This window comes from Mustela putorius, unplaced genomic scaffold (assembly GCF_011764305.1).
Source record: "Mustela putorius furo isolate JIRA1106 unplaced genomic scaffold, ASM1176430v1.1 tig00000695_pilon_pilon_pilon, whole genome shotgun sequence".
Lineage (NCBI taxonomy): Eukaryota > Metazoa > Chordata > Mammalia > Carnivora > Mustelidae > Mustela > Mustela putorius.
In genome coordinates, this window is record NW_025421447.1 from 10,054,765 (window position 1) to 10,631,480 (window position 576,716).

General features: G+C 44.8%; 3 protein-coding genes and 1 long non-coding RNA gene across 8 annotated transcripts; 2 read left to right on the plus strand and 2 right to left on the minus strand.

The window, feature by feature from the left end:
* The first annotated feature begins 4,669 nt into the window (after positions 1-4,669).
* On the plus strand, positions 4,670-318,140 carry DNAH9 (dynein axonemal heavy chain 9). Of its 3 annotated transcripts, none has more exons than XM_045083402.1 (69): positions 4,670-5,128; positions 13,263-13,459; positions 15,286-15,444; positions 16,525-16,655; positions 20,116-20,327; positions 21,809-22,042; positions 28,384-28,551; positions 30,156-30,272; positions 36,322-36,472; positions 39,089-39,203; positions 43,181-43,249; positions 44,847-44,973; positions 48,837-49,092; positions 50,547-50,788; positions 55,872-56,007; positions 59,416-59,612; positions 59,714-60,138; positions 77,941-78,163; positions 78,779-78,945; positions 86,031-86,901; positions 89,557-89,687; positions 90,025-90,151; positions 92,581-92,733; positions 93,876-94,001; positions 96,512-96,751; positions 97,027-97,187; positions 111,557-111,713; positions 118,249-118,353; positions 127,182-127,339; positions 130,347-130,485; positions 132,383-132,670; positions 138,981-139,191; positions 143,558-143,685; positions 145,350-145,458; positions 146,564-146,711; positions 150,147-150,321; positions 154,829-155,002; positions 155,503-155,710; positions 167,713-167,878; positions 169,511-169,613; positions 170,141-170,380; positions 179,741-179,902; positions 183,457-183,653; positions 192,507-192,669; positions 194,654-194,777; positions 205,271-205,413; positions 205,785-205,946; positions 206,152-206,385; positions 215,145-215,405; positions 222,495-222,920; positions 229,008-229,127; positions 231,689-231,877; positions 233,288-233,523; positions 237,737-237,859; positions 238,825-239,029; positions 240,001-240,165; positions 245,340-245,480; positions 248,532-248,702; positions 250,879-251,001; positions 258,051-258,244; positions 260,927-261,075; positions 273,128-273,255; positions 275,856-276,083; positions 280,332-280,523; positions 281,532-281,723; positions 283,610-283,780; positions 289,019-289,201; positions 290,228-290,358; positions 310,757-310,882. In XM_045083402.1, the coding sequence occupies exons 1-68, from the start codon at positions 4,709-4,711 to the stop codon at positions 290,318-290,320; spliced, it is 12,939 nt and encodes a 4,312-aa protein (XP_044939337.1). In that variant the 5' UTR covers positions 4,670-4,708; the 3' UTR covers positions 290,321-290,358; positions 310,757-310,882. The 3 variants fall into 3 exon arrangements, with proteins under 3 accessions (XP_044939337.1, XP_044939336.1, XP_004760207.1); XM_045083401.1 differs by lacking the exon at positions 290,228-290,358 and adding an exon at positions 317,671-318,140 and having other exon boundaries at positions 4,673-5,128; positions 310,757-311,146; XM_004760150.2 differs by lacking the exons at positions 4,670-5,128; positions 13,263-13,459; positions 15,286-15,444; ... (13 more) ...; positions 59,714-60,138; positions 290,228-290,358 and adding exons at positions 82,102-82,180; positions 317,671-318,140 and having other exon boundaries at positions 78,026-78,163; positions 310,757-311,146.
* LOC123392939 lies at positions 286,686-300,137 on the minus strand. Its single transcript, XR_006607673.1, has 2 exons — positions 297,683-300,137; positions 286,686-290,569 (listed from the first exon to the last, which is right to left on the minus strand). It is a non-coding gene; the product is annotated as an uncharacterized LOC123392939 (long non-coding RNA).
* A 1,916-nt stretch (positions 318,141-320,056) lies between the features above and the next one.
* On the minus strand, positions 320,057-347,416 carry ZNF18 (zinc finger protein 18). 2 transcript variants are annotated; one of them, XM_004760145.3, is made up of 7 exons: positions 347,076-347,416; positions 334,946-335,449; positions 333,544-333,733; positions 333,018-333,109; positions 327,166-327,250; positions 325,972-326,079; positions 320,057-321,340 (listed from the first exon to the last, which is right to left on the minus strand). In XM_004760145.3, exons 2-7 carry the CDS (start codon positions 335,330-335,332, stop codon positions 320,562-320,564), a joined length of 1,641 nt encoding a protein of 546 aa, XP_004760202.1. In that variant the 5' UTR covers positions 335,333-335,449; positions 347,076-347,416; the 3' UTR covers positions 320,057-320,561. The 2 variants fall into 2 exon arrangements, with proteins under 2 accessions (XP_004760202.1, XP_012915739.1); XM_013060285.2 differs by lacking the exon at positions 347,076-347,416 and adding an exon at positions 335,945-336,045.
* Positions 347,417-370,338: 22,922 nt separating this feature from the next.
* On the plus strand, positions 370,339-500,751 carry MAP2K4 (mitogen-activated protein kinase kinase 4). Of its 2 annotated transcripts, XM_045083403.1 has the most exons (12): positions 370,339-370,528; positions 381,405-381,437; positions 403,843-403,945; positions 436,564-436,738; positions 450,594-450,713; positions 463,107-463,226; positions 465,467-465,518; positions 469,282-469,409; positions 484,195-484,272; positions 487,767-487,915; positions 496,852-496,897; positions 498,108-500,751. In XM_045083403.1, exons 1-12 carry the CDS (start codon positions 370,411-370,413, stop codon positions 498,219-498,221), a joined length of 1,236 nt encoding a protein of 411 aa, XP_044939338.1. In that variant the 5' UTR covers positions 370,339-370,410; the 3' UTR covers positions 498,222-500,751. The 2 variants fall into 2 exon arrangements, with proteins under 2 accessions (XP_044939338.1, XP_044939339.1); XM_045083404.1 differs by lacking the exon at positions 381,405-381,437 and having other exon boundaries at positions 370,341-370,528.
* Positions 500,752-576,716: the final 75,965 nt, after the last annotated feature.

Below are 576,716 nucleotides of genomic sequence, written 5' to 3' on the forward strand. Positions count from 1 at the left end.
TCTGCTTCTATGCACCCCAGGATTTCTGTAGTCACTGTCACATCGTGGCTCCTTCTTCGGACTCTCCTGAAAGGGTCAGTAATTCTACAGCATATCCAGGTTGTCCTCTATCTTGCTTCCCCAGCCCTCCTCCCACCTTCTCCCTCTTCTTTAGGAAATGTGCTTATGAATCTCCAAGTTAGCATATACATTGGAGCCTCTCAGTTTCCAGACCCAGGACCCTGGGTCCTCAAAGCTGAGTTCCTGCAATTAAAAGAAATGAGCAAGGAGCACCTAGGTGGCTCAGTGGGTTAAGTCTCTGCCTTCAGCTCAGGTCATGATCTCAGGGTCCTGGGATCGAGCCCCACATCAAACTCTCTGCTCAGCGGGGAGCCTGCTTCCCCCTCTCTCTCTGCCTGTCTCTCTGCCTACTTGAGATCTCTTCCTCTCTGCGTCAAATAAATGAAAAATAAAATCTTAAAAAAACACCACACACAAATGAGCGATACAACAGAAATCTTTTCTCCCTCTTAAGTGCTTAGCTCTTACAGTAAAAGAAAAGAAATGGCACAGCTTTCACGACTATTGTCTCTGCTCTGTGTTTGAAAACTATTCAGAAATTCAATAGACGGTTCAAGGCTATATCACACTCCACAGAGGCATTAAATGTCACTAACTTACTGAGTGGAGAGCCACAGGACAACATCTGAACGTATAGGCAAAAAAAAAAAAAAACCTCAATTAGTATTGCAAAATATATCCCTTACTTGTAATTTTGAGTTCACACTATCAGTTTACATAACCAGAGGACCAGACCAGAAAGTGCAAGCAGAAAATAGGTAATAATCAAAGATTCCATGGAAGGATCTTTCCCACTGTGAAGAAACCCATCATTAGGAGAACCAAATGAGCTGTCATAATTTAGGCAAAAACCAATTCAGTGGGACATTAGCTATATCCTAAAACTTTTTTTTTTTTAATCACAAAAATAAAAAAGGGAGAAAAAAAAAAAACACCTTCAGCAATCACGTTGTTTCAAAATGTTACCTACAAATAACAAACATCAGCCTGGCTTCAGACTTCTCTTCAACACTAAGTGTCAGAAAGGGATTTCCAGGGTGGCCTGGGTAGCTCAGTTGGTTAAGCGTCTGCTTTTGGCTCAGGCCATGATCCAAGTATCTTGAGATCGAGCCCCACATCAGGTTCCCTGCTCACTGGGACACCTTCTTCTTCATCTCCCTCTCTCACTGCTTGTGTTCCCTCTCTTGCTGTTTCTCTCTTAGTCAAATAAATAAAATATTAAAAAAAAAAAAAGATTTGAGGAAAGCCAGATATTGTCCTAAAATGATAGACCTCCTTAATCCAAGTCTGGAGATGTAGATTTGGCAGCTATTAGCATAAAGGGAGCAATTGTTATTTGGGATGAAGAAGTTTATACAAGGAGAGACTTTAAGATTTTCTTTATTTATTTTTGTGAGACAGAAAACCTGAGGCGGGGGGAGGGTGGTGCAGAGGGAGAAGCAGACTCCCCGCTGAGCAAGTAGCCTGATGAGAGACTCAATCCCAGGATCCTGGGATCATGACCTGAACTGAAGGCAGACTCTTAACTGACTGAGCTACCCAGGCACCCCAGGGAGAGATTTTAAAGTGAAAAGACCCCAGAAGGTCTGAGATAGATGCCTAAGCAACATCAATATTGAAGGGATAGGTAAAAACAGAGTAGTCACGGAGAATCACGGTGTGTGGCCATGAAGTGGTTACCCATCTCTGAAATTAGAGTCTAGTACAGTCCCACACAGTGAATCTGCTGTAGCAATAAATAATAATGAGACCATTATTAAAAAGTGTTGAATAGGAATTGTGCAAAATAAAAAATCTGATATAAGAAAACTTATGCTCATAGAAGCAAGTTTAAGTTTCTAATTTAAAAAGATGGAAACTGAGGCACTGAGGTGGTGTAGCTGGTTAAGCCCCCAAGTCTTGGTTTCAGCTCAGATCCTGATCTTGGGGTCACGAGATAGAGCCCCAGGTCAGCCCCATGCTCAGTGCAGAGTCTGCTTAACACCCTCTCTCCTCTGCCCATACCCCTACCCCTTAAATAAATAAATAAATCTTTTTTAAAAAGAGGAAATCATTTTATCTGAATAATTACACAAATTCAGTATCTTCCTTAACAGTTTTGGTAGTAGCCCACCTCTCAGATGGCACCAGTGATTCTTGTCTCCTTTTATTCACATCCTGGTATGCTTCCCTTTCACACTGAATAGGGTGAGTGAATGTGTGTATTGGGAATATTGCAGAAATGACTGTAGGGCTTTCAAGGCTAGGCTATGAGAGATTGAGGCTTTTGTCTTGCTCTCACTCTCTCTCTCTTAGATCATTTGGTCTAGGGGAAGCCTGCCATAACGTTATGGAGACATCAAGTACCTAATGAGACCTCCATGTGCTCAGAAGCCATGGGAGCAAGCCATATTGAAGCAGCTCCTCCAGACCTTATCAAGCTTTTGGGTGATATGGCCCCTCATGACATCCTGTCTGAAACCTCATGAGAGATCCCGAGCCAGAACCACCCCGATTAGCTGTACCCAAATTCTTCAGCCACCATAAACTCTTACCTAATGAATGTTCTTAAGCTGCTAATTTGTCATGTCATCTGTTACCCAGCAATAGATAGCTAACACATTTGTTATTTTATTTTCCCTTACTATAATTACGCAATATAAACTTGATGGCAGCTGCTTTCAATAAATTCCACTTAACTGCACCCCCCACCTCCTTCTAAGTGAAGGCAAAGGTGGGTTTTTAGAGGAAGAAAGCAAAAGCTGGGTTTCCCACTGTTCAGGAGCCTTCTGTCTCGGACAGTCATCTTCAAGTCATCTCCACGGGCTCCTGGCTTTCTATTTTTATGTATATTGGGCCAAAAGGACAATAAGGATGAAGGGCAAAATAGGTCATGGTTGGGGTGATAGAAACTTTATGTGGAGGGTTTACAGGAAGTTAATGGCCCCAAAGTTTCTCTGGATTCACACATTTGGAGACCTTCAGCATTTAGACAATACCAAGGCTTCCTCTCTGCAAAACAAAAATTCTGCAGAATTTTATGATATGTGTAAGAAGCCTCCAATACTTCTATCTGTCCCTGATGCTTTTTTTTTTTTCAATGTCAATCATCAAATTCATCTTAAAATCATTTGAGTGTGGGGCGCCCGCGTGGCTCAGTCAGATGAGTGTCTGACTCCTGGTTTTGGCTCAGGTCAGGATCTCAGAGTCATGGGATCCAGCTTAGCTCAGGGTGAGGCTCTGTGCTCGGTGGGGAGTCTGCTCAAGATTCTCTCCCTCTCGCCCTCTGCCCCTTTCCCCACTCATGCATGCTCTCTCTCTCTCTCAATAAATAAATTAAATCTTTAAAATAAAATCATTTTCATGCCTCTGCTTTGTCCCTCTACTCATAGCTGGTCTGCCTTCTATTTAACCTAGCAGTGATAAAACACTCTTTACAAACACAAAGATTCTTTTTCTATTGGGAATGTTTTCCGTCATAGGACCTCCCGTGCCCTGGTTATCATGAAATCAATCGTTTTACTTTTTAGCTACCAAGTTTTCCTGAGGAGGTCTTGTTAGCTGAGTTGCCTTTGGTAAGTGCTTATTCTGTTAATGTTCCTTTGAAGCCTGTTACATACTTTTTTTTTTTTTTTTTTTTTTTTTTTTTTTACCAGGAATTTCTGCCGTTTCTGGTTGGTGACTAAAATCGGGGCGGTAGGGAGAGGGCAAGCTCATTTCAGAGCCGCTTCATGCCACCAGGCTGTCCCTGTCCTTGTCTCATTCTCCCCTCACATGCAATGCAAAGGGCCAAGCTATTTATATCCCCCTAATGAAGAGGAATTCAGCAGGTGACAAATGATAATATCTGAGGTAAGGAGAGGTGCGTCACCTTATCCTTTTTTGAAGACAAGATCTAGGTATATCGCAGACTCTGTATATTTAAAAGCACTTGTATGCACGTAAGAAGAACCGACCGGGGTCAGACTGATGGAAATCAAAGTAATCTCAGAGTTTGAGTCCCCATCTGTCAGATTGAGCACACACCGAAGGCACGAACAAAACAAGACACTAAAAAAACCTTTTTAAAAAAATAATGGATACTGAAATTCTAAAACTGAGCTAAAATTAAATCCTAGTTTAATATTAAATAGTAAATTAAATAAAAATTCAGTACTTCAGCTGCACCAGCATATTTCAAAATGCTCAGTAAGCATATAAACACCATTCTAAAGTATTTATCACGGAAAAGAAATTTTAAAACTTCACTGAAATCGCTTACGTCTGTTTTATAATTGACATAGTTTTCGAGTTTGAATTACACATTTGGGGAGTTGGAGAATCATCATATTTTCAGTGTCTGGAGACCTCTCAAGAATTTAATCTGATCTTAGCCAAGCTTTTATACACTTGCCCTCCCCTCCACGCACCGCGTCAATAAACCATTGCCCTGCACGGTCACCCGTGAGCACCTGCAAGCACAGAGACCTGCCGCTAAATAGGAACGGCGGCCGGTTTCCTAGCAACAGCGACGCGACCCCGCCCCTTGCCCAGGGCGTCTCTCTCTTACCTTGCGGAGCTGGGAGGGGCGGGGCCGGGAGTCTCGTGTCCAATAGGAGGGGAGCGGAGGCGGGAGATCGGGCCGCGTCCGCGTCGCCAGGGAAACGGCTGCGGCCCGCGGCAGCGCGCGATGCCGGGCGCTGAAGAGCCCGCCGCGCGGGCTGCTGAGAGCGCGGACCCGGAGCCCGGCGCCGCCGACCCGCGCCTGGGACTCCTGGGGGCCTACGTGGCCCTGAGCCTGAGGCCGGCCGCCGGCGCCTGGGAGCGCTGCGCGGGCACGGCCGAGGCGGAGCGGCTGCTGCACGCCTTCCTGGGCCGTGATGCTGAGGGGGCCCCGAGGCCGCTGCTGGTGGTGCGGCCCGGGCCCGGGGGCCTGGCGGTGCGACCGGGCCTGGACGCGGGGCCCCAGGCGGGCTCGCCTCGCGCCAAGGGGCTTTTCTTCCTGCGCACCGGGCCCGAGCCGCCGGGGCCCCGCAGCCTCCGCGGCGCCGTGCTGTGCGGGGACGTGCCCGCCGCCCCTCTGGAGCACCTGGCTGCGCTGTTCTCCGAGGTGAGGGTGGGCGGGTGGCCCGGAGGCCCTGCGCCGGTGGCCGCTGGGGAGGGGGAGGGGAGGCCGGGGCGGAGGGGGCGGGGCCGGGGGCGGGGCCGGGGCGGGGCTAGAGGGGATGGGAAAGAAGCCCACCTGAGAAGTGGGAGCGAGCTGGGACAAGCTGAAGAGGGTCCGGCTCACCGTGAGAAGCTCGAGGGGCTCTGACTTGCGTCGGTCCTGGTCTGGGGCCAAGCCAAAGTCAGGGGGAGGTTGGCGTCTTAAGAGTGCCTGGTGGGTCCTGACCGTATTTTAAGGCGGTGTATCTCTCAATCCCTCCGTAAACTGGCGCTGGGGGAGACAGGTAGTGGTGACCTAGGGGGCATCTCGAAGGGGCCAGCGAGGCTATCCACAGTGCTTACCTATGGAGGAGAGTTGAGGGGAGAGGTGGTTTGATTGTGATTTCATCTCATTCATAAATCTCACAACGGTGTGCCCAATTATCAGCCCTGTGCCGAGATAAGAAGTTGGGGCGTCCGGTTGGCAATGCCCAACAGGTGTTTGGAGGGGGCCTGGAGCTCAGAGCTCAGGGAGGAAGATCCCGGGAGATGTGGATTCTAGGGAACTTCTGTGACAGCGCAGCCCAAGCTGAGAGAGGGCAGGAGGTCTCAGAGAGGGTGCCCCAGGCGAGGTTCTTGGGACATTTCGACCTTTCTGGAATGGGAGTAAACGTCCCTGTAAGTTGAGGGTGAGTGTTTCGGGAAGCGTGATGCACTGGGTCCTGCGGCTCAGAAAACAAGTATTAATGCAGTATTGGTTATATGATGTTTTGTGTGACAGAGGCTATCCGGAATACCGAAGATATAGAAGACAAGATCCCACCCAGGCAATTAATCCTATATTTAAAATATTTAAAACTCCTATGACTGGGGAGGAGGAAGAACTCTACTTAAAGTAGGCCACAGTGGGGAGCCAGGTCCTGGAGGTTCCCTGCTGGGCGGGATGTTAGTCCCTTAGTTGCTTTTTCAGAAAGCTCTGGGGTGGGGGAATTCCAGGGAAGAGTCACCCTGGGTGGGGGGAGGGGAGCCCAGAGAAGGAGGGTTCTTGGAAGACAGGGATGTATTTCAATCTTTTAACTACCCCAGTGGCTTTGCGGGCCTGCATTGTGTGAGCCCTGTCACCACAGAGATCCAGGCTCGTCTCAAATCCCCTCATGAATGAAGATGATAGAAGGAAGTGCCATTGTGTTCAGAGGAGAGAGACAGGAGTGTAGAAGAAGAATTAGGGGACATACACTTCAAGGTAACTTTCAGTGTCCTGGGAGACTGAACACAGTTTCAGTTGTGGAAATACACTTAGTTTGTGTGGGGGATGGCGGCCCATCACTGAGTTGTGTCACCGCCCAAGGACATGTACCCAGCAAGCAAAAGTAATTTGAAAATAGTTCAGCCCCTCAAGTGTTCCAGAATGTTCACTGGTGCGTTAAAAGAGACTGGCAACAAACTGAATGCTTATCCGTAGGGGACTGGCTGAATGAATTAAGGTCCATCTATAATTAAAAGAATGATTGCCATGGAATGGTCCTTAAGATAGTTTTGTATTCATTGTGGCCAAAAAAAAACCCCACAGGAGAAAAAATTCACTCTCCCAACCATTTCCAAGTGTCCGGTTGCCAACCACACACACTGCTGTGCAGGGAGTCCCCAGGAACCCCCATCATCCTGCATGACTTGGTCTATACCCACCGAACAACTCCCTGATTCCACCATTCCTCGGCCCCTGCGCCCGCCATTCTGCTTCCTGTTCCTATGAACTTGACCGCTCTGGGGACCTCATGTAAATGGAATCATGTAGTAGGTGTCCTTTTGTCACTGGCATATTTCCTTTCACTTGATGTCTTCAAGGTTCATCCGGGGTTGTACCATGTGACAGAATTATTTTCCTCCTTAAGGCTGAGTACTATTCCATTGTATGTGTATACACCACAGTCTGTATATCCATTCATGCACGGGTGGTTGTATCGGCTGCGTTCACCTCTTGGCCTTTGTGAATAATGCTGCAATTTTTTTGAGACTTTTTTTTAAGATTTTATTTATTTGACACAGAGAGAGAGATCACAAGTAGGCAGAGAGGCAGGCAGAGAGAGAAGGGGAAGCAGGCTCCCTGCTGAGCAGAGAGCCTAATATGGAGCTCGATCCCAGGACCCTGAGATCATGAGTTCAGCCAAAGGCAGAGGCTTAACCCACTGAGCCACCCAGGCACCCCAATAATGCTGCAATTTAAATAAGTTTTTTCTTTCCTTAAGATATAGAATTATTGTATAGTCTGCCACCATTTCTGCTAAAAAGAGAAGAGAAGGGGGAGGGAACAAGTCCGGGAGGAAGGAGCAAGGAAGGAGCAAGCACTCATTAACAGAGTAATCCACAGGTCTGAGAAATAGAACACTTATTCTTTTTAAGATTTATGTATTTATTTTAGAGACAGAGAATCTCAAGCTGTCTTCCTACTGATCAGGGAGCCCGAGGCGGGGCTCGATCCCAGGACCCTGGAATCATGACTTGAGCCAAAACTGAGAATGAGATGCTTAACCGACTAATCCCCCCAGGCGCCCCCCAAATTATTTTTAGAACACCTTGAGGGCTTAGCATTTCTCAAAGCCTCTAACAGCATCTTCCCTCTACTTCTTCTACGCACCCTAAAGCTGATTGTGCTGCACCAGTCCCCTGCTCCCCTCTGGTCCCCTCAGCCCCCCTTTCCCCTCCCAGTGTTCCTGGAGAGTGCTCCCGCTCTGCTCTCTCTGTGGATCAGCTTGGCTCCCCACATCCTCCCAGGCCCTACTCAGCAGCACTCAAGCCAGAGGAGCCCACAAGACTGAGAATAGTCCTCCTGCGCTAGGGGGGAGTGTGATGTCAGTAAGGGGAAGAAGCTATAAATTTCATCATTTTGTGACACTAGTGTAGGGTTTAAAAAAATGCATCCAAGAAATGTTTCTCGGAACTGACAAAACTTAGTAATTAGTTCCCTGCTGCTTGTCTTCCTCCTCCCAATCACATCATTCCTGCTGCCAGGTAATTTTCTTAGAGCTCTGAGACTTGGATGCCATTTCAAAGTTTTTAGGGTTTTTTTGTTTTTGGTTTTTTTTTTTTTTTTTGAAGAGGGAGCATGGGGATGTGGAAACTGATGGGCCTGGGTTCAAATCCTGGTTCTATGAAATGCATCAGTGTCATGTGACCCCAGAGGGCCAGGGTCTGACTCTCTTGCAGGACTGTCATGAAATTTACAGAGAATGTATTAGGGCACTGGCAATAGTGTGCTGGCTTGTAGGCATGACCTAAGGGACACAACGTTATTGTCACTTATCCTACTTAGAGATGTCCTCATTTCTCTGAGCCATCCTCATCTTGCCCTAGCCTGTCCCTGTTCTCCCTGGAGGAAAGCTGTATTCCCCCACAGCCCTTCCATCTCTGAACCTGGAGCTGGAACAGGTGTCCTTCACAGCTCGATTCATGTTGAAAAACCTCACTTTGGATCTTGTGTCACCAGACAATGCCACCCTCTCCCCCACCATTGCTGTGTCATGGCCCGATGGTGCTGCCCCTGGCTCACTGTTACTCCTTCCACCATCACTCCTGCCTTAACACATGGCTACTTCATTAGACAAATGAATGATCCTTCCAATAAGCTGGCCTCTGGGATCCTTGAGCCTTCCTTCTTCAGTGATCTTGTCCCCCTCCCATCCCGTCCCCAGCCATTCCTGTGGCCATTCCCAGACCTTGCACTACCAAACCACCCCCTCGTGATACAATTTCACATACCTTTCTTTCTCTGACCACAGCCCGTGTCTTTTAGCCCACTTCCCCTAGCGTCCCACTACCCCGAGCCTCTGGTCCATCCATCCCGCTGCCTTCCCACTGTCTGACTCCACACCATAATTCCAATGAGATCCAACGCAATGCTCTGTCTGTTCCATGCCTGCACCCATGAAGCCCGTGGGGCTGAGAAAAAAACAGCCAGTACTGCTTTAAATTCATGACCCTGAACATGTGATAGGCCTTTTATCCTTCCCAGCTGACACCTCGAGCTTCCTTTTTTCTTGCTTTTCTAGACCACTATTAGACACTTTCTTTTTTCTGCCCTCAAATGTCCAAAATGCCTATCAACCTCACTCAATGATGCTTTTGCTTCTTCCTTGGGTTTTAAAAATGAAAATAATAGAATAAAACATCCACAGATGCCTACATCCATCCCATCTGCCCATATCCATGTTCATTCAGCTCCACTATCCCTCCCATGGCAACAGGTGGACCATCTGCCGTCATCTGGGGACAACCTCAATCCTCAGAACTGCCACTTCCTCTCTGAATCCCACCTGTTCTCATCTCCTTAAAGAGATCACGCCAACATCCTTTCCTCCCTCCTACATTCTTATTTTTTTTCCTTCCCCACTAGCTATTTGCCATCAAACAAAATCCTCATTCCTCCCGTCACCTATCATCCTACTTGTGTGGTCCCCTCTACAGCGAAACATCTAGAAGATGGGTCCGTTCTTGCCATGCCCCTTTCTTTTCCTGTTTCATCTGACCGTCACCCCCACATGGCATGGAAGAGAAAGTCAAGGATTTGTCAATGTCACCAGTGACCTTCACTTGGCTAAATGGCAAGCAGCCGTCTTCCTACTTGACCTGTGTGCAGCATTTGGCACAGCTCGTGATGACCCACTCCTCCAGGAAACCCCTTTCTTCTCTTGGTTTCCAGGATGCCAGTCTTCTGGGTTTTCACTGGTCAGTCACAATGGCCCCTTCTTTCCATTAATGGTACTCCCTCTTCCTCCTGGCTTCCTAACATTGGAGAGCCCTAGGGGTCACTCCTTGAACACCCTGTCTTCTCTAAAGAACCTCAGTTCCTTGGGAACACTGGTTCACCTGCAGAGTTTCACAGACCACCTGTATAAGACTCATTTGTTATCTCCAGCCTTTGCTTCTCTGAGTTCCCAACTACCTACTCAATGTCCCCATTTAGAAGTCTAACAGATGTATCAGATTCTAATGTGTCCAAAAACACCTCAAGAATGGACTCTACCTTGGTCTCCCCCACATCAATTAATGGCAGTTCTGTTCTTCCTTCCTGCTCCCCAAGTCCCAAACTTTGAACTCATCCTGATGCCTTTTTTTGGTCTCATAACCCCACAACGAATCCATTAAGAAATCATATGGCTGAGCCTACAAAATGTATATGGAACCAAACCCTCTCTTACTATCTCCTCCATTCTCCCAGGTGCCAAGCCATTGTCTTCTATATTATAGCAATTACTTTCTAACCCATCCCCCTTATTCACTTTTGCCCCCTACAGTCTATTCTTACCAAAGCAGCTGGAGTGATTCTACTAAAAAAAAAGATGGCGGACAATTTTACTCCCTTTGCTCATAACCCTTAAATGATTTCCATTCCTCTGAGATTAAAAATTAAAATCCCATAGGCAGGGCTGCATGGGATCCATCCCCTTTTACTGACCTCTAATCTTCTCATTCTCAATTCCAGCTTCATGGAATGGACCTCCACGGTGCTCCTTATCACACTAGACATGCTGCCACCTCAGGGCCTTTGCACAGGCTGTTCCTTCTCTCTGCAATATATTTCCCCCAAGGATCTGTGCAGAACTCTCCCTGTCCTCCCACCTTTGTTTAAATGTTCCTTGTCAGTGAGGCCTGCACTAATCCCTCCATTTATCATTATAATCTCTCCTGCCCACAGTCCTCTGTTCATCTGCTTCACTAATTAATTTAATTTTGCAGAATGTTTTGTTTATTAACTGTCTCTCTCCTGAAATACAAACTTCATGAGGTCAAGAATCCTTGTCTAATTTCTTCACTGATACACCCTCCTAGCACGTACACCAGGACTAGCACATAGTAGATGCTCAATAAATATTCATTGAACAAATAAATGAATAGCTTTTCATTTCATAGAAAGTTCATGTTCATTATTTTTCTATCACCCAAAGCCCTCAAAAATCCAACCCCAAGCCCACTTACCACTTTTCTTTCCTACACACCAGACCCTACAGAGGACGCTGGGTATAAAAAACCAGATAAGGGGCACCTATGGGGTACAGTTGGTTGGGCATCTGACTCTTGGTTTTGGATCAGGTCATGATCTCAGGGTCATGAGATGAAGCCCAGGGTCTGTTGGAGATTCTCTTTCCTTCTCCTTTTGCCCCTCCTGCTTGTGTCCTCTCTCTAAAATAAATAAATATTTTAAAAGACCAGATAAGGTATAGCCCCTGCCTTTGAGATCCTAGGAATATTCCTTTCCTCTCCTGTTAGGCCTCTTGCCCTGGGTCTAAGAGTGTCCTTTCTTGTCATGAATGAGCAGAACTCGATTTGTAACATTTCCTCTGTTGGCACTCTCTGTCCACCTGTCCTTGTAAGTTCTCAGTTCAGAGACTATTTCCAGATGCACTGGGCAAAGGTCAACCTCATAGAGTTCTCCTGCTGGGTTCAGGTGCTCTGTTTCATAGCTGGGTTCAGGTGCTCTGTTTCATAGCCATGTTCACTTTTTGGTCCTATATAGAACCCAACAAACCAAACAAGTGTTTATTTCCATTACTTACTCAATTACATTTCCTGATCATCTTTTTTTTTTTTTTTTTCCAGTATTTCTTTCATTCCACTATTCCTTTCCCTTAGCTGTGAGATTTGACAGGCAGAGGTTCCTAGTAAGTTATATTAACTACAACTTTTTAAGTTTCAAGTGATCAAAACCTCCATTGAAAGTAACTCAGAGGCACCTGGGTGGCTGTCAGTTACGCATCTGCCTTTGGCTCAGGTCATGATCCCAGGGTCCTGGGATTGAGCTCTGTATTGCATGGGGCTCCCTGCTCTGCAGAGAGTCTGCTTCTCCCTCGGCCCCTCCCCCTGCTCATGTTTGCACTCTCTCTCTGTCAAATAAATACATAAAATCTTTACACAAGGGGTGCCTGGGTGGCTCAGTGGGTTAAGCCTCTGCCTTCAGCTCAGGTCATGATCTCAGGGTCCTGGGATCAAGGCCCATGTCAGGCTCTCTGCTGAGCAGAGAGCCTGCTTCCCTCTTTCTCTCTGCCTGCCTCTCTGCCTACTTGTGATCTCTGTCAAATAAATAAAATAAAATAAAATCTTTTTAAAAATATCTTTACACAAAGATAAAGTAGCTCAGCAAATTCGAGAGCAGCCTGATTCAGGAGCTCAAATGAGGTCACGGGATTTGGTCTTTCTCCATCTGGGAACTGTCTCCTCCTGTATTGACCCTATTCTGAGCCTCCATAGGGTAACAGGATGGCCACAGTTTTCCAAACTAATAGAAAAGAGAACGTTCCCTTCATCAAAAAGTTCTGATGAGAGACTTTGACCCCCTCTCACAGGCTCAGATTTGTTCATGTCCCACTGCTGGGTCCAGAAATGAGTACCAACAACAAAAAATAAGAGGAACTATGCCAGATGGCCAAAAGCCCAATTGATGTTCACTCTATAGGTAGATTCAAGATCCTTACCTTTGTTTACTTCTTTAAGGTGCCCGTCTTGCCTCCTGCAGACAGACGGACATCCTTACCTTCATTTGTCCTCTGCTTTGCCTCCAGCTCCCATGGCAGTTTCAATCACCTCTTACTCACCCCATTAATGAGGGAGGGGCCCTTGCCCAAGAGTTCTGGACTGATGAGACTGACAGCAGATTATTCGTTACCCATAGTCACCCTTCAGAGGAGGCTGCCGTGTTCCAAGGTTGCCCTTGGGAACACAATGAAAAAGGGAAGCCATGGGAGGCAAGCTGGGAGGCATCCTGAGGCTAGGATGCACACTGGCTCCTGTGGGAGGATGCGATCGACTTGTTGAAAGAAGCCCGGGACTCAGAAATAGCAGCCACGTCTGTCCCCTTAATGAGGAGGCATGTTTGGCTAAGGGACCTCATCCCCAGGAGATGGGCGGCCAGGGAAATTGGCAGGTAGGTATCCGCGACCCTCCAGTCTTCCCAGATATCCAGGCAGCCTAGAACCTTGGTTCTTAGTAGGCAGCCCTATAGGATAGGAACCTGCAAAACAGTTTCTGAACCTTTCTCAGATAGTCCTTCTTTAAAGTGTCCAAAGAAGAAGGCCTGCCCTTGCTGCCCCCCTGCACCTCTGTTCCAGGTGGTTATCCCCATCCTGGCCAACGAGAAGAATCACCTTGACTGGCCCCATGTGGTCCGTCTGGATGTCCAGCGGCACGCCCACAGCCTCCAGTGCGACCTCCTGGTTCTCCTCGAGCATGTGAAGGGGAAAACCTTGCTGCCTCTCCCAGTGGGCACAGAAAAACTCGAGTTGGTGGCTTCTCAGAGTGAGACCGTGTAAGTAACACCAGCCCGGCCATCTGGGGCTCTGCGACACAGGAGCCGCTGGTTTATCGGAATGTGTCCTGGACAACTTTGCTGTTCCCGACTCTGCGCATCTCCTCGTGCCACACACAAGCCCCTTTGCCATGATCCCCGGACTGTGTGTGTTCTGCTGATCACCACCCTTACCCCATTCCCTGCCCCTAAAGTGTCTGAAGCCTAACAGAATTATTTCAGGGCTGAGAACAGCCACACTGATTTCAGGATCCTGCGTATGGGGACAGTGGCTCATCATTGGCAAGGACCCAGGGCGGGGGGTGGGGGGAGACAGCGCCCCTCCTCCCAGTACCTACTCAGCACATAATGTCACGGAACCAACTGGCTCTTAATACATCTCACACCCTGCTCCCCCAGCTGCTTGAGGCTTCTGTCCTGTCTTGGGGATTTTTTCTCTTTTTTTCAAACAGAAACAAGTCATGGAGACTTGAAGTCAGCTCTGAGATAGTTTTGTTTTTGACCCATGGGGATCCCCCTCCCTTTTTTTCTTTTAAGACAGCCTGTGTATCTAAATGATACATATTTTTTTATCTTCTATCCATCACTTCTGTCTGGGGCAACAGGCCACCTTGCTGCGTGCACACGATCTGCCATACTTCCAGGAGTTTGCAAACTCACTACCATCTCCACTAGATATTCAGGGCCCATGATTTGATCTGGAGAAAAAGTAACGCACGGGATGCCAATGTACTTTGTAATGAGTTTTTGCCTTTGGAAGTAATTGGCGACATATATAATTTGAAGCAATTTCCCAGTTAACTAGAAAACCTAATGTGGTTTAATAAAAATATTCAATTTTCGAAATAAATAAATTCAAATTACCCTTTTCCTGTCCCTTTTATATTTTAACATAATAACATTCAGCGCATGGGTATATAATCATCGCAGGGTTGGTCTCGCTTTGTTCAAATTTGATAATTTCCCAGAAGGCTGGATTGTATTTCAGGGCGGTACGTATCTTCTCCTTTCAATACCTTCCATAATCACTTGGGCCGTATCACCGCTCGGCAAATATGAATTTAATTAAATTAAGCGAAGGTGGGTGTCAGGTAGGAGAATGCGGCTGATGGATTCTCTCTCTGTGTCACTTGTGTCCCATGGAGGCTTTGTGGCAAGACCACCAAAGTGGTTCCAGATCCTTCATCCCCTCCAACATACCTTGAGTTTTCTTTACTTACTTATTTTGGGAAAGCTGTACGACAGGGAATGCTGGTTCTTCAGCATTCTGGAAAAGCCAGGACATCGTGAAATTGCCCATGGTGTCCAGATGGCCAGTGCTCTGCCTTGTGGAGGATGGAGCCTCCCTCCTCTTGCTGCAGAAGGCAGATCTAAGACCAAATGAGGGAATAGGCGGAGGACAGATGTGGTTCAGTGCTGAGCCAGATTTTCTCCCAGGATGGGCTGATCTACTAAGGATCGCACCACTAGGTCAAGTAGGGAGCTCCCTGACATGGGTGGTACTCCAGCGAGGACTGGATGGCCATCCGGGTATCTTCTGTCCAGTGTGTTCTGCACTGACGGAAAGGCCCAGCAGGATTAGTCTTCAGGATACTGGTGAACCCCCTGACCTTGAAATAATCGTGTGCACGTGCTCATGTCAGCATTTTTGCAGAGAGAGGAGCTGTATTTTTCTTATGGACCCCATATCAGAATCTGTCATCCAACGAAAGCTCAGATGCCTGGCTGAGGTAGACTTTCCCACCTATTTTTTACAAGACTTGGAATTCTGTTGCCAGGGGGATATGCCAAGTTACATCCCGAGAGACTCGTTTTGTCTTTCACAGCTGGGATTGTACCGATAAGTCCATCATCTATGCCCTTGAGTCGGCCGTGATCCAATGGAGCCGCCAGGTCCAGCTGGTGCTCAAAAGAAAGTCTTTCCAGCCCCTCCTGCAAGGGGAGAGGCCCACCCCCAAGGCGGAGTTGGAGTTCTGGAAGAACAGGTAGGCCCATGCTCCAATCCCGGGGCGTAGATGTCTTCCAGAGGACAGTGGCCTGGTGGGGCGGAGAATGCGGGGGGTGGTGGTGGTCAGGCAGCCCCAGAGTCTGGTCCTACCCCCAGCTGTTTCTCATCATCCCTGGGCTGGGCAGGCAGCTCAGGGTTTCCTACCCACTGGAGGATACACCCTTTCCTAGAATTTTAATAGCCCCCCCTCCTTTCTGGAGCTCATTCTGCCTTCTGCCATTTCTTCAAAGGTTCTTTCGACCAAATGTAAAATTAATGAAGTCTCTCTTGTATTTTTCTTCTGCTCTACTACTCCCTTCTCCTTGGACAGTCAAAGCTCCATGCACACACATTTTTGTAAGGATCTGGAGAAAGAGAGAGGGGTTTGGACAGTTGGCTGCCTGCAGAATGGCCTCTCCTGGGTCCCAGCCAATCATCAGGAGGGCTGCAGAGCCCATTCTCCATGGTGTCCCAGCCCCACGGGATTCCAGAAAGACCCAACTGTTGCTGCTTCTCCTTCCCACCCTTCCTTGCTTCTCTTTGTCACTGTGCTGCTTAATCCTTTACTCCAAAGGACACAGAAAGCTGTTTGAGGCCCATGATCCTATCCTGGCATTGAACGGAGAGCATGTCTGTGTCACATGAGTGCGCATGACTGTGGGGCTCCAGCCCCATTTGTGCCTCCGTGCTGAGATGTCCTGTCCTCTTGTCCCATCTCTGACCATTCCTCTGACCTGCTGAGGAGCCCTTCTCCAGCAGCTGTGCTCTGACAACACCTCCGTCGCCCACCCCAAACCTGACTGCCAGAGCTAATGACCTCCAGCTGCCAGGCTTCTGAGCCACCAGATGGTCACAGCAGTGCACCCTGCTGCTACCTCCTAGGGCTGCCCCTCTGAACCCAGGTCCCCAACTCTGGCTTTTGCTCTCATTGTTCTAGGAACAGATGCCCTGCTCCACAGGGCTGGAGCCAGCCTCTCTGGGAGCAGCTGGAGGCAGGGCTCCTCTCTGTCTCCCCGAGGGTGGGTCATCATGGCGTGGCCCAGGTACCCTGGACTCACCCTTCTCCCCCGTGTTGCAGGTCTGAGGATCTGGAATACATTTATGATCAACTGAGAGCCGTAAAGGGAAGGGGCATGGCGAGGCTCCTGGACAATCTTCAGAGCAGCTACTTCCCGGCTTTCCAAGCCATGTTCAGAGATGTCCAAGCAGGTAAGAACCCACCGGAATTTTCCCACATAACATCAGAAGCCAGTTCCTATTTCACGCCAAGTTATCTTCCTCTCACTGATGTCCGCAACTTCCCGTTCTTAAAACCCTCCAACCTGACCCACTCAAGCTTGGCAGCAAGAACATGAAATCTGGGAGTAGGAAAGCAGGGCTCAGTTTGCATTGCAAGTGCTTTCTGACCTCGGCGAAGTCACCTAACCTCTCTGGGCTTTAGCATGTAACCACGGTTGTGGCATACAGTCTTCTGGCGGGGGCTTCCCTGGGCCACTGTGAGATGATATAGTGGAAGTCGTCTTGTGCATGTTGGAGTCTTACCTCTGGGATGCAGCTCCCTCTGCCCCTAGCTCCTTGAGAAGGCTCTCCGGTGTTTGTAGCTCCCTTCTGCTTTTTCTGTTCCTGCTCTTGGATGGGCCTACGATTTACTAGCCGCCGGAGCAGCAGATAAGATCGGCCCTTGTCAAAATTGCCAAGCCAGCAAAGTCTATAATTAGGTGGAGGTAAAGGTTTTTAGGGCTCCTTCTCCCCTCGTCCGGGCACTTTGCTTCTTTCCTTTCTCCTATCAAACTTCCTCTAGCTCCTCAGCCTTGGAGGTCAGAATGGGCTTTTGAAGATGTTCGCAATGTCATGAGATTTAAGCTTAATCCAGACAGTGATTTTTCCAACATTTTTTTCCTCTATCATTTCTCTTTCTATGGAAGTCCAAAATATAAACCTAATCAAGCACATTTGGTCCTTTACAGAGGGGCGTGTCCGGCATCCAGATCCATTGTTGGCCCTGCCCCACCATCTCCTCTTCATGGCATAGGGTTTGGAAACCCCTCAGCTGAAGGAATAAAGGTGCCAGTGGTGGTGTTCTTAACATACACTGAATAACAGAGGAGAAGCTGGCATAAGAGGCTAGTCTTGGAGGTCCTCTTGGGCCCTAAAATCTTACCACAGACATTGGACAGTCAGCACATAAAGCTGGCTCGGAATGAGATCCCTCTTGGGGACCCCATTTATTGCTTCACTGAGAGATTTTGTGTCTCGGGGGAAAATTGGTAGTTGTCCCCAATTTATACTTCAGTTTAAATGGGAGGGGGGTCCCCCAAAAGCAGGTGTGCATCACTCCTGGTGTGAGATGATCGTGGGAGACACCCCAAAGGGATTTTGATGATAGCAGTTAGGCAAAGGCATGGTCAGAAATTCTGATGGGGTCTTCTGAAAATAAAAAGATTTTGGAGGGACGCCCCGCCGGCTCAGTTGGTGATGCGTGCGACTCTTGATCTCAGGGTTGTAAGCTCGAGCCCCACATTGGGTGTAGAGATGACTTTAAAATAACAACTCAAAATTGGTCTTAAAAAGATTTTAGAGCTCTTTTGAGCTTTTGAGCTTCCCGTTTCTAATTTAATTTGAATTTGAGCAATTGAGCTTCCCATTTCTAATTTAATTTCAGAGCATCTGTCTTCCTTGAACCTAGAAGGACCTACTGTGTGTGTTACTCATATTGGTCATGATCAGGGCAGCTCTTTGGCTCAGTGATGGACAGAGGGGCGGGAGAGGAAAATATTCCTGGATTGGTGGGCACGGACTGGAAAACGGTGAGAAGGGAAGGAGGTTAAAAGGGTCGAGGCAATAGAGTAGGGACAAGATTGCCAGAGTGGAACTGGACATGAAGACGCTTGCGCCCCGGGAAGCAACAGGTTCCTGCAGGAGAGGTCTCATCTCAGGCCACCAGGCATAAAGGCTTTTGTCCCTGAAGAGCCTGTTGTCAACGACTGACCAGCCAAGCACTGGGCATCCCCGTGCAACTGGCTGTTTGTATTTACAGTTTTCAAGAGGCGTGAGCTTAACGTTGTACGTTTCTTTCTTCACCTGCCTTGTAGCCAAGTTGTGATGGCGCCCGGGACTGGGTGAGCCAACCCTCAAATACCGTGCCCTTAAAAATCCAGGAAAAGCCTACTTATAGGATTAAAGGATTGAGGGTTTGTTTTTTTTTAAAGATATCCTAAAGAGAAGACTTCTCTGGCCCTGTGTCCTTGGCCGCCTCTCTCACGGTGCGTATGAAAGCTAGAGTAGTGCCTGTTAGCACAGCTGATGGAGGCACGTACCCCCACTCCCACACAGTGGTCCTGATGTTCTCCCCACTCCCCGCTCAGTTCACAATACTGGATTTTTGAAAACTTGATTCGCGTATGACTTCCCACTTGGGATATAAGGTATAAATGTACACATTGACAACTCATGGTGGAGTTGAGCCCCATGGACATCACGCCAGGGTTCAACCCTGCAACTTGGGGTGATCTTGCTTTGGCTCAGCTAGGCAGGGCTGGCCGATTCTTGGAGGAAAAACCCTAGGCAAGGTATGTAGGTTTTGATTCTTCCCTTGTTTCTTTGTTTTTAAGATCCATTGATTTATTAGGGAGAGAGAGCATGGGTGGGGGAGCAGGAGAGGGAGAATGTCAAGCAGACTCCACACTGAGCATGAGGCCTGACGTGGGGCTCGATCTCACGGCCCTGAGATCATGACTTGAGCCAAAATGGATGCTTAACCAACTGAGCCACCCAGGCACCCCTGATTTCTTCCCTTGTAAAGTGGGAGTAAAAAAAGCTACCACACAGGGTTTGCAATGAGATGGTTTATGTCTAGTGAGTAGAACAATGCCTAGCATACTGAAATGAAAGAGTGTCTATTTTGAGCTTCCTTTAAGATGAAGAGCTTCACCACCACAATATAACCTGAGACCATCTGGTCTCATGTGATACTGTCTGATTTTCTGTCCAGGAAAGAGCCAGGCTTTATAAATGCCCCCCCTTCCAGATCAGTTTTGTTCAAGGGGCTTTTGCATTTCCTCTCAGTCAATCTGCAGAATTAGTCTGCGACACTTACTGGGTTTCCTCCTTTCCCCCTCAGTCCCCACAAGGCCACTAATGAAAGGCACCTCCCTTTCCTTGGCTGTGTTCAAAGGAAATGGTGGGAGACTCCTCTGGCTTTGAAAACCTTGCCGTAGTCAGTCTGTGCTCTCTCTCTCTATTCCCTGTGACTGCTCCTTGGTACCAGCTCACTGAGACAGCTTATTAGCAAATTACCTTTTATGCAGTACCTGCTCTGGTCCAGAGGTTGTGCTGATGGTGTATGGGTTCTTTTTGTGCCCTGTTCAGACCTTCGCATTTGAAGGCAGAGCCTTCTGACTCTAAAACTTGTCCCTTGTCATCTACGTTGGATGGCCTCTGATCTAGCAGCAGCAGAATACCTTCTAACACTGGTCACTGGAATGGGGCTAGCAGAGCCAGGCAGAAGCCCAGATACAGGACTTTTGTCAGAGAGTCTCACCAGACCATTATTTCAGCTGCCCAGAAATTCTAGCCACTGTTCTGCAGATCTTCAGTCCCAGGCACCTGGGCTCCCCTGGGTGGGTATGAGCCCCAAGCAGGGAAGGTGACCATCTTCAATCCCTTCCAGCTCTGGCAGAGGCACGGGACATCCAAGTGCATCTGAAGCCACTCTCCCGCCACCTGGAGCTCCTGGAGAGCCTGGAGTTTCCCGAGGTGAAGCCACGGCTGCAGCCCCTGCTCCACGTGGTCTGTCTGATCTGGGTCACCTGCAAGTCCTACCGCTCCCCGGGGCGGCTCACAGTGCTACTGCAGGAGATCTGCAACCTCCTTATCCAGCAGGTCAGCCCCACGAAGGGGGGACACTGAGTCCCAGGGAAGAGTAAAGGGGGCACTTTGTTCAGGGCAGGGAAATAATTATGGTCCAAAGGATTATTTTACAGTCACCGCCGATAAGTCACAGAGGTATCCTCGGTAGTGCAGGTATACATGGGCGGACCAGTCTTCCTGCGCCCACTGCCCACGACTTGGGGTCAGGCAAAGAGTGGGCATGGTGAGTTTCACCCTCAGTGCTCTGTGCCCACAGTCAGTGGCAAAACCCAGCAGTTAAGAATCCTGCCTCCAGAGCCAGGCGTCCTTGTGACGAATTTTGCCTCACCATCGATTGCTGTGTGTGCCTGGGCAAGTAACTTACCTGCTCTGTGCGTCTCATGTTCCCCACTGTGCAATGGCCAAAAGAAGAGGACCTGTCTGCATCCAGTGCACCCATGCCCTCCATGTGGTATGAACTCAGCTACAAAGACCTCATGCTCCACACTCCTCCTCCTTCTTAGGGACTCCGCTGCAACACCAACCAGTACAGCACAAACTTCAGGCTGTTCTGCCTATAAACAGAACTTGGGACCATAATGAGGCTTGAGTGATCTGCCTCCCAAATTGGCTTCTTTTACCTCTAAGGAGCTGTGAGAACACGGTGAACATATGTAAAGAGTGATTGGTAACAACTAACATCTGCAGAGCCCATTGCAGCCTGCCAGGTGTTGTGACATTCAAGACCTTGGCCATTCTTAGATGAATCCCATGAGATGGGCAGGGAGAGCCTTAATTTATTATCAACATTTAACGACATGAGCTCAGGCTCTAGGAGGTTAACTAAGTCACCAAAGATCACCCAATCCAGGACTGGAAGCTGTTGTTTGACTGCTAGACCAGCATTCTTCCATTGCTGCCTGTTCATCATCCAGGACTCTTGTGATTGGAAGGATATGAAAACCCAACCCAAACCAGCATCAACAAAAAGATCATTTATCGGTTCATGTACCTCAAAAGCCTGAGGCCAGGCTGGCTTCAGTCCCCGCCAATAGGAAGGCTCAGATGATGTCACCAGGACATGGTCATTTCTGCCCTGCCTGGTGGTGGTGAAGGCGACTGTCCTGATTCAGCTTCCTAGCTTTCTAGGTTCAAGGCTCTTGGAAACACGTTCTCAAAGAATTCTTGCTTTTGAATTACTTGACTATATTAGTCACAAGAGAACAACCGGGGAAGAACACGTCCCCCAGCCCCAGCTGGCCCCACCGAAGTTCATGGTGGTTCCTCTGCTCAGGCACCTGCCCATCCCTGACCCAGTCCCAGACAGTGTGGCTTGAGTCCAGGTCCCAGTCCACCTGCTGAACTGAGGACAGGGCTAGAAGGTCTCCTAGAGGTTGCTTCTGGAAAGTACCGCTGGACCAATTATTCCACTCAGAGTTGGGGGGAATGGGCAAAAATTGTAGGGTGCCCTGCACCCTTGTATGCTCAGCATCCCCGATCTGTTTGCGTTCCAGGCCTCTAATTACCTCCGCCCGGAGGGCCTCCTGAGAAGTGAGGCGGAGGAAAGTCAGAGGAAGCTGCACATGGCCGTGGACACACTGAGCTGCTTCAAGCAGGGCTTTCAGGACAGAAGGGAGCATCTCCGCACTTACTTCAAGGAGAACCAGGAGGTCCGGGAGTGGGATTTCCAGTCTTCTTTGGTCTTTGAGCGATTGGACGGCTTCCTGGGGCGGCTGCTCATGGTGCAGGTGGGTGTTCTTGTTCACGGTCAGGCTCCTGGCTGGACTCAGCAGGAAGCAAGAGCAGGAGGAGGCGGGCAGACAGTGGAGGAGATCCAAGGAAGGACAGTCACAGAATCAGGGAACGTCAGTTTGGGGGGGGGAGGTATTACACGTCACGATAAACGTGAATTGGGTGTGTTAACCGGGAAGAGGAAAGAGAGCCCCCTAATTCAGAGGGGCTCTGAGAAAGTGGGGAGCTCTAGAGGAAACACGTGTTGAAACTGGAGAAGGATTTCTCCAGGGAGAGATAAGGAAGGACCTAGAGATGGGGAGAGTGTCTAAGGGAGAAAGCCAGAAGCTAGATCTTACATGAAGCACACCTTAAATGCTTCACTGGATGGTGGAGAGAACAAATAATGGACATCTCCTTTATCCTAAGTGCCTCCTGCTGCTCTGTCTCCCTCTTGGGATCAACCCCTTCCCGTCTGTTCGGGAGGAACACTTGGGCTCCAACCTGCCCAGCATGGCGACCTGGGTGGGATACCAGCCAGTGCCGCCCCAACCCACCCTCCCCCCCCCACCCCCCCCCACCCCAGTTTTCCAGCCCTGCAGCCGCCCTAGCTCCCCCTCCAAAGGAAGGAGAGCATGCCCTGCCTCTAGCCCTGGGCACACATGCTAATGATGGGACTTTGCATATAGATGGTGTGGTAACAATAGGGCATCTTGTGTGCTGGGCGTCTTCAGGAAACAGGAGCTCCCTGGAGTCGTTACCCTCATAGGAGTGCTCCAGGCTGGTCTTTCTTTCTGAATCAAGGGCACGGAGGCTTGAAAAACAGTTGCCCCCACTTTAATTAGAGGATGGCTTCAATGTTGTCCCACGGTGTCTTCCTGCTTCGTCCCCCCATCGCCCCCGGCCCCTTGCGTCTGCTGTCCTTCGCTCTGGCTTGCCTCTCTGCGCTGAGGTCAGATGCCACCCCCCCTTTCCTCTTCCTTCCCTTCCACCTGCCCCCCTTCCCTTCTGTTAGCTCTTTCTGTTTTGTTTTCCTTACCTTTCTGTTCACCCTGTCTTTCTGTGATCTTCCTTCCCGTGTGGCTGCCGCCTCCCCCTGTGTTAGCCTTTCCTCCCCTCTTCCAAGTTTCCTCTCCCTAACGTTCACTCTGACTCATCCCCTTGCCCTCTGGCTCCCCCATCGCTTCTCTGCTCGGCTCAGCACAGAGGACACAGGGCTGTGGATCTTCTGGGAGCGTGTTTCACGGGGCCCTGTAGTTAACATTCTGTGTATCTCTGTGATCAATGCCTGTTTGAAATGGGATTAGTCTGCTTCTCTTCAGCGAGATTAACATGAACCTCGCCTTCTTCATCTTGCCCTTCTAATACGTGGCCACCGAGATGTGGATGGCAAGAATTAACAAATACAAAAAACCACGCTAAGAAGAAGACAGCCGTACCTTTACTCTTCCACATGCCCATGGCCCGGGTTATGTTGTAAAAAGCCTGGTTTTTCATCTTCCTCATTCCCTTGGATTTCTTCCCCTCTGATTTGTATTGCTTTTCTCCCTGCTCTTTGGCACAAGAAAGTTTTATTGTGCAGATGGCCTCTTCCCTCTGGGCACCTGCTGAAACAAAAGTTGGGGGCTGGGCGAGGAGGGGGTTGGGGGGGCTGTAAATTGCTGTGCAGAGTGGGCAGGTCTGAGCTAGCAGAGGGATTGTGTTCTCAGGTTACCAACGTCCTCCCCCTCTCCCCCTCCTCCTCCTCCCAACCGGGATACAACTGATCTCTGATGGAGCCAGTCCTGGGGGAGGGAAAGGAAGCACAAGAAAATCAAGAACCAACGTGTTTGAGGAGCCTACCTCCTGCTCTGGTGGGCAACCCACACCCAGCCCGGGCTGGGTACCAGTGCCCTTACTAAGTATGACTGGTAGGGTCACGTGCCCGTGGTCACACAGGGCAGGGAGGTTTGGCTGGCATTTATTACCTCTCCAGCAAAGTTGTAAATGTCCCAGGGAGCTCCGAAGGGCCTGGTCCCTCTTGCCCTGCTTCCCTCCCTGCGTTGAGAGGGTTTGGAACTGATTTTGTGCCTTTCATTTGCCCTCATACTCTCGATTCTGCCTCTTTGTACCCAATGGCTACTGCCTGATCCCTAACTCTTTTTTAAAAATAAATCATTTGGGTCAAATTATAAACCACCCCCCTTCCATGAAAGGGTCTTCTTTCTTTGACTTTATGACTTCCTAAGGAAATACCAAAAATATATAAAATCTTCGCAATTGCAACAGTCAAAATTCAAAGGGGAAAAGAGGGGCTTGGCTGCCTCTTGACTTCCCTCCGTCACCCTGCCTTCCTATTTGGGGCTCTAGTGCACGCACATGCACATGCACACACACCCCACACGGGCTCGGCTCCTTTTTTGTGCCCTCCTTGCAGGGAGGTGGCAGACCCTCCCTCTCCTTCCCCCTCCTCCCCTCTCCCCTTCTGTTTGTTTCTGCCTGTAGCCTCTTCCCTACCCACAGTGTCCAAAGCGGCTTGGAGAGAACCCTCCTTTCTTTCATGATCAAATTGCTGTAAAGCTGTGATTCACTTGGAGACAAAACGATTTCCTGCTGAGGCTTTCTGCGAGGTGATTAGCAGGGGGAGAGGTAATCAGCTGACCTAATGTGCACCGCGTTCCTCGGCTCCTTCCACCATCTGCAGCCGCTCTGCTGCCTCCTTCTCCCCAGCCTAATTGGGGCGGCTTCCCTTTCAGCCGGCCCGAGCATGTGGCCACGTAGGAGACCATTAGCTACATAAGGTTGGCCTCTGTTGAAAGGTAAAGAAAACAGTCTTTCACCCAACGACCTTTCAAGATTTTCATCCATGAATGCCTGCTTTGTGCTCTCCCTTAATGAATTCTGGAGACATTTCTTTTAAGATGGGTGGCGTGACCTCTCCTTCGAGACCAGGATTGTGTTTGTGGGGTTTGGTCATCATTCCCGCTTTCAAGTCCACGCCTCACAGGCCATGGTACAAGTGGAGCCCTGCCCCCCATCGCCGCTGTTAAAGGTTGCTCAGTCGTTGCAGAGGAACCAAGCAGCTGGTCTGCTGCCTGGGACCCCATGCTCTTTGGGGGATCCGGCCGGGAGCTGTCTATCAGCTCTTGGACCTCTTTTACCCACCACCCTGAGCTAGTGACATCAGCGTGATGGTAACGCATGACAATGGCCACCGCATATGGACGTCACACCAAGGCACTCACCGTGTCACGCAGAAGCTCCACTGGCGTGTCAGGGGGTAGCGAACCACGTGGTGTGTGCACGGGGAGGTAAGGTTCATTTAGGGATGTTGGGTGTCTTGCTTGAAGCTGCGTAGCTGGGAAATGGCAGACCAGGGTTGGGGGGGGACCCAGGGCCTTTGAGCCCTTAGTCCTAGGATATTTTTAAGCATCAGTTAAGCCTCATATTGGCTTGAATTAACCTTTTATTTGTTTTACGAGGACGTGTAAATAAACAACAGAAAGAACTGGCATTCAGATATGTTAAGAATCAAAGTCATAATCCCCATCCCACAATGTCTGTTCCACAGTTGGGAGACAACTTTCCGCCTGATTCAGGAACCTTCTCTACGACGTCTCTGATGTCAGACTTCTTCGAAAAGCCATGCGGTGATGGAGAGCTCACCATCTCTCTTACCGCTCCGTTCTATATATAGTCCAGCATTTCTCCGCACGAGACTGTTTTGTTTTATTAAGTGGAACCATGTGAAATTGCCATTTTGGGGTAGGTCAGCAGGGTCAAGTGCAGGATGTGTTACAAGTGCAACCTGCCAGTGGAGGCCAAATCTGCTTTTTTGTCCTCTTCCCTCATTTGCCTTATTTCAGCCCTCTGAGGAGGACCACCCTGGGGTCTGCCTTGCCCTTGACCGAGGCCCTTCAGACACTTAATGGCCGTCTCACCATGTTACTGAATGTGCTTCTCTTCTCTAATTTTTCTTATTTGCTCCAATTGCTCTGGAGTCCCTGGTTTTTAGGTTCTCTGCCGACCTGTCACCGTCTCCCGGAGCTGTTGTAGCTGAGTGTGAGTTTACAGATCATACAGTTTTCTATTCAACAAATGTTTCTTCGGCGTCTAGGACTCCCAGGGGCAGAAGATACTGTGGTATTTCTGGGACCCGAGACCATGCTTCAAGTAGGCTTGAGACTAAAATAGTGCCACAAAATACCATCTAGTTTTCTGATGTCATCAAACCTGTCGGGATGCATCTGCCTTTTAACGTGGTTAGAGAGTATTTTCCTAAAAATTGAAATAGAAATTCCACGGAATTAGGAAAGATAAGTACCCAGGTGATATTCCATAGCACAAACACCTTTCTGCTATCACGCTGATTACAACTAAGCACTTCTTGAATGATTTGATTTACTACTTAAGTCAATTTCATTTAAATCAAATTCATTTCTGTTTTCCTCCCTGTATGTAAAGTTGAACCATGTTTTTATTTTTATTTTTTATTTTTGTTAAAGAGTTTATTTATTTATTTGACAGAGAGAGACACAGCGAGAGAGGGAACACAAGCAGGGGGAGTGGGAGAGGGAGAAGCAGGCTCCCCGCTGAGCAGGGAGGGTGAAGCGGGGGCTTGATCCCAGAACCCTGGGATCATGACCTGAGCCAAAGGCAGAAGCTTAACAACTGAGTCACCCAGGCATCCCTGAACCATGTTTTTACATAAAGTCTGCCCCATTTCCCACCATCACAGGCAAGAAAGAGCCCCTGGTCCAGGCATAGGTCTTCCTTCTCCATGGCTGCTTCTCTCTGCTTCTCTCCTCCCCGACTCAAGCCGCTTGTTGATGAACATGCCTGAGCATAGCCAAGGACAAGGGTTGTTCAATGGGCTGCTCCAGCCTTCAGGGTGCCCTCCTGGTAACGCAGGGCAAACCAGCCCCATCTTAGCACTTCCCGCTGCCCCTGTCTCTGTTGCAGGTTTTGTTGTCCCAACGAGAGAAAGGAGTCTGGGCAGGCTTTCACTGGGCTGACTGGTGAACCCGCAGCGGCGGCCATTGGCCACCTGGAGTCTCTGGCAGCAGAGAGTTCCCGGAGTGGAACCAGGACCCTCTGGGTTTTCTCCCCTGTGACACAGTGTTTCGTGTACTTGCCCTTCGATCTCCTTCAGGATAGAAGACCCCAAAACCACCCAAAGGCTATCATTGTCTCTCTTGTCAAAGAGAGACATGTGCCTACACTCAGGCGCCTACACTGGAAGTTGTAAGGGGAGAGTCTTGGTTTGTAGCTTCTGTGATTTCAGACCAGAATTCATGAGAGATAAATGCAGTCTGTCATGTTAGCGTGTTCTGGAGGCTCCTGTCAGACGAAGCAGCTTCTGGGGCCTTAGGAGGGGTTCCTGCCTGAGGCTCTGAGCTGTCCACCTGTCCCTTAATTCTGAGCACGGCCGGGACATGGCCATATCAACTACCACAAGGACAGTAATACATACCGTGTATTAAGTGCATATCAGGCACTGGCCTAAATCCTAAGCCAGCACTGACTTATTTCATTCCCATTATTGCTACCCTGTTACAGATGAAGAAACCCGACACAGAGAGGTCACATGATTGCCCCCCATCCGCCCCCCCCCCACCCAGCTGGCCACATGGGGTGCCGTGGCTGCAGACACTTGGAAGAACACCCTGCACTTGACTTTTCCTGGCAGGAGTGGATGCTGGGAGTGGTGGTGTCTCCGCCTTAGCTTGTCCTCCAGACTGTTTGGAGGATCCGTGTTCTGTCAATATCCCCTAAGATTCCTGTCCTTCTAGAACTGGACAACATGCTCCCATTGAAATGGATTTTTTTTTTTAAATCAGAAGGAAAGCTACCAATCATGCAAATAATGTTGTTAAGTTTTATTATTTATTCAAGAACACAGAAAGAGTCTGAAGCATAAATTTGATTTTTTTCTTTCTTTTTTTTTTTTTTTTTTTTTGGTTTGTGCGAATTTTATTTATGTGTACTTTCTCTTTGCCTCGTTGGTGAGTTTCACCAAGAGTTGTTTGTACAAACCCAATCTAATACTAAGGTCCCAATACTAATCACCTTCATATTTTCCTAAGCAACCACCACCCCGGTGATTTCTAGCCCTTCCCAGCACTACTGTGAGTATTACCTGCTGCTGCTACTATTGTTAGTATTTTATTTTATTTTATTTTTAACCATTTTATTTATTTATTTGAGAGAGAAGCACAGTGCAAGCAGGGGGAGGGGTAAAGGGAGAGGGAGAAGCAGACTCCTCGATGAGCAGGGAGCCCGATGTGGGGCTGGATGTCAGGACCCCAAGATCATGACCTGAGCCACCCAGGCGCCTCTGTTGTTCCCATTTTAACTATTTTGTGCATTTTCCCTGCAGGATCTCCTGAAGACAACCCTGGATTTCCACCAACTGGGAAAGCTTGAATTTAGTGGCATAAGAGGGAATGCCCTGAGTCGCCAGGTCCAGCAAATGTACGACGGATTTCAAGAGATGTACGGGGTCTTCTCAGAGTCCTCCTATGACTGCTTGGACCCCCAGAGCACGGTGAGGCTTGGAAAGGCTAACTTGCAAGCTTTCTTCTCTTTCTCAGATGCCTCCAGGAGGGAAGGTCTGCGTGTTCACACGCATTTTCCCTGTGTATTTCCTTTGGCCCTGGTTCCGGAGGGAGTCCTCTAGAGGAAGAGAAGGCCAGCATTGCAGTAGGCAGGATCAAGGACACAGGAGCCCACCTGTCACCTGCAGCCCGGGGACATCTGAGACTTGTGGGTCCAAGCCTGCAGCAGGGAGAAAAGCAGCAGAAGGGTCAGTACAGAAATAGGGAATGGAATGCTGGGAAGGGAGTGGTGAGTTACGGGGAAAGGAATTGCAAGAGTACAGGAGGGGAAGAGGAGAAAGAAATTTAGCAGAAATCTGCTGTGAGCACCTTACAACAGTGGGGGATTAGTTGGCCAAACCCAGAAAATATCCCTTTCTAAAATTCCACGAATCTGAAGTATGGGGGGGGAAAAAGTGGGGGGGACAGGTACAAAATAGGATATATACCGTGTGTTTCCTACCAAATGAGAAAATAAACGCACCACATCTTACATGCACAGGGAAACACACTACAGTGTTAGTGTGGTTGGGTTTCTGAGGGAGAAAACTGCTATGCTTTTCTATTTCTCTTTGTCTTTTTGTAAGAATACGCATCAGTGTTGTGAAAGCCATAATCACAGGTAATGATTGCGCAGATCAGAGCTTTGAGTTAACCAAGTTTCTTGGGAAATTGGTACCTTCTAGGAAGAGAACACACTTGGGGCTGCCCAATAAAATACAATAATTGAGACGTGCTTACCCTCAAAATATATGTATATATTCACTGTTGATCTGAATTTAAATTGAACTGGGTGTCTTGTAACTTTATTTGCTAAATTTAGCAACGGGAGGAACAATGGCTAGCTGCCGTCCCTATCCAATTAAAGTGTACCTAGAAGAAATCGTGGGTATTCATTTAATTAGCTTGCTTTTCTTCTCATGGCCAGATTAGTTTGTTTACACTAAAAAAAAAAAAAAATAGGATTTTGAGTTGAGGACGGGAGGAGCGTAGGTGGTAATGATAGGCTAACCTTGTTGCTGGGGCTATGCTGCCAGGGTGGTGGACTTTGGGGCGGCATGAGCTGGCCTTGGGGCTTCAGGAGGTAGGAGAGGAGCCCGGAGAGACAGTGACACAGTGCCAACCTCCCATCCCACTCACTTTACCCTTTTGCCTAGGGTCTAGGAAAACAAAACTGCAATAACAGGGTAATTGTCTGCTTGGGCAAAAAGTATGCAATGCCAAGGTGAAGTTTAGAAAGTTACAACAAGGGCGCCTGGGTGGCTCAGTGGGTTAAAGCCTCTGCCTTTGGCTCAGGTCATGATCCTAGGGCCTTGGGATCGAGCCCCACATCAGGCTCTCTGCTCAGCGGGGAGCCTGCTTCCCTCTCTCTCTCTGCCTGCTTCTCTGCCTACTTGTGATCTCTGCCTGTCAAATAAATAAATAAAATCTTAAAAAAAAAGAAAAGAAAGTCACAACAAATCCTTGGAATAGCCAACTCAAGGACAGAGGTTGTAGTAAAGAGCGAAGTGGGAGTGGACTGGAGGAGATCATGTTTGTCTTCTGTCCTCTTCAGGAATTTGAAAACGACGTGTGTGAATTTAACCAGAGAGTAGAAGATCTTGACCGAAGACTGGGAACTATCTTCAGTCAAGCCTTTGATGATGCCCCTGGTTTGGAGCACGCTTTTAAGGTTTGTGCAGTAGGACGTGGTGGTGGGGTAAGTAGGGGGTGCTGTTGTGCTCCAGTCTCTGCTCCAGTCTCTAGTCTCCGACCCTAGCAGAGGAGGGAAAGGATCCTCTTCCCACTGTTTTGTTCCTTGCAGAGAACAATTGTTCCTGTCAATCCAGTAGTACTGTGGGTAAACTAGTGAGGGCAAAGGACTGGACAGAACTGGGCTTCTCAGGTTGATTATGAATGCTTTTGTAGAAACACAGCAACATAAAAATACATTTCAAAAGAGTTATTCCGGAGGTGCCTGGCTGGCTTAGTCAGAAGAGTTTACATCTCTTTTTTTTTTCTTTTTTCCCCACTTTAATATTATTTAATTTCAAGTTAGTTTACATAGTGTATTATTTGTTTTAGGGGTAGGTTTTAGGGGTAGGTTTTAGTGATTCATGAGTTGCATATGACACCCAGCGCTCATTACGTCAAGTGCCTTCCTTCATGCCCGTCACCCAGTTGCCCCATCCTCTCACCCCCTCCCCTCCAGCAGCCTTCAGTTTGTTTCCTATAGTTAAGAGTCTCCTATGGTTTGTCTCTCTGTTTTCATCTTACTTTAGTCTTCCTTCCCTTCACCTATGTTCACTTGTTTTGTTTCTTAAATCCTGCATATGAGTGAAATGATATTGTATTTGTCTTTCTCTGACTTACTTTGCTTAGCATAATACCCACTAGTTCTGTCCATGTCATTGCAAGTGGTAAGATTTCGTTTTTTTGACGGCTGAGTAATATTCCATTGTGTGTGTGTGTGTGTGTGTGTGCACGCGCATGTGTGCACACGTGTACGCACATATCTTCTTATCCCTTCATTTGTCCATGGACATCAGGGCTCTTTCCATAGTTTGGCTATTGTGGACATTGCTGCTATAAACATTCGGATGCACGTGCTCCTTCAGGTCACTACATTTGTATCTTTGGGGTAAATACACAATTGCTGGGTCATAGGGTAGCTCTGTTATCAACTTTTTGAGAAACCTCCACACTGTTCTCCAGAGTGGCTGCGCCAGCTTGCCTTCCCACCTTCCCAACCTATGTAAGAGGGTTCCCCGTTCTCCACATCCTCGCCAACATCTGTCATTTCCTGACTTGTTAATTTTGGCCATTCTGACTGGTGTGAAGTGGTATCTCGTTGTGGTTTTGATTTCTATTTCCCTGATGCCAAGTGATGTGGAGCACTTTTTCATGCGTCTGTTGGCCATCTGGATGTCTTCTTTGGAGAAATGTCTGTTCATGTCTTCTGCCCATTTCTTGACTGGATTTTTTTTTTTTGCTTTTTGGGTGTTGTGTTTGATGAGTTCTTTACAGATTTTGGATACCAGTCCTTCATCTGATAAGACATTTGCAAATATCTTCTCCTGTTCTATAGGTTGCTTTTTAGTTTTGTTGATTGTTGTCTTTGCTGTGCAGATGCTTTTTATCCTGATGAAGTCCCAATAGTTCATTTTTGCTTTTGTTTCCCTTGCCTTTGGAGACATGTCTAGTCAGAAGTTGCTGCAGCTGAGGTTAGGGAGGTTGCTAGGTTCTCCTCTAGGATTTTAATGAATTTCTGTCTCACATTTCGGTCTTTCATCCATCTTGCATTTATTTTCGTGTGTGGGGTAAGACAGTGGTCCAATTTCATTCCTCTGCATGTGGCTACCCAATCTTCCCAACACCATTTGTTCAAGAGAGACTTTTTTCCATCAAATATTCTTTCTTGCTTTGCTGAAAATTAGTTGACCATACAATTGAGGGTCCATTTCTGGATTCTCCACTCTGTCCCTTGGATCTGTTTTTGTGCCAATACGATACTGTCTTGATGAATATAGCTTTGTAATAGAGCTTGAAGCCTGGAATTGTGATGCCACCAGCTTTGGTTTTCTTTTTCAACATTCCTTTGGCTCTTTGGGGTCTTTTCTGGTTTCATGGAAATTTTAGAATTGTTTGCTCCAGCTCTGTGAAAAATGCTGGTGTTATTTTGATAGGGATTGCTTTGAGTACGTAGATTGGTTCAGGTAGTACAGACATTTTAACAATGTTTGTTCTTCCAATCCATTGTTTGTTGCTCCAATGAGCATGGAATGTTTTTCCATCTCTTTGTGTCTTCCTCAATTTCTTTCATAAGTGTTCTGTAGTTTTCAGAGCACAGATCTTTTACTTCTTTGGTTTGGTTTATTTCTAGTGTTCTTATGCTTTTGGGTGCAGTTGTAAAGGGGATCGATTCCTTGATTTCTCTCTCTGATGCTTCGTTGTTGGTGTATAGAAATGCAGCAGACTTCCGTGCATTGATTTTATATCCTGCAACTTTGCTGAATTCTTCTATCAATTCTAGCAATTTTTTTGGTGGAGTCTTTCAGGTTTTCTACATATTGTCTCCAAAGAATGAAAATTCAACTAGTTCCTGCCTATCAGGATTTTATTTTTTATTTTATATTTTTAAATTTCTTTTTGTTGTCTGGCTGATTGCTGGGGTTAGGGCCTCTAGTACTATGTCGAACAGCAGTGGTGAGAGTGGACATCTCTGTCATGTTCCTGATCTCAGGGGGAAAGCCCTCAGTTTTTCCCCATTGAGAAGGGTATTTGCTGTGGATCTTTTTAATATGACCTTTATGAGGTTGAGGTATGTTCCCTCCACCCCTACACTGTTGAGTTTTGATCAAGAAAGGAGGCTCTATTTTGTCAAATGCTTTTTCTGCATCAATTGAGAGGATCATATGGTTCTTGTCCTTTCTTTTATTAATGTGGTATATCATGCTGATTGACTTTTGGATGTTGAACCACCCTTGCAGCCCAGGAATAAATCCCACTTGGTCGTGGTGAATAATCCTTTTAGTGTACTGTTGGATCTGATTGACTAATATCTTGTTGAGAATTTTGGCATCCCTGTTCATTAGGGATATTGGTCTCTGTAATTCTCCTTTTCAGTGAGGTATTTGTCTGGTTTTAGAGTCAAGGTAATGCTGACCTCATAGAATGAGTTTGGAAGTTTTCCTTCCATTTAATTTTTTGGAACAGTTTCAGAAGAATAAGTATTAAATCTTTTTTAAATGTTTGGTAGAATTCCCCTAGAAAGTCATCTGGTTCTGGACTCCTGTTTGTTGGGAGATTTTTGATGACTGATTCAATTTATTTGCTGGTTATGGGTCTGTTTAGATTTTTCTATTTCATCCTGTTTCAGTTTTGGTAGTTTATATGTTTCTAGGAATTTATCCATTTCTTCCAGATTGCCTAATTTGTTGGCATATAATTGCTCATAATATTCTCTTCTAATTGTTTATATTTTTGCAGTGTTAGTGTGATCTCTCCTCTTTCATTCAGTGTTTTATTTACTTGGGTCCTTTCTCTTTTCTTTTTCATAAGTCTGGCTAGGAGTTTTTCAATTTTGTTAATTCTTTCAAAGAACCCATTCTTAGTTCTGTTGATCTGCTCTACTATTCTTTTGATTTCTGTATCATTGATTTCTGCTCTAATCTTCCATTATTTCCCTTCTCCTGCTGGGCTTAAGCTTTACTTGCTGTTGTTTTTCCAGCTCTTTTAGGTGTAAAGTTAGGTTGTATTTTTGAGACTTTCTTGCTTCTTGGGGAAGGCCTGTATTGCAGAACACTTCCTTCTTAGGACAACCTTTGCTGGATCTCAGATATTTTGGACTGTCATGTTTTCATTTTCATTTGCTCCCATGTATTTTTTAAATTCTTCTTTAATTTCCTGGTTGACCCATTCATTCTTTAGTAGGATGCTCTTTAACCTCCATGTTTTTGTGGTCCTTCCAAATTTTTCCTTGGAGTTCACTTCAAGTCTCATAGTGTTGTGGTGTGAAAATATTCATGGTATAATCTCAATCTTTTTGTATCATTGAGTCTTTATTTGTGACCCAGTGTGTGATCTATTCTGGAGAATGTTCCGTGTGCACTCAAAAAGAATGTGTGGTCTGCTGCTTTAGGATGAAATGCTCTGAATTTATTTGCGAAGTCTATATGGTCCAATGTGTCATTCAAAGCCCTTGTTTCCATGTTGATCTTCTATATAGATGATCTGTCCTTTGCTGTGAGGAGGGTGTTAAATGCCCTATTGTTATTGTATTATCATCTATGAGTTTCTTTAAGTTTGTTACTCATTGACTTTATATTTGGCTTCTCCTAAGTTAGGGACATAGATATTTACAATCTTTAGATATTCTTATTGGATGGAACCCTTTATTATGACATCATGTCCTTCTTCATCTCTTATTACAGTCTTTGGCTTAAATCTAGTTTGTCTGATATAAGTGGGGTTCCTCCGGCTTTCTTTTGATGTCCATCAGCATGATAAGTGATTCTCCACCCCCTTACTTTCGATCTAGAGGGGTCTTTGAGTCTAAAAGGAGCCTCTTGTAAGCAACATATCAATGGGTCTTAATTTTTTTATCCATTCTGATACCCTGTGTCTTTTGATTAGAGAATTTAGGCCACATAAACTCAGAGTAATTATTGAGAGATGTGAATTTAGTGCCATTTTATTACCTATAAAGTTGTTATTCCTGTAGATTGTCTCTGTTCCTTTCTAGTTTTTGTTACTTTTGGTTTCTCTTTCCCACAGAAGAGCATGCGACTCTTGATCTTGTGGTCATGGGTTTGAGCCCCATGTTGGGTGTAGAGATTACTTAAATAAATTTTTTAAGGGTTTCTTCTGGAACACTGTCTTTGGGCCTTAGCAGTAGGGTGGCCATTAAAAGTGGAGAAGTCTACTGTGATTGCCACCTGAATCCTTGACTCTTGCACCATGCTATTTAACCAGTGCTGCCCAGTTGATTCAAGCTGGACCAAACCCTGCGAGTAACTGGTTATAGGAGTCAGCTACTAGCAACTAGAATGAGAAGACTGTACCCTTGCCCTCCATTGCAGGGCAGGAGCAAGATGGAAGAATAGGGAGGTGGCTTCGGATGAGGAGTACACAAATGGTGGCATACTGAGAGTTCTGAGACATATCGGGTGACTTGACACTTTTGTAGTGCATGATCGACCTTCTATAAACTACAAAGGAACTCACTCTGTAAAGGCTTAAGGATTAGAACCTGGACTGGTCAGTGGCAGTTACCAGGAGACAGCTTTTGGCTCAGTGGAAGAGAGAGATTTCTGAAAGCTATTAAAAGGTGGAATGAACTTCCTTGAGAAATGGATAAGTTTCTAGTCACTGGAAATGTCCTCAGGTAGCTTTAATGACTGGTGGGACAATCATAGAAGAGGCTCAAACCTCAGAAGGGTGAGTCTGCGCTATCCTAGGATACCAGGTTACCCAGCATGCCAGGCTTCGTTAGCCACAACCTTTTATAAATAGTGTGGCTTCCTACCTCATATGGGAACACTAGTAGGATTCCTTTCCAAGCATTTGAACTCATTCCAGAAATTACTTCCAGAATTCATTCTCTCTGAAACATTTTTCTTGTTCCAAACTTCAGATTTTAGCCTTCCACATTCTCCCCAATACCCAGCCTGCTTAGCTTCTTCATCTCCTCTCCATCTTCACCCTCTACCTCTATTTTTCTTATTCTTCTTCTTTTTTTTAATGGAGAACTTCACCTTTCTGACATCTTTAGTTTTCTCTTTGTTTGGTCCTTTACTCAGAGTCTCTCGACACATCCGAGTTCAGCATCTAAATTAGCGGACAGGACTCCTTCCCCATTAGAAACAAAGGAGAGGGGGGCCTCAGTGGCTCAGTCAGTTAAGCGTCTGATTTCAGTTCAGGTCATGATCTCAGGGTCCTGGGGTCGAGCCCCATGTGGGGCTCCCTGCTTCTCCCTCTCTCTCTGCCCCTCCCCACCTTGAACACACTCTCTTTCTCTCTCTGTCAAATAAATAAATAAAATATTTTTTAAAAAAAGCAAAGAGAGGGGGGCACACTATCACTCTCAACCCATTCATAATTATAGATACAGTCACAATAACAATTTTTGATCCTCTTCTGTTGGCGGCTATATGAAGGAAAAGCCAAGACACAGGATGTATGTAGCCTTAGAAAGGTTGACTCTGTGACTATTTCTTTTTCTCTCTCTGCCTCTTCTGCAGCTGCTGGACATTGCAGGGAAACTCCTGGAAAGACCACTTATAGCACAGGATGCTTCTGAAAAATACTTGCTGCTCATCCAAATGTTCATCAAAGACCTGGATACAGTGAGAGCCATCTACAGTCAGCGCATCCAGGAGGAGGCAGAACATGGTAGGTCTGTTGACTGAAGATTTGGATGGGGACACTTGTGTTACCAGGAAGGGTGCAACTCACTCCACTTCTATCTGTGAAATGGCCACGAGGGAATCCCTGATATTCTCCAAGAAAACAAAAAACCTTCTTGCTTGAAATTTCAGACCATCTCAGGTCATTGTAGTATTCAAGGAACTGTGCATTTCCTTGTGTCCGGGGCTGAGACTGGTGGCCAACCCAGAGCAGTGAGGTCTTGCCTGCCTCTGATGGAGAGCTTAGCATGATGTAGGAGTTGACCCTCGGTTAGTACTGCCAATGCTGCTTCATCTCCGACATACTTCAGTTCCACAGTAGATTTTTATACGCCCGAGGAAGGTTTCTGATCCCTTCCAAGGCCATAGCCGCCATGCAGGAGCCCAACAGAGGATGACACCATGCCGAATTGTTATTTCTCCATTTTTATGGAAGTTCTTAGAGGCCCTGTCTTATGTGATTGAAAGTCAAACCAAGTCCAATTCAGCTCTACAAACATTTATCGAGTCCTTGCTAGGTGAAGGACACATTTGTGAGCACTTATAGGAGAGGCAGGCCAGGATGAGGGATAAAGGAATTAATCCTGGAAGGTGGCTCTTCAGGGAACACATCAGGTATGAGTGATATTAACAAGAACACGGAGCAGAACAGAAGTAGGGCTCAACTTGCCCCATGAAGAACCATAATGACATAAGATGGCTTGTGGCTGGGAGATCCAAGGGAGCACGTGTGGCCTAGGTGACCTTGAGCTGAGCCCTGTGAGGCTGGGGAGTGGACGGCCAGGGAGAAGTGGTAAAGGCCTCTGAAGCAGAGGACGAAGGAGAGGATGTGGAAGGTGATCAGTCAGAGCTGCCCATGGCCAAACAAGGTGTGTGGAGGGAGATTAGGTGAACCATGGAATTTGGGGCCAGATTTAGGAATCTGGAACTCATTATTCAGGCACCAGGAAAATTTCCAAGGTTTTTAAGCAAGAGAGGAGCAGCATCACTCTGTGGATAAGCAGGTTTTCTAGCGAGGTCATTAAGAAACGCTTCCAGGTAGGAGATCATTCCCAGAAGATCTATGGGGCCATGGTCATGCCTTCTTCCGGTCCGATGCAGAATCTGAAAGTTCACATGCCTTCTGAGGCCTTGTTAGTTTTCTACTGCTGCCCAGTGAATTATTGTGATGTCTGTGGCTTAAATAAAATAATACCCATCTTTTGACTCATAGTTCTGTAGGTCAGAGCCCAGCTTGATGTGCCTTATTCTCCACCCAGAGGGCCCCAGGGCTGAAATCAAAGAGTCAGGCGGCCAAGTTCTCATCAGGAGGCTTTGTGGGGGGAAATCCATTTTCCAGTTCCTTTTGTTGGGAGAATCCAGTTCCTTGTGACTGTCGATCTGAGGTCTGCCACTCCTCATTGGCTGCCAGGCATGGGCGGGAGGTGGGGAGTCACTTAGTGACTGAAAGTCCCCTTCCTTACCATATGGCCAGGCTGTATGGCGGCCTCCATCCTCAAGCCAGTAGTGGCACGCTGAGTCCTTCTTATGCTTCCAATCCCTGACTTCTCCTGCCAGCAACCAGAGAAAACGCTCTTTTAGAGGACTCACCTGATTAAGTCAGGCCCACCTGCAATCATTTCCCTTTTGCTCTCTAACATATCATCACAGGAGTGCTTTCTCATTGTAGCCAGTTTCCCGCCACAGTAACAAGAAGATGATTATGCAAGTGTGAGGGTCATTGGTGTCATTGTAGAATTTTACCTGCCATGGAGATCAGGCAGAAAGTGACTATAATAGATCTGGGTTGGGTCTACATCAAGGAGCAATGGGGTCTGTGGCAAAATAAAGAAAGAGACCACTATTCAGCTCAGGTTGCTAGTTAGAAGCAGTGGCTGGTTCTCACCAAATGTTCTAACTGAGATTTAAAAAAAAAAAAATCTAATCTTGTTCAATCATGACAACTAATTATGAGCAAAGAAGCCCACAGCATGGACTAAAGTCAGACTATCCAGACTGCACTAACTCTGGTCAAGCAGCTCACAGTCCACGTGGCCTGTCTCCTAACCTTGGTGAATTCTCAGAGAAACTGTGGAAATGAAGCAGGGAAGATATCAATCCCATTTTATAGGTGAAAAAAAAAAAAAGAAAGAAAACCTGAGGTCCCAAGAGATCACGTTCCCTGTTGAAGGCCGGGGTTTCCAGCCCTGAATGTACAATTGAATTCCTCTCCAGAGCTTTAGAAAATATAGACCACCCGGCCCCACCCGGATTTCTTAAGTCAGAAAGGTGAAGGCCGGTCCGAGGCTCAGTAGGTCTAAAGAGCCCCACAGGTGCAGCTGATACGCACGAAGCCAGGTAGAAAATCACTGGTGTGGAGCCAGAAAGCCAGCGAGCAGCTCAGCTGGGCTGGGCACCCCGTCCTCTCACTGCATTTAATGTTCTCCCCAAAGCCACCCCTTTGTACTACTGAGCCTACATGGCCATCTCTCGGGACTCCCAGTGACTCTCAGTGTGAGTGCAGGGTGACATTAGCACGTGAAGGCAGGGTACCAGGGGGCAGGTGTTCCCAGGCAGGGCTGGGGCCACGGCCTCACTAATTCCACCTGTGCTGTGTCCCCAGGGTTCTCTTCAGTACACAAGAACATGCCCACTGTGGCCGGGGGTCTCCGCTGGGCACGGGAGCTGAGACAGCGAATCCAGGAGCCCTATGCCATCTTCAGACGCATCACCCATCTGTAAGTAACTGGTTCCTGGAAGGCGAGCTCGGTTTCGGGTTCAGCTCCTGCTCTGGAATTTTGAGTGTTGTGAGGAATGCAACTTAGTCAGCTCAGGCATGAAAATCACCTTCATTTCTTTGCATCCTCAAGCAACAGACCAGCATCTCAGTCCATCTGGGCTGTAACACAGAATACCACAGGTGTTTCACATGCTTCACACGGCTCTGGAGCTGGGGGTGTCCAAGGTCACGGTCTTCTGTGTCCTCCTCTCCCTTCCGAGGGCTCCTCACCTCGTGGCCTCACCACCCCCAGAAGGCCCCATCTCCTAATGCCATCCCCTTGAGGGGTAGGATTGCAGCATGAATTTTGGGGTGAGGGGGTGCAAACATTTGGGAGTGAGATTGATACATTTGGACTGACAGGGGGCCCCCGGTGTCAGCGGAGGCTCAAAGGATGGCTGGCTGCCTCTTCCTGCTCCGCGAGATCAGTCTGTAGAGGTAAAGGAGTCCGGGTTTTTCCAGCTCTGTAGGATTCTACAGACACGTCTCTGCCACTAAGGTGGCTGGAAAAGAACGAAACCCAGAGTTTCCTAAAGCGTGGTGTAAGGACTTTGTCTATTAGCGTACCCAGGGCTCTGGTCCAGTGCAGATTCCCAGGCCTCTCCTCCCTCGCTGGATTCTGAATCTGGAAGTGGGGTGGGGCCCTTGAATCCCCGTCCTGAGCAGGCTCCCCACTGAGATTCCACAGCTAACCGGGTTTGGTGGGACCCATTGGCCTGCCGCTCAGCCGAGCCTGGAAGCCGAGCTAGATACAGAGGCCCCTCGGCTGCTAGAAGCGAGAGACGGAACTGTTTGTGGGATCATGTTCAGGATGCTTCCAGGAAGGGCAGTCTCTCTCTGACCCCTCTTTACAGAGAACCGCGCCGAGGGCACTGGAGGGGCAAACAAAACCAAAACAGACTGTCCTCACAGGGGTTCTGGCCCTAGGTAGGGCTTTAGAGACGGTCTGGCGCAGGGGGTGAGGCTGAATGCTTTCAGAGGCCCCGAAGATGATGCCAGGCAGCCAAGATGGGCTCCAATGGGGGTCACCGCTGCCCCATCCAGTGCTGCCCAGCGGAAAAGCAGGACTCAGTATGCGCCAAATGCTGACACCGGGGGAAGCTGAAAATCTGGATGGGGATGTAAAGCGGCCAACTTGAGAATGAGCCAGTGCCCCCTTTCCCGAACTCGGCACAGATCAGATAACAGGCCTTCAGGTCAGGTGGGCTCAGCAGGCAATCCATTTGCAACATTTGCTGCAGCCTGAGCTTGCTGAGCTCTTTGTTTTGCAAAGGAAGAAACTAAGGGGAGACAGAACGGAGGCCACAGGCCTACCGCCCCAGAGAAAGTCCAGAAAGGACTGGAACAGTGTGGGGCTCAAGAGCCCCAGCCCAGAGGTCCTCCCAGGGAGTCCCCAGCCAGGGGAAGCTTGACCCCATGCCACTGAGCCCTCATCTTCTCAGACCCGCCCATTGATATGGGCTGGCCCAAGGGAGGGCATGACCTTGGGCGAGGGGGCTCTGTTGGGCCGCAGCTGTGTCCCAGGAGGCAGGTGGCTAGGCTTTATCAGCAGCAAACATCCATGGCCACAGGGGATGGGAGGGTGGTTTACACTGCCTGAGCCAGGGGGATCTGAATGGCACCCCAGCCAGTCCCCCACAGTTCCCCTGAAAAGTCCCATTTGTTTAAAAATGAATTCACATCCGTACTGTTCCCTATCATATACACCTGACCCTTGAACAACACGGGTCTGAGCTGCGTGGGTTCACTTACACCTAGATTTCTTTTCCTTTCCTTTCCTCCCCCCTCTGCCCCCCGCCCCTCAAAGTTTCCTTGTTTCCATTTGGTCCAGGGCTTGGGCAAGGGCTCCAGGGCGGTTACAAGCTACCTAGTGGCTTCAGGGAGACACAGACTCAGGCAAGGGGGATGCCAGAGGGACCCCTCAGGGGCCACTAGGCTCTGGAGGCTCCTCATCGTGCTTGAGAATGAGCCTTTCAAAGGGGAAGAGCAACCTGTCCAGCCCAGCCTGGGGGCCGCCCAGCCTGTGGAGATACGACAGGGGCGCGCCGGTGTCTTGAGAAGTTTCACCTGCCCATCTAGGACGCGGTCCTCTGGGAATCACAGACGTAGGGCCTCCGCTGGCAGAACCCAGGGCCAGCGGACCCGGAAGGACCTGGTTCAGGGTCTTGTCCCCCTCTCAGCAGCGTCCATGGCATCCTAGGTCTCACTGCTCCCGTAATGGGACGGCTTCCCCATGTTTGGGGAGAGGCCCAGCCGCTACTCTGGTGTTGCAACTTCAAGAGACAAAGGACACCCTTGCCCTTTCATGGCCAGAAGAATCGGCCCAGCCCTCCAGGACCACATCACTGAAGTAGAAGTCTGGAGGGAGGGAGGTGTAGGCTGGGAGGGAGGTGTGACTGGGTGCAGGCTGACCGTGGCCTCCCCTCCTCGATGCAATAAATCTGATGAACCTGGGAGCTCATGATTGGTCAGCAGGAAGGAGTTGAGCTCAGAAGACGGTGTTGGTTGGTCCCAGAGGCGGGGGATGGCTGAGAAGATGGTTTCAAACTTGCAGCTGGGAAAGAGGTCAGAGAGGGCTGGGAGGCTGGAAGGAGGGGTGACGCCTGGTCTGTCCCCTGCACACACCGCCCGAGCAGGAGATAGATCCAGGGGCCGCTGGCCCAGACGGAGTTTTTACAGTGCTGTAAATGTATTTTCTCCTCCTTATGATTTTCTTAACATTTTCCTCTGCCTAGTTTCCTTTATTGTCAGCATACAGTACATAAGGCATGTCATGTGGGAAATATGCCTTCATTGGCTGTTTATGTTCTCGGGAAGGCTTCTGGCCAACAGTAGCTCTTAGTAGTTTGGTTTTTAGGAAGTCACAAGTTCTGTGCCAGATCTTTGATTGCATGGGGGTCGGCATCCCCGTCGTTCAAGGGTCAGCTGTATATACAAATGGGTTCCTAAAATGTTTTCCAGTTCTCACCAGGAAGGGAAGTAGAACCTAGGGAGAATTTGCCCTTGCCCGGTGACTTACCAAACTTCCAGGCATTGCAGTGGGGGACCATTGTCCCCTCAGGCCTCCTCCTCCTCCAGAAACAAAAGTGAGATGGGGTGAGGAGGCTTGCAGAAATCCCACAGTGAGGGGAGGAGGGCTGGGGGGGAGCCAGCCCACTTAGTCTGAAGCCCTTTCCACGTCTTTCTACTATCTGCTCATTCACCAGGGAAGGGAACTAAGCAACTGTGAGAAAGAAAAAAAAAAGCCCTTCAGGAAATCCAGAGCTTTCTGTGCAGGCGTGAGGGCTTACACAGAAAGCTCGGGAGATCTAGTGAAGAAACTTTGTGTTGGTTTAAAGCCCAAATGGGTTTTTATAAAAATTTTCGCAAGAAGCTGCCTCATTTTGCCGGCAGAACCCACAGGGTTCCTGGGAAGGTTCTGAAAAGTGCTGATGCTTCACACATTACCCAGAAGCTGGTCTCTATTTCCTGTTGCAAAGGAGCATCAAACCCAGCTAACAGTGTATACACACATACACACACATTGTTTTAATGTTATCTAGTTTGTTACAGTGTTGCAATGCACAATATTATAGACAGTTTTTCTTCCTTAAATACAGAAAACTATGTAGAGCATTTTCCTGTCGTGTCTCAGTTTCCCTCTTATTCAGATTTCGGATGGACTTCACTTACCCACGTGTGACTGGCTGGGCTAGGGCTGGCTGCGTTCCCTCCCTGTCACCTGGGGGGCCCACCCTCATCTCTGGAAGTGCAGGTGCCCTCTAGTGGCCGGTGGGCGCTGCTGGCTTGGAGGCTGGAGGCTGGCTCCCTGAGGGATGTTTGGAGACCGGCCCTCGAAGCGGTTCAGTCTGTTCTTTGTAGGCTGTAGTTTGTTACTTGGATCATTATTTTGACTTCTGAATTGATGCCATTTCTTCTTCTCTTTTGTGGGGGCAGTTGCATGGACTCTGCCGAAGGAAAGCGAATGACCCAGAAATACGAAGATATGCTCTCACTGCTGGAAAAGTAAGCGGCTTCTGGGATCGCATTGTTCTGCAAATGGCATAGCCCCCCCCCCCCGCATGCCTTTGTGGTTCCCGGTTTGTGCTGCAGATTAACCCCCCCTTCCCCCCGCCACCGTGGCTGCCAAATGCCTGTCTGTGTCTCAGGGTAGAACCCGATGGCGGTGAGTACAACGCCCTGCTGGGCCACCAACACAGGGCCTCTGGGGAATGCAGCTCCATGGCCCTAATGGACACTCTCCGGGGTAGTGTTGCTGGGAGCGTGAACTTGGCAGAGCTAGAGGAAGTAGGGAGCTCCTCGCTGCACCTTGAGACCAGTGTCGCAGAAAATCACAGCAGCTGCTCACTGAGCGGAAAGCAACAGTTTGTGCTGCAGAAAGAGAAGATGAGTTTTAGAAATACTTCCTGGTTCCTTTCCGAGAAAACACAAGAATGACCATGTGCCCGCACTCCTAGTTATTCCTGCGTTAAAGTGGCAGTGAATCTTCTGTGGGCACGGTTCCGGCTGCCCACACTGCCATGCGGTTAGCAAATCCCAAATCGAGGATGTTGGCTCATCCCCTGACTGGGGGGCCTTTCAGGGCCTCCCCACACCCACCCCACTGTCTCGAGGCACCCCCTGTGGCCTTTGCCTCCCTCTCCAGCCTTGTCCCTGCCCCTTCTGGCCTGAGGGGTTCCCGGATCCCAGGCCACCCTTTCTCACCTCTGCTGGGAGCAATCATTTCACTGCCATACCTCTTCTCCTCTGAGAGTCAGTCAAGCCTTAACGCGGCCCTTCTTCCATGAAGCTTCCCGGCATTCTCCGCATCACACACTCAGCCCGCCGTTGGATACCTCCTATCCTGTCCATCTCTCCAGGACTGTGCTTCCATATTTCCTGCTTAGCTGTGTTCCATGGCATTAGCAGCACTGGCCGTGTGGTGTTTCTTCATGGTGTTGACCCTCCAGCCCAGCACGGGGGAGGGGCTCAGTCAGCGTGTAACGACCCACCCACGGGCACCTTGATTTTCTCGAAGATCAGTGTGAGAGCAATCTTAGCCAGTGACTTCTTCCAGCATTTAATGAGACAAATCACAACTCCCTTTACACCCTGCAAAGACTGAAGGGAGCCTTTCTTTCTGCTCTTTGATTTAAGCTGGGCCACCTTTTGAAATGAGGTGATACCTGCAGGAGCTACCAGGCTGAGCCACTGACTCTGAATTAAGAACGGATTGAGGGAAGGACACCTGGGTGGCTCAGTGTAGCGTGGACCTTCAGCACCAGTCAAGATCTCAGGGTCCTGGGATTGAGTCCCCCATTCAGCTTCCCACTCAGCAGGGAATCTGCCTCTCCCTCTGCCCCTCCCCCCCAACTTGTGCACGCATGCGTGCATACACTCACCAGCCCCCCCATAAACAAAAATCTTTAAAAAATAAAAAAAAAAAAGAACAGATTCCAGTGTTTTACCAATAGTATCTTCAGTTCATGATACACATGTGCACACATTCACATGTAGGTATCTGGGCTATATACACGTTAAGATATCTCTGTCTTCACTAGGACTTTGCCAGGTGCTGCTGGGAGGGTGCGTAAGAGGTGGCTGTTCTCTCTGGTTCTGGCAGGTATGAGACGAGACTTTATGAGGACTGGTGTCAGACCGTGTCAGAGAAGTCACAGTACAATCTTTCCCGACCACTCCTGAAACGTGACCCGGAGACAAAACAGATTGCTGTCAACTTTAACCCACAGGTAAGTCAGGCAGCAGGAATTGCCTTTCGGGTTCCTGAAATTGGGTTCCGGCTGATTTCCAAAGCAAAAAGGCTTTTGATAATAATATGCAGAAGCTGTTGAGAATTTCCACCCTGGATCTCTTACTGGGGGGGAATGCTGTGGTGCCATGTTTTCTCAGGTTGTCCGATGGCTGCCTTTTTTTCCCCATGATTGGCCAGTAGATTTGTGTTGATTTTGCACAACAGAAGATATCGCAAAATAACTTTTTAAACTTTCCTGTGTGTGATAACAGTTTTACAATGAACTTGCCTTTCCACACAAAGTTAGAATGGCAGTTACACTCAAGATGAACTCACCCAGAATTTTAAATATCTTAGTCTAGATAGACGCTATCTAGAATTCTAGAGGCATATTTAAACAGGTAATAGATATTGCTCCCCATCTTTGGGCAGATGGGGTAACGGCATTACCAGGTAGTACCAGACAGAGCAGACAGCACCTACCTTGAATGCATGTTCCACATGAAGGCCATGGACTAGACGCCGGAGGGCCAACCCAGTGTAAGACCCCATTCCCACCCTCAAGGAACCCAGCTAGTTGGAAGCTAGAACCTCAACATGCAAAGATATATCTTTATTAGATCATTTTGTCCCCCCGGGAGATACTTTGGGTTGTCAAACATGGAGCAGATACCAATGGCATGGGATGAGTAGATTCTAAGAATGCTGCTCAACTCCCTAACAATGCCCAGGACAGCACCCCACAACCAAGTCAGTAGTGCTGAGGTTGAGAGATCCTGCTCCAGGCGATCAGAAGGGCAGAAGACCTTCATGTGGCATCTTTCATGAAAGCCAAAAGCTAGACCATATCAAGAAGTATATCAGAAAAAAATTTTTTCAAAAGTATAGGTTGCATTGAGCTAAAAGCAATTGCCTATTTCTGTCTCAGTGGCATGTTCTCCAGGAATGCACAGAGAAAGCCAGAAATGGAGTTCATAGGATATGAGTGTCTTTTGAGAAAATTACAGTTTAAGTAGAATATCAATTCCGACTGGAATATAAGTCAGCAAAGGGAGTTGGAGGGTCTGTTTCTTCACTTTGGAATGACACAAGCCTGACATTTAAATCATTGAACTCCTGGGCACAATTTTATCAGCAGGCACTCTGAGCGGAGTTGAATGTTAAATGCCCAAAGTGAGGAGTTTCTGGATTACCAACTAGGCCACGGTCTAGATGTTGTAACTGTAAGAATGAAGCCCTCAGGACGAGACAACATTGAGAATGGACCATGCCTCCTCCGTAGACTCCAGAGCAAGGACTCTCTCTGCCCCAATGCACGGCACGTAGTAGGTGCTTTATAGGTGTTCATAGGTGAGAGGAGGAAAGGGCGGGGGAGGAAAGGAGGGAGGAAAGGGGAGAGGGAATGAATACCTGACTTATAAAGTGAGTCAGGGGGAGACAACAAATGCACAAGTCAAAGAAGAGCCGTGAACATCCCTTAGCTCCAGCTTCGAGCAATGGGACAATGGCTATGTTAGTAAGAGTGAATAGAGGGACATGACCAGATTTGCCCCTTTGGGGGCCAGGATAGCAATTATATGGGGACATTTTTATTTTTTTAAGATTTTATTTATTTATTTGACAGACAAACATCACAAATAGGCAGAGAGACAGGCAGAGAGAAAGGCAGAGAGAGAGGAGGAAGCAGGCTCCCTGGTGAGCAGAGAGCCTGATGCGGGGCTCGATCCCAGGACCCTGGGATCATGACCTGAGCCGAAGGCAGAGGCTTTAACCCACTGAGCCACCCAGGCACCCTGAGAAATGCATTTTTGTAAATTATTTCTCTAAATTATTTTAAATTCCCATTGGCATTTAAATTATTTTCTAGTTTTATCAATCTGTATTTCATTGATCATAGGATGTACTTTTTTTAACATCTCTGAAAATGGCACATGTTTATGGTTTAACACACGACATTTTTCCCCCTTTAGTTGGACATGAAATAATAGTGAATCTTACAGCTGAGGGCATCTTACAGTGAAATAAAATACATTATAAATAATGTTACAGGAAGGTCTTTGGTTATTATTGTATTATTATATCCATCCTCAATGGTTTCTTTGGAATGAATGCCTAGAAATGGGATAAAGGATGTTAACATTGTGAGAATTCACATGTGTATTATCAATTTGCTCTTCAGGAAGATGGAACTCTTGTCATTTTCCTGCCAGAAAGATATCATCTTATTCTCCAAACTGCTTCCAGCGTGTACAACTAAATATCTATATATCTATATATAATATCTCGGGATTGTTTTAATTTGTATTTATTAGACCACCAGTAAAGTAGAACTTTCTCATGTGTTCACTGGCCAGTTACAGTTCTTCTATAATCACTTGTTCATGTCTTTCTCCCACTTTGGAGTGGAAGTGCCCTCTTTTCCTCTGAATTTGTTTGAGTATTTGGGCAATATTTGTCAGATATTAAAAAATTTTTGCTTTTGTTTTTTACCAGGTGAGGTATGTCTTTCATTATGTGAATGATACTTTATGCTTATAAATTCTGTCTTTTATTTTCTGTTTTGTTTTGTTTTGTTTTGTTTTTTGTTTGGAAGGGCCTTCTCTGCCTCAATATCATATAAGCAGCCTCCAGGTTTTAATTTTTTGTTTTTAGTTTTTACATTTGAATTTTAATATCTATCTTGAGCTTATTTCAAAATAAGCTAGGAGGCTGAGGGCATTTCCCTGCCGAATGATTAGCAATTGCCTTAACCCTGAGTAAGCTTGGCTGGGCAGTAGTGAACACTGGCCTAGAACCATTGCAGAGAGAGTAAGAGTCCAGGTGTCTCCATGCAGAGGAAGGGGAGGGAAGCAGAAGAGGGATGGGGAGAATCTGTGGCCTGGTATCTGTTTTGTCCCTCCTACCTATACACATCAGTCCTCATAGGTTCTGAGGTAAACAGGATAAATAAAGGGTGTGGGGCACCAGCGTGGCTCAGTTGGTTGAGCGTCTGCCTCTTGATTTTAGCTCAGGTCATGATCTCAGGGTTGTGGGATGGAGCCCCATATTGGGCTCTATGCTCAGTGCAGAGTCTGCTTATCCTTCTCCCTCTGCTCCTCCCCGATACACTCTCTCTTTCTCTCATAAATAAATAAATAAATAAAATCCGAAAAAAAAAAAATGCAAAGGGTGAAGACCAGGATGCCGAAAAGCCCAGCCAAAGGCCTCTTTTTTCACTGGACCACATCTTCTTGGCCTCTCACTTGGGCGGTTCCACCTAATCTAGTACCCACAGAAGTTCAGAGAGGCCTGGGTGACTTCCATTTCCTAGTAGATTAAAACCCAGAGACAAGCCAACACAGGCGTCCGGAAACAAAGGGCTATTTCAAATGATTATAGCTAACAATTAAAGTTGTGCAATGGGCATCTCTTCCCAATTCTGTCAGTGTCTGTGACCATGTGTGTGTCTGACCTGGTTGGAGAGAACAGCAGAAGTCTGAGTTTGGGGCTTCTCAGGCATGTGGCTGGCCTATACCTGGTGATTCCCCTCCCTTGTGCCTTTGCCCCCCCATAAGAATTAACTGGCTCGGTCAGCTGCCTGCCCAGAAACATCAGGCTAGACCTCTCCTGTCACTCATGCCGCCTTCCTTGAGTTTTTTTTTTTTTTGTTATTGTTGCTCTTTGGGATTTACAGCCCTGGTAAGACTCTCTGCCTCTGAGCCCTCTTCCTTCTGCCTAAAACTCAATTTCCTTTCTCTAGATTTAAGGAACATGTAGAAGCAAAAGAGGAGTCCCAGAAGGTCTCTGGGGTCCTGGGGTTTCTAGTCCTTGACTGATAATTGCTGCTTTTCCCTGCCACTTACCGCTGATTCTCCTCTCCAGCTGATTTCAGTGCTGAAGGAAATGAGTTATCTTGAGCCCAGGCAGATGGCGCAGGTTCCTGAGACAGCAGCCACCATGTTCTCCTCCAAGGAATTCTATCGGCAGCTCGTGGCTAAGTTGGAGTTGATGGCCAGTTGGTACAATAAGGTGGTTAAGACTCTTTTGGAGGTGGAATATCCATTAGTGGAGGAAGAGCTGAGGGATATTGATCTCCGTCTGAGAGCTGCGGAGGGGACACTGAACTGGAAAACAGAAGGTAACGGGGCACCGCCTGCAACTTGGTGGGGAGATTGGTGGCGGGGGGGGGGGCTGAGATCCTGATGAAGTTGATTGAACCTCAAATGATCCCCCCAGTAATCTGGTTTTGTGTTCGAAACACAAACCTGCCCTCTCAGACAGCAATCCATCGCAGAGAGGGCAAGAAGGGTTTCCATTCCTCATCTTCTCTTTGGATATGATTGGTAGATTTAGAAAATCTTGTGACTGTGCTCTGGGGGAGACTCTGCATTCTCCAGCATATATTGGGAATGTTAGCTTTTACTATGTTATCCCAATTACTTAATTTTCTTCACTAGACTGTAGACATCTTTTTTTTTTTTTAATATTTATTCATTTGTCTATGAGTGGGAGGAGAAGTAGAGGGAGATAGAGATAGAAAGGGTGAGGAACCCAATCCCCAGCAGACTCCCTGTTGAGCGTGGAGCCCAATGTGGAGCTTGTCCCATGACTCCTGAGGTTGCCACCTGACAAAGATCAAGAGTCGGAGGCTTAACTGACCGGGCCACACAGGCCCCCCTGGACTGTAGTCCTCTCAAATGGGGGTACTATGCTTTTAATTCTCAGGTATCCTCCAATTCACTACTAATCTCATGGATGGTTTAACATTTGCAGGGTACTACATGAGGGACCAGGCAGGGAATATGGGTTATGAGGTATGTGGGACATGGTTCCTACCCTCAAAGGGCTCACATTTAGTTGAGACCACAGACATATGTACAACTCTAAATCATGCAAGACAAGCTACGATAAAAAGCCATCACAGAATTAAAAATACAGCATGGTGAGTCACAGGGGAGGGAGATTAATTCTCATTAGAGTCCTCAAAAGAGGTCGAGTTTCAAAGGAAAGTTACAGTCAACTCCGAAGTCTTGGAATGCCATGTTAAGCGAGTCTGAACTTTATTTTATATGCAAGAGGGAACAATGTTTTCAACATTTAATAAAGCAAAAGTGCTCAAAAATATAAGGTCCATTAATCCAATGAAATCATCCTGGTGCACTGGTATGCCCCAGCCGCTGTGCCAGCTTTTGTGTCCTTGGTTGGTAAGCGTTACCTCTTTGTCTCTTTCCTTCCATAATCAGGGTTATGGACAATTTTGGCTGTTCAACACAACTAAGAAGAAGAGGGCTCTGGTGACAACAAAGTAACCTGTGCAGAAAAGTCTTTTAAAACCTACAAATATTAAGGGGTCTTGACTGGGGTAGTTGGCTAAGCCTTCGGCTCAGGTCATGATTGCAAGGTCCTGAGATCAAAACCTGCATAGGGCTCCCTGCTCTGCGGGGGGGTCTTCTCCTTCTCCTTCTGCCCCCACTCATTCTTTCCCTCAAATGCATAAAATTTAAAAAAAAACCCTACAAATATTAAATCCCTTCCTTTTATGGCAACTAGACCTTAGTGATTTCAATTAATTTTGTTTCTTTGGGGGAGCAGGCATTTTGGATTATGTCATTCAAATCACCAATGGCATTCACGATCTCGAACAAAGAATTCAGAAAGCTAAGGACAATGTGGAAGAGATTCAAAACATCATGAAAACATGGGTGTCTCCGATATTTAAGAGAAAAGACGGAAAAAAGGAATGCCTTCTTTCCATGGACGATCAGCATGATCGTATGGGAAAATACTACAATCTCATCAAAGAATCTGGACTTAAGATTCACGCCCTCGTGCAGGTAATAACCGGCCTCTCAGATACACATACCACTAGCTGAGGGAGGGCACAGGGAATGGTATTTGGGTGTAAGAAATGATTTAAGCAACAGACGCCGTGTCTTCTGCATTCAGGGACGGAGGTGTATAGTGACAGCAAGAGAACTAAAGCTAACAGCTAGGAAGAGAGGCAAGACATTCTGGTATCAGCATGTCAAAATTAATACTTTTTTAATGGTTGTTAAGACACTGGCATGACTTAAGTCCCACGCCAGACTCCAAGGAGATAGAAGGATGTTTCCAGTGCAGAACCCTAAATTAGCATCCGAACTAACCAGCCTCAACTTGCCACAGAGCCCAGTGTGGGCCCCCAGCAGCGTCCCTGTCACCCAGCTCTATCAGCCCAGGGAGGTGGAAGATGAGCCTGGTCTCCCTGCCTGCCTTTGGTAAAGAGAAGAAGCTGTGCAGGCACCTGTACTTGATGCAGCAAGGCTCTGCCCCGCCTGTGATCAGGGCAGCCTCGGGTCTGCTGTCAATGACTGGACCATGGATGGGAGCTCTAAGTGGCCACCAACTTCAGCCCTACCCCAGCCACCTACACCAGCTGTTTCTGGCAGGTTGATCTCAAGCCCAAAGTCAGTACCGAGCCACAGTTGACATTTGGGATGATTTGTGGTCTGAGGCACGTGACATGTACTTTGGACTTGGTTGATTTTCTTCATCTGTCTTCTAGTTCATTAACTTCTGCTGTTTGTTCTTTAGCCTTTCTTTTCTTAATTTGGGGTTATGATGCCCATCTTCCCCCGCCCTACCAACCTCCAAGGGCAGAAACTTAGGGGACAGATTTTAAGTCTTTCTTCTTTTTGAATACAAGCATTTGACATAATTTTCCTTGTTAGCTGTGCTGTAGTTGCATTCCCCAAATTTCACAGGCCTCATTTCCGTTGTCATTCAGCCTTAAATTTTTTTGGCTTGTGACTCATACTTTAACTCAGTAGTCGTTGAGAAGCGCATGGCTTCATTTCGCCATGTTCGGGACTTCTCTGGATAGCCCGATGAAATTGATGTTGAGTTCAGTCCCAGTGTGGTCAGCGAGAGTGCTCTCAAAGATCTGAATTATCGGGAACTCCCTGAAACTTTTTCCGTGACCTACAAGTCTGTCTATCTATGGCATGTTCCTTGCACACTTGACAATACATTATTCTTCCATTGTTGGGCATAGTGTCCTATAAATATCAAGTAGTTCAAAGTGGCTGATAGTATTGTGCAGATCTTCTGTATGGTTTCTGAATTTTTTGTCCATTCGTTCTACCAGTTACTGAAGGTAGAGTGCTAAAAGCTCAGCCTGTGACTGTGAATGATGATTTGTCAAAATCTTCAGTGTGGTCAGAGTTCTCATCAAGTATTTGATGTTGTTGACTTTTTTTCTTTTTAAAAAGATTTATTTATTTTATGGGGGGAGGGGCAGAGGGAGGGGCTGGAGGGTCTTAAGCAGACTCTGCACAGAGCATGGAGCCCGATGTGGGGCTCAATCTCGAGACTCTGAGATCACGACCTGACAAGAGTCAGACACTTCACCGAGGGAGGCACCCCAGTGTCCCTTGATGCTCTTCTGTTACAAACACATTTATAATTATTATAACTTCCTGATGAATTGACCACTTTATACTCATGAAATTCTCTTTTTATTTCTCAGAATACTCCCTTGACCTGAGGCTTCTTTTATCCTGTTAATATTCTCGTCTTACCTTCCAGATTCATCATTCCTTCTTCGTCCTGCCTATCGTCCTGCCCTTCTACGTTCGACCTGTTTGTTTCCTCAGATTCGAAATTCTTCTCTTACAGACCGTATAGTAGAGACTCAGTTTGCTAACAACTTTGCCGATTAACTGGAATGTTCAGACGATGACACTGAACGTAATTATTGGTATGATTGGATTTAGCTCACCATTTTGCTGTTTCCTATTTGCTTCATGTCTGTTTTGCTTTTCTGTTCTTGCTTTCCTACCTTCTTGTTATTAACCATTTTTTTTTTAAAATAGTCTGATTTCTCAAGGGGCATTGCATCCTGTGCATGACATTTGCTGTGGTTGTTCTGGGTTACAGTAGGTCTCAAATGAATCCCCATCAGCTTCAGAGTTTTCCTGTGAAATGTTTTCAGTGTGGTTCAATTTGACTCTGACTCTTGATTTCAGCTCAGGTCATGATCCCAGAGTCCTGGGATCGAGTCCCAGATCGGGCTCCTTGCTCAGCAGGAAGCCTGCTTCTCCCTTTTTCTCTCTCTCTGCTTGTGCTCTCTCTCTCTCTCTGACAAATAAATCAAATCTTTAAAAAAAAAATAAATATATTTTTTAAGAAATATAAAAGAACTCAAGAGAAAATATTTATAGTATTTTATATTCACCCATATACTCACCATTTCCAGATTTTTTTTTTTTCTTTCTTGGAAAATGGACCTCCCACCTGTGGTCATTTCTCTGCAGCCTGAAGGATGAAGAACTCCCTTTAGTTTTTCTTGCAGATGCCGTCTACCAATGACACGTGTTCTCGGTTTTTGTTTCTCTGACATGTCCTTATTTCACTTTTGTTTTTGAAGGATAGTTTCATCGGCTATAGAATTCTACATCGACAGTTTTATTTGTCTTAACAAAAGTTATTTTCTTGTCTCCTCCCCTCCCCAGTGTTTCTGAGGAGAAGCCAGCCGTAATTTGTGTCTTTGTTCCTCTCTATATAATGTATTGTTTCTCTCAGGCTGCTTTTAATAGATTCTTTTCTTAATCTTTGTATTTTTTTTTTTTTCCTGTCTCACTGCAACGTGCCCAGATAGGTCTGCTTTCTGTTCACCCAGCTCGGAGTCTGTGAACCTCTCGAACCTGTTTTTCATCAACTTTGAGGAGTTTTAAATCAAATTATGACACTCTTATCTGCTAATCCCGACATCTGTTTTATTTTCTGAGTCATCTTTTTTTTTTTTTTTAATGTGACAGAGGTTAATTTTTCTCTCACATAAAATCAATCTGAGGAAGCAGCATTGCAGAATTGGTATGGCAATTATTTGCTGAGTCTGTTTTTTGTGATGATTTCCCCTTTCGGTCAAATGTCACACTTCCCTGCTCCTTGGCCTATCTAGTAATTTTTGTGGTTGTGGTGGTGGTTGTTCTGTTCCAGCCATGTTGGAGGCCACTTTAGAACAGAGTTGTTACTTCCCTTAAGGAGTTTGCATGTTTCCTCTGACAGGCAGTTAACCTACCGGTGGGTCGGCTTCTTCCTGCTGAGGTTCGATCTTAAGCTTTGTGAGGATGGGGTCTAAGGAGACCATACTCTAGGGAAGCTCTAACCCCCAAAGCATGGTGTTTCTGGGGTCTCGGCAACACTCTGGGCCATCTGTCAGGTCTTCTGCTACTTTGGATAGAACACGAACGTTGCCCAGTGCACCCTATGACCGCATGATCTCCGTGCAGCTTACAACTGTGCTCTGCCCAGCCTTATAGAGTCTGGCTCCCGGGATGTGCGGCTTCATGTTCAAATATTCAAGGAGACTCCGTGATCTCTGTAGCCCCAAAACCTCCATTGCCTTTTTTTTTTTTTTTTCCTGCCTGGCAGGAAGGATGTCTGTCATTGTGGTCCTCTTTCCTGAGCCACGGGCACAGTTTGGCAGGTGCCTCTAGGTAGAAAGTCAGGGGGTTGCAAAGCTCAACTTGAGGACTTCCTTCTCTGAAGGATCCCATCCCTGTTCTCTAATTGCTCCCAAAGAACTGTTTCTTGGGAAGGTCTGATCTCATTCCTCTTTCTTGGCTAGAATCAGAAACTCAAGGCATTTCTTTTCCTAGTGCACGGAAATTCCAACATTTTTGCTCCTTAGACCATAGTAGAGCTCAGGTAAAACGTGGAAATGTAGAGATAGCCATTCTGATGGTGTGACATTAGGGAGGAGATTGAACAACTACACAAAGCAGTCATAAAACAGAAATATTTAAAAAAATAAAAAGCAGACAGACACACTTAATAACATCTGAGAGCAACTTGATGTTGTCACTGTCTTATGATTTGCGTGGCGATTGGCCTTAAATCATTAAAAAAATTGTCTATCTACTTTGGAAGGAAAGAGGTAGGTAATGTATTTTAGAGTTTTGTCACGTAAAGACAGGATCATGAAGGTTTTTTTTTTTTTTTTTTTTTTTTTTTAATCCAGGGGGTTTATACATGGAAATGTTTGTAAAGGGGTGTGCGTCACCTAAAAAATGTACTTCTTTCTGCAAAGTAGTTAGCATTTTGTTTGAAGATCTGGGATAAATGGAAAGTTGATGTCAGAAGGCTTGGTAATGAAAATGGTGATGAGTAAGTGGGATGTCTGTGCCATCCCATCAGGTTTTGGGGGCGGGGAGCACACATGTGTTCCTTTATGTAAATGCATTTTCTTTTTTCCCTCTCTTTAGAGAGGGAGGGGAGGGGCAGAGAGGGAGGGAGAGAAAGAATCTTAAGCAGGCTCCATGCCTAGCACAGAGTCTGACGCGGGGCTCGATCTCACCATGCTGAGATTGTGACCGGAGTTGAAATCAAGAGTCAGACATTTAACCAACTGAGTCATCCAGGTGCCCCTATATGTATGCATTTTCTAAGTCACTCAGCATGGTGGCCTTTAGTAGTAAATGCCCCGAACAAAACACTCCAGCTCATTTCTAAGGACTAGCCAGGAAATGGTTTACTTGCTTGAACCCCAAATTTATTACATTCCTTGAATCCTAAAGCCCTCTACCCCTAGCACCCCTTCCTCTCTCTGCCCTAACTTCTGCCTTGATATAGTTTCTTCCACAGCACACCCATCAACACTTATCAATCACACCCAGTGTCCCATTTTTCCTGGGAAAGTGGCCTGACCCCATCCTTCTTTCTCGGGGACAGGATGAGACCCCCATAGTCCCTTCACGTATTAAGTTCATGTTCCTTTCACTCAGTGGTTATACCCATTAGACAGAATGGATTCTATATATGTGTAATAGCAAACTCCCCCCGGCCCCAGTGTTGTTTTTTCCCTATTAATGATAACTAGACCAGCCCTTCCATATTATTAAACATGGTTTAAATCCATTCTTCTCTGTTTCATAGGAAAACCTAGGTCTATTTGCAGCAGACCCAACCTCTGATATCTGGAAGACTTACCTCAGCTACATTGATGAGATGTTGCTGGATGGATTTTTTCTTGCCATTGAGTGCTCCCTCAAGTACCTCCTGGAAAACACTGGTATTTACTGGCTTAGGGACATGTGTTATTACTGGAAAGATAACAGTAGCACCTGTTGATGAAAAGTGAAGTGTGATCAAGTGCTTTGTGCCTTTTCGCAAAATGTTGCAGATGTGTTGTGAATGGTACCTAGTAAAATAACCAGGGTGCTGAGTTTCTACATTGTTCCCAGAAAAAAAGATTTTTCTCTCTTTAAAACTCAGGTGGTAAGCCAGGCTCTAAGATAGTGAAGCCCATAACAAAAGCAAAAACCCAAGTGCCAATTGAATCTAAATAAAGCTTCATAAAGAGAATGAAGTTGGAGCAGCAGGCAACATAGTTAGTAATGGCGACTTCCTTTGGACTTGGTTCATGGCAGTGGGAGGGGGACGTTCTGTGCCTTCAAGCTTAATGGACTCTATCTCTGTAGCCTTTTGAGAACACAGGGAGGTTGTTGTCGCCAGGTTAAGTGGAAGAAACAGAAGCTTTTCTGTGTGAAAAGAGGCAAGCTGGGGATGAGGTAGTTTTTGCAAGGAAAAGGAATGTTGAGATTGTGGGCTTTCTCTGAAGCTGTTAAAAAAAAATAGCTTTGAATTTGTGATGGAAAAACTGAGTTAAGGTACACAGGGCCAACCTTGGCTAGTAAGTGGTAGGATGGAAAGAGAGGAAGAGTTGACACTTCATGTTCTAGTAGATTCTGAGGAGCTTGGTGTAAGGGTCCCATTGGCAAAGTTGTCAGAATGGAAAGGCTGAGGTGAATAGTTTGAAGCCAGAGGATGAAGGCGTTTAAGAGAGTTTAAGGTGTCAAGTCCAACCCAGGGAAAGAAAGAGAATCCAGTGGTAAGATGGGTAGGTCACGATCCATGTCCAGATACCCACCCAGCCCAAATAAGAGGGCATGAGGGTACTGGGCTGAGGATACAAAGGGAAGCAAGGCCAGCTCTGGGTGTAGCGAAGATGGGCAAACCTCCAGTGGTCTTAGTAGGTGGAGTGGCTGAGATCAGAGACATGCTCTTTGTCTGCAAGGTGCTCCACAAAAGGATATGGGGCAGCAAGAAACAGGCATGGTGGCGGGGGGATCACCTTCTAGAGCCTGGGGGCAAGTAGCCAGTGGGGCATGGAGCAGAGCCACTGAGACTGGAGAACTGGCTCCTAGGGACCAACAGTGTTCACCTTAGTGGACCAACCAAACCTCATCTAGCACTGGAGGTTCACAGGGCCTCAGCCATCCTCTAGAAGATTCTAGAAGTTGCCCCGGCACACTTGGCACAGGCACTGCATGGGAAATATTTCCTAAACATAGTGACTCCATGCTCGACTGATGCCTATCCAGCTCTCCCAATCTGAGCTGTCCGGTGGGGGAGCAAGAGGATGGAGAGGGCATGGTGTGGTCCTTCAAGATTGCCAAAGTGACTTTCTCTCCATGGAACTGGCGGAAAGGAGAAAGGTACTTTCTTCATGATATAGAATGGGCAGGAGCTGGACTTGGCAGGTGCTGGAGTCAAGGAATTCTAGATGAAATTTTGAAGGGACTGGTTCTCTAAGCGGGGAGGAGAAGGAACCTAGGAAGAAAAGCACTGTGACCCTTTGCATAGCCCGGCTGGACCGCTCTATCCTTCCAGCCCTCCTTCAGTGTTTCCACCTTCTTGTGCTCGGTGAGCCCAGCACCATTTCCACGGCTTGGGCTGGATTCCCTGTCACCTCTTAAAATGCAAACCTTGCCTAGGTCCAATGCTACCCACTCTGTCCAGAAGTGCTCTTCCCCCTCTTAACCCCTAAAGTGACTGACTTGTACGAAGTTGGTGGAACCACCAAGATAATCTGACTTATATGGTCATGATGATGTCATTGCATCGAACCTTAGGATTAAGTTCTCACAGCAGCACACGGGACAGAAATCTCTGGAGTCAAAATGACCTCATGAGTCTTTTGCATCCTATAAATTGTATATAACCCCATCTATTAAAATTGTCAGTATCTCATGCATATAGTAACGCAGAATATATCATGAGTACATATGCAAATCATAGGTATTAAAAAAAAACAACTCTTCCAGGATAGTGTAATTTCTGTGCATTCCCTCCATATATGCTTTTGATGAGACACTCCTGAATCCAGGAATGCAAATTGATCAGCCCCACAATTTTGAAGGCAAGGCCTTGGTCTTATAGAGCTTTGAGTCTCCCACTGTGGCTTTAGCTGGGGTGAATGATGAAGCCGTGGTAGCCAGAGCCCCATCAATATTGTGGCTTCCAGGACCAAGAGGTCTAGCCCCTAAGTTCTAGATTAAGGGGAGTGCTTCTGGTTAGTGGATTGGTTCCCACCGTGCTGTGGTTCCACACGTTCAAGGACCTTGCCTTCATTTCTTTGGTTGAGCTGGGTCACCACCACAGCCTGGCTCTTGTCCATGAGCGGGGAAGAGTGTGGAGACGGCTCCCGTGCTGTCTCCAGGGCCACAGCCACAGAAGTGGCAACCATTGCTCTTCCCCACATGCCAACAGTGAGCTAACCCTCTTGTCAACGTGACCGCAGGCAGGGCTGGGAAAGGCAGCCACACGTGCCCACTCTTCCCTCTGCTTCTGGGGGGAGAGGGGTAATGGATTCCCGGGGGTTTCCACCACCCACAGCATCCAGCACATCATGGTCTCCCAAATATTTCCACAGTCAAGGAGACCTACGAATGTAAGCGGTTATTAATAAAAGTTTAAGCACCTCATCTTGTCCTTGCAACATTTCGCTCCCTGTTATATTTTGATTTAAATTTAGCAAGGCAAGTTAGTCTAGCAAGTAATCAGGGACCTGTTAATTATTTATACTGTTTTTAAATTTTTTACGACTCTGGGACCACAGAATTGAAAGAGGTTCGGTTTTCACAGAAAAAGATCAGAACAGAGAGGGTGGTAACCTGTTTTTTCCTGCCAAAGCGTGTCACAGCGCACCTAGTGGCTACCCGTGGAATTGCATGGGGTGTGCCTAGAGGGAAATCAGCTGCTTTGGAGAAATGAGCTTTGCATAATCAACCTGTTCTCAACTAGAGGCCATTCCACATCCCCTCACCTCCGCCCCGTCGTTCCCCCAACCTAGGCATTTGGGAATGTGGAAAGGGACTGGCTTGGGTTGTCCAGTCCCTGGGACGTGCCCTCCAAGGACAGGAGGGTAAATGTCCTACAATGCCCAGCACAGCCCAGCGCAAGAATTGGCCTATTCAAAATGTCATTGGTTCCCCTGTTGGTAAACACTGCAAGACTGTTACCCTCACCTTTTCTTGGGCGGGGGGAGGAGTTAGCAAATTTTACATTTCCATTTTCCTCTGCCCAAATAGCTTAGAGCAAGGAAAGAAATATTCAGAGCATCTTAAAAACAGGTACTGCCCTGTGCCCATTTTAACCATTCTCGTTTTTGTGTGAGCATGCTTTCCTTGTTTTTCAGAAAATAAGGCAGGCCTCACCCCGATATTTGAAGCCCAGCTGAGCTTAGCCATACCGGAATTAGTTTTCTCTCCGTCCTTGGAGTATGGGGTGAAGGGCGGTTTCTATGATGCTGTTGAGGGTCTGGTCACCAGCATTTTTGGAATATCGTCCCTCGTGCCCCGGCTTTCCCCCCAGAATGGCTCTCCCCACTACCAGGTACTAACCAGCAAGCCCCTCCCACCGGCTGCCAGCCTAATCTGCAGACTTCTGGAAAAGGCTAGGCCTAACCCCCTGCTGTTGCCTCGCCCCTCCCCCAGGCGGACATGGAGGGCATGGCCCCCTTGGTGAGAATGAGGAATGCGCTCCTGGACAGGGTGCAGAGCGTGCTGGCCCTCTGCTGCAACTATCGTAACGCCTTCAGCCAGTACTCCTACCTGTACGTGGAGGACCGGGGGGAGACTCTGAGCCAGTTTCTGCTGTATGGGCGTGTCCTCACCCCCGAGGAGATGGAAGCCCATGCAGAAGACGGCATTCCGGAGAACCCTCCTCTTCTGCATCAGTTTAAGGCCCAGATCGACTCCTATGAAAACCTCTATGAAGAGGTGTGCAGGCTGGAGCCCATCAAGGTGTTTGATGGCTGGATGAAAATTGACCTCCGACCCCTGAAAGCAACCCTGCTCAATGTCATCAAGAGGTGGAGCCTCATGTTCAAACAGCATCTCGTTGACTTTGTCACCAACAGGTACTACCGCTGTTCTGGTTTCCTCCAGCCTCCCAGGCTGTGGGGGACACCCTGGTTTTCATTTCTCCCCAATGGCTTCATTGGTTCAATCAAAAATGAAAACAACTGGTTGAGGTTCCAGGCCCTTGGTTACCGGTGATGGCTTTGGTTCTGCCCTTACCTCGGTTCACCAGATGAGGCCTCCTTTTCTGTTATTTTCCATTTGGTGCCCCGTGTGTGCAAAGCACCCAGGAAGTGGTAAATAATGTTCTAGGTGATAATAGAGCTCCGAGCTCCCTTTGCCACCCTAACTGAGAAATCTCTTTAAGCCTGGAAAACAGAGGGGGTCTCATGGGCCTCCTAGACTTTATTTCTACCCCTTGCTTCTTGTCTCAGATTATCCAGCTGTACCAAGGGCAAGTCACTGAGTCCCCACACCCCCCGATGCCTGTCTGTGCTATCCTAGCCATGGGACAGACTGGATCTGCCATGGTCTGTTCCCCTGAGCACTTCAACTATCCAGCACTTGCATATCTGCCACCATTAGAAGCTCAGCTACCACCCCAGTCAGAAGCCTGTGGCAGCAGGTGTGGGGGGGAAGGCACAGCCCTTCTGTGCAGCCCTCCTGCTTTGGGTGTCAGCTGTGGCCCCAGGAAAGCCAACCTGACCCCTTCCTTGAGTTTGGGGTAGTCTTGCTTAATGCTACTGCTGCCTTGTTCACTGATCTAGCCCTGGGAGCAGAAAGGAAATAGTCTCCCTATCAAGGATGGGTCTATTTGCAAATGAATTCTAAGAGAATTTGCAAGGGTGATGGTCCTCCTGCTCTAGGAAACTGCAAGAGAGCATTGTGAGATGGTTTAAGTGGATTTCCCCAGTGTTCTTTTTATTTTATTTTATTTTATTTCACAGAGAGAGAAATTACAAGTAGGCAGAGAGGAAGGCAGAGAGAGAGAGGAGGAGGCAGATACCCTGCTGAACAGAGAGCCGGTTGCGGGGCTCGATCCCAAGACCCTGGGATCATGACCTGAGCCGAAGGCAGAGGCTTTAACCCACTGAGCCACCCAGGCACCACTCCCCAGTGTTCTTTAAGAAGAGCCCAGTTTCATGTGTCTGTTAGCCATTTGTATGTCTTCTTTGGAGAAGTGTCTGTTCACATATTCTGCCCATTTTCTGACTTGATTATCTGTTTTCTGGGTGTTGAGTTTGAGAAGTTCTTTATAGATCTTGGATATCAGTCATCAGGGAAATTCAAATCAAAACAACATTGAGATACCACATTACACCAGATAGAATGGCAAAAATCAACAAGGCAAGGAACAATATATTTTGGAGAAGTTGTGGAGAAAGGGGAACCCTCTTACACTGTTGGTGGAAATCCAAATTGGTGCAGCCACTCTGGAAAACAGTGTGGAGGTTCCTCGAAATATCAAAAATAGATCCACCTTGTGAAATGGCAATAGCACTACTAGGAATTTACCTCAAAGATACAGATGTAGTGAAAAGGGCCATATGCACCCCAATGTTCATAGCAGCAATGTCCACAATCGCCAGACTGTGGAAGGAGCCGAGATACCCTTCAACAGATGAATGGATAAAGATGGGGTCCATATACACAATGGAATATTACTCAGCCATCAGAAGGGATGAATACCCAACTTTTGCATCAACAGGGATGGGACCAGAGGAGATTATGCTGAGTGAAATAAATCAAGCAGACAAAGTCAATTATCATGGTTTCACTTATTTGTGAACCATGAGGAATAGCATGGAGGATATTAGGAGAAGAGAAAAGTGAAGGGGGAGAAATTGGAGGGGAGAGGAACCTTGAGAGACTATGGACTCCGGGAAACAAAAGGAGGGTTTTAGAAGGGAGGGTGGTAGGGGGTGGGTGAGCCTGGTGACGGGTATTAAGGAGGGCACGAATTACATGGGGCACTGGGTGTTCTACACAATGAATCATGGAACACTATATCAAAAACTAATGATGTACTGTATGGTGACTAACATAACACAATAATTTAAAGAATAAATAAAAAGAATAAAAAAGAAGAGCCCAGTTTCCCAAAATTCACAAGAACTGCAGCTCACTGAGGAACTGAGAGACAAGAAAGGAAAACACTGGAAAGAGGTGGGGTAGAAACAGAGATGTCTCTGAGTGTAGCTGTTTCATAGTCCCTCCTCAATGGTAGGTCTGGCCTTCTAAGGACATGGAGGCGTGTTTCAAATTGTAGGTCCTATTATTATTTATGTGTGGCTGGGCCAGCCAAGAGACTCAATGGGAAATGACTGCCATTGGAAAGGTAGTTGGTTATACTCAGATTCTAAGATGACAAGACACACTATGTTCTATGGGGCCACACAGGGTGGCACTAGGGTCGATCAGGCCGAGGCGATGATGGGAAAACAGGGGCAGGAGACTTTATTGTGCTTTCCGTGGGAAAAAAAATCATTAAGATAGGATCAGCGGGATGAGAATGGGCCCTTTTGAGTGATCTCAGCAGGCTCTGGGATCAGAGGGCCACTGTCTAGTTTTTTGGTTCCTGATCCTGGAGTTATTAAGGTAGGTATGTAGTGGTCTGGAGTGTGATAGCCAGATGGAGGAGGTGGTTGGAGACACGGATGGACTCCTGTTTGATTGGTTTGTATAGGAGAGGCATGCTCGAAGGCAAATCACTTTTAGCTCCTCTAGGAACTGGTCCGCCAGGTCTGGGAAAAGAGGAAGTCCCTCTAGGGTGGGTAAGACCTCAGAGTACATGGCTGATACAGGATACAGTGATGGCAGTGGCCAGGTGCCTCAAGCAGGTACGGCTTCATAGGATCTGCTGGTAGAGGTAATAGGATAAAGGCACAGAGTTCTTGTCCTCAGTGCCTCCCAGTGCTGTCAGTGTGTAGTCCATATTTGGCATTCCTGTGATCATGAAGAAAGTGGCTCATCTTTTGTATGTTTGTGGTCAGTTTCATGCTTCCCCTTCTTTGCCCATATGGAGCTCTTGCCCACTTCTGTGCGGACTCTATTTTTTCATGTGTGATAATTAGAATCTTTTCTTTTTGATATTTGATATATACTGGGTGTAATCCTATGCTAATTGTATATATTGCAAATGCAGTCGCCCTTTGAGTGGCCTGACTTCCCACCACCTTTACAGTATGTTTGCCTCATCACATAGCCCAAGGAGTTCATCTTTTTTCTAACACTGCATCCTTTTGTCTTGTTACATAAATCCCTTTCACCCTGAGATCCTAGTGATGCTCTCCTATGCCCTTTCCTAAAAGGTTTGTGGTTTTATATTTCTCATTCCATAGCTCCTTGTCTGCTCTTGCCTTGTATGACAAAGTCCTAATTGCTCTAGTTTTGTCCTAAATCTCAGTATCTAGCAGGGCAAGTCCCTGCCTTGTTCATTGTCATTAAGACTGTCTCCAGGATTCTTGGCTCTGGCTATTCCATGAAAATTGATAAAAATCCATTTGTAGGAGAGGAAATGTGTTGGGATTTTGATTATATTTGCAGTGACTATTGTTTGATTTGAGGACAATGGTCGTCCTTCTTCACAGAGTGTTCCTGCCCAAGAACACGTCATCTTTCCATTTCTGTATGCCTTTAATGTCTTTCAATGACATTTTGTAATCATTACCTTTAAAATAAGTCTCATGACTTTAAGATTCATTCCTAGGTATTTTAATTTCGGGCTCCTGGTACAAACGATATTTTAAAAATCGTATTTTCTGTGGAAATGGAATTGATTTCTGTCTATTGATTTTGTATCAACCATCTCCGCTAAATTAACTTATTAATTGCAGTAAGTTAGCAGTGCACTCTTTTGGATTTGCTGTTAACATAGTCATCATCTACAAATTTATGATAGTTTTATTTCTTCCTTCTCAGTGTTTTTATTTTTAATACATTTTTATCACTATTTTGTTCTTGCCACACTGGCTAGGACTTGAGGTTTATTGTTGAATAAAGTGATAATGACAGGTACCCTTATCTTGTCCGATCTTAAAGGGGAATACTATAACATTTCACCACTAAGTATAACATTTGCTGTGAGGTTTTTTGTTGCGTTTTTTTTTTTTTAATATTTTATATATTTATTTGAGAGAGAGAGAGAGAGAAAGCAAGCAGAGAAAGGAGCAAAAGGAGAGGGACAAGCAGAGTCCGCCCTGAGCATGGAGCCCAGTGTGGGGCTCGACCCAGTAACACTGAGATCATGACCTGAACCGAAATCTGAAGTTAGATGCTTAACCAACTGAGTCACCCAGGCGCCTCTTGCTATGGATTTTTGTGGATTCTATTTATGGAATTAAAGAAGTTCCTTTATTTTTTTTAAGTTTATTTTTTATTTTTAGTAATCTCCATAATCAGTGTGGGGCTCGAGCTCACAACCCCCAAGATCAAGAGTCACATGCTCTCCCAACAGAGCCAACCAGGGGCCCCTAAAGAAATTCCCTTCTATTCCTAATTTGTTAAGGGGATTTAACATAAATGGAGATAACATTTTATGAAGTGCTTTTTCTAACTCCGTTAAGAGAATTCTGGTTTTTTTCCATCGAAATGTTAAAGTGGTGAATATACTGGTTTCTAGTATTAAGTCACCTGGGGTTTACTGAGAAAAGCCCAAAATCCCAACACAAAGTATTATCTTTTCCAATATATCCACTGATTGATTTTGTTTGCAAATATATTGGTTATTGTTGATGTGTCTCTGTTTGAGAGTGAGATTGGCCTTGTCTCTTCCTTTCATCTCAACTTGCTCTGTGGTTTTGTTAGTTTCATAAAATGAGTCAGGAAGTAATCCTTCCTGTTTATTCTCTGGAAGAGTTAGTGTAAGATTAGAACTCTCTGATCCTTGAAGACTTGATTTAAATCTCCTATTGAACATCTGGGCTCAGTATTTTCTTTCTGATGAGATGTTTACCTATAATTTCTCTAAAGGTTATAGGGATATTAAGGTTTCCTATTCCTTATTAAGTCACCATTCTATAGGAATATAGCCACTTCATGTAAATCTTTAAATTATTGTCATAACATTCATAATATTCTCTTAATCTGTTTACTCTCCCCAGAATCTATGATTATGTCCCTCTTCTCATTTCTATTCATTTCTACTTGCGCTTTCTGACTACTTTGATTAATCTTGCCAGAATTTGCAAAGAGCTATCTTATAAACTTATTGATCCTCTTTATTATAATTTAATTTCTATTTCAAAAATTTATTCTTTTATGTTTATTATGTCCATCTGTTCCTTTGTATTTATTTTTTTCCTCTTGGATAAGTTAAAGTGAATACTTTGCTCCTTCACTTTGAGCCATTTTTGTTAATGTAACAATAACACTTATGAATTCCTTTCTCAGTACAATTTTCCTACATCTTACAACCTTAGAATGTGATATTTCCATTATAATTTAGTTCTAAGTATTTTTAATACCCATGATGATTTGTTCATATATGTTTAATATTTCCAGGGGCATCTGGGTGGCTGAGTGGGTTAAGCGTCTGCCTTTGGCTCAGGTCATGATTCCAGGGTTCTGGGATCGAGCCTCACATCAAGCTGTCTGCACAGCGGGGAGCCTGCTTCTCCCTCTCCCACTGCCCCTGCTTGTGTTCCCTTTCTTTCTCTCTCTCTCTCTCTCTCTCTCTCTCTCTGTCAAAAAAATAAATAAATAAAATCCTTAAAAAGAAAAGTATTTCCAATCATAGGGTGTTTTGAGTGATTTTACTTTTAAGATTTTAGCTTTAATTCCAGTGTAGTTAACAAACAGTGTTATATTAGTTTCATGTGTACGATTGAGGGATTTGACAATTCTGTGTATTAGTGTCCGTCACGACAAGTGTGCTCTCTAATCCTCCTCTCCTGTTTCACCCATCCCCCACCAACTTCCAATCTGGTGACCATCAATGGGTTCTCCCTAGTTAAGAGTCAGTTTCTTGTTTTGCCTCTTTGCTTTCCTTAATTCGTTTGTTTTGTTTCTTAAATTCCACATATGAGTGGAATTTGTCTTTCTCTCATTGACCTGTTTTGCTTAGCATTATGTTACCTAGCTCCATATCCACGTTGTTGCAAATGGTGAGGTTTCATTCTTTTTTATGACTAATAATCCATTCTGTATATAGACCACATCTTTTTTATCCATTCGTCTGTCGATGGACACTTGGCTGCTTCCATAGTTTGGCTACTGTATATAATGTTGCCATAAATGTAGGGCGGCATATAGGCTTTCAAATTAGTATTTTGTATTTTGGGGGTAAATACCCAGTAGTGCAATTACTGGATCACAGGGTGATCACTCAAAAACACTATTTTTGAGTGTTTGAGGAACTTCCGTACTGTTTTCTACAGTTCGCATTCCTACCAACAATGTGAGGTTTCCCCTTTCTCCACATTCTCACCAACACCTGCTGTTTCCTGTATTGTTGATTTTAGCCATCCCAACAAGTGAGGTGATGTCTCATTGTAGTTTTGATTGATATTTTCCCGATGCTGAGTGATGCCTAGCACTTTTTCATATGCCATCTGTATGTCTTTTCTGCAGAAATGTCTATTCATGTCTTCTGCCCATTGTTTTAAAATTTTTATTTATTTTTTAAATTTCTTTTCAGTGTTCCAGAATTCATTGTTTATGCACCACCAGTGCTCCATGTAATACATGACCTCTATAATACCCACCACCAGGCTCACCCAATCTCCTACCCCTCCCCTCCAAAACCCATATATTGTTTCTCAAAGTCCACAGTCTCTCATGGTTCGTCTCCTGCCTCCAATTTCCCCCAACTCCATTCTCTCCATCTCCCCATGTCCTCCATGTTACTCTTTATGGTCCACAAATAAGCAAAATCATATGATAATTGACTCTCTCTGCTTGACTTATTTCACTCAGCATAATCTCCTCCAGTCCCATCCATATTGATACAAAAGTTGGGTATTCATCCTTTCTGATGGAGGCATAATACTCCATAGTATATATGGACCACATCTTCTTTACCCATTCATCCATTGAAGGGCATCCTGGTTCTTTCCACAGTTTGGTGACTGTGGCCATTGCTGCTATGAACATTGGGATACAAATGGCCCTTCTTTCCACAAAATCTGATCTTTGGGGTAAATACCCAGTAGTTCTTCTGCCTGTTTTTTAATGGGATTATTTGTTTTGGGGGTATTGAGTTGTGCAAGTTCTTTGTATATTTTAGATATGAACCCTTTATTGGATATGTCCTTTGCAAATATCTTTTTTCCATTCAATAGGTTGTCTTTTAGTTTTGTTGATCCCTTCTCTGTGCAGAAGCTTTTTATTTTTATGTAGTCCAACAGTTGATGTTTGTTTTTGTTTTCTGTGCCTCAGTAGACATATCTAGAAAGATATGTTGCTATGGTGTTGCTATGGCCAGTGTCAGAGAAAGTACCGCTTATGCTCTCTTCTAGGATTTTTATCGTTTCTGGTCTCACATTTGGGTCTCCATTTTTAGTTTATTTTTGTGTGTTGTGTGGTCTAGTTTCATTCTTTTGCATAGAGCTTTTGCATAGAGCTGCCAGTTTTCCCAGTACCATTCGTTGAAGAAACTTTTCCCCATTGCATGTTCTTGCCTCTTTTGTCAAAGATTAATTGACCATATAATCTTGGGTTTGTTATGAGACTTTCTATCCTGTTCCATTGACCTATTTGTCTGTTTTTGTGCCAGTACTATACTGTTTTGATTACTACAGCTTTGTATTATATTTTGAATCCTGGGATTGTGACACTTTCAGTTTTGTTTTGTTTTGTTTTCCTGTTTGTTTTGGCTTTATTTAGGTGCTTTTGTGGTTCCATACAAATTGGAGGATCGTTTGTTCCAGTTCTGTGAAAAATGCAGATGGTGTTTTGATAGGGATTGCAATAAGTCTATAGATTGCTTTGGGTAGTACGGGCATTTTAACAATGTTTGTTCTTCCAATTTATGACCACGTAATATCTTTCCATTTGTCTGTGTCATCTTCAATTTATTTCATTAGTGTTTTAGAGTTTGCAGAGTATAAGTTATTTACCCCCTCAGTTAAGTTTATTCCTCTCTTCCCCTATGATCCTCTGCCTTGTTTCGTTAATTCTACATATCAGTGAGATCATATGATAATTGTCTTTCTTTGATTGACTTATTTCGCTTAGCATAATACCCTCTAGTTCCATCCATGTCATTGAAGATAGCAAGATTTCATATTTTTTGATGGCTCTGTAATATTCCATCATATATATATCTCCCATCTTCTTTATCCATTCATCTGTCAGTGGACATCTGGGCTCTTTCCATAGTTTGACTATTGTAGATGTTGCTGCTATAAACCTTGGGGTGCAGCTGTAAACCTTCGGATCACTACATTTTTATCTTTAGGGTAAATACCAGTAGTGCAATTGCTGGGTCTAGGGTAGCTCTATTCTCAAATTTTTGAGGACCCTCCATTGTGTTTTCTAGAGTGGCTGTTCCAGCTTGCATTCCCACCAATAGTGTAGGAGGGTTCCCCTTTCTCTGCATCCTCACCAACATCCGTCATTTCTTTAGTTGTTAATTTTAGCCATTCTGACTGGTGTGAGGTGGTATCTCATTGCGGTTTTGATTTGTATTTCCCTGATGCCCAGTGATGTGGAGCACTTTTTCATGTGTCTGTTGGCCATCTGGATGTCTTCTTTGCAGAAATGTCTGTTCATGTCTTCCGTCCATTTCTTGATTGGATTATTTGCTCTTTGGGTGTTGAGTTTGATAAGTTCTTTAAAGATTTTGAATACTAGCCCTTTATTTGATGTCATTTACAAATATTTTCTCCCATTCTGTCAGTTGTCCTTTGGTTTTGTGGATTGTTTCCTTTGCTGTGCAAAAGCTTTTGATCTTGATGAAGTCCCAGTAGTTCATTCTTGCCTTTGTTTCCCTTGCCTTTGGAAATGTGTCTAGAAAGAAGTTGCTGCAGCCAAGGTCAAAGAGGTTACTTATCCCTTCACTTTCAATGTGCATGTGTCTTTAGGTCTGAAATGAGTCCACTGGAGGCAGGATACAGATGGGTCTTGTCTTTTTATCCTTTCTGTCACCCTGTGCCTTTTGATTGGGGCATTTAGTCCTTTTATATGAAAGTAATTATTGATAGGTATGTATGTATTGCCATTTTGTTACTTGTTTTATGGGGGTTTTTTGGTAGTTCTTTTTTCTTTTCTTTTCCTCTTCTCATGATAAGTGGGCTTTCCTTAATGATATACTTGGATTCCTTTCTTTTCGTTTTTTACATATCTATTACTGATTTTTGATTTATGGTTATCATTAGGTTTGTATGTAACATCATTTGCATATGGCAGTCTGTATTAAGATGATGGTCACTTAATTATGAACCCAGTCTTTAATCCTCTCCCCTCCACATTTTAGGTATATGGTGTCATACTTCACATCCCTTTAATTGTGAGTCCCTAGACTGATTTTTACAGATACACTTACTATTGCTGTGTCTGTGCTTCCTAATTTCCTTAGTCCTTCTTATAGTCTTTCCTTTCCACTCAGAGTCCCCTTTACCATTTCTTGCAGGGCCAGTTTAGTCATGAATTCCTTTAAGTGGTCTTGAATTCCTTTAAATGTTTGGGGCTTTTTTAGAAACTCTTTCTTTCTCCTTCTATTCTGAACGTCAGCCTTGCTGAATAGAGTATTCTTGCCTGCAGATTTTTTCCTTTCAACACTTTAAGGGCATCATTCTACTCCCTTCTGGCCTGAAAAGTTTCTGCAGAAAAATCCACTTGTAGCCTTATGAGGTTTCCCTTGTATGTAACTGCTTTCTTTTCTCTTGCTGCCTTTAAAATTCTCTCTTTATCACTACTTTTTGCTACGTGTCTAACCCAACTTCCTTGGGTTGATTTTGTTGGCAGATCTTTGTGCCTTCTGGATCTGGATTGCTGTTTTCTTCCCCAGATTGGAGTATGCTGGCTACTCTAAGGGCTGCTTGCATACTGCCAGGTCTGTGGCATTACCTTGTATGGGCCATGCCCAAGAGCATATTAGAGAGGGCAGTAGCCAAAGCACAGCATGGTGGGGGTGGTGCATTGGGGCAGCCCTGCTAGCAAGTTTTACACCCTGCCTTTCCTCTGTAGGAGAGGCTCTGCAGTGCCCATAGTGAGGAGGGCTGTCCGAAGGGAGGGATTGTGGGAGGTACAACATGGGGGTGGGGCAGCTGTGCTGGCACATTAAGTAGTGAGTCTGCAGGTGCCCATGTGTTTATGCTGGGAGACAGGAGAGGGAAATGGCACCTGCCAGTTCCTTTATTCCTGAATGAGTTCCCCAGAAATTTCTGTGTCTCTAGAACATGCTCTGAGATTAGTACATAACTCTCCTTCCTGTATGCCCCAGGAACCTTTCAAAGAACTGCTTCTCTGCTCTATCTCCATGGGCTTTTTGTTGTGCTGTCTCTTTAAGGGCAGGGATTCAGTTTCCCCTTGGCTGCCCTGCTCTCCCAGAGCCAAGCCTACAGATTTTTTTAAATTCCAGGTTTTGAGTCCCACTGGTTATAAGAACTTACCAACATTCAACCACTCTGGTTTTCAAAGACAAATGTTATGGAGATTCACTTTCCCATGTGGACTCCCTGAGTGCCCCCAGATGCCTCTCTCCCAAGGCTGCTTGGGCAAGTTCATTTAGTTCTGACCTTGTCTCCACCCTTCCTGCCCTCTTTGATGTGGCCTCTTCTCTACATTTAATTGTGGGGTTTATTCTACCAGTCTTCAGGTGGTTTCTGATGTGAGTGTCATCTAGTTCTATCCATGGGATGAGGTGAGCCTAGGGTTCTCCTACTCTGCCATCTTCCTGGGACATCCTTCCAGTTGTATTTTGTTATGGATTTTTAACAATTGCATTGTGGTCAGAGAAGGTGATATAGATAATAAGCTCCTGAAATTTATTGAAGTTTGCTTTAAACTCTACATTATGGTCAATTTTTATAAATGTTCTGTGCACATTTGAAGAGAATGTGTAATTCTGTAACTGCTGGGGAGGGAGGAATGCTCTGTGTAGGACTATTTGATCAAACTTGTTAATTATTTTATTCAAATCCACTATATCCTCACTGCCTTTTTTTTTTTTTTTTTTTGTCTGCTTAGTTGATTAATTATTGAAATAGTTGTATTAAAAATCTTCCACTCTGGGGCACCTTGGTGGCTCAGTCACTTAAGTTTCTGACTCTTGATCTCAGCTCAGGTCTTGATCTCAGTGTCATGAGTTCAAGCCCTATGTTGGGCTCCATGCTAGGTGTAGAGCCTACTTAAAATAAAAAAAACTTTAAAAACAACAAAAAAAAACAAAACCTTGCACTTTGAATGTAGGTTGTCAATTTCACCTTGTAATTCTGTCCCTTTTTGCTTCATGTATTTTAAGATTATGTTCTATGAGCATACAGAGTTTGACTTTTTATATCTTCCTGGAAAATTAAACTTTCAGCCACACATAAAAATCTTCTTTATTACTAGCTATATTTCTTATATTAAAGTCTGTTTTCTCTTATATTAATGTAACAAAACCAATTTCCTTTGTATGATATTAGCTTGGTGTCTCTCATTTTATCCTTTGGCTTTTAATCTTTCTGTGCCTTTATATTAGGGGAGATTTTTTTAATAATCGGCATAGAACTGAATGTTTTATTCACCTTAATATGTATCTTTTAACTGAAAGATTTTGTTCATTAATATCTATTCTGCTACCATTTTATTATATGCTTTTGATTCTTTTTTTTTCTTCTTCCTTTTCTTGCCTCCTTTGGGTTGAATTTGGCTTTTTGTGTCCTTTTTTTAAGATTTTATTTATTTATTTGACAGAGACACAGTGAGAGAGGAACAGAAGCAGGGGGAATAGGAGAGGGAGAAGGAGGCATCCCACTGTGCAGGGAGCCCGATGTGGGTCTTGATCCCAGGACGTTGGGATCATGACCTGAACCAGGGCCAGACACTTAATGACTGAGCCACCCAGGTGCCTAATTTGTTTTCATTTAATTCCATTATCTTCCCTTCTGCTAATTTGGATGTTACATCATCCATGTCTACTATTCTAATGGTTACCATAGCTATTTTAATAAGCATCCTTAAAAGGAATAAATTTGTCAGTTTTGTTACTCTCCTCATAATCAGTATAAAGAGTTTAGAATAGTTTGATCTCAACTATTTATACATCAAATGATATTCTCATTCACGGTGATTTCAGTTGTTTTCTATTATTTATTCAAATACTACAAATTCCACTTTATTTTATATACTCAATGTTTATTGAAATTTATTTAAAATCAATTAAATTTATGAAATTTTTGCCCAATGCCTCTTTCTACATTACAGACTAGTTCCCTAAGTTATGTCCATCGGAAGCTCCATTAGTTTAAGAGTCTACTGGTGAAACTCTTTGTTTCCTTCTCTGAAAAGTCATGTATTTTTCCCTTGTACTTGAAAAAAATGATTTATAGAAGGGAGAATTCAAGGATAACAGTTGTTTTCTATGAGTTTATTGAACGCATTATTCCTCTGTCTCTTGTCTGCCATTTTTACTTCTGAGCAGTCAGCCATCACTATTGGGTTGGGGAGATTTTTGTTTTTTGGTTTGGTTTGGTCGAAATCTGTCTTTGCTCTGAAGCTAATCAGCTAATTTTAACCTTTATATTTCCTTTTTGGTGAAGGTATCCATATGAAGTACCTTAAGGTTTTTTTTTTTTTTTTAAGATTTTTTTAAAAATTTATTTATTTGACAGAGAGATCACAAGTAGGCAGAGAGGCAGGCAGAGAGAGAGAGGAGGAAGCAGGCCCCCTGCCAAGCAGAGAGCACAATGTGGGGCTCAATCCCAGGACCCCAGGATCATGACCTGAGCCAAAGGCAGAGGCTTTAATCCACTGAGCCACCCAGGCAACCCAAGGTTTTCTTTCTTTCTTTTTTTTTTTTTTTTTAAGATTTTATTTCTTTGAGGGAGAGAGAGCACATGAACAGAGCAAACAGAGCAGAGGGGCAGAGGGAGAGGGAGAAGCATACTCCCTGCTGAGCAGGGAGCCTGACACAGAGCTGGATCCCAGGATCTCGGGATCTTTGGCTAATGACCTGAGCTGAAGCCAGACAGTTCACCGACTGAACCACTGAGGCGCCCCCTTGAGGGTTTCTTTATATTAATTCCACCTGGAATTTGTTGGGTTTTCTTGAACTCATGTTGTCTTTCAGCAGTTTAAGAAAATTCTCAGCCAGGATCTTAGAAATTGCTTCTTGCCCATTCTGTCAGTTTCTTCTGAGCTCTTAGGAAACTTACGTGAGATGTTTTTTCACCATCCTCCACATATTTTAACAGATTTTCAGAGTTTACAGCTGTCTGTCTGCACTGCAGTTTAGATAACTTTTCTACTTTTATCACACAGCTGTCTGATTTGCTCAGCTTTGTTTAAATCTCCTGTTTAATCCATTCATTGGGCTTTAAACTTTAGTGAATACATTCTAGTTTTAGACCTTCTATTTGGTTATTTTATTTATTTTTTTAAGACTTTATTTATTTGAGGGGTGCCTGGGTGGCTCAGTGGGTTAAAGCCTCTGCCTTTGGCTCAGGTCATGATCCCAGTGTCCTGGGATCCAGCCCCATGTCAGGCTCTCTGCTCGGCAGGGAGCCTGCCTCTCTTCCTACCTGTGATCTCTCTCTGTCAAATAAATAAATAAAATCTTTTAAAAAAGAAAAAGAAATAAACTGTCTTTAAAAAAAAAAAGACTTTATTTATTTGAGAGAGAGTGAGAGAGGATAGGTGGGGGGTCAGCATAGAGGGAGAAAGAGAAGCAGGCTCCCCACCAAGCCAGGCTCCCCGCCAAGTCCTCCCAAAGCAGGACTCAATTCCAGGACCTGAGATCATGACCTAAGCCAAAGGCAGATGCTTAACCAACAGAACCACCCAGGTGCCCTGTTTGGTTATTTTATAATTTTGTATGTTCATTTTTGTATTCTCTTGTTTTTTACTCAAATATTGAGTCTTCTCCTTTATTTATTCATTTTTTTAAGTCTCAGGATGTGTTCATTAGAGGATGATCTTAAGTCAACTTGTGATTTGTCCAATTTAAAAATGTTTTGTTTCTACATGCCATAGATTAAAGGTAATATAAAGAACTACCAAAAAGTATTAGCTTCCTTCTCCTGGAATTGCCCATCAGCATAGCACAGTGTGATCATTTTTGAATCGCTAAAACATATTTATTAAAGGCTTTTGCTATGCTTTTCTTCACAAAGTAATGCCATCAAAACTCATAATTTTCAGTAAGTTTTGTCCCCTTCTCGTCTCAGAATCCACCTTCTCAGAAAGCAAAGATCCATGCAGGATCACAGATTCTGAGTATATTTGGAGAGCCTCTGAAATTGCCTCTCTTCCTGACTCAGGCAATGCTGATTTTATACTTCAACTTAAAGTTGGGTCAGGGGCAGTGGCTGAGACCTACTAAGACTGTAAGAGCTTACTTAACCTTCTGAAGGGTGATTCCTGAAAAGAGCATTTCTGTCTTGACTAATACATTGTGCTCAGAAGGTTGAAGTTATTTTTCTCAGCCAGTCTTGAATTGGTATCTGAGAAACCACAGGGAAGGCACTTTTTCCTGCTGCCTGGGTCACAAACAATTGACAAGGCACTTAAACAGGAACTCTTGTTTTAAAAAAAAAATATGAAATATTGCTATTCCAAATTCTGAATTCTGACATTTGAAATCTTTGCAGGTTTCATTTCACTACTTCTGCTGGCTCCTACTCATGGTGATTTTTTTCCTTGTGTATCTTGTGAGTTTGGAGGGTAAACATCACATTCCTTGGAATCGGTGAACATCTGTGGGAATCCTTTGAGGACTGGAGTGTAGTCCTCCATTTGTGTTTGCCTGTCATCGGGGGATTCTTCCATCCCTAGACCACCTGCATTTCAACATGTAGTGGTCCACCTGCTTCCCAGGCTAAGGCAGGAAGTTTCCATACTTGCCCTTTCCATGCAGTGGATTTACTTCTTTTCGCCCTTGTGGTGTCATAACTTCACATGCAGCTTCCTACCAGCCCCCTCACCTCGTGTGGGCCCCAGGCTGAGTCACCGGTTCCCCACATCCCACGAGCAATCAAAATAGCAGCCTAGTGTTTCTGGGGTTCAGTAGAAACCATCACAGAAGGATCACTTTGACCCCTCCTTAGTGCTTGGCTCAGCCTCCCAAAGTCCCTTAACTTTGTGTCACTTTAGTGACACATTTTTTTTTTAGATTTTTTTTTTTTGTTTATTCATTTGACAGACAGAGATCACAAGTAGGCAGAGAGGCAGGCAGAGAGAGGAGGAAGCAGGCTCCCTGCTAAGTAGAGAGCCCGATGCGGGGCTCGATACCAGGACCCTGAGATCATGACCCGAGCCGAAGGCAGAGGCTTTAACCCACTGAGCCACCCAGGTGCCCCTAGTGACACATTTTTAAATGATGTTGAAGTATATGTTTAAGCATTTTCATGGGCTCAGTGGAAGGGTTATTTATGCATATTATTGTGTGTGTCATACAGCTAGACACAGACGTCTCCAGCTTCTGCTCTGAATTACTCCACAATTAGCCTTTTCCTAGACCACTCCACCAAAACCACTCTCATTGAGATTGCCAGCGTTAGTCATGTGGGTGAATCCTGTGATCATCACCTTCATCTTCCTCATACACCTCAGCAGGATTTGGTATAGCCAATTATTCCATCTTTCCCCAATAGCTTCTCCCTGTGGCTTTCAGGATACCTCACCTTTTGTGCTTTTGCTTCTGTCTCACTGGACCCATCTTTTTGGTCTCTGGTCTCTCTGGCTGGGCTCATCTCTTCTAGATATTAGCATTCCTGAAACCTCGATTCTGAACTTACTATCTACATTCCTAGTCCAGGTGATCTCTAAACCAACACTTTGCGAATGATCCATGTGCCAGTAACTACCCAATTTATGTTTTTAGCCTCATCTCTCTGGAACTCGAGACTTCCATTTAGCTGACTGACAGATACCTCCCCTAGGTGACTAGTGTTTGTGAGGCACCCCACACGTAATAAAAGTTAAACTTATCCCTCTTCCACCTTCTGCCTCCAAAAAACCCAGTATTCCTCAGTTCTTCCCATATCTTTACATGGCATTGTCATTGACTCCATTGCCAGGAGTTAATGATTTCTCTTGTCCCCTCACCTCTCTCCCCAATCCATCAGTGGGTCTTATAGTATCTACCTGTGAAATTATCTTGAACCTTTCCATTCCTCATGTCCACCTTCCAGGCCCAAGTCATCGTCATCATCATCTTCTGTCACCTGGACAACCATTTGAGTCTCCAAATGGCCCTCCTGGTTTCCATTCTTGTCTCCCTACCTCCAATGCTGCCACCACCATCATCACCTCCTCCAACAAAAGATCTTTTGAAAATATGTCAAATCATGCCATTCTCCTATTCAGGATGCTCATGCTTAGAATAAAATCTGGACTCCTTACCTTGGCAAACAAGATCCTGTGGTGTCTACCCCCTGTTGATTCTCTCACCTCCCCCCTTCTCTGTGTTTCCCCCTGTTCCTCTTTTTGTTTTTTTTTTTTAAAGATGTTATTTATTTATTTGACAGACAGAGATCACAAGGAGGCAGAGAGGCAGGCAGAGAGAGAGGAGGAAGCAGGCTCCCTGCTGAGCAGAGAGCTTGATGCGTGGCTCGATCCTAGGACCCTGAGATCATGACCTGAGCCAAAGGCAGAGGCTTAACCCACTGAGCCACCCAGGTCCCCCCCCCCCCCATTCCTCTTATGCTTCTGCCTGCTGACATTTTCCCTTTCCTCAAATGCATCAGACTGAATTCAGGCTCAGTGCCTTTACTCATGCTGTTCCCTGTTCCTCAGAAGCTCTTCTCCCATTTCTTTCTGTGGCTCACTCCTTCTCATAAATTCCATTCCTGCTCAAATATCACCTCAGTAGAAAGGCCTTCACTGACCACTCCACAGAAAATAGAACTATCCATAGTCTCCATCCCCTTACAGCATTCAATACCATGTGAAACTATACAACTTCTTTCACTGATTTGTTTCCTATGTATTTTTCCCATTAGAATGTATACTTCATGTGTACAGAGCCTTAGTTTCTCTCATTTGTCATTCTCTCCTCAGAACCTGGAAGCATGGTTGGGTGCAAATATAGGATATATCTCATTTTATGTAATAGATGCTCAATAAATATTTTTGAAATAAAAATTGAATGTTGCTTCACTCCCACAGTAACCAGTAAGACAAATGATTTCCCAATCATAGAGGTGAGGAGACTGAGAGGCAGAGATATTAAGTGAGCTGGCCTTGGTTACACCTCTAGTAAGTGCCCAAATTAAACCCAAGTGTGGTATGACTTTAGAGACCATAATATTTTTTTTTATTTTCAATTTTTTGAAATTTTTTTCTGAAGTTCGCTTTGAAATAACATCACATACCAAAGGAAGTTGCAAAAACAGTACAGAGTTCCCTTGTACCCTCACAGAGCTTTCTCAAATGATACCATCTTGTTTAACTATAATGCAGTTATCGAAACCAGAAAGCTAATACTGGTGGAGAGCTAGTAACTAATCAACAGATCTTATTCATATTTCACCAGTTTGTCCCACTAACGTGTCCTGTCTCCTGAGTCTCCTCCAGCATGGAGGTCTTTGTCTTTCGCCACCGTGACCCTTCCAAAGAGGACCGTATTCTCAGCATCAGGGTCTAATCTACACAAAGTGCTAGACTTGTGGGAAGTTTTCCCCAGTGACAGCTGTTATTTTGGGGGGAAATAAATAAATCTTCCTTTTGAGGAGCAGAAGGGAAATGCTTCTTCCCATTCTCTTTGTTTTGCTTAGCTTGGCTGACCTTGAAGTGTTTATCAAGAATAGTGAGAGCGGCATGCTCAAGAAAGTTGAAAAAGGGGATTTCAAAGGACTGGTTGAGGTTATGGGACACCTTATGGCTGTGAAAGAACGACAGGGCAGCACCAATGAGATGTTTGAGCCCTTAAAACAGACTATTGAGTTGCTGAAGACCTATGAACAGGAATTGCCGGAACTGGTGTTTAAGCAGCTGGAGGTCAGTACGAAGGGTGTTTTCCAAATAAAAGAAAGAGAGGGAAAGTTTCTGACCTTCAGAGTGGGGTGATGTGGGTTGAGGTAAATGAGAAATGGGGCTTGGTGAGGACCCAAGGCTCATGTTCTGGAACTATCTGTGTGCCTCTCTAGCACACTCTGGAAACTCCTCAAATATGAGGCAGCACAATGCTGGAAAGAGATGGGAGAATTGATGTGAATGAAGTGTTTTGGTTTGGGGGGGGTGGTTGTGGGGGATGAGCCAAGTTTTGATTCAGAGAAAAAAAAAAAACCCAAGTCGGAGAAACGTTAAGACAGACTAAGGAGACGTGAAGCATGAAAGAAAATAGTCAAGCACTCTGAGAAAATACAGAAAACAGCACAGGTTGCCCGGGTAGCAGTGGAGGGCAAGAAGGGTGTGGAGGAGTCAGAAGGAGGGGATAGCCGGGCAGGGAGGCGACCAGGGAGAGATGGGTCAGGGGAAGGGAGCCTATGACACCATGACATCATAGCATGGCTTTGTGGGTGACCCAAAGACATCTGCGTGCCATCCAGCATCGGATCTGCGGGCGAGGGGGAGCACAACGTAGTTCTGACCACATGGAGGTCATCTTCGCAGGAGCTGCCTGAGAAGTGGAACAATGTGAAAAAGATGGCCGTCACCGTGAGGCAGCAAGTGGCACCACTGCAGGCAAATGAAGTGGCCCTCCTCCGCCAGAGGTGCTCAGCCTTTGACCTGGAACAACAGGAGTTTTGGGAGCAATTCCGCAGGGAAGCCCCCTTCAGGTACGCACCGCTCCTTCCTTTTTCAACATGGCAATCTTTGGGTAATTGAGGGTCTTTCAGTTGAGTTCTTGAATTCTCTTAGCAGATGAAAACGAGTTAGGTCTTCCCTCACACTTGGGTCTTGCTTAGAACGTGGTGCTGTGTGGGCAGAGTCCCATCATGGCCTGGATGAGACAACCAAAGGTTGCACAAAACCGTGCCTTTAAAACAAAAATCTAGAAACTCTGTCTCTTCAAGTTTGTCAAAGGACTGTATGTGATCAAAACATGAGGTTTTTGACAAAGCCATTTGTATTCTAAATTCTCACAGACTCGTGTTCTTTTGGTTTAAAAAAGTGGCTGGTAGAATTGGAAAATAGTTCTGGAAGGCACTTTGGAAGCCTAAGGGAAGGATATGAGGTGATAGAGTTCTTTCTGTCTCTGCTTAGTACCGCTCAGACCCATCCCCACTTGTGAGAAGGGTTTTTTTTTTTTTTTTAAATATTTTATTTATTTATTTGACAGAGAGAGATCACAGGTGGGTAGAGAGGCTGGCAGAGAGAGAGAGAGAGGGACGCAGGCTCCCTGCTGAGCAGAGAGCCTGATGTGGGACTTGTGGGACTCGATCCCAGGACCCTGAGATCATGATCTGAGCCAAAGGCAGCAGCCTAACCCACTGAGCCACCCAGGCACCGTTGAGAAGGGGTCTTTACTTAAGACAACAATAAGACCAGGCAGCGTCATTCAGATGAGTCCACATTACACACACACAGACACAGACAAGTTTAGCTCAAATCCTCCCTCAGTGGAGAAGTAAGTGTCCCAGGGGTCTGTGCGTGGTCCACTGTTCAGTGCAGGGGCTCCAACCAGAACAAGCTGGTTCTCAGTGTCGTGTGTCTGCTGACATAGGTTGTTGATAGAGTGAAAGAATTTTTACAAGTGTTTACCGTAGTATCTGGCACGAGAATGACCAACCATCCCAGTTTTCCCTTGGTGGCTCTGGTGTTAGCGCTGAAAGTCACACTTCCAGGGAAGTCCCTCTGTTTCAGGCAAATTGGACCTGTCGGTCCCCCACCATGGCAGACAGGAAGGACCTACATGTTTTTGTTATTCACTCACCAAACACTTATTAAGCACCTCCTGCCTCCCAATTACTTGGGGCTAGAGAGAACAACAGGAGTGCATTAAGAGGCAGGCAGGACAGAGGGTCAACTCTGCATAAGACAAACGTGTATCTGTCACGAGACTAAGGCAGTGTGCCACCATGTTGGCTGCACATCACAGTCACCTGGGGAGCCTCTAAAATTGCCCATGTCCAGTCTGTCTTGCAGACCAACTGAATCAGATTCTCTGGGGCCAAGACCTGGCATCAGTAGTTTGTAAAGCCCCTCAGGTGATCCCAGTGTGTGGCCAAGTTTAAGACTTGCTGCCCTAGGGGGAGGTCACTGGTTCGCTTTCAAGCCATCATTCCAGGGCATGTAATTCTAAATGAGATCCGGATGCCTCTAGAATAATTGCCTTCGGAGTTGTGCCCTTATTCCAAGGAAATATCTATTGCTCTAACTATTGGCAAAACTCCTTCTGGGACCATTCTTTCAATGTCAGAGACCTATTCTCTGGACTCTCCTTTGGAAGCACAACGGAATTTTTGAAATTCAACACTGATCATGCAGAGGCAAAGCTGGTGAGGGAGGTGGGTTGTCAAGCTGAGTAGTACCACTCAGTGGTAACAGTCCACCAACGGCAACAGCCATGAAAGCAATGACGTGAATATCTTTGCATCAACTGTCCCTTAAATTTTTTTTTTCAAAAAAGGAACTCCACAGATATTTGGGGAAATAGATTCCCAGAGGGTCTTCTGATACCTGCTTGAAAGTAAACAACGCTCATTTGCTGGTGTGATTTTGTGTGTCTGTTGGAAATGTGTATCCTTCCTTCATAGTTATATCCTGTATCTGTATTGATCAGCTGGTGGTGTTTTTCTTGAATGTGATAGCTGTGTTGTTCTTTTCTTTCTTAGCACTTGTATCTGCTGGCTGGGAGGATACTGCTTCTCTTAGCTGGGTTTTCCAAGCTCACATCTGTTAATTTGACATGCAGATGAATTTTTGCAAGAGAATACTTTGAAAAGAACTGCTCACAGCAGCGTGGAAAGGCAAACATTACTTCAATTGTGATGTGTTTCTCTTCTTGTCAAGAAAACATCAGGGCTAGAGCAGAATTGTGGATTTAGTGCTGAAGGGAGTCTTAGTGGGAATCAACTCCTGCCTCGTTTTGTTCCTTAGTTTGGTGTTGTGTGAATGTGTATGCTTGACATTTTAAGGCACTGTATGTGGCCAAGGATTTTAAATCTGGTTCCCTCCCTTTTAGATCATTTATGATTATCTAAAATGCAGCCTCTGGTGCATTCCTCTGTGAGTGCAAGTTTCTGTCCCTGATTAGACTGCAGATCTAGCTCACGCTGATCTTGGCTTTGAGGAGGAAGAAGAAAGTGAGTGTCTCATTAGGATCTTGCAGCCTGTCAGATGCTGGGTGATGTCTGGTCAGTTGGGTTGAGGTTCTTCGTGTTCAAGTGTGACTTCCTTCTGTAGTTCGTAAGTCTGAGCTATATCAGCATATTTCTAGCTGAGCTCCCTCACTTCGAAGTAATTGGCTAAATCATCACCCTCAGTTTCAGAGACTTTCCACACCTCTTGAAGTTGGAGGTGAGTTTCCCCCTTTGAGTGAAAGGAACATTCCACACTCCTAGTGACCTTCTCTGGTTCAGTGTTCCTGACCTTGAGTGCAGTCTTCTTGACCTTAAGGAATGATGATGCTATGTCATCCAATCATCATACCCACATCGAGACCAAGGTTACCCAGCAGTTTCTTAGTCAAAGCACTTGATCTTAATGAGGTCCAACTCAGTGGGGACCATTAATGTTTTCAACTGGCTGGCTACCAGATTCTGTGAACGGTTGAGAGAGCTTTCTTGAAGATGCCCTCCCTTTGGGTACTATTTTGGATGACAGCTAGAGAAAGCAAAGACCTCCAGATAGCCCAGATATGTCTTGCTTGCATAGCATCTGTTGTCTCTTCAATAGCAGAGTAAAGAGAGCATAATTAGTCACCAAATCTTGCATGGACATATCAGTGTCCTAAGACATGTCATTATTTCAGCTTTACCCTATTCTTCCAGTTAATCTGACTTACCTGATTGAGGCTTCCGTAGAACACAAGAGGTTGTTGTCTCAGCAATGGAGTTGGCAAAATATGATGTAAGTATTGGGATTTTAAGGTAATACATATTGCCCGACCTCAGGGACAATTTCAGACACAAGTACTCAGACATGTTCATTGGGTGGCCAACTGGAACCTCCCCTGAGGAGGCCCTCCACAACCTCTGTAGAAGATGGTCCCTGAGCCAATGTGAAAATGCAGATTAGCCATTTAGAAAAAGACGAGTGGGAGGGAAGGGTATTCTGGGCAAAGGCACAGAAGGATGAGAATGTAAGAAACAGTAAGAAAACTGCAGGACATGGAAGTGAGAATGAAGAGCTCCACACGACCACGTTTTGACCATTATTAACTGCTGAGGAGTCTAAGCATGAGGACAACACAGTATAAACACCACTATCCTGTGGCTGCAGGGAACAGGATGGAGTGAGACTGACTGACCCAAGGTCAAGTGCTCCATGGAATAGTGATGGCAGCAGCCTGGGTGAGAAGCAATAGCCCTAGACTGAAGCCATGGCCATGACAATAGAGACAGAACAGATCTGGAAGGGATTCAGGAGGGGAATCAGCTTGATTGACCAAGTACAGGAGATGAGCAGGTAAACCAGCACCATTCTCTGTCTTCCATCCTGGACCAGTAAGGGGAAGGCAGCACTCCTCTGCTTACCGATACAGGGCCACTGAATGGAAAGAACTGGAAGATCACATGTTCAGGTTGGGGGAAGGGAGATTTAGGATGCATGTGTCATCATGAAATGCCCAGGTATGGTTCTGAGGTCAACGTGTCCCACCTGGTGGCTTCCCAAGAATTAATTCTGTTTTCATGTTCCTCCCTCTGCCTCTCTCCATACCTCTGACTAGGTCAGGCCTAACTCAATGGTTTTTCTGCAGTCATACACATGAGCACCAAATATCCATTTCTCTCCATTCTATTCATCCCAACTTTCCAGACATTTCTCTTTTAGATTAAAATACTTTTGCATTATTAGTTCAATTTTAAAGACTTACTACACCCCCTTCCCTCCAATTGCTTTCTTGTTCTTATACTGTATTGTTCCCCTAGGGTCTAGAGAACTACTCTCAGTTTATTAGGCACATTAATCAGCTCTGTGAATATCCTTACAATGTGCACCAGAGTTTTGAAATGGGAAGAGGCTTACCTGCCCTTACATCTAGGGATTCTTTTTGTTATTTAGGTCAAATTAACTTTTATGTGTGCACAGGAAATGACTGTCCATAAATTTAAACTGGAAACAAAAATTACACCAAGAGGTAGATGAAGTTTGAAATAGATTTGACAAAGGATCACTTCTTCCAGATACTTGAGGAGCCGATAGTGATTTAAGGGTGTTCACATGTGCTAAGGAAAGAATGGTGAGAAAGACCATTTATTTTCTCCCGTGTAAACCCCCAGACACTTTAGGAGCTCACAGCTTACCTAAAAAGTTATTCCTGAATTATGCCCCATTAATAAGGTAAATAGTGTGGACTTTTAGAGTTTGTCTGGCAGATCTTCTACAGCAAGAGGTGAAATTCACTTTGCAAGTCACTTCGGTCAAGATAAAAAATAGAACCTATGCACCCAGACAGTTAGTTTTTGGAAATGAAGACCAAGCAGAAGGGTCACTCGTGCATGGTGAGCTTTCCTGCTGGACCTCTTGCCACGAAGATGAGTGGAAGGCTTAGAGTTAGGTTTCTTTCTGGTCACTTTCCTTCTGGTTCTTTTTCCACTGCTGTCCTGGGAGAGAAGGTGCCTTGCTTATATAGCGGAAGGACCCTCTTCAGCTCTGAGGACTTCAACAGAACCTCCTGTTCTGTTCTGGAAATCTCTGGAACTGGAGAATAGTGAAGACATGCCATGATGTTCAGTCTCACTCTCTTAAGATGTAAATGCACAACTGTAGCACAAGTAAAATCAAACCTAGCAAGCATCAGAGTTAATCTGACACTAATTTAATGGTATGCATAACTGTTATTGTGTTGCATGGTAATTAGGCTTAAGTGGTGAGCAGTTCAGGTAAATGACTTTAATTAGGATTACTTTCCATCCGTCAAGTCAAATATTTCCAAAGACAACTGAGACAAGAGACAGTTCAAGAATAGGACTTTGTATGTCCTCCTCCCTCCCGCAGCTCACTACCCAACCGACATACACGTACACACCCTATACACATACACACACACACGCATGCATGTTAGACTGGAGGACATGACCAACTCTCCAGCCACTCATTTCCTCTCAACTTTCCCCCTGATAATGAACCCCATGGTGCCCTAATCTGATTTTATTTTATTTTTTAAGATTTACTTATTTGACAGAGAGAGAGAGAGCATGAGGAGGAGGGACAGGGTGAAAGAGAGAGACAGTCTCAAGGAGTCTCCATGCTGAATGTGGAGCCCAATGCGGGGCTTGATCTCATGACTCCGAGATTGTGACCTGAGCAGAAACCAAGAGTTGGACACTTAACCGAATATGCCAGCCAGACCCCCTGCACTGTTCTGATTTTAGAGGAACATGTATTCACCCTGAAGTCAGGGTGCCCCATATCTAGCCCTCCCAGCACAGAAGAAACCTAAGACCATTGACAGGGAGAAAAGAGATTGAGGGAGGAAAACAAGAGGCTGCTTGAACACCTTGATTCTGCATGCTTCTGATCAAAGAAATGTTACCTGCCCACATGGGTTCCTTTATGTGTAGGGTTCCTTATCTGGTTTTTAATTTGTAAGTAATCTTTATCCCCAACTTGGGCCTTAAGCTCATGACCCCCCTGAGATCAAGAGTAGCACGCTCCACCAACTAAGCCAGTCAGGCAGCCCTGCATGTGGGGCTCTTGTGTTGGGGCAGAGGCTATGCCAGGAACACTGGTCTGGAGGGGTAACACCATAAAGCGGGTGAGGGTCAGGGACTGTGGGGCCATGCCCTGAGCCCTGGAGAGAAGAGGATGAGGAAATGTGAGGTACATATGTAAAAACTAGATACAGTGTCCATAGCAGTTAGGTCCAGAAGCACAGGCCACCCAGGATGCGGGAGAGAGCAGGCCAGGGTGGGCAAAAGGGAGAGCAAGGACAACTCGGAGGAGGGACTTAAGAAGATGAGGAGCCCGACTCAAGGGACATAGTGAAGGAATGGGACAGTGCTGTACAGGGCCTTGGTAAGGGCCTTATGCTAGGTCTTCAAGGTCCTCTACTTGTGGTTCCCAAACTTGAAAGGTGCTGTTGCCTGAAGGGGGTGCACCAGTGAGCTTCACCAGGGTCAAGGACACCAACCTGGCCCATTGGAACCAGCCGGAGAGCTTGAAAGCAAACTACCTTTTCCTGGGTCTCACCCCCAAAGAGTTTGATTTAACTGGACTCAGGAGCAGCCTGGGCGTGGAGGCGTTCAGAGCTTCCAGAAGATTCTAACATGCCATCCAGACTGAGAACCAGTGCTCCAGAGGGAGTAATGTCAGATTGGGTCTAGGGTTGGGCTGTAAGTGCCAGCTCTGTCGCTTCTAGACCCCCTGCCACTCGCAGCTCTGGACCAGAGCTGTGGCTGCATAGATAGCACTAACAGTAACATGATAGTGCCCTCTTGTGTCAGGCGCTCCAGAAGCCAGCAAGTGGAAGCTGAGTCTAAAGGGTGCTTGAACAAGGGGTTAGGAGAGGAGTGATTTTATCTCCTCAGAAGTGAAGAAAAGAGCCAAGCGTGATGTTCTCCTTGAATGGCCTTTTCTGCTGCTGGCCGTGCTTACCCTACCCCGAGCACCTTTTCTTCCCAGGCTTCAGTGACAATTGCTGCTCTTTGCTGAAATACTAAGCACTTAAAGATTTGAGCTGGCGTTACTTGGGTGATTCCAGGACATGAACCCTCTGGGCACTGTACTCACAAAGGGAACACGTTGTGTCTTGTAGGTTTGATAGCATTGACCCTCACCATGTTCTGGATGCCAGGCATGTGGAGATCCAGCGGATGGAATGTACCATGGCCTCCATCTCCGAGGCGGCTGACTTGTTTGAGGTCAACATTCCCGACTATAGGCAGCTGAAGCAATGCAGGAAGGAGGTGTGCCGGCTGAAGGAGCTCTGGGACACCATCGGGATGGTGACCTCCAGCATCCACGCCTGGGAAACCACCCGGTGGAAGGAGGTCAATGTGGAGGCTCTGGAGTGGGAGTGTAAACGGTTTGCCCGGCACATCCGGAACCTCGACAAGGAGGTCAGGGCCTGGGATGCGTTCACAGGCCTAGAGAGCACCGTGCTGAACACCCTGAGCTCCCTGAGGGCAGTAGCAGAGCTGCAGAACCCGGCTCTCCGGGAGAGGCACTGGAGGCAGCTGACACAGGCCACGGGCGCGACCTTCACCATGGATGAGGATGCCACCCTGGCCCATCTCCTGCAGCTCCAGCTGCACCACTTGGAGGACGAGGTCCGGGGCATCGTGGACAAAGCTGTGAAAGAGATGGCCATGGAGAAGACCTTGAAGGAGCTGCAGACTACCTGGGCCGGCAGGGAATTCCAGTATGAGCCCCACCCACGGACTAATGTCCCCCAGCTGCTGTTGGATGAGGACCTCATCGAGGTGCTGGAGGATAACCAAGTCCAGCTGCAGAACCTGATGATGTCCAAGTACATCTCCTTCTTCCTGGAGGATGTGTCTGGCTGGCAGAAAAAGCTGTCCACGGCCGACGCTGTCATCTCTGCCTGGTTCCACGTGCAGCGCACGTGGTCTCACCTGGAAAGCATATTCATGGGCTCCGAGGACATCCGGGCTCAGCTGCCCCAGGTACCTGCCAAGGAGTTCCTGCTCTCTCTCTTCCCTTACCCGAGTCAAGGGAGGAGTCCCTAGTTCCCACATCTTCTAGACCTTTCTTTCTCTGCCAGCCTTGGCTTGACTCTAAGGTACCTCCCACAAATGTGGGCCAAGTCACCAAAAGTCAGGCAGAGGGAAAGAGAAGGGGAAATGCACGCCAATTTGTTTGTCACCGGAAGGGTGGGAAAAAGGAAGAAGAACCTGGTGTATCAGCGTTGTTTTTTTTTTCTTTTCTTTTTTTTCTTTTTAAACATATATGCAAGAAAGGAAGCGGGAACTGTTTGCTACTGCAGTGTGGGATAACCTTCTGTGTTGCCCCACAGATGACTACAAAGCAGCTACCCACTGGAAGGGAGCCTTGTTCCCAGGCAAACGCAAGTTCCTTTTCAGCAGGGAGCTGAACATGCCTGTGCCACCTGCTAAACACCAGCCTTCCGCTCCATCCTGAGCAATGAATTTTGCAAAAATCTGCATTCTCCTCATTACTGCCTTCCCTGTGGTTGATTGCCCCTTCTAATCTGTCCTAATTTATGTGCCATTAGCTTACCCACCTCTCGATGGACTCTAATTCATTAAATTTTTTATTTTTATTCTTATTTTTTTTTACTTTCTATTTTGCAGACATTCTCCTGTCTGCCTTGGGTACAGCAAGTTCTCCGCTTCCAAATTAGCTTGCTTCCAAGACGTCATGTATCTTTCGGGCCCCACTTAAAAAGTTAAAGCGCATTCCGTCCAAATGTTGTATTTTTCCAGCTCATCCCGCAAATGCTTCCTTCATGCGCTAATGCAGATGACAGGTTGTACATCTGGAATGAAAAGTAGCCGGAAACAGTTCCGAGAGAGATGTTGTCATGAGGCCACATTGAATAAGCCAGATTTTCTCTCCAGGGCGAGGGACTGAAGAAGAGTGGGTTCAATGAGGAGGTGAGGGCAGCGGTGGAGACTTTCGTAGAGGCTCTAAAGGCGGCTTTGGAGAACTTTCAACCACACATCAGAGAGAATCAGTGTCATTGGCTTCTCCACAGTGGCGCACGAAGGTCCATGTGCAAAATACGGAAATGCGTTTATTTTCTCTGTATTAACAGCACAATCAAAGAGACAGTTTAAAACCATAATAAAATTTGTCATAATCTGACACCCTAACTGGTAACTATTTTCATACCTCATGAATGTCTCCCAACTTGGCTTCATGTATAGACAGATTTTTTACATAATTGCTCGCTATGTAATGACGATTTTCTTTCCAGCCCTTTCTGTCGGAGCATTATTGTTCCATACTTCTGATACATCAATAACCTTGACACTTTCTCATCTTCCATGGGAGCAGAACACCTCATGGAGCAGTCATCATTTCCCCTGCCATCCTATTTTTAAATCTTCTTGGGAGAGGGGCTAGCTCTCCCACTTGTAGCTGTGGGATGTTGGGCAAATTCCTTCACCTCTCTGTGCTCTGGTTTCCTCCTGTAAACTGGGACAAATACCAGCCCCCACTTCAGGGATGTAATTAAGCTATGCCCATAGCACATGCTGATATGAGTGTTGTCACGTAATAATAATGCCACAGGTACTGGGCTGAACCCTGCATATGTCATTGTCCTGGGCATTCCGACGACACCGCAGAGTGGTTGTGTGTTTGAGAAACAATGATAATTAATTCGACATCACATTTGCTGAAGAACATCTTTCTCTGGTTACATCAACTTTTGCACTGATCCAGGAGGAACACTGGACCCACTGTCCATCCTATGCAGCAAGTTATGTGTTTTATGCTAACAGTTCTCACAGAGTGGTCCTGGGACCCCGACCTTCATAGGGAAGCCTCAAGGTCAAGACTGTCTTAGTAATAATGCTAAGATGCTATTTGCCTTTTTCACTCTCATTTTTCCATGCACACACAGGGGTTTTCCAGAGGTTTCCAGACACGTGACATCACAATGGATTGAATGCCAAGCAGGAAAGAAAATCTGGTCTTGTCCTAAGTCAGACATTAAATCTTGGGGGAAAGAAAAAGTGAAACAAGGCTGCCTTCTCTTTAAGTTATTTTGTTGTGGAAAATACAATTATTTTTGATAAAAGCATGTTATGTTATGTTACCATTGTGGGCTTAATATTGTTACTTTTTAAATGAATTAGCAGGGGTGCTGGGGCGGCTCAGTCAGCTAAGTGTCCAATTCTTGATTTCAACTCAGATCACAATCTCAGGGTCCTGGGATCAAGTTCCGTGTCAGGCTCTGTGCTCAGCTGGAGTCTGCTGGAGATTCTCTCTCCCTCTGCTCCTCCCCCTACACACTCTCTCCAAAAATAAATAGTTTTTTTTTTTTTTAAATAAATGAACAAACATATTTTTCAAAGTTCTCAAATTGAGCTTCCCACTGAGGAGATGCATTGGTGGATAGATTACCCACGTACACAAAACCTCTTTGCATTCCTCTGTGCTTTTTCAGAAACAGAAAGGGGGTTTATGACCAAAACGTTCAGGATAGTTCCTGAAGTTCTTTTAAGATCAAGATATTTCTCTCTTTGAGTTTTAGGACATCCCCAGCACCGGTTTCAGCTTCTGACGCTTCATGAGGGGATCTCCGAGTCCAAGAAAGCAAAAATTCATTTTCCCTCACGTGTTTATTTCAGGATTCCAAGAGGTTTGAAGGCATTGACAATGACTTTAAAGAACTAGCCTATGCTGCCCAGAAGACACCCAATGTGGTGGAAGCCACCAACCAACAAGGTCTCTATGAAAAACTGGAAGACCTTCAGAGCAGGTGATGATGGTCTGCTTGCTGCTGCCCCTTTTTGTCCTGGGGAGGGCAATGTTTCCTTTTCCCAATTCTGTCTCGGGGTTGCTGCCTTGAACTGCCCAAGTGAGTGTTTGGCATGCACACACACTTTGATTTGCCTGTAGAATAATGGGAGGTATTATTAGAAGCATTTTTTTCTGGTAGGAATGCATCAGTGTGTATATTTGCAAATACCCATGAGTGTTTCTTGCCCCAGATCTGCATACGTTCCATACGCTGCATCTGTCTGCATTTTAGTCAAGTCTGTGCACCTGTGGGTCTAAGCTGACTTCGTCAGGAAATTCTGTGTCTGTGCCCTCAGGTTATACCTGTGTGAGAAGGCCCTGGCTGAGTACCTGGATACCAAAAGGCTCGCCTTCCCTAGGTTTTACTTTCTGTCCTCTTCAGACCTGTTAGACACCCTTTCCAATGGCACAGCACCACAACAGGTAAGCTAGGGGGGAGCGCTCATGGAAACATCCAGAAGGACGGAGGGGGCTCCTGGTGGGAGGGTTCCAGGTTCCCATGACACCTCCTCTCCCTAGTGTTGTGGTTATTTCAGACCTGTGCTCCCACCAGCATCTCTGATGCCCCCTAAAAGGGAAACTTGGAGCTGGAGAAGGGCGAGGGGGCTCTAAACCTTACAGAGAATGCCTTTGCTCTGATTCTGAAGAGACATCCAGGACATCGCTGTCCAAAGTTATAGCTCAGATTTCCATGGGGGAGAAGACTGAAGGTTGTATTCACTCAACATTTTATGATTTTTGTGGAAAGAGTGTATATGAGGAGTTCAGAATTTGGGGTTCTAGCCTCTGACTCTGGCCACTCATTGGCCAGGTTGCCTTGGTTGGGTGTCCCTTCTCTTTGACAAACTTCCCTCATCTGTAAAATAGCCACTATGCTACAAGGTTGGCTCATTTTTTTTCCCTTCATAGTAGAGTAACTAATTGGAGTGCTGTTGGTATTTGGGGTTGAGAGTCACTTGCCGGCGGGGGGTCTGGTGCCTTAGAATCACTGGGAAGGCTTGGGAAAATGCAGATTTCTGAGCCCTCCCCCCAGAGCTCTAGACTGTTCTGTCTGTCTGGGTGGGGCTGGAGAATTTGCATTTCTAAGGGTTTCCCATGGGATGCTGCTGGTTTGGGAACCACATTTGGTGAGAGTGAGTGACCTTCCTAGACCAAAGGTCTGAGTCTCCCAAGCAATGGATAGGAGGGAGGGATGATGTCTCCACTTTATGCTCCTGCAGCTCTCCTCACTTCTCAACCTAACAAGACTCCAAGATTCTCAACCTAACAAGACTTTCTAGTTCTCCACTTTTCCTTTGAAGCTAGACAGTCAGAATATCCCATTCAGAAGTGACTCATCTGAGTTCTTTCCCCCGCTTTGGTATAATTTCATTATTCATTTGAAGTAGAGTCAAGTTCATTTCTTTCTCTTTGCCTTGAGTTTTGGGGGTTGGTTCCCACCCTCACTGACTGCAGTGTTTGAATACGTAGCATTCTAAAGTCACACTGTGCAAAAAGGTATATGGGCAGCACTCCTCCTCCTCTTCCTCCCCTCCACTTCCTCTAGGTCGCCGATCCCCCTCATTTCTGAGCACAGACAAGAGCGGATTTACATTTGCACACATACCTTTCCTTATTTCCCCTCCTTTCTCACACAAAAGGTAGCATACTGTATCTACTTGAATGCCATTTTTTTTTTCTGTACTGATGGGTCCTGGAAATCATGCCGTATCCATTTAAAGATATCTTCCTCATTTTTTTTTTTTTTAAATATAGCTGCATCATGCCCTGTGGGCTATACTATAGTTTGGCCAGAGGTTGTTTATATTATTTTATAATTCCAAATAATACGGCATTGAATAACGTTGGGGTTTTGTACTGTTGGAGGTCTGCCTTCTAGGTACATTCCTAGAGGTGGGATTTCTGGGTTAAAGGTAAGTGCTATGGGGTCAGGTTAGATGTTGCCCCATTTTCCCTCCACAGAAGTCCTAGTTTTTTGCAGCGCCACCAACGATGGACGAGAGCTTCTCTGGTGGAGCCAAAAGATGGCACCCATGCATTTATTTTCTCTCTTTGTAATTAACTCTCCCAATTCCTGAACTGATGTTTTGGGTTTGCTGGTAAGAAGCAAATACTAAAGAGAGATTATCCCTAGAGGTAAAGTCTCCCCCTGCCTTTTTTTCTTTTCCTATAGATGGAATTCATTCCAGAGAAGCCCAGGTATGGTGGAGGTAAAATATTTATCACACTAACATTCGAGTTCGAGATCATTGCCAGATCCTTTATACATGATGCATTCATTCTTAAATATTTTTTATTTCTCACTTTGTTTGAGTAAATCCTTAAGTTGCTCCCCCATTCTGAGAGATGAAGCATGAGAGGCTAACTCCTTAATTCTTTCCGTAACTGTGACCCTCTGCTGTTTTTATTGGTGAGTGATCGAATGGTTGAGTTTGGAATTCACGGGTCACGGCAATTTCTCCTCACATCCCCTCAGATGCGGCGCTAAGACATCATCTGAGACATCATCTAAGACATCACCTGAGACATCATCTGAGGTCTACCTGCTTCCGGCCACCCCGCCCCCCACCAAATCTTTCTAGCTTGGATTCTAATTTCTTTCTGTTTGGATCTCTTTAGAGATCAAAATTTAAGTTATGATTCCCATGATTCCCACCAACTTTATATTCCTTTGACCACTCCTACCCAACTCAGTCAGTTCTAACCTCATACCACCATCATTCCCACAAGCTTCCCTCTAAATGTTTGCTATCCAACCCTCTAATGGCTGTTAGACAGTAGACCTCTGAACAGTACTAATGAGTGTCTTCCTGGAACATCATCCAGTCCTTTGGTGTGGTTTCCCTTTGTAGGTCCAGCGCCATCTTTCCAAACTCTTTGACAATATGGCGAAGATGCAGTTCCAGTTGGATGCTGGTGAGCAACCAACCAAGATAAGTCTTGGCATGTACAGCAAGGAAGGAGAGTATGTGGCCTTCAGTGAGCCCTGTGACTGCAGCGGTCAGGTAGAGTAGAAGTCCTGTTCCCTCCCTCCTCATCCCCCTTCCCTCTCAAGTGTCTGCGTTCAAATACAGGCAGCCTCAACCTTCAGCATGGCCACCTTGACCTTGGGCCAGAACTGCTGTCTGTGTCCTGGGACTGCCAGCTCCTCTTCACTTGAACCGACATCGAAGAAGCTCCTAGTTCCTGCTCTCCTCTCTCCAGGAAGGACACATGTCAATATCCATCTGTCTTTCTTAACCAAAGACCTGTATGGAGAGGAATAAAATGCACATAAACTACTACCCTGTCAATGAGAAAAGGACTTTTAAAATGATTAGCAGCACTGGGAGGCTTTAACGTGACAACCCCCAGGGCACCCCACAGGGGAATCTGGCATGCTGACATCTTCCCCTGGAGAAAGTGCTCTTTGAAATCATCCATTTTCCTGAGATGTCATTTCTCTGTACAAATACAGCACAGAGTCCCTTCCCCCCACAACCCCAGCCTTGGGAAAGCCAGATCCCACCCCACTCCAGGAGCTACCGCCTCTAAGTCTCCCTTGTGCAATTCAAGAAGCACAAAACATGGGATGGTTCCCTCCTTAACCCTCTTTCCTGTCCTCTTCCATCACTGCTAAAGTATAAGCCCTTCTTTGTTTCTTATGCTAAGCGATCCAACACAGCATTGTCCCGGGGCTTCTAATTGAGTCTAGCATCATTCATGGAGAAAAGATCTTTTACAGAGGTCTCCCTTCATCTACGTGTTTCTTAGAAAGCAATTCGAATTGCAGGAAATGATCAGACATTCTTAGTTTTATAAGAAGTAACCCTGGGGTTTGATTCTGGATGTATCCTTTGGTAGACCAGAAAGCATTTAGTTGGAAAATATAATTCTGGCTGACATCTCCATCCTCAGTGTGGAAGAGCTTGTGAGAACTCAGGACTTACTGACCTTGCTCAACCCAGATTAAAACTTCCTTAAATGAAGCCTCCTCCTTTAACCTGCTGCTGAAACCTGTGTGTTCCAAATGGGCCTGTTGTTTATTAACTGAGCCTCATTCTCACCCATCATTGTCCTGGGTCCAGAAACAAAATGGCTCCCTATGCCTTATGGGATGATCATACCTTCTTCAGAACCCAGCTTCTCACTCAGAGTTCTTTTTCAGGTAGAAATATGGTTGAACCGTGTGCTTGCCCATATGAGGGCCACAGTGAGGCACAGCATGACAGAAGGTATAGTTGCCTATGAAGAAAAGCCAAGGGAACAGTGGCTCTTCGACTATCCAGCTCAGGTATTCTAACCAGGACCTTCGTTGGTCCCTGTCCTTTGCTGGGTCCTCTCTCTCTGGGGCCTCCTTCTGCCTTCAAGGGACACCTGATCTTAAATTCACTATGTGCTTCACAGTCAGGAAAGGCTGATCTGTGAAGGGGGTCAGCCAGAGGGAACAGGGGACTTAGCCATGACGCACTCCAACTCTTACCTTGGAGAACCAAGGGTTGGCCATCTTTACTCTCATGGCTACCATAGGGAGAAAATGTAAACCATTCAACTCATTGAGCCAACCTGCTTGGAATGTCCCAGGATCTTCGCTGAGCACAGGTGACCCCCAACAGGGAACGAGACATCCTAAGATATCATAACCCTGCCCTAGTGAATCTCAGACTGACGTGGAAGTCAGTCACTTACCAATGAGACCTGGTACTCTGGGAGCACAGAGCCAGCTAGTAGGGCTCAGGAACCACCTCTTTCCTTCCCCCGCTGAGGATATGACATAGAAGCTGAGATTTGAAGTAGGAGCAAAGAAGTTAAAGATGGAGGGAAAGAGCCACCAAGCATGGGGAGTGCCATGAGCAAAGTCTCGGAAGCAAGAAAGAGCATCTTGTGGTTGAGGAACTGAATGTGGTTGCAGGAAGGGGAGGAGGGAGTGAGAGGCAGCAGATGGGGCCTGCAGAGGAAACTCAAAGCCAGTTCTGTGCACCACATGAGGGAGTCTGACTTGCTTCTGAGATGTATCTGAACCTTTTCCAGGCTTCTCAGGAGGAAGATGAGAGAAAGGCGTGAATTAATGAGAATTGTCTCGATGACTCTGGCTGCATGGTACCCTCTTGCCTTCCCCATTAGGGAAGGAGGGACGCTGGTGCTGGTACATTTGGGGGTTGCAGATTTTTCCTGGTAATTGAAGCCATAGGAGCAGAGAGGACCTGCCCCCATTTTGGAAAATACGTAGACGGAGATGAGCACCCCCTTGAGCATCATGCAAAGATGGAGTCAGCAAGGAGGGGCCAGTAAAGCAGAATGAGAAACGGTGCCTTTTGAGAGAGAGGGAAAAGCAGGGAATGGTCATATTGGAAACCCAAAAAACTGTCAGCAGCAGGTGAGAGGTCAGTCATGCCATGCACTTGGCAGAGATCAAGCGAAATAAAGAGGCTGAGGGGCGTCCATGAACCTGGTGTGGCCATGTCAGGGAAGTGCCAGGTGGTGTCATGGTGCCAGGGGGAGGAGAAGGAAGAGGAAGGTGGCAAAATGTTGGCATCGAGTGTAGACTTGGCAGCGAGTGTAGACAAAAAGAAGAAACGAGAAAGGGAGTCAGTACTGTGGAAGGGAAGAAATATTCTTTTAACTGTGCAGCTGACATGTCACATTCCAATAAGATCCCAATGAGATCACAGTACAGGCAGAACCGCGTGTCTAAACCCAAAGGCAAAATCAGATATAAGAGAGAAGGGTACATTTATATGACGGGTTTCTCTTTTTCACAAAGGGAATCATTCCTGTCAGGATTCCTGTTTACCCAAATCAGAATTTTGGGCCAAGAAAATGTGTTGCCTCCTGCTATTCTGACAGATCAAATGATACAACAGATGATCGATGCATCTAAATTCTCTACCATGAATAATCAAATTTCCGCCTTTTCCATCTTAAGTTTCTCAGCAAACAGAGGAAACGTTCATTCAAATCCCTTTTCCCATTTATTTAATTTCAAACCTCTGAAAGACCCAAGTCCTGTTGACCACAGTGAATTTTGCTATAGTTCACCTTGGTCTTCAAAAGTAGGCTTTTTAAGGTGATAGGTTTTAAGAATTAAAAAATACATGTTGCAAAAGCATTACAGACAAGCAAAAATATATCGCAAGTGATCATTGCTGGCTTGCTAAGCTAGAACACTCAGACCACAAGAAGTTCAAGAAGAGCGGAACAAAGTCTGAGTGCTCTTGAGATGGTCAGTCAGCATATTGTTAACCTCCTGAGAGCAGGAAAGATGCTTCACCTGGGCTGTAGAAATGGAAAGATCAGTGTAGCAATTTCTAAAAGCCACTGACATTGACCAGAATGACTCTGGTTGTTTTCAACCAAACAAAACATTTTTTTTTTTCCCCAAGAGTAGACTGCGCTTTCCCCATTTGGAACCACTTCCCATCTCCAAGGAGATGGAGACAAGTGGCTTGCTTAGTCAAGGTTAATTCAGTCGGTTCTGACCTCATACATCATCATTCCCACAAGCTTCCCTCGAAATGTTTGGTATCCAATCCTCTAATGGCTGTCAGACAGTAGACCTCTGAACACTACTAATGAGTGTCTTCTGGACACATTGTCCAATCCTTTGGTGCGGTTTCCCTTCATAGGTCTAGTGCCATCTTTCCAAACTCTTTGACAATATGGCAAAGATGCAGTGGAAGAGGGTGGGGAAGGGCTTACGTCACCCATGTGATTCCATTCTGGCTCTCACTGGGGGTGCATGAGTGGGCTGGTTTGGGAGACAGTCCTGGCGATGGCTTTCCTAAGTGGCTTCTCATGCCACAGGTGGCCCTGACCTGCACTCAGATCTGGTGGACCACAGAGGTGGGCATTGCGTTTGCCAGGCTGGAGGAAGGCTATGAGAACGCCATGAAGGACTATTACAAGAAGCAAGTGGCCCAGCTCAAAACCCTCATCACCATGCTCGTTGGCCAGCTCTCAAAAGGGGACCGGCAGAAGATCATGACCATATGCACCATTGACGTGCACGCCCGGGATGTGGTGGCCAAGATGATTGCTCAGAAGGTGAGTCCCAGACCTGCAACCATAACTACCTTGGTGGGTAGTTATGCCATGAACAGTGGCATAAGGGAGAAGCTCACATACAGCTCAAACATGGGTGTTGCAGATTCTGTGGCAGCCAGAGAACTGGGAGAGGGTCGTGGTGGCTATCCCCAGCATCAGAGCAGCTCGTTGTCTCTGTGCCCTGGTGGGCTCCTCTTGCATCTCCTGTGGCCTGCAGGTCCTGTGCTGCCTGCTGGGCAGTGACTCACCCCCAGTACTCTGCACCCTCTCTACAGGTGGACAGTGCTCAGGCCTTCCTCTGGCTGTCCCAGCTGCGGCATCGTTGGGACGATGAGGCCAAACACTGTTTTGCCAACATCTGTGATGCACAGTTTCTCTATTCCTATGAGTACCTGGGAAATACGCCTCGCCTGGTGATCACACCTCTGACGGACAGGTGAGCACAGGCATCAACGCCCCCACCGGGAACCCGACTGTGGTCTGCCTCGGGCCAGCTGTGGTCAACCATCACTTGCTACTTGTCCGCAGAAGTGGAGGGTTTTGGCCCCACCACACAACACACGTAAAAATCAAACTGGAAAGCTGTAGGGCAGGGGCCTTCTCAGAACGAACTCCCGAGCAAATCAGGGAGCTGTGATTAGTCTTGAGGAATTACTAGGGAGTCACACACACCTGAATCCTCACACCAGGTCTAACACATATCAGCTACTTGACCTTGAAAAGCTTGACCTAATTCTTGTTCTTGGTTCTCTTCTCTGTGGAACGGAGTTAGGAACACACACCTCACATGAGGTTTGTAAGGACAAAAGACAGTAATGCTGTAAGGAGTTCAGAATATCATAAGTGCTCAGTAGATGATCTTTTATTACTGTTCTCTCTCTTTTTTTTTTTCTTATTTATTCGAATGAGAAAGAGCACAAGTTGGGGAAGGGACAGAGGGAGAGAGAGAAGCAGACTCCCTGCTGAATAGGGAGTCTGATGCGGGACTCGAACCCAGGACCCTGAGATCATGACCTGAGCTGAAGGCAGTCACTTAACTGACTGAGCCACCTAGGTGCCCCATTCCTATTTTCTTACCAATCGTCTGGCACATTTCTTGAGCACCTCTCACGCTGGGAATCCGATTAGAACCAGGGACTCCCTGCCATGAAGGAGCTTATAATTTTTGGAGAACTGTAGCCTCTGACATTCATATTAATTCATGAATGAATGAATTAATTCATTCATATTCATTCAATGAATGAATTCACACCAGTCCCCGAAGTAGTCACTGGGCATACAAAGGTGACTAAAACATTTCCTGTCCTCAAACTCCTATTCCAGTGAGGGAAATAAGACCTACACAGATAAAAATATACATAGCCCAAGGGGAACGCATGCAGGACCATAGGGTAAGATAGGGCTCACAGCCATTTGCCACCAATTTCCAAGCAAGTGACTTAGCCATAGGCCCTCCGAGCACTGGAGATCCTGCCCACCACAGGAAGAAGAGGACAGGGAATGCACCAGGGAATGGGTGGCGTCCGATCTGGACCTGGGAGGAAGTATAGGACTCCAACAGCTTCGTGGTAGGTTAGAATGACTGCCACGGGGTCCATGCAATTGTACAGAAATCTGAGTGTGCGTTGTCACTATTTCTGGTGAGAGAGTCTACGGCATCCATTACTTGTGAAAGTGGTCTAGGATCTCCAGAAGCTGAAGAACGACCGATAAGCAGTCTGGAAAATGGAATTTTGTGTGCAAAGGCATGGAAATGGGAAAATCCAAGACCTGTTCCTGGAAGAGGGGGTAGACTCTTGACTTGGGGGGATATGGTTGGTCATAAGCCTGGTAAGATGGGTCAGAATCCTGACTAGAAGGTATGAATCATACCTTCTTTACCCAGTAAGTAGTGATCAATTATTGGAGATTCTTCATAAGAGGAGCAAAACAATGAAAACTTTACTTTTAGGAAGATTTATCTGATAGCACAGCCTGGGCAAAGGAGAGTGAGGATGGGCTACTGTAACTCTGTTGAGATTTCTGTAAAGTCTACTAAGAGTGCATGGCCTTTTCCCTTCTATTTCCATTGAGTGCTAAATCCCTTCTTCTCCAAACTGAGTCATGTACCTGAATGGCTGGCTTGCTCTAAGTAAGTGACTTGCGGTTGGTGAAGACATTGTCATCATCTGTGAAGGTTAGAATGGCCACACAGAATCAGTGCCATCTTTTATTTAATTTTCTCCTGCCACCTGCCTTCTGGTCAGATCCTCAGTTGTGTTTCCAAGATACGCTGAGTGGAATCGTGATCACGGTACTCATGGGATGAAATGGGATGTGGGAATATCCCAACATCGTCCAGAGAACCAGACCTCATGGTTCATCTCTCCTCTCTGCCCCCATGCTGTACATTTCTTTAATTCATCTTCCTACCCAGTCTGGAAAGATCTTCTACCCAGAGTCCCCCTCAAACCTTTCCATGTTTACTCTTAGATGCCATGTTTTTTGGGGGGGGGGGTTAGGAGCCCACAGAGGCCACATCATTGTCTCTGGTCACTCCCCACTGCACTTAAAATCTGAATTCCCTATGGGACCTAACAATTCCTGTCTGCTGCCCCGACACCTCAGTCCCTGCACTCCAGCCCCACTGGCCTCCTTTCTGTTCCTTGATCCCCTTAAATTAGAACCTTTTATACATGGGGGGGGGAGGGTCCCTTGTCCAGGAATGTCTTTCACATGCTCACTGTTCCATAGTCACCTTCTCATCCTTTCATTCTGTCCTCAGACCTGAGGAGAACTTCCACAACCTCTCTTACTAAAATCCCGCCTCACTCTGCCTCCTCACACACACACAGCAATAACCAAGATGGTTCCCAGTGTTTACCTTCTTCCTAACATCTCCCACATTCTGCAAACACCTTGCTTGCTTGTTTGTTGGCTATATTTCCCTTTGGAATGGAAGCTCTTTCCCATCAAGGAGCTTTGTCTGTCTTGTCCATTGCTGTGTCACCAGCACCTAGCAGACCTTGAAATTAGTATGTCGAATGAATGATTGGTGGTTGAGTATTGAAGACCCAGACTGTGGGAATAGACAGGATCAAAAAAGAGGTGGACTCAGGAGACAGGCGGAGGACTCGTGCCTTGGCTTCCAAAGAAGGAGGAACAGCTACTCTGTCTTCTGCTCTGAGCTGGGGACCAGCAAGTCCTCCAGGCCCCAGCTTAGGACAAAAGGCAGAGAGACATCTGTTCCGAAAGAGACACGAATTTCTCTGCAGCTGGGACAGTGTTGGCAACAGCAGGTCTTGGGGGGGTTGGCCATCTTAGGGTTGTACTTGGCCTTCACTCGGGATCAGTCCCTTCAAGGCACTCATTTGCTGTGGCTCAAAGGAAAGGTTTTCCCCCCTCACACTTCATTCAGAGTGGACCCTCTCATGTGTCTTTGTCTTAATAGTGACTCTCCGTAAGACACCAGCCCTAAGCAGGAAGGAAATCTGGCCCAGGATCCTCTTTGGCAGTGAGTTTTTCTGCCAGCCTTGGAGGAGAAGCTAATAGTTGGGGAATTTACATCACTTGCAACAGAATGATGAAGCCATTTTATATTTGAACCATTCAATTAATGTCTATCTCTTGCCCTAGACTGTATGTTACGTGGTGACATTGACCTTGATCTACTCGCTGCTCTGCCATGTGGGACCCAACACCACGTGGGGCACCTGATAGGCATTCAAGAAATTCACTCCTTTAGCAAATTCAGTGAAACGATTTCTGAGACTTGAGTATGTGTCTTAGCTTCCTTATACCTGTCAGAACGTATCTTCTTCCTCTCTGCAGACAGATCAGACGTTATCAGTCCAAGTGATCAAAGTGCAAGACTTTCCGTTTCCCTGAGCCTTCACACCCGCCCAAGGGTCGGAGAAGATAATTGCCTTGTTTGAGTTTAGAAGCCTGTAGTACTCTAAAGCCAAACGCCTTCGAGAGAGGGAGAGGGTAAAGCTTTGACAAGGAATTATCTCTAAAACAGGAATTTATCACCCCTTCTATGGAACAATGCAAATAAGAACTAGAAAGGAACATTTCCTGCAAATAATGGTGAATACTATATAGACCTTGACCTCGTTTTGCACCTTACTTGCTTTTCTGACAAAATGGTACGTCGTGAATATTTATATGTAAAATTCTATTTTCTCATTGACTTCCATTATTGGCTCAAGAAATGTTTTGCCCAGAAAAAAAAGAAGAAAAGAAAAAGAAAATGGCCTTAGCACAGAGAATCACATTTTAAAGAGCGTTCACCCTTTGCTGGTGTGTAGCCTAAGTACATTTAATTCTCTCCTGCCGGAGGAATTAATCAAATGGACAATTGATCCATACAACCTTTGCACATTCATTAAAAGCATCCCCGCATTACAGTACATCCGACTGATTATGCCTATTTCTTTGGAATTTCCCACTGCCCGGATGGGACCTGAATATGTAAGTGAGTGCAGTGGCTTCACCACCATCCGGGGGCTCGGGCCCAGCACTAAGCTGAAGAAATAAATGGAAATGATTTTTCAGGCTGAACAAAAGCAATTCACATAAGTTGTTTCTCAACCTTTGGATGACCTCCTTCCCCCCCTCCCCGCCCCCATAACTCCCCTCCCGTCACCTTCACACCCAGCCGCCCCTTTCTGCCCTGCGCTGTGCTAAGTACTGTTTTAATCAAGTGCTTATCGAGTTAGAGTACCTTCTAATTTCTCAGGAACTACTGCAAGCAGGTGAGATATAATTGACCCAAGAGTCTTTGAAGGTGATTGGCCGGGGAAGGGCACAGCTAGCAAAAGTCCTGCGCTTTCCAAGTTTCTATCGCAGTTTTTATCAGAAAACTTAGTGCTCTGCAAGCCAAGATGTAAAGTCGTGCAGAGATAACCATTGTTAATATCTAGTCTGTTAACTTCTGCCTGGAGATTTTGACAAATAGCAATTGCCATCATATGCTTTATGTAAAAAAATGGTAGATTGCTTTTTTTTTTTTTTTAATTTATTTGTTGGAGAGAGAGAGAGAGCACAAGCAGGCAAAGGGGCAGGCAGAGGCAGAGAGAGAAGCAGGCTCCTGTGAGCAGGGAGCCTGATGCGGGGCTTGATCCCAGGACCCTCAGCCAAAGGCAGCGGCTTAACCCACTGAGCCGCCCAGGCGTCCCTGCCTTTTTTTTTTTTTTTTCAACATAACCTTGTATCATCTGTGTGTTCTCGAAACATTCTTCTGAAACACTCTAAGAACTGATTTACCTTCTCTTCACAAGCGTCCCATCATTTCTGTAACACACCCATAGTATGAAATGTTTGAGTCACACCTAAGCCTTTTCTATTAAAAATGAATCTGCCATGAACTTCCTTATACTTTTTTTTAATGATATTTCTCATTATTTCTCGAAGAGAGATTCCAGGACGCAGAATAATTAGATGACACATACTTTAAAATTATTCTTGAAACAAGTATCATTACCACTCTCACTGGCCGTTTATGAGAATGTTCACCTCTCAACATCCTCACCAGCATTCAGTGTTACTTTTTAAAGTATTGTTAATTTTGTACATCAGTATAGTATCTCAGTTGGATTTGGATGTCCTTAATTACTCACAGGCTTGAGCATTTCTATGTGTTTATGACTATGAGATTTTCCTTTCCTGTGAATTATTTATAACTGTCATTGCCCTTTTTATTACTTTTATGTTTAGAAAGCCCCTGCCATTTCAAGATCAACTTAATATTCATTATATATTTTAAAGATTTTATTTATTTATGAGAGAGAGAGCACACACAGGCAGAGGGGCAGGCAGAAGCAGAGGAAAAGCAGGCTCCACACTGAGCAAGGAGCCCAACCTGGGGCTCGATCCTAGGATCCTGACCTGAGCCGAAGGCAGAGGCCTTAACCCACTGAGCCACTCAGGCATCCCAATATTCACTATATTTTATTGTGATTTATTTTATTTCTCCACTTTTCAGTGTCTTTGGTAAACTTTTTGACCATTGAGTTAGATGAGTGTTCTTACCAAAACATTTTTGGTTATGAGTGATAGTAGCCAAGCCTAAACTAACATAAACAGAGGGAGGACCTGTTTGAGTCTAGCTTGTTCCGTGTAGAAGCTCTGGGCCCAGAAAGGAACTCTCAGCAATGGGACACTCTCCTATCATGGCTCTTGTTTCCTTCTGAGCATTGTCTTCTTTCTTGCATGGGTTTTCTTTGGATAGTAGCAAGGGTGGTCTCCATGCCCATGACTTTGGGATTCCTGGTCCAGGAAGAAGAGGGATCCCTTCCCTGTCTTTCTCAGCACCATAAGGACCTATGGTGCTGAGAACTCCTTCAGGGGACCCTGATGTGTCCCATTTAGATCCCGTGTCGATCTCTGCATCCATTACTGGAGCCAGTGAGCTCAATCATTTTGCCCAGCCCTAGCCTTGTGCCCATGCCTGGGAAGGTGGGAGATACTTTGATTGAAGGCCATGTAGACAGAGGGCTTTTACCATATGTGTGCGATCCTGAGCAAAAAACACCCACAGAAACGATGGCAGGGAATACTTTATTTCTTTGGTTTCTAAGTAACTGATGGGCACATTTTTTAGTGAGTAATATGCCATTTCCCTCACCCATTTATGATGTTCGCTCTACAAGTTCCAAAATTCTGAGTTACCACACTGTCTCAAAATGTCTGTTCTGTCTCATCTTCATGCCCAGCACTGTGCCATATTATTTAAAGACTGTGCCTTTGTCCTGAGTTCTATTTATATAGTTAAAGTCCCACATCATCTTTTATTTTTTATTTTATTTTATTTTTTTTATTTGATAGAGAGATCACAAGCAGGCAGAGAGGCAGGCAGAGAGAGAGGGGGAAGCAGGCTCCCCACTGAGCAGAGAGCCCGATGTGGGGCTCAATCCCTGAGATCATGACCTGAGCTGAAGGCAAAGGCTTTAGCCCACTAAGCCACCCAGGCGCCCCCACATTATCTTTTATATATGTATTATATATATATATATAAATTTTTCTTTGCTCTTCTATTTCTTTTCAAATGAACTTGAATCATTTTTTTTTCTTAAAGATTTTATTTATTTATTTGACAGAGAAAGACATACTGAAAGAGGGAACACAAGCAGGGGCAGTGGGAGAGGGAGAAGCAGGCTTCCTGCCAAGCAGGGAGCCTGACGGGGGGCTCAATCCCAGGACCCTGGGATCATGACCTGACCCAAAGGCAGATGCTTAACTACTGAGCCACCCAGCCACCCCTGAACTTGACTCATTTTTTCAAGTTACAGAATATAAATGGTTAGGGTTCTGGTCAGCAAGCCTTAATATCTTCCAGTTAATTTGGAAGGAAGAACCATTTTTAAAACATGTGATATTTTTATGTTGCTCCCTATCTTGAACTATGTTTGAATATCTTGCAGTTACATCAGAAAAGCATCTAAGTATTGTTATATGGGTTTTGAGTATTCATATTATCACTAGGTGTTCTTAAAAATGCTGTTGCTATATAAGGTAGTTTTTTCCACAATATATGTTTTTAAACAACTTGATCGAGGTTTTTTTCATGCATCAAAAAGTTTTACCCTTTCCAAGTACGCCCCTGAATGGTTTTTAGAAACTTTACCAAGTGGTGTAAGCATCACCATAAATCAATTTTACGGCATTTTTTATCCTCCTCCATAAGATTCCTGATGCCCATGTATGTGCCCATTCCTGTCCCCAGCCCCAGAAAACCCACTTTCTGTCTCTCTAAACTTGTCTTATTCCAGACATTTCTTAGAAATGGAGCCATACGATGTGCGGCCCCTCGTTTCCAGCTTCTTTCAATGTACGCATAGTCCCGGGGCTTCGTCCGTGATAGAGCATGTGTCTGTAATCTTTTACTTTTTATTTCTGAATAACATCCCATTTTATAGACAGGACACATTTTGTCTATCCAGGCACCAGCTGATGGACACTGAGGTTATTTCTGGTTTGGGGCTATTAAAAATCATGCTGCCGTGAACAAGTCTTTGTGTCGGCGTAAGTTTTCATTTCTCTTGGGCACAGACCCAGGAGGGAAATTGCTGGGTGGTATCACTGTTTCATGTTTAACTTTGTGGGAAGCCACCAAGCTATTTTCCAAAGTGGTGGAATCATTTCACGCCCCCACGAGTAGCGGAGTATAAGTGTCCTTTCTCTACAGCCTGGACAACTTGGTTGTTATCTCTCTTGTTTATTACAACCATTGAGTAGTATCCATTGAAGTAGTATCTCGTCAGAGTTTTCACTGACATTTCCCTAATAAAGATGTTAAGCACCTTTTTATGGTCTCATTAACCAATTGGAGATCTTCCTTGGCATAATCCCATTCAAATCTTTTGCCTACTGTTTGATTGACCTCTTTGTCCTCTCCTTGAATTGGAAGAATTCTTTGAACCTTCTTGTTATATTGCACACGTGTTCGTAACTATCCTGTCCCGGTCTCCCGCTTACCTCTTCTCTTTCTCGATGGCGTCTTTTGAAGTGCAGAAGTTGCTAATTTTGATGAGGGCCAATCTGTCTGTCTTTCATGCACCATGCTTTAGGTGTTGTGGCTAAGAAATCTTTGCTCAATTTCACCATATCTTTCTTTATCCCTCTTTTCACTCGTACATAGCAGAACACTGATTTTTATAAATTCACCTTTTATTCTGCCCATCTACTGCCCTCTGTTAAAAATTTGAAGAATTTTGTTTCAGATTCTCTTGAGTTTTCTTTGTGACTTCTAGAATGTCCACTTATATTCGAGACATACAGCATAAAGCATAGTTGTACCAACTCAGGTTTCATACTAGGTATGTTGTCATTCTTTTAAGATTTATTTATTTCCTTTGGGGGGGGTGGGGCAGAGGGAGAGAGAATCCTCAAGCGGACTTCCCATTGAGTGCAGAACCCCGGGCAGGGCTCAGTCTCATGACCCAGGAGGTCATGCCTTGAGCTGCATCAAGAGTTGGATGCTTACCCAACTGAGCCACCCCGGTGCCCCAGTGTGCTGTTGTCTTCACTAAAGAGATCACTTATCAGCCAATGCTCTCAGCTCTTTCTGCCATGTTTTGAGAGCAACATTTACCAACTAGTGTGGGCAAAGAGAAAGATGAGCACTGGGTGACAAAGGAGCTCAGAACCAAATGACATAAGAAACAGATCATAGAATCGGGGGCATCTAGGTTGAGGACAGCATTTGAAATTTAAATATTCAAGTGTTATCGGACGGACAGATTTGTTTTAGGCTGATGCTGAGGATAGTCTTCTGTCGATGGTGTTTCTCATTTTGAGCCTGACACCTCTTAAAAGCCATGGATCGGTTCAAGTTCACGTTGTTGGGTCAACCCCATCTTTTTCAACTGTTGAGATTATTTAGAATATCAGACTATCTTGTATATAATCAGTTATGTCTTCATTCAAGTTGTCAATAGCAATAACAAACAGCAGGGACCTGAGTCCTGCTGATGTCACCAGAGGCCCCCCCACCAGGGAGGGATCGTTGGCATCCATGTTCATTCCACAGTTAAGATTACTGAGCCGTGTGGTAGGGAGAATTCCACGAACGTGATCTCCAGTGACCTTTTTCCTTGTATGAGCTCCTCCCCCTTTGAGTACAGGTGAAAACCGTAAATATCATGGTATCATTCCCATGATAACGTTTTGTTTTATGGCAAGAGGGAAATTATTCAAGGTAACCATACGAGACCTTGAAAACAGAGCTTTCTCCTGGCGGAGGACAGAAGGGAAGATCAGAGAGATTTGAAACCTAAGAAAACTTTGACATGCCCTTGCTGATTTTAAAGGCGGAGGGAGCCATATGCAAAGATGGGAGCATGGCCTCCAGGAGCCAAACCATCCAATGCCCAACAGTAACCAACAAGGACTTCAGTCCTACAAATGGTAGGAACTTAATTCTGCCAAGAACTTAAGTGAGTTAGGAGGCAGATGCTTCCCCAGAGTGTTCAGATAAGAGTCCAGCCAACTGATATCCTTGATTTTGGTCTTATGAGACCCTCCATAGAGGAGCCACTTAGACTTCTGACCTCAAAGAGGGAGGCAATAAAGGGGTGTTATTTTAAGCCACTTCGTTTATGGTGATTTCTTACACAGCAGTAGAAAGTGAATACAAACCAACTATGATTTCACCAGCTCTAAGATTAGTCAGACCACATTTCTGGGATAGCAACAGGCTATTTATAGCTGAAATCAAGAAGCCTCGGCTTTGATGTTTTCTCTAAGCTGCCAATTGAATAACTGTATCAAAAAAGAAAAGCTACATTGTGTGTATTTGTTACCTTAAAAAATAATACCTTAAACTTGGATTGGCCTTCTCTTTTCAAGGCCCCTTCCTATCTCTTGTATCATCTTACCCTCACAAAAGCCTGCTTGGGGAGATACGAATAAGACCTATAGAAGTCATTTGCCCAAAGAGAACAAGATTGACATCGCTTGATATTAGGAAAGCCTTTCAAACAATTACACAGACCCACTGTGGAAGGGGCTGCCTTCTGGAATCCTGCCCCGCTGTGGGGAAGAGGCTCTGTGGTCCTCTTGGAAGGACTTGATGGGAGAGAGCTTGGCTTGGTGAAGAGGCCAGACCCCTGAGGTCTGCCCCAGCAGGAAAGGGTCTGCGTGTCCAGGAACAAGCAGACAAAATTAATCTGCAGGCATGTTGGGCCCAGTAGGTCAGGTGAAAGCGCCTCCTACAGGAGTCCCTGCCATTCCTACAGTCACTATTGGTTCAAAGCAGCAAAGGTACTGAACTTGGTGCAAAGCCAAACCCACGTGATGGATTCCAGAGACATCTTTTGAAAGGCACCAAGGGTTGTGATCCTGGTCAAGTTGCTCACTTTGTAGTAGAGGCGACTCTGACCTCCGTCTGACTCGAGTCCTTGCCTTAGACCATGGTAGTGTGACCCACCATCCTCTAGGGGAAAACACACAGACTGAAGCAGATGGCTTGACAGTTAGAGACGGACAAGCCAACAAGACCCCAGATGGAGTGTAAGAGCAGGGGCTGGTGTCCCTAAGGCCTGGGACAGCCTGCTGGCCAGGGGCGCAAGATAATGGCAATCCTCATGCAGAAGAGGGAAATATTGTTCCTTTGTGTTTTTCTTATGGCTCAAGCTCAAGGCCCACGGCCTGTGCCTGAGTTATTTACAGCACCTTAGCCCGATTCCCCTTCCTGAAACTTAGGCTTCCCATCTACAAAATGAAAGTGTTGGATTAGCTGATCTCAGAAATCCCTTCTAGCTCTAGAGTTCTGCTATCATGGGGACAAAGATGTTTTTTGTGTTTTGCGTTGTTTTGGTTTTTGTCCTTCCCGCTCCCAGCCCCAAGTGCTTCTTCTAGAGATAATCAGAAGCTCAAAGAAGCTCAAAATGAGATGGACACCCAGTTCCAAGGATTTCTTTCCAGATTCCAGGCAAATTCTATTTCTGTGAAACCTTGGGCTTCTAGATTCCCAGATTCCTTGAGAGTCTTGCCCTGCAGAGAGAAGAGGTCTGGGATTGCTCTCCAGCCAGCAGAGGAGGACAGAGAGTGGGTGGGGGAGAGTGAGGAGGGGAGCAGACAGGAGGCTGGGATTCTGCCAGTCTTCTTGTCTTTCCTCCTGGGAGATACAGGCTGTAGCAGGCCCTGGATAGTTCTGGCAGAAGCCAGAGGCTGGGAAGCGTGCAAGGCACTGGGACCAGTCTGGAGGCAGAACCCAGCCCACGAGGGCAGCTGTGGTAAATGCTGCATGCAGGCCTCCATGATGATCTATTACTTGGGGAAACTGCTTTCCCGGGTTTCACATACAAAAGGTGAAATACATTACAGGGGTTTTATGCTCAGTTGAAGAATTCAGGGACTCTCTTCAAGTCTTTTCAAACCCAGTTTGCTTCTAGTGGAGACACAATCCCCATCTGGCATGAAGGGCGTTAGCCTGTGGTTTCAGGTGAACTTTAGACATCAGATTTGGAAACAGAATTCATTTTGGAAGTCCCCTTGGACAGCACCTCCTGGTCCAGCCTGCAGGTTAATTAAACCCAGAGCCTGGGTATTAATTTGCTAGGTTTTGAAAAGTTAGGCCAATGGCACATTTTTAGTGGCTTTCTCAAGGTATAAAGTATGAGCTCTACAGTTCTTCCATCACAAGTGTACAGTTCAGGGATGCCTGGCTGGCTCTGCTGGTGAAGCATGTGACTCTTAATCTTGGGATTACAAATTCGAGTCTCACATTGGGTGTAGAGATTACCTAAAATCCTAAAACAAATGTCTGATTCAATGACTTTTAGTAATTTGTAGAGCTGTACAACCATTACCACCATCCAGTTTCAAACTTGGCTATCACCGTTTTCCTGTCAATCCCAAGTCCTCTTCCCAAGCAGCCACTGATCTGCTGTCTGTCTCTGTGTTTTCCAGACATTGCATCAATGAAATGATACCCTACAAGATATTATGCACCTTTGACCTAGCATAATGCTTCTAAAGCTTCCCCCTCGTGTAACATATATCTATACGTACTTCATTCCTTTACATTGTTAAATAGTATTCTACTGGACAGATACATCACATAACTGTTTACCCATTCGGACATTTGGGATGTTTCCGGTTCTTGGCATTAAGAATATTGCTGGGACGCCTGGGTGGCTCAGTGGGTTAAGCCGCTGCCTTTGGCTCAGGTCATGATCCCAGGGTCCTGGGATCGAGTCCCGCATGGGCTCCTTGATTGGCAGGGAGCCTGCTTCTCTCTCTGCCTCTGCCTGCTTGTATGCGTGCTCTCTCTCTCTCTCTCCTTCTGCCTGACAAATAAATAAATGAAATATTTTTTTTTAAAAAAAGAATATTGCTGCTAGGAACATTTCTGTGTAAGTCTTTATCTGAACATAAACGCTCATTTCCCTTCAGTAAAGTCCTGGAAGGGGAATTAGTGAATCATACAATAAGCTTTACATTTTTGTTTCATTTTTGATTTGGTTTGGTTTGGTTTCTTTCTTTTAAAGATTCATTTATTTATTAAAGAGAGAGATCAAGCAGGGTATGAGCAGATGGGGAGAATCCCAAGCAGACTTCTTGTTGACTGTGGAACCTGACTTGGAGCTCAGCCCCATGACCATAGATCATGACCTGAGCAGAAACCAAGAGTCAGATGCCCAACCGACTGAGCCATCTTGTTGTCCCAGTAAGCTTTCCTTTTGAAGAAACTGCCGCGTGGTCTTCCGAAGTAGCTGTACCATGTTCCATCCCCACAAATGTGTATGAGTTTCCTAGTTTTTTCACATCCTTGCCAACACTCGACCATAGTCATCCTTGAGGGTGCATCATGGTATCTCACTGTGGATTTGACTCACATTTCCCTAATGACTAGTGGTTTTGAGCATCTTTTTATGTGCTTATTACTCAAAGGCACATTTCCAACTAAGTGGAAAGGCAAGTCCTTCTTAAAAGTACCAGAAACAAGGGGGGCCTGGGTGGCACAGCCAGCTGAGCATCTGACTCTTGTTTTTGGCTCAGGTCCTAATCTCAGAGTTGTGGGACTGAGCCCTGAGTCAGGCCCCACGCTCAGCGAGGAGTCTGCTTGAGTTTCTCCTGCCCCTCCCCTTCCCCCCTCTAAAATAAGTAAATAAACCTAAAAAATAAGAAGGACTAGAAAGAAGCTTAAAGCTGATTTTATTTTGTTATTAGGAAAGATAGTCACAGGAGGGTTAAACAGATACAATGACTGACACCGTCATTCGTGAACTTGTTTCATCAATAATTACTGAGGGCCTAATGTGCCCAGAGCTCTACTAGACTCTGGAGATGAAACAATGAATGAGACATGGCCCCACCTTCATGTCCTTATGAAGATCTAGATGAACAGTGCATGTGGCTTATATTGTTGGTAGCTGGAGTGCCATAGAGTGGAAGAGGAGCTCATCCGAGGGGCGTCTGCTCACTTTCCCACCCCTGAGAGGTCCAGGAATACTCCTAAGTGGGGGAAACCATGTCAAATATGAGACCCAAGGGGTGAGTAGCCACCAGCTGGGCTATTGAAGGCCGTGTTGAAGAAGAACATGACTCAGGTGGACCAGAAGGGCTGGGGCTAGATGGGGGAAAAAAAGAGGAACAGGCACAGTCCTAGTGTGTCTGGCTCTCCTTGTTTACTTGAACTGCTGTAACAAAACACCACAGTCTGGGTAGCTTATAAAGAGCAGAGATGGATTTCTCACTGTTCTGGAAGCTGGTGAGTCTAAGATCAAGGCACCAGCATGGTCTTGTTTTTGTATGGGCCCCTTTTCTGGCTTAAAGCTGCCATCTTCTCGCCATGTACTCGCATGGTGGAGGGGACAGAGGGTCCCTCAGGAGCCTCTTTTATCAGGGCACTCATCCCATTCATGAGGCTCCACCTTCATGAGCTAATCACCTCCCAAGGGCCCCACCTCCCCACATCATAGTCTTTGGGGGTTAGGATTTCCACGAATGAACTGGGGGGCTGGGGCACGCAGACATTCAGAACGTAGCATGGACATGTGAGAGTAGCTCTCCATGAAGACACTTAGGGCACTGGGGTGGAGGGATGGAGAGATGGTCAGTGAGCAGGTGCAAGATCAGAAGGCCTGACAGTGAGCCTGTGATGCCCTTGAAGGATCAGGTGACCCTTCAGAGACTTCTCCCCACAGCGCTGAGGGGAACAGGTGGGAGTGGGGGGCTCTGGCTTTCCTTTACAGAAGCTGTCAGGTCTCCCAGGGCCTAGAACCTGAGGTCTATCTCCCCAGGACCCAGCAGGACCAGAGCCATTGGTCAGGCCACCTGGGGCCCTGGCAATGACCTCCACCTTCCTGTGTTCTCCAGATGCTACATCACCCTCACCCAGTCTCTGCACCTGACCATGAGTGGAGCCCCAGCAGGACCCGCAGGCACAGGCAAGACAGAGACCACCAAGGACCTGGGCCGAGCACTGGGCATCATGGTATATGTGTTCAACTGCTCAGAGCAGATGGACTACAAGGTATGCCTCAACTCAAGGGTGGGGCAGTGGGGGGCGGCAGGACTAAAAACTGGGTGGCAGCCCAGTTTAGGTCCAGGTTTATTCATGCCACCCTGGCCCAGCTCAGAGGTCCAGGCACAGAGGTCTCTGCTGGCTTCATCCCAGGAGACCTGAGGATATCTGATCCCTGGAGATTGGTTACCTCCCTGTAAGCCAGTGAGCTTCATTTTGAGGTCTCTTGTCACCTGTACAATGACGAGGCTGAGCATCTATCCAAAGGCCTACATTCACTGTTTGACCTAGAACTACAGAAGGGCTCACAAGTGGCTTGTGAGCTTCTTTACATGGAAGTCAAATTTGTGCTTCTCTGGAAAAATGGGCATTTCCCCAGTATTTCTACAAGGGAAAAATACTTTAAAAAAAAAAACACTTTATTTATTTATTTGACAGAGAGAGAGAGAGATCACAAGTAGGCAGAGAGGCAGTCAGAGAGAGAGGAGGAAGCAGGCTCCCTGCTGAGCAGAAAGTCCGATGCAGGGGCTCAATTCCAGGACCCTGAGATCATGACCTGAGCCGAAGGCAGAGGCTTAACCCACTGAGCCACCCAGGTGCCCCGGGAAAAATACTTTTACAAGGCAAATGTGACTTCTGAAGGAGACTAGATTAACTTCCACTCCAACAAGTGATACCCACGAAGGTCAAGGGCAAGACCAATGTTCTTCATTCAGGGGCTCCTCATTTTTACTTTTTTAAATGTATTCCAGGTTCTGTGTTCTAGAGAAAAGCAAGAGGAACAAGAGGTCCATAGGTCATTTCTTAGCTAGCAATATTCTACTAGAGGTCATATAGATTTTTTTTTTAAGATTTTTATTTATTTATTTGACAGACAGAGACCACAAGTAGGCAGAGAAGCAGGCAGAGAGAGAGGGAGGAAGCAGGCTCCCCGCTGAGCAGAGAGCCCAATGTGGGGCTCGATCCCAGGACCCTGGGATCACGATCTGAGCTGAAGGCAGAGGCCCAACCCACTGAGCCACCCAGGTGCCTGATTCTTTTTTTTTTTTTTTTAAGTGTAATAAGATTGTCTCACTTTCTCCTTATTTTTATTTTGTTTTATTGTATTATTTCGGTAAACTATCTTAAGTCCCTTTGAAACAGGATGGCATGTAAATAAATTTAGAGTGAGAGGAAAAATAAAGGCTTAGCATTAGTAGATTAAATATTTATATGTGTAAATCATCATAGATGGGGTACAAAATAAATTTAATTTAAGAATACTTTTAGAGACTGTGAGCTAACATACAGAAGTCTAAATGAGATTCATCAGCTGTAAGTTTAGTAATTTCTCTTGTATGGAAAATTTTGCTGTGCAAAGAGTTGCAGAGACCTAAGCCGCTGTGTTTGCTCACAGCAAGCAAACAAAGTGAGGATTCAGATGCCAAACAGCTGTCCTGCCCATATTCTACACAATTTACATTTTATCATGGTTACTTTTAATGATGAACACATTAAAGTGCTATTTCTCTAAAAAAAAAAAAAAAAAATAGGAGGGGGGCACCTGGGTGTTTTAGTCAGTTAAGCATCTGACTCTTGATTTCGGTTCAGCTTGTGATCTCAGGGTCGTGGGACCAAGCCACGAGTTGGGCTCCATGGTGGGTGTGGAGCCTGCTTAAGATTCTTTCTCTCCCTTCCCCTCTACCCCACCATGTGAGCATGTGCACACACGTGAATGCTCTCTCTCAAAAAAAAATTTTTTTAAGTAATATTTCTCTTTAAGTCAGGCTAAAAGAAGGAAGTGGGTTTTTTCCTATGAACTCAACCTTTAAGAATTAAGTTTCTAGATTCTTCTATAGTTGACCAAAGGCAGACTTGCTGAATAAGTGTATTCTCCCAGAGGGACATTCCAGAGGACACGGTCATTTAGATGTTGAAGACCTGGTGTATCAATTGAAGGAGATCAGCAGGGTTTCTTCAAATTGATGCCTAGAAAGCAAACAGAAATAAATGAGTTGGCCCCATGGTGAGGGAGTCACCAAGGCTATCTTCTCCAATTCTTTCAAAACTTACAGCTGAATCTTCATACCCCACCAATGCCTCTGAGGGTACAGGATGAGAAGAGGGGTCTATCCATAGTTTGGACTGTGCAAAGCTTTGGTTGAGTCTACTGAAGACACAGATCAGAGCAAGAACTATAGGGATAACTGTAGGGAAACACGCCAAAATAATGGCGGTCTCTTCCTAGGCATCAAATATCCTATGTAACCAACATCCTCACTGAGCCGTTTGCAAACCTCCTCTTCCCTTTGGTGTCCAGCTGATTAGAGTTATTTTCATCACAAAATGCTCTCCAGCAAGCAAGTTAATTTACAGAGTATCACCATTGCTCAGCATGTGTGTGCATCATGAAAGGATGGATAAATGGGTGGGTGGGTGGGTGGATGGATAGATACATGATACAGAGGAATACACGTAGGTAGATGGAGAAATGAGAGAGAGAGAGATGACAGGATGATAGATGATGGATAGATACAGAGACAAAGTATAACCTGGTCTATCTGGGTAGACAATAGAGATATATGAAATAATTAGGGGAGATACCAAATAGCATGTAGAATGTGTGTTCTACAGACTCTAATCCCTGGAATACTTCAGAGATGGGAAGACCACAGAGTACGCTGGTCACGAACATCCTGGAGGGTGTGAGACCCAAGGCTGTGTAAGGTTTGGGTGAGTGCCAAACAGGGCGTGTACAATTTTAACACCACCTAACCCATTAGAACATCAGCTTCAAAGACATAACCAAGTTCCCTGTGCATCACAGTCCTTCCCCTGCTCCTTGCTCTGCCTTCTCCCCTGAACTGTCCTCACAGGGCTTAGCTGGGACAAGGGGAGAATGGAGTGAGGGTCAGGAAGAGCTGTTTCACACCTCACCAGGCGTCATTCTGACGGGTCATTCACAACAACAACGGGACACTCACAACAACCTGTTTCCATATCCCCAGAGAACAAGTTAGCAATAAATATGGAGCAGTAGTCAAGTGCATGAGAGCGGACTGGAGGATAGATTATAGGAGATAGGGATACCACAAGGAGGAAGGGACAAAAAGCCATGAAGAGAACATGTCCCAGAAGTGGTGGCCATTAGGAAGACCCTGTGGGCTTCAGGACTCAGGTGGGAGCATGACAAAAATGGATGGCATCTGAGGAAGACCCCTTGGGTAGCCAGATGAATGGGAGCAGAAAGGGACTGAAAGGCAGAAATTTTTGCTGAAAACATTGCAGTTACTCAAACCAGGAATGGTGAGTCACCAGACCTTGGGGTAGTATAAATGGAAAAGAAAAAATGAGAGACTTTAACGAACAGAATGATACCTGGTGGACATGGGGAAGAGGGGTGTTAAGATGGGGGAGGGTAAAGAGGAGAGATGGACTGTGGTCAGGGACCCTAACATTGCCTTCTGCCTCTATAGGTATCAGGTAACGGGGTAGACACAGAACAGTGTGAAGACTTGGGGAAAAAGCAAACTCATGGCTCCCCTCTGTTGCATCTGGTTGGAAAACCCTTAAACCTAGTTGCTTCCTCTGGAAACCATTGCAATTTTAGTGCTAAAATGTTCTTTATGTCATGCCAGCAGTACTGTCCCCGTTGACCTTAACTCAGAGATGCTGTTGCTGAAGCAGCAAATGGTTTTGAACCTGAAAGTACCTGTGATTTTTTTTGTTGTTGTTGTTGGACCTTTCTGTGGCATCAACACTATAAAACACGCATCCCTTTCTGAGAAACCTACTCTCTTGGTCTCTGAAACATTATATTCCAGAATAACTCTCTGATCCTGCCATCTGGGTCTCCTTCTCTGATCCTCTTTTATAATTTCACATTTTATCTCGGTCCTGATGACTTCAGAATCTACCTTCCAGGCTCGCCCAAGAACTAGTCTTCCCAATTAGAAGGAAGGGCATTTGAATGCCCTCATGTTTGGTTAACAGCCTTTCTCAGACATTTCCTGCTGACCCCCATCTTCCTCCCCGCCAGCATCCCCAAGCCATGCATGCTAAGGTTCTCATTTTTCCCTGTTCCCCAGTGTGGAAATTTTAGACACACTGATTTTTCACCTCCTTCCTTCCATAGTTGTAATCACTCACCAATGCTGATTCATCCTTCAGCAGGTCTTTCAAAGCTCCAAGATCTTTCGCCTTATTCCAGAAACAGTGTCTTGTGCTAGGTGACACCATAGTCAGGCTCATAGTACCTTCCTATTGTTGGGGTGGCATCAAAAAGTTTCGTGATGTGGGGTCCCTGGCTGTACTCAGGCCCACAGGGTAAAGTGTGGGGATGACCAGTATCCACCTATGGAAACTTTACCCTTTTTTTGTCTTCTATATCAGATTTCCACTTGATGGAATCTTTAACAAGTTTTCAGAACCACTGTTCATCTGCAAAGACATGGGCATTTGATTCCCAAACTTCCACATAAGTAATGGTGGCATTTGATGTGCTGCCAAAGACAGCAATGGACATAATATATATTACTATATATGCATATCAAGTGTTATATATATACCCACACACATACTCATGAATACAATAAGAATAACATCCACCTATAAGATGCAATGTCTGGGATTTACGTCCCCTCCTCCATAGAGGGACTATCAATGGCTACTCAGTCCGAAATAACCATATCATTGTAGGACTCTCATGAGACTTGTCATTATCTGACCTTCTCTTCTTTTTGTGTCATTGTCTGTTTTCTCCCCTAGAATGTATACCCCATAAGGATTATGGCTTTGTCTCCCTGCTCACAGGTGATTCCTCATGACCTAGGACAGTCCCTGATTCATAGTACGTGCTTAGGAAGTGTCCGTTGCGTGAATAGAGGAATCCGTTAATTCAGGGAGTTTAAAGAAATGTGGGGCTTATCCTTCCACCATTATCACAGGCTAGCTTATGGGATGTTAGATCGATTCTCCTAAAATGTTGCTTTAATCTTGCTTTCCTCTGCCCCAAACCTCCACGGACCTGCACAGTCCCTTCTGATAATTCAAGGATTTCATAACCATGACCTCCTTTTGTAATTCAACTTTCTAGTCCAAACAACAGCGTTATTTTTCCCTAGACATAATATGATTTTGCTCATACTTTGCCCATAATACTTACTGCTCCTGGAAAGCCCTTACCCACTCTTTCCTACCCTCTTCCATTCTGCCTGCCCAGACACTTACCATCCAGCATTCCCACTGCGTGTTCTGAAGACAACATACAGTTCTGTGAGATACCAGCACCCCAGATCTTCAGACTTCCCTTCCTGCATTCTGTCCACTACACAAATGTTCACCAGCGTGCATCCTGAGAAAACCAGGAGTCCCATGAGGAAAACAGAAAATCCTGGCTTTAAAACATTGACCAAATTTCATGGCGCAGGACTTTCCAGTCCTTCCCTTAAAGTCCTAATATATGTTTTAAATTAGCAAAGGAGGGTTCTAGAATGCGGTGCTTCCTAAACTCAGTTGAGTCAAACATTTTCTCTTCAAGCGGCATCTCCGGGATTTGACATCCCATGAAATCAACTTCGGGAAATGTCCTAATACTGTCTGAAATTCAACTCTCTGGCAACATGGATCACTAGCAAGTGCTTTAATTCACTCTCCTCTCTGAACACCATTAACAGCTGTGTCATTTACTATGCCCATTGGAACCACTGCTCCTGTGGCAATTTACCTGTTTTGTCTGTACGCCTTCTATCCACAGCCTATCTAGAAGCACTTAGAGAGACTGAGCCCTTCTGCATCTAGAGCATGAGCTGTGCACAGCGCTGATGGTCAGCAAACCCTCATCACAGAAGCAAATGAGGCTTTTCCACTTGCCCAGTGCTTTAGCGACATCACCTTGCCAATGGCCTTGAGAGTGTCCCCCCGTAACCTCCCCCTTTGTATGACTCCATGGTTTACTGTTTCACATCGAATGCCCAGATGGTTTTTATTTTTAGGGCAGATATGCCATCTTCCCTTTGAAATTCTTTTCTTGCTCTCATTTGAAAATATTTACCTGTCGTTCACTTTCTACAGATCTTATCACTTTCCCTGTCCATCTCCAGCTTCCTAACCCTCTGGGAGGCCTGGGAGTTGGGGCTCGGATCTAAAGATACAGACATAAACTTTTTTTATCAGCAGATGCCAAAGGCTGAGTAGAAGGCTTTTTTTTTTTTTTTTTTTTTTTTTTTTTGGTCTGTATGGTGCAAAAAATAATAATAATAACAATATTTTATTCATTTCCTGGGATTTTGAAAGCTACAGAATCAACAGTAATGGAAGCCTGATGACATTTTAAAAGGACTTTAGTCCAGGTGTCTTAAAAATGTTCTGTTTGATCCCATGACTTACGTGGGCACCCATAGCCATCAAGAATGTAAGTGCCCTTGAAATTATAATAGGAGTTTTTCAAACCAGTGATCTTGAGAGAACTGAAAGGATCTTTCACAAACAGGATGGGGACTGACTTAGATGCACGCCGATGAGCCCAGCACTGAGACTAATTTAATCTTTTTACGTTTTGTTGCAGTCTTGTGGCAATATCTACAAAGGCCTGGCTCAGACTGGTGCCTGGGGCTGTTTCGATGAGTTTAACCGAATCTCGGTGGAGGTCCTGTCAGTGGTGGCCGTGCAGGTATGGGGGCCAGAAGTCAGTGGGAGCCCCGTGGTCTTCTTGCCTCATGCTGTGGAAGCCTACGTCCTCTTGCTGTCAAGCTCTGCTCATCCACTTCTGTGTCCCCCTCCCAACTTGGACTCTGTGCCCCCTCACCCTCTAAAATCAGCCCTGGAGCAAGGATATGGGCATCCTGTGAGTCCCTACTGAGGTGGATCGATTTACTGGCCATGGGAATCCATTTTCTCCTCTGTGACAGGTTCCACCTGCTTCCTGGGGGGCGAGGAGAGGATCAGACTGGATGGGAGGGCCCAGCTCTTGGAAAGGCCATGGACTTTGGAAGCATCTTCCTTGTTGTAGTTGAGTCTGGGAAAGCTGCTCTACCTCCCTCAGTACAGTTCCCCTCATTGTGTTTAAAGCGAGGCTCCCAGAGTGCCCGTTGCTGAAGGAAGGAAGTCATGTTTGGGTCACATCTGTGTGGCCACTTGTCTTTCAACTCATCCAGAAATCGTCTCCTCCGTGAAACACATGTAGCACAGTGAGTGCTATGCTCAGAACTGGGGTGGGGGGAGTTGAATAGGACTTGACCCCTAACTTCACAAATCAACTTTAACTCTTGAGATGGGCATGAGCGCTCTTCAGTGCTCTATGAGTGATTTGATTCTGGACTCATGGGATGGGGCAAGACTGCTAAATAATACACCATCTTGAAAACAGGCCTTAAAAGAGGTGGAGATGGTATGGATTAGGGTAAGGGTCTTTACAGACAGAAGAAGCAAGCAGAAAGAGGAAGGGGAAGGGAAAAGAGAGACAGCCTCTGCTGAAACTCTTTTCTGTGCCAACTACTTCTTATGTATCATCACTTATGTCCTAGATAGACGCTGGGGGGAGAATCCGAAGACCAGCTGAAAAGTAATTTGTCCAAGCACACATTGTCAGCAAGTGGCAAGGTTAGGACTTGAACCCAGCACCCCCGCCCACACTGTTGGGGTGCAGGTCTAGACACAGATATCTAGTATATAAGGAGTAAAATGCTAGAGAAGAACATGAGGCTAAAGGGGTGGGTTCAAGGCAAACAGCAGACGAGTTCTGATGCCGTGATGTGTATTGTGCCTTCTTCAGTGGGCAGCAGGGAGCCTCTAGAAGCTTCTGCAGGGAAAATTGCTCCCTGCTCGGCAATGGTCTTAAGGAGGGGCTGAGCAGCAGGAAAGTCAGTGACCATAGTGAAGTCAGTGGCCTCTTGTGGTGGCCCCAGTTGGAGCTGCATCCTCAGTGGGATGCCTTCCCCCAAAGCCTCTCCATTGCCCCAGCGAAGCATAGCCTTTGCCAGCATCTGTTCTCTCCCCCTTCTAGGAAACTTGGTGCCTCAGGGGAGCTTGTGGTCTCAGGCCCCCCCAGGCTACCAGCTCCACAGGCGGTATAAGGGTCTACGCAGTGAAGTAAGCCTGTGGTGATGGCCCTTGGGACACCGGCATGACTGGCCTCCCAGTTTGTGCCTGGGCTCCATACAGCCCAACCACATAATTTCCCTCCTGTCTTTTGCCTTGATTTCCAGAGCAATATGTATAGAGGACAGAACAAGAAAAACAGAGCTGGGCAGGACTCTTCGGTCCCCCTAAGCCTCAGTTTGATTCCTTCAGCGCCAGTGAGTGGAATGGGCAGGGCAGGGGCGTGGACAAGGCAAAAGCTTAGCTTGACAGACACGCTTCTGGGGGCAAGGGCACCGCAGACCACCCTGTGTCTGCAGCAGATGGTGGTCCACGGTGGAGAAGCTGACAGAAGTAGCACCCTCCCGCTCCTGCTGGCCTGTGCATCCTGACAGGACACCCCTCCCCACCCCAGCATGCTGTCCCCATGCCACAAGCTGTCACCGTCCATGTGGGCTGGAACAACAGCGGAGCTCACACCATCCACTGATTCCATGGCTCACCTTCATCTCCAGATGGATCTGGGAGCCATAAGCAGTTGGGTGAGGGGGCTCTGCAGGGGTCCCTGCACTTCGCAACCCGCCCCCCCGCCCCACACAAGGTCATCATCTCGTCATTTCATCTCTTGCACTGGCCAGCCTGTTGGTGCTGCCATGCAGGGACTCTTGCCCTGTCTCTTGATGAGACTTTCGCAAGTTGCAAAACCATGGAGCTCTTCTCTCATTCCCGGTGGTGATGTATTGGTTTTCCCTGCCTTTGGATTGTTGGACTCCGTAGGAGTTGGGGGCAGCAGGAAGTCAAAAAGCTGGCTGGAACACTCTCTTGGACTGAGAACACTCAACTAGCTTGGGCCACAGGTGCTGGCTGGGTGCGTTTCACATCGGTGGCTCGAAATCAGGTGTGAGAGGAGTCCTCTCACAATGGAAACTGGCAAATCCTACAATCGAGCATTTCGTTCTCCTGGTGAGCTGGGTCTTCAGCATTTACCAGCACACTTCTGCCTTGTCAGAATATGTCAGCGCTGCCAGATTTTTTAAATTCTAAAGAGAAGCTGAAATTCCAGATTTTTATTTAAAAAAAAAAAAAAAATCTCCAGGTTTCTGGAAGTTGGCAACTCAATCAATTAAAAAAGAAAGAAAAGAAAAACACGCCTGAGCTGGCCAAAAACATGGCACTGGCTGCGTTTACCTCTGTGTGGTCACTTCAGAACTTAGAAGGACCAGGATTAAGACCCCTTTTAGCTCTGTGTGAATTTGGGGATAGAAGATGTAAAGTAACATGAATAAAATAGAGCTTTCTCTGAGTACTAATTCTGGGCCTAGGATGGTTCTGAGAGTCGAGAGAGAAGCTTAAGCTCTTTGTGGCCATGAGTGTCGGGATTGATAACCATAATTATACCATGTACCTGGGGTTTTTCTCCTTCCTCCACTGTAGACACCTGGCAGCTCATGGATCACCCATCTTTTTTACTCCCTTGCCCACCATCCTCTGTTAGTTCTACCTACTGTGATGTCTACCTCTCTCATCTCTGCTGCTAAGAGTTTCCGCATCCTCCCTTCTGGCTGTTGGCCTTACTGCAGAGGGCCTTTCTCTTCCTCACCAGTCATGCTGTGTTGAGATGACTGCCCTCCCTGAAATCCCTTAGCCTCAACAGTTACCCCTATGGTGTTCCAGTGCAACAGGGTTGCCAAAGGGCCATCTCGGTGTCCCTCCAAGAAGCCCTGGGGAAGAGCCAACAAGAAACAGTGAGAGCCAGACCAGGGTCAGTGTAGAGCTCATCTTGGGTTCCAGAGATTGTGGGAGCAACCGCACATGCAATTGGGATCTTAAACATCTTCTTATAGGGTGGAATAAACCAGGCAAGGAGGTTGGCAAGTGCTTATGTGTGCAGTTCATAGCTGAAACCACACAACAATGTTCAGCTCTGTTTCTGCCACCTACCAGCTGGGTGACTTTAGGCAAGTCTATGTCTCAAATCTCACATCTGTAAAGAGAGTTAATAATAGTACCTACTAGATGCAGTTATAATAATTATTAAAAGAGTTAATGTGTGCAAAGCACTTAAAGCTCTACAGATAGTAGGCATGTGACAAGTATTAATCTCTGTGATACTACCAACAACGGTAATGGTGTTGATGATGGTGATGACCATGATGATGGTGGTGATGATGATGGTGGTCATAATAATGATGGTGGTGATAATGGTGATGACCATGATGATGATAGTGGTGGTGGTGATGATGATGATGATGACCATGATGATGGTGGTGGTGATGGTGATGCATGATGATGGTGGTGATGATGGTGATCGGGGTGGTCATGATAATGATGATGGTGGTGATGGTGATGCATGATGATGGTGGTAATGATGGTGATAACTATGAGGATGGTGGCAGTGGTGGTGGTGGTAGTGATATTGGTGGCAGCTATACTGGTAGTGATGATATTGGTGATGATGGTCATGGTGATGATGATGATCATGGTGATGAAGGTTGTCATGATGATGATGGTAATGTGAAAATAGTGGTAATAAGATGATAGTGATGGTGTTGGCCATGATGATGATGGTGACTATAATGATGGTGGTCATGATGATGGTCATGATGATGGTGGTGGTGTGGAAATAGCAGTAATGGTGGTGGTGGTGGTGGTGGTGACAGTGGTACTGATGACGGTGATGACTATGATGATGATGGAAGTGGTGATTACTATAATTATTATGTGAGCACTGCAGGCCACAGGCTAAAGGGCAATAAAAGGGCATGAGACGTGGGGCAGGGAAGGAGGGTCCACATCCATGTCTCACCAGCCTCCTCAACACTCTTCACTCCTTCTCAGCTGACCCAACTTCAGACTGTCTTCCCAAACATAGTGCCCTAAGTGATGAGGCAATACTCACCAGCCACTTTCCCTAACATAATAGATAAACACTGTGAATTCACCTTATTTTGAAACTGCCCAACAGAATGTCCTTGTAGGTTCTCTGAAGTTCCTTTTTGCTTCTGGAATTAAGTAAGTTCAACCCAGAATTCTGGATGCTTTCATATTCCAGTCTCGGCACACACCTGTAGGAGAGACATTCTCAAGAAAGTGGTCTGACAACAGCCTGGGCAGAATCTGAGCCCATCCCGTTTAAAATCCTATACCCGTCCAAGGAGAAAATTGCACTTAATTATTCCCGCAGCAATCCAGGCTGGCATGTTGGTTCAGAAGCCACACCAGCTGTGATCGCTCTCCCCCATTCCCCCCACCCGCCTTCTCTGTCTCCTCCTCTGGCTCCTTGCCTGTCTGTGCTCCTCTTTCCCGTAACTTCTCCAAAAGTGTGTGTGCTCCAGCGTTCTTGGAGGTGGGTATTTTCATGTCTCTGTCAGATTGGTCAAGCAGAACTGCATACGTGATTGGGACAAAGTGTGGCATTTGTGAGAGCAATTACTCTGCTATTTTAAAAATGTATAAAATACACTTACCCTTTTTTCCCCCAGAACTTTGCCAGTACCATCTCAATCAGCTTGCTAGGCCTTGGGTCCGGAGATGCGTGTCTGCAGGACACACTCCACCGCCCCCCTCCCCCAGCCCCCTGTCCCTCTCCATGCTCCCTGACCAGACATTTCTGCCATGTCCCTTCCTTCCCCATGGCACAGGTATGCTGGAGCCAAGGAAGGAAGTGGCAAGAAACAACAGATCAGTTAACAAGGCCTTGGGAGGCCACCACAGCAGTGTTCCAAGGACTGATCCAGGACTCAGGGCACCGAACACATGCTAGGGTCTCAGAACCAAGGGAGCTTCCCACGTACCACTCTTTATAGAGGAGCTGAAGGTCTAAGGTGAAAACACAAAATTACTTTTCTTTTTTCTAAAGTACAAAGCGTGAGTGTGTTGCACTTCCTGCAAACTGCAATCTGCTTTTGCAGAGAGAAGGATGAAGTGAGCAAGGCAGGATTTTAGTACCACATGGCATCTGGGGGCAAGGTCTGGACCCTGAAATGGGCCACTTCCCTAGAATGGAAAGGGCAAGGTAGAGGGGGTTGGAGGAAAAAACTGGGAGGATTCAGGCAACCCTGAGCTAGTCGATGACCTCCTTGACACCTGTCACCTGCAGAAAAGATGGTGTGACCATTAGCCTTCATGAGTGTATCTGATAAAAGTCTCCAGCCTAGGTGGGAGGATGTCAGGGTAGAACCCTCCATGATCCCCACCAGCTTTTAGCCTTGGAAGGGAAAGAATTCATTCTTAAGAGATCCCATCAGCACCCCTAGGGTCAGACATGTACACGAGGCTTGTGCAGGATCCTGGACCAATCATCTGCAATCGGGCCTGGCCTGCGATACAGAGAGGTCAAAACTCTGATCCCCCCAGCCCGAGCCCGGTGGATCTTGATAGGCTCACTTTCTCATCCAGCCTTCATAGCCTTTAATCATCCTTTCTCTCCTGGAGCTCGCTTTCTGCCTTCTGCTTTACATGCGTCTGACCTGAAGACCCACCAGCTTGAGCCGGGTTGGCCCAGGTTAGCGGGCTACAGAGACATGTCCTGTCCATGGCAGGTGGGGCAGAGGGAGTGGAAGGCGCAGGTGTGCCAAGGGGGAGGGGCCAGCTTGCAGGTCTGATGGGGACACCGTGGGCAGTGGGGTGGAGCAGAAATCCAAGAATTAACCAGACCACGGTAGCTCTTGAATTGAGGCTATATCCAAATCATCTGGAGAGCTTACCCATCAACTGGACCCCACCCCAGAATTTCTGACTGGGTCAGCCAGGGGTGGAGCTAAGAATTTGCGCAGGAATTTGGTAGGCCCCAGGATGCCGAATGGTGGAGGAGCCCCTTGTACCTTCTTGCCTTCAATTTCCTCACTGGTGAAATGATTTTGTGGACCACGATTTCCCCAACTTTGGCATGTTCAATGTCTTGAGCCTAATAATTCCAGAAATTCCGCCCCCTCCAACTTGGGACAACAAAAATGTCTCCAGCCATGGCCAGATATCCCTTGGGGAGGGCAGGTGCAAAATCACCCCTAGCTGAGAACATTGGTTTCTACGTAGCTGTGTGTGTGTGTGTGTGTGTGTGTGTGTGTGTTTCTGTGTGTGTGTATTCTTTAGTGAGTGAATGTGCCTTTTCTTAGCTCGTGGGAACACAGGTCTCTAAATTATTATTATTTTCAGAGCAAAATAAAATTCCCCCAAAAGGTACATGTCGGATGCGGAGCCGTGCGTGGCTAGCACACTGTCCTTCCGGTAAAAGGCAGTTTGGGGAAGGGCCTAATGAGAGCACGAGCCCTGGGACCAGGTTGCCCAGTTGGTAACTCGGGTTGCCCCGCGTACCAACTGTTAGACAGCTGGCAAGTTTCTTTTTCTTTTTTTCTTGCAACTTTTTATTTTTGATTGACTTTAGACTTACACTATGAGTCATAGGAACAGCTTCGCTTTCCCTTGTGCCCCTCCCCCGCCCCCCTAAACTCGGCGTCTTGCATAACTGGACACAGTTTTTTAAATGCCTCTGGCTTGGTTTCCCTACCTTTAAAATGAGGATCTGCCCATCTCGCCCAGCTATTGAGGGGACCCAACAGGACAACTCACGTCAAACACAGACGCTCCAGCTTTGCATGGGCTCCATACTCTCGCTCACGAGCGCCCCCTCTAGAGTTTCACATGAAAGGACATGCCGCCGTGCTGTGATGCGCAGTAGATTCTGCCTGAGAGTGAGGTTCTGGGGCTCAGGTGTTGCAGGAGGGGAGGCGGAGTCACCGTGAGTGGCTGAAAGGGTCCTGGGCTCTAGCCTTCGCCCAAGGGTATCAGGGCAATCAGTAAATGGCGACTAAACTCGCTTTCCCACCCTATAAGATGGTGCGTATTCTGCGTATTTGATAGCTGGGAGGCCTGGGGCCAGGGAGGGAGCCCATTCTTAACCACCCACATAAGCTGTGGGGTGATGGGGAGGCTGGGGGTGCTGTTCAGGGCTGTGCCATGAGCCCCACATGCGCAGGGCGCTGGAGACCACCTGTCCCACAACGGCATTGCCATTCTGTGTGCAGAAGAGAGGTTTCCGTCTCAAACTAATTGCCGTGAGCTCAAGTGCGTTTGGTCTCGAGAGCTTTACTTTGGGGAAAGGAGCGGAATCTTAACTGTAGACCCGTCCCACGTTCTGGTGAGTTCCGCCCAGCCAGGCACTGGAGAGAGGCTTGCTCTGTGGTAGGTGGTCCAGCTGCTTCCTGTCTTTCTCTTCCACTTCGGCTCCTACTGTCCGTCTGTCGTCCTTCTGTCTGTCCATCTCTCCTTTCCATAAGTGTTCCGGCTCTGGCTCTGTCCTTCCCTGTTTCTTTCTGTCCCCTCTCTCCCAGACACACACCTACAGCCCAGTCTTCCCAAAACGCCTGGCTCTTCTAAACACCCTGACCATGACCAGCGTGACTAGAGCTCACTCAAAACCGTGCACTGCCCACCCTCTCCCTGCTCCGCCTGCTGTCAGTTTTTGCTTTCAGGAACCCCGAGAAGCTGGAGATACTCGGAGACATTCCGGGGCCGGGCCGAACAAGCGTGTCCCTCTTGTCTTCCCTCCTTCTGTCATGGATCACTTTTGCACATGCTTTTCCAAAGCGCCATGTGTGAAAAACAGTGGTTCTGTTTCTTCCCACTGCTGTAAGAGTGATCTAGAATGTAGAGCTGACCAGGTCAAGCTTCAGCTTACATCCCCACATCGAAGAACAAGTCTGATCTCTTCAGAAAGGCCCTGCTTTCTGAAGGAGGGATGTAGGTCCAGCCTTACTTTGCCATCTCCGGGGCACCCAATCCCTGAAGAGGTAGGCTATGATCACCATGTCTGTTCTAGAGACGTGGTCAGAGGAGGTAAGCCAGGCTGAGGACCACATTAACAATTCCCAATGCCTTTCTTAAGCATTTTCTGTATGCTAAGCTCTTTGCAGGCTTGATTTCATTTATCTTCAGCACAAGCCCTGGGGGTAGGTCCTGGTGTTCCCTCCATCATACAGGGCCAAGAGCCAAGGCTCCTGAGTCCCCTTGCCCAGATTCAAGTCCAGAACATGACCACTTACTAGTGGTGCAAGGTCAGGCAAACTACCCCACTGCCTAGTGCTTCTGGTTTACATCGAGGATTGGGTTCAAAAGATCTTGGTGGAGAGCAAATGAATTAATATGCAAGAAGCCCTCGGAACAGTGTTCAGGGAGTGGGGTTAGACACCTTCTCACTGTTCACTCCCAACCTCTTAGCTGCTGTGCTGTGCTGTGCTGTGCTGTGCGACTAGATTTCTTCTGGACGGGAAGGAGATGGTCCAGGGTGCTGCCACTGCACCTGTCTTTCAGGGGAAGGGGCCCCAGAGCAGGTGTCCCCACCGGGTGTCACCACGCTTCACAGCCTTAGCTAGCACCCCACCCCGGGAACATGGTGCAGACCTTTTCTGTCAACTCGCTCACCAGGTCAAAAGCATTCAAGATGCAATCCGAGACAAGAAGCAGCGGTTCAACTTCCTTGGGGAGGAGATCAGTCTGGATCCTTCTGTGGGAATCTTCATCACCATGAACCCGGGCTACGCTGGCCGCACGGAGCTCCCGGAGAACCTCAAGGCTCTCTTCAGGTGAGTGTCTGCCCTGCCCTGCACAAGGGCCCAGCAGAGAAGCTACTCTTGTTTTCTTCACTGCAAATGGTTGCCATACATATTAGAAGAAATCTGGGGGGTGCCTAGGTGGCTCAGTGGGTTAAAGCCTCTGCCTTTGGCTCAGGTCATGATCCCAGGATCCTGAGATCGAGCCCCACATCGGGCTCTCTGCTCAGCAAGGAACCTGCTTCCTCCTCTCTCTCTTCCTGCCTCTCTGCCTACTTGTGATCTCTATCTGTCAAATAAATAAATAAAATCTTTAAAAAAAAAAAAAAAAAGAAGAAGAAGAAGAAGAAGAAATCTGGAATGCATAACAAAATAGAGTTTATAAAACCACCTTTCCTGCTATCACCGGTAAAAATCATTTCTTGCTGAATTCTACTCTGTTCTCCTTTATATGGGTATTTTGAAGTCCTACATTTGTGGTCAGCACACAGTTTCACATTGGTTTTTTTGGTTTTTGGGTTTTTTTTTCCCCCCACTTCGTACTCCATCATAATCCTAACAGAAATCATCTCTTCTGTTAGATGGTCTTAAGAAATCTCATTTTATGACTACATTTTATTCTGCCAAGTACATGGCCCATGGTGTAATTAAGTACCCCCCATATTTAAATATTAAGACAGTTTCTAACATTTAAAGGAAATGTATACATACTGCTGTAATGTGCATCTTTGTGCATAAGTCCTTTTCTCTGTATGTGTGATTATTTTCTTTGGCTAGCTTCCCAGCAGCGGAATCACTGAGTCAACAGGGAGGTGTGTTTTCAAGGCTCTTGATACACATCGACAAATTACTTTCTGTACAAGAGCACTGCTGAACCGCACTCCTGGTAGTGAGGCACAAAAACACCTCTTCTGTTTCCCCTTGGCCACTGGTGGAGATTGCCATGCTTTAAAATCTGTATCATAATAAGAAAATGCAAATGCATTTTTTAGAAGGGGCTGGAGTCTCCATTCTTTGTCTCAGGGCAGAGAAGGCAGCCCAGTTGCAGAAGATGCCTTGTGGCTTCTGATTCTCTGCCTGCTGGACTGTGACCTGAGCCAGAGAAGCCCTGGGAGTCATGACACAGAGGTCGGCTTCATCTGGGGACCCAGAACCCCTGCACTCCCGGGGACATGGAGCCCAGGAAACCGCTGAACCACCCCCCCACCTCGTGCACTCCGTCCCTCGGTCCGGTCCCTGTGTGCTCCAGCAGTGGCAGATCCCTGTGTCACAAGAGCAGTGTGGGCATCCCCCCATCCAGGCCAGTGGCCACTGCTACCAAGAGCTGGTTGGAATATCACCAGGCTGCCCCACGTGGTGGCTGTTCATTTGCACAAAGTATTTAAGTGAGCTTTGTGTTCACAAGCAGAAGTAGCTTATCACCCTGACCAGAACCACTCTTTGCAATTTCCCCACCAAATTTAAAGGGAACGTTTACACCAGAAAATCGGGAGGGGGTGGAGAAAAATATGCATAAAAACAATAAATACGAACATCTACTTTTATACTTCATCTTCACAAAAGCCCTCCCTGTGAGCTGGGTACTTCTAGTACCTGCCTCGTACAGGGAGAAAACAGGGCCAGCACATTGCCCAGGTGGGAACCGTTCCTGGCGTTAGCTAGGAGCCCACAGAACAGGGTTTCAGACCCAGACTGTCTGACTCCAGAACTCTTGCCTTCCCCATCTGAAAACTATTGTCCAGAGATGGTTGCAGCCCTTTGGCAAGCTCCCTTCCAATATCTGGTGGGCAGAGTATTTCTTTTTTAAACTTAGGATAAGACCCAATCTAAGGTAGGACCCTGACTTCATTAACTAATATTTTCCCATCCCACTAAATAGTTTTCCTCCTCTATCATTATTTTCCATGGCCTTCTGTTGTGTGGATACATACTTTTTATTTTAAGATTTTTAAAAATTTATTTCTTTGACAGAGAGATCAGAAAGAGGCAAAGAGGCAGGCAGAGAGAGAGGAGGAAGCAGGCTCCCTGCTGAGCAGAGAGCCCGATGCAGGTCTTGATCCCAGGACCCTGAGATCATGACCTATACCAAAGGCAGAGGCTTAACCCACTGAGCCACCCACACATCCCAGTGGACTCATACTTAACCTTATTTTAAGCTGCAAAATAATTTTTGAGACTCTACGTGTTTGGTTCCCCCTTTGAATCTGAATACAATGAAAAATAATTTAAAGGAAAAATGTTCTTGAATGATATGTTTTCGAAAATTTTATATCTGTCTAGGGAAAATGCAGCTAAATGTAAACAATCTTAGGCTCCTGTTACATACCTAATAAATTAACTCTAAAAATAAGTAATTTAAAAGTAAAATGTTTCCAGAGCTAGCAGTGGGGGGAAACTATATTAAATCCTTATAGACAAAAATTCCCCTCTATTCCCATACATGCCATTTTTTAAAAAAAACTAACTTACTTACTTACTTTCTTTCTTTCTTTCTTTATTTTAAAGAGAGAGAGAACATGAGAACAGGGAAGGGGAGGGAGAGAGAATCCCAAGCAGACTCTGCAGCGAGTACAGAGCTCAGTGGCGTTCAGTCTCATGATGCTGAAATCTGACCTGAGCCGAAATCAAGTCAGTCACTTAAACAGCTAAGCCACCCAGGTGCCCCTCATATATGCATTCTTTGGCCAGATGGAGTTTAGTGGGTATTTTAGACCTTAGCATTAGATGTTCACATTGGTATGTACGTAAGCACAGAATAAGCCCCAGGTGTCTAGACTTGGAGGAGACATGCATTGTGAAAATGAGAAATAGATTCTTATCCATCTCCTTGGACAAGAGAGTCCATATCTTTTATCTGTATCTTTTATCCTTAGCCAACTCATCCCTAAATTGGGAATCTCCGATCAAACCCTTGCTAAGGGCTAAGTGTTTATATCACAGATCCCTCTGTCCGTGACCTCTGCCAGTGTCTCTTGTCTTCCAAGCCTCCCTTCCCCTGTGGGTGGGAAACCATCTTGGTCCTCTGTCTCCCCATTCACAGGCCTTGTGCAATGGTGGTTCCCGACTTTGAGCTGATCTGCGAGATCATGCTGGTGGCAGAAGGATTCATTGAAGCGCGATCATTAGCCAGAAAGTTCATCACCCTTTACCAGCTGTGCAAAGAGCTGCTCTCGAAACAGGTACTCTCTCCAGTTTGGCTGGACCACCAGTCCAGTGGGATTGCCTGGCTTTCAATGGGGTCTGGGCCAATGTAGGCGAGCCTTCTCACAGAGAGTCAGTTTTCTGTAAAAAGAGTAAAAGCTCTCACCACTTCTACAGCAAAGACTCGTGTTCATTTTCTTAGCCTAGCATTAAAACGAAAACCTATTTGGTCCCCAGACTTTTATTTTTTTCCCATAGTCTAGCGTCCTTGGGCTGTTTCCATTGAGTTTCTCCTTCCTTCAGGCCTCTCTTACTAGAACCATCTTTGCAGCCATGGGCACACTCAGCCCCATGAAATCTGACCCAGGTGTATTTCTTTAAAACCTCTTCTGTTTCGGGGGCCCTGGGTGGCTCAGTGGGTTAAGCCTCTGCCTTCCGCTCAGGTCATGATCTCAGGGTCCTGGGATTGAGCCCAGCATTGGGCTCTCTGCTCGGCAGGGAGCCTGCTCCCCACCCCCACCTACTTGTGATCTCTGTCTGTCAAATAAATAAATAAAATCTTTAAACAACAAACAAACAAAGAAAATTCTTCTGTTTCTCCATGCTTTCTGGGGTTCCTTGCTCACTGTGTTATCTGCTGGGTCCCCAGCACCACGGACTTGCAGGCCAGCAGCCGACATCCACCAATCCAGCCCAAACCTCCCTGTTGAGCTCTAAACCTGTATCTGTAGCAGTCCACACCACAGCTCCCCAAGCTGGGCCTCTAAAGCCCGTCTTCCTGCCTGTCTCCACCCCAGGCTACTTCTGCATTCTGTGCTTCCGAATGCAAACCCGCACTTACTCACTGGCTAATTCTGGAACGCTGGGAGTCATCCTTGGCATTTTCTTTTCCATCCAACCGTGGATGAACGGTTGCACATTCCACCCTGGGGATTTCTCTTAAATCCATCTCATTTTCTTCCTACCACTTTATATCCAAGCACCCCTGCCTTTTGATTTAAACTCTTGCCTTTCTACTAGTTGCTACTGGTAATTTTTCTGCACTGCTTTTCTCAGAGCATTTGAAGTCCTCCTCAGTGTAGAGCACATGAGCTCAGCCTCGACCATCTCTAGGAGTTAACATGGCTTCTTCCTGACCACCTCTACGAGCTAACATGGCTTCCTCCTGATCATCTCTATGAGCTAATATGGCTTCCTCCTGACCACCTCTACAAGCTAAAATGGCTTCCTCCTGACCACCTCTAGGAGTTAACATGGCTTCCTCCTGACCACCTCTACAAGCTAACATGGCTTCCTCCTGACCATCTCTAGGAGCTAACATGGCTTCCTCCTGTGCATCTCTAGGAGCTAATATGGCTTCCTCCTGACCACCTCTACGAGCTAACCTGGCTTCCTCCTGACCACCTCTAAGAACTAACATGGCTTCCTTCACCTCTAGGAGTTAACATGGCTTCCTCCTGACCATCTCTAGGAGCTAATATGGCTTCCTCCTGACCATCTCTAGGAGCTAATATGGCTTCCTCCTGACCACCTCTACAAGCTAACATGGCTTCCTCCTGAGCATCTCTATGAGCTAATATGGCTTCCTCCTTACCACCTCTAGGAGCTAACATGGCTTCCTCCTGGATGCCCTTCCTGTCTCTGAACATGCAAGGAGTAGCCAGATAGGTCGGGAAGTGGTTCTGTTTGCTTTCCCTGGCCCCCAACCCCTGTATACCCTGGGTCTGCTTTGTGGTCAGTCATAGAGGGAAGAGTAGCTAATGCCAAACCGGAAGCTGGGATCTGTGACCACCACAATCTTCCATGTCATTGGTCTTTTCCTAAGCCTCTGCCCTGGCCTCCGAAGTGACCTGCCTATAATTTCATAGGTGCTGCACAGGCATAGGGCGTCCTGCTTCCTAGCATGCCCGCCTGACCTGCGCCATCTTCCCTCAGGATCACTACGACTGGGGTCTGCGGGCCATCAAGTCTGTGCTGGTGGTGGCTGGATCCCTGAAGCGAGGGGACCCTGACCGCCCTGAGGACCAAGTCCTGATGCGCTCCTTGCGCGATTTCAACATCCCCAAGATCGTGACCGACGACATACCCGTGTTCATGGGCCTCATCGGGGACCTCTTTCCTGCCCTGGATGTGCCCCGGAGGAGAGATCTCAACTTTGAAGCGCTGGTTCGGAAGGCAGTGGTGGATCTGAAGCTCCAGGCTGAGGACAACTTTGTAATCAAGGTATGCGGACGCTTTCCCTCCCTAGAATTTTTTTTTTTTTTGTCTCTCACTGCTTTTCTTGGATGATGGGACAACCTTAATCCAAAGGGTTGCCTTAGATGTACAAAGATGTGTCTACCTAGGCATAGTGCATTTCAAGAGCTCTTTCCTGGGTCGCCCACACTGTGGGAAGGGTGGTGGGGAATGCAAGGGCAAGATGGCACCCCTTCCATCGGAAAGCTCACCATGCAGCAGAGGACTAAGTCCCAGCCCAGTCTGCCCTTGCACATGTCCTTTTCCTGTGAATTACTTCAGACAGGATTAGAGAGGACAGATAGTGGTAGACTATGGGAGCCATGCTGCTTCTTTGGCATGTTTCTGAGCTTGTAAGCATTTTGAAGTGATCCAGGGCAAGCTTTCTCACAGTTAGAAAGACCTGAGGGTGGTAAGCAGACTAATGCCACCCTCCCTCTCCTCACCCGAGACATCTGCCTCCCAGTCCCCAGAATCTGTGCTTTGTGACGTGGCAATGGAAGATGAGGGTCGCTGATAGAATTAAATCTGCTAATCAGCTGACCTTGGGATGGAGGGGTGGTCCTGGGTAACCTGGATGGCCCTGTATAATCACGGTGGTCTTTTAAGTAAAAGAGTGGGGTAGGAGGGTGAGTGTCCCCCTGCCACCACTGGCACTGAAGGTGGAGAAAGGGGCCACGTGCCAGCAATGCAGGCAGCCTCTACACTCAGGAAAAGGCAAGAAAACAGATTTTCTCATAGAGCCTCCAGAAGGCACTGACCCTGTCAGCATTTTGATTCATGCCCCATGAGACCCATTTCAGACTTCCGAGCACTGAAACAGTAAAAGTTGTGTTGTTTCAAGCAGTCATTTGTTAGAGGAACAACAGAAAATGAAGATTTTTAGCAGCAATTACAGACTTTCCGGAAAAACCCTGAAACTTCAGGGAATGTATGACAGGCTCCATGGCCTTTGGAACCGTGATGGTTTCTCCTGTCTTCTGGGGAGGCTCAAGGCAGGGGAAGAAATTTCTCCTTGCATTAAAACAGTGGATGACTGAAGAAGGCTCTGTCTAGAATGGATCTTTAACCATGATTAAAGCTCCCCCTTCTAGTCCCAGATTCCCAAGAAGGCAGGCCACGTACAGCCAGGCACTTAACCCAAAACCAGAAAGAAGAGTCTACAGTAACCTAATAAACTCTGGGGGGAAGCTCTGACTGCTCTTGGAGTACTGGTGCCTCTGTGTATGGTCAGCCTGTTCTCTCTGGGGCCCCTCAGTCTGGAGGGCAGTCACCTGCTGACTCCTCCACAAGTGAAAGAACAAAGGCCGAGCTCTAATCACCGGCATCAGCTCTCATTCTGGGAGGGCCTCCCTGAGCATATCCAGCCATCCCTGCCTTCTAGAAAACAGAGTGCTGCTCTTCATTTACACTTGAGGCTCCACAGATCCTGGAGAAAGCCAACAGCCCGAGAGACAAAGGTGGACCGATGGGCACTCCCCACCACTTCCCCACCCCCACCCTGCACGTGCATGCTTGTGCACACACACGCACACACACATACACGCAGTAGCTGACGCCAGTGTGAATAAGGTAGAGAGTGTTTCAAAAGTTCTAACTAGTATCCTTTAAGAAAATTTTAAAAATGATGCCCAGAAAAAGGGGATGAGATGCTATAAAAAAATAAGAAGAACTATCAGATTTGTAAAGAGCTCTTTGAAATGTATAATTGTATCATCGATAACATAAAATTCAGTGAGAGCATCAGAAGGTAAAGTCAAGGAACCCCCCCCCAGGACAGAATTATGTATATGTGGGTACAGAAAAAAAAAGTATATTTTATATATATTTGTTTTTATTCAATGTATATGTTTTATAAGGATAGGGATACTTCTGTCTATATGTAAATATAAAATGTGTATATAAAAAATATATATGATAGACAAAGTGCAAGAGTCAAGATGACATGGAGAAGATTGATCTCTGTGCACCATGTTGCCAATAGGAATTTTAGAACTTTCTAGAACAAGAGAAACATGAGATTAGAGGGGCTTAGTCAGTACTGAACTGAATAGATTCAAATAGACTGTCACAAAGACGCATCATAATGGAATTTCAGAAATCAGGGGTCAAGGGCAAACAGTAAGTTTCCTGGTTGGGTGAGGGACTGAGGAGGTAGGGGGACCCAAAGTAGGAGTGAGGTTCAGGGCAACATGAGAACTTCTCATCAGTAGTACTGGGTCCTAGAAGACCAGGAGACCACTCCTTCAGAGTTCTGAGGGAAATGATTTCAAAACCAATTCTGTGCCAACCAAGTTGTCATTCAAGATATTATCAGAGTCCTTAAAAAAAAAAAAAAAGATATTATCAGAGTCCTAAATCTTACTTCTTGTGCACCCCCTTTTTTAGTTTATTTATTTATTTATTTTTGCTTTTTTGCTGTTTGTTTTTATGTAAATTCCACTTGACACACAATGTAATACTCAATCCAGGCGTACAATATCGTGGTTCAACACTTCCATACATCATCACAGGTGTGCTCCTTAACCCCCATCACCCACGTCACCCATCCCCCCACCCACCTCCCCTCTGGTGAGCATCAGTTTGCTCTCTAGAGTTAAGGGTCTCCTTCTTGGTTTATTTCTTGTTTTGTTTTTATTTTTTCACCTTTGCTCATTTGTTTTGCTTGTTAAATTCCACATAAGAGTAAAATTCTGTGGAATTTGTCTGTCTCTGACTGACCTACTTCACTTAGTATTATACTCTCTAGCTCTATGTCATTGCAAATAGCAAGATTTCTTTCTTTCTTACGGCTGAGTCATAGCCCATTGTATCTGTACCACTTCTCTATCCATTCATCTCTGCGTGGACACTTGGGCTTCCTCCATGATTTGGCTACTGTAAATAATGCTGCAGTAAACATCAGGGTTATGCACCCTTTTGAGTAAGTTACTTGAGAATATACCATGGAAAAATGAGAGTGAAAAATGAAAAAATCATGGGTCTCAAAAAAATCAAGAATCAGGAAAAAAAAAAAAAAAAGTCCTAACATTTTAGCTGTCACAGGACCTAGAAAACAGTGAATCCAAAATAGGGCAGAAAGTCCCTGGTGTCCAACACAAGACCTCAGAAATGGATCCATTAAAAAAAAAAATGGATATATTCAAATCAAGAGTAGGTCAACAAGATGAAAGTTCTTATGTGCTTTTATTAAACTTCTCAGTTATGGGGCCTGAGGCATATGTCTTTTAACAAAGTGAAAGGAAAGCAATTAAGAAGAAGAGAAAAAAGTCATGGTCCAAATATTTTTTGTAAGTAAACATAACGTGATATTGATCACCATGTGGAGTGTAAGAAAAGAGTATCCATTTGACCTTGGGTTGATGCTGAGAACGTCTTCTGTCAAGTCATGACTCTAGGCCCACACAGAACACAACGCAGACCACGCAACAACTTTCTCCCCCAGCGAAAACTCTCTACAACCGGCAGAATGTAAGCCACAATTGGTCTTCAACCCTCGATCACAGAAAATAGAAAAGGTCTAACTACAAGGCCCAAACAGAATATAAATATTATCAAACATAGCAACGTAAAGGTATAATGTGTCTGGCAGAAGTCGGGGAAAGAAAGGTACAGGGAAGGATGGGGATACTTCTATATTTACCTTGCAAAAGATACTGTCGAAAATGGATGGATTCCTAATTGGCTGAGTGTGGCAATAGCTCATTCAGTTGATAAACGAATAAACAACTTTTGAAACCTTCACAGTGAACCTTCACTCAGCGACAGGGAGGAAAAATGTACGGATACATGCCTCAGCACAGATGAGCCTTGACACATTATGAGTGAAAGAGACCATTCACAAAATGCCCCATACTTGCATAAATCTATTTATATGAAATGCCAGAAGAGTCTGATTTAACAGAGGCGTTGCAAGGGGCTGAGGTAGGAATCGGGGATAGGGAGTGACTCTCCGTGGGATGGTTCCATGAATAGGCTCAAAACCATTGCTTGGGACACTTCCAAAAAGTGAATTTTATGGTACTTGCGTTCTATCTCAATAATGCTATTGAAATGAATGAAAAGAAGTTGATGGAACTAGAAAGTGATTTTAAGGCTTTTGGGATCAGGGAAGCAGTCAGTAGTTGTTCATGGGGAAAAAATCTAGGAATATAATATCTCTGTTCAATAACCAGAACATGCCTCCACTTCCCTCCCCCCCCCCATTTTTAAATGCAATGCCCTCAGGCCAGTTTCATGCTAAAAACCCTCCAATGCATCTGTTGTCCTTAGAATAACTTCCAAGCACCAGTTCCTGCATAGCTGACCCCTGCTTACCTCTTTTATCTCATCTTATACTCACCCTCCTACATCCCTACCTTTCTTTGCTGTTCTTTGAGCCCTCCACGCTTGCAGCCAGAACCTGGGGACTTTTCTTTCTTTCAAGATTTTATTTATTCACTAGAGAAAGAGAGAGAGAGAAAGCATGAATGGAGGGGAGAGGCAGAGAGAGAGAGAGAGAGAGAGAGAGAAGCAGACTCCCCACTGAGCAGGGAGCCCAATATGGGGCTCTATCCCAGGACCCTGCGATCACGACCTAAGCCCAAGGTAGACGTTTAACTGACTGAGCCACCCAGGCGCCCCCGAACCTGATGATCCTATACTCACTGTCACTCCACTGGAATGTCTCCCACGGATCTTCACATGGCTGACATTTTTCATTCATGTATTAGCTTACACATCAGCTCCCCACAGACCTTTCCTGATTCTTCCCTCATCCTTATCTCAGACCACGCTTCGATAAGTTCCTGAAGGATAAAAACAAGAGCCAGGATTGCAAATCTGCTTTGGGTGCTCTTGGGCTCTGAACCAGAGGAACCGCAATCGCTTAGGACAGAGAAGAGGATAATAGTGATGCTGGGGAAATCACAGCTCCGCTTCTCAGTCAGTGATCCTGCCTCTGGGGAAATGAGTCCTCTCATTCCCCAAGCAGAAATGCATCTACTACCTTTATATTGAGCCTCAGAGTGATGTTCTCCTCCTGATCCCCAGGTTGTACAGTTCTAGAAATTTCATCTGAACATCTGTATCACTTAATTTTTTAAAAAAACAGAGAAGTTCTCTTTTCTCATGTTTTGAAATGCAGAATAAATAGGATGTATGGGGAGACCTTGGTATTGTACCACACTGTGCAGACTCTAGTACCTTACCCCATGCATTCACATTCCTCAGCCATTGAGGGTCTCATAGTGCAAAATGTGCTTGATCTACATTAAAGTTCAGTGTCTTAGCCCATGGGGCAGAAGACCCTTTACAATAGCAGCCACTCAGCTTTTCCAGCCTTCCTTCATGTTTTCAGCAAATATCAACACTTAGTATGTGCCCGATTCTCTGATAGACCCTGGAAATGAAAAGATAAGAAACCCAGTCCTGCCTACCTTCATGGAGCTGGTAATTGAATAGGGAGAAGAGTAGCCATGGCCATGTTGAGTACTGAGATGTAGGTATGGGACACCTGCTGCCAGCTAAGGGATATGTAGGACCAACCAGGAAAAGGTGAGAGAAAGGATGACATCTGAACAGAAAGCGCCATATCTTAAAAGATGTAGACTCAAGAAAGAACATTATTAAGGAACCCCAGTTGTCTACCTGGAATGTGCATGCTGGGGGAGGGGAAAGAAGAAGCTGGTTTGGGCCAGTCTGCAAAAGGGCCTCTTAAGCCAGTCTGAGGGTTTGGGATATTGTCACCCAAGCTATGGAGAACCACTGTAGGGACAGAGTGATGGCAGTGACGTGATCACATTTTCATTCCAGTAAATGTGCTCCTACAAGCATGGAAAGGTAAGCCAGGAGGCAAGCCAGGACAAGAGTGATAAGACCTTCAATGCTACCATGTCCCCAAAGAGCTCCTTGACTCCAGACTCATCAGACTATCTGGTCAACCACTTCAGGCTCTGTCACAGCACAAGCCTCCATGCTCTTATACCTCTGCTTGCAAATGCCCCTGTTCATCTTGGCAAACTCAGCCCTGAAGCCCCAGTTCAAATATCTCCTCTTCTTCAAAGGCTTTCTTATTCTCTTTATCTGTACAAAATCAATTGTTTCTTCCTACCTGTTCCCATAGCACTTTATAAATAACTCGATTCTAGCAATTATTATGCTTCCCCTTTAGCCTGTAAGATCATGGAGAGGGGAGGGTCCTCTCTGAATCTCCCTCAGCTGGAACACTCTCCAGCACTTAGTTGATGATTAATAATTATCAATTATTGGGATGTCAGTGACAGGTTTGTCCCTCTGGCTGAACTGTGTGTCTCCCCAGGTTGTCCAGCTGGAGGAGCTCCTGGCCGTGCGACATTCTGTGTTCGTGGTGGGGGGCGCGGGCACTGGCAAGTCTCAGGTGCTCAAGTCCTTGCACAAGACCTATCAGATCATGAAACGCCGCCCTGTCTGGGCTGACCTCAACCCCAAAGCAGTCACAAATGATGAACTCTTCGGCATCATCAATCCAGCCACCAGAGAGTGGAAGGATGGTAAGGGCGGGACCCCCATGGGACAAAATTCCTGCTATGCTGAGCCCCAGAGGCAGGCTTGAATCTGCACCCAAGGGTGAACTTCAGAGGGAAGAACTCTGGCCCGATCAGTTTGGAGTGAGAGAAGGAAGTGAAAAGAATCAAAGAGAGGCAGACCCCAGTTCTGGCTTGGAGGGGAACCTAAGCCCTTGGGAGATTCTCTCTCCTTGGAGACCCTTCCAACTGCTCCTTGAGAAAGGGCATTGAAAGAGGAGAAAGCAGGGCAGGCATTCTCAACTGTGGTTCTGTGACTGTGTAGCTGAAGTCAGAGTCCCTACATTGCCTGGCAGTGGATTTAAGACACGGGTTGCAGTTGGGAGTTCACAGCTCATTTCCCAAAGAGGTAACATGGCAGGCTCTGGCTTCCCACAGGGGGCACCTGTTCCTGTCAGCCCCCAGGAATGATGGAGAGACACCACTACAAATAACGGGGCCTCATGGCCTAGCTGAAGACATCATTCATGCCCCTTCATCACAGATGGGTTCTAGAACCATGCTTCCTTCTACAGCGATTCACAGGGTCCCAGACTCCTGTTCACTTAGTGCTAACCCCAGTGTCGCCTTCCAAGACTTAGAAATCACTGGTAGATGCTGGAAAGGGGCGCTGTCATCCGGAGAGAACTGACAAGAGAGCTCTGAGCTGATAGGACCTCTTTCTAAAACCCACGTGGCTTCTGGAATGAGGGCCTCTCGGTGTCGGACTACATCAAGGCCCGACTGCCCGGGATCTAATTTAGGGCCTTGAGTCAGAGGCCTAGAACAAGGGGACTTAATGGGCAGCCTCTCTAATTTTTATTTCACTCACCATTAATGAGGTTTAGTATCTTTTCCTCCTCCTTGGCTTTCGTAATTGGCTCTTTTCTGATTTTATTTCCCTGTATTATTTTCTTGTCCATTTATAACAGTTCTTTATATATGAGAGATAGTAACGCTTTGTCCATTCTGTGCATCACTAATTGTTTTTTCTGTCTACAGAAACTGTAGAAACCTGTAGAAACCATTTGTCTACAGGCACTTTGTGGCATATTTACCATGCACTTTTAAAAAAACTTTTTAAAAGATTTTATTTATTTTAGAGAGAGAACAGCAGGGAGGGACAGAGGGAGAGGGAGAGAGAATCCCTAGCACATTCTGTGCTGAGCACGGAGCCCAACGCCGGGCTCAATCTCACAATCTCAATCTCTGAGATCAAGGCCTGAGCTGAAATCAAGAGTCAGTTGCTTAACTGACTGAGCCACCCTGGCGCCCCAACCACACACTTTTTAAAAGAGGAAATGTCTGTCCATTCTCTTAGCATCTGGCATTCCTCTTCAGTTGCTCATTCTTCCTCTTTTTCAGCTATAGACACAGTATCATAAATCGGGTCCTAAAGATACCTTGTACATGAGCATTTCTTTTATCCATCTGGGATTTATTTTTGGGCTCAGTATGAGGGAGGGAATCCACTTCGTATTTGCTTCCAAATGGATAATCGAATGTGTCGAGACCATTTATTAAGCCATCCAGCCTTTCCCTCTGCATGTAAGCACCAGCCTGTCATATATACCGAGATCTGATTCTGGGTTTTCTGTTCTGTCCCATTCATTATTTAATCCTATACGAGTGTCATTCTACTCCATTCACAGTCATTTTATAACATTTTAATGTCTGATGGTGTAAGTTCCTCCTCAATATTCTTTCATAATTTTCTTGGCTAGTCTCAGGCACTTCTTATTCCATATGAAATTTAAGCTCATATAATTCAAACTTTAAGCTGTGTTGTAATTTTAATTGAAGTTTTATTAAATATGTAGTATTCATCAAATATGGAGACATTGACAAATATTTATAATCATATATCTGTATTCACAAAGAAAGAGAACTATTAAGCAGATGGAGGACCACTTTTTAAAAATTTGGGGGGAATCTGGGGAAAATAGGAATGTGGTTGATATTACTACTATACTTTTACCAAAATTGGCAGATCCAATAGACAGAAAAATAAGCATAGTCATAGAGAAATTGAGAAATACATCCTCAAACTCAATAGAACACATCATTTTAAAGCTTTGTGTCTTAGAAGTAGGAAACATTCCTTTCTTGGTATATTCCTAGAACATTTATACATTCGAAGTTTAGTTGGGCACAGAAGAAACTAAATAATTCAAAAATATCAATGTACAGGCCACATTGTCTGATAATAGTGCAATAGATGCAGAGATGGACACTAAGAAAATGACCCAAAATAATCGTACTGATTGCAAATCAAGAGAAGCTCACAAGGCAGCTGGGTGGCTCAGTCAGTTAGGGGTCTGACTCTTGATCTTAGCTCAGGTCTCTGTCTCAGGGTCTTGAGTTTGCGCCCTGCATCAGGCTCCAGGCTAGGTGTGGAGCCTACTTAAAAACATTAATTATTTTTAAAAAGAGATGTTCTCTTAACCACCCAGGTGAAAGAAAAAAATATATATATTGCATTTCTTCTTGGAAACAGTAAAAAGAACAAACAAAAACCAAGGAGGCCTGCCAAGGCCAATAAAGAAGAACTCTAAACTCTTCTTATTTTGGAAGATGGGCTAGAAATGAAGGCAGTCAGTGCCTGTCCTGAGAAATTACTCAGAGTAGTAAACTGAACCTGAAAACAATTGGGAAAAAGAAAAGAAGGATACAGTCTGAAATTAATGGGAAGGAACCAAAAAAGAAAAAAAAAATCAGGAAGGATAAATAAAACGTAAATATCGGTTCTTTGTAAAGACGAGTAAATCCATTCTAAGCAAGACTGATGGGGGAAGAAGAGTAAAAGTGGATCCAATTAAGAATTAAAAGCTGTAATAGATCAATATTAAGATGGAAGAGATGCTTAATTATCTGTTACATGTTTGGAAAACTAGGAAAAATAAAAGTGATCCTTTAGCAAAATATAATATTAACAAAATTTACTTAATAAGAAGCAGAAAACAAACTAGTGAAAAAGCAGGTTAAAACAGTCACCCAAAAAGAGTTTCCAAAATGGTAAAAAAAAGATACCTCTCAATTCATGTTATGCAACCAGAATAATTTTTTGTACCAGCACTTACATAGAACCCAAAAAAGAGCCCAATTTCACTTCATCTATAGATTCAGAAATCCTGAATAACAGTAGATCCCATCTCTATGTTAATAAAAATAAGAATACATTTTGACTAAGTAGAATCTACTCCAAGAAGGCAAGGACAGATGGATTTTTTTTTTAAGTTTTCATGTAAAGCTTTGCAAAATTAAAGGAGGAAATCATGAGCTCAACAGTAGGTGCTAAAAGCTCAAGAGCTGTTCCTCATAAAAATTCTAAGTAAAATAGGAATATATAGAAATCCCTTAAATATAATAAATTTAAATCTTCATAAATAAATCTTTGTCTAAAGTCCAAAGCAGGGGGGAGCATTCTGAATGATGAGAAACTAAAGCCATTTCTATTAAAATCAAGAATAAGTCCAGGGGAACTGTTACCAACATTATTATTCAGTACTCTTGGCATGGGATTCTAGAAAATGTAGTAAGACAAGAAAATGGAATATATGATATAAGTTAGAGGAAAGGAAAAAAAATTACTATTTTGCTGCTTATAAAACTTTAAGCCTAGAAAATTCAGTAGACATTTTGAAAAAAATCAGTAAAATTAATGTGAAAATTTACTAATGTAACTAAGCATAAAATATATACACAGAATTTGATAACTTTTCTCTCTATAGCCAGCTATAAAGGGGAAATACCCGGGGGAAAAAATCCAATTCACAATAGCAACAAAATTATGAAATGTTGAGGAATACTTTTAGCCAGAGATACATTGAAAAACACTGTAAAAGTTTATTATGGAACATAAAGTAATATTCGAGTAAATGAAAAGACATACCATAGCATCAACTGGGAAAGCTTACTATAATAAAAATCAATTCTGTCCAAATTAAGATCTAAATCTCATGTGGTGCCAATTAGAATCACATTGGGAATATCTCTCAAAGCCTGGGCTGCCATCACGAAAGATGAACTCTCACCTGGAAGGGTTTTCTGTAAATCCATCCTGTCCCAGTTGCCTGCTGAAGTGATTCTCCAGGTCCCTTGTCACCTAAGCCAGGACCCTCAGATTTCGCTGCATTCTGCCGACGCTCTTCCTAAAAGGGTCTGAGGGAGACACAGAGACAGCAGCCCCTTGGCACTCACAAGGAGACTGCAATAGATTAAGATACAAATCCAGTCCTGACCTGCCTCTTCCATTTCCACCTTCTCCTGGGTGTCATAGCTAAGAGGGAAGGGCTGTCTGATGAGAAAGGGCATCGAGGAGATTGGTTGGTGAGTGATTCATGGTTGCTTTCAGGACTGTTCTCTTCCATCATGCGGGAGTTGGCCAACGTCACCCACGACGGGCCCAAGTGGATCTTACTGGACGGCGACATAGACCCAATGTGGATTGAGTCTCTGAACACTGTCATGGATGATAACAAGGTATGGAGGGGGGGAAACCCCACACATCCCTCATCACCTAGGAAACCAGCTTTCCAGCTGCATTTGGAAATCTCAATCCCACCTGAGGACTGGCGCCAAGTAAGGAGTTGCTTGAACACTAGTGTCTTTATCTTCTTCCCCAGCTTTGCTGAGATATAATTAACATATAATGCTGTGTAAGTTTAAGGTGTGTGACGTGCTGCTTTGAAATATGTGTCTCTTGTAAAATGACCACAGTAAGGCTAGCTAACAACTTGGTCATAGAATTGGACGTGCGCAATCCCTGCATTTTTAGCATTGTCGTAACTGTTTTCAGAATCGTCTGCCCAGAGATGGATTTAATATGCAGAGCTGGAGAGAATCTTAAGTCCTCTGTTCAAATCTCTTCCCTTACGTTTTTCCTTCTTTATAAATAAGGACACCGAGGGTCAGAAACATTCTGAGCCAGCCAGCCATCCTCAGTGGTGACAAACTGTTATCCTGGGAGAGTGCATTTTATTTGTCGTAAACAGTGGACATCGACACCAATAAAGTGGCCTCTGAGCTGGTAGCTGCTCCTGAATTTATTCAGAATACACATCTGGATTAGAAGTGTTATGATGGGGACGCCTGGGTGGCTCAGTTGGTTGGGCAGCTGCCTTCGGCTCAGGTCATGATCCCAGCGTCCTGGGATCGAGTCCCACATCGGGCTCCTTGCTTGGCGGGGAGCCAGCTTCTCCCTCTGCCTCTGCCTGCCTCTCTGCCTGCCTGTGCTTGATCTCACTTCTCTCTCTATGACAAATAAATAAATAAAATCTTAAAAAAAAAAAAAAGAAGTGTTATGATGGTTTCAGCATTGACAGAATCATTAAACTAAACATGTGCCTTCCCAGAGGGGCCCACTTTACTTATTTCTTAGGAAGTGCAGCAGACATGCAATGTTACACAAGTTGTCAGTGTACAACATAGTAATTGGACAGCCCTCTGTGTAAGGGGGCACTCACCACAAGGGGGGGTCCCATCTGCCACCGTATGATGCTGTGACAAAACCACTGACCATAATCCCTATGCTGTGCCTTTCATCCCCATGACTTGCTCATTCTGTAACTGCAAGCGCAGTACTGCCCACTCCCCTTCACCCATTTTTTGCCCATGCTCCCACCTCCTTCCCTGGATGGACCACTTTATCTTTTTTTAAGATTTTATTTATTCGAGAGAGAGAGAGAGTGGGGGGGAGGAGCAGAGGGAGAGGGACCAGCAGACTCCCAGCTGAGCCTGGAGCCTGACGAGGGGCCTGATCCCACGACCTCGAGATCATGACCTGAGCCAAAACCAAGAGTCGGACACCCAACCAACTGAGCTGCCCAGGTGTCCCCAGAGGAACTGCTTAAGAAGAAACAATAATATGAACCCTAAACCCTTCTTTAGAAGCACTCTTGTTATTCCAATGTGGTCTAGCTCGTTCGAATCCTTGACTGTCATTGACTCTTTAGAGAACTTGTTTTTTGACCCACTGCACGCACAGAGATGGCGGTAGAGGGGCTAGAGGAAAAGAGGTAGAGGATTCTTGTAGAAAATTCAACAAATACTCATAATCATAGTGAAGAAAATAGTCCTCCTTAATCCCTGTCCGGAGGCATCCACTCTCCCTCCCTCCTACCTGGGGTGTCCCTCCCTGTGTCCAGGTGCTGACCCTGGCCAGCAATGAGAGGATCCCCCTGAATCCCACCATGAGGCTGCTCTTCGAGATCAGCCACCTGCGGACGGCCACACCGGCGACGGTCTCCAGAGCAGGTATGACCCACGCAGGGAAAGAACCCGCCAGGCTGCTCACTTGGAAACAGGTGCTTTCAGCCTTGCGTAGGGTATGGCCGGCTCTGAAGGAAGCTCTAGACAGGAGGCAGACATAAATCCCATGGACCTCTGGCCGGCTTCTAGCCCTGATCTGTGTCCATGAGGGTGAGCAGGTGACCTAAGGTCAAGGCCACGGACTGTTCTTAATTCAGAGATGGGAAGGGACAGCCCCTGAGCTGGGCCACTCTCCTCTGCCCAGAAGGGCCTCAGCTGAGCCTGCTTTTTGGCCAGTTCCCGCCTCCCACATCAGTGGAGATGAGCAGGGACTGCACTTCTCACTGCATTGTGGTGAGAGTGACAATCTTGTACCTTAACTTACGTCTGACTCCCCTGCAAAATTGATCGGCACAGCCTAGAGCATCAGGACAGAGGGTCTGATCTCCACCGTCACATCAGATTCCCTCTTGAGGACCCAGCTGAGGGTGGGCACATGGGTCTGGAAAAGTCTGTATTCCTTCCCTAGGGCTGCCTAACAAGCCACCAGAGACTCGGTGGCTTTCCAGACAACAGACATGTACTCCCTCACAACTCTGGAAGTCAGGCATCCAGCTTCGAGCTGTCAGCCCTCCAGGGGGAGAAGCCTGCCTTGCATCTTCCAGCCTAAGCTGCTGGCCCCAGGACTCCAGCCTCCACCTCCTCAGTCACGTGGCTGCCTACTCCGGGTGTGCCTTGCCTCTTCTGTCTCTTACGGGGATATCTGTAAAAGTTCCAGCCAGATAATACATGGCGATCTCATTGTGAGACCCTGAATCACATCTGCAAGGGAAGGGCTTTTTACCGGGTAAGGTCACATTCACAGGCTCCCAGGATTAGAATGGGTCATCACAGCCTTCTTTCTCCAGAGCCTAGATTGGCCATTTGACTGGTCCCCACCCAGAGCAAACCCAGAGCAGACCTGCTTACCCTCTCAAACCAAGGCCAGCTTTCTGTTTCTTCAGAGTCCAGGCTTCTGTACATTTTCTACCCAGACAGAGTAACTCCTGGAGCTAAGGAGCCCGCTGTCCTCTGTTGAGGCTTCACTGATCAGAACTCCCCGTGTCCCCAGGAATCCTGTACATCAACCCGGCAGACCTGGGGTGGAGTCCTCCGGTGAACAGCTGGATTGAGAAGAGGGAAATGCAGACCGAGAGAGCCAACCTCACCATTCTGTTTGACAAGTACCTCCCGGCCTGCCTGGACACGCTCAGAGCCAGGTAGGCCTTGAAGCCCAGTGCAGGAGCCCGTCAGCTCACACCTGATAGCCCGCGGATGTCCTGTCCCGTCCCCGAAGCCAGATGTCCTCAGAGCCTTCCCCTCTGGCCTGGCAGGGGGCAGAGGGCGGCACACGTTACCAGATGCCTCTTGTCTGTTCAGGCAAGAATACAGAGGAAGTCCACAGAGCCTGTGCGTTGCACTATGAGATGACCGTCCTGAGATCCTTCACACTGCAGGGCACATAGCTGACCTCCTTAGAAATGATACACCTGTCCACTGAGCAGACCTGGAGGTGACGATGACACACGTCAGGGATAAACAGGGCCCACTTCCTGTCACCGGCTTAGTATGCCCACCGCCCAGATAACACAGGACCCGATAGGGCGTGTCAATCCTCCACTCTGGCCCCTGGGGACTCTGCAGATTTGCTTTTTCTCTAATGGGTTTGCAAAAGTAAAAGCAGTAATCGCTAACCACTTAGCCCATGAATAAAAGAATGAGTGCTCTTGAAATAAGGAGACTTATTACAGCAGGAATTTTGCAGCGGCCTGCAGAGAGGGAAGTTTGGGGTCTGGAACCTGGCTTTGTTCTATCCTTTCTTGCCAGTCAACGTGCGCTTCCCTGAGTCAGGCAGCCAGCCTCCTAGTTCAGCCAAGTCCAACCATCAGCGGTCAGGGCTGGGGAGACGGCGTGGCTCAGGGATCCGAAATTCTCGAACCTTCACCGAGGTAGGGTCAGGATGATGTTTCTGGGAGACGAAGGCCACTGTTCAGAACGATCCTTGAGTGGGACGGAGCAGAGCTCGCAAGCATGGAGGTGGAGGGGAAAGGGATCTGTAGGTGGCAGGAGACCTGGGCACTGTCCCAACCAAGAAGTATTTTCCCGATCTGCCCCATTTTCTGAAACCCTTGAAAAGTCTCCAGGCTCTGTGGCCTGTGGGCTCCTTATGGCCTTGGGATCTAATGAGATAAAGCAGCCCAGGTGGCAGGCAAGGCTGGAAAATGGGCACGAGGGGTCAGTGGTGCAGGCAGGCCAGGGAGGTAATACTCCACGGGAAGGGCAGGTTTGGGGAAAGTAGCGAGCGTACCCCATCCTACATCATTTGCTGAGACACTGATCTGGTAGAGCCTGTGGCTGAAAGTCAGGCTCTTTCCGACTCTGGGCTTTTAGGACAAGAGATGCCAAACTCTTAGCTGTGTGTATGTGTATGTGTATGTGTGTGTGTGTGCGTGCATGCGTGTGCGTGTGCAGAAGAGCATGCACCGGCCTCCGCACCAAGTTTCGGAGATGCTGACAGTGTGCAGTCTATCTAGAGACAGTCCCCCGCCCTGGTGTCTGAACTCTGTGGCCACCAAGGATGAAACACATCCATGGTGTACAGCGCCCGCATGGGGTGCGTTGAGCGCTCACACAATTCCTAAGAGGGCAAAGCATCCATGGGTAGGGAGCTGAGGTTCCGGCTGTGCCCTGGGCACCACGGCTGTCAGGAACCAGCCACAGGCTCCCAGCTCGGACCTCCCTCCTAAGGCCAACTCTTGGGGGGCCCTGGTACCACAGAGCTGTGGGATGTCCACATGTAATAATTTTTATATTCAACAAGCTGGCCTCATAAGTGGAGGGGATTATAAATCAACTTGATTTTGTTTCCTACTGCTCCTTCAAAAACCCTCTTCATGTGGCTTGTCCTCCTCCCACGCCTACATGAAATCTAGGTCCCCACTTGTGACTTTCCTGGTCATTCTGCAGTCGTTCGGAGACACGTCTTCGCTTCTAGGGACACACACGTGAAAACGTGGAAAAGCAAACTCCATATACAGGAAAGCTTCTGCCCCTGCCCCCCGCTCAGCCTGCTCTCACCTGCAGTGGGAAAGGAGTGCTTGACATCTTTTCTCCTCATTCCTCTGCCCCCACCACCACCAGCCACCCCCAACCAGCTGTAGCTTCTGCCCCCTTGGGGTCAAACGGGAACAGAAAAAAGAGAAAGGGCAGGAAAGGTCTTAATGGCTGGAACCAGCATGGTCTGAGCTACCCTAAGAGTGGCAGATGTCAAACCTGACTCTCTCTCAAAGATTCTGAGTTCCTTGGCCCCTCCGCCATCACTGGAGACCTCCGAGGTGCCTTTCTTGGAAGTAAGATATGCCTCTCCACCAGCCGGTCATGCAGGCTCCTCCTGCAAAGCCCTCCAGTGGCCCTTGGCTTTTGGACCACCCTTGGATCCCAGGAAATGCTCATGCCTCTTTGCTTTGATGAACTGGGGTACGGGCTGCCCCAGCAAGCATGCTCCCCACACTCCACTGCGAGATAAGCAGGTGTCCTTGGGCTACCTGGGCACCTGTCCCTTCCCTCCTCAGAGCAGCCATGCAGCCCCTTCCCCAGCGCTGTGCCGGGCCAGCACCTGCCTTCCCTGTGAGCTCTCCTCCAAACCCCAAATGCTAATTTCTCTCCCCTCCCAGCATCTCCCGCTTTGACCCTCTCTATCCCCTGAGAAGGCCAGGGGCCCCACAGTTGTCTGGAACCTGCTGGCAATGGTCCATGTAGTCGACCTCTGTCTGCCTTGGTGCCTCACACAGAACCGGGCCTGAGACTGTGGGACATGAACCTTCCATCACAAATCACAGTGGGAAAAATGAAGGCATCCCTCGTGGAAGTGGTGCCTAGACCACGGGACAGCCTCATGGTAGTGTTGTCATTAGGACCGCCACCTGGTGAGAGCCGAGCTCACACTGGACGCCGCAGAGGGGTGGCCATGTGCAGTATGTGCTCGCGGTGGGTGAGCAAGCCTGTGAGTGTGCACACGCACGCTCACACTCGTGCTCCCTCGTGCATACAGGCATCTCTTGGTACCTGCCCTTCAGTCAGGACCTCCAAACCCAGTGTGGAAAGTTCACAGGCCGGGGCAAAGAGAGCTGTGTTTCCAGAAGACAAACCCCATCAAAGGACAAATCATGAGTGTGTAAAGTGAACATCTGTTGGGCCCCCTCTGCCCCTACCCCCAGCAAGACTCTAGGTCCGAGAACAGCTTTTCTGTGTGGCTGAACTGAGGGAAGGCCCTGAAAGACAGGAAGGACCAGCCTCAGCCGCAGCCCCGCACCCTCCTGACCCTTGAGGAAATGGTGAGGGTGTGACGATAAGATTTTACCCCATCGTGTCACAGTGGTCTACACCCCTACCGATGACCGAGAGGAGCATTCGGTGTGCAGAGAAGGGAAGAGCTGATGGGGAAGGTCCCAGAGGAAGGGCGATGAGAAAGAACCTGCTCAGAGCACTCTGGGCCCCTCTTACTGAGGAGCCGATGAGAGTGAAGGCTTGTGTCGTCCCCACGTAATCCCAAAGAACTGATGGGTCATAGGTCGCCCCAAAACTAGGTAGGTTCCAACAGGCCTCCAGCATGGAAAATTCAGTATCATCCAACGTATCTGGGTCTCTCTCTGCAGATTCAAGAAGATAATTCCGATCCCAGAGCAGAGCATGGTCCAGATGCTGTGTCACCTTCTGGAATGTCTCCTGACTGAGGAGGACGTCCCTGCGGACAGCCCCAAGGAAACCTATGAGCTGTATTTTGTGTTTGCAGCCATCTGGGCTTTCGGTGGAGCGATGGTCCAGGACCAGGTAAGAGGACATGCCATGGTTAACCCCCAGGTGCAAACCCGCAGTGGCAAAAACAAATCTTCCAGCAAAGATCTGGAAAAAGAGGACCGCTAAATGTCAGAATCAACATGAAGGCATCAGACTATTTGGTTATCCGTCCGTTGATCTGCTAAAGACATCAGCCTCCAGAGAAGGGCCTCTCGGAGTGAGACAGATGAACTCAGGCTATGTTTTGAGCTCCTGCTTTTGGAGTTAGTGATGTATCCCGATTTCTTGGGGAGTTGCAGTGTTTTGGGAACAGAGGTGTAGGTCCACTGCTTTGCAAGACGATGTGTGTTTGATGGATGGAGTGATGCTGTGTTACAGAAGCTTTAGAGGGCAGAATCCCCTTAGCATTCCAGAACAAGTGCGATACGGATGACCCTGTGTCAGACCAGAGTTAATCAGCAATCCCCCGAAACCCCGAGCTGTCCACAGGAGCGTGGACCAAAGGTTAAATGACATCTAGGGCTAGGAACACAAGTCACTACTTCTATTGTGGTATTGGCTGCTGTGGCTCGGGTATGGGGGTAGGGATGTTGGCTTGGAATATCTTGGCATCCTATTCCTAACCCTTCCAATGTCCCCATAATTTTTCTTTTCTTTTCTTTTAAAAAATTTTATGAATTTATCAGCGTGAGCACGAGCTGGGGCAGGGGATGGAGGGAGAAGTAGAAGCAGGGAGTCCGAAACGGGGCTTAATTCCAGGACCCCAGGATCACGACCTGAACTGAAGGCAGACGCTTAACTGACAGAGCCAACCAGGCCCCGCCTCCCGACGTTTTCCTGGTTTAGTTTTCTCCAAATGACAAGTTCTTTATCTGGAAACATCCGAGTCAAGGTTAGGCAGGCCAGTCTTGGACAGCTGCCTCCAGCTATCAGGCAGTGTCACATGGGGGGCTGAGGGCACGGACTCTGGATCTGATTCCTAGCTTTGCCACTTAGGACCTGGGAGACGTTGGGCAAATCGCTTCCCCTCCCCCCACCTTACTTCCTGCCTGTGTACGAAGGCGATGAGGGTGCTGACAGCGGTGCCCAGTTTCTATGGCAGTTGTAAGGTTACAGGAAGGGATACAGTTTGTGATCATCCAACACAGATACATGCAAAGTTCTTAAAATCATGCTGGAGTGCACACCTGCTTATTAATAGTCATCTCATACCAGAAATACTCAGTTTCAGAGCAAGTGTCCAGCACCCCCCTCATTGCAAGGGATCAAAGCAAGCTGTAGTGGGTGAACAGTTCGGATTTACTCTTTCTGGTCTGGGTTGATCGGAGGCTCTTTTGAGGAGAGAGGTAGAAAGTTTCAGCCTCCCAGGGCAAAGCCGTGTTCTAGACTCCAAGAGGTCGGTGAGCCTGGAGTGCAAATTTCAAATGAACAATTAATTTCTTGTCCATTTGCACAGGCCCTGGGTGTTAGCATCCATCTTCCCTCCCTGAGATGCTCTTTGGTGCTCCACATTCAAAACGCAGCTCTCGCAAGCTCCCAGCGAACCTCTCCCCATTGCCAGAGCCAGAGCCAGAGGTTGGGCAGTGGCGAGGGGGTCGTGGTGGTGGTATGCACATACCCAAACTGCGAGTGAGACATCTGAGAATTCCACTGCCTCTCGTGGTCTTTAGAGATTCTCCATGGACTGTTGCTTTGACAGCTTTCCATTTCCCCTTTGAGGCAAGGAATCCAGCAGGATGGACGAGACCTTGCCCAAGTACTGAGATCCAAAAGGCACAGGTTACTGCTTTCCATCAAATACAGGCCTGACCTTTCAACAGCTCGTGTGTCAGATAGCAACGCTGCTGGGCTTCTCCCCGGGGTTGGTGCTTAGCAGGCAGTGGGGGCTCAGGGTGGAGACACTTGGTCAATTTCTCTACGGCAGTACACATTTAAATCCACTCAGCTCTTTTTAAAAGCCTGGGAGAAAGCATGCCTCCAGGCATCCCAGGCCCTGGAGCACTTGGAGCCAGAGGCAGCCATGCTAGCACATGGGGAGAGGACGAGGGAGAAAGCTTTTAGCAGCAGGGAAGGCCCAAGGCCCTGACTCCAGCCACATTCAAGCCAAACACCAGAAATAGTGCCCTAAGTAGAAAAACAGGAAGCCGGCCAAAATATTCACACCAGGAACAGCGGTGGTGCTGGTGTTTGTAAAGCTGTCATTAAAGCCAAGGAGAAAGTCGATTTGCAGCCCATACCCGAGTTGGAGCTTCAAAAGCAAGACAAGGTTCTCACTGAATACTTTGCAAGGATCATAGGAAATGGTGATGTCTCAGAGAGCACCAGCTCCTGGGACCAAACACCTGAATCCAACTCGTGGTGCCTCCGTGTGCTTCTAGAAGCTGTCCTTTTCCGTTTCTGTCTTTTCATGTATCAGATAGGAACAGTTGGTATTAGCCAGGAGAGCTCAGAGCCTGGGGAGCATCAGGTGAGCGGATGTTACAGCCCAGACTCTTGTGCAGTATACAGACGGACCTCAGTGTCCTCAAGTTCAAGGGGCAGGAAGGGGCCACAGGACTGTCCAGATCCAAAAGCAATGGGGTGTCTGAAGGGGCCTCTTTGTGAAGGTTACTTCTGAAGAGACATCCAAGGAACTGAACCGAGACAGCGCTTCTGGCTGACTTGGCAGAGGTGACCCTGGCTTTAGTGTCCCATTAGAGTGGAGGTAAGGTCATGTGCCAATATTGGAGAGGAGACAATGCTGGTACAGCACATCAGCAGTGGCGCGGGGATTGGTTCCATGATCCAGAAGCTCAAGGTCGAACTGGAGGCAGGGAAAGAAGATCCACCCAACCTCCTTTGTTCTAGAGGTGGCCTCGGATTTTCCACAGAAATCTAGAACCAGGTTTTTTAGTAAGAAGTTAAAAGTCTTGAAGGGTTTTATCCAGGAGCTAAAAATGGGGTTTTTTTCCAGGTCTTCTGATTGTAGAGCCCAATATGGAGAAGATAGAGCACTCCCTTCATTTGAAGTCAGATCAGAAGAAGAACAGCAAACAAATCTGTCCTTCTATTAGACCTTGTTTCTGTTCTCATTCGAAAGCAAAAATATTTTTTTAATAAGCACTCCAAAAAACTAAAAAATAAATAAGAAAGCAAAAGTATTGGGGCGCCTGGGTGGCTCAGTGGGTTAAAGCCTCTGCCTTCAGCTCAGGTCATGATCCTGGGGTCCTGGGATCGAGTCCCACATCGGGCTCTCTGCTCAGCAGGGAGCCTGCTTCCCCCTCTCTCTCTGCCTGCTTGTGATCTCTGTCAAGAAAATAAACAAAATCTTAAAAAAAAAAAAAAAAAAAGAAAGAAAGCAAAAGTATTCAATCGTACTTACCCAGTAAGAGACAGAACGAGGAGTTCCATTTCCTGCGAATCCCGAATCGCTGCCATGCGCCCAGCTTCCCCATTTGTCCAGCCTTCAAATTCCATCTTTGTCCTGCCCTCCAGAAACATTCCCCAAAATACCCAATCCAGGGGCACCCCAGTGGCTCCATCGGTGAAGCGTCTGCCTTCGACTCAGGTCACGATCCCGGAGTCCTAGAATCGAGCCCCGTGTCGGGCTCCCTGCTTGGTGGGGAGCTGGCTTCTCCCTGTCGCTTTGCCCTTCCCTCCACTCGTGCTCTCTCTCTATCCCAAATAAATAAAATCTTAAAAAAATAATAAAATGCCCAATCTGGGTCTTTTTTTAGGTTTTCTTTTTTGGGATGTTTCCTAGGTCTGCCTGTTCAAAAAATAGGCTTCCTGCCTGTAGTATGCAGGTACACTATGGGGGTGTGTATATGTGTGTGTGCACGCATGTACGTACATGTTGTGTGTTTCAGCTTGGACGCAATGAGATTATTTGAGTCTACTGGATGTCCAGCCCTATCCTGAGGGGCTCTTGATCCAATGCATATGCATGTAAATTATATGTCTCTACCTGTTCCTTCTGTCAGAAAAACCAGCACAACTTTGTCTCTGCTGCCCCTACATTTTAGAAATTTTAGCTCTTGGAGGGACCCTAGAAGTCCTCTTCTCTAGGATGCTCATTCTACAGATGAGGGAACTGAGGCTCTTCTTACCCTGTCACCCTTTACCCCCCAATGTCAGCAGCCACCATCTTATTCTGTCCCTGACCGCCACCCTGGAATGGCTGAGTCTCTCAGCTATCTGGGAGGCTGTAGGTCCATCTATCTCTTCAGGAGCTCTTGGCCACATTTTGCCCATCTTGGGGTCATGGGTGCTGCACCAGTATTCTTACACCCCTCTCCCTGCACCCCACAAGGATGCTCAGATGCAGTGTCAGCCACATGGTCAAGCGGTGGCACATGTACCTGCTCAGGGCTGGCCCCTGAGCCGCTGTGGCTCATCAGGGCTGATACCCGGGGAAGCAGCATTCCTCCTGGAGAAGCTGCTCCTTCGAGCAAAGCATCTCACGTTCCCCACTCTGACCTCCTGCCTGAGACCAGGGCAGTGTGTCCCGGCTTCAGAAGCTCTGGAGAGCCTTGCCCCCTGACCCGCTCTGTGTTGGCAGCTCGTGGACTACCGAGCAGAGTTCAGCAAGTGGTGGCTGACGGAGTTCAAGACGGTCAAGTTTCCCTCTCAGGGAACCATCTTTGACTACTACATAGACCCAGCAACAAAGAAATTCGAGCCTTGGTCCAAGCTCATCCCCCAGTTTGAATTTGATCCTGAGATCCCCCTGCAGGTGAGTGTGGCCCAGTGACCGAGGATGTACGGTTGCCCCAAGGACCTTTAGTGGCTCTGGTGGAAGCCTCTTTATAAGCAGCCAAGCATTTTAACCTTGCAATAACTAGTCATCCTCCGCTACCCAATTTTCAAGAGGAAATCCTAGTGCAAGGAACCCACAGACCCATAGCACCCCCCACAAAGACTAGGTAACTTGATTACCAGACTCCACTGGCATCCTGGGGAACAGAGTGGGGAGATGGCAGGGTAGAAGGTTCCCAAACCTATAGGGAGGTTGCAGGGAGGCAGACAGAGCTGGCAGAGGGGGGAGGACGTGCTCTCCACCCAGAAGAAAGAGCTTATGGGATGGTCTTACTCTGCATTTGAAGGAGGAAGACCCTCCTGCCCGTGGTAGCCAACCAGCACTGCCAGGCCTCTTCTGAAATGCTCCAGAAAGTTCTTGCCAGGCCCCTGTCACTCCCATGAGCCCCTGGCACACTCATTGTGTTCTCACCGCAGGCTTGTTTGGTGCACACGAGCGAGACCATCCGAGTGTGCTACTTCCTAGAGCGGCTCGTGCAGCGGAGGCAGCCTGTCATGCTGGTGGGGACTGCGGGCACGGGCAAGTCAGTGCTGGTGGGGACCAAGCTGGCCAGCCTGGACGCCGAGGAGTACGTGGTGAAAAGCGTGCCGTTCAACTACTACACCACGTCGGCGATGCTGCAAGGTGAGGGCCCGGAACGCGTGGACGTTGGGGGCTGGGGGAAGGGGTGTCTGAATGGCCACGTGCCTGGACGTGGAAATGGAGCAAAGCATCAGCACCTGTTCGGCCTGACGTCCCCTGTGCCCACACTCCCCTCTCGCCCCTCCTGTCCTTTCTCCACCCCAGCACCTCTGTTCCACTTCTGCACCCTCAACACGGACTTTCTCATCCCGCCTCCTTCCTTCTTCCCTGGCCTCTCAGATCCCTCCCAGGCCAGGGGTTCAACACAGAGCAGTTCTCAGGACCTGGATGCCAAGGAGCGCTGACACCCAGCGAAGGAGAGCCACAGGCTTGTAGAAGCGGCTCTAGGGATCATTTCCTTCGCCCTTCCTGTCTTAGAGATAGGGAAACTGAGGCTCGGGGAATGTACACAATCGCCCAAGGTCACCATCAAGCAGCAAGGCAGGCAGGGTGCATCCAGCCTTCTGAGCACGTGGGGCTGCTTTTCATGGGGAGTTGACGTGCTGGGCTCTTGAGTGGGTCAGAGGCTCCCCCCGCAAAAAAGGAGTTTTCACCTTTCTAGAGTCACTTTCTCCTTGACTCTCACTACCTGTAGGGACTCCTTGTATATAGAAACAGTATAGAGAAATGCTCATTACTTGACCCCTAGGAGCAGCTCCCTTTTCAAGAGGTGCCCGAGCCAAGTTCCTGGTGATGGGAGAGCACCGGTAGGGCCGGGGTCGGGGGAAGCCCTGCTCGTATTCTCTCCCTGCACCTGGGCAGTGCTTCCTGCAGGAGACCACAGTGCATGGCCACACCCACAATGCAAAACCACAGACCAGGAATTCCAGGCACCAGACTATTTGCAGACTGGTAAATCAGAAGCCATAGCTTAGTACAGGGAAAGTAAGCCTGGCATATTGCCTGTCCAACACCCAGGCTGTAGGCTAGCAGACTTGCAAAACAGGTTTCACTGCAACTTCCTCTTGCTCAGCCTGGACCCGTCTCATATACCCCATCCTTCCGCGCCATCCCCCACCCTAGCGAGAACTTCAGAGTCACCCAGCTTGGTATTGGCAGTGTTCTGCCTCCCCAGCTCCCACAGAAAGAACAGCTCACTTCCCTCCTTCCTTCTGCCTATCCTGCCAGGTCTTCTGGGGTCGGGGTCCCACTGTCTGCTCCCTGCCTCTCAGTGCAGTCAGGCAGCCAGAGCCCCTCGGTGACAGAGAGACTCTCCATTTCTTTGTCAAGGGAGCCTCTGGGCTGCATCCCTGGCCGGATTCCTAAATGTTCCACACAGTCCGTCCCAATTCAACAAGCACCTGTCATTCACACATGAACGTTAACAAGGAAGACAACGTGAAACGACGGAGACTCATGTTAGGACTTCACCATTGGTCAGTGATGTGAGCATCTTCTGTTTGAATAGCCAAAGAATATGCCATTTTCTAAAAACATTTTATTTGAGAGAGAGAGAGAGCACGTGAGCTCAAGCAGGTGGAGGGGCAGAGGGAGAGAGAGAAGCAGGCTCCCCACCAAGCAGAGAGCCCGACACAGGACTCAACCCCAGGACCCCAGGATCATGACCTGAGACGAAGGCAGATGAAGAGTATGTGGATTTTTTGTGCTCTTCACAATGTAAACATCTGTAGGCGTGAGGCACTTTCAAGTTTAATCTGCACGATTAATGTGTTTTGTCCACCACTTTCTGAAATCTGTGTGGGCAACAAAATCTATCTCAATTTCTGTAGCATAAATACTCCAACCATGGCCCATTTCCAGCTTCCAGTGCGAAATCTGCAAACGGTGGGCAGGAAGAGAGGTATAGGAGCTCCCCCTCTGTGGTGTTCCCACTTCCCAGATAGGGTAGGCAAAAATAACTTCGAGGGCACAGATGATGGTAGGACAAGGTAAAATAACTGAGATGTGATGAGCTTTGAGTATCTCTACCTTTGTTTTTAAGAAAAGTTAACTGGTTGTAAGTTTATTGAATTTATTGTTGAAATAATGATTTAACAACCCAGCTGGCAAGACTCCCTCGGTTGTACCAGTAAGCTCTCAGAAGGCAGCTCCAGTAAACCGCTAGCTGTGTCCTTACTCCAGAAGACCCCAAGCGCCATCATGGCATGCCACGACAGCAGCCATGTGACCGGGACCCAGCGGTCGTAAGCAGACTTCACCATGCCTGGCTGGCTCACGCCTGAACACTGCTCTTGTTCACTGGACGACAGGACTCTGCACTCATTTGTAAGCCTGGAGTCCAGCGACTGATCAGATGATCAGACCTCCCCATTCACTCCGACTCACGCTGCTTACAACTAGGCTAATAACAACTGGTGTTTAGCAAGCACTCACCAAGTATGCTTCACACACCAACCTGAGATCGGGATTTTGGACATTGATAAATGATCTAGTCCCGTCCAGCCCCATGAAGTAAGTCCTTGAATCATCCCCATGTTCTTGGGAAGAACATCAAAGCACAGAGAAGTTAAGTAAGCTACCCTAGGCCAAACAGTACGTGATGGAGCCTGGGCTTGAACCCAGACAGTCCAACTTCCAAGCCTGTGCTCTTAACCCTGAAGTTAACCCTGCCTCCCTGGCAAGAAAATACTTTGAAAACAGCAGTAAATGTTTGCTATTAGTGCTCTTACCCTTAGTGGGACCATTCGAGTATTCTGGGGGAGTTGTTTTCTGGAATCCTAGTATGAGGGTTCTTCGTGTAGAAAAATACTTTAAATGGAGAATAAAAACTTATACTCAAAGAAAGGTAGATGACCTTCCTGCAGTGCCCAGACCTCCCTCTCTCTCATTCTGGGCCCCTAACCTGGAGGACTGTCCCCTCCTCACCTGCTGGAACACAGATTTATCCAAAAGCATCAGATTGCTGTCAGTAGACCCAGGAGAACACTGGCTCCTTGCTCCTCACCAGATGCAACATTTCTGCATCCTGTGACTTCCCCAGCAGCCTCTGGATCCCATCCATCCTCCACACTAAGGATGGATGAGGCAGGGGTCTCTAACCTCACCCATCCAGAAGCACGTAGGAACTGAGGAGTCACCCAGAGCCCCAGAGGAGCCAGTGAAAATGCCAGAGTCTACGCAAGAGAGGTCATACCCTTGACTCTGAAAAAAATGCTGAATTCCCTTATTGGACCCTCTTGCCTCTTTCTTTGCTCACAATCCAAACAACTTTGTTTCTTTGGCTTCTCAGCCTAAAACATTTTAGACGCAACAAAATGGCAGATGTAAGGGGGCCCACGACACTTAGAAAAGGGGGAGCCAGAAAGCTGATATCCAATAGGAAATGGAAACTTTCAAAAAGGAGCTATAAGAACTCCAAGGGTAGCTGCTCTGCCCTGGACAGAGACAGATTCCCCCACCCACGTCCTGACCCCAGCCCTCCTTTTGCCTCTTTGTGCAGCTGAGTGTTTGCATTGCTGGCCGTGCTTAAGACCCTGTGTAATTACAAAAGGATGGAATGTGTTGTGAAGCAATCTGCTTCAAAGGGCAAGTGGTACACCCAGACACATGTGCAAAATGTGCATTTTTATTGGGTCTATAGAGGCAAATGGTGAGAAGTAGCCTAATTATACACATGACAGAGTGCCAAGCATTATTGCAGAGAAAGAGGACATTCTGTATGAACAGAGTTGGAACTATGTCCACAGCTTTGTTGCATGAGAAAAGCAAGATGCAGAAGAGAGTATACGGTATGCTCCAAAATGTGTCACATTTAAAGAGAGATAGAATGATAAAGAACAGGGGGTGCCTGGGGGCTCAGTCAGTTGAGCATCCAACTCTTGGTCTCAGCTCAGGTCTTGAGCTCATGGGCATGAGTTCGATCCCCAACTTAGGCTCTGCACTGAACCTGGAGACTACTTAAAAAAAAAAAAGAAAAAGAGACTGAGGGTTGGTGGAGGGGGTTGGGTATGGAATGGTCTAGAAGGGTGGTGGGTATTAAGGGCACTTGTGATGAGCGCAGGAGGTTGTATGTAAGTGATGAATCCCTGAGTTCTACTCCTGAAACCATCATTGCACTATGTTGACTAGTCAGAACTTAAATTAAAATTTGAAGGAAAAAAAAGAGATACATTAAAATATTTATATATATTTTTATACTTACATATAATTAGACTATCTCCAGGAGGACATATAATAAACTGATAAGAGGTGCCCCTGGCAGGGGGAACTGGATGCTAAGAAGGACCTGGGAGAATTCGTTAAACTTTTTTAAAAATTAAGAACTATTTCAAGCATGCAGAAATGTCCAAATATATATATATATAACAGATGCCCATGTATCCCCGACCCAGATTTCACAGACGTTACGGCCCTGTCATTCTTGCAGTGAATCTGAGCATTGAGAAGACACCCCCATCTTCCCTCCCGGCCTGTCTTTGAAGACTGGAGTTGCTGTGTATCATTTCAAACTTACACCTTTTTTTAAGTTTTAAAATTCCAGTTAACACATGGCGTAATATTAACTTCAGATGTACAGCAGAGTGATTCAGAGCTTCCCTAACTACCCCTGCCCCCATGCTCATCACAGGTGCCCTCCTTAATCCCCATCGCCTAGTTCACCCGCCACCACCACCCCCCCTCTGGGGACCATCTGTTTGTTTTCTATACTTAAGCGTCTGTTTCCTGGTTTGCTTCTCTCTCCCCAGTCCCCTGCCCTTTTCTTATGTATTTCTGAAATTCCAGATACAAATGAAATTATATGGTCTTTGTCTTATTTCACTTAACATTATGCTCTCTAGCTCCATCACTTCACGGCAAATGGCAAGATGTCCTTCTTTTTTATGGCCGGGTGACATTCTATTTTATACACATCACATCTTCTTTATCTATTCACCAGGTGATGAACACTTAGGCTGTTTCCATAATTTGGCTATTATAGATAATGCTGCTAAAAACATCGGGGTGCGTGTATCCCTTTGAATCAGTATTTTTGTATCCTTTGGGTAAATACCTAGAGTACAGTTGCTGAATCTTGGATAGTTCTTTTTTGAGGAGCTACCATGCCCTTTTCCACGGTGGCTGGCACCAGTTTGCATTCCCAACAGAGCATGAGGGTTCCTCTTTCTCTGCTTCCTTGTCAACACCTGTTGTTTCTTGTGTTGTTGATTTTAGTCATTCTGGCAGATGTGAAGTGATAGCTCATTGTGGTTTTGATTTACGTTTCCCTGATGATCAGTGATGCTGAGGAAAATGGATGAAAGACCCAAATGGGAGACCTGAAACCATGAGAATCCTAGAGGCAAACACAGATAGTAACTTCTTTATCAGCCGAAGCAACTTCTAGATATGTCTCCTAAGTCAAGGAAAGCAAAAATCAAACATAAACCACTGGGACTACATCAAAATAAAAAGCTTATGCACAGAGAAGGAAATAATTAACAAAACTAAAAGGCAACCTATGGGATGAGGGAAGCTATTTGCAAATGATGTATCTGATAAAGGGTTAGTATCCAGAATATATAAAGAACTTAGACAATTCAATACCCAAAAAATCAATTAACCCTATTAAAAAGTGGGCAGAAGACATGACTAGACTTTTTCCAAAGACATCCAGATGGCTGACAGACACGTGAAAAGATACAGATTTACACTTTTAGTACATATATGTACCCATAAAAATACACAATGTTGTGTTACAATTACACTTTAAACATATCATACTGTAACTTCCTTTAGCAACTTTTTAAATCATTGTCTATTTCGATACATGTACATCTATTTCACTGTTTTTTACTGCTGTGCAGGATCCCATTGTGTGAATAAACCAGCCTGTTTATCCATTTTCCCACTAAAGGCAGCAGATTTTCGACATTTTCCCTTTAAAAAAAAAAAATCATTGAGTTATAATTGACCTACAACACATGGCACATATTAAAGTATACGGTTTGATAAGTTTTGAAATATTTACACACCCTTGATGCTATCACAACAGTTGAAATAATGAGCGTATTCATCACTTCTGAAAGTGCCTCTCCCCCTTATCTTTCCACCGTGCCCATGCCTACACAAGCACTGACCTACTTCTGTCACAATAGGTTAGTTTGCATTTTCTAGAATTGTCTATAATGGAATTATAATATGCACTCCTTTTTGTTTTTTTCACTCAGCATGATCTCGAGATTTGCCATGTTGTTGAGCGTATCAACAGTTCATTCTTTTTGTTCTTGAATAGCAAGATAAAGTATGTAAAACACTCAGAATGGGTCCTAGCTTGCAATAAGGGCTTAGTAAATGGAAGCTATTATTATAATAATATCAAATCCTTCTTGAATTTAAGGATCTATAAATACTACGCAATAATTTCAAAACCCTACTGCCAAAACAAAAGGAACACAAGCAAAAGAGGTGGTTAGGGGGGTTAACTTCAACTATACTAAAGGACATAAAGGACATGTTTTATGTAATGTTTATACATAAAATGTTTATACATTGCCAAACTTTGGGTCTTACCCTCTTGGTTCATTTAACCCTCCCTATCCAATGAGACAATGTCAGTGATGCCTTTGCCTGCATGCAGCAGAAAATATGAGAATAATGACATAAACATATTTTTTTTCATGCAACAACAAGTCTTGAGGTAGGCAGATGCGAATGCTAAATCAATGGCTCAATGATATCAATGCTATAATTTATATTCTCGCAGTTGCTCCCTCAGGGTGGCAGAATGGCTGCTGCTCCAGCCATCACATCTGCATTCCAAATGGAAAAAAGAAAAAGATGAAGGGGAGAGTTAGTGCCCATGCCAGGAAATAGCAGCTCTCCAGAATCCCCAGTGATCTGGAACATGGTCACCCTAGCTGGAAAGTGACTAAAGAGAAGGAACTGGGAAATGGTGTCCATGACAGATCCAGTAGTTTTCTGTTTCGGCAAGATGAGAAAAATGAGGCTTGCAGGTGTTAAGTGACTTCCCCAAAAGTCACACAATGGGTTAATAGCCAAGCTGTCTTATTTCATCGAGCTTATAGCCTCATTCTGCTTTGATAAGACTGTAAGTCATGCTTCTCGCTTTCCATAATAGAATGCCAGCTCCGCTTCTGTTCATCTGATATCTAGAGCACATGGATATCTTTCCCTTTGATAGTAAATAAAATAGGCCCTTCAGGTAGTCATCGAAACATCAGATTTCTCTATTGACTTCTCTCCAATAGCTGCCGAAAGCACAGATTTAGAATGCTGACACCTCATGCTGAGGGAGGCAGGGACCCATGCGCCTCCCCATTCCCCCAGCTCCTGCAACCCCCACAAACCCACCGCATTGCTTTCATTCCCTTTCCCGCATTACAATTTAATGATCTACCCTTGGGCTCTGTTCAGGGTTAGTATGATCAAAGATCATTTTAAGTTACTTTTATATCTCCTGTGAAACCCCAGTTGAAGGTTATGCCCATTCTGTAACCTGATATCCCTTTTGTAAGTATCCCTAATACGTGCCCTTTAGAATTTAGTGGCCGGGAAATTTCTGTTCATAGAAAATGAGAGGCGGATTTGTTCCAGTAAGCCAGGATGATGTGGCTGCTGTCATTAAACGCAGATTTAGTTCTGAGGTTTCAGGTAGGCAGTTCGTAAAGGACAGTGTGCAATACATTTTGATTTGGTTGTGATGACAGACGGGCCCAAAAACGTTTCTTCTCCGGTGTTCTTTTGGAATCCCTGTTAAGTCTCTTAATTGGTCTGTTTTATGTCTGCTTAAATACTCTAAGCCTCTGTTCATTCTTTTAGAAAATATAAGTAATTTTTAAAACTAAAGAAATTTGCAGTAACCCATAGACAGGATGATCTAGAAAGAGAGAAAGGAGAAGCAAAGAAATGTGCCAAGTCCTCCACGGGCTTATATTCACAGCACAAAGAGAGGAGGCTTGAAGATAATGCTATTCGCAATTTGGAATTCTCTGACTAGCCACCTGTGATTTAAATTATTAGTTGAACAAATATTTGAGTGCTTAATTGCCCTAATTGGTTAGGAATTCAGGCATCAGAACCTTTGTGTAATAGGGCTCTCCATAACCTTTTCATGAAGTTTGAGGTTGGACAGGACCAGAAAAGATCAGACTCTTGACCTCAAAGGAGCCCCATCACACTTCCGTCATTACTACTGACAGCTCTTGTCCACCTGCCTTGCTGTCTTTCAAAAAGGAGATAACACAAGATGAAATCACAAAAGATATGTCACCTCGTGGGCAGGACACACTGCTCAGGACAAGCGAAGGTAGTTTCAGAGTATTAAAAAAAAAAAGGAATACAATATATGTTTCAGACAACAGAGAAACCATCCTATAAATTTTGGTACCTCCAAATTATGGAACACAGTGCAGCAATTAAAATCATGTTTTAGGAGGATATGTTTTTACATAATGATGTTTACGGCACATGGGTTGAATATATATATATTTTATAAATAGAATGTGCAGTATAATTCTGATTTTGTAAAGGAGAAATGGAACAGAGTGAATAGACTGGGATAAAATGCATTACAATATTGAAACTAATAGCTCCTGAGGGGTGATCGAATCCCAGATAATTTTCACTTTCATCATTATGATTTTGTGTTTTTTTAATCTTTATATCCTGAATATGTATTCTTTTTGCAAGCGTCGTGCAAGAGCACGTTACATTTGGAGAGAAAAAATGCAAAGCCTTTCCAGTAATAATGGAAATGTCTTAACTCATGAAAAAACTAGACGACGCGGGAAGAAAAGAGTTCCAAGGGAAGGAAAATCGGTGTGAAGCCGGACAGGATTTACTGCTAAGGATCTCTGTCAAAAACATGGTCAGGCAGTGAGTTCACCAAACCGGGGCGTTGTCAGGGGCAGAAGCCGCGTCATGAGAGCGTTTGACTGGTTCACGGTACAATGACACCAGGTGACCTGGGTAGAGTCCTGGACAGGAATGGCCAGGGCAGCCCTAGATGGAGACTGGGGTTTGAGGGCTTCTAAGGGGTTCTCTCCCTAAGAGATGGATGAGAGAGGCACTAGAATCAGTTATCTACGGACCTAGATCCTAATTCCAGCAAGACTCGTAACCTGCCTTAGCCTCTGTTTTCTTAGTTACAAAATGGCAGTAATGTGTCTTTCATTGCCATTCATGGGGTTTGTCGTAAAATTCATTCATTCACTTCTTTGTAAGTGTCTTTCAGACACCCTACTGTGTGCTAGATAATGTTCTAGGTGCTGGGGTTAGGACAGAAAAACAGAAAAATGCCTGTCCTCATGGAGTTTATAGTGTGGAGAGGGTAAGATAATACATAAGACAAATAAGTAGAATATAGAGCATTTTAAGTGAAATTTTAAGAAGAAATGAAGCAGGCACAGGGGATTAGGGGTGAGGAATTAACTTTGGCCCTAGTGCAGGGCAGGACTCACTGAGAAATGGCATTTGAGCAGACAAATGCCCGATGGAAAAGAGGGAGCAAACTGGGCTGACCTTTGGGAGAAAGGATGGCAGGCGGGAGCATCAGCTAGAGCAAAGGCCCTGTGGCAGGGAGTGTAAGAGAGCAGGACGGCTGGAGCAGAGAGTGTGGACAGGGGAGCATCAGAGAGAAAAACAGAGATACAAGGTTTACGGACATACCCAGACTGGCTTTTGCCCCAGGCGGGATGGAATGCACCAGGTGAGTTGTAAGCAGGAGACTGGCAGGATCTGATTCACATCATGGCAAGGGGACTCCTGTCTGCTCTTTTGGGAATGCTACATAGTGACAGGATCTAGAGCGAAAGCAGGAGGTCACTTGGGTGGATCTAGCAGGTGAGAGCCTATGGCCAAAGGGTGGTCATGGTGGAAACAGTGAAATGAGAACAGATGGGAACCCACTTTGAAATGGAAATTGCTCCTCAAATCCACAATGGTGTTGAAATATTGCGGAAGGAACTATGTGACCAAAAGCAGAAGGCAGCTGGCACAGGACATGGCTACTGACTGAATGTGAGGCCAGTCCTTGTGGAGAAGTTAGGTAAGATGTTGCCAATGGGGGCGCCCTGGTGGCTCAGGCAGTTAAGCGTCCAGCTCTTGATTTCTTTCTTGATTTCATGATTTCAGGCTCGTGAGATCAAGCCCTGCATCAGGCTCTGCGCTCAGTAGGGAGTCTGCTTGAGGTTCTGTCTCTCCCTCCCCGACTATCCCCCAACTCATGCTTGCTCTCTCGTGCTCTCTAAAGCAATCAATCAATCAGTCAATCTAAGAAAGAAAGAAAGGAAGAAAGGAAGGAAGGAAGGAAGGAAGGAAGGAAGGAAGGAAGGAAGGAAAAGAAAGAAAAAGAAAAGAGATGGAGCACATGAACTCCATACCCAGGTATGGGCTTGATTGTCAGGACTTGTTTACAACAAGGCAGAACCCAGAAGATTGAAGGGAGGATGACAATTCTTTATGTTTCTCACGTGTTGAGTGCCTTCACCACCAACCTGTTTGCTAATGCTGAGATCCACCCCTGTCCCCCAGTTCTGCCTGGAAACAATCACTTGACCCCCATGCCATCCAAGATGTGACTTGGAGAAGAGCTTAGTCATGGGGGGTTCAAAAATGTATGTGCCTTTCCCAAGGGATTCCTCCCTCCCTGGAGGACTTAACATTCTCCTTTTGGGGTGACCCAGTGTGTTCGCACTTGCTAACTGACATGCTTTCCTCCTCAACAATCCTTTAGAAGCAAAAGACTTAATCAACCCAAATTATAGGGGTCTGCCTCATTCCAGGGATTGATTTGAATATCACTGCTCTGGGGAAAGGAGATTTTCCCTAGTAGAAGGACTGTTCTCAAAAACATGTCCTTGGCAGCCCATTAGTTATATTTCATTTTGACAGATCTCGTATATAGTTGTTATATCTTTAGGGGGAAAAAAGGTGTTGGGTGATTAATTGGTTGATAGGGTATGTTAATTGAATGCTAATTAAATTTAAATCTAATTCATATTTGAAACGCTTAATTTAATTCAGGGCCAGAAAATTAGAATATTCAAGCTTCTTGAAGGAACTTGTCTTCCTATCTGTCACCTCCAAATGTCTATTGACACTTTCTCCTTGTTTACAAACTTGTTTTTCAAGAGAAGGAATCAGATGGTTCTTAGAGCTTCCAGCTGTAATAAGTGTCAGTTCTCGCAATACATATTTAATTGCTTTATTGGGGGAAAAAATTATATAGATCTCCACTGCATTACTTAAGGTCTCTCTCAACAAGTCCCATCAGGCTGGGCAGGGTGTTTTGTGAAGGGGTGACTCCAGAAGAGTCTAGGTAAGTCTCCAGAAAGGTGCTGAGATTCTGTGCATGGAGCCTGATACTAACCTGAAGGCAGCAGAGGAGTCCTTCAGGGTGCTGGAAACTTCTGGGAAATTCCCTGAGGCTGTTTTTCACCCCAGGAGGAGAACTCTCTGAGACCTCTGCTGACAAGCTATCCACTACTCCTGTCTTATCCCTCGAGGGGAGAAGGGGCCCCCACCCACCCCGATTGGGAGCCACAGAGCCTCTGTGCTCCTACACTGTGTGACCCAGAGGAGGCAGGTCTACCCAGGATCCAGTTATCTATAGATTTCTTTGAGGGTCGAGCCCCAGGCCTCCCGACTGTGAAGGTTTCTTCTGTTTCTACTCCATAAGTCAAGAAAACTGGGGACCACAATCATGACAGGTGGAGCATGGGCTCTGAATTGAACTGCTCCAGATCTGTACCCCAGCTTCACTTTAGAGAAGTGCCTTTGTTCTTCCGTGCCTCAGTGTCCCCACCTGTAAAATGGAATGGTCATACTAATCTTGCACGGATGTGGCATGGCTTCAGTGAGATTGTGCATGTTTGCGAGGACTTGACACAGGACACATTGTAAGGTGTTGAACGCCTGGTTGATGCAGTCGCCCTCTACCAGCTGAGTCCTGGCGTCACCGCTGGTCCCATAGAATATCCCGGATCTCATAGTAAGTGCTGCTGTTTGCAGGCTGCACCACTGCCTGCCCTTCACCCCTGTTCTCTCTCTGTGCTGGCATCTGAGGTTTGAACCTCCCTCCCTCACTAACTGGCTCATCTCCTCAGCTGTCCTGGAAAAGCCTCTAGAAAAGAAGGCTGGCCGAAATTATGGCCCCCCAGGCCACAAGAAGCTTATCTATTTCATCGATGACATGAACATGCCGGAAGTGGATGCCTATGGAACCGTGCAGCCCCACACCATCATCCGGCAGCATTTGGACTATGGCCACTGGTAAGAGCAGGCATGCAAAGGGCCTGGGGCCCATGGGGTGGTTGGGGGAGGAGGAGGCCTAAGTCACGGCTGAAGGCTATTCTGCTGGACCCACAAACCACAGGTGAGTGCTGGTGCTCAGTGAGAAACCCCATAGCAAACCACATTCCTCATGGGATTCTGTTTCCTGGGGAGTTTCCAATGGGCATTCATGCCTACATGGGAAGTTTGGTCCAGGAAGATGCTGCACTCTCATCTAAAGGTAAAAAAAGAAAAAGGCCTACTTTTTTCTTCAATGTTCACCTCAAAAGTTGCCTTCTCCAAACCCCCAAATCAGAATTCACCACTCCCATCCCCCACTGTGGCCCCACAGCCCTAAGCAGGCACTAGAGTGAGAACAGCCCCCACGCTATGGAGCACAGAGAGGTTGGCAGACCTTCGCGGCATGTGTCTCCTTTGGAGCAACTCACAGAGTCTCACACTGTCTCTTCAAACAGCATAATTTTTCATGGCGAAAGGTCTGAACTTTAAAAAAAATAAAAGTCCATGGTTGGACACCCCACTCTGGCCCACCTTTCTACCCTGCATTGAATTAACTGCTGAGAAAATGGTCAGTGCAAAGAGGGAACTAACTTGGAGAGAATGATGGTTGTGATGATGCCCCAAGTTGCCTCTCGGTCATGCCTCACGTCTTTGCGGGATGCCTGCCATGTATGGCCATCCGCATCCACACCAGCATCTGGACTGTACTGGGACCCTTCAGCCCTACACATACACTTCAGACTTCAATGAGCAGTAGGGACTCCCTGGAAACCCTGCCCTGTCGCCTTGGCATGTTTACGCTTCCACTCTCAGCAATGGCTATTTCATGCCTTGGGACTGTCTGTGAGCTTCCCACCCCACCTCTACCACGGGCGCCATCTTTGTTTTTTTTCTTCCACATCTGTACAAGTTACCTGCTCCCCCCTGCTTCGCTTTCTCACCAGTCCTGGCACACCTTCTCTGAAACTGAACCATCACCAGCTCCTCGCTTCTACTCTCTTCCACCTCCTGCATTAACCACCCCTCATCTCCTGAAGAGTTCCTTCTCCTCAATATGGAGACTCACCTAGATTTCCTCTATTGTGTTCAGAAACACCATTTTTAAACTATTGGCCTGTTCTCTCTCCCTACAAAGCCAAATGTCTCTGCTCTGTTTACACTTCCTCACCTTCCCTGTCACTGCTCACCCTACTAACTGTTTTCTGTTTTTTCCACTTTACTGAATGGTGGTTCTTGCTCAACCCCTAACTCTCTGTTTCTGTAAGATCCAACAGACCCATTGGATTGGGTTGCTGTCTTCCTCTCTCTACAGCCCTGGACGTGCTTGACTGATTTCTCCTTCTGGGGGCCCATATACCCTGGATTTCCACCCTACCCCTTAGTCCATTTTTATGGCTTCTTTCTCCTCCACTACTCCCATCAATGTTGGATCCCTCTAGATTTGGGCCTAGGCTCTTGTCCTTTTTCAATCTCTACCAATGGATCTTGACTTATTTTTTTTTTTTAACACCCAAACTCATGAATGGTAGGACACATCCCACCTCACCGTGACAAGGTATTCACCTGCCTGGTCCCTCACCCAGCTCTCACTGTGGTTTCTGTCCATTCCAGGTATGATCGGAACAAGCTGTCCCTGAAGGAGGTCAGGAATGTGCAGTACGTTTCCTGCATGAACCCCACTGCAGGCAGCTTCACCATCAACCCACGCCTGCAGGTATGGGGGGGAGCCGGGGTACCCAAATCCTGAATAAAGTCTACCTTACCAGAGCAGGTATCACTAAGTGACAAGTAATCATTGGCCCTTTCACTGTCCAGCCTTTGAAAGTGGCAAATCATACAGGATGCTGATTTGCATTTCTCCGGGGACAAAGGTACTTCCAGACCCAGAGCCATGAAGTTTTTTGAGCTAGAAGGTGTCATGGAGTCCATCTGATTTGGCTCATCTTCAGAGAGATGAAATGTCTCTCATGCGGACTTTCAGTATCAAATACTTGTTGGGACTCGAATGCTCTGAGTTCAAGTTCTGCTCTCTTCCTACCTGCGGACATCTTTGACTAAAGGCCCAAAACCCACTACCGCTCTAGTCATTTAGATTCAACCTAACTGTAGGTTCAGCATGAGGCATGTGACCAGATTATAGAATCCAAAGCCCTTCTAAGAATTCCTCATTATTTTACCCAAATCCCCAAGAGGCAATTTTGACTCTAACTCATGACTCTGACATCCTGTTCCCCTGGGCAGCGTCATTTCAGTGTGTTTGTGCTCTCCTTCCCGGGAGCGGACGCCCTGGCCTCCATCTACGGCGCCATCTTGACTCAGCACCTGACGCTTGGACGTTTCCCAGCATCCCTACAGAAATCCAGCCCCCAGCTCATCAATCTGGCCCTGACCTTCCACCAGAAAATCGCCACCACGTTCCTACCCACAGCGATCAAATTCCACTACATTTTCAACCTCAGAGACTTTGCCAACATCTTCCAGGTGAGTCCATCTGCCAAGAGACACAGTGATGATCTGGTCCCTTACACTCTTAGTAAAACAAGAGTGAACACCAAACTCTTAGGCCAACGCACAGGTCTTTGGAATCATGAGCTAGTAAACAGGTGAACAGGGTACCATGGGATCCTCGAGGAAGGACATCAACCAGATAGAGTTCTGTCTGCCGATGACACCATTCCCCAGGACACATTTTTAAGTTGATTCCTTTGGGTTGCAGAAGGCTCGGCACCTTGAAGAAAATGGTATAGAATGATTCTACTGTGCCTCGGAAGGAAAGCAGAGAAAACTATTTTGCAGGCCCTGGTGCTATACCCATTATTCTTGGGCACAAAAAGAACGTCCCCTGAGTCATGCAAGAGAGATCTGCTTCCTGAAAAAAAGCCATGTTGGAATATTCATAAGACACCATCTGCCAGCCTCTGGGAGGCCTCGGTTTAAAAACTCTAGGTTCCTTTCCAGGCCACAGCCATTTGATTCTCTTTGAGCTGCTCCTCTGAATAGTGATGGCCTGTCTCTGCCTGTTGCTTTCCACTGCTTGACCCTGACCGCCAAAATGCCCAGAGGGCAGTGCGGCAAACCCCAGCCCCCTCTTCCTTTTGGTCAGGCACACCACCCTCACGGGGTGTGGAGAGTCCACGACTTTCCCATCCTGGACAGGAATCTGCAGAAACTGCTTCTCAGAGAGACTCCTCCCCCAGAAAGCCCTGAGAAAAGATAAAAGAGAAGGATGCCTCTTACACCAAGCAGAGGCCACACCTGGAGGGGAATGTCTGTCTGACTGACCAGGGAGGGAGGCGGGCCCCACCACAGCGGGTACAGCTATCTGGAATTCATTACCCATGGCCCTACCTGAACAGGTGGGATTCTGGGGAACCTCAGACTGGCAAAGGCTCCGACCGTGAGAACACCGGGCCTGCATGGTCCAGCCAGGCGTTTTGGTTGGAAAGAGAAGAAATTCCCTAAACATTAGTTCAGAGATCTAATTGCTGTGTTCCAGAAGGGCTGAACCTACCAGTGCAGACACCGAGACCCACATGAGGGCAGGGCTTTGAGAACACGCGTTAGCTGGCTCAGGACAGCCCTCCTGGGTCCTGGACCCCTCGTAGACATTAGCTCTGCTAAACACGAGGAGAAACAGAGACCCTCCAGGGCTTCTGTAGATTTTCCTGAGAGCGTACCGCCGGCCAGTGAAGGAACTAGAACACAAGCCTGGGTCTTTGGGTTCCTGGCCAGACCCTCCGTCCTCCACACCATTCTGCCCATCTCATCTGTGCTTCCGACAAAGAAAACGAGCATAAGGTAGTTGAGGCAGCAAGAAAGACTACGCTCGAAGCCTTGTAGCATGAGGGCAGGACAATCACCAAGTTTGTGTGTGCCCACTCTCGTCTCTCATCTTTTGAGTATTAACAGAGAAAGACCTCTCTTTTTTTTAAGATTTTATCTATTTATTTGACAGAGAGAGACACAGCGAGAGAGGGAACACAAGCAGGGGGAGTGGGAGAGGGAGAAGCAGGCTTCCTGTCAAACAGGGAGCCCGATGCAGGGCTCAATCCCAGGACCCTGGGATCATGACCTGAGCCAAAGGCAGACGCTTAACTGACTGAGCCCCCCAGGCATCCCAGAGAAAGACCTCTGTTATCACACACCCCCTCTCTGACACCTCACTGCAGCTTGGCGTGGTGGGGGAGTCACCCTCTGCATTTCCAAAATGCTGAGAAGGGAGTTCACATTGTCAGAGCAAATTCACATCACTCATAGGGCAGAGCTAAAGGGAGGAGAGCCTCAAGTGTCTTTTATCAGAACCATCCCACTCCTGTCCGGACAGACGCCTTATCACCCTCACACCCTGAATTGTATTCTCATGACAAGCCTTGGGGATGCACATTGTTATACCAATTTCAGAGAGGTTCGGGGAAGTTATCAGCTAGGTGACAGCATGAATGGTCACGAAGGTAGAAAGTACACACCTTGTCGTTGGAAGGAATAGGAAAGCATCTGGCCCCGTGGGAATGGAGGGAGAGGTGGAGGGGGCCGCTGAGAGACGAGATCGGAAAGATCACTGGAGGCCAGAGTGGGCCCCACATAGAGTCTGTAACAAGAGCTAATATTTACGGAGCACAGTCCGAGGCCTTACACATCTGTTAGCGAACAGTTTCATCCTCAAAACGACCGGGTAAGGTGAAATACAGATTCTTTCCAATTGGGAAATGACAGTGCTGTGCCACAAAGAAATCGAGTACCTCAGTCGTGTTTGCACACGCAGCAGTACTGAGACCCAAAGCTAGAATCTTCAGCTCTACAGTGGCAGGTAAGCTGGGGGGGGGGGGGGGGGCAAAAGTGAGGGGGAAGGTCTCTTGTTCCACACGCTCCCCTGCCCCCCAGCCCGTGTCTTTGCCTGACTCGGGCAGCCTGAGTGGTGATCCCCTAGGCTTTCGGCAGCCTGCCAGCTGTCAGCCACCTGCCACAAGAGTGGGTAGGAAAATGCATCCCTCCCTGGGAGTGCCTGCCTCCCTGCAGCCACACAGCCCCCCCCACCCCCGCCCTCCTCCTCTAGAGGTCAGTTTCCGGCTCAAGCTTGACCACAGCTTCCCCTGCCTCCTTCCCCTCTTCCTTGCCTGAAGGCCTGATGATGGAAGCGTTGACACAGGGTGGGGGTGGGGGGGATCTGTTAAATGCCTGTGAGAAGACAGGCGTTGCCTCGAGAGCACGCTGCTTTCCTCCACTCGGCTTGACCCAAGGCTCGGCAACTCAGACCTTCCCTGCACTTCCCTCACTGTCCTGATCAGGGCACGATCAGGGGCTCGGAGTAGCAGAAATCATTAAGGGCTCCCATTCCAGTGTGACTAAGGGGATGCAGAGTCTGTGCTCGGTGGGCTCACGTCGACTCAGCCCTTAACTCCTGGGCATCCTCAGCAGTTGGCTTTCCCGGGATTATAAACTCCAAGTGATAGCACAGGTCACTGTAAAAGACAGTCTAGGAAGTTGGGGTTCCCGGTCGGTGCTTCTCCCTGCCCTCTACATCTCATCCCTGGCTGATACCTAGGAGAGCCAAGAAGGAGGGAGGCTGAGACACAGGTGTGGGTAGGGCCAAAGGGTCCTAATGGAAATTTCTTTCTTTGCAAAAATAAACTTATCAGAGTATAATATACATGTAGGAAAGCACACAAGTCATAAGCTCACAACTAGGTTACTTATCACAGTCATCACACTTAACAGAACTATGAGAATGAGATCAAGATCTTTAGATCGAAAAACAGAACATTCCCACATCCCTAAAGTTCTTCCTTTTTTCTCTCTTTGATTTGGTTTTTCTCTGCCCCACCCCACCCCCCAGAGGTAAATGCTGTGTGGACTTCTACTTGAACTGATCCCTAAGTTCTTTTGGCCTATTTTGGGATGTTATCAAAATAGAATATTATTTTTGTAACTTTTAACTCACTTTGTAACTTCATTCAGTGTTATGCTTATACTTACATATACAATCATGTTATTGGTAAAAAATACTAGTGATGACTTCCTTCTTTCCAATCCTTTAATCATATAATTTCTTTTTCTTGTTTTACTGTACTGGTTACAACTGCCAGTAAAATGTTGAAGAGAAGTTGTGAGAATGGATTCTTGTTGCATTCCTACTTTTAGGGAAAAAAAGCTTGTACTAGTTGACCATTAAGTGTGATGCTTACTCTGGGTTTTGGAAGACGCTCTTTGCCAGATTAAGAAAATTCCTTCCTGATTATAGTCTCCTAAGAGTTTTAACCATGAGTATATGTTGAAACTTAACAAGCAACTTTTCTGTAGCTCTTAAAATAATTACATCGATTTTTTTTTCTTGTTGTTTCTGGAAATGTGATAAATTACATTGATTATTTTTGAATCTTAGATCACTCTTGCATTCCTATAATCAACCCAATTTAATTGCTACATGTTAAGCCTTTCATATTTTGCCAGATTCCATTTGCTATTTTTAATATGCTTTTTGCACCTCCATTAATAAGATTGTCCTGTAATTCTTCTTTCCTCCTAAAATGCATTGGGAAGTGGTCCCTTTTTCTCTCTCAGTAAGCTTTTGGGAAACACTGTAGTGAGCCTTCCTGAAAAGTCAGAAGAATTTACTGCTGAAACCCTCTGGAGTATTTTTTTTTTTTAAAGATTTTATTTATTTATTCAACAGACAGATCACAAGTAGGCAAAGAGAGAGAGGAGGAAGCAGGCTCCCCGCTGAGCAGAGAGCCCAATTCAGGGCTCGATCCCAGGACCCTGGGATCATGACCTGAGCCAAAGGCAGAAGCTTTAACCCACTGAGTCACCCAGGCAGCCCTCTGGAGTATTTTTGTGGAAGAACCTAAGTTATGAGTTCTATTTCTTTGTACACATTAGACAATTCAGATTTTCTATTTCTTCGTGTGTCAGTTGTAGGATATCAATGTTCTCAATCTCTAATTTATTGCCATACAATCATCTATAATATCCTGTGATTGTCTTTTAGATAACTGTTGTATCTGACATTATCTCCTCTTTCTTATACCTGATAATGATTATTTGTGACTTTTCTCATTTTCTCTTTTTTTTTCTCTTTTACCAGTCTTACTAAGGAGTTATCAATTGTGCTAATCTTTTCAAAGAAACTGATAAGTATATACATATGATATCCTTTTTTTGCTTTATATGCTGTCTGTATATGCTGTCTGCTTTTATGTTACTAATAATTGATCTTTTCCTTATAATCTTTTTCTTCATACCTTTAGGTTTGGGTTCTCCTTTTTTTCTAACTTCTTGACATAGCTACTTGTGTCATCAATCATCAGCCTCTCAGCTCTTATAAAACATTCATTTTAAGGCTATGAATTTATCACTAATTATGCCATATACTGTATCATGCAAACTTTTATATGTTATATTTTTATTGTCATGTGCTTCATAATATTTCTTAATTCCCTCTATGATTTCTCCTTTAACCCATGGGATATTTGGAAATATATTCCTTTATTTTATTAGAATTGAGAGATTTTCTAGTTATCCTTCTCTTATTGATGCTTAGCTTAATTCCATTGTTGTCAGAAAATATACTCAATTATTTCATTCCTTTGAAATTTGTTGAGATCTGCTTTATTTCGAAAGGTCTGACCAGTGTGGCTTCTTAAACAGTGCATTCTTCAGGTGCTGAGCGTGGTTGAGTCAATATGTCGATTAGGTCAAATTTGTGAATCATGTCATTGAAATATTTTATATCCCTCACTGGCTTTTTTGACAACCTGTTCTGTAAGTTTCTAAAAAAGTTATGCAAAAACCTCTGTCTGCGATTGTGGGCATGTCCATTTCTCTTTTTGTTTACATCATATTTGCTTTATGTATTTGGAAGCCATGTTTTTATGTGCACACACATGTAGAATTAGTGTATCTTCCTAGTGGACTGATCTTTTTCTTATTATTAAATACACTGCTTTATTTTTTTAAATGGCTCTTGCTTTAAAGTCGGTTTTGTAGAGTAAGGTGGCTATTTCTCATTATTTTAATCCATATCTTCATGCCATACTGTTTCCAATTCCTTCATGCTGTATTGTTTTTCAATTTCTTATTTCAGCCTCTTTTTTTCTTATGTTGAGGGTATATCTCCTATAGGCAACATCTACTTTGATTTTTTAAATCTAGTCTAATAATCATAGCCTTTAAATTAAAATATTTAGTTCATTTATGTTTGATGTTATTTTATATAATATATATTAGGATTAAATCTACTTTATACTGTTTGTTTTCAGTATGTTCTACCTATTCTTTTTTTTTAAGATTTTATTTATTTATTTGACAGAGAGAGAAAGATCACAAGTAGGCAGAGAGAGGGGGGGGAAAGCAGGCTCCCCACTGAGCAGGGAGCCTGATGCGGGGCTCCATCCCAGGACAGTGGGATCATGACCTGAGCCAAAGGTAGAGCCTTTAACCCACTGAGCCACCCAGGCGCCCCTGTTCTACCTATTCTATGTTTCCTTTCCTCTCATCTTTTTGTACTCTATCAAACCAATTACTTTTTATTCTTTTATTTTCTCCCTCTTTTAGCAGATGTCTTTTTATTGGTCATCTAATAATGGTTACCAAATGCATCATTTTGTCCCTTTTTCTTTTATAAATTAGTACTTTATCAGTTGCCATATAATGCAAGATTCCTAGAACAATTTACATCTCTCCAATTTTTATTCTATTGTTATTTTTTAAATTCAGTGTATATTGAAAACCCATACTACACTAATATTGTCTTAGTCAACATTTTTTTTTAATATTTATTTATTTATTTGAGAAAGAGACTGAGCAGGAGAGAGAGTGAGTAGGTGGAGGAGCAGAGGGAGAGGGAAAAGCAGGCTCCACTTGAGCAGTGAGTCCAACACAGGGCTCAATCCTGGACCCTGGGATCATGACCTGGGCCACAGGCAGACGTGAAAACAACCGAGCCACCCAGGTGCCCCAAGACGACATTTAATTAGATTTACTCACATATTACTTTTCCCCTTGCTCTTGTTCCTGTTGCATTTCTGATTCTTCCATTTGGAATCATTTTCATTCTGCCTGAAGAACTACTTTAGTATTTAGTGTATGCTCCATTCTGCTACAAAATAACCTCTCAGTTTTTTATTTAACTGGAAATACATTTATTTCTTATTTTTAAAAAGAATTTGGGAAGGGAGTTTAGAATTCTAGGTTGGCAGCTATTTCTGTTGGTATTTTGAGGGGGTCCTTCTACTGTCCTGGCTTCCATGTTTTGGTTAAGAAATTATCTCTCAAGTCTTACATTCCTTTGACAATACACGTTTAGGGTTTTTTTGGTTTTGTTTGTTTGTTTGTTTGTTTTCTTTTTTTGGTTGCCAACTTTTAAGATATTCTGTTGGTCTTTGATTTTCAAAAATTTCACTGATATGCCCCGATGCCTAAGTGCTCTTTTTTGTATTTATATTGCTTAGTGTTTATAGCACTTTTGAATCTGGGTTGATGTCTTTTCTTTTCAGTTGTATTTTTTCTCCAGTTTTAGAGAAGTTCTGGCCAATATATTTTCAGATGCTGCTTCTGCTTCTCTCTCTTTTCTTCTAGTATTCTAATACACATATATGACTTATGTGTCTCATATGTCCCTGACACTCATTCTTTTTTCTGTTTGTAATTCAATCTGAATATTTTGTGTTACTCTCTCTTCATTTGAGCTAATTCAATTTTCAACTCTGTCCATTCTGCTCTTAACCCCACTGATAAGCTCTTAATTTCATTAACTATAATTTGGGGTAATTTTTAATTTGAGAATTTCCATTTGATTCATTTTTAAAGACTCCAGTTCTTTGATGAAGTTCTTTACCTGATGTCCTCTAATGTCTTGATCATATCAATCATAGTTTTGTTAAAGTTTATGTCTGATAATTCCCAGTACCTAGATCTTCTGTGGGTCAGTTTTTTTCTTGATTTGGCTGTATCACCTGGTATTCCCAGTAATTTTTGTTTGATTGCCAGACATTAAGTGTTTTAAAATGTACAGATAATTTGAGGGTTTAGATGATGCTATTTTCCTTCAGTGATTACTTCTGCATCTGTTTCTGCCAAGCTGCTGCCATGGACTGGTAAGATTGAAATTAGACTCCAATTTCTGTGAGGACTAAATGATTTGTGATTCACTCATATTCCTAGTGTATAACCATTTGAGGGGTTTCCTTGGGGTTTTTCACCATGACCCTCTTCTAGGTAATCCCTGAACTTCAATTTTCCTCCTTCCTACCTCTTGAGATAAGTTTGCTCAGCATCTTAACCTGTCATTTGTCTCTCTGTCTTTTTAGTTTCTGAACCTGTAAGTCATTAGTTGTGAATTGGCAAATGTCCAAAGGAAAAAGAAATAGTGCCAGGTTTAGGGTCCATCTTTCTTCCTTTTCTTCTCTCTAGAATTCAGCTCTTTGAGTCCCCGCTGCCCTGGTTACTCCCTAATACCTCTAAAAGATGAAACTTTAAAGATAATTTTCCCATCTTTTGTAGTTGACTTCAGTGGATTGGTTTATAATCAGGTATTCTGCCCCTACCGAAAGCAGCAATCTTGATGGAGGTTCTTGCTATGTTACAGTAATTGAAGGATTCAGTATTAGTCTATTCTTTCTTTCAACAAGCACTCATTAAGAATCTAGTATATGTCAGGCACCATGCTAGATGCCAATAATACAATAATAAAAATAAACAATACCCAAAATGAAGTCTGCCAATTTCCCTGCCTTTGAGACACTCATCATGAACTGAAAGAAGCAAACCTGTCCAAAGAAAAGTGATTTTAGGAACAAATAGATGTACATATAAAGGGTGAAGTGGAACACATCAGAGGGAATGCTGTTGGGCAGGAAGAAAGTGTCATGGAAGACTTTAAGAAAGAGAGAACACTTGAATTGGATCTTGAAATGTGAGCATAGCAAGAAAAGCAGAAAGCATGAAGACAAAAAAATTATGCAGTGTCAGAAAATAATTTTAATTTGGTGAAACTGAAATCTAGATTTTTATGGGAAATCATAAGAGTGATCTTGAGGAGCTTACTAGTGGTCCCATTATGACCAGAACTTTATGCCATGCTCATGAGTCAGAGCATTATTTTGTGGTGGTGAGGAATAATTAAATAGCCCCTTTCCCTCTATGATAAAAAAGAAAGCAATGGGGGGAAACCCAGGTCTAATGAGATTGAAGTTAAGGACCTGTTGTGGTTGTTGAAAGACTCTAATCTTGGTGGTCTCCATTTTTCAATGAAAAAGAAGACTAAGACATTGACAAATAGTAACAGAAAGAGGTGAGGTAACAGAGAAATTTTAAAAGAATAGTAAATATTTGGAATAGTCCCTATAGTGTATAGAAGGAGAACATATTATAGATAAATGGATTGCTGACCTGCAAAGGTTAGTTATAGTCATCCCAGCCCTCTGTCATCATCCTGATTTTACATAAGCCATTGTTCCCCAGCCTATTTTTTGAGTTGGCGCTTAGGGAATTGAAATACAGCAGAGAAGCTACCTCTCTCCTCAGTATGGTTAGTTAGAATGTAATGGTCAGAGTTTTAGACTCTAAAGTCAGGCAGACCTGGTTTCAAACCCTTCTGGTTTTGTACTAAAGTCACATACTATATATATGTCATAGACATACTTCCTGTCTTTCTGAATCCCGATCTCCATGTTGTTCAAAATAAATATAGTAAAAATTATTTTGTAGAATCATCATGGTGGTTGAATGATTATTATCTGGCAAAACTTCCAGTCCAGTACCTGTCACATAACTGGTTCAATTAATTATAGCTATTGCAGTTTTAAATTATTGTTCACATGATATTTTTCTCGATTCTCTTTAAAGGGCATTCTCTTCTCCTCAGTAGAATGTATAAAATCCACACAGGACCTCATAAAGCTCTATCTGCATGAATCAAATCGGGTTTATCGGGATAAGATGGTAGAAGAAAAGGACTTTGATCTTTTCGATAAAATCCAGACAGAAGTGGTCAAGAAAATTTTTGATGTGAGTATTGCCCTGAAAAAAATTTTTACATTTGAAAAATAATAATTATGCAGATAATCAACCAAATGATAATATCCAGCTCATAAATTGGGGGCAAAATCAGAGATTAGATAGAGAAAGAAATCTGTCATTGTTTTGCTGAGGTGAAAAATGCTAGGACAACAAAAGGCACAAATAAATCCTAGAATGTCAGTTTTGAAAAGGTCTGTGGGGATCATCTGATCCAATGCTTGCATCTTATACTGATTCCTCTCAATAGCATTTTCTGGATTGGTCATCCCAGTGGATGCTCCAACGTCCTTGAAAATGGCCAGCTTCATCTTTGCCAAGGGAGCAATTTTGGAGCCGCTGATGACCAGAAATTTGGAACAATTTTGAAATGTAGAACCTTTATGATAACTTTAAAGGCTGGAATGTGTTTCTAATAATGATCTAATATGTATTTCCCTGTCCACTAATTGTAGGTCTACATGAAAAACTTTCAAATATTTTAAGATCATTTGTCTTGTCCTTCCTGGATCTTCTCTCCCCCAGACCAAATAGCCTGTGTTCTTTTAAGCCACTTCTGACATGGCTTCTGACATGGAGAAATTTGCCATCATCTTGATTAATTTTCCATGAGGTCCCCCTCCAAAATCATGGTATCTGACTTTCATCACACAACACAACTGCTCTGACCTAGAGCAAAATCATCATTCCCTCTGATTAACTATAATTTTGTTACTGTTTCCCAAAATTGTTCTCCTAACTAGTTGTACTACAATATACTCTTTGGAAAGAGGATATCCATGATAAATTGAGAAATACTTTGTATTCTATCCCCCTCTTAGAAATTCACAATGCTTTCAGTACATTAAAGACCTAAAATTCTTGAATAATCCTGATTCATTTATCATTTCCCAAATGTATGAGACCCTGAAACTCTTTTCCCTTCATAAAACCTATTAATAGTTTGCAGAATGAATACTCCATAGACTTTGTCTTGGGAAGCATACATTAACACAGCCCAAGATCATATTACACTTCTAGTCTCAAAATTATCCCACAACTCACCCTCAGCCTTCTAAATGTTGACCACATCTCCATATTTTCCACACATACTGCTTGTTCTCTCTTGAACTTAGAAATAATCAAAACTTGTATTTAAATGTACCATGTCCCAGAGCTCACCTGGTTAAGTCTAGCATCAGATTTTTCCCTGATACCATCCTGGTTCTACCTCTGAAGATACAGTCCATCCCAACCTACATGATAGGACATCATTTTTTCTTAAAGATTTATTTATTTCAGGGACAGAAAGAGTGTGTGCACACAAGCAAGAGCAGTGGAGGGAGAGAGAGAGAAAGAGAATCCCAAGCAGACTCTGCACTGAGCCCAGAGCCCTATGTGGGACTCGATCTCAGGACCTTGAGATCATGACCTGAACCTAAACCAAGAGCCAGATGCCCAACTAACTATTCCACCCAGCCACCCCCTTAGACAGCATTGTGAAGTATCTTCTCTCTGTTGGCTCCTTACTAGTACGAACACCCTGAAATTGCCCCACTTATAATTTTGCTATGCCTCAATATTCAGTACTCACATCTCAGATGCCCCTCTGAGCACCGTAGGATTTGCCAAATCGTGTATTCATTGTTCGCTCTGCAAGCGAGCTTTGACTATCTTCTTCCATTGCTCTGAGCTAGCCCTTTCGAGTATCAACACTCAGCCTTTGAGACAGAGGTTCCTATGTGGATCTGTATCCTAAGAACACATTCTTTTGATCATAGACCTGGATATAATTAATACTGCCATTGGCTTTCCCCACTAACATTTGAAATACCAGCTGGAGGTACTTTTGGCTGCATCAAATCTTGACAGCAGTATTAAAGAAAAGTTGCCAAGTTTCCACCAAGGAAGTGATACAGTCCTGTTTCTACCAATAAAATCTTAAGGTTCTCTGAGAAGTGGCCCTTGTGGGGCATGGTGTCACTATTAAGAAGTCTTTGAATCACCAGGCAGGTTGATTTTCTCTCTCCCTCCTGAATAGTCTGGCTTTGATCATAACATCAGAAACCCATCGTTTTGTTCATCAAAGAGTCTTTGTAAACCAGCCTTTGCAGAACTGTACTTGGGTCATTCCTCTGCTACATCATTCATGTAGATTGACTTCTGACAGAACCAATTCCCAGTATATTAGCCCATTTTCAGATTGGGTAAATGGAATGGATTCCCACGTCACTTCCCCATGTGCCTTCTCCAGCAAGCAAGAATGGCTCTCTTGCCTTGCATTAAATCCTACCCAGGTGTCTAGACGTCTACGGTTCCTGTGTAGCAAAGCCACAATAGTTGGAAGGCTTTCCATAGCCCTGACATCACCTTCAAAGTATAATAACTCTTTCATATTTAACTCTTCCCATTTCCTTCTTATAAACCAGGCAGGAGTCCTGGCTTCCCTGTAGATGAGACTCTCATCCTCTCCCCATACACCCCCATTAGATGTGACGAATTTTATCCCTTGAGTTTACAAAGCTAACCCTACAGCAGTGACTCATTCCCCGGGGTAATATCCTGCCACTGAAGAACATGCAGCTTCCCTCTTTCCCAGGTGCCTCTTCCAGTCAGAACTTTGGAAGAAAAGAGTGGCAGGTGGAGAGAGTTGCTCGTACTTGTATAAATTCCTACTTAGGTACTAGAAAGCATGTTCTTTCTTGGACTTACTTCCCCTACCACCTTTCTTCCTTTTGAAAGCTCTAGGATTTGAGTTTTGAAGTAAGTAGTTCCTCTCTAAATTAAGAAAATGATTAGTTGCCTCTCTGATACTTACAGGGTACCTTGGTAGTAAAGAGACACAGACCCGCTGTCTTTTAATTGAGTCATACTAGGTTTTTATTAAATATGGTAAGGTCTGCCCTGTGGGCAAGAATTAACACGCCGTCAGCTCATATCTTTATGAAAACTTCCTGCATCGGGGGCTTTACTGTGAACATTTCCAGATTATCAGGATCCTTGTAGAGAAACCAATCACCTAAGGATGGCTCATGTGCATTTTTGTAGAAACCGAGTTCTCTGGGCTGAGCCTGTGAAGTTGGGGCTGGCAGCCTCCAGTGTGCTGTCTCACAGGAAAGAGGAACGGTTTTATGCTGCTGCCATGGAGTGGGAAGCAAGACCTGTTGGGAATAGATGTGGGAGAGATAAGCACAGTGGGGCGTGGACCCCTTCACCCAGCAGTGGTGAAAGATTGCTTAGGGAAATCTAGCCACGTGTCCCCACCCACTCCTCTGCCCAGACATGGGCTCTTACTGGGCCTATGGGAAGGGTACCTCCCACCTTCCATATCCTGTCCTCAGCCCACAGGGAGTAATAAACACCACCCGTGACTTCACGGAGCTGGTAAATGAATGTTAAATGTCTCTTTTATAAGAGCTGCTCAGGAGTAAGGAAGTAGGGGAAGCAGCACAGATACTTAATTTGCAGGAAGTGTCCAGAGAGAAAAAGTAAATGAGGGGTCTTCACCCTATGGAACCAGAATTGAGTCAGTAAAGGGGGTCCTTATGCCTGTGTTCCACCACCAGGATATCGATGAGACTGTGGAACAGACCCGAGGCCTGAACATATATTGCCATTTTGCCAATGGTATCGGCGAGCCCAAGTACATGCCTGTACAATCATGGGAACTTCTGACCCAGACTCTAGCAGAAGCCCTGGAGAACCACAATGAAGTCAACACAGTGATGGACCTGGTTCTCTTTGAGGACGCCATGCGCCATGTGTAAGTGTGCTTCTGTTCCTGCCTTTCCTCGGTTGTCTCTTCTTCCCAACATGGACGTCCCATTTAGGCATTTGAGGACACCTTGATCAAACCAGGAAAGCAGCCATGCTTCTGCCATGGGGGTCAAGATGGCGGCCAGTAGAGCAGCCATGGTAGCATCTGCCATCGGCCCTAGGGGAAGGCAGGGTACTGAACTCACGCAGCACTGGATCTGTTTCCTTGTCTGTCATTTGCAATCCCTAGGCACGTCCACAGTGCCACCAAGGGAAATTTTCAGATGATAAGAGACACCAGAACAGCTCAGGACCCATGTCCCCACACCATACAAGTCTGAGGACCAACTTTAAAATAATGAGATGGAAGATTTTTATTTAAATGCTCATACATTTCAAAAATACCCTGTGAATGTTGTGGCTTTAGTGGAACCACTGAGAGTAGTCACCCAAGTCTCTCCTCTCCCACCAAATGCTGTCCCTCTACTTCACTGCCCCAACTGCATCACATCCCACCTTCCAAAATCTTGCCACCCTGTCCCCCGGTACCTGTGGACCTCAGTGGCAAAACCACTTCAACTTCTCTGAATGTCCACTCATTGATGATTCTGAGTAAAACCCCACTCACCCCTGGGTCGAGCAGAGCTCTTTGTTCTCCCCATACCATGTACCCCACACCCTAGAGAGAGCTAAGGGCCCTCCTCTCCCATCTCATTCCAGTGGCCCATTGAAATCATTTCTCCCTAGTTCTTCAAAACCCCAGTTGTTCAAAAGCACAAACACCCAGACTTTCATACTTACTGCCTCGCCTTGTTACAGCCGTCTGCTGACATCCAGTCCCTCCCCAACATTTGCCAAAGACCCGCGTGCTTGGGTCAACTTCCTTCCTTGACCTCATCGTTCTTCATGGCTGGCTGGCCTCTGCATATAACCTGATCTTTTTGCTCCTTGGCCTCCTTAGCTCCAATGGTCTTCTCTTCCATCCCCCCTCAGCCTCTCACTCACAAGTTCCCACCCCAGAACTTCTGTCATCAGTGATGAGCCCACCTCCGCAGTCTCCATTTCCAACAGCCCACCCTCCGAACTGGGCCTCCTACCCTTCCACTTACCTGCTCTAGTTTTTGTTCCAGGGAATTCTTTCTTGACCCAGTCGTATTGAGGTATAATTGGCATCTAACATTGCATTAGTTAAAGGTGTACAACATCATGGTCTGACCTACGTGTGTAACACAAAAGGATTACCACAATAAGATTAACAGTCATGCACAAGTTGCAGTTTGGTTTCCTTGTGATGAGGACTTTTAAGATCTGTTCTCTCAGCAGCTTGCAAATACACGATATGGCATTGTTAACTCTGCTCATGGTGTTACACTTCACCTCCCCAGAACTCATTTATCTTAGACCTGAGATTTGTTAACCTTTTGACCATCTTCCCCCACCTCTGGCAACCACAGATCTGATCTCTTCTGTTTCTATGTTTTTGTTTATTGTGTGTCTTTGTGGTTTTTTTGTTTTCTTTTTTCTTTTGGATTACACTTATAAGTTAGGTCATACAGTATTTGTCTTTCTCCATCTCACTTCTCTCACTGCAGGGTCCTTCCGTGTTGTCCCAAATAAAAATATCCCTGTTGTTCTTCAACTTCGTCAAGACTTCACGTCATGTCAAACTCCTTTCCCCTTCTGGCTACCATGTCTTCACTGTCCTCAGCCACCATGAGCCCCATCATCCTGGTGCTAGCTCCCCTCACTTCCCTGCCATTGTGTCCATGTGACAAAACCCCATTCTGGTTAAACACCACTGTCTTATTCTGCACCTGCCTCCAAGCATCTGATGATTGTTGCAGAAAAAATCACTTCCCTTTGGGCTTGGTGTGTTTCAGAATTTCAGCCATACTTTTCACATGGGCCCTTGACCTTGCTGGAAACCCACCTTCACTACCTCCACTAGCCTGGGCAGTTTGCTCTCTTGGTCTACTTCTGGTGATTGCATCCCACATTTTTCTCCTCTTCTCAGGCTTCTAGCATCCCTCCCCTCTCTCTGTTCCCAGTTAATGAGCACATCTCTTCCTTCACTGATGTCATGAAAGCAACCAGAAGAGAATTCTGTCATTTCCCCCACCATCAAATCTAACAGCCCACCTGCATCCCATCCACAAATTGTGACTTCTCTAATATTTTAGTAAATGAACCATCCCTGTTCCTACCTAAGGCCAATCCCTCCATGCACATCCTGGATCCCACCTTTTAGCACCTTCTAAGTGACTTGATGTCTTCATGAAATTAAATTATTCCTTTTGTCTCCTGCCTCCCTCCTGCCCCCTCCTCCTCCCTTGCCCCATCTTGTGCCATCACCATTAATTCAGTAATTGTTGGATTATACACACCTACTTATAAACATGTCACATTATCATTACAACAATAATAAACTATTCCTTCACTCTTATATCTCCTTCCATCCCCTTTACCTTTTTCTTTTCTTTTCTTTTCTTTTTTTTTTTTAAGATTTTTTTTATTTATTTATCAGAGAGAGAGAGAGGGGGGAGAGAGCGAGCACAGGCAGAATGGCAGGCAGAGGCAGAGGGAGAAGCAGGCTCCCCGCCAAGCAAGGAGCCTGATGTGGGACTCGATCCCAGGACGCTGGGACCATGACCTGAGCCGAAGGCAGCTGCTTAACCAACTGAGCCACCCAGGCGTCCCATTCTTTTCTTTTTCTTTTTTTTTTGCTCCTGTTCACAACAAAACTCATCAAAATCATTGTCTTTACTTTCTCACTTCTCATTCTCTTCTGGATCCTTTTCTTAGCAATGGAACAAAGAAGCTCTTATCCAGTCACCACAGAGCCCCCTCTTGCTAAAGTCAGTTGTCGCTGCTGGGACCTCAGCTCACATAACTTGATTTCCCTGCTGCATTTGTCAAGATTAATCTGTTTGTTTACATCCATCCATCTGCCCATCACCCACCCATCCATCCACCCTTCCATCCACCTACCCATCTACCCATCCATCCATCCATCCATCCCCCTACCCATCCATCCATCCACCTACCCATCTACCCATCCATCCACCCACCCACTGACCCATCCACCCACTGATCTATCCATCCACCCATCCATCCACCCAACACATATCTTTGGATTAGGCATACTATGAGTGCAAGGATCTTTTTTGTATTCACCACCAGATCTCCAATACCTAGGACAGTGTCTGGAACATAGCAGGTACTCAACAATCATTCTTAGCATCTCATTTAGGGTGAAGGATGGAGAGGAAAAACAGAAGGAAGGAGGATATAGAGTGCTGGTGGAGGGTGGGGAGGGTGTTGACTGCAATTTTAAAGAGGGAGGTCAGGAAGACCTCTCTGGAAAGGGAGCACTTGATGTGATATGTAGCAGCTACCCTGAACATGGAACTCACTGCAGGCCTGGTGCATAGAGCTTTGCTTACATCACTTCGTTTGTCACAAAAACCCTGAAGGAAGTAAGGTCTGAACTTACCCCTGTATATTACACACAAGAAGGCCACAATCCAAAGATGTGGGAGAAACCACCTAGCACCATACACCCCAGAAACAGAGAGGCCAAGGCTTACACTGGCACACTGTCTCCACTGGATGTGCTCTCCATCATCACACTCTGGTGCTTCCTCATCTGTGCTTCTGTCTCTCCCGATCCAGTGTGAGTTCCTTATGCATAGACTTGGTCTTGCTCACAGCTGAATCCCCAAAACCTTGGATGCTGTCTGGTGTGTAGTCGATGGCCAGGACCAGGGTTTTGGGACATCCATTCATAAACCTTGGGACACTTCAGCGAGCATTTTCCTCTCCTCTTGAACAACTATCAGAGCCTGTGTCACAGTCTTGGAATTGAGACAAATCTCTGTCCTTTCAGGGTAAATTTAATTTGGGAGAAGAGCAAGTGATTTGGTCAATGTGGTGCCCAACATGGGTGATCAAACTGACTCATAATATTCTTAAGAAGAAATAAGGCTGGGAAAACTAGCTTTTCTCCTGACACTCCTTAACAAGCTGTGAAGATGGTTTCTAGAAGATGGTTTCCAGTTAGCAATGGCAAAATAACTGGAATAATGAACTACCTCAAGATTAAAGTATATTTGGATGTATAATTTCATGTCCATTTGTTTAAAAATATCAATGTCCCACAACATGGTCTTTGCCCTGCCCTCCCATCCATGGGGCTCCTCGGCCCTCTGCTGTCTCTACTGGCCACTGAGAGCAGAAGCAACCCCTTGTGCCAGAAAATGGACCGCAGCCAACGGTGAGAAACACAGATAACCCAAGAGTGACAGAAGACTCATGGCCTCACATCACTCCACACGTTGCCTGAGGTAGAGGGGTTCGGGCTTTCTCCAGGAAGGGTCCTGACTTCTGAGACCCAAGGGGGGAGCAGGGCGAGGCAGAGCAGGACAAAGGCTCTGGCACTCCCCAGGAACCCACAGGGTTGGTGGAGGGGCCAGAGCAAGGGCATCTGGTCATGGGTACAATGAGGCTTATTCTCATTTTGATGTGATCATCTGGTTTTTTGTTCTCACGACTTGAGCTCTTATCAGTCTCTCGGTCTGATTCCCCGATGCCTTTCCCAAGCTCTGCTGCTAATTCTTCCTGCTGCCTTTATGCTGAACCCACAGAGCATGGTGCCATGAGTTACAGGCACAGGTTCTAGAGCCAGAGCCACAGCCACATTCAAACCCTGGTTTTGCCACTCATTGGCTGTTGTGTTCAGCAGAGAACACTGAACTTCCCCGAGCCTCAGTGTACTCCTCTGGGAAGTGAGAGTAGTGAGAATGTCCACGTCGTTGGGTTATTGCTGCATGCGGCCAGTGCTTTGTGCTTAACAAGCAGTCCGGAGATGCTAGGCTTTTTCTTTGTTGTGCCCTTAATGGCACCATGGTGCTCTCCCACTGACTTTCTTCACTGTTTCAGCAGATTCTGGGTCTGCATTTCCTTAAAGCCTCACACCACGTCTTTTCCACTGCTTTTGGCATAATCTTTATCTCTTTCTGGGTTTATTGGCTCCCACAGAGGTTGTTCTGCCTCTTTTCTTTTCTCTTAGCATCACTTAATGAAAAAGATGGACTTGTCTTGTGCCCCTTCCTTTCTGTACCATATCTATTCTCAAGGGCGTGTGTGCATGCATGTATGCATGTGCATGTGTGCTGCCTGTGCACATGCATGTGAGTGCACATTGTGTGCGTACGTGTGCGTGTGTGTGTGCGTGCATATGTGTGTGTCTGCATGCATATGTGGGTGTGTGCATGTGTGCTGTCTGTGTACATGCATGTGAGTGTGCATGTGTGTGCAGACATGTGTGCATGTGTGTGCGCGCATGTGTGTCTGTATGCATGTGTGTGCATGTGTGCTGTCTATGCACATGCATGTGAGTGTGCATGTGTGTGCAGACGTGTGTGCATGCATATGTGTGTGCGTGTATGCATGTGCATGTGTGCTGTCTCTGCACATGCATGTGAGTGCACATGTGAGTGCAGACATGTGTGCATGTGTGTATCTGCATGCGTGTGTGTGCGTGCATGTATGCATGTGTGCATGTGTGTGTGCGTGTGTAGCCTTAGTAAGTCCGCTCCCTCCAGCTGTGCTGTGGAGCATCTTCAGCTTTTGTTTTTAATCTCACAGAAATTCAGTAACAGGCTTAACTTAGACTGCGCTGGTTTTCTCGCCCAGGAGCCCTTCAGAATATTGATCTTCCTTTTTTTTTAATGTTGTAATTTGAATGCAGAGTCCTTTGCCCTCGTCAGAGGTTGTTAATGGATCCCCAGCTGGAGTCTAATGCTGACAGTTGCAGACTGAACCATTCTTCTCTGGAAACTTCGGGACTAACGATGCATTTCCCATCAGCTGGTGAACAGCAGAGACCATGCTAAGCTGAATTCAGGCCTTCCGGAATAGTGGGGATGGGGGTGGCCCAGAGAGCCCAGGGGGACTTCTCCAAAGAGAGGGCCTGGATGTCTTAGCAGCTTGGTTTCTCTTATCCCTGGAGTCAGGCACCCTCTAATGCAAACACGAAGCAGATGAGTCCTTGCCCCTCACATGATGTGTGATTGTGTGCGTCCCCCAGACATGATGCTGACTGTAAGGCCTGTGTTGTGTTTCAGTTTAGCCAAAATTCATCGAACACCTTCGCGTGTGCAAAGACTGTAGAGAAAGCAAGCTGAGTATGCACACTCTTTTGATGCCTCAAAACTAGGATTTAATAAGGGCCCGGAGAATTATAAATCTATCTGATACAAAAAAGAAAGAGTAGAAATACCACAAAAAAATGATAAAGGGGATAAGCAAAATCATAAAAGAACTAAATGTAGGTCAATAAATAAGTCTTAAATACTAGGGGGAATTAATTTTCACCACAAAAACTTAGTGACTTACATTTTCTGGGTTTTAAATCCAGAAAGCTAAAATTTTCTGCATATCCAAAAGCAAAGTAAAACGAAAAGGTAAAAAGTGACAAATGAGCAGTGTGTTTCAGAACCTACCTAAAGGGGCCTTACAGATCTGGAACTCTTCAGTTAAGAAGTGTGCAGTTGGGGCACCTGGCTGGCTCAGTCAGAGAATCATGCAATCTTGATCTCAGGGTTGTGAGTTCAAGCCTACATGGAATGTAGAGATTACTTTAATAAATAAAACTTAAAAAAAGAAGAAGAGGACCATGGACCTGTAAAAGGAAGCTCACAAAACAAAATGTAATAATTAATAAGAAAAATATTTAATTCCCTAGATATCAAAGGAATAAAATTTAAATCATAGTGTCAACCACTCAATTGGCAAAGATTTGAAGACATATACATAAGACCCAGGATCAACAAGAGTGGGGGCCAGACTCTTCCCACCTGCTGGTAGGTGGACCTTGTTGGCTTACCTGCCTTCCTGCTGGGGTTTCCCTCTCAGTAGCAAACACACCCAGCAAACACAGGGGAGAGGAGTCAATGAAGACCCACAAACATCTAGTTTATTGACGCTGATTATGACCCAGTCATCAATATATGCCAGAAATGTGCAGTAGCAAGAAAACTCAAGCCACAGAAGGCCCACAGGAGCCCAGTAACCTCATCCCTGCTCCCGTTTCGTTGATGGGTCAAGTCCCATTCATCAAAGCTCCCCCACCCCTCCATTTCCAGCCCTTCCTCCAAATTGGGCTTAGCTGCACTTAAATGGTTCCACTCCTGATGACCCTTACATAATGTGAATATGATATCTGTCATTGTGATGCCCTTAATGTAAGATAGGGACACAGGACTGTAGCCTACATTGTTTAATTTCAGATGTACACTCTGTTTGGTCAGATTCCCCCTGAGCTCTTGTTCTCCATGCTTGGTCAAGTCCAAGGTCACCAGCAGCTGTGGTCTCATCCTCCTTCTACCCATTTCCCAAGTTTTCTAACATGATGCATGCTAATGAAACTCACATAATCTAACATATTCTCACCCTTCAAAAATAGCATTCACCTTTTGATCAGTTCTACCCAAGAAGATGACAAATTGATGCCACCGTTCTGGGAAGCAGCTTTTCGGGATGGATCAAAAGCCATAAAAAATTGTCTTACTGTTTGACTTGATGATTTGTCTTTTAGGGATCTATCCTGAGGACATGATGAGAGATAGAAATGAAAAATAGTTACGTAACAGTATTTATGACTGGAAAACATTGGAAACAATGTAACTATCCCATAGCAAGCTGCTGCAGCCTAGGAATTTATTCTGTGGTTCATCATTAAAAGCATGGCTTAGCGATTACTCAGTGGTGTAGAAAATTATTCACACACTATGGCTAAATGGAAACGTAGCTTCAAAACGCTGTTTAATATATAATGTAAACCTGATTTTGAAAATAAGATAGAAACATCTTGGGTTTCAGATGCAGTAAGCGTATGTACCCACAAGTATATACCTACAAATACAGAGATTCTAGAAAAACGTCCAGAAGGGTGTGTAGTTAATGTCAGTGGTGTCTACTGCTATTTAGTGTAGAATTGTAATTTTTCTGTATTTCAGGCATTTTGTATAATGAATAGTTGTTGGTTTTAAGGTGAGGAAAGGGAATAGGAGTTTTTTAAATAAAGAACGTAGGTACCTTCTGTAACATTTATACATAGAGTTAAGGGGAAGGAAGAATGTGGAGGAGGCTCACGGACAGGTGGATGGAAAGGCAGCATTTGAGGAAGGGTTAGTGAGTCAGGAGGAAGAGGGTCCTCTGCAGGATGTAGTCTCAGCCCAGGACTTGAGAACCTTTCATCACTGCTGGGAGGGAATATGGGTACTGAGACAGGGGAGTAGAGCTTAAAGGGGAAGAATCCAGAAGCCAAGCAAGTGGGCGCCCTATAGGCTGACCCCAAGAATCCACAGTCATTACAAAGGCATCAATGTCCAGGGCTCCCTGTTGTTCTGCTGACTTTAATTTCACTTCTTCTCTCTCTAGTGGAACAGACAGTTCTGTTCCTGCTTGTCCTTTAGCCTCCCCTGGAATTTTTTTTCCCTACTCTTCTCTTTTTCCTGTCCCCTCCTCTTGCCTAGAAGCACAAGTAGGTGAGGCCGAGTGCTGGGGGAGATGTGGCAGACTCTGGCTCAGCTGGGTAGTGAGGGGACAGAGGGGAGTCTGCGTCCCCTCCAGTCCTTTCTGGCTGCCACGAGCTCGTTCTCCACTGCCACTGGTTCACCAGAGGCTTTGGCTTAAAGCAGAAAGCAGGAGTGACCTCCATCCATTTGGGCAAGAAAGCAAGGCTTGGTTTGGGGACAATGTAACTTACATTTCCAACACTGCTCCCTCGGACCGTGGGACGGGCTCGGCACAGAGGAGAGTCTGATCCAGGCCACGTGCCTCTGCTCTTTCCCCGCAGCTGCCACATCAACCGCATCCTGGAGTCCCCCCGGGGAAATGCACTGCTGGTGGGCGTGGGTGGGAGCGGCAAGCAGAGTCTGACGAGGCTCGCGGCGTTCATCAGCTCCATGGAAGTATTCCAGATCACGCTGCGGAGAGGGTACCAGATCCCGGACTTCAAGGTGAGATCCAGCCCCCAGCCCTCACCCCCGCAATGCCCACAGCTCCCTGTCATCTCTCCTTAGCTCTGCAGTCACCTTCCTGAGAACCTCCCCGTCAGCAACGGGCCATTCCCTTCCTCAATTCCGGGCCAGTGACCCTCATTAGACTCATTGGACTCAGGTCTGCCTTTGTAAAACCTCAGCTGCTTCAGCTCCCTCGGGGTAACCTTGGCTCTCACCGGATCAGGGGCACCTCTGTGTCAAAGTGAGCACACAGCCCTCTAGCAGCTCTGGTGGACTTGAAAGGAGTTCTGATAGTCTGCCCAAGTCCTGTAAGAAATTCACATTTTTGAAAGACTGTTCCAGTGCTTACCAGGTACTAGGAACTTCAGGGACGTTTTCTGGTCCCAAACAAGCCCTTAGCAGCCATGCTGCATGATCTAGAACATGAGGAAAAGCATTTATACAACTGAAAGAGGTCACTTTGCCCTTCCCTGTTGTGCCTGGTTACAACAGAGGCAGGGTCGGGAGCCCTGATGGCATTTCTACCAGGATGCCACACTTGCTCTCCCTGTGCGAATCCCAGCCAGTCTGGGGCCAGATCTACCCACCTGCCTTCCTAACCTCTCAGCCAGTGGTGCTCATCACTGCTCTGAAACCACAGCTCAGCTTCTCCACAGCCAGCTGGATCTAAGTCAGACACCAGGTCCACATTAGACCAAACTCCAGTGGTTCCAAAGAAGAGGAAACAAGTCAGTGCTTAGAAGTAAGCATTTACAGAATGACCTAAGATGGCAGTTCTCAGCCTTGGCTATAGACTGGAATCCCCCTGAAACACCGCTGATGCCTGCAACCCACCCTCCAGAAAGTTTGGCTTAACTAGTCTGCGGACTGGCCTGGGCATCAAGACTTTTCAGACAGTTCTGATGAGAGTCGGGAAATGTTGTCTTAACTAATTCTGTAAGTACCTAAGGTTGAGAATGGTTGATGCTAAAGGAAGTTCACTAACTTTTTTTTTTTTAAAGATTTTATTTATTTATTTGACAGAGAGAGATCACAAGTAGGCAGAGAGGCAGGCAGAGAGAGAGAGGAGGAAGCAGGCTCCCTGCTGAGCAGAGAGCCCGATGTGGGGCTTGATCCCAGGACCTGAGATCGTGACCTGAGCCGAAGGCAGCGGCTTAACCCACTGAGCCACCCAGGCGCCCCGGAAGTTCACTAACTTTAAAGGGGAATGATATATGGGACATGAAAGAAGCTTTGGCATAAGGAAATGCATGAGGCTCTTAGAAAATGAGCTTCGAATGGTGCGAGCAAGAAGACCAAGATCGGGGACTGACAGCTGAGCTCTGTGAGCAGGGTACAGAGCTTGAACCAAGATTGACTACGCTGGGAAAATGCAGGGCTTGACATCCTAGCCCAAGACTTCATCCACCTGCAGTTCTGAATGGATATGATTTCCTACCAGATGACTCTGTGTGTGTGTGTGTGTGTGTGTGTATGCAAGTGTGTCCCCTAGTATATTTTATTCCAACACAGAGCTTTTGCTGGAACAAGTCATGAGAACACAAAACACTGCTAGCATAAGATACATTTATTACTGGGATTGGTGGCCCCAAATACATGACTCTTCTGTCAAGACCAAGAGCAATTGCTTGCCTTTGGATCAGGTCATTCACTTGTATGATGATATAAGTAACACAGATGAGCAGGGACTATCTCTGTCCCTTTGGAAAGCTGTGCTGTTACCCCTCGGCACAAAGGAAGAGCTCCGGAAGTGAATACAGGAGCCACAGTGATTGCATGAATTAAAGATCGTCACTGTTCAAGTTTACTCATCCACCTCTACTGGGATTGAGGCCTGGGAATGAGGCCTATTTCCCACTGCTATTTCACTTTCTTTCCCGTTAAAGTAGATAAGGAAATGGTCCCATTCCTAAAGAGCTGATTGGGGATCTTTCAATAAGGCCGTCTTCCCAAAGATCTCTAATGTTGATCGTTTCCACAGATGGACTTGGCTGGCTTGTGCCTGAAAGCCGGGGTGAAGAATCTCAGTGTGGTGTTTCTCATGACTGACGCCCAAGTGGCTGATGAGAAGTTCCTGGTGCTCATCAATGACCTCTTGGCATCTGGTAAGAAACTCTGCTCGTGAATGTAAATTCCCCCTGGAATCAGTCATCCCAAGGTGCTCCCAGGTCCAGAGAGCTAGGTCATAGAAATGAGGAAGAAGAGTGAGAGAGTAGAGGACTGGTTCAGTAAGATACTTCTAGGGTTAGCGCTGTGCCTCGTCCTGGCTCCTTTCATTGGAAAACAGACAGTAATCTTGGGGGCTCTCTGGCTGGAAATAGATCTGGGTTTTGGAAGAAGAGCATGTCTAGGGTCCGGTGACCTGCCGAGCCCAGAGAGAAGGGGCTCTTCCCTCCCCATATCCAAGACAGAAACCAGAATGTTCGCAGTATTTCAGGTAGATTAGACATTGGCAAAGAGAGACACGGAAAAGTTGCACACACGAAACTTACACAGCAGGGCAAGATTAGGCTGCTAATTTAAGGAAGGGTTCAGAACCTGGTGCAAGCAGAGAAGCAACAAGAAATGCAGAATCTCTCACGTGGTTTTCCTTGGCTTCCAAAATACTTGACTGAGGATGTCAACCGTCCCGTGACACTGTCCGTGCAAGACAGGACTTTGTCAGATAGTTCAGTTGTGATACTTTACTATTCTTATTTATTTAGGAATTCAGAAATTATGTCAGCCATTCTGGGTAAAAAAAAAATCTATGTGCACGCATGTACACATACACACACACGTATGTACACACATAATCCAAGATATATGTGCATGTATATGCCCAAGAATATAAGACAGTAGAGTACTCAGATTATGCATTTACAGCAATGGGAAGCATATATTTTTGCATCTATATTAATTAAACATAGAATATGCTTTCCTGGCTCTTAAACCGAATTCAGCATCCACAAAACTACCTCTTCATCTGGGTTAAGAAAGCAGTCAGTGCCCAGATGTTGCAGAACAAAAGTCCTGCCTCCAGTTTTCTGGCGTTTCAGAAAGCCCTGGTATCGGCCACCCACCCCCATTCTAAATACCATCTTAACATCCTATCACCTTCCTCAACAGCATTTTACCTACGACGTTGTCTCACCTTTTACTATTTTACTGAATAATGAAAGTGGGGCCAGTGGCGCTCCAGCCCTGTACCCTAGTCTAATTTCTTAAAATTCAAAAAAGGTAAAAATGTGCTTCCAAACACTTCCAGCTTTGGAAACACCAGGAATGTTGCCAGACTCACTCTATATGTCAGCTGGTGCCAATCCAGCCAGGTCACCTTCTCCTAAAATAATGTCCGAGACACAGAAGCTGATAGACTTTCACCAATGGAAATTTTCGTTCTCAATTAAGTATTTTTTTTTTAATTTTTCATTTAGAAGACAACTTTTTAAAGAGTAAATGAATTTCTGAAGCCCTGCCCAGTGAGAACATAATGCGGTCAGCTTGCTCCAAGGTCGTGAAGTTTCAAGTTCACATTTCTCTTTTAAGGCTTCTATGTAAAAATACGTTTTTACATACACCTGTTAAAATGGAGATGCAGTTACAAATCATACTTCTCTGATATTCCTCCCTTTGTTCTTAACCACTTTGACAGGGAGAATTAGAGCATATCTTAGTTCTAATTTTCCCTGTCAGGTAAATAATTTGCTAGAAATTAATTGACTGCCAGTCCAGGGAAAGCTTCAGGAATTCCTCAGGACCTCCCCCACCTCCGCCATTTTTCAATTTTATGGGGTTGTGCAATCACTCCACTCTTGGACAACACAGGGCAGACTGTGACACTGTGTCAGGCTACCTTGCCATGAACACATCCCTCTCTAGTCATCTACAAGTGCTGTTAGTTTAGAGATCAAGGTAGAGTGAATGTATGCCACTGATTCAACTCTCCCCCCAGAGCATCCTCTTCGATATTCTACTAATCTCATAGGCTCTGCAGTTTCTTTCCACAGTTTGTTAGCTCATTGTTTGATCCCTTGATTTCCTGATGCCATTTCCAAAATCAAACCAGAGTTAATCAATTGCCACCAATTTTATCCCCTAACCATTTCTGATTCCGAATCACAGCTCTCATAGCTACCACTGGTCTTTTCATCTGTTGTTTTAACCAATGTAGACATTTTTTTTTTAAAGATCTATTTATTTGAGAGACAGAGAGAACAGAGCACAAGTTGGGAGTAGGGGTGGAGAGAGAGAGAGAGAAATCTTCAAGCAGACTCCCTACTGAGCACAGAGCCTGATGTGGTACTTGATCCCAAGATCCTGAGATCATTACTTGAGCCACAATCAAGCATCAAAGGTTCAACCAGCTGAGACACCCGGACTCCCCAACAAATGTAGACACTTCTTACCTCATCCTCCACCTCCTAGACAATACCTTCTCTAATCCATTCTCCTCATTGCTCCCAAGGGGTCTTTCTAAAATCTGGTTTCTAACTGAATGCAGAGAAGATCCAAGAAAACACCCTACCTGACCTACTGTATGATCTAGTAATTCCCAACCCCCCGAGATAATACACTCTAGTGGACTTCCTTGACATCCTTACTCATACCTTCTTAAGGGTTCTTGAGACCTAGTAACACACACCAGCATCCTAAGAGCACAAAGTCTCCAAATGGCCTCATACTTTCAGCATCTTGGCACTAAAGGGTATCACATAAACCAGGTCGGCATACTTTTTTTTTTTTCTATCAAGGGTGGGAAAGTGAATATTCTCAGTTTTGTAGACAGTCTCTGTCGTAGCTACTCGACTCTGTCATCATACTGGGAGAACAACAGTAGACAATATATAAATGAATGATTGCAGTGATGACCAATAAAACTTTATTTATGGACAATAAAATTTGAACGTCCTGTCATTTTCACAAGTCATTAAGTATTATTATTTTAATTCTTTTCAACCATTAAAAATTGTATGGACCAGTCTTAGCCTGCAGGCCGTGCTCATGGAGGCAGCAGGTCAGATTAGCCTGTGGATCTGGGGTTGGGCTCCTCTATCTCCAGCATGTTATACATAAAACACCAAAAGAACCAGGATGCCTGTGTGGCTCAGTAGGCTCAATGTCTGCCTTCGGCTCAGGTCATGATCCCAGGGTCCTGGGATCAAGCCCCGCATTGGGTTCCCAGCTCGGCTGGAAGCCCACTTTCCCACTCCCACTCCCCATGCTTGTGTTCCTTGTTCCTGCTCTCTCTCTCTCAAATAAATAAATAAAATCTTTAAAAAAGAGAGAGAGAAAGAAAAAAGAAAGGACCACAGAGCAGCATAGGCAGTCAGCTCCTGAAGTCTGAGGAGTATGGGTGCTGTCATTTCCAGCTGAACGTTGCTCTTTGTAAAACTCCCCTGTACTCCCTAATTCCCAAGACAGGCTAAATACCATTTCATTTTCTTAGAGGAGTTTCCTCTGACCTCTGTTTTTATCAAATAGCAGAACAGGGTTCTTTCATTGCTAAGACCTTGGTTTTGATGAGTTATAGCTCAGAGTGTTTTATATGCATGGTCCAAAATGCCTTAATGAATGGGAGTTAAATCAAGTTTATCCAATTAAGGGAAGAAAGTAAATGATCGCTTTCATGATCATTTATTTTTTCATTCTGGCCTTTGAAATGATATGTCTAATTAGGATAAAATACTCACTGAACTCTTGGCTGGGTTAGTGTGTTCAGATCATGAAGGCCAGAAATTTGTTGGAAATAGGCATGACTTTGCTGCAGATAAAGTAGTCCGAGGCAGGGCAACAGCGTCACTGATGGATAAAATCAGAATTCCGGTCACTCGGATTAGTTGATCATTTGCCAAACTGCTCACCTTTGGGGACCTCATCCAATTCCACAAGGAGGCAACATGGGTAGGATGGCCCCGGTAGCACCTTTGGCCTCCAACATTTCTATGATGCTCACACTTCTGCGTTAGTTATGAAGGAAGGAAGAAGCACGTAGGTGTTGGAGAACTTGGAGGGGGAGATTGTATATGATTTCAGGTCCAGATGGCCTCAGGACACACCTCAAGCCTCATTCTGGGATTGGGGGAGAGCTCCTGAGGCCCATAGAATATCCCGGAGTCAACCCTGCTCACCTTTATGTCATATCCAGTGTTTCCAGGATTTTATCTCTACTAGCACTTTCTTTATCCTTTACCCGCTCAATGTCCTCTCCTTGTTGAGAAGACCCCGTTGTTTAGTGTGATCCTCCCAACTCTCCCTTTCCCCAAAGCCCATCATCATGTCTTTGTAAGTTTCTTCTCTTCCTCCAAGATGACCATCCCTCCTCCTCCTCCATCTGAGCCAAGAGCCCAACCCCTCGCCCCTGAGTTAGAACTCTGTTCTGTTCTCTTTTCCCAATTTCTGATTCTCCTTCATAGTTCTTATGCTTTCACCAACCACACTTACTTTCTTCCCTTAACGCTTTTCTGTATTTCTTCACAAACTCTTCTGGATGCGCAGAAAGCAATAATACCCCCATGCGGGTAGAAACTTCCAGCACACAGGTGCAGACTGTCTTTCCAGCGGGGTGCCCAAGATGCATGTGCAGATGGTGTCTCCAGCTAGGTGCCCAAGACGGAGATTGCTGTTCTGTCTCGTACGGGCATTTCAACTTTACAAAAAGTGCCAGGCTTCTCTCCAGACTAGTCGAATGTGTTTCCTCTCTGATCAATAGGGCCTGGATGCCAGTTTCCTCCTCACCTCACCCACACCCATGTCCCTGACATACTGGTTTTTGCCAATGGGCATGAAATGAAATCTCATTGTTTTCTTTCCCCTTTTACTTGTGACCTTGAGCATCTTTCGAGAGTTTACTGGCTAGGCCTCTTCTGTGAGTTGCCTCTTTTTGTAGTTTGCCCTTTGCTCCAGGGTTTTTGGTCTTTTTCTTATGGATTTGTACGAGTTCCTTTTATATTCTGAATACTAATGGCTTGGTCATTATAGGGGTTGTAGGTACCCTTTGAAGTCTGCATCTGATTTGTGTCGTGCTGATTTCGTTTAAATGCTGTAAAACTTAACAGTTCTTTTTAATGCCCTGTGCTGTTCCAGAGCATTCTGTTCTCTTCAACATGACAATAATTACTTCTTGTGTTTTGTTTTTAAACTATTACTGTTTGGGGGCACCTGGGTAGCTCAGGCAGTTGGGGGTCTGACTGTTGGTTTCCATTCTGGTCATGAGTTCATGGGTTGTGGGATCAAGCCCCACGTCAGTCTCTATGCTCAGTGGGGAGTCTGTTTGGGATTCTCTCCCACTGTCCCTACCCCCCAACTCTCCCTCTCTCTCTAATAGATGGATAAATCCTTAAAATAAGGATTTTTTTCAACTGTTTGACTTTTCATATTTATGTCTTTAATCCCCCTAAAATTTCTTTTTTTAAAGATTTATTTATTTCTTTATTTGAGATTGGGGGGGTGACTGGGGGAGGGGCAGAGGTTGAGAATCTCAAGCAGACTCCCTGCTGAGCAGAGAGCCAACACGGAGCTCAGTCTCATGGCCCTGAAATCATGACCTTATCCAAAATCAAGAGTCTGACGCTAAACCCACTGAGCCACCCAGGTGCCCTTTAAAATTTATAGAGTTCTAATTTTAATTTTTAATCTTAATACTGGATTATCCTAACATCACTTATTGATTAATCCACCTCAAGACTGCAACTTATTTTTAGTATCAATTTTTTAATTTATAATTGGGTCTGTTTCCAAGGTGTTACCCTTGGTGTTCTATTTGTCTGGCCCACACCAATTTCACATTGTTTTAATTAATAAAGTTTTATAAGGAGACTTAATTTCTGTCGGGCAACTCCTTCCCTCTGGTTCTTCTTCAGAAATGTCAGGGCTGTTGCTTACCCTTTGTTCTTCTCTGTACATTTTAGAGTATGCTTGTCAGGATCAAGAAAGAAATGCGTTGGATTTTGTTGTTGTTGTTGTTAGAATTGTATCATTATGATGGGGGTAATACCGAGTCACCCTCCTGTGAGCATAGTTTCTCTTCCCATTTATTTACCGTTCTGTTTATGCCTTTCAAGTAGTATGTTATTGTTCTTACACCATGATCCTGCATATCTTTTCATATATTATTACCCACCTTATAGTTTTGTTGGTACCCTAAATAACTTTTAAAATAACATTTGGTGGGTGGGGGGCACTTGGCAGGCTCACTCAGGGTGTATGACTCTGAATCTCAAAGTTGTGAGTTTGAGCCCCATGCTGGGTATAGACCTTACTTACTTACTGGCTATAGACCTTACTTAAAAATAATAAAATCTTCAAAAAAAAATTTTAAAAAGTAAAGTAATTTTCTTGGCTTGAGTACAGATGCCCTTTGATTTCCAGTTGGCTTTGTGTCCCTCAAGCTTGTTCTTGAACATGCTTGTAAGTCCTGGTGGTTTATGTATATATTCTCTTAGATTTTCTATGTAGAAAATTAGATTTTGAACAATAATTTTATGATTGCCTTAGCTATTCTTATACATATTCCTTTTCTTGATTTTTTGTATAGTCTAAGACCTCCTGTATAACATTGAATAGGAAACATGATGGCAGTTATGCTTGCCTTGGTCCTGATTTGAAAGAGAATATTCTAGGATTTCACCATTTGATATAATGTTTGCTTTGGGTCTGTGATAGACATCTATTATATAGGTTAAGAGAAATCTTAATTATTCCTAGTTTGCTAACAGTATTTGGAAATTTTATGTATCTCTATAATAGTAATGTATTACTTCTTTAATCTATTAATGTAGCGAATTATTCTCATAGATTTCTCTAAGACTTAACCATCATTGCTTTTCTGGAACAAACGTTGTTTGGTCATCATATATTTATTTTTATATATTTAATTAGGATTTTTTAAAAAGATTGTGTTTATTTATTTGACAGAGAGAGACATAGTGAGAAAGGGAACACAAGCAGAGGGAGTGGGAGAGGGAGAAGCAGGCTTCCTGCTGAGCAGGGAGCCTGATGCGGGGCTCGATGTGGGGCTCAACACGAGGCTCCATCCCAGGAATCTGGGATCACAACCCGAGCCGAAGACAGCCGCTTAACCAACTGAGCCACCCAGGTGCCTCTACTTAGGATTTTTAAAACGATTTATCCATCATACACTGCCTTACTAATACAGGATTTTATTTAACTTTCAGAACTTTGCCAATCTTGAAAAAATTATAATTAGGCATACTTTTCAAAGTACACTTCTATTACTACGAGTGAAGTTGAGTGTTCATATGTTTGCCAATCTCATTTGTACAAACAAAAAAGTAAACATAGTGTTGATGTACATTTCTGTTACTACAAGTGAGGTAAAGCATTTGTTCATATATTTAAGAGATATTTGTATTTCCTATACCATGAGCTCTCTTTTTGTATGCGTCACCATATCTTAAAATGGCATTATTTAATTTTTCCTTTTTAAAAAAATTTTTTTAATTTTTTTAAAAGATTTTATTTATCCACTTGACAGAGAGAGAGCAGAAGTAAGCAGAGCAACAGCCAGAGGGAGAGGGAGAAGCAGACTCTCCACTGAGCAGGGAAGCTTGATGTGGGGCTGGACCCTAGGACCTTGGGATCATGACCCAAGCCAAAGACAGCTGCTTAACTGACTGAGCCACCCAGGCACCCCTAACTTTTTCCTTTAATGGAGGAGAGTTTCTTTACATATTAAGGAGATTAGCTATTTAACTATAATTGGAGAAAATATGTATTTTCTTTTTTTCACCTTTTAAAAATTTTTAGATGAGAACATTTAAGTTCAATCTCTTAGCAAATTTCAGTTATACAGTACAGTGTTACCAGCTATAATCACCACGTTATATATTAGATCCTAAGACCTTATTCATCTTATAACCAAAAGTTTGTGCCCTTTTATCATATTCTGTCTGTTTCCTTCAACCCCCAAGCCCCAGCAACCGCTTTCTACTCTGTTTCTATGAATATTTTATTCCTTTTTTTAAATTTTTATTTATTTTTATTTGATTTCTTTTCAGTGTAACAGAATTCATTGTTTATGCACCACACCCAGTGCTCCATGTAATCCCTGCCCTCCATAATACCCACCACCAGGTTCCCCCAACCTCCCACCCCCCCACCCCTTCAAAACCTTTAGATTGTTTTTCAGAGTCCACAGTCTCTCATGGTTCATCTTCCCCTCCAATTTCCCTCAACTCCCTTCTCCTCTCCATCTCCCCATGTCCTCCGTGTTATTTGTTATGCTCCACAAATAAGTGAAACCATATGATAATTGACTCTCTCTGCTTGACTTATTTCACTCAGCATAATCTCTTCCAGTCCCGTCCATGTTGCTACAAAAGTTGGGTATTCATCCTTTCTGACGGAGGCATCATACTTCATAGTGTATATGGACCACATCTTCCTTATCCATTCGTCTGTTGAAGGGCATCTTGGTTCTTTCCACAGTTTGGTGACCGTGGCCATTGCTGCTATGAACATTGGGGTACAGATGGCCTTTCTTTTCACTACATCTGTATCTTTGGGGTAAATACCCAGTAGTGCAATTGCAGGGTCATAGGGAAGCTCTATTTTTAATTTCTTAAGGACTCTCCACACTGTTCTCCAAATTGGCTGCACCAGCTTGCATTCCTACCAACAGTATTAGACACTTCTCCAATGAAGACATACAAATGGCTATCAGACACATGAAAAAATGTTCATCATCACTAGCCATCAGGGAGATTTGAATTAAAACCACATTGAGATACCACCTTACACCAGTTGGAATGGCCAAAATTAGCAAGACAGGAAACAACATGTGTTGGAGAGGATGTGGAGAAAGGGGAACCCTCTTATACTGTTTCTATGAATTTGGCTGTTTTTTGTGTTTCAGTTTCATTTGTTTGGGGGTGCTTTTTTGTTTTGTTTTGTTTTTAGGATCCCACATGTAAGTGATACCATGCGGTATTTTTCTTTCTCTGTGGCTTATTTCACTTAGCATAATGCCCTCCAAGTCTACTCTGTTACTGCAAATGGCAGGATTTCCTTTTTTAAAGCCTGGATATAATACTCCTTTATATATGTCACATTTATTTGATCCATTCATCTGTTGATGTATGCTTAGGCCGTTTTTTAATGTTGTAGGTATTGTGAATAATGCTGTAATGACCAGAGGAGTATGGATATTTCCAAGATCTGGGTTTTTTTCTTTCAAATATATACCCAGAAGTGGAATTGCTGGATCACCTGTACTTGTTCTATCTTTAATTTCTTTGGGAGCCTCCATACTGTTTTCCATAGTGGCTGTACCAGTTTACACTTCCACCAACAGTGCACAGGGGTTACTTTTCTCCACATCCTCATCAACACCTACTATCTCTTGTCTTTTTGATAATAGCCATCCCAAAAGGTGTGAGGTGACATCTCATTGTAATCTTCATTTGCATTTCCCTAATAATTAATTACATTAAGCACCTTTCCATGTATGTGTTGGCCATTTGTATGCCATCTTTTGGAAACATATTATAATTGGTCCTTCATGTTTGCTTTTGTTATACTTTGCCTATGTTTTCGCCAATCCATTTTTTTCTATTTTTTTTATAAATTTCTTATTTTTACATAAAATGTATGAATTTAGATGCACCAAATTTATCTTTCTTTTAAAACATAACAATTTTGAGTTATACTTAGGAAGACCTTCCCCATTCAGAGGTTATCAAAATATTTCCCTCCTGTCTTCTGCCATTTTTATGGGTTTATTTTTTATTGATCCATTTGGAATTTATCCTACTGTGTAATGGAATATAAGGATCCAACCATAGTATTTTTTTTCCAGATCCCAGTTTTTCTAATACCCTGTATTAAATGTTCATTTTCCCCATTGATTTTAAGATGTCATACTTATCATATACTAGGTTCCCCAAAACCATTCATGCTCTCTCCCTTTCTTCTTCAGTAGGAAGGGATAGCTCATTCTTCATCAATATATGGATTTATGTGTTTTTCTCTCATGGCTCCTTTCACTTATATTTATATTATAAGTATTTTACATCTGTTTTATTTCTCCTACTAAATATTAAGCTCCTCAGAAGCAAAATTTATCCTAACAGTAGTTAGTAAATAAATGTTTTAGGTAAAAGAAGTAAAGAATTGAGAGCTCTTCTGTTACGGGCTGCTAGCCCAGGACAAAAGAATGCCATGTACTCTTTTTTTTTTTTTTTAGATTATTTATTTATTTATTTGACAGAGAGAGATCACAAGTAGGCAGAGAGGCAGGCAGAGAGAGAGAGAGAGAGAGAAGCAGGCTCCCCGCTGAGCAAAGAGCCCAATGTGGGGCTCGATCGCAGGACACTGAGATCATGACCTGAGCCGAAGGCAGCAGCTTAATCCACTGAGCTACCCAGGCGCCCCAATGCCATGTACTCTTGTTCCATTCTTTAAAGTATCATGCCTCCACCTGCACTGAGTTTGGAGTATATACAGTGTCTGTCCAATTCCACCAGCAAGAGTGGTGGGACATGGGGGACATGGCCAAAAAATCATAGGCCCTGTGTCCCAAGTTTGGATAGCGTCTCACGTTCTATTGTATCATGCAGAGAGATGCCAAAGCCACTCATCTGTGTTCCATTTCTCCCAGGAGAGATCCCAGACCTCTACTCTGATGATGAAGTTGAAAACATCATAAATAATGTGAGGAATGAAGTCAAGAGCCAAGGTCTAGTTGATAACAGAGAAAACTGTTGGAAGTTCTTTATAAATCGGGTCCGACGACAACTGAAGGTATAGAAAGATTTACTGCCCAGGATAGGCAGACCAGAGATGGTTCATGAGATCCTCTGCTGTTATTTTGGACAAGCTGCCCTCATAGATTATACTGGGAGTGGGCAGGGAGGGTGGAGTGCCCTTCTTCACCTGAGCAATTTTGCAAGGCTGCCCTTATCTGCTTCAAGGGCAATAGCCTCTCCCTTGGCTCATGCAGTCCCAGCTTTCTTAATTTCTTGGCTAGAAGCCTGGCTAGTATTGACAGATTTTCTTCTTCCTCTGTTGGATTTTTTTCCTGACTTTCTGGGAAATAACCCAAAGCTCTATCTGCCTCACTATGAGTATCTCCCTGATGCCCTCTTGGTTCTCCCCGCCCTCTAATTTCTCAGGTGACTCTCTGTTTATCCCCCGTGGGGAACAAGCTGAGAGTCCGCAGCAGGAAGTTCCCAGCCATTGTGAACTGCACGGCCATCGACTGGTTCCACGAGTGGCCTCGGCAAGCACTGGAGTCCGTCAGCCTTCGCTTTTTGCAGAACACAGAAGGCATCGAGGTGAGAGGGCAGAGGAGATGCTCCTCAAAGTCCCGCCCACCTGGTGTACAAGGAATTCCATGTCCAGAGTTTCAGGGTTCAAGTTCGGGCTTGAATAGACTTAGTGGAACAGAACTTCCCATGGGATGAGGCCATGAGTGGGGCAGGCCATCACCTCCGTCTTCACATCCAGACAGTCTTTTTATTTTCCACTTTTCAATTTCAGCCCACAGTCAAGCAGTCAATTAGCAAGTTCATGGCTTTTGTCCACACGAGTGTCAACCAGATGTCTCAGTCTTATCTGACCAATGAACAGCGCTACAACTACACAACTCCCAAGTCATTCCTGGAGTTCATCAGACTCTACCAGAGCTTGCTGCACAGAAATGGAAAAGAGCTCAAGTCCAAAATAGCGCGTCTCGAAAACGGGCTGCTGAAGCTTCACAGCACCTCTGCCCAGGTGGGTGATGGTCTTCCTTCGCCCCTGCCTTCTGGACACTGAGAGGGAGTGGGAGCACACCATTCCAGGAAACTGGAGGGATCATGGTCCAGGCCTGAGAATCATGTATGGTTTTCCAGAGGCCTCGGTGTCATCAGACACTGTTCCAGGAGTTAAGGCTGAGCTCCCCCTGCAGAAGGGCCCACTGTGAGCTTTAGGTCTGGTCTGCTCCCACGTACTGATGATGGAGTCCTCCAGAGCACCTCTTTAATCTTGCTTGTTACCACTCTCCTCCTACCTTTCTTCTCCTACCTTCCTTTCCTCTCTGGCCGGCTTCCCTTCTGTCTTCAGAACCAAAAGAGATGAGTGGTTGGGAGAGACAGTTGCAGAACTATACCAGTTTTGTTTTTCTTTTTTTAAAATTTCTTTGTATTATCTGTCAAAGCACCATCAGATCCTGACTTCTTAAATCCTGTCACATTTCTTGCATTTCTTCATATATTCCTCTGTGGTTGGCCATCAAAAGGAGGTCCCTGTTGTTCTGTCCTTGTAATATATTTCTACTTACTTTTCCAAAGGGAACAAGTTTGTTTCAATTTCCTGCTCCTCCCTTGAGAATTGGAGGACAATTCTAGCACATTCTCTGCCCCTGCGCATGCCCATCAGACATTGCCAGCCCCTTGATGGCCCCCTCCTGTGCTCTGTTTGCTGGCTGCAGAGCCAGCCTCTCGTGAACATGGTGTGGTTTTCTTGCATTTGCACCATTAAACTAAATTGTGATCAACTTAATTCTTGGGCATCCCATGTTCCTACAGAGATCTAAGCCTTTTGCTCATTGTCATCATTTCAGAGTTTTGTTTTTGGCATAACTGTCGAATTTGCTTCTTCTGACTTGTCCTCTCTCCCCACTTTAGTTTCTTGAATCATAGCTTCAATATGTTGAGAGGATTTCAGTTCATTTAGTGGGATTCCGTAAGCCCTTGCAATCTGTTCACATAGAGTTTCTTCTGCTTGGGCCATTTTTCTTCTGTTATCTGGTTTTGTTCATCTGCTCTGGCCTCTCCTCCAGGAGCAATGATTTGCCAGATGGCTTCTCTGTGCCCTATATCTACTACGTCCTCACTCATTGATCTCATCCTTTTGGCTTTTTTCACTTCTGGGTTCTAGGAGAACTTTTCAAGTTTACCTTCAACAAATCTAATTTAACAGTGGGTAATATGGCTTCTGCTTATGTTTCCAGGGACGACTTTACTTATGCTATTACATTTTTAATATCCTAACAACCCTTCCTCACCTCATCGTTTTCTCCTTCCAACACATCCTATTGCTTTCTTTTCAGCCTGTTTTCCTGCAACTTTGTCGCAGACACCATCCTACCGATGATGGCAGACAGCCTTCTCGATGTATTGTCTAGATCCGGTCGTGCGCCATCTTCAGACCTGTGTTCTTCTTAGTCTCCTGGATGCCTTTCCCTTCCTTGTTCTGTATTTCTGAAAAGACCCTTTTCTTCTTTTACTTTTTTTACTCTCAGGCATGGTGAGATCTGTTCAGACTTGGTGTTTGTCCACATGTGACGTGTAACAATTGTCCATGACGCTCCTCTGTGTCCATTTTGTCGTGACCACACCCCTTCCCAGAGCTACAGTTCTGGGCAGACCCAGGGACACAAATCCCAGCCAAGGCCCTAGCCATTTACCTGGCATGTACCTTTGTTGTAGAAAGATGGCATCTTCTCTCCCAACACTTTTCAGTACTCTCAATCTCTGAACTTCTAGAAAACAGCATGAGATAGAATCCCAGAATGCAGTCCTTCCCAGTTATCTTTAACATCTGTCACTTCTTCCTCTACCTGTCTCCCACCACCAACCTATGGTGCCCTCAGAACACTGACTCCCCAGCATCCCCCATTGTCCCTCCCCTCACCTGTTCTCTGGGAATTATTGATCATCCCAGTAGAAGACTGGTTGTACCAGGTGAACCCAGCTCTGTCTGCCTGTAGCTAGCGGAAGAGCCTCCCCAGTCCCAGCATCAATCTTGGTCTCTTCTCCTTCAAAATTCTCTACTTCAATGAGATGTGCTTTTACCTACCTACCCAATTATCTAAAAATCAGGGAATTACCTTAGATTCTTCTCCTTGTCTCAGTTGAATTAACAAATCCTCTACTTTCATATATATATGTCTCAAAATGTACCCCTCTTGCTGTATCCCCGTTTTCAATGCCTTGATTTAGACACTTATTACCTGGATGATTTCAACACATCGAACTCCGCAATGTCTCCCCCATCCCAAACCTGCATCACCAACAATTTCTCACGTGGCCCATCAGCTTGGGGTTGTCCTTGATGCTTCTCCTTTCTGTCACACGCCCTGTGCCCAAACATCAGAAAATCGCTGTCGGCTCTAACTTCAGATATGCCCAGAATCCTAGTGCTGTGCACCTCCTGTGCTTCCACGCCCCTGATCTGGGCCACTGGCATCCTTAACCCAGGCAACCAGAGCTCCTTTCTAGCTCATCTGTCTGCTCCTTTTGCCCATCTTTGGTACATCATCCACAGAGTCGCCAGAATGATGCATTCAAACCCTAAGTCAGAGCATGTCACCTTTCTGCCCCAAACCCCGAGATGGCTTCCATTTCCCTAGTTAAAATGGCACCCCAAGCTTCTCTGCCATGGTACCCTGCAGACTCTCAGCCCTCACCTCCCACTACCCTATGTCCATAACGTTCCTCTCTCTCTGGCTGTGCCACTGCTGTGCTCTCTCCTCAGACAACACTAGGCCTTTGCACTGGCTGTTTCCTCTCCCCGGGTGTTCTTCCCTCTCTCACCCCATGGCTCACTGCCTCATCTCCTCCTCTTTGCTCAAATGTCACCTTCTCAGTGAGTCCTACTCCGATGACCCCATTTTCAGTTGCAACCCCACACCACCCCCATGTCCCTTATTCTGCTCTACTTTATCTTTTTCCCAAAGCACTTACCCCACCAACATGCAATTTACTTATTTGTTATCTTTTTTTTGTGGTGTCTATCCCCATCTGTTGGACACAACCTCCATTAGGACCAGGATCTTTATCTGTTTGGTTCACTGATGTGTCTGATGTGTCTAAAACAGTGCTTGGACAAAGTGGGCACTCATTAAATGTTTGTTGAATGAATGAATGAATGAATGAATGAATAGATGGTTCCCCCTACTGTATTCTAGACGCAATATCCAATAGAAATATCCTACTGGTCATATACGCAAACTAAATTTTCTAGTAGCTGTACCAAAGGAAGTAAAAGGAATAAAAGGAATTTAATTCTGACCGTGTATTTCAATCTTACATAATTACATCATATATTTTAAGAATAGGTTTATTAAACCCAACACATCCCAAATCTTATCATTTTAACAGGTAATCAATGTATAAAAACGTTATCAATGAAGTATTTTTTTTCTACATGTCTTCGAAAACTACTGTGTGTGGTTATACTTACAAAACATCACCACTGGGACAAGCCACATTTTAGGTGCCCATTCATTAGGTGGGGCTGGCGGCTACCAAACCAGAGGGATATTGAAGAGATCTTTGCTGTTGGAGGGATCTTTGCTCAATCCACAAGCTTAAGTCTTCTCTTCTGTGGACATTAATGTTTTAGACACGACATTGCAGATTCTCTGGACTTTCTAGAACTCTCAAACTGTATCTTTGCCCATGGGCCATCCTTTCCTCCCCGCATCTACCCCCTCGCACCCCAGCATCCAGCACTTCTTACTGGTTGTGATTGTCCCAGATCTCCACAGCCTGTTCATGTCTCTGGGTTTTTACATCCGCCCCTGCCCTTGTCAGCTTGTCTCTGTCAACACCTATGTGGTTTGCTACCCCTGCTCCCAGAAGCCCTTTCTAAGCTCTGAGAAGCTGTGCCTTCCCATCTCTGAGGTCCCATCCCCGAATTATATTTCTTCTCTTGTATATGTCATGTCACACCACCAGCAGTCATTTAAGCGCAGACACCAGGATTCATTGGCTCATAGTAGGTGTTCTATAAACGTGTAGATAAAGGGCCATATGGGTAGATCAAACGGCCAGGGAGGCAACCAAACGAACACTTTCTAAAGTCACCTACAAGCTCAGAATGGGGCTGGAGGAAGGGCTCCCCAATACTGTAGACATGGTATGTATTTCATACTCATGGATGGTTACAAGGATGATTCTTCTTATAAAAATGGTGTCTTGGCTTCCTAACTCTGTTGTAAACCTTTCATCTGAAATTGTTCCTTAGATAGAAAAAGCCTTAAGTATATTTTCATAATCTTGGTATAAGGGTAATGATTTGGATTATGTGGTATCATTCCTGCTACTCACATAGGACAGTTTGGGGGATTCATAATCTTGTGGCTAAATGAATCTCACAACCCTGGCTCAGATGGACTCCAGATTTCTTTAGCAACAATAGCAGTGTTAGGAGTAGTAATTGGACTGGTGAGAATGACAATAATTAATAATTGTATGGTCATCCCAAGTTGATAAATTTTAGACATTATTTCATGCTTAGACTCAAGGGGACATAAACGTAACTTTATTTTTCTATAACTGAATTTAACTTAGCTAGAGAGCTGCCTTTTTCATTTAAGAATAAAAAGTTCTTTTTCTTATAAAGATTATTTATTTGAGAGAGAGAGAGTGAGTGCACAAGCCGGGGGGAGGGCCAGGGGGAGGGGAAGCAGACTCCCCACAGAGCGCGGAACCCAACACAGAGCTCAATCCCATGATCCTGAGATCGTGACCTGAGCTGAAACCAAAAGCTGGACATTCAACCAGCTGAGCCACTCAGGCGCCCCAGAAGTAGAAACCTCCTAATCTTGCATTTCAGGTTGCCTTGGTCACTTCAAGTTAGAAACTCAGTCTCTGAAGGGCAGTTGGTTCAGAGTCTAAATCTAACTTCGGGCTGTTTCCCTGTGAAGGGTCTTTTGCTCCTTCCCATCTGGGCAGTGGTGGTGGTCATGGCTTCAGGAGGCAGTGGTGAAGCCCCATGCTGTGGTCTTCTTGCTCTCACTGGCTCTGCTGACGGTGGCCTGTTCTGCTGGGTCTTTGGGCAGCCTTGTCTGTCTTTGCTGCTGCCTCAGATGAGAGCTTCACAGCTGGCGTCCCTTCTCCTCCATTCCTTCTCTTGGCACAGTCAGAACTCCCAACTCTGACTTGGGATCTCTCTCTGTCTCCTTCTGGCATCTTCAGAACCCACTGTCATCCCTACTCCGTATTTGGCTCATGAGGAAGAGGGGCTGTTGGGTTGAAGAAATGTTCATAAAAGGCCTACATATTTTTGCCAATTCCCTGCATATAAGATTTACTCCCCAAGTCTGTCTGTCTGGAGACTCTTAAATTCGGTTTATCCTGGGGTTTCAAATAATCTCAGGCCACCGAATCTACCTGAAGTTGATGGTTCAATAATTCACCATGATGTATTCATCAGGACTCTTTCAGTTACAAATGAAAAAAAAAAAAAAAAAAGAATTCAAGTTCACTTAGCATTAAAAAGAAAAGTAGAAGAAGAAAGAAGGAAAAGACAGGAGATAGAGAAAATTTTTTTTGAGATTACATGATGTATTTGGCAGCTAACCAAAATCCAGCTGAAGTTGGCTTAGACCGAAGAACAACAACAACAAATAAAACCAAGAAAATTCAGGGACAGGGCTGAATCTGGACAGGACTGGAGCTAGATCCTCCCTAAACATCCCTGTTCAAGCAAGCGACCCCCCTGAGCTCTGGCAACCTCGGAATCACATTCTGTCTGCTTCGCAGCCCCCCTGTAAGAAGGAGTTCGCCTTTCCCAGGATTTTCTGCCAAGCTCCTGGGAAAATGGTCAGTGGCTCTGACTGGCCTCTTCCGATCATCGTTCTGCCCACACATGAACCATTCTCTGGGACTTGGATATTCTCCTTGGCCAAGCGAGGTTCAAAGGACAACCACTAGAATCAGCTCCACCCAGACTATGAGGACCTGGGAAGGGAGAACTCCCCAAAGGAAATTCAAACTCTGTTTCCGAAACAGGGCTGAGAAGTTGTTATTAGGCAGATAACCATGGGTCCACCAGAGATGGGAACCCTCTCCATCTGAGAGGAGCACCTACGTGAAGCGTGAATTCATATGAGAACATGGTGGGTGAGCAGAGGGACTCAGAGGAAGAGGGAAAATAGCCCTGGGCTTCCAGACCTTGGCTCAGTGGGGGTTGCTGTGGGTTTTCCCAGGTTCCTCCTTCTGTGGCTCTGAGGAGAAAGGCCTGGGAGGCTTAACCTTTCTCTTTAGTATCATGTTCCTGATCCTTGAAGAAGGGACCGTCTCTCACCACCAGCCTCTTGTCACGCCACTCAGTTGACAACCCCTATCCCCCCAATAAACACTCATGGGGCTGGCAAGACTGGGGAGAGACTCCCTTTGCTGGCTGTGACATTGTCCTTCTTGTTCCTCCTATCCGGGGGCGGGGGGGGGGGCGTGTCTAAAGAGAAGAGAGCCAAAGAGGGGCTCGAATGCTTTGAATACGGGAAAAGAGAAGAGGAAATTTTAACTTGACCTTTTTCAACATACCATTCTATGGCAGAAGAGCCAGAAAATGAGCCTGACTCACACCCTCCCTTTAGCTACGTGGGGAATACCTCGTTCTGACAGGCGGACCCTCCTGTCACAGCTTAAGAGCCATAAAGCTCCCTTCACAGTGCTGGTGATTATTTACCTTGGACCCTAGGTCATGAAGTCTATGTGCAATCAGCAAAACAAACAAACAGGCAAAAAACAACAACAATAAAAACCCACAAAAACAAACCAAAGGGGGGAAAAAAAAAACCCACTCCAATTTTCTCAAGTCTCCCAAGATTTAAAAAGGAACAAAAAGTTACTGGTGTGTGTTCCGACTGCGGTGATTATGTGGTTCAATCATTTTGGTTTACAATTGCATCTTTGTCCTTGTAGAAATAACTCCCTGGAGCTGAACAACGGGAGATAGAAACAGATTAACCTTCCGGCACGGGTATATAAGACTCGTTCTGGGGAGCAGGCCTTCATTTGAGGTTAACAAAAAGTCTCCAGTTCCCACAAATACACAAAATTAAAGAGCATTCTCTCTCCCCACCACCCCACCCCTCCGCCTTCCTTTTCTTCTCTTTTGATCTGCCATGAAAAGGGAATTACTGGGCAGCATCTAGGCCTCTGTTTTCTTTCTCCCCTTCTGTATTTTGCATCATAAAGCTTTCCAATCTGCTTGGCATGTTTCAGGAGCTCTGAAGTCATCCTCGGTTGCTGCATGGAAATGGGCTGCAGGAAAATGAGACACAGGAGGTCATCCTGCAATGTAAAGTTTATGGGCCATATTGCAAAGACAAGTGGCTTTTTTTACTTCCCAGAAAGAACCAGATCTGAGGAGGCTTCTCTTTGCATGTCAAAGGGCCATAAAACCAGACCAGTGACTCTCAGAGGTTGGAGAAGGGCCTCTGTTATCACCACGAGGGCCCACAAAAACACAGATCGCCTGGCCCAGTCCAGAATTCCTGATTCAGTAGGTCTGGAGTGGGCCCGAGAGTTTACATTTCTAGCAAGTTCCCAGGGGCTGCTGCTGCTGCTGCTGCTGCTGGTCCCAGAACCACACTGTGAGAAGCAGCACCCTCCACTTGACTGATTGAAACAGAGAAAACCATTCCTCCTACAGCAGATCATAGAAATAGACCGTTCCTACGTGCTAATGTTCCCAGCACTTCATTCTTTCCTCCAAAATGCATATGAATCCAGAGGCTGGATGGAGAGCCCTGCTGGGTTCTGGTCTGGCCACTGGAATTCTCTCTGACGGTCATCTCTCTCTCGTAAGGATTGTGGGAATAGACTAAGAGCAACCAAGTAAGAAGAAGGTACTGCTCTCTCTTCAGAGCTCGCTCTAACTCGCTCTAGCTGGGAGTCAGCCCCCGGCACCTGGGTTTGGGCAGAGACTCAAAGGCAGGCAGGCAGAGGGGTGGGAGAGCTTCATGGTGGGAAGAAAGGCGAGGTATGGGGTGTGTCCAATGGAGGCTAGGGGCCTGCGGAAGCTGGTGGCAGGTGCCCCAGGATTGGGTGCCCAAGTGATCAGATAGGGGAGCGTGTCTGACCTTCTCTGGTCAGTCCTAAGTTGGCAGTTGGGACAAAAGTTAAGGAAAGGGTCCGCTCTTAATCTTAATTGTTACAGAGGCTATTTATTGTTTGCCTTCCTGGATTGTTACGGAGATGGGAGTCTGACTTCCTACCTGTCTGACTGACTTAGAGACAGCAGACTGGCTTCCTGAGCTAGTGATGGTACATAATGGGCCGATCTCCCGGGCACCAGGAGAGTCACGGTTGTGGGTCAGATTTCTGTGTTTATACACAGTTTGGCAACTGTCTGTTCCCACATTCAGTCGCTTGCTCAGTTCTCGGCATACCTCACACTGGCCAATGTCCATTAAATAATGACTGATTTTTATGACATGAGGCACACGGAGTTCTATAAGAGGCGGGCTCCGATATCCATGAGAAGCAGCCTACGTCTTGTGGGCATCAGGGAGAAAGAAAGGTCAGGACATGCGTCGCTTAGAATCTTCTATGACGTCTACTGTAGAGGGAGTCCAGGGTCCCTCTCCTCTCCCGGGTCAAGGCACTTGGCTCAAGAGAAGAGCTCAGCTTTGCGCCTTCCTTCCATCAGGAGTTGTCATTTTTCCCCCCCGAGAGGTCAGATCCCCAGGGGGCCCCCCCCATCCCCTCCAAAGCCCCATTGCTCCCGCTAAGCCCGGGGCCTCTCTGCGGCAGGTGGATGGCCTGAAGGCCAGGCTGGCCGCGCAGGAGGGGGAGCTGAGGCAGAAGAATGAAGACGCCGACAAGCTGATTCAGGTGGTTGGCGTGGAGACAGACAAGGTGAGCAGAGAGAAGGCCATGGCCGACGAGGAGGAGCGGAGAGTGGCCCTCATCATGCTCGAGGTGAAGCAGAAGCAGAAGGACTGTGAGGAGGACCTGGCCAAGGCAGAGCCGGCGCTCACGGCAGCCCAGGCGGCTCTCAACACCCTCAATAAGGTGAGAGGATCCAGTGTCCATCTGTCCCATCTGCTTACCCCTCCTGGGGGGCGTGGGGGGAGCTCCTGTGACCCAGACAGCACAGCACCCTGGTGTCCCAGAGAGATCCAAGGGCAAAGGTAGAGGGTTTCAGGCTCAGAATCCAGCCGCCAAAACCAAGAGTCAGACGCTTAACTGACTGAGCCACCCAGGTGCCCCACGAGTAATTTTTAATAATGCAATTGCCATTATATGTTATCTGTACAGTAAAAAAAATAAGTTCACTGTAAAAAATACATAGGGAACAAAAAGAAAATTCTAAGTAACTTTGTAGGGGGGAAAGGACCATGAAATTGCAAACAAAACCATTTCCACTAAGAAAGGAAAAGCTACACCGGATTTATTTCAGTTTAGCTATAAAAGTGAGAAGAACTGCCAAGGCAGAGACTCGAAGTGTGCAGAGACTTACTACCCGGCTCTGATTCAGGGGTTCTTCATGCATTAACTACAGATTGATTGTGAAGTTTGAAAATGATGGGAAAGCCTGAAGTGGGCATGAAATAGCAGAGTTCTGGGAACGCGGAGGGTTTAAGGACATTCTAGGGATCCTTGGGTCCACAGGAATGCCCTCGCCACACACAGTACAGGCTGCTCCTTTCCACTTCACCAGGCGTTTCGGCTCAAGGTCATGCGCTCAGGGTCCTGGGATCGAGCCCTGCATCGTGCTCCACACTCAACTCAGAGTCCCTGTTGTTTGACTTTTAATATTAGCAAGTAATACAAAAAGCCCATTTTATGATAAAATATATTGGAAAACCCTAGAGTTTCCAAGTTGAGCGTACTTCTCTCTGAAAGGACTTCTTAAAGGACTGTGTTATGTGATGAGCCTGGTACTAAAAGTGATAGAGACAGCACGAGGAAATAAAACCTCAGATGACTCTAACTTAAGAACAGTGGTGTAAGACACCTGTGTAAAACACTAGTAAATCACATTCACCATGCCACCCACTGGCAAGTTTTCCCTACGTGAGATTATTCAGGTAACCATCCCCAACTCTAGATCAAAAATGAAAAGCTTCATTGTCATTTGGGGAGATGTCAAAAGGGGACTTAACACAATTCAGCATCCGCTGCTTACTAAAACTCTCAATAAAGTAGGAATACAAGGATATTTGCATTTTTAGCTAACAGATGGCAATCAATCCCAATCCAAGGACAAAATATCCTATCCAATGATAGAACATTAAAGGTGTTCCCATTAAGATAAAAAAAAAAAAGCATAATAATGGTCTCTGTCACTATTATTAAAAATAAAAAAGTTGTCCCAGAATTTCTAACCATAATAAATGAAAAATAATCATCATGTAAACGTTATAATACCTGTTATAGAAAAAATAATAATAAAAAGGAAGAGTTAAGGGCCCATCACAAAATTTACAAAAATTTATAGCTTTCTTAATATCAGCAGTAGCCCATTGGAAAATATGATATTTTAAATTAGCGATCAAAGCACAAGATACAAATAACTGAATATAAATTCACCGAAACAATGTATAGAAAAACTGCACACCCTTGTTGAAGAACATAAAATTTGAATAAACAAATATATATACATATACCAAGTCTTTGGGAAGATTCACTATTACAAGGATGTCTGCTAATTCTCAAGTTATTTTTGAAGTTAAATGTAAACCTAAGTTACCTCCAGTTTGATTTTTGGTTTATTTGTGTCTAATGTCTTTAAAAGTCCGTATCATTTAAGTAGCTGTTAAAGATTTAATAACTCAAACATCCAACTGTATGGAGTTGGTAAAATAAATTGTGGCTCATCAAAAGGAAAGAAAACCACATAATTCAGTTAAAATGATGTTCTACAAAGATAATGACACGGACAATTTCAGAATCAATTTTCTGTGAAAATCAGGATCAAAAAGTAGATAAACAGTGATTGATAAACATACATTTGTGTTTGTGTATGTATATGTGTATATACATGAATCAGCCAGATACTCGTTCCGGTATACTCAAGTTCATACATATCTCCACTCACAGTCTTTCTTCTGTGTCTGTTAGTCTCTATGTCACGTGTGCATGTGTCCATGTATGATGTGTATATATGACACGTGCATATATGTGATGTGTGCATGGGTGTGACATCTAGGTGTGCATACACCTGTGTATACATGTGATGTGTGTTAATACAATCACATACACATGATCTGTGCACATATGATGTATATATAGTGATGTGAACATGTGTACACATGTAATTTGTGTATATATAACACATGTATATATGGCGTGTGTGATTGTGTATATGATATATGTGACTTGTACGTGTGTATGCATCTGATGTGTGTATATATGTGTTGTGTGTTGTATATGGTATATGTGATATATGTGTGATATGTGTGTGTACATGTATGTGTGTATACGTGTGTGTGGTGTGTATGTGTGCTGTGTGTATACATATGGTGTGTGTGTATATATGTGGGTATACATATGACATGTCTATATATGACCTAGAGGTGTATATGTAACATTTATCTCTGGGTAGTAATATTATGAGTGTTTCCTGCTTTCACCTTTATCTTTGCCAAATATCTCATAATAAGTATTCTTTTAATAAAAATAACTTTTATTAAGTCTTTTAATAAAAGGACAGTGTTACCTTGTAAAACAGTTAACAATAAGAAAAAAATGAATTTATAAAATAACTAAAAAAATGATAAGTTAGGATCAATTTTAATATATGTGAAAGACCCTCTGAACAGAGAAACAAAGGATGATAATCACGGTATCATCTGGAAAAGGATTATTAAATTTGTCTCCATGAAAAGTAAATCTTTATATACCACACAATATTATAAACAAGATTTTTTAATTTTAAAAAGAAAGGAGCTAATACCCTTCGTATGGAAAACCTCCTGTAAACTGCGCTGGAAGCTCAGCATTGGTCCCCCGTCCCATTTACTCCTGGTCCTTCCCCATTCTGTTTTCTCTGTGACCCAGGAGGCTGGCTCGGGTGGCCCCGACGCTCTCCCTTGACCTCCTGCTTCCGGTCCTGGTAGGGGACTGGAGGAGGGAGATGAACGTGTCGATTCCTTTGGTCCCAGGGACCTGCCCGCTGCTGAAAAGCACAGCTCCCGTCCGGTTCCCTCCACCGATGTTCTCTCCCTCCTTCTCCCTTCCTCTCTTCCTCTCTCTCCCGGTTCCTCTCCTTCCCTCTCTTCTCTCTGGCCCGACCACAGCTTCCGGGGATAGAAATGGAGACACCCCGGCCCCGCTCAGCCCATGCTACTAGCCCAGGGTAAGGCATTATCCCTTTATAAAGAATTCCTTTCATTAATGCCCCTCAAATTAGCCGGTGTGTTGTACCATCTGTTTGGCCTGCAGCTACCCCGACTAACAACTCACGCAGCAATCAAAAATAAAAAGATAAAACAGCGCAGTAGAAATGTAGGCAAAGGTCAATACCCAACAGTTCACAAAACAAGAAACCCAAATTGCTTAAAAACATGAAAAAAATACATTTAGTATCGCCAGTAAATATGTATATGCCCATATATGAATTAAACTGATGTTATCCCCTTTTCAACCTGTCAAATTGGGAAAAAAAAAAAATTTTTTTTTAAATAATGTGACTGTTGCTGAACAGGGGCGAACGAAAACTTTCTCAGACACTGAGAACTAGAATGGGAATTTCTGGGGAGGCGGGTAGTGTGTACAAAGGACACTAAAGATGTGCCCTGCCCTTTGACCCAGCAGATCCACTCCCAAAGAGCTTGTCTAAGATTTTCACGAAGATTCATGTAGAAGAATGCCCTGCAAACCTTATCCACATGGTACATTTGTGGAAAGGTTTCCAGGAATTGAATGTTTAACGTCAGTTGTGGCTTGTCCCCCAGTGGTACGTTGACTTTAAAAATTCTATTTGAGCAGAGGAGCCATGTTCTCTCATGCCTCTTTTTCAAACTTTTGCCTACACTAGCTCCTATATATGTCCCAAACCCAATCACCTATCACATCTCCACTGTTCAGAGCCCTGGTTCTGGGCTGGCTCAGTCTCCTACCCCAACAACTGTGCGGCCTGCTTGGCTGCAGTGGGGCCAGCCGCTAAAAGGTCTCCGAGCAAAACCACATCATTTCACTCCCTGCCCAAAACCCTCCAGTGGCTTTCCCTTGATGTTAGAATGAACTCAAACTGCCCCGCTGTGGTTCTAGATCCTCCCTGGAGCTTTGATCCTGACCGGCTCTCCTTCCCCCCACCCCTGCCACCCTCCCAACCCCACTCTACAGAGAAGGAGAAATTTGAGTAAAAACTTGGAGAAGAGCAGGTCTAGGCAGCAGGGAGAGCACGAGCCTGATGGCAGGAGTGGAGTGGAGAAACCAAGCATGCCTGCTGTTGACTCGCTCACAATCCCACCTTCCTTCCTAGAACTGTGTCTTCCGTCCTGTGTTCCTCTTAGAAGAACCGTAACCACCTGCCTTGCAGTGATTAGCTACAGGAGCCCCGCCTAACTAACCGAGATCATTTCCCAGGACATTTTTTAAAAGACCGATTGGGGCGGGCAGGGCAGAGGGAGAGGGAGAGAGAGCATCTGAAGTGGCCTCCCTGCTGAGCAAGGAGCCTGACGCACGGCTGTCCCAGGACCCTGACATCACGACCTGAGCCGTAACCAGGGGTCAGATTGCCCTTTAACTGACTGAGCCACCAGGCGCACCCTCCCAGGACATCTTTATTTCCACTGGCACTGGAGGAAAGGTCTCCTCTTCCGGTTGCAAAGCCATGACCATGACCTTGAACAGCTGACCCCCTTTCATTCCAGGTGATTGTTGGACACCCATGTTGATGAGCACCTGCTGTATGCTTAGTTCTGTTCTAGGCCCTGGGGCAACTGTGGTTAACAAGACTGAGGAGGATATAGAAATTCAATAAAGAAAAGGTGGTGACCAATTCTGATAGCCCCAAGTTGTCTGCAGATCATCAAGGAGCTGATGGGAAATGATGGGAAGGGGAAGCTGACGGGGAAGTCCTTCTCAGTGGGCAGTGTCTGAATTCTGAATTGAGATCCTGACAGATGAGAAGGGATAAGCCAGGCAAGTAGCTTAGCAAAAAACGTTCCAGGCAGGGGTCTGGAAGTGGGGATGAGCTTGGCAATCGATGCACTAGAAGGAGGAGACCATGGCTAGAGCATAGTGACAGAGACAATGACACAAGGTGAGGGCAGAGGGGTAGGTCGAAGGCCTTGCAACACAAGAAGATGCTGTGCAAAACAGAAGTGCACGCATGGAGCAGCAGAAACAAGAGACGATCCAGAGAGCCCACAGGCACTCAAAACACAGGTCCTGGGTCACCTGGGAGGCACGGTGGGTTAAAGCCTTTGCCTTCGGCTCAGGTCATGATCCCAGGGTCCTGGTATCGAGCCCCACATCAGGCTCTCCGCTCAGCAGGGAGCCTGCTTCCCCCTCTCTCTCTGCCTGTCTCTCTGCCTACTTGTGATCTCTGTACATCAATAAATAAATCTTTAAAAAAAAGAAAGAAAGAAAGAAAGAAAGAAAGAAAGAAAGAAAGACAAATAGAGCACCTGGGTGGCTCAGTGGGTTAAAGCCTCTGCCTTCGGCTCAGGTCATGATCCCAGCGTCCTGGGATTGAGTCCCGCATCGGGCTGTCTGCTCAACAGGAAGCCTGCTTCCTCCTCTCTCTGCCTGCCTCTCTGCCTACTTGTCATCTCTGTCTGTGAAATAAATAAATAAATAAAATCTTTAAGAAAAAAAAAAAGAAAGAAACACAAACACAGGTCCTGCTCGTCCCTCCAGCCAGCTCCCAGCTCATCGCCCTCAGATACTGGAACCAGAAAGTCCTCTTTGTTCTTGAGCTGGGTCTTCTGTCACTGCTACCAAAAAGGCTGTGGGTAATTTATCGAGAGATACGAATATTAAAAAAAAGACTGGAAGGAACTACATGGAAGCATTAACAGCGACATATCTGGGTCGCAGGAGTCCCTTTCAACTCTGTACGTTTTTATGGTTGCTTATTTCCGGACGCTGAGCAGGCTGAACTCAACACTGGTTTAAAATCGTGGGGTTTTGTTCCTGATTCTACGTCCTGACTCTGCCCCCAGGGGAGGCCACCCCCCACATGTATGCCACCCTTCCATCCCCGCCTCTGATGAGTTTTCGTGACCAAATGTGAAAATGGTGTCAGAAGCAGAGATCGTCCTCCCACGTGCTTTCATTAAGAGCAAGAAGTAATCCCTCCCCCTCGCCGTTTGTAGATTTCCAGGCCCTCTTGGGCTGGAAATGAATTTGGCACATCTTCCAAATCAAGACTCCCCCCCCCCTTCCACCCAAAACAAGTGCTTCTGGGGTCATAGGCTTCTCACACGTGGTCATGACAAACCTTAAATCAACGTCACAGACACAGCTTCTCTCACAGATGAGGGCACACCCCTGCTCCCAATTTACAGATGGACACACAGAGGCCGGGAGAGTGGAAATGACTTGCCAAGGCCGTTCGGCCATATCTTTCTGGTGCAAGTGATGCTTGGAGCAGAGGACGACCCCACCTTGAAGCGGGCGCAGTGATTGTGCTCAGCTTTAGGTCCGAATTATTTCCCAGTGGAAAATGTCACCTTGCCATCCGGACAGTCAAGTGTAGTTAGAATAAGCTCATGGAACAAAGCTCTTTAATTAAAGAAAAATGAAATTTGTTGGGTTACAGGGCTAGTCTCTCCAATCCAAGATGGGAAATTAATTTATAATAACCTTATCTTTTATTCATAGCGTGCTGCCTATTTCAGAGAATGCTGGCATCCTTCTATTTTACTGTCGAATGTGAAATAATTGTGTGTTTCTAATAGGCTGTGAGTGGCGTTCCAGAACTGAACAAACGAGCTGAGTCTCGGCTGGCCCTTGGCAGGGGTCTGAAGCCCCTGGGGGGTAGCTTTGGTTTCCTTCGGATGAGTCATGACATTTAAAACTCGGAGAGCTCCGCGGGCTTCAAAGCAGCCCTTTCAGAACGATCGTCCTGGAGCCCAAATCCATTAGCAGCGGAGGACAAAGGAACCACGATCGTTTGTCCCTAAGCACCTCCTCCTCTCTCTGCAGACCAACCTGACCGAGCTGAAGTCGTTTGGGGCGCCGCCTCCGGCTGTCAGCAACGTCACTGCGGCGGTGATGACCCTCACGGCCCGCGGGGGCCGCGTGCCCAAGGACCGGAGCTGGAAGGCCGCCAAGGTCACCATGGCCAAAGTGGACGGCTTCCTGGACTCCCTCGTCAACTTCGACAAGGAGAACATCCCCGAGAGCTGCCTCAAGGCCATCAGGCCGTACCTGCAGGACCCCGAGTTCAAGCCCGAGCTCGTGGCCACCAAGTCGTCCGCGGCCGCGGGGCTCTGCTCCTGGGTCATCAACATCGTGCGCTTCTACGAGGTCTTCTGCGACGTGGAGCCCAAGCGCCAGGCACTGAGCAGAGCCACCGCGGACCTCGCCGCCGCCCAGGAGAAGCTGGTGGCTATAAAAACCAAAATCGCGGTGAGTGAGGCCGTGGCCCCTCCTCCCCCATTCCACCCGGCAGTCTCTGGGGGAAACCGCATGCGCCCCCGTGTCCCAGCGCCCGAGGGTCCCGATTTTGAAAAAGAGGCGGGAAAACCAAAGTGAGATGCCGAAGCTCCTGGCTTTTCAACTGAAGTCCCCTTTGCTTTTCCTCAAATCCTGTGTCTCCTCAAATACAGACGGATCCTGCAGACCATATGTGGTCTGCGCTGTTCTATGGAAGCTTTCAGAACCAAGCAGCACCTTGTGGTTGGGGGGACGGTCCCTTGACCGTAAGTGTAAAACGGTGAGGGTCGGTAGCTTTGACTACCTCTGGGTGATGTCTTGAGCAGATCTGCCTCTCTCCAGACTGGGGGCTGGGGAGATCTGGGTTTGCACCTGTTTGAGAGAGAGTTCCCCCTTGAACCTCACCTTTGCCCTTAAAAATGCACGCAATCAAAGGTAGAAATCGGAATCCCTGAGGACGGGAGAGCCGCTGAAATTCCATTCTAGGGTGTCCCCTTTACAGCTGTCTGACCTCTAGAAAGGTCTTTAAAATGCCCACACTTCCGTTTCCCGAAGTAAAATGGACACAGTAACCTCTGGCTTATTGAGACCACAGTGATGACCAGGGAGAGTGTCCTCACAGAGCCCTCCCGTAGTCCACATGGAGCTAAGGCCACTGCCACGTCACGACGACCATGGCTACCCCTCCTCAGCTCTCCCTCCTCCTCCTCCCTACATGTGCTCCCACAGGCGTGCTCCAGCTCAGGTGATTGGTCACTCCTAGGATCGAGTTCAATCCGAAACACTTCCTGGATCTTTCCTCTCTACGCACACATTCCAGGCAAATAGGATCCTTGGGGCAAATCTGTCGTGATGGTAAAAGGGGCTTTACAGATGGTGAGAAGTAAATTGCAGATGTGCCGTCCACTTCACATGACGCGGGCGTATTAATTGCTAGATTAAATTCCATGGCTGAAAGCGCTCATTCAAAGAACCTTGCCACCGATCTCTTTCTCAAGAAAAGAAACTTGGTGCGTATTAAGGAGGGCACGTATTGTACGGAGCACTGGGTGTGGCGCATAAGCAGTGAATTTTGGAACACTGGAAAAAAAATAAAATTTTAAAAAAGGAAAAAAGGAAAAGAAACCTGGGCAAAGCAGCTAATCGCTCAGTATGTTGGCTTTATAAATCCAGACATTCAGGGGCCATCTCCTTAAAATGGATGATAATCACCTTAACAATGGCCTTCTTCAAAGAACACCCAGACCCGAACACCAGAACACCCCCACGGCTGATTCTGAAGGGAGTAAGCCTCCTGAGAATTTCCATATTCTACAGTCTCTCCCAGAAAAATGTTAGAACTGCATGTTCAAAGTTGGTTTTCTTTTTTTTTTTTTTTCACTCAAGTTATTTTAACTAAAGGAACATTTGGTGCAAAGGGAATGTTTTCAAAATGTTTATAACTTTTCACTAGCCAACATTCCCATGATGGGCCCAGTCAACCTGTGAAAGCAACAAGCACTTCTTTCAAATACTTGGCTACCTTAAGAAGACACTTCTTTTCTGCCAAAAAAAAAATTTTTTTTTTGAAAAAAAAAAATGTATTCTAGCTTTTAACATCCTCCTCTCCCTCCTTTGTTTATCCACGTGCCTTTCAGCGTCCTAACACTTTGGGACACTCCCCCACTAATGACAGACACTAACAGACGCTAATGACACTCCCACCCCTAACATGAGGGCCACCCCAGGCAAGGACATTCCTCCCTCTAGGACACTGAGGCCATTGCCAGCTCCTCCTGTCCCCCAGCCTTATTTTCAGGATTTTACGATACTTCCAAGTAAAGAACATTATATCCAAGCTAAAGTTGTTTTTTTTTTTTTTTAAAGCATATTCCCAAACAGATTATCAAAGATCTAAAAACAGGAATACTGGCATTATATCTGCATAGTATATTTTGGATGGGTTTTGCATATAGGTATTTTCCTTTTTTTCTGTAATGATAGCAAATATTAATTTAATGATTCATTAAAAGAACAGTAATAAAAACAATGCATTTTCACGGAGCTTATACTGACACATAAGTAAAATATCAGAGAAAGGCATCTAATGAGAAACCACAGTCCCCAGCCCTGTAAGTGTTCGTGTTAAAAAGGACTGGTCAAGCCACTCAGAGCCTTCATGCTAGTACCTTCTATGTGTTTCCTTTGACCCACACTCATTCTTTGCAAACGGTTTTGTTAACCACCAGTATTTAAATCAACAGGAGATTTTCATAAAAATCTGATTTCTGGCCAGCCTTAAAGTCATCAGAAGATTCCCAAACAGCAAGAACCGACCCTAGAGTTCAGTAGCCCCTTGAGTAACCCCATCCAACCCAGTTTTGTCACGAGTTCCCACGAATCCCTGTGTTATTCAGTGTCAGGCTCCTCTGACCAGCTCCCATGATCTTCCTGGCCCCATCTCTAGACTGTGCTGACATCCCTGTTTCTTCAGCTGCGTGTCTTCGTGACACCATCATGACAACCACTTTTAATTGACATTAAAGGTAATTCTTGCACTGGGGCAGAGAAGCAGCTTCCTTGCAACCTTTGGTTTTTCAAGACAAAATTATTGCCTATTCCTTCAGCTCTTCCCCGACCTCCCACTTCCCACCTTCTGTTGCCACTACTGATTGTTTCTTTTGCTTTTGAGTCACTGAGATACAAAATATCTCTGCTCTGTTCTGCAACCAAAATTAAGTGTCCCAGGCTCTGTTCACTGACTGACTGGGAAAGGTGAAACCTCCGTAAATTCCCTTTGCATTCTCTGAAACTTCCTGTATTTTTTTTTTTCTTTAGCAGATCTAACTGGTCCATTAGTATTCCATTTCCTCTATTTATGGAAATTATTATTTATTAGTAACAATCCACAAAATGCTGTATGGGCTAATAAATTCTGAAAACGTGAAGGATATACAATAAACACGCAAAAATCACTATTTCTATACATAAACATTGAAAGATCCAAAAAGGAGATTAAGAAAATCATTCTTTTTATTCAAGGATAATTGACACACAATGTTGCATGAATTTCAGATGTACAACATAGTGATGTGACAAGTTTCTACATTCTGCTGTACTCACCATAAAGGTAGCTACCACCTGTCATCACATAGCACTATTACAAGATCATTGACTGTATATTCCCTATGCTGTGCCTTTCATCCCCGTGATTTATTCATCCTGTAACTGGAAGCCTGGACCTCCTACTCCCCTTCACCCATATTGCCCACCCCCACCTCCCCTCTAGCCACCATCAGTTTATTCTCTGTGTTTATAGGTCTGATTCTGCTTCTTGTTTAAAACAATTCTATTTTTAATTCACTTCCTTCTTTTATACAATCTTTCCCCTTCCCCCTGGAGTTTCTACTTGTTTTTGTGGTTTTTTTCTCTGTCATTAGTTCCTTTTGCATAACCTCGTTACCCTTAACCTCTCCATGCAATCCAGTGTCCTAACACTTCCATTTTTGCCCCCACGACCCTTCATCTTGTCCCAGAGTTCAAATCAGTGTTGGAGAGGAAACATGTTCACTGCTTTCTTGGGTTGGTTTCAGTGACTCACGGAGCCCTTGACTTCTCCTTCCTTGATTTCTTCTCTTGTTTGCTGGAGCTCACTCTTAAGTAACTTTCTCAGAAATGTTAAGAGGCCAATTTTCTGATTGGTTCAAGTCTGGAAATACCTTTCTTTGATTTTTAAACTGACTTGGCAATTTCGCTGAGTACTGAATTCTGATGCTATTGTCCGTCCCCCTCCCCACCCCACCCTACTTAGAACACTGCATGCCTTACCCTGTTCTTTAGTGAGAAGTCTGATGAGCAGTCAGGGTCACATTCCTTTGTCAATGCACTGTGTTTCTGCCTTTCTGAAAGTCTTTACTTTTTTTTTCTTTTTTTTTTTTTTTCTTTCTCTTGAGAGAGCACAAGTGGAGGAAGGGGCATGGGGAGAGAGAGAAAGGTAATCCCAAGCAGGCTCCATGCCCAGTGCAGAGGCCAACATGGGGCTCGATCTCATGACTGTGAAATCATGACCTGAGCCAATATCAAGAGTCAGATGCTTAACCAACCAAGCTACCCAACCACCCCTTTTTCTGTATTCTTGATGTCTGAAGCTTTGCACTGATGTGCTTAGCTGCCATGTTTTAGATCCACTGTACTCAGCATGTAGAGACTTCTTTTCCTCAACTCTAGAACATTATTTTGTATTATTTCTTTGGTAATCTCCCTTCTGTTTACTTTTTGACCTTATTTTCTAGAATACACGTTTGTTGGATGTTGAACATTCTGATGATTGTTTTGTTCCCTCAGAGTCACTTTATGTTTTCTTACACTTTCTAACTTTCCTGAAATTCATCTTTTAACCCTCCCCTTGAATCTTTTTTTTTTTTTTTTTTTTTTACGTTAACAAGAATAGTAACGTCTGCAATAGTTTTTGTTTTGGGTTTTATTGTTTTGTTTTGTTTTCTGTTTTTTGCCCTCTGTTCCTTTTGCTAACATTCTTTCCTTGTTTTATGGATGAAACAGCTCAAGTCTTCCTGAAAAACTACTCATGAAGGATTTTATTGTGCTCCTTGTGACTAATGTTGTATCTTTTCTCAGGTGTTTTTCCCCCCTCTTGTTTACCTTAATTTAGTCTTTATCAAATGGCTTCTTGTCCTTTCATGTTTATAAGAGTAGTGCTCAAAAGCTGGTATGAGTCAGCAAGCAAGGGCCGAGCTGACTGACTGGCAGAATTTGTTTTCAGGATCAGTTGAGTTAAGTTGGGTTGCACAACGTGGTGTCTTCTCCCTGCAACTATTGAATCTCCTGCTGGTGACACAGACACCTGGTGACATTGGACCCTGGGCACGTGGGTGGAGATGGGGGTAGAAGATCAGTCAGCTCCCAATGAGCCCTCTTACTTTCAGCACCCCTTTCCATCACACCTAACATTTCTAAATCCCTGATGCGTGTCTCCTTTGGTGAATGGAGGCCTGCTCTGTGTTGTAGCTTCCTGTGCCCTCCTCTGGTACTTTCCACTTTTCTCTAAGTCCAGTCTGCCATAAATTGATTGCAGTCCCTCACTCTCCAGTGACCCTCAACATTTGCTCAGTGTTCCGGGTTTATGATATTTTCAATAGCTTCATAATTATTTTAGAGAAGTCTTCGGAAGAAGAGAAGGTAAATGAGTGTGGCCAGTCTGCCATTGTCAATCGGATGACTCACCACCTGCTTTTCAAACTGCTTGGCTGTATAAACTTGGCCCTTGATTTGTTTCTCCTGGGACATGGTAATGGCCAGCAAAGCAGCCTGAATGCCAGCTACTGCATAGGCATGAGACCTATTTGGAGGTATCTACAATGTGTCCCTATGTCTTTGTGTATGCAAATATGTATTCTGGGGGCAACAGAAGCTACATACTTCAATTCTAAACTCTTGATAAATTTAGAAAACATTGAAACCATGTCTTCTTACAAAATTCTCCTCTACTTCAGGATTATTGGACAGAATAGATGAGGTTAGCAAAAGTTAACCTGTACTCCTAGGACCGGAAAACAAGGAGAGGACTTAGACTGCACACAGCCCAGTCCCAAACCGCAGACCTGTGGCAGCAAATACAGTATGCGCCCCTCCCAGGACCCCTGGCATCCTTCTGACCATTTTCAGGCCAATCCAGGCTTCGGTGCACTTCTGCTTTTAATAGAAGCACTGGTGTTTTAATAACACCTGCAGCCCCTTCCCACTCCCAATACAAGGAAAAACAGAGTTTATGCACCCCACCCCAGTGTCCATCACCCCACTTGGCCCCACACCAAGGACTGGGGCAAGAAAGCTCAGCCTTCTTGCTTAGGACAGGGCTGACCTGGGCTTCCCCGAGGGCTCTACCTGAGATCACCCCTAATTTGCCTGCCTTTCCTTCCCTGCCCTACCTTCTCCAGTCCCTTACAGCTCCCCCACCCCAGGATGCCTTCCCTAAACACCACCTACACATGACTCTTATCTCAGCCCCACTGGAGGCAACTTAGGCTGGAATTATGGATAGACCTTGTGTTCCTTCCTAAACAGCACCTTAATGAAAACCTGGCCAAACTCACAGCCAAGTTCGAGAAAGCGACGGCAGACAAACTCAAATGTCAGCAAGAAGCTGAAGCAACCGCAGGCACCATCTCCCTTGCAAATCGCCTGGTGAGTGTGAACCTCAGCAGCCTGAGCCGTAATTACATTAGCTAAGCTTGTCAAGTGCCACCGAGGTACAGAATAGATGAGCACAGCTTAGCACCGCTTTGACTTGGGGGGAAATATTAAAATGTGCTGGGCTGTGGGCGAGGGGGAGAGGGAGGAGCCGATACTAAAACGTGCTGGGATGCAGGGACTGAGCCCTGAGAAGTGCGCCTAAGCACACCCCGGTCTGGTCAAGACCATTTTCCTACAGAGATGTTTGGGAGGATGGGAGCCCTTGATCTATGAGACAGTGGGGTGAGACATGACATGCTTATGTGGTATATGCGCATTGACCAGAGGAAGCCTTTCAAGACAAAGCTGGCCACTCGATAGGCAAGCTCAGCAGCTCTTTGCTGTGTAATATTTGATGATAAAGGCATGACCAGGATAAGGATCTGAGACAGAAGCAGACAAGAATGACACCTCTTGACCCTGAGCATCTGTGAGCGTGACCTCATGCATGTATGTACACTTACGTGCGCACGCACAAACATATGCATACACATGTAGGCTCTGGCCTCCCTAAGAGTTAAGTTGAGGGTCCCCGCAGGGTGTTTGTCTTGGAGTATCTGCTGACTACCCTGAATCTTAGTGATGTAACACAACCACCATTTTGTTGTCTCTTGTAATTTTGTGGGTCAGGACTTTGGGCAGGTTTCCCCGGGCAGGTTCTCAGCTCAGGGTGATGCCTACTGGGGCCACTCAGCATTCCTTGTCTAGTGGATGGTTGATTTATCAACGTACCTTGGCAGGAACCACTAGAAGGGCAAAGCTCTCTCCAGTAGGGCACCTAGACATCTCAAACGGGGTCTCGAGGCTCCAAGAGCAAGCGCTGTAGCAGACAGTAAGTAGAGGATCCCAGTCTCTTAAGGCCTGGGACCAAACACCAACACAGTATCCCTCCTGCTGTGTTCTGTCGGTTAAAGTGGTCACAGGTTCAGGGTCGGGAAGCATAGGCAGGAACTCTTTTTTAATTTTATATATTTATCTTAGAGAGAGAAAAAGAGAGACTGTGAGAGAAGAGGTAGAGGCGGGAGGGAGAGAATCCCAGGCAGACTCCTCGCTAAGCATGGAACCCAATGCAGGGCTCGATTCCACAACCCCGAGATCATGACCTGAGCCAAAACCAAGAGTGAAATTCTTAACTGCCTGAGCTACCCAGGTGGCCCAGGTGCCAATTCTTGAGGAATGGAGTGTCAAAGAATTCATAGCCTTTTTGTAACCTCCCCCATGGCTTATATTTCCTGTCCTGCATTAGCTAAGATCCTACAAGGCAGGGTCCGCTGGGTATGAACTCTCTTCCATAGGCAGCCTTTACAGCTCCCTTGCCGCCAGTGAAGGGTAGTGGAGTCGAAGCCTTCTGACTTTGATTCTGGCCACCGTGTGTTTCTACAATGAAGCCAGATTTTCTTGTTTAGGGAGAAACGGGTGACAACAGTGGTGGAACTGGGCCGTGCTTTGGTGAGGAAAGATGCCGGCCCAGAAGTATGTCTGTGTAGTTGTTTGTTGGACCTGCTCTTGCTGCATTGCCTTGAGATGGTCATTTGAACTGGACAGTTCGGTCTAGAGACAGCTCCTCTGCAAATGGGCAGGAAGCATCCCAGACCTCCTAGCTGGCCTGGCTTCCATTCCATTTTCTGTTTGGTTTCCAGAAATTAGCATAGCCTTCTTTGCCTGGCTGAAGCAGTTTCTGAACTAGTCCTCTTGGAAGGCAGGCAGGGTGTCCAGGCTCTGAATCCAGCTCACCTAGAGGTTGTAGTAAGATAATCCAAAATGGGCCTGGGAGTGGTTGGGTTAGCCAATACTTAAGGTCTCTTCCAACCATGATATTCTGGTAGAACTTCCATCTTTTGAGGAAGGACAAGGTCAGTAAGTGTTAACACAGACTCAGCTCTACCATATCCATAGAAAGGAGGCCTCTCTTCCCCTGGAGAGGGGTCCCACAGAGAGGTATGCCTTGTCAAAGTGCGGTGGGCAGAGTCAGGACACGTTCCACCATCTTGGTTCTTTGTGCACACCCATGGTCCAGTCACTCTAACTCTGTCCTGATCACCGTGTCTCTGTGCCCACCCACTGTGAATTATTTATAGTGCCTGGCAGTGATTTTCTTTATTTTCTGATCCCTAGCATTTGGCGAGGAGAAGGGGAGGCATACCATTTTCTAATAAGTTCTGCAGCCCAGGCACTGCGCTAAGTGACGAATGTACATGATCACATTTAATTTTCTCCCCAGCCTTTGGAGGTAGGTGGTATTTGTCTCCAAGCCTATAAAGGGCAGAACCTGGAAGCCTGTGCTCCAAGACAGTAATCCATCCACAGCCCATGCAATGTATAACACAGAACAGGTGTGTTTACTGAGTATGCGCTGTGACAAGTCCCCTTTGAGCAAAAGGGCCACATAAGTAATGTTCCGAGTCTTCTGGTATCAGACATGCCGTGTGCATTCTCTGTGACTGAGTCCATGGTACTATGTAGAGTCTGCAGGATGGTGAGCCTTCTCTCCCTTCTGGTCTCTGAAACCGCAGGTGGGAGGACTCGCCTCTGAGAATGTGAGGTGGGCAGAAGCCATACAGAACTTCCGACACCAGGGAAGCAAGTTATGTGGAGACATCTTACTCACCACAGCTTTCGTGTCCTACCTCGGCTTCTTTACAAAGAGGTACCGGCAGAGCCTCATGGACGGGACCTGGAGACCCTACCTGAGCCAGCTGGAAGTACGTACATCCTGAATTTCTCCTGAGCACGCCAGCCTGGGGCTACCAGTGAGCTCACATGATGCTAACTATACCGCTCTTCTCGTTCCTTCTTGCCTGCTTCCTCCTGCCACTCCCACCTGAGCATCCCCCTGCATGGGTCGGAGGTACCCATGTCCTTCCACCTGCTTCCACCTGCTTTCCCATCTTCTCAACCAGTGCCCTCTGGGCCACCTGAGGACAGCATCTCTTCTCTCCATTGGGCTCTCCAGGGACACTCTGGAGATGGGGGGATGGATTGGACAGGGTTTCCCAAGGGAACAGGGAACATAAACCACAGAGGAGAGAGGGACAGAGACATTAAAAGGTCATGTGTGTGTGAACCTTGAAAACACTCCACTAAGCAAAAGCAGCCAGCCACAAAAGGCCACCCGTTGTAGGACTCCATTTATGTGAATGATCCAGAAGAGGTATAGAAAATAGACTAGTAGAAGCTGGGACCTAGGGTAGAGGGAAAGGAGGAGTGACTGCCAAAGGGTATGGGGTTCCTCTGGGAGTGAAGACACCATTTTGGAACCAGATAGAGCTGGCCATCACACACAACATCACGATGGACCAAATGCTGGAGAATCAGGCCCTCTAAAACGGTTCATTTAAGTGACATGAATTTTACCCCAATTTTTAAAAAAAAATGTAGGTGTGAAGTGTGTCCCCAGTAGAAAATATTACCTGTAGAAGAATTAAATGAGTTGAGAGTGGCCAACAAAAAAAAAAGTAAAGGAGGAGTCTGGGGCACACACGAGGGCCACAGAGAGAACCAGGCCCCGGGAGGCATCCTCAGGCCCGGAGGTATGCTGGCGGGCTTCCCAGGATGCACCAGCCAGCAAGTCTGCAGGGAGAGGTTATGCAGGCAACCCCAGAATTGGGGGGGGTGTTCTGGGCTGGGAGAAAGGGAAGAATTTCTGGTTCTTTGCAAGCTGGGCCTCTGTCAGCACGTGGTGAGTGCTGTGTGTGATGGGAAGGGTGACATGGCACAGGCAGGGGTAGGCCTTGAGTATCAGAACTCGGGGGAAAAGGGACCCTATTAGCAAGCGCAAGGGCAGAGAGGAGCCTGTGGATGACACACATATAACCCATGCTAGAAATTCGGTTTAGATGAGTACACCCAAGAAGAGGCTCACGAAGGCTGGATCTCCACTGTTGTTCCTCCATCAAGAGAAAAAACAAACAAACAAAAAAAACAAAAAACAAAAAAAGCTCCCAGGACTTGAAGAAAACACTCCCAGAAATCATCACACAGCCAGAAAAGCACTCTTTGGGGGGATTTTAATTGTGCTTTCCAAGGAGTCTTGGCGACTTTGGGAGCTCCCCTGGCCCCAGCTGAGGAAGCCTGCTTCTGCTCTGATAGTGTGTCCCCTTCCACCTCCTCAGGTCCCCATCCCCGTCAACCCCACCCTGGATCCCCTGCGGGTGCTGACAGATGACGCCGACGTGGCAGCCTGGCAGAACCAGGGCCTTCCTGCAGACCGCATGTCCACGGAGAACGCCGCCATACTTCTCAGCTGTGAGCGCTGGCCGCTCGCAGTCGACCCACAGCTACAAGGCGTGAAGTGGATCAAGAACAGATACGGCGAGAACCTCCGGGTCACCCAGATCGGCCAGAAGGGGTACGTGGCTGAGCACGTCGCTTCTCCCTTCATGTCATTTGTGCGGAGGGGACAAGAAAAGTGTCCTGAGTGGATCTTAAGGCCCAGTTGTTTCTACCTTCCTGCTCCTTCCATGAGGTTTCTCTTGTTTCTCTTCCCATTTTAGGAAACCTCTCAATGAAAGATGCATGGGTTCCAAGTCTCTGCTTTTCTTTGCCATGAGAAATCGTGTGAGTGCATGTGTGTGTGTGTGCATGTGCATGTGTGTGTGAGAGAGAGAGAGAGAGAAAGAGAAAGAGTGCCTCCTGACCTACCAGAAGTCCTGTCTCCACCATCTGTCCTCCCCCTCCCATCTCTCCTTGGACACGTCCACCCCAAGCATCACATTCCACGGGCAAGCAAAATTCTGGGTTTTACAAAGTCTCCCTTCATGTTTAGCCAAAAGTACCTGTCTTAGCCCATCTTAGAACCCACTTCTCTGCCCATTGTTCCCACCTCCAGCCCAGAGCCCCAAAGAAAAAATCTAAACATTGTCTCTACTCGGGAATGATGGACCATAGCAGTTGGATACATAGCGACCAAGTCAGTTCTGAACCTTCCAGAGCTCTGGCACCTGCCATGTGGCTTCGTACATACGTGATGGGGGTGTTACTACCCAAAGGGCCATGAACAACACTGAGCATGTCTATCCAGCACCTTCCCCAAGCCTCAGCACCTCCCCCCTCATGGCTTCAGTACCTGTATTAGAACCTAGCTTTACATTTTCAATTCTCAGTTCCTGTTCTGTGCCATCAGGACACATGAGCGGGATAGGACAGGGCAGTGGTGGAAAGGGTGAGGGACAAAGATCATTTGTGAGATGGTTGGTTCGTGCCAGTCCTCACATTAGGGACCTCATCTCAAATGCTTTCCTTAATCCACACAGCTGATAAGGTTAGCATTACTGGCACCGTTTCACATCTGGGGAAACTGAGGTTCCCAGAAGCAAATTAATGTTTGCAGAGGTAGTACCATTTTAATTTTTTTTAAGATTTTATTTATTTATTTTAAGAGAGCATGAGCGAGGGGAGGATCAGAGGGAAAGGGACAAGCTGACTCCTCACGGAGCAGGGAGCCTGAAGCGAGACTCAATCCCACAATCCTGAGATCATGACCTGAGTGGAAACCTGAGCCACCCAAGTACCCCAAGAGTATGCCATTTTAAAAGCAATGTTCACGCTACATCAAAAACTAGTTATGCACTATATAGTAGCTAACTGAACATAATTTAAAAAAAAATAAAAGCGATGTTCATAACAGCATTATCCACAATATTTACAATGTGGAAGCAAATCAAGGATCCATTGACAGAAGAATGAATGAACAAAATGTGTTGTACCCATACAATGAAATGTTATTCAGCCTGAAACAGGAGTGAAATTCTGACACCCACTCTAACATGGAAGCTTGAGGACATTCTGCTGAGTCAAATAAGCCAGTCACAAAAGGACATGTGCCATATGGTTCTACTTGCATGAGGTTCCTGGAGTTGTCAAATCCACAAAGACAGGAAGCAGAATGGTGTTCCCAGGGGGCTGAGAGGAAGGATATGGGGAGTTATTAGTTAAGGGGGTACAGAGTCTCAGTTTTGCAAGATGGACAACTTCTGGAGATGGGTGGTGGTGACAACAGTGGGAATATGCTCGATGTCCCTGAGCTGTACAGTTGGAAGCCGCTAAGACAGCAGGCTGTGGGTGATGTACATTTCATCGCCATTATAAATTAATTTATTGAATGTTCTTAACAACCGATGGAGGCAGTGTTTGAAGCAGGTGGTCCTCAGTTAGAAACCCAAGGTTTATCTACTCTTAACATACAGCTGCCAAGGTGAGTCTTGCTGCTTTGGTCATATGCCCCCAACGTGGCTGCCCAGAGGTCCAGATCAGCTGGCATTGTTTAACTCAAACACTCAATGTTACAAAAATCATTAAACAGAGCAAATATTGGCTACTGACATGAATCCCTTCTTCTAGAGAGGGTAAGATTTAAAATGAATCCCAGGGTACGTCAGGGTATATTTATATCTGTGTCATGGGCCAGATAATCTCATCTTGGCCTTTTCCCCACACTTGGATCAAAGCTTTCTCTTCTAGGGGCTCCTGGGTGGCTTAGTTGGTTGAGCCCCTGACTCTTGGTTTAGGCTCAGGTTATGATCTCAGGGTCGTGAGATCGAGCCCCACATCAGGCTCAGTGCTGAGCATGGAAACTGTTTATGATTCTCTCCTTCTCCCTCTGCACAACCCCCCACCCCAACTCATGTTCTCACTCTCTCTCTCTCTCTCTCTCGAGAAAGAAAGAAAGAAAGAAAGAAGAAAGAAAAGATTCCTTTCTAATTAGCTAACAACCGTACCTTAGACACAGGTGCACTCTCCTCTTTGCTTGTTCTAGATCCCTAGTACCAAAGACAGTGCTGACACACAGCACACCCACAGTAACTATGTGTCTGTTAATTCTGTGTTTCCATGTGCCCACTTTTCTGTTGGATAGTTTTCTGGATTTGTTGTGTATTATCTGAATATAAATATTCTAATACACACAGTATGTGTTAAGACTCCTAAGTATAGTCTCCATTCATCATATGAATGGAAATTTGTTTCAGGTGTCATTTGCCTTCTGATTTTATTTGTGGGATTTGATCTATGACAGTTTGGGGGGCTTTTTTGTTTGGGGGATTTTAAGCCAGGCATGTCATCCATTTCTTCCATACATCGTGCTTAGAAAAGTCTTTCTCCAGAAATTATAAATATTCACCTATATTTTTTAGGTTTTTCTGTAAGTTTTTTTTTTTACATTAAAATCCAATCACCTGAAATATATTTTAGGCTCCTATAGAAGATACAGACCTAATTTTCATTTTCAAATAGTTAGCCCTTGTCCCAGTACCATCTATTAAATTCTCCATCCTTTCCTCAATTGATTAGAGATGACAGTTTACATTAAAGTATTTTATAAGCAGTCTTTAATCTTTTCCATTGATATAATACTATACTGGTCTCTGATTACCTAGGTTTATATTTGGCAACATTTATTGTGATAAAGCTCATTACAAAAGTAATATATCGGGCCACCTGGGTGGCTCAGTGGGTTAAGCCTCTGCCTTCAGCTCAGGTCATGTCTCAGGCTCCTGGGATCGAGTCCCCACATCGGGCTCTCTGCTCAGCAGGGAGCCTGCTTCCCCCTCTCTCTGCCTGCTGCTCTACCTACTTGTGATCTCTCTCTGTCAAATAAATAAAATCTTAAAAAAATAATAATAATGTATTGGGGAAAAGTTGCATTGTTAAAAAGCGGGGGGGAGGGGTTGTTACAAAATAAAAGAAATTTAAAACTCCTGTGATTCATGCTTCAGAGAAGAACTCTGCTAACTTTTTGGTAGCTGAAATCCTTTCACATTCTTCCTATATATCTTATACATAGGATACCATATACCTATGCTTCAAGGTATATAAAATATTTCAGCATTAGCTACTATGAGTCCCTCCTCTTCTTTTTCAGGACCTTTTAGTTCTTTTTTGCCATCCTTATTCTTTTACTAACTTTAAGATTTATGGTCAGTCTCTGTAGTTTCGTTGTTGTATGTTATTTGAACTGGAGTTATATCAAACTTACCAGTCTATTTAGAGAAAAATCAACCTTTTAACATGTTTATTAAACTCTGTGTAATGTTAAAAAATTTTAAATAACCTGGGTTTGACAATTAGTTGTTAAAAAAAATTAAGATATATCAGTCCAGCCTAACATCCGGTCATAGAAAATTGTTACAGAAGAGTATTTAACAACCGGGGAAATGTTTCCGATACATTTTATCCCCAAGAACCAAATTATAAAACAAATGTGCTGTACGAATCCACTAATAAATAACTACAAAGTGCAAACATAAATTAAATTATAAATAAAGTATAATAAAAGGAATCAACTTGAAAATATATCAAAACACACTTTCAACACCAAAATGTGAATGACCAATGAAAAGGTCACATTCATTTTCATATCCTTTTTATATTCTGTCATGTTTCCTTATCTCTGAAACTGCACAAGATCACAGAAATATACATTTAAGTAGAGGAAAACGGGGCCACCGGAGTCAGCCCAGGGAGCTGCGCCCCACACATCTGCCACGGAGGCCGTGGTTGTCGTATTACATTTTCTGCACATCTGTACCTTACCACCGACTCACGCTGCCCGACTCTCTCCCCAGCTACCTCCAAACCCTAGAGCGTGCCCTGGAGGCCGGAGACGTGGTGCTGATCGAAAACCTAGAAGAGTCCATTGATCCTGTTCTGGGACCCCTGCTTGGGAGAGAGGTCATCAAGAAAGGACGGTAAGACTCCGCTCTGTCGCTGATCCTTCCTAGGGAGCCGGCTTCCAGAACCGTGAGCAGGTCTGCTCTTCCCAACCATCCCCTCCTGAACTCCTGTCACGTGCTCCTCCCCTCCTGAACTCCTGTCACGTGCTCCTCGCAACACGCACCCCTCTCTCACTTCCCCGAGGGAAATCCTTAGCTGCCCTTGACTTGTGGAGAAAGTTTCCTGGAGTTACTCTGCGCCCCTCAATCAAGTCCTTGGCTTCCTCCTATGTGGGAACAGTGCATGGTTTCAGAGGAACTTTAGAAAGGAAGTGCTCAACACACAGACTGACTTGTGAGCCTGAGGATTTTATCCAAACTAGACTCCTGGGTTCTGAGAACTCGGTGCTCTGGCCCTTTGATGAGCCCCTGTTGGTTGGGGGGCTGGCAAGGGATTAGGGCTTAGCAAGTGTCTGGCAGAAGGAAGAGGACGAGAGAGGATGAAAGACAGCAGGCACATAGAGAGAGATAGAAAGAAAATTATCACAGAAGGTTTCTTCACTCCAGACCTTCACCCACTGCCCAGGCCAGCCATGAAAAGAGGGCGCCCTATCTTTCAAGCCTATAAAGCACCTTTGTGCGAACTGTTGGTGTCCTTTTCTGCAAACGCTTTAGTGCCATCTGCTGGGAAAGTCTCATAATGTACCAGCCTACTTGGACCACAGTGTGAATGACCCTCCCGAGAGTCAGGCACGCCGCCAAATCAAACATGGCGGCCGCATGAGAAAGTCTCTCACCCCCCACCTGCACCCCCCAGACCCCCGTGCCCCACATTAGGGCAAGCAAGGATCTCAGGGCTCAATCTAGACATGCTTGGGAGGAATCCGAATGTGGCCATATTGTTTGCTACCATCTCGTCAAAAAAACACATCTAGAATTCTGTCCTTGACCGAATCTCCCAGGAAGGCACCCCACCTCCAACATGACCTTTTGTGTTCCAGATTCATTAAAATCGGAGACAAAGAGTGTGAATACAATCCCAAGTTCCGGCTCATCCTTCACACCAAGCTAGCCAACCCTCACTACCAGCCTGAACTGCAGGCTCAAGCCACACTCATCAACTTCACGGTGACCAGGGACGGCCTGGAGGACCAGCTGCTGGCCGCTGTGGTCAGCATGGAGAGGCCAGACCTGGAGCAGCTGAAGGTACGCGGGCTACCCACCAAGGAGGGGAGGACAAAAATGCTCGGCCCCCACATCCTGCCGCCCATTCCGGGCGAGGGTTGGGGTTGCTCGCTTTTCTCTCTTATGTGCCTGGTAGGTTGGTTGTTTTTCTTGGAGCTGAGCATCACGGTTCTTTGCTAGACTTTGGGGAGGGCGGCAAGGGGATACCCAGCACCATTTAGCTGCCTGAATGTCAAGTTGGGAAAGACAATAGAGCGAGGCAAGGACCAGAGAGACCGAAGACATCAGGGAGAGCAGAAGACACTCTTGTCACCAACAGCAGAGCCTGGCCCAGGGCTAGGAACATGCTTGGGCCCCCACATGAGTCCAGAAGTAACCACCGTGGGAGGAGAGGGTCTTAGTGAACTCAGGCTGCTACAACAAAATACCACGGACCGGGGGGGACTATGTTCCCGCCCTCATGGACCTTACAGTCTAGTGGAGGAACACAGAAGATCACCGTAAATAAACAAAAATAATGTCATTTGAGGTAGTGACAAGACTTTTCAAGAAAATAATGCATTGTTCTATTGAAGAGTCAGCGAGCTAATTTAAACCAGAAAGTCGGGGTGCCTGGGTGGCTCAGTCAGTTAAGTGTCTGCCTTTGGCTCATTTGTGACCCTAGGGTCCTGGGATCAAGTCCCTCATTGGGCTCCCTGCTCAGTAGGGAGTCTGCTACTCCCTCTCCCTCTGCCCTTCCCCTGATTGTACTTTCTCTCTTTGTCAAATAAAATCTTTTAAGAAAGAAGAAGAAAAAGCAGCAGTGAATTTAGCCCAAAGTCACATGACTAATAAATGGCGCATTTGGGATCCCATTCATCTGCTTGTCTGGCCTCATGCTATCTGGCTTCCCACTTCATCCATCTGAAGGAAGGAACTTGACCCCATAGCATTTATTTATTTAGGATCCTTTGGGCTTCCACACCTGACTCCCCCTTGCTCCGTGTCTACAGTCAGATCTCACGAAGCAGCAGAATGGGTTCAAAATCACCCTGAAGACGTTAGAAGATGACCTGCTCTCTCGCCTCTCCTCAGCATCTGGGAACTTCCTGGGGGACACAGCCTTAGTGGAGAACCTGGAGACCACCAAGCAGACAGCTGCTGAAGTTGAGAAGAAGGTAAAACTGCCATGTCAGCCAAGGTTGGGAGGCAAGACCCTCTTCCCAGCCCCTGAGTTCTGGGTTTTGGGGAAAAAAAGAAAAAAGAAAAAAGTCAGAATTCCCAGATGGCTTTTCTAGGTTCCCAGATTCCTTCTAGAAAGTCCAGGGAGGCAGGATTCCTGAGTCGACCAGCTCACACCCCATGTTAGGGAGTCCCCATCTTCTGGGAGATGGCGTTTGGCAGCTCAGCCCCAGGGACGCCTAATGAGCATTAAGTCGGTGCCCGGCCTCGTCCTCCGTGCAGGGGATAATAGCTCAGACTTCATCCTCAGCAGCTTGTGCGATGGCCCCAAAGCTAAGAAGTCACACTGCTTCGAGCGTTGGCTGGTTCAGGCATGATCACACCCTGAGAAAACCCACCCACCCACAAAGATCTCTCAAGTCCAGTGTCCATGAGGGAACTCGGGTGGATTCTCAGGAAGCTCAGCTCTCCAAAACGGTTGACAACGCTGCATGGACTTCCTTCCTTCATGTCACAAGGTTTGGAAGGCTTTTATTCCCCCATGGGGGACTGGAAGACAGGACGTGGGGGTGTCCGAGCCCCTCGCCCTTCGTGGGCAGGCTGCTGCTGCTTACACAGGCTCAGGAACGTTCCCAGCCCTGCTCCTGAATCAGAGGAGCAATGACAGCCCTGCTCAGAATGGTAACAGTACACCTTTGAGGGAATACACTCCTTGTCAGAGTTTTGGGATTTCTCCAAATATCAAAGCCTCTGTTCCAGGTAGGGACAGGGTAGGAAAAATGAAAAGTAACAATGAGGGCAGGTAGTCTGGCTCATGCCCTCTCTGGGATAATAGAAAATTGAGGTTGGAGTGAGAGACTGAGAACAGGGAGGTCCAGCCTCACTTCGTCTCCATGGCCACTGTGTGACCACCGGGTTTTACTGCGGGTTCTCCGTACCTCCAGATATGAGGGTGCAGGGTTTGTACAATAAGTATGTAGAAGTTCCACTGTCTTGGGCAGGAGGGATGGGAAGGTGGACATAAACCAATTCACATATGGTTATATGTGCATAAAAGTTTCAGGGGCACCTGCAGGTTCAGTCGTAAGCGTCTGCCTTCGGCTCAGGTCATGATCCCAGGGTCCTAGGATCAGGCCCCACTTTGGGCTCCCTGCTCAGCAGGAAGTCTGCTTCTCCTTCTTCCTCTGCCCACACCCCTGTGTTCGCTCTCTCTCTCTCTCTCTCTGTGTCAAATAAATAAAATTTAAAAAAAAAAAAAGTTTTAGTCAAGGAAATGTCTCAGATTCCAGGAATAAACACCTAGCTAGGTATTGGTGCCCAAAACTGAAAGATGGGAGCAGAAATGAATTGGGGGCTGAGAAGAAATTATCATTCTAGTTTGTGTTCTGTTGAGTTCCAAGCACCTTGGGCCATTTGCATAGTTCTGTGCTATGGGTTTTTGAATATTTAATCTTGGCTGGTGATAAAATGCTGACAGTCTTCAACAAGTAGTTGGTCATTGAAACCAGGAGTGGATTAAGTCCCAGGAGACGTGTGCGGTGATGAGACTGGGAATAGAGCACTGAAGAAGACGAATATGTTTGAAGGGAAATATAGAAGATGTGAACTGGAGTAGAGCAGAGAGGTTGGAGGATCGACAGGGATTATGAGAGAAAGCATCTAAAGAAGTTGTGCCAGTGGTATTGAATGGTACTGAGGACTCAAATAGGATGTGGCTGAAATGTGGCCCCTGAACTCTGCAGAAAGGAGTCATCAGTGATCTTGGGGAGAGTGGTTTTGGTGAAAGCAGAAGCCAGACTTCATTAGAATGAGAGCCAATGGGAGCTGAGAAAGGGAAGGTGAGTATAAACAACCCTTTAACGAAGTCAAACTGAAATGGGAGAGAGAGAAAGGACGGTGACTTAAGAACATGGATCCCCTGAGGTGGGACAGACTGAGCATGCCTGATCCTCGGAGAGGTGGGAGGATGCATGGATTACAGAGGAAAAGCAGGAGTCAAGAAGAGAATGTTAATTTCAGGAAAAAGAAGGAACAATTAATACAGTGGAGGACATAAGAAAGTCAGGGGAAATATCATTTAGGTCACAGATGATGAGCTTGTCCTTAGAAAGTTGGAGAGGGGCACCTGGGTGGCTCCGTCAGTTAAGTATCTGCCTTCAGCTCAGGTTATGGTCTCGGAGTCCTGGGATCAAGCCTCATGTCAGGCTTTCTGCCCAGTGGTGAGTCTGCTTTTCCCTCTCCCTCTGCCCCTCCCCCCATTCATGCTATCTTTCTCTTTCTCTCTCTCTCTCAAATAAATAGAATCTTTTTTAAAATAAATAAATAAATAGAGGGAGAGCTAGTTCCGATGTGGTAGGGTCTGGGGACAAACATGAGTCTAGAAATGAGATGCATAGTCCACAGATCTATGTAGGCAACTGAGCTAGGGAGACGGAGACTTAAAGGAATCAGAGGAGAGGCAGAAGTGAAGGAGATTCCTTCTGTTGGGTCTCTGTATAACCGGGGAGAGCATGAGTCATGTTCACCCGCTGAGAGTAAAGTAGTGGTGGTGAGGTAGGTAGCTTCAGGAGCGGAGTGAAGGTTTGCAGTTGCTGGAATAGGAATGAAACGTGGCTCTGGAAACACAGTTCATGGGCAGCATTGAGAACCCAGGTGAGCTGGAAACGTATCGATCTATGAATGGATCTCAAGAACGCCATTCTGAGTAATTGTATGATTCTTGTTCAGTCCAACCCCTTCTAAGAATCTATGTCTTCAACTGCTGAATTTAACTGATTTACATTTATTAACAGTATTGATAGAGTGAATTTCTTTCTACTGTCTTAATTTATGTTTTCTAGCAACCATACTTAGTTTTCTCTCCTTTCTTGCTTTTTCTTTATTCTCCTCTTTATCCTTTGCTGATTTTAAAGTTATTTACTTTGTTTTATCTTACTGATGAATCTTGTTTCATTTATATATGAAAATTGTATTTCATTTTATGTGTGACTTAGCAATATATATTTTGACTTAACAAAGTCTAATAATGTATCTGGCCTCTAACCAAAACAATATAAGGACTTCAGAATGCTTTGATCATCCTTTCCTATCTTCTGTTACTGTTTTATATTTTAGTTCCATGTAATATTCCCAATATTCCCAAGGTGGCCATTTTTTTATGACCTTTGTTTTTTAGATTAAGCATTTATATAAGAAATTCTCAGACCTCATTTCTCCCTTTTGGATTCAATCTTCTTCTAAATGAAGTAAATAATTATTTCTTCAAGGGCCTGTAGATAGTAAATTCTCTTTGATGTTGACTGTTTCTTTGATGAGCTCTGATCTCAATTTTGGAAAATTTTCAGCTATTATAGCTCCAAGTGTTGCTTCTTTCTATTCTCTACTTACCTCTTTTAGGTGTATTTTGAATCTTCTCATTCTGTCTGCCAACTCTCACTACCTCATATATTTTTCATCTTTTTTCTCTCTGAGCTGCTTTTGTTCCAGTTTCCTCCAATCTGTCTTCTAGTTTGCATATTCTCTTTCTGATGCTACTCCATTCTTTAACCTGTGCACTGGTATTTCATTTAAATAACTGAAATCTTATTTTTAGAAATCCTAGTGAGTTGTGTGGTTTTTTGTTTTTTGTTTTAAGGCAGTCTGTCTTCCTGTTTCTAATGTCCAGATTTTATGCTTTCTTCCATCTCTACTGCTCTTAAGCAGTAATAGTTAATGGTGAGCTATAGACCAGTCAGTGATCTTCAGCTCTTGGAATGATAATCCTTCTGGGATTTGGGGGAAGAGGGCAGAGTGAGGGTTTCTAATTGTCACCTTGGTCAACATTTCTTTCTGAAGTTTGTAACTGTTTACTGCACGCTCATCTTCAAAGGGGGTCATTGTTGTTGTTGTTGTTGTTGTTGTTGTTGTACTTTTTCCTTTAAGACTCTCATGAATTATCATTGGTTTCATTCTTCTGGAGCATAAAGCAGGTCATACTGAGGTGTGTATTTAGCGGCATGTTCTTTCAGAATCCCTCTCTGATGCTAAGGTCTCTTTTCTCATTTTTCTCTGTGATAAGAAATTTTCTGAAAATAAACTATTCCATTGAAAGAGATCCTTTGGCAACATGGGTGGATCTAGAGACTTTAATGCTAAGTGAAGGAGTCAGATGAAGACCAATATGATATGGTCTTTCTCATATGTGGAGTTTAAGAAACAAATGAACAAAGGAAAAAGAGACCAAAATATAGACCCTTAACTCTAGAGAACACACTGATGGTCACCAGAGGGGAGGCAGGTGGAGGGGTGGGTGAAATGGTTGATGGGAATTAAGAGTACACTTCTCACCATGAGAATGGGTGACGTATAGAGTTGTGGAATCACTGTCTTGTAACCTGAAGCCAATATGCCACTGAACGTTACTACACTGGCATTACATTTTTGTTAAAAAGAAAGAAAAAAGGAAGGAAGGAAAGGGAGAGGAGGAAGGAAGGAAGGTAGGAATCCTCTTTGTGAATTTACATATTAACTCTTTCATAAAAATTAAAACAAAATTCCATTATGCTGTTTTCACTGGATTTTCACTGCCTGGAATTCTGGTTTATTTCCTAGTAATGTATATGTAAATATACATACATACATACACACATAAGTTTATTTCTTTCTTTTCAAGTTATATATGTTTTTTTCTGTGGGATCTTTCTCATTGGAAATGAAGCTCAGAAGCTTGCATGGCCCACACTTCCCAGCAGGAAGAGCTTGCACTCACTCGTGAAAGATAGAGTATATTGCCTCTTATCTCACTCAAGCACTATTTAAAAAAATTACCACAGCATGGAGCACTTGGGTGGCTCAGCCAGTTAAGTGCAAGACTCTTGATTTTGGCTCAGGTCGTGATCCTGGGGTCGTGAGATTGAGCCCCACATCAGGCTCTGCACTGGGTGTGGAGCATGCTTAGGATTCTCTCTCCCTCTGCCCCACCCCCCATGCATATGCACAAACACATGCATGCGCTCTCTAAATAAATAAATAAAATAACGTGGCAGCTTCCTAACCTTCTAGCTGCTATCCACACCCTGCCCCGCCCCAGACCCTTCTTGCCTCCCCGCACCCAGACCCATGTGTATTGACACAGAGAAGCCAGGCTGATGGGTTGGTTGGAACAACGCACCACTGTTTCCCTCCCCAACAGGTCCAAGAGGCCAAGGTGACAGAAGTGGAAATCAATGAGGCCCGAGAGCACTACCGGCCAGCAGCTGCCCGAGCCTCTCTGCTCTACTTCGTCATGAACGACCTCAGCAAGGTCCACCCGATGTACCAGTTTTCTCTCAAGGTGACCTACACCTGCATTGCTTTGCATAATCATTGTAATATAGCCCCCACAACTCTCCGTGAGGGCTTGTCTGTAGGCTTCATTAGCGAGGGCAGGTCTTCCAGGTCAAGTCCGGGAAGGCAGCTATAGTGTCTTTAGACCCACGTACAGTCCTCATCTCTTTAACTGGGGCATTCAGGACTCACAGGTACTTGGGCTGGAATGCGAGATGCCACAGCCTGACTCACTCAGCGAGCACAGATGACACAGGGGGTGCTGCGGTAGGAGGACTGAGAAATATCAGAAGTGACCCCTGCCCCCAAAGAGCTTAAAATAGGATAGAGGGACAATCAAAGGTACATGCCATCCATACCCACTAAGGACCAAAGGAGGCAATAATAGCAGTCCAGCCTTAAATGACTTGTCTTATTACTCTAATATCCTCAAAGCTACTGCTTTATGGTTGCTGAAATATTTCTGAACCAAAGACATCAGCAAATTGTAAGTGCTGACTAAACTTAACTCACTCATGAAAAAATAAAGCCCTGTAAATTTTAAGCAAGTCACTGAACGTATATCTTCCTCTGGGAGGGTATTCAGGAAAAGACCACAGGTGGAGAGACATTGTGGGTAGGAGCATTTCTGATCAACCTCCTTGTTTGACGTAACAGAGGATAGACACCCACACTCAGAGCACACAGCTCATTCTGTGAAGGTAAACTCTGACCAAGTTTGGGGCCAGGGTGTGGGGATGGAGGTGAGAAGGTGGGAAATCAGGAGGTCTCCTGTACCTGGGGCTCACTAAATTACAGGTGGCATTTAACCATTTCTGGGACCCCTTCCCTCAACTGCAGATTACATGAAATGTGTTTATAATGTTTTATGGTTTGGGGACACCTGGGTGGCTCAGTCAGTTAAGTGTCCAAACTTTTGGTTTCGGCTCAGGTCATGATCTCGGGGTCGTGAGATCGAGCCCTGCATGGGGCTCTGCTCTGGGCATGCAGCCTGCTTGAGATTCTCTCTCTCTCCCTCTGCCCCTCCCATCCCCTCTAAAAAATTACTAATAAATATATAATCTTTTCTGTTTTTACAATAAATCTAGTACTTGGGCTTGTATTCAGGTCAAAGCGACAGATAAAAGAATTACAAAGTATCTCAAGACAGTATGAAAGTTAGATGATAAGCCTCATAACTACAAGATCACTCCTTAGTTCTAAGAGCCGTTGAAAAGATTTCTGATGAAACCCATGAAAATGTGTGTTCTGAAACACGATATAAGTTGGATTAAAGCAATAATATCCTCATAGAGGCTTGCTTCATCATTGGATGCGCTACGTGGGGCAGGAGGGCATCATGGGGCCCCGTGCTGCTGTTAAGAATTGCCGACCAGCTTGATCACTGAAAGAAGATTTAAATACTCAATCATAACAAAATGAAGTGTCTTCAGGGGCACTGAAACAATAGTACACCCTGAAGCCTTGTGTGATTGGAAGAAAAACCAACCATGGGAGTCTCCTTGGTCTTGGCTTTGGTCTGAGGTTGAAATTTATAGTTTCTATTCCAGGCAGAGAAAGGAGAGGTGTTCTCAGAGCACAGAAACCAGAGACGGGCCAGTGTGGCACATCCCAGCCCTCTAACTTGTTTTGAGTAGGAATGTGTTCCAGTGTGTCTATTTCCTTTTACGCAAGCAAAAACTCTTTGAGAGCCAGTCGTGAACCAGCCTGGAAGTTCATAACATGGTTAAGATGGAACCTACTTGATTGCAATTTTTCTTCAAAACTCAGCCAAAGGCTAAGACAGGGTTAATGAGACTTCACTTGCCAAGTGCTCAGGGTGTCCTGAGGTGTCCATTAGTCCAGGACTGATGGAAGGCCTGGCTCCCTCTGTCGTGTGCCTTACATAGAGAGGCCCAGCTCTTGGAATGGCATTTCTCAAAGGAAAGTCCAATCCCCACCCGGCCAGGTGTGGAGAAACACCCCAGGGGATTGGGTTGAGGTAGTCAGAAGATGTTGCCACGATCTTCAACACGAATGAGGAAGGAAGCCTACAAGGGTTTCAGTAACAAGAAAGACCATAGAACTAGGAAATAAAGGAATTCATATTTCCCCCCACTTTGCAAATGAGGAAATACCAAGACACAGATTTTATATCGGTTTCCATTGAGGTTCAAATGCCTGGTCTTAGAAAGACCTAAGACTTTTTTTTATTCTCTTTTTAAAGCCACAAAAGGGAAAAAGAGAAAAGACTGGAAATCTGCATAGCCATGAACTGAGAAGGCCCAATCATCTTTTGATTTCAATTTTCTTTAATGATGCATTGCATAAATATCCCATTCAAAATGTAGCATTCTTAATATCTTTATAAATGCTGTACACTTTAAAGTAATGAAAAATTGATTCATGTAAATTTGTATTTCATACGAAAGGCTTCATGTTCAGAAGATAGAGCCAAAGCCGGCTATGCACCCTGCTCCCTGATCACAGGAAGTGTCTATCAGGAAATAAGGAATGCGTAAGAGGACTCTCCAAATGAATGCACAGTTCGTAGGAAGAAAAACAATACGTGATGTTCTGATCATTCCCAAATGGAAAAATAATTAATTTGAAAATATTCTGAGAGCCTACAACGTTTACAAGGGTCTCTTTAAGATAACAAATTTGTCCAACACATTTTGGTTCTACCATCAAGAATTGTGGAGTTTACTGGCTAGGATCATTAAGCCCAACTGGTTATTGTTGGCTGTGTATACTCTTTTTGGAGGGTAGTTATCCATCAAAACTTACTGGATCTAATTTAATGATTTGGGCTACTGGATAATTACTTTTCACTGGTCAAAACTGTAGGCTCTCGACTGTATGCCCCATATCTTTGCCCACTTCGTAGCCATGTAATTCAGCAAACTAAGAAAAGAGCTAATAGCAGGTTGTCTGATGGCCATGGTCCCTTCTTGGCAGGCTATGCTGGGAAATCATTTCTGTGGCAGGCGAATTACAGTATTCTTCCCAGGTAAGTCTACTAGCTATGTACAAAGAGAGCTGTGTAAATTACCAGTGTTCACCCTCCTGTCCCCAGGCATTCAGCATCGTCTTCAGGAAGGCTGTGGAGAAGGCTGCTCCGGTTCAGAGCCTCAAGGAACGCGTGACCAATCTGATAGACAGCATCACCTTCTCGGTGTACCAGTACACCACCCGTGGGCTCTTCGAGTGTGATAAGCTGACCTACCTTACCCAGCTTACCTTTCAGGTAAATGTGGATTGAAGAAGTTTCTGGAAAAGAGGTCATTTTCCAGTGCCCAACCAGCAGGAGTAAAGAACGTTTCTTCTATTCACACCGCTTCCCATAGAATGTGATGACTGTTTGGCTCTAAGCGGAAGTGTTGGATAAGAAGGTCCAATATGGTGCATGCGTGTTGCCTCACCATTGTCCCACTCATGGCGGCCATGTCTGATCAACTGTTGTACTTCCTGTTTACCTTGGGTGACCTCAGATCCTCCTCAGCATATCCCTCCACGACCCATCAACCCAAAACTGGCACAAACAATGAAACTCAATGACCATACCAATAACTAGATCCTTTTTGAGATGCTGTAAGAAATTTACAGCATCTCTCATTATTTACTTCCCTCGAGAGACGAGTTCAATGTGCCAAACTTCCCATGTTAACTGCAAATGTCTTTTCATAGCCATGGCAGTCTTGGCCTTGAAAAGGTCCTCAGAAACTGTGATTTCCAAGTGTTTGGGTGCATCAGGGACCCCCAGTGCTAATTTAAAAAACCTTGTCTTTCACTTATTCTCAACATCAGAAAGGCACGAAAACTTATTTTCTTGCATTTATCCCTGTAATCATTTAGGATTGGGAATTTTTTCCATAAGTTTAGCAGGAGCACACACTAACTTGTCTTGACCTCTTTCCATTCTAAACACTGGAAAGTCTATTCTGGGCTGACAACGTGGGCATGTTCTGAAGCCTGAATGCATGGGGGAGTGTTAGCGTGGCTTGTCCCCTTACCCCCTGCATTCCCTCTCCAGTCCAGACGCGTGTGGCTATCATACAAAGAACTCAGGGTACCTCATTGGCTCAGTCAGCAGAGCATGCAAATCTTGAGCTTGGGGTTGTTTGAGCCCCACACTGGGTGCAGAGATTAATTAAAATTTTTTTTAATTTGGGTCACCTGGATGGCTTACTCAGTCAAGCATCCAATTCTTGATCTCAACTCAGGTCTTGATCTCAGAATCATGAGTTCGAGCCCCACATTGGTCTCCATACCAAGCATGGAGCCTACTTTAAAAAAAAGGTGGGGGGTGCCTGGGTGGCTCAGTGAGTTAAGCCTCTGCCTTCACCCCAGGTCATAATCTCAGGGTTCTGGGATTGAGCCCTGCATCGGGCTCTCTGCTCAGTGGGGAGCCTGCTTCCCCCTCTCTCTCTGCCTGCCTCTCTGCCTGCCTCTCTGCCTACTTGTGATCTCTCTCTGTCAAATAAATAAATAAACAAATAAATTAATAAAAAAAAAAAAAGAACTTAAACCCCAGCACGAATTGTCTTCCCTCCTGCCACTCATCACCCCCAAGCCCCAAGGAGCTCCCAACGCTAGCTTTCGCTCTTCTCTCCTCATAAATATTCTAACCTCATTTTACCAGGCCTTCTTCCCTCCTAAGAGAGCTTTCCTCAAATTTGCCAAATTATTATTTCTTAGTGAGCATTCCCATCTGTAACCTCACAGCACAGAACACCGTTTAAACGGAGGGGGGGGGGGGGACAATTCCCCAAGCACCTCTCAGTGTGAATCGGTAGCTCTGGCCAAGCAGAGTGTTCCACTCTCCCTGCACACACCTCACTAACACCCGCTCCTGCCCCGGCCCATTCCTTGGCCCCTCCCTGGAGCACCTTGCCCTCCTGCCCAGACAGCCCCACCCCTCCGCTTCTCCAACACCCAGTTCAAAACCACGTGTAGAAGGTTTAATCAAATTAATGCCCCCACCCCTGCTTGCCAGGCAGCCCCCTATTCTGGAAGCCTTTTGCGTTATTGGTTCACGTAGGCATTTCTGTTTTACATCTATCTGTATGTGACGTTGACATTCTCCTCGAGTCCCGTCATTTGTATGTGTCATCGTCTCAATGTGATTGCAGGGACACACACCACGGCATTTGGGACTGGTGTACAAAATACATGCCAACCAAGGTAGCTAGTCATTCACTGGGCGTATTTAAGTCACCCTGATATTTGGGGTGGATACACACGCACCCAGGAGGGATTTGCACAGATACTCACTTTCTTCCTCTCCCTCCTCTTTCAACAACCAAAACCGGTGGCAAACTCTAGGGTTCAAAGCAGCAGTAATTACCTTGAGTGCCAACCCCAAGATCTCCAGAACCCTGTGGCCCCCAACCCCCTAAAGAAACCGTTCTTCCACATTGCAGATTCTCCTCATGAACCAGGAAGTCGATGCAGCAGAAGTGGATTTCCTGCTTCGATCTCCAGGACAGACAGGTGTTACCAGTCCCGTGAGCTTCCTCTCCCATCAGGCCTGGGGTGGTATCAAGGTCAGTAGAAAAGACCCCCAGAAAGAAGTCAGGTTCTCATCTCTCAGAGTTTTTCCCCTGACAAGTGTCCGCATGATGTCAGCAGGGCTCCCTCTGGGGTACTAGCACAGAGCTGTGTTAAACAAAGGCGGGGGTCTTTACCTGGCACCCCATAGCAGAGCTCGCCCTTCCCAGGCCTGCTGGAGAAGCCAGGAGCATGCAAGGTACGGGCTCTGCCTCCAGAATGTGGGGAAATGCTAAGATCCCGCAAGCTTCCTGGCCTCAGCAAAGCTGCATTTCACCTGTCAGTGCTGAGGGCCAGAAGGTGAGCTCCTCCGTGAGGCCCGGGGACTGGCATGGGGGTGCTGCAGCAGGGCTTCCAGGAACCAAATAGATGCCAGGCTCTGTTTGGGCATGTCCAGGAGAGTCCCAACTCGGTCTCCAAGCAGGACACCCATTCCAGCCTGGGATTCTCAGTGGTTAATAATAGCTCACATTCACTGAGCACCTTAGAAAGGCATTCTGTTCTCACAGCCGGGAGGTAGGCGGTATCTGTTCCTGTTTAACCCAAAGCCCTTTGTCTTGTGATGTTGTACGGCTTAGTTTGTTGTTGTTGTTGTTAAGATTTTTTATTTAATTTGCAAGAGCGAAAGCACACACACATGCGTACGTGCATCACATGAGTGGGTGGGGGGAGGCAGAGGGAGAGGGAGAAGCAGGATGTGGTGCTCTATTGGAGGACCCTGGGATCATGATCCAAGCCAAAGGCATCCAGCCAACCAACCAATTGAGCCACCCGGGCGCCCCTGATTTCGCTAGATTTTATGCACGTCTGTGTGTGTGTGTGTTTAGTTTCTCATACGTGAAGGTTCATGTTCCCACCACCGCAGTTAAGATACAGATCATTCCATCCCTGTAGGGATCCCTCATGGTGCCCTTGATAACCAGAACAACCTGCTCCCTTGCCTAATGCCTAATGCCTGGCAACCGCTATTTGCAGTTCTCCCTTCGTATAATTTGATCCTCCCAAGGATGTTATGTAAATGGAATCCTACAGTATGTAACCTTTGTGGACTGGCTGGTTCGCAGAGCATAATTCCCTTAAGAGCCATCCAAGTTGATTGACTTTATAATGGAAGCCCAGAACTTAATATTTATATACACGCTCCCCTCTTCAAAGGGACCATCTTGGGAAATTCAAGGCTAATTCCATTCAGGCCGCCATTGCCTAAAATATTTTTCTAGCTTTTTTTTCAGAGTCTGCTGCTATTCTTTTCATCATCTGTATCTAAATCCGGACTGTATCTAAATCAGGATTCATTAAACTTTCTGCACTGGGTCACATAGTAAATATTTATGCTTTGAGGGCCAGACTCTGTCACAACTACTCAGCTCTGCCAAAGTCACACACAATACGGAAGCAAATGGAAATGGCTGAGTTCCAATAAAACTTTATTTACAAACACAGGTGGTGGGCCAGATTGGGCCTGCAAGCCATAGTTGTAGCCAAAATAATAAAGGTGTGATTTGACTTTCATTTATTAACTGCATTTGCCATTCCGAGTCCCATCTGGCAAATAAGCATAATCTCTTCCATGTTGATGTAAAAGTTGGGTATTCATCCTTTCTAATGGAGGCATAATACTCCACAGTATATATGGACCACATCATCTTTATCCATTCATCCACTGAAGGACATCTTGGTTCTTTCCACAGTTTGGCGATTGTGGACATTGCTGCTATGAACATTGGGGTACATATGACCCTTCTTTTCATTACATCTATATATTTGGGATAAACACCCAGTGGTGCAATTGTAGGGTCATAGTGTAGCTCTCTTTTAAATATTTTGAGGAATCTCCATACTGTTTTCCAAAGTGGCTATACCAACTTGCACTCCCACCAACAGTGTAAAAGGGTTCCCCTTTCTTCACATCTTCTCCAACATACGTTGTTTATTGTCTTGTTAATTTTGGCCATTCTAACTGGTGTAAGGTGGTTTCTCAATGTGGTTTTGATTTTAATTTCCCTGGTGTGTATTTTTTCTACTAGTAGTTCATTTCAGTTCAGATGTTAAATTTTCATCAGAAATAATTAAGGGGCATCTGGCTGGCTGAGTCAGTAGAGCATGTGACTCTTAATCTCAGGATTGAGTCTGAGCCCCACATTGGGTATAGAGATTACTTAAAAATGAAATCTTTTTCTTTTTTAAGATTTTATTTATTTGACAGAAAACACAAGTAGGCAGAGAGGCAAGCAGAGAGAGAGAGAGGAAGGGAAGCAGGCTCCCTGTTGAGCAGAGAGCCCGATGCGGGACTCCATCCCAGGATCCTGAGATCATGACCTGAGCTGAAGGCAGAGGCTTAACCCACTGAGCCACCCAGGCACCCCTTAAAATGAAATCTTAAGAAAAAAATACTTGATATGTTTTTAGATTTCATAAAATGTATATTTAAAATCATTGATTCAGGGTGCCTGGGTGGCTCAGTGGGTTAAGCCGCTGCCTTCGGCTCGGGTCATGATCTCAGGGTCCTGGGATCGAGTCCCGCATCAGGCTCTCTGCTCAGCGGGGAGCCTGCTTCCTTCTCTCTCTCTCTGCCTGCCTCTCAGTGTACTTGTAATTTCTCTCTGGCAAATAAATAAATAAAATCTTTAAAAATAAATAAATAAATAAAATAAAATCATTGATTCATATACCTCAGTTGTTCTAAGCATACTTAAAAGTTTTCCAACTACTAAAGCAAGCTCTAGATTCTAAACCTAAATTTTAAAATAATTACAATGAAGTACAATTAAAAACGCAATTCCTCGATCACATGAGCCACATTTCACCTGCTCATTGACTACCTTGTCAGACAGACAGTGGGGGCCTAGAGTTTAGAATAGTGCCTCCTGGTCTGATGCCTTTATGGAAAATAAATTCTGGAAATCAGTTCTGCAGGAGTCCCTTTGCAGAAGTAGTGCAGTGACAGACTGGTCAACACAGGCTCTGCAGTCAGACATCCCCAGGGTCAAGTTCAAGTTTGAATGTGTGTGGCCTCTGGCACGTTATCTTATTCCTCTGAACTTTTCTTTCCTCATCGGCAAGATGGCTGTCATCATACCCACCTCACAGGGTTCGGCTGAACAGACAATAAATGATCAGTAAATGTGAATGGATGCAGTAGGTAGTATCCCTGAGCTGTCATAACTAAGCACCGGGAGCTGGGTGCTCCCACAGTTCTGGAGTCCGGGAGTCTGAAATGTAAGTGTCAGCAGAGTCGTGCTCCCTCCAGAGCCTCTTAGGAGAGGGTCCTCCATTGCCTCCTCCAGGTCCCCTGCAGGCTGGCTCCAGTGTTCCCTGGTTTGTGGCAGACTCAGCCCATTTCCCCAAGGTCTTCATGTGGCCGTCTTCTCTCTGCGTCTCTTTGCATCTTCCCTCCTTATAAGAATGACTTATAATGACTTAGGGCCCACTCTAGTGACGTCATCCTACTTTGACTGCACCTGCAAAGACCCTGTCTCCAAATAGAAGGTCACGTCCACAAGTCTGGGAAGTCAGTCCTTCAACGCATCTTTTTGGGGGAACACGATTCACACCACAAGAGTTACGATAAGATGATTCATTACCAGCTGTGGGCTGTACGTACGCTGTGGTTGACGTGGGTCGTGCCTGACAGCATTTGCCCACTGATGGAAAAACGTTGAGGAATAGTGAGTTCGGGTGAAGTCCAGTTGCCATCATCTCTATTATCCCACCAAGCCCTCTGCGGCAGAAGTCATAGAGAATAAATGATTCAAAGCCACTCCCTACTGTTTTCATTTTAAGTTCCTCCACTCCGAAGCTGCTGTGCCTCCTGGTTCCATCTCTCTTTTCACAAGATGGATTATTTGCTTCACTCTGCTTTGCTTTTTTGTTTGGTTTTGTGGGCTAGGCGCCTCTGGCTTTTCAAAGGCTTTTACAAATGCGTGCGGCTTTCTCTCTCTTTCTGTGAGTCCTGTTATGGAGTCCAGACCCGTCCAATGGAAACAGAGCGCAGCGTGTTGTGTTCATGAACGAAACCTTTGATAAATGTTCCTTTTAAGTGTTGGGTTGGATTTCAGCCTAAAAAAACTAAATTGATTGAATGGGATGTGATTAAAAAAAAAGTCTTTTAATACTATCTGATGAGGAAGGTCTATTGCTCTGTTGCCCCCCAAAAGAACGAATAAGCAAAAATAATGAGTGAAATATGGGTGATAAAACACTGTTTTTATTATTTATTCTCTGTAAGCATTTTTTTTTTTAAGTCTCGCCAAATGCTGAACTTGAAGGTAATGGGCAAGTTCTTTTTCTTCATTATAAAAATCTTATCTGAGATGCACGCCTCTGTCAGCCTGTGAAAGGACCTCTTACCAACCTCTCCAGATGCCAGCTGAGCACAGTTGTATTTTGCTACATAGTCCAATGTAATTAGGTTAATTAGTCATTTTCATTTAGCTTATTAGAAGGCTAGAAATCCCTTTCCCTCATTTGGAAGATTAAATGGGGCCGTTGTAGTCAACCCAGGGCTTCAAGAAAGTGCATCCCAGACCCCATCCGGCAGCTGGGGACACTGATCAGAGTGTCATTTGCACCGTTGAGTGGTGGCACCGAAGGGGGTAATGGGTGTGCAGGAGGGTTAATGGTGGTGCAAGCTGGGAGGGAGATGGGAGCCTGTTCCTCAGCCCAGAGAGAAGTAATTACAGCAGAGGCAGCTTTTCTCAGCCTGCCAAGAGCCCTCCCGCTGGCCACGCAGATGTCAAACTTTATTAATTGAGCATTTTCTAAGTGCTGAGCAGCCTGCGAGGCCCAAGGCATACAAAGCCGCCTAAGAAAGTTCTTGCCCGCAGGGAACTCACCGTCTTGTGGGAGGTGATGGGCAAGTAAACCAACAAGTGTGATCCAATAACTGTAGGAACCCCGAGAAAGCACCAGGGAGGGTTTTATAGTCTTCAGAGCACTCGTATCTGCATTAGAATATGAGCTAGGATGACTTGGCCTCATTTTCCAAATGAGAAAATCAAAGCCCACGAAGGTTTAAAAACAGTCTCTGAGTCACAAGAGGCTCCTAAGGGCGGGGGGGGGGGGGACACTGAGACCAGAGCCTTCACCTCCTGGAGCTCCCTTCTCCAACCTGCACCGCTCCCCACCCCTCCTCTCAGTACAGGTGATGCACATCCCCTGCTAAGTGGCCAGGGTGAAGTCGTGGGGCCATGGACCCCATGGAAAAGGGCACATAAAAACAGGACATGTGTTCATCTGCTTGGGAAATAAGCCAAGTCAAGCCCAGGTCAAGGGTCTCTCTCCTTCTCCACTTTACCTGCCCCTGGTCACAGGTAAGACTTTTCTCCTGCTTTCTGACACATCCCACAACCTCCCCTTCCAGACGTTGACTCTTGCTGACCCCACCCTACAAGATGCCCCTTCCTTGTCTTTACCTCTGTCTCTGCCCGGCAGAATTCTGTATACCTACTAAGGCCTCCCTCATCTCCTCTTTCTCCTTAACTTAGGATCACAAGCTCCTTGAAGACATGTGTCCTTTTTTGTTTTCCTTTGTATTCCCAAGTACCTGGCATGTAGTAGACATTCAATAAATGTTGCAATGAATGAATGAATGAATGATGCATTCAAATAACAAGAATGTATTGGGATCCTTAAAATTCATGGCATTGCGGTAGGTGCTTTGGACATAGTCTGGCTTTTAATGTCATTGAAGAGACCAGACTTACAAGCAGAGTTGACTAGTCATGGAAAGATTGCAGATAAATGTCCAAGTGACTAATGTTTACGTGGGCACTCTGGAGAAATGGAAAGGGAAGAACCCCTACCCGATATTTGGTTCCAATGTCAAGACTGATGATGCCTACACATACCAAGAGCGTATTAAAGAGTTTATTATTCACATAGTGAGTCTTTCTGGGAGAGCAGGGGAGCTCCCAAGCAGTCTGAAAATGGCTTGAGAGCCAGGGAAGGAGACCACCTTGGAGTTTTTTGGTAGTTTAGGATTGGGGCCAGAGTCAGTATTCTGGTACATGGGCGGGAGTTTGCATGCTACAACCTCCCTCCAGCACCAGAGGAGAAAGCACCAATGCTTACTGATCAGTTTGCCCGAACGTGGAGCAGAAAAGGAAGAGGGAAGGATAAGACTTTAAAGCAGTCAGCAATCAAATATCTAAAAATTGAGTCAGACCCTTTATTGAAGAGATCAACTCTACAAATGATTCCAAGTAGTCCACACAAGGAGGATGGGGAGGCTCTATGCTCTAGGTTGCAGAGGATGAACCTGAGAGAAGTTGCTGACTATGAACAAGACTTCAACAACTTGTAGGAAGGACCCTAATGCATACTAATTGGGACCAGCACAAGAAAAGGAAGGAGTGGAATTTGGGGGAGGAAAGTACGAGGACCTGTCTGTCCCATGGTGAAAGCAGAACAAACAGGGAGTTGAGTTGGTAACAAGTCTGGCACAGTTCCAAGGTTGACCACAGATACTCTTGGACGCAGGAGTAGGGAAGCAGGACACCCAGTTCACTGGAAGGATCGGAAGGAAGCACTAAATGAAGACATTTGATATACCAAGTTATGCATTTGAGCTTCATTCTTATGGAAACAGGCAACTCAGGAAATGTTACGTTGGCATTAACACAACGTCAGTGATGCTAGGGACATCTTGAGAGAGAACTTGACAGGAGCTGCCAGTAGAGTGAGTACTGAAAGGAAGGAGTCAGAGGCTTAACATGTCTGACCTCCACGACCAGAAAATTCATGGCATCCCTTTTTGTCCCTCCTTCCAGGCAATACCCAGCAGGTAAGGGCTGCTCAATCTTTATTTGCTAAACTTTGCACATTATTGGTCTGGTTTGGTGAAGGTGACTTTATCAAAACCTTTCTGCTAGTACCTGGGGGGAAAATCCAAAACTCCAGACTGGAGAATGAATGAGACAGAATTATATCTATACTATTATCTTGTTCCTTGACCCTACTCCCCCCCCCAAAAAAAAAACACCATGAAAACTATAGCTTTCTGGAGAAATTGCATTTCAGAGCAAGATTCCCTTCAATTTCTCAGGCACTTTCATCCATGGAAGGATTCTATAATCTGGATCGGGACATTGAGGGATCTGCCAAAAGCTGGAAAAAGTTTGTGGAATCGGAATGTCCTGAGAAGGAGAAGCTTCCACAGGAGTGGAAGAACAAGACAGCCCTACAGCGCCTCTGCGTGATGAGAGCCATGCGGCCCGACCGGATGACCTATGCCATGAGGTATGGGACACGGGAGAGTGGGGAGCCCCAGGGAAGGCATGGGGCAGTCTCAGCAATGCCCGATGAGCAGAGCTGAGCACAAAGGTCAACCCCAGAAGGCCTATTGCTATGTGTTTGCCATGTATTTTCTTAATACCTAAGTGCATGATTTGGAAAGAGGTGCTCATCAATATCAGCCTTATGAAGGATACTGGGCACACCAGATGTGGTGGGAGATGATGGTACCCAGAGGTTCATCCACAGCAGGAAGAACATCTCTCCCCACTCATTTCCCTCCCCCTCCTTTTCTTCTCCTCCTCCTCCTCCTTCTTCCTCCTCCTCCTCCTCCTCCTCCTCCTCTTCTTCTTCTTCTTCTTCTTCTTCTTCTTCTTCTTCTTCTTCCTCTCCCTCTTCCCCCTCCTCCTCCTCCCCATTCTTCTTCCTCTTCCTCCTCTTCTTCTTCTTCCTCCTTCCTTCTTTCTTCTCCTTCTTCTTCTTCTCCCGATAATAGCTGTCATACTGAGTGTGAAGTGGTATCTCATTGTGGTTTGATCTGTATTTTCCCAATGACTGATGACAATGAACATCTTTTCACATGAAAAAAAAAAAGGGGGGGGAGAGCATCTCTCTGACCACAAAGAAGGGAGAGAGAAGGAGCGGAGGCTGCAGCTGAGGTGGTAGAAGGATGACAGGAAACTGAGGAGGATCTTGTGCGATGGCGTCTCTTTTCTCTGAGAAGTTGGGAGCGAGGTCAACAGGGGAGTCTGTGTGCCAGAGGCGGTGGCAGTATTGGGATTCAAGGAGGATACAGAGTTTGAAATAGAGTCTGTGACAAGTGGGAGAGAAGGCCGAGTAGGGGAACCCAAAGAACTCCAAGCAGCATTGAGGGCTCCGCTTGTTAAGATCCCGCATGTGTAACGGCACCAGTCTTCACCGTTGGGTGGTTCTCCACAGCAACATCCAACAGCCCAGGTGTAGATGCAGTTCAGTAGGTCTGGAGCATGAGTCAGTTCGAGGCAGGGGTTAGGCAAGGGGCGGGGGTAGGGGGATGAGGATATAGACGAGATAATTGATTGGACATCAAGGTGCGTGCAGTCTGTAGGGACCGAAAGCAGATTAGCAGCTGCCTGGGACTGGATGGTGGGAACAGGAGTTCTTCAAGTAGGCAGGAGAATCTTATTTGGCCTGATGAATGTGTTGTAAAACTGGATTATGGTGAAGGCTGTATAATTCAGTAAATATATCAAAAATTAGTGAATGACATACTTAAAATGGGTTTTTATGTGAATTGTACCTCAAGAAGTTTTTGGTTTGTTGGTTTGTTAGTTTGTGTGTTTAAGGTTATAGGCTGTGGAATCTACACTGGATAGGAAAGAAGTGAAGAGAGGAAGGGGATGATTTGATTTGATTGATTTTAATTTTTTTGAGAGAGAAAGCGTATGCAGGAAAGAGGGGAAGGGACAGAGGGAATGAGAGAGAGAATCTTAAGCAGGTTCCACAGTCAGTTTGAAGCCTGACGCTAATGTCATGACCTGTGTGGAAATCAAAATTCAGATGCTTAAACCAACTAAGCCACCAGATACCCCAAATAAGGGAAAGATTTTTTTTTTTTTTAAAGAAAACAGGGAGGACAAAATGCTGAAAATCCTACATCAGTCTTGGCACCAGAGCAGGCAAATCAGAGGTGGAATAAGGGTCTGTTGCTGAATTGCTGGTGAAAGGCTTTAGTCAGAGGGTGGGGTGTTCTCAGTTAAGGTTTCAGATGTAGAAAAAGCCCTCAAGTGATGACAAGGATGAGGTGTGGCCATGGAATCAGGTGGCTGAATGGGGGAAGACATGAAGATTAAGAATCAGGAGGATTGTCCGCATGAATGTCAACGTCACTCGGGCTGGTGAAGAGATGGTCCATGAGTTAAGGGTTCAGGGAAGGACTAAAGTGACGAGAAGAACAGTAGGTGACATCAACCTGCAGGGTTGTGGGAATGCGGCCAGGGAGTGGGGTGTCCACAGACCCCCCCAAGTATGGGAAGCCATGGTTTAGAAACAGCAGTCATCAGTGAGGAAGACCATGATCCCACCTCTCAGTCCTGAGGTAGGTCAGAGGCAGGAAAAGGAGCCCAATGGAAGAGACCACAGAGAGAATAGTGTCCTTGGGGAAACATTAAGGCCAAGAGTTGGACCCGATGACCAGTAAGTGGTTACAACTGCAAGGCTTGTTTGGCATAACATGGGACAGTCTGGAAAGGAACACTGGCCAGTAGAATAAGGTAAAACAGATGGTGATAGAAGCAGGAGATCATAGGAAGGTGGAGAGCCTTAAATCTTGAGTGGGGAAGGAGGACTACAGGATGTAGAAGACAGAGGATGCAGGTGTGCCTGCAAGCTTCTAGAAAGCATTGATCCTGGCCATCTTCTGGAAGATGGTTGTGAAGGGACAGGACACCCAGGCTTCCCAGAGGAATCGGGTGTGGCATGGACAGATAGGGATTCAGAACAATCCCTGATCTAGGACAGCAGGCAGGCAGGAACGGCATAGCTTCTAAGTGCTGACTTAACAACTAGGGAACCGGAAGTTGGCCGCAGTTCTGTAACTACCTACTAAGCCCATGACCTTGAATACATTCTGCCAGGTCTGTAGGCCTCCCTGTCTCCAGCATGACAGGTCTGTGTCAGATACACATGCGTGCGCTTCTTTCCCGGCAGAGATTTTATTGAGGAGAAGTTGGGAAGCCAATACGTGGCAGGAAGAGCACCAGACTTTGCGACCTCGTTTGAGGAATCAGGGCCAGCCACACCCATGTTTTTCATCCTGTCTCCAGGGGTGGACCCTCTGAAAGACGTGGAGAATCAAGGTGAGAAATCATCCTCTTGGAGCTGAGGCTGCCCTAGCCCCACAAATTTTCACTCCTTGCATCCGTTGGTCTCCCTTTCCCTGGCTCAAAGCTCAATACGTAGTACCCGGTATTTGCTAACAGAGAAGTCAGGGTCATGGCTGAGCCAATACTAGAGGATCTTCCCTGGAGGGGGGACCATCGAAGGCGGTTCATGGAAGAGTCCATGCTAGCAATTTTACCAGGAGACCTTGTCCTACCACCCACACACCCACCTACTCACCCTTGCTTTGGCTGGAGTGGTCTTTCTTCAAGGCTCCTACTGCCCTGAGAATAAGGTCCAAACTCCTTAACGGGTCTCACAGGGAACTTCATCCTTCCATCCCTCCCTCCTTCTCCAGCCTCCTTTCCATTAGTAGTTGCCTATTGCTGCTGTAATGAATTACTGCAAATTCAGAGGCTTAAAATAACACGAATGTATTCTTGTACAGTCCTGGAGATCAGAAATCATAAATGGGTCTTACTGCCTCTACCTTTTCCTTAGAAAGACTCCTGTGATTATACTGGGCCCACTTAGATAATCCAAGATAAGCTCCCCATCTTGAGGCCTTATATTTACTCACACTACAGAGTCACACTACAGTCCCTTTGCCCTATAAAGTCTTATGTTCATAGGTCCTGAGGATTAGGACATGTGCATCTTTGGGGATCTACCATTCTGCCTACATTCCTCTAATCCCCTCTTTTGCATTCTACATGGCACCCATTCTCCCATGCGTGCTGCGTCCCCTCCTGAATCCCCCTACCAGACCAGCTTCTATTCATCCTTCAGATCCTGATTTGAGGTCACCACCTCCAGGAAGCCCTACTGACTTCCAAGATTCTAGGTTCCCCTCCCATGTGCTCCTGGAGCACCCTTCTTTATGTCTATCACCTTATAATTGTCTAATGACCACTGTGTCTTCCTTAGAGAGAGAGAGCTCCTTGGGATCGGGTGCCCTTGTCACCAGGATATCCCTAGTTCCTAGAACTGTGCTGGGTACTCAAGAAATAGATACATTAAATGAAGGAATGAGCAAGTGGAAGATACATTAAATGAAGGAATGAGCAAGTGGAAGCAAGTGGAGGAATGACAAAACTATATCCCTGGCAAAACAACAACATTTCATGAAGTTAAATAAAGACCGGACAGGTCAGAGCCCAGGCCATACAGCTCCAAGAGCAGTCTCTTCATTATTGCAATGAAAGGACTCCACAGCCTATGCCTGGTGCTTGGGGGTCATTGAGATGAGGCTGACTCAGTCCTAAAGAATGGATAAGATTAACGCACCGGGGGCACCTGGGTGGCTCAGTTGGTCAAGCCATTGCCTTTGGCTCGGGTCATGATCTCAGGGTCCTGGGATCGAGTCCCACATCGGGCTCTCTGCTCAGCAGGGAGCCTGCTTCCTCCTCTCTCTCTGCCTGCCTCTCTGTCTACTTGTGATCTCTGTCTGTCAAATAAATAAAATCTTTAAAAAAAAAAAAAGATTAGCGTGCTGGGGTGGCTCAGTCGGTTAAGCCATGCGACTCTTGGTTTCAGCTCATGTCCTGACCTCAGGGTCATGAGAATCGAGCCCCATGTCAGGCTCTACATTCTTTAAAAAAAAAAAAAAAAGAGAGAGAGAGAGAGAAGAATGGGTAAGATCTATGGGAGGAACAAGAATTCTCTTTTTTATTTGCTGATTTTATGTATATTTTTGTAGTCTCCTAATAAATTCACGCAATGCTTGCATATTTTTAAAGTATGGATAATAAAGAATTCAAAATGAAAGGAACAGTTCTCAGCTCCAGCCAGTCCTCCCCATACCACACCTTTCCAGACACTTGTTATTTGTTTTGGGGGACTTTGGGGGCTCCTTGTGGGGTTTTGTTTTGCCAATTTCTAAATTTAGTCCTCCTCGTGGTTCCTGCTCTATTTCCTACTAATTTCCTAATTTCCTACTATTTCCTACTAATTTTGTATCCCTAGGGTTTTTGTTTTTTTTTTTTTTGGTTTTTGGTTTTTAAGTTTTATTTATTTATTTTAGAGAGAGACCATGAGAGGTCAGGGGGGAGAGGGAGAGACTCTCAGGCAGACTCCATGCTGAGCACAGAGCCAGTGCAGGGCTCAATCTCATGACCCTCAGATCAGGACCTGAGCTGAAGCCCAAAGGAGCTTGCTTAACTGACTGAGCCACCCGAGGCACCCCTTTTATCACTAGTTTTAAATTGATCAATTCTAGATATCTATTTACATTCCCTGATATAAAAAAAAAAATAAGAGTTTCACTCCCACTATTGCCCACTCAAGACCGTCCACTCCTACCACATCTTTAACAGCTTTACTGAGACATAATTCGTACGCGGTAGGATTCGCCCATTTCAAGTATATGATTCAGTTTGCTAATATTTTCACCAGGCTATGCAACCACCACCACAATCTAATTTTAGTAAAACTGTGTCTCTCCCCACACCAGAACAATCCTCTATCTCTTAGCGAGTACTCGCGTCCTCCCTAGCTCACCACCAATTTACTTTCCGTCTCTAAGGATTTGCCTGTTCTGGACATTTTCTAGAAGTGAAATCATCCATTATGAGGTCTTTCATTGATGGCTTGTTTCACTTAGCATAATATTTTCAAGATTCATCAAGGTTGCAGCTATCGCCTATACCATTCCTTTTTTATGGCTGGATAATATTCCCTGTAGATCAATCAAGCAAGTATTATCTTAACAATTATTAAGTCTTCTGACTTAATAGAGCACTATAGAATGTCTTCCCATTTATTAAGATCTTCTGTAATTTCTATTATTACTATTTCATAGTTTGGGGTGTATAAAGTGTTGCATTTCTTTTTTTAAATTGAAATATGATTAACAGGGCACCTGGGTGGCTCAGTGGGTTAAGCCTCTGCCTTCGGCTCAGGTCATGATCTCAGGGTCCTGGGATCGAGTCCCGCATCGGGCTCTCTGCTCAGCGGGGAGCCTGCTTCCTCCTCTCTCTCTCTCTGCCTGCCTCTCTGCCTACTTGTGATCTCTGTCAAATAAATAAATAAAATCTTTTTAAAAAAATTAAAAAACAAAAAAAATATGATTAACAGAAAGCGCTAGGCTAGTCTCAGGTGTCAGATACAACGATTCCGCATTTCTATGCCATACTCCGCGCTCGTCGCAGTAAGTGTACTCTTCACCTCCTTGCATTTCTTGAGTTCAGTTCATGCCCAAGTACTTTGTCCTTGTTTATTCTGTTGTAAGGTGGGATTATTTCCGTAATTTCATTCTTGGAATGGTCACTGCTAGGGACTTGTGTACATTTTTGCATGTCGGTCTCCTATCTTGCAACCTGGATGAACATGTTTATTAGTTCCAATGACTTTTCTGAATTCCTTAGGTTTTTTGCAGAGACAAGCTTAGGTGATCTATGAAAAGATAGTTTTACTTCTTCCTTTCCAAACTGGATGGCCTTTTATTTCTTCTTCTCACCTACCTGACCGGGCTAAAATTTATAACACAGTATTAGGTAGAAATGGCAAGCTTGGACATCCTGGGCCTATTCTAGATCTTTGAGGAAAACCATTCAGTTTTTACTATTAAATATGATTTTAGCTGCAGGTTTTTTATAGATACCTTTCATCAGATTGAGCACGTTTCCTTCTAGTTTGATGAGGTTTTTTTCCTTTATCATGAAAAGGTGTTGGATTTTGTCAAATGCTTTTTCCATATCCATTCAGATGATATCATTTTGTCCTTTATTCTATTGCTATATTACATTAATTGATTTTTAGAAGTTAAAGTAACCTTGAATTCCTCAGATCTCACTTGATCCTGGTGTATAATCATTGTTCATATTTCTAGACTCAATTTGCATATGTTTCTTTGAGGATTTTTACACCTATGTTCGTAAAAGATAATGACCTGTTGTTTTTTTTCCTTGTGATGTCTTTGTTTGCAGTATAAGGGAAAAATTAGTAACCTATACATGAGAATGATTTGGGAAGTGTTCCTTCATCTTCTATTTTTTAGAAGATTTTGTGAAAGATTAATATTAATTCTTCATGTATGATAGAATTCACGGTGAAACCACCTGGACCTGAGCTTCTCTTGGTGGGAAGTTTTTAAATTACTACTTCAATCTCATTTGTTATAAATCTAATCTGATTTTCTATTTCTCCCTGAGTGAGTTTTGGTATTTATTTCTAGGAATTTGGCCATTTTTTAAAGATTGTATTTATTTATTTATTTATTTTAGACAGGGATCACAAGTAGGCAGAGAGGCAGGCAGGGTGGGCAGGAAGCAGGCTCCCCACTGAGCAGAGAGCCCAATGCAGGGCTCGATTCCAGGACCCTGAGATCCTGTCCTGAGCCTAAGGCAGAGGCTTAACCCACTGAGCCACCCAGGCACCCCAGAATTTGGCCATTTTATTCAATTATCTAATTCATTGGCAAACTCCCAAATTTTGGTATCTATACTAAAATGTTTACTTCCTTGGCATGCCTGGGTGGCTCAGTTGGTTAAACATCTTACTTCAGCTTAGGTCATGATCTCAGGATCCTGGGATCGGGCGCTGTGTCAGGCTCCCTGGTCAGCGAGGAGTCTTGCTTCTTCCTCTACCTCTACCCCCTACTCTGCTTTCTCTCTCTCTCTCTCTCAAATAAATAAACAAATATTTTTTTAAAATGTTTACTTATGGGGTGCCTGGGTGGATCAGTGCTTCTAAGCATCTGTCTTCAGCTCAGGCCATGATCCCAGGGACCTGGGGTCGAGCCCTACATTGGGCTTCCTGTCTAGCGGGGACCCTGCTTCTCCCTCCCCATCTTATGCTCCCCCTGCTTGTGCTCTCTCTCTCTGGCCCTCTCTCTCTCTTATATATAAATAAAATCTTTTTTTTTTTTAAGATTTTATTTATCCATTTGACAGAAAGAGATCACAAGTAGGCAGAGAGGCAGGCAGAGAGAGAGGAAGGGAAGCAGACCCCCTGCTGAGCAGAGAGCCCGATGTGGGACTCGATCCCAGGACCCCGAGATCATGACCTGAGCCGAAGGCAGCGGCTTAACCCACTGAGCCACCCAGGAGCCCCAAATAAAATCTTTTTTTAAAGAAAGTTTACTTCCTCTATTGGCTGTGTTAACTTTTAAACAATGTTAGTGAAACTTAATGTTTTATTCTGTGACTTCTAGATCATTTCTTTGGACTTCCCTCTGTGTAAGCTGAGACCAGGTTTCCAACTTAATTCAGCTGTGCTTTTTCCATAGACAAGGATGAATATATATTCATTCTACTCCATTACCATCATTAATCTTATTCATGCCTAGTGCCTAGTCTATGAGTTAACTGTAATATTCAAAAACCAATAGCATTTATGTCATAATTAATTTACACATATTAGTCACCGAAGAGGCAAGCAAATATGCTGGGATGACATTTCCTTCTTCTTGGATCCAATGTCCTCATCTCTAGGGGACTCTCAGAGAAGAATGTTCTCAGCACGGAGTTTCAAAGTCATACCAAATTTCAGTTTGCTTCATGTATAGGGTGATTTTCTTGTATAGCTTTACATTCTTCCTGGGGTTTCTGAGTGTCTTTTCCTTGTTTTGGTGAGAAGAAACATTCCCTCTGCCATTCCCACGGCTTCATACCTCTATTAATCGTATATGTTGTCTAGAATCCACGTTATCCTCCTTACGTTCTGTTCTAAAATAGATAACTTGCGAGCTAGCCACCCTGGGACTTACTCTCTCTATATTCTAGTCAAATACTATCATTTTGGGGATCCTGGATCTTTTACCTTCCATTTCGACCCTAGTGTTGCTAGCATGCGCCATCAGAAGAGAATCATGGGAAGTAAAAATTCTGTATCCTTGGGTGGCTAAAAGGCTTTAATTTTGCCCATATACTCTTTCAGTAGTTTTCTAGGTGCGAAGTGGTTTTTCCAGAATGCATTCGCATTGCCCCGTTGTCTTCAAGATGTCAGTCGTGTTCCCTTGGGATCAAATGCCAGTAAGGCGCTCTTCTTCCCGTCGTGGTGGTTACCTGTTTCTGTGCTGGGAACTTGAGGATCATCTCCCCAGCTTGTGGCTGAAGCACTATGAGCTGTGTTTGGTGATTGTGGGTCTTTTCCATTCATCTGCTCAGCACTCACCATGCCATTTTAAGCGGAAAAGTCAGACCTTTCTTGATGTCTGGAAATTTCGCTCTGTTGTTGTTGGTAAATATCACTACCATTCACCAAGTTGCTCATCCCCAAAACCTGGAAATCGATCACCTTAGAGACTCCCTCCACCACCCACCACACTGAGTCTTATTGATTCTACCTCCTAAATCCATTTCAGGCTGGTCTCCTTGTCTCTAGCATCACTGTTGCCTTCCTGGTGTGAGTCACCATAACCTTACTTGGACTGACACAGGGGCCTCCAAAGTCACCCCAGTCTTCTCCCGCTGCCTGCAATCTTTGGCCACTTGGCAGCCAAAGGCATCTTGCTAACCCTCAGATCTGACTGTATCACTCTCCTTCTTAAAACACTCCAGTGGCTTCTCTTTGTTCTTAGGGAACGTCTGGTACCACTGGCATGATCTATGTGGCCCTGCATGGCCTGGCCTTTCTGCCAAGCCTTGGCTCTTTCCTTCCCCCAAGCTCACTCTACTCCAGCCACACAGTCCTATTAGATCCCCAGCCATGCTATGAGCCTTCCTGACCTGGGCATTTTCACAAGAGATTTCTTTTATCAGAAATATTTCTCCCCAGCCATTCAAGACTGTGGTACCCACTCACCCTACAGGTACCAGCCTCTTCCGACCTCCCTGCAAGACCATCGATTCACTGTTATGCATGTATTTGCTTCAGAGCATTCAGTACACTTCTAATTAAATATTTCTTTTAAGGGAACTTGGGTGGCTCAGCCGGTTAAGCGTCTGCCTTCGGCTCAGGTCATGATCCCAGAGTCCCGGGATAGAGCCCCACATGGAGCTCCCTGCTCAGCGGGGAACCTGCTTCTCTCTCTCTCCCTCACTGTTTGCTTTCTCTCTCTCTCTCAAATAAATAAGTAAAATCTTTAGAAAATAAATAAATAAATACTTCTTTTATCATTTTAACTGAGGTCTGCCTACCTGCTTGTCATTAAGGTCCTCAGGTCAAGGACGATGCTTATCTGTACCTAAACGTGTAACTAGCAGAGAAAAAGCATTCAGCAATTACTTGCGAATTAACACATGAATGAGTGTCATAAGAACTGTTGTTGTCGCTGAGTTGTTCCCAATTTTCACCTTTTTATAGAGTTCTGTATTCTGTCTTCTGGAGGTTTAGTCCTTTCATATTGGCAAATTCTAGCTGCCTCATTTTGATCCAGTATTTTCCTTTTTGGAAGCTCGCGTATGCCCTGTTTATGAGCAATTTCCTTCTGTCCTTTGCCAATTGACCTCCATCTCTTCCATCACCCACTTCGAGGCTTTCTGTTGTTACGGGGACGCCGACCTCTCCCTGATCCATATTGGTTATTTGTCTCTGAATACATTATCTCAGCCCTGCCCTTGGCCTAATCTCAAGTCGTGTTTCCTTACTGGAGGCAATATTGCTGCTCATCAGCCACAGATTACTTAAGCACCTGTGCCTCCTTCTCTCTCTCTCCCTTCCCCCGTGCCTTCTTGATGGCTTCATTTATTTTCTAATTCACCCACTTAGAACATAGACTCTGGTGACAGCCATGCTTTCTGCATCTTGAATCAAATCAGATTGCCTGATGGGCTCCTCTTCTCCAGTTTGGAACCTACACGACTGACTCACACTTCCCTCCCTCCCTCTCCCTAGCCCCAGCGTATTAAGGAGACTTACTGTCTCTGTGTTTGGGGAGAGTCTGTGTATCAGACAGTTCACTGTTTCACTCCACGTAGACGCTTACAAAGCTTGGCATCCTTTGCCATTTTTGAGTTTGTGATTTATGTTCTGAACTCCGTCATTTCTCTGTCCCTTTGTTTCAACATGGCAGGTTTTAATATGGGGAGGGTTTTAAAACCTGAGAGTCAGGGCACCCAGATGGCTTCATTGGTTAAGCATCCGACTCTTGATATCAGCTCAGGTCTTGATCTTGGGGTCATGAGTTCGAGCCCCACAGTGGGCTTCAAGCTGGGCATGGAGTCTACAAATGAATGAATGAATGAATGAATGAACGAATGAATGAATGAACCTACCTACCTTCCTGAGGGTCAAGTGAAAGCTTTGTTGCCTTATCCTCATGCCACCATCACCCCCTAGCCCCAACCCAAATGCGCTGAACCCACAAAGTCCCGTGTAAGATTTTAGGAGTTCTCGAGTCCCTACATCTCATCCACTGACCCTTGATCAGGAATCTATGCTTTTCCGGCAGCTTTGGGCATCTTAGTATCCTCCAGGATTTTCCTTCCTCAACAACTTTTGGAGGAGGAGGAGGCAGGAGTGGGGAGGGGGGCAAAAGTCCATCCACTCTCCATGGCTTCTGTTCTAACGCAAAACCTAGCACCGTCCACCCCCACCGCTTTCCTTCTTGCCGTCTCAGACTAATCCCTCGAAGCGCTTTAATGCAACCCTCTTTGCCTTTCTCCTCATCACCTCCTTCCCGAATGAGCCACACTTCCTTATTTTCATACATTCTCGCCTTTGCTTCTTTTAAAAGCAATCACCCGTTTTTTCCCAATCACCCATAATGCCTGCCTCCTAGGGCTACGGTAGGATAGAAATGAAATCTCGGACATGAAAAGGCTCCGAAACGTTCAGAGCACAGTAGCGTGGTACGGCATTCTAACGAAGATGATAATCCCTCTGTTCTTTGAGGCAGCTCAGCTGGCTCCTTCCTCTCTGTCCTTGAAGCGTGGCTTCATCCGTGGCCCTCCCAACCCACAACTCCCCTTTCCACCCTAACTCACAGGCATCTTCTCTGTCTTTCACTTGACTCTCTCATCGTCTTACTCGGTCTCTCTCCTCCTTTGTTCAGTTATCTGGCTTTAACAAATAATTCTGTAATTTCCACATTGTAATCTGGAAGAAGCGGTTTAACGTACCACCTTTGCCTTCCACTGTTTCCTTGTTTGCTCTCTCCAAGGTGCTGATCAGAACTCTGAGCTCACTGCAATTTTTTTTTTTGCAAACCTGCTACCCAGTGTGTTCAAAGAAAGTATTCAACTTAGTGTTTCTGTAGCCAGATTACCCACACTTTGCATGCAGCCTCTTTCCCATTGTTCCTAGTTCTATTCTCTTTTCTTTAATAGTCCATTGGAACTCAGTGAGGTGGGAGCAAGTGCAGTCTTGGTGAACAGCTTCAGGATTGGGGGAATATTGGTTTTTGTGTTGAGAGAGACTCATTTGTTCATGTGCCAGGGAGTGGGAAAGTGACTAGGGAGATAAAGGTTGATGATACAAGGAGAGATGGGATTCAGAGAACAGAAGAGGGAAAGGAAGAGGAAGAACACCTCTTCCATTGAGCAGGGATGCAGATACAATGGCAGAAAATTGAAGGAGTTCCTGCCTCATGGCATATGTTTCCCCAGGGAAGTAGAGAGTGAAGCAAGTTGCTGGGAGTCAACGGAAAGATTGCCAAACAGCATTGAGGAGGAGAATCCTGAACTTGGGGTGGCTCCAACTCACCAAATATTTCCCTTCCTGTCTTGTTAATTCATCCAGGATTGGATAGATTTAGCAAAAGGGTGGCACAGAAGCAGAAGGGGCACCGGAGTTGAAGGTTTTCTAAGATCTTCGTCCTAAAGGATTATTGAATCCATATTAAAATAAGAGGGAAGTCAAGGTGAAGGTTAGAAAAAATAGAAGGACCAATGGACTGGGCATTTCACTGAAGCAGAGTGACAGGTGAGGAGGGATGGAGGGAACCGACTAGAGAGGAGAAAGCAACAGTAGTAGACATGAATGAAGAATTTGTACGCCATGGTTCTTGACAATCATAAATTCCTGGGCACAGCCATGGGGAGTGAGTAACGGAAGTGGATGGAGTTCGGTTCTTTGAAGATGTCGACGCAGGAGTCTGGAGGTTGGCTGAGTCATCCATTGTGACCTTGAGTTTTGCTGGGATAATGCTGAAATGGGACATATGGAAGATTTTGAACTGAGCCCCCAGTGGAAATGAATCTCACTGGGAAATTGGTGGAAGGCAGGAACATAGACGTTAGCAGATAATATAGCTAAATGACACGTGCTTAAAAAGAAAGGGGGCTTTTATACAAGGATGGGAAGAAATAACCTGCAAGTGAAGAGGAACCTAGAAAAACATTCCCCTTCCTCCCAGCCCTGTGGATACACGGAGCTCGGGAGAGGGCCACGGAAGGTGCCACGTCCTCAGAGACAAGACAAAGAAGCATGCTGGGGAGGTGTAGAAGGAGGTTTATGATGGACACGATCTGGGTGACACTGCCACGTGGAGAGTGGGAAGGAAGATCAGAAAAGGAAAGAAGAGTTAAAGGTAGTGGGAGTGGGGAGGCACAGAAGCCATGGTGCAGAACAGCATGAAGATGAAAAGCCACGAGAATGTGTCTGGCCTGAGGGGCTTGCTGGTGATGGTGCAGGGAGCCCTGAGAGCCTCAGAGTTGCCAGTGGAAGGACCCTGCAAGTTTGCCCCAGCTCATCATGGGGCCGGCATGTTCGGTCCTTGCAAGTCCCTTCAACGCTTCCCCTTCTCAACTTCTCCACATCAGCCTCATCACCACACCTCAAGCCTAAACTAACCCACGCTGAGCCCCCCGGTGCATGCCAGCCTCTGCCCCAATGGGTCCCTGCAGTCCGTGGTTTGCAAACTGATCTTCAGCGAGAACCTCTTCTCCTACATCTCCCTGACAAACAAAAGAAATCGGCTCTTCTGTGAGTAGGAACCTCACGGAGGCTGTCTAATAATCCCGGCACCTTTTATCCTGGTACTTTCTCTGGAATAAGTTGTTTATATTGCCGGTTCCAAAGCTGACATCAGATCTATTGCCAGCAAGGATTTATGGTTTAATAAGGGTGTTTCTCGGGCTCATCTCAGTTGAATCTCTAATAACTCTTCCTTGCTGCAGAAAGTCATCATCCTTCATCTCGCACAGACTTGGGAAGGAGACTCTATACCTTTTCTTAGCGTTTAAAAGAAATATCCAGTATTGACAGTTTTGTTTAAATTTTCTTGCACAAAATATCGAACTGCATCTTTCATTTCAGTTCCCCTGAAACGAAATGTTTAAGGACACATTTTTTAATCTTCTTTCTGTCTTTCTATTTCTTCTCTTTTCTCTCGCGTACTTTATCTTCCTAGAAGAAAATTGCTCCGTAATTCCTGCGTGGCCGTAGATACACTTTTATGATCCTCTGTCTGAAGAATATTATGTAATTTCTCTAAACTTTATTGTACGGGGCTAATCGCTGACATCCCAGCAGAAGTGGTCCTCGCTGCTGAGGCTGGCTGCGTTGTGTGAAGTTTCTCCTGGGCCGGCAGAACACGCAGTGAGATGGCTGTGATGTGTGTCCCTGTAACAGCCGCCCTTCCCAGGACACAGAGCATCTCCACCTGCCCAGCCAAGCCCTTTCTTGTCCTGCCTTTTGCTCCTCTTTGCTCTCACTCATGCAAAGGGAGGAGACAAGACATTCCTCCGTGTTGAGGAACAGCAGAGGAGGCTAATACGGAGTAAAGACCAGGAAGCCAGAACTACCTGAGTCTTACACCAACCAGGCATCCCATCCCGTGGAGGTCCAGGGAAAATGCATAGCCTGGAAGCCATTTCAGGCTCTAGGGCAGCAGACCAATGCCTGGTGTTCCAGCGAAGCCACACTGAAGGGCGTCATCACCTCAATCCACCCTTGGGGACTCAGTGAGGGTGGAGGGGTAGGGGTTGATGCCCGACAAGTGCTTCCTGTTGTTTGGGAACAGAGAGCGGGAAGAGGTATCCCTCAGCCCGCAGCACGCTCCTGAGAGGAAGAGGGGAAGGGTATGAGCGTTCAGGCACGCCTGGGTTCGAGCAGTGGTACGGCCATGGGCCTCTCCTCGTGACCACAGGACAACAACAAAGATGGCGGACATGAGCGAAAATAAGGACAACCCCACACCCCTTTCAGGCAGAAAGCTCGGCTACACCTTCAACAACAGGAACTTCCACAACGTGTCTTTGGGGCAAGGACAGGAGGTGGTGGCTGAGGCGGCGCTGGACCTGGCTGCCAAGAAAGGTCACTGGGTTATCTTGCAGGTATGACCCCTGTGCCCTGTTCAGGGTCATTCTTGGCCCCACCGCTGTCTGGAGCTCACAGGGCAATCTCTGGGCTCCTCCGTCCTCTCCGCCTCTCTCCCCTGCCTTTCCTTCCACACCCCTGCCCATCTCACTGTCTGATCCTCTCTCCGTCCCTCCTCTGGGGTCCTCCCCACCGCTCCCCACGACTCCTTGTCCCCTGCCTCTCACAGCCCCGTGGCCCCCTAACTTCCTGTTTGGGGCCTCCTCGGGGAGTAGGTATCCAGCTGAAGACCGTGGGAATGGGGTCTGGTAGGGGAACCTCTTCCCAGATGTATCCCAGAACTTTCCACCACTCCGCCCTTCTGCTGTACCCCATGTTCTGTGTTCTCGGTTACCCGCGTGACCACGACAGCACACATGTAACTGGAGCTCTGCCTCTGTAGCCGGAGCTCATGCCGGCGGGCGCCCGTCTGGGATGCCTCCTGCTGCTCACTTCACCGAACTCCCAAGACATAAGGGCCGCCCCTCTCCTGTCGCCACCTGTCCCCTCATCCCTGGCTTATGCACCTTGCCGGGGAGCTGGGGCTGGGCCAGAGCTCTACTGGGGTGCCCTGGCTGAGCTGAAGGGACTTACCTGACGACCGTGCCCTTCACTACATTCCCTTAAGGAGACACCTGCTCCTTAATCCCCTTGGCGCCCAGCGCCGAGGGCAGACAGAGGCAACACTCTCCGAAAGCCTGCTCGGTGACAGACTCGAGGAAGAGATCAGTGCAAGGGAAAATAAACAAACAAGAAAGGTCACCCCCATCCCGTCCTTGCTCTGAGTCCCTAGAACTTCTGTCTCCTGACCCCTCACTGCGTCACCACTGGCCACAGCGAGAACCCAGAGTTGGGGGGCTTCGTCCTTCCTTTCCCTGGGGCTCTTTGTCCAGAACCTCAAGAGAACAGACAGTGACAGCTTGGGATCCCACTTCCTCCCTCACAGGCTGGCAGGATGAGACCCCATCCTGGGCCCTTATCCTTCAGGGACCCACCCAGCCACACGGACGGCCGAGAGCCTTTCCTCCCTTGGCACAGAGCCACCCCAGAATGGCTTGCATCTGCTGATGTCCTTTCCTGAGAGCTCTCCCAACTTAAATTCGGGAACTGGAATTCCTGCAGGAGGAGTGGAGGGCCTGGCTAAGGTGGCCCTGGCTTTCCCAGGCAGCGCTTTGGAGCCTCGGCTCCAACACAGGGCTTACAAATGAATTCCTTAACAAACACTCATTTCGGCAGCTGCCCCTCACACTTATGTAGTGGTTACGGCACACAAAGCCCTTTCAAACCCATTAACTTTGGTCCTTTGCAGCAAGTCTGTGAAAGAAGTAGGGCCAATATTCTTGTTCTTTCTCCTTTTATAGAAAAGAAAGCAGTGCCCAGAGACCAGCTGCTGGGGCCAAGTGCCGTGCTCCATGCCGATCCGTATATTTAAGGCTCTGTGGGCAGGCTTCCTCCAGTATTTCTGGAGTTTTCTCTCCATCATAATGGAACCTGCCACAAAGGAGCCATCCTGCCTACGTCCTGGATTCTGCAAAGTAGTGCTGAGAAACAAGTGTAGGTTCAGACAGACAGATAGACAGATAGACAGACAGGAATCACATGGGGCAGGGGAGAGAAGGCGCAGATGAAGAAGCCCGGCTTGGAGTAGGAAGCCTTCCCAGCGTGTGAGCAGCAATGCCTCCCTGTGTTTTAGGAAGATAAGTTTGGCAACAATTAGCAGAATGGCTGGGAGAGAGGGAGAGAGGACACAAGAAAGCTAGCTAGAAGTTTAAATCAGTGCTTTTCACATTTTAACACGCATACAAATCACGGCAGGATCTGATTGAAATGCACTGATTCGGGAAATCTGGGTAGGGTCGGAGAGTCTGCATTTCTAGACGGCTCCTAGGGAAGGCAACACTCCAAGTCCATGGGCCCCGCTTCTGAGTTATCAAGGGTTCAAATCCTCCATGTCAGAGGTGGGGGTCGAGATTTGGAGCGTCTGGACCGTGTGTTCCAGTCTCCCAATGTAGCCCAGCACCTTCAGCTCTGCCCGGATCTTAGTAGAAATGCAAATGCTCGGGCCTGCCCTAGACCCAAGGATCTTGTTTTTTGTTTTGTTTTTGTTTCTTTAAAAGATTTATTTATTTGACAGAGATCACAAGTAGGCAGAGAGGCAGGCAGAGAGAGAGGAAAGGAAGCAGGCTCCCCGCTGAGCAGACAGCCCAGTGCAGGGCTCAATCCCAGGACCCTGAGACCATGATCCAAGCCTGATCCAAGCCAAAGGCAGAGGCTTTAACCCACTGAGCCACCCAGGAGCCCCAAGGATCTTGTTTTTGAGAAGGCCTGCAGGGAATCGCTGTGCAGCGTCAGGTTTGAGCCCAGTGTGCTGGAGAGACTTGGGAGATCAAGAGAATAGGGTTCAGTTGCCAGAGACGGCCAGGTCCCATCACTGGGAACCCAAGACACCTGCTGCCATGAGCTTTATTTGAAGGCCAGCCCCCTGCCCCACACTGCTGCCTTCCTGAAACCGTCTGCCGCTAACAAAACTAAGCAGATACCTGCGTGGGGTGGGTGGGGGGGTCTTCCTTCCCACTAGAACATCCACCTGGTGGCCAAGTGGCTCGGCACCCTAGAGGAGAAGCTGGCAGAGCACGCGGAGAACAGCCACCCGGACCTCAGGGTCTTCATCAGCGCAGAGCCCGCGCCCTCCCCGGAGGGCCACGTCATCCCTCAGGGCATCCTGGAGAACGCCATCAAGATCACCAACGAGCCTCCCACAGGCATGCATGCCAACCTGCACAAGGCCCTGGACAATTTTTCTCAGGTACCACCCGGGGCGGGGGGGCTGGCGGGGGGCGGGGCGGACCGGACGGGGGCGGGGCGGACGGGCCGCGCCCCTCCCCATGAGTCCGACCTGCGTCCCAGAGCATCCAGCTGCCAGGAGGGCGGGAAGTGGGGGGACGGGCTGTGGAGCTGTGTGTCCGCTCTGGGACGGACCTCCCAGTGCCCGCGGAGTACAGCCCGGCTCTCAGTTCCCCAGTACACTGCGGGTGGGGAAAGGGAGCCAAGCTTGGGAGTCTGTCTTTGGCGAGAGGCGTGGGCGAACTCTGCGCAGGTCTCCCTGCTAAGGAGATAGCCCTCGAAGGAGAGGGCGTGTGGCTGTACATCTAAGGGACGTGCTACGCCGACCACATGCTTACTGGCTGAGCACGCTGGGGACGGGTGCGCATGTTCCCACGAGAACACCTGCCATCATCAGGCATCCCGAGCGTCCACGTCACATAACCTGGGTGTCAGATGGGGGATCTGGCCTTAGGACGTCACCATGTGGTAGACTCTCACAGCGTGGTCCCCGGAGCAGCAGAAGCTGCTGGGAACCTGGTAGAAATGCAAATTCTCAGACTCTCCACCTACCCCCCCCCCACCTCCTGCATCAGAAACTCCTGGGGTGAGGGCCCAGGAACCTGCATTCTAGCAAGCCTCCAGCGGATTCCAGGGCGAAACTGAGAGGATCAGGACAGAAATTTCAGACGTAGGCCACCGCGTACTAGAACCTTCCTTTAGCGGGAGTCTGAGACTTGTGTTGCAGAGCGTGGATTTAAAGGCACAGGGGTCCGTGGGCTACTGACTTAGTATGTGAGGGTGACTTGTGAAGTCTGCGGCTCAGGCTTTCTGCACCATCTCAGGAAGGCGTCCTGTCTTGCTGCCTCTTCCTGGGAGAGCTCCCGCTACCTGGGAAGTGGAATCCACAAAGATGTGAGAGCCAGGAGATCCGGGGCTATGGAGCCACCTCGAAGTCCATCCGTCACCTCGGGCCTTGGTGGAGTCCAAGGGAGGGTTCTAGGATCTGTCCTCTCAGACGTTGCCTTCTAACAGCCCCCTGCAGACCTCTGGCTCCACAGACCCCACACTCACAGACTCACCCCCAGTCCCAGAGCGGTCCCCTTGGGAACCTGAAGGAGGACTCTTGTCACTAACCCAACGTAAACCACCAGGACTGGGGGCCCGCTGGGGTCTGGTCTGACTGAAACTTGACGGCTATATGGTAGTCAGGATCTGAGGAGATTTCCTTGAGCGTGTGAGATCCCCCATCGCTTGGAGATCATGCAGCCCCGCTTGGAGGGGAAAGCTTCCAAGGAGAAGCAAAGTGTGGCCAGCCTCCTTTCTCAATCCCTTTCCCACCCCAACTCCAGAACCCACTCACAGTCTGGAACAGGGAGTGGGGGAATGTTACCAGGAGACTCGAGATCTCTTTGTTTGACGTTTTATTAAGAAACCCCTGCTTGTTGCAACAGAATAGAAAATAGGATGCTGTCTCGTTCATGGGCCTTTTCTTCCCTATCCTTTAAGTGCTTATTTTTTTTTTCTCCTTAAATAAGCCTTCACTAAATTCCTAAGTACTCCATACCAATGGTCAGAACTTCTAAATTTTCCACATTTCATATTTCATGTAGGAGAAATGTAACTTTCTTAAGTCTGAAACCTACAGCCTTCTGTCCAGGAGGCAGTGTCTGGTTCCAAGCAAAACCATTTTTTCTAGAATAAATGAAACAAGATGGGATCAGGAGGGAGACAAACCAGAAGAGACTCTTAATCTCACAAAACAAACTGAGGGTTGCTGGGGGGAGGGGGGTTGGGAGAGGGTGGTTGGTTACGGACATTGGGGAAGGGTATGTGATATGGTGAGTGCTGTGAAGTGTGTAAACTTGGTGACTCACAGACCTGTACCCTTGGGCCTAATAATACATTATATGTTTATTTAAAAAAAAAATTGAGCTAAATATAAAAACAAAACAAAACAAAATTCTTTCTGCCCCTAAAAGTGTCTGGTTGCCTAACAGTGTGAACACACATCACACCACTGAAATGGACACTTAGAAATGGTTGACACGATAAATTGTATGTTGTGTACTCTACCAGGAATTTTTTTTTTTGGATTCATAACTGAAAAGTAAAAGGCACTGGGAGGCAGTTAGCTAACTCTCTTGAAGGACACACAGACCCCTCTCTGACCTTTCGCCTCGAGGGTCTTGGAAAGATCCAGGGAGAAGGGTCAGAAGGTGTCTCAGATGCTGAGCCTCCTAGTAATTAACATTACAATATTGTGCCTCAGTGGGACCATCACCATCTATGAAGGCCTTCTGGCTTCACCTCTCAGCCTCTCCCCAGACCCTCGTTCTTGGGTTTCTGTCCCTGCAAGCCCCATCGGGGCTACCACGGAAATAAATCCCAAAGGATGTAGGCTTTTCCTGGTTTTTCAGGCCCTCCCACCGTTGGGCTTTGGGCCATTTATAGCCATCTTCGGGAACTCATTCTGAGAAAGAGAGAGAGATGTGGGATACAGCCGTTGCTCACAGGTGTTTTCAGTGTTCCATCCTGCTTTTATTAAGTGCCCCAAAACAGAGGCCCGGTTACCACCCCGTATTCACTCTGTTCCTTCAGAGCCCTATTTTAGTCATTTAAGGGACAAATGACAGAACTGAGCTCTTGGATCCCTGCTGACCCTGCTGTTGGGGACGGTCATTCTCTTCTGATTTTGTTGGAGTGTGCCACCGTCAACCAGGACTCTTGTCTTTGTGCTTCAAGTCCTTTTTTAGCAGAGCCCAGCGCCTGCGTGACTCAGTCGGTGAAGCGTCTGCCTTCGGCTCAGGTCACCATCCCAGGGTCCTGGGATCCAGTCCCACATCGGGCTCCCAGCTCAGCAGGAGCCTGCTTCTCCCTCTGCCTCTGTCCACCCCCCCCCACCCCGACTCATGCTCACTCACTCTCTCTCCTTTCTCTCTCTCTCTCAAATAAATACATAAAACCTTAAAAATAAAAAAATAAAGTATTTCCTCATTTAAAAAAAAAAGTAACAAAGGAAGCACCCTATATCCAGAAGGCAGTTAAGGTCTTGCTCGCATAGGCAGTGACTTGTCCTTCTGTGCCACCTCTGACCTTTCCTAGCCATAGCGTTGTGACCAATATGGTACCCAGCAAAGGCACAGGGGGGCCGCCACATGTCCAGGGAGAGATAGGGACTGTCCTGGGCTCATCATGGAAGAGTCAGAGTTAGTAGAAGCTGAACTGGTCCTGTCTCTTCTGCTTCCGCCCAGGTGAGCGAAGTCTAAGGACCAGTCCTCGGACCAAACAGCAGGACTCAACCCAGTCCGGTTGGCACAAGCTTTGGAAGCGTCCCTTGTAGGCTCTGCCTGCATCTTGCTCCTTCCTCATTACAAAGGGTCTCACTTAGCGGAAATTCTTGTTCATTCCAGGCAATGCAAGGACTCTTGTCCATGCACGCCTTCAAGACGCACACTTCCCCCGCCGGCCACACCGTCACCACCGACCCCCTTAAAATCCGCCAAGCACAATCCCATTGCCTTCCTCTGCACTGTCTCTCCCTTTCTATTTCTTCCTTCTGTCCCTTCTTTATTCCCCTCTTCATGAGCCTCACCCCCCCCCCAAACATCTTACGCACGGCAGGCAGGACCCCTCTGCGCTCCTGTTCCCGCAGCCGCGTGGCTGGTCCCCCCTGCTTAAGTTTAGGGGAGCAGGTGGTATGGCGAAGGGCATGGGGTTCCTCTTTGTCTCGTGGCTCCGATTCCCTTCCTCCCCCTCGGTCGCACCGGCCGTGACCACACCTGCTCTGGTTCCACTGTGGGCAAGAAGAGCGGACAGGAAGGGGAGAAATCTGAGATGTTGCTATAGGAGTCCCTGCCCAAAGTGTCACTCCCATGTCACACGCGACCCTCATGACCCATGACCCCGTTTGCCATCAGCTATGCTGGGGGACTTAACAGGTACGTCCAGGGATGCATACGTCAGTTGCAAACCAAACCCTGTAAGAACCTGAATCTAAAACCTTAACTCAGATTCTAAACTAGAGCCCAGCCCCTCCCCAAGGTCCCTTCGGACCCTAAGCCCGCGCCCACCCGCAGTGCAATCTGTAGTCGCACTGTAGCTCCATACCTAACCAGGATCTACAGGAAGACTTTCCAGTGCCAACTTCCATCCGCCATAACCCACGCGCTGGTCCGCGCTGCGCAACAGCAGATCTGTGCTAACGTTGGAGGCCACACCTCCCTTGCAGGACACGCTGGAGATGTGCTCCCGGGAGACGGAGTTTAAGAGCATCCTTTTTGCTCTCTGTTACTTTCACGGGGTGGTGGCAGAGAGACGGAAGTTCGGGCCACAGGGATGGAATCGTTCCTACCCCTTCAACACCGGGGACCTCACCATCTCTGTGAACGTGCTCTACAACTTCCTGGAGGCCAACGCAAAGGTATAGAGTCTCTGGCCAGTGCCGCGGGGTGGGGGACAGGGGCGGGGCCACCCCTCAGAAGGGTGAGGCAGTCGGCACAGGGAGAAAGAGCACGCGGTGTGAATGGTCTACACCCAATCCGAGTACAGGAAGGCCAGCAGCGTGAGGCCGAGAAGGGCACCACGGTGAGGTTAGGGCTCAGAAAGCTCAGGAAACCAAACCAGTGACTCATGCCTGGTGTGAATGAGTCCCTTGAGTCTGTGTCCCAGGACCCACCAGACCATGCCCACCTGATACCTGTTCCTGGTTGAATTAGCCAACACAGAACTTTTCTCTTCTCTGTTGTGTCCAATTCACAGAAAACTTCTACTAACAGCCCATGCCCTTCCACAGAAGGTCATGTTGAGACCATCCAGGCTTTTGTTGTTCACAGACCAAACATAGCATCAGCAAGGCCCCCTCCGCTTGCAGGTGGGAAACGTGAATCAGGCCCAGACGCCCCAAGCCATCGCTCAGCTTCCAGCTCCGGGGCCCTGGGAAGCTCCACTCCAGACACCCCCTCTTCATTCTCTGCACGGACACAAGGCTTTCCCCACATGGTTCCCCAACTGACATCACTATCTTAACTTCGCCTGCTCCATTTCAGTCACTTTGAACTTGGGAGGAGACCATAAATGAATATGCTGAGAAGTGGTATGAAATTAGGAACGTTCCCTGGTCTTTACTTTGTCCCGTGTGCTGTTTGCCATGGGAGGGACTTGCAGGTGGAGCCTGACTTCCTGGCCACCGTTAATGACCATGAAAGAGGGAAGGCATATACGCCAGGGGGTTGGCACCTTGCCTCTCCTCACTCTCGGATGTAAGTAAGTTTTCAAGCATTTACCGAGCTCCCCGGGGTGCTGTGGCTGTGCAGGCGCAGACAGCATTGCTCCTTGTCTTGAAAATCATCCCGTCTTGTGGCTTACACTCTGCCCACACGCAAGGGCAGCCCCGATGTCTGTGCGGAGCCCTTTCTTCCCCGTCTCCCAGGTCCCCTATGATGATCTGCGCTACCTCTTTGGAGAGATCATGTACGGAGGCCACATCACAGATGACTGGGACAGGAGACTCTGCAGGACATATTTGGAGGAATTCATCAGGCCAGAAATGCTAGAAGGAGACCTGTCTCTGGCACCGGGTTTCCCGCTCCCGGGCAACATGGATCTCATTGGCTACCATCAGGTAAGGCTCTGCTCACATGGGACCTGGGGCTTCCTTCAAGTCTGTCCTGTAGGACCAGGGACATTCACACAGGACCAGGGAAGAAAGACCTGTAGAACAGAGCTTATATGGAGTGTGGTGCTCAGCCCCAAGTTTGCCCTGTTTGATCTGAGAGGTAGAATTCCCAGCCTCCAATTAGCAACACAATAGATCTTTCTATTGTTGATGTTTGGTTCAATAACCCTATTCATTACTCTTCTCTACAAATAACATCTGGGGCATTCATTTGATTGTTTTCATCCGGGATATTGACAGAGCCATTAGGAGCAAAACTCCAGGTTAAGGACTTAGCCAACTCTGAGTAAGTTTATGTTAGTGATTCCAAGTGTCTTCAGAGGGCCCCGACCTGCGTGGGCCCCGACCTGCGTGGGCAGATCACTCACCCCTCCTGTTCTTTGTTAGCTGCTGTAAACACAGGCCCCTGCGTGCACACATTCCCAGGGAGCTCTTCTGGGCTGTCACTTTGAGTTCTCCCTTGGCTATGACCACAGCTATTTTTAAAGTGACCATCTTTGCCTATTAAGCCTGCCATGGAAGATATGTTAAAGGATAATTAAATTAAAAAAAAAAAAAAAGCCAAAAATAACTCTGAATACCGGCTTTAAGGGAAATACCAGTCACAGAAACATGAATACAAACTTTAAAGAGAAAGTTTTGAATTCATAGAATTTAAACAGAAGGGGGCCTGGCTGGCTCAGTCGGAGCAGCGGAGGAGGGGGCAACTCTTGCTCTTGGGGTCATGAGTTCTAGCCCCACGTTGGCTATAGAGATTACTTCAATAAATATTTTTGTTAAAAAACGATAAAATTGGAAAAGATAAACTGCCAAAGTCATTCAAACCAGAAAGACTTGAACCTGTGAAAGGAAATTTCAAACACTAGGACTATTTAAAGAAAAGAAGGAATTTCTAAAAAACTGCTTGACCGGAAGGCAGAGAAAGTTGTGCAAGGGCGCCCCCTAGTGCCCGCGGGGCCGTCCGACAAGAGGCTCGAGCTGGGCAACGGCGGAGTTTGCCGGTTCCGAAAAGACTGAGACGGATTTTCATCTTCTTTACATCTCTCTTTAATCCACCAGCTTATAGGTGGTTGCAGGGCACCGACCAAGAGTTCAGGGGTGTGCTGGGGGCTGAAAGAAACACAAAACTAAACACACGAATTTGCCTTTAAGGAACGAGCCATCTTTTACCTAGACGAGAGGACACAGTAGGAAATCAAAGTCAAATCAGGAGCTCACCCTGAGGGGCCCTTTCTCACGGTAGTGGAGAGAACCGGAGGGCACCCAGAAAACATTCGGAGAAGACAGTAGGGACAGCCGACGGTGGCCCACCGTCACTGAGCACAGGGATGTGTTGTTCGGATGGTACAATTAGAAACTGTTTTAATTCAAGTAATTCTTGCCAGAGGCAGGAATTCCCTGGTTAACAGCAAAACTCGCCTTGTCCCAAGGCCCGATTCTCACTTTTATTTTGCGTGCACAGTTCCATGTTTGAATCTAGGTTTGTCATCTCTGATCAGATCAATGGGGAAGAGAGAGAGGAATTTAAGGGAGAGAAGGCGGGGGCCGCAGGAGGGCTCGAGTAAGATGCAAAGTGGAGTATTTCTCCAGGACTCGGAAGGTGTGCAGAGGGAGGGACAGGTACAGACCTGGGAGCAGGCTGAGCGGGGGAGACTGGAGACAGATCGGGGCCTCTGTGCTTCCTGAAGACGAGAATGCCCGCATGGGCTTGGAAGGTCCCGGCCGGACATGCAGGGACAGAGGGTGTCAGGGCGAGGCTGGCAGCAGCTGGGGGTGGAGTGGGGGGGGGGGCGCATCTGGGCTCCTGTGTCACTTTCAGCCCTGACTTGCAGTACATCGACGACCAGCTGCCTGCCGAGTCGCCCTACCTCTACGGCCTGCACCCCAATGCTGAGATCGGCTTCCTGACCCAGACCTCGGAGAAGCTCTTCCGCACGGTGCTGGAGCTGCAGCCCCGGGACGGTCATGCCGGAGCCGGAGCAGGCGCCACGAGGGAAGAAAAGGTAGGTGGGCAGGGAGGAGGATGGCCAGAGCTCGCCCGGGAGCCCGAGGACGGCCCTCGAGATGCTCCTCCTGCTGGCCGCCTTGGCCCCGGAGACCATGCCTTGCACACCTTCCGCTTGCTTGTGGCCGCATGGCTTGACCCACTGCACTGGTCATCCGGCTTAGTCACCAGAGGCACCTGCCACGGGGCTTGGTTTGCTTCTCTCGTTCACCGAAAGACCATCTCTAGTCCATTTCTCTGCCCAAAAGAAGAAAGGCAGGAACAGCGGTGGGTGTGGGGAGCTAGGAAGGGACCTCATGATTTCCTAATGAGCTGACCCCGTGTGGGGTCAGGGCTGCACTCACGAGAGCCACCCGCACCCCACCAACTAGAGGCTCGCTGGGCGGAGTCACTCGAAAACAAAAATGCCTTCTTTTTGCGTGAACTTGGATCAGGAAGTCTTCCGACACACAGGTGAGGAAGGGCTGCAGGCACGGGACTTGCAGAAACGTCAGGAAGGCAGAAGGGCAGACTGGGGTCAGGTTTGGGGTGAGGTCACACCCCCGGAGGTGATCTGAGTGTTCTGCTCCTGGGGTGCATGCTGTGAGGGCAGAACAGGAAGGAGCCGCAGCGAAACTTCTCCCTGAGCGATGTCCCTCACTCACCCTATTCCGCTCCCTAGTCCTGCCTGGATTCCTTTAACTGGGTTTACGAGGAAAGACTGAAGATCGGGAAGCTGGGTGGTTACTGACTTCTAGGCTCCAGGGATTGATTTTTGGAAAACAACCCGCCTCCTAGTGAAGTAGCCGGACTTCTGTTCAGAGGTGTGGAGTGGTACCATGGGGTGGTCCTCAGATCTTAGTACACCCCCGGGCGAGCCCAGGAGCCTGGAGTTGTGCCTCTGGAGTCGGGTTAGGCACAGGAACCTGGTGACCCGGCTGGTGAGCGTCCTTCGAGAAGGCTGCTCTGCGTCACACTGCTCAGCCGACCCCACTATCAGATGGCGTCAGATAGAATCGGAGAAGAAAGGTTATGCCGCCCAGAAGCCAAGCCAGCTGGAATGAAAACTGTTCCAGCCCTAATGCTGAAAAAGGCCAGGGCTACGCAAGGAAAAGACAGGGTTCTCCGGGCAGGGTTCCAAGAAGCTGCCGGTTCGCGGAAGGTCCTCATCCCCCGTGTCCAGCTCCAGGAATGACGTGTGTGTGTGTGTGTGTGTGTGTGTGTGTTGAGCGCTGGGCTCCCACGTCCTCCTTCACACCGACACAACAGCTCAGCGCAGCCGCAAAGAACAGAGAACATGGAGGTGACCTAGAGGGGCACACGGCGCAGATCTGCCCCCTGCCCACCTCCATCTGAATAACCTGGGACAGGTGTCCCGCTGGGCCTCCAGGCATCAAGGCGGGCAATGGGGGGCAGACACGGCTGCCTCCCACCGTCTTCAGGCCCCGCTTGGATGTTCTTCTGGGGACTCTGTGGGCTCCTCCGATGACCTGAGCTGGAACTGCTGTCCCCAAGTGCCTCTACTCATCAGGGGGTGCCTGGCCACATTAATTTGCCCAACTGCCATCACCGAGTCCCACAGACCAGGAGGCTTGGACAATAAGTGTATTATCCCACCACTCTGGAGGCTGGAAGTCCAAGATCAAGGTGTCAGCAAGGTTGCTTTTCTTCTGAGGCTTCTCTTTTGGCCTGTGGATGGTGGTCTTCTCCTGTGGCCTCGTGAGGCCTCCCCCTTGAGCTCATGGGCCCCTGTTGTGTCTCTCTGTGCATCTGTCCTCTTCCTACGCCAGTCAGATTGAGTAAGGGCCCCTCATAGCCTCATTTTAATTTAATTGCCTCTTTAAGGGCCCTGTCTCCAAACACAGTCACATTCTAAGATACTGGGGCGGGGGGTATCTTAAAACATGTGCTTTAGGGGGACACAATCCAGCCCTGGCTGCAGGGCCTCCCTCAAACCTACACCCTTCCTGTATAGGGGATGAGGAGGTCTGTGTCCCCCACAGGCCCTTGACTACTGGATTTCCCTAGTATTGGACAAGTGGCTTGTCCTGTTGAGGAAAGCGAAACAGGTGCTCTGACTCCTCGTACCACAGCACCTTTCAGATGGCCACAATGAAATATTTTTAAATGAAAACGTAACAAGTACTGAAAGAAAACCTGGTGAATGAGTTTATGATCATACAAAACTTTTTATTTATTTTTTTTTTATTTTTTAAAGATTTTTTTTTATTTTATTTTATTTATTTGTCATAGAGAGAGAAGCGAGAGCAAGCACAGGCAGACAGAGTGGCAGGCAGAGGCAGAGGGAGAAGCAGGCTCCCTGCCAAGCAAGGAGCCCGATGTGGGACTCGATCCCAGGACGCTGGGATCATGACCTGAGCCGAAGGCAGCTGCTTAACCAACTGAGCCACCCAGGCGTCCCATATACAAAACTTTTTAAAAACAACTCCAAATCGATAACGATTAACAAATCTGGTGACTAGAAAAATTTAAAAGATGTGCAAAGCTTAAAACACCGTGAACGAAGTCAGAGACAAGCTAAGAGCAATTCTGCCACACTCACTGGGAACGGGGCGATCTTGCTAATACACGACGAGTTCTTAGGTGAGGAGGAAGAGAGGACGGAAGAGGGGGACAGAGGGGTACGAAGTCACAGTAGTACGAAGGACCAATGAAAACAGCAGTTCTCAGGGTCACTCCCGACTCCTTGAAGGTACGTGAAATATCATTTTTCACTTAACGGTACAATTTTAAAGGCAACAGTATCCAGTGGTGAGGGTGTCGGGAAACGGGCATTCTCCCTCTGTTGGTGGAGGTTTCACTTCCAGAACAAGAGCTACTAACATTTCAAATGTACGTATTTTTTTTACCCGTAATTCTGTTTCTAGAAAGCCAGCCAGCGGAAACACGCCAAAGTACACAGATTTTACGGTATATATGTATTTATTACAGATTGATCGTAGTGCAAATGAACGGACCAAACAGGCGTCAGAAGGGAAGTAAACAATAAATCGTGGTACACCAAACAGTGACCCAACAGACGTATTATATATTATTCTGTGTGTGCATATAGCACATTCTGTACATCCCAGTACGCACAGAAAATACAGACGGTTTCCTAACAGGCATATCTGTGCGTATCTGTAATCTGTCCAGGATTTATTACAAGGTGAAAAGCAAGTGTAGTGTGACTCACTAGTGACAGACGGACAGAGGGGGAGGGCAGAGGCAGGGGGAGGCTGGAGTGGGCACAGGGAGAGGAAGAGAGGACGGAGAAGTATCATCGGGATGAGACGGACAGAGTTCTGTGCATTGAAGGACGTCTGCGGGGATTAGAAACACAGAGCCGTTAACATTCTCTCTCCCGCCTCAGAGGGAAGAGACGAGATTGTGACAGGATTTTGTTCCTAATATTCTAAGTATCTATAATGCTTCGCTTTTTACGGTAACGGTTTTATTTCTCAAAAAGAAAAAATAAAAAGGCAGAGGAGTTTGCTTGTGGAAAAAAATTAGACCACATCCCTTGCAGCCGGCTCTTCCCATCGGAAGGCCCTTGGGCGCCCCTCCCTTCCCTAGCAGCTCTCCCTGACCTCAGGCCTGGTCTCCGAATCCTGCTCGCCCCGCTCGGGACAGAAGAGAACTCTGTTTCTCCGAGTTCCGTGTATGTTGGGACCGCGCCTCCAGGCTATCTTTTCGTCTCTGTGTGTGGTGTCCGAGTGGCAGCTCCCGGATATCGGGCTATTTCTTCCAATTCCGCTCCAGCGATAGAAACAGGATATAATTCTGCCAGCAGCAGCCCTCAGGTACTGTTAAAGTTCTGTCCTGGTTTTTGCTGTGGTGGCTCCGGAGAGCCCTTTCTGACAGGGAGAGGAGGCTTTACTTTCCTTTTCTAGACATCAGCTCTTTTCCGAGAGACAGTATTGTGTGTTAACAACACGAGGCAAAGTGAATATTAATAATCCCTCTGTAGCTCTGCACAACTTCCAGACGCTGCCACATCCATCAGTTCCCTCGATTTGATCTCTGCATCAGCCCTGGGAGCTGGGGGAGAGGCGCGGGGGAAGAAAGATGCTCTTGGAAATCTTTAGATTAAAAAAAAAAAAAAGGAGGCCCAGCTGACTTGCTCACACTCACGTGGGTGATACCTAACAGAACGGTACTAACTCAGCCAAGGGTCTTTGGCTGCAAGCAACAGAGACAAATTTAGCTGAAACAGGCAAGAAATGAGCTCACTGTGTCAAAGGAACCAACCCAAGAAAGGACAGAAACCCAACGGCTCCAGGGCCCCAGGGAGAAAGAAGAGCATCCTTTCTGGGCCCTCGGGTCAGTGGCTCTGGCCACAACCTGTCCCTGAATCTCAGACTCGAGATGCACATTTTTCCCGCTCCTGGGCATGAGGAGCTGGCTGGCCTCCTTAGACTGCGGGAGGCTCGGACTCGTGACGGCACCCCAGGACCGTGGGGAGGAGGGGGTCTCACAAGCCGTCACAGGAGATGATGAACAACGCCCACCCCAGCAGGTGCCCAGGAGCCCCGCTCTCGTGACCCGGGCAGGGCTGGCTTCCTCTCGCTGGCGCCCTCCCTCCCCCCGGCCACATGTTCTATTATGTCTGCACTCGTTCCATTTTTCTCTCTCTGCTGACAGACCTCCTGGGCTTACTCATTTACTGCAAAATGGCAGACTCAGCCTCTACGTGCCTGCCCCGGGATAACCCAGGATCTCCGTGCTTCGGTTCCAGTCTTCCGGGAGAGACACCCCGGGGGTTCCAGCTCTCTTGGTCTAATTAGCTGACAGTCTGTGGTGAAAGGAACCGTGGGGCTGGGAGGAGGCCTCCGTGACAGATGGGGCTGCTTCGCCCAGGACCGGAGGACAGAAAGTGCAGTGAGGCCTCAGGGAAACAGAGAGAATGGGGAGCCCGAGCACACACATCCATTCATCCCTCCGCTTGTTGCTCCAGCTTCATGGGGCGACCCCCCCAACGCGACCCCGAGTCTTTCCAGTTCGATCCCCACCGCGAAGTGCCAGCCCCTGGGTTTCCCCAAATCCCGACTCTCGGAAAGCCACACTCAAACGGGATGTCTGTTCTCTTAGCTGCTCAGCCCACGGTCGGTTCCCACGGCCTGAGCCGGCTGACCTGAGCAGGCAGGAGTACAGTCCTGGGACGGCCGACAGGCATCTTGACCAGCGGTTCACAGGGGACCGGAGTCCTGGGGGGTTAGAAGCCCTTCTTAACCCCATGTTTCCCATCGCGGGGCAGGTCAAGGCCCTCCTGGAAGAAATCCAGGAGCGAATGACGGACGAGTTTAACATGGCAGAGCTGCTGGCCAAAGTGGAGGAGCGCAGCCCCTACATCGTGGTCGCCTTCCAGGAGTGTGAGCGGATGAATGTCCTCACCCGCGAGATCCGGCGCTCACTGACGGAGCTGGACCTTGGCTTGAAGGTAAGGGGTGGGGTTCTGGTGGGAAAGGGCACAGCCAGAGGACACAGCCAGACGCCCAGAGGAGAGGAAGAGGGGGTGCCGGGACCTGCGAGCTAGAGAGCTGTCCTGTAGCAATCCGAATGCCTGGGACGGCGTCCCTCCCAGAAACCAGGGTCTGGCTGGGCTGCAGAGGCTCCAAGACCAAAGTTCTATGACGAGCGAAGCTGTAGTGAAGTCAGAACGTGCTAGACTGGCCGGTCAGCGCACGGGAGCTGCCTGAGGAGGAAGCAAGAGGAGGTTTTGACAGCCTGGTGTCTTCTGCTGACATAGTGGCTTTCGTCGGGGGCAAAGGAGCACTGGATAGGAGAGGTTCTAGAACGAGGTGGCCCCGGGGTCACCCGAGCCCCTACACTTCTTTGCTGTGTGGCCTTAAAGTGGCCTGGATCTCGCTGGGCCTCCGCCTCTCCACCTGTAACACAGGAACGATGGTCCTACTTCATAAGGCTTTGGGAAGGAGGAAATAAATTCATTTACATCGAGTGTTTAGAACAGTCCCTGGTGGGTAGTAAGTACCCCCAAAGTATCAGCTGATAATTATTATCGAGCCACCAGGGGCAAGAACTGTCTCTGACAACATCGAGGTTGTAGGAAAGACCCAAGACCCCGCACAAACTCTGCGTGAGTCTGTTTCTGTCCCCAGCGCCTCACGGAAGTTTCCTCGATGTGCCAGGAGGGAACCAGGTCCGGGGCCTGGCTATGCGGACCGCGCCCCTCCATGACAGCTACACGGGGGTCCTGCTGCCTCTCAGGAGCTGAGGAAGGGGCTGTCGTCAGCATACGCGGGCGCGTTCGTGAACAGAACTGGGCCCAGACAGAGGGGAGGGGAGAACCCCGTTTTGTAGCTCGGATGTACGCACGAGGAACAACTGTGTTCTGTCACAAGTGGTTCCCTAGAAACTGTGAAACAAGGCTGCGAATTCTGCATTAGTGGGCCTTTTTTTTTTTTTTTTTTTTTTTTAAATCTGGTCATTCCCTCCTCGTCCCCAGTGCAGGCGGAGGGAAGCAAGGAAAAAGGACAGGCTGAAAGGGAGGCTGAAGACAGTAGCTGGTGACGTTCCCGAATTACATACCAGCTTGTAACCAAACGAAATGCAACATTCCATAGGACGATCTCGAAGGTGAAGGAGGACTTGGCGGGTCACGCGATGCAGCCCCATTACTGCGGCACGCGGGGGTCTATAGTAGGGACTCGGGGAGGTCTGCGGCCACCCCAGCTTATAGGGTCCGTGCAGTTTTGCACAGTCTGTTTACCCATCCGCCTTCCAGCTCGCTCATTTTTTCTTCCAAGAGCTGCGGCCGTGGTCCGGTGTCAGGAATCACAGACTATGCCTGGGCGGAGAGGAAGGGGATGGGCAAAGAGGTTTCTCTTTGCTCTCAGTCTAGTTCAGGCAAAGCGGACCGATGAGCTACCCGGGCAGGTCTAAGCACTCCCCACTGGAGGGTGCCGGAGACCGAGAGGGGGGGGGTCTTCCTCTGCAGAAGGTCGGCCTCGGAAGAATGAGCAGGCAGGCAGGTCACAACAGAAGGCACACAGAGAGATGCGGGAAGAGAAAGGAAGAGAGAAGGCTGTGGCATCGGGGGAGGGGCCAGCAGAGAAAGGGAGACTACAATGGGTGGGGCCAAGGAGAAGAACCTTCCAGAGGAGCCGACAGAGGTGCCCTCACCCTGCTCTACGAGTCCCCTGCTCTCGCCAGAGCAGAGGTTCCACGAAGGTGAGTCAATGTGGTGACAGGCCGTCAGGACACCTCGGGTGGCCTTTTTCTCCTGGTCCCTCTGGGAGCTAGAGAAGAGATATTTTTAAATGCCGTCACCTAAACCCAGTCTCGCGGCCTGGTTGTCGGACCCCCTGGGGGATTTCTCACAGTATATGTCCCAGCTCCCCCGCTGCAGCCGGGGCCAGGAAACCTGTACTCTGAAGCAGCGGCGAGGTGATTCTGGTGACGGGTCATTTGTGGAACACAGTGTTAAGATGAGCACATGGAGGAGAAAGATGGGGGAAGGGGCGGGCGAGGAGAAGGGCAGCAGAGGTCAGGGAAGGGAGAGTTCTTAAGTCTAGGGGTCCACGGGAGGGCCCCACAGCGCGCTGTCTGATGTGGCAGCAGCGAGCGTTCCTGGCTTCCCAGCCAGCCACTGTGGGACATTCGGCTGGCTCTGCTGACCGGCTCACCTGGCAGGGGGCAGAGGGGACATTCGGACTGAGAGTCTCCTGAACAGTCACTTTTTAAAAAAATTAACGTATAATGTATTATTAGCCCCAGGGGTATAGGTGTGTGAATTGCCAGGTTTACACACTTCACAGCACTCATCATAGCACATACAGTCCCCAGTGTCCATAACCCCACCACCCTCTCCCTCCCCCTGGCAACCCTCAGTTTGTTCTGTAAGATTAAGAGTTGAACAGTCAGTTTCAAGTTCTGGGAGTGGGTCAGCTGGCACACAGGAGGACAGAGGGCCACTCACGCTGCCCAGCACATCAGATGGGGCATCAAAATTAGGAGATTAATTAAATTAATTAAATCATGAAGTCAGTACTCCTAGCATTTATGATAAACTTGTATTTGTAACCATTCATAATTGGTTGGATGGGAAACCATAAGGCTACCAGCCAAAAAGTATCAGCTGAACTGGGAAGCATAGTATGCTAAGCCCAAGGGCTGTAGAGGCTTTGAGCCACAAAAGTGGTGTAGGCACTGAAAAGAGGTCAGTTACCACAACTATGTTCCCACAGAGAGGAACTGCCTTGGAAACTCACCACAGTAAGACATCTAGCTCTGAGCCTTACACAGTGAAAACAGGTTCTGCAAGTAGTCCGAGCTGACTGGTCAAAGGTACTGACTCCCCATAACTAAATGCACAAAAGCCTGATGTACAAAATTCCTAAAGGCCAATTTCTTTCTTTATATCAACTAGGTATAACTTCCAAAGGGCCATATTCTGATCCCAGTGGACCCAGAAAGTCCTCTGCCTAAGGACAAAAATTCTACAAGAAGCTAAATTCCTAGACCTTCACTGTCTACAGGAGCAGCCAATGATAGGTTAGCACTTAAAATGTGACTAGTCCAAATTGAGATGTTCTGTAAGCGTAAGTTAAACACCATGTTTAGGAAAGAGACTAGGAAGACGGTGGAGTAGAAGGACCCCAAGCTCATCTCCCTCACAGATACAGCTAGGCAACACATCAGTGTAACTAACCAGAAAACGACCCCAAAACTGGCAGAACAGACTCCACAACTAAAGGTAAAGAGGCCACAGCAAAGAGGGTGGGAATGGTGAAGACACAGTGGGGAGCTAAAGCAGCCATGGCCGTCCACAGGAGGGAGGCAGCCACGGAAACAGGGAAGGGGGAGAAACAGACCATCACACTAAGGAGCCCTCACACCTGGCTTTGGAAACCAGAGAGGCCAAATTACAGGAGTTCCTATGACCAGTGTGACTTAAACCCTGGGATTTTACAAATCACCAGGCTCAGCTCTGGGAGAGCCAGAGGCCAAGAGGAAATGCAGTCCCCACCCTAAGGAGGGGGCACAGCACACAAACAGCCTACAGATAGACTATAGAAGCAGCAGGTTGAAATATGCCTAGGGCACAGGGGAGGGAGAGTCAGTTACGATCTCAGAGCAAGTCTGGAGAGTCTGGAGAGGCAGAGATGCTAGGGAGACTCCTGCAGGAACAAAGGGGCTGCCAGGTACCACTTCCCTTCTCCCGCCTCCAGCGAAACCACACTGCTGCCTATGGGAACCAGCGTGGGCACGTTCACTATCTGACGTGCTTGCGCTACACCCCACTGCCTCCAGCCTGAGGGCGTGGGTTCCCTCCTCCAGAAGACCAGTGCAAACCTTTCTAAGACCACGTCTCCCACAACCCACACACGTTGCAGATCTACCCCTCCAACCTAGCCGGCCCGTCCCCAGGGCAGCAGCGGGTCCCCTCCTACAGAGAGCCGATGCATAAACCTCGCCAACGCTTCACACCCACACACATTGCAGACCACCCCCCCCCCAACACTCTCCAGGCCAGAGCCCATCCAAAGAGGTGCCTCAAAGCTAGTACAGTGATATCCAAGGGAAACCCCATCTGGCTGTGAGCGGATCTTCCAGCAGGAACTCTGCAGGCCAGAAGGCAGTGGCGCGATATATTCAAAGTGCTGAAAGGAAAAAATCTGCAGCCAAGAACGCCCTCATCAGCAAGGCTGTCATTCAAAATAGAAGGAGACAGTTTTCCAGACAAAAAAGGAATTCGTCACCACTAAACCAGCCTTACCAAAAATGTTCAAGGGGACTCTCTGAGTAGAAAGGAAGGACCATAAGCAGGAATAAGAAAAGGAGGAAGCAAAATGGCAGTAAAATTAACTATACTTATAAAAATCATTCAAGGGATTCACAAGATAAAAGGATATAAAGCATGGCACCACATACCTAAAATATGGAGGAAGAAGGAGTAAAACTTTAGTGCTTCCAGATTTCATACTTAAGCAACCATTAATTTCCTATAGACTGCTATATGCAGAAGATGTAAACTTGAGTCAAAACCCTGTAACAAATATGCACAAAATAGAGAGGAATCCAAACAGATAACTAAAGCAAGCCAACTTACTGTGAGAGAGCAAAGGAAGAAAGGAATGAAGAAGAAATATGAATACAATCGTGAAGCATTAACAAAATGGCAGTAAGTACATACATACCTATGAATAATTCTTCAGTTGTAAATGGACGAAATCCTCCCGACAAAAGACACTGAGCTCCAGAATGAATAAGGAAATTAGACCCATCTGCTTGCTGCCTACCAGAGGCTCATTTCAGACCTAAAGACACATGCAGACTGAAAATGAAGGGATGGAGACGCATTTATCCGGGGAAATGGGTGTGAAAAGAAAGGTGGGGTAGCAATACTGACGTTAGACAAATCAGACTCTGAAGGGACAAAGAGGGCCGCTTAATAATCATAAAGGGACGATCCAACAGGAAGATACAACAATAATAAATATTTTTTAAAGATTTTATTTATTAGCGAGGGAGTGAACGAGCCCACAGCAGGGGAAGAGGGAGAGGGAGAAGCAGGATCCCCACTGAGCAGGGAGCCTGATGCGGGGACCCTGAGATCACGTCCTGAGCTGAAGGCCAATGCTTAACTGAGCCACCCAGGCGCCCCAACAATTGTAAATATGCACTCAACATGGGGGGGACCCAAATACTTAAAACGGTTAATAATAATCAGTAGTGGGACGCCTGGGTGGCTCAGTTGGTTAAGCAGCTGCCTTCGGCTCAGGTCATGATCCCAGCGTCCTGGGATCGAGTCCCACATCGGGCTCCTTGCTCCGCGGGGAGCCTGCTTCTCCCTCTGTCTCTGCCTGCCATTCTGTCTGCCTGTGCTTGCTCTCCCCCCCCCCTCTGATAAATACAATAAATAAATAAATAAATAATAATAATAATAATCAGTAGTAATAAAATAATAGTAGGGGCCTTTAACTCCCCACTTCCATCAACGGAGAGATCATCCAAACAGAAAGTCAACAAGGAAACAGTGGCTTTGAATGACACATTGGAGCAGATTAATTCAACAAATATTCAGAATATTCCATCCTAAAACAACAGAATACACATTCTTTTCAAGTGCACATGGAACGTTCTCCAGGAGAGATGACGTTTTAGGCCACAAAACAAATCTCAACAAATTCAAAAAGATCGAAGTCATACCACGCATCTTTTCTGACCACAACACTACAAAACCAGAAAGCAACCACAAGAAAAAATCTGGAAAGAACACATGGAGGTTAAATAAGAAACTACTAAACAATGAATTGCTCAACCAAGAAATCAAAGAGGAAGTAAAAAAAATACACAGAGATGTCCCAGGATGCCTGGGTGGCTCAGTCGGTTAAGCGTCTGCCCTCAGTTCAGGTCATGATCCCAGGGTCCTGGGAGCAAGCCCCGCATCGGGCTCCCAGCTCAGTGGGGAGTCTGCTTCTCCCTCTACCCCTCCCCCACTGTTTGTGCATTCACACGTGCTCTCCAATAAATAAATAAAATCTTTTTTAAAAATTACATGGAGACAAATGAAAATGAAAGCACAAACAATCCAAAAGCTTTGGAATGCAGAAGAAACAATTCAAAATGGGAAGTTTATAGCCATACAGGCCTACCACAAGAGGCAAGAAATATCTCAAACAACCTAACCTTACACCTAACGGGGCTAGAAAAAGAGGAATAAACCAGTGGAAAGAAGGAAATAATAAGGATTTGAGGAGAAATAAATGAAATAAAAACTAAAACAAAACAAAGTGAGAAACAAAAATAGAACAGATCAATGCAATCAGGAGATTTTTTTTATAAAAGATCAACAAAATTGATAAACCTTTAGCAGACTCATGTAAAAAAAAAAAAGCAGGGGAGGGGGAGGCTGTGCCTGGGTAGCTCAGTTGGTTGAGCACCCAACTCTATTTTTTTTAAGATTTTTTTATTTGTCAGAGCAGGGTGGGAACAGGAGCCGTGTGGAGAGGCAGAGGGAGAAGCAGGCTCCCAGCTGAGCAAGGAACCCGACCTGGGACTTAATCCCAGGACCCCAGGATCATGACCCAAGCCGCAGGCAGATACCTACCGACTGAGCCAGCCAGGCATCCCGAGCACCCAATTCTTGGTTTCAGCTCAGGTCATGATCTCAGGGTCATGGGATCTAGCCCCGTATCAGACTCCCTGCTGAGATTCTCTCTCCCTCTCCTCCTCCCCAGCCCGCTCAAGCACGCTCTCTCTCGGGTGGGGAATGGATACAAACAAAATCAGAAATGAAAGACAAGGAATATAAGCCAACACTTCAGTAATACAGAAGATTGTTAGAGATGATGAAAGACTATATGCCAACAAATTGGGACAACCAAGAAGTGATGGATAAATTCCTAGAGCATAGAACCCCCCAAAACTGAATCAGGAAGATACAGAAAATTTGAACACACCAACTCCCAGCAATGAAATTAAACCACTAATCAAAAAACTCCCCAAAACATAAAAGACCAGGTGACTTCCTGGGTGAATTCTACCAAACCTTAAAGAAGAGTTAATACCTATTCATCTCAAACTCTTCCGAAAAATAAAAGAGGAAGGAAAACCTCCAAATTCGCTCCATTTGTCTGGCGTCACCCTGACACCAAAACCAGATTGAAGACACCACATAAAATCAGAACTTACAGGCCAGCATCTCTGATGAACAGGGAGGCAAAAATTCTCAACAAAATACTAGAAAACTGAATCCAACTATGCATTAAAGCAATCATTCGCTACAATCAAGTGTGATTTATTTCTGAGACGGAGTGCTTCAATATTCACAAATCAATCAGTATGACACATCACATAAATAAGAGGATAAAAACCACATGATCGTTTCAGTTGATGCAGAAGAAGCATTTGGTCAAGTACAACATCCATTCATGATTTAAAAAAAAAAAAAACCCTCCACAAAGTAGGGTTACAGGAACCTCTGTCAACAAAATAAAGGTCATATAGGAAAAGGTGGAGAGAGAGGGACAAGCAGATTCCCTGCTGCTCAATCCCAGGACCCCGAGATCGTGAGCGGAGTCGAAGTCAGACACTCAGCCGACTGAGTCCCCCAGATGCTCCAAGAACCGTGTTTCATTATTCAGATGTTTTAGGACGTCAGACTTTTTGTTTCCTAAGCTGCCCGTGGCTAAATCACCAGATCGGTTTCTGAATACACGAAGGACACTCAGACTTGAGCTCCAGCTCGCTGACTTGGAGAACTAGTCAGCTCTGTACTCTGAGCCACTGGGCGCTGACTTGATAGTGTGGATCTGATAGGGCCTTGCTTTGACCCTTTGATGACTTACAGTCACTCCTCAGCAGGCAGCCGCCCTGGCCCGTGTGCCTTCGGGTCCTCCGGCACTCAGAAGACCCAGCCGGGTGGGCTGTGGTCACCCTCAGGGGCACTGCCCATCTCGTTCCCACTTCCCTCCTCCTCTTCCTCCCCTGCTCCAGAAAAGTGAAAGCTGGCTGCAAAGACCATGTTCAGAAGGAAGAAAAAGTAGATAGGAACTGACCGTCAGGACAGGGTGCACCCTGTGGCCACTCGCAGAGGACGATGTGGGTGTTGCCGACCCCCTTGTGAGCCCAGGGCACCAGCTGCTTCAGACCCATCAGGGGTGCCCTTTCCGAATGGACGCTCCTGGCCCTCTGGAGGTTTGAGTCCTACATTTGAACTGTAGCCTAGGCATCTGAGCTTTATTATTAATAAATAAATAAATAAATAAATAAAGCACGGCTCACGGACTCCAAAGAATGGAGAACTATAGGAAAAATAAGGTTTTTACTCGATTATGAAAGCATGTCTTTATAGGGATGAATAAAGTGGTTAAGGTCACAGGCTGCTAGCCTTCGTATCTACAATAAGGGACCCCTCTCCGCACACCACCCCCTGGCTTCGTTCGCCCAGACTCACCTGCCATGCTGACATGCGGCAAGCAAGTCACAGGACCCTGTAATGCAGCATGTTCCTAAGACAGGGATTCAGCATTCACTTGGTCAGTTTTTTTTGAGTTGACTCTTGACCTGCAAGCAAGCAAGTACAGATATTAATCAGCGGCACAGAGGATCCAGGCAGGAGGAATTTTGAGAAAATCGGGCTCGCACAAATGCAAACACGTTTCTGTATGTTACTGTAGCTGGAGTCTTTAAGAAGGACCCACTGGCCCAGAGCTTGGCCAAAGAAATTTCCTGACTGCCCACCGCAGCCAATCTGGCAACACCGCAGAAAACTGATGTTTGCTGAACAGCTTGTGGGAAACACTGTCCTAGAGTCGATACTTTTCTTTTCTCTTAAGAAACGGACACAACTTAGACTTAGTGAATTTGTGTGGGGTCATTTCTTCTCAGCCCCTACAATGAAAGCGAGCCATTCCTCCTTCAGCTCAAGGTCATGGGAATACTGACCTCAGAAACCAACTACAAGATGAATGGTTTCCTCTTTTCCAGAATTGTTCTTCACTCTCAAACTGGCAAAACCTCAGAGACAGTACATTCTCGAAGTCTCTGTCACTTCCACATTCAATTAGCAAATGCAAAATCATGGTCAGAATGAATTAACACCATATTGTAAGCAGATGTGAGAAATTTTTAAGAAAGCCAAGCTACACATTTGATGTTTCTCTATCAAAATGACTTCAGATTTTCCAAATGGTGTTAAAAATTAAGTATGGCACATTTTTTTAAGATTTAATTATTTTAGAGCCATTTTTAGGTTCACAGCAAAATCAAGAGGGACATAGAGATATTTCCCACATACTCCCTATCAGGGACCCACTATCCATATATCCCAACAGCATGGTCTCGTTTGTTACAAAAGAGGAGCCTACACTAAATTATCACCATCAGCCACAGCCCACAGTTTCCACTGGGGCTCACTCTTGATGGTGTACAATCCAGCAATTTGGACAAGCAGGAAATGACATGACTGTGGGTCTTGAAAGGGAAGAAGGAAGGCGATCCCTTCACTGTACAAGCTTACTATGGGGAGGCAGTTTCTGGGCTACAGTTCAGGAAAAGAGCCCCACAGTTCTACCGAACTGAACACACAGACCAGAGCTCATGAAGGCCAAAGTAGTGGGGTTTGTAGGGCAGAGTGCCTACGACAGGGAGCTGCCCAGACAAAAAGCCTCCGACATCTGCAGAGGGAACCCCCGAAACTCTGGCTGGCTACAGCTCTGCACATAAGTGAGGAAAAAAAATTAGCCAAGGCTGGGAAGGAACCATAAGACAGGAGCAGAGAGAACAATTTTTAGAGCTCACAGAGAGCTGGGAATAGTTTGTGTTCCCACTAGCTGGAGTACAAAGATTAAAAACAAAACAAAACAAAAAACGAAACAGCGACAACATAGGAAGTTTCAGGGAGGATTCTCAGAAGGGTATCAACTTAGTAAAAGGACTGAACTGGACCCAGACTAAGACTGAAAGCTGGTTTGTACTCCCCCTGCAGCAAACCTGACATGCAAGCCACCAATAGATCCACTGAGTTCAAGTAAATTAACTGCAGGCAAATTAATTAATTAATTAATATTTTTAAAAAATAGTAAATCTTTCTGGCACTATTTAAAGGCATATAATGAAATCCAGCACTCAGGAATATAAGATGTATAGTGTCTGACACACACAAAACAAACTACAGGCATGTAAAGAAGCGGGAATAGATAGCCCATATCCAGAAGAAAAGTGGGTCAGAAAAGCACCAGAAATGGCAGGGATGATGGAATTCACACGCAAGGAAGTTAGGACAAGATCCTGAGTTCGCTGTGTATGTTGAAGACTGAAGAAAATGATGTGTACAAATGATGAAGTACAAATGGAACATATACGAAGAACATACAAAGGTGGAAAACATAGTAGCTGAATGAAAAATGAGACCTTCAGAAGACCTACAGCTGATGAAAACATAGCCAAAGACACTATCCAAAGTGAGGGGAAAAGAAAAAATACTGGAAAAAAGTGAAGAGCACATCAGAGACCTGTGGGATAATATCTAGTGATCCAACATATGTCCTTGGAGCCCCAGGAGGATGGAGGTGATGGGGAGGGTCAGAAAAAATACCTGAGGAAGTAAGGGCCATGGCTTTGCAAATTTGTCAGCAACTATAAACCCACAGGCACAAGAAGCTCAACACACCTCATGTAGAGTCAACCTAATGAAAACTATGTGGAGGTACCTCATGATGAAGTTGGTGAAACCCGAGGGCAAAGCAGGTGGGATGAGGGGCACGGCGGGAGGTGGGGTGAAGTGTATGCAAAGGAGCAGAGAGAGAAATGGCAGCCGACTTCTGGTAGGGAGCTATGCAAGCTGGAGACAGTGGAGAGAGAAGGTACTAAAGGAAAAGCACCAAAAAGAAAACTATAGGGGTGTGGGGTGGCTCAGTCAGTTGGGGTCTGACTCTTCATATCAGCTTAGGTCATGAGCTCAGGGTCATGGGATCGAGCACCCTGGCAGGCTTCCTGCTGTGAGGGCTCTGACAGAAATTCTCTCTCCCTCTCCCCACCCTGCTCTCATTCTCCCGCTCACTCTCAAATAAATAAATCTAAAAAATAAATAAATAAGCCCAGAACTCTTCGACAACCAAAAAAAAAAAAAACTTTCAAAAAAGAAAACTAAATACAGGCATACCTCATTTTGTAGCATTTTACTCTACTGAGATTCAGAGATTTTTTTTTTTTCCCCAAATAGGATTGTAGCAAACCCTGCAATCAAGCGAGTTTATAGGTCTCATTTTTTTCCAACAGCATTTGCTCACTTTGTTTCTCTGTGTCACATTTTGGTAATTCTCACCATATTTCAAACTATTTCATTATTATATTTGTTATGGTTACCTATGATCAGTAATCTTCGATATCATTATTGTAATTGCTTTGGAGTGCACAAACCGTGCCCTTTTACCTTTTTTAAAAAATATTTTTTATTTATTTGGAGAGGAAATGAGCAAGAAAGAGCACACAAGCCAGGTGGAGAGACAAAGGGAGAAGCAGACTCCCCACTGACCGGGAAGCCCGACATGGGCTCAATCTCAGGACCCTGGGATCGTGACCTGAGTCAAGGCAGACCCTTAACCAACTGAGCTACCCAGGTGCCTCACCAGGTCCCCCAACTAGGCCCATTTAAAACAGCAAACTTGGTAAATATTTATGTGTTCTGACCGCTCCATTGACCAGCCTTCCTCTGTATCACCCTCTCCACTGGCCTCCCTCTTCCCTGAAACATAACAATATTGAAATTAGGCCAACTTTAACCCTACAGTGGCTCCTAAGTATTCAAGTGAAAGGAAGAGTCCTATGTCTCTCACTTGAAATCAAAAGCTGGACATGACTAACCTTAGTGAAGAAGGCATGTTGAAAACCAAGATAGGCCAAAAGCTAGGCCCACTGCACCAAATGGATTACCTATGCTCTGAATGCAGAGGAAAAGTACTTAAAGGAAAGTATACTGCTTCTCCACTGAACACACATATGGTAAGAAAGAGAAACAGCCTTCTTGCTGACACAGAGAAAGTTTTAGTGGTCTAGAGAGAAGGTCAAACAAGCCCAAGCATTCCTTTAAGCAAAAGCCTAATCCAGAGCAAGGCCCTAATGCTCTTCAATTCCATGAAGGCTGTGAGAGGTGAGGAAGCTGCAGAAGAAAAATCTAAAGCTAGCAGAGGCTGGTTCAGGAGATTTAAGGAAAGGAGCCATCTCCACAACGTAGAAGTGCAAAGTCAAGCAGCAAGTGCTGATGTAGAAGCTGCAGGAAGTTCTCCAGAAGATGGAGCTAACATGACTAATGAAGGTGGCTACACTCAGCAACACATCTTCAGTGTGGATAGAACAGCCTTCTACTGGAAGAAGATGCCATCTAGAACTTTCATAGCTGGAGAGGAGAAGTCAATGCTTGGTTTCACAGCTTCAAAGGACAGGCTGTCTCTCTTGTTAGGGGCTCATGCAGCTGGTGACTTTAAGTTAAAGCCAATGCTCATTTACTATTCTGAGAATCCCAGGGTCCTTCAGAATGATACTAGATTTACTCTGCCCGTGCTCTATCCATGCAAAAAGAAAGCCTGGAGGACAGCCCATCTGTTTATGACATGGTTTACAGAATATTTTAAGCCTGCTGCTCAGAAAAATGTCTTTCAAAATATTACTGCTTGTTAACCATGCACCTGGCCACCCAAGAGCTCTGATGGAGATGTACAGTGAAATTTATGTTGTTCTCACCCCTGCTAACACATCCATTCTGCAGCCCATGGATCAAAGAGCCATTTCAACTTTCAAGTCTTACTATTTAAGAAATACATTTCATAAGGCTCTCGCTGCCATAGATAGTAAAATTCCTCTGATGAATGTGGACAAAGTCAGTAGGTAACCTTTGGGAAAGAGTCACCATTCTAGATGCCATTAATATTTGTGATTCATGCGAAGAGGTCAAAATATCAACATGAGCAGGAGGACTCTGGCAGAACTTGATTCCAACCCTCCTGGATGACTGTGAGGGTCAAGACTTCAGTGGAGGCAGTCACTGCAGATGTGGTGGCAACGGCAAGAGAACTAGAAGCAGAAGTGGAGCCTGAGCATGTCCAAAGTGCTACAATCTCCTGATAAAACCTCAGTGGATGAGGAGTTGCTGCTTATTGATGAGCAAACAATGTGATTTCTTGAGATGGAAACTACTCCTGGTGAAGACGCTGTGAAGACTGCTGAAATGACAACAAAGGATTGAGACTATTCCATGAACTTAGCTGGTAAAGCAGCAGCAGGGTTTGAGAGGACGGACTCTGATTTTGAAAGAAGCTCTACTGTGGGTCAGATGCTATCAAACAGCATCGCATGCTACAGAGAAATTGTTTGTGAGAGGAGGAGTCAATTGATGCGGCAGATTTCACTGTTGTCTTATTTTAAGAAATTGCCACTGTAACCTCAGCCTTCAGCACCCACCATCCTAAGTGGTCGGCAGCCATCAACACTGACACAAGACCCTCCACCAGCAAAAAGATGAGGACTCACTGAAAGGTCAGATGATGGTTGACAGTTTTAGCAATAAATTATTTTTAAATTAAGTTATGTACATTGTCTTTTTAGACATAATGCTACTGTACACTTAACAGATTACAGTATAGTGTAAACATAACTTTCACATGCACTGGGACACCAGAACATCCATTTGCCTCACTTAATTGCAATATGCAGTTTCCTGCAGTGATCTAGAACCAAATCCACAATAACTCTGAGGTATGCCTGTACGCATGTTCTCAGACAACTGAGGGAATTTATATCCAGCAGGCCTAAAATGTAAGAATGTTTGAAGAAATTCTTCAGATGGAAGGAAAATGATACCGTAAAGAAATCTGGATCTACACAAAGAAATTAACAACTCCATAGATATTAAATATGTGAGCTGTATTAAAGATATTTATCACTTAAAATCATAAAAATTAATTGATTTTTTAAAAAAATAATAATTACTTTATAATATGTAGAACCAAAATGTATATCAATGACAGCATAAAAAGTGAAAGGGGAGAACACAGTTGTTATGCTGTACGTCATGTGGCGTATTATTTGAAGGTTGATTGTGATAACTTAAAGACATATACAGTAAATCCTAGAGGAGGGGTCAGCAAACTACTGGCCTACAGGCCAAATCCAGCCCGCAGTCTTTTTCTGTAAGCAAGCATTTACTGGAATATGGTCACAACCATTAATTCACCCACTGTGTATGACTGCTTTTGTGTAGCAACTGACGAGGTGAATAGCTGCAACAAATATCATGTGGCTTATGAAGCCGACAGCATTTACTATGTGACACTTTTCAGAAAACTTGCCAACCCCGTCCTAGGGCAACCACTAAAGTAAGTAATATATGGTAGATTTAAACTCTGTCCTATTGATAATTACATTAAATTATAAATGTTCCAAGCATCCAAAGTACTGATTAGAACTGTCAGAACAAATAAATAAACAAGATGTAACAATATGCTGTTGTGTCGGGGATTCTGTCCCCAGATCACTCCCACGGTTGAAGACTGGATCTCAGCATACAGTACACATACGACTGAGACTGTTATCATGGGCCAGTAAGAATACACACACAGCTGGATCATGGAGGAAGAAGTCACAGAAGGAGTAGGAGAAATCCATATGCAGACTTCCTGCTGCTATCTCCCTCCTGTGAGGTATCACACAGACTATGATCCTATGTCCAGAGAAAATATTTTAGGAATGAAGGGGAAATCAAGACATTTTCAGATGAAAGAAAATCATAAAGGAACTTGTCACCAAAAAAACCAACCCTAAAAGGTGGGGGTGGGGGGGGTCTGAGATTGTGATGTAAGTAGACCCTGAACTCAACTCCTCCACAGTCACACCGCATCTACACCTATATATAGAACAATTCCTCCTGAAGAGGAAGTGAGGGCTGACTGAACAGCTTCTGCACAACAAAGGATAGAGAGTCTACATATGATGGGGAGGGATAGTACTGACAGACGGGGAGCAGATTCACCTGCCAGAAAGGAGATGAGAGAGAAGGGGCCAGAAATTTATTTAAAGAAATAATAGCTGAAAACTCCCCTAACCTAGACAAGAAAACAGATATCCAGGTCCAGGAACCACAAAAAGTCCCCAATAAGATGAACTCAAGAATGGTCTACACCAAGACATATGACAATGTCAAAGATTAAAAATAAAGGGAGCATCTTAAAAGTATCCAGAGAGAAGCAACTAGTTATATACTGAAAAACTGGAAAGCTTTTCCTCTAAGATCAGGAACAAGACAGAAGGATCACTCTCACTACTGTTATTCAACATAATTCTGTAAGGCCTAAACACAGCAATGTGACAAGAAAAAGAAATAAAAAGCATCCAGATTGGTAAGGAAGAAATTAAACTGTCACTATTTGCAGATAACACGATACCATACACAGGAAACCCTAAAGACTCCACCAAAAAAACTATTAAAAGTAAAAAATGAATTCTGTAAAGTTGCAGGATACAAAATACCCAGAAATTCATACTGTTTCTATATACTAATAATGAAGGAGCAGAAAGATAAATTAAGAAAACTACTCTAATTGCTTCTTGGCCTTTTGGCTAGGAATAAGTTCTATTTACAATTGCACCAAAAAGAAGAGAAATACCTAGGAATAAACTTAGCCAAGGAGGTGAAAGACCTGTACTCTTAAAAAGCTCTGGGCACTGATGAAAGAAACTGAAGATGACACAAACCAATGGAAAGATATTCCATGCTCATGGACTAGGAGAACCATATTGTTGAAAATGTCCACAGAACCCAAAGCAATTTACCGATTCAATGCAATGCCTATCAAATTACCAATAGCATTCTTCACAGAACTAGAACAAATTGTCCTAAAATTTATACAGAATCACAAAAGACCCCAAATAATCAAAGTAATCCCAAGAAAGAAGAAAACTGGAGGTATAACCACCCCAGATTTCAAGGTACACTACAAAACTATAGTAATGAAAATAGTATGTTATTAGAACAAAAAAGACACATAGATCAATGGAACAAAACAGAGCCCAAAATAAACCCTTAATTATATGGTCAATTAATATATGACTAAGGAAGCAAGAATATACAATGGGAGAAAAGATGGTCCCTTCAATAAATAAATGTGCTGAGAAAACTGCACATTTACCAAAAGAATGAAAACGGACCACTTTCTAATAACATATAAAAATTAACTCAAAAAGGATCAACGACCTAAATGTGAGACGTGAAACGATAAAAATCCTGGAAGAGAAGAGAGGAAATTTCTTTGACATCAGCCACAGAAACATTTTTCTAGATTTAAAAAAAAAAAAATGAAATACCTACATATAAATCTAACAAAACATGTATAGGACTTGTGTGCTCAAATCTACAGAACAGTGATAAGATAAAATAAAGAATACAGAAATAAATGGAGGGACATACCATATTCATGGATTAGAAGATTACATCATATGATGTCAATTTTACTCAAATTCATATACAGGTTTGATGCAATTCCTATCAAAATCCAAGCAAGAACCTTTTGTAGATACAGGGAAGATCATTTTAAAATTTATGTGGAAAAGCAAAGAAACTAAAATAGTGAAGACAATTTTGAAAAAGAATTAAGGAGGAGGAAGCAGTTTCCCTAATTTCAGAAATTATATAGTTATTGTAATCAAGACTGTGTGTTATTGGTAGAGGGACAGACACACAAAACAGAATAAAGAAAGTGGAAATATCTCAAATGATTTTTGACAAGTACAAAACCAAGTCAATGGGGGAAAGACAGCATTTCAGAAAAACAGTGCTGGGGGCACCTGGGTGGCTCAGTGGGTTGAGGCCTCTGTCTTTGGCTCAGGTCATGAACCCCAGGGTCCTGGGATCGAGTCCCACATAGAGCTCTTTGCTTGGCAGGGAGCCTGCTTCCTCCTCTCTTTCTCTGCCTGCTGCTCTGTGTCAAATAAATAAAATCTTAAAAAAAAAAAAAAAGAAGAAGAAGAAGAACTGATACAGCTCAACACCAAAAAAGAAGTAATCCAACCTCTCATCATTAGAGAAATGCAATTAAAACCACAAGGAGAAATTGCCTCACACCTGTCAGAATGGCTAAAATCAACACAAACAACAGGTGTTGGCGAGGATGTGGAGAAAAAGGAACCCTCTTGCCCTGTTTGGTGGGAATGTAAACGGCTGCAGCCGCTGTGGAAAACAGTATGGAGATTCCTCAAAATGTTAAAAATACAACAACTATATGATCCAGTAATTCCACTACTGGATATTTACCCAAAGACTATAAAAACACTAATTCAAAAAGACATATGCACCCCGATGTTTACTGTAGCATTATTTACAATAGCCAAGACATGGAAGCAGCCCAAGTGTCCATAGATGAATGGATAAAGAACATGTGGTATACACACACACACACACACACACACACACACTGAAATATTACCCGGCCATAAAAAAGAATGAAATCATGCCATGTGCAACAACGTGAAGACATCTAGAGAGTATACTGCTAAGCAAAACAAGTCAGAGAAAGACAAATACCATACAATTTCACTCCTATGGGGAATTTAAGAAACAAAACAGATAAGCAAAGACAAAAAAAAGAGAGACAAACCAAAAAACAGACTCTTGACTAGAGAGAACACACTGATGGCCACCAGAGGGGAGGTGAGTGGAGGGATGGGTGAAACAGATGAAGGGAATTAAGAATACACTTCTCATGATGAGCACCGAGTAATATACAGAATTCTTGAATCACTATATTGTACACCTGCCACTAATATAACACTGCATGTTAACTATAGTGGAATTAAAATTTAAAAAAAAAAAATAAGAATGATAACACGGGACGCCTGGGTGTTTCTGTCGGTTAAGCATCTTTGGGTCAGGTCGTGTGATCCTGGAATCGAGTCCCGTGTCAGGCTCTCTGCCCAGCAGGGAGCCTGCTTCTCCCTCTGCCTGCTGCTCTCCTGCTTGTACTCTCTCTGTCAAACAAATAAAGTCTTTAAAAAAAAAAAAAAAAGAATGACAACTATAAATGCTGGCAAGGATGTGAATAAAAGGAAGAACTCACACATTGCCGGTGAGAATATAGAACGGCCACTCTGGGAAACAGCTGGGCAGTGCTTTAAAAACTAAATATGTCAATACCACACAACCTAAGAATTACACTTCTGGGTATTTATCCCAGAGAAATGGAAACTTAATTTCACAGGAAAATCTACACATAAATGTTTAGAGCAGCTTCATTTGTAATAACAAAACCTGGAAAGAACCCAGATGTCCTTCAGTGGGTAAAATTGGGAAACAAACCATGGCCATCTATCCTGTCTTACTGCTGTAGTAAGATACCCCAGACTTACTGGCTTTCAAGAATTTATCTTACAGTTTTAGAGGTCAGAAATCTGAAATGGGTGCCATTAGCTAAAATCAAGATTTGGGCAGAGCTGTATTTATTCTCCAGGTTCGAGGGAAGAAGTTAGGAAAGGCTCACTTGCCTTTCCCAGCTTCTCCCATCCTTGGCCAGTGGCTTCTTTCTCCATCTTTAAAGCCAGCAGCATAGCATCTTCCAATCTATCTCTGATTCTGACTCTCCTGCCTGCTTCCAACCCCAATAATCCAGGATAAGCTCCCACCCCCACTTTAAACTCCTATCTTAATCACATCTGCAGAATCCCCTCTGCCACATGAGGTCACATCTTCACGGGTTATAGGGATTGAGACGTGAACATATTTGGAAGGGTCTTTACTCTGCCTACCACACATACTGTGGAATACTACTTAGCAATGAAAAGGAATCAACAATTTGGTACAGTGAAAAGCCTGGGTGAATATCCAAATAACTTTGCTTAGTGAAAAGCCAAGCCCAGAAGGTAAAAGTTTTGATAAATTATTCCATTTATATAATACTGCTGAAAAGACACATTTATAGAAGTGGAGAACTGATCAGTCATTACTAGGGTTATGGAAAGGGTGAGGCCAGGAGGAAAGTCAGTGTGCCTAGACGGGAGCAACGTGAGGGACACTATGGTGACGGAAATGTTTGTATTTTCACTGTATTCATGTCAGCATTCTGTTTGTAATACTGTATTACAGTTTTGCAAAATGTTAGCATTGTGGACACCTGGGCAAAGAGTAGGCAAGACCTATCCGTATTATTTCTTACAACTGCACATGTGTCTACAATTACCTCAAATAGCTTAATTTTTTTCTAAAGTTTTATTTATTTATCTTAGCGTGGTGGGGGGTAGGCAGAGGCAGGGAGAAAATCCCAAGCAGACTTGCCATGGTGTACAGAGCCTGATGTGGGGCTTGATCCCAGGACCCTGAGATCACAACCTGAGCCGAAATCAAGAGCCGGACGCTTAACCAACTGAGCCGTCCTGGTGCCCCTCAAATAGTTTAATTTAAATAGAAAGCAATGGAAATGCTTCCCAATAAATGTTATGAGGCCAGAACTGACCTGACACCAAAACCAAAGATACTATGAGAAAAGAAAATGAAGGACAAATATTCCTCATAAATCCAAATACAAAAATCCTTAGCAAGATGTTGGTAAATGAAATCATACAAGAAAAGGTTAGTACATCATGGTCACACGGGGTTCATCCCAGAACTGCAAGGTTGGCTTTAACATTCAAAAATCAGTCACTGGAGTTCACTGTATGAATGCACTGCATAAGAAAACCATGTGATCATTTTCATAGATGAAAAAAAGGATTTTATAAAATTGAACATCAACACTTGATTTTAAATGTCAGAAAAACAAGAAAAGGGCCTTTACTCAAGTAAATAAAGGACACCTAAGAAAAACCACAATTAATGGTGAAAGACAATTTTTTCCCTCTGAGTTTGGAAATAAGCAAGGATGTCCGCCCTTATGACTCATTCATCATCGTAAAGAAGGTCCTAGATAGTGTAATGGGGTAAGAAAAGGTTCCGTGGATAGGGTCTCATAAAAGAGAGGGTTTGAACTCATTCATTTTTTTCCCTTTGCACTAAATTTAATTTTGATATTTAATGTTATTTTATTAAATCAACTATTTTTAGGGAAACCTTATTAATAGCTAGGTTTTATAAACTCCACATAATAAAGAATTAGTGGGGTTGCTGGGTGGCACAGCTAGTTGTTAAACGTCTGTGACTCAGGCTGTACTCTTGGTCTGGCTGACCTCGCACTGCTCTGATGGGGATGTTTGCCTTTTCTTTAAAATATTAAGGTATTTAGATCTGAAAATAGCCCAGCCACTTGATTCCACGGTATTTTCTATATACACACTAGCTATGCTTTATGAGGTTCATGACAAAGTTAGTCACCTATTTCCTATAAATCGGGGGTCAGAGGGTTAGCTATCACTTGGGAACTAAAACAAGTTCCTCTTTAAGGAAGGTGTGCTTAAGTTTTTTGTTTTGTTTTGGTTTTGGTTTGTTTTGTTTTGTTTTTAAGCACTTCCAAGAGTCAGGAAAGAGCTGGGCCTAGAACTGCATGGTCCAGTGTCCCATCCACAGGCAGGGCAACTCTAGGCCCCACAGAGACCTGACATTTCAGCAGTCTGCACTTGGGGCCAGCCAAGCGGCCTCAGTGCACATGGGCTGCTCTAACTGAACACGAGCTGGCTGGCTCATCAGCAATGGAAATGTACTTCTCACGGTCCCAGAGGTAGCGGTAGATCTGGCGTCTGGGGGGGGGCCCACCTCCTGGTTCACAGTCGGGTCACTTTCCTACCCCGTCCTCACAAAACAGAAAGGGCAAGGGGGCTCTCGAGGGGCTGTTTTATAACAAGAGTGCCAATCCCGTGCACGAGGGACCCACCTCACGAGCCCATCACCTCCTAATGCCATGATCACACTGAGGGATTAGGGTTTCAACACAGAAATCTGGGTGGGCAGGGAGGGACACATTCACTCCCTAACACAAGCCACGTCGTGTCCTCGAACCCCTGCACAGAAACTGCTGTGCTAGAGGTGGGTATTCTTCAAGAAATTGCTAGAGACCCTTATCATAACCAAAGTTACAAAATCGAATGTAACAATGGTTTTCAGTGGAACCTTTACGAATTTTACGTCGTCGTTGGAAGAGGGCTCCTTCCAAGTGGGCTGTCAATCTAATACGTTGCTTCCAGAGGAAACCCTTGACTTGGGGCAACACAGACCTTCCAGGCTTGGGCCTTGGGTGCTTTGGAGCTGCACACAGAAGCCTGCAGGGCCGCTGCAAAGGGTGGAGGAAACCTGAGCTTGGTAGATGGAAGGAGCAGGGAATAAATAGGGGGTCTGAGGTCTGCAGTGGACATTAACTACTGCCGGTCGATGGGTGTAGACTCTGACATCATGGAGCAGGGAGAGTTTTAAAGTCTGCCAATCAGGTATTAGACAGGGACAGTCCCTGTGTCCCATCTCCTGTCTGGCTGGCTGTGTGCCATAAGCCAGTGGTCCCTAAGGTGGGTTGTTTCCAGGGACTTGCTGCCCCTCACTCTCTGCCCTCTTGCTCTTTGTCTACAGGGGGAGCTCACTATGACCGGGGATATGGAGACCCTACAGAATGCCCTGTACCTGGACACAGTGCCAGAGCCCTGGGCCAGGCGAGCCTACCCTTCCACGGCAGGCCTGGGAGCCTGGTTCTTGGACCTCCTTAACCGAATCAAAGAGCTGGAGGCCTGGGTAGGAGACCTGGCAATGCCGTCCACGGTGTGGCTGACTGGCTTCTTCAACCCCCAGTCCTTCCTGACTGCCATCATGCAGTCCACAGCCCGCAAGAACGAGTGGCCACTGGACCAGATGGCCCTGCAGTGTGACGTGACAAAGAAGAACAGGGAGGACTTCAGGAGCCCCCCTCGGGAAGGGGCCTACATTCATGGCCTCTTCATGGAAGGCGCTCGCTGGGATGCACAGGTAAACCTTGGGGGAGCCTCAGGGCATCCTGTGTGGGCTGATGAACTTACATACTGCCTCCACAGAGTATGACCCTGAAAAGGGATGTCCTGGGATCTTCTGGCCTAGCTACCCTGCCCTTGAGGCTAGCCAGCCACTCTCACAGAGCCAGGGGTGGCACGAGGAGCACAGACTCCGCAGAGTGCATAGAGTACAGTGACAAAAAGCAAGGGCCCTGGACCCAAGCGCCTGGGTCTGAACCCCACCACCACCATCTACTGCCACTGTGATCCTGGGACATGGTTCCCGCTCTCCGAAGCGGTTTCCTCAAGTGTTAAATGGAAAAATAGAGTTGCTGCCAAGATGAATATGGTTACAATGGAAGACATTTGGAAGAGGGCTGGCACTTAGAGAGTGCTCCCAAAGTGTTGGAGTCAGCTGTCCCCGCTAGTGGCTGAGGCCCGTCCTCACCCCTCAACCACAGCCACTCTCCTCATTTATGAGCTCTAGGAGGGCAGGCGTCCCTTCTGCCTTTTACACTGCTCCCATCTGCAAAGGAAGCCCAGTAGATATGACCTTGCAGGACGTTCTGAAAGGATTCCTCACTGAAGCCTAATAAAAACGAGTAACCCTAAGATTGGCTCGGATAAATGACCTGAGCAAGGATGGAGGACACTTTACATCTGTTATACCCATGACCACGAAGGAGTGCTGAGTCAGACACCCTGCTTGGTAAGTGACACTTCACTGTTCCCAGCAGTCAGCCCCAAGTTAATGGGGAAAAACTGTTAGGACCTACAGTAATGCAGACGGCCACATAAACAGACACACAGTTGCACTGGGCTAAGCAGTGTCTACCAAAATTCAGCCAGAATCTCAGAATGCACCCCTATCCAGAAACACGGTCTTTGTGGAGATAAGTGGTTACGATGAGGAGAGCAGGCCCTAAATCCAAGGACTGGAATCCTTAGAAGAAGGCCATGCTGGAGGCACAGAAGCCAATGTCCTGTGAGGACAGAGGCAGAGACTGCTGGCCAGGGACTGCCAACAGCCACCAGAAGCTAGGAGAGAGACAGGAGACAGTTTCTGCCTCAGAGTCTCCAGAAGGAACAGATCCTACCTACACCTTGATTTAAGACTCTGGCCTTTAGCACTGTGAGAGAAGACATTTCTGTTTTAAGCCATCAAATTTATAGTAACTTGTTACGGCAGGCCTATGAAACCGACTGAGGGCCTGTTAACAGAGAGGACAACAAAGTGGGGAAGTGCTTATACAACCTTGAGAAGGAAGTCGACTTCTCCCCTCCACCTGAACATTTGTCCAAGATCCCGTCCGTGGGGATCACACATGGATTGTAGGTACAGTGTGGCCTAGGGTGGCCAGAATTAGAATACCAAAAAACACCAAACTGAACAATTAGGAAGGAAGCTCAGAAGAGCACTGGCACTGTGGGAGAGGGGGAAAGGACACAGATTCCAATAATCTACCTCTAATATCGTATTACCTTGTTTCTTCATAATAACTTCCCAAGAAGTAATACCCACCCACCAAGAACTCTGGTTCTCAAGTTTCTGCCCCCAGAAAGATGTCAGCAAAATTAAGAGTAAGAATATCCAAAAATCCTCTCCTCCATAAAATCGGAACACGGGACCAAAATTGTCAGAACCAACTTTTTCACAGAACTCTAGAAATCAACCAAAGGGGGAGCCTGGGTGTCTCAGTGGGTTAAACGTCTGCCTTTGGCTCAGGTCATGATCCCAGGGTCCTGGGATGGTTTCCCTCATCAGACTCTCTCTCAGCAGGGAGTGTGCTTCTCCCTTTCCCTCTGCCTGCCACTCCTCCTGCTTGTGCGCGCCCTCTCTCTCTCTCTCTCTCTGACAATAAAGAAATAAAATCTTGGGCACCTGGGTGGCTCAGTGGGTTAAGCCTCTGCCTTTGACCTTCAGGTTATGATCTCGGGGTCCTGGGATAGAGGCCCACATCGGGCTCTCTGCTCAGCAGGGAACCTGCTTCCCCCTCTCTCTCTGCGTGCCTCTCTGCCTACTTGTGATCTCCATCAAATAAATAAATTAAATCTTTAAAAAAAGGAAAGAAAATCTTTAAAAAAATTGTTTTAAAAATCAACCAAAGGCTTTTAGCAATTTAAAGAGTGGGGTTTTTTGTTTTTTGTTCTTTTTTTTTTTTTTTTTAAGATTTTATTTATTTATTTGACAGAGAGAAATCACAAGTAGATGAAGAGGCAGGCAGAGAGAGAGAGAGAGGGAAGCAGGCTCTCTGCTGAGCAGAGAGCCCGATGCGGGACTCGATCCCAGGACCCTGAGATCATGACCTGAGCCGAAGGCAGGGGCTTAACCCACTGAGCCACCCAGGCGCCCCTGTTTTTTGTTCTTTTTAAAGAGCAGAAGCAGGGAGGAGGGTCAGAGGGAGAGGGAGAAGCAGACTCTCTGCTGAGCAGGGAGCCCAACAAAGGGCTCAATCCCAGGGCCCTGAGATGATGACCCAAGCCAAAGGCAGACACTTAATTCACTAAGCTACCCAGGCTCCCCTAAAGAGTGTTTATGGAAGAAAAATGTCCGACTCAGTAAGAGGAGCAAGCTTTGCAGCCTTTTAACTTGCTCTCTTCCATCCCTTCCCCACCAACTCCGTGGAGGCCTTGGAAAGCAACATGCCCAGTCACAGTGAAAACTGCAGCCTTCCAGCCACAGGAGGCGGCAAAATGGAGCTGGAGTACTTTCAAAGCCCCATTCCCAGAAAACAGGCATTATTTTCCCCATGTACTGGATTCCTGGAAGACCCCATTTACAAGTCTGCCTCTACTTGACCTGAGCTGGAGCTCACCCAGAGCAACAGCCTTTCCCCTCAAGGGCATGTACTGAAAACAGGCAACCTCAAAGCTTGCCTGAGGTGGTAGATAACAGTGCAAATAACAGGCTAACCAAAAGGCTTAAAAGGAGAAACTGGAGAATGAGATGACCTCCAAGATGTCCCTGGAAACCCAGAAGGCCATGTCATGTGCAGTGCTGTGCACATGCTCAAGAAAGACTGGAGAAGGCTAGAAGCTCACCTCTGGCTGACCTTGAGGCTCTGTGAAAGCAGGAAGTGAAGGCTAAGGCAGAGTTTTAAACTGCCCTGCTGAGCAGATGAGCAATGAAGACATGCCCAACGCATACACAGAGCCCCTGAGCAAAAACCCTGAGACTTACCAAAATCTCTGGCCCATTACTTGCTAACCACTAAGCCAACTGAGCAGGCCACTTCAGTAATCATATGTGACACAGGCTTTACAGAATTATTTCAGAAAAGTCACTAAACCATTAACAACAACAAATCCTACAGAGGGAGAGCTGGTCGCAAGAGCTGCCACATTATAGTTTTTAAAATGTTCAAGTTTTCAAAGAAAAGTTATGAGACATGCAAAGAAACAAAAAGGGGGGAAAGCGGTCACCAGAAATGGTCCCTGAGGGAGTTAAGTGGGATATACTAGGCAAAGACTTTTAATCAGTCATTTTAAATATGTTTAGAGAACCAAAGGAAAGTATGTGAACAGTGTCTCACTGAAGAAAGAATACTAATAAGGATAGAGATTACATTTTAAAAAACCAAGTAGTAACTCTGGAGTTGAAAAGTATAATACCTTAAATGAAAATTCAATAGAGGAATGCAACAGTTGAAGATTTGAGTAGGCAAGGATCACCAAACTTGGAAATACATCAATTAAGATTATCCAATCTGAGAAGTAGAAAGATAAAAAGAATGAAGACAAATGAACAGTTTAGAAAACTAAGGGATGCCATCAAACATACAAACATCCACATAGTGAGAGTCCCAAAAGGAGAGGAGAGGAGAGAAAGAGCCAGAAAGAATATTTGAAGAAATAATGACCACTTTCCAGATTTGATAAAAACATCAATCCACACATCCAAGAATCTCAACAAAATCCAAATAGGATAAACCTAGAAATCATACCTTGAGGCTCCGGGGTGGCTCAGTCAGTTAAGCTTCCAATTCTTGGTATCAGCTCTGGTCTTGATCTCAGGGTCGTATGTTCAAGCCCCACATCGGGCTCTACTCTGGGCATGGAGCCTCCTTAGAAAGAAGGAAAGGCAAGGGAGAAGGAGAGGAAAGGGAAAAGGAAAGGAAAAAGAAAAAAAGAAAGGGAAAATGAAAGGAAAAGAAAAAGGAAAGGAATAAGGAAAAGGAAAAGGAAAGAAAATCCATACCTTGACATGTTATAAGATAAAGAGAGAATCTTGAAAGCAGCCAGAGAAAAGCAATTCATCACATACAGGGGTCCTCAATGGAATAAAGAGCTGATTTCTTGTAAGAAACCAGGAAGGCCAAAAGCCAGTAGAATGAAAAGTCAAACTGGTCAAAGAAAAATACTGTCAGCCAACAATTCTATATCCAGCAAAACTATCTTTCAAAAATGAAGGCAAAATTAAGGCAATCCCAGGTTACAAAGAGAGAAAGAGGGGCACCTGGCTGGCTCAATCTGTTAAGCATCTGACTCTTGATCTCAGCTCAGGGTCATGAGTTCACCGAAAGACAAAGAGAGAGAGAATTTACCACTTCCAGGCCAGACCTATAAGAAATACTTAAGGGAGTCCTTCAGGATGAAATGAGTTACAAAACAGTAAGTCTTGTAGTCCACATGAAGAAACAGAATATCAGTAAAGGTAATTACATATGTAAACATAAAGGAAAGTATAAACAAATTTTTTGGTAACTTTTATTTCTTTCTTAACTGATTTAAAAGACAACTGCAAGAAGCAATAACTATAAATCTGTGCTAATAAGCATAAAAAATGTAATTTTGTATAATGAAAACAACAGAAGGTCTTAAGCACAGGAAGGGTAAGGAATGGAACTTGTAAAAGAATAAAGGTTTTGTATACTCCTGAAATTAAGTTGGTATTAGCCTGAAGTAGATTTTTTATACATTGATGTTAATTGAAATCCATAGGGAAACCACTAAGAAAATATTTTAAAACAATGAATGAAATAACAAGGGAATCAAAATGGTACAGTAAAATATATCTACTGAACAGAAAAGAAGGCAGCAAAGGAGAAACTGAGGAACAAAAAAGACAGAAGACATAGAAAGCACATAGTTAAGTGGCAGAGGTAAACCTCACCTTATCAGTGATTACATTAAATGTAAATAGATTAAACACTACAGTTGAAAAGAAGAGCATGGCAGAATGTATTTTTCTGATACTCTGTCTACAAGCAACACACTTTAGATTCAAAAACACAATAAACTGAAAGTAAAGAGATGGAAACAAATATGTCACCCAAATAGAGAATTCAACCACAGTAACTGGAGACATCAATACCCCACTACTAATGGTGAGTGCTAATGGTTAGAGTTTCTTTCGGGAGTGATGAAAATGTTCTGGAATTACAATGCGAAGACTGTACATTAAAAAACACTGATTCATTGCATTCTAAAAGGGCTGGTGTTTATGATATGTGGGGAAAAAAGAAAGGTTCTACCCTGTTCCCACTCCCTGCCATAAAGTTGTTCAGGTTAAATGGGCCCCCACCATTTACCTTAGTTCTGTTACTCTTCGTGCCTTACACCAGTTTCTCATAGCACCGAAAAGGCACATTCTCCCCTTTAAATAAACTTTATGGGAAATGAGCCAAGCTCTATCCATAGTAGAAGGGGCTGAATCACCAGCACAAAAAAGCAAGGAATCTGTGAATCACTTTGGATCAACATTTCCCAAAGTACGTTCCATAAAACACTAGTGTCATGGGAAATAAATAGGTTGCAAAGAAAAGAGTCCTGTGGTCAAATAAGTTTGGGGAAGCCCAGGTTAAATAACGTTCATCTCTTTTCTTTATTGCTAGGATTTCTTGTCTTCATTGTGCTAGAGTGCACTATAAAGCTTCAAGCCCAGGGTACGATAAACACCATTTCCCAAGTTTATTTGATGAAGGAACCCTTTTGTTCCTGAAAACATTTCACAGGACTAGTAATAAATAAATTAATTCATTAATTTAAAAAATAATAAACTGTCCCAGATCAGTCTAATGGGATATCTCAGAAAACCACACAGTCCCCAACTGGAAAGCTCCAGACTAGTCAGGTCCTCTCTGTCACATGAGTAAAGATAGAACACACCTCTGCTCAAAGTCAAAATGACCTTGAGGTCTCACAGGAGACTGAACAGGACATAACCAAACTCTTAAAACCTAAAGCATCTGCTGGCAGGAACTGTGTCTTCCTCGTCTTTAAATCCCTAGCACCTAGCATGACAACATCTGGCAAACAGTCGCATTTGATACGCTTATGAAACAAAAGGATGAAAAAATATAAAGAGACTCGAGTTTCAAAGGGATTAATTTGTATGAGACACATAACAACTTCTAGAACTCTCCTTCAAAAAGTGATTTAGACTGGAAAACAGCACAAGTAGGTTTTCCGCATCTCAGATGATTCCAATGCGGGTTGTTGAGCAAACCTGAAAGGCAGAAGGCTGGCTTGCCAGGCTCTGGCTCTGATCTAAACTGGCCCTTTTCCTGTTCTTGTCCTCAGGCTGGGATCATTACAGAGGCAAAGCTGAAGGATCTGACACCCCCCATGCCTGTGATGTTCATCAAGGCCATTCCTGCAGATAAGCAGGACCGCCGTAGCGTCTATCCTTGTCCTGTGTACAAGACTTGCCAGCGGGGACCCACCTACGTGTGGACTTTCAACCTGAAGACTAAGGAGAACCCTTCTAAGTGGGTTCTGGCTGGAGTTGCTTTGCTTCTCCAGACTTAGCTGCCTGCAGAACCACTAAGAAAACAAGGCTGGGCTGCAGGCTGCCCAGGACACGTGGGGGAGGGAAGACGGAGACACACAGATAAAGAATCACACATACTCACAATTCTGTAGAATTCTTGTAGGGAGCCTGGAGAGAAGTGCCTAAAGTAAGGCAGAGCTTGAGGAATACAGACCCAGGAACTAGGGGAGAAGCATTTCTTAACATTGCACTTTTCCTAATAAAGTGATTGATTCTTCAAGTGTGTCTGGTCCCAGCTGTGAGAGCGACAGAGTCATACATGAGCCTGAAGAGACCGAGAGAAACGAACCACAAACACTTGAGCCCTGATGTTGGTACCTGACACGTACTCAGCGCTCTAGCTCCCAGCTACTCTGGGGACTAGACACACCAGCTCACCCCCAAGTCTGCATTTTGACAAGCTCCCTGGGTGATACGTACACACTTTACGGTTTAAGAGTACTTTGGATCAGGGATCGCCCAGCTTTTTCTGTCAAGGGCCAGACAGTAAAGAGTTTAGGCTTTGCCAGGCCTTTGTCTCTGTTGCAGTGACTCAACGCTGCCACCGTGGCCCCAAAGTGGCCACAGTACATACATAAGTGGGTGTGGCCGGGTTCCAATAAAACTTTATTTGCAAAAACAGATGGTCGGCCATATTTTGCAGATCATTGCTCTAGAGGATAAGGGACGCACACCTATGCTATCTATCCTTCATTAATCCACACATGACTTCAATTGGTTAAACACCTACAGTTGGCTGAGAATACAACTGTGAATGAGGTAGGTTGCTTCCTTGTATCTCTATCATCCTGCAGATCATTTAAGAGGGACCCACGGAGAAACCCTTCACCTCAAGCTTTTTAACCTAACAGTTTTCTAGATTTTTCTCTATGGAACAAATTTTCACTGGAAGCCCAAAGAGTTCCACAGTTCTAAAGAGCTCTTATAGGGAGGCCTGGGTACCCAGAAGAGTCCAAGAGGGCACAGTATTCCTTCTAGAATCCTTAATTCTGCCTATCTTTAATGAATTATGACTTAGAACATTGGCCCTAAAACTTAAGCAGACACCAAAGTCTCCTTGGAGGGCTGGTTAAAACAAAGACTGCTGGGGGCCACCCTTCAGAATTTATGATTCAGTAAGTCTAACAAACTTCCAATGCTGCTGGTTCAGGGAACACATCTGCAGAACTGATCTGAAACATAAAATCCTGGGGTGCCCAGATGGCTCAGTCGATTAAGGGTCTGCCTTCAGCTCCAGTTATGATCCCAGGGTCCTGGGATCAAGCCCTGCATCCAGCTCCTTGTTCAGTGGGAAGCCTGCTTCTCCCTCCCCCTCTGCCACTACGCCCTGCTTGCGCCCTGTCAAATAAATATTAAGTAAATAAAATCCCAGCACTCTATAAATCTCTGCTGTACCAAATACAAAATCAAATGCTAATTCCTCACGAGCCTCAGCCTTCCCCATCCTCCGCAACAGTAAAACAAGAGCAGGGGAGAGGAGGACCAAGACAGAAGGAAGGCGGAGCAAGACACTGTGAGGCATGTGATTCTGAAGAAAGGACAAAGCGCACAGATTAGGCAAACGTGTCCCCCCTCCAGACAGAACTGAAAGTAGATCAACACTACTGACTTCTTCCTGATACCTACTGACAACAGGAGATCATGAAGATCATTTAGGGGTGCCTGGGTGGCTCAGTCGATTCACCGTCCCACTTGATCTCAGCTCAGGTCTTGATCTCAGGGTCCCGAGTTCAAGCCCCGCGCTGTGCTCCACGCTGGGCATGGAGCCTGCTTTAAAATAAATAAATAAATAAATAAATAAATAAATAAATTTTAAAGCACACAACACTTTGGAAAACTGACAGCCAGGAGAAAGAGGGGCAGGTTGAGGCAGGTGAGCAAGTGGGAGGTGAGCTCAGAAGGACACCAGAGATGACACACAGTTACCTGAGAGAAAGAACACCCAGCACTAAGCGAGCTCTCACACCTGGACACCAGGTTAGCGGTTTCCTACCCCTCTTCAGCTGACTGATACACTTGGTAAGTTTGTACGGGATGATGAGGAGCTCAACCACCACTCGGGGGCTTCTGTGAGAAAATGCACTAGAGTTACAGTTAAAACACAGTCGAGAGTAGAGACACAAATAAGACCGGGAGTGGCTTTAAGAAGTTTATTTAAAACGAGGGACGCCTGAAGTTAGTTTTGTACCTCTATGACAACACACGGGAGCTCACTGGCCCTCTCCGCTGCCCCTTCTGGAACAGGAGACTTGCCCCACGACCCCCAACCCAAAGAGCCGGCCTGAGGTCCTTCCCATGAGCAGCAACTGTGGCTAATCCGGTTCGACTCTCCCCACACAGCACCTGTAAAACAGGATTTCCAAGGACTACTTTCTTCCCCAAGGGATCCAAAAAGAGATGAGCTGAAAGAGGAAGACTATTCTTTCTCCTGATGCAGAAGCAAGAAACTAAACCAACACAAAATCCAACCCAGGGGCGGCCATGTCCTCCCAGGCCACAGCCGCGTTCAGGTAACTCTCCTCTCTCATCCCGGAAGAAAACAAAGAGAAAACAGGGCTGGTCTTTAAGAGCTGTAATTTCTCCAGGTGGAACGAAGTATTTTTAAACAGACCAGAGCCAGAACTGGGCTGAGAGCGCCTGACTACTGAAAGGGCTTCTTTCCTAAATGGGACCTTTGATGTTTATCAAGGCTTGAGCTCCAGCTGAAACTCTTCCCGCAGCGGGAACACTTGTAAGGTTTCTCTCCTGTGTGAACTCTCTGATGTCGATTAAAGTTGGATCTCTGAATAAAACTTTTCTCACAGATGGGACATTTATAGGGTTTCTCTCCTGTGTGGATCTTCTCGTGGTGACGCAACCCCGAGAAGTCGCTAAAGCCTTTGCCACAGTAATCGCATTTACAAGGCTTCTCTCCCGTGTGGATCCTCTCATGCTTCACAAAGTCAGAACTCCGCAGAAAGGCTTTCTTGCAGGTGGGGCACTGAAAGTATGTCTCTCCGGTGTGAGTCCTTTGGTGAAAAACCAGCTGAGAATTCCTATAAAAGGTTTTCCCGCACTCCCTGCAGGTGGGGAGTTTCTGGGCCATGGGGGCTCTCGGCTGCCCTCTCGGGGAGGCCTCCCTCCTCTCCTCCAGCCACGGCAGGGAAAGTTCTTCTGGATGGGGATTAGCCGGATGCGGTTTCCCAGAATTCCTTCCGTGGGGCGAGAGCTGGCCGACTGGCCCCTCCCCCTGCAAGTGTTCCAGAGCCCCGGGGAGACTGTCCCCTTCTCCAAAGCATCTCGGTTCATCCTCACTGAAGAGGCCACCCAAGGAAGCCTGCGAAGGTGCCTCTCCTGACGCTTGACAGGAGACATCGGAGGCTTCCTGGCCTCGACAATTTTCCAAATTCACGTTCTCTTTGTCGTTCTCTTGCCTGTCTCCTGGAAGAAGAAAGAAGATCTGAAATCGTTCCATCAATGGGATGCCCTGTTTTCTAACCGGTATGTCAGGAAAAGGGTTGTCGTGAAACACTAACGCTTCTTGTCAAGAGGGCATCAGGGAGTGAGGAAGGATGCTATCATCCAGCCCGAGTGCCTAGCACTCACTGCTGGGGTCCAGGCTAAGAGATCCGGCACTAGAGCCGAGGAGAATGTCTGACTGTGGAGGGGGCACACAGGGGGCCCTGCCCCCGTAAATAAGCAGCATGCATTTCTTGAGATTTTCTTTTTAAGTCATCTCCACACCCAGCATGGGGCTCGAACCTACAACTCCGAGATCAAGAGTCGCAAGCTCCACGGATGGAGCCAGCCAGGCACCCAGAGCGGCCTGCATTTCTTAAGGCCCGGGGAAACCAAGTGTATTACAGCAGTGTGTTCTTCTGAAAAAGGATTCGTTTTTACCTGGTTCTACAGAAAACATGAGTCTGATCACTAATAAAAATTTGGAGAGAAAAACAGAAGAAAACCAGACTAACCTCAATCATACCACCCACAGGGAACAATGGTGATTATACATTTCCTCCCTGTGTCTGTTTGATCCATGCATGTCTACAGTTTATATACATGGTTATGTATGTACGCATGTGCTATTTTTTCTTTTTTTACATAACTGACATCATATCGTATACACCATTCCATACCTGGCTTTGTGGCACTTAAATTGTAAACAGCACTATTTACCAATTTCACATGGATTCTCCTATTCACAAGTCACCTAAAACTTCATGAAATGCATTAATGTGTCACCTTACTGTGTGGCTTTAATGCACAGTGAGGGTACAGCACAGACATGGGTCCCTCAGCCTGTGCCTCAATGCAGCACTCACCTGTGTTTCACTAACTCAGATTAAGTTAAAACATTGTGTTTCTCGGGGCACCTGGGTGGCTCAGTAGATTAAGTGTCTCAGGGCTTTGCATTCGAGCCCCACATGGGGCTCTGCGCTCAGCGGGGAGTCTGCTTCTCTCTTTCACTCTCCCTGCATGCACGCACTCTCTCTCCCTCAAATAAATAAAAAACTTTTAAAAAAATAGCCTGTTTTCCTCCTAAATTAAGTTTTTGGTTATTACCACTAAACGATACATAGCATAAAGGCCTTTATTTTGGTAGAAGAATTTGTTTCCAACTTTTGAAAAATTACTTTCCTCCTGCAGATCTAAGGAAGCTACGTACCTTTCCTTTCCTGTATTAGTGTCTTCAAATTATCTGCGAGAGACCCAGGAATCTGCCAACAACTTAGATCTGAGTTGCTAATTCACAGAGTCTTAGAACACATTCCTCTCAAATGACAAAGGTACTTTTCCTCTTGTCTTTAAAGAAGTCTCTGTAAATACCACTTTAAAGCAGAACAACAGTCCATCGCGGAGTCGTCACCATTAACACCTAAGACAAAGCACAGGACTTCCTGAAGGAACCCTCCTACTGTGGAAATGGAGGCTGTCTGTTGGCGGTTTCTGCTGCAGTCTTTCTCCGTCCACACTTCTGACCACTTCCGGTTCCCTGAAGTCTAAGTACCATGTCTGCAAGCACGAACGCTCCTCCTGAGGTTCCTGACACTGACTGGCCACTCCATCTCCAGAAGGACTATGACCCCCTGCCAGGAGCAGCTGCGCTAAGTGAAGGAGAGCATTCAGTACTTAAATACTGACGATTTCTAAGATACTGGCCACTGAGAGCAGTCAAAAGAAATAAGGTGTTCGTTATAAATTTTAATTCCTTAGTTAATAAAGGATGAATTTTTTCATATTTGTGAGCTATTTTTCACACAAGACTGCTGCCCATTTTTATTGAGAAAGTCATTTTTTTTCTTATTAACCTGCATGAACTCTCTCTATATTAAGAAAAATAATCATTAATCCGTCGTGTTAATGAACAATGTTTTTCACCAATTTAGTTACCTTAGTTTTCTTTGGGGTTATTTATGCATATGGATAAGTTGTGGCGTGGTTTTATTTTTCAATATATTCAACTCTTATCACTTTTCCTTAACTGTTTTCTTCCGTAGCTTTTATACTGATAAAATCTTCGCCGCTCCAGATGTGAGACAAACAGTCACCCATATCCTTCCTTACTATTATTTTCACATTTTATATCTTTTTCTCCAAATCTAAACCAACTGATGAAAAATCCCTGCCCCCATGAACCTGTGCTCCCTCTTCCTCCACCACACGCTAAATCCCCGCACAGACCAGTGTCCCTTCCGAGGCTCCCTTTTCTGTTCCATCAGTCTGGGAGGCAATTTTTATATAACCCCTCATTTTGATGACTTCACCTTTCTAAAATGATGGATTCTTTCTTTTTTTCTTTTTTTTTTTTTTTTTTTTTGGAAGTGGGTTCCACGCCCAATGTGGAGCTCAAACTCCTGGCCCCGAGGTGGGGTCACACGCTCCACCGCTGAGCCAGCCAGATGAAACTGACAGACTCTTAATATTTAGAGACCTAATGCTGATGCAACATTCTTCTTCCAAGACTCTTGCGTATTCTTGCAGCATTCTCCCAGATAACGACTGGAGATTCATTTTCCCAAGGAATTTTGTTTGGGAGAGGGGGGTAAATCCCTTGGGATTTTGACAGGCGGCGAGAACAGGGCTTCCTGAGGTTTACTCCCCTGCTGGCCTGCTTTAGGAGCTATTCCCCCATATGGTCAAATAAACAGCACACATGTTCTCTCCTGAGACTTCTGCCCCCTCGGTGTGAGTCCAGATCTGGTAGAATGGCTAACTGTTTTGTCTTTTAGACGGGGCAGCCCTCTCTGGTCCTGTCACTTGTTCCCACACTAATCCGGGACCCATCCCTGAACCCCTGCACCTCTGGCACCGACTTTCCACAGGGCTCCCCAAGCACTCCTTCCAGGCCAGCCTGCACGTGCTACCTCCCTGGCCTCTCTTCCCACGTAGCCTCTCTTTCAGGAACTGACAATGGCATTTCTTTGCCCTTTTATGTAATGCAGGCTAGTTTTATAGATGCTCCGCAGTCTCTTTTAAGGTAAGATCTAATGGGACCATGTCAGCAGGTGGGTTGAAGGAGGAGGGGAAAAAAAAAAGTGGAGAAATGCAAGCTATAAATCACAAATATATCATCATGTATATGACTATGTATGTATCACAAATAAAATCCCCGTGCCAGGGAGCATTTGGGAAATCTCTGTCCCTTCCATTCAACTTCGCTGTGAATCTGAAATGCTCCGGAAAATAAAATCTATGAAAACAAAAATCCAGGGCACCTGGGTGGCTCAGTCGGTTAAGCCTCTGCCTTTGGCTCAGGTCATGATCCAGGGTCCTAGATTCGAGCCCCGCACAGGGCTCCCTGCTCAGCAGGGGAGCCTGCTTTTCCCTCTGCCTCTGTCTCCCTGTCTCTCATGAATAAATTTTTAAAAATCTTTAAAAAGAAAAAATATGTCAAAAATCCTACTGCAACAACCTCTAAAGCAGTGTTTTCAAACTCTTCTTGTCTTCCAACCACAGTAAGAATTATGAGATAAGAGAAAAAAATAAGAGATACTGAGATACAAAACGCACACCCATATTTGGAACAAAAATTTCCTGAAATGCTACCTACCCTAACATTTGATATTTTCTGTCTGCATCCTGATATTTTCTACTCAGTCTTATCATTGCAATTTTTAAATGCTAGTTGCAACCTAGAAGATGATTTTATACTATGCTGATGGGTCCTTAAACGCAGTCTGAAAAATACTGCTCCAGAGGAATCCCTGTGAAATGGTCTTATGATAAATATATCAGAATTAAAACTGTATGTTTCCTTTGATGCTTGCTGTCTCTGTAGTACATTAGCAAAGGAAAATAATTAATTCAATCCCACGGAGGAGAAAGAATGACTTGTCATATAATTGGCATCCCTCGTGCTTTTCTTCCTGCACAGTTCTGGGATCTCTCGTCTGTGGAGAAGGGTGTTGGTGGGGGTGCGTGGGTATGCATGACAGGTAGGTGTCAGCAACTGCACTGTTTGAAACAGACTGCGGCAAACAAAGGGTGATGGCTCCATTACAACAGAACAAGGTCGTGTATCTCTTCCTCTCTAGTCTTTTTTTTTTTTCTTTTAATAAATCTTTTTTTATAAACTTTTTATAAATCTAGTCGATTTATAAAAAGTGCTTGTCGTTGCTGCTGTTTAGTGAAAGTTGGGTGCTTGGCGATTAGTTAAACATGCTTTTCTGTTCTATCTTAATTAGCATTCATTCTGCTAGAACCAGAAGAAAGAAAGAGAAGAAAAACAAAGGAGTCAGGAAGAGACTGCTCTTATGTCACCTTTTTGCAATGGGAATTCGACTCCTATCTGTATCGGTCTCCATCTGTCCTAATCTTATCCTCGGTGAGAAAGCAAGCTGTCAAGGCACACAAGACGGAAGGCAGCAGGTCCACGTGTGGTCTCTGCTCCATGCTCACATATATACGCATCAACAGCCCCATACCAGAAACGAGGAGACCCAACCTCAGCACTCAAACCGGGCTGACCGGATCACGGCTAGTTACAGACAAGCTCATAGACATTCGGTCCTAGTACCTCCCCTTCCACTTCCGATTTACTGACAGGTCAGAAATGAGAGATCACTTACCAGTGCAGGGGGTTCTTGGGATCTTCTCGCTGACATGGAGGTGCAGCCCTGCCAGCTCTTCCCCATACTCAGTTGAAATAGTCAGATCAGACTTGGAATTGGAAACGCCTGGCACACAGAGAGATAACAGGAAGCCTAGATGAAAGGGAAGAACTGAGGACCAAGCTGTGTCCTTCAAAGGTACAACCTGACCATGAAAGGGAAGCACGAAGGATCTGGAAACCACTCAAAAAACTTGTGTCAAGGGGCGCCTGGGTGGCTCAGTTGGTTAAGCATCTACCTTTGGCTCAGATCATGGTCTCGGGGTCCATATCAGGCTCCCTGCTCAATGGGAAGTCTGCTTCTCCCCAGCCCCCTGCTCATGCTCTCTCTCCCTCTCCCCATCTCAAGTAAATAAATAAAATCTTTAAAAAAAAAAAAAAAAAAAAAGGAAGAAAGAAATAAAGATCTTAGAAGGCTGTTGGGAGCTTCTAAGATATATCTTCTGAGATATACGGTGAAGGTCACAAAAAAGAAGAGTGTGGACAGATGACCAGCAGGCCTTCCACACCACCTGGCAGGTGCCAGGCTCGTGACTGGGCCCCGCCAATGGCTGGTGGGACAGTGCGGTGTAGGGGCACAGAGCGTGGACTGTCAGCCATGCTGAGTTCTGTCATAACTCAGCACTCGCAAGCTACGTTAACAGTGAGCATGTGGCTTGATCTGACACTCAGCCATGGTCATCTCAACATGGCGAGACCATCACCTATCTCATAGATTTCGGGAGTTACTATATGGAATGCAGCCGTGACAGTTCCGAGCAGACGGAATCCTTTCAGTACAAGGAAACTCTCACTAAACTTCTGTCTCCAGGGGCGCCTGGGTGGCTCAGCTGGTTAAGCAACTGCGTTTGGCTCCAGGTAATGATCCTGGTCAGTCCCGGGATCGAGTCCCAAGTCAGGCTCTCTGCTCGGCAGAGAGTCTGCTTCTCTCTCTGACCGCTCACTCTCCTGTCATGCTCTCTCTCATTCTCTCTCTCTCAAATAAATAAATAAAATTAATTAAAAAAAAAAAAAGATAAAGCGCTATCTCCAGTTCCCAGATGTACCCCTCATGCCCTCCCCTCCCCAGGGAACGTGAAGTGAAGCAGTTGTCTCTAAGGAGACACGGGAAATGTCTCACGCCTCCTCCCGTCAGACTAGCACATGCCCTCACCTCCGGACACCATCTTTCCATAGGTCTCAAGCATGAGATCCCAGTACTGCTCCTTCTGCGAGGAATCCAAGTGCCTCCACTGCTCCTAGAAAGCACACAATGCCGTGACTTCACTGCAGGTCTGTGAACCAGCCTTCCCCACCTCGAGGAAAACAGGACCGTGCCCTAGCAGCCCATCCGAAGAGCTAAGGATGGCGGGAGGTGGCTCATTGAAGAGGCCAAGGGCAAAAAAACCTACAGTCTCCACGTCACTATTTCTTGCCCTGGTTAGAAAACAAGTTTTAAGGTTCTGGATTATTTTTTCCAGTTGCACACATTTAAGACTAAAGGGCATAGAGAGAAGGCACAGGCCTTTTCTACACTGTCCTTTAGTTTTTTCTTTTGACTCAGTGCTTATAGTAGAGGTCTTTGAATGGTAAGAACCTAAGAGTCCCAACATTTCATTAAAATCTGGACATTCAAGAGGAAAAAGAAATTAAAAGGGAACGTGTTGGAAATGCAAGAGCAAATCAGCAAAATGGTGGCAAAAGCCCATGAGGACGTCAACTGCGTTGTCTCCAGGACACAGATCAGTGGATTCCAGGCAGAGAGACGGACACTGCCTCCGTGCACGCTTGGAAACCCCCCAACGGTTCTGAGTTTAAGTCTAACATTAGACCAGTTTTTCCTCCCACTTAGTGGAAAATCGATGGGTTCTCGATGAGAACAAGATGCGCCCCTATTATCCCCAAAGCATGTCCTTCTTTGCCTAGGAAACTGGAGAGCAGGGGCTCAAAACTGGGAACTCTGCCTAACTGGGGTCTCCTGTGAATTCAAATTCCAATCTTGCCCCCAAGGAGCTGACTGTTAGAGACTTGGTCTGTACAGAGGTGGGATTCATGAACAGCACAGCCCTTGGAGTCAGACACAGGGGCCTCCTGTGTGAGCCTAAGTCACATAAGCTTTGCGTCTCCATCCTTACTTGATTAGAGCATGAAACACGAAAGCTAACAAGTAAGGCATCACTTGTTTTCACAGCATGTTGTAGTCTTCATTCACAGCATTCAGCTGTTTGTCGAATGCTTTGTGTGTGTACATACACACACACACACGCACGCACAAGTCTCTAAGACCTGCCCCTCCTAGCGCATGAGCTACATGAGCTCCTGTGCTTTCTCCATCCCCACGACAATGCCCAGGGCAGAGAGGGCACTCCATGTATGTTGTCTGGGAGAAACAAAGCCCTTGGCAAGTAACTCCTCAGGAAGTGATACATTTATTACCGTTATTATCTTACACATGGTCTATGGGATACTTGGTCTCCCAGACTGTCCACCAAGGGTTTGAGAATTAAGGGGTCCTGTACGCTTTCAGGAACCTCAAAGCCGATAGCCATCCATTATTATCACAAACTGCTAGCTACGGGGGGCAAAAATGAGGAGGACGAATAAGAAAATGAGATCCTCCTACGAACAGGTATACTCAGGGAAGCCATTCTCAGTCTTAAATCAAGTCTTGCCCCACAGCACACAAAAGGGAAGCGAAGACCTGAAAAAGAACGAAGATACCAAAAGTCTGCAATGAGCAGATACTAAGCGAAAATTTTAAAAAGCAAAAGTTGGATTATTTTTTTTTCTTTTTATAAGATAAAAATGTGAAAAGTGGGGGCTCCTGGGTGGCTCAGTTGGTTAAGTGTCCAACTCTTGATTTCAGCTCAGGTCACCATCTCGGGGTCTGAGATCGGGCCTGTGTGGGGCTCTGCTAAGATTCTTTCCCTGTGTTCCTCCCCTTGCTCATACATAGCTTTCTCTAATATAAATAAAATCTTTTTTTTTTTTTAAGTGCAAAGTGACTAATTTATTTTGCCATATACTTAAGGATTAACTATAACCACATTTTTCTAAAGATTTTATTTATTTATTTTTCAGAGAGAGAGAGAGAGCACAAGCAGGGAGTGCAGCAGGCAGAGGGAGAAGTAGGTTCCCTGCTGAGCAGAGAGCCCAATGCAGGACTCGATCCCAGGATTCCGAGATCATGACCTGAGCCAAAGGCAGCGGCTTAACAGACTGAGCCATCCAGGTGTCGCTATAACCACATTTTAAATTTGTATTTTAATAATAATAATATAAAGGAATTCATAGAGTTGTGAGCTTATTTTCTTGATCTGTGAGTGAAGCTACCTTAACAGCCTGCTGAAAAGAGCCAGCTTGAGCAAATAACCAGTTTGCTGAATATAGGACCCTTCGACCTTCCCTATCAGAAGACACTGACCCTTGCTCTGGTGGCCACAGAGAGAGTAACGGGGCCACCAAGCACGGGCGAGACTGCTCGGCTGCCCGGCCTGCTGGACACATGGCCGGTTCTATGGTCACCAAAATGGGAGCCCCCAAGGAGAGTACAAGTCAACAGAGAGTGCAGCCCCCCAAATCCCCAAGAGCCACAACCAGTTCATTCAAAATTCAGAAAAGATGCTTCAGGAGGGCTCTAAACACCATATCTCCACATGAAGCCACACACTCACTCAAGGAACTGCCAGGAAGCTGGGGGTGCATGAAGCAAGCCCTGACTCCAAAAGACAAGACACAGCTGCACCCGTCTTACCTTCTTCCTCATTTTTATAAACAAAGAAAATACAAAATCTCAATTCCTACTCCAGAAGGACAGAACGGTGGACTCTGATAAAAAAGTAATCTTTCTGTGTGGAGACAGCACCACCTTGTGGGCCCAGGAGACACTGCACAATGGACTAGCGCAGAGTTCCACACACAGGACTCCTTTCCAGAAGCCGGAAAGCACAGGACTGAACCTGTGTGAGGCTCTAACTCAGTCACGGTGCCTAACAACGAAGGACCACTGTGCAGGCAGGCTACCTCATTATTCTGGCATTACTCACAAATCTCCCAACCTGTAGAAAACAGCAGAGGGAATGATTCCATCTATTTTAGTATCTCCCTCCCTTCACAAAGCATCCATTAAATATCAAGGTCCTTCCGATGCAAATGGCTTTTGTTAGGAGTTTGTTAGAAGTTAGAGGTTGGAGCAGGGATGCTGGAATTGGACAAGAGTGACTTTTGTTTGGGCTGAGTGGCTATCAGTTATCTGCAATGTAGGGAAATACACACACACACACATACACACACAGTGTTGCTGAACATTTTTAGTCTTTTGATTTGAGCTATCCAAACCAAGTCATGTACCGTTAATGCTTAACTCTACGGGTTCAAGTATGTTAAGAAATTGTTACAGACCTTTCACACAGATACTCTGTACTTACTACAGAGGCAACAATAATCCTCCGTGTCTCCTTGAAATGTCTCACAGAATACCCAAATCGTTGTCAATAGGAAACCTCCTGCCTAAAAATTTGCTTTCTAGGTCTCTGGAAAGTAGGAAGACAAGTATCCCTGAGTCACTAAAACTGTGTGAAGCAGATCTTCTGGTTTCTGTATCTCCAAGCCTGGGAAAGCTGAGGCTCACACCTGGCCTGAGCATCACACCAAGCTCCACCTACTGGCTTCCCTACCTTGACCTTCGCTCCAAGTACCCCAAAGGCAAATCCAAGAAGGGTTCCCCATGGTCTGAAACAATGCTTTGATCAAGATGTACAGGTTCCAGAAAAACCTTGTTTTTAATCAAACCAACTTTTCTGAGTTGTTAATTTAACTACGTGTTCAAAATAAACCTGTTCCCAAACGTGCTCACAGCCAAGATGGAGTAACAGAGGCCGGATTTACCTTCCCACAGCAACAACTGAAAAGAGGACACAGTGTGTGACACAATGGTTCACAGGCATCATATGCCAGGCAGAACAGAGAAGAGATCCCTGAAAGTGAGGAAACGAATGAGGGGAGGGAGCCCTGCATTGGCCAAACTTGCTGCCTGGAGAGAGCAGCCCAGGAAGCAGAGGTGGGGGGGCCAGGTAGAGGCAGACAGCCTCCTCCACCTTGAGCTGGCAGAAGGAGCTCAGAATTTGGGGTGGTGAGGGCAGTTATAGTTACCAAGACAAAAGACCAGAGTGGGGAGCTGAAAAGAGAAAGAGCTCCAGAGATGCATACAGAGTTCCCCGTAAGTCTGGGAAAGATCCCCCGAAAGAAGCAGAGGAAACAGAGCTTGGATGGTGCTGGAAACAGTTATTTTCTACCAGCCAGAGTGGAAACCTTGTACATCAGGCAGCATCAGGAAGAATATATGAAAAGGTATTGCTGGTAGTGGGAAAAGTATAAGCCCAGACTAAAGACTTCTCTGGTGCCGTAACACAAATTACGTCCAAGTAACTCAACCACATGCCAGAGCAAAATTCAACAACATTTAGAGGAATGTCAAAACACCCAGCACCCAGCAAGGTAAAATTCACAATGTCCGACATCCAGTCAAAGGTTGCTGGGCACACAAAGGAGCAGGAAAACACCTCAAAATGAGATCAATCGATCCATCAGAAGTGACTCAGAAATGACACAGATGATAGAGTAGTAGACAAGGACATTGACACAGATGGCAGAGCCACATCCTACATGTTCAGGGCGGTGTAGGAAAGACCCAGCATGTTAAGTACAGACATGAAAAATATAATGAAGCCCCAATTCAAACTTCTAGAGATGAAAACTATACGGGATGGAATTAACAGTGGATTAGACTTTGTGGAAGAGAGGATTGGTGAACCTGAAGACATATAAACAGAAACTATCCAAAATAATACAGTTTTGTTTTTTTTTTATTTACATGACAGACAGAGATCTCAAGTAGGCAGAGTGGCAAGCAGAGAAAGAGAGGAAAGCAGGCTCCCTCCTGAGCAGAGAGCCCGATGTGGGGCCCGATCCCAGCACCCCAGGATCATGACCTGAGCCAAAGGCAGAGGCTTAACCCACTGAGCCACCCTGGCGCCCCAAAACAGATTTTTTTTTTTTAAGAGAGAAGATCATCAGTAAGCTCTGGGACAACTCAAGAGATCTAACAAATGTCACATTGTCATTCTATACACCCCATAGGTGTTATTCTCAAAGTCTACAAAGAAGTGGAGAAGGAAGGGAGACACAAAACAGTTGAAGAAATACTGGCCAAAATTCTTCCAAACTTCTTGTAAACTATAAGTCCACAGATCCAAGATTTCCAAAGAATCCCAACTATATGAGACATGAAGAAAATGACTCTCAGGTCCATCATAGTCCAACTGTTAAAAACCACTGAGAAAATATTAAAAGAAGAAAACTTACACGCAAAACAACAAAGGGAAGAGTCCAGATGGCATGATTCCATTTTACATACAATTCTAGAAAATGCCAACCAATGTATGGTGACAGAAAGCAGCTCAGTGGTGGCCTCGGGATCTCAGGACTGGGGGAGTGTGTGGAACAGGAGGGTCGGATCGCAAAAGGGCAAAAGGAAACCTTTGGGCATAACAAGTCTGTTTATCATCCTGACTACGGTCATGGTTTCACACATGTGTGTACATGTCAAAAACTTACCAAACTATACACTTGAAGTAACTGCAGTTTGCTGTTTGTCAATTACGCCTCTGTAAAGCTGGGGGAGGCCACCTGTCCCACATTAAACAGAAGCATTCAAAATCTCAGACTGACTCCTATGGGCAAGGCCTAGACCAGGATATGAAGCAGAGCCTTTTCTCAGCATAACCCAAGGAATAGGAAAAGGGAGAAACAAGAGGGCCACTTCTTCCAGGACCCAGATTCCATTATCAGGATAATTGCTAAACATTCTGCCTCGAGGGAAATGCTGAGACTTGGGTTTCATTCCATGGGTATCGTTCTTGATGTCCTTCCCCTCTGCTTCTGAGAACATGTCCCCTTTCCACCCTCCTGACTGCTGACACCCTCAAGCCCGGCTCTGGGGTGAGAGAGGCAGGGAAGCCAGCTCACCGGGGGTGCTGCTTGGAGAAAGGAGGCTCCGAAGTCCTGGTCTCTGACGAGCCTTTCCTCTGGTGGGGCGGGACATGGGGCAGCAGTCATCGCTAAAGGGAGGAACAGAAAGTTTGGAGATCAGAGGTCATTTCAATCTGCTCCCCGCAGGGCATGGATTAAAAACTGTCAAAAATGAGAACTAATGCATGTCCCACCATCCATGATGTCAAGATTCACGTTTACCTCCCTAAACACCCCAACTCCCCAGCCTTGCAAGCAGCCTCACCTGTATTTTCCCCTTCCTTCCTTCCCCTTTCCTCAGAACCAACATTCACATGGTCTGGCCCAGTCACAAAGGAGATTCACAGACTGAATCTCCAAATCAGAGGGATTCAGTGGATCCACCCTGTTCCAAACTTTCCAGAGATACCCTCATCTGAGCAGCCTCTCATTTTCAACTCACTCTGAGGCCCACTAACCACAATCCCCAAAACTCCCCAAGAAAGCATCACACACCACCACGAGTAACTGAACTGCTTCTCACCTAATTCTTGTTCCATGTCAGACTCCTCTTTCACGGTCTGGCTTGGAGGCTCCAGAGGCCTGCAGGGTGAGTCCTGAAGCCCCAGCTCCTGAGGCCCCATTTCAAGATGACGCTCCACTTCCCCCACCTGGCAGCTTGCAGATTCCATCTTCTCTGACAAGATTTCCTGTCCTAGAACCTGGATGCTGATCTAGAGACCACATATTACTAATTACCAAAAGATCTAGACTGAGGGGTTCTCAGAAAGAAATAAAGAAACTCTAGAAACATAGAAACAAAGCTAAAGCTCTATAACAGATAATAAGGCAGTCATTTGGGACATGGAGTAGGGGAAGAGAAAACCAACTTCTCTGTCTAGACCAGTAGGAACCTGTGAGGAAAACATCCTGAGAGGGACCAAGAGCTGAGGCCTGAATTGGGCCTGGGAGACCCTGAACGTGCTAGTAGTGATGTGTTTCTACTGGATAGTCTCCACCAATTAAAACTCAGGTATCCTTTGAACAACTTCTCAAACACTTTTGTATAAAGATGGAATGGGACAAGAGACTTTATCTTCTATTTTTAAGGATGAGAAAGTGTTCATTCAGAGTCTTGGAATTAGGGGAGCTATGGGGATATACTGATGTGGTATAGTAAGAAATATGTATTTCGTCTTTGTCCCAGGTTCCTGGCAGAGTTCCTAAAACTCTTGGAACTGCCGAAACAACAGGAGTGATAGGAGCAACCTTTTTATTCATCATGAGCCCCTTTCAACCATTCCTGAGTTTATGCTAAGAAGGTGACACTCAGTGGGCCCCCAGACAGCCTCGGGATAGAGGCTGGTCACCATAGGAACCAACCAGGTGACCAGAGGACTGAACCCACAGCCCCAACCCTCTGCCCCTGAGAAAGAGAGACAGGCTGGAGATGTTCAATCAACAACGGCTAATGATTATCATGCCTAAGTAATGAAAGCTCCCCCAAATCCCCTGTACGATGGGTTCAGGGAGCTCCTGAGCTGGCCACACAGAAGGGCTGGGAGGATGGCCCAGAGATGCCAGGGAAACCTCCTCCTCAGAGACATGCTGGGGAGTTAACAAACCCAAGGAGGGGGCGGTGGGAACCTCCACACCTACAGGCCATCAGTCTCAATACAGCTGGCCTGGCTGACTCGAGCTTGGTGTCTGAAGTGGGAGCAGGCTGGTGAGACCAACCCTGATCCCACTGGGTCTGCCCACCCGCGAGTATCAGTGTCAGATCTAACCGAACCATAAGACACCTCGCTGGCATCGGCGAACTGGAGAACTGGAGAACTGGTGCAGAAAACCACCCCCACGGCTGAGGGTCAGAAACAGGACAACACACCCGGTAGGGGTCCCAGAGAAGCCCCGTGCGTCCCTGGCAGCTTCAACCCTCTGCTTACCCACTGCCACAGTCTCTGCGGGTCTCCCTTCAAGCTCTCCACAAGGGTCACCACCTCCTCCCCGCTGCCGGGGCGCTGTTTCCGCACCCACATCTGGATCTCCCCAGGCAGGATGGTCAGGAACTGCTCCAACATGAGGATCTCTAGGATCTGCTCCTTCGTGTGAACCTCTGGCCGGAGCCACTGGAAACAGAGCTTCCGCAGCTGTCTCAGTGTCTCGTGGGGCCCAGACATCACCTGGTAACGGAACTGCCTGAAGAGCTGGCGAGCGGTCTCGGGGTTAGAGAGCTCCCCTCGAGGGCCAGCAGCTGGTCCAGAGAACGGGGCATCCTCGGCCTTCGCCAGGGGTGGCGGCGGGACCAGGGCCTGCCCCAGCTCCACGGGCATCCTCTGGCTTGGCAAGACCTCTGAGATGAAGTGTCTTCCGGGCGGAGCTGTCGCCGGGACGACAGGGTCTTCACTGAGGCTCTCAAAGGGTCGCTAGAGAGGGAGTGAGAGCCAGGGCTGGGCAGGAGAGGGATATATGATCGGTGAGAAAGAAGGCACATGCCCCACCAAGCAAATATTAATACTCTCTAACCTGGCATCACCAGCCTGAGCATTTGACAACATTCCCTCCCAGTCTTCAAACGTGCAAACCAGGCAGAAAAACTAAATGCACCATGTGAACCATTTTCACTAGAGGTTTCCAAGCCAACGGCTCTTCTGCACCCTTCCTTATCTGCATAGGTACGTCTGCAGACTACAAAGTAAAGCTAAACGAAGACATCTAAGCCCTAGAAATAAAGGCTAATGTTGAAATAATCTGATGCTTCTGTAATAAATAGGAAGATGAAGAAAACAAAGTGATTTTTCCCCCAAAAGATGCAATGAAATTTCTAGGTGATCTCTTTTGAGTGCCACATGGAAAACCAGACTATTTGGGAATTTAGGAAAACCTGTCAGAGCTGAAATTTTCAAACCTGGGCTTAAAGGAGACATAGAACAAACAATGACTACCTCAAAAACATTCCTTTGGCCTTGAACTAAGTGAGCACTCCTTTATGGCGACTGGTATAAAAATGTAGAAGACAGTAACTAAGACAGGGAAGAGAGAAATATTAAATGACACAGTTAGTATTCGGAAATGTTTAAAGAATCACGTACTATTTCAAGTTAACTTTCTTGCATAAGATCCTAATGTTGGCTCATTGGGTCAGTCCTGGAATGTTATTAAAGAGCTACGGGTCATCATTTCTCCATAACACTAACCACAACAATAAAAACAAAATGAACACGCAAACACACCCAATCACTTCATCTGTCTGGCCTAATCAGAGATCAGCATAACACTCCGGCTTTTTAAAAGTTGCTTTCTGGGGCCTGGGGGGATGGGGTAACTGGGTGACGTGATGTAAGGAGCACTGGGTGTTACATACAACTGAGGAATCCCTAAACTCTACCTCTGAATCTAATAATACACTAGATGTTCACTAGCTGAAATTAAATTTTAAAAAATAATAAAAAGAAAAAATAAAAACTGCTTTTTCCGGGGCACCTGGGTGGCTCTCTGGTTAAGCATCCGACTCCTGGTTTCAGCTCAAGTCATGATCTCAGGGTCACAAGATCGAGCCCAGCGTCAGGCTCTATGCTCAGCATGGAATCTGCTTGGGATTCTCTCTCCTTCTCCCTCTGTTCTCCATCCCTGACTCGCTCCCACACACTCTCTCTAAAATAAATAAATACATGGTAAATCAATAAATAAAGTTGCTGTTCCCTCTCTATGCGAGGTTTATAAGAGAGCTGTTGCTACAGGGTTAGGACCAAAAGAAATTCAAAATGCCAGGCAGTGATGAGAGGTATCAGTTTTGACCACTGAGAATGGACAGACCTCACTAATACCCAAAGCATCTTGAGATACCAGAAAGGTGGCATGTTAGGAGTACATACCATATCCTAGAATAAGACCTACTCTAAACCTGCCCTAGTAGAGCCTAAAGCCAAGCCTCAAAATAGACCCGCAGTGGAAACCCAGTCTTAAGCAACCATCAACTAAACAGAGGCTGCAGGCCTCAGGATCCACTGTGGGCTTTCCAGAGATCTGTCCTAACAAGATATGAAACCAAGCTAATTCGGGGCACGTGGGTGGCTCAGTCAGTTGGGTGTCTGCCTTCAGTTCAGGTCATGACCCTGGGGTCCTGGGATTGGGTCCCACATCCGGCTCCCTGCTCAGTGGAAAGCCTGCTTCTCCCTCTCCCTCTGCTGCTCCCCTGCTTATATGCTCTTCCTCTCTCTGTGTCAAATAAAGAAGTAAAATCTTAAAAAAAAAAAAAAAAAGCTAATTCGAGTCAAAGGTGATCAGTGAGTAGCTCAACTGCCTGCTAGAACAAAACTCAATACTCAATACTCCTCAAAGGAAGGTCACAGAACCCTTAGCATCTACAATGTGCCACCCACAATATCAAGATGTAACCCAAAATTATAGGACATTTAAAAACATGAAAAGAGCACCTGGGTGACTCAGTTCGTTAAGCAACTGCCTTCAGTTCAGGTCCTGATCCCAGGGTTCTGGAATCAAGACCCACATGGGGCTCTCCCTGCTCTACAGGGAGCCAGCTTCTCCCTCTCCCTCTGCCTGCCACTCCCCCTATTCATGCGCATGCTCCCTCTCTGTCAAATAAATAAAATTTTTTTAAGAAAAGGAAAAATATGAAAGAGAAGCCAACCCAAAGATGGTCCAAGGACTACAAGAAAAATGTAGTCATAATGAGAGAAGAGATAGGGACTTTGTACAGAGAAATAGAAATTACAAAAAGAACCAAATGCAAATTCTAGAAAAAGAACCATCAACCTGGATTTCCAGACTGAGTAAAAACATCTTTCAAAAATCAGAATTAAAATAAAGACATCCGCTTTCAGAATGTGTTCAAAATTGGGGCATCTGGGTGGCTCAGTTAAGCATCAGACTCTTGATCTCAGGCCAAGGACTTGAGTTCCAGCCCTGTGCTGGACCGCATGCTGGGTGTGGAGTCTACTCTTAAAAAAAAAGTGTTCAGGGGCACCTGGGTGGCTCAATGGGCTAAGCTTCTGCCTTTGGCTCAGGCCATGATCTTGGGGTCCTGGGATCGAGCCCCACATCGGGCTCTCTGCTCAGCGGGGAGCCTGCTTCCCCCTCTCTCTCTGCCCGCCTCTCTGCCTACTTATGATCTTCAAACTTAACCATCAACTAAACAGAGACTGCTATACACAGTACATATAAACCAGTAGTTACCACAAATCAAAAACCTGTAATAGATACACAAAAGATAGTCAGGAATCCAAGCAAACACTAAAGAAAGCTATCAAACCAAAAGGGAAGAGAGCAAGAGAACTACAAAATAAGAAAATAACAAAAGAGCAACAAATATATAACTATCAACTATGCCTTCAAATGGTGTAAATGTTCCAATCAAAAGACATAAAGAGGGGCACCTGGGTGGCTCAGTGGGTTAAGCCTCTGCCTTCGGCTGGGGTCATGATCTCAGAGTCCTGGGATCCTTGCTCTATGGGAGGCCTGCTTCTCCTGCTCCCACTCCCCCTGCTTGTGTTCCCTCCCTTGCTGTCTCTCTCTGTGTCAAATAAATAAATAAAATCTTTAAAAAAAAAAAAAAAGACTTACCAATATGCTGCCTCTAAGAGGTCACTTCAGACCTAAAGACACAGACTGAAAGTGAAAGGATGAAAAAACATATACCATGCAAATAGAGTGAAGAGAAGAAAAAAAAAAAAGGCAGGGTAGGGCACCTGGGTGTCTCAGTAAGCTAAGTATCTGCCTTCAGTTCGGGTTACAATCCCAGGGTCCTGGGATCGAATTCTGCTTCCGGCTCCCTGCCCAGCAGAGAGTCTGTTTCTCCCTATTCCTCTGCCCCTTCCCGCTGATCGTGCTTGCACGTGCATGTGTGTGCTCTCTCTAATAGATAAAATCTTAAAAAAAAAAAAAAAAAAAAAAAAGCCAGGGTAGCAATAATTATATAGGATAAAATAGACTTTAAAATAAAGACTATAACAAAAAGACAGAGAGGGCATTATATAATGATAAAGGGATCAATACAAGAAGAGGACGTAACAACTGTAAATATTCATATGCCCAACACAAGAGATAAATACATAAAGCAAATATTAACAGATATAAAGGAAGAAACTGACAATCATGCCACAATAATAAGGGACTTTAACACCCTATTTACATCAATGGAGACATCATCCAGAAAATCAACAAAGAAACTGGCTTTGAACAACATACTTGACCAGACAGAACTAAGAGATTAATATACAGAACATTCCAGAATATTCCATTCAGAAACAGCAGGATACATTCTTTTCAAGAGTACTTGGAACATTCTCCAGGGCATATCACATGTTAGGCCACAAAACAAGTCTCAATAAATTAAAAAAAACTGTTATCATATCCTGCATCTTCTCCAACCACAACAGTATTAAGCTAGAAATCAATAACAAGAAAAAAATCCAGAGTTGCCTGGGTGGCTCAGTCATTAAGCATCTGCCTTCACTCAGTGGGGAGTTTATTGGAGATTATCTCCCTCTGTCCCTCCTCCCACTAGCACTTGTGCATGCTCTCTGTAAAATAAATAAATATTTTTTAAAAATTGATAAACCTCTAGTCAGATTCATAAACAAGAAAGGGGGGGCTCAAATAGGTAAAATTAGAAATGAAAGGGAAAAAGTAACAACTGAATTCACAGAAACACAAAAGATTACTGAAGAATATTATGAAACAGTATATACCAACAAACTGGACAACGCAGAAATAAAATGGATAAATTCTACAAACATACAACCTTCCAAAACTAATTCAGAACTAGAAAATTTGAATGAACCAGTTATTAGTAATGAAAATGAATTAGTAATCAAAACACTCCCAACAAACAAAAGTCCACAAGAAAATGTGGCAAATTCACAGGCAAATTCTAGCAAACATTAAAGTAGAGTTGAGGGGCGCCTGGGTGGCTCAGTGGGTTAAAGCCTCTGCCTTCGGCTCAGGTCATGATCCCAGGGTCCTGGGATAGAGCCCCACATCTGGCTCTCTGCTCTGCAGGGAGCCTGCTTCCTCGTCTCTCTCTGCCTTGCCTCTCTGCCTACTTGTCATCTCTGTCAAATAAATAAATAAATAAATAACATCTTTTTTTTTTTTTAAAAAGTAGAGTTGATAACTATTCTTCTCAAACTATTCCAAGGGTCCTGGGATGGAGTCCCACATTGGGCTCTCTGCTCAGCAGGGAGCCTGCTTCCTTCCACACACCCCCCCTTGTGATCTCTGTCAAATAAATAAATAAAATCTTAAAAAAAAAAAAAAAAAGCATTCAAACTGGTAAAGAAGAAGTAAAACTGTCACTACCTGCAGATGACATGATGATATACATAAAAAGCCCTAAAGTCTCCATCAAAAAACTATCAGAACTGAAAAATGAATTCAGTAAAGTTGCAGGCTACAAAATTAACATACAAAAAAATGCTGTGTTTTCATACACTAATAAAGAAATAGCAAAAAGAGAAATTAAGAAAACAATCCCATTTACAACTGCACGTTAAAAAAAAAATAGCTAGGAATAACTTTAACCAAGGAGGTGAAAGACTTACACTCTGGAAACTATAAAAGACAGGGTGCCTGGGTGGCTCAGCGGGTTAAGCCTCTGCCTTCAGCTCAGGTCGTGATCTCAGGGTCCTGGGATCGAGCCCCGCATCAGGCTCTCTGCTCAGCAAGCAGCCTGCCTCCCCGCACCCCTGCCTGCCTCTCCCTAGTTGTGATCTATGTCTGTCAAATAAATAAATAAAATCTTAAAAAAAAAAAAAACACTGTAAGACATTATTGAAAAAACTGAAGACAACACAAGAAATGGAAAGATACAGCACACTCATGAACTGAAAGAATTAGTATGTTTAAGAAGCCCAGACTACACAAAGCAACCTACAGATTCAATGCAATCCCTATCAATATACCAATAGTATTTTCCACAGAACTAAAATAATCCTAGGGGCGCCTGGATGGCTCAGTGGGTAAAGCCACTGCCTTCGGTTCAGGCCATGATCTCAGGGTCCTGGGATCGAGTCCCGCATCGGGCTCTCTGCTCAGTGGGGAGCCTGCTTCCTCCCCTCTCTCTCTGCCTGCCTCTCTGCCTACTTGTGATCTCTCTCTGTCAAATAAATAAATAAAATCTTTTTAAAAAAATAGATAAATAAAAAATAAAATAATCCTAAAATTTGTATGGAACCACAAAAGACAATAGCCAAAGCAGTCTTGAGAAAGAGCAAAGCTAAAGGTATCTCTGCTCCAGGATTTCAAGATAAACTACAAAGCTATGGCAATTAAGATAGTACCGTATTGGCATAAAAACAGACACATGTATCAACAGAACAGGATAGAGAGCCTAGAAATAAACCCACATCCATATGGTCAATTAATCTACAACAAAAGAGGTAAGAATATACAATGGGGAAAAGCGTCTTTTCAATATATGGTGCTGAGAAAACTGGACAGTTACATACAAAAGAAGGAAACTGGACCACATTTTTTTTATGATCTTATTTATCTGACAGAGAGAGAGAGCATGAGCAGGGAAGAGGGGCAGAAAGGGAGAGAGAGAGAAACAGACTCCCTGCTTATGCAGGGCTCCATCCCAGGACCAGAGCCAAAGGCAGAAAGGGAGAGAGAGAGAAACAGAGTCCCTGCTTATGCAGGGCTCCATCCCAGGACCAGAGCCAAAGGCAGATGCTTAACCGACTGAGCCACCCAGGCACCCAAAACCGGACCACTTTCTTAGAATATAGATTGAAAATAGATTAAAGACCTAAAAGTGAGACCCGAAACCATAAGACTCCTAAATGAAAACACAGGCAGGAAAATCTTGGGGCACTGCCCTTAGCAACGTATTTATAGGTATGTCTTCTCAGGCAAGGGAAACAAAACCAAAAATAAGCCACTGGGACTACCCCAAAAGAAAAAGCTTTTGCACAGCAAAGGAAACCACCCACAAAACAAAAAGGCAACTTAGTGAATGGAAAAAGAAATGCATAAGTGATATAACCAATAAGGGATTACTATCCAAATATACAAAGAATTTCTACAACTCAACACCAAAAAAACAAACAATTCAATTAAAAAATGGTCAGAAAACCTGAAGAGAAAATTTTCCAAAGACCCACAGATGGCCAAGAGATACAGAAGAAATGCTCAACATTATTAATCACCAGGAAAACGCAAATCAAAACCACAATGATACCTCACAATGGTTAATATAAAAAAACACAAGAAATAACAAGTGTTGGCAAGGATGTAGAGAGAAGGGCACCCTTGTGCACTGCTGGGGGAATGTAAAATGGCGCAACCATTGTGGAAAACAGAAAAAAATTAAGAAGTAGAAATACTGGGGCACCTGGACGGCTTAGTCAGTTAAGTCTGCCTTCGGCTCAGGTCACAATTCCAGGGTCCTGGGATGAAGCCCTGTGTCAGGCTCCCTGCCCAGCAAGGAGTCTGCTTCTCCCTCTACTCCTTCCCCTGGCTTGTAATCTCTTGTGCGCTCTCTCTCTCTCTCTCTCTTGCTTGCTCTCTCTCAAATCAATAAATAAAATTTTTTTAAATTAAAATTTAAAATTAAAAAAAATTTTTTTTAAAGTAATAGAAATACCATATGAGCCAGTAACTTCACTACTGGTATTTATACAAAGAAAACAAAAACACTAATTCGAAAAGATAAATGCACCCCTATGTTTACTGCAGCATTTACAACAGCCAAGATATGGAAGCAAACCAAGTGTCCATTGATAGATGAATGGATAAAGATACTGTGTACATATACGATGAAATATTACTCGGGCATAGAAAAGAATGAAATATTAACCTTTTCTGACAACATGGATGGGCCCAGAGGACACTGGGATAAGTGAAGTAAGTCTGACAGAAAAAGAAAAATACCTTATGATTTCACTTATTTGTAGAATATTAAAAAAAAAAAAAAAGAATAAACAACAAAAGCCAGACTCTTAAATATAAATGTTTGCCAAAGGGGAGGGGGGGTGAGGGTTATGAGCAAAATAAATAAAGGGGATTAAGAGATACAAACTTTCAGTTATAACAACTTATACAGTATATACAATCAAATCACAGAGGAAAAACACACCACAGAGAATATAAATAATGTTATAACAATGTATGGTGAAGACAGTTATTGTAGTGAACATGGAGTAATGTACGGAATTGTCCAATCAGTATGTTGTAAACCTGGAACTAATAGAACTTTGTATGTTAACTCCATTTTAATTTTTAAAAAATACTTTTTCAGAAAAATAAGCTAGGAGAATTTTTCAGCAGTGATTTTTTTATAAAGATTTTATTTATTCATTTGAAAAAGAGATAGCGAGCATGAGGGTAGGGGGTGCATATGGGAAGAAGGAGAAGTAGGCCCCCCACTGAGCAGGGAGCCCAACTTGGGGCTCGATCCCAGGACCCCAAGATCATGACCTGAGCTAAAGGCCGGCGCTTCACTGAGTGAGCCACTCAGGCACCCCTCAACAGTGATTTGTACTATAAGAAATGTTAAAGGACACCTTTCCAGTTGAAGGGAAACACAGATCTACAGAAAGATATGAAGATCTCCAAAAACGGTAAATATATAAATTTTTATATATATATTTATATATATGGTGTATAAATATAAAAATACTATGCTTTCACTTCTAACTTCCTTAAAAGGCAACTCACTATTAAAATCAAAAATAACAACAGCATGTACATAGAACATAAGTAGAAGTAAAAGATATGAAAACAGCACAAAGGAGTGAGTAAATGGTAACAATCAGGTAATTACACTTATGAGTTGTTAAATGAGGAAGGAATAGGAAGTGGGAAGTGATACCTAAATGTCAGGTGACAAACTGGACGTGTAAAGGTGTTAAATAAGAGGCAGGAATGAGAAATGTAAATTGTTTAGGATAAAGTGGTATAAATATTAAACTCTAATATGTTAAACTCTGATAAAGATACATACTGGTAGCTGTAAAAATATTATACGAAGTGCAGCTTAAAAAACCAATAAAGGAATCCTTAAAAAAACTATCTCGGAATACAGTAAGATCAAGAGAATAAAACCCAGAAAGATCAACAGGAAAAAAAGAGAGTATGGTCCACTAACACACAACTGTATCGGTAATCACATTAAATGTAAATGGACTAAACATCTGAATTATAAGATTACCAGATTTAGAAAAGTAAGACCTAACCAGAGTGCCTACAATAGAGATATTTAATACATAAAGACACAAAAGTTTGGAAATAAAACAATGGGGGAAAAGACATCCTATGCAAACAGCAAGCATACAAAAGCTGGTATGGTTATATTAGTATCTGACCAAGAGACTTCAAGAAATAAAGAAAAAGAGCATATCATTATGATGAGTCCAATCATTTAGAACCCAAAACCCAATATGTATATGCACCTAATATCAAGTCTAAAGGGACAAATCCTCATAGCTGATAGAAAGCAAAGACCAAAAACAAAAACAAAACAAAACAAACAAAAAACAAAACAGTAAGGCTACAGAAAATCTGAGCATTATAAACCAACGCAATCTAATGGCCAGACTTGACAACTGCAGAACACACATTCATTTCGAGTTCAAGTTCATATGAAACATTCACCACATGCATAAAGAAGAAAAGACTGGAATCTCAATTGCACCCCAGTGCAATGAAATTAGAAACCAGTAACAAAGATACTTAGAAAATGCCAACATACAGAAATTATTAACTAATATAACCTATGGCCAAAGGAAAAAATCACAACAGACATTAAAATGTTTTCTTTTCTTTTTTAAAGATTTTTATTTATTTATTTGACACAGCGGAAGAGAGAGAAGGCACAAAAACAAGGAGAGCAATAGGGGGATATGAAAAGGGAGAGGCTGCCGACCCCCTGCCCACCCTACCTACCACCAGCAAGAAGCCAGACTTGGAGCTCCAACCTCCGACCCCAGGATCCTGACCTGAGCAGATGGCAGACACTTAACTGACTGAACCACCCAGGCACCCTGAAAATTAAAATGTTTTCATATTGAATGATAGTGAAAACACAGTATCAAAATGTATAGGTAACCGCTAAAGCTCTAGAGAAAAAAACGAGTTTTGAATATGTTAAAATACTAAATAAGGGGCACGTGGGTGGTTCAGTCAGTCAAGTGTCCCACTCTTGATCTCAGGTTTGTGAATTCAGGCCCCGCATCCCTGGGCACGGGGTCTACTTAAAATAAATAAATAAATAAATAAATGGGGTGCCTGGGTGGCAAACTTGATTGGGCAGCCTACTCTTGGTTTCCGCTCAGGTCAAGATCTTGGGGTCCTGGGATCAAGCCCTGCTTCTGGCTCCAACCACTCAGTGTGGGGTCTTCTTGGGCTTTCTTTCCCTTCCTTTCCCTCCCATTTATGCTCTAAGATAAATAAATAAAAATCTAACAAATAAACACATAAATATTAAATAAATACTGGATGAATATACAAGCATCCTTCATTACCTAAAGCTATTTGGCTCCCGAGTTTCAAATAACAAGTAGAAAGATTTCAGATGGCAAGAGACTGATGGGTGGACTCATTCAAATTTATTTGCTTCCTGAATGAAGACAGCAGTTCAGATAACATTTAGGGGAAATTATAAATCTTATAAAATATTTAAATCTGATTTTAGTAATTATATCCTAAAAAAATTCTAAGAAAAAAATGCCTCAATTATTCTAGATTAAATTATAGAGGGTAGTTTCTATTCCAATGACTTCATGAGTATCTGCTCCTGTTACGAAAAATGTTTCAAGCAATCCCACTTGTATAGTTGTTATTCAACCTGTAACCAATCAGCGTGAACTTAAAATGTACCCTTAGGTAAGTATGCTTACCATACCTATGCATACAAGTAGCCCTTTGCTGTGTACCCCATACTGACAAACACTCTTTGCTGAAGCAAACTTCAGTCAAGTCAAGGGAGTCCTCTTTTTGACAAGGCCTGGCCTTTCAGGTCTGTCCTTGACCCTTTTAGTCCCGTTTTAGCAAGAACCTCGCTGAGTCCTGTGTAGAGGGAAAGTCCCTCATCTCCGATAGCTGGTCAAATTCTCCATCAACCATGGTGTCTGATCGGCCCCCACACCTGAACAAATTCCCTATCACACCAGCCCTGACTTCTGCAAAACTCCAGGCAAGTCGATGTCAGCCACAGTTCCCTTTGCCCCGGATGCTTCCTCTTAGTCATTTTCCATCCGCGGACCCCTCGCTCCCGCCCCCGCACCGGGGCTCCTTGGCTGTTTAATTCTCCATTCCTCCTTGCTGCACCGTGCAGCCCGGTAGCTCTCGGTCCTGCAAACCCGCATTGCAGCAGCCCGCCTGAACAAACGCTGCCTCGCCGTCTTTAACGAGCATACGAGTAATTTTTCCCCCAACACTATGTATCAGCTCCTTATCAGGCCCCGTTCCTGCCATTGCTAATCCTCGCAAACCCCCTGCAAGGCAAGTATCAGAGTTGACTGATTGGGAACCTCGGGAGGCTCACAAGGGGCGGCCGACTTGGAACCCACGAAGCTCCAGGCAAGGCCTGTCTTTTGGGGAGGAGAGCGGCCAACGCTGGGGGACTTGGGGCTGGGGGGCGGGTTTGGGGGCTTTCACAAACGCCCTGAGGCTGGAGGGCTACTGGAATGCGGCATCCCGGAGGCCGAGGCAGCGCTCCCCACCCAGGTATCCTCCACTCTCGCTGCGCAGCGCCCAAAGCAACCCAGAGAGAGAGGCTCCGGGCATCAGCCCACGCGGGGCCCCTCTCTTCCAGCCTCCGGGGAAGGCAGAGGAAACGGCCCGGTTTCGGTGCGGGTCCAGGGGCGCGGCCGAGGAGTCCGGCGCTTACAGCCCGCTCGCGGCAGCGGAGTCTCCACTACCCCACAGCCCCTCGGCCCCGCCACCCCTGCCCCGCACCCGCCGCGTCCCTGAGCCCTCCGAGACCATCAGGCGCGCGTCCGCCGGCGCAGCCGCCGCTCCCGGAGGCCCCACCGAGCCCAGCGCCGAGATAGGAGGCGCCAGGCCCCAACCCGGGTGGCCGCAGCCAGGCCCGCCCAGCCCGCGCGCGCTCACCTCGGCCCGCGACGCCGACTCCAGGCGCACTTCCGGGAGGCGGGCGACTGCGCGCGCCGCCGGCGCCGGCGCTGACGCGAAGGGGCGTGGCCTATGCTGGGGCGCGGGCTCCCATTGGCCGCCCGAGTCGCCCCGCCTCTCCTGCGTCCTCGGCTCCCAGGCCGCTCCCAGTCGCCCTCTGCGGCGCTTGGGTCATTCATTCCAGATTGGTGCGTTTGCTGTCTCGCTGGTCTCCAGTCGCTGCGACGGTCCACCAAGACCATTCCCTTGTCCGTCCCAGACCCTGTGCCGGCTCCGCATCTTTGCGACTCTGCCAGGAGCCCAGACGCTCAGGCGGGGCCTCTGCTCTCTGCCCCTCCCCCCCACTCCATTCCCACCGTACCCCGCCCCACCCCCGCCTTCGGCCTCCCTGCGGCATTTGATTCACCCCGACCTCTCCCCGTCCTGCTGCTCCAGCTCCTGGACGCTCTCTCTCCACTTCCCCGCGTTGGAATGCGGCCAGGTGCTAGCTAACCTGTCGCCTCCCATCCGTCCTTCTGTCTGTCTCCCTCCTTCGGCCTCCCCCAGACTCTCTGCTTCCACATGTGTATCCTCCTCGGTCCCCTCCTCCTTCCCTTTCCCGCAGGCCAGAAGTCACGAAGCGCTGTGGTTTGCCTCCTCTCTCTGACACCGCCCCCTCTCTCCACTCTCCACCTCTGTCTCTCTTCCCCGTGCCTGCCGCACTCCGCCACAGCAGTCGTTTCGTGATACAAAGCAGCGTTGATAAAAGTACCGGGTCCAGATGTGCGAGCCCGGACTCCTATGTGTATCGCATGTGGGCTCAGTTTGGGGCAATTGTCAAACTGCGGTAGCATTCAGGAACGGTTGCAGGGTGGTGCGCTGCCCTGGCCCACGTTTAGAGGAACTGAAGACATTCTGAAGAAACAGGGCTTTGGAAGAGGGAGGAGGGTGAATCGTGATATCTTTACATATCTGAAAAACCAACCAGTAGAAAAGGGATTTAGCATCTTGGTCGAGGTCCCAGGGCCTGAACAAGACCCAGCATGTGAAAACTACTTCAGCTTAACCCAAGTGGAAATTTCTAAAGTCAACTTGTCATCAGGCTCCTTGCTCCGCAGGGAGCCTGCTTCTCCCTCTGACTCTTCCTTCCACTCTGTCTGCCTGTGCTCGCTCTCACTCTCTCTCTGACAAATAAATAAATAAAATCTTAAAAAAAAAAAAAAAAGTCTAAAGTCAACTTGTCTAGCAATGCTACTTTATGAGCTCCTGAAGCAACAGGGTGGCAATTTATTGGGAACATTTTACTAAATTTTTTTTAAAGATTTTACTTATTTATTTGATAGACAGAGATCACAAAAAGGGAATGAGGCAGGCAGAGGGAGAGGGAGAAACAGGCTCCCTGCTGAGCAGAGAGCCCAATGTGGGGCTCACTCCAGGACCCTGAGATCCGGGCCTGAGCAAAAGGCAGAGGCTTAACCCACTGAGCCACCCTGGCACCCCATATCAGGAACATTTTAAAGAGATACCTGCAGTGGCTGTTTCTTCACACAAAGGGATTTCCTTCTAAGAAAGTTAAGAGACTTTGGTAAGGAAGATGATGAGTTTCTGTCTTCAACATTTTAGCTTTTGGCTGATAGGTACCCAAGGAAGATAACAACAGTTCAGAACCTTTAGTCAGGCCATAGATAGTTCATGAATCTGATGGAGGCTATAAATCTTTTCGCAAAGAAAACTCACATAAATCTTCAACATTTTTCACACATATTCAGGGGGTTCACAGAGCCCTGAAGCCCGTCCTCAGAACCAGTGAAGCTCAGGATAAGAACTCAAACCTTGATAGATGGCTCCTGACATGGAAGGGACACTTGGTAGTTTAATAATTTCTTTATAAACTGGCAACTTGAGGGTCTCCTAGGTGACTGATTCGGTTCAGCATCTGCCTTCAGCTCAGGTCATGATCTCCGGGTCCTGGGATCAAGCCCTGCAACAGGCTCCCTGCTCAGTGGGAAGTCTGCTTCTCCCTCTCCCCCTGCCCCTCACCCCTGCTCAGGCTCTCTCTAGGTCTCTCTTTCATAAATAAAAAATCTCTAAAAATAAAAATAGGGGTGCCTGCATGGCTCAGTCGGTTGGGTGTTTGACTTTGGCTCAGGTCATGATCTCGGGGTCCTGGGATCGAGCCCATGCTGGGATCTCTGCTCAGTGGGGAGTCAGCTTCTTCTCACGCTCTCTCTGTGCTCTCTGCCTCTCTGTCTCTCAAATAAATAAAATCTTTTTAAAAATACAAAAATAAAAAATAAAAATGAACTGGCAACTTGAGGTGAAGCATGAAATTTTCCTTCTGTCTGAACAGACTGAACAACAAAAAAATATATTTTAAAAGTTGGGAGGTATCTCTCGCAGTCTAGGAAATAATGGAACTCTATCATCTATTCCGATTCATTTATTCACGCACTCATTCACGCACTCTGATGCCCAAGGTGAGAGGGGATAGGCAGTGTCAGGGATGGTATGTAGTTTAATAGGATGATCAGGGAAGAGCTAACGGATAAAACATCTCAGAACCCAGACCATACATGAAGGATCAGATCTTGTGGATATCTGGAGGAGGCTCCCAGGCACAGAAAATAACAAATGCCCAAGTCCTGAGACAACAAGTGAAAATAAGAGAAGAGGTATGAGAAGTGAGTCCTGAGACACATCAGTATGTTAGGACCCATCAAAGGAGAAAGAGATTAAGGGGCATCGAGGTAGGAGAAAAACAAAGACAGATGGATGTCCTGGAGCCCAAGTGTGCAAATTATTCAAAATAAATAAATAAATAAATAAAAAGAAGAAGGAGGAGGAGGAAGAGGAGGGGGAGGCAGTAATCAATTAGATCAAAAGCTAGTGGTCAAGGGTAAGATAAGGATTGAGAATTGACCATTGGTTTCAGCAAGAGGGGAAATCACTGGTGACCTCAGCAAGAACAGCAAAGAGTGGAGAAAACCTGAATGGAGCCCTTCCATAGAGAAACAAATAGAAGCAACAAATAGAAACAAATCATTCAAGAAGTTTTGCCATAAAGGGAAGTATCAAAACCAGACAAATTAGGCGGTATTGCAGCGTGTTTATATGCTGAATGGAATGATCCAGCAGAGAGAACAAACTTGTAATTGCATGATAGGGAAGAGAAAACTGTGAAACAGTATTTTTTTAAGTTTTTTTTTTTCAATTTATTTGACAAAGATCACAAGTAGGCAGAGAGACAGGAAGAGAGAGGGGAAAGCAGGCTCCCTGCTGAGCAGAGAGCCCAATGCAGGATTTGATTCCAGGACCCTGGGATTATGACCTGAGCTGAAGGCAGAGGCTTTAACCCACTGAGCCACCCAGGTGCCCCTGAAACAGTACTCTTGAGCAGAGGAAAAGTTGCTCTTCAATTTACAAAACTCCAGGTTATTCCAATTAGGCCACGTGGGGCACCTGCAGAAAACATTCTTCACTGAAGAGAAGCTTAAAGTAAAAAATTATAAGCTGCATTGGAAACAATCCATCGAAAGGGACAGTCGCCAATTATTTTTTTAAATGAGAACTTGCACCCCCTAAATTAGAGATAATAGAACAATCTGAGATGTTTTAAAGATTTTTTATGGTTTTGTAAAGATTCTGTTTATTTATTTGAGTGAGACAGAGCATGAGAGGGGGCAGCAGCAGAGGGAGAGGGAAAAGCAGACTCCCCAATGAACAGGGAGCCTGATGCGGGGCTCGATCCTGGGACCCCGAGATCATAACCCAAGCCAAAGACAGATGTTTAACCAACTGAGCCACCTAGGTAACCCATATTTTTTAAATTATTTTTCCATAATCTCTGCACCCAACATGGGGCTCGAATTTACAACCCCGAGATCAAGAGTCACGTGATCCACTGAAGAAGGCAGCCAGGTACCCCAGTCTGAAAGTGATTTTTAAGTAAGCATCCTGGATGGTTCAAAGAGTAAAAGAAGTAGAAACCATATAAACAATAAAAAATAAAATAAAAAGAAGAGCATCATGGAAGGAAAAGAGAGAAGGAAAGACCCAACAAAATATTACAACTGCAGAACCAATTGTGTCTTTTACAAACTAAAAAATATTCACTTTGAAATTAAAAAGTCCACTCCTCTTGCCAGACACAGCAAACATCCTTGCTCCTGAAACCACTACGGAAATGTGAAAATGGCACGCCTGGGGGGCTCAGTGGGTTGAGGGCCTGCCTTCAGCTCAGGTCATGATCTCAGGGTCCTGGGATCAAATCCAGAGTCCGGCTCCTTGCTCATCAGAACCTGTTTCTCCCTCTCCCTCTGCCTGCCGCTCCCCCTGCTTGTGCTGGTTCTCGCTTTCTTTCTCTCTCTCTCTCTCTCTGACAAATAAATACAATCTTTAAAAACAAAACCAGGGGCGCCTGGGTGGCTCAGTGGGTTAAAGCCTCTGCCTTCGGCTCAGGTCATGGTCCCAGGGTCCTGGGATCGAGCCCCGCATCGGGCTCTCTGCTCAGCGGGGAGCCTGCTTCCTCCTCTCTCTCTCTGCCTGCCTCTCTGCCTACTTGTAATCTCTGCCTGTCAAATAAATAAATAAATAATCTTTAAAAAAAATTTAAAAAAATAAAAATAAAAACAAAAACAAAAACCTAAAGATGGATGGAAATTCAGATGGACCCACTAGTGCTTCAGCAAGACTTGGCTTTAAACTGAACATGTTTCTTTCTTCCTCATTCTTGAAGCCTCCCTCACCTCCCCTTCTCTTGTTTTTCTGTATAGACTCCTTTGTTCCAGGAACTCAGTATCGATATTGACATCTCGCTGACCTCAATGTATACTTAGTAACGAGATTCTGATGGCAGGTGGCAGCGCTGGTCATGAGACCACCTTGAAGACGTGACGCAGCGCAAGCAGCACGTTCCAGATTCCCATGGAAACCGCCCAGATCCTGCATTTTCCTATAAAACCTCTCAGCCTTTTACATCGGACAGGCATGTAGTCTTGGAGGCATTAGCCTGCTCTAGCCTCCTGTGCTTCGCTAAGTAATACATTTTCTTGCTTCTTTACACCCAAACTCTGTCTTCTCATTACATATTTCAGTTTCGGAGCACAGAGGTCAGTTTTCAGAAACACTCCCACTGTAGAAATAAGGAAACTGAGATCTGGAGGGATCCGTGCCTAACTCAAGGCCACAAAGACAGTCAGTTGCTGAACCTAAATTTAAACTTTTTTCTGACTCCAAATTTCATGTTCTTGCCTATATCTGCTGCACGATGTGAGCAAGAACACACTGCTCAGAGATGGTGTAAGCGTTGGGGGTATTATGGGTGATCTCTTAGGAGAAAAATTTACGATGAATTTAACAGTGAAGTTCAATTACATGAGATTACAGTGGGTCAAATCAGTTATCTCATTAACAATTCACTGAAACCTAGTAACAGATTTGAACAGAGATCTGAAAAGGGATGTTGACTTTAGCAGGTGGGGGCTTGGGGATCCAGAGTGACTTGAGTTTAAGGAAGTGGAGAATACCAGTGAAGGCTGTGTGGAAATGCTGACCACGTAGAGTGAGCAAGGAAGGGAGGTTGGAACAGAAACCAGTCTCAATACTCTTCCTGTGACATCAAGATGTGGTTTGTAACCTCCTGACGTCATTGGAGTAAACCCTGATTTTAATTCACGGCAAATGGAGGCCATATTGTCTTCTATGGGCTGTTTAGAGAGTACATAACAAAATGCTGTTTTTGTTTGTTTGTTTGTTTGTTTTTTATGGTGAGGAGAACGCCTAACATATCACTTATTTTACGGGGAGTGTCTTGAAGGAGGTCTTTAAGATGTTCGAGAAGGTTCAGGTGGGGCTGAGATAGGATTTCTTACCTGCTCACAGGTAAGACAAGGGACCACAGACCTGACTGGAGACATCTGAGTCCTTCTTTTTAAAAAAAAAAAAAAAAATTGTGGATAAATCCTGATGCTTCTCTAACCAAACCAAACTTCTGAGGACATAAAATATCTTTCGACAAGGGGTTCTCAGTTGGAGGCTTCAGGATTTCAATTACTAAACCCCTTTAGTGCAGGTGTTTGTAGATATAAGGATTCTTCTGGAGGCTTCCTCAAATGGATCTATCATTTTTTTAAGTATAAAAAGCTAATTATTGAATGCTTAGGCAGATGCTTTTAAAGATCTAAACCCTTGGAGCCTGAGAGATGAGAAAGAAACTCAGCTCCATGAGTACTGAGTAAAATGGACTGAACTGTCCCCTCATTTGTCATATGCTGAGCAGACTTGCGTCATAGTATGGGAGGTATCCTAAGAGAAGAGAAAGTCTTCTTAGGAGGTATCCTAAGAGAAGAGAAGGTGACATGGGGCACCACCCGGGCGTCCTAGAAATGTACATTTATATCCACTGTCATTGATGATGAATGTCACCTTAACTATAGATGTATGTATGTTTGTATATAATATATATTCATATACACAAAAATATGTCTGTATGTACTGTATGTAAGTATATGCATTATACATATGTATAATTACAGTGTTAAATATAAGTATTTATATTCTATGTAAATATGTATGTATATGTGGCAGTGTATATATAGACTATAAAATATACAAATTTTAAATATATAAAGATTATATAATATAGATTATGTAGAGAGAAAAGGATTATATACATACAGATTATATAGAGAATATCCAGAAAAAAAATATATGACCAGAACATGAAGGTAATTTTTCAGCAATATTTAAGGTCATACAATATCTTACCAAGTACTAAGTTCGATGAGAAAGGTTTGGGGGCATCTGGGTGGTTCAGTCCATTGAGCATCTGCCTTTGGCTCAGGTCATGGTTACAGAGTCCTGGGATCCAGTCCCACGTTGGGCTCCCTGCTCGGTGGGGAACCTGATTCTCCCTCTCCCCTGCTTGTGTTCTCTCTCTTGCTCTTTCTCAAATAAATAAATAAAATCTTTTTTTTTTTTTTAATGCAAGGTAGTGGGGTGTCTGGGTGGCTCAGTCGAGTAAGCGTCTGTGAGTTTTGCTTAAGCTATTCTGAGTGTCCAACTCATGATTTCAGCTCAGGTCAGAAGATAAAGCCCCACAGCAGGCTCCATGTTCAGCCCGGAGTCTGCTTGAGATTATCTCTCCCTCTCTCTCTGCCCTTCCCCCACTCATCCTTGCTCTAAATAAATAAATAAATAAAAAGAAGTGCAATGTATCTTCCAATTTGTTTGCAAGAGGTGCTGACTTACATCAGAGACTCTGGAAATTAGTTGCCCCATTTGATCGAAAACTTTTGCTTAATTAGCAGATGGTACTGAAAAATTAATATGTACTGCCAATGATGTACTTTTTCCATTTGGAGGTTTTGTGTGATTTTTCACTTATGGCAACCATTAAAACTAATGTCAAAAATAAACTTAGAACCAGAACCGAAAAATCTCTGCATAACAGAGTATAAACGAAGATTTGATCAGAGAATGCAGCATATTTATTTCATTGTTCATTATATTTTTATGAGAACATTACTCAATGAGAAAAATAAATATTTTTCAAATAGTTTTTATTCTCACCTCAGCCTTCCTTGACTTTATTTTGCATATGTTTTATAATCTAGAATAAAAAGACAAATATTACACATATATTATTTATGAATAATATACCTACAAATAGTTCCTTCCTAACCTGCCCCCCCTTTTTTTTATTGGTAAGGGATGCTTGCTTAGAAAAGAGTAGATCCCATAAGCCCACAAGCCCACTGCTCTAAATCAGTCTTCTCAAACCCAGCTGCTCATCAGACTCAACACAGAAAACATGTTAAACCCAGATTTCTTGACTTCATCCTAATCCGATTTTCTGAGAGTTGGGACCTGGATATATGATTTTTTTTCCCCTCGAGTAGGCTCCCTTCCCAGCACAGAGCCCAATATGGAACTTGAACTCATAACCCTGCAATCAAGATCCAGATCTTTTGATATTGATCTGAGGAGAAGCATTCCAGCATCCAGTATAGGTGATTGTCTATAAACTCAAACTTCAAGAGACAAACAGATCTAGTGAGTTTCCAGAACTTACTTGGGCAGGAATAGTAACACAGCACAGGGACTAGCACAGTCGACCGGTAATCAGGACACTAAAACAAATTTAGTGCCAACTTTTATCCATGAAAACTCTTAGCATGGAAACCTCTTTAGGGTCCTAGCATAGCCATCCTTTTGTATCTCAGTCCCCTTAGAAAGATATAAAGCCACCTACTTCAGAGGATTGTTAAGAGAATTAACTGAAATGATGCGTGAAAAATGCTCATGATGGGTCTGGCACGTCATAAAATCTCACTGTTACTGGTATCTTAGTATTTACATACCATCCGATTTAAAATGGATTTGTGAAAAGAATGGTAATAAAAAATTAATATATCTGAGCATAAGCTCTTTTGCCACAGGGTTTCAACAGAATGCCCAAATATCCAAGAAGAGAAGAAAAAAAAAAAACAGCTTGACATGATCAGAGATGCAGAAATTCTCAATTTATTTATTATTAATGAATTTAGTTGTGTAAAACATGACAGTCTGCATAGTGTAATAAATATCGTCTATTTCTTCGAGATCACAAGAAATCTCCAAAGAAAACTGTGGACGTCATCTCACAGAGATTATACCTACCTATATCTACCTATATCTACCACTGATGCTGTTTTCTGTGACAGGCCCAGTCTTGATTTTATTTTATTTCTGTTTGTTTAGGGTCTGCCTCAGCTTCTGAGCTTAATCTCTGTCCTTGCAAATACCAAGATTTCAGCTACTCCCATTAAGAAGAGGGTTAGGAGGGTGCGTGGGTGGTTCAGTGGGTTAAGCCTCTGCCTTCAGCTCCGGTCATGATCTCAGGGTCCTGGGATCAAGCCCCGAATCAGACTCTCTGCTCGGCAGGGAGACTGATTCCCCCTCTCTCTTTGCCTGCTGCTCTGCCTACTTGTGATCTCTCTCTCTGTCAAATAAATAAATAATATCTTTTTTTAAAAAAGAAAAAAAAATGAAGAGGGTTAGGTCAAAAATTCCCTGAATGTTGGGCTCAAACCTGGCCAAGACTCTTTTCATATGTTGACTCCCCTTTTGAATTTCAGTTCATGCCAGAAAAAGAGCTTTTTTCCCCCCACCCTCTGGAAAAACACAGATTGGAAAGCATCTGACTTTGTAGGTGATTCTTCTTCTCATTAACTGAACAGGTCCTCTTGAAAACCTGGTAAGTTCCATTCAGGAAACAACCTTAAAGAATCGAGCAAGATGATTCATACCTCCTTAAACTTTCCACCACCCAGAATTCTCCTTCTCTGGTTCCCATAAGTGCCTCATCTTGATCCCTTGGTAACTGACCTCTGTTTTTGGCACTTTGTATGGTCACTTTTGGCACCCATGTATCTCCTTTGCTTTAGGCTGCATGACCTTTGCTAAGCTGATGAGTCTGCCAACATTGGACAACCAGACCTTGCCCTTGCTATGTCTGTGACATTTACCTCTTCTTGATGACCACGACTCCCGAAAATCCCAACAGCACTGAACAGTGGGAAGCCCCATCTGTCCCTACTGTCTGATGCTAGGGATGGCTGGACACGTGCCCATGTCGAGCTTCTGTCTGCACTGAGTTTTTCAGATTGAACTTTCCTCTCTCTGTTGGAAGCTTCCAGAGCATGTGGTGACTCCTGAAGTTCTAGATCAATATGAGAAGCAAGCTTTTTCTTTCCCTGGGGAGATAATAAGACAGGTGATTCATCCGTCACTGCTAATTAGTAGAAAGGGTCTGAACATTGGAGAACACACAGAGAAAGAAGGATTGGGATTAACCAGACACCAGGGTTCATTTAAAAACAAAACAAAACAACTGTTTTTCCAGAATGTAACCTCTTCATGATGTAGTGTCAGAACACAGAGAGAATGAAGTTAATCAGCAGTGGTAGCCCATCTTAGAAAGTCTTGAAGGGGGCCACCACAGGGTTTGGGTTGCCCATGGAGATGTGCAAAAGAAACAGCACGTACCCAGAAGCAAAAAAAAAAAAAAAAAAAAGGAAAGAAAGAAAGGAAAGAAAAAGTCCATCTTGGAAGGAGCTGGTTACCAAGAATTAGGCATGGAATGTATTTTTTTTTTTTAAGATTTAATTTATTTGGGATGCCTGGGTGGCTCAGTTGGTTGGGCGGCTGCCTTCGGCTCAGGTCATGATCCCAGTGTTCTGGGATCGAGTCCCACATCGGGCTCCTTGCTCGGCAGGGAGCCTGCTTCTCCCTCTGCCTCTCCAGGCCTCTCTGCCTGTGCTCGCTCGCTCTCTCTCTTCCTCTATCCCTGACAAATAAATAAATAAAATCTTAAAAAAAAAAAGATTTAATTTATTTATTTGAGACAGAGAGAGAGAGAGAGAGAGCCCAAGCAGGAGGGAGGGCTCAGGGAGAGGGAGAAGCAACTTTCCCGCTGAGCAAGGAGTCTGAAGCGGGGCTCAATCCCAGGACCCTGAGATCATGACCTGAGCTAAAGGTGGATGCTTCACAGACTGAGCTACCCAGGCACCTCTGGAGTGTATTCTTTATAGCTTACAGAATTCTATCCAAGATCCTTTCCCTCTGATGTCAGTGTAGACCACCCCCACCAGCTGCTGTAAATAGGCAGCCAGTATTTCGTGTCCAACCACAATTTTAACAATTCTTTCTTTGAATGGGAATGCTTTTTATTGTGCAGGTTTCCCACTCACCCTGTCTGACCATCCCTTTAAATTAGACCTCTTTAAAAAAAAATCAAATCTGTTTATGTATTCATGGTACTTTATTACCCAGCCTCTGAAGGCATTTGTGCAGGATTGCTCAGGAATATTATCCAGAACACAGGAGATGAGAGATTAATGATGCCCACCTTGGGTTTTAGAACCCATTGGGGGATACCTGAGAGCTTTGCTGACCAGAGGGTCTGGGGGTAATCAGGAGGAACGGCAAGGCTGAGTACTTGCAGACTGGGCAGAGTACTACCCTTGTCAGAGCCTTATTCCTAGTCAGTTACATTCGCAGTGCCTCATCTGTCTGAGGCACTAGGCATCTAGGAAGGGTTCTTCTCCAATTTTCATAGTTTGGGGGGAAACTCCCAAGAGAGAAATTCTAAGGAATTGGTTAAGGTCAATAGACTAGAATTTAGCCAAAGTAAATGGTAACTATTTCCAGAACCAGAATTCAGATCTCGTGGTTCAAAATCAGGAACATAGTATTTGAAATTGTGACTGCTCTGGGAAAGTCATGACATTAGGAGCACTACAGTTATATAAATCCCAGCCCATGCACACTGGGGGCAAAGGAGGGATGGAAGGGGTTAGAATTGCAAGTCCACAGGGAGCCTGCGTTTCCCTCTGCCTGCCACTACCCCTACGTGTGCTCTCTCTCTCTCTGTCAAATAAATAAAATAAAATAAAATAAAAAAGAATTGCAAGTCCCATCTGGGAGAGGGAAACAAGTTTCGTACTTGATTATAAGATGGAATCTGGACTTCTTTCTCCAAGTCCATTGAACGATCTTAGATTTCCTCCATGAACCTGAACACATACACTGTTGACCCTTGAACAACATTGATTTGAATTGCATGGGTCTACTTATACCTGAATTTTTTTTCAATAAATAAAGAACAATATTGTAAATGTATTTTCTTTTCCTTGTGATTTTTTTTTTCTTTTAAAGATTTATTTATTTTAGAGAGAGAGAGTGGGCATGGGGAGGTGCAGAGGGAGAGGGCAAGGAAGCGTTCCAAGTAGACTCTGCACTGAGCAAGGAGCCTGATGCAGGCCTCCGCCCCATAACCCTAAGATCATAGCTTGAGTCAAAACCAAGAGTCAGACACTTGACCTACTGTGCCACCCAGATGTGCCTTGTGATTTTCTTTTCTTCCTTTTTCTTCTTCTTTTTTTTTAAAGACTTTATTTATTTATGAGAGAGAGAGAGAGAGAGAGAGGATGAGCAGGGAAAGGGGCAGAGAGAGAGAGAGAGAGAGAAGCAGATGTCCCGCTGAGCAGGGAGCCCAATTTGGGGCTCAATCCTAGGACCCTGAGATCATGACCTGAGCCAAAGGCAGACGCTTAACCTGCTTAACTGAGCCACCCTGATGCCCCACCCCTTGGGTGTTAAGAACACTGTGTGTTAAGAACACAGTATATAATACATACACAAAATATGTGTTAATCAACTATGTTATTGGTAAGGCTTCTAGTCATCAATGGGCTATTAGGAGTTAAAATTTTAGGGAACCAAAAGTCGTACATGAATTTTGCACTGAGGGTGTGGGTCGGTCAGCATGTCCAACTCACATTATTCAAGGATGTATTCAAAGAGATATGGATTGGTGTCGACAACCTTCTTTGTGAGCCTGTGCGTCCCTATAGGGACTCCCCTAGAAGCATTCACACCACCCAAGTTTGAGAATTGAGAACCAGTGAAGACTTCTCTAGGTGAAAAAAGTACTATCAATGAATTCTGGTATATTAATCTAGCAATCAATAACTACTGAATGAATTCTTACAGGATTTATCATTTATATCTTATAATTCTTCGGTATTCAAGCAGAACTGGAAGAGAGAATAATAATTCAGTACATTTCTGATTTAACAAAAAGAAAAATAGAAACATTTTCTGTAAGTAAAATAGCATATATGTATAAGGAAAAAACATAACTTTTTATAAAATAGTTCAAAAATGATTTGTGTTTTTGAGACATTATAAAATGTAACTGTTTAAAAGAATATAAATATGCAGTAATACATATTTTGCAACTGTTTTATAAGAATGCCTGTTACAGTACCATGCTGTCTTGGTGATCACAGCTTTGTAGTAAAGCTTGAAATCAGGTAATGTGATGCCCCCAGTTTTATTTTTGTTTTTCAACATTTCCTTAGCAATTCAGGGTCTCTTCTGGTTCCCTACAAATTTCTGGATTATTTGTTCCAGCTCTTTGAAAATTACCGGTGGAATTTTGATCGGAATGGCATTAAAAGTATAGATTGCTCTAGGCAGTATAAACATTTTAACAATATTTATTCTTCCGATCCAAGAGCATGGAATGGTCTTCCATCTTTTTGTGTCTTCTTCAATTTCTTTCATGAGTGTTCTGTACTTCCTCGAGTATAGATCCTTTACCTCTTTGGTTAGGCTTATTCCCAGGTATCTTATGGTTCCTATAGTAAATGGAATCGATTCTCTAATTTCCCTTTCTGTATTTTCATTGTTAGTGTGTAAGAAAGCCACTGATTTCTGTACATTGACTTTGTATCCTGCCACGTTACTGAATTGCTGTATGAGTTTTAGTAGTTTGGGGGTGGAGTCTTTTGGGTTTTCCATATAAAGAATCATGTCATCTGCAAAGAGAGAGAGTTTGCCTTCTTCTTTGCCAATTTGGATACCTTTTATTTCTCTTTTTGTCTGATTGCTGTTGCTAGGACTTCTAATACTATGTTGAACAAGAGTGGTGAGAGTGGGCATCTTTGTCATGTTCCTGATCTCAACAGGAACGCTGCAAGCTTTTTCCCATTGAGGATGATATCATGGTACTGGCATAAAAACAGACACATTGGGGCACCTGGGTGGCTCAGTGGGTTAAAGCCTCTGCCTTCAGCTCAGGTCATGATCCCAGGGTCCTGGAATCGAGCTCCGCATCAGGCTCTCTGCTCAGCAGGGAGCCTACTTCCTCCTCTGTCTCTGCTTCTCTGCCTACTTGTGATCTCTCTCTGTCAAATAAATAAATAAAATCTTAAAAAAAAAAAAAACAGACACATAGACCAGTGGAACAGAGTAGAGAGCCCAGATATGGACCCTCAACTCTATGGCCAAATAATCTTCGACAAAACAGGAGAAAACATACAGTGGAAAAAAAGACAGTCTCTTCAATAAATGGTGCTGGGAAAACTGGACAGCTATATGTAGAAGAATGAAACTCGACCATTCTCTAACACCGTACACAAAGATAAACTCGAAATGGATAAAAGACCTCAACATGAGACAGGAATCCATCAGAATCCTAGAGGAGAACATAGGCAGTAATCTCTTCGATATCAGCCACAGCAACGTCTTTCAAGATATGTCTCCAAAGGCAAAGGAAACAAAAGTGAAAATAAACTTTTAGGACTTTATCAAAATCAAAAGCTTCTGCACAGCAAAGGAAACAGTCAACAAAACAAAGAGGCAACCCACAGAATGGGAGCAGATATTTGCAAATGACAGTACAGACAAAAGGTTGATATCCAGGATCTATAAAGAACTCCTCAAACTCCGCACACACAAAACAGATAATCATATCAAAAAATGGGCAGAAGATATGAACAGACACTTCTCCAATGAAGACATACAAATGGCTATCAGACACATGAAAAAATGTTCATCATCACTGGCCATCAGGGAGAGTCACATTAAAACCACAGGAAACAACATGTGTTGGAGGGGATGTGGAGAAAGGGGAAGCCTCTTACACTGTTGGTGAGAATGCAAGTTGGTGTAGCCACTTTGGAGAACAGTGTGGAGATTCCTCAAGAAATTAAAAATCCAGCAATTGCACTACTGGGTGTTTACTCCAAAGATAGTAGTGAAAAGAAGGGCCATCTGTACCCCAATGTTTATAGCAGCAATGGCCACAGTTGCCAAACTGTGGAAAGAACCAAGATGCCCTTCAACAGACGAATGGATAAGGAAGATGTGGTCCATATACACTATGGAGTATTATGCCTCCATCAGAAAGGATGAATACCCAACTTTTGTAGGAACATGGACGGGACTGGAAGAGATTATGCTGAGTGAAATAAGTCAAGCAGAGAGAGTCAATTATCATATGGTTTCATTTATTTGTGGAGCATAACAAATAGCATGGAGGACAAGGGGAGATGGAGAGGAGAAGGAAGTTGGGAGAAATTGGAAGGGGAGGTGAACCATGAGAGACTATGGACTCTGAAAAACAATCTGAGGGGTTTGAATTGGCGGAGGGTGGGAGGTTGGGGGAACCGGGTGGTGGGTATTAGAGAGGGCATGGATTGCGTGGAACACTGGGTATGGTGCAAAAACAAGAAATACTGTTATGCTGGAAAAAAAAAAAAAAGAATGCTCGTTACAACAGCAAAAGGAAAAACAGCCATTCTTCCTGGTTTAGGTACATATTAACGTAGGTATTACCTTTGCATTATTCACAAATTATAAGCTACCAAAGAGTATATAACGACAAGATTTTCTCCCAATCCAGTTTCTCCTCTCCCTTGGGACAATCAATATTTTTAGTCTTATAAGTTTGAAATTATAAGACAGATAGAGGGTTAATTTCACTAATAAAGAGTTCCAAATATATTTTAAGCAAGTATGCCTATATTAAATATATACATTTTCTCTTTTCGCAGAAATAGCTTTTTCTACTTCTAGCTTTTTCACTTAACATTATATATAGTTAATCATTGCACAACACTCCATAAAGAGCCTTCTTATTTTTATACCTGCTAAGTATTCCCTCTACATTATTTAGTTGTTCACCTATTAAAGGACATTTTGTGTGATTCTAATGTTTTGCTGTAAAAATGCTATACTCAATAACCTTATATGAGGTTTTGTGAACATAAGAGTATCTGCTGGAATAAGCTTCTAAAAGTAACACTCTTTGTGATAAAGGGAAATGCAATCGTAATTTTGATAGAAAGTGCTACATTGTCCTCTAATGAGTTGTGCAAATGTGTATTTCCACCAGCATTGTCTAGGATGCCAGTTTTCCACACTCTTATCAACATAATGTGTTATTAAATTTTCTTGTTAGATAATTGAAACGGCAATATCTCGGTGTGGTTTTAATTGGCACTTTGTTTACTTTAAGTGAGGTTAAACCCCTTTGCATTTTTTTTTTAAAGATTTTATTTATTTATCAGAGAGAGACAGGGGGAGAGAGCGAGCACAGGCAGACAGAATGGCAGGCAGAGGCAGAGGGAGAAGCAGGCTCCCCACTGAGCAAGGAGCCCAATGTGGGACTTGATCCCAGGACACTGGGATCATGACCTGAGCCGAAGGCAGCTGCTTAACCAACTGAGCCACCCAGGCGTCCCACATCTTTGCATTTTTAAGAGACATTTATATTCCTTTTTTTGGAGATCTGTCTACTTGATATCCTTGACCTATTTTTGTATTAGGTTGGTGGTCCTTTTCTTGTTGATTTAATAGGAACTCTTTATTAGTGAAATTAAGCCTCTATCTGTCTTCTAAGTTGAAACATGACTTTCCCAGTTAGTTGTGTCTTTTGACTGTGTTTATTGTGGTTTTTGCCAAGAAGACTTAAAGATTTTTTCCTATTTTTTAAAAAAGATTTTATTTATTTACTTATTGGAGAAAGAGAGAGCACACAAGCAGGGGGAACAGAGGGAGAAGCAGGCTCCCTGCTGAGCCCAGAGACTGATGCGGGACTCCATCCCACGACCCTGGGATCACTACCTGAGCCAAAGGCAGAGGCTTAACTGACTGAACCACACATGCATCCCAAAGATTTTTTTTCTTAATTGACTTTTTGTCATGCTTAGGAAGATGGGTTCATCTTATACATTAATGGTTTCTTTTTTTCCCTTTTACATTATTTTATTCATTTGGAACTTATTCTGAATTAAATTTCGAGGTATGGATTGAAATGTACTTCTTTTCAGATTTCTACCTTTGACTGAGATCCCACTTTTAATCATACTATATTCTTATAAGTATTAGAGCTTATTTCCTGTCTTCCTAATTAGTTCCCTCTGCCTGTCGATTCCTGTGCCAGTTCCATAAAGTTTCAATCATTGTAGATTTAAGGTATTTTAATATCTTGCAGGGTTAAATCCCCTTATTGTTCTCCTTTTTCAGACTTCTTTAGGGGACTGGTTTATTCTTCCATATGAACTTTATAATGAGCTTGTCCATTTTCCTTCAGATGATGAATAGGAAATCTTTTTCTTTTTCTATGAAGTGTGACCAACCCATAGAAAAACATTACTGTGGGTCAAATCAAAAGTAAAAAGTAATTTTATTTAAGTTTTATAATAATGACAAATGTTCATTTTCATCCTCCTGAATTAAAGAAGGGGGTCAATAAAATTTCCCTTACTAAATATAATAAATTAAGGAAATGTACTTCAAATCCACTTTAAGGAAAGCTTAGGTCAGTACTTCTCTGTCAGATCATTCGGTATGTGAATTATAGCTCAAAGCTGTTACAAAACACACAATGAAACAAAACAATGTTATTAAATTTAAACCAGATATTGTTACTTAATCTCAAAAACAAAAACCACAATGCCCTCCCCTAATTATTAAATCCTAAGATTTTGACTTAGCTAGAGGTGTCTGTGGGGTCTCCTATGAGTCCACAACAACAAATGCTCTTTCTCGTGAGGACCCTGTATGGCTGTACCTAGGTGAGTCCTTTCTTTTATTATTACAATTTTTTCAAAGACTTTTCTTATTTGCAATAGAGAGAGAGCACAAGCAACAGGAAGAGCAGAGGAAGAGGGAGAAGCAGTGCAGAGCCAAGCATGGGGCTTGATCCCATCACCCTGAGATCATGACCCGACCCAAAATCAAGAGTCAGACACTTAACTGACTGAGCCACTCAGGTGCCCGATTCCTTTCTTTCAGATAATACCTTTCAGGAATTTCTGAATTTTATAGGAAACCTACCCCATCAGATAAATTAGTTAGACAAATTTATACTTAGTTGTTAGAAGTCGTATCATTTGGGTTGTGATTTTGCTTGAGGGGGCAATGCAATTTAGCAATATGTTTAACTTCTGTGCACTTTTTTGTTTTATCGTTTTTCATTTTCCTCTAATATTTTATTTTTTAAAAGATTTTATTTATTTGAGAGAGAGAGAATGAGAGAGAGAGAGAGAGAGAGCATGAGAGAGAAGGGGTCAGAGGGAGAAGCAGACTCCCCGCCAAGCAGGGAGCCCAATGTGGGACTCCATCCTGGAACTCCAGGATCATGACCTGAGCCGAAGGCAGTCACTTAACCAACTGAGCCATCCAGGCACCCCTCCCCTAATATTTTATTACAAAAAATTTCATGCAATGGAAAAGATAATTGTTCACGTCAGTCTACCCATTGGATTTTATCATTAACATTTTATTACATTTACCATTAACATTGTATTATATTTGTTTTAGCACATATATATCCATCCCACTAGCTTTTCATTCAGCCATCTTGTTTTTGACACATTTCAAAGTAAATTGCAGATAGGAGTATGTCCTCTTGAAGACTTTAGCATTCATACCACAATATTCAAGTTTTTAATTTCAATTTACATTTACATACCTTGAATTGCACAAATCTAGATCATTTGCAGCATCTTGATAAGCATTACACTTGTGTAATCCAATTCCTGTTAAGGTATAGAACATGATCATTACCTTAGAAAATTCCCTCCTGCCCCTTCCCACTTAATTTTGCTTCATGCTCTCCTTCCCCAAAAGATGCCGTTTTTTGTTTTGTTTTGTTTCAGTTTCATGTGTGTGTGTGTGTGTGTCTGTGTGTCATACAGAATATGAGGACAAGCTGTGGGTATTGTGCTGGTATACGAGAATCATAGCTTTCTAATATATATTTGAATCTGGTCAGATGATGGCTAATACTGTCGATAATACCTTTCACTTAGTGGTAGTGACTTACAGTGAGGTATTTCCATTTTTTTACTCTTACAAATAATGTTGTGACGAACATTTACCCATAAATCTTTATATGCGTGCCTGATTATTAATAGGCATAATTAGTTAACATCTTCTTTTAACTGAACTGACAGAACTTTGATTCTTTTAATGACAGTTAAAAGCTTCTCACATGCTGTTTATTTCCAGTTAAATACAGTTTTCAGCCAATATCTAGAAACCCACACAGCTTCCAGCCCTTTGCCTGGAGAGGCGAAATCAGTTACTGAATGTCCTGGTCTTGAGTCCTCAGTGACTGGAGATGGATAGGAGATGGGTTTTGCTCAAAGTCAACTGCTGAGCCCTTACAGAGGATGTCTGGTGATTATTCCTGCCAAATAGTGGTGTTTGACCCTTACTTTCTCAGAGGCTGAAATCAGGGTCCTGAAGGGAAATCTAGTTATACTTACTTCCACTGTACTTGAAATGTGAAGTCAAACATGTCTTTGTAATCTAACCATTGAGACATAGGTATCAAAAAAGAACCAGCAAGCTAGATTTTTAAACAAAGGTGCTCTCACCTGGAGACATGTACATTTCTTTTCTCTACACCCTCTTTTGGGACAAGGCACTCTGATATTGACATACACTGTTATTAGTAACGGTCTTAATCTGTTACTCCCATCCCATCCTCTTTAAAGACAAAGAAATGTCATTACATAGCAGAGCCAAGAGTTTCAAGTATCTGTGGGGATTTTCTCAAGGAGCTCTTCTAAATGGCAATTAAAAAAAATATGTATGTATGTATGTATGTATGTATGTATTTATAAGTAATCTCTTTACCCAGCACAGGGCCTGAACTCATGATCCCAAGATCCAGAGTCACATCCTTTTCTGACTGAGCCAGCCAGGTGCCCCATGAATTTCTTTTTTTTCCTTTTGTAAAAATTCATTTATTTGACAGAGAGATCACAAGTAGGCAGAGAGGCAGATGGGGGGGCGGGGGGAGCAGACTCCCGGCTGAGAAGAGAGCCCAATGTGGGGCTCAATCCCAAGACCCCGAGATCATGACCCAAGCTGAAGGCAGAGGCTTAACTCCCTGAGCCCAACCCCGTGAATTTTTTGATTATTGTTACTTATTGCCTGATTGACTTGTCCTCTCCCCAAAGATTATGCCAGCTAGTAGTTTTATTACTTAAAAAGCAATTTTTTACTTCTTAAAGTAAAAGTAATTTTTTACTTTTAAGCAATTCATTTTCTCAGCCATGTATGAGATTTTTTTGTTTGTTTCTTTGTTTTTTTACGGTTGCCATAACCAACTATCACTGCCTGGATGGTTTAAAAAACAGAAATTTATTTACTCAGAGCCTTGGAGGCTGGAAGTCCAAGATCATGGCGTTGACAGGATTGGTGTCTTCTGAAACTTCTTTCCTTGGTCTGTAGATGGTCACCTCTTCCCTGTGTCTTCATAGTTTTCCTTCAGTGTGTGTCTGTCTCTTATTCCCTTTAAAAGGACACTGGACATATGGCATTAGGGCATACCCATACGACTTCACTTTACCCTAATCACCTCTCTAAAGGCTTTGTCTTCAAATATAGTTATTTATACAATTTTTTTTTTGGCGGGACACAATTCACCCCATACTGAATGATAAAACACAAATATATGAAAAATATGAGTGTAAGAAAAAGTAAAAAGCCTATAGCTTTGTCAGTTTGAAGAAATCAATGTTGTTCCTTATTTTTGCCCATATGCAGACCTAACTGATGGTTTGAACAACCCCAAATGTAACCTAAAAAATTATTTTTAAGATTATTTATTTATTTGAGAGAGAGAGAGAGAGAGAGAGCAAGAGCACAAGTAGGGCAAAAGGTAGAGGGAGAAGCAGACTCCCCGCTGAGCAGGGAGCCTAATGTGGACTTCAATCCCAAGACCGTGGGATCTGAGCCAAAGGCAGATGCTTAAGCAACAGAGCCATTCAGGGACCCCTGAAATGTAACTTTTTATGTATAATCTAAAATAACACTAGAAAACTGCATGGTTTTAAAGGAATTTCCTAGTAGTTGGCTAATTTCTAGTATTGCCTCCAGGATTTCTATCAAATTAACAACAAGTTTTGTTAAAGAAATATGTATAATTGGAAAAGCGGGCTTGTAGCACATTATATAATAAGATTATGAATAAATCAACTACCTGCATCAAAGAACGGGGGTGGGATTCTTAAAGTACTTATAGGGACAGGGAGACCAATAGCCCTCCAAGCTATTTTTTGGCACCAGTCCAATTTCCCAAGAGCTGGAAAAGAGAAATGAGGTGACATACACATGCAGCAGTGACATTTAGACCACAGGAACTGGTTGGGAACCCTACTGGCAGACACTGGAATAAAGTGTCTGAAAATTGCTCAGATAGAACGATTTCATATCTGGTCATGCTGCAACTGGAGCTTGATGATGACAAGATACTATATTTGGTTCATTTGTCAGCAAAACTGTAGGGCTGTGGATGCCTTTTCTCAATCTGCCAAAGTGGCCAAGCCCATGAAAATATGAAACAATTGTGTGGGAAGGGCAGTGCCTTCTTTTTCTGCATCAGTCTTTCTAATTGTTCATAAGTTGTGTTCATATTTGGAAACAAGAACTTCATCTGATTTTGGATACCAACCCCCTAGGCACTAAGGTATAAATCCCAAAGAGAAGAAAGCCATTTTCCAGTGTGCACCTTCAAAGGAGAGAATGGTAGGGAGTCAAAGATTCTCCTTTTCTTTGTCATTTGTTCTCTTTCCAATTGCACCATGCAGAAGACGTAGACAGAATATTTAGCCTGTACTCTGGACGGAGCAGCCTGGATGGGAACCTTTTCTTTCCGGGTCTTATAAGATACAGGAAGATACAGGATTCCTCAGAACCAGTAAAAGCAAGATGGGCTCCTGATTCTTTTTTTTTTTTTTTTTAAGATTTTATTTATTTATTTGACACACACGGAGAGAGACCACAAGTAGGCAAAGAGGCAGGCAGAGAGAGAGGGGGAAGCAGGCTTCCTGCTGAGCAGAGAGCCCAATGCGGGGCTTGATCCCAAGACCCTGGGATCATGACCTGAGCCGAAGGCAGAGGCTTTAACCCCCTGAGCCACCCAGGCGCCCCTGGGCTCCTGATTCTTAGATGGAGATATGGCACTGTTTATAATGACCGAGACTTGAAGGTATTGCTGGGTCAGCCAAACCCTCTGAGGGGAGTCCTGAGGCAGAGCGGAGAATGAAAGCCTTTCCACTAAATACATCCACCCATCTTCCATATGCCTTTATTGCTTCCCCAATTTACTTTTCTTAAGCCCTATCTCTAGCCACTTTTAGCATCTGAGCACTCCTGATGAGGCTGAGGTTGGATTTACAGCAAGAAGGCAGGGCTCTTTGGACCGAGAGCACAATTCCAACATGTTATGAGGAAGTTGCAGCACAGATAAAGTCTGTGCAGAAGGAGATTCCAGAAGGAGGTCCTTGTGTACATTGTGCAATGCTTCCAAAGGGCAGGGATCACGGTTTAGATTGTCTGCTATGTTGAATAGTTGGTCATTCTATTATAGGCAGAGATGACTCTACCCAGAGACCCAGGTCTCCAGCTGCCAAGTCACATTTCCATTGGCCCAGAAACTCTTAACTTCACAGAGGACTATTTTGCTGCTTTTAGCTGCGCCTTCCTAAAATCAAAGTTTCTGTGCAAAACAATGGAAGAAACTTGATTTGGGTGGTGGGGGGAGGTTGTAATTTTATGTAGCTCATAATAATGACCACGCCTAGTCTTATCAGGTGCTGAGGAGGTAGGCGAGGGAAACCAGGGTGTGTTGAGGGGAAGATGGTGACATAACTAGTGTATTTGGGGAGGCCAGGGAATGTTAGGTGCTTAAGACACTGTTTATCAAATTTAATATCTATATGAAGATGTAGTTTCGGATTCGTAGTTTTGGGATGTGTCTGTGGACCCTACTGGAGTAGGACTCCCTGGCAGCCCCCAGGCCACTGTAGAGGCTTGGGGTGTTAGGCAGAACTTAACAGTAGCTTCACATGGAACCACAGCTAGAGCCAACTCCCCTCCGGACGAGCCGCGTCAGACACTAGACAGGAAGCATGACCCCTGGGATCCTTTGTAGCTTTACCGTTCTGATTTGGGGTTCTGAGGTTTCCAACAAGGTGGTTCTTTTTTTTTTTTTTTTTAAAGTAGGCTCCGTGCCGGGCATGGATCTGGAACTCACGACCTGGAGATCAAGAGTCCCATGCGCCACCAACTGAGCCAGCCAGGTGCTCTCTCCCCTCTCCCCCCACAACGGGGTTTTTCAACTTTTGGGGTCACAGGCCTCCGTGGGAACAAGGAAAGCTCTGTGTCCCCTAACCTCCCCGGTGCACACGCACTCCTAATGGTGCAAGCCACGTTAGGCCCCGCAGCCCCGGCGCAGCAGTCCCGCCCGCCTTCCCTCCGGGTCGGGCACCCGCGCGCTGGGCGGTTCTGCGGCTCCGCAGCTGGCCCGGCTCGGCAGCTGGCCGGGCTGCGCATCAGGCGCGGGCGGGGGCGTGCCAGGGGGCGTGTCCGGGGCGTGTCGGGGGTGGGGCCAAGGCGGGCGCTAGCCGCGCCCCTCGGCCGTGCGAGAGGCCGAGCTTGCTGCATTGCAGCCGCCGCGGCGCCGCTCGGCTCCTCACTCCCAACAATGGCGGCTCCGAGCCCGAGCGGCGGCGGCGGCGGCTCCGGGGGCGGCAGCGGCAGCGGCACCCCGGGCCCCGTGGGCCCCCCGGCGCCGGGCCACCCGGCCGTCAGCAGCATGCAGGGTAAGGAACGCGCCAGCGCCGCGACCCCGGTCCCCCCGGCGCGGCCGTCGGCGTCGTCGCGGCCTGTCCCCGCGGCCGCGGACGCCCCCGGACCCGGCTGAGGGAGCCACCGGAGCCGCCCGCGCCCGCCCCCCGCCCTCCCTCGCGCTTCTCGCCGCGCGCCCGGCCCTGCCCCGGCCCCGGCCCGGGCCCCGCGCGCAGGCCCGGGGCCGCGGCCTCCGCCTCCGCCCGCGCGCGGCCGCTCGGCCCCGCCGGCCCTGCGCGCGGGGCCCACCTGGCCCTGCACCGCCCCCGCGGCCGCCCCCGCCGCGCCGCCGCCGCTCACCTGGCGCCGCCCCGCCCGCGCTTCCGGGCCCGAGCCCGCCCGGCCCGGCGACCCGGCCGCGCAGGTAGGCGGCGGCGGCGCCCCAGCCCCAGCCCGGCGCCCCCCGGCGCTCCGCCGCCGCAGTGGGGCCCCGCGCAGGGCCATCTTGGCTCCCCGCGGGGCGCAGCTGGAGCCGGCCCGCCCGCCGAGCTGACCTCCCGGCCCTGCGCTCCAGCGGGACCCCGCGCCTGCAAACTTTCGCGGGGGTTCCGCGCGCCGGGAGGGCGAGAGGGGTGGGGGGAGGGGGCGCCCGGGCCTGTGCCACCTGTAAGGTGGTGGTGTGGACAGCCGCGGGCCTGGCGGAGCGGCTTGTCCGGGGCCGGGGGTGTCCGCGTGAGCCTGGCAGGCTCAGAATCTCAGCACAGAAGCGAGAGAGAGCAGATTCGGTTCCAGTGGAGAGGGGCAGGCGGTGGAGCGCGGCAGGGGTCAAAGTGATACCGTGTCGCGTCTGGACATCCGAGGCAGCTTCCTAATTCATGGCTGGCTGTCCCCACCGGGAGTGCGCATTTAGATCCGTAGGGCTCCTGACAGGGGTGGTGGTGGTGGTGGTGGTGGTGGGGCTGTTGTGAAAATACCAGGCCCCAGCCCATCGGGGGCCATTTCCTTAAGTTTCCTGCGGAATTTCGAGGAGTAATGTTATTTTTAAAACAGGGAATCTCAGAAATCTCTTGACGACTTCGGCTGACTGCTTATATTACCTTATTAGCGGAATCTGTCGGGGTACCCTTGGTGGTCCGTGTCGCCATGGTTACTCCTTGATGAAAAGCTTTCTAAGGACGCTTCGGTCGGTCTTAACCGGGTGTCTAGGTGTGTCTGAACCGCGTTTGGGTCAACATTTACTGACTGTCTTGTGTTTATGAGAGCGTCTGTGATTCACGAAGCAGAGACAGGATTTTAGTCATTTTTATATCCCAGCTGCCCTCCCTTATGAGATAATTTTGATACACATAAAGAATGGTGACATATAGACAGGGTGATGTCAGAGCTCAGAGGACACTTTCTGTGCAGGCTTTCATCATTAATTCAAATTGAATTCGTTATTGGATGCTACTGTGTTGCACAGCACACTGTATAGACGAAGTGAAACATGGATTTAGTGATCTTACCCCTTTCCAGTCTAGTTGTTGCTGGTGGGGAAATGAAACAGCAAAACGACAACTTAGGGTTGTGTTGCTTATGCAAAACGGGTGACTTACAATGCTTATAAAAGTAATGCAGGTTTTTTGGCGGGGAGTTCATGGTGGGGGGGGTAGGGAGGCTGGTAGTTTGAAAAAGTTGTATAAATGTATTCTTTTTTTGTTGCTCAAAACAAAATTTATTGAGCATCTGCCTAGTGCTGGGCATAGACTGTGTAGTGCTGGGTATGCAGAAAAGAGTGAACGGGGCAGTCACAGCTCTGATGGAGATTACCCTCCCCATGGGATAGGCCAGGGAAGACAATCGGCAGGTAAATAATGGAGAAAAGTGTTACAGAGATAACAAGCTGGGTTTTGTGATGGAAGATAATGGGGAAAGGTAGAGTGCTTTGATAAGATGGTTTAAGAAGACCTGTCTGCAAAGACGAAGCTCCTGCTAACAAAGGCAGAGGGAAACTGTGTGAAGGCTCCAAAGTGGGCAAAGTGGGGAAGACCTTGGAGTGTTGTAGGAATGCAAAGTCCTTGTGGCTGGGCATTATTCTGACGTTCTCCATGCTTCTCCGCCACCCCTGAATGTCAGTGCCTAGTAAACCAAACTTTCTATCAAGCGGAACCTATTTTCAAAGGGAGAAGGAATACATAGGACTTCTCTTTGAATTATTGATGAATTTCTTTTACCACTACCATGTCTAGCCTTGATTGCTTCAGGAACCTGCTAGATATATCTTGTTATTTGAACCTGTTTTGGTTCCTCAGAATGAAGAGAAGCACTTGACATTCTCAGGATGTTGTCTAGCACAGTCCAGGTTATAGACCATGAGCTTAATGGCAATTTAGGATCTTTTCTGTTTTGTGTGGTTCGAACCTAACCTTTCATGCTTCATCTGCCCTAGAGACCTTCAGTTTTAGATCAGACTTCAGAGCCTCAGAATGTTTGGTATATCACCCCCTTTCTCCAGTCTACTTCTACTTGCTACCCTAGAACACTGCCTTTCTGGGCGGTGTTAATGACCTCCCTTCTTTCAAGCAACTAGTATTCATATATGGAATACATTTTATCTAACAGACATTAAGAGGTACTTCTGTGTGATGAGCCCTGTGCTGGGCACTGGATAACCCTGTACACTTTTTTCATGGCTTGAGGTTTGTGGCCCAGAAGTGGCCCAGTTGGGAGGCATTATTTTCTTAATATCACAATGTTTAAGATCCAGAGCTCTGGAGCCCTGGATTTGAATCCCCTTCTCAGGATTTAAGATTTTTGTGACCTAGGGCAAGATACTTAACCTCTCCAAGCTTGTTTCTCAGTTGGAATGTAGGAATAATGCTTATGTCACAGCTTCTTTGAGAATGCACACAGCATAGTCCTAACATATAGTAAGGATGTGATACATGCCCACCATCACCATTGTTAATAGCAACAATGCTGTTATTTGTAAGGGTGTCCTTAATGGTCTCTTTCATTATTACTAGATGTGTCCCTAACCCCTCATGATCCACTACACAGTTTCTCCGGCTTCATTATTACTGGGTCCTACCCTTCTCACTAATCTGTTGATGTCCACTGATGAGTCTTTATTCTACCTGGATTCAGGTAGAATACCTGCTCGGTCATGTACAAGCTCTGTGACTTGGGATGATTACTCACCTTCTCTGAACTCTGAGTTTCTCATCTGTTAAAATAGGGATACAACCTACCTGACAGGGCTGTTGTGATGATCACATTATTAGATTAATGCACACAGGAGTGCTTGGAAAATTGTAAACTATTAGTATATAAGGATTTTTAATAGACATGGCTGTTCACCTGGTTGAATTACTAGATACTTGACTATCTCATAAACACAAGTTTATTTTAGAAGACTTAAAGTAGGGAAAAAATAAAACTTTTTTTAAAACTTCTGTTAAAAATAAGACTTCTGTGTTTCTGAAACTCTACTCAGTTGAGAAGTGCCAGTTTTTTTTTTTTTTTTAAGATTTCATTTATTTATTTATTTGACAGAGAGAGAGAGAGATCACAAATAGGCAGAGAGATAGGCAGAAGGGGAGGGGGAAGCAGGCTCCCCACTGAGCAGAGAGCCCGATGCGGGTGCCTCAATCCCAGGACCGACCCTGAGATCATGACCTGAGCCGAAGGCAGAGGCTTAAGCCACTGGGCCACCCAGGCGCCCGAGAAGTGTCAGTTTTTAAAGCGATTTTTAAAATGTGATTAGAGGGGCGCCTGGGTGGCTCAATGGGTTGGGCCGCTGCCTTCGGCTCGGGTCATGGTCTCAGGGTCCTGGGATCGAGTCCCACATCGGGCTCTCTGCTCGGCTGGGGGCCTGCTTCCCTTCCTCTCTCTGTGATCTCTTCCCTTCCTCTCTCCTACTGTGATCTCTCTCTGTAAAATAAATAAATAAAATCTTTAAAAAAAAATGTGATTAGAATAGTTAGCATCTGTAGTTGATTCTGAAAAATATGGAAGCATCGGAAAGTACTTGCTACAGGAAGCAGTTATAAAGTCTACATTGTAGGTACCTCTGATTCTCTTAATGAGCTGTTCTAGATAGGCGGTTTTTCCTTTTTTCTTCTCCGGTCTCAGCTGTAGATGTGTCACAAAACTTATGGACTACTAGTCCAGTCCTTGCTTATTTACCTTCACCTGAACTATTTATAAATAGCATTTAAAGTAAAAAGATGATTGTTTGGTTCTCCTTAAAAAACACACTCACACAAGGGCACCTGGGTGGCTCAGTTGGTTAGGCATCCAACTATGGATTTCAGCTCAGGTCTTGGTCTCAGGATCGTGAGTTCAGGCCATGCGCTGAGCTCCACGCTGGGTGTGTAGCCTGCTTAAAAACAAAAACAAAACCAGAAACACATAAACAATAATGTACAGCATGGCAGCTATTGTTAATAATACTATATTGCATATTTGAAAGTTGCTAAGAGTAAATCTTAAAAGTTCTCATCAAAAGAATGTAAGTTTTTTGTGCATGGTGATATTAACTAGACTTATTATAGCGATCATTTTGTGATATGTACAAATATCAAGTCATTAAGTTATATATCTGAAATTAATGTCATGTATGTTAATTATACCTCAGTACTAAAAAACTTTATGAAAGAAACACAGAACTTTCAGGCGTAATGGTGGATGTCTGCTAAAAAAGATTTCAAATCAGTACACTTTTTTCTCTCAATAATATTTAAATATATAAAATATGTGTGAAATGCCTTATTTGTGATTATATTAGACTGTTGTACCATTTAGTCTGTGGTTTCCAAGAACCATAGGAAGATGCCTTTATTTGGATACTAAAGAACTGAATTGTGCAGACAGTAGATCTAGTTCCAAACCCTAGGACTGAGCCAGGCAGGCTGAGTACTAGTCCCTTAACCATTCATGTGACACAACCTGGTACAAAGTCCACCCCAGCAAGTTGGTCCCCTCTCAAAGCACAGTGCATTTCTCTGTTTTCTCTTAAAAACAAGCACAATCCTAGTATTAAAAGACAAGAAGTACAAAAACAATCCTTTCAATATACTTATTTTCTCTCCTTTTCCTCTCATGTACCTTCAAGTGAATGTGTACTGAAACTCATTTTAAGATGGGATATTAGTTAACCCTGTATTTTGAGTCCTGTTCCCCCCCCCCCATAAATTTCTGTATTTTTCTTCCATTTCTGTGAGCAGCTGGATTGCTTTGGGCTCATTCAGCCTTCCCTGCTTCCTAGGGGTCAGGAGATCACAAGCAGCTCTATCATACATAACCCAGGTCAGTCTCTGTAGTCTCCATCTCTCAGAGATAGGGAGTCGGTCTAAGTTACACAACCTGGGAAACCTTCATTCAGATTTAAAGTTAAGAAGGGAAACCAATAGTTAACACAGCTCTTTTTCACTCTTTCCCTAATTTGATGCTCATAAACACTACTTTAAGGGTAGGTTGCCTTAGTTCCCTCTCATAGATTAGGGAACTAACATTCAATGAAGTGATTTGCTCTGGAGGAGGTGGGTTCTGACCCACCCGTGTGACTAGTAGCCTTTCTTCTTCTTGCTCAGTAGCACAGGGTCACACAGGTTTTCCGAGCTCAAAGCTGTTTCAGCCATTCAGGTCTGAGAGAAGAAACTTTGCCAGAATGATGCAGATTCAGGAATAGAAAGGGGAAATTATTTTAGGTTTTGGTTGGGGAGGGTGGAAGCTCTAAGCAGCCAGCCATGTTTGGGTTGATTTTGGAGCCTTGTTGCTTCCTGATGCTCCTTTATGTTCTAGAGTTTTAAACTTCCTGGAGGGTTGACAGTAGCATTTTGGATTAGGAGGCATTTTGATTGGGAATCTAAAGTAAGTAGAAAATTTTAATTAGGCATTGGCCCAGGAAGCCAGTATAGATTTGAAAGGTAATGGAACCCTTTCATCACCGTACATAATATATAAAAGGAACCCATTTATCAGAAGAGTTAATAAATTATGTTGCTATCCCGAATAAATTTGACATTTGGTGGAAGTGACTGTTCTGCCAATGGGCATGGGTTTGCTTCTCCCCTTGTCCCCGATCCCAGGAGCTCCAGAAAGTCTTCATGTGTTGACTTTTCATGCTTTTGTCAAAGTATAGAATTATTGTGTACTTATAGAAAGGCTTCAAGGGCCAGGAGTGATAAGATTGACCTAACTTGTGGCTGCACAGTGAAAGGGACCATTGGTTAGTAGTTAACTCAAGATGGGCCTCTCGAAAGAAGGTAACATTCATATCGTATACAGCTTGATTCCTGGCAAACACATCATTGGAAAGATGATTGAAGTAGGCACTACAGCAGCTTTTTCAAGGCATGTTATGTTCAGCTTACCAAACAGCACTCAAAATTTATAAAAGGGAGAAATAAGAGAAGTGTTACCAGATATATCTGCTATGCCTTCATTGTCTGAACTTACTAAAAAAGTAAGTGACATTAATTGGCTCCCCTGATGTGTGCTGGTATCTCTGAGATCTGGTTTAGCTTCCTGCCAGGGAAATTATCCACCTTCTTGGACACCAGGGCACCAGGCTGTGTCTGGGAAGGGCTGTGGCAGAATGTAAGGCCTGGGGTGGGGATCCCCAGGCTGTGTGGAGTCCCTCCCTTTTACTTCTCCCAGGGAGACAGGGAATGAAAGGCGAGGGACTGGTTTTGTGTAGGTGGAGCTGGTCTGGTGGGGAAAGTGCCAGTCATTGTTCACCTGAGGGCGAGACCAGGAATGATCACTACGGTAGTAATGACCTGCAATATTCCAGGTGCTGTTGGACATTTTAGAGATATTGCTTAATCGTCACAGAGCGCTTTTGGGTATTGCTGTTCTATTTTACAGATGAGGAAGTTGAGGCTCATAGAGGTTAGATATTTAACACAGTCACAGAGGTAATCAGTTGCCCTCCCCAGGTATACTCAGGCTTCCCTGAACAAGCTGGAGGTATTAATACAGCATTTAGTTACACAACCAAAGAGTAAATGAGGTAGTCATTGGTCAGAGGCAGGAAAAAGAAATGGATCATGAGGACTGACAAGATCCCAAACTAAGAGCAACTGTGGAGGGGCGCTTGGGTGGCTCAGTTGTTAGGCATCTGCCTTTGGCTCGAGTCATGATCCCAGGGTCCTGGAATCGAGCCCGCATCAGGCTCCCTGCTCAGACAGAGGCCTGCTTCTCCCTCCCCACTCCCCCTGCTTGTTTTCCCTCTCTTGCGGTGTCTCTCTCTGTCAAGTAAATAAAATCTTAAAAAACAAAACAAAACAACTATGGAAAGGATTTGATCAGTATTTGTCAAATCATGAATGGTTCTGGATGACACAAACAAGCTGGGACCAACTGAATTATGGTGGACTCCTCTGAAGTTCGAGGCTGGTGAAGCAAGGAAAGTGAAAGGAAACAACACAGCAGGAGTCAAATCTTATGGAAACCACTCTAAGTACAATGCACATGCAAATTTCCGACAAGCCAAGATAAACCCTTAGATGTTAGAGCTGTAATGATGTACTCTGAGTAACTTTGCAGTTGAGGCCACATGCCACAGTTTTGAGGTTGAATCTGGAAGGCAGCAAACAACTAGACTCTTCATGCTTGTGTCAGAAGGAAGGCTTGGTAGATTGCTCTATGGGCGTGACCTGGTAAGGTGGCTTGGATTTTCTTTACGCTAGTGTGGCTTCATTCTGAAATTCATAGTCCATTGTCAGCAGTACCCAAATCTGGGATGCCCAGAGGCCTGAAAGGAATCGCTGAGGAAGTGGGAAATCACTTACACCCCTGTCCCGCACATACCATCTCCGGGTTATACCATCAATCCAAAGCAGCAGGCCAGGGAGAATGTAAAACCCCATGGGAGGGGGGCTCTTACCTAGGCAAAGCAGGTCCTGACACACTGTTTCCAAATTTTAAGATGAGATTACCTTTTTTTTTTTTAAGTAGCTTCCACACTCATGGAGTCCAACATGGGGCCTGAACTCACAACCCTGAGATCAAGACCTGAGCTGGGATTAAGAGTCAGACACTTAACCATTTGAGCCACACAGACGCTCCATACTGATATTTTTTTTAATTTTATAGTTAAAGAAGGATCCTGGGGGTCCAGTGAAATGATTTGAGTTTCACAGTTGGAACTAGGACCCTAGGCTGATGTTGCTTCTTTTTTCCTTTCACAAAGGCTCTTTGCCTTTTGTTTTTCTATACACATAATGCACAATGTAAACGGTCTTCTATGCTAACCTAGACAAGCTTACTTTATCGGGCAAATACGGTAATGGTAGGTTTTGAGTCAGGCCAGTGAAGGGCTGTCACGATTGAGGTGACAGTCAGAGAATGAGTGGGAATGTGGGAAAGAGGGTGACCTCGTGAGAAAGAGGAGAGAAGAAGCCCCACACAGCTCCATTTCTCTACACCACCATATACTTCTGGATGCTTGATCTTGGGGGTCTAAGATTTAACACAAGTAAGCTCACCTAGGACCAGATGAAATGAAAAGGACTCAAATTTGAAGTAGAGGATCATGTAGAATTTAGACTCCGGGTACAGATAACAGAATAAAAGAGGGAGGCACCTAAGATATTCAAGATTAACTGGTACCAGTAACAGATTTAACTGATACCTTAAGTGTGTGGATGGGAAGACAGAATTTCTGAGATACAGGAGACCTCAGAAAGGAACATATGTGAATGAATATTAATGGATGAATTACAGTATAGCCACAATCTGGCTTTGTCTACAGCCGAGGATACTGGAAGTTTTCCTCACTGTTTCTTTACCACCGTCTTTCTGTTCTTGTACAGGATTGCTGGTGGTCCCCTCACTGCCTCCCTGCCCTTTGAGAGTAAGGAGCTAGGGGAGTTCTAGAAAGATTTAGCTAATAGCCTTTGATCTGATCTGACTGATAAGACTAAGTGGAATTCCAAAGTGAGCCATTCTGTTGGAGTCAGTGGAGCCCTCCTTGCCTCTGAACTCTGGGTCTGTTAGCACATCTTTCCTGAGTGTGAGGCCTCAGAATCCCTTTACCGCATCACTTATCCATAATAAAAAGAACAAGTCCTGTAGTGACGCTTTGGGAATTCCAGACTCTTCCAGTTTTAGTTACCTGCATTGGTTCTGTACTTGAAGTGGGTTTAACCCCTCGTGTTAGAGCAGTAATTGGTGACACTCTAACATTGTCAGTTACATCTGCCTTTACACATTTTTCCTCCAGGAACTTTTTTTACATAATTGTGCAGACAGATCCAGCTCATTCTTTTTCTTGTATCTTTCAAGTTTATTTATCTTGCTTTTTTCCCCATTCATATTGCTATTCTGTTTACCTCTCTCATCCACTATTTATTTTTTGCTACCTAGTAGCAACCAATGAGCTAAAAAGAAAAGAGTGACTATTGACTTAAATTTGTTTCAGTCTTTCCTCCCTTTGCTTCCTCCCCAGTTGTTGCAGGTGAATTTTCCCTTCTTTCTCCCCCCACGTACCCCCTCCCCTGTAGGGGGAGGGAGGGTACTGGAAGCTGGGCTTTGGAACCGTTGGCGGGGGTGGTTGTTGCTGAAGCACCAGTGTGCTCTCTATCTGTGTATTTCTGTCTGTCTCCAGAGAGCCAGTTTCCTCTCCTTGACCTGTGCTCCCCTCATTTTGCCCAGGAGGAAGCTGGCTAGCTTTTAGTCACTTAGGCTTCTAAAACCCATGGATCTCTGACTTCTCTTAATGAAGTCTCTTCCTGCCGTACATCTGGTGGGGTAGCAAGTTGAGCTTGAGGTGGTAGCTGTGTCCAAGTTTGCCCCAAGGACTTCTGCTGGTGAAGTCTCTCCATTCACACTCCCTCCTGCGTTGTCTTTTGTGTGATTAGGTAGTAAGCAGTGGGTTACTTTTGGCTAAAGTAGCTACCTTAAGATTTTTCAGGTTTTGTATGTTGTGAGGTCTTTATCTTAGAATCTTAAGCATCTTGGTAACTGGATTAGAAAGACAACTTAAACACATCCTTCCTTTTAGTCCTGGCTCTTTTTTTTTTTTTTTCAAAGTTTTGATTGTGTTTGCATAAATGCAAGCTTGAGTGGATCCTCATTCTGAATTTCCCCATGTTGTTCCCAAAAGCATTCATGAACACAGACATAGGAAGACTACTAAGAAAACCAGACCCACTTAAACCAAGAGGATGAGATTTTGCGAAGGTTTGGCCATAAACAGCCTATTTTACTGAGTGCATTTTACAAAAAAATTACATCTGTATGAATGTAGGCATAAGGTATAAGCATGTCGAGCTGGATTTGGGAAATGAGTTCACAGGTTTTCTTCCTGTAACTTGTAAGGTTCCATTCTGCTGTATCATTCCTAGGGACACAGTCTTCTTGTCAGGCCTCCGTTAGAAGGGTTTCTGCCCCTCCTCACTAGTTCACTGTCTTACGCTTGAAGTTAGCGAATTGACTAGAAAAGGTTGGTTTGAGTGTTGAGGCTTCCCAATTTATGACCTACTTTTGAAGCCTTTGAATCAGTGTAGCAATTAATCATGAATAGTTCTAAGTAGTATGAGTTAATAAAAATAACCTGTAATGTGTTATGAATTTTTGGATTTAAAAAATTAATAAGAATATTTGAAAAGTTACTCTTGACTTCCAGGGGCTAATGGCTACTCTGTTTCTCGAATAGATGTGAAAAGTTAAGGTAACGGCAGAATTTAGAATTTAAACTTGACTTCAGCTCCGCTTGATAAAGTACAGCTTTATCTGAGACAGCTGACTTTTTTAAAGAAAGCCTGTATGTTACATTTATCACTGTGATAGTGGGGCTTATGTGATTTGAACTGTTCTTGAATTGGTTTTGTTCAAATGTAACATAAAAATGCAATGTCATGTTCTAATTTTGGTTTGTTTGATTTACAGTCAATGAACTGGAACTTATCTCTTTTACTTTAGGCTTTCAGATAAACTTCTGTGAAAAGGCACAAAGTAAGCTACAAATTTTATGATACTATGCTACTTATTTTTTTCATATCCATCTTGGTATTGGGAATGTGTCCACTATTGTTTCAACTAACCAACCATGGCAATTTTACATTAAAAGAGCTTCCATTTCTCATTCTTACTCCAAATACAAAAAAAAAAAAAAAAAAGTCATTGTTATATTCTTGATTGTAAGTTGTTCTTTAAAAAAAAAAAAGATTTTATTTATTTATTTGACAGAGATCACAAATAGGCAAAAAGGCAGGCAGAGAGAGAGAGAGGAGGAAGCAGGCTCCCCGTAGAGCAGAGTGCTCTATGTAGGGATGTGGGGCTCGATGTGGGGATGTGGGGCTTGATCCCAGGACCTTGGAATAATGACCTGAGCTGAAGGCAGAGGCTTTAACCCACTGCCACCCAGGTGCCCCTGTAAATTGTTCTTGTTTGCACTTGAAATTGAAATAGAAAGATACAGATATTCAAATGTATGTAGGCATAGAAAGACGTATATAGATATGCAGATGTATGTAGATTTGGAAATGTAGATAGCTCCAGAAAGCAGACTAGATTTAGAAAGATGTATACAGGTATCAAAAGATAGGTTTATATGATGTAGTTATAAAAAGCTGTACATAGGTATTTGGACTTAATCATAATTTAGACTATAAGTTGAGGAAAGGTTTCTATTAATATCGTGGTGCAAAAAAGTATGTCACTCTACTAAGAATTTTCATGCTTTAAAATTGATTTTTTTGAACCATACACTTAGAGCATTTTAGCTTTTCTCTTTGAAACAGTTTGTTTCTTCCTCCTCCTGCCTCCCCTTAACCCACTATAGATTAGTACTCTATATTAGGACACTAGTCTTTATTGAATACAGAATACGTTTTCTATTAAAGCACATTTTTTAAGCTAAAACAAATTCATTTTAACCTTAAATATCATTTGTATAAATGCAGTTTCAAAAAACCTTCACTCAAGGAGGCTACTCTCCAGTTGACCAAAAAAAAAAAAAAATCCCCCAATATAATATAACTAGTATCATCATCTGCTGATTTACTCACAGAATGAGGAAGAATGGGGACAACTTTTTGATAAACATCCTTCTCCCTCCCAGCTTTATTGAGATTTAATTGTCATATAACATTAAGTTTAAGGTGTATAGTGTGATGATTTGATAAATATTGCAAAATGATTATCACAGTATAGTTAGTTAGCACCTCCCTCACCTCCCATAACATTAGTATTTCTTTTTGTGCTGAGACCATTTAAGATTTACTCTTTTAGGGCACCTGGATGGCTCAGTCAGTTAAGCATCTGTCTTTGGCTCAGGTCATGATCCTAGGGTCCTGGGATGGAGCTCCTGGGGCTGGCTTCCTGCTCAGCAGGGAGACTACTCCCTCTTATACCCTTTGTCAAATAAACATCTTTAAAAAAAAAAATTGACTCTTTTGGCAATTTTCAAGTGTATCATACAGTATCATTAACAATAGTCACCATGCTGCACATTTTGGATCCCCCAATATAGATCATTTTTAAGTTAGTTAGTTCAAAGGAAACAACGTTTAACCTGGAGAAAACTTTCTGCTGTTTTAAAGTTTTCTGATGGAATCAAAATGTTTTATAATTTCCATTGTTTGAACATTGTGACTTCCTTTGAAATGTAGTTAGTAAAAATTTATTTCTGGAATGGTTCACTCATGATAGATCGTAGGGCAGCTAGGCTGTAGGATACAATTTTTTAATTGGTTCATTATTATTATTATTATCTTTCTCTTACCTTTAACAATATTATGTGATTTCCTGTCCATAATGAACCTACATATATGATATACATCTATATGTAATGAAGTTACAACTTTGATTTTATGCTGTTTTTAATTTTAATACACTTCAATAATTTTTAGTTTAGAAATATTTGTTTAAAGTTTAATATAAATTTTAATTTATGTGTGGACAAAATCTAAGGAAAATGCCAACATTTAAAAAATTTAAAGCTGCATTCACATTGTCCTTTTTTCTAACTTAGCCCAGTTGTGAACACAAAGCAAGAGAAATGTACTGATTTTATTAAGTTTAAATTTGTGTATGCAGTGTCCATAAAAAGCTCTATAGCTAGATGAAAAGTGCCTCTAGATCCCCTAAATGGCTCTGTCCCTTTTCCGTTGTTACAGCAACCGCAGATCAGCGATGCGGCCCACATGGAAGAGCCGCACATGGGAGCGTGTGTATTGGCACTTTGATGCTCACTTTGGATTTTCATTACCCCTTCACTCTGCCTTCTCATGTCTCCTTTTTTATTTTTCCCCCTCTTTATGGGAGGTTGCCCTCTTTGTTTTCCAGCTTTTGGGATTTAGTACAGTTTGATACACTCATTCACAAAACACCTTTTGGACACCTCGGTGTGTAGCGAGAGGGAAACAATTGGTCCGCAAGTAAGTTAGGTCCTTGCCCTTAGTGAGCTTGTAGTGTAGTGACTTGAGTTGATCCTGGCTCGGTTCTGAGTGTTCAGCGGCGGATGCTATAGATTGATTCACAGCTGGACCCAGGGTGGGGTGGCGGAGGAGGACAGGTGGGCACCTGCTGAGGTCCTCAGCGAGAACAGCGCAGTGGGCGGAGGTTGCCGTGGGTCTCTGAGAGCTGCTTCCCTGATTGGAGATTGTGGCTCAGAGAACCAGCAATGGGCTCGCCCTGCTTTGCAGTGAAGCCGAACTGTCTGTGACTGGGACCTCAGTGGGAGACTCGGGGGGAGTGGGCACGTATATCTGGGGTGGTCCGAGCAGGAAAGTTGGTAGGTATGGCCACCTCTAAGTTGACACCATTTATTTTTGTACTAAACTGTAAGTTTTCAGTTGCTTACATCCGTAACTTTTTTCCAAGATTGGTCCTACTTTAAAAATTACAGTTTTGTAATGTTTGCAGTCTTACCTTTGAAATACGTGAACTTGATGTTAAAAGTGGTCATTGCCTCTTTGAAAATAGAGGGCTTGAAATCACTCAGGTAGTCTTTTCTCATCCAATAGAGCATACTCAAGTGTGAGAATCTTCTGTTTTATTCTAAGGATGTTTCAAAATTATCAGAGGACTTTACGTTTCCTTCATTAAGAATATTTGTATGTCATACAATGGTCGTAGGAGGGGAGGGGGTGCAAAGAGCACAAATTAGATCCTGTTAAAAGTCAGTGAGTACAACTGCTTCAAATGTTCAGTTCTCCATCGTAAATCAGACTTATTGTAAGATGATTCTGATGACTAATGGAAGCTCTGAAGGATTAATTTTCCCCCATTGTTTGACTTTCACATAGTTTTTGTTTCTTATATTGTTACATCACTATTCCAATTAGTTTACTACAATTGCCTGTTTTAAGCTAGTGGAGTTTTATTGGAAATGTGTGTGTGGGCATTTACACACACAGTGTGAGATTGCCTATTTAATGTTGGAGTCAGATTTTTATAGAAATTCAATAAAAATCCACTTTGCACCTCATGGTCTTCTTTTTTATCAATTATAGTTTGCATTTATTTGCCTTTTGATTTTCTAAATAAATTTGTTTAAGATAAGTAAATAGATGAAGTTATAATTATTTAAGACAACAGTGTTATATTTCTTTTAACACTGTTGGATTGTCACATTATTCTGAAGTCTGAATGTAAGACTACTTTAGGGAACAATGTTCTTTCTGATTAGAGTGCCTACATTTGGAAGGTTAATTCATCATTTATCATTTGGAGATAATGATTTTGTACTTGTAAAGGTGTTTATGTGACTTCTGACCAAGTTTGAATGACCAGGTTTGAATGATCATATCTCAATGGCTTTAATCAGCTAACCTAAACACAGTTCTTCGGAATATGATTTGCTTTGCTTTATAGAATTGATTTTTGGGGCGCCTGGCTGGCTCAGTGGGTTAAAGCCTTTGCCTTCGGCTCAGGTCATGATCCCAGGGTCCTGGGATCAAACTCCGCATCAGGCTCTCTGCTCAGCAGGGAGCCTGCTTCCTCCTCTCTCTGCCTACCTCTCTGCCTCCTTGTGATTTCTTTCTGTCAAATAAATAAATAAAATCTTTTAAAAAAATCGATTTTTGGCGGTGGGGGGGGTCATTGATATGCCTAGAAACATTTTTTGAGAAGTGCTTTTATAGATGTCAAATTTACCGTAGTATATTAGCATTCTGACTTTTTTGTTTGGGTGAGAATTATGACTTATTAAGGTGCACACACAATAGGGTTCTTGAGTGCTAAAGACAAGTTTGGGTAGAGTCTTACAACTTTTCTGTAGCCTTTACTCTTTTTGGTAGCTTTGAAAACTTTTTTTTAGTGGCTTTTAAAAATTGTTTTACTTGGGAAAGTTTACATAAACAGCAGGATCTTTATTTAGAAAATTATGCACTCCAGAGCTGACTTTTATTCTTGAAGTCACAAATAGAAATTGGATTACAGGTAGAGGTGGGTTTTGGTAACACTGCACATCAGAGTATTTGGAGAAAAAAATGGAGGTGTCCTAATGACAAATTCTCATTTAATTGTGAAACTTCTCTTTTTTTTTTTAATTTTTATAAGATTTTATTTATTTATTTGAGAGAGAGGCAGGTAGAGTGCATGAGCGGAGAGAGGGGCAGAGGGAGAGGGAGAAGCAGACTCCCCATTGAACAGGGAGCCCAATATGGGGCTCCATCTCAGGACCCTGAGATCATGACCTGAGCCACTGAGGCACCCCATGAAACTACTCTTACAGTAAGCATCCCTAATTGTTTTTAAGTTGATAATAATAAAAAGAAACCATAAAGAGGAGGAAGGATGTTTTGTAAATCTTTCCAGAAACTTGAGGAAATCATTAATAAGTTTACTGACCTGATAAGTGTCCATAAAAGATGATGTTTTGCTCGAGAGTATTTAACTGTATTGGAGGTAGAGTATGTAGAAAATCAGGGGAAGGAAGTAGTGGAGGGAGTGAAACCATTCTGCATTTAAACTAAGAGCTTAGAAAATTCAGTGGATTACATTTCTGATTTTCCATTTTATGTAGCAAAAATTTATACCCAATGGCTAAGATTATACCATTTGGAATTTATGAAACTCAGCTAAGTTTTTTTTTAGCAATTACAAACAGAATGTTGCTATAGGAGGCTAACAAGTTTTATTTAAATTTATATAGTTTATATGGAATTTACTGTTTATTTATTTATTTAGGATTTTATTTATTTATTTGAAAGAGATCACAAGCAGGCGGACAGGCAGGCAGAGAGGAAGGGAAGCAGGCTCCCCGCTGAGTAGAGAGCCTGATGCAGGGCTTGATCCCAGGACCCTGAGCCGAAGGCAGAGGCTTAACCCACTGAGGCACCCAGGCGCCCCAAAATTTACTATTATTTATATTTTAAGTTTATATGCTGAAGTTAGTTGACAGACAAGGCTTTTGTAAGATTTGCCATAAGCCTGACTAGTATCCAGAATATTCACTTTGTGGACCATGATAAACTGCCTGTGGAAAGTCCATCTGCTTCGAAACAGCTTTTATACAAGTTATAGCCCAAGGATTGTAGTAGTGGTACAGTCAGAGTCAAGGTTCACACAATCCCTTTATACTGTATATCATTCCAAGGGGAATGTTGCCTAATTGTCTTTGATCTTGAAAGTGGAGGGAACATTAATCCCTCCTGAAGAATGGTTTTGGTTGCTAGGAGAAGGAAGGTTTAGAATAGCTACTACACCTTAAAAATCTTTTGGAGAAGCTTAATGTGTGGTGTTTTTGAGCAAGAAAAAAATGAGTGATAATCCTACAGTGCAGAAAGTTTTCCTTCACTGGCCCATTGAACTTCACTATTGGCAGTGTTGGGCTGTTTGACAAAAAACAACAACAACAACAACAACAACAACAAAAACTTTTGTGGTTCGGCAGCTACAGGGCAGAAATTTTGTGGAAGGTTTCCAGAGTGTATTCCCAACTAAATCTCTAAGTAATCAAAGTGGTTTTCAATTTAAGGTGATGGTTTTCAAACAAGGTATTGCCAATACTTGGGATTCCCATGACATGATTTTACGAGTGCTTTCAAAATCCAGATGCAAGTGTCTAGATGAAAAGGTGTACTAGAAGAAAGTTTTATAAGAAACTTTTACACCACCCAGGCTGGTGTTCATCTTCTCATTAGGCAGAGTTAGATGAACAGTAATGAGAAATGAAAATCAAGTGTATATAATCATATTCCCTCCCCTGTAGAGAACCTTGTATAAGGTTAAATAAACAGGCACGAATGTAACATTTAACAAATAGTGCTAATGATAAGAGGCACTGGGGTCTTTAAAGATGAATTCGATCTAGAGCCTACTCTGAGGAAGCTTGTGTTTGTTGAGAGATTGAACATGTAGAGACGGACTGGCAGAAATGATGATAATGATAATAGGTAACCCATTTATGGTGTGCCAGACCCTGTTCCGAGCAGGTTCTGTTAACTTCTTTAATTCCGACAACTTCACGAGGCAGGTATAGTAACTATTATGCCTAGAAAGGTTAATAAGTAAATCTTGCAGTCATCCAGCTAATGAGTGACAGAACTGTGTGATCTTACTCTGGTCATAGTCGACATGCTGTAAACCATTGTGTTTTCTTACTTCTTGGAAGAAAGCAGGGGTGCTCGTAGGATTAATTTTCTTTCTTTTTTAATAAATATCATTTACTTATTTATTTATTAGAGAGAGAGAGAGAGACAGAGATCATGAGAGAGAGCACAAGAGGGGAGGAGAGGGAGAAGCAGGCTCCCCACCAAGCAGGGAGCTGGATGCGGAACTTGATTCCAGGACCTGCCATCATGACCTGAGCTGAAGGCAGATGCCCAACTGACTAAACCACGCAGGCGCCCTAGGACTGATTTTCTAAACAGGTGGCTTTCTGGCGGCCTTCACTTGCAAATGAGCGTGAGATCTGGGCTCATCACGTGTATCATTTCTGATTTTCTGGCCTTGGAGAGTTTCAGTGTTATCTAATTAGCCTGGCTGAATGTTAAGTGGAAAGAGTCCTTCCTCTGTCTCTGAAGTTAGGACATAGGGGATCTACCACTAGGAGAAAACTTGATAATTAAAGAAATACGTACTATTCTAGCCTAGACGGACTCAGAGAATGAATTGCTTCCAGACTCTCCAATGACTTTGTATGTCCAGGGAGCAGCTGGCCAAGATGAGACACGAGAGTCCCGAACAAGGTGGCGTAGCCTTGTGCGGCGTGAGGATGGATTTGTATGCAGACTCCTCACAACCCGTTCATGCTATTGGCAAGAGATTCATGTCCCCCTGACTTCCTGTCCGTTACGAATGGTAGAAAGAATGTTGTTTAATTTTTAAAAGCTTCGGGATGAAAGAAGTGTAGTATTAGCCACCCCAATGAGCCCCTTATATCCCATCAGCGGTTACCAACCTGTGGCCTCTCAGTATTTCATGTGCTCTCCTCCCTCTGCCCATGTCTGCTGAAGTATCTTCACACTGATTCTGATTTTCAGGATGTCGTCCACCTTGTGTCGTTTGTGTCAGTCACAGTCTTCTCAGAGATAAGGACTCTTAAATGCATAACCTCAGACCACTGTCACACTGGTAAATAAATAAAACACCGTTATCAGATAGCCACTTAGTGCCCTACGGATATTTGCAGTTGATTTGTTCAAGTAAAGATCTCAGGGAGGTCCACACATACTGCGTTTGGTTAATATGTCTCTCGGTGTCTTTAAATCTATGGTGGTTCCCTCTTCTTTTTTTCTCTTGCCGTTTATTCCTTGAAAAAATTGGGTCATGCATTTTGTAGCTTTTTGCATATTTTGCATCTGGCTGATTAGGTCCTTTTAGTAATTAGTGTTTTACAGGTTCCTTGTTGCCCTGTAGCTTCTGTTAATTGGCAGTTAGAGACAGAGGCTTGATCACAAAGAGATTCCAGTTTTTGGCAGGAAGGCTTTAATGGGTGGTGTGTATTTCTTGTTGCATCACATCAGGAGGCACAGGATTTCTGATAGTAGCCCTTGTTAAGATTAATCACTGGGTTTAGGTGCTGTCAGTGAGAAAAGTCCCTGTGAGCTTTTCACCTGATGGTTTTAGCCATCATCAATGATTTTTGTCTAAATTATTTTGTTGGGGACTGGTTAACTCACACTACCAAACATTTGTGGGTTCTGCAAAGAGTAGCTATATTCAGCCAAAAAACCCAGCATTTGTGTTTGGGCATACCATTGGATGCAAGTTAAATGAAGCACTGATCACCTCTGACTTAACTGCACCAGTGTTGAAGAACGTGAACATACATGTCTCTGGGTACACACATACACACAGACATTTATTGTGCCTTTCTGTACTTTGGGAGAATTGAGACTGGAAATTTACCTACATGCCCAGGAACACAAGTCAACCTCTCCTTTATTTATTTTTTTAATTATTTTTTTAAAAGATTATTTATTTATTTATTTGACAGAGGGAGAGAGAGAGAAAGAGAGAGATATCACAAGTAAGCAGGGAGGCAGACAGAGAGAGCAGGGAGGAAGCAGGCTCCCCTCTGAGCAGAGAGCCCAATGTGGGGCTCGATCCCAGAACCCTGAGATCATGACCTGAGCCGAAGGCAGAGGCTTAACCCACTGAGCCACACAGGTGCCCCTCAACCTCTCCTTTAATCAGGGTTCTTTTTTGCTTTTTAAAATCTCTTAATCTCTGAAGATGATTAGAAAACATGTCAAATACTTGTTCTTGACATTTTTTGGTGAATTTGAAGAATTCGTGAGTGTGTGAGACCAGTTCTGCCACATTAAGATCCAATTCCAAATCAGAGTCTGGCTTTGCTTATTAATTTCTGTTCAGTGCTTAGAATGCTCAGGTTCTCTAGGGCATTGCCTTCCCATTACTTGGGTGCCAGCATTAGTCATCAAAAGGCAGGGTGGTGAGAATAGAAGTAAGTTAAAGTTCTCATCCAGGATATAAAAAAAACCTGGGGAACTACTTGGCGTTCTGGTGAACAATTGCCTTTTCACTGATGGTGTGGTCTTGTCCAACAGGTGTCATTATGCACCCTTCAGTAGCAAAAGTGTCTTCCCCAGCTCTCCTTTTTCACTATTCCTGTGTAGTTAATTCTCTTGTAACTGAATTATTGAAGTCTTTCCTTTATGATGTTCTACAACTGATTTGATCACACCCGGTTTGTAGACAACCAGTTGGAGAAATTGCCATCAAAATCCTCCCGTTCAGGAAGCAGAAGGGATACAACGTATCCTCTTTGAGTGCCATTTACTCTCGTGATTACTCTTACTTTATTTTAACCTTTCAAAAACCTTAATTTATGGAATACATTTATGGACAACAAATAGTATTTGTGTTCACTAAGAAATGAAAGTGTTACAGCTTAATGGTTTTTAAATTGGGAGGAATTATTCAGTGGGGTCCAAAGAAGCTCTTCAGATACTAATAACCAGAGGAGTGTGATAGTGCTGTAGTTGTTGCTTGTGCGTACATAGTATTAGCTTTGTGTACAGGAGGCTCACTCACTTTCTGCCTTTGTTATTTGCTTTGGTAGTAACACAGTTGGATTTGAGTTTAAATTTAGATCATAGATTATTGCTTAAAAATTAAAAAGTATGTATAGTGTAATGCAGCATTGAAATGGAAAAGCCGTTTGAGTATACAAAAGATTGTCACATGTCATGCAACCCACGGCCAGTAAAAATACCAAGTATCTGTGGTGCCTGACTGGCTCAGTCAGGAGAGCAGGTGACTCTTGGATCTCAGAATTGTGAGTTCAAGCCCCATGTTGGGTGTAGAAATTACTTTAAAAAAAAAAAAAAATCTTAAAAAATAAAAATAACCCCCCGCCCGGAAAACACCAAATATCTTCTTGAAGGCCAGAGCATGGCTAATTTATGTGTCTGTTGTGTGCAAGGTAGTTTTCCTACAGCGTCTGTGATGCAATAAAAAATATAGTTGGTACTTGTCCCAGGTACCTGGCACAGAGCTCCTACAGCCACTGGAATATTCCAAGTGATAGAAGTATCTTTTGTTATTCATAACAAGCCCCTTCCTTCCTACCAAACCAGAGATTATGCTAATGAGCTAATAAGGCTTCTGGCTAACTTCTTCAGAGACCATAATTTCTTGCCACACATATTTTGATTAATGAGGAAAAAAAAGCAAAATGTGAGCTTGGATTTACTCCTTTATTCAAGAAATGTTTGCGTTCTTGTGCTGTGCTGTTCTGAGTAGTCCTGAGTCACTGGAGTGCTAGATCTAATTACCAGTGGTCAGAAATCATCCAGATGAATATTTAGGTTCTGCATGTGAAGAATGCTTCTATTCAAATCTTGACCGTGTTTCTAAGGAGAGAGGTTGTTATATCAATAAAGGAAGACTAGTTAAAAATGGCATAGTGTGATTTTTTATTTAATTTATTTTATTTTTTGCCTCTCCTCTGCAGTTACTAAATGATTGCTGAGTTACTGATGGTGTTTTAGAATTAGGGAAATTATCTTTGAAATAAGGCTTTACTTCTGTCTTAGGTAGTGCAGGCTACCGGAAGAAGGCTTGCATTCTCCTGCTTTGCAGCAGTAAGTAGCCAGTGTGTTTGGTACAAGTTGTCTTACCATCAGCACACATAGTCAGTGAAGGTTAACCTTCTGGTCATGTAAGAGTGCCATTTAGTGGTAAAAGATTACCTGAAGGCTCTCCAGATTATCTTAATTGAATGAAAATATATGCAAAATTATGTATATGAACAAAATTGATTCCTGCCTTTGCCTTTCTAGATTCCTAAGGACATAGGGTGAAAAAAAAAAGGCAGGGAGAGGATATTACAGGTGAAATTTGATATGCCGCTAGGAACTTTTTGCTTTGGGATAAGCAAATTGGGCAATAGGGTAAGGGAATCAAGTGTTTTTTGGAGACCAGGGAGAAGTCAGCTTGGAATAAAAAGTTAGCTCTGAGCCATTGCAGAGCTAAATAGAAAGGAAAAGAAGTAAATACGACCTTATATCTAATTTTCCTGAGCTAGCCTAATGTGGTCATGTATGTTCATTCTTTAAGAAGACCTTTCTTAAATCAACTTAAGTTGATAATATGTTATGTCCATTCGGTTTATAAATTGACTGTTGATATATGTTAGAGAAAATATATTCATAAACCATATTTTTCTAGTTTAATTGAATTGCAATATTTTTAACCTGTTTTAGGCTTGAATATAGATTTGGATAGCATAAAAAATCAAGCACGAGTATTAATGGAAATAGGAAAATACTTATTTCTTGAAACTGACTTAATATTCTTCACTTCTTAGTGTTTCAGATTTTGACAATGCAGTGTTTTGATACCAAGCAGTTCTCCAGTGTTTTGATGTCAGCTGAGTGTGCCGACAGTTCAGTTCTATTCTAACAGTACCTAGCTGTGGTTAGCATCAGATCCTGCAGGTTAAAGGGGCCAGCCCCACAGCACTACTCCCACTTCAGATCCAGCCGCAAATGGGGTGCCCAGGTCTGCTTGGCCAGTCATGGATTAGAGGGCTCCCATGACTCCACTGCCAGGTTCCGTTGTCTGCTAGAACGGCCCACAGAACTCAGGAAAACACTTATTTTTATCAGTTTATTATAAAAGAAACAATTCAGGAGTAGTCAAATGGAAGAGATGTGTGGGGCAAGGTATGGAGAGAGATGACGAAGAGCTTCCATGTCTTCTCTGGGGGAAGTCGTCCTTCTAGGACTTTTGAGTGCTCATCAGCCTGGAAGCTCCTGGAGCTCCTTGTTTTGTAGGGGTTGGGGGGGTTATGGAGGTTGCACTGTAGGCACAATTGATTAAATCATTGACCATTGTGATGGCCAATTTCCAGCCCTTCTCCCCTCCATGGAGGTTAGGGAATGGGACTAAAAGTTGCTCTTAGCACTAGGTTGGTTTTTCTGGAGACCAGCCTCCCATCCTGAAATTAGGTGTAGTGCCTGTGGGGGAGTCCCCATGCCCTGTCACCTCATTAGCATAATCTCTGGTTTGGTAGGAAGGAAGGAGCTTGTTATGAATAACAAAAGACAGTTCTGTCATTTGGAATATTCCAGTGGCCCTGTCAGGTACCTGGGACAAGTACCAGACATATTTTTTATTACATCACAGACGCTGTAGCAAAACTACCTTGCACACAGCAGACCCATAGCTTCGAATCTGTCAGCTTTCCATGAGGGCCTATCTACATTTTCACCTAGAAAGAGGAATGGGTGCCAGTATCATTAAGACAGTGGATGGTTGATTTTCTTTTGTGAAAAGGATCCGTATGCCCCACCTCCCAGGACCAAGGGAGTCACTGTGATGCTGAGTTCCCTGTGTCTTACAGTTTTCTTTATCCTAACCCACTCGTTAGTGAAGTTCACGTAGGATTGAGTCTGGAAGAGTTATTTGTGACGGGTCGGAATCCTCATTGGTATTTCAGGCAAACGAAGGAATTAATGTTTGATAAGAATCTGACTTTGTTTCGTGGCTAATATTATTCTAAGTAAACTCTTCAAGAGGGCCAAGTGCAATCTGGTTGTTGCGGGGGCTCCTCAGTTTGGGTGCTGCCGAGAGCACATTACCTGTCAGCGGAAACGTAGCTCGCCTTGGCCTCTGGCCTTGGCTACTCACTGGAGCTTGGGTCGGTGGCTTTTAGCCAAGAACACACTTGTGTTCCCTCCACTGTGTTGTACAAGTGTTCTTTCCCTCACGTCATGGCACATATGAAAAAGGTTTGAAGCATTGATGGCTGATGGCATAGTTAGAAAATACGGTTAATGTGCCTCTTTCATTTCTGGGGGGCTGGACATTAAAATGGTAGTGGTAGATAGTGGGGTCTACCAAGCAGGGGGAATAAATGTGGCCTGAGACCAGTGGGCACTTTGGTTCCTTTAGTTAGAGTTCAAGCCAGCTGTTCTGAGACTATCTGCTGTGTGGTGTGTCTCGACAGTGAGGTGGGCTGGAAGCCAGTGGCGTGGGCCCCAGGGTATTGGTGACAGCTGGAACAAGCCTTGTGACTTTCCTTGACCCAGTTTTCATAAGTGTATGTGTCATGTGCCTCGTCCCACTAGAAAGGTGGCTACCAAGAAGTATGAGTCCGTCATGTGGATGATTTTCCAGAAATCCTAATGTTGTGCTGCTGGTACGTGGTAGGATAGTAACTTGAAACTTTGGGGAGCTGATGAAGAGTTTAAATAGAATGTTGAGGGGTCTTACTGGGAGGTAGAGGTCACCACATGGCCTATGTATAGCCCAGAAGAAAGGACCACTGACCATCCCGCACAGCATGTCTTGGTGGGTTTGATCAACACAGCATTTATGTCTCACTTGTCTCTGTGGGGCCCCTGTTGACCTGTTCACAGATTTAAGGCTCAATGTAAATGCCTTGTGGGTTTGGCTGTTTTAGGCATGACATGATTTTAAAGTGTTCTGAACACCTGAACAGGGTGCTGAGTACTTTTACTGGCTTGGTATGAACGTTCTCCTGGTTAGGACCCTCAACACCCTGATAGTTGCTGTGTGTCTGTGGGAATGGAATTTGTGCAGGTGTGTAGGTCAGGCCTTTTTTTTTTTTTTTTTTTTAAAGATTTTGTTTATTTATTTGACAGAGATTACAAGTAGGCAGAGAAGCAGGCAGAGAGGGGGAAGCAGGCTGAGCAGAGAGCCTAATGAGGGGCTCAATCCCAGGACCCTGGGATTATGACCTAAGCCCAAGGTAGAGGCTTAACCTACTGAGCCACCCAGGTGCCCCTCAGTATGAGTTTTTAATGTTAGGTTTGGAAGGATGTTAGGGCATATTGTCTGCTTCATTTGATGAAACTTGGTAAACTCTCCATTTTACTGCCATGGAAGTTGAGTTAAAAAATTTTTTTTCCTGGGACGCCTGGGTGGCTCAGTTGGTTGAGCAGCTGCCTTCGGCTCAGGTCATGATCCCAGGGTCCTGGGATCGAGTCCCACATCAGGCTCCTTGCTTGGCGGGGAGCCTGCTTCTCCCTCTGCCTCTGCCTGCCATTCTGTCTGCCTGTGCTTGCTCTCCCCCTCTCTCTCTGATAAATAAATAAAATCTTTAAAAAAAAAATTTTTTTTTTTTTCCCCATGTTGGATGATCACCTTTGGGAGCCAGTTGAGGCTTTTCAGCATGCAGACTCTCCCTGAAAACTTTTGTTAATCAAACCAGGTCTCCTATTGAAATGCAGCCTCCAACCATTAAAATGCTTTTTTTGCCTTTGCCTGGTGTCCACAGAATCTGCTAGAAATGGTTACGCCTTTGTGTCAGAGCAGTGTCCCTTTAGGCCCTGGTAGAGGAATGACAGAGTCCTTGGTATTCCAGGTTACAGAAATCTTTCTACCCGAGGAGAGCTGTAGGAATCATCTGCCAGAGGTGGACAAGGGTGAGAGTGAATTATTTTGGTTCTTTTTTTGGCAGCAGAGCCTCCAAGGCCCTAAGCCTGTCAGGTGAGGAAAATGTTTAACGTTTAGGAAGCATGGTTATCCATGATCTCCCACCCTGGTTCAGGACCTTGCTGCCAGAAACCGGGACACACCTGGGTGGGAACGAATGAGTGACGGCTGACTGTGTCAGCCACAGTAATACCTTCGCTCCTGCCAGCCCTGCTCAGAGGAGGGGAACATCAGTCCTGTGCTGCAGGAGTGGGGACTGTGGCAGAGAGGTGAAGTCACTTGCCCAGGAGCATATAGCTGATAAGTAGCAGAGCTGAGTGTCAAGACCAGATAGCCTGGCTAACCGCCCCATACTGGGTTCCTAGCTTCTGATTGAACACCATTGGGATGCTGGCTTTGGGTAAGAACAGGGATTTTTATTGGCACAGGAGTTGAAAGGAATCTAAAAAGCAAACTGAATTTCTTGCTTCCTTTGTTGCTCACATATTTTGTTGGTTTAAAAGGTATCAGACACATTCTTTTTGGTTCTTCCCTTTTTAGAGAACTTACCAATTTAACTAACTTTTCAATTAGGTTTTGATACTTTCAGCTAATAACAGAGTAGATACCATTTTTTTCATAGTTACTGTTCATAGTTGCTATCATTGTATTTTAAAGGTAGGTGAGCCCCAGCCCGGCATCACACGGCAGGCAAGTAAGTAAGGGACTGTTTTTGTCGTGGTTTTACAGATGCCTCTGGTACTTGACCACAGAAACACCCCTGTCTTATCTTTATCAGTATTTCAGTGATAATCAATTATCATGTAGCAGAAGTAATATTCTCCCCGTTCCTGTCATTTAGCCTCCTCCTGTCATGTTCGTTTTTGATTTTGCTAGGATACCAAACAAAACAGGCTTTGTGGACAGGTCAGCTGCCTTATCTTTCTTCATATTACCTGACACAACAGCTTGTGTGTAACTGTGATATTTCTGCACCTGTGGCTGTGTCAGTAATGACATTGGACTTCCCCCAAAACCATCTTACACACAGAAGTGTTGAACTGTGTGCTAAAAAGGCCTGTTGGCACTTTCCCTCTTTGGTTTCTTAAACTCAGAACAATCCAGTTTCCAAACTGCTTAGCTGTATGGATGAATGACCATGTTTTCCTTTATTGATGGGAGTTCAGAGTTCTACGTTAGATTTTTATAAATTTTTAGAACTTGTTCATTCTTACGTATCAAAGGCTGGCAGAGGAGGGGAATGAAGTAGTATTAGCTGACAGTGGCCTGTTTATTACCCGAATTGACCCAGATGCCAGTCTGGGAGGAAACGGACAAAGTCGTCTTTTCTTCTGATTCCGAATCGCACATCCTTCCTGTCTTACTCTCGCAACTTACTTGAGCCTATCCAATAGCTTAGGGCACCCACCACGTAGGAATTGTGGTAGAAAACGGAATGAGGGTAAGTTCTTCTCTACCGTTTTATTTCCTCATTTCTGAGATTGTTTGGATATGAAGTTGCCTAGTTAAAATTGTGTTCCTCAATTTATCACTGGTGATTGCAGATTTAACAAGTGACTCTGGATACTCTGTTTTGAAAATGAGGTACTAAGAGATAGAGCCGAGGGGGAAATGAGAATTTCAGCAGTTCTTTTCCCTCTGCCCCTGCTGGGATGCTCTGGTTCCTGGTAGGTCAGTCACTCATGTTTCTGTAGGTATTCTATGAGCGACATCTACACTGTAGTGCCAGTTCTCGCTTTTTTTGTGCTAGCTTCTAGAAGCTCCCTTGTGCTGGCACTGGGATTGCGCAGACACAAGAGGGACTGGTTCTTACTGCTTTTTGATGATTCCTCCCTAGTTCCTTTGGCTTCTGACCAGTGGCTTTAAAGAGCAGCTGTTTAGTTTTTATGGTTCTGCTTGTTAGTTGGGTGGTGGTTGTGCTGGTCTCGCTCGAGCTCTGTCACGTGTCTGCGTTTAGCTAGTAGATCTTTTGGTAGAGCCTACGCTCAGGTGGGACGGCTGGGACCTCTGGACCTCTTGGTGCATGTGGATTTTCATCACCCAAGAAGCTAGACTGAGCTGCTTCACCTTTAGACTTGGTCACTTCCCAAGAGGGTGAACGTGGAAGGCTTAGCTCTGGAAGTCCTACAACGTCCTTTCTGCTATATTCTTGGGGTCATGGTGAGTCCAAAGCCCAGCCTGATTGAAGAAGTAGGGAGATGGACTCCACCTCTTGACAGGAGGAGCAGCAAAGTCATGTTGTAAAGAGGTGATTCGTTGCTGGCTATTTTGGTAACAATCTATCACATAATGCCTGATGATCCACTAACATTATATCAAAAAGGCCACCTTCTAGATGCATCTGTTGCTCTTCAGTCATCTTTACTGCCATCAACAGTAAGAAATTTTACTGTTGCTTTTTCAGATTTGGTGAAACCACTGTTGTTGAAGATATGTAGATCGACTGCCATAGTTTAGAGATGGTCTCCTTTCTTACTGGTTGGTGGGAAGAATCTGGCTGTCTGATTCTGACTGCAAGGACAGCAGAATCTTGCTTTCCTATGATGTAAAAGAAAATAAGCCCATTAGGTTGTTTGAGAGGGTAGTGCAATGATGGTAAAAACAAAACAAAACAAAACAAAACCCAAAAAACAATTCTAATTCAGTAAATATTGGTTGAACTGCTGTTTTATACCTGTTACAGGTGATTGGTAGAATTCAAAGATAAATCAATAGACATTTAGAACAGAAAATCACTCCCAATTTGATGATGGGAACAGGCTTGAGAAGGGTGGGAAAGGGTGACAAGGTGGATCCTGTGTGAACAGGATCTCTCTGATAACAGGCTGGTTTTAATGTTTTGGAAACTAGAGATAGTGCTTAGGAAATACTGCTTTTTTCTCATTTTTGGAGGGTTGGGGAGGGGTGTCTCTAGAAACCTGGACCGCAGAGAGTGGCCATCATCCATGGTTGGTTGGTAGACTCTCTGCTGCCCTTGGATGGCATTTTGGTTTTTTTTTTTTACTATTTTATTTATTTGACAGAGAGAGAGAGAGAAAAATCACAAGTAGGCAGAGAGGCAGGCAGAGAGAAGCGGGGAAGCAGGCTCCCTGCTGAGCAGAGAGCCTGATGTGGGGCTTGATCCCAGGACCCTGAGATCATGACCCGAGCTGAAGGCAGAGGCTTAACCCACTGAGCCACCCAGGTGCCCCCTTGGATGGCATTTTTGACTGACATTGACCTCAGCTACTGGGTCGGCTCAGCTGATTGTGGAAAGTGATGTTAAAGGTGTGTATTGCTTGAGAAGTTAGTGGAGGGAGAATATTCAGGGCTCTTTGTCCAATCACTGAAGCTAAATAAAGTTGAAAGATGTCTTCTTCCACCTTCAGTGTTCTGTGAGTCCCTGCGTTGTGCTCCGGTCAGAGTAAGAGCAAAACATTCTCAGGTGGGTGTGGATATGCTTGGACAAATCCTTACTCTTCGGAATCATGGTTTGGAATCTTCTTGAAGATCCCATCCTTGGGACTGCTTCTCCGATGAGAAGTCTGAGGAAGGTGGATATGGATGGTGTTGGAAAGGTTGTTTAAAATTTCTGGATGTTTTCTTAAGACAGAACTTTGAAACCAGAACTTCAGAGGTGGTACAGAGAGGTGGAGCCCCAGTCCTTGGAGTGGCTGAATGGGGCATGAGGCTGCTGAGCCATTTGCCCAGCATCGAGCCGGCTGTGATTCTGATCCCCCCAGTGTGTTGAACAGGGACAAATACTGTTGTCCCAAAGAGTCAGGGTTCTGGGTTATAAACAGCAGAAACTTATTCCAGCTGATTTGCCCCACATCTGAGTTGTCTGGGGCTCTCCATGTGAAATTTATTGTTAGACTGATCTAATACACATTCGAAAGCATTTTCTGTATCAGGCACTGAATAAGTTTTTAAATATACAAGGAAGTCTTCTCTCACAGGAAGCTCCTTCCATATGAATAATTTAAGATGTTTGATCATGCCTGGTTTCTGTGCTGCTGTAGATATAAGGGAGGCTCTGTTTATCTCTGTTGACTGGTTAGGAATTGATTATTTGGTAGTCTCACCCAAGGGGGAATTATAATAACAAATTAATAATCTTCCTTGATCAACATTTATTGTACAAATATTTTAATCTCTGTTAGCTTCTAAAACTCTCCACAGGACAGTGTAGTATCAGTCTCTTCCTTATGCCCTTTATTCCCTGTGGAAGTTGTTGCAGGCTTTAAAAAAACAAAACAAAACCCATGTTGCTCTAATGTCATATTTGCTTATAGTTTCGTTGTTAAAAATAACTGAGTGCATAGTTGCCTTTAGGGGTTAGGTTCTGGGGGCCCTTGAGAAAGATGAGAAGGACAAGTTCTAATAAAAGTTCTTCCTTAGAGAAAGTGAATGGGAGAAGAAGAAATGGGGGATGGGGAGGATGCTCATTAAATAGCCAGAGATCGCCTTGCTCAAGTAGTGTAAAAGTGGTCTCTTTGTGCTTCTCCCTGAATCTCATGCTTGACCGACTGGGGTCTTCCTTCTCCTCCTCAAGACTGCCGTGTTAGTTCATCTCAAAATGATCATCCTTTGGCGAGTGCAGAGCCCTGCTGGGAGAGCCCACGTAGTTTGCTTGACCTTAACCTCTACCCCTCCGACACCAGTTTCAGGTTCTGAGTCAGCTCTGCTTAGGCTGTGAACTTTTCTAGAATTATTTAGCATGTTTTGTTGGTGAATGATCAGAACATATGCTTGGATGGCTCTCAGGATCATTGCAGATGTAAAGTGTGGAGTGTGCCCACATCTAGCTTATGTAAGCTACTTTGTGTTGCATTTGTGTGTTTGTCCATTTATGCAGGAAATGTCCTTTAAGGCCCAGTTTATTTTGTTTAAATATGAATGCCATGCTGAGAAGGAATCTGTGTATGTGTGTGTATTTATATAAATATTTATTTTGAAGGAAACTGTTTAAGTGAGTTTTAATTATCGTAATAGATTTTATCTGCCTGCAGAGGATAGCTACTGTCCCCTCAAAGTGAGCTTTTGAAGAAAGGGCCAATTTTGGTGTTTTTCTCTGGGTGGTTTTCATAATGCTGCTTTGTTCTGTTATTGTCCTGCCTTTGATTCCAGTGTGTTTTCAGTTTTTCACCATATAGAGATTGTGGTGGGTCAGACACACAGGTGGTGGTCAGCTTTTGATTTGGGCATTTGAGCTCATTCAGATTTATGATTACAAAGTCCTTACCTTAATTTTATCTCCATAAACTTTGTCCTATACAGTAGCATTTATAGGTTCCAGGGATTGGTTAGGACCTGTTGTCTTTGAGGGCCACCGTTTTCACTTACATCTCACTCATGGTACACACCTGCCCCGTGTACAAAGTACGTTCATCCTGCTCCAGCGGCTCCCAGACTAGCAGCTCATTATGGTGTCAGTGCGAACTCAGATCTGATCGAGACACCATCAGTTCCACAGGCTTCAGTCTCCTCATCAAAAGCATCCACATCAGGTGTGGGCGAGACAGAGTACAATCCCTTGTGACGCAGAATTCCTCTCCCTCTGCAGACCTGGAAACAAGACCGGTTACTTGCTTGCAAAAACCAGGAGTGGGACTGGCTTTGGAACCCTGTTCTAGAGAGACCCATTCAAAGCGGGAGAGCACTGAAGGAAGAAAGGCAGCAGTCCCAAGCAGTTTCCAGATCCTGCCAGGCAGATTCCATTAGGGTACAAGGCCTGGGGAGGGTCCTCTGCCTTTAAATATTTCCTGAAGACAAATCTCTAAGAAGTAAAAGAACATTTTCATGAAAGTTTTTTGTTGTATATTGCTGAACCTTTCATCAGAAAAATATTACGGGGCACCTGGGTGGCTCAGTGGGTTAAGCCACTGCCTACGGCTCATGGTCCTGGGATCGAGTCCCGCATGGGGCTTTCTGCTCAGCGGGGAGCCTTCTTCCCTCTCTCTCTCTCTCTGCCTGCCTCTCTGCCTACTTGTGATCTTTCCCTGTCAAATAAATAAAATCTTAAAAAAAAAATATTACATCAATTTACTTTTTAACCAGCAATATATTGTACTTGTGATTTCTTTACCTGGGCACGTTGATGAACACATGACCATTGAAAAAAATTGGTGTGCGTGTAAAATGAGACCAATGCTTTGCCAATTTCATATGAACGAAACTTTTTTTTTAAAGATTTTATTTATTTATTTGAGAGAGCAAGGGAGTGTGTGTGGGGTAGGAGGGTTTGAGAAGGGGGGCAGGGAGAGGAAGAGAAAGAATCCCAAGCAGACTCCCCACTGAGCATGGAGCCTGATGTGGGTCCCAGGCCCAGGACATTGTGACCTGAGCTGAAATCAAGAGTCGGCTGCTTAACAGACTTGACAGATCAGGCGCCCCTCATATGAACAAAACTTTCAAATGTTTTTGGTGTTAGTGAGTCCCTCCCCATAATTTTTTCTCAGTTTTGCTTTACTGTTCACACCCTTGTCAAATTCTCTATTTTTCTTGACTTGTGTGGTATCTTTATATACTTAGAGTTTCTCCTTTTGTATGGGAAGGATTTTCCCAAGCGTTCATTTAAATTTTTTGAAGGTTTTTTGTTTTGTTTCGTTTTTGGTAATATACAGAGTTTGCTTTTGCTTTTTTAATACAGCTAAATTTGCTGCAAGAAGAGTACCTTTTGGATGTGTAGGTTGAATGTCCTCCCTCTACTTGATGTCAAATAAAACTTAAATGTTTGGTACCTGAGTGGGCAAGTTACATGGGAAATTCATGTTGTAGTGTGCTTGCTTCTGAAAATGATGTGTCTGGTCTTCTTGGGAATTCACATTCTCCTGCCGACAGGTCCATGCCTGAGAGCAGATCCAGGAGCCCCGGCCAGCAGCTCTGTGCTCTTGCCTGTGCCCCTGTCCAGCTGGTGTGGTGCATTCAAGCTTGCAGATATTGAAACCACTAGGCCGAGCCGAATGAGTCCCTTCATACATCTTCCGAATCCTCTGGGGTGGGGAAGTGTTTGGATTGCAGAGGAGTTAAGAAGGTAGAGACAGGCATAAGAAACTGGGAAGAGTGGATGCTGGGAAAAGTATCCTTAACATTTGTGCGAAACTAAGATGTGCTGCAGATGCTTAAAAACCCAGCTATGTTGAAGCGTCTCCATCGAGAACAATCCCAAAGAAATTATTTTGTAGGATTTATTGACATACGAAGAAACGTGGTCAAGGAGTAAAGCATGTTGCAAAATGTATTGTCTGATTGTGTATCTACAAATAGAAAATAGTTTCTAGGAGACAGTGATTATTTTGGGATAATTGGACTTAGAAATGTATGTAATACACATATATTTAAAAAACCTGTATATTCTCTAGATACACACACACACACACACACACACACATATAAAATATATATAAAATATAAAATATTTTGTATATTTTTGTTTGCTTTATCTTTTCTGAATTTTTTGGCTTTTCTCCACCAGACAGATTTTGTTTATATTATATAAAACACGATTACCTTACCTCCCTACCCCAAAGACATTGCTCCAGATAAGATTATTTGAAATACCTGTGTGGTGACTGTGCAGTTGACAGTGGCCTGGTGTTTATTTTAGCTCATTATGGTTGTAGACTGCTTCCTGGATTCTTCACTCAAGTGTTCATATTATGTTTGGGGGGAAATCCTTTCATTAAATGAAGGTGTTGAAGGGTAACCCTGGTAAGGTGGTACTATTTTAGTATTTTTCAGTCTATCTGTCGAGGTAAATGATTTTTATAGTGGTATTCTCCTTTGCAAAAATGTTAGCATCTCTGAACACTGTAAACTTGAAGCGTTTTCTGTTGTATTGGAGGATAATGGGTGATTTGTGGTTAATAATAGCTTCAGTTCATTTTTATATACTTGTTCTTAATTCTGAGAAATTTTTTGTTGCCTTCCAAAATATGATATTAACTATGTGTTAAAACAAATTTTTCTGCTTTTTGGGTATGAATTTCTTATACCCTCGGAAGAGTATCTGTTTTATAGTACTTGAAACTTTTACTTTTTATTTGTTATTTCTTAGGTAAACGCAAAGCACTGAAGTTGAATTTTGCAAATCCACCTTTCAAATCTACAGCAAGGTTTACTCTGAATCCCAACCCTACAGGAGTTCAAAACCCACACATGTGAGTATTCCTGGTAATCAACTACAAGGCTCAACTCAAGCGGAGGTTTCAAAGTTACTGTGTTTTGTGTACTTTTTCGAAGTCGAGGTGTTGGTTATTTCCATGATCTTATAGGCTGTTTGAAATACTACTGTTTGAACTTGACTAGAAAGCTGTTGATTCTGTAGTCTGTAGTAGGTGGACACAGTTTTCCTTGTTAAAGTTTACTTGAAGGGAAAGAGTGCTGAAGATCCAGATAATTTGCTATCTCTTCAATTTTCCTCACGTTGAAATCTGAGAATATTGTTTAGACTTTTCCTTCTGGGTCTCCAGTTAAGTTGTAAGTGGTATTTAGGAGAGGTACCTTTCCCCTGCAGATCTGCACAAATCATCCCTTCTCACTAGGGGATCAAGAGGAGTCCTGTTCTTAGTAAATGACATTCCTGTAAGATTTCCGTGTCACAGTACATTGAAAGAATGTGTACGTGTATAGGTCTACGTGATGTGTACGTATAGCTGTCAGTGATTATTTTAAAAATTTATTCCCTAAATATATATATTTTCCCCCTAAGTATTTTTTATTAAAATACAAAAATGATATTTTAGCACCTTACTGAAGGTCACTTAAAGTATTAGAAACATCTGTTACTTTAAAATAATACCTTCAGAATAATATTTATAGACCTTTGAATTGAAGTGTCGTGTTAAATAATGATGCCTCCCTCCTTCCCCCCATAAGACCTATCGTGAGCATGAAGGGTCAAGGCCAGTAGCTTTGCCTTTATATTCATAAAAATAATTTTTACCTAGTTCCGGTATCAAGAACAATAATATCGAGAATAATATTGAGAATAATAAAGCAAATGATGGAAGGTATGGTTAAAAAAGAAGTCAGAATATATTATCTTATAGTTTTTAGTAATTCCTCAACAATTTTTATTCAGGTCCTGTTAGGCTACAAATATGTTCATGCTTCTCCCAAAGGGCACATTTTTTGCTGTTTCCTTTCCTTTTGATGTCTGGCATACATCGTATTTGCAAACAGTAACAGATTGGTAGAAGGTAGCGTGTCCTGCAATAGGAGTGCTGAAAATATATTGTGATTTTTAAAACATTAACGTGTAGAAGGGAGCAATGTAGATGTGTGTGTCTGTGATTTTAGGCTTTCACCTGTAACTTTAGAACAAATGAAAACTGGAGTAACAGTTCATTTGCCTCGGAATAGTGTCTTTTAATTTTATTAGACTGGTGTCCTTAATGAGATTTCTTGTCGGAGCTCAGCTTTGAGTCCCAGCCTTTTTACCTCCTCTGAAACATCGAGTGGGGGCTATATTGAGGAAGGAAACTCTTAGTACCTCTTAATTAGTCAGAGCTCTGGCAGCAAGGAAACATTCTTAAAAGAACCTCCTTCCTCATTTCCTAGAATTTCTAGTGAAAGCTAGTACAAAACTAATTCTTGAACATGGTCCACTTCTGTTACCTTGGTTGCTAGCCGAACCATGTATTCGAAGTTTAAGACAGAAAAGATAGGTGGTTATTGCCAGACTTATCAGCTTTTTTTTTTTTTTTTAAAGCCCCTTGGACACAAAGAAAGGCAACCTGACTTATGTTTAGAACTGCAAAAATATTTATGTACTTATACTCTCTCCCTTTGGGAATTCATGGAATTGAAAATCTTTTTTCCCCCCCTCCCTAAACTGTAAACTGGGTGAAAAAAAAGCTTCCTTCTAAGATTTGAGTCAATCAATTTTTTTTTTTTAAACCTAACCACTTTAACCAGCTAGGTTTCTTATCTTTTGTCCCTTCCCAGCACATGTTGAAAGTTTGAGAGGACATGGTAATAAGCCTTTTTACTTCATGTAGAATCTTTAGATTTTGATTCTGGTATGTAAAAATTTTAGACCCAGACCTCATTTCACTATTATTATTGGACTGGTCTGTTATATCGATCAGGAGCAGGTAACTACTAATATTGATATTGGTCAAAGATAATTGTTTCACTACTTAGGGCAGCCTATCTTCTCTACCTTCCCACCCCCTTCCATAAGGGATCCTTTTGTGTTCTTCCTTTGAGCTGTACTGTCAGGCACTAAACCGCTGTGGGTCACTGTGTGGGGTAGGTAGTTTGCAGTGTGTGAGAGTTTGAAACAACTACCTCTCTGCCACCTCCATGTATTTCCCCCTTCTAAAATGTCCTTGAATTTTAATTACAGATATAAATAGAAAATTGCTCATGAATTTAGGAAAAGATAAGACGAAATGTAAGCAACAGAGTTAAGATATGCCCCAGGAACTACTTTCACAGCCACCTGGCATTTGATGTCTCCTGGGTGCAGATTCTGTGGGAGATTTAAAATTTTAAGAACATGTCCTTATTTTCTGAGAACCAACAGTTTAAATAAAATTCTAAGAAATAACAGTTGGGCACAGCAGTTCAAGAAGTGAGGCATAAGGTAATACAGATTGAATGTCACATGAATGGTGCAGGAGGGGGTAAGATCACTTTAGGATAAACAGCTCGGTGAGACACTTCACAGAGGAACAAGATTTGAATTAGATTTTGAAAGACATGTAGAGAAGGGAGAGTGGTATTCTGGAGAGTGGAAGTAGAAGATAAGTTTTGGGGACTATGTGTAGATTTGTTTAATTATAGCAGAGATGTTACTTACAGATTACCTATTTCTATCACTGGAAACTTATAGCATTTTTTTCCCTTTATTCTTGGTGTTCTTTAGTTATATGAAGATACATCTAGGTCTGGATCATCCTTCTGTACTCTAGAAGAACAATTTTAGTTTCAAGATCCATGTATCTCTTTCTGAAAAAATTTTGCTTTTTTTTTTTTGATTGATTCCTTCATGTTTTTCATAGTCTCCTGTTGTCTGGACACTGGACTTTCTGCATTTCCTGAATCTGTGACTTTTTTTTCATACTTTTTATCGTTTTGTTTTCCTTCTCTACAGATTTCCCTCCCTCCTCTCCTCCCTCCTTCCTTCCTTTCTTTCTAGAAAGAGAGCACAAGTGAAGGAACAGGGTGGGGAAAGGAGCAGAGGAGGGTAGAATGAGATGAAGAGAGAGAATCTTAACCAGGCTCCACCCCCAGTGCAGAGTCTGATGTCAGGGTCAGCGTCAGGGTCAGGGTCAGTCTCACCACCCTGAGATCCTGACCCGAGTCAAAGTCAAGAGTTGGATGCTTAACTGACTGAGCCACCAGGCTCCCCCTTTCTTTTCTGATCCTTGTATGAAGTATTCTGTTTTGGCAATTGACTTTAACTTCCAGTAGTTGATTGTGGCTTCTTCTTAGCATCTTATTCTTTTATCATGGTTGTAAAATCTGGAATTTTGAAGTTCTTTTCTATCCACTAGGCAATCCATTTCTTCAAGGGTCAGTTTTTCTTTAATCTTGTTTTTCTTCTTTGTGTTATATTTTTCCATGTGTCTTGTAATTCTGGGTTGCCCTTTGATAGTTGAGGACGAGGAAATTAGAAGGCTTCTTGGTAGCTCTGGCACAGGTGGTCAGCTGGTGGACCTGACTGCTTCTCTGTGAATGGTTTGAGAGATGGCTGTTAGGCCAGGAATATTCAGATGCCAGAATGATTAAGGCCAACAATCACCCTAGGAGGATTCATTCTCTCCAGATAATATGTTTATTTTCCTTAAGGTCATGCCCTCTTTCTGTTTTGGGGAAAAGGTGCAGAGAAGAGGAGGAACTGACTAGATCTTTCTTATAGAAAGAATTTTAATGAACTCTTCTACTTCTAGGTGTTCATACCTTTAACTTTGCATCCTCTCTGCAGTTGTGTTGGGATCATTGTTTATTTCTCATCTCTGCTGCATGTTCCCCTCCTACCATGTGTTATGGGTGGTACTTTTTTTTTTTTAAGGAAGTTCTCCCCCCTCCTCTTTTTTAAGTGATGGGCAGGGTTCAAATTTTAAAGAAGTTTACATTTTTTAAAAGATTTTATTTTTAAGTAACTCCGCACCCAACATGGGGCTCCAGTTCACAACCCCCAGATCAAGAGTCACATGCTCCACTGACTGAGCCAGGCAGGCCACCCCTATTACTGTTTGTTTGTTTTAACTGCAAACATATCGAGAACTAGAGAGCGATAGCTGGATCTTGTATTTATCAATCAGCTTCAGTTGTTAATGTGGCCAAGACTGATTTTGTCTGTTCCTCCACCCTCCTTATTTTTAACCAAGCTTCAGACATCATTCCACCTATAACTATTTTGAGGTGTATTTCTATAAGATAAGGACTTCTTTTTAAAAACATCAAAATACCACTGTTACATCTAGTAGAATAAATAATTCTTTAATATCATCATGTAAGTAGATTACTTCATCAAAAAAAATTTTTTTTTTTGGATCTCAATAAGGATCTCAATAAGGTCTTCTATTGCAGGTGGCTGGTAAGTCTCTGAGACTATGAAGTCCCTTCTCTTGGACTTGATTAGTTTTTGCTTTGCCACACACTTTTGTCTGCTCTCAGGCATTCAGAAATTTGCCAAAATCTCTCTTTCTTCACTGTTTCTTTTCTGTTTATTCCCCCCACTGTTCTTTTCCTGTGAGTCCTTAGAGAATGAGGAGACACCCTGACCAGGAAGCGTAGGTTCTTAATTATCACTGATAGAAATTAATAAGTATTTCTAACACATTAAAAGAGAAAAAAGTATATTTTTTCTTTTTTTGTATTTACATTTTATTTTATTTTGTTATTATTATTAACATATAATGTATTACTTGTTTGAGGAGTACAGGTCTGTGATTCATCAGTCTTACACAGTTAACAGCGCTCACCACAGCACATACCCTCCCCAGTGTCCATTGCCCAGCCAGCCCATCCCTCCCACCTCCCTCCACTCCAGAAGCCCTCAGTTTGTTTCCTGAGGTTAAGAGACTCTTATGGTTTGTCTTCCTCTCTGGTTTTGTTTTGTTTCATTTTCCCCTCTCTTCCCCATGATCCTCTGCCTTGTTTCTCAAACTTCTCATATCAGCGAGATCATATGATAATTGTCTTTCTCTGATTGACTTATTTCGCTTAGCATAATACCCTCTAGTTCCATCTTTGTCATTACAAATGGCAAGATTTTATTTTCTGATGGCTGCATAGTATTCCATTGTGTGTGTGTGTGTGTGTGTGTGTGTGTGTGTGTGTGTATTCATATCTTCTTTATCCATTCATCTGTTAATGAACATCTAGGTTCTTTCCATAGTTTGGCTATTGTGGACATTGCTGCTATAAACATTGGGGTGCACGTGCCCCTTCGGATCACTACATTTGTATCTTTAAGGTAAATACCCAGTAGTACGATTGCTGGGTCGTAGGGTAGCTCTATTTTCAGCTTTTTCTTGAGGAACCTCCATACTGTTTTCCAGAGTGGCTGCACCAGCTTGCATTCCCACCAAAAGTGTAGGAGGGTTCCCCTTTCTCCGCATTCTCGCCAACATCTGTCGTTTCCTGATTTGTTAATTTTACCCATTCTAACTGGTGTGAGGTGGTATCTCATTGAGGTTTTGATTTGTATTTCCCACCAAAAGTGTAGGAGGGTTCCCCTTTCTCCGCATTCTCGCCAACATCTGTCGTTTCCTGATTTGTTAATTTTACCCATTCTAACTGGTGTGAGGTGGTATCTCATTGAGGTTTTGATTTGTATTTCCCTGATGCCAAGTGATGTGGAACATTTTTTCATGTGTCTATTGGCTATTTGGATGTCTTCTTTGCAGAAATGTCTGTTCATGTCTTCTGCCCATTTCTCGTTGATTGGTTTATTTGTTTTTTGGGTGTTGAGTTTGTTAAGTTCTTTATAGATTTTGGATACTAGCCCTTTATCTGATATGTCATTTGTGAATATCTTCTCCCATTCTGTCAGTTGTCTTTTGGTTTTGTTGACTGTTTCCTTTGTTGTGCAAAAGCTTTTGATCTTGATGAAGTCCCAATAGTCATTTTTGCCCTTGCTTCCCTTGCCTTTGGTGATGTTTCTAGGAAGAAGTTGCTGTGGCTGAGATTGAAGAGGTTGGCCTCAAGGATTTTGAAGGAATCCTGTCTCACATTGAGGTCTTGCATCCATTTGGAGTCTGTTTTTGTCTGTGGTGTAAGGAAATGGTCCAGTTTCATTCTTCTGCATGTGGCTGTACAGTTTTCCCAACACCATTTGTTGAAAAGACTGTCCTTTTTCCATTGGACATTCTTTCCTGTTTTGTTGAAGATTAGTTGACCATAGAGTTGAGGGTCTATTTCTGGGCTCTCTGTTTTGTTCCATTGATCTTCTTGTCTGTTTTTGTGCCAGTACCATACTGTCCTGATGATGACAGCTTTGTAATAGAGCTTGAAGCCTGGAATTCTGATGCCATCAGCTTTGGTTTTCTTTTTCAACATTCCTCTGGCTATTCGGGGTCTTTTCTGGTTCCATACAGATTTTAGGATTATTTGTTCCATTTCTTTGAAAAAAGCTGATGGAATCTGATGGGGATTGCATTAAATGTGGAGATTGCTCTAGGTAGCATAGACATTGAGAGAAAAGTATTGTGATAGAGACTTTTGAAACTATTACCTGAATGTAGCAGATGTTAACCTTTTGTCCTTTGGCTCTTTAAATGGAATATTAAGCTGTAAAAATAGAGAGTATAAAAGGAAAAGCTAAAGCAAAAATGTGTGGCTGCCTTTTAATATCTGTCAGGATTGGATTATAGAAAGTGCCATAGGTTTCTCTGATACCACAGAGATATTGTTACAGATGTGGCAGACTGGTGCCATAGTCCTGTTCTGTATATCAACTTGACATGAACAAAGTTAGATATTCTACTGTTAGTTCTGTGCTTTCCTCACACTGAGTAATGTTCGAGTGTTCTCAGTGCACTGCATCACTGAGAATGCACCAAATACAATTGTTACCCTGAAAGAACAGCCCTTTTATCTTCACAACATATCAGAATTGTACAAGACGAAACACTAGCTTGAATGCTGACATGAGAAATAAATAATGATGAGGAGAGATAGGTTTTGGGGCTTGAGCTAAACATTTTGAAACCATATGTTCTAAGTTTAAAGGAATCTCTTTGTTGAGACCAAGAAGATGTCTGGGATCTCATTTATCTTCATTACATTTGAGCACAGCGAGGCTCAGCTGAGCTATCGAATATCTAGGAAGTAGTTTTAGATAAGTTTTAAAGTCCCAGTTAACAACTAATGGTATTCTTAATTTCATGATAATTCTACCCAGTACAGCTTTATTGTAAAGCATAGAACATCAATTACAAATTATCTAGCCACTATTCCCAGTTAAATTATGCATACTTTATCTTTTCAACTTTATTGTTTTGAATTAACCATTTTAGTTAATATTAAAGTCCTGGTTTCTTTCTTAGCATCATCATCATCATCATCCATGTGACCTTGAGTATGTCACTTAGCATTTTGATGTCAATTCAGTTGTTGAATTAGAATAGTGATTTTCATTATTTTATTTATTTTTTTGATAGAGAGAGGGAATAGGAGGGGAAGGGCAGAGGGGGAGAGTGAATTTTAAGCAGCCTCCAAGCCTGGTGCAGAGCCCAACATGGGGCTTGATCTCAAGACCCTGAGATCATGAGCTGGATTCTTAACAAACTGAGTCACCCAGGCACCCCATGACTTTTGTTATTTTAGATGATGATTTAGGGGAGGGAGGGAAACCCAGTTTTGTGCTACTTTCTTCAGATAAAACGTTAAGGACAAACGTTGTAGATTAAGTGTTTCTGATGACTACAGAGAGGGCTCTGTAGTCTTGACTGCCCTCATTCCCTAAAGTAGCCCATTAGAACATCTCTGAAATCTACATGAGTTTCAAAGTGTTTTTCCCATCTCTGAGATTTTTCGATGGAGTCGTAGTAATTTGGAATCACTACACTTTTGTGGTAAGCACTTTCACAAAATGGCAGCCATGGTAGAAATACTTGTAGGTACAAAGTAGTACTCCAAAATTGGAAACACCAAATGTATGAAATACTAAGGGATCTTTTAATTTTTGACTGGTTTAGATTTACTGCTGCCAGCTCTTTCTTTCTGACTCCCTGTTCTAAATATACATAACACAACATTTACCATCTTAACCATTCCCAAGTGTGCAGCTCAGTGGCATTAAGTATAGTCACATTATTGTGCAGCTGCCATTACCATCCAGGTACCTCCAGGACGCTTTCATTTTCTCTAGCTGGAGGTGTACTCGTTAAACACTAACTACTCCTCCTTCTTCCTGTCAGCCCTGGTTCTACTTAGTCTCTGAATCTGGTCATTCTAGGTGCCTCGTAGAAGCAGAATGACACAATATTTGGTGGTTTTTTTTGTGTGTGTGTGTCTGGCTTATTTCACTCAACATAATGTCTGCACACTCTCTCCAACTGTAGTATGTGTCACAATTTCCTTTTTAAGGCTTGAACAGCATTGAATTCATATATGGCATTTTGTTTATCTGTTCATATGTTGATGGACATTTTGCCATTTCTCCCTTTTGACTCTAGTGAATAACCCCAGCGAGTGAGATTTTCCACCAGAGCTTGCATCATTGTGCTTGAAGTTCAGAGGTGGTTAAGCTTTTTCTTAGTCCCACATCCTACCTTGGTACACCTGATGGTTGTGTTACGTTTCCTTATGTTAGAGATTCACAAGAGATGAGATTCTCAACCGAGCATAGGGGTGATAGCTGTGGTTGCACTGATCCTTTATGGCCCTCCTACCCTTGGAGATTCACTAGTATAATTCTGCTCAGGCTGGGTGTTTATAGCAGAGATACTGGGTGTTAGTTCTGGAATATTTAAAGAAATTAATAATGAATGCTGTCGAGTTGCATGTCTACTAAAAACGAATTTAGTTTTTGTGTTCTAAAGTGTCTTTGTTCTTGAGCCAGAGACTTAGGCTGACATTGGAAGGTGTCCCTGATTCTTTAACCTGTAGAGTTGCAGAGTTCTGCTCTTTAAAGAAATGTCTGATTCCTTTGTTTTTTATGAGTTTTTCAACTGTTTCTGATCTGACAGCAAGACTCTGAGTTCTGATATAGTTCAGAATGTTATAGAAGTCCTTTGTCTTTGTATTGTAGGCATATTTCTGGAAACCTCTCTATAAATAAGGAGTTATACTATAGAAAGGAGACATATTTTTTCAAAATGTTTTTTCTTTTTATTTTTTAAAGATTTATTCATTTATTTATTTGACAGAGAGAGAGATCACAGGTAGGCAGAGAGGCAGGCAGAGAGAGGGGGAAGCAGGCTCCCTCCTGAGCAGAGGGCCCTATGTAGGGCTCAATCCCAGGACCCTGAGATCATGACCTGAGCCGAAGGCAGAGGCTTAATCCACTGAGCCCCAGAGTGTTCTTTTTTATTATCATTTACAACTGAGTCAGTAAGATTACATTATTGTTCTTGTTCAAATTTGTTTTCCTCAGAGTTAATAGTTGCCTTATTTTTTTTTCAATTTTTTAAAAAGTTGTCTTATTTATTTATTTGACAGAGAGATCTCAAGTAGGCAGAGAGCCAGGCAGAGAGAGAGGGGGAAGCAGGCCCCATGCTGAGCAGAGAGGCCCAATGTGGGACCTGATCCCAGGACCCTGAGATTATGACCTGAGCCAAAGGTAGGAGCTTAACCCACTGAGCCACCTAGGCGTCCCTAATTGCTCTATTTAATGATGCACTGTGAATCTTCTCTCAACATAGGACAGTAGGTGATCATTCAGTTCTTTTTTAAGAGTTGTATACCCAGCTGTAATCTTGCTGTCATCTGAAGTGGTTGCATGTTAGGCCTGCTTCGTGGCTGTTGGCATTGGTTTGTGAATGCCTGTGATACGCTCCTGATTTTGATTCCCCTGGCTTGGGATTTCATGTCTGTCTGTCTTCTTTCTTTCTTTCTTTCATTGGTTTTTAGTTTCCCTCCATTTTGAGGGATTATATCTTCTAATAGCTTCTTGAGATAAATTTTCTTCCGTAGTCAGTGGGGTTTTTGGGTCTTTGCAGGTCCGAAAATTCCTTTAGCTAACCCTCTTGATAGATTAGTAACTTTATTGGCTTTAGAATTCCCAAGTAGAAGTTGTCCTTCAGAGTTTTGAAGGCTTTGCTCTGATATTTTCAACCTTCCAGAGTTAATATTAAAAACTTATATGCCATTTTGATTCCTGGATTTTGGAATGTGATCTGTTTTTTCCCTTTGTGGATGACTGTAGGGTTGGACTTTCTCACCCATATCTGAAATCTCACTTTTTTTCTTTTGTTTTATTTCCCTTTCTTTTCTCTGCTCCTTCCTTTCTTCTTTCCTTCCACTGAGCTCTTGGTGTGGTCTCTTTCAAGCCACTATCTTTCATTCTAGAGTACACGATTTATTCTTCTCTTTTTATTTTCTCTTTTCCAGGAGCTCTCTGACTAGAACCCTACTTCAGGCTTTGCACCTCTTAGTTTTGCGTGCCTAGTTTTCTTAACCTTTTCTGTCCTTCAACTTTCTATGTATTTTCACTTCTTTGTTCTTACCTTTTTTGATCCTTGTTTGTCTCTCTCTCTCTGTCTCTCTCTCACACACACACATACACACACACATACACACACACTAAGGCAACAGAAAGTTGATTAGAACTACCTTTGTGGTTTTATTGGTAGAACTCATGGTGAGGTGAAGGAGAGAGGTCTGATTATTTCCTTTGGAAGATTCCCAGATGTCAGATCTGGAGGACTTCTCTTTTCTCAGGGCAAATCTCTCTCTCTCTCTTTTTCCTCCTAGAGGAGGAAGAAGTGAGAAGGGGATTAGCTTGGGTTGCTGAGAGAAGGTATGTATGTCAAGCTGCTAAAAGTCTGCTGTAGATCTAACCACAGGAGGCTGTGTGTACATCTGCTGTATAGGTGCTTGCTTAATCCGCCTTACTACATTTTCTTCTGGTAATTTCTCTACAGTATACAGCCTTGTTTACCAGCTGAGGGAATGGAGAGATCATCACCTGGTTGGGGGAATCCAGGGATCTAATTGTACCATATGTAGATTATAATATTGCCCTTGGAGTTACCCTCATCCCTCATCCCTAACTGATGCTTCTCATTCTTGAACTTCTCTGGGATTCTATAATACAGGTCAGCTTACTTTTTTTGGTACCCTCTGTTTGCAGGCAGTTCTTAGTTTTACCTTTTTTCTGCCTTGTTAAGTGTTCATTTACTTTTGATCTTCCAAAAATGTATTGCAACTTCTCATGGAGTGTGGTCTCTTGTGAGTTTGGGTCTTTTAAAAATTCTTTTCTGATGCTGTGTTGGTGTTTGAGGAGGAAGGGGAGAGTGATGACTGTTTATCTGAAAATCTCTTCAATGAGTAGGCTTTTAAAATTAAGCTTCTTGACGTAATAAGAATTATGTCAAACTTTATATGTTTGTTCCACGACTAATCATCTAAATATTTGTTTCTTAATTTAGGGATAAAAGCAATAAATGAGCATGGATTAAACTAATTTGAGAGAATGATTACAGATTCTGAACGAATCAGAGAGAAACAGAAGGTGTGATGATACTGTTCGCAAATATTTATATGTCTAGGCAAGGCACAAACACAGAATCACTGGAAAGAGTAACAAAAACATCCAGCAGTTAGGAAAAGATGAGCAAGTGAAGTCCAAAATAAGTAGAAGAAAGGAAATAATAAAGATAAGAGTAGAGAGCAATGAACTAGAAAATGAACAAATTCAAAAGTCATTTCTTGGAAAGGTCAATAAAAGTGATGAACACCCCAACAGGACTGATTAAAGTAAGAGGAAGCTCACGTTATAACTGTAAGGAATGAAAGAAGGGATTTCACTACAAAAAAAGAATAAGGAAATATGATAAATAATTTTATGCCAAAAATTCAGTAACCTGAATGATGGAGACAGATTTCTTTGAAAGATAGAAGTATCAAACCTGACCCAAGAAAAAGTAGAAGATCTCAAATATCCCTTATTTATTTAAAAAATGGATTTTTAGTTAAAAACTTTCACACAAAGGAAACATGAGGCCCAGATGGTTTTTCTGGTAAATTTCATCAACCATTAAAATAAAAAATAAGATTAAGCCTCCACAAATATTTCAGGAAATAGAGGAGTAGGGAATATTTCCCAACTCATGTTATGAGGCCAGTGTAACCCTGATATCAAAATTAGACAAGGATATTCTTAGAAAAGAATACTACAGACCGCTATCCCTCATGAACATAGACGTGAACATCCTCAACAAAATATTCACAAATGGAATCTATCGTTATATCTATTGACAATACATCACAATGAAATGGGATTCGTTTTAATTTTACATTGAAAATTTATCAATATAATTCACTGCAGTAATAAAATAAAGGCAAAAAATTATGTAATCATTTCAGTAGATGCAGAAAAAGGATTTGAGAACATTCAATTATCCATTTGTGATAGAGATTCTCATTAAAGTAGGAAAAGAAGGAGAATTTTTCAGCCTTTTAAAGGACATCTGTGAAAAATCTATAGCTAATATCATACTTAATGATGAAAGACTTAATGCTTTCTCCGTGAAATTGGTAACAAGACAAGAACGTCTGCACTCACCAGTGCTATTCAATAGTAGACTGGAGGCCTACCAAGTATAATAAAGTAAGAATAATAAGTGAAAGACAGAAAGATGGGAAAGAGAGGCAAACAGATTTTTTTCTTTTTTAATATGATGTGCTTGAAAATGCAGAAAATCCTAATTAGAGAACATTACTAGCATTATTGAGTGACTTCACCAACCTCGCAGGAAGAATGATCATTGTTCCAAAATCAGTTTAAAAAATACACTTGGACAAGTGAAATTGAAAAAAATGATTGTAGTACCATGAAAAAGTCTACAATACTTGCAGATAAATTTAATGACAATTGTGTAAGCCTTCCCTAATGAAAACTCTAAGTCATTGCTGAAAGAAATTAAAGACCTCTATACAGGTCAGGATGCCGTGCTTGGAAGGTACTGTATGACTAGGATAGCTGTTCTTCCCACATGGATCTGCTGACCCACTGAAATCCCAAAGAAAATCCAGCAAACTTTCACAAATGTATGCAATGATTCTGAAATTTATGTGGATGTTCAAAAGACCTAGAATAGCCAAAAGCATTTTTGTAAAAGAAAAACTAAACTGGAGGACTTATACCTGATTTCGAGGTTTATTATAAAGCTATAGTAATGGCTTTGTTGGGGGACATGAGGATACATAGATCCATCAGTGGAACAGAATAGAAAGTCCGATAGACACACACAGTCAGTTGTTTTTTTTTGCCTGGGGGCCTGTACAATTCAAGGGGGCAAAGGATAAACTTTTCATGGTGGTGGAATAACTGGAAAAAGTGTGGAATTAGAATAAATCTTCATTCCCATTTCATATCACATGCAAAAATTAGTTTGAGATGGATCATAATCCTACAAGCAAATAATCTATAGTGCTTCTAAAAGAAAACATTCAGATACAGTTGTAATCTGGCATAGGCAAGTATTTTTTTTTAAATTTTTTTAAAGATTTTATTTATTTATTAGGGAAAGAGAGCATGTGCCCACAAGCTGGGGGAGGCAGAGAGGGAGAAACAGGCTCCCGCTGAGCAGGTAGCCTCATGTGGGACTTGATCCCAGGACCTTGGGATCATGACCTGAGCAGAAGGCAGATGCCTTACCATCTGAGCCACCCAGGGACCCTGGGCAAATATTTCTTAGATAGAACAAAGACATAACCACTGCAAGTCAATAAATTAGATTTTACCAGAACTAGAAGTTTCTGTTCTTCAGAATTTTTTTTTTAATTTTTTTTTAGGATTTTAAAAATTTATTTGACAGAGAAAGATCACAAGTAGGCAGAGAGGCAGGCAGAGAGAGAGAGAGGAGGAAGTAGGCTCCCTGCTGAGCAGAGAGCTCGATGTGGGGCTCGATCCCAGGACCCTGGGATCATGACCTGAGCCGAAGGCAGAGGCTTTCACCCACTGAGCCAGCCAGGCACCCCCATTCTTCAGAAATTTCTTAAGAAAATAAGTAGCCAGGGCGCCTGGGTGGCTCAGTGAGTTAAGCCTCTGCCTCCAGCTCAGGTCATGATCTCAGGGTCCTGGGATCGAGCCCCGCATCGGGCTCTCTGCTCAGCAGGGAGCCTGCTCCCTCCTCTTTCTCTGCCTGCGTCTCTGCCTATTTGTGATCTCTGTCTGTCAAATAAATAAATAAAATCTTAAAAAAAAAAAAAGAAAAGAAGTTGCCAAACTATTAACTGGGAGAAAACTATTCATAGTTTATTTATCTGCAAAAGCCTTTAACATATATAATGAAGTACAACACAAAACAAAGAACCCAATTAAAAGTACACGTTAAAGACTTAATGCATTTCACAAAGGAGGTTTGGGAGTAGATAATAAGTACATGAAAAATATGCTTCACAATATCAGTAGTTAGAGAAATGCAAATAAAAACCACAAGGAGAAACCATTTGCAAATGAGAAAACTCAGATTTCCCACGTGTGTTTAGGGAAGCACCCAGTTCAGTGTATTTCTTCCCTGGGAGTATCCTTTGCTTCTCCCACAGAACACTTCACTTTGACGTTTCTGGTCACCAGATGTGTTGGGGGGTTTTCCCACCACAGTAAGCACATGTCCAGCACCAGCTGGGGGTCCTGTGGTTTGCTTCAGTTCGGACACTGTGCAGGGGTGGCATCAGATTGCATCAGAGCCTGGCATCCAGGCTCTCTCCCACCAGACTCCTCTGCTCCCTGCTTGAGCCACCAGCCAAAGCGTCTTGTCACCTGTGCTGTCGAGTTGGCTAGAGACCAGAGGTTCCAGCAACCCCCTGGGGTTCAGTTGCTTGCTGAGCAGCACACAGAACTCAGGGTAGCACTTAGCTTTACCACTTTATTCAAGGACGTGATAGAGGGTACAGATGAACAGCCAGATGAGCAGTACAACGGATGAGCCACAGGAGGCTCCCAAGCATCAGAACGTCTGTGTGTGTGTGTGTGTCTACCAAGCCGAAAGCTCTTCCCGCTCCTTACTGTTGGGATTTTATGGAGACTTTGTCATGTAGGTATGACGAATCATTAACTCCATTCCAGCCGCTCTCCCCTCTCTGGAGGTGGCGATGGGGTATGACTGAAAATTCCAAAGTTCTAATCCTGGCGTGGCCTTCGTGGTGACTGGTCCCATTCTGGAGCTTCCAGGATTGTCAGTTTAGAACAAGAGATGCTGCCAGTGTTCTTAACCGCTCAGGAGATCACAAGGGTTTTAGGAGCTCTGTGCCAGGAGCTGGGGGCAGAGACTAAATATATATATTTTCTATTATCTGACATTATTACACCCCCCCCCCCCGAATGGATAAAACTTGAAGAGCCCACGCACGGTATATTAACAAGTGTGTGGTATAACCAGAATTCTCATCTGTTACTAGGGACAGATGAGCTCTGTGCCAGGAGCTGGCGGCAGAGACCAAATATTTTCTCTAAAAATAAAACTCCATTAAGTGTAATATGTCCTTTGAGAAAAACTTATATATCAAAATATATAATAATTGATATAAATCCTTGAAAATATTTATACAAAAAGCAGTTTAGTACATACTTTGTAGTACAGCTTGGTTTTTCACTTAGTTGATCTTTTTTTTTTTAAAAGATTATTTATTTATTTATTTATTTGACAGAGAGAGATCACAAGTAGGCAGAGAGGCAGGCAGAGAGAGAGGAGGAAGCAGGCTCCCTGCTGAGCAGAGAGCCCGATGCGGGACTCGATCCCAGGACCCTGAGATCATGGCCTGAGCCGAAGGCAGCAGCTTAACCCACTGAGCCACCCAGATGCCCCTCACTTAGTAGATCTTGAAGAAATTTCTAAATATCTTACTCATTTTCAGAAGTCAGTTTATATATCTTTTCGTTATGTTTGTATAGGTGTATTATGTATTTAATGAGTTCCATACTGATAACCATTTATTTATTTTTGAAGATTTATTTGAGAGAGAGAGAGAGAGAGCAGGAGCAGAGGGGGGAGGGGCAGAGGGAGAGAAACTCAAGCAGACACTGCGTTCAGAGCCTGACGAAGGGCTCAGTCTCAGGACCCTGAGGTCATGATCTGAGCCAAAAACAAGAGTCGGATGTTTAAATGTGCACCCAAGATGCCCCCAGATTTTATTTTATTTTATTTTATTTTTTTAAAGATTTTACTTATTTGACAGAGATCACAAGTACGCAGAGAGGCAGCAGAGAGAGAGAGAGAGAGAGAGAGAGGAGGAAGCAGGCTCCCCGCCCAGCAGAGAGCCCAATGCGGGACTTGATCCCAGGACCCCAAGATCTTGACCTGAGCTGAAGGCTCAGGCTTAACCCACTGAGCCATCCAGGCATCCCCCAGATTTTATTTTTAAGTAATCTCTGCACCTAACCTGGGGCTCGAGCTTACAACCCTGAGGTCAAGATTTGCATGCTCCACCAACGGAGCCAGCCAGGTGCCCATGAAATGTCACATTTTTTTGATTACATATGTCCTTTCCTTCCTAGACTGAGAGTTTTTGGCCCTATTCCTATCTTAGGAGACTGGAAGTAGCTGATCTTCTCAACCTTGGCACTACTGACATTTTAGCCTGGATAATTCTTGTTACAGGAGGCTTGGCCTGGGCACTGCAGGATGCTTACTGGTGTCTCTTGACTCTGGCCCCCAGCTGGATGCCAGTAGCAATCTCCTTTCCCAGTAGTAACAGTGCAGATGGTCTCCAGACGTTGCCCCATGACCCTGGAAGTGCAAAACTGCCCGTGGCTGAGAGCCATCAATACAGAGAAGCATTGCAGGTCCACACAGATGGCTGCTGGTGCCTCTCTCCTCGCCTAGCAGCTGCTGAAGTCAGATGCCAGGGTTGCGTTCCTCCATATCTTGGGTTTTAAATGGATGCAAAAGGACGGGAAGCTTAGGGGATGGTTATAGGGGTATCTCATAGAGTCCAAGCAGCGAGTGCAGTGAAGCTTTGTGAGAAACTGCCTTGGTAGCTGTCTGAAACCAGAGCTGCCCTGTATGCATTCCATTGTACATTCAGCAAGTGTTCGTTGAATGCCTTCCGTCTGCTAGATACTGTGCTGGGCACTGGGTATGTCATGTTGGAAAAAAGAGATGCTCCTTACCACTTCATGGAACTTAAGGTTTAGGGGTGACACAGCAAATCTGTGTGTGCATGTGTATAATTACCAATAGTGTACATGCTGTTGAAGGAAAAGGACCAGCTGTAAGAGCGTATTAAAGGGGCTTGATTTAGAATGGAAGTGGTAAAGAAGTAGTCCTTGAAGGCTTCTGAACCCCGAGTAGGCTTTTACTAGATCTAGGGAAGGGACTGATGAGTGTTCCAAGTGTACATATGTAGGGTGGCAGGATGTCAAGGCGAGAAACATTCAGTTCTTCATGGAACCGAAAAGACGCCAATGTGATCAGGGGTGATTCAGGGGTGGAGAGGTAGTCCTGGGCTAGATAATGTGGGGCCTTTTGGTAAGGAGTTGAGATGGCACTCAGAGTGAGTGGGAAGCTGTACAAGGATCATAAGCAGGCGAGTGACACCATCTGACACTTCCCAGCCGAGAATTCTGACTGCTGTGCAGAGTATGTGTTGGAGGGAGGCAAGAAAGGAGTTCAGGAGTCCTTGGGAGGTGATGTGGTAGTGTTGCTGGGTGATAGTGACATCAGGTTGATGACAGCGGTGATAGAGGGAAGGATAATGACATCAGGTTGATGACAGCGGTGACAGAGGGAAATGGACGTATCCCAAAGGAATTTTGATGGTAGTATTCACAAACATCAGTAACAATTTGAATGTGGATGGTAAAGAGGGGATGATGTTCCCAGTGACTTCCAGAATTCTGGGTTAAATGATGGGTTCAGTTGCCACTGCTGAAATGAGGATGACGGGGTGTGGAGCGTCTGTGGGTGAGAACACAGAAAAGCAAGAGGTCAGCTTGGCATACATTAAGTTTGAGAAGCCCATGAAATAACCTGTTAGGTCAAGTAGATAATACTGCATACGCTCTGGTGTTGGAAATATGACTCTTCTGCCCAGAGGAGGGGAGGTGGGAGAGTAAAGGTTGAGAACTGTGAGCACATAGATGCTAATGTTGTCTGGGAGGAGTGTATCTTGATGAGGGAATTGGATCCAGGGCTGAGCCCCCAGGAAATCTAGCATGTGGAGGTTGAGTAGGAGAGGAGCTATAGACAAAGAAAACAAAGATGCTTGAGAAGTGGGAAGCAGATCATTCAGTGTGATGTCATAGAAACCACGCATTGTTTCCAAGGGCAGGTGGAAAGGATTATGGTCAGCTATGTCTCCTGCTCTGAGAGTCCTAGGAACGTGGCTTTCTTGGTGCCTCCTCCTGAGATAAACTTTTAAGGACTCCGATTCCTTATATGCTAGCAAGAAAGGTTTTTACCCATCAGTGGAGAGTGGGGCCTGGGCAGGGAAAAGATCTTAAGAAAACTTGTAACCTGTTGGTTGAGGGTAGCTTTCTTAACTTTCTCTATAAGAAACGTGGCCCAGAAAAACCCTCTAAGGGTAAGCTGTGAGTACAGCTGACCCACGTTCAGCTCGAAGGGACTGTGCCGTCTATAGCAGCAAGATGCAAACGCTGATCTCACACTCTCTACTGTTACTCTCTCCCTTAGTTGTAAGATGTTGCTGTCTGCTTCATAAATCAGTACTGCTTCAAAGCGCTGCGGATTCGTGTAATTAATATTTCCTGTTCACTGGATATGAACATCAGGATTTGGAAATTTATATTTGGAGTGTTTGAGCAACTCTTCTGGGCATCTGTCTGTCTGTCTCTTTTTTTTCTTAATTCTTCCCTTTGCCTTATCTTAAATCTGAGCAAAGATACTCATTTTCGTTAGTAGTGCCAGGAAGCAGGCAGTTTCCATGGCAACTGACAGACCCGGTTTACTGTGGAAATTTCCGGAATTAACAGAGCTGCATTGCAGAAGGATGCATAAAGCAGTATTCATCTAGAGATCCCAACAGTACGGACAGAGAAGAACAGTTGCAGTGGTGTGCAGGGTATGTGTTCTGTTTATTTTCCTGTCTAAAGAGGCTTGCGAGTTACATATATAGATATATGCTGAGGAGAGCGTAGAGCAGCCTGAGGCATGTTTGCTGTATGCTGGCTTGATGAAATGGAGGGTGCTTAGGGGAAAAGGAGGAATAAATAATTTGGAGAGAAAAGACATGTTTGGTAGCATTGGGAGGAAATCAAGAGATAAATGAATAAGAATGTGGTAATGAAAGAAGGGGAGAAAACACACATCAAGCTAATTAGATAATAGAAGGTTCTGAGCACAAGGAGACATTTATCAAAGGAAGATCTGTAGGCACTGGCAGGGTTGGGGAATCAGGTTCTCATGTCCAGGAAGAGGAAATGGGCTAAGGTAATTAGCTGTTACTTGCTGAAGGATATGTAGATGGGAAGGTTGCCTGAGGCTTCGAGCTTTGCTGCCTCTTAATATATTTATTTACCATGAGGGAGGTGACAGAGCCACAGTGGGTTATCAGACCCCTGTTTTCACTGCCTGTTGATTTGTGCGTTGTGTGTGTCAGGGGGTGGGTGAATTGGGGTTAAGAAAAAGCCAGAGATTGGTCTCGAGATGAAATTTTAGAAATAAAAGCTATAAGATTTGGGTACATGACTGGAATTCCTTTTTCTCCCAGAGAATATTGTAAATTTGAAAGAGGAAGGATACGAAAAATGAATAGGTACGACGTAGATCATTTTAACGATAGATGTCATTTAGATCATGTAGGACGCAAACCGCAGCTTGGGAGCCAATGTGGCCTGCTGCTGGTTTTTGTAAATAAAGTTTTATTGGACCATAGCCACACCTGTTTGGTTGTGTAGTTGCTACAGAGCCTGGCTGACAAAGCCTAAAATACTTACTATCTGTTTCTTTACAGAAGAAGTTCGGTGACTCGTGGTTTAGATGGTGTATTGGATTCCTGCGGCTGCTGTAACGAATTATCACAGATTTAGTGGCTTAAAACCACAAATTTATTCTCTTGTAGTTTTGGAGACCAAAAGTCCTAAATCAGGGTGTTGGCAGGATGAGGCCTCTTCAAAGGCTCTGAGGAGGATCCTTCCTTCCCTTGCAGCTCCGGTGTCTCCTGGCTGTCCTTGGGTTGTGGTAGCATGACTCCACTCACTGCCTCTGTCTCGCTTGGCTTTCTTCCTGCGTCTCCCTGTGTCTTGCTGTGTCTCTGTCTCCTTTTCTGTCTCTTGCAAGGATGCTTGCCGTTATATTTAGGGCCCACCTGAATCCAGGATGACCTTTTTTCAAGAATCTCAATTATATCTGTAAAGACAAAGTCACCTTCTGAGGTTCCAAATGGACAAATCTGTTGTTGGGGAGGAGAGGCACGGATGGGGTCCCAATTTAGCCCAGTGCATGTGGTGTTGAAGAACTGGGTTTTGGCTTCTCAGGCCATGTTCTGTGTCAAGAGTAGCTGCTAGCTCCTGGCCGGTGTCCTGTGGAAACCTATGGAGCATATGCTCTGCAGTAGACTTGACCTGCTGGAGAGAAGGTTACACTCACTTTCCAAGGACAGGGTGGGACAGACGCAGTTAAAATCAGAGCAGACAGCCTCGGGGATGCGAACACAAGTAGCAGGGTAGAGGTCGTTGTCCCAGGGTATCACAGGAGGAAAAGTACCAGAATATTCATGGGAAACTGAGGAAGAGCAGGGTCGGATGCCTCAGACCAGTATCTCCTCGGCTCCCACCCCGAAAAGAAACAACACAGTGGATTTGGCATTCTAATGAAAGACAGAGTTTTGAGGAAGGAGACTCTTGTCTACATTAGGGCAGTGGGGAATACATGCGTGACTCAGAATAAATAAACTTCATAAGCTGTGCAGGAGTGGTAGCGCAGGACGTGTGCAGCCACAGACAGGTCTGGGAATCTGAGACTTGCCCCTGCGTGGAGGGGTCTTTGTCATGGTGGGACAGTACGAGCTGCTGGCATGGGCAGGAGGCGTCTGTGCTCTTCTCCTCCTGTGACTGAGGGAATAGGCTTCTGTCCTGGCTTCCCTGGGCTGCTTCCTTTAGCACACTGGGGCGTGTTTGGGAATGCTGGAGAAATGTTCATGCCGTGGTGAAGAATCAATCAGGTAGTAGACGAGGGGTTCCAGCGTAGATGCAGACCTGCAGGGAAAATCCCTGTATGCTGTCATTTGGGGGCCTTGGCCTATTGTCCATAGCCTCACCTGTGCCCCTTAGAAGGAAACCTCTCACGCAGACTCTGGGGGGATAATTCTCTGAAGAGTCAAGCAAAGATGGCTACAAGTGGGTCCCCATTAGGGTTCATCTGGAATAAGCAGCGGCGAGAACAAAAAACCCAAACACACTGCTGGGACTATAGGTCAGGACTTGGCCATGGACGGGTGTTTCTTGATCTCAGCATCTGTGGGCCCAGTCCAGGGTTTTCAGGCGGAGTTCCCTGGAGGATAAACCTGGATGAATTCTGTATTTCTTTTCTGATTGCTTCCTATTCGTCTCTGACCGTGTGCATCTTACACACCAAACTGAAAGGTCCAGAAGCTGTGGGGATGAAAGTTTTCTGCTTTTCCCCTTTCACAGAATATTTTGTTTAGGAACTACCACACATGTTGAATTATATGCTTCAGCGTAGATAACTTCATAGAAAGATTCAAATTCAACTGCAGTTAGATTTTAACTTGTATTTTTCTCTTGGCATCTAGAGTACACATAAGGAAATAGAATGAGTTAAGGTTTAAAGCATAGACTGGTATTAAGTTAAACTGGTTTGATCATGGTTCATCCAAGCTAAAACTTAGGCATTGTAAGAGGTTCAGAAATACCCTCGGTTTCAAGTAGGTATATTATATAAAATAGCACGTGTTCCTAAGTGTGTCTGTTAATAAAATTTATTTCTATAAAATCATCTTTTCTCATTGACTCTTTGGGATAAATGCCCCTCCCCCCGAATAATAAAAGTAAGCTTGAGAATGATTCATAGGTGTTTAAAAGATAATTCAGAAGCTGCAGGTGGGGAATGGAAAGTAGTTAAGACTCTTGCTTCTTACTTGCCTCAGGGACTAAAAGTTCTGACTTTATAAAAGCAATTTCAGATTTTTAGTACAAAATGATGTAGGAGTAGTAGTATCCTGCTGAAATATTTATTAAGAAACAAGGATGAATATATGAAACCCAGAAAATAAGACAGTTTGATGCTAAACCCTATGTAGGATCTCTGTAGGAACAAAGAAAAATTTATAGAGGGTTTCTCTTAAGAGCATTTCTATAGACCGTGGGAAGAAAGGTGGCCTCTTCAGAGCCACTGGTTTCAAAGACAGAGCACCTTTACCCCTTGTCTGCCCTCCCCCTCACTGGTGACTACCGGAAAATAAGCATGGGGCAGGGTGGGAGGAGGGAGGCGGGATGGATGCAGGCACATCGTATCCGGGCAGGGCGGTCATTCCAAGAACTGTGGGTGGGCAGAAGGGTCATAGTAGCGATATAAACGGAGGATTATGTTCTTACATTTGCTACTCTCAGTTGAAGAGTACGGTATTGGAGAACAAGGAGATCACAAAAGGAGAATTTGCCTTTGGAGCAATGCGTTCTCTGATTGGCAGTAAGCTGAGCCCCGGGGGGGGGGGGGCTAGAACTATAGACATGGTTTGAACTATAGATACGTGATAGACAACTAAATCCCTTTCACACAAGGAGAGTGAGGCCCAAAGACATTCTCTTTCTCCTTTTCTTTCTCTTTCCTTTCACTTTTGTTGAGGTATAATGGACATTCAATTACCTGTGCATGGTTGAAGTGTACTGTTGGCTAAGTTTTGATGTGCACACACCTGTGAAACCACCCCTGCAGGCAAGTTGGCAGACCTGCCCATCACCCAAAGATTCCTTCTGCCCTGCTATAGCTTTGCCTTAAAGACATTTGCTTTGTTTTTTTTTTTTTTGTTTTTTTGCATGTTCCATGTTCGTTTAATGTATTAACTCTTTCCTTTAGTGTCTCGAACACTCAGAAGACAGTAATCCACACAGTTTCGATGTCCTTGTCTCCCAATTCTAGCATCCCTGTCATTTCTAAATCTGTTAGAACTGAGCGACTTTTCTCTTCAGTTTGGGGCATGTTACTTTGCTTCTCTGCATACTTGTGAATTTTAGGTTGCAGCCAGATACTGAGTGCTGGATGGTTTTGCATTCTTTTTTTTTTTTTAAATTTAAGATTTTTATATATTTATTTGAGAGAGAGAGGGAGCATAAACAGGGGGAGGGGCATATAGAGAAGGAGAAGCTGACTCCCCACTGAGCAGGGAGCCCCAAGTGGGGTTTGATCCCAGGACCCTGAGATCATGACCTGAACTGAAGGCAGACACTTGACTGACTGAGCCACTTAGGTGCCTCTGTTTTTGCATCCCTAGAAATGTTTTTTTTTTTTTTTAAAATAAAGATTTTATTTATTCACTTGACAGAGAGAGAGATCACAAGTAGGCAGAGAGGCAGGCAGAGAGAGAGGAGGAAGCAGACTCCATGCTGAGCAGAGAGCCTGATGTGGGGCTCAGTCCCAGGACCCTGAGACCATGACCCGAGCTGAAGGCAGAGGCTTTAACTCACTGAGCCACCCAGGTGCCCCAGCATCCCTAGAAATATTTTAAAGCTTTGTCCTTCAGTTAAGTTAATTGGAAATAGTTGGATCCTTTGGGTCTTGCATTTTAGCTTTGGTGGGCATCCTGAGTGCTCCTCCAGCCTGGGTATTTCCCCTCTCATCCTTCTGGATGGTTCGTCCCCTGACCTGTATGGTTTCTTTGTAAGAGTGCGAGAACTTTGCGGGAACCCCAAGGAGGGTTCTGCGCATATCTGTGGGGTTCTTCTCTGCAGCTCTCTCTTATCTGGTACTCTATGTCTCGGACTCTAGCTACCTTGGTCTCCTCAGGTGCCCAGGATCTCCCTGACCCCCATCACAGACTGTGGGCCCTTCCAGACAGGAAGCTGGGGGCAGTTACAGGGCTCCCCTTGTGTATTTCCTGTCTGTTGGCTGTCGGCGTTCACTGCTCTTTGTTGTCTGGTGTCCAGTGTCTTCAAGACCGTCTCATATTCTTTCTGTTTTTTGTAGTTGTTCCCGGTGTGAGAGGAGGTCTGTGTGCTGATGCTGTGCAGTAGCCCAAGCCCAGGTGCCACACGGATCCTCCTTGTGAGATGGGAGCGGGAATTAGGGAACTCGGGAGCCATAGCCTCATGACTTTGAGAAAGAGCATCTCTGAATGTGATATTTTGCAGCATTCCTAATACAGTAGAAGACATCATGGTGTTTATAAAAAAAAGCATTGGCAGATTGTGCAGAAGTGGATAAATGGGCAACAGGATTACTGATAGGAGGATAGAGGAGAAAAGATGATTGCCAGGAAACTGGAAACGCAGCCGTGGCATGAAGTCTGTATCACACGCGGAAGCGAACGTAAATGATACTGAGTGACCGCAGAAGAGAAGAATGGAACAGAGTAATGGATTTGAAAGTATACACATTTTTGAATTATCTAAAAAAGATTTTATTTATTTCAGAGGGAGAGAGTGCTGCCTCTGTGCACATGGTGTGGGGAGGACAGTGCGTAAGGGGCAGAGAGAGAGAGAGAATCTCAAGCAGACTCTGGGTGCACAGCCAATGCGGCTTGATCTCATGACGCTGAGATCAGGATCTGAGCTGAAATCAAGAGACCAGTGCTCAACCAACTGAGCCATCCAGGCGCTCTCTAATTTTTTACATGTTTAAATTCATAAATGGAATGGGGAGGTGGGCAGCACCCTGGAGAAATATTTACAATGCAGGACCAAGAGTCAGTCTGTCTGTTAATAAAGGACTTCTGTCCAAAGCAGCAATGGCAAGTGCTGGGCAAGGAGGGCTGGGGGGTGTTCCCTCAGGCAGTTAACCCACGAAGAGCCACGTGTTCACCAGATGGCGAGAGACGTCCGACTCTAAGGGTAAGAAATCAGAATGCCACTTTAAAGAGTGATGTTACCCTTCTCGCCTTTCAGGTCAGTGTGAGGGAGAACGTGCATGGCCCGGGCCCTGTGGGCACCCACAGCCGGTGCCCTGACTCGGGCCGACCGGCCATGCAGCATGGCAGTAACTGTGTGGACCAGGTCATGGTTAATAGGTCAGAAACAGACGAGGTGAGGTCTGTCAAGCAATAGGCGTGAGATCTCATTTTGTGCCAGAAAGACACAAAGGGTATATATACTGAGTTGTTGAGAGCAGTTTGTTCTGGATTATGATTGAGTTTTCTGTTTTTCCTTTTTAGTCTGTGTGACATTGTCTGGTGGGAAAAAGAGGTTTGAGTACTTGTCCTGTTGACAAGTGTAGTGGAACACTGGGTTTAGCAGAGAGGGGGAGGAGGGTGTGGCTAGAGCTGCCCCAGCTAACCTTGGCTTTGTCAGCTGTGACTCTTCAGAAAATAGGTCCACCTACCTGTGTGCAAAGCCCTGGGCAGCTTTATTAGACAGTTTACATAGAAGTAAGCTTTTCTTGGTGACCAGTCTGATGAGTGCTCTGAACATTATGTCACAGTGTTTTGTTTTTTTTGGTGGGGGAGGGACTCTACAGGATTTCTAGACTCTACAGGATTTCTACTAATTTCTCCAGGAAATTAGTCTGGGTCAGTAAAAAGATGACAGCTAAAACACAGTGGCTCCAAGTCAGTTCGTTAAGGAGTAACGGGACACATGGGTCATTTCTCTCTGGAGGATTGGCCATCAGAGAGGGTACAGAAAGGACTTCCATGCTGACACATGGGCTCAGAAATTATAGTTTTGGGGTTTTCTTTTATATACGTTTTTATTTTTTTAAAGATTTTATTAATTTATTAGAGATCATAAGTAGGCAGAAAGGCAGGCAGAGAGAGAGTTGAGCAGAGAGCTCAATGTGGGGCGTGATCCCAGGACCCTGAGACCATGACCTGAACCGAAGGTAGAGGCTTAACACACTGAGCCACCCAGTCGCCACCCCCCCCTTTTAAAAATAAAATTTACTTATTTTTTGGGTTTTCAGGTAACAAGGTAATCCCCTGATTTCAAAAAGTAATTTCTGTATATCGAATTATATTTTAATAAGGTCTATATTGCGTAGATTCGAGCATTCTACCCATCATTTTGCATGTTTTGTAAAAAAACACACCTATTCCACTTACTTGCGATGCCCATAGCATCTGTGTCCATTGTTTCTGTGTGTATGTTGTTGCACACAACATATACAAAAGATTAGGTATGGGATTTAGATGGGCCATAAGAAATCAGGGATACCAGAACTAAGGATTTTGTTACTGTTTTTGTCCTGTTTGTAACTGGTCTGTGGGTCTGAAGCCAGTCGGCATCATTGGCCCTCAGCCACGAAGTGCTCATAGCACTTCCCAGTCATCGTGATGACCAAACTCTGGCCTGTTCCCTCCCTCCCCACTACTTGGGGATGCTGGATACCTCCTTCGTGGACAGTTCCTGGGAAATATAATGGTGTTATGGGCTGTATTAAGTGGAAATGATCAGTTTTCATATAAACAACGTGAAGACAAATGACGGCTTAAATAAGACAGTTTCTTTCTTTCTGTAGATGCAGTCTGGAGGTAGGCAGGCCTAGGGTTGGTGTAATGACTTCATGGTCATTAGAGTCTAGAGATCTTCAATATTTTGCTTCCTCATTCTCAGTACATGAGTTTCCTTCTCAAGGACCTGAGAGTGGCTGGAACTCCAGTCATCACCAACATTCTAGGCAACAAGAAGGAGAAGGGGGGGAAGAAAAAAAGGAAAAAAAGACCTTCCTTCCAGCTGAGTCAGCTCCTTTAAATACCCCCTTTATATTACTGCTTCTTACTGCCAGGAAGTTTGATTCTTTGTCAGCTTGGCCCATCATAACAAACTACAGATTGGGTGTTTTAAACAACAGTGGTTCTGGAAGCTGGGAAGATCAGGGTGCTGACAAGGTGGGTTTCATTCGGAGGATTCTTCTCTTGGCTTGTAGGTGCCACCATCTTGGTAGGTGCTCATGTGACCTTTGTGTAAGTGTGAGGTTGGGGGAGAGACTCCACTGGGAATAGCTGTGTGGTGTCCTTCTTCTAGGACACTAATCCTGTATTGGATCAGGACTCCATCCTTATGACTTCATTTAACCTTAATTACCTCCTCAGAGGCCCTGTCTCCAGTAGTCGCTTTGGGGGTTAAGGCTTTGATGTGAATTTTGGTGGGAGGGGTGAGGGCTCAGGCACAGTTCATTCTGTAGCAGCTGGGAAGTACAGCATGTTAGCTGCCCCAGCAAAGGATGGTGACCTTATCGAGAAGAAGAGGATGGGTGTTGGGTGGCAGCTGACTCAGTTCCCCATTGGACCGTCAGATGCTTGAAGGTGGAACCCTGTGGAGCATTCACTGAAGGCAGCTCAAGATACTCTATGAAATTATCCACAGAGAACTGGGAAAGGGAGAGAGATTTAGAAGTAATTGCTGATAAAACACAGCCCCTGGTCTGAAGAAAGTGATATCCCAGAGAGAAGTAAGAGTGTAGCTAATGGCAGTTTTACATTGCTGCTTGCTGGTCTTTACATTTTCCCGGTCTTCGTCACGAGTGTGTTTTCTGCTGTTCATATATTTTCTCTCTAGGCCTGCTATTTAGTTTAGGACAGAACTTTTGTCTTAGGACAGAAGTCACCATCAGCAGACTGCACATAATCTCCTTGTTGCCCTGGAGCCTCTTGGTGAACTTTTTTAGAAGTGGAATAAACCAGGACTTTGAAGTTACAGGTATAACGCAGGTCACGAAAGTGTTTGTCTTTTGTACTTCTGTGCACTTCTGTAAGGGGGCTGAAGGGAGTTGGTTGCACATTATTGTGTCAGTGGAGAGCTCTGAAACTCATGGCACCTGGAAGCTCTTACGTCACATGGAAATCATTTATTCTCTCCAAACTCTAGAATTTGTATGATTGGATTTCATTTTCTTATTATTCAATACTTTGTTAACATTTTTGAAAATTTGGGGTTTTGGTTACATAGAGGTCTAGTAAAAAATGAAGAAGCCTCCTTTTGATTTGTGTTTGGCATCAGTTGGGAGAGATGTAGGAACCAGACATAGGGAGATGACAAGATTTTCATATGTATTTTTTTAAAGTATTTATTTATTTATTTGAGAGAGAGAGAGTGCACTTGTGTAGCGTGGGGCCAAGTGGGGGGACAGGGAAAGAATCCAAGGCAGACTCCTACCTGAGGTGGAGCCCAAGGCATCATGACCTGAACGTGAGCCAAAGCCAAGTGAACTGAACCAAGATTCATTGTATTCTTGATAAAATTGGAAATTTTAGCTCAGATTTTCAGGCCAGAATATTTCGCTAACTCCTCCCGGCCTCAACATAATTAGACTTACGCATCCCTTCAGTGGCAGCCTCTTATCAAAGGCATGACAGAGGGACAGCCAGAGTGTCTGTATCCTCTCTGCAGGACATCTGGCTTCAAAAGAGAGGACTTGAACCGAGTGTGTTTAGTTTCTTCTTCCATATTCACTGGTCAGCAGTAAGGGCTCAAGTGAGAGACCCAATCCCTCTCTGTGGAAAGATGAAGCATGGGGGGTACAAATGTTCCCTTAAACAATTGGGAGAGGTAAGCTCTAAAATCTTTTATTTTTTTTTAATCATTCATGTGGCATCCCTTTACAAAGGCAGGGAATAGAGTCTTGAAAAGGAACGTGGACATACTAGCTGCAGGGGACGTGGACCCAGCCTGTTTATGTTAATCAGCACATCTGCTACTAAGACGCAGTGTGTCCATGAGTTGATTTTCCAAATTTGGCTCCAGTCCATTAATAAAGTTGATTGTGTATGGTTTTTTTAAGATTTTAACTTTCTGTTGATGTCTGTAGAGTTCACCCAAGTTTATTACTGCCCTGAAAGTTCTACTTACCTTTCTATGAGAGAAAATATTTGAATGGTGACATCAGTTGTATCTGAACAGCTTCCCAGGTGCTAGTCTCCATCCCCAAACGCTGCTGTTGGAAATACTATATTCATCAGAGGTGCCCTTGCAATCAGACTTGTGATCTGTGGGCATTAAAAGAATTAAGTGTATAGCTAACTTTTAAACTAGAATGTATATCATTTGATAGTCTAATTCCAAGTCCAATTATGACAAAGTCCATTCTAACTTGTTTTCATATTAAAGACCTCTAAATCCAAAGGAGAATGTTACCAACTTACTTAAGGACTTTTCTGTATACATGGTTAGATATGGGACTGGGAATTGCTCCTGTGTGAGATTTGAGTGAGTTTGAGACTTGGAAGCTCAGTCATTTGCTTGTTTCTTGAATAGAGCCCAACAGAGGGAATGGGGAGATGTCTGGGTTAGGAATTGCTCATGTGGAGCACTTAATATACATTTTAGAAGGACAAATGTAAGAGTAAATATAAGGTCTTGGGCTGAACTTAGTTACGGATGAGGCAGAGGCATTGGAGGTAACTTATAGGTTAGTAGGGTTGAGCTGAGCAGATTTTCAGGTAAGATATTAATAATGAAATCTGGGAATTTTTGATACTTTCTAGTAGAAGTAGCACTTAAATCCTAATGTGTCAATCCTTGACACATTGGCCCCAAGATAAAAAACTACAGCCAAGGTTTTGGACACTTAGTACAGTTGCCTCAGTGGTTGACTGCTCTAATGTAATGGTAAACAGTCAGATTAGACTGCATCTCTGTCCAGTCCTTCCTTGGAAGCCATTGGGATTGGACTAATTTTTAAAACAATGACTGTGAAATTGGATTCGATTTCACAGGAAAGATCTCCAGCCTGCTGGAAGTGGAGACTCCATGAACATGCTTCATGATGGCATAACCATAGCATGTTTTTTTCTGTGACTTTCACAACTTTTTCTGTTAAATGAGAAGATGGACTCGGGAATAGCCTCGTTCTGCTGTTCACTTTTTGTTTCAGCAGCTTTACTGAGATATTTACTGAGCTTTACTGAGATACAATCTACTCCTTACACTATACAGTTCAGTTACCTTTCCTATGTTCAGAGTTGTGCGTCTGTCACCTTACTCAGTTTTTTGAATATTTGCATTAGCCCAGGGAGAAAACTCGCATCCCTTAGCTGTCAGTCTGTTTGCTTCAAAAAAAAAAAAAAAAAAAAGACCTCATCCAGAAACTATGCAGCACATTACAATAAGCCAAGCTATTTGAAGAGATATTCCGTGATTCTAAAAATTGATCTTGTAGTAATAGTTAATATTACAACTTGTTATTCCGTGGTTTGTATGGTAGTGAAATGCTCCATATCTCAGGAAGGCTAGCAACAGACGCTATCTAATGCAACGTATTCATGTCAGTGACAACCTTTGCCGTATTCTGTAGGCTAGAAACAGGTTGCAGGTCTTGTCCACACTCAGAGAAAGGAGCTTACACAGAGCTGTGAACCCAGGGAAATGCAGCTCACAGGGAGCACCTTAAAGCCCATCTGCCACGCCCAGGAATTAGTGAATAATGTGAAAATGTTACTTCCAGTTTGCACGGTACTTAAACTAACTCTTTTTCAGCTACCCTCAGCAATTGGCTGGTGCTGTCTGTTTCACCAATGATTAAACTGAGTCACAGAGATGGTGTTTACATGCGAGTGATCATAGAACAATAATCATTTGCAAATGAACTCCTTTGTGTTAGGATATTTCTACATCATGAAAAAGATTGCTAAGAAAATTAGTCACTAGGGTCGACTGGTGAAAGTATGTTGTAAACAGAAAATAACTTGTGTGAAAACAGCTGGTATTACGACTTACTGTGACCTGGGAATCCGGCAGTCAGAGTGCCGGCTTACTACCTGGTTATTTGGACAAAGTGTATAGTCTTTGAGTCGTCTTGAATCGTGGTTACTATTAATACTAGTAAAGACAGCAATTCTGGGGAAATGATTTTGAAATTCTGGATATTTTGAGAGCCTTTAAAGTAGCTACAAAAAACAGTTCTGCTAACCTGAGAAGATGTATCTAAATTTTGGAAGACGAAAAATAAATAACCAAGCATGTAAATTTTTCTTGCTTGTGTTCCTGGATCAGATTTTTTTTTAAATTTTTAAATTTTTTATTTTTTATTAAGATATAATGTATTATTAGCCCCAGGGGTACAGGTCTGTGAATGGTCAGGCTTACACACCTCACAGCACTCAGCAATAGTACATACCCTCCCCAGTGTCCATAACCCAGCCACCCTCTCCTTCTTCCGCCCCCCCCCCCAGCAACTCTCAGTTTGTTTTGTGAGATTATGAGTCTCTTATGGTTTGTCTCTCTCCCGATCCCATCTTGTTTCATTTTTTCCTTCCCGACCCCCCAAACCCCCCACTTTACCTCTCAGCTTCTTCATATCAGGGAGATCATATGATAATTGTCTTTCTCTGATTGGCTTATTTTGCTCAGCACAATACCCTCTAGTTTCATCCACATCATTGCAAAAGGCAAGATTTCATTTCTTTTCATGGCTGCATAGTATTCTATTGTATATGTGTGTGTGTGTGTGTGTGTGTGTGTATACCACATCTTTATCCATTCATCTGTTGATAGACACCTAGGTTCTTTCCTAATAGTTAGGCTATTGTGGACGTTGCTGCTATAAAATTTGGGTACGTGTGCCCCTTCGGATGACTACATTTGTATCTTAAGCATAAATACTCAGTTTTCACACTCTAGTTTTGATATAGTTCACTCCTACACATTGGTGTCAGGGAGCAGGGTGGGGGCGGGAGGGGGACGGGAGCACAGAGAGAGGAATGAGATTGTTTTTATGTCTTTCGTTGGATTTGCTTTTTTACAAAGCATGGTTACAAGTTAATGTGTTGATCTCCAGGTTGGAAGTTTGGAGACGGTTTTTTAATTTAACGAAAATCCATAATGAGATTTTTGTCCACTCATCATTTGGTTTTCACCTCATCGCTCTATCTAGGTTGAAGGGTTCAGAGTTGATGGGTACATGACAGTTTTTCTCCTGGAGGCAGCTGGCCGTTCATTTGACTACCCCCTACCTCAGTGTGGTATGGGCAGGAACAGGGCAGTATGTAGGGTCCTATTTCCCAAACTTTGCCAAAATCACTTGGGGATCTTTAAAAATACTGTTTTTTTACTCCTGCCCCCAGATACTCTAATTTAATTGCTGTGAGATGATACCTGGGCATCTGCATTTTAAGAAGCACACCAGGTAATTATAATATGCAGCCAAGTTCAGGAGCGGCTGTCCTTAGAATGGAGGGCCTGGGGTTATTATCATCAGGTAAGGTAGGGTAAGAACTGTTCGGAAATGAGGTTCGTAGCTCTTGGGATTTTGCACTGGGTAATGCAGTTTTGCACAGTTTGGAAAAGATCTTGTATTTGGACATGAAAACTGGTCTACAGAATTACTTTCTTCAATAACTGGAAACTTGGTTTTCTGAATCACATTAAAGCTGTGTTTATTGACTCCCTGAGTTTAGGCCTTTCTTATTGAGTTCAGTGAGTAAAAAACCAAGACGACGTAAACAAAACAACTCCAAAAACCTGGAGGTCAGAGGGTGTTAGCAGCTTGAAAAACGTTTTCCCACGCATTCATCAGTGCTAGCTATAAGAAAACGTCAAAACCTATTTAAAATGTGGAAAAATTGCTTCCCAATATTTTAACAGAGAGAGACTGAGAACACACAGCATTGAATCGTCAGGAAAACTGAAGATCTCCCCTGAGCAGCACTGGGATTTCACTGCGGAGGACTTGAAAGACCTTGGAGAAATTGGACGAGGAGCTTATGGTTCTGTCAACAAAATGGTCCACAAACCAAGTGGGCAAATAATGGCAGTTAAAGTAGGTGATGCCCGTCATTCTTTTTGGCACTTTCCTCCATTAGGTGCGATTTCTGGGTGCAGCACTATCCCTATTGTTCTGTTCATGCTTGTGTGGTAAACACGGGTGTTTGTAAGACTGTTTCTCCAAATCCTCTGAGGGTGTTTTGTACAATGGTTGTCTTGTTGGTGAAACATTTGCTATTGCCCCAGAAACGCGAGTGTATGAAGCGTGCATGTTCACTGCACTTTTGGCGTGATGCATTAACGTGTTTTAAACTTCAGGCCCTTCCACTGCCAAGGTGAGTTCAGGCCGGGCGGCTGCACCCCTGGGAGCAGGGCAGTGCTGCACTGAGCCAGGCGGGGAGCTGGAAGAAGAGGCAGTGCACTGGGTTGGGCAAGGTGCGGGGCTAGGGCTAACAGCAGTCTTACTGAAGGTTTCCTGGAAACCACGCACATGCTGTTGCCACTAACCTCAACCTTACTCGGCCCTGACCGGCTCGGCTCCTGTTTGTTTATTTCGTCTCCATCAGTACTGCCCTGTTCCCCGGTTGGAAAGTTGTATCGACATGCATACCTTGTGATAATGCTGTCTCCTCCTGTCCTTACTGTGAGTGCCATACCATATAATATGCTCGTTTAAAACGAAAGAAAGAAAGTCAAGAATGGCCAGAAATGGAGATCAGCCTGTAGACTGTACCTGGCAGGCTGATGGGGGTACCTGTTATGAACGGATGGTTTCCATCCGATGCCTGTGGGCCCATGTAACTGTAATGTGTTTCATCTGTTTGTTTAGACACTGAACAGATGTTTGCTGTGTGTAAGATGTTACAGGAACATCGACAGTGTTGGAGGTGGGAGTTTAAAAAGAAAAAGGACTAATGAGATACAACCATTCCCTTGTCCAACTTAAAATCCGTAGGGGAACCAGTAACGCCTCAGTTTACTAATTGACAGTCTGAGCTAGTCAGCTTCCTGTCAGCGCCCTATCGGGAGAGTTTGTCACAGTGACCTGACAGGGGAGGAGCCTCAGTTTCGTAACTGACTTTGGGAGTGGATTTGTATCGCATTAATGTGAAATGCTATCTGTGCTGAAGTTTATTGTGAGCAAAATGTTCCTCTCTTTTTGCCTCCGTCATTGTTGAGCATTTCTGTTTGGGAGGGGTCATATGAAACTGAAGGGAAATTAATGATGGGGGGGAAATTTTATGATTCTCCTGATGGGCTCTTAGCCTTGTTTTTTGGTCATAGTTCTTTTGCAATGTGCTGACACCTATAGGCTTTTTTCTTAGCATGACTCAAACAGAGACAAGATTTTACCTAGAATTGGGGGACCTCTATAGAAGCACAGGCTAAGGCCTCTGTTTTTATTATCTGTTGAAATAAAATAGTGTCTTCCTTGCAGTGTGGAATGATTTTCCCATTTTTATTTTATGCCACTGCAGTGTAAGTGGAAAGTCATTTTCTTTAGATTTTCTCGGATGAGGATTGCATTGCTCTTATGTACTCTCTGCAGGTGACATCTGCTGTTCCTTGGCTGGGTCTTAAGGGAGAGCTAGCCTATATAACTGAAGTTCTAAACTTTCTTGCAGATACTAGGGAAAGGACTTGTAAATAATTATGTACTGCTTTTCTCAGTCTGTGTTCTCTGCTTTACCATGTAGATCAATATCGTAATCTGTTTCGTTATCTGGATAGACTTGAGCCGTGGTTAGTAGGTTTTCAAGGTAAAGAAGGAACGGGCTTCATTGTGACTTGAACAAAGTGTTTTTTTTAAAGATTTTATTTATTTATTTGACAGAGAGAGATGACAAGTAGGCAGAGAGGCAGGCAGAGAGAGAAGAGGAAGCAGGCTCCCCGCTGAGCAGAGACCCTGATGCGGGGCTCGATCCTAGGACCCTGAGATCATGACCTGAGCTGAAGGCAGAGGCTTAACCCACTGAGCCACCCAGGCGCCCCAAGAAAAGGTTTTCTTAATTTGATTTGAACTCTGTAATGCTTACTTGAGTTTCGAAGGAATTTAAGGGCAAATATAGGAAATTGCTGACTTCTACTTGTAATCTGACCTTATTTTGAGAACCCTATTAGAATGCCTTTAAAATCCCAGCTCTTAAGAAGTACTTCTGAGGTGGTCGTAGGACCTACAGATTGGTAATGGTCATGTCTGTATCTGCCAGTTGATACTGTCTCTTTTGTCGATCTGCTGGAATTCCTGAGCCAGCGTGTTAGTTTAGCCTGGGGAGGGTGGTGACAGGCCGTAGCCACTGACATGTTGGCAGGGCATAGTGTCGGATTCCATGACATTGTATGATACTTGAAGAGGGTTTCTTCCTTAATACACATTAAGGTTTGATACCAATTTGATGATTGATAGATGATGTCTACTATTTTTATATTTTTAAAGATTTATTTATTTGAAAAAGAGAGACAGCACACGTGACAGGGAGGGACAGAAGCCGAGGGAGAACCAGGGAACCTGATGAGCAGGGAACCTGATGAAGGACTTGATCTCAAGATCCTGGGATCATGACCTGAGCCAAAGGCAGATGCTTAACCTAGACTGAGCCACCCAGGCGCCCCTACAGTTTCTAAAGGTGTGTCTTGTTGGTCTCTGAAAGAGCTTATCCTTTTGTCACACCTGAGAGTTTGTTCCTTTATCAGGTAGGCCCACGGACCAGATTGATAAGTACACACACAGGCAGCTACACACACAGGCAGCGTGTGGTTAGGGAATTGAGTTGACATTTTCCATGTAGATAGTTTGATGACTAAGCACCCATCGTGTTTAGCTTTGAGATAAGGACTATAGAGATTTAAAAGAATGGGAGGTAGTGGTTCACACTCCCATGAGTTTTCCATTGTTGTTGGTAAAAGGAGGACACACTTGAAGCGGTTCTATACCAGTGTTTTAATATGCACTTTAATAGGGCAGGATTACTTGATTAAACATTAAGTTTATCTTAGAAATACATTATCCTTAAGATTTATTTGCAGTATCTAAACAAAAGTGAAATGTGGTATTAGACTGATTTTTCTTCTTCTTCTTCTTCCTCATTTTTAGTTTTGAGGGAGCCCTTCCCCAGTTTTATTTTGTCACATGGAAGAAATGCTTGAAAAGATGATTTGTTAGTTACCAGAAACAGTAACTTAAAAATCGGTTAAGACGTAACTTAAAAATCGGTTAAGATCTAATAATTCAGATTCAGCAAGGTAACACCCAGCATATGTAAGAGTTGTACTTACATGTACTTACTTTCATGACCGTTGGCCTGAGGACAGTTCTTCAAGCTGCCGGTGAGGTTCTCTGCATTAGGCCCTAAGACAGGGAAAATTTTGAACCCTCAGTTTCAATTACACATGCCTGGGGAAAGAAGTCTTAAGTCTTTTGCGAGTGGGAGTGTTATGACTGACTTACCGAACTTTTTGAATGACTGAGTCATGGGGCCACAGAGGACAAAGCCATTCCTGCCCTAGGATCTTCTGAAAGCTTGGTAAGGATAGCCTTCCACTCTGATTGGGAGCGTCAGGCTTCGCTCAGCATCCTCTGCAAATTACGTTTATTTAAGGGTCCATTTTGCATGACAGTGGAATAACCAGGGATTGATGGTTACGTTTCTGGGCTAGGGTCAGAGAAATTGGGAGCTGGGAGAAACACCCCTCAGAGTCTGGTCCACAGATGATCAGAATCGGCATGACAGAGCAAATCCGGGATGCAGGAGTAAAGCGTTAGGAAGAGTGGCTTCTGGCCGCAGCTCAGGCCAGTGTCCTGGAATGGAGCAGTATGACAGAGGCAGGCTGTGGACAGAGGGAGCGATAAGCCTTCAGGACCTGACTGCATGTCCTTCACCTGACCTTGCCTGTGGCATAAACCATGCACCCATACTAGACTTCCAGCTTCCCTGCTGTGTCCTAATAAACCGTGTCCAGGTTGACTCTTGAAGGTCTGCTTGTGTCTGTCTGTGGGCTTGTTGGCAGGGAGAGTAGAAAAGAATGAAGATGAGAGGGACTCTGAGGGGATGCAGTTGATGCCCCTAAAGATGGAAGACTGGGATTGGTACTTAGAGTGGGGATCCCGGAGCCAAGGCCTGTGGAATGGATGGCGGGCAGGTCGGTGGGGATGCGAAGGTGTCGTGTTGAGCTTTTCACTGTTGATATTTACGGATGAGCTTTCAGTCTTCTGCTTGAGAAGTTATCTCTGTTAAATCGGAGAGACAGCTTGGCTGTCTGAGGTTAGGTGCTTAGGTCAGCCTGAGTTATCGACCTCAAGGGTTTCAAGTGTTTTCCCTTTCTTGCTCTTGGGCCTAATTGGTCTTATTCCTTCAACCCTCAGGGTGTTTTCTCTATTCTTCCAGCTCTCCTGTTGCATTGATTTGAGTGCCCCGGATCGATCCTAGGCTGGTAACCTGATCTTGATTCCTGCATTCCTGCCTCTCCCGTGGTATTTGGATCTTGCCTTCTGCATCCTTTGGGAGTCGAGACCTAGGTCAACCCTCCTGCCTGGTGGGACCCCAGAGCCCCCTCTTCCTGCCCCCATCAGCAGCCCCCTGCTCCGTCCTTGTCGGAGCAGTGTGGGGGCTTCCGTCTGCTCATTGGGGAGTGGGGAGGCCTCCCTGATCCGGGCAGAGCTGCACGTGCGGGAGCGCGGGGTTCAGCAGAGGACAGCTTGCTCATTTGCCCTGTTGCTACAGACACCTTGCCCTTTCTACCAGAAGTTCCGTTACTCACTAATTCTGGTGGGAGCTGTGAACCTCATTGGACGAAGTTCATTTTAGTCTTTAAACATTGTTCTTGCCCACTGCTCTGAAAGCACTAGAATGAGAGTTGGCAGGAGTGGCCTTAAATGGGAGAAGCTCCTTTCTGAGAGTATGGAGTGCTTAGGCAATGTCGTTGAGTTTTAGACGGTGCAGTGCTAGTGCTGGTATTCCAGATCGCTTGTGGGTGCAGAGGTCATGGCTGTGTGGTTTTAAGTTGAAGCTTGATTCCAGTGCCTTCTGCTCTTACTTGACTGGCTGGATCATGTGGCTTCATTAAGAAATCCATGCTGGGTGGAGCCATGCTCTTGGGCTCTTCTTAAGGTTGCTTGAATGTTGCAGTGTTGCAGATGAAGTGTGAAGTGGAGGCCTTCCCAGAGAGGGCAGATCCAAAGGACACAGTGGTGCTGTCCTCCTATCAGCCTTGGTTTTGAACTCAGGTGCCTCGTGTAGTCAGGTTTGAAACTCTTTTTTTTTTTTTTTTAAAGATTTTATTTATTTATTTGACAGAGATCACAAGTAGGCAGAGAGGCAGGCAGAGAGAGAGAGAGAGACCCAGGACCCTGAGATCAGGACCTGAGCTGAAGGCAGCGGCTCAACCCATTGAGCCACCCAGGCGCCCAGGTTTGGAACTCTTTGTATGCACAAGTTTCTTTTGCTCCTCGGAATTTTTACACCATGGCTTCTTTCGGTTAACAGAATTGTGGAGAGACCCTAATAAATAATAGAGACAAAATAGTACTTTTTTGGCCGGGATAGGAGATGGGAACCCCCTCTTGCTCATACTGGAAGCTCTTGGGACATGAACTCAGAGGAAAGCTCTGGGATCTCTGGCTCAGCCTATGTAGTGAGTAATTTGGAGAAAAACCTTATCACATTTCACTGTGAAGGAGGATCATCTGACCCCTTTCCGATATGCCTTCTGCACATCTTCTGTCCTTTTTGTTATTGTGGTCTTATGGCCATGCCTTGGAAATTGGTTAAACATCAGATTTCCTCTCTCATATCTCACTTTAGTGTCATGGGTACCAAAGTAATGATCTGTCGTATATGATTTTTAGGCCTTGCAAAATCTTAGTGCTGAGAATGTACCCTTTGTAGGTAGATGCTATAATTAGTAAAGAGGAAGAAGATGATACCGTCTTTTTTTTTTTTTTTTAAGATTTTATTTATTTATTTGACAGAGAGAGATCACAAGTAGGCAAAGAGGCAGGCAGAGAGTTGTTGGGGGAAGCAGGCTCCCCGCCGAGCAGAGAGCCCGACTCAGGGCTCGATCCAAGGACTCTGAGATCATGACCTGAGCCGAAGGCAGAGGCTTAACCCACTGAGCCACCCAGGCACCCCGATGATACCATCTTTAATCAAGACACATGTAACTTGTCCCATTAGCTTTGCCTCAGGCGGTTCTGCCCGTGATATGATAAATACCCCATATATTTTGGGAACTGATCTCCCCATTTCTTGGGGGATGGGTAACAGAGCCTGTGTAGAACTAGGCATTAATTAGGTCTCAGTATCCGCAGTGAGGAGAATAGGGGGTATTATTGTTAATTAATTAATTTGATTAAGATACAATTGAGAGTTCATTAAATTGATTCTAAAGACCTGGGGTGATTTTGCAATTAAACATTAGTATTCTTTCTTCCTACTTTAGTAGAAACACGTTTTCATAATTTAAAACAATTGCTTTAGCAGACACTTACATTGGTTAGTCTTAGAGAGGAAAGCCAATTTTGCATCTACAGTCAGCATTCCTAATACTTGGCTTTTTAAACTGTTTTAGCTAATGCTGTTCTCTGTTTTGATCTCGTTAGTGAGGGCATTTGAGGCAGAGAGAGTGGGCATTTCTGAACGCGATCTCATTAGAAGACTCTAGCGGCTGAGCCATGAACCTCTGTAGCAGGGGCTATGGCGTCTCTGTTTTGAACTTAGGAGCACAAGAATGCCCGAGGTTTTCTGCAGCCCCAGGAAGGGGGTCACAGCACACGGATATGCTGCAGTGGCTTCTGGGGTTTTCCACCTTTGCATTAGAACTGACTTCTGGACATTTCTGCCAGGAAAGCAACGTTTCCGTAAGGATCCACTGGGGCACTTGGGGATCTGATGCGAGATCCTTGCTCTCCTGTCCCCCATATCACTGATTTAGGTTGGCCTGAAGTCACCTACTCACTGGCAGTGGGCTTCCCTTCATATTTTATTCACAGACACCAACCTTAGGAGTGTTCTTTAGCAAGGGATGCTTAAGGAACAGAGTGCTTTCCTGGCTTGGCAGGGTTGGGTTTGTAGATAACAGGAACAGGACACATTTTCAAAATGTCATTGTCACAACTGTTTCAATTAAGATAATCCTTGTTCTTTTCATCTTTTGACTTGGTTTTTTAAGAGATTTATTTGTTTTAGAGGAGGGAGGGACAGAGAGAGAGGGAAAGAGAGACTCTCAGACTGCCCACTGAGCTTGGAGCCTGATGCGGGGCTTGATCCCATGACCCTGAGACTGTGACCTGAGGTGAAATCAAGAGTTGGACACTAAACCAATGAGCCACCCGGGTGCCCCCTCATCATTTGATCTTAAATGAAATGGTTGCTATGGAGAGGCTTTCCACCTAAGACCCCATGCGATCTGTTTGCCCATGAACCCGTTCTAGGATTTCTGCATGGGTGATATTTATCAACGTCCACTTGGTAGAACCCAGGGAGCTTTAGGTTTTATTCTTGTCCTGGGAATGGTGGTTCTAGCTGTCATACCACTCTGGCAAGACGTTTGGCAATTACTTGAAGCACAGAATCCTGATGTTTCGGTAACCTTTGATGACGATGGATGCTTACACTTAGGGATGAGCCCCAGTTGTGGACGTGAGTTTTAGCTACATGCCAGTGATTGCAGACCCCACACCGCTCTGCTGAAGAGGATATACCTTCCGTGCTCCAGTTTGGGTGGGTGGCAAGTTGAAAAGGACACCTTGCCATGCTGAGGGTCAAAATCCTAATAGCTGGCATCATTTTATCGGATGTCAAATTGTCTTAATCAATGCCTAGATAGTCTTTAAAGCCACGCATTGATTTCTGGTAAGGTGATCGAACCCATCACCTTGCTGGACCTCGTATCCAAGTCTGAATTCTCATCGGCGAACCCACTTCTCTTTTCACTTTGGGTACTTGGACCTTGTTCGTAAGGTACCCTGAGTAGCTGAAGCTGACCATGCATGGCGAGCCTGTGGAGTCACCGACTGCGCTCTCACGACCTTGCTATGCTGCACTCTGGACCCTCCTCTGAGCCCCACACAAACCTGACATGAACTGGTGAGAATTTAGAGACCTCGTCTGCTGGGACTAGCAGGCATGCCCTTTCACTTTAATTCCTTCTGTTCCCCCACATCTCATCCCCCGACATACTTTCTCCATTTCAAAACAAAAACAAAACAAGAATATCAGTTCAAATTAGTAGATATTTTTTCAAGTTTCTTTGACTATGTTGCTGTTTTCAAGTCTGCCTCTCTCAAGTTTGTTCCTGGACACCTCGGTTCTTCCTTAGTTCTTCCTCTGACTTCCTGTCTGTTTGCAGATGACTTGCATCTTTCTTGCCTGGAATGATCCGATCCTGGGATCTGACATCTGTCACACACATTGTGGCGCTGCTGTTTTTAACCAAGAGCTTCTATGACTTGTCATCAGTCTCGCCTTATTCTGAGTCTTTCGAGCATATGAGGAGCTCTTTCCCCCTTCTCTGAGCAGGAATGAGATCACATAACCCAGAGGGCCTTCCCCACACCCACATTGTCCAAGAGATAGAGCTGGCCATCTGTCTGACCTTTTCTTAGAGCTTGAGTTGGTAGGAAGAAGAGCTCTGGGTTACCGGGGAGGGTCAGAAGTTCTCACGCCAGGGCCCGGGCAGAGACAGACTGGGTCATTTCAAGGCAAGCCCTAGTGCTTTGGTATATCCCTGGCCTCTCTAGCAACTAAGAAATCTTTGGGAACTCTGACACGGAGATGTGAGGGTGAACTTGGAGTCAGCAGGAGTGGTAAGACTAGCAGCTGGGTATTGAGTTAGCACCTAAGCAAAATGCTCCTTGCTTCTGAGGACCTGCCTCCCTGGGCCTATCTTCTTTTGCTTCCTCTACAGCTTGTCCCTTAGCCATTGTGTTGTGAGCCTTTCTTCCTTTTCTCTTTGCCACAGTTGGGCCGTCCTGGCCTTATCCCATAATAGCAATTGGGTCATCGTGACATTCTTTCCTTTTATCGGTTCTCTCTGTTTCTTCTGACTCCTGAAAATCCATTTAGGAAAGGAAGAGAAACAAACAGTAAATGGTTTCTTTGATAGTGTCTGCTGCTCTTCCCATCCTAGTCCTTCAGTGAATGTAGTTTTAATAGTTCCCATAATCCCTTTCCATTAGAACAGTGGGTCTTAATCTACTGGAAAGTTCTTCCTACTTATGTTAGCTTTATCCCCAGCCATTCATTCCTGATGGGCAGGTTGGCAGGGTTTAGAGATAATGTGCAAGCCTCATCTAAGTGTGAAGGTCCCAGTATATTCAGCGGCTACCGAGAACTACGCCACATTTAAATATGGCTCATTATCAGTGAAGGGGTATTTATGCTTTCAATTTAAATTGTTAAACATTGAGGCATTCCAAATGAAGGCCAAGTATAAGCTGCCAGCATTTAAATTTACCAATGACTTCCAGATGCCACATTGTGCAGAGAGAAGGAAAGCAACCTTTTAGCCACTTCTTGGTAAATCCGTTTGCGTGATTTGGACCATTCTCAGAGTGGATGTTGTTGTGTTTTGTGCACAAGGTAGGACAGGGCAAGAGGACAATTTCTAACTTAAATTTTTTAGGTTACCCATGGAACCTGTTAACTTCCTGTCACTACAGCTTAATCAGTATGGAATTCGAGCATCGGAGTTTATGGCTCCAGCCAATGGCATGAGTTGGGTTGGCTATTCTAGAGAAGGGAAGCTCTGTGGACTTCTACATTTTTTAAATTTTCAAGACTTTTTAATTTCTTTCTCTTTCTTTCTTTCTTTCTTTTTGAAAGAGAGATAGCAAATGGGAGGTGGGAGTGGCAGAGGGTAAGGGAGAAGGAATCTTAGGCAGGTTCCACACCCAGTGTGAAGCCCGACACAGGGCTCTATCTCATGACTCCGAGATCATGACTGGAGCTGAAACCAGGAGTCGGATGCTCAACACATGGAACTACCCAGCCCCTCTTGGGCTTTTAATTTCAATTTTTACACATGGATAAGAGCCATGTGTAACTCTAACAGTCGTGAAAACAGAGAATTGAGTATTCAGTTTATCCTTTTTCTGTGTCTCTGGAGGACTTCATTGGAATCATTGTGATGTTGCTGATCTGTAGCTACATGCTGTTTTTGCTGGTGTTTTCCTGCTGCTTATTTGGAATATGAAACAACCTTGAACACAAATTTGGACAACAATTTTAAAAACAACTTTTTTTTTTTTAGCTTCAAGTATATTGATTTCTTCACTATGGAAAACAGCTTCTAATATAGGGTGGTAATTCTTGTTTTGATTTTAGGTATTTTCTCTATATTTTGTTCCAAATAAAGTAAATCTTGTGCTAATTTGAAAATACTTTATTACTGGAAAAGCAATGTGGATTGATTTTCAAAAAGTATAATTTGTCCTGAGAGCATGTAAGTTGGAGTTAGATTAATGAAGGAGTGACAAGTAAAAGAGCTCAGTAGTTCCACGGTGAAAAAATTAGTGAATTTAATGGGTTCTGATATTTGGTTAAAAATGAAACTTTTAAAAAAACTGATGGTTCTTGAGATGATTTTCTTAAATATTTTGTGGTCTTACGTGTGCTTTCCAACCCCATTCCTTATGAGGAAAAAAAAATGGTTTTCCAAACTCAATTAGTCTTATTTAACTTTTAAATTTATGATATAAATAAAAGGTTCCTGTGATTCAAGACATTTACCAATACATTGCTTTCTGAACATTCTAATTGTGAGAGATTTTTTAGATATAATTCGTGTCACCTTTGTGCTTCCATTTTCCATTCTCATCCCTCTTAAGGAAAGTTCTTTTTCCCTCTTTAATTTGAAGATCTAATTGGCTTTATGATACGAGTCTGAGTCAGGTAGCATCTCATCTGGCAAGGAGAGGGGAGTTCCAAGGACAGTGTCAGAAAGGGAAGGGAAGTGTGTCTTGTTCATGTGTTCCAACTTGGGGGATTATTCTTAATATTAGAGAGTCCTGGCTCTCCTTATTTCCAGTGGTAGAAATCTTACCCACGTGCGTCGTTTTGTTCCATTAGAGAAGCGTTTCTAGTCGTGAGTCTTACTATTAAGAATTCTCTCATTTGAGTCATTGATGATTATGTATTCTCCAACTTGAACATTTATTGACTTAATTGAGTTAAAATAACAAATTTGAAGCAACCACTATTGTAGCTGTGTGCTTGTGGCTAATCCCCTTTTTGAGTCCTTTAAGGCCTTTTGAGTCAGTTTGTTTCATTAAGTACTCACATAGAATACATGTTGCAGTATAACCCTAAAACTTCTGTATAATGGAGAGTTAGCTCTGCTTTCTCATCCCCAAATGATTCTGACTCCGTACCACCAGCACTTCTTCTACCCACTGCCTGTCCCTTGGACCAGATGTTCAGAGAGCACGAAGAGATGATGATCTCTTGACCGGTATCCAAGAGTGGAATCCGTTTCCTGGTAGACCATCCAGCAGCCCCGTGCTCTGTTTTGTACTACTAGTGGCATTAAAGAATAGTTTACAGCTGAACAGATTTTACTGCTGTGTTGACGAGCTCAAAGGTTTGAGCTGTGCCAGGAACCCTGTACATTCCTGTTCATGCTAATCTGGCCCAGGACTGAGAAGTAGATGCCAGTCCGATGCTGGGACTTCAGTCGGGCCTCCAGTCCATGTAGTAGCACGCGCCCTTTCTGGAGCTCCTGCAGTACATAGAAATTGTCCTTAAGAGTCAGTTACCGATGGTAACAATTGAGGTTTTGGCTGTAATATGCTTTCCAGTAGTTGAAATATGAGCATTTGTACAAGCGGAAGTTTAGAAAACCATATAACCAGTTTGGGGAAACAAATTAGGAAAGAGGATATCTTTTATACTAGTGCCCTGTGGCATGTGAGTGTTAGTATATTTATACATACCCCTCTATCTGTACAAGTGAAAATAGAAAAAAAAAAAGTTTTAAACCTTTTAATAGTGAGAATTCTTTGGTTGGTGGAAATCTTCCTCAGAGGATCATTGCCTTTTTCTTCCCCATTTCTCTGTAGTTACCAGCTCTCTGTCTTTTAAATGTAGGTATATGAGATTGTTAAGTTTTTATTAAAAAATTGCCTTCCCAAACTAGTATTTTCACAGCTATCCTTTCAGTGTTATTGTTTTAAAAACAGGAATACATGTAATTAAGATGTTTACCAAAATTATTGATGTCATGGTTTTGAACTAATAACAAATTACATCTCTGGGCTATTTTGACTTACAAAAAATATACTTTTTGAGCAGACGTTATCCTGATGTTGATTTAAAAGAAAGATAACTAATCTCCTAGCTCTGAAAATATAGAAATGAGACAAAGAAGGCAATTTTTCTTAATTTTAAAAGTATTAGTCTTACTTTGTCATTATTTTTTGTTCTTATTTATTTATTTATTATTTCTTGTTTGTCTGGGTAGTGATATTCAGTGTTAAAGTCTTAAATCAGTGTATACAAGAGGATGCTAGTTAGTAAATTTTATTTGATATGAAGTACTATAGCTAGCACTCTATAAATTTTAAATAGCAAAATTAAATGTGTTTGTGTTTGGAATATATGGAATTCCTCATTTAGTGGGGAGAGAGGAAGATGAAAGAACCTGCTTCTGTTCCTTCTGCAACTGCTTATTGTCATGTTACATGGAATACATCTTTTGTATTTCTCTGTGCCTCTGGCTTCTCTTCTGTAAAATGGGCTCAAGAATTTAATTGACTGCCTTCATCCCTTTCAAGAACATTGAGGACAGATACCTTGAAGTCTTTGGAAGACAAAATGCCACCTTATGTATTTTTTGATATACTAACTTGCCTTGTAAGTATGTACTATATGTCGTACACAGTGGTGCGGTGTGACATTGTGAACTTTTTTTATGAGAAAAAAGTTGTCTGCATGCCTTCATGTGAAACTATAACTTCATTATTCATGTTTTACGTTTTCTGAACTTGATTCTTCCTGTCTCTCTCTCGTGCAGCGGGAACTGTCCCTCTGAACGTCTCCGTGTACCCTGCTGTTCCCGGGTGGGCAGTGGGCGGTGGGGGCACTGGTTTTGGAGGCAGTCTTTTAGAAGTGTGCTGAGAAGTTGTGCAGGTGGGTTAGGGATATGGCCCAGGTCTACCGTGTACAGAGAAGAGGGCCTCATCGGGGTAGGAACAGACAGACAGACAGCCTTCTGTCTCCTCATTTGTAGGTTTTCTTTCATATGTTCCTACTGCGCTCCTTTCTGACCCAGTGGGTAGGGAGTCAGGTAGGACACTTTGTTCTTAACCTGTAGACAGTGTGGTGGAGGGGAGAATCCCAGCGTAGGATCTGGGAGGCTGGGAATGTCGTCTGTGTGCTGCACCTACACTGACCCTATGGTGACCTGTTCTGGATCGTTTTGCATCTCTAACGAATGAGGATGCTAGGGGGTAAGGCTGCCAGGGAGTGAGAAGGCCCTTTCTTGCTTTGAATACCTAGACGCCATACAATCAAGGTATCTGTGAAGCTCATTATGCAAATGAAAACTGTTTAAGTACAGCTCCTAATGCTTTTCTTTGTATTTGCATGTGAGGGTTAGTTTTCACTGCCTACAAACTTTGTTACATAACTTCCTACGTCATCCCTGGATGCTTGTGGTTAAAAAGCCCTGTGTCCTTTAAAGAATTCCCAAGTGCTATTTTGTTTAAAAAAAAAAAAAAAAAAATCCCAAGTGCTATTTTGTTTTTCTGTTATAAAAATTGTTCTTGTAAAGTCTAAGGAAGATGATAATTTTTATGTCTGGTTAGTATTCATGATGTTTGCTTAGAACTTTTCAGTCTTGTGGTGGTAGTGGTTTTTCTCAGGTTTCTAAAGTTGTTTTATGTTTTTGTGACATCTTTTGTCATTCTTTTCCAGAGAATTCGGTCAACAGTGGATGAAAAAGAACAAAAACAACTTCTTATGGATTTGGATGTAGTAATGCGGAGTAGTGATTGCCCGTACATTGTTCAGTTTTATGGTGCACTCTTCAGAGAGGTAGGAATAAATAATTTGGGGGGTTTAGCTGATGAATAAATATCTAATTGGAATAAATAAGAGGATGGGAGGCTTAGATTCTGATCTCCAGTTAATTGCCATACATCAGCAATAAGCTGATTCCTCAGTAATTTAGCATATAATTCATGAAAATATACATGTTCATTTCTAGCATTCATTGTTCCTTAGTTAAGGGGTGGATCTCGTACTTTTTAAATACATATTTATGGCTGTTCCTTTCTTATAGTTTCTGTTCTTTTTTTTTTTTTTAATAAACTAATTTTTTATTTTGACAGAGAGATCACAAGTAGGCAGAGAGGCAGGCAGAGAGAGAGGGGGAAGCAGGCTCCCCGCCAAGCAGAGAGCCCGATGTGGGGCTCCATCTCAGGACCCTGAGATCATGACCATAGCCAAAGGCAGAGGCTTAACCCACTGAGCAACCCAGGCGCCCCATAGTTTCTGTTCTTTAAGAACCTGACAAATGAGCTGACTTCTGGATGTTAACCCTTTGCCATAGGTTGGCCTTGCTCTCTCAGCTCTGAACTCCCTCAGTGTTGCCCCCACCACCCTTTTAAAAACTTATTTATTTCTGCCATCAGCTGTATCTGCATTTAATGTAAGCATTTACTCTCCCTCAGTACAGCCCATGAGGAAATTCACAAGTATAGTAGACATTCTCTTAGCCAATCTTCTTATCCAGATTTTGCTGTAGAAACTGTGTGGTCGGGGCACCTGGGTGGTTCAGTTGGTTAAATGTTTGCCTTTGGCTCAGGTCGTGAGCTCAGGGTCCTGGGATCAAGCCCCACTTGGGGCTCCCTGCTCAGCCGGGAGTCTGCTTCTCCCTCTCCTCCCTGCTCCTGCCCCCTCTCTTGCTATCTCTCTCAAATAAGTAAGTAAATAATATTAAAAAGAAAGAAAGAAAGAAAGAAAGAAACTGCGTGGTCTTGGGGTCATGTGTCTTCTTTTTGGCCTCTGGTTATTCTGTGTCCTGACATAGCTTGTCCCTTCTGCCTCCAGCTGTCAAACCCACGTCCTCTCTTCCAGTCATCCCACTGCCTGAAGCAGGGAAGGGAGTTAGGGCAGCGGGCGGAGCTGGTGCTGGGCCTGAATCAGACACTTTATGGTGTCAGGACAGTCCTGGTACACTTGGGATAGTTAGGTCAGAAGGATTTCAGCTAAATGAACCCTGAAGCACTTTTAATGCTCTTTATAAAATACCATTCTCATTGTGAAAATGGTAGGATTGTGCTGGTGGGGTCCTCGCGAGCTGGTGAGAGCCCTTCTCCCTTCTTTTTGGGACTGGATCACCAGGTGTGTATGTATGTAGCTTTGGGGGTTTTGTTGTAGTTACTGACTTAAAAAATACTGTGTTGTAAGATAGGACTGGCTGTCACACTGACTAGAAATCTATGAAGTATTGTCATTGGAGACGACGTTTGAGATTAGTCAACGAATTTACTGCTCAGTCCCTATGTTTTCATTAATTTGTTTTTCTGTATTCTTAATGGGTGACTCTAGTAGGTAGAGGCATCCATTGCTTTGCTGAGTCACTAATTAATTAATGTTAATTCTAGACTCCTATAGTTTCTTCCTACTCTGTCCTTGTACTTTTATGACTCGAATATCTGTGTCTGTGATCAGGTACACCTGATTTGTGAACCTCAACACTGCAGTACCTGTAGTGAGCTGGGACAGTAGACAGTCATGTATTGAGGGAACCCTGGACCTCATAGTCCCTAATTCCGTGCTGTTTGTAACATCACACATCTGGAACTTTCTTCGTGTTGCACAGAGATCTTGCCATCTCCTCCTCCCTTCTTCCCCCAAACCATGAGTTTAGTCTTTATAATCACTCAGTCCTCTGGCTGTTTCACTCTTCGGATCTTATGCAGAGCTGTAGTGGCTTCGGGCCTGGACTAGACTTTCCGCTCTTCTAGAGTTTCAGCCAGCTTTTCCAGCGTTGTAGTCCCTGCCTCTCGCGGGGGTTTCCCTCCATAGAGTGTGGATGCGCAGCCTGTTTCTCAGGGGCATTGTTTCATCATCCCTTTAAGCAACATTTAGACGTATGGCCCTAGCCCACACAGTGTAGAAGTCTGATTTCATGAAAAGAAGGCAGAGTAAGTGATCTGCAGGATGCAAAGTGTTGGAAACAACGCAGCAAGCTTGGAGTCGCATCTCCTCATCGTTCCTTATGAGAAGCTGGGCAAAGCGCAGTGTAACTGACTCAGGGAGGTCGAAGCGAGTTGAGATAGGCCACCGTCAGCAAAAACATCTGTTGGGTGTTCCGTAGTCGTCTTACAAGTTCTGTTTGTAACAGCCTCAGGACATTCGGGGGCCTCATCCCCCTTCTCCAGAGAGGAGGCAGAGGTTCGATGGGAATCACACAGCCAGTAAGTGGCGGAGATGGGACTTCAGGGACAAAAGTCTCACCGTTCTTTCTGTTACAGAACAAGTGGTCTGGGGATGAGAAACTTTCAGCTTCATTAAAAAAAAAAAAATCTACTTTTTAACATTGCTACAGTTCTTGAGTGTGATCAGATGAAGGCTGTGGAACTATACAGTTAAGTTGTATAAAGTCACAAAATGCTCAGATAGGCTGAACATGAACCCCCCACACCCGTGCCCCAAGAGTAATATGTCCTTTCTGAATTTAAAAAAAAAAAAAATGAGTTTAGAAGCTAAAAGTGTACCTTTAAAGAAGAATGCACAGGCAGAGTGTGTTTCCTGTGGTTACAAAGGTTAAAAATACTAAACAAATTTAATAAGGGTCTAGAGAAACATTTTTCTTTTGAGGTTGATCACTTCAAAAGATCTTTTTGGTGACCTGACCTTCAGTTCTAATAATAAACCTACGATTCTGGGTTTATGAAAGGAAAGAGCAGAAGTGAGCGTATGCAGTCTGGAATTCTTAACCACCGCTGTGAGGAGGACAAATGGCCTTTAATGCCTGTCACTGTGAGGAACCTTCCAGAACATTTCACTTTGTAATTTGTATGCCCATAAGACATCAGTTTGTGGTTTGGTTCAGTCAGCTGTCACTCAAGGACTTGTGGGATGTTTGTTTTCTTCTTCTGGCTGCTCCTCTCGGGATTAGTCTTTCCATTGGGTGATAATCGAGCCAATGCAGGTTTCATAGCTTTCCTCAGAGCAGTGATTGAATCATACTTAATACCGAGTCTGGAAGCTGGTTTTTTTGCCATTGTGTCCAGCCCTTTACACTTCTTTCTGCAATGGAACTGAACTCAAGTTAAAAAGTCCAAAGTACAACTTGGATTTGACATAGAGAAATTACTACGACACCTAACTGCACAGGTTTCTAAACTCCTGGTCAGACTTTGTGGACAGGAAAACAAAGATCTTGACCATAAACATATCTTCTAGCCTGTAACTGGCACCAGCGTCTGCCCCTTCCATTTATCTTACCAACACTGCAACCTAGAATCACTTAAAAACATGTCCTTCAGTATGTACATTTTCAGAATTTAAAAGCACGAAACCCTTACTTCAAGTATCTTTTGAGCCTGGAGAAATTCTAGTGAGGGAAATGCTATTCTGAGTAACTTCTGGTTATAGAAGATCGTTGGATTGTATGAAAGGCATTGATAATTAGCTGACTTGAGTGCTCTCCTCCCTTTCTATCCCTGATCCTGCTCATGTTCTTTCCTTTCCTTCCCCCTTGCACGGTCTTATGGAGGTGAAATCAACATACGACAAAATGCACATATTTAGAGCGTACAGTTTCAGGTGTGTGAAATCAACATACAACAAAATGCACATATTTAGAGCATACAGTTTCAGATGTGTGAACAAGCGTGTACACCTGTGGGACTATTGCTGTAAGCAGGATGTGGACCTTTCCACCACTCACACGTTTCCTTGTGCCCTGCAAGTCATACACACTTCCCTTCTGCTGCTGCTGGGCTGCTTTCTGCCGCTAGAGATGAATGTGCATTTTCTAGAATTTCATGTAAATGGAATCCTACAGTATGTATGTTTTTTCTTCCTTACTCTGCGTGATGGATGTGGCGGGTGTCAGCAGCTTGGTCACTTACACTGCTGAGCTGTGGAAGCAGTACTCCGTGGTGGGGGTATGCTGGAGGTGGGTTTCTCCCTCACAGGCTAAGGGACTTTCAGAGGTCTCTGTTCTGTTATCTGGTACAAATAACGCTGCTGTAAGTGTAAATGCAAGTCTGTGGCGGATGTGTTCTCTCAGTTCCCTCAGGTACATACCTGGGAGTGGGATGGCTGCCTCACCTGGTAGGTAAATGTTTAACATTGTGAAACTTGTTTTCCAAAGTAGTTGTACTGTCTTCAACCTTCACCAGTAATGTAAGAGACTTCTCTTGCTTCCACACTATCCCAACACTTGGGATGGTCTTTTTAATTTTTAGCCATTGTAATTAGTGTACCCTGGAATTTAATTTTTAAGATAAAAAAAATTGTTTTAAAGATTTTATTTATTTGAGACTGTGCACGTGCATGAGCCGTGGTTGGGGGGGCAGACTCCCCGCTCAGAGGGGAGCCTGACGTGGGGCTCCATCCCAGAACCCTGGGATCATGACCTGAGCTGAAGGCAGACCCTTAACTGACTGAGCCACCCAGGTGCCCCAAGGTTGATTTATCTGAGAGCGAGCAAACATGTACACTCATATGATAGATAGTAAGCAGTGGGGGCGGGGAGGGGCAGGGTAGAAGGAGAGAGAAAGAAGATGTTTCCTGCTCAGCGAGGAGCCCCACAAGGGGCTTGATTCCAGGACTCTGAGATCATGACCTGAGTCCACATCAAGAGTTGGCTGCTTATCCCTGGGCCACGCAGGCACCAATACATTTGTGTTTCTTTAATGGCTAGTGTTGTTGAAAGCTTTTCATGGGCTTGTTTGCTAACCATATGTCTTGTCTGATGAAGTTCCTCTTCCAACCTTTGTCCATTTTTTTTTAAAAACTTATTTTTTTGTTTGTTCCTGAGTTTTGGGAATTTTTATTTTTTAATTTTTATTATTTATATTCCTAAAGATTTGTTTATTTGAGAGAGACAGCCCATGCACAGGGGCAAAGGGGTGGAGGGAGAGGGAGGGAGAGTCTCCAGTAGACTCTGCTCAGCAAGGAGCCCGACGTGGGGTTTGATCTCACAACCCTGAGATCATGACTAGAGCCAAAACCAAGAGTCAGACATTTAACTGACTGAACCCCTTGAGAGTTTAAAAAAAAAAAAATCTATTCTGGATATAGGTTTATTATCAGATGTCTGACCTGTGCCTTATCCATTATACTCTTTTTTTTTTTAAAATTTTATTTATTTATTTGTCAGAGAGAACGAGAGGGCGAGCGAGCACCGGCAGACAGAGAGGCAGAGAGGCAGGCAGAGGCAGAGGGAGAAGCAGGCTCCCTGCCGAGCAAGGAGCCCGATGTGGGACTCGATCCTAGGACGCCAGGATCATGACCCGAGCCGAAGGCAGACACTTAACCAACTGAGCCACCCAGGCGTCCCATCCATTATACTCTTAACAGCATCCCCCCCCCTTTTTTTTTTTTGGAAAATGAAGGTTCATAATGCTATTGTAGGCAAATTTGTTAGTTTGTTTTTTTAAATGTGTTCTTGGTGTTGTATCTAAGGAATCTTTCCTTAACTCACAGTCGGATTTTCTCTTACGTTTTCTTATAGCAGTTTTATAAATTCAGGTATCACACTTATATTTATCATCCATTTGGAGTTAATTTTTATGTGGTGGAAGGTATGGATTGATGTTTACTTTTGTCCTGTGGGTATCCTTTGCACTTGCGTCAGAAGTCGGTTGTCCCATGTGTAGGTCTGTTTCTGGACTGTCTGGTCTCTTCCATTGACCTGTTTGTTCTTCTTTGTAACAGTTCCAAACTGTCGTGACCTTCCGCTAGTCTTAACATCAGGTAGTGCTGGTTTTTAAACTTGATTCCTTTTAAAGTTGTTTTGGCTCTTTAAGGTTTTTTTTCTCTTTCTTTTGTTTTGTTTTCTTTGTTTTGTTTTCACACTGAACCTAATGCAGGACTTGAACTCACAACTGTGAGATCAAGCCGTGACCTGAGATTAAGAGTTGGATGCTTAACTGACTGAGCCACCCATGTGCCCCTGTTTTTCCAATTCTGTATGAATTTTGGAATATGCTTGTCAGTTTCGACAAAACATAGTCCCTGGGATTTGGGTTGGGCTTAGGCTGAATCTGGAGGACATTGGAAGAGTATCGGTATTTTTTTTGCTTGATTCATTAACATTTCTTTAATCTTTCTCAGCAATATTTTATAGCTTTCACTGTATAGGACTTTCACTTTTTTTTGGTTGAATTTATCCATAAGTTTTTAAATATTTTTGGTGCTTTAATAAATGATATTTTAAAGAAATTTGTCTCCTTGTGTTTTGTGACTAATATAAATACAAATTGATTTTTTTTAATCTTATGTACTGTAACCTTGCTAAACTCCCTTCTGAGTTCTGGTAGCTTTTTGTAGATTCCATCAAATTGTAGATTATCATGTTGTCTGTGAGTCAAGAGAGTTCACGTCCTCTTTCAGTTTGGGTTCCATTTATTTATGTCTTGCCTTATTGTGCTGGCTGGGTCTTCTAGTCCTCAGGTACTGTGACAGTGCCCATCCTTGTCTTATTTCTGATCTTAGGGAGAAAGAATTCAGGCTTTTACTGGGAAGGACGATGTTAGCTATAGGATTTTCATAAATGTTCTTTATCAGATTGAAGAAATGCCCTTCTATTTCTAATTTGCTGAGATTATTTTTCTTTTTTTAATCAGGAATAGATGTTAGATTTTTTTCTCAGTCTTCTTCCACATCTTTAAGGTGATTATATGATGTTAAAGAAACTCTTTTTTTCATATTATAAGTTATACATACTGCTTTTCTTATGTTAAACCAACCTTGCATTTCTGGGATCAATCCACGTGATTATGATGTATTACCTTTTTAATATATTGTTGGATTAAATGTGCTAAAATTTTATTTAGAATTTCCTTAAAAATTTTAAAAAATTACTTATTTATTTTAAGTAGGCTCCATACCTAATGTAGGGCTTGAACTCAGGACTCTGTGTTCAAGAGTTGTGCACTCTACCGACTATGGCAGCCAGACACCCCTATTAGGAAGTTTTCTATCTGTTCTTGAGAGATACTGAGCTGTAGTTTCCTTACGATGTTTTTGTTTGGCTTTCGTATCAGTGCCTGGACAGAATGAGTTGGAAAATACTCCCTCATTTGCATTTTCTGAGAGACTTTATGCAGAATTGGTATTATTCCTTCTGTAAATGTTTGGTAGAATTCACCAATGAAGCCATTTCAATTTGGAGTTTTCTTTGTGGGGAGATTTTTAACTACAAACTCAGTTTCTTTCAAAGATAGAGTTCTATTCAAGTTACGTTGCTTTTGGAGTGAAATTTGGTAGTTTGTTTCTCTGAAGAAATTTGTCCCTTTCCTCTGAATGGTTAAATTAATTGGCAATTTAATAGGTAATTTGCATCTTTTCTATTTTTTCCTGGTGAGTCTGGCTAGAGATTTTTCAGTTTTTTATCTTTCAGTGAGGCAGCTTTCAGTTGCACTAATTTTCTGTATTGTTTTTGTTTAAAAGGTTTTTCATTCTGATCACTCTTTCCAGTTTTCTGTGTATTTTGTTTAATTTGCTCATCTTTTTCTACCTTCTTAAAATAGTTTTTGCTTCTTTAAAATTGTGTAATATTTCAAACTTGCAGACTCTTCTAGGGGAATTACAGTGTTCCCAACACCTCCAATGAGCACGTTGTTATATTTCCTCTTTAAATCATAGATACAATGGAAGCCCCCATCCTACACCCCCTTTCGCTTTACAGATCTAAACTCTACCTTGAAGCAAGTATCTCCTTCAACTGCTTCATTTAGGCTTTCGACATACATATCTTTCCTGAAATAACACTTAGTATTGCTTTCTGTATTCTTAAAGTTTACATAAATGAAATTATCCTGCATCTATATCCCATAGCATTTTTAATTCAGCAGAGTTTTCAAGATTCATCCATAGAAATGTAGATCGTTAATATATAGATTAGATTAATTTATTGTTTTATTTTATTGGTTGATGTTTTAAAGTAGGCTCTCTGCCCTGTGGACACACGACAGGACCCCAAGATCAAGAGTTGCCTGCTCTGCTGACCGTGCGGCCAGGCGCCCCGATCTGGTTCATTTATCTTAACTGCTGGGCAGTATTCGCTAATTAAATACAACTTCTTTAATGTTTCTTTAATAATCCTAATATAGGTTCTTTCTCATTTTTTGCAGTTATAAAGTATAAAAATAACCTTCTTTTTGCATTTCTCCTTGGGACGTAGGTTGCAGATTCTATATAGCCTGTCTCCAGAAATAAGGATGTTAGGTTACATGGTATGAACTGTTTCCAACTGCGTATCGTCCTTTTCCTCCTCAGTGTTGTGCTAACTTCTGTTCCTACCCGCAAGAGTGAGGGTTTGTTTCCACATCAGGAATCGTATTCAGGTGTCGGCACTGAAAGCTGGCAGTGGCTGACTGAGTTTGTGGTTGACGTTGTGAAGGTTGTCCTGTGGTCCAGGCTGGCTTGTGGAGTTCAGCTGTGATGTCCACCCAAAGGAAGGGAAGAGGCAAGAACCCAAAAGGCTGCTTTGGAATCGACAGCCAATTGTGCTGACATCTTGTTGGCCAGCCTTCTCTGCGCAGGAGACGGGGACACAGAGTTTCAGTTGGGCGCCGTGTATGGAACACAGAGGGGGTGGTTTGCTGGACAAGCCATAAACGTTTACTGACACAGATCTCATTGCTAACATTTGGTATTATTATATGTTTCATTTTTGGCAGTCAGGTGAGTTTGAAGTGGTACCTCACTTTTCAAATGACATTTCCCTAATTACTGGCCAGGAACAGAATTCTTTACATGTGTGTTCAGGTCTTCTTTTCTGTGAATTGCCAATCAAATCGATATCCCTTTTCCTTTATTCTGTTAAGTTTTGTCTTTGCCTGATTGATTTAGCATAGTGCTTTAGTATTCAAGGTATCAATTCTTTGTTTATACCCAAATAGATACTTTTGTCTTATCTTTGAACTTCTGGTGCGGTATCCTTTGTTGTACAGAAATATCCATTATAAGGGGGTTCAGTTCAGCAGATCTTACCCTTTGTAATGTGTCCTTTTCATGTGTGATTTGGAGAAGGAATTTGTCCCCTACCCTGAAGTCCTGAAGAACTCTTATAAAAAGGTTTTTAACTTTTGCTTTTCAAAAAATCCATTTGGGAATTTTTTTTTTTTTTAAATTTTTATTTGTGAATGATCTGAGGTAATGACCTAATTTAACTTTTCTCTGTCTGGAAGGCCTCTGGTCCCAGCAACAGTCATTACATATTCCATGCTTTTGCAACTGTTATGCTACATCTGCCGCCCTTCAAATCTCCACATGCACATGAACTTTTGAATCTGTTCTGTTGTATTTTTTACTCCCCCCTGCATCATACCTCTGCCTCTTATTGTGAAAGCTCTTTAAAAAGACTTTGTCTGGTAGACAAGGCTTCCTTCTTTAAAAAATTGTCTTGGCTATTCTTGACTCTGCTTTAATTTTTAAAAAATATTTAATAAACTTATTTGAGTGAGAGCGTATGTGGATGCTTGTGGGGTGCGGCAGAGGGAGCAGGAGGGAGAGAATCCCAAGCAGATTCCACACTGACTGTGCAGCCCGATGCCAGCCTCTATCCCAGGACTCTGAGATCATGACCTAAGCTGAACCCAAGAGTCGGACACCCCACTGACTAAGCCACCCAGGTGCCCTGGCTCTACTTTCCTATATAAGTTTTAGGATCAGCTTGTCCAGGTGCATAATAGTTTTGATTAGAATCTACTTGAGTTCTTAAGCTAATTTAAGGGAATCTGACATTTTCATGATCTCGAGTCTTTGCATTCATCATGTGCTTTGCCTCTCTGTGATCACTCGTTATGTCTTTAGTCACATCTTACACGCTTTCTCATATAAATGTTTTGCTGCCTTTGTTAAGTACATTTCTAGGTGCTTTATAGTTTTTCTTTGTATTGTGAGTGGTGTCTTTTTGAACAGTTTACTTTTTAGGAGTGCTTCCTGTTGGCGTATAAGCATGCCTTTGTTTTTATCTGGTTCTTGTCTTGAGGAACACTTGATCTTAGTGGGTTCAGTGTTTTATCATTTCCACCTTTCTTTCCAGTAAATCCATATTTGGTGATTCCTCCTTTTGCATTTCAGTCGGTGGGTATCCCGTCTTGTGCTTGACCATGGAAGTAAGGTTGCTGTCACTGCTTTTTGAGGCAGCTCAGACCATCCACCCCCTGCCCCTTTTTTTACATGCAGCTCATTGCTGCTGCTACCTATTCTCTGTTATGGCCAAAAGGAACCGCCAGAAGAAATAAGAAGGTCACATCAGGTCCTGTGCCTTATCAACCACAAAGATCTCTCTGGGGCTGATTGCGGCTTTGTTCCCCCCCGCCCTCCCTACCCCCAGTTCCAGTTTATTTCCCACCTTTATTTCCCCCGTTCTCCGTCTCTCTCCCTTGGCCGCCTTCCTGGTTTTCCATCCTTCTCCCTTCTCCCCCTCATTTTCTTAACGGTCATTTTTCATACCTACCAGACACTTTATTTTGTACTTTATGTATGTTAAGTCATTTGATTTTTGTTCTGATCTGTTAAGGAAGGTAGGGCAACCCTGTTTCCAAGATGAGGAACGGAGGAGGCCCAAGCTTATGTAAGTGGGAGAACCTGGATGGTAAGTGAGGCCTCTTAGACCCTCATGTCAGTGATCTTTCCACATCACTATTCTCCTGGAGTTAAGGTCCTTCCTTAGTGTTTTTCTAAGTAGATGAGTTAAGTGCGCTGCCTTTTGCTCTTATAAAAAAAAAAATTCTAATACACCTGTGAAGATGGTGTCTTTAAATTGGAATAAATTCAAGTGTTTGTTACGGGCGAAGTGTGTTACTCAGTCTTTTATGAGGGTCCGTCTGCTAGGGCACTCAAAAGAAAGAGCTGTAGAGAGAGAAGAAGGACTTTAAGTGAAGAAAATAGACGTTCCCCGTGGCAGATATGTTTTACATGTAAGCATTGTGTGGAGCCACGTAGCTACACGTGTGCGTCAGCAGGCGTCTGTCCCCAGGGCACAGCGCTGTCACTCGTCTCCGTGTTGAGCCCGGCATGACCGCTAGTGTTGTTCCAGCAAGCCTCCGTCCTTCAGCGGGCCTTCATCTCCCGCACAGTCAGTCCAGGTGGGAGATGAGCGGTCAGACATCTCCGAGGATGCTGCCGGACCCATCCGTTAGTAACACATGCACACTCGTTTGAGACCATTCCCGTCATCGTCCTGATAGCTGTCTTTTTGCTCGTGAGGTCCACTGTGGCCCTTGTTCATGTGTTCACATCCTTTCAGAGAGTCAGAACCGTGGTGTCTGCCTGTGTGCTGTGTGTTCTGCACACCTGTCGCGAACCATGTAGTTTTCCACGGAACGTCATATTAGATAATCCCTTTAATGGTGCGCCGTTCCCTCTTGTGAGATCATCCAGTGCTTTTGAGTTTTTCTTTGTTTTTTCTTTTTGGAATTTATGGACTGTTTGTTTAATTAGATTTCTAGTCGGATGACTCTATCAGAGGGGATAGATACTTCTCTTTCTCTTGTTTTATTGTCACATTGCCTTCTGCCTGATCTAAAGCACACGAGGATGCTGCCTGTAGTCTTTGGATGATTCAGTTAAATTATAGCCAGCATTCGTTCATCTGGGGAGTGTTTATGGAGGCCCCGTGCTGGCAGATTGTGTTACTTAGGTGAGGGAGATGGAGGAAAAACATTAGCAAATAACTTACATTTTCTATTAGAAGATTTCAGCGAAGAGCAGGGTGAGGGGGTGCTGGAAGTTGGCGTGACCTGCATTTTAAAGGTCAGCCGTGGAGAAGGCGCCATGTATACAAGAATATGAGGCATTGGTGTTGCTCTGTGTGTTTTTTTCCTTCCTTTTCTTTTTTTTTTTTTTTGACTAATTTTACAAGCTTATATAGAAAGTCTAGATTACTGTAATCTACTTTCTTTGTTAATGACAGCAGTTTCCCACATTTTCTATGTTTCTATTTAATTATGGCCACATTTGATTACTTTTATAAATGCACAAAGGTTTCTGAGCAAGACTGTCCCTGTCTTTACAGTTAAGAGTGGAGAAATGAGGCAAAATAGGTTCGCGTCTACACAGGAAGAGACTGTTCTGCCCAGGGCTCTAATAAGGGACCAAGAATTACCTCTAGTGCAAGATTAAAAATGAAGAAAAAGATTGCTCTTTCTCTAATTGTATTCTGTTTTAAATAAAGGAAACATGGTACTTAATACTAAGATGCAAAGGAATAACATATTTGTTATTTTGTAGGGTGACTGTTGGATCTGTATGGAACTCATGTCTACCTCGTTTGATAAGTTTTACAAATATGTATATAGTGTATTAGATGATGTTATTCCAGAAGAAATTTTAGGCAAAATCACTTTAGCAGTAAGTACCTGGTTTTTAAATTGTTTGTTCTGTATATATACATATATAAAGATGCTTCTGGAGTTTTGAATGCACCTATCTGAATGTCCTTCACAGAATGTTGTTGACCTTCTTGGAAAATCATTCATAATAGGAAAAGAAACAAAATCACTTCTGTGGGGTTGTTAATACAACAAGTCATAAGAATAGTTTTCAGAATATGTTCTACATAAAAACTACAATATTCTGTTCATTAAAATCGCAATGAACCATAGTAGATTATGCTGTAAACAAAACCAGAAAAAGAAATTTTCTGTTCCTTTTTAGCCCTAACTGCTTTCGAATTGGTTGTGTTCTCACCGTTATCTCTAAGTTGATCAGGATCATAGCATTCTCCTTGAAGTCCCTTCGTTGAAACTCTTAGACACAAAGTATCTTTCCTGTGGTCTAAGATTTGAGCTGTCCACTGTGGAAAGTTTTGACTAGCAATTTCAGGACCCAACATTGCTACCAATTTGGCCAATTCACTTTTGCCAGAGCACCGGAAAGAAAAGAGGTAGTCTTTCACACGGGTGTTTGTGGTTTTCAAAGTGAATTCCTGATCATTTTCTTTCCTGCTCTGAATCTTTTAGTTGACAGAGGTAGTTAACAAAATTCTTTTCAGTGGAGTAAAGTAAGATTCTTAGAAAGCCCTAAGAATCTGAGCCAATGACGTAACATAGTTAGTGGGTGTGTAAACTGAGCTTTGTAGGAAGTTGTAAGGTGGAAATTCTGATGGATTTAATTTTCTGCCTCTTCATTTCCTCCACCTCCAGTAGAGTTTGCCTGCTGATTGCCCCTGGATCCTTTTTGATTATTAAGAGTTAATGCAAAAATACAGAGACAGTTTCTGAACTGTATGTTAGTTGTGAAAGGGGTGTGTGTATGTGTAATAGGAATTTCAAAATTTAGATTAAAGTCATAATCTTACGATTCATGTTAGTATTTTAATTTATTTAGCCAAATTGGTATGTAAATCTAAATATTTTATGAGCTAAAATGTCATATACTCTTTCTTATGATTTTATAGAAAGCAGCTGAGTTATTTTAGAAATTTGTTTATTCTTGGGAAGATGCATGACATTTTATATTGATCAATTTCATTATCTCTCTCCCCAGTATACCAGACCCAGGATTATCTTGGAACTTTTACGGTTCATTATAACTGTAATGCCACAATAGTAGAATCATGACAGTGGCTAATGGTTTTTGAGTGTTTAGTTGCATCCGGCTAAGGTCTTACAACATTTTATCCTCATAGTGACTCTCTGTGGTGAATAGTGTAACCCCACTTTTTAAAGATGACAGATCTGGAGCTTGGAGAGGTTAAGTCATTAATTTGCTCCCAGGCAGCCCAATCTCAGAATCCTGCTCCTAACCACTGTGATGACAGGGTGATCGTGAGGTTGGAAAACATAGACAAAATTATTTTATCGTCTATTTCAGTCTGTGTGATGTAGATACACAAGTAAATCCTTGGTTATATATCTGCCTGTGTTTCTAGACTTGGTGATCATCCTTTCTTTTAAGCATAACATTTAAAATTACTTTGTGTTAATTTTCTTTTTGCTGATTAATAACCCAATGAACACAACAGGCCCAGCTACTTGAAACATGGCAAGTTCTGCATTCCTGACATCCAGTAGCTTGCTTGATGGGGCGGAGACCTGACCATTTGATAGCAAATGGTTGGCACGTTCTTTGGTTCTCTTTTAATTTGAGAGTGTGGGAAATTTAATTCAAGCCCCTGTTCCCTGTATTCCTGGAGAAATGCCTGATTTTGTGATCATGGGCAGTGATCAAACAATACTGTAAGTTGTGCGTAAGTTACTGTAGTGGTAAGAGAAACTGAGGAAATTTAGAAAGACTTATTTAAATTAGAGTTGATAATGGAGCCAGACTGTGGACTCCATCGTACTGAATATTTCCATTCTTGAAAAGTTTGAAGATGCAAACAATGTACAACTTTGTAGTGACTTACTAAAAAATTTTAAGTTACCGGGTTCTGTTTAGCTGTCAGGGAACAGCATGTAAGAGCAGCTAAGTTTTCAGATCCAAAATAATCATTTAGGATCTTCAGTTAATATAAAAAGCAGACAGAATATTGAAATAATTAAGCTTTAAAGAATGTAAAGTTACCAGGGCTGTTATCCATGATAACACTGTGCTGCATGATCCAAAGAATATTAATTGCTTATCCCGTCTTTGCTCTTTCTCCCCAGACTGTGAAAGCACTAAACCACTTAAAAGAAAACTTGAAAATCATTCACAGAGGTGGGTATGAATTCTTTTTTATGGATTGGAAATTAATATTTTTCCTTAAAAAAAAGAAGTTAATATTCTTCCTTAATTGAAAAACATTATTGCAAATTACACTGTCTCTGTATAAGCTTTCCTGAAATACTTGTATTTTTGGCAAAACATACTATATGTACCCTAACACTATTATTACTATTTTTTCCCTAAAACTTTGTTTATTAATTTAGGTTATTTTTTCCTTTGAGATTCTATAAATTTCAGCTTATTAGTATATTGAGCTTAGAAACTGACATACATTTTGCTGCAAGGTTCTTCTTACTCTTCTTTGAAAATAATTAGTCATTTACTTGATAGATGATGTTTCTCTGTGTATACAATTGGGCCCAAAGATGGTCCTGGGGACAGTCACAGGGTCTGGAGGATGGTATGTGGAGCAGTTTAAAGGATGCTACAGTCCCTTTCAGGTGTTTCTTCTTTACTTTAGAGGATATTTTTGCAAAGAGAGATGCTTTAGTTGTTATTGTACATTGGAATTCTTCCAAAATGTTTGTATTTGCGAAAACAGTGATCTTGGCCTTGTTGGACATAGGTCCAAATATTTCACGAAGATTTATGGGAAGCCAGTGGGAACCATGAAATTAATTCAGCAAATAGGTTAAATAGTTACTCTCTTTATTACTATGCTAGACTCCGGGTAGTGCTGGTGGCTTTGAAGACGCACCTAAATTCACTTTCCTCAAAAAACTTGTAACAGACAAGCCCAGGACAGTACATGGCAGTGTGGGATTCAGCCTGACAATAAACAGGACAGAAAGTAAAAGGTCATATTGGGAGAAGTGGAATGCCTTACATTTTAGGAAACATAGTTTCTAGTGGTTAAGACCTCAGTAATTGGTGCATCTATTTAAGTAATTTTAGTTTGGGGTTAACTCAAGACCACTGAAATTAGTTACCCTTGAACATCAGAATATTTCACTTAATTTTGCTTTGGCTTAATGCTTATTAATAAACATAATTTTAGATAGATGGACTTCTTATTTTCTCTTTTGCCTGAGATCATGTAGAATCAGGTTCCTGAAGAAGATTATTTTGTTCTTTTTGTAGTTCATTGCATTCTTATTTTGGGATATTCCTTCCTTTTTGATTGTCATTTGCACTTAAGAGTATCACCTTTAGTGCATTTAATAATGACCTCTGCGATACTTGCCAATCACAGTGAAGCTCTAAGACAGTGCCTGAGGGGTGGCTGGATGAAAGGGAAAGGCTTCAAAGATGACTTTGGTTTCCCTATTAATAAATAAAAGCAGCCCTTTTTATTTAATTTATTTCATTTATTTGTCAGAGAGAGAGAGGGAGCACAAGCAGGGGGAGTAGCAGACAGAGAGAGAAGCAGACTCGCAGCTGAGCAGAGAGCCCGACACAGGGCTTGATCCCAGGACCTTAAGATCATGACCTGAGCTGAAAGCAGACACTTAACCGACTGAGCCACCCAGGTGCCCCAGTATAGCAGTCTTTTTTATTAATTAGGATCAGTGAGCTTTTTTGGTACAATTAAGAGTGCTTTTGATCATGAGTTACAAAAAATCCTAGTAACTGCCTTAAACGTCAAGGAGATTCACTGTCTTAATGAATCCAAGGAGAGGTGGCTCTAGGCACATTATGTCTAGGGCGCAAGCTCCCTTCTTTTGGCTCCTTCCTTCTTAATACATTGGCTCCATCCTCTGGATGATAACAGCCAAAGCAAGTACCCAGCTCCCCAGTGTCACATGTAGACGTGACAGCCTCCTGGAGAAGCTGTCCCTTTTCCTGTGTGGCTGTCTTAGGGGCCGGGACATCTTCCTTACATCTCTCTAATGTTTTCTCTTGTCACCAGAATTGCTTCATGCCCTTATTCTAAACTGCTTATTGGCAGGGAGTGTCAGCTGACCCTGATAAGCTTGGACCAGTCAGGCCCCACTTTGGGAAGGTGTGGTTACAGCTACATGAAGCAGGAGGGAGACCTCCATAAAATCAAATGCAGGTTCCGTTAGAAGGGAAGGAGTGGGTAGATAGGATGGATGTTTGATAGGCAGTCGTAGTCAGCCTTGTCAGTGATGGCAGGAGACCTTTTCTGGATTTTTTATAGATCTCCTTCTGAGTTACAAACAGATGTTTTGTATCTTGTATTTATTTGTATCTTTTATTCATTGAACCATGACAGTGACAATAAAATGGATAGAAGCACTGAGACAGGGATGGGGAATTCATGAGCAAAGGGGGAAAATTGACTCAACAGGGGATGAGTACACAGTGGCGGTGAATTCATGATCAGTGAAGAAGGGGTAAAAACCTAGGGTCCAATTTGGCAAGCCTGTAAAACCTGGAGAACCAAATGGGAGGGATTCTGCTTTCTCAGATTTGCAGGAAAGCAAGCACCCACACTTCCAAAGGGGTGAAAATGGATCTCAAGGATGACTAGAGGAAAGGGTTGGTCAGGGGAAACTTGATGAAGTCATCTAATGTCAGAAAAAATTGCTCAAGGAGAAATAATTATTAACTGATGCATTTATTGAATTTAAATAAAGTTCAGGTACTGTATTAGGTACTTTAATTTCCAGAATCCTATGAATTAGCAATTATTTTCATTTTGTAGTTAACCAAGTTGTGGTTGCTGAGTCAAAGTTGAATCACTTGCCCCAGGTCATACTGTGAATTTTGGACCCAGATTTTGAACCTTTGCTTCTCTGATCCCAAAGCTGTGACCTTTTTGATGGATTGGATTGGATACTTTCCTAAGTTAGCTAAAACTTGACTCTTTTTTTTTTTTTTAAAGCTTTTATTTATTTGAGAGAGAGAGTGGTTGAGAGAGAGAGAGCATGAACCAGGGAGAGGGGCAGAGGAAGAGGAAGAAGCAGATCCCTGATGAGCAGGGAGCTGGATGTGGGGCTCAGTCCCTGGACCCCGGGATCATGACCTGAGCCAAAGGCAGATGCTTAACCGACTGAGCCACCTAGGCGTCCCTGAGACTCAGCTGTGACTTAACTGTGGGTGTATAATTGTATAGTTTGCATTTAGGTGGATAGTCTTTGACATACTCTGTAGTAGCTTGGTGTATTTTTACAGATAGATTAAATTCATTCTTCATATTTTGACCAGTAAGTAGTGAATTTGAAGCAAGTAAATATAAGTCTTTTGGTGAAAACAAAGAAAGCATTATAGAATGCCTACATATATTGTGAAGCATTTTTTTTTTAAAAGATTTTATTTATTTATTTGAGAGAGCACAAGCAGGGGGAACAGCAGAAGAAGAGGGAGAAGCAGGCTCATCGCTGAGCAGGGAGCCCAATGTGGGGATGCTTAACCAACTGAGCCACCCAGGCGCCCCTCTTGTGAAGCATTTTTAATACTAAGTTTTTAAACATTGGCATTCAGAGCAGTGTTTCCTCATTTTTCCTCATCTTCTCACATATCTGCATTTTCAGGACTTGGTCACTAAAACTAAGGCTTTTTGGTATTTGTGCTTACTATGGCTTCAAAATGTAGCTCATTTGATTGATCACTTTCTTTCCTTCTTTCTTTCTTTTTTTTTTTAAGAATTTATTTGACAGAGAGAGATCCAAGTAGGCAGAGGCAGGCAGAGAGAGGAGGAAGCAGGCTCCCCCTGAGCAGAGAGCCCAATGCAGAACTTGATCCTAGGACCCTAAGACCATGGCCTGAGTCAAAGGCAGAGGCTTAACCCACTGGTGCCCTGATTGATCACGTTTACATGAAATGATCTCTCTCTCTCTCTCTCTCATAGATATCAAACCTTCCAATATTCTTCTGGACAGGAGTGGAAATATTAAGCTCTGTGACTTTGGCATCAGCGGACAGCTGGTGGACTCCATTGCCAAGACAAGAGATGCCGGGTGTAGGCCTTACATGGCAGTAAGTACAAAGGCCAGACCTTCCCATTTGGTAGTCTTTGCCCAGAGAGCCTGTGCCCTTGGGGGCTCGCCTTCTGCCACTGGTCACGCAGTTTCGCCATACTAGAACATTTTCTTCTACCTAAAAACCAAACTGAGGTTCTAGCTTCTCCATCAAACTATGACATTATCCCAGTGAAGTCCTGTTTCATTGTCATAGTCTACTCTGCTTGTCCGCTAGGTGGTTGAATAGTTCTCAGAAGGCCTCTGTGCTTCCCGCACCCCATGTGCTCGCGTGACTGTTGGGTCACTGTAGGGTCATGGATACTATGGATCACGTATCCACATCATCCATTCACACGTGGAAAATGTGGCCTAGGCCACTCAGGGATGCTTCTTTTCCAGTTGGAGAAGAATGGGAGACTGGAGTTCGCAGAGTTCCTAATCGAACTCAGTACAGCTTAGAGTCTGGGGCTGTGTTCTGCAGATTGTTGGCCCTTCCTCAGAGGTGGATGTAGCACACTGACAGATCCAAGGGTGGAGGTCTTGAGCGCCAGCCTCAGGGAGACAGCCTTACAGCCTTCCTTGTGTGTCATGCTCCTCTTACCCCCGCGAATGCACATGCTGTGCCTACAGCTGGATTTTGATTTGTATTTGATTGGAAATTTAGTGTCTATATTTTAAGCATTTCCCCTAGCTGTCAGTGTCTTCCCTAATATGTCCGTGGTTCCTTGGGGACTGGCATGCTGCTCTGACACGGTGACACATGGGCTTTGCAGACTGTTGAGACACTCCCGTCAACAGTGCTGGCTGCAGTGTTTATGGACTTGTGTGCGCACGCACATGTGTGTGCACGAAAGGAGGCGTCCATTTAAAGTTTGGGCTTTGTGGATGTTGACTGGCGAGGCAGATTATTGGGGAAATGTGGAAGGTCTTGCATTCATCCTGATAATTAGGGGATAAATGGAACAAAAGTTTCAAAAGCAAGAAATAAGACATATTAAACAGGGAGCATTTGGGAAGTCTCATATTTGATGCATTTAGTAGTAATGCCCTGAGAAGTAACGTGCAGGGCTTGGCACAGTATTGAAGTGTTTTTGCTATGTGACATTGACTAAGAATTATGTTTGATTTATGCAGGTTTTTTTTTTTTTTAAGATTTTATTTATTTACTTGAGACATACAGAGAGAGAGAGCAAACGAGCAGGGGGAGGGGCAGAGGGAGAAGCAGTCTTCCCTCTGAGCAGGGAGCCTGATGGCGGGGCTTGATCCCATGACCAAGATCATGACTCAAGCCGAAGGCAGACACTTAACTGAGTGACCCAGGTGTCCCTGATTTATGTAGGTTTTATGTTTGAATTCAGGTAACTTTTAAGAGAGCATTAGCCTTTAAGTTTTTGTGTGGAAACAGGGTTCGCAGGCCCAGGAAGGGTAGGGCTTTTCTTTCCCTGCTAAGCTTCTTCAGCCTTGGAGTCAGCAGGCTGAGGATGAACTCTGTGTCTCTGATCATTATTGGGCTAAATGAAATGCTTCTGTCCACTCCAGTCTTTCAAGGCCTACAGGTGGATGGGAGTGTGATCAGTGTTCTTGTTATTACACGCCTTCTGACGTGACTCTTCTTTGATGCACCTTGACCAAAGGCCTCGGAAATGGATCTTGTCTTTCTATTTAAGATTTATTATTTGTCTTTACTCTCTGGGAATTGTGATTTCTTTTTACATTATCTAACGTAAAGGTGTATGAAGTGTAGAGTTGAAACACAAGTTTTTCCATAAACCAGTTGTTAACGTTCATGTTTTGGGGCCTCTACACCTCCTTGTCTAGGTGTGTGTGTATGTACAGGTGTGTGTGTGTGTGTGTGTGTGTGTGTGTGTGTGTTCTGGGCTGCTTGAAAGTAAGTTTCAGATAGGATAATTTCATTATAAACATTTCCGCCTGTATCTCCCATAGACAAGGGCAGTCTTCTGTGTAACCACACTACCATGACCACCATACCTGAAACAGAAACCCCAGGTAACGAACACGAATTTCCTGGCGTCACCTGATGCGATGCTCATATACGGATTTCCCTGCGGACATCCCACATTCTGGGTTTGTCGATTATCGTTCCCTCATAAGGAGTTTCAGGCTATATGTTTTTTCAGAACGGATGCTTTCTAGACAATAGGTAATTCATATTGTATCGCATCATAAAGCACATCTTGTAATGCTTATACACATGCTTTTTTTTTCCCCCTTTTAAAGCAGTTGAGACATTTGTAAAATAGAAACTCATTTTCTCGATTTTTTTCCCTTTGTTTTTCTTCTCCAAATGAGTAATTAATCTTTTCATTTCCGAAGGATTCCTTCCCCTGCTAGCCTCTCATGCTTCCCAAGCTCTGCTGTCCTCCAATATGAAGTCACACCAGCTTCCCTGTCTTTGACCAGCATTTCCTCTTGTATCTCTTCTCCTTCTGTGATAGAAACTCATCTCTATTAGTTTGTAGGATACGTCGTCCTGATTGCTAGTAGAAGTAGGAACTCATTTCATAGCAGTCCTTTCTGAAATATGTTGATTTATTTACCTTGGACATTTCTCAAACCTTGACATAATCTCCTTTTAAAATAGATACAGCCTATTAGGCAGGAAAATCTAACCAGGTTCTGTCATCAACATCAGGAAATTGTTGAAGTTTGTGTCCTCTTTTGGTCTTTGTTCAACAAATTGGGTAATACACATTCATTCATTTATATTCTTTTTCTGTCTCTTTGGTTTCAAAAAACTTGATTCTTCAGGACATAATATTCATTTTCCACTTGTGTATAAAACTGAAACAGTGGTATTCACTTTTTTCCCTTGGGAAGACCATTCACGTTTTCGAATGTCTGGTAAAGAAATTATTTACCAGTTCTTGTAAGACTTCATTTTTGCTCAGAGGCTTCTGTGACAAACTCCGTCTCTTTGCTTGTTACGAGTTTATGCAGATTTTCTAATATTTCTAAGTCACTTTTGGTAATTTGTGTGCTTTTAGGAATGTTTCCATTCCATCTGGGTTATCTGACTTTGTAAGTTCAGTGTCTGTGTTCCCTCAGGAAGTTTCCAGTTTCTGTTCGTGACTCCAGTGGATGGGTCATACTTCCAGTTTCTTTGTGTGCTTTGTATTTTTGTGTGTGTGAGAAACTGGACATTTTGAATATTATAGTGTTGTGGTTCTGTGGGGTGCCTGGGTGGTTTAGTGGGTTCAGCTTCTGACTCTTGGTTTCAGCTCAGGTCGTGATCTCAGGGTCGTGAGATGGAGCCCCACGTCGGGCTCTGTGCCAGTGGGGCGTCTCCTTAAGATGGTCTCCCCCTTTGATCCCCCCGACCCCTGCTCACACACAGGTGTGCTGGCTCTTAAATAAATAAATAAATTGTGGTGATTTGGGAACTAAATTATTAATTCTGGAAATAAAATAAGATGATTCTCCCCCTCTCCTCATGGTGTGTTTTGTTCCTTTCTGTGAGATGTAGCTGTTTCTCTAGTGATTTTTTCCTACCGTCTTGTTTTAAAGTCTGTATTCTTACTCCTATGTAGTCTCTGATGTCTGTTTTCTTAGCTTGTGTTCAGCTAGTGTTTTGACGGTTTTGTTTTTTGTTTTCTTAGGGTTTTTTCTTTCTTCTTCTTCTTTTTTTTTTTTTTTTAATACCAGGACCCAAAAGGAGAAAAAAAAAATCCACAAAGAAAACAATGGGGAAGAGACCCCAACATTCCAGTCTTTGCAGATTGGCTCTGTGCTTGAGCGCTCCTGCGTAGCCCGACCATTTACAAGCCTGCCTTTACCTCTACTTGGTACTTGCCCTCAGTCTGTAGATCAGCCAGAGGTTACAGCTGAAGTTCTTATCAGGTTTTTCTGAGCATGTGTCCTGCCTCAGGCATGCACATGGCTTTCTGAATTTCTCAATATACACAGGCGATCTTGAATGGCTTAATTTTCCAAAAGAACTCTTCCGTCTACTTTTCCTGCCATACTTCTGGAGCTCTAACGTATCTCTGTCCTCATCTTTTGCACCAGCCATCCACGGGTCCTTCGTTCGCCTTATAGAGTTTCTGCTTTTCTGCCTCAAAAACTCTGTAAGGCAAATGAAGGACCCTATGACTGATCTACAGACTGATGTGGGATGATATTTTCACTTCCTGGTGACTTTGAAATCCCATCACATTATGCCTGTTTTAAAAAATGTTTAATAACATTTAAATGTTTAATAAGTTTGAAGAAGTCTATTATTGATAGTTTTATAAATGTGTTTCTTATTGGAAGATCATGTCCTTGTTCAGTACATAAAAGATAAAATGCAGACCATAAAATGGAGAATTGATTACCCATCATTCATTCATAAAGGGAAAAAATTGTGAGCATATGTCCCGCTACATTTTTATGTAAATGTAAACTTATTACACATATGCTTTTTATCTGTTCTGTAGGCATTTGCAGGCGTGTTTCCAGGCCAGGGCATCTTCATATATTATGAATTTGGCCACTGAAAATTAACTGACTTTCTATTTTTGCCTGCTTGCTGTTTTTTTGTTTTGTTTTGCTTTGTTGGTATTTTGTTATTCTTAATATTGCCGCAAAATTTTTAAGCTGTGTCTTCCCACAACTCTTTTCTGTTTTCCCTTGGGTATAAAAGGTTCACGCCTCTTGAGACCTATGGGGAAACGATGTATGACTGAGAGAGTATATTTTTAAATGTCATTCTGGATTAGAGTATTACAGTTTTATCTTTGTTGAGTTGATAGGCCAGAATGGGATTTGGGGAAAATTTCCTGGGAGTTTTGTTATGTATTTTATTTCATTTATTTATTTATTTATTTTTAAAGATTTTATTTATGACAGAGAGAGAGATAGCAAGAGAGGGAACACAAGCAGGGAGAGTTGGGGAGGGAGAAGCAGGCTCCCTGCTGAGCAGGAAGCCCAATGCAGGGCTCCATCCCAGGACAACAGATCATGACCTGAGCCAAAGGCAGACACTTAACAATGACTGAGTCACCCAGGTGCCCCTTTGTTATGTATTTTAAAATCATTAAGAAAGGTAGATACTTTTGCATTTTTTTTTAAATTTGGCCACTTTTATGTATTAACCTTTGCCCATTTTTTCTATGAGAAAGCCAGTCTTTGGTATTGACGTAAAATATAATGAGAATCTTAATCCGTTTTTTATTAGGTTTCATATATTTTCCCTGAAGTTGTCCTTTGTCTTGAAATTTTACTTATTTGTGGTTGAATTGCAGAAATAGAAAAATTCCATGTGGCTAGTTTATCAGTGTTACCTTTATGCTTTCTGGCCATTAGCGTGTCTTGAAAGATCTTTCTTATGCCAAGATTAGACATGGTTGCAGGGTCACATCAGAATATCTAAGTTTAGGCTTTTGTTTTTTACATTTTAGGTTTTTAATCCTGCTGTGATCATCGTTGGTGTGTTATTAAGGGAAAGAGTCTAACTTTTCTCCTCACAGTTGGTTAAACAGTTAAGAATTTTTTTAAACTTTAATTTTTTAAATATTAATTCTTTGAAGAGATTTTATTTATTTATTTATTTATTTGAGAGAGAGGGTGAGAGAGAATGTGATCTGGAGGGAGAGGGAGAGAAAATCTCAAGCAGATTCCCCACTGAGCACAGAGCCCAACACGGGGCTTGAACTCATGACCTGAGCCGAAACTAAGAGTTGGATGCTTAACTGACTGAACCACCCAGGTGCCCCTATTTTTTTTTTTTTTTATTCAAGAATAATTAACATACAGTGGTGTGAGTCTCAGATGTATAATATAAGGACTCGGCAGTTCTATACATTACTTAGTGCTCATGGTGACAAGAGCCCTGTTAATCCCCTTCACCTATGAAATAAACATTTTATTTTAATTATCTGTTTATACAAACTCTGTTGTTTAGAATCAGTACTCTTGGTACTAAATGCTTGGATTTGGGACTGTTTCTGGACTATGTTATATCATCTTTCTGCATGTTTCATATGAACAGTGTATCATATTAAAAAGAATTCAGCAGGAATCTAAGTGGTATCTCTTTAGACATATAAATTCCTTTGGTTATTGCATTTTTATGTTCTTGAGTCTTCCCAATGAAGAATATGTTGTTTCTCTCCATTTTCTCTGGTTATCTTAATGTTTCTTGTTTATTTTTCCTTCTTACAGGCTGTGCACATTTCTTACTAAATTCTTGCAAATTTTGTTGTCATTTCTGAGTACTTGTATATACCCATTGTATGTGTTTTTTCTCCCTTTGTTTTTGTTTTTGTTTTTGTTTTTGTGTTCAAGCACAACATGGGGCTTGAACTCATGACCCTGAGATCAAGACCTGAGCTGAAATCAAGATTCTCATACTCAACCGACTGAGCCACCCAGGCACCCCACCCACCCCCCCCCCCGCTTTTTTTTTAATCCATCCTAGTGGGGTCCTTTTACCCCCATTACTGCATTTTAACTGCTGTCATTAGAGTAAATACCATCGTTTATGTTGCTGAAGACCATGGTGAGTTTTAAGTCCTGATCTTCCTTAGTTTTCCTGTAATGTTTAAAATACTATATTCTTTACTTTTTTTTTAAAGATTGTATTTATTTTTTTGACAGAGGGAGACACAGCAATAGAGGGAACACAAGCAGGGGGAATGGGAGAGGGAGAAGCAGGCTTCCCACAAAACAGGGAGCCTGATGCAGGGCTCAATCCCAGGACCCTGGGATCTTGCCCTGAACCAAAGGCACACCCTGCGATCTTGCCCTGAACCAAAGGCAACTCTTAATGACTGAGCCACCCTAGTGCCCTTTGCCCCCAAAATACTGCATTCTTGAAGGACTTTGGTCACTTGGCTTCACAGCATGACATACTCTTGGGTACCTGTCTGGTTGGCCTTTCTCTCCCGGTTCTCTAGGGGCTTCTCATCCTCCTGATCTCTTTACACTGGTGTGCTCCAGGGTTGATATTCAGTCTCTTTTTCCCTCTTAACTACGTTGATTGTTTTAGTGAGTTCATTCAATCCCAAGTATTAATTCTTTCTGTCTCTTTTGTTCAGCAAAGTGCAGCATCTGTCATTTAGTGGGTGCTCAGAAATGATGAATGCTGATAATTTCTTTCCTGACCACACCTCACCTGTCAGTTCTAAAACCATGTCTCTGGTTTCCTACTTTATGACCCTTCATAGGTCCCATAGAAGTCATGGATACAAGAAGTCCATTACCGAGCTCTCGACCTCATCATATCACCTTTCTGCTTCCTACAAGAGCTGGGGGCTGCCTCCCTCCCTGCTCCCCACCTCCCGCCCCAGTTTGTCTGTAATTTAGTAAATACGAACTCCTCTTTCTAGTTGTTCAGACTTGGGAGTTTCATTTCATTCTACTTTCCATATTCTGCCTCCTGTCCGTAAGCAAAGGCTTGTCTGCTTTACTTTGAAGGCATGGAACCCATTGTCTTTTTAAAAACCACTGAGGTTCCTAGGCCATTGGCATTTCTCACCTGCCTGATGGCTGTCATCCCCAGAATGGTGTCCCTGCTTGACCTTGCTCTACTGCATAGTCTGTGCTCAACGCAACAGCCAGCTCTCCTTTCCAGGCACTGTCATATGATGCCCCTTCACCCCCACATCCTCACAGTGGGTCTACAAGGCTCTCTCTGAGTCACCCTCATTTTATCTCCAGCCTTGTTTGTCCAGCTCGCTGACCTCTCCGTTCCACATATATATGAGAGGGAATTCCTGCCTCAGGGTCTCTTCCCTTCTTCTTTGAACTCTCTCCCCTGTGAATATTTTTAGTGTGCCAGTTTTTCACTTCCATTAGGTCTTGGAGCAAATGCATCGATAAAAAACATCCTGGACCACCGCATGTGACATGGTGCCCTCCCTTTCTCTCTCAACCTCCTTGACCCTGCTTGGCTTCTTAATCCTCATCACTACCCGACTGTTGGTTTCAGTATCTCTCCCAAACAGATTGCGAGCCCTTGGAGACCCAAGTCTTTGTTCCCCATTGTGTTCTTGGGTGCTAAGACAGTTTTTGTTACTATTTTGAATGTAATATGATGTGTTTTCCTAATAATTGCTGATATGCAGAGGAAAGCTAGTTAGATTGATATGTTAATTTTATAACCAGCCAAATTACTCATCTGCCTGACTTTTTAATAGGTTGCAGATGGTACTCCAGGTACCATTCTGCACATAATTTTTGCCTTGGCCCTCTTCATATTTATTGATCTTTCTCATACATGTGTATGTATTTATTTTTCTCATATTTACTTCTGTTGCTTTGCCTAGAACTTCTAGATGTTGATTAACAATATTGATAGGATTCTCATGTTTTTTTAGACTTTTCTGATTTAAGTCTCTGTGCATTTCTGTGTGTGTGTGTGTATGAGAGAGAGAGAGAGAAGATGAGAATGAATCAGGAACAGCTGTTAAAATTTTATTAAGTGCCTTTTTTGGTGTCAGTCCATGAGGCAATGTCTGTATCTACTGATAGGATGAACATAGTAACCTCTATTTCCTGTGGTTGAACCATTCCGGCATTTGAGAAATAATCCCAACTCACAGTTTATATGTTTAATGTATTTTTACATTTGGTATGTTAATATGATAATTTCTGAATGAAAAATGTTTAAATGAGATTAGTTATAGTTCATGTTGTGAAGGTTTTATATGGGCTATTCCAGCTTTAAAAATCAAACTGGGAAAATTTCCATCTTTATTTTACTTATAGTAAAAAGTTAGTAATTAGCTCATGAGTGAAACATCTTTGACCTCCTCAAGCTCAAAAAATTTCCCCAGACTTCAGAACATCGGTGGTGGCATAGTTTTCTGTTCCTTGAAATTGAAATCCATCTTAGTCAGAAGTCTTTGAGGAAAGAGAGAGAATTCTTCAAAAGCTGTGAAATTTTACTATTTCGTCAGCATCAGCACGTGTGTGGGTGTGTACGCATGTGTCTATGCATACACATACATATTTTTGTTTTCGAGTTGTTTTAAATGTTAGATGTTAAGAGCGATTTTCTGGAATGTTTTTTAATATCCAAATGTGTGGGAGTTTAAACATTTGTCTACAGTTTCTTTAAAACAGCTCCCTTTAAAAGGTGGAGACCAAGTACAGCCTGACGCATGGACTGAACTTTGCAAGTCACTTCTATTGAAGAACATAAGGCAGGAAGGACATTGTGTCCCTTCTGAGAGTAGGTCATAAAAAAGCATTGTAGCTTCTTTCTTCTTTCTTTCTTGGATTGCTCACTTTGGGGAGAACCAACTACCATGTTGTTTAGACACTTAAACCAGCTTTATGAGAGACTCACATGGTGACGAACTAAGGCTTCCTGCCAGGAACTGTGTATATGAGCCTGTTGACAAATCTTCCAGAACCCCAGTAAAGTCGTCAGTCCTGCCCAACTTCCTGACTGTAGTCATGAGACGCCCTGAGTCAGAACCACCCATCAAAAGTAGTCCCTGAATCCTGACTCACTGAAACTGTGACATAATAAGTGTTTGTTGTTTTAAAGCTACTCAGTTTTAGGATAATTTGTTACACATCATAGCTAACCACTACAAAGTGTTTCATTGATTCTTTTTAATCTTTTGGCTTATTACTTCCTTTCAAAGCTTTTTAGCCTGTACATTTCTGCCTATTGGGACATACTGAGAGTCTTTTTAGCATGATCAGTGACCAACTAAAAATGAAATATTGGAAAAGGCCTGTTCTGTATTATTAAGTACATTTATTCAGCACCCCCTTTTTTGCCTCTTTAATCCAAGAAAATTAAGGATTTGTTCAAAATCTGTTAACATTATGATTGTCAGTTTCTCCTTATTTCTTGGTTTTTATTTTATATATTTCAATACAGAGTAACTTGAGTTGTGTATTTTATACATACTTTTGGATATAAAATTGTCTTATCTTTTTTTGTTGTTGTTGCCGTTTTTGTTAATGTTACATATCCTATTCTCTGAGTTGATGTTTTTAAACTTTATAATTTTAACAGGCCTTTTGTTTTTCTTCTTCTTTTTTTCTTTTTTAAAGATTTTATTTATTTATTTATTTGACAGAGATCACAAGTAGGCAGAGGAGGCAGGCAAAGAGAGAGGAGGAAGCAGGCTCCCCACTGTGCAGAGAGCCCAACACAGGGCTGGATCCCAGGACCCTGAGATCCTTACCCAAGCCAAAGGCAGAGGCTTTAACCCACTGAGCCACCCAGGCACCCCAGAAGGCTTTGTGTTTTTCAGACCTATACTTTGGATTTAGCTTTGGGATGTGGTATCTTTACTTCATGAATCTTAGATATCTACTTCTCTCAAAGAATAATTTTCAAAATGTTAAAAATAGGGGCGCCTGGGTGGCTCAGTGGGTTAAAGCCTCTGCCTTCGGCTCAGGTCATGATCCCAGGGTCCTGGGATGGAGCCCCGCGTCGGGCTCTCTGCTCAGCAAGGAGCCTGCTTCTTCCTCTCTCTCTGCCTGCCTCTCTGCCTACTTGTGATATCTCTCTCTCTCTCTCTCTCTCTGTCAAATAAATAAATAAAATCTTTAAAAAAAATTATTAAAAATATTATACATACAAGTAAAGAAAGAACCTATCAAAAATACATTTAACTCATTCATAAGAACACTGGGCAGGCAGGAAGGTGAGACTAGCTCAAGAACATTTGTGTAAGTCAGTATTTATGGTCCCTGAGGAAAGAACGCTGGGATGGGATGGCTCATTCAGAAACAGTACTGATCATCATCTCCCCGTCCATAAAGATGTAAACTTCTGGGGTTACTGAACAGAAATCATTTACATCCCTCATGGGCAAAAAATATTCCAGTAATCATGTAACTTAAGTAAGTGTCTGTCCCTAGTGAATAATAAATATCAAGTGACATGAAAGGAAATGTAAATAATCTTTGGGTAGGCTTGCCGGTGCTCTTGTACGATCGAAAGGAAGTGAAACCCTTGTTTGACTGACTTACAGGAGTTGGGTCAGTTTTCTGAAACTGAAATTCCAGCCCTTTGACATAAGCATACAACAGTTTCAGAAGGACACGACCACCAGAACCACAAATGGTAGGCCCCCATTTTAAGTGTACACTTTGGATTTTGACAGATGTAGTTACGTAATCACCTCATCAATCAAGAGATGAAAATGTATGTCGCCAAAAAAAGATCATTGGTCCTGTTTTCTGTCAGTGTCAGTTGGATTTGCTTTTCCTGGAGTTTCATCTAAATGTCACCTTACACCATGTACTGGTTAGTGTCTTGCCTTCTCTCTCCCAGCATAATGTTTTGAAGAGATAGCCCTGTTTTTGATGTGTGTTAGTTCATTCTTTTGATTGCTGAGAAATTCTACATTCTACTGATAGATCACAGTTTATTCATACCTGTGGGCATCTTGGCATTACCGAGTTTTTCAGTACCTGGTGTTTCTCCATTTATTGAGGTCGTTTTGCTGTCAGTAGTGTTCTGTAGTTTTCAGTGTAGGATCTCTTGAACTCTTAAATTTATTCCTAAGGAATGCATGTTTCTTGATGCCACTATTGTAAATGGAATTTTAAAATGTATTTTCCAGTGTTTTTCTTTTCTTTTTTTAAAAAGATTTTATTGTTTATAATTTTTTAAAGATTTATTGTTTATTTGTTTGTTTGTTTTGACAGAGATCACAAGTAGGCAGAGAGGTAGACAGAGAGAGGGGGAAGCAGGCTCCCCGCCAAGCAGAAAGCCCAATGCGGGGCTTGATCCCAACCCCAAAACCATGACCCAAGCCAAAGGCAGCGACTCAACCCACTGAGCCACCCAGGCACCTCATATTTTTGTTTTTTAAAAAAAGAGTTTATTTATTTGAGAAAAAGAGCAAGTGGGAGAAGGAGCAGGGGGAAAAGGACAAGCAGACTCCACACTGAGGACAGAGCCTGATACAAGGCTCCATCCCAGGACCCCAAGATCATGACCTGAGCTGAGATCAAGAGTCAGATGCTTACCTGCCTGAACCACTCAGGGGCCCCTTCCAGTGTTTTTTCTTGTTGTAGGTAAAGACAGATGATTTGCATATTTTGTCATTGTGCCCTGGGTCCCTAATAGTTTCACTTTAGTTTCAGTAGGGATTTTCTGTGTAAACAGTTGCAGAAGTTCAGGTGTCTGTGTTCAAAATAGTGTTTGTTTTTGTTTTGTTTTGTTTTTTCTTCATCTTTTTATATTGGCTAGGACCTCCAATACAATGCTGAATAGAAGTTGTACCTCGGGGGTGCGTGGGTGGCTCAGTTGGTGAAGCATCTGTCTTCTGCTTAGGTTATGATCTCAGGGTCCTGGGATTGAGTCCTGCATCAAGCTCCCTGCTCAGTTGAGGGGTGGTCAGCTTCTCCTTCTCCCTCTGCCTGGAGGTCCCCCTGCTTGTGCTCTCTCTCTCTCTGTCAGATAAATAAATAAAATCTTTTAAAAAGTGAAGAAGTTGTACTTTATTCCACATTTAATAAGGAAGGGGGTGTTCTGGATCTCAGAGGTAAGTGTGATGTTTGCTATAAATGATTTTTGGATGCCCTTTGTGAAATGAAGTTTCCTTCTTTTCTCTTAGTGTTCTAAGAACTGAATTTTGAATTTTGTCAGATGCCTACATTTATTGAGACGAAGATATGATATTTCTTCATTTTTCTGAAAATATGTTGCATCAGATTGCTTTTGAAGTTTTAAGTCAGTATTGTATTCCTGAGATAAACACAGCTTGGTCCCAATTATTACCTCTTCACATGTTGTCAATTGGATTTTCTCATTATTTTTGTTAACAGTTTTTGTGTCTGTGTTTATGAAGGTTATGAATTGTGTTGTGATGTCTTTATTAGGTTTCCGTAAGTGATTATATTGGCCTCATAAAACATTTTCAAAAGACATTTGTGTAAGACCTGTGTTATTACTCCCTTGCATGATTGAAAGAGTTTACCAGAACCCATCTGGATTTCAGCTTTTTTTCATGGGAAGATTTTTAATAACAAATTCATTGCAAAAGTAGGTTTTGTTTTGTTTTTTAAAGATTTTATTTATTTATTTCACAGAGATCACAGTAGGCAGAGAGGCAGGCAGAGAGAGAGGGGAGAACAGGCTCCCCACTGAGCACAGAGCCTGATGTGGGGCTTGATCCCAGGACCCTGGGGCCATGACCTGAGCCAAAGGCAGAGGCTTTAACCCACTGAGCCACCCAGGTGCCCCGAAAAAGTAGTTTTAAGTCTATTCACATTTCTGTATTCTTTTTGATAGGTTTCATTTTAAAAATAATATATCCATTTCCTCAGTTTCTGGAAGAGTGGTAGTTATGTCCCCTCTTTTGTTCTGATTTTAGTCATCTGATTGTCTTTCCTTTTCACTTAGTCAGTGTAGCCGAAAGTTTGTCAATTTTATTGAGTGTTCCAGAGAATCCTTTTGGGTTTTGTTGTCTTTTTTCTTTGTTTGTTTGTTTGTTTTTCTCTATTTTACTTGTTCTTCTGTTTCTAATTCCTTAAAGTTTTAAAGTGAGGTGTTGATTGCCATCTGTCTTGTCTTCTAGTATTTGCATTCAGCGCTATGAATTTCCCCCTGAATACTACTTTTGCTGCATTTCCCAACATATGATAAGTTCTACTTCATTTTCATTTAGTGCAAAGTTTGTTTTTGTTGTTGTTTTTTACCTGAGGCTTTCTCTGTGATCCGTGTACTGCCTAATCTCCAAATACTTGGGGGATTTCCCAGGTAACTCTCTCTTAATGATTTCTAATTTAGCAACTTTGTGACACACTTTACATGATTCTCTTTTTAAAAATAAGGTGTGTTTTATGTCCCAGAACATGGTCCATATCAGTGGATGTTCCATGAGAGCCTGAGAAAAATGTGTAACCTGCTGTTGTTGGACAGAGTATTTTCCTCTCTTGGTTGACTATCTGGGATTTCTGGGTACCTTATATCTTATCTTAAATACACATTTTAGGGCTAAAAACTAAGTAGCTCCCAGTGAATATTTATTTATGCAGCCTCAGTACTCATGTTCAAAACAAAAATGTGTAAAATAGGTCTCCAAATAAGTTGTTGCTGACAGGCAGGATTTATAACATAGTCAACTCTTGCATTTATGCACATTTCTTTCAATAGCAGTGACTCAGCCTTTGGTAAGGACCATTGCCAGCTCTGTGCTCCTGGTTCTCTAGCTCCTTCTCCGTCCCTGATGCACTGTGTAAATCATGGAAATGATTTCAAGGAAATGTGAAGAATGCTCTCTTCATGGAAACTACTAAAGTTGATTTTTGCTGTTTGGGTGATAGGATAATATATTTTGTCAGTTTAATTTGGTTAAAAATGACTAATAGATGTCTTTAAAGATATGCATAGTGATGCCTTTAGCTTTATGATGAAGAATGGGTGGAGTAATTGTAATGAAATTAGCTCATGTTTGCTCTTGTATCTTAGATATATTGTGGTGTGGCCTTATTCAGTGAAACAGATAAGACTTAGTCTTCTTCTTCTTTTTTTTTTTTTTTGGCTATCTGACCCTGCAATTCTTTATTTTTTTTTCACTTTTCCACTTTTCTTCCTTTTTTCTTTGTTCTCAGCTTCCGGTTTGTAAATGCTGGTGAGTCCTTGGGGGTAAAAATTAGAAGAGTTGCTTTGTGTTCCCTTTATGGAGGTGGTAATGGGTTGGGTGTTATTGTTGTTGGTTTTCATTATGATGATGGCTTCCTGTTCCTCCCAGTCTGACCCTACATGTGGATTCTTCTAGGAGTATGCTGGCATTTCAGCTCCCTACCCAGCTGTTGCTTCCATCATGTTCCTTGAGAATATGCATAATTAATGACCATGACTTCTCTTTCTGTTCCAGCCTGAAAGAATAGACCCGAGCGCGTCACGACAAGGATATGACGTCCGTTCTGATGTCTGGAGTTTGGGGATCACATTGGTACGTTCATCACAGTACTGTAGCAGGAAATTCAGAATGGAAAGAAAATTTTATCACCCTTCCACCCCTCCTGAGAACTGCTTTTTTTTTCTCTTCTAGTCTTTGACTTTACTTACCTATTTTTTCCTCTATAGTTATAACCGCAGGGACTCTATCTTCTAGTTGTTGGGAAAAAGTCTGTGTTTTTTAATTTTTTTTATAAACATCATTACGTATTTTTAGCCCCAGGGGTACAGGTCTGAATCGCCAGGTTTACACGTCACAGCACTCACCACAGCACAGCCCCCCCCACCCCCCTGCAATGTCTATAACCCCACCACCCTCTCCTGACCCCCCTCCCCCCAGCAACCCTCAGTTTGTTCTGTGAAGATTAAGAGTCTTTTACAGTTTGTTTCCCTCCTGATCCCATCTTGTTTCATTTATTCTTTTCCTACCCCCCAAGCCCCCCACGTTGCATCTCCACTTCCTCATATCAGAGAGATCATATGATGGTTGTCTTTCTCCTATTGAAAAGTCTGTGTTTTACTTTGAAAATCAAACCAGAGTTGACGGTTTCCCTCACGGTTTTTTGCGGTGCCTCTGCGCCCTCCGTTGTGCTTTTGGATCTCTTGGCAGAGGTACTAGGAGTCACACCTGCATCAGGAAGAGGGACGGGGAGGGTGGCTCCTCCCACCTCAGGCAAGAGCAGAGTGTCCGGTAATACTCTGTACAGGGTGTGTGTTAGGCAGACATGTTTACGTGTATGAACATTGTTTCTACTTGGAATCTTCTGTTCACTGAATAGAAAAGTCACAGATGGTGAGCAGAAAGTAATTCATTTCTGGAGGAATACCAACTACCTAGGTGAGAACTCTAATAAAAGTTCTACCTTAAAACAGCACTGAGAAAGAAGAGTGAGAAAGCTACTTAATTTGCAACTAAGTGCAATGAAATAAACTTTTTTAAAAAAAGATTTTATTTATTTGACACAGAGAGAGAGGCCACAAGTAGGCAGAGAGGGAGGCAGAAAGAGAGGGGGAAGCAGGCTCCCCGCTGAGCAGAGAGCCTGATGCGGGGTTCCATTCCAGGACGCTGAGATCATGACCTGAGCTGAAGGCAGAGGCTTAACCCACGGAGCCACCCAGGCACCTGAAATAAACTCTTCTTTCTCACCTATGACTGTACTAAAATTTTCCTTCTGTCTTAGAAGTATCTGTATTTGCTTATTACTTCCTTATTCCTAAATTTTGGTTTGAAGCTTTAGATTTATTTTCTTGTGCTTCCTGATATACCACAGCTTGGTGGCATTCTTTGGACTCTGGACAGCTGCTTCTACATTGTGGGATTTCCTATCACTAGATGGAGCTGTGTCCTATTTGGGAGGCAGCCTAAAGCTTCCCTTCAATTTCCTCCCATTTTAATAAGGTCCCATGGCCCAGAGGTAACACAGGTTCTAAGCAGAGAAATTTTTTTTGTAGCTTATTAAATACTCTCCATCTGTTCATTGGCATTATGTGGCCTTGAGGTCTTCCTGTAAATGACAATCACATACCCTTGTTAGCGATCCTGCTGAGTCACATTGCCGGGCATGATGAATTCTCTGTACCCACAGTTAAGGCTAGGGGCTGACCTCTGCAGAAGACTCCATCCGGTTTCCCTTATAACATGGTATGAGTGATACCTCATGAAGTCTTTTCTTGTTGTGAAGCCAACTGACCAAAAGAGAAATAAGCCCTTCTTCTTTAGTTAGGAGAGAACATGGAACTTGGGCATCTTTTAGGTGATGCTCTGTGGTGACAGTTCAGAGGCCTACAGCACGACCTATAGCGTCCTGCTGAGTACCTAACCGTGTGCATATAAAAGATAGTCACGATTGAGAAACACCTATGTCCAAACCAGTTATGTTTAAAGGGAGTATTTACTTCAGCTTACAAACAGAATTTTGTTTTGTGAAAAGTTTTAACAGAAACATTTTCAGTAAGTTCTTTTAGTATATCTGACTAAATTTTGTTTAAAAGCAAGGCATTCAGTACTTAAAATTGCTTCCCAATCTATTTTCCATGTGAATAATCTTATACAAATTAAGAAATCTGTGAAATTAATTTCTAAGTTCCTAAGTCCTTCACTTTCTGTGATGCATTTTACCTTTTCCTTCTCTTACTAACATCTGTTCTCAAGAAGGAATGTGATGAAGTTATTCCTAGTGTTGTGAATAACCAATAAGGTTTACTTCATCCTAAGCATTTGTATTTATATTGGAAAGAAACCTTAGTCAGAGGCCTGCATTTCTGCATGTGTGTTGCGTGCCTGCTGCTCCCCCACAGGTGTGTGTAACTGGGGACAGTGGTGAGCTAAAGGCGCCATCTTAGGGCAAAGAACTTCCCAGCCCAGCCTCCCTCTGGAGGATGCCCTTATGTTTGCATGGTAGCTTCCCTTTCACTAGTAACTAAACTACTAATTTAATAAATTAGTAATTTAATACTTGACTAAACCAACACCATCCAATAGCCCTGAGCTGAAGAAGCTCTGAGATGGTGTCCTCACACAGTGCTCTCTCTCAGATACCTTCTCGGATGACCTTGGAGGTCTCACCCTCCCATTACCTGTCACCTATCAGTGCACCTGACATGGGGTTCATTTAGGCCATGCCACAGATTTAAACCTATTTTTTTGGAAAAAGCACAATTTTTTGGTTTTCATTATCCCCAGAACAGAGTGAGAGAAAGATAAGAATACAGTCCACAAATATGTTTGACCTTTGGTGCATTGGGACGTAGGTCTATAAGAACCTTCAGATCTAGTTTGGTGTGGTTTAGAGATACATCTGTCCCGAGTGCCGTTTTTGGGTTCAGGGTTCAGGGTTTGGGGTTGAGCCCAGACCTGATTTCTTCAGTTGTGGTAATACCTGCTTGTGGGTGAAGTTGTAGTGACCACAGGACGCCTGGAGAACAGAATCTGCATGCTGCTTCCTCAGAGCTCAGATTGGGCTCTTGTTGGTTGCAAGTTCTCTTACCTTAGAAATGACTGACCATGCCCGGCATCGGGCTCTCTGCTCAGTGGGGAGCCTGCTTCCCTCTCTCTCTGCCTGCCTCTGCCTACTTGTGATCTCTGTCTGTCAAATAAATAAATCTTTAAAAAAAAAAAAATGACTAACCACTTCAATTCAGATAATGACAGATTGTGCACCTTTTGCACCAGTGAAGTTCTAGAACCAGCCTTCCAAGGTCCTTCATATAAAGGTATCTGAATCAAGGGCTGCCCTGATGCTTAGGCGGTGGGGACATTGTCTGGGTTTTCCCTTTCGGCCCCAGTCCTTGAGCTCAGTTGATCTTATAGCCTCTTGATTTCTAAATACCTCTTCCGCCGCCCCTTATAATTGCAAAAACCTCACCTCACCCTTATCTGGGTTGGATTCAAGACTTCCCAAGAGTTTTGCTTGGAGTTCAGATATTCCACGTGGTGTTGGTGAGGAGCAGTGATAACGCGCAGCGTGCTCTCTCCCCTGTTCTCTGCAGTACGAGTTAGCCACAGGCCGGTTTCCTTACCCGAAGTGGAACAGTGTGTTCGATCAGCTCACGCAAGTCGTGAAAGGGGACCCTCCGCAGCTGAGCAACTCCGAAGAACGCGAGTTCTCCCCGAGCTTCATCAACTTCGTCAACTTGTGGTGAGTGCCCGGAGGTGCTGTGGAGAGGGCCGCGGGGCTTGCTCCTCTTGCGGCGCAGTCCCCCCACGGGGAAGGTGCGCTGCCGGCTGTCGCTCTGCTTCCGGGCAGGGGCTCGGGTCCCACGGTCTCACGGAAGGCTCCCGCCGGCCGGAGATTATCGATCTTGCGCCGTGACTGGGTACTGAGTACTTCGGTATGAGGTACTGAGGTACTGAGGTGCTGAGTACTGAGGACCCGGTGCTGAGTAGAAGCAGATGCTGCAGGCGGAGAGGCTGCTGCCTGTGGACGTCTAAGGCCTTGTGCCAGAAATGCCACCAGGCGACACGGGTCGTCTCCGTCCGACGTGGTTCTAACGGGGAAGCTATACAGGAATCACCTGGAAGCTTTTCCCAAGTCAGGACCCCGCCAAGTCAGACCGTGAGTGCGGGGCAGCTGTCTACGCTGACGTAGCAGTGACGCAGTAGTGACGCAGCGCTGACGCAGCATGTAACACGTGGGCGTGCGGTAGAGCCAGGCCCCGCCCTCCGCTGGTGGGCCACGTGCCGGCTCTCTGCAACCTTATTCTGAGGGCGGTGTGTGCCGGGCCTAGCGTAGTTCGTCTGCCTTGTCACAAGTGCGCGCACGTGCACGGCCGTGTGTGGAGAACGCTGGACTAACTGTGCAGAGAGGCAGGAATACAGTCGTGCTTTGTACCGCCTCAGTCTGTGTTTTATATGAAATCTGCTTTATCGTTTCAATATTTTCGATAATTTATCCAACATGACTTAAAAATAAGATGTGTTTATGAGCAAAAAGCATTCTTGAAAACACTCTTCTTTTTCTCAGAATTTTTTTCTTGCTAGGACTGCTGTTTCTCACTCCTCTCTCTGGTCCTTTTAAGACTTCCATTTCATGGTCTAACATTGCCGTGTTTTCAAATAATTAGAAAAGATTCGAATAAGTAGAAAATACGATTAGAAACTATTTCATCTTCTGTAATTCAAGCCTACCTTTGCATTGGTTTTCCGGGGGAGAGGAATACCTCAAAATTTTATAGGTAGAATGCTGTTAGGATGACTCAAGTTGGCTGTTCTTCCTTTTCAAAAACAATTCACTTTTACCAGTTTGCACACAAATATGCAGTTTGCAGAATCACACGTGATCGTTTTATATATTCCCTTCTGATAAAATAATTTAGTTGAAGTAATCTGTGAGTCGTGGAGTAGAATTTCCAAAACGATCATCTGTGAACCTCTCACCGCAGTTGATTTCTTCTTGATCCGTTGATCTCTCTACTGTTTTTGTTGTATCTCTGTGTAGTACTTGTGTATTTTTTATTTCCGTTTCCCTTGGTACCATGCTCCCCTACAGATAACGGTTATAGACATCAACCTGAGTAGGTCCGTGGTTTCCGCTCATCCCAGATCATCCTGGGCTGTAGTCGGAAGTACATTTGTTTTTAGGACCTGCTCCTGTCAGTTCTTTGCATGTGTCCATCCTCCCTTCCACTGTCCTGGGGTGTTTTCTGCCCTCTCTGACCTGGATCATTCAGTTTCTACTGGCTTTCCTCATATTCCAGTATCCCATTGTTCCAGACCACTCTTCTTTTTGTCAGAGTTGTATTTTTTATGATGCACGTCTGATTATGTTCCTTTTTGTTTAAGACTGTCTAGAGCATGCATTTTTAACAGAGTGATATCATCACCCCAAAGGGGTCAAAAATTTGTTCCAGAGAGGCAGGAACTTTTGGATTAACATAATGGTTTGCAGCCCTCTGCAGGCCTGCTATAGCATATAAACAGATACACGGTGTTTAAATTGCATAGGAAGGAAAGGGCAATGGTGAAAAAAGGCCTGGGGAGCCCTGGTCCAGAGGATGCCCATGGCCCTTAAAAAAAAAAAAAAAGAAAAGGCTAAATTAACCTAGCTTTCCAAACCTGTTATGATCTGGACCTGGTTTATTGCTCTAGCCACATTTCTCAGTCCTCCCCTTGAGCAGTTTTTTGGCCAAACTGAATTTCTTCAGTTGTGTAAGTTAAACTTGTAATGGAAGATACAGGAACATATTCTTGTAGCCTTTGGGTAGATTAAATTTCTTCAACAGCACACAGAATGCACCTAAGCATAAAAGAAGAGATTTTGTTAACATCTAAGAATGTCTCTTGATTAGAAGACACCACTGAATGAAATGCCAACCATGCGGTGTCCTTGCCATAGATATTGGAAAAAGGATTTTCATTCAGAATATGTAGAGTATAAAACACTTGTAAATATGAAAGTGACAACCAGAAATGGCCAAATACTTGAAAAGGTGCTTAAAAAGATGGCATTCAGGTGCTCAGTAAACTTAGGAAAGGGTGTTCATTCGGCATTATTACACATCAGGGGAACGCAAGTCGAAACTATAATGAAACACCGTTAAGATCACCAGAAATGACCGCAGTTAAAAGACTGATGGTACCAGGGCATCTGAAGCAACTGGAAGTCCCATCCAGCACTTGCAGGCCTGTAAGTTGGCGCAGTCTCTTTGAGAAGCCGTGGCAGGATCTCCTAGAGCTGGTGGAATACAGCCAGTGCATACATTATGCTCCAGCAGTTCAGGTCCCAAGTATGTGCCCCACGAAGGTCCAGACAGAGGCACGCCAGAAGACATGTGTGAGATGTCCAGAACCACACGTTCATGATCACCTCTAGCTGAAAAGAAGCATCTCTATCAGCAGTAGGGTCGACAGGAAGTTCTAGCATTGTTCACACGACACTACACAGCACAAAGATGGGCCATTGCTACCCTTGGCAATGAGGGCAAACGGCATTGCATGAAAGAAGGAAGACATAAAACAGTATCTGTGGTTTCATTTGTATGAAATTTAAGAAGACAAGAAGGAATAAAAGGTAATAGAGTCAGAATATTGTTCCTCTTATTTTTGTTCTGCATTTAGGGTGTGTTGCTTTGCTGAACATATGCTTCAGTTAGAAGTTTCCTTAAGGAATAAAAGGGAGATGAGGGCTTCAGGACCAAAGTGATAATACTAGTGCCCAGCTTACCTTCCTCCCTGCTTTGCCTCCCTATTTAAAATGTTAATAGAATTTTTAAGTCTTTACTTGTTCTGAAAAAGGGCAAAAGTTCTATGAGGAGTTCTTGTGAAATTGGGAAGATGAGGCTGAATTCAGAGATGGGCTGACTGGTCTAGTTTGCTGCATGCAGAGGGAAAACAGCACAGGCAGGATATCAGACCTGCACTGGAATGTCTCAGCGTGCCACAGAGGACCCAGGAGAGCAGGCAACCTAGGGGCCAGGCCAGTAGGAAGCAGATCTTGATCTAAAAATGTCTTGAGGGAGTGTTTTCTGCAGTTAATCTCAGACATGGCCAGGACTCTCTGGCAGTATTCACTCCTGCCTCGTACTTGGCCCAGTCTGGGGTCTTGTCCCAGTCTTGTACTGGGAGTCTGCAGTGACTCCCAGTGAGGACACTTGTGTTGGTTAGAGGCTGGGGAGTGTGGTGGAATCTGTGGGCACAGATCCAGGAGGCAGATCCGTTGACCAGGTGATGGTGCCCTTGGGATGGCCCTCTACTCCTTCTCACAGTCACCAGGGTCTGTGACCAGGGTCAGTTCCTCATGTTCAGTCAGCATTGGTGCCTGTGGGGCATGGAGAAAGAGAAAGGAAGATGAGAATTGTATCAGTTTGGAAAATTTGAACAAATATCCCCTTATAAAATTTGCCACTGAAAATGTCAGCAGAAAAGCTGGGGAAAATGGACTAATTTGAATTCAGAAGAAGTTTCCAAGTAGCAGACATGGTTTCTGAATTGAAGGGGAGGCAGTGATGGTACATAGCTTAGCGGGTGTTGCAGGGTTGACTGAATCCCTTACACAGGGAACAGCCTTGTCTACGGCCATACCACCCTGAACGCGCCCGATCTCGTCTGATCTCGGAAGCTAAGCAGGGTCGGGCCTGGTTAGTACTTGGATGGGGGACACAGGGAACAGCCTTGAGTTAATCTTGCAGAGGAAAGGATAAAAAGATGAATGAGAGACCTGGAGAAAAAAATCCAGGAGATTCCACTAAACTGATAGTAGAGAATTAAAATGAAAATTATCTTGATTTGAAGAAAAACTTGAGTCCTTAAATGAAAGTACAAGACTAAATTAGCGAATAGGGAAGGAAAAAAGAAAAAAAAAACCTGTCTAGGGATGTTGTAAGATACTGCTGTTGTCTTATGCATTTCAGAGATAAAGAAAACTTGGCAAGCTTCCGTTTAAAACAGGCACCCATAAATGTACATACCAGCTAAAAAAGACACAAAATCAGAGCCATACCCAAAGAGCGAAGAAACAGCTGTGGAATGATGAGTGTGGACTGCAGATTATTGGAGTGGATTCGATCTTGGACAGTAATTACACTGAATCTACTCAAATACTAGATAAATATTTCATGGTGTCTTTTTATATGTATCAGAGTTGGTACAAAACCAAGGAGTCCACAGAGTTCTAAAACTAAGTGAAATCAGAAACTACGGGAGGTAAGACATTGATGAGGGGTTAATGTCCAAATATATAAAGAACTCAACTCAACACCACAAAACCTCAGATAATTCAGTTAAAAAGTGGACAGAGGACCTGCATAGGCATTTTCCCAGAGAAGACATCCAGATGGCTAAGAAGTCCATGAAGAGATGCTCACCATCTCTCATCATCAGAGAAACGCAAATCGAAACAACGAGATCGCACCTCCTACCTGTCAGAATGGCTAGAATTAAAAAGGTCAGAAATAACAAGTATGGGTAAGGATGTAGATAAAAAAGAATCCTCCATGCACACTGTTGGTGAGAATGTGAATTAGAAAACAGTACAGAAGTTCCTCAAAAAATTAAACATAGAAATGCCATACAATCCAGTAGTTCTACTAATGGGTACTTAGCCAAAGAAAATGAAAACACTAATTCAAAAATATATATGCACCTGTGTGTTTATTGCAACATTACTTACAGTAGCCAAGATATGGAAGCAATCTGTGTCCATTGTAAATGAATGCATAAAGATGTGGGGTGTGTGCATGCAGGAATATTACTTGGCCATAGAAAGAAGGAAATCTTGCCATTTGTTACAACATGGATGGACCTAGAGGATATTATGCTAAATGAAATAAGGCAGAGAAAGACAAATGTCATGATTCCACTTAGATGTGGAATCTAAAAATCAAAAACAAATGAATAAACAAAAACCAGGAAGAGACCCATAAATACTGAGAATTGATGGTTGCCAGAGGGGAGCGAGGTTGGAGAGAGGTCATATGTGTGGAGGGGAGTGGGACGTCCAGGCTTCTAGCTGCAGAAGGAATGAATCATGGACATGAAAGATGCAGCACAGGGACCATAGACTGTGATATTGTAGCGTTGTATGGTGACATGTGGGAGCAACAGTGTAATGCACAGACTTGTCGAATCACTCTGTTGTGTACCTGAAACCAGTGTACCGTTGTGGTCAACAATACTTTGATAAGAAAAAAAAGTGACTTAAAAAAAATAAATTAGGAGAGGTAAAGATTGTTAAGAGGTTGCTGATTGGAAAGACTCAGTTATTTGGCAGAAGCAGGACAGATCCTTCAAGCTGGGACCCAAGAATTCCCAAAGATAAGTCAAATGCAGGATGAGTTGTTCAGGAGAAATTCCAGCACTCATACAAGATACGAGAATTAGTAGAAACGACTGATAGCAGGATGCCTCTAAGGACTTCAGATATGAGAATAATGAGAAACAGGAGAAAGTTTTTCATAAATGTAAAGAAAAATGGAGAAGACGCTTGGACATATAAGCGATAAACAGAAATTTACAAAGCAGCAAACTGAATGTCCAGAAATAAATATCATAAAGTAAAACTCGGTAGCTGGATTAAGCGGCAGATGAGGTGTAACTGAAGAGAGATCGGTAAACTGAAAAGTGGGTCTGAAGCTGCCAGCAGAACTTTTGGAGATGATGGAAATGTTTCACAGTCCGCCCCATCCAGTCTGGTGGCCAGAGCACCCACGATGTGGCTGAGGAAATACATGTTCACATTTTATTTCATTGGGATGAATTTGACAGCCGGCTCCCTTACTGGATCCCTGGGGCTTAACTAATTGGGGTTACTGTGATTACTGGTGGCAGCAGGAATTCTGAAACAGAAGATAGTGTTAATAAAAATTGGGTTAAATGTTTCTGCTCACATGGCGTCATGAGTGTCTACATTGGCACAGCTTTTTGCTCCAGTAAATGACATGGAAAAATCGGAAACCAAAAAGTCGTGGCAGCTTTACAAAGTAAATATCAGTGCGGGTGGCAGCTGGACGGAAGCGTGTGTAAAATGCTCTGAAATCTGCAGCTGTGGCCGTGCTCTCCCCAGGTCTAGAAGCGAGCAGTGGCAGCTGGGGCATTACTTCCTGTGGGATCAGAGGTGGACAAGTGCCCTTTTGTGGACCGGGGTCTGCAGGAGCAGGGTTTGCTTAGAAGTCAGGATCTGGGGAGTGAAAGACATGCTTGTATCAGTCACTGCCTGGGCCACAGTTACAGGCTACGTAGTGGCAGGGTCGTAGACAGCCAGGGTGCTGGGTCTGTGTGGGACTGCACAGACCCATGGTGGCACCATGTTCTAGGCTGGTGGCCCCAGATGTGTGAAACCGCTGTCTGTCTCTCTAGCTGCTGTTCATAGTACTTAGGTGCTTGGAGACTTGCTGAGCAGAGGTGTGGAGAAGCGTGCACACCCTGCAAACCACATTTCCAAAATACATAGAGTCTAATGCTAAGAAAAGCAACTAATAGAACACGAGTTTATGGTAAAGCAAGCTGAGTCTGTGGAATAGTCTAAAATCCAGTTCAAGGTAAAATCAGTGTATTTAGGGTGTCCAAGGAAATGAAGGCGTGGGTTCTGCTAAAACCGAGGAAGGAGAAAAACAGCGATGAAAGGAAGAGTTGGATATGAAAACTCATTAAATTTTAGAAATGAAAAAACACAGCTATTGTTACAAAGGAAAGCAGATTTGATGTACTCTAGACTGGAAACCATTGAGGATGGAATTGGGAACTTGGCAGAATAGGGCTGAGGGGTTTCCCGGCATGACACAAATGACACTGTAGCAAAGAGCAGTCAAGCACCAGGGAGACTAGAGTGGGAACTTCTCGCAAGTGTGTAGTGAAAATGACAAGATAATTCTGGAAGTGGAGACGGAATATTGGAGACAATCGTGAAAAGCATTTGAGAAGTGATCTAGGATGTGTTCTCGGACTGAAATTAAAGTCTCTACCATGTAGGATAGACCAAGGTGAATTTATACCTAATGCATTGAAGTAGGAGTACAGAACAATGATAAGGTGTAAGTTAGCAGGAGGATAGAATGTCTGTGAGGGATTAATTAATTAGACAGCCACCAGCTCGTTATTAGCAACAGTATTTGCCAGAAAACGAGTCCTAGTTCTGGGGTATAGAGGAAACAGAATTGTTAGCCTTGTCCTACAGTTTTAGTTTTATACTCAGGCATTCAGTTATCATTCACAACATGGAGGAAATACAGAATTTTTTTTGGGGGGGGGGAATAATGTCTTTTTAGAAAAGACGAAGAGTTTAGCATTCATAGATTGTTAGAAAAGATAGACTTGGCCAAGAAAGGCTATGAACCCAGCAGAAGGGGTTGCAGTTGGTCGCCTGGAAGCAGAGGACAGTGTGCGGGAAGCTGGTGGGGTGGAAGAGACCTTGCGACCAGCAGCTCGCGGGGCCAAGTTGGGCTGTAGCGTGTTCTCAGCCGGGGCCTTCAAGGACCCTGGAGCAAGCCGTGCCGCTGGGTGGGCCCCCAAGCTTGGCGTGACGTGGTTGAGGAGCTGCATTTCTCCACCCCTCTGTGGAGTGGTCTCTAGCTTAGGCTGCCCCAGGTGGCTCGGATGACTGTGTGCCACCAAGGTCACCCTGAGAGGCTGGTGGCTGTGCATTCAGGAACTCTGTGTAGCTACAGGCTGTGCCGCGCAGAAGGTGTGGGTGTAGAACACAGCACTGGCTGTAGAAATTGGGGAACTGTGTTGCCAGTGGTAACTTTTCAAAAAAAGATTTCTTTATTTGAGAGAAAGAACAAGTGGGGGCGAGGGGTGGAGAGAGAAGCAGACTCCACTGAGCGCAGAGCCTGAGACAGGGCTTGATCTCACGACCCTGAGATCGTGGCCTGAACCAAAACCAAAGAGCTGGACACTTAACAGACTGAGCCACCCAGGTGCCCCTGGTTACCTTTTGATAGTTAAAAAAGTTGAATATAATAGGTTGGAGGAGAGCGGTGGCTAAGATATGGTCCAGGACAAATCTGGAAAATAGAAACTACATGAAGATGCTTCTGGTCACGTTAAATTAGACAAGGTAGGATTCAAGGGGAGGATATCACCAGGGCAGGGGTTCAACATAGCAGTGTGGTCCTTAGTGAGGTAGTGATGCTGTCAACTTTTGGACCAGAGAACACGGATTGAGATACAGAATGCAAAAATTTTTAAAATCTGAGGATAAATTGATAAAATTTATATATAGTTTAGTTCCCAGACACTAGTTTCTCTTTGGTTGTGTCTGTAAATACTCGTGTATATATTTAGAAAGCACGTGCACACATGCACACACGCACATTTTATATGTACACATTCATATAGTTAACTGCGCAGTACTCTGCCATGCAGCTGTGCCATAATTTATCCGATTTTCAGTAGTTAACCTTGTTTCCGGTTTTTCACTAATGCTTCTACACCGAATATCCTCGGGATAAATCCTTAGGCTATACCTTGTCTAATTTCTTGTTTGTTTGTTTTTTTTATGTTGGGTGGGTTGTCCTTGTTGTTACTCTTATATCTGAAGGAAAAAATTGCTTGATTCTTTGTCATATTTCATTTGTGAAAAGAAAAATACTTGGGTAACTGTGTCTCCATTTTATTAATGTTCTTTTTGTGTTATTTTAGCCTTACAAAGGATGAATCCAAAAGGCCAAAGTATAAAGAACTTCTGGTGAGTATGAGACTTTGGGAATTTTGTTTGTTTTATATTCTATGTTTTGTTTTTGTTTTTGTTTTTACTTTTGGGAATTTTAGATATTTCCTCACTGTGAATTCTGTTAGCATGCCGGTTTGCTAAGCAAGTAATGGTCCTCTCCATCCTAGACAAACAGCTTGACCTAATGAGTAATTAAAAAAAATGTTTGAAATAGATATTTGGAAGGAGCAAATTGAAAGCTATAATTTTCCTACCAATTTACTATCTGGATTCTCATGGAAATTTTCAGAAAATTTTGACCTTGACGGGTCATAAAAATTACCCTGAAGAATTGTAACACTCACTTTAAAGGAAAGGAGCCACCTTCCACCACATGGTCTAGGTATGGGTAACACACCCATAAGACTTTCTTGTGCTTCTGCCATCATGAAATGCTCTCCTGCAAATTTACGTCACATAGCAAATTCCCTTCTCTTTGACAGTCTACCCTTCCTCAGGACATGGGTGTCCTAAGCCATCCTGGATGTGGCATCAGTCTCGGCAGTGAAGAAAATATTGATCTAATGACCTGGGGATCTTTGAAGGAAAGACCTGAGTGTCTAGCTGTCCCGGATGTTAGGTCCAGCCTGTGGTCAGCACTAGCAAGGACTGTAGAGATACGCAGTCCGCAAGCTCAGAGAAGCAATGAATGAAGAGTACTGACAGAGAGGGCATGTGAGGGGGGGCTTTAGTGACTCAGAATTGGGGCAAGGGGCTTTGCAGGGGACAGGGCAGAAGCCCCTAGAATGCGATCCTGGGATGCATCTGAGGCCCTGGCCGAGTCTTTTCTCTAAGATCCTTCTGCTGCACGTGGGCAGATGGGAGGGGAGGTTGAGGTCTGTGTCCCATGTCCCAAGAGGATTGGCGACAGAATCCGTGCAGCTCTTCTTGGCTCTCAGATGGCGGCAGAGGCCCCACTCTGCTCTCTGCCTCGACAGATAGGCCCCGTGGCAGAGATTAGCTTCCCAACTTCACTGACCAGGTGGCCCTTCCAGATCAGGCTTGCCCGCACCCGGCCCCACGTCTCCATGAAGCACTCGCCTCTCTGTGCCAGTGCCACGAAACTGTGCAACCACACGTGTTGGGAGCCCCCGGTTCTGTGCTATGGCGCAGTTGGGAGCAGCTCAGTGTGGGTTCTGACACAGACTTTGATGTTTTTCCTTTTCTCTGTCCAATTCTCTTGCAGAAACATCCCTTTATTTTGATGTATGAAGAACGTACCGTCGAGGTCGCCTGCTATGTTTGTAAGATCCTGGATCAGATGCCAGCGACTCCCAGCTCTCCTATGTACGTCGACTGATCTCGCTGCTGCGTCAGATTTGAGAAAAAAAGGGCTGAGAGGAAGCAAGACGTAAAGAATTTTCATCCCGTATCACAGTGTTTTTACTGCTCGCCCAGACACCATGTGCAATAAGATTGGTGTTCGTTTCCATCCTGTCTGTATACTCCCGTCACCTAGAACACGCATCCCCGTGATACCTGATTGATCACAGTGTTAGTGCTGGTCAGAGAGACCGCGTCCTGTTCTTTTGTGATGAATTTACTCATGAAATGTGGAAGTCAGTACGATCAATTTGCTGAGTGTGATTAGATCACCTCTTAAATTCACTTCTAGACTCAAAACTGAAGACGCAGCTACTGGAGTGGTGTTTTGTCGGACTTCCAGATGCCGGAAGAATGCAGTGATGGACGTACGATGTCTGAACAGAGACTCGGGCTTGAGTGAGGAGAGCTGGTGCAGCCCACGAGACCCACGGCCTTCCGGAGCTGGGAGACAAGGGAGGGATTTACTTTCTTCACCAAGTGCAATAGATTTACTGATTTGATATTCTGTTGCTTTACCGTCACAGTCGGTGTTCGGGGATCGATGTGCTCAGCCAAATTTCCTGTTTGAAATATCACGTTAAATTAGAATGAATTTATCTTTACCAAAAACCACGTTGCGTTCAAAGAGGTGGACACGGAAATATTGAGACGGGACAGAATGTGTTCTTTTCTCCTTTACCGGTCCTTCTGCTCTTCGTCGGGAAGACTCAGGAGTCTGCCACTTTGTCAGAGAAGGTGCTGATCCTAAGAATCTTCATTCTCAAATTCGGTGTGCTGCCAACTTGATGTTCCATCTGCCACAAACCACCCGGACTGAAACAAGAAAAACGTACTGAGGGCAAAGAGTACAGATGTTTCCATGCCGAGCATCTGACCCAGAACGACTTGTAGCAGCTCTGGGTTCCCCTCGGTCCCGCGCCTGAGACTTCAGCTGTCACAGCTCACGCACAGGGAGAAGCAGCTAGAAGCGATGTGCCTTGACTGATAATGTAGAGAGTGCTTGTAGGGCAGCACAAGACCAAACCTCAACCTTTTGCTCTCACTGGCCCAGATCTTCGGTTTCAGAATCCCCCTCCCTTCCCGTCTGGTCTGTTGCCACTCTGTGACTTTTGCTTAATCCAATATTTTGCCTTTTTTTCCCCATCCTATAGTAAAAACCTTTTTAATTTCCAGGGATGTTTAGCGCCCAGTCCCTCCCACGCTGTAACGTTTAAAAGGCTGAGAAAAACATAGGGCCTCGCTGATGTGGCGGGTGGTGAAGAAGCGTCTTCCGGAGACACGTCGGACCAGACGAGGGTCCCTTACAGAAGCTCATCGCCGGCGAGAGTCTCTGGCAGATTACTGTTATTTTTTGGAATTGGAATTCTATTGAAAAAACCAAACCAACCCAAACCCCCAAACCGCCCCAGAGTAGTTGTGAGGCCACTGAGGTCTGCCCCCTGATGTTCCGCTCCATCACCACTCATTAGCGGGGTGGCCCCTCTGGTGTCACAGTGGCCTCGCTGGTCCCGAGCGTGCAGCTCTGTGTGGCAGTGAAGCGGCTCCGTGAGCAGTTCAAGCACACGGGAGAGGGCAGCCGCGGCCGAGAGCAGTGGTGTCGTCGGAAGCAGGTGTGGCCGGTGGTTCCGGGGGGGAGCCCCCTCCCAGGGCCATCGTCCAAAGGCTGTAAAACAGTCGAGGGAGGACGGTGCTGTGTCACGTGACATCCCCGTAAATCTCCAGGTTTCAGAAATGAATTATCGCTTCGGTCCACTTCCCTAGTTTCCCCAACCCCAGCCTCCTAAACCTTCGACCCCCCAGTGTCCTGACAGGAAGCGTTGCTGCGCGTCTTCCTTCAACCACACCAAGCCATCGTCCGCCGTTGCTCCCGGGGACTCAAGAGGAAATCTGTTGCTCTGCTGTCCACTTCCCGCCTGGCTCTGCGTAGGGTCACTTTGCCATCGGACACGTGGGGATAAAAGCAATTCTGACTGTCCAGGAGCTTCATCTGACCGTTCTCTTGTGTGGATGACCACATCAAAAGGCAATTTTAGTGTATTAATCATAGATTATTATAAACTATAAACTTAAGGGCAAGGAGTTTATTACAATGTATCTTTATTAAAACAAAAGGGTGTATAGTGTTCACAAACTGTGAAAATAGTGTAAGAACTGTACATTGTGAGCTCTGGTTATTTTTCTCTTGTACCATAGAAAAATGTATAAAAATTATCAAAAAGCTAATGTGCAGGGATATTGCCTTATTTGTCTGTACAAATGGAACTCAGTAACATACCTGCTTCTTGGAGCTTGGGAATATTTTATCCTGTATTCTTGTTTGAACCCTCCTCTATTTAAGATATATACATGGAATCGAAGTGTTTATGTAATAGTTCTATCCTTTTGCCTGCAGGTCAGTTGTAATAAATCTAGGATATGATGATGACTTTGTAATTTGATTTCCTGAAGTCAGACCCTGAGAGGGGAAAATCAAGTAAATTCCATTAAATTATCTGTGCATTTCACGTTGGGAGAAATTCTCTTCGTCTGGAAGCGTCTACGGCTCCCTTCTTTTCCTCCTCCCCTCTGGGCGGTTGCTGTGGTTCTTAGCTTGCTCATCTTGAAACCACAGGTGTATCCCTGAGGCACCGGCTTTGCCCTCTGTCCAAGGAGGTGGGATACGGTCTCTTCTTCCAGGTTGTTCCTTTGTCAGTTGCCCTAACCCGCCCTGGCTTTCTCGAGGCTAGAGGAGACGGGTGCTGCTCTTCAACCTGTGACATGCTGGAGATACACAGCCCGTAGGAGCCCAGGCTGCCTTGCCGGCTGCCTGTTTGCCAGCCCTGCGTTCTGCCCCTGGTGCTGTGGCTGCCGGCTGGGCACGAGACGGCAGCTCCGCCTGCAGTCCCCACTGCCCCAGAGAGAGTGGGGAGGAGGAGAAGGAGAATTCTGGGTCAGAGACCTGTGGAGGTCAGACCCAGGAGGTGGACGGGTGGGAAGACAGATGGAGCTGAGCAAGAAGCCACAGAGGCCGGAAGCTGTGGGAGACAAGGGCTTCGAAGCGCCAGCGCTGAATTTGTCTGTTAACGCTACCACCTCCCATTACTGACCAGCCCCTGAGTCATTGCCCACGTGCGGTTCGGCACCTTCCCCTTTTCTTATGCCTGTTTCTAACCTGATCTGAGATGCAGAACCAGCTGTGGTAAGTACCCAGCATTCTCCGAGGAATGGCTGTCAGATACCCCCATCCCCAGCTCCATCTCAGCTACTAAGGGAAGGGATGGCCCGTGGCACCCAACCCCAGCTGAGCAAGACGATGTCATGAGAACTAGGTAGACTGTGCTTCAGGCTTCGTGGGACTCTGCGTGGACTGTTCCTCTCCGTTGATCCTGACTGTAGCCTCCCCAAGTCAGGTGGCAGTGTCCCGTTTTAGGTACAAGAGAAGAAACAGGGTTGGGAGAAGGCAGCTGCTGACTCTGAGAACGGTAGGGAGGGGAGGGGAGATTCAAATCCAAGTCTGCAACATGTACTGTAGGAAATGCCGCACCATGGAGTCCAGTGGAGTTGAGAAGTAGATGAGTCCCCAGCTACAGCTGCACATCCATCCTGACCAAGACCACCTTTGTTGTCTCGGGGATGAGTCGACATCAGAGGCTCTGGGGGCCCCAGTGGGGCTCAGTGGCAGCTGTGAGGAAGGAGGAACCTCCTACCTCGGAACTAAGCAGAGAAGCTCTAAATCCGACTGAATTCTCAGGCACAGCCCACCTAAGAATTCAGGATAGAGGCCGTGAGTCTCCATGCGCATGATGACCTTATGTGGCAGTCAGTGATGAGGGGGATTCTGCAGGAGAAGAACTTAAGCTGGTTTTGAGTTCGTATTAAAGTGCTTTCTCACTTCCTCGTTCTATCCGTCTCAGCTGCAGGAAGACAGATGTAGGACACAGTCTCAAAAGTGGCTTGGAGCTCTGGCCACCCTGTCTTGGGGGTGTGAGGCAGTTTGTGTCTCTTGCTCTTGGCCAGGTCTGGAGTGCACCAGCCATACCTAGAACCTCTGTGTCTTACTTGGGAAGTGAGGGATGGAGACCCTAAAAACTATTGGTCTTGCTTGTTAACTCCTTTAATTAGCTCACAAAGTGGTTTGAGGGAAAATCAATAGCACTAGTGACTCTCTTAGAATACACTCCAAGAAACAGATGTCACGGAACGTTGGCACGAGACTACGTGTAGAAGGAGTACCATTAGGTGAACCATCAGCCTCTGCACATCTTCTAAACTGATGTATTTCTTTCAGATAAATGGGCATCCAGGAATTCCTTCCGATAAATGAATATCCAGGGATTCTCAGCTCAAACCTTGAAATCATTATAAGGTAATGCAGTTTCTGCGTTAGCATTTTTATTTCATTTTTCGGAGGACGTGCCGAAGCGTATAATCCTCCTTAACGATAGGACGCGACCCTGCTGGCTAAAACTGTCAATCTGCGTAGCACAGTATGAAGTCACAATTGAGTCATGAGATTATAGAAGGAATCAACTTTCTATGTGCATTTGAAATTTCTGTCTCTGGACGTTTTGCGGAAGAACTCACAGTGGGACTTCTAGGTTTTCCTGGCTCTTCTGATCAGATGTTCAAGAAGCTTGGTAGTTTCCGTAAGGCAATGCACTGATAGCCTCACCCTCCTCAGCCCCTCTTCAGCCCCTCCATCTGTCCCCACTACCATCTTTCATCTTTCTAAAGTGCTGATGGAATTGCATCATTCTTCTGTTTACAATTCTTTAATAAGTCCTGGGGATAGGCAAGATGAAGGCCAGGTATTTATGTTTCTAGATACATAGTTTTGTTTAATCCTGAACACATGGGTAGGCACTCCTCTCTCCAGGATAAAGTGGGCTCACTGTGATCGGCAACCTATCCTAGTAAGTAGGACTAGTAACCTGTGCACCGTCACAGTGCCAGCGAGGAGTCTGAAAAGGTGGACAGGGTCTTAATCATACCTGAAATTACATATCACGGCAAGGATGAACATTTTCTCCTCTGTGCTAGAGAGCTGTATGGGATAGTAAGTGACAAAATGGTCTGGCCTGGCTGTACTTTAGAAAAAACCATTTCGGTGACCATGTAGGCTGGAAATGGGGAGATTTGATGGCCAACTAAGAAACTTGCAATATCAGGGCGCCTGGGTGGCTCAGTTGGTTAAGCATCTGACTCTTGCTCTCAGCGCAGGTCCTGATCTCAGGATCATGAGTTCAAGACCTGCATTGGGCTCCAACTGGGCATGCAGCCTACATTAAAACAAAACAGGGGTGGGGGGGAGGAAGGAAGGGGTTTGCAATATTCTAGGCAAAAGTTGGGGGAGGTAAAGTAGTGGGAATGGAGAAGAGAGGATTTAAGAGAAAACGTAGGACATGGAATTAGCTCCATGAGCTCCTGATAATGTGCAGGGTAAAGAACGAGGTCGGGGAGCCTGAACCGATGCTGTTTTCTGGATAGATGATGCTCTACAGAGCTGTTGTGCCCCGTACAGCCTTTCACGGGTCGCCAAGCCTGCGATCTGCTCTTCAAAGCCTTCTCGTTGTCTAAGCCCATTCCTTCTGTCTGGAACTCTTCTTTCCCCTTGACTTGAGGGCATCTCATCATTCCTTAAGATCTGAGTTAAATAGCTCTACCTCTGGGAGGACTTCCCGATTCTGTTCTGAGCTCAAACTACCCCTTCCTTCCTCCCTCCCTCCCTCCCTTCCTTCCTTTTGTCCTCATCTCCGTGCAGCATTAGTCTTGCACGGTGATGGCTATCTCCTGCCTTCCTTGGCTGTGAGTTATCTGAAGTCAGTCTCAGCCATCCTGTGACCCAGTGAGCCTCAATGATTTCTTTCCCCAGAACAACGCAAAATGAATTGGATTTCTTTATCCGTGGCATGTTTCCGCTGAAAACAAAGAGGCGGATAAGGATTTAGCTGCCCAGACAGTCAACAGTAAGCAGAGTTTAGGCATTAAAGAGAAGCCAGGCTGCTGTTACTAGGAAGTACCAGGGGCTTTAGTCTCTGATGGCGTGCCCCAGTAAGACGCCGTTAATGGTGTTCCTGGGGAATGTGTTCACGTGGGGATCACGCTACCTTGCTTTTCTAATACTCATCCACCTTGAAACCACTCTTTAATCACTAGGATAAACACAGCTTGCTTGTGTTTAAGATTCTCGCTTCCATAATCCTGAGTGATATGGGCCTATATATTCCTTTCTTGTAAGACTTCTTTTTTTTTTTTTCTTTTTTTCCTTTTTAAAAAATCAGGGTATGTTTGCCTTGGAGGAAGAATCGGAATTTTTCCTTTTTCTCTTGTCTGGAAGAGATCACCCCGATTTTGTACCTGAAATTGGGATAATGTATTCCTTGAAAGCTGTTTTAGTACTTTGCCTATAAAGCTGTCTTGGCTGTTTTCTTTGTGAGAGGATTTTTTTTTTTTTAAGTTTTTATTTGATAGAGAGAGTGATCACAAGCAGGCAGAGAGGCAGGCAGAGAGAGCGGGGGGGGGGGCAGGCTCCCCGCTGAGCAGAGAGCTCCATATGGAGCTTGATCCCAGGACTCTGAGATCATGACCTGAGCTGAAGGCAGAGGCTTAACCCACTGAGCCCTCCAGGTGCCCCCGTGAGAGGATTTTAAATCACTGTATCAATTTCTTTAGAGGATGATTTCTGAGAATTCTTTTTGCATCAGTTCCTGGAAGTTGATTTTCCTATGCTATCTATATTATTACATTTGTTGGCATGTGCTTATCATTACTCTTCTTTTATTTCCATTTTTTCTTTTTATTTTCTTTTTATATTTTTAGCAGGCTCCATGCCTAGCATGAGCCCCCCCTGACCTGGGGCTCAATCTCACAACCCTGAGATCATGACCTGAGCCAAAATCAAGAGTCGGACGCTTAACCGAGTGAGCCACCCAGGCGCCCCTCTGCTCTTACTTCTAATACCTCTTATTTTCTACTCCTTCCTTTAGGTTTTTAATGTTATTTCTCTCACTTCTTAACATGGACAGCAGACTCAATGATTCTGAGACTTTATTCTTTTTTAAGAAATTAACATATAATATATTATTTGTCCCAGAGTTATAGGTCTGTGAATCATCAGGCTTACACATTTCACAGCACTCACCATAGCACATACCCTCCCCAATGTCCATTACCCAGCCACCCTATCCACCCCCCACCCCAGAAACCCTCAGTTTGTTTCATGAGATTAAGAGTTTCTTATGGCTTGTCTCCCCTGATCTCATCTTGTTTCACTTTTTCCCTCCCTACCCCCCAGGACCCCCGCCCTGCCTCTCAAATTCCTCATATCAGAGAGATCATATGGTAATTGTCTTTCTCTGATTGACTTATTTCGCTCAGCATAATACCCTCTAGTTTCATCCATGATGTTGTAGATGGCAAGATTTTGTTTCTTTTGATGGCTGCATAGTATTCCATTATATATACACACACCACATCTTCTTTATCCATTCATCTGTTGATGGACATCTAGGTTCTTTCCATAGTTTGGCTATTGTGGACATTGCTGCCCCTTCAGATCACTACATTTGTATCTTTAGGGTAAATACCCAGTAGTGCGATTCCTGGGTCGTAGGGTAGCTCTATTTTAAACTTTTTGAGGAACCTCCATACTGTTTTCCAGAGAGGTTGCACCAGCTTGCATTCCCACCAACAGTGTAGGAGGGCTCCCCTTTCTCCACAGTCTTGCCAACATCTTTCGTTTCCTGACTTGTTAATTTTAGCCATTCTGACTGGTGTGAGGTGGTATCTCATTGTGGTTTTGGTTTTTATTTCCCTGATGCCAAGCGATGTGGAATACTTTTTCATGTGTTTGTTGGCCATTTGAATGTCTTTCCAGAAATGTCTGTTCATGTCTTCTGCCTATTTTTTGATTGGATTATTTGTTTTCTGGGTGTTGAGTTTGATAAGATCTTTATAGATTTTGGATACTAGCCCTTTATCTGATATGTCATTTGTGAATATCTTCTCCCATTCTGTCAGTTGTCTTTTGGTTTTGTCGACTGTTTCCTTTGCTGTGCAAAAGCTTTTGATCTTGATGAAGTTCCAAAAGTTCATTTTTGCCCTTGCTTCTCTTGCCTTTGGCGATGTTTCTAGGAAGAAGTTGCTGTGGCTGAGGTTGAAGAGGTTGCTGCCTGTGTTGTCCTCAAGGATTTTGATGGAATCCTGTCTCACATTGAGGTCTTTCACCCATTTTGAGTCTATTTTTGTGTGTGGTGTAAGGAAATGGTCCAGTTTCATTCTTCTGCATGTGGCTGTATAATTTTCCCAACACTGTTTGTTGAAGAGACTTTTTTTCCATTGGACATTCTTTCCCACTTTGTCAAAGATTAGTTGACCATAGACTTGAGGGTCCATTCCTGGGCTCTCCATTCTGTTCCATTGATCTATGTGTCTGTTTTTGTGCCAGTACCATACTGTCTTGATGATTATAGCTTTATAGTAGAGCTTGAAGTCTAGAATTGTGATGCCACCAACTTTAGGTTTCTTTTTCAACATTCCTCTTGCTATTTGGGGTCTTCTCTGGTTTCATATAAATTTTAGGATTATTTGTTCCATTTCTTTGAAAAAAAAAAATGAAGGCATTTTGATAGGGATTCCTTTAAATGTGTAGATTACTTTAGGTAGCATGGACATTTTCACAATATTTGTTCTTCTAATCCAGGAGCATGGAACATTTTTCCATTTCTTTGTGTCTTCCTCAATTTCTTTCATGAGTACGTTATAGTTTTCTGAGTATAGATTCTTTGCCTCTTTGTTTAGGTTTATTCCTAGGTATCATATGATTTGGGGTGCAATTGTAAATGCGACTGTCTCCTTAATTTCTCTTTCTTCTGTCTTATTGTTCGTGCATTGAAATGCAACCAATTTCTGTGCATTGATTTTATATCCTGACACTTTACTAAATTCCTGTATGAGTTTTAGCAGTTTTGGAGTGCAGTTTTGGGTTTTCCACATAAAGTTCATATCATCTGCAAAGAGTGAGAGTTTGACTTCTTCTTTGCCAATTTGGATGTCTTTTATTTCTTTTTGTTGTCTGATTGCTGAGGCCAGGAGTTCTAGTACTATGTTGAATAGCAGTGGTGATAGTGGACATCCCTGCCGTGTTCCTGACCCTAAGGGGAAAGCTCTCATTTTTTTTCCTATTCAGGATGATATTCGCTGTGGGTTTTTCATAGATGGCTTTGATGATATTGAGGTGTGTACCCTCTATCCCTACACTTTTAAGAGTTTTGATCAAGAAAGGATGCTGTACTTTGTCAAATGCTTTTTTAGCATCTACTGAGAGTATCATATGGTTCTCGTTCTTTCTTTTATTAATGTATTGTATCACATTGGTTGATTTGCAGATGTTGGACCAACCTTGCAGCCCTGGAATAAATCTCGCTTGGTCCTGGTGAATAATCCTTTTAATGTACTGTTGGATCCTATTGGCTAGTATCTTGGTGAGAATTTTTGCATCTGTGTTCATCAAAGATACTGGTCTGTAATTCTCCATTTTGATGGGGGTCTTTGTCCGGTTTTGGGATCAAGGTAATGCTGGCCTCATAAAATGAGTTTGGAAGTTTTCCTTCCATTTCTCTTTTTTGGAACAGTTTCAGGAGACTAGGTATGAATTCTTCTTTAAATGTTTGGTAAAAGTTCCCTGGGAAGTCCTGGGCTCTTGTTTGTTGGGAGATTTTTGATGACTGCTTTAATCTCCTAACTGGTTATGGGTCTGTTCAGGTTTTCTGTTCCTCCTAGTACAATTTTGGTAGTTTTTATGTCTCTAGGAATGCATCAATTTCTTCCAGATTGTCAAATTTGCTTGTGTATAGTTGCTCATAGTTATTATAGTTGTTTGTATTTCTTTGGTGTTGGTTGTAATCTCTCCTCTTTCATTCATGATTTTATTTATTTGGGTCCTTTCTCTTTTCTTTTTGATAAGTCTGGCAAGGGGTTTATCAATCTTATTAATTCGTTCAAAGAACCAGCACCTAGTTCCGTTAATCTATTCTACTGTTGTTGTTGTTGTTTTTTAAAAGATTTTAATTATTTATTTTACAGACAGAGATCACAAGTAGGGGGTGAGAAGCAGGCTGCCCGCCGAGCAGAGAGCCCGATGCAGGGCTTGATCCCAGAACCCTGGGATTGTGACTTGAGCCGAAGGCAGAGGCTTAACCCACTGAGCCACTTAGGCATCCCTATTCTACTGTTCTTTTGGCTTCTAGTTTATTGATTTCTGCTCTGATCTTTATTATTTCTCTTCATCTGCTGAGTTTTGGCTTTTTTAGCTGTTCTTTCTCTAGCTCCTTTAGGTGTAGGGTTAGGTTGTGTACTGGAGACCTTTCTTGTTTCTTAAGAAAGGTTTGTATCACTATATACTTTCCTTTCAGGACTGCCTTTGCTGTGTCCTAAAGATTTTGAACAGTTGTGTTTTCATTTTCATTTGTTTCCATGATTTTTTTTTCAATTTTATTTAATTTTCTGGTTGACCCATTCATTCTTTGGTAGGATGCTCTTTAGTCTCCATGTAAGAGCATGGAGCTCCATTTGGGCTCTTTGCATCTTTCCTCTTGTGGTTGATTTCTAGTTTCAGAGCATTGTGGTCTGCAAAATGCAGGGAATGATCCCAATCTCTTGGTATTGGCTGAGACCTGATTTGTGACCTAGGATGTGATCTATTCTGGAGAATGTTCCATGTGCACTAGAGAAGAATGTGTATTCTGTTGCTTTGGGATGAAATGTTCTGAATATATCTGTGATATCCATCTGGTCCAGTGTGTCATTTAAAGCCTTTATTTCCTTGTTGATCTTTTGCTTAGATGATCTGTTCATTTCAGTAACAGGGGTGTTAAAGTCCCCTACTATTACTTTATTACTGTTGATGTGTTTCTTTGATTTTGTTATTAATTGGATATATAGGGGCACCTAGGTGGCTCAGTGGGTTAAGCCTCTGCCTTCAGCTCAGGTCATGATCTCAGGGTTCTGGGATCGAGCCCTGCATCAGGCTTTCTGCTCAGTGGGGAGCCTGTTTCCTCCTCTTTATCTCTGCCTGCATCTCTGCCTATTTGAGATCTCTGTCTGTCAAATAAATAAAATCTTTTTAAAATATTGGATATATAATTGACTGCTCCCATGTTAGGGGCATAGATATTTAAAACTGTTAGATCTTCTTGTTGGACAGATACTTTGTGTATGATATAGTGCCCTTCCTTATCTTTTATTACAGTCTTTGGCTTAAAATTTAATTTATCTGATATAAGGATTGCCACCCCAGCTTTCTTTTGATGTCCATTAGCATGGTAAATTGTTTTTTACCCCCCCTTTCAATCTCGAGGTGTCTTTGGGTCTAAAATGAGTTTCTTATAGACAGCATATCATTGGGATTTTTTTTTAATTTTAAATTTTTTATTTTTTATAAACATATAATATATCTTTATCCCCAGGGGTACAGGTCTGTGAATCGCCAGGTTTACACACTTCACAGCACTCACCAAAGCACATACTCTCCCCAATGTCCATAACCCCACCCCCCTTCTCGAAACGCCTCTTCCCCCAGCAACCCTCAGTTTGTTTTGTGAGATTAAGAGTCACTTATGGTTTGGCTCCCTCCCAATCCCATCTTGTTTCATTTATTCTTCTTCTACCCACTTAAGCCCCATGTTGCATCACCACTTCCTCATATCAGGGAGATCATATGATAGTTGTCTTTCTCCGCTTGACTTATTTCGCTAAGCATAATACGCTCTAGTTCCATCCACATTGTCGCAAATGGCAAGATTTCATTTCTTTTGATGGCTGCATAGTATTCCACTGTGTATATATACCACATCTTCTTTATCCATTCATCTGTTGATGGACATCTAGGTTCTTTCCATAGTTTGGCTATTGTGGACATTGTTGTTATAAACATTCAGGTGCACGTGCCCCTTCGGATCACTATGTTTGTATCTTTAGGGTAAATACCCAGTAGTGCAATTGCTGGGTCATAGGGCAGTTCTATTTTCAACATTTTGAGGAACCTTCATGCTGTTTTCCAGAGAGGTTGCACCAGCTTGCATTCCCACCAACAGTGTAGGAGGGTTCCCCTTTCTCCGCATCCTCGCCAGCATCTGTCATTTCCTGATTTGTTAATTTTAGTCATTCTGACTGGTGTGAGGTGATACCTCATTGTGGTTTTGATTTGTATTTCCCTGATGCCGAGTGATATGGAGCACTTTTTCACGTGTCTGTTGGCCATCTGGATGTCTTCTTTGCAGAAATGTCTGTTCATGTCCTCTGCCCATTTCTTGATTGGATTATTTGTTCTTTGGGTGTTGAGTTTGCTAAGTTCTTTATAGATTCTGGACACTAGTCCTTTATCTGATATGTCGTTTGCAAATATCTTCTCCCATTCTGTCAGTTGTCTTTTGGTTTTGTTAACTGTTTCTTTTGCTGTGCAAAAGCTTTTGATCTTGATGAAATCCCAATAGTTCATTTTTGCCCTTGCTTCCCTTGCCTTTGGCAATGTTCCTAGGAAGATGTTGCTGCGGCTGAGGTCAAAGAGGTTGCTGCCTGTGTTCTCCTCAAGGATTTTGATGGATTCCTTTCTCACATTGAGGTCCTTCATCCATTTTGAGTCTATTTTTGTGTGTGGTGTAAGGAAATGGTCCAATTTCATTTTTCTGCATGTGGCTGTCCAATTTTCCCAACATCATTTATTGAAGAGGCTGTCTTTTTTCCATTGGACATTCTTTCCTGCTTTGTTGAAGATTAGTTGACCATAGAGTTGAGGGTCTATTTCTGAGCTCTCTATTCTGTTCCATTGATCTATGTGTCTGTTTTTGTGCCAGTACCATGCTGTCTTGATGATGACAGCTTTGTAATAGAGCTTGAAGTCCAGAATTGTGATGCCACCAATGTTGGCTTTCTTTTTCAATATCCCTTTGGCTATTCGAGGTCTTTTCTGGTTCCATATAAATTTTAGAATTATTTGTTCCATTTCTTTGAAAAAGATGGATGGTACTTTGATAGGAATTGCATTAAATGTGTAGATTGCTTTAGGTAGCATAGACATTTTCCCAATATATATTCTTCCAATCCAGGAGCATGGAACATTTTTCCATTTCTTTGTGTCTTCCTCAATTTCTTTCATGAGTACTTTATAGTTTTCTGAGTATAGATTCTGTGCCTCTTTGGTTAGGGTTATTGGGTCTTTTTTTTTTTTTTTAATCCGTGCTGATACCCTGTGTCTTTTGATTGGGGCATTTAGGCCATTTACATTCAGAGTAACTATTGAAAGATAGGAATTTATTGGCATTGTATTGCTTGTAAGGTGACTGTTACTGGATATTGTCTCTGTTCCCTTCTTGTCTGATACTTTTAGGCTCTCCCTTTGCTTAAAGGTCCCCCTTTCAATATTTCCAGGTTTGGTGTTTGCAAATCCTTTTAGTTTTTGTTTGTCCTGGAAGCTTTTTATCTCTCCTTCTATTTTCAATGACAGCCTAGCTGAATATAGTATTCTTGGCTGCACATTTTTCTCGTTTAGTTCTATGAATATATCATGCCAGTCCTTTCTGGCCTGCCAGGTCTCTGTCGATAGGCCTGCTGCCAATCTAATATTTCTACTGTTGTATGTTACAGAGCTCTTGTCCCAAGGTGCTTTCAGGATTTTCCCTGTCACTGAGACTTGTAAGTTTTACTATTAGTTGACAGGGTGTGGACCTACTTTTCTTTGATTTAAAGGGGGTTCTCTGTGCTTTGATGCTTGTTCCCTTTGCCAAATTAGGGAAATTCTCTACTATAATTTGCTCCAATATACCTTCTGTCCCTCTCTCTCTTCTTTATCTGTGATCCCAATTATTCTAATATTGTTTTGTCTTATGGTATCACTTATGTCTCAAATTTTCCCCTCATGGTCCAGTAGTTTTTCTTTCTTTTTCTCAGCTTTTTTATTCTCCATCATTTGGTCTTTTATATCACTAATTATCTCTTTTGCCTCATTTATCCTAGCAGTAAGGGCCTCCATTTTTTATTGCACCTCATTAATAGCTTTTTAAATTTCAACTTAGATTTTAGTTGGTTAGATTTTAGTTTAGATTTTAGTTAGAATTTAGTTCTTTTATTTCTCTGGAAAGGATTTTATTTCTCCAGAAAGGGATTTTCTAATATCTTCCATGGTTTTTTCAAGCCCAGCTAGCACCTTGATAATCATCAGTCTGAACTCTAGTTCTGACATATTACTAATGTTCGTATTGATTACATCTCTGGCTTTTGGTACTGCCTCTTGTTCTTTTTTTTTTTTTTTTTTTTTGTGGTGAGTTTTTCCACCTTGTCATTTCACCCAGATAAGAATAAATTAATGAGAGAACAAACCATTAAAAAGATAGCAATGGCCCCAGAAAAATATACACTATCCAAATCAGAAGAGACCCAAAACTGGGGGGGAGAAGATAGTAGGGAGAAAAGAAAAAAAAATATATATATATACACACACATTCATATATACACACACACACACACACATATATATATATATATATATATATATATATATATTCTATACATATATATTAGACTGGTGAATAGAACAGAGCCACACACTTGATTTTGGGTGTATTTTGATCTGTTAGAAGAAACTACCTCCTAAAATTTTAATGAAAGAAAAACTATATATATATATACACACACACACAAAAGAAATTGATAAGAGGTTGGTTGAAAAAAAAAAGAGGGGAGAATGTGATCAGGCTGGAGACTAGAACAAAGTCATGTACTAGATTTAGGGTATATTTTGATCTATTAGAAGAAATTGCATCCCAAATTTTTAAAGAAAAAAAAACCTACATGTATACAAAAAATAAGATTCAATACAATGGAAGGATAAAATATGACTATAACAATGAAAATTTTAAAAGATTTTTAAAAAGTTATTGATAAGACAAATGTTATCAATAGAAATGTTAAAAAACATTAAATTAGGAAAAGACAAATGTTAAAAAATGTTAAATTAGGAAAGAGGAAAAATTAAAGAGTAAGAAAAAAATAAAATTTAAAATGTTTAACTTTGAAAGACTGAAAGATCATGGGGAAAAAGCCATGAATTCTATGTGTTGGTTTCCCCTAGTGCTGGAGTTCTGCAGTTCTCATTGATCCGTCAACTTGGTCTTGGCTGGATGTTCTTGCTGATCTTCGGGGGGGTGGGGGGGCTGTTGCCATGATTCTCAGATGTCTTTGCCTGAGGTGGAATTGTCCTGCCCTTGCCAGGGGCCAGGCTAAGTAATGCACTTGGGTTCGCTCTTGGAGCTTTTGTTCCCTGAACACTTTCTGTAGACGGGGATGAAGATGGTGACCTCCCAGTCTCTGGCCCAGAGCCAAGAGCTCAGGGTCGGCACTCCTCAGTGCGTCTCAGAGAAAAGTGCTCAATCCCCCCCATCTCCCTGGTCTCTGGCCGCACTCCAAGCTCACCTGGCCTGTGACTGGGTGTTTCTATCTCTGGTGCTCAAGCCCATTTGGAGTCTCCAAACCCACCAGATTCCTGCTACACGCTCCTGCACCGTTCCTCCCGAAGAGGAAGGAGGGGGTCTCCCCCGATCTGCCCCTTGTGGGGTCCCTGCTTGAAGAGTAGTGGCCTGAATGTGCTTTGGATCATGGTTTAAGATAACCCTGAGCTGAGAGCTCACTCCTTGGCTCCGTCTCTGTCGTGGGCTTTCCCGCTCCCATACCTCTGAGGTCCTCCACACTCAGACACCCCTGGTCTTTCTGTGTCCCCGTGGGTCCTGAGACCACACTGTCCCTGAGGGCTCCTCCCCCTGCTTACCCTGTCAAGCAAATCCCTCTGCGGAGCAGACTTCTAAAAGTCCCAATTTTGTGCTCCACTACTCTATGGCTTGCCGGGAGCTGGCCCCTCCCCCCACAGCCTATCCTCCTGTATATTGCCTTGGATTCACTTCTCCACATGTCCTACCTTCCAGAAAGTGGTTGATTTTCTGTTCCTAGAATTGCTGCTCCTCTTCTCTTTGATCTCCTGTTGAGTTCATAGGTGTTCAGAACAGTTTGATAACTGTCTAGCTGAACTCCTGGGACCTGATGATATTTCAGTCTCCTACTCCTCTGCCATCTTGCTCAATTTCGGAGACTTTATTCTTTTTAACATGAGCTCTGTGCTGAGCTCTGTACCTCCCTCTAAGACCAGCTGTTGATGAGCCCTATCCATTTTGATACATGGTGGTTTCGCTTTTGTTCTATCTTAGGCTTTCCTTACATTTCCATGACGATTTCCTGTTTTGCTCAAGGGGTTACTCAACAGCATATTTAAAAATTTTCACACATCTTTCCATTATTAACTTGTAATTCAATTACATTGATGGTATATGTGGCATGTATTTGTAATCTGGCACTTTTTAGAGCCAGTCAGTGGTTTCCTTTTCAATGTCACTCTTGACTTGGAAAAAAAAAAAAAAAGTTACTTCTATTCTGTATCTGGGTGTATTAGATCAAGTTTGTTTACTTCATGGTTCAGGTCTTCTATGTGTATGCTGACTTTTGTTTGCTTCGTAGCAGAGGAAATATAAAGAAAATAGAAAGAAAGAAAGAATGAAGAACAGAAATGAATGTGGGGGGGACCCACAGCCAAAATTCGGTAGAGAGAACCAGTAAAGACAGCATTGATTTCTCTGAAAAGATCATTAAAAGGGCAAATCCCTGGCATGATTACTATATAGAGAAAGAATGTGAAAATTAGTTTAGGACTGAATAGGGAGTTGTAGTTATCACTGGGACTTGATGTGGAGATTTAACAGTTCTGTGTCCATTAAAGTCAATGAAGCATAGTTCAAAAATCTTCAAAAATGCACCATATGCTGGATGCCTGGTTTTAGGCATAGTTTTCCCAAACATTTATGGAGCGGAGAATTACAAACTTTGCCACATCTTCCGGAGACTAGAGGAAGAGGGGGTCATTCTGCATACCATTTTTTGAGGAACTAAATGGAGACCTTAGGACCAAACTCATGCATATACCAAAAACTCAATCTTTTTTTTTTTTTTTTAAAGATTTTATTTATTTACTTGAGAGAGAGACAGTGAGAGAGAGCATGAACGAGGAGAAGGTCAGAGAGAGAAGCAGACTCCCCATGGAGCTGGGAGTCTGATGCGGGACTCGATCCCGGTCCCAGGATCATGACCTGAGCCGAAGGCAGTCGTCCAACCAACTGAGCCACCCAGGCGTCCCCCAAAAACTCAATCTTTATGGTGTGGGCATTCCATGTAGTGAGAGGTAAAAATTATGGCTCTAGGACAATGAGTCTTTAGGATGGAAATGAAAAAGTGAAATTTTACATTGTACACAAACATCTGTTCCAGATGAATCTAGAATACAGTGGGCCACAGACTTTTAAAGGGTGAGAAGACAATGGAAAATAATGCCTAATGACTTGGGGTATCCACCATAGATTTAAAACAAACAAACAAACAAACAAACAAAAACCTCCTGTGACTCAATCAGGAAAGATCAAGCAGCCCAATAAAAAATTGTATAAAGGCATTTGCAGGTGTTTTAATGGGAGACTATCAGCATATGCAAAGAAGCTTGATCGTAATTGGTATTCAGGAATGGTAGATTAAAACCATAGTAAGATACCATTTTCATCCTCCATGGCCTTAGGAACATTTAATTTTAATTTATACGTCCATAATTAATTTGGATGAAACCACATGTTGGCAGGGATGATGAGCTCTGAGACTTCTCATTCGCTATTTTTGGGAGTATTAATTGACCTAAAATACCCAGGGGAAAAAAATTGCTACACCCTAATACATTGGAGTGTATTGATAACTTGCAATCAGCAGTTCCGCCCTAAGCATGTGTACCAGAGATGTTCTGCCAGGTCGATCAGGAGAAATTTCTAAGAATGTCTATATTGTTTATACTAACAAAACCCAGGGAGCCCCAAATGCCCACCAGTAGCAGATACATAATAACCATGCATGTAGATACATACAGCTATGCTGTATATAACCTTTTATGATGTATTTGTATGTAATAATAGCTTATTAGAAACAACTAGAAGTGGAACACTCCACCATACAGCAACAGGGTGAATACCCAAAACACAACACTGAGTATACGGCATAGATCCCCGAAGGTTCTATCAGCTGTGAATCCACGTATGCAAAGTCCAAAACCAGATAAAACTGAGGAAAACCTATAAGAACACATTCGGAGGTAGGAAAACCCTTAAACCAAAAGAATGATCAATTCAAAGCATTGGATATTGGTTTTTCTCAGGGCAGAGAGGACAGGAGACAGAGAGGGAGCCCAATACCTCTAACATAGCATTCATACTTTCTTCAGCTGGATCACAGTGGGTACCTTGGTGTTTATTTTATTCTTTAAATGGCACATACATCCTTTACATACACCTGCTTATCCGACGTATTTCTCAGCAAATTGTAAAAACATACTAGAGGACAGTGGCACAGAAGTCATAGGGGAAGAGCCTCGGCGATCCTGCTTGTGTTAGACAAAGCAGTTCGTGTGACATGCCTTCTGACAGGGGTGACAGCAACCCGTGACACCACCTGCCTCTCTCTCCCACTGAGTGACAGTCTCCTGGATCACGGACAATCAGGCCAGCCCTCAGCTACCCCATGGCAGGGACTGGTGTAAGGAAGGGAGTGGCCCCATCGTCTGTTCTTTGTACACAGGGCAATACTGAGATGAGGAAGCAGCGAGCAGTGAGAGCCAGTGCTGAACACAAGCATGGGAATGGAGGGTCCCCGAGTTAGAGGACATGTGCTGTGCACATCATGGGCAAGTCTGAGTCCAACAGGGCAGGAACAACAAGGTAGAGAGCATCCACCGAGAGCCAGTGCTCTTTTCCTGGTGCAGGAACAGAAACCCAGGGCCTAGAGGCAGGGGGTATAGAGTGAAATTCCTTCAACACTCCAGCCTCATGGCCCTACATTGCTGCGGACCTCAAGCAGCCTGCAGGGCCAGTGTCTGAGCCTCGTGCCCACCGTGCCTCCTGCTTCTAAGCATCCTTCTCCCCGGGACCCCTGCCAGGATCAATACACTACGGGCTTCTGGGCATCGGGCTAATTTCTCGCTGTTTTCCACACAAGCCCAGCTAACGAGCAAATCAGTCATCCTTTCGAAAATACTGAAACCATCCGGAAGGCTTCTGGTTGGCATTCTGCAGGACCCCCACTTCAGCCCATCCCTCCCTCCGACAGCCAAGATCTCCAGGCAGAATTCAAGAGGCAGCCACCCTGGAGAGCACAGAGGAGCAGGTGCCCTGTGGAAAGACATCAGACCTTGGAGACACGACCATACTTCGTCAAAACTCAGAGACATGGGGGCACCTGGATGGCTCAGTGGGTTGGGGGCTCCGCCTTCAGCTCAGGTCATGATCTCAGGGTCCTGGGATCGAGCCCCGCGTCGGGCTCTCTGCTCAGCAGGGAGCCTGCTTCCCCTCTCTCTCTCTGCCTGCCTCTCTGTGTACTTGTGATCTCTCTCTCTGTCAAATAAATGGATAGAATCTTTAAAAAAACAAAAAACAAAACCCAAAAAACCTCAGAGACATGTAAACCTAAGTGAGCGAATCTTACCAACCTAGAATATTAATTTTTAAGCAACAGCACACCAGAGAGGGCAAAGACTAGGATGAGGGTTCAGAAGACCGGGGTCTCGGGGTCTCCCCAGGCTCAGCCACTTTCTGGTCCCTTGAGCTCAGTCACTTAATTGAAATCCGAATCAGACACATTTCTCCAGAACTACCTGGAAGCAAGCTAATCTCAGGACACTGACCCAAAGCAACCACCAGCAGCAGATGACCCTCCTTCCAGCCCTGCTGGCTTAAGAGCCCCGTGTGAGGTGGGTGATAGTGCGGGGCGGGGCTCTGGGGTCCCCAGGGGCCTCGGCTGGCTGCTGAAATCCTTTCTCACCCGACGTAGGGAGCAGGGAGACTCTGACTTTTTCCACAAGCAAGGACATTCATAACCTCTCCCGGGGAGGTGCCAACACCAAGAAAGCATTTCTGGTCCTGGCTGTCTGTCCTTTCTTATCCTGGAGGGGACGTGTCCTGATGGACGCATAGGTTTGGAGCTCGGACCGCCTGTGTGTGTATATACTGTTGCAACCTTGATCCGCTGTCCGTTTCCTCCTCTGTGAGGTGGGGATAAAAACATGATTGCCTCATAATGTTCTGGTGAAGATTTAAGGAGAGAATGCCTCTAAAGTGGGAGCCAGCGTGTCTGAATGATCAATCTATGGGTTCAATTATAAGACTGCCCGGCAAGCTGCTTTCTCCCCATGGACCACTTGGGGGAGCCCTCTAGCCGAAAATCTAACCAGTTCCCAGAAAAGATAAAGTTTCCATTTCTGACAGGGGGAGCGGTTAAGGGTCATCTAGTTCCAGTCCCTCCTTTTTTTTTTTTTTTTTTTTTGCATTTGGGCAAATAGTTATGCAAGTCACTGGTAATCTGAAGGCCAGAGTCTTTTTTATTTCCCACATCATTCCCCAAACACCTGATAAACATCATCGTTGGTTCCAAGCCTGTTAGGTTCCAAGCATGGGGAAATTTACTTCCCCTCCTCGCACGTCTGTGGGTGGTTTATCCGTCTTCCCAAGATTGTGGCTGATGAATGTGGGGTGCACGTTTTATTTTGTTGAGGTCTGTGCTTAAAAAGTGGGAGCTTAGGGGCGCCTGGGTGGCTCAGTGGGTTAAAGCCTCTGCCTTTGGCTCAGGTCATGATCCCAAGGTCCTGGGATCAAGCTCCGCATGGGGCTCTCTGCTCAGCAGGGAGCCTGCTTCCTCCTCTCTCTCTGCCTGCCTCTCTGCCTCCTTGTGATCTGTCTGTCAAATAAATAAATAAAATCTTAAAAAAAAAAAAGTGGGAGCTTAATAGATGCTGTTTAGTACGTATCTGCCCTGTTGTATACACAGCTCTTATAAAATACAGGCGACCGGCATTACCGTGGAGGAACTGACTCACACACGAGCATAAGGACACCGACACACGCCCTCCTTGGATCACCTCGTACAGCTTCAGAACCCTATCCCCCTAGAGATGGGTAATTCTCAGCTTTGTATTTCCAACCTCCACCTTTCCCTGGACCCAGGCTCATTGAACGTCTTACACCACGTCTCCACTGGGAAGGGGGCACGGCATCTCACACCCGTTACCTACAACGTTGCTCCTTATCTTCTCCAGTACTCGTTTCCCCGATAAACCTTCTTATTCTGGTGAAGGGCAACTCCGAGTCTCCGTCTGCCCGGCCAAAACCTTTGAGTTGCCCCGAACGCCTCTCTGTCTCTCCTTGTCCACGTCCATCAGCAAATCTGTTGGCCCGCCTTCCAACCAAATCCCGCATCCCACCACTGCTTACCACCTCCGCGGCTCCTGTGATGGTCCCGGGGCTGTCATCATCTTCTCCCTACTGACCGCTCACCCTACTGACTTCCTGCCCCAGGGTGCTGCTGCTTGTCTCAGGACCCCTGGTGGGGCCCGTCTACTCTCGCCCTGAGGGCTACCCTTCCCAGCGGCGTCTCCGTAGGTCTCTGACTGTCCCTCCCTTCCCACGTGGCCCCTCAGCTTTAGCTGCGTGGACCTCCTGGCTGCTCCTGGGCAGTCCAGAGCACTCCTGTGTCACTGCCTGACATGTGCTGACCCCCCGTGCCTGCAGAGCCCCCCACTCCTCTCTTTCCTCCCCATCTACACCCTTGTCACCTTTAGCTCATTTCTCTTTCAAAGATGGCAGCCCCCTCCCATCCACAGGTGTCTTGTTCCTTGCTGTGTGTCCAACACATGGAACGATGCTTAGCATGCTGCTGGAAGGAAAGCAAGTTGTCATGGTTGCAGAAGGGGGGTCGGAAGGGGTGGGTGAAATCTGGAAAGGGGATTAGCACTCCAAACCTCCAGTTATGAGCTAAATAAGTCACAGAGGTGAACAGCGTAGGGAATGGACTGAGGCTGTAACGCATTGATTGGGGACAGACGCTGGGGAGCAGGGAGACATGTAGGATTGTCCGATCATTTTACCATACACCTGAAACTAACATAACACTGCATGTTAATTATAGCTAAAAACAAAAAACAGTGGATGTGGGGCAAAGGGTGCTAGGAAAGGAATTAACTGATTTGGGCCTGCTTATCTCCATTTGGTTTTGGGCAAGTGACAGAATCTCTCTTGGAGTAAGAACTCAGCGAGCCCAGTTCCTGGCTTTGCGTAGGAAGATTCAGGGGTACCTTTTTACTCTAAAATGTTGCTGCTGTGAGCTCAGACCCTGCAAACGGTGACGGATTGCATTCAGACACCGCAAGTCAGATGTCTGGAGGCAGGAGGCGGCAGGCGGTGCCTGGGCGGAGCCAGGTTTCACAAGGCAGACAGGAAGTGTGTGCAGGTGGGGGAGGGGAGGCTGGGCAATACCAGAAGAGTTCCTGGGGGCGGGGGTGATGGGAAACACGTCTAAGAAGATAGGTCGAGGGCATGTTCACAACGACTTATCTCCAGGCCCAAGTCCAAACCCCTTAGTCTGGAATTTCATGGGCAGGGCACAAACAGTTTTGAGCAGGAATGGATCCAGATAGGAGCGTGGAAAGATGAATTTATGCAGGATAGATTAGAGGAAGGTGAGTCCGGGGTCAGGGGCCAGTGAGGAGGCGGGTAGAGATTTTGATTCCTCAGCGATAAAGATGGGGGCCGACATCATGCCAGTAGCTCTAGGATTGGGAGAGCAGATTTGAGAGATGGTGTGAGGGGGAGTGGAATGCGTCTTGGAGCTAGAACGTTGAAGGAGGAGGCGAAGGGGCAGAAGAGAAAACTCACTTCGGTATATAGACCAGTCACAGAAGGAAGAAAGAGGAAGGTAGGGAATAAGCGAGGTTGTGCAGACAGGGAGAAGTTCATGGACTGTCTTAGTCCGCGCCGGCTGTTTTAACAAAAACCCTCGGACTGGAAGGCTTAGATGACAAGCACTTACTTCTCAGGGTTCTAGAGACTGGAAAGGTCAAGATCAAAGTGCTGGCAGATCTCTGGAGAGAGCTGGCTTCCAGGCTTGTAGGCAGCTGCCTTCTTGCTGTGTCAACACAAGGTGGAGAGAGAGATATTGTGTCTCTTCCTCTTCCTCTGACCCCACCATGAAAACCCAGCCTCGTGGCCTGATCCAACCCTAGTTACCTCCCAAAGGCCCACCTCCAAATACCGGCACACGTTGGACTAGGGACTGTCTCTACTAGGGACTCTTGGCATTTTCCAGGAGAGGAGATTCAGACTTGGGTCTTCCCAGGGGACGCACCAAAATTCAAGAGAACATTCTCTTCTACATGGGAAGATCTGGGGTTGTTTGAAGGCAAGAGAAGAGGAACCAGGGCAGTCAGGAGAAGATCAAATATAATAGGTAAGGACCAAAATGGGGGAGGCTGTACTTTATGAGGAAAGAATTCTCCCACTCAGGGAGCCTGCAGAATATGTGGGCAGACTGGAGAAAGAGAAAACATTTGGAGGCTGACTAGGGAAAAATAAAGGAGCTTGTTGCTAGGTAATACTTCACGGTGAACAAGGAGGCACCATTATCTGGCAGGATTGGGGTAAGATGCAGAAGTGGGATTGGGGCTTACTAGAGAGGGGAGATGTTGGGCACAAAACAGTCATTACAGAGGGTATACACATGTAGCTCGGAGGTCTTGTGTGACCAACGAGATTGAAATAGCCCCTCATCTCTGCCATGATCATGCCTTTATTTTCCTGCCTTTGCTACCTGTATCTGTCCTTCTGTGACATTGTATATATTTATTTGAACACTCATCTAGATCTTCCTCTTTGGAATGGAAATAAGGGGAGTCTAATCTGTGAATGACAACAGCAGGAAAGTCTTTGGACTTTGCTCCCTTTGGAGGGAGCAAAGCCTGGGGGCCAACATTTTGACCCCACGGGACTCTCAGTCTATTGATCTTACCTTTTTTTTTTTAAACCATCCCTTACTCCTCTCATGGTCTTTCTTCCTTCATGTTCTGCTTAATATCCACAGCTGATCACTTAAACCATGTCCCCTTGCTAGACAGGATCAATCACCCTAGCCAGGACAGTAACTTCCTACTTCTCCTATTGATTCAGAGGCATGAGGGTCTCAAGGTGGCCAAATGGTCCTCTTAACTTCTGGGTCAGTGGCATCATTGTTGTATTTCCTGGTGGGAACATTCCTTCCTTTGGAACTAAGACCTGTAGACCAGCAGATCAGGGGGACAGGAAACAAAACTTTTGCTAGTGTATGAGTAAGGGTGAGAATGGCTGCTGCCATGTCCATTTCCACTCCTTGATTCCTGGACCCATGAATCTTGGCTGTGAGAGAAACGGCATATATTAGGTGTGGATTAGTGGTATATACAGACACCTGAGAACTTTCCCTCAACCCTGCAAGGAATTGTAACCTAACTGGTGCTGTAACAGGCTTTGAAAGGGGATTCCTCCATTATATCAAGTCAGCAGCTTTAGGATAAAGAATAATGTGGAAAGATCAGCAAATTCCATGAGCTTGTGCTCATTGCTGTGGTTCGTTTGTTGCGAAGTGAGTTCCTTGATCAGAAGCACTGCTGTGTGGAACACCATGATGGTGGATGGTGGATAGGGTCTTCTGTGAGTCCATGAATGGTGGTTTTGATAGAAGTCATGTGAAGGCAAACACATAGCCATAGTAAGTGTCTGTTACAGGGAGAACAGATGGTTTTCCCTTCCGTGATGGAAGGGGTCCACTGGAATCAACCTGATGATTGACTCGCCCCAGGGAATGGTGCATATCGGAGACTCAGGTTTGGTCTCTGCCACTGGCAGATTGGGCGCCCAACAATGATGGTAGCCACATTGGCCTTGGTCAATAGAAGTCCCTGTTGCTGAGATCATGCACTTCCCCCGTCCCTGTCACCATGTCCACTTTGCTTCTGGATCCCCTGGGGAATAACAAGAGTGGTTGAGGAAAGAGACTGACTGGTATCCATGAACAGATCATCTCATCCACCGGTTACTAAAAGCCTTTTGCCAAGGTTACCTTTTGATGTACAGTCACATAAGATACAATAGGTATGTATGCATGCATGTATTTATTTACTTACTTATCCATTCAGAAAAGTCCATCTGCATATGTCTTCCTCAGACATCCTTACCATCGAATTTCTAATCATGGTCCTTCCAAGTCCCCAGACACCCAGCCAAACCGTTGGTCACAGCTCATGAATCAGTATGGACTCCTACCTCTGGCCACTTCTCCTTCTAAGAAAAATGACCAGTCCAATGCATTGCCCAGAGGTCTGACCCCCCTGGAGAGGGTTTCTCATCATCAGGGATGACATCAGGGATGTCCCAGGAAGTGAAATTCCAGTTGTCTACTTTTGAATGGTGCCTCTAGGTAAGGCCAGATCCTCTGCAAACCATGCCTGGGTTCGCTCTCTCTTAGTCAGCTGATCATAGATGTGCTCCCTCACGTCTTCCTTATCCCTCACCCCCCTAAGCCTATGGGTGCTATCTAGAGAAGGTAGTGTGGCAGGAGTGGGGACATGGGAATTTGGGCTACTTCCTGTACCTTACCCATACTGCTTCCATTTGATGATGGAGTGGAGGAAGGAGGGCCCCTGATCTTTGGGTTTCATCCTCCCACAATGGAACTTCTGAAACAGAAGATATGTAGAAGGATGGGAACTGTGGGCAACCTGCTTGTCCCAGGGGGAAACAGCACCCTCACAATGAGAGCTGGGGAAGAGGGAGCCCTGTCTTTTTGGCCACATAGTCCCAGAGTAGAAGTTCCTTCACACGGAGCAGGAGTGGGTAGGCATGTAATGAGTGGGTTGTTGCTCAAACACACAGACTCGTTCACTGTCTTACTGAGATTCACATTTCCTTGAATTGATGTCTCTCCCTTTGCCCTGTGCCTTTAGGACAATTTCCAGAGACTGTAGGTGGTTGTTTTTTGTAATTTTCACTAAGTATGGTTGTTTCACTGGGGGAGAGTGCTACGTTTGGAACATGTCCCCCCCTCTCAATCCACATGTTGAATTCTAACTCCCAATGGTGATGGCTTTAGGACATGGGGCTTTTGGGGGGGCGATGAGGCAGAGCCCTCAGGGTTGGCAACAGTGCCTTATCAAAGAGGCTCCAAAGGGCCCTTCCACGGTGTGAAGATAACACGAGAAGTCCTCAACCTGGTAGAAGGCCCTCACCCAACCACACAGGTACCACAGTCTTGAACTTTAAGCCTCCAGAACAGTGAGCAGTACATTTCTGTTGTTCAAAAACCACCCAGTCTGTTGTCTTCTGTTAGAGCAGCCTGAACAGACTAAGACAGGTTACATGGAGCTCCTCAAACCGCCATTCCCCCGTGTTCTTCGGACACTGCTGTGTTCATGTGTTGATCTTGTGTCTGGGAATCCTGATGGACCGTCCCGTACTTTGATTCATCTATTTCCTCATCTGTTCAGTAAGCATTTATCAGCCTGATTACTTTGAGTGTTCCCTATAGCCTCTTCAAATAATAGCAACTCCTACTTTTTTCAATCTTCTGTTTCTTCTTCATCTTCTTGAATTAGATAAGACCTATCAAACCAAAGAGTAGGGGTGAGAGCACACATGTGCCTTGTTGTCCACCTTCTAAACATTCTCCAGCATGTGTTTTGTTCGAATAGTTTTCAAAAGGTAAGCTTTGTCAATTTGAGAGCCTCTCTATATCCCTGTTTTCGGAATGTTTGTAATGAGAATGTGTGACACGTATGACATGCTTTTCCATGATCTGTGAAGATCATCATCTGAATTATCTGTCTTCATTTTTGTGAATTAGATTGTTAGTTGTTCTGGTGTTGACTCATCCTTCAATACCTGGGATAAAGTCTGATTAGGATGACTTATTTTGAAATACATGCTGGATTCTGCTGGTCAATATTTCATTTAGGATTTTCATCTGTTTTCCTAAGTGAAACTGGCCTATAATTTTCTTCCCTTGTATGGCCCCTGTTTGGTTTTGGTAACAAGGTTATATATTTTTTCCCCCTCTTAAAAAAAAAAAACCCTTTTTGGGGTGCCTGGGTGGCTCAGTTGTTAAGCATCTGCCTTCAGCTCAGGTTGTGATCCTGGGGTCCTGGGATCCAGCCCCGCATCAGGCTCCCTGCTCAGAAGGAAGCCTGCTTCTCTCTCTCCCACTCCCCCTCCTCTGTTCCCTCTCTTGCTGTGTCTCTCTCTGTCAAATAAATAAAATCTTTAAAAGAAAAAAAAATCCTTTTTGTTGGGGAGGCCATTAATATAATATGCAGATTAATTATTACTTGAAAGTTTGGTAGCTCTCACCTTTCAGTCCTTCTGGGCCTGGCTTTGTGTCTGGGTGTGAGGCTAGAGAGAAGGTTTTTTCTTATTGTCTTGATTTCTTAAGCATTATTGGTCTAAATAAATTTTCCAATCTTTCGTATTAAAGTTTTTGCATTTTATACTTTTTAAACAGTTCATCCATTGCTTCCGAGTTTTGAAATTTCTTGGTTTCTGCTCAAAATACTATTTTATAGTTACTAGAATATCTCCTATGAATGTAGTTCTCTTTTTCTGTTTTCTTTTGTGTTTATTTGTAACTTCTCTCCTTTTTCCCCTTTAACACTCTTTCTTTTTTTTTTTTTTACCTTTTCAGCGTAACAGTATTCATTATTTTTGTATCACCCCCAGTGCTCCATGCAATCTGTGCCCTCTCTAATACCCACCACCTAGATCCCCCAACCTCCCACCCCCCGCCCCTTCAAAACCCTCAGATTGTTTTTCAGAGTCCATAGTTTAACACTCTTTCTAAAAAAATTTTTTTAAAGATATTACTTATTTATTTGTCAGAGAGCAAGAGAGAGAGCACACAAGCAGGGGGAGCAGAGGGTGCCTGCTGCACAGAGAGTCCAAAGCGGGGCTTGATTCTAGGACCTTGGAATCATGACCTGAGCCAAAGGCAGATGATTCACCAACTGAGCCACTTGGGTGTCCCCAAACTTCTTTTAAAAGCTTTTTGTATGAACTAACTTTTGTTAATTATCAATAATTTTTTGGTCCTACTTTGTTGACCCTTTAAGATTTCTGGAAGATTTTCCTCCATGATTCATCTTCAACACCAATGAGTCCATGAGACTCTTTCCTACATGGACAGCTTTTAAGACATGCTCCCAGTTGAAGAGAACCGGACGTTCTAGATCATCATCTTGTAAGAGCACTTAGAGACCATCTCTCCCACTGAAGGCAAGGATTTGATGGGATTCTTTTGAATGCATCATGACCACATTGATGTTCTCGCCCCCACCCCCACCCCCAGGCTGGATGCATCCCCAGAACTCCCAGCCCAGTTCTGTGAGCAGACTTTACCAGCGGCGTGTGGACATAGTCGGAGAGAGCCCTAAGGTGAGGTCTCCTTGCCATCATGATTCCTCTTCTGGCTTAGAGTGAGCTCCATGAGTCGGCAACACCGAAATCAACCATGAGTTTTTTCAAAACGCAGAATCTTGGGCCTCGCCACGGATTCCGATTCCAAATCTGGATCTGTGTTTTATCAACAAGCAGTTTGCCCGTTCAAGTTTGAGGAGCACTTGGTCTTACCCCTTCATCTTGCAGGTGAGAAAAATGAAGATATTCAGAGGTAAAGTAATGTCACCCAGTCATGCCCCAGGAGGAAGTTTTTATAGGAAAATTTGGGGAGAGAGAGAGAGTGCATGAGAGAAGGAAAGCCATTTAGGAACAGTAGGCAAGGGCAGGGAGGGAAAGCAATCTCCACCCACGCACAGCTCACCTAAGGCCAACTCTGGGCATGCTCAGTGGCCAGGAGATCTTGGACTCACAACAGTACAAGTGTGTGCCGGTGTTCTTGGTATCACACGTGAATGGCTGTCAGGAGACACACTCAGGTTTCAGTAAACCTCAAGTTCTTCTGGCAGTGAGCGCGGCAGTGAAAGCGCCAGGACATGAGAACCCTTGTGAATGTGGCTCTTGAGGTGGCCAGCTGTGCCCGTGTAGCATTTCCCTCGGACCTCCCACCGTCTGCAGGCCCCAGCCAGGGCTGCACAGAGCCTGTGTGCGCGCGGACACACTCATAAATCTGCAGTGACCCTACCTTGTCTGAGCACGGACCTCCTTTCCAGGAACATCGCGGATTATTTACTGCAGCCCATGGAATTCTCTGTAAGGTTTCACCCCCAGAGGCAGGAGATGCGTGTTCTATTTCTGTTTGACAACCCATGTCAGGAGCGAGCCCTGGACGAGGCGTAAGTAATTCAGCCTTATACACAGAGGGCGAAGCTATGTGGTTATATATCAACACCAGGCACTGGAAGTCCTTGGAAATCAGGAGAGTATAATTTTAGAATGAACGTAATGAAAATGTTAAGAGGAGATCCATTTTTCTCCCCTACCCCTAACATGTGCTGAGGAATAATTGGTAGAGTTGTCCAAGTGTGGATGAGTGCCTTAGGCTGGAGTTACCCCCTTGAGGAGGGTGCCGAGCGGGGAGAGAAGAGCTGGTCTGGCAGCCCTGGTCTCTGTGCGCCTCCCAGACCAGGATTTCCAGCTGCTCTCACACATGCTTCCAAGAACGCCCTGCCTCAGTTGCACCTGCCTTTCACCATGTCTGAAACTGAACTCAGTGTATTCCTTCCTTCTTTCTCTTCCTCTAGCTCATTTCCAGGCTCTTGGCTGGCTTTCCTGTTGCTCAGGCTCTAAGAACTGGCCATTCTCGCCTTCCATGCCCCCACTCCTCCCGTCCGAAGACTGGTTCCCGTTAGTTCTGCCTCCCGAGAGATCCTCAGATCCATCCTCTTCCCATCGCAACCACAACGGTCCTTCCTGAAACCTTCATCTTTCATTTGGGTTATTGCAGTGACTTCCAAACGGCCTCTAGTCTCTGCCCACACCGTCCCCAGGTGTGCCTTCTGATAGTATCGGAGAGAACATTTCTCTGCCTCCTCAGAGAACTCCCCTCTCTCTGGCAGTATAAAGGATGCACTTCAGAGCCTTGGAAGCAAGTCTTCCCTGCAGGGTGGCCCCATCTCCCCTTTTCAACTCCTTTGCTTTGGTCTTCCCAGCCCACCTGCTCTTCTTCAAACTCAGAGGTCTTTAAGACCTCTGAGCATCCTTGTTCCAAGGTCTGGAATGCCCTTCCCTTTCCCTATATATTAAAAAAAAAAACAAAAAACTATTACTTTAACAATTTTCTTCTCCCCCTCCTCAGCTCCCTGGGGATATGGGCTCCTCCGCACTTGGGTGAAATCCTGGGTGGCCAACAGAGTCAGCCAGCTCATTCTTAAGAATTAAAAAGTCCTCTGGTCATTTTTAGCTTCAAGAGTATTTTTATTTTAGTAATTAATATATCTAACTCAATGCAGTGTTTGAGAAAAAGAAGGCCTCCAAACTTTTTCAAGGTTAAATTTTCCATCCCAAATACCATCCCAGGCATGCCCGTTATGGAAGGTGTGTGTGTGTGTGTGGTGTGTGTGTGCATACGTGTGAGCATGTGTGTGTGTGTGGAATGTGTGCATACGTGTGAGCATGTGTGTGTGTGGGTGTGTGTGCATACGTGTGAGCATGTGTGTGTGTGGGGGAGTGTGTGCATACGTGTGAGCATGTGTGTGTGTGTGTGGGTGTGTGTGTGCATAGGATAGGGAGGGAATGGGAAATAGTACTCTTCTCCCACTTTGCCTAGCATACTGGCTGAGGTTTCTAGAAAACTCTCCAGGTCTGAATGGGGGAGGGAGAAGGAATAGCAGCCAGAAAGGTCTAGCATGACCAGTATTCATGTAATTGAGTGGTGATATTTCCAGCTGCAGCAAGTTAGTAAATGAGCAAAGCAGACTCATTTTTCTTAGACTGCATCTGTGGGTTGTTTGGTGTCTGTACCGGGAATATTCAAGTATGCTTCTCATGGTACCTCTGATGTATTTACTTCCAGTGGCCACTCATGTTTCCTTCCACTGCTCTAAGGAATTCAGGCTTAACTCCCCACCTCTGGCCGAGGTCTTCATGTGTCTGTGGGCGGGTCTCTTGGACAGTGTTTTGGTGGTCCCATAAAGTCCCCTCTCTCCTGTGGCCCACGTCTGATCCATATGGACACACTCATGCACCTCTACTCCTGCCATGGGTAGAAATGTCTACCTCTTTGGAGTCGAGGAGCACCTGCCTTGTAGATGATTTTCGTTAGTCACTGTCTTCAACACGCCCATTGATATGCCCTGTAGCCTGCTTTACTCGTATATGCCCCCTCTCTGCCTCTGTAGAGGCTTCCTTTTGGGATCTTGCTCTGAACTAGTCATTTTCAAATTGCTTTCAGCAAGAATTTTTTTTTTTTCTTAAGAAAATAACAAAATCGGGGCACCCATGTGGCTCAGTGGGTTAAGCCTCTGCCTTCAGCTCAGGTCATGATCTCAGGGTCCTGGGATGGAGCCCCACGTCGGGCTCTCTGCTCAGCAGGGAGCCTGCTTCCCCCACCCCCTCTGCCTGTTTCTCTGCCTACTTGTGATCTCTCTCTCTCTCTCTCTGTCAAATAAATAAGTAAAATCTTTTTTTAAAAAAGGAAAACAACAAAATCTTGAAAAGTTGAATATGTAAAACACTTCAAAGCAGAGCTGCTTTGGGTGAAGTCCAGGAAGGGTAGTTGGTGGCCCCTTATCCCCTCATGTGCACCGTGAGGAGCCTTGAAGCTCTGCAGGATGTCATTTGAAAAGCCCCACCCTAGACCGTGGAGTCCATCTGAGCTCTGACCCTGCTGCCACCTGCTGGTTCTGGCCCGACAGTCTGCAACCACGGATGCAACCAGCTGGACCTTTGGGTCTGCCTACACCCCTTCCCTTGCCCTCAGCCCTGTCTATCATACATGGATCTCTTTCCTCTGCAGAGTGGGTAAATAGCTCTGTGCCCGGGTCTGTGTGGCCTTGTGGCTGATACGGTCCGTGAAGGACTTTGCGGGGAGACGTTTTTACAGAATGCTTCACTGCTGTTCCTGTTTCCTCTAGCATTTTACAGAATGATTAGATTTCATGGTAACGTCAGTCCCTGTCTAATGAACTCAAACGAATGAGGCAAATATGAATTAAATACTCACAAGAAGGAAACAGTTCAGGAGGAGGGCCTTTGGTCTGTATATACAATAATCCCCATCTTCTTGTTCCCTAAATATTTGCAATTCTGGATGCCAAAGGGTGAGCACATGAATGAAGAATGTGAGCTTGTGTTGAAGACGTTTTGAGACCAGGCCAACTCGAGGCCCTGCCCTTGGTCTGGGCTCGAGCAGTGGGTATTTGTTTGTTCTGTATTTTACTTGTACCTCTGTCTTCCTGAGGTCCTGTCTCTGGAATAAAGATTGCTCTTTTGCTTGGTCTGACATCTCTGTGCCCCTTCTGAGGGTTGGAGGCTAGCTCAGTGGTCCTCATCTTCCTCCCAATTTGGCTTAGAGGCTGTGGGAATGCAACATTGTTTCTCACTTTGGAAAACAGTTTAGCAGTTTTTCGCCAGCGGTTATCCAAGTGAAAAGAAGATGTCTCTTTAAGGACCTGTACTAAGATGTCTACAGCAGCTTTATTCGTAAGAGTCAAAAAATACGAATAATCCAAGTGTTCTTATGTGAGCAGATGAACAAATTGTGTTCTAGCCATACCACGGAATAGCACTTAGCAATATAAATGAACAAGCTTCAGAAATATACAAGAATGTGGTTGAATCTCAAAACCGAGGCACCTGCGTGGCTCAGTTGGTTAAGCCACTGCCTTTGGCTTAAGTCATGATCCTGGAGTCCCAGAATCAAGTCCCGCATTGGGTTCCTGGCCCTGCAGGGAGCCTGCTTCTCCCTCTGACCTTCTCTCCTCTCATGCTTTCTCTCTCTCTCATTCAATTTAAAAACAAAACAAAACAAAACTACCAAAACAACACAACAACAAAAAACGTTATGCTAAGCAAAGGAGCCAGATACAAAAAGGTCAACTAAATGTTGTGTGATTCCACTTTAAGCACATTCTTAAGAAGAGGCAAAACTACAGTGACAGAAGCAGGCAGATGACTGATTTTCAAGGATATGGGGAGGGGTGGAGGGAGAGGGCTGGCTGCAAAGGAGGGTGTAGGATCATGTTAGGATGAAGTCTTGTAATTTTAGCTTGCATTTAAGTCTGTGGTCTGTTGTGAGGTAAATTTTGTATATGGTGTGAGGTAAGGATTGAGGTGGGTTTCTGTTTTTTGTTTGTTTGTTTGTTTTGGTTTGTTTTTTTGTCACATGTGTATCCAGTTTTTCCAGCACTATTTGTTGAAAAGATCCCCACTTTGCCATCAAATTCTTTTTGCACCTTTATCGAAAACCTAATTGGCCATATATGTATATATATATGTTGATTGGTTGTACTTATTCTTTTTAAAAATTTTATTTATTTATTTATTTGATAGAGAGAGAGAGAGAGAGATCACAAGTAGGCAGAGAGAGAGGGGGAAAGCAGCCCCCCCCACCACTGAGCAGAGAGCCCAATGTGGGGTTCGATCCCAGGACCCTGAGACCAAGACCTGAGGCGAAGGCAGGGGCTCAACCCACTGAGCCACCCAGGCACCCCAGTTATATTTATTCTTAAAATCACAGAATTTAGTTTAAATTTGTAATTTTTAAAAAACCGGAGTTTCTATCTTGTTGGAGACTCTGCTCTTCCCATCGTAGATTCCTACTAGGGATAATGGTGAGTCTAACGTTTATTGAGCCATTCCCATTGCCCTGGCAGCATCCTGAAACTTTTATATGCAGCAACTAATGTAATCCTCACAACTATCCTGGAAGTGTGTTTTATTTGTCTGCATCCTACAGAGGAGGAAACTGAAACTCCGACCTGAAATAATTAGCCAAGGCTGAAGTAGTAGAGCAGGGATTGGACTCCAAATGCTCCCAGGCATGGCTTAAATTCCACACTGTATCTTCTTTTGTCTCTTTCACGCTCCTGGCATATAATAAGTGCTCAACAAATACTCATCTGATCAACATAATGATAACACTGTATTTTGATTGTTTCCCCGTTTATCATTACAAACTGATGGTGTGCTTTGGTGGGAGTGGAGGAAATGTGCCATTTATTAATTCTAAAATAGTTAGTGAGGCTTACTCTTACATTAAATGGTGTTTCAAATGGGACAAGTACGAAGATTAACAAATGGAAAATAATTAAACAGATGAGTAAATACATGGGTTTTATTTAACTTGTAACTTTTGTTCCCCAAAGGCTGACTTCACATGCAGAAACTGGCCATATGATTCTGACCCTGAGTGGGAATCCAATGGCTCGCTTGCTGCATCTTCAGCCTTCTGACCTTCTCTTTGATCCCTCACAGCATGGTGCTAATAAAACCTGCCCCATGTACCTCTTTGGGTTACTGTGAGATCATAGTAATGCTGTCTGCCTGTGAAAGAATTCAGGAAAATATGCAGAGTTAACCAGAGCTAAGGGAGTGTCAGAGGCTATTCCCTTGACTTTAAACTTGTTACAGGTGGTTTGAGGCTCACTGTGTCATTTGCTTATACATGCGGTTTGAAGCCACTGTCTGGTGGGTGGGTGGGTGGGGTGGTCAGGTTGGCAACGATCAAATCTTGGGATGGTGGGAAAGCAGCCACAAGGGTAGAACAGGAATCTGGCCTTGAAAATGATGTGTTGATTCCTTACCAGGCACCAGGACCGTGATAGTCCTTCTGCACACCCCAGTTTGTGGCCTGAATAGAATTCCTTCCCCCAGGGTGAAGTACTAGATGAAGATGTGTTTGCAAGATGGCACAACAGTGGGTGAAGCTGGGCAAAGAAAAGCCTCCAGAGAAGACAGAGAACACTGGGCAGAGGCTTTAAAGTCCTTTGGTTTGGGGAAGAGCATTAACTCTGTCAACACAGTAGGCTGTTGACTTACCTCTGGATTAGAAAAATGTTAAAAAAAAAATGCATCTTGAGCCAAGAACACTCATTGGAGAAAGGATAGTCTCTTTAAACAAGTGGTGTTTGGAAGACTGGACAGCAACATTCATAAACCTGGAATTGGACTCGTATCCCTCATATCGCTCTCACATCACTCAGAAAAACGGACTCAGAATGGATTAAAGACTTAAACTTAAGACCTGATAGCATAAAAACTCCTAGAAGCAAACAAGCTCCTTGACATTGATCTGGGCCATAATTTTTTTGGATGTGACACCAAAAGCATAAACAACAAAAGGAAAAATGAACAAGCGGGACTAGATCAAACTAAAAACGTCTGCAAGAGCTAAAGAAACAAGCAACAGGAGGAAAAGGAAATCTGAAGAATGGTAGAAAATATTTGCAAGCCATGATTTTGATAAGGGATTGATATCCAAAACATATAAAGAACTCATTCAATTCAATAACAAGAAAACAAATAATCTAATTAAAAATGGGCAGAGGGGTGCCTGGGTGGCTCTGTCTTTGGCTCAGGTCATGATCCCAGGGTTCTGGGATCGAGCCCCACATTGGGCTCTCTGCTAGGCGGGGAGTCTGCTTCCCTTCCTTTCTCTCTCTGCGTGCCTCTCTGCCTACTTGTCTATCAAATAAATTAAAAAAAAAATGGGCAGAGAAGCTGAATAGACATTTTTCCAAAGAACACACCCAAATGACCCAACAGGCACACGAACAGATGCTCACCATTACTCATCGTCAGGGAAATCCAAATCAAAACCACAATGAGAAATCACCTCACACCTGTCAGAATGGCTATCATCAAAAAGACAAGAAACAAGTGTTGGTGAGGATGTAGAGAAAAGGGAACCCCATGCCCTGTTGGTGGGAAGGCAAATTGGTGCAGCCATTATGGAAAAAAATATGGAAATTGCTCAAAAAATAAAACTATAACTACAATAGGACCCAGAAATCCCACTGTTGGGTGTACACCCAAAGGAAATAAAAATAGGATTTTGAGAAGGTGTCTACACTCCCATGTTCATTGCACCATTATTTTTCAGTAGCAAAAACCTGGAAACCATCTGTTCATGGATGAATGGGTAAAAAGGGTGCATTTACAATAGCATAACATTATTCAGCCATGCAAAAGAAGGACATCCTGCCATTTGCAGCAGGACGGATGGGCATTATGATAAGTGAGATAAATCAGACCAAGGAGGACAAATTCTGTGTGCATTGTCTACTAATATGTGGAATCGAAAAAAGTTGAACTCACAGCAACAGAGGGTAGAATGGTGGTCACTGAGGGGTATGGAGGGAATTGGGAGGTGTTGGTTAAAGGTACAAACTCGCAGATAGAAGATGAATACGTTCAGGAACTATAGTGCACAGCATAGTGATGACATTTTACCTTAAAAATTGCCAAGAGACCGGATTAAATGTTCTCACCACAAAAAAAAAAGATGTACTTGTGTGTTGTGATAGAGATAGCTGGCGCTATGTTGGTAATCGCATTGCAATACACAAGTGTATCAAAATGATACATAAATGTATCAAATCAATACATAAATATACCAAATCAATAGATAACTGTACCAAATCCATACATAAATGTATCGATTTGATACATAAATGTATCTACTGGTGCACAAATGTATCAACTTGATATACAAAGGTATCAAACTGATACATACATAAATCCAATCAATACATAAATATATCCAATCAATACGTAAATGTATCAAATCAACAGGAAATGTATCAAATTGATACACAAATGTATCAAATTGGTACATAAATTTATCAAGTCGATGCATAAATGTATTGAAATCATACGTTGCACACCTAAGCTTATACAATGCCATGTCAATTTTCTCTCAGTTGAAAGTCTCCATGTTAATCCCATCAATGCTTTAAATGCTCAGGATATGCCTGCCATTGTATTGAGTCCTGCAACCACCACAGAGATGGACAAGACCCCAACCTTGTCCTCATGGGAGAGACGTTCCCCTGGGTAAAGGAAGTGCAGAGGAACAGGACTTCAAAGAAGTGTAACCCACTGAAGCTTATCCTTCACTCGTTTTGGCTTCACCTTGATCTTGATTTAAGCCTTCTGTCTTCCTTGGTTTCCACAAGAAAACAATATGGGATCAGTCAACCTGTTTGATGCTTTACTAGAAAGCACACTAGAGGGATGACGTTCTTCAGTGCTTAGAGTTTCCCCCCCAAACTTCCTGTTTGACACATCCCTGATCCCCCCTCCCAGCGACTGGGAGGCCCGCCCACCCTCTCCTTTCTTTTCCCCTTGGAGAGACTCTGTCCCTTCCCCGACAACCCTGGGCTCCCGGAAGGTCCCAGAGCCCCTGCCCCACATTCAGTCAACACCAAATGTCTTCTTTACCCGAAGGAATTCGGAGAGCAGTGCTTTCAAAATGATGCACCTACATAGGGTTTCTGAGTTATTTTCTTTTTGAGATAAAATACACAGAGCATGAAATCCCCTCTTCAGTCATTTAAAAGGGGACAGCATGGTGGCTTTTAGTATCTTCCCGATGTTAAGGGACCACCATCAATGCATAATTCCAGAATATTTTCATCATCCCTCCTCCTCCCAAAAGAAAACCTATACTCAATAAGCCCACATTCCCCATTTCCTCCTCTAGGACTTGCCCTTCTCTCTTAATCAGACACCAGGAAAATCCTTCTGGTTCCAAGGACTCCATCTTCTTAAGGGATTGCAGTAGGATTTTGTAATATGCCTGTTTTGCAGTTAGCCCACCATTTCCCTGACGCGGGGCACTGCCCTGGGGAAGACCTGCATTGGGATGTTCCCATGGCCCTGCTGCGATTTGGTTTTAAAGGCTGAGTCACCAAGCAGACTGTGTGCATCCTCCTCAACGTGATGGGGAGGGCGTGAGGGAAGCCGGGCGGGAGGATCGTGCTGCGCGTGCGCAGGGGCTGTTGGTCCAGCAAGGGGAGGCGCGTGGGTGGTGGGACGCTCTCATGCAGCCCGCGCATCCTTCAGGGCCCCTGGGCATGGCTCATTTGGAAAGGGCTCTCATCTAGGAGGATGTCTTCTTGTCTCTCTTTCAGGCCTGGCAAAGGAAATGGTTTATCAGGAAGAGCACAGACACTCTCCCTGAGTCCAGGATTTTTTGTGGGAGGGACTTCTGACAGGGCTGTCCCCCCCCCCCTTGTCGTTCTCAAGAAATAATCGCATCCATCTGCTTCTCCCACGCCTATTGCAGAGGGCTGTGGCCTCGATGGGGTTAATAAGGGACGTAACTTTTAGACTATATCAGAGATTACTTTACAAAGTCGTAAAAAATGCACAGTCCTACCGACATTATATTACTGTTGCTAAAAATATCCCATTGGTGAGCTCAGAGCAATAGATGTCCCACAGACTAATTTAACCATTGGCAGGAGGCCAGGCAGCCTCCAGACAGGATCAGAATCAAACTGGGGGCTGCTAAATATAGAAATATAAATTTGGGTTTGTTTAGAATCATTTGAAAACTGAAAGAACACATAAGCCAGTATGCAAGCATGGTAGACTATTCCAAAGGCATCCCTTGTGTGGTTTCCCGTCGTCACCTGGGTCTGCCCTGCAGCCCCCACCCTCGCTGTTGGCTTTTTAGTGGGAATATTAGACGGGTCTTCCGGGTCCGAGAGTCCCTGCAGACTGGTGAGGTCGTCTGGGTGGGAAGGAGGTTTCTCCTCTAGATACCATGCCATTCTCAGACCTGTACGGATCGCCCGGATGACCACGGCCAGCCTTCCATCCCTCAGGCTCCTTAACACCATGTCTTTGCTGCTTTTCCAGATGTGGGAATGTGAGTCTCTGGCTTCTGCATGATTTTCATCCCAGGCCAGGGGAACAAGAAGTCCCCGAGGGCACGGTTGCATGGGGAGAAGGGGACAAAGAAAAAAAAAATCTTCGTAATCCTGTGCCCTGCGCATCCTTCTTGTTCAATGTTTATTGCAAGAGGGTGCCTCCAAGCACAAGCCTGCTAATCCCCGAGGACCTTTGGGTAGGTAGGGGTTCAAGCGAGTGATGAACAGGTAGGAAAGGAGAGCAGAGAGACCCACTCATGTAACTACTGGGGACAGCACCCCTAATACCCCCTCCCCTGCCACAGGAAGCTGGCACAGTTGAGGTAAAGGGCTCTCGGGCACACTTCGGGACACCTGGCCAGTTGAACCAGTCCAAAATGCTGGTCAGGTGCCTTATCAGGATCCTACAAATCTACCCTCTGGCTAGCTGCTCACGTGGTTCATGACTACTCCCCTCTTGGTCACGATTGGACACGCTAGATCCTTCCAGCTTGAGGCTCCTGTCTTTCCGCCCTGCCTGGGACACGCTTCTGTCCAGGATTTTTTCATGGACATCCTCTCCCTTCTTTTAGGGGTTATTTCAAATGTCATCCACCGAGAAGCCTTTCTGAGGCCACATCTAAAGCCACTTTTTTTTTTTTTTTAAATAATTCTAACCTCTCCACCTGCTTTACCTCCTTTGACAGAAATTGTTACTATCTATTATATATGCTATCAATCTTTGCTTATTTTCTGTCTCCCCCACTCAAATGCACACTGTATAAAGGGACCCCGACACATATGCTGATGAATAAAGGAGTCGTGGTTATGTTCATTCCCTGTACCTGGATAAAACCAGACTACGCTTTATACCTCTGCATGCAAATCCCAATAGCAATTCCCAGACTCGTTCTTTTAATACGTGATTTATTCCTCCTGTGGTCCGGCAACCACACCTGTAAACGTGTAGTTAACAGACTGAGAAACACCAGTTCTGAAGCCAGGCAGTGTGGACTGCGAGTGGAAGGCCACCCGGAGAAAGAGACCCTTGAGCTGGGATTGGAGATCAAGAGGTGCTGGAGAGAACATTCAAAGAACATTCAGAGAAAACAGTGTGTACACCGTGGTTTCTCATTGCTGGGACACAACACGCTCCCATTTCTGAATTTGGGACAAGTCTCAGCGTGGAGGGCATCTCACGGTCGCTTCTGGCCAGGTGGCCGTCCCTGACGGCCCACCCACGTGAGCAGTCCACTGTTGCTTATGAAGGCGCCGCTGGACCGTTTAAGAGCCGTTTTGAGAAAGGAACGTGTCTCGACCATCTTCTGCAAACCTCCATCGACACCTGGCTTTGCCGAGAAAGTGCCAACATCAAAAATTGCAGAATGCGTGTCCGTGGCCACAAGGCCATCTCAAAGGCCAGCAGGGACTCTCGAGGGTGTGGAGGATGGAGTATATGAAGGAACGTGGACACTGGGGACTCAGAATGGGACAGATTCCCCAGTGCTGGACTCTCCATAAGAAGAAGGGACTTCAGAAATTGCATGATCAGTTAATCTAATATATAGTTTCCTTTTTACATAGGTGCAGGGCAATAAATCCTTTAGTTTTCTAAGTATACATTAGTCTTGAAAGAACTTTCGAGAGAGAGAGAGAGAGGGTATGTAGGGTGGGGAGGGTCACAGGGGGAGAGAAAATCCCAAGCCAACTCCCCACCATCCCACAGAGCACAGAACCCAAAGGTGGACTTGAACCCACCACCCCTGAGATCATGACCTGAGCTCAAACCAAGAGCTGAAAGCCTCCCCTCACAGACTGAACCACCCAGATGCACCAAGAACTCTTTCCAGCAAGTATAAACCAGCACATCTGAACTTTAGGAAAATGCAGTGTCAGTCTTTCCTGGGCAGGGTTTTTCCCTCAAAGTCGGGTACAGTAGTGGTGCTCTGAGAATGAGTGAGATCCTGGATTTGAGTAGGAGCAGTGAGCATGGAAATCAGAGTGGAGAACAGCACAGGTGACAGGGACTGGTGATGAGAGGCACCCGTTGTGACCGGAGGTGGGGGAGGGTGATGGGCTCCAGCAGGGGATCCAGGCACTCTGGGAAGGGACTGTGCCTCCGAGGTGGAGCTGGGGGCTGGTCTCTGCTGCATCTGTCCGTGCAAATCTGTTTAGCTGTCCCTGCAGGTCACTCAGTGTCCTAACAGCCTTCCGTGCCCGTTCAGTGTAAGAATTACTTTGCTACTGACATCGAGGAAAAACACACACAGCACATAGACGCAATACTCACCCCCCAAATTACCCCCAAATAAATAAATAGGAGACATCCTAGGCACTGATTAGGGAAAGAAGGAAAGACAGGGAGGAGCCAACTTCTGTGGGTCTGGGGTGCGGAGGGGAGCCGTCTGTGCAAAACCCTTTTAGCTCTCCGTGCAGGTCATTCAGTGTTTGCAAGCAGTAAATGAAATCACCCAAATTTGTTTTCTCATGAAAATGTCAGCTTGAGGGCTTCGAGTGAGTAATTCTTTTCTTAGGGCCCCGAAAAAAAATAAATAAATAAAAAAGAAGCAGCCCTTTTTATTTTGTTGCCCTCGGGACAAAAGAGGCTTTCTGTTCTTGTTCCATGTTTCCATTTCCTGGGATTCTTCAGATGTGCTTACCCAGAGGGCTGAGATAAATTTCCAGGTGGAAGAAACGAGACGCTGACATGTTTGTCTGGTCCGAGCCAGAGCTGTGACCCCAACCTGCCTCAGAGGGATGGGGCTCTTGGCTTCCCCCGCGCCTGTTCCCCAGGCGACACCTGCCGCCCCCGAACCGCTTCTTTCTTCCCAAGACATTTTAATAGGATGGGGCATAAAAGGGAGATGGCGACATAATTCTTGTTAATGAATGTCTTGTTTAGTTACCTCATGTTAATTATTCACTACGCCAAGGCTGCTGTCAGATCTTGTTTGGGCTCAAGCCTGGAAATGACTTGTAGCTCTTGTTGGAGAGCTCCCTTTGCTGTTTCTTCCTCCCTCCCCTTCCCTCCCCCTCCCCTTCCTCCTTTCCCTCCTCCTGCTCCCCTTCCTTCTTCCCCTCCCCCTCCTGTCCCTCGTTCCCCTCCCCCTCTCCAATCTCCTTGCATTCTTTTTTCCAAAGAGTAGAGCAGAGGCCAGTATGTATTGTCTGGCTTCTGAGGGAATATTCTCATCAGCTATTAGAGCTGGAAAGGAGGTCAGAAATCACAGAAACAGGGTTTTCAAACTGCTCTGAGGCGTCTGAGAATTGTCAGCAGTTCTATGCGAAGGGACAGAAAGGCCAGGTGGGCAGGATTCTGGCCCCAACCCCCTGATTCAGCCACAGAGGCTGATTCTCTTCTCCCCGTCTGCAGATTAGGCCTCTCATTTACAGAGAGATAGAGCACTGAGGTTCAGAGAGGTACAGAATTTGCCTGGGGTTGCCCAGCTTCTTGGTTAGACTTTGGACTGGGAGCCTTGCCCTTATCCTGCCGCCTGGCTCTTGTAGAGTGGGGAGCTGCCCTGAGAAGCAGCGAGAACAGGGGAACTAGGGTGTCTCCATCTCTCTGGTATGCGAAGGTGTCTTGAAACACCTTTTGGGCCACAGAAAGTGGTATTTTCCTGTGGTCCCAGAGAATAGCACCCACGTGGCCTGGCCTGTGGTCTCCCTTACAGCTGGATGAGAACATGTAGTGTCCAGAGTCTGCGGTGTGGGACTAAGCCACTAACCAGTTTCACTGTAAAGAAAGGGTTTTCTCCCTCTTTTTCTTGTTTATTATCATTTTCGGGGTGGATTTTGGCGGGGTGGAGGGAGGGGTGTTCTGGAAATAAACACCAATTCTACCATATTTCCAGGTAGTGTGAATTTAATATTCAGGCTGGAGTCTTTTAGGTCGATTGACCTAGAGAAACTTTTTAAATTATTAAATATAAATCAGTTTAACGTGTTTACTTTTTAAATCGTTGCCTTTGTGGTTGTAATGAAAACGGGACAGATATTCTGGGGGATAATGTAGGAGAGTATTGTGATAAGAGGCTGGAAACCTAGCTCTGGTCCGTGCTCTCTGTGTGACATCGGGCAAGTCACTTGCCCTTTCTGTGCCTCCTGTCTCCTTCTCTGTAAAAGGGTGATGATAACCATGCCTTCCATATGGGCATGTGTTGCTAAAGAAAGCCTTCACGGGGCACCTGGGTGGCTCAGTGGGTTAAAGCCTCTGCCTTCAGCTCAAGTCATGATCCTAGAGTCCTGGGATGGAGCCCCGCATCGGGCTCTCTGCTCTGCAGGGAGCCTGCTTCCCTTCCTCTCTCTCTGCCTGCCTCTCTGCAAACTTGTGATCTCTGCCTGTCAAATAAATGAATAAAATCTTAAAAAAAAAGAAAAAAAAGAAAGAAAGCCTTCACAACAGGGCCCAACACAGGGTCCTGCATCGTGATTCACCACTCTGAGCGATGGTGAATGTCAACAATTCTAGAAAAGTCTTGGTCTCCATTGTTTTAAATATTCTCTCTTCCCTATTCTATTGGACCTTCCCAGGACTCAGAGCACATCTTTAATTTTCCCATTTCTTTGTCTCTGGAGGGTCTCCCGGGTGACTTCTTTGGTTCTCCTTTTCAGTTCACCGAGATCGGATGCCTCTGTCCTGGTGCTTTGTAATTCATTCGGGATGGAGGTGAGCAGCAGGGCACAGTCGTTCATTCTCTCCTTCTGTATCAGTAGGATTGTAGAGGGACCCAGGACTCTTCAGCCATATGGTCTTTCCCGACCTCCTTTGTGGCTGGACATGGCCGTGGGACCAAGTCTTCAGTAGATGTGAGTGAAGGTGGTGGGCATCACTCACCACACAGTGTGTCTGTCCCATACTTCTCCTCCCCTTGCTGGGATGATGGTGTTCGAAGAGTTGTCTGCGGAACATGGCACGTGCATAAACTGTTGCTGCTTTGGAGTGGGATTAGTTAAAAAATTGAAAAGCACTTAGATATTTAGAACAATTCAGCCCTCTCACAATACCCGAGCATTCTGGTCATTCTTTTTTTTTCTTCTCCCTCTTCCTCCTCCTCCCTCTCCTCTTCTTATATTTTACAAAAGCAATGCTCTAAAAAGAATCAAGGGGGAACAAAACCATCCTGTCACTTGTGCTTGTGGCCCGATAAGGGTGATGGCCTGGGGAGGTGAGAGTGAGCTGAGCAACAAGATGGAAGGAACCTGTGTCCCTGAATGACAGCCACCCCCACCCCACCGCTTGCCCTGGGAGCAGCACTGCCCCAGACCATTACCTCAGAGGGAAATAAAGCATCATCTCTTTTGACCTACAGAATTGTTGTCAGATCCCTTCCTGAGACATCCGAGCCTTGCCCCGTTGCATTTCCGTAACATTTTAAATTCCAATTATTATACATCTACTTCCAGAAGTCATGTTTGGTTCCTTTTCAAATCTCTTTGTTGCTGTTTTTGTTGTTTTAACAGATTCTCATCCCTTGATCATATTTGCAAGCTTCTGTTGTTTTTAAATTGTACCTTTAAAAAAAAATAAAGTCTTGTTGAAGCACCAAGATAGAGCAGACACAAACTTACAAACGGAGGTGACGAATCGCCCTCGGTGGGTATTCATCAGGAATTTCTGAGAATGTGTTCTACAACATTAGAGTCTTTCCATGACTTTGACAGTATGAAAGGATTAAGAGAGCAGAGGAGAGAAGAGATGTGAGCAGGAGAGACCTCTTCAGGGAAATCGACATTGCAAGCTTCGTTCTCTCTCTCCACCCAAGGGTTCTGGCATCGGAGCTGGCGGAGGGCAGAGCCGTTTGGGGACAGCGGATGTCTGGGTTGATGTTGGCCCATTAATTAAAAAGCCAGTTCCAAACATCTTACTTCTGTTTCTCTCTCCTTTAACTGGCGGAGATGGCAAATCATAGAAGCTGCGTGCATTTATTTCTCAGGGCTTTCCTAACAGTATGAGAAGCTGGGGCCTTGACATGACAGAAATAAATTGTGTCACACCTCTGGAGCCCGGGAGTCCAAATTCAGGGCATCAGCAGGGCTGTGCTCCCTCTGAAGCCTCAAGCAAAAGACCTTTCTTGTCTCTTCCAGCTTTTGGTGGCCCCAGGCTTGCCTTGACGTGAGATGGTATCACTCCAACCTCTGCCTATGTCTTCACACATTGTCTTCCCTCTGTGTCTGTATCTTCCCCTGTTGTTCTCTGTGTGAGTCCGTGTCCACACTCACCTCTTCTCATATGGACCCCAGTGATCCTGGGTTAAGGACCCTTAACCTTATTCTAGACCGACTTCGTCTTCACCCGTTACACCTGCAACAACCCCATTTCTAGATAAGGTCACTTCAGTGGTCCTGGCGGTTAAGACTTCAAAATATCTTTTTTTAGGAGGGGCACAATTCATCCATAATGTAGGGAAACATGGTCAAACACGTGGGGAGTCACAAAAGATGGGAAATTCATCTCTCAGCTTTTGCTTCCTATGATCCTTGCTTCCGCCTGTCTCCGTTGGCCTAGGTCCTGAAGACTGCCTCCCCTTCCCTCATCTCCACCACAGGTCCCTGGTCTCCAGGGACAATCCTGCTCCCCTCCCTGCCCAGCCCCCCACCTTGGCTGGGCACGCAGACAAAGTCACAGCCCTGACCCTCCTTCCACTCCCAACAGGATACATATCCTGCCTCTTTGGCTTCCTTCCCAGCACAGAGTGAGCCCTCACATGTCCAGAAGGCTTGCCCTCATGTGCCCTTCTTCCCTGACCTCCCTGATCAAACCATCTGCCGGACGCTGGGCCCCAGCCATCTGCTCCAGGCCCGCTTCTGTGTCCCTGAGCTCGTGATCCCCGAGGACACGGCAGGGGTGACAGCGTTCTTGCTGTGGGTCCTGGGACCACCGAAGACTTTCTATCCCCACTGGCCTGGCAACCATATGCCTTCACCAAAAGCCCAGGGACCAGTGCCTGTGAAGGGGGAAGGTAGAACCATTAGAGGAACATTTAATGTTAGAAAATCTCTGTGTGGAATGTCTGAGATTCCACTGGGGACCAGAGTTCAGATGTCCTGCCCGAGGACTCCTTTGTGTTTCTACAAAGTCACTGGTAGGAGGTGTGCTCAGTGTGTTAGAGAAAAACTACATCAAGCTTTTAGCTCAGGTTATCCCGGGAGTGAGGATTGACTTTCTTACGGATGTTTAACCAACTGTGCCACCCAGGCATCCCCTGACTTCCTTATGATGATGTTTCCCAGAGAAGGTGCCTCCTAGAGGAGGGAAGGCATATATTAGGATGGTGAGAGCTTTGGGCCAAGTGTTGGGGAGCTCTTCCTTCATTTCAGGCTTCTCATTTGCAATACAAAAAGATGAACCTGTTCACAGAGTCCTTTTAGCCCTAACATTCTAACTTAAAAAAAAAAATCAAAATTTTTATCTTTTATTTTTAAAGCATAAATGGCAGTTTTTAACAGCCCTCTAAAATCAAAACCTTTCAAAGTGAATCACACCTCAAACCTTTTAACTATCTGTGCTTCAGTTCCATATTTACATACTTTTGTTGCTAAAATCCAGTGGCTTTTTATGTCTGTCCTAATACTCCAAATCCAGGAGAGAAACACATGTACAAATTAGTTATGGAAAATTTAAAAAAGAAACAAAAACAAAATCAAAACAAAACTCTATGAACCTGGAAAACTTAAAACCCTCAAACTTGATAAAATTCATTTTTGTTACTCCCCGCCCCCCAAATCTACAGGCAGCCTAAAAACGGTTTCATCCAAAGCCATTGTCGGAATATATCTTGACCCGTCCCTCTTGCGGCCAATTCTAATTCTAAATCAAAACAATTCTAGAAGCACTTCTAAATCAAAACGAACTTTGGTAATGCTTCAAAGGTGAGAGAAGCATTTCTAAATGCTGCCAAAAGCCATTCGGACCCGCGACTGCCCTTCTCTTTTGCCCTAATGAATTTAGGGTTAAAATCTGGGAAAAGTTCTTAGAAGATCGTGCAGCCCTCTGGGTCTATAGGGATAGGGCTATTCTAAGTGGTTTTTGTAACAGGAGTTTTGGTGCATTTGGAGGTCTCTCAAAATCAATTCTGCGCTTAAAAAAAAAAAAAAGTTATATTATTGAAGATACAATATATGGTTGCATAGACTCGTCATTTGGCCTGGAACTTGCGTAGCCCGTTTAGGCCCCGGGGGTACAGTGGTCGTTGGGAGGCAGGTGGGGCTGGTTGGCTGCCGTGGATATGCAACACGCTTGGCTTCTATTTCTCTTCCTCTCCCGGCCTTTATGCAGCGGGAAGTTCCTTTGGGAAACCGGCTTTTTTCAGAGCTCCAGGGCTGAGCTCCGCTGGGAGTTAGCAAGTCTGGGAAGCTCCGCCCCCTCGCGCACTCATTGGCCGATCGCTTTCCTGCGGCCGCAGCGATTGGTTCGGAAGGCTCCGGGCCTGCAAACACCTGCCCCGGCCTGCGACGGGGCTCTTTGTGGCTGTGACCGAGGAAACACGACAGAAAGGCCTCCCGACTCCCCCTCAGACTGTGTCTGCGTGGAAGGAGAGGGAGAGGGACGTTCACCTTCCGGCTTCCCCGCCTCACACGCTTGCCAAGGAATGTGGTCTGGGACGGAGGAATTTCACAGCTGGGTGCAGGGCGGGGCTCTGCGGGCCAGGCATCCGCCAGGGTCGCCAGGGTCGCAGCTAGCCTGTGTGGAAGGCTTGGCCTTTGCAAACAGGGCAGGGAAGCTTAGGGGGAAAAAATTACCAAAGGGTTGAGGGCGAGAATGATGGGGGGGAAAAAATAAGAGGATCGGGATTTGGACTATTTCTCCTGGAGGAGGGGATTTTAAAAGCAGAAGACTCACTTAGTAGCTGGGTGTTGGGGAAGACCCCCTCTCTGCATGCTTTTCCATTTGCTCCTCTGGGACACGAACCTGATTAACTGTACGATCCATACGGCGGCTTCCAGCCCTAAACGCTGTGATTCTTTGCATCAGTCTTGCATGTCAGAAAAATGCTGATGCATATGGGGGTGGTGGCTGTTTTCCAATTCCACTGCAGTGACAGAGGAAAATAGGAAATCTGGGGTGACAGGTGTCTTGATCTTGAGAGCTATTTTTTTTTTAAAGATTTTATTTATTTATTTGATAGAGATCACAAGTAGGTAGAGAGAGAGAGGAGGAAGCAGGCTCTCATTAAGCAGAGAGCCCAATGCGGGGCTCAATCCCAGGACCCTGAGATCATGACCTGCGCTGAAGGCAGAGGCTTAACCCACTGAGCCACCCAGGCGCCCCATTGACCTTGAGAGCTATTTTGACCACAGGAGAGCACTGGGGAGATGAGGAAATCTCAATTCCTGGAAAACAGATAAAGGAATAATACATCGTTATTTTTCTGGGATGGGATAATCCCCAGAAGCCGCTCCCTTAAAAGATGAATCTGAATGACATGACGATTAATATGTTGATATCCCTACTGTGTTCTAAGCTCTTAGAAGAAGGTACTTGCACACCAACAGGGAGGTCTGGTGACTTCTGACTTGTTGGCTGTGCATTATCAGCTCCTTCAATCCCTCATAAAGTGGAGGTGTTCTCTAAGCCCAGCAGTGGGGTTGCTGATGCAGAGATGGGCAAAGAGCAAAATTTGGGAGAATCGGGGTTTTTTGTTGTTGTCGTCGTCATTTTAAAATTAAAACACTGCTCTTAGTTTAAAGTGGGTGGCAGGGAGTACAATGACCTCCTTCAAGATGTCCAAGACCAAGTCTCAGGAACGTGTGAATATGTGACTTCCTGTGGTTAAAGAGATTTTGCAGCTGGGATTAGGGATTTTGAGCTCCATTTATTTTGGCGTATTCAGATATGCCCCATGTAATCACAAGGGTCCTTAAAGAAGGAAGAAGAGTGAGAGGCAGGGAGAAGGAAACAGGAGGGCCAGGAAAGATGTGACAACAGAAGCAGAGGTTGGGGGTGTTATTATGGATGCAAGGGACATTAGCTCAGGACTTCAGAACCTTCTAGAACCTGGAGAGGGCAAGGACATGGATTCTAAGGGACATGGATTCTCCCTTAGAGTCCTTGGAAGCAGCGTGGTTCTGCTGAGGCTTTCTTTCTTTCTTTCTTTCTTTTTTTTTTTTTTTTAAGATTTTATTTATTTATTTGACAGACAGAGATCACAAGTCGGCAGAGAGGCAGGCAGAGAGAGGGGGGAAGCAGGCTCCCTGCTGAGCAGAGAGCCCCATGTGAGGCTTGATCCCAGGACCCTGGGATCATGACCTAAGCCGAAGGCAGAAGCTTAACCCACTCAGCCACCCAGGAGCCCCTCAGCTGAGGCTTTTATTTTGGTCCAGGGAAACCATGCTGGACTTCTGACTTCTGCAGACCTAAGATAGTCCTTTCTGGTTGTTCTGAGCCCCTGGAGCTCAGCAATGAGACGCTACTACACACAGAGAGAAGGCAGACTGGATTGAACAGAAGAAAAATCTCTTTGGGAAGAGAGGTAGTAGTAGCCAGAGTAGAGATATCATCCCTGCAAGGAAAACAGCCCCGAAGGGTTATTGCTTTTTCATGGGGCTGTCCATGCTGGAGGGCCTGGGGTGTGTGTATCAGGTGCTCCAAGGAGCAGGACACAGATGTGGGTCAGATAGAGCTGCCGAGAGTGATGTCTGGGGCAGGGAATGTTTGCACGGCAGAAAGGGCATTCCTGGTCACCGTGAACTTCTTTCTTTTTAGTAGTTGCTCCGCTCCTACTCAGCCTAAAACAGAAAAGAGCACTTAACTCACAGGCAGCCCATGTCTCCAGAGCCCGGGGCAGCGGGGTGGATCTGGCCCGGACTAGAGAGAGAAGGGGAGGAAAAATCCACTGGTAGATACAGGACAGAGTGTTCACATTGGTTCAGGCTTCCAAGTTCAAGTCGCTGTACCTGGGGGACCCACTTTTCCTCTAGCCATCGGGCCTCCTCACTCTGACCTTCCGAGACAGTGACCTTCTTGTCCCTCTCTATGTTGGAGGTGGTTCTCTGCTGCGATGGCTCCTTCCTTCCTGGATGCCCCTGGTACTCCTGGGCCCGGCCTCCCGGATTGCCCCCTGTGCTCCAGCAGGTCTCTCCCGAGAGCCCCGATCACCGCTTGCCTGTCTCTGTGTCATGTTCTGATGGTGAAAGGCAGCTCTTTGCCTTCCAAGTTGGCAGCTAACCTGTCCGCTCCCGCATCTCCATCACCATGGATGCTTAGGTTGTGGGCTGATTTCACAGGGCTGGGGCTGGGGCGGAATCAAGGGGCCGAGGACACCGTGATGACAAGACCAGACCAGCCCCCTTCCAGCTGTGTTCTAATGGAGGGATGAGGAAAGACAGTAAATAAGCAATGCAATAGAATAAATGACCAGAATGATTTCAGATAGCGAAGCACACTGTGGATAAAAGTGGGGGGTGGAGAGACTGAGGGTGTTTTGGTGCCTTAATATAGATGCTTCTGGAAGGCTCGTCGAGGAGGCCACAATGGCAGTGATGCTCCAAGGACTGGAGGTAAATGTGCTGAACTATCTGGGCCAGAGTGTTCAAGGCCAAGGGAACAGCTGTCTCTGGGCAGCGAATTCATCTGGCATATTCCAGGGACGGAAAACAAGGCCACGACGGCTGGCGGGATAAACTAGGTGCACAAAACTCAACCTGGGATCTTGGTGGGGGGGTAGCCTTGCTGGGAGAATGTTGTTTGCTTTCAGGGCCCCAATTTGCTAACCTGGAAAGCAGGCGCCCTCCCTCCCCACCCCCAACCTACTCGTGCATTCAGAAGCCGCTGGGTCCACTAGCTGGCTCCTCTCACGATCTCCCCCCGCTACAAACCTCCTCCTGTTTCCAGGCTCTCCCAGGACCCCTGTGTGGGTGGGACACAGCGTGCTCCAACCTGCTTTTCGAAGCACTTGGAGAAGCCCGGGGCTTCTCTCCCCCTTCAGCAGGGCCTGAACTGTGGATGGGGTGGGTGGGGGGTGGGGGGTATATACTGCTTCAGGACGTCCCATGCACCCTGTAGGAGGGCGTCCTGAGGAGGCAGGAGGATGCCTCAGACAAATGACGCCCAGGACGTGCTCAGCGAAGGTGGGTTTCCACGCCTCCCCGCAATGGGCAGGCAGAGACAAGACGCTGTCCCATCTCCACCTGGCTTTTGAATGAGGGTAACAGAATTCGGTCTGGATGCCACCGAATCAAGGGAGAAACAATGGGTGAGTACGAGGGCTTTCCAACCTGGGGCCCGGCTTCTGCTCACACTGAGAAAATGGAAAATCCTGTCCTTATCAGACGCCCAGAATAGCTCACTCCTCCCAGCTTGGCTCTCAGAGTTAATCTCGGCCCCAAGGTGGGCCTCCTCCTTCAGGAGCTCTCTGTGCGTCCTTATCAGACAGAGAGATAACCCCACTCCACAGGCCAACCTCAGCGGCCCTTCCTCGAAGCGAGGGGGTGCACTTGTGCCACGAACCCCCAAGAAGGGCGATGCAGGTGTCTACACAGCTGGGTGTATAGACACACACATGGGTCCAGAGCTGGTTTCTGCATTCTGCTTCCTGGGGTGAATAACGCTCTCCAGGGCACCCTCCTTTTTTAACAGGAGGAATGTGTGGGGCATGAACAATTGAGTGTTTTCCTGGCTGTAAGTGGATTGCAAGAAGTTAAAATTATTTGAGGTGGCGGGGGGGAAGCAGTTGCCCAGAGCCCGCTCGGGTGCACTGCGGTCCTTGGGTGCACCTGCTGGGCCCCTCCTCGCTGGCGCAGTGGCTGAGATGAGGTGCGTCCCACATACCTACTGGTTTGTTCTCACGACTCTGTTGCAGATACCTCTTGTGTGTACCCGTTTGCCTGTACAGATGCCAGCCACCGCCTGGGGTCAATGCTCACGGCATAACTTGCCCCGCAGGGGAGTGAACAGAAATGAGGTTGGAGGGGGTTCAGCCCCGGGCATGGACTCTAAACATCCCAGTTGGAAGCTGGGGCTGTGACCCTGTCTAGCCATGTTTCCTCCACGTCTTTGAAATGGAGTGAGGACCTGACCAACCTCATGGGGGTACCCAGACCGTGCTGAACATCATGACCCCTGAATTGCCTTGTTCCTTTTGTCTTCACATAGAAAGTCATTGACGCTGAAGTAGGATTGAGACCGTTGGGTTGTTTCAGCTGTGTGCATCTGGCTTTCTGCATTTGCAAAAAAAAAAAGGAATGCATTTGGGGGACATACTTCTAAACTTCATTCACTGTTTATCTGACATTCGAATTCAACTAGGCATCATGGGTTTCCATTTGCTAAGCCTGGCAACCCCTTCAGGAGAAGAAATTCACCGCATGTTCATTTGTATGTATCAAACTGAACCACGGGGCCCTGGGTCTCCATTTCCAGGCAGCGTCTGAGTGTTTTCTGGGAGTTCTCAGGAAGACTGCGGTGCATCTGCCGCCAGGCCAAGTCTCCACATGAAACCAGAGCAATTCAATCACTTCTTCCCAGTCGGGATGTTCGCACCGGCTAGACAAAATATCGAGATGTTTGGCAGGATTGCTTGGTAGCTTCTGAGTTCGCTCTGTGCCGGGACAGTATCTGCAAACTCGGGTTCTCTGATCTCGGCTGACCCTGCGTCCCCTCTTCCCTCCTTTTCCAGCGGGACCCTGGGACACGCTACTAGAACATTCAAGGATTCAGCTGAAGTCAGGACGTGCTTTGCATTTCGTTCATTTTTTGGCTCACGGCACGCACGTATGCACAGTTTTTTACTCCAGTCTGCTGATAAAGCTCAGACCTCTGCAGGCTCCTTTTGCCTCATTTCTGTTGTGCAGGAAACCCAGCAAGAAGAGTCAAGATTTTTTTTGTTCTCCCCCACCCGGAGCACAATGAACTGACATAAATCCACTTCGTGTAACACTCTGACCCCGTTAAGAAGACGGATAGAGAACAGGGACTTCAAACAGCATGGGAAGCCCCTCATGGCTGAGAGCTTCTTCTGGGAAAAGGATTCATTCGTCATTCACTTATTCATTCATTCATTCATTCAACTGGCTTTATGGGTCCCTCTGCCACCTAGCGGAGAGTTGGGGGGACAAAGCTGATAGAAACACCACCTCTCCAGTCACTTGGCCTGGGTTCTGTTCTTGGTTCTGTGGCCCATGAGGTCGGTAGGCTTGAGAATTTGCTCTTTTGCGTACCTCCATTTCTGTCTTCTCTAAGACAGGATTAATCATAGCGTTGACCTGCAGAGAGTCGTTGTGAGGGTGACACTCGTGTAACAGCTTGAGAACCATGGCTGATATTCAGTAAGCTGTTAATGTTAGCTGTCACACTGGACGCATAGCTGTGGAGATAATTTGATCTCAGAACAGGCAGGCTCCTGTCCCCAGAAGTAAAATTCAGAGTTATAGTTTGACAAAACCGATTCCAAGTCATGGCAGAGGAAGCCTGTCCCGAGTCTCAAAATGACCCATGATCTTGATCCTCTTGGCTAACAGTTGGTCTAGCAATGGCCCTGAGCCAGTGCTCTGCCTAATGAAATACAACTGGATACCTTCTTCTTGGACCTTCGGAGGATCTTTTGCTTTCCTGGTTAGGAGAGAAACTGTTGGCCTGGAACACAGTTACGATGGTTGGAGGTGCCTCTCCACATGCCTCTCCACATGACCCTGAGGTCACCAAAGGTCAAGATGCTAAGGTTGATAAGAAACAAAGATAGAAAGAACCCAGGTTATAGTCAAATAACTCCCCAGGTCACCTACCGCCAGACATCCTGTTACATGAAGAAAATTAACATCTATTTCTCAAACTGCCATGATCCCTTTTCTATCACTCACAGCTAAGTAGATTTTTCATTGATGGGGCCAAAGAAGCAAAAACGTAGTCTCTTTCTTCACAGAATCCTAGCTAGATGAAGGAAAAAACACAGTGTATCCCAGTACAATAAAATTCCCTAGCAGAATAACCAAAGTGCTCAGTGTACATGGAAAAGGAACATTTAGTGGGTGATGGGGTATCTCACTGGATTGTAAAGACAGAGCTCTGCCCCCTCTGAAGTAGACTCTTGACCCCAACGCACAGACCTGCCGTCCATCACCCAGTTCTCAACCAGAACACATTCCATAGAAAGGAGAGTTCCCCACCTTAATGACCGATGACAGCAACATGATCTGTGTTCCCAGGGTCAGTGCTGAAATGGTTGGTGTCCCCCAGCTCCCAGGCTGTTGATTCTCACTGTGTGGCTCAGTCTGCTGCTTTGCTCTTTTTCCACTTACGCTGAAAACCTGCCTTAGTGGCTGACCCTCTGTGACCTAATAAGAAATCTATATTTGGACTCTGCTCCTTGGACACAGAGCTCCTAAAACCCTAGCAATTTCCAGAGTGATGGGGTGGTTAGGGAGCATCTCTGGCTCTAATACTTGGTCTTTGACCCTGGCTCCGGATGCAGAGCTCCTCAACCCCTTGGAATGTCCTGGGAGTGTCCTTTGTTCTAAGGAGGTGACTCCTGGCGGGAGTTGGGGGTCGGGGGATGTCCTGGATGCCTTCAGGGTAGGGGCTGGTCATCAGAGAGAACAAGCCATGACTAGAAGCATGGGACTTTCCTCCCCGCCCTCATCATCCCTGAAAGGAAAAGGCAATGCTGATTGAGTCAATAACCAATCTTGACTCAATAACCTACATGATGAAGTCTCCATTAAAAAACAAAATCCTAAACTCCATGGTTCCAGAGAGCTTGTGGTCCGTGGACGCCTCCACGTGCTGCACCCCAAAAGCATGAGGCAGAGGCTTCTGCTCTCGGGACCCTTCCGCACCTCTCACCCTTTACATCTAGATGTTCCTTAAATGTGTTTCCCTGAGTTCTGTGAGCTGCTCTAGCAAGTTATCAGACTTGAGGACGGGGTCAAGGGAATGCTGATTTTATAGCCAGTTGGCCATTCAGTACAGGTGACAGCCTGGGACGTAGGCTAGCATCCAAACTTGGGGGGGCGGGGCGCCATTTTGCGAGACCGTGCCCGGGACTGTGGTGTCCTTGCTCACCCTGGGTAGTTAGAGTCAGAAATGAGTTGACTCCTTGGGCACCCAGTTGGGGTCTGGAGAGTGGGAGACTGGGTTGGCGTGGGGCTGTCTCCCATGCGGTTGGTGTCAGAAGTGTTGCGAGTAGAGAAGATAAAAGCATGATTGTAGGGGCGCCTGCGTGGCTCAGTGGGTTAAGCCTCTGCCTTCGGCTCAGGTCATGATCTCAGGGTCCTGGGATCAAGCCCCGCATCGGGCTCTCTGCTCAGCGGGGAGCCTGCTTCCCTCTCTGTCTCTGCCTGCCTCTCTGCCTACTTGTGATCTCTGTCTGTCAAATAAATAAATAAAATCTTAAAAAAAATTAAAATTAAAAAAGTATGATTGTACCATCTGTTCCTCCTGCCTACCTCTGCCCCACTGTCTTTTCTGGAAGAGCTGTCTGTGTTTGGTTTGAGTGAAAGATGGAAGACACAGGATTGTTAGAAAGGAAGGGGATAGCCTGGGGCCTGGAGACAGCACCACAAGCATCCCAGAGGCAGGGGTGAGCAGAGAAGTTGGTGAGGGAGCGTGGGCTGAGGAGACAAGGATGGCAGGCATGTGGAGAGGCACGTGGCAGGAGAGGCTTGGGCTACGGACAGCTGTGACCCACAGTGCCAGCCTGCAGTTCAGCAACAGTGCGCCTGGCATCAGGGTGCTCCCTGAGGTTCTGAAGTGAGAGAGTGGTGATTTGGGCAGATGGAGATAGGATGGCTGGAGATCTGTAGTATCGACTAAAAAGTCAAGGGAAACAGTCAAAGATGTGTAGTTTTTAAAATTTTTTTTAATTTTGAATTTTTAAAAATTTTTTAAAATTTTATTTATTTCTTTGACAGAAATAGATCACAAGTAGGATTTTACTTAGTTATTTGAGACAGAGAGAGACAGAACACAAATGGGGGGGAATCCAGATGGAAAGGGAGAAGCAGACTCCCCACTGAGCAGGGAGCCCAGACCCAGGGCTCGATCCCAGGACCCTGAGATCATGACCTGAACCAAAGGCAGATGCTTAACCGACTGAGACACTCAGGCACCCCCCAGATCTGCAGTTATTAAACAAAAGAAGAATCTTCCAGAAAAAATGTCAGAGGCGTAATTGGCCACTTCTGGGTCAATGTGGACCCTGGACACCTGACTGAGTCACTTTGGGGTTGTGTTTTGCCATCTTCAACATAAGCTTTGCCTACAGAATTCATCATTAAGTTTCTGCTAAAAATAATTGACTGAAAAGCAGAAGCCTCAGTCAGGAGATATCTTAGCTACACAGTTTATTTATTTCTTACTCAACCAGGAAGCAGTTTCTGTCTTAGAAACAACCTATGGGAAGATTTCCCCTTGCTGCAATGACCTGTCTCTCTAGTAAGAGAAAATCAACTCAAATGGGAAAGTTAGAAGTATGGTATCGTATGGTCGTTCCTATGAGAATGTTTAATCTTTTTTTTTTTTTTTTAACATGTCGCGAATATATTTTTTTAAGATTTTATTTATTTATTTGACACAGAGGAGAATTTTAACCTTTCATTCAAGAGTTAGCTCTGTGTCTGGTACGTGTATTGAGTCATTTAAACATCACACAACTTCTGTGAGGTTGGTACTATTGTTAGCCCCATTTTACAGATGAGGGGACTGAGGCTCAGGGAAGTGAGAGGTCACAGGATAAGGGAGTGTCCTTGGCTATTAAATGGTGGGGCAGCATTTGAATCCATGCTGCACGGTCTGTGATCTCAACCATGCTGCCTCTCATTTTTTAGGTGAAATGGCCAGAGAGGATGGCCAGGATCCCTAGGGTGTCCGGTGGCCACTTTGGAGTCTGGATGTTGCCCGGAGAGTCACTGGAGCACCAAATGGGAAAGGGTTCATGCTCCCTCCTGTTATTACTGGTGCAGTGCTGGGTTGCAACTCGGAATTTCAGGGCAGCATCAGCCCTACTGATGAGCAGAGACCTGGGAGCCTGGTGGGGTGATCCTGGCCCCAGGTGAGAGATTACTCCCTAGACATTGACGGATGCTCTACAGAAGAAATGTGTATCTTTCCTTAAAAACCAAACCAAACCAAACCTGTTGGTTGGTGGGGGGAAGGCCTAAATCCAAGAGGGACATCATATGAAATTTATGAGAGTTTTCTAAAATAGTGAAAAGGTATGTTAAGATCTGATGGACGTTGATTTTTTTTTTTTTTTTTTTTTTTTTTTTTGAGAGAGAGAGAGAGAGAGTGTATGTTCATGAGTGGAGGGGAGGGGGAGCAGAGGGCTAGGAAGAGGCAGAGAAACTCAGGCAGACTCTCCACGGAGCACAGAGCCCCAGGATGAGCTTGATCTCACCACCCTGAGATCATGACCTGAGCCAAAATCAAGAGTCTTCTGCTTAACCAGCTGAGTCACCCAGGCACCCCTCAAGTGTATCTTTAGCAGACAAAATTCATTTGTGTTTCTGTGGTCAGGGATCACTCACTGTTCTGTCTTAGAAACAACCTATGGGAAGATTTCCCCTTGCTGCAATGACCTGTCTCTCTAGTAAGTGACCATGCGTGGCACAGATCCTTGCAGAGACAAGGGAGCAGAAGGGCGTACTTGGTGTTAGATTGAAAGGACACTCACAACACTTGTTTGCTTGTTTCAAGTTCTTTCACAATTTTTCCTGACAGTAGTAGTAGGAATGTGGGTTTCAGGCAGAAATCAAGCAACTATATTCTTCGTGGTGAAAGATTATGGTGAAACACGAGTTGGCTGTAATTAGCGGGATTGCAGGGCTAGTGGGAAAAGATAAAGCCTATCGTGTGAAAGCCGCCTTCTGCTAGCAGGTGTGTGCGTAGGAGCCAACGGGTTGGCGCTGATAGTCCGGGAGTCGTGGCAGGGGTGCTTTTGGTGTCGGTGGGCGTGGAAGAGTGCCGCAGTCCTCCCCCTGGGGACCCGTAAGATGTCAGTTTTGATAAGAGCGTGCCAGAAATCCTACACTTTTTGTAAGTGATTTGGCATTGGCCTTGATGAAAATTGGCAGAGGAAGAAAAAGAAAGAAGAAAACACTTATTAGAACGAGTTAGGTGTTTGGTTGCTAAATTGGGACTGATTTTGGTCTGATGTTCCTAAGTTTTCATTCTTTAATAGGGGAAGCCCAAATGGAGCTTTTAAGCGCCTAAGCTTCGCCAGGTGTGTAAAGCTAAGCACCTTCATCTCTAGTCCCTACCTTTAAGTCATGGATCAGAGTTCGGTAAAGCACAGTCACACCTCCCAATCTCAGGAGCACCTAAGCCACAGCCCTAAATCTCTAAGAACTTCTTGCCTTAAATCTCCCCTGTATCTGTGGGTATAATCATAATCATTTCCCCCTTTAACCTTTCCTTTACACTTTTAATTTTAGAGAAATTTCAGGTTGCATAGCAGTTGTAAAAATACAGAGAGTTCCTGTAAGCCTCTCACCCGGTTTCTTGCATTACCATGGTGCATTTGTCAAAATTAAGAAACCTTACCGTTAGGGCACCTGGGTGACTCAGTCAATTTGAGCATTTGACTCTTGGTTTCAGTACAGGTCTTGATTTCAAGGTTGTGGGTTCAAGGCCTGTGTTGGGCTCCACAAAAGGAGAAACCTCACTGTTAACTAAACTTCATCATTATGTAGATTTCCACTCTTTTTTCCATTAATGTTCTCTATTTCAGGATCTCTTTCTGATTCATTATAACACACAGCAGTGAGTTTTTATGTCTCCCATAAAAAGTGTGGTCTGTGATAATTTCTCAGTCATTTCTTGCTTTTAACGGCCTTGAGAGTTTGGAAGAGCTCTGGGTGCTATCCTGAAGAATTTCCCCCAATCGGGATACCTGATCGTCTGGGAATGTGACCCCTCATCACTTGAAGGACATGTGTTTGCAAGTTCCTCTGTTGTAATGTCTCTGTTTCCCCTTTGTCTTCACTGTTCATTGGAATTAAATCACTATGCGATTTGTAATTCCTACCTCCATTCTCTAGAAGGGTTTGAACAATTCTTTTTTCCTTTTTTCCAGAAAAGTTCCAAAAAATCCATTCAAAAGATCCATCTGGGCCTAAAACATTTTGGGAGATTTAAAAAAAAATTTTTTTTAAGTTTATTTATTTAAAAGATCTCTACACCCGGGATGCCTGGGTGGCTCAGTTGGTTAAGTGTCTACCTTCAGCTCAGGTCATGATCCCAGGGTCCCGAGATCAAGTCCTGCATCAGGCTCCCTGCTCAGCAGGGATCCTGCTTCTCCCTCTGCCCATTGCTCCCCCTACTTGTGCGCACTCTCTCTCTCTCTCTCTCTGACAAATAAATAAATAAATAAATAAAGTCTTTAAAAAAAAAAAAAAGAGTAATCACTACACCCAACATGGGGCTCTAACTCACAACCTGGAGATCAAGATCTGCACGCCCCGCCAACTGAGCCAGCCAGGCATCCCTGGAGATCTATTTTAAAAGAATTTTCCAAAACCTTTTCCTGATTACTTGTCTGTGAGTCTCCTACATCTTCTGTTGTCAGAATTCTGGGTAATGCAAAGAAGGAAAATGATCCATTTCATTGTGATTTTGACATTTGTCCGATAGTGTTTTGCTTTGTGTTTTCTGCTCTTGTAAGTTTGCTACCTTTTTTTTCTTGGTGCAAGTTTTCTTTTCAGAAATAGTCATGTCTATTTCTGTTGTTTCATTGGTGGAGGAAATGGTAGGGCACTTCAGATTTTTGAAGTCTTATGCATGAAAGCCCAGAAACGGGAATCAGTACGTATATATCTGGAAAGAGTGAGCAGTACAGGCTTCATTGGAGCAAATCATGCGGGAGCCCAGGAGCAAATCCGTGGCTACTTAGAGTTGGCCTAGATGACAGGCGAGCCACTATCACTCAAGACTAAGTTGACCCTCACTTCTCTTAGAAGCTCTCTTTGGCAGGTACTCTGGTTTGAGAATGGAGAGGGAACGTAGCACCCGGGGAGAGGGAACAGATTGTGCTTCCCACACCCATCGCCTACCACCCAGAGGATTTTCTGCTCGCCATTGTCACACAAGGTCTGGGGATGCCACCTTCCGTGGACTTCCCACCAGCTTGAGAGGTAGTGCCATCTTGAGTGCAATTCACCCTCTGCGGGGAGTGCCCGAGCTTGGATCTTTGAGACAGGAAACACCGCAGGCTGTCACATTTGTGGGGGACCTCTCGTTCAGAGCGACCCCCTTCCTCCCTTGTTTTAAGGATATGAGAACTGAGTTTAAGCAGGACAAAATACACTCTCCAAGCACCCAGCGAATCCCAATTTCTTCACTCTTGGTGGAGTGCTCTTGCCATACGCCACACTGACTTCCCTTTCAACTGAGCAGATCTAGAGGTCATACAAATGGCCAGAGACAAACTTAAACACCAGCACTCCAGGGACATCCCCCCAGCCTGAGTGTCTCTGCACTCGTCACGGTGGATATACGGTTGCCCTGGGACCCGTCCTGGTCCAACAGCTCATCAAGGGATTGACCTGAGAATCTCCTCCACTGCACTTGACAAATCCCCATGGAAAACAAAGGCATATTTGGAAGAGTTGTTTTATCTCTTTCATCTCCTTCTGAAGTAATCCTGAACTTTTAGTTTGGGGCCAAGGGCTGGGCTCCTTGCCAGTCCGTATACACACTGTCCATCTGTAGGGGATATACCAGAATGCAGGCTCAATGGAGATTCTCTCTTTTGGCTGCTCGTGTAGCTGTCTCAGACTGTGTATCTTGAAGCAGGATCCACATTCTTGGCAGGTCAGCTGTGAAACGTGTTTGACGTTGGTGGAAAAGAGCCGTTCTCGGATCCAGGGGCCTTGCCGCTGTGTCTGTCTGCGCTCCTGAGGAGCAGGCCTGATTATAGCCCTTCGCGGAGCCAAGTGTTGGAGAGTCTGTTCAGCTCTCTCTTGGACACTGATGGAATGGAGCAGGCCAACTCCTGGCTTGGAAAGGTCCCTTTCCTCTACTTTGCGCCGAACACAAACAGACTGGCCCGTGACCAGTCGAATGGGGATGTTCACTGCCCATTTGAATTCACTCTTCACAAAAAGTCTTATTATGGGAAACACAAAGGCAAATGGAGGTTATGCTCTCCTGTTATGGGATAAAAATTCAATGAGGGGAAGACTATTTGGTCATTTCTCGATCTCTAAGACCCAGGGGCATGTTGATTTGTTTATACCATGTTCCATCTGTCTGTGGACCACACTGTTGAGTAACACATTTTAGACCCCAGATTCTGGGCTCCTGGCATGAAGCCCGAACTAGAACTGGAAGTGGATTTTTCCCTCTAACACCAACTGCTTGAATGACTTCTGATGGCCCATTTGGAGTCCTCTGAAGCTTCTGTTCCCAAGGTAACAGAATGCTTCCCCTTCAAGGGAAGCATCTGTTTTCACACATATGCAAACCTAGAGTAAACAAGGAAAGGTAAAAGAACGTGCTCTTGTGCTTCATAAAACCCTTTCCCAGTGGCCCTTTGGTGGCTTTCTAAACCGATGCTCCTTGTCCTCCTTGTTGTCCTTGCTAAGACACACTGACGGATGGGGGTCGCTGCTGTGCCCAGGTAAACAAGACAGGGCCAATTATAATGAGGAAAGGGAAAGGCGCTCCATTAAGCACATGCTTCTCTTGTTAGTGTGACTCAGACTAGCTGTACCAAGCAAACCAGCTCCGAAAGCCAGCCTCCTCCGAGACCCGGGAGCCCCATGTACAAGATCAGATGATCTAGTCTGTGGCTTCCAGAAGACAGGAGGGTGACGGTGGGGCAAGCTGGGGAGAGAACGCAAGAAAATGCAGAGAACCGAGGGTTTTTCCCACGCCGACATTCGGCCAAGCTCTGTGGATGTTTTCACCTGCTGTGAAAGTACAGGAAATTTTTCCTGCTCAGGGAACTTGTCTAGCAGCTTATTTATTCAACCATATCTAAATAGGAAAAAAAAAATCATCAAGGTTTTAAAGGTTTTGTTTTTGACCCTAGTAATGTCTTATCGCTTGTCCCGTCTCTTGTGCTCCTCCTGTCTGTGAGTTCAAATCTGCCCAGATGTATATTTTCATGCTCCCATCTTTGAGTCTCCTTTGATCTCTTCATGACTCCATAGGTAAATTCAGGCAGGTGTAAAATCTTTCACATTAGAGGTGAGCTAGATCCTTGTCCTGTATCCAGAAGTCTACCACCCTTGCCATCCCAATGGAAAAACATAACCACGAAAGAGAGAGAGAGAGAGAGAGAGAGAGAATTCAGGGAAAAGCATTAAAAAAAGCTTTTAAAAGACACAAATGAAGACAAAAGTTACTTAACACTAATTTTGGAAAGTTTAGAAAACACAGGATGGAAGTTAAGCAAATTAAGCTATCATTCCACCATCTTGACTCTAACCAGGAGATGGGTAAGCAGTGGCCTCTTTGGAGTCATTATTATTATATGCTTTTTCTTTTCTTAATGTTTTCTTCCATAATAGCTCCACTGGTAAACATTATTCCATCGTATAGATATACTGTAACTTACTGAATCGGTCCTCTATTGTTAGAAATTTAGGCTGTTTCCAGTAATTCACCATGATAACTAGGGCCATGATACCATGATGACCATCATTGTAACTATATATTTCTACATGATCATGATGATTTCCTCACGATAAATTCCTAGAACGTGGAGTTGCTGCATCAAAAGGTATGCAAAAATTCTAAAATACATAAATGTATTGTTTGTTTGCCTACAATCTGTGTAGATTTACCTTCCTGCCGCCAATCTATGGGAAGGCTGATTTCCCCCTATATCTGACAAAAGCTGATGAATTATTTAATCTTTTGCTAATTTGCTGCATAACAAACACTATATGATTTCAGTAAGCACCTACCTGATAAGTAATGGGGATATATTTTTTAATGTTTATTGTTAATTTAACTCATAGGTTTTTAGTTACATTTTCATCTTTTTCAATTTTTTATTTTTTAATCCATTTTCTGAATAGTGAACTTACTGAATCTCCTTATTAGTTGAAACATTCTTTAGCCATTGCTTTTAGCTTTTCTGGGAAGACAAGTACAGAATCTTCAAATTACGGTAATTTTTATTTCTCTTTTCCAATATTTATACTTTTTTTTTTCTGAGTACATTAACTAGAACTTCTCTTTGTCCTTTTTGTTAAGTCCTGGGAGGATTTCTTGAGCTGGCTTTAATTCCCTGCTTGGATTTCTTCAGCATGTAATATGTTGCTCATTACTCCATTATGTTTTAAATTTGATGTTTATATCTTTTATTGTCAAGTATTTTTTCCTGATTTGAGATATTTTTTCTGTTTCTCCATTTTTAAAAAAGTTTTATTTATTTATTTGACAGACAGAGATCACAAATAGGCAGAGATGTAGGCAGAGAGAGAGGAGGAAGCAGGTTCCCCGATAAGCAGAGAGCCCAATGTGAGGCTCGATCCCAGGACCCTGGGATCACGACCCGAGCCGAAGGCAGAGGCTTTAACCCACTGAGCCACCGCAATGCCCCTCCAATGGTTTTATACATGCAATGTGCTTTTGAATTTCATTGAGATGACATACGAGAGGTTTTCCTGAACTTTTCTCTTATTTTCTGAAATAACACATGCATTTAACTTATCAGTTCTTGACACAGAAGAGAATTGATAAATTCTCTGCATAATATAGATTTTGTTTACTATATTTAGGGATTTTTCTTTGTTTATTCTTTTTTAAAAAAGATTTTATTTATTTATTTGACAGACAGAGAGCTCAAGTAGGCAGAGAGGCAGGCAGAGAGAGAGAGAGGAGGAAGCAGGCTCCCCGCTGAACAGAGAGCCGGATGCGGGGCTTGATCCCAGGACGCTGGGATCATGACCTGAGCCAAAGGCAGAGGCTTTAACCTACTGAGCCATCCAGGTGCCCCCTTTGTTTATTCTTATAGTGAGCTCTATGCATTTCCAAAATGAAGAGAGAAGATGGTCTTTGTCCAACATAGAGCGGGTGTTTGTTCAAACACTCAACATTTTCGTCCAGGTGTTGGAAGCCACCTGCCTTCATTACCGGGCACTTTGTGTTCACTGGAAGTTGTAGGGTCAGGGTGTTTCTAATACTTGCTTGGTTTATCAGAGAAGCTGAATTAATGCTTACCCTTCATTGATTGCCTCATGACTTGCCCACCCTCTGAGTTGCTGTAACTCAGACTTAGGGGCCATTCATGGGGTGTGTGTGTGTGTGTGTGTGTGTGTGTGTTTGCTTCTGGCATTCCTTTTTTGGCTCGTCTCTTAATGTCAGTGCTCCATGGACCTTACCTTTAGTCTCCTTTTCCCTCCTCCTCTCTCCTCTTCATTGTCTCTATTGCTCCATACTCAGCTTCAACAACCTCCTGTAGGCTTCCTACTACCCAAATCAATGTTTCCAGCCCAGACGTCTCTCTTGAATATAAAACTCAACATCTTGTGGATGTTCCTCAGATGATTCAAACAGAACACGCACAAAAATGATTTTCTAACAGGAGACTCCTGGGAGGGACCAATAGCCCTCACCCGCTCTAGAAGTCACAGCGACGACAACAGCAGAACAGTCGTGAGCTCGGGTGCCCCGTGCGCTCTTCGGCTCCTCCCAGAGTCGATCACTTTCTCTCACGCTCGGTTATGTCGCCAGTACTTACGTGCAAAACAATGAAATAGGAACAAGAGGGGTTGTTGGTGCCATGAAAACCCCATGAAGGAGCTTTACAAGGAATCTCAGCTTCAAGCTTGACAGAGCTGAGAGACCAAGGCGGGTGAGTGGGACATGGGGGAGGAAGTGAGTCATGCAGGACTCCTCCTGGGGCAGAGCAGATTTTCTGGGTGTCCCACGTTTTGTTTTTGTGTGTGTGTGTTTTCTTGAAAGCAGATTTTTAACTGGAGAAAAACGTACATATAGGAAGGGGTGCCCACCGTAATGTGTTCATTGAGTTTTCACTAACACACGGTGCAAACCAGATCAAGAAAGGGAAAGCTCCCAGAAGCTCCTTTTTGGCTGCGCCCAGCCCCCTCGCCCCATCAGCCCTCGTTTTCCTGCGCTGGGCCCGTTTACAGTCCTCTCTAGGCGGCCGCTGCTGCTTCTCTGGTGGATACTGACCAACGAGCTAGGAGCTCTGTGTGGCGTGGCAGAGGTCCAAACGCTGGCTGTCTTGGGGGTGTTGCTTGAAGTCTTTGGAGCGCCCTGTGGGGCCTCCCCTACTGCCCGTTTCCCTGACACAGGCATTCTGGCTCTGGACTGATGTCCATTCTTCGTCAGCTCCATTATTAAAGTCCGCTTGGCTGGCAGGCAGCCTTCTTGGTGGGGTACCGGAAAGATGGCCCAAGCCCAGCTACATTCCACAGCGTCCCTTCGACCCATGGGAAACGTGTGTCCTGGCCATGCCCAGCGGTGGCTAAGGCCTGCTCTGTGCTCTCTCTCCTACATTTGCCTCCAAGTCTCTTTTATCCTGTCCAGACAGACACATGGGCACCACCTTAACAAGTCTGTTAAGAGTGGGGATCTCCAGCTGGAGAATGCCATGGTAGACACCCCCTTTCTGGGGGTCCCTGTCCTCCCTGTCGGAGCTTGTCCTTGTTTAGTAAATGGCTAACGACACCTACCCCCACATCTCTCCCCTCTCTCTTCTCATGTTCTTTGGAAAGCAGGGGAGGGTCTCTGAGGAGCAAGGCCAATGTTTTAAGGGTACCAAAGACTTGTTTTAATCAGGGACAGTGAGGCATGCAGGCCCACAAGGGACTGTCATGAAGTAGGAAGCTTGTTATGCTTACAGAATCCCTAGAAAGGAGCCGCGGCACCCAGGGTCATGTGGGGAGCTCCCGGGTCAGTCAGGAGCTAGAGGGGGGAAGGAGGAGCTGTGGACAAGAGCGTTTCTCCTGGTTTCTGTGGGGAGGAATAGGCAAGGCAGGGTGAGCAGCTTCAAGATTGGCCAGTTTGAACCATTTCAGCTGCCTCTGGGGCACAGGGGTTCTCCCCAGTTGTCTGGTACCTGGCCCTGGGGTGATTAGGGTAGGTGGACATGGCCCAGAGTGTGAAACTCTAAAAGAGGGAGCAGTTAGGAGTGTGGCCTTGGGTTGGCTGGTTTGTATTTGAATGATAATTTCAGGGGCACTGTGTTCGCCATCACTAGGGATCGAGTCCCTCTTGGCCAGCAAAGCCCCATGATGACAAAGCATCAGAATACGGAAAATCAAAGACATGGTTGATACAACCAGTTTGTCCCATAACGAGCTCTGAGGGAGGTTTCTGGTTGTTTTGGTTTCTTTTGGGAATGCACGATATTTTCTACCTCTTTGACTCCAGTTTGGGGTCCCGGCTGTTAATTCTCAGGCAACAGGAAATATCCCATCGAACATCATGTTACATAATCATCAGCAAAAAACACAAGATATTTCATGTTATCTAACTTTCACATTGGAACTGAAGAAATTAGAAATGAAAGTAGCATTTGCTGAAACGGACTTTTGACTAGGTCCCTACGGCTGAATTCTTGAGTTGCGAGAAGCAGTACCAGGCATCTGATGCAAACAAACACACAAAAATAACACATTGACTGAATACAGAGTAGCTCAGGTGGAAGGAGAGGCACCGTCAGGTTTCTGAAAGCACAGAGTGCCATCGTTGGCTTAGATCTGCTCTAGCATTTTCAATATCCAAGAGCCAGTCCAATGAGAGGAATCCTTGCCTGGAGGTAGGAAGATGGGGGGACCTTGACTGCCATTTTTATCAAGACTGCATGAAGGGAAGGGCTGGCTCCCCAGAAGAGGACAAGGTACACTAGAAGAAGAAGGCACGACTTCTGGGTAGGCAGAGGTGAGAAGTGTTCATGACAGGTAGTCAGGTGAACCTCAAGAACACAGATCTGGCTTCAGAAAAGCCGCATCTGGAATCTCCGCCACGCATGACCTCCGTCATAATTTCTGTGGGCTCCTGATTTCTCACCTGGGAGGGAGGGAAGCGGGTAACTACTTTGACACACTGTTGAAACAGGGAACTGGAAGTGCAACAAAAATGACACCCGCCTGGGTGATTCATGGGCTCCTAGCACCAGCTTCGTGACTCTCCTCCTGGATTTCTGTAATCCTAGAGATGGGATGCGTCTCCGTCACGGCATCCTGAGGGCCTCCCGGTGAACACACACGCTGACTTGATAGTCAAGCATGAAAACTTAAGAGACCCATATAAGAGAGGCCAGGATGTTCTAATCTAGTAAGCGGTTAGGCCCCCAGATCCCCCGAGTGAACTTGATACACGGTTGCCAACCTCCGCATCACCAACTCTAAGTGACTGTAAAAGATCTTATTTACCCAGATCCCCTATTTATCTTGAAATGGACAGGAATTGAAGCAAGAGGACTTCATGCTTCTCTGCATGCAGAATGCATGCCAGACAGATCTTATCTGACCTGTTACCGCCCCCGTGCACAGCCCTGAGCGGCTCCGGAATCTGTGTTGACAATATTCCAACGTGTTCAGCTGATGTGCCAAAACCTATTGAAAACCCTCGGCCTGGACTGTGCTAGCAGCACCCTTTAAAGTCCTTGAAATCCAGGCCCATCTTGGGAGGAAAGAGGCCCAGGAGGCGCCTCATTTTTCTTACAAGAGACATGGCAAGAGCCTCCCTGGATCCAGAGAAAGCTTTGGGCATTGTGAGGACGCCCCCCTCCACTAGTGGACAGGACAAGTACGGGTAGCAAAGCTTTGGCTTTACCTCTGAGCTGTGGGATCTCCTGTCACGTGGGCTGTACCGTGTGAGCCTTTGCGTGAGAGTCTGAGGAGTCTCTGGTGAAAAAGAAAATCGATCCCGAGGGAGTGCAAGGGTCGGGCACACTGTTTGTGGCCTCGATTCTCAGTTGTTGGAGGAATGGGGTGATTCTGAGAACAGGATTTCTTGACCCACTCTCTCCGCATTTGGGGTGTGTGTGTGGGGGGCTAAGTATAAGGTTTCTGATAGGGATTGTGGTTATAAAATAAATCTTAGGTACCAAAAATCAAGTTGTAAGTCAGGACACAAACAACATCCCTTCGCTGTTGGTGTAAAACAGAATAACACAGCAGGGAGAGACATGAGTTTGATTATCCCTTGCCACCTGACAAAGATGATTCCAAAATTCAGTGGTTTCCCACAATGGCCATTTTATTAGATCTCAGGGTTTATGTGGGTCCAGAAGCTGGGCAGGGCTTGGCTGGGTCTACTGGACCACCTGAAGACGGTGATCTGGCCCAAGATAGCCCAAGATGGCTTCATTCACATCCTGGCATGTTGGCAGGTGTGTCTGGATGGTTTGGCTCAGCTGAACCCCCCCTTTCTCTGTGTGGTCTCTCCAGCAGGGTGGTCAGGCTGTAACAAGGCAGCTCAGGGCCCCCAGAGACCACGGCAGAAGCTGCTAGTCCTGTCACAGGCCAGAATGGTATCACATTCACATTGTCCAAGTAGTAATCCTCCAGCCCACATTCCAGGGGCGGGTCAGGAGGAGGGTCAAGGGATGTACAGTCCTGTTTCACTTCCCATAGAGGCGTTCTGCCCTAGGGTGGGCTCTGGGAAAAGCACCTGTCACGTGTTTGCACGAGGTAGCCAGCGCCCTGAAGGAAGCTGGCCTATGTGTGATACAGCGGTAGAGATGGGGTCCTCTGATGCAGCCCCCCGACACCCACCCTGGGGAAGGGAAGAAGAGCCAGCCGGTGATAGCTGACAACTTGGGCGCACCAAATGGCAGACATTCCTTGGTGGCCCCCAGAAGTACTTGGCAGGGTGGCATGGGGGGGGGTCCCTTGCAAGGATCTTGAGGTCCAAAGGCAGATAAGGGGCAGTAGAATCTGGGATATTACTATCAATGGTACACCCCACAGATGCTTCTTCCCCCACCTTACACACACGGCATGGGGGGATATAGTTTGTGGAAAAGTCCATTATATGTATCAAAAACTGGTCCTAGCCTGGTGGGTTCCTCAATGTCTGCCACTCTTAGAGCAGCCAGGCAGCAGGCATGGCCCACAACCCCAGTCCACCTCCAAAGTGTTGTCCCTTAAATGAAATGGAGCTCTAGTGAACACCACCAGCCTCTATTGAGGGGGTCACCAGCATCTCCTGTGAGACCTTCTTGTCCCGTCCTCACAGCTCCATGAGCTGTCATGTCCTTGCACTCAATTTAACAGGTGGGGAAACTGAGCCCGAGAGGTCATGCAGCTCAGGCGGCTCATTTGATTCCCAACAGCCATCTCTACCCAGAAACCCATCCAGGGACCCACACATGATCACCCTAAAAGGCATGCATCACCCATCTTTCCTCCTCCACCAGGGCGCCTTCAGCTGAGTTCACAGAGCCTGGTTTTCTTCAGCATAGGGTTTTGTGTGGCTCTTGGGAGAAGACAGTACAGGACCAAGGCTTGGTGCTTCCCCAGTAGGGATAGTCCTGCTTGGTTTCAGCAGGTTTCACCATGGTGAGGTTGCACTACAGGAAATGGGAAGAGGGTCCTCTGGTTTCAAGACTTTTCTGTTACCGACAATAGCTTCATCCAAGCTCTCCCATGGGGGATTCCCAGGAAACAATATTGACTTTTCTGGCTGTTGACCGAGCCTAAGATTGTGGGTCCTGCTGCATATGGGACTTGTGGGGAGTGGGAGCCGACATCCAGATTCTGTCTGGTGTCTTTGCCCCACGGAGGCTCCATCCTCCCTGTGTAGGGCATCCGGCCTCCATCCGGAGATCACACTCCCTTCGTCCATGGTGGGCGTCTGCTGGGAAGCAAAGGGAGACATGGATAATGTCGACGAGAACAATGCTTTTCTCCATTTTCTTTAAAAAACAAAAACAAATACCTGTCAGCCCTTATGATGTGACATCCATTGTCATTTTTGCAATGCCGGTTACTAAAGCCGGTCTCAAAATCCATTTAAAGGAGTAGTTAAAATTGTGCTACTGTGTGTTCCGGCTTTGGTGTCTTGCAGAAATTGGTTCTGAGGACTCCAAACCAAGGCAGGTTTGAGCTCAAACTTTCCCCTGGCCTCATGGAATCAATGGCTACGGGATGTTAACCAGGCAGCAGGCAGCTGGGGTCAGGGAAAGGGCTCCTCAGACCTCCCTGGTCATTTCCTGGTCTTCTCACCTCCATATGCATCTCACAGCACCCAGAAAAATAAGACAAATATGATTCTGCAAAAGAGTAGGGTCCTAAAATTAGAATGCTCTCCTCTCTCGTGTTCTCTAAGCAGACAGATGTGAGCCCCTCTATCTCCCCAACCATTAGCTGATGATTCTTGCTGGTGCACGGCCATGAGCATCTCATCCCTCTGCTTCAAAGTTTCCCCCACTGCATATGGCAGACGATCCGTATTTCTTAATGTGTGCTCAAGGCCCTCCACATGGCTGCTCCAGCTTACCTGTCCAGGTTCATCTTCTCCAAAAATACTTTCTACTGCTGTACCCCAGTGGTATCTGTTCCTCTGTTGATAAGGTCCTTCCTCGCCACTTTTAGTTTTCAAAAGATTACCCGTTTCTCAAAGCCGTGCACAAACGTCTGTCCTCTTAGGGCGCCTGGGTGGCTCAGTCAGTTGAACATCTGTCTTTGGCTCAGGTCATGATGCCAGGGTCCTGGGATAAAGCCCTGCACTGGGCTCCCTGCTCAGTGGGGAGTCTGCATCTCCCTCTCCCTCTGCCCTCCACCCCTGCTCATGCACACACACTCTCTCTCTCAAATAATTGAAAAAAAAAATCTTTAAAAAGAACCACAAATTTCTATCTTTGTGGGGAATCCTTTTTTGAATTTCACAGCTGGAATCAATCTTACCTTTTTCTGTTCTCCCAGCATTTTGTAAGTACATTTCTTGTAGCCCTCATACCATAGGTGCTTGGTAATGTTTGTTGAGCAATGAAATCAGCTTTTTGTGTATATTATCTTCATAATTACTGAAGTTCAGCCACGACAATCTTGCTTGTCTTTGGGACATTTCCTTAAAGCCAGTAGGTGCTCAATAATTGTGTGGAATTAAATGATGGTCATTACCACACACATTTCTTTCTTTCTGAAACTGCCTTATATTATCTGGAAAAAATATTTACAATCTTCTATTATCTTGATCAAGACTCATATTTTTGATATTCAAAAGTAGACAATCCTTGGTTCATACACTGTATTTGCTGAATAGATGGCCCGTTCATGGCAGGCACAGATTGCGTTTATTTTTAATGTGAGCATAGCATTTGCCACCACTTGGTGGCAGTGTACCCCAATTACAAGACCCGGCCAAAGAGAATACTGGACCCTGATAAGTGCTAAAATTACTAACCAGAAACCAAGAAGTGACAGTAACGGCCCATATCTAGATTCTATTTTAGTGACAGAGAGTCTAGTACCGTCAACCTTTTTGGATATGTTGCTACTCTCCTGATGAGCATGTATTACTTTTCCCTTACTTATGAAGAGTAGAGTATGAGGATCTTATGAAGAAAAGCCAGAAAATCAATCATTAACAGCTACAACACTACCACCATACTTTCCTTTTTTAATGGCTTGTTTTCATGAGAAAAACTAAAAGTTTTATTAAGATGGGTTAATTAATTAACTAATTAATTAAAGTAGGCCCCCCTACCCAACGTGGGGCTCAAACTCATGACCGGGAGATCAAGAGTCAGATGCTCTACTGACTGAGCCAGCCAGGCACCCCCTTATTAAGAATGTTTTAAATGTTTAAGATAAGGTGTTTGAAGACGACTAGACAGGTTTAACTCAACAATGAGATTTTTAAAATCTGTGCATGAGGAAGAGTTCTTTGTAAAATTTCATACTCCTCCAGAAAATGATTCAAACACAATTCTGAAAAAGACGTGGGACCCTTCTACCTCTGAGAACATCTCAACCCCCAAGTCCAGGAAACCAGCTGGGAGTGTCACCTACAGGGCCAGTTTGGTAGGATTTGGGAGGAAAAAGAGTGACTCAGGACTCTGGTTACGTTTTTTAAAAGCATGCATTTGACCCTGTGTGTGCTCCTTTTTGTTCTATGACTGAAGCTGTAACCAGAAAAGATGAAGCAGTGTTTTGCATTTGAAGGGCGTGTTGGAGATACCAACAGAGAAGCAGCAAGACCAGGGACCTGAAGAATCAAGCAGTCGCGGAGGGGGGCCTGGGAGGCTGGGCAGAGAGCATGTGCTCCGTGTCCGAAACTTGCTCCTGCAGGGTGGGGGTGGGCAGACCTGCTTAACGGCATCTTTATTTACAAGCCCAACTTCTTAGCCAAGGGTTGATGGGAAGTCAGAAAGCAGTGAGGATGCTGGAAGGGGAGGTGATTTATTTTTATTTTATTTTGATTTAAAAATAAGTATATTATTAGTTTCAGAGGTAGAGGTCAGTGGTCCATCCGTGCATGTAACAGCCAGTGCTCATTCCATCACTACCCTCCTTCACGCCCATCACCCAGTGACCCCATCCCCCCACCTCCCTCCCCTCCAGTTACCCCTGGTTTGTTTCCTAGAGTTAAGAGTCTCCCTCTCTGATTTCATCTTATGGAAGTGGAGGCGATTTAAGTTCTGCAAGGTTACCAAGGACCTCACTTTGCTTAATAGGAGAGAATATGACTGTATGTTTGATGTATAGGGGACCTTAACGGCAGGAAATATTCTGGATGGCTTTATTGATAATTAAGATTTATTTATTTATAATTTTATATATTGTGTGCATATTATACTTGATCTATTATTATATTCTGTACATTATGTATTATTATAATTTTCATACATTTGTATTTAATACATTTTCTAATTTTATTTTATTTAAAATTAAGGTTTATAAAATTAATATTTATTTATAATTTTATGTATTATTATAATTTTAGTGTATTTTAATAATTTAATTATAATTAAGAGGCTAGGGAAAGATGGGATTTTATAAGGATAACTTTTCCCAAGATCAGGATGTACAGTTTATAAGACCTGTTCTGAGTTCTGAGAAGGATTTAGTTGAAATCCTTCTGGCTAACAGATCTCACATTAAAAAGTAGAATAAAAAGCAACACAAGCTCGTATGCAACTACTAATATTCTTACCACACTTTTATGGGTATATTACATAGTCACTTCACCGAGTCCTTCCATTACCTGTATGTGACAATGGTGACCTTCTCTCCTATAAAGTTAACCCAAGGCTCAGGGAAGTTAAAGAACTTGGTGAAGATTAGACAGATAGTTGTAGAGCTGGGACTCAATTCATAGTTTCCGGTCCATCTTGATTTCCTCTAGGCAATCAGCCTTTGGGGACAAATGGGCCACAGAAGGAGGGGAGCAAAGGTTTGGCACGCCTACCATATTGCATGAGTCCAACAGTATAGCTCACATAGATGACTACAGAGCACACCCTATTCTTTTTCAAAAATTTTTAAAAAATTCAAATTCAACTAGCCAACATATAGTATATCATTAGTTTCTGAAGCAGTGTTCAATAACTCATCGGTTGCATATAACACCCAGTGCTCATCACATCACAGGGCAAGCTCTATTCTGAGAATGGTGGCCCCTGGAATGGTGTGGCACTATGGGACAGTTTGGCTGCCTTCTGATGTAGTAAAGATAACCCAATCTGTTCCCATTTTATAAATGTTATATATTATGTTATAAATTATACCACTAGAACCCTAGTAAACAACAATGCCCACCTCTCTGAAGTACTGGGGTGTTTCCACTGACCAGTGTCTTGACTTGGTTGGCCTGCCTGGGACCTAGAAGCTTGCCTGTTTGAGCTTCTCTTGGCTAGAGTCTACCGTGACATTCTTGGTATGTGCAGACACCACTGAGAGCAAAGTTAATGGTTAACACATAATCATTGCTTATTATATGCCAAGCCCTTTCTGTATATTGTCACATTCAATCATTACAATGAATTTTTATTTAAATCTTCATTTTATAAATGAGGGAATGAGAGTCCCAAGAGACTAACAGGCTACTCAAGCCAGACCTTGAGCCCTGGACACAGGACTCCACAGCCCATCTTTAATCAGTCATCTTTGCTGCATTGTTTAACAATACAACCTTATTAGCTCTAGGCACACTGTCCATCTGGCTTAGAAGTCTAGCTTAGGAAAATTTTCAGCCATACTAAACCAAATAAAAATCCTTTCCTTACCAGCTATATGATCTTGGGCAAATTATTTAATTCTTCTGTGCCTGTTTTTTTCATCTATAAAGTAGAGATAATAATAGCAACTATTTCTTAGTAATATTATGGGGTATAAGTGAGATAATGAATGTAAAATGCTGTAAAATCCTGGCATATAGTAAGTACTTAATAAATGCTTGCTATCGCTATTAGCTACAGTAGCATCAGCATCGTCATCATTATTTGGTGAGCACTATTTCCATTTCGGCTGTTGCATTCAAGAGGAAGCAAGAAGAAAAGTGAGAATGTAAAGCCAACACAACAAAGACACAAGAGCAGTGTCTTTTGAGATTTGACATGTAAACAATGAGGCTCATCAAGAAACAATAATAGTTAAGATCCTAAGATCCCCCAGAGCATTCCAAACACTGTATGGAGGGGAAGGTGACTTTTGAGTTCAGTTGCAGAACTTCCCGAACATTCTAGAAATAACCTCTTCACCACCACTGCACCTGGATGAAACGAGGTGGGATTCTCAGCCATTCCTCACCTCATGGGCATCAGCTCTTGGAAAGTCCATATGTACTCCCACTTTAGTAGTTACACTGCTGTGTAAGATCTTTACCAGAGAGGGTAGTATCAGCAAGAGAAAGCTACCTTCAAAACTGGGAACTCATCCATCCATCCATCCATCCATCCATCCATCCATCCCTTTATTGATTTATTGAATTTTTTGAGCCCATTTCTAGGCATCATCAACAGAAAGACAACCAAATAGCCTCTGTCCTTAAGGAAGTCACAGGGTAAGAGAGAAGATAAATGTTACTGAATATGAATTTAGTGGAATATCAGTAAATGTGCTGAGAAAGATGATGGAACAAAATGGGGAGAATTCCAGGTTTTCTAATGGGCTTTGAGAGATTGGATCCTCAAAAGTGTATGCCCTGAAGTTCTGGCTTGGGTGTGCTGCAACTCTGGCTTTCACCCCACAAGGACCCCTTATCTGTCCTCTCCAGAGGATAGGCTGTTCTTCTCTCTGTAGGCTGGGGCATGGTAACCAAGCTGCCAAGAGGTCTACTATTAACACTTTCCTTTTGGTTGTCTAAGCAGGGCCACTTTTAGCCTTTCTGAGATCTTAGAGTTCTTGAAGGGGTCACCCAGGATTATTTGAAAAAGTCTGCACAACAGAGCTGGGCAGGAGGGAGATCTGGGGGCCAAGCAAGGGCTCAGTTGTGGAATTCAGAGGCAGCAGCCTTTTCCATCAGACTTCATTCATATTCTCTCTTGGGATAAATGGAGGCATGACTCCTTCAACAGTTGTGAGAGTTCATGTGGGAACCAGCCTTGGAGATTTAGAGGAGAATCTAGTTAGGAGAGGAAACTTCTACTATGAGAAGTCTTCCACACTCTTTCTTTGGTGCATTTTTCCACTCTTTTCTCCTAACAGCCTTCACACAGACCATCCAGACTAGCTGTACAGACTTCATCAGCTCTTTACACGGACAGTCCACACTAGCTGTATAGACTTCCACCAACTCTTTACATGGACCATCTACACCAGCTGTACAGATTTCCATCAGCTCTTCATGTGGATGGTCCACACTAGCTCTGTAGCCATCCATGGATCCCCCAAGCAAGCTTCATTCTCTATTGCTCTTTCCCTTCTCCCTGGAATATTCTTCTTAACATTTCCACCGGTGGACTTCCAGCTGACTTTGGAGGTTCAGTTGAGATGCCAAAATATAAGCTCATTCATGGATTCGTGATATCTTTCTTGTGCATCCTGATCAGAATGGATAGTTTTTTGGTTTTTTGTTTTTCTAAACCCAACTTAATTTTTTTTTTAATGGTGGCAAAATACATATAATGTAAAATTTACCATTGTGACCATTTTTTAGTGCCCAGTTCAGTGGTGTCAAACACATTCTCATTGTTGACTGTTGTACAACCATCACTACTATCCACCTCCAGAGCTCTTTTCATCCTGCAAGACCGAAACTTGCCCCCATTACACAGGATCTCCTCACTCCCCTCTGCTTCCAGCCCTTGGAACGACCACTCTACTTTCTGTCTCTGTGGATGCAACTATTTTAGGTACAGAAGTCCTCATATAAATGGAATCAAGCAGTGTTTTTCCTTTTGTGACTTTTGACGACTGGCTGCTTTTCACTCAGCCTACTGTCTTCAAGGTTCATCCATGTTGGAGCAGGTGTCCAAAGTTCCTTCCTTTTCAGGAGGAGTACTATTCTGTCCTATGTATATACCACACTTTTATTATTCCTTGGTCTGTTGGTGCACATCTGAGTTGCTTCCACTTTTTGATTATTGCAGATAATGCTGCAATTGAGTGCAATTTTTACTGTCTTGGTTGGTAGGTACGTTTTCTCCTGAAAGAAACATGAAGTGGCCAGAAAAATGGGATTGAAGCTTATGGTATGAAGAGAGAGGGAAATTGACTCCCCAAGGTCAGGGACTGGCTTTCTTCTTGCAGAAACTTGCAGACCCCCTCAAGTGTTGAGTCCACAAACCCCAGAATATTCTCATGCCTCAGGCTCGGTGGTTCTTGCCTCACGGACTTAGCTGCATCCCTTTGTTTGTGGAGGCTGTTTGTTGTAACACTTGAGCGACTTAAGCATTTGCTACAGAATTATGGTACAAGGGATCAACTGGAGAGTCTTCCAGAATTTGTGGTGGTGGAATTTAACTTCTGTGATGAAATACGCCAAGCAAGAATGCAGTAGATTCTGGGAAATGAGCAGGTGCTAGAGCAGTGGTGAGACTCTCTCCCTTCAGGGAGCCCCATGGTCAGGTGATCTGTTTCCTTCAGTTTTATCTTTTCTATTCATATGTTCACTTACCAAATCTCTTTTTGGGAATCTTGTATACTGTAAAAGGCACTGTGAAGATTATTTAAAAATAAAATGACTCCATCTTTCAAAGCTTTATATTATGTAGAAAGAGCAGTCCTGCCTCTAGAGGAAAATGGTGGCCCAGCAGATGTGACTGAGTCCAAATTATTCAAATTCAGTGACTTTGATATACTTCAAAGGGAGGGGTCTTTACCTCGGATATAATCTGGGAAAGCTGCTTGGAGAAGGGAACATGTTTTATTTGGATTCTAGGACATGCCTTTCTCAGAATCTGTACTGGGATGTTTCCTTATTAAAGACACTTCTATGATTTCTTGGCCAAGAAAAGAAAAAATAAATGGTAACATATGACTCACCAAGAAGCTGCTGGTACAACTGGGGTATGGCAGTTGACATTCGCTATCTTGACTTTGAAGTTTGAGACTTTTTTTAAAGATTTTTTTTTTAAAGTAATCCCTACCCCCAGCATGGGGCTCCAACTCACGGCCCCAAGATCAAGGGTCATGTGTTCTTCCAACTGATCCAGCCAGGGACCCCTAAAATTTGAGACTTTCTGAGTCCTTTTAGGTTTAGGATTTGATTTCCCTAGAGTTTTTGGAGAGTAGGAACCAAGTTGCAAACTCACAGTTCAGTTGAGAAGAAACAGTTATGGAAAAAGGCTGGCAACAATTCTCTTTCTCTTCATCAAGTTTATATCAGAGTATTTCTTTTTACCAGATTCTCATCTTTGAATCTTAATCCAGTAATCTTGCAGGGATTTAAGAAAATAAGGGGCTGGTGCTCCGTCAAAGATGCGGCTGGAGAATTTGCAGGCAAAGCTAAGCTTGTGTAAAAAGAGGAGAAGGAGTGTGAAAAACATGTTAAACACACACCATATGTGTGGGGGGAGCACCAGCATGGTGGGGAAATGGTCGATTAAAAGATTTAACAGAAATGAAAAGTTCGTTGACATTAATTTGCTCACAAATGCCCTGGGACATAACTTAGAATAAAAATAAGAGAATTGTTGGGTCTTACTCTCTTTCATATGATAAGGAAATGATTGGTCTAATCTGGAAGCAAAGATGACTGAAGCCATGTCTACTTGGGGGAAGAATCCTCAGGTTAATGACTAAGGAGTTTAGAAAAATACTGAGTCTGGGGTGGAATGAAGTGCAAGAGAGACCGTGTGTCTGTCTCCCAACACATTTCCCTTGTCTTATTTGCAGTGACGTCACAGCTCATTTCCTCACACAGTAGAGACAGTTGGGGTTTGATTAGGGAATTTATTCCTTCCTTTATTTATTCATTCGACAAATATTTAGTGAGTACGTCTAGGCAGTAGGCAAATTTTGAGGCTCTGGGAATACAGATATATGTATAGATAGAGAGATAGACAGACACACACACACACATATCAGAGAATATAGTTCTTTCTGTCTTCTCTAAGGAAATAATTCTTGATGAAGGCAGTCAATAAACAAATGCAATACAACATACACATCAGATAGTTGTGTGGTCTAGATAAAGAAAGGAATCTGAAGAGATTGCCTTAATTTTCTTGGGATTGCTGTAATGAAGTACCACAGCCTGAGTGGCCCAAACAACAGAAATCTATCCTCTCATCATTCTGGAGTTCAGAAGTCTAAGATCAAGGGGTTGGCAGAGCCACAGTCCCTATAGCGGTGCTAGGGAAGGATCTGTTCCAGACGTTTCTCCTCTAACTTCTGTTCGTTCCGTGGCTTGTGGCAACATAACTCCAATCTCCACATGGTGCTTTCACTGTGTCTCTGAATCCAAATTTCTCCTCTTTATAAGGACATCAAGTCATATTGCCTATTGGATTAGGGCCCACC

Bases quoted from the DNA above. Each gene is read 5' to 3' on its own strand.
- DNAH9 (XM_045083401.1), top strand. From the start codon at position 4,709: ATGCCGGGCGCTGAAGAGCCCGCCGCGCGGGCTGCTGAGAGCGCGGAC. The intron at 78,164-78,778 runs GTCAGTACGAAG...TCATCTTCGCAG, and splicing joins TGGTGTTTAAGCAGCTGGAG to GAGCTGCCTGAGAAGTGGAA. The intron at 240,166-245,339 runs GTAAAACTGCCA...CCTCCCCAACAG, and splicing joins CTGCTGAAGTTGAGAAGAAG to GTCCAAGAGGCCAAGGTGAC.
- ZNF18 (XM_004760145.3), bottom strand. From the start codon at position 335,332: ATGCCCGTGGAGCTGGGGCAGGCCCTGGTCCCGCCGCCACCCCTGGCG. The intron at 333,110-333,543 runs GTGAGAAGCAGT...TCCTCCCTTTAG, and splicing joins TGACATGGAACAAGAATTAG to CGATGACTGCTGCCCCATGT. The intron at 326,080-327,165 runs GTGAGGGCATGT...TCTGTGTGCCAG, and splicing joins TGGAAAGATGGTGTCCGGAG to GCGTTTCCAATTCCAAGTCT.
- MAP2K4 (XM_045083403.1), top strand. From the start codon at position 370,411: ATGGCGGCTCCGAGCCCGAGCGGCGGCGGCGGCGGCTCCGGGGGCGGC. The intron at 465,519-469,281 runs GTGGGTATGAAT...TCTCTCTCATAG, and splicing joins CTTGAAAATCATTCACAGAG to ATATCAAACCTTCCAATATT. The intron at 496,898-498,107 runs GTGAGTATGAGA...ATTCTCTTGCAG, and splicing joins CAAAGTATAAAGAACTTCTG to AAACATCCCTTTATTTTGAT.